Source organism: Acomys minous, assembly GCF_964271855.1.
Source record: "Acomys minous genome assembly, chromosome: 7".
NCBI classification, from domain to species: domain Eukaryota; kingdom Metazoa; phylum Chordata; class Mammalia; order Rodentia; family Muridae; genus Acomys; species Acomys minous.
The window spans coordinates 100,919,334-101,496,049 of record NC_140488.1 but is presented as its reverse complement, the minus strand read 5'-3'; the positions used below and the strand labels follow the sequence as shown (position 1 = coordinate 101,496,049).

General features: G+C 38.0%; 2 protein-coding genes across 7 annotated transcripts; one reads left to right on the top strand and one right to left on the bottom strand.

Moving 5' to 3' along the window:
* Window positions 1–185,184: 185,184 nt before the first annotated feature.
* MID1 (midline 1) lies at window positions 185,185–530,599 on the bottom strand. Of its 6 annotated transcripts, none has more exons than XM_084789911.1 (10): window positions 530,424–530,599; window positions 294,730–295,445; window positions 257,364–257,459; window positions 228,248–228,355; window positions 223,971–224,119; window positions 216,689–216,816; window positions 211,692–211,835; window positions 201,980–202,141; window positions 196,237–196,444; window positions 185,185–189,179 (listed from the first exon to the last, which is right to left on the bottom strand). In XM_084789911.1, the coding sequence occupies exons 2-10, from the start codon at window positions 295,387–295,389 to the stop codon at window positions 188,831–188,833; spliced, it is 2,004 nt and encodes a 667-aa protein (XP_084646037.1). In that variant the 5' UTR covers window positions 295,390–295,445; window positions 530,424–530,599; the 3' UTR covers window positions 185,185–188,830. The 6 variants fall into 6 exon arrangements, with proteins under 6 accessions (XP_084646037.1, XP_084646040.1, XP_084646039.1 ...); XM_084789914.1 differs by lacking the exon at window positions 530,424–530,599 and adding an exon at window positions 402,178–402,270; XM_084789913.1 differs by lacking the exon at window positions 530,424–530,599 and adding an exon at window positions 401,232–401,386.
* On the top strand, window positions 445,323–447,121 carry LOC311601856 (F-actin-capping protein subunit alpha-1-like). Its single transcript, XM_084789565.1, has 3 exons — window positions 445,323–445,483; window positions 445,742–445,831; window positions 446,108–447,121. The coding sequence occupies exon 3, from the start codon at window positions 446,166–446,168 to the stop codon at window positions 447,024–447,026; it is 861 nt and encodes a 286-aa protein (XP_084645691.1). The 5' UTR covers window positions 445,323–445,483; window positions 445,742–445,831; window positions 446,108–446,165; the 3' UTR covers window positions 447,027–447,121.
* Window positions 530,600–576,716: the final 46,117 nt, after the last annotated feature.

The following is a 576,716-nucleotide window of genomic DNA, read 5'->3' as shown; positions in this document are numbered from 1 at the left end:
AATTACAAGATAAATGTCTGTTGTTTATAAAGAAGCAAGTGTTTGGTATTTTGTTTTTGTTTTTCTAGACAGGGGTTCTCTGTGTAGGATCGGCTATCCAGGAACTTGATCTGTAGACGAGGCTGGCCCCAAACTCACAGAGATTCAAGTGCTTCTGCCTCCCAATTGCTGGGCTTAAAGGCATGCACCACCACTGCCCGGCTTTTTGTTTTTGTTTTTGTTCATGTGTTTGGTATTTTGTTACAGGATAATGGATTTAAGGCAGCAGTTCATATATAATGCAGCAAGCCATGTTATGAGAGAAAGATCTGGCTTTTGTGCATTTCTGACAGGATTAGATAGAGTTATTTGGAGTCACACTAGGCCACACTGAGCTGATAAAACAACAGAAGAAAGCCCTGGAGTACGTCCTTGCCACCCTTCACTTCTTGCCCAACAAGAGCCCTGAAGGTCAGCCTTATTTCCAGGTGGACTGTCTCCTTGCTGACATTGATTTTTAAGTTATTATATAGAGTTTCAGAGACCAATGCCAAAAGAGCCTCAAGCATGAGTTTACTTGAGGTGGGGCAGAAACTGCCAGGGGAGGGGATGGACAGAGCTAAGATAATATTACTTTTTATATTCTCAGTTCATTTGACTATTTTATGTTTCACCATTTAAAGTTTGTTGATTAGAGAGGGCAAATTGTCATAAAGAGAGTTGCTCTGGATCATATTCCTTTAAATAGTGTCTTCCCACCACCTATCAGGGAACTTTCCCAAAACTCAAACACAGAGTTCTGTGACCTTGCTGGAAAGGACCTTCAATTCTCTATGCTTAGGAAAACCAAATGGAGTTCTGATAGCCCGGGGTGGCTACCTTCACCCCCATGAAGCCCTTCATGACTCTCTAGATCCTAGCACTCAAGGACTGTTTCTACTGTGTGCACTTTGCATGATGGTTTCCATTGCTGTTTTGTAAGTATCTTGAAATACACAGTGGCAGTTCCTATTTCATGATTGACTCTCCATCCTCTGGCATTGTGCTGGATGTTAGGAAAAGCACAATAATCCTTTGCAAAGAAATCCTTGACAACTGCCCTTTGTGGTTTTTCTCAATGTCTCATAATGATAAATTTTATTTTAATCTGACCTCTAACCCTGACATTTAAGCTCTGGTTTCTCTTTATCTTAGAGGGATTTGAAGTTCATTTTAATCATATTTTTGTATTTCAGTGAAAGACCCTGCTATCCCATGAGACTCATGCCCAGACAATTCTGGTTCTCTGTGAGCACAAGCAGGAAACTTTAGTGCACATTTGACTGGAATGCATCGCCATCTTTATTTTTTACTTGCTAAATTATATAACAATGACTACAAAATCTAAAATTTAAAAACCTAATGTGACTACAAAAGAAAATTGACTTGAGTAGTCACATGTTCTCTTGCCAAAGCATGCATCTGTATACAGTATCAGTGTTGAAGGCACATACTCAGTGATTTTTATTTTGTGGTAAGGCCTCACTCTAGCCCAGGCTGGTCTGGAGCTTCCCATTCACCCAGAATAGCCCAAAATTTGTAAAATTTATTTCCCCAGCCTCCTGAATGCTGGTGTAGCATGTATTATGCATGCAATATGATACCTAGATAAATATTCATTTTTGGTTTTTTATCTACCTTTCAAAAGCAGCCAAGGACAATACAGACGGTAAACCTTAAACCCCTACCCAGATCTAGCCAATGGACAGAACACTCTCCACAGTAGAGTGGAGAGTGGGATATGACTTTCTCACATACTCTGGTGCCTCACCTTTGACCATGTCCCCTGGAGGGGGAGACCTGGTGGCACTCAGAGGAAGGACAGCAGGTTACCAAGAAGAGACTTGATACCCTATGAACATATACAGGGGGAGGTAATCCCCCTCAGGAACTGTCATAGGGGAGGGGAATAAGGGGGAAATGGGAGGGAGGGAATAATGGGAGGATACAAGGGATAGGATAACCATTGAGATGTAACAAGAATAAATTAATAAAGGAGAAAAAAAAGAAAGTATTAATGCAGCATGTAAGAAAGGGAGTGTATCTCTGAATTCCAATTATGACCAGTGTGAAAGAACAAAAACTTAGAAATAGAGGTTCATGCGCCACAAGCTTTATTCTGTCATCCTCAACCTTCATGTGGGAGAGATAGATGCCCAGGAAGTCCCACCTCTCTCTGAAGGACTAGGGCAGTTCACAGTTACTGGAGGATCCCAGGAACTCACTCTTCACTTGGTGGGAGTCCTCATTCTCAACTCCTCCCTGAAGGGTTACTTGTAGTTAACTGTCAGTTGCAGGAGAAGTCCATGAGTCCCACCCCTGCCTGAGGGTATGGGACAGCTGACAGTTGTTGGAAGGGAGGTCTTTGAGCTCTCCTGCCTAGAGGCTCACCCCTCCCTGAAGTACTACTGGCTGTTAACTGTAGTTCAGAGGTCCATGAGGCCCAACCCCTCCCTGAGGAGCTAGAAGAGTTAACTGTAGTTAGAGAAGGAACACAAGTACATGCCCCATGAGGGGCTCCTGAGTTCCTACCCCTGTCTCATAGTTGTCTGGAGGGGAGAGGTGACCTTTCTTTCCAGGTAGCCAAAGATAAGTTGTCCTTGCTCTAGTAAATAACTTCTTACCCATGCTTAAGCCAGAATACTCTTAGTAAAAACTGAGTAGGGCCGGGCAGTGGTGGCACACATCTTTAATCCCAGTACTCTGGTAGGTAGAGGCAGGTGGATCGCTGTGAGTTCAAGGCAAGCCTTGTCTACAAAGTGAGTCCAGGACAGCCAAGGCTACACAGAGAGACCCTGTCTCAAAAAACAAACAAAAACAAAAATAAAACCAAATCAAACTAAACCAAACCAAACCAGACCAAAACAACAACAAGCAAAACAAACTCAGTGGGTAATACAAAGATAAGAAAGAAAGAATGGAATTTGGAGAGAAGAAGGGTTCTAGTGAGAAAGGAAGGAAGATGAGGGAGAGGTCAAAAAGAATAAATGTTAAACAATTAACCCACTACTTGATATTCAGAACTTTTACTCAATCTGTCTGGCCTCTTTCTGTTGCATGAAGACAACTGTACATGAGAAGAAAAGACCAGGCTGTCTGCAGCTGACCTGGCAGTCAGATATATTTTCAATGGAAATCACAAGAAAGGCAAAACCTTCTTTCTTTCTGGGTGGGAAAATAATGAATCATCACATCCTTTTGATAAATTAGAATGATCAATTCATTAATTATGAGTGATGGTTTTTCACTTGTTGGGACTAATGGTCCATCATTTTACTTCCCAACACCTGGTATACACAGCTGGCAAAATGAGATATACTGCCCTCACCTGGTCTTTGTTTATATCTAATAAACATACTTGGCTCTTGATTCTGGCTCAGAAAAGAAAGAAGTAGATATACCTTCCACCAGCAGCTATGGAGGCTGAGGTCTTCTTCAATGGAAGAATGAATTTTTCAGTGTAATTTGTTCATGATAGTATGTCAGGATTGAGAAACAGAGTGTCTGCCCTTCCTGAAATAGCAAGTGTCATCAGAGCCTGCCTGAGTCACAGCTGGCCTGGTCTCAGTATATTAAAATTAAAAAGATCCTTTTCTCCATTTAGTCTGCAGAATGTGAATTATATCACAGTACTATTTGTTTGAGATCTCAGCTAAAAGCTGAATATATTTAAAGATGTTGAGCCCTCTAATTTCTTATCCAATGAATTTATTCTGGCCTTAGATTATATGAAAATCTTCCATATGAACATTTTTTAAAAATTTCAGAGCATATTTGCCATGCTAAATCCACCATCAGACAAATATAACAACCCCCTATACATGTGCCTTAATAAGAAAGAACTCTAGGTTATATGTTTGTTTAATTATTTATCCATTTCTTAGGCTTTATCAAGACAGAGTTTTTCTGTGAAACAACCCTGGCTGACCTGGAACTCACTTTGTAAACCAGGCTGGCTTCAGACTCACAGAAACCCACAAGCCTCTGCCTCCTGAGTACTGAGAGTAAAGACGTATGCTACCACTACCACCCAGATGTACATAGATTTATGAAAAAGACATATCACATTGTGTGAGTGTGTGTGCTGATGTAACTCCCAGGCTCATTCTTTCAGAGTTACTGTTTCAGGATTGGTTAATGTTTTCAGCTTATGAATAACATGTAAATATTTCTACCTCTTCTTCCTGTATGCCGCAGGCCTGTACAGAGATTGGCCCTCCTTGCCCCAGATCTCCTCCCCACAGCAGAAAACCCACTGTTAACATAGTGTGACCACTAGTATGCATGCTGTGTTTCCTACACAAATTCAGACTTTGAAAGTTTTGTCTAGGAGGCTAGATAGGAGCTGACATTGTGAACTGAGATAATCAGCAGAAATGTGGCAAGAACCCTGAGTGCTAATACTTGCTCCTGGCCATTCTTCTCTTTCTGAACTTGGAAAAAAAATCTCTTTAAATCTGGCCTTCATCTTTTTTTCTGTAAAGAAGGAGTTTGGCTATATGTCCTCTAAAGTGCTAAACTACAATTCTGATTTCTAGAATTTGACTTACCTGTACTACACCAAAGTAAAGGGTTCATGTGTTTAGAACTTTACAAGGCCACCTCAGAACTCCTGATACTTGACATATTTATGCCATGTCTATCAAATATCAGTCACCTACCCTTAATTCTTTTCTCAATTCCTCCTAGACCAAGCTGTTCCTGGTCTCTAATTCATATTTGCTTTTTGTTTTTAATAACCCACTGAGTACAGTTTGTGCTTTCCCATATACTCATGGTTTTGAGACCATCCACTGCAGTGTGGTCAACATAACACAAACCATACCCTTAAAGAAAAATGACTACATTCCTCTCCCTGGTCCCCATAGTCTTATAGTGGTATCATAATGCTAAATGCTTTTAGTATACCTTCAAAAGTTCCTATTGTCTTTCACAACACTGTTTAAAAGTCCAAAGTCTCTTGGGATCTGGAGAGATTGCTGATTGGTTAAGAGAACTTGCTCTTGTAGCCGACCCAGGTTCAGTTCTCAGGATCCACATGGTGGATCACAGCCATAACACTAGTTTCAAGAATCCAATGCCCGAGTTCCAAGATGGTGGCACCTATCTCGCACTGTATCTGATCTACTCCACGGAGACCAGGGATCAGATTGGGAGCCACAAACTGCAAGAACTGGAGAACACTAGGTGAGTGGGGTCCCGCAGAGTGCAGACCACAGGCGGGCTTCACCTCAGGCCAAACAACAGCCTACGGAGGACCTGAACACACTCTCCGGACTTTGGAAAGTAACCCACCTGCAGGCCTCTATAAGCCAGGCACAGTGTGTGAGATGGTGGAACACCAGAGACCCTGGCCTTGGAATGTCTCAGAGAAACAAGTGAATCTGTCCTCGGACACCCCCCACTCACCCCACCCCAGTCCATGGGGAGCCCTGGAGGCTGCAGCTAAGCCCACTGTACCCAGAAACAGCGTGCACGGTCTGGCTGGGTCGGGCATAGCCCTGCAGCCGGTCTCAGTGGACCGAGCCTGCAAAATTGGGCTGATAGAACCTGGCCAGTAGAGTCCCCACAGCCCAGCAGGGACTTCCACGCTCGTGGAAGAAGCTGGACTGCCTTGAGGGTCTGGAAGGGGGTCTGAAATACAGCCACAGCTCAGTGGGACTGAATCGCCAAAGGTGCACAATCTAGGCTGGTCTGCTATCTAGATTGTTCCCGGTAGGAACCTGTCAAAGGCTACAGCAGTCAGGGCTTGAGCGATTGGGCAAACAAAGCCGCAGTCCCCACAGCCCGGCAAGGACTCCCACGCTTGTGGGAGAAGCTGGACTGTCCTGTGTGTCTGGAAGGGAATCTGAGTTGCAGCTGTGGCTCCTTGGGACTGAGCTGTCAATGTTTGCAATCTAGACTGGTCTGCTCTCTAGACTGCTCTGGGCAGGAAACTGTCTGTCAACCAGGGTGGTCTAGGCCTGGACAATTGGACAGATAAAGCCACAGTCCTCACAACCTGGCAGGGACTCGTGGGAGAAGGTGGACTCCCCTGGGTGTCTGATGGGGAGTCTGAGTTGCAACTGCAACTAATTGGGACTGAGCCGCCAAGGGTGAGCAATCTAGACTGTTTCACTCTCTAGACTGATCCAGACAAGAACCTGTCTGTGGACCAGTGTGGTCAGGGCCTGGACAGTTGGGCAGATAAAGCTACAGTCCTCACTGCCCAGCGGGGTCTCCTATACGCTTGGGAGAGGCTGGACTGCCCTGAGGGGTTGGGACATAAAATTAAACAGCGCCTCCCCAGCACAGCTAGTCTGAATCTCCTCAGTAGCATAAATAGAATCAGGCAGAAGCCTACCTCTGGTGACTCAGTCAAGAGCTTAAGGTGTAGAACAATGTCTCTTGGAGCAGAAACCAAGTCATCTGCCTGTTCCAGAGAAGAACTCCCTGATCTCCACAGGCAAGTGCACATGACCTATCACTCACCAGCTACCCACTCTCTATGACCAGTGAATAATACCAGAAGCTACCACCCAACATCAGAGATAGCAAGATGACTAAAGGATAGCGTAAGAATGCAAACAACAAAACCAAAAAAACCCTCGTCATCCCCAGATCCCAACTATCCCAAAGAAAGTAACCCCGAGAACTCAAACACAATCAAAATACAAGAAAATGACCTCAAATCCGTAGTAATGAAGATGGTAATGGAGGAAAAGAATAAAATCCATAATCAAATGCAAGAGGAATCTCCCAAATAGATGGAATACATAAAGAGGCCTATAGAGAGGCACTGGAAAAAAATTCAGGACAATACCAACAAAGAGATGAAGGAAATAAATAAAACAGTTCAATATCTGAAGATGAAAATGGAAACAGTGATAAAAGCACAGACAGAAGAAAAACGAGAATGAGAGAACTTAGAGAAGAAAGTAAGCAACACAAAACTGAGCTTTTCTAATGGAATCCAAGAAATGGAGGAACGAATCTAAGGACTAGAAGATACAATTGTAGAACTCAGAGCAACCATAAAAGACAATGCTAAATCTGAAAAATTCCTGACACAGAATATGCAAGAAATCAAGAACATCATGAAAAGACAAAGCCTGAGAATAATAGACACGGAGGAAAGAGAAGAGACATGACTCCAAAACCCAGAAAATATCCTCACCAAAATCATAGAAGAAATTTTCCCCAATTTAAAGAAGGAGATGCATGTAAACATACAAGAGGCTGACAGAACACCAAATAGAATAGATCAGAAAAGAAAATCTTCCCTCCACATAATAATAAAAACACAAAATATACAGAACAAAGAAAAAAATATTAAAAACAGCAAGAGAAAAAGGCAAAGTAGCATACAATGGCAAACCTATCAGAATCACACCCGGCTTCTCAGCAGAGACCATCAAAGCCAGAAGGGCCTGGACAGAGATCCTGCAAACCCTAAGAGACCACAGATGCCAGGCCAGACTACTTTACCCAGCAAAACTATCAAAAACCATTGATGGAGAAACCAAATAATATTCCATGACAAAAAGAAATTCAAATAGTACCTATCCACAAATCCAGCTCTACAGAAGGTACTAGAAGGAAAACTCCATCCCAAAGGGTCAAGCTACAACCAAAGCTACTCAGGAAATAGATAACTATACCATGGCAAAAACACAAATACACAAATGCTCGACTGGAACCAACATCAAAATTAAGACTCTTAACAGTCACTGGTCATTAATATCTCTCAACATCAATGGTCTCAATTCTTCAATAAAAAGACACCGACTAACTGAATGGGTGCATAAACAAGATCCAACATTCTTGTGCATTCAAGAAACACATCTTACCCATAACGATAGGCATTAATTACCTCAGGATAAAAAGTTGGAAAAAATATTCCAAGTAAATAGTCACAAGAAGCAAGCAGGCATAGCCATTTTATTATCGAACAAAATAGACTTTCAATCAAAATTAATCACAAGGGATGGGGACAGACACTTCATACTCATCAAAGGTAAACTCAAGCAAGATGATATCACAATTCTGAACATCTATGCTCCCAATACAAGGGCACCCACATTTGTAAAAGAACTATTAAAAAAGCTTAAACCACACATCCATCCCCACACAATAATACTGGGAGACTTCAACACCCCACTCTCATTGAAGAATAGGTCATTGAAACAGAAACTAAGCTGAGAAATAGCATTATTAACCAACACCATGAATCAAATGGATCTAACAGATATTTATAGAATTTTTCACCCAAACACAAAGTATTATATCTTCTTCTCAGCACCCCATGGAACCTTCTCCAATATTGATCACATAGTAAGTCACAAAGCAAGCCTCAACAGATACAAGAAGACTGAAATAATACCTTTTATCTTATCAGAACACCATGGTCTAAGGCTGGACTTCAACAACAAGAGAAATAACAAAAAGCCTACACACACATGGAAACTAAATAACTCTGTACACAATAACATCTGAGCCAGGGAAGAAATAAAGAAAGAAATTAAGGACTTCCTGAAATTCAATGAAAATGAAGGAACTACATACTCAGATTTGTTGGACACATTTAAAGCGGTGCAAAGAGGAAAATTTATAGCACTAAGTGCCTTTATAAAGAAATTGGAAATATCCTACATAAGCAAACTAACGACACATCTGGAAGCCCTATGCCCTCTTCTAGCCTCTGAAGGTGTGTAGTGTACATATAAACATGCAGGTAATATACTCATACATATTAAGTAAAAGTAAATAAACCTTTTAAATATGCAAAGTTTCTTCTAATACTTAAGGCAAAGTCTCAACTATAACCGGCTATAAAATAAAAAAGCAAATTACATACTTCCAACATATGTTTGTACAGACTATCTACTGACATCCCAAAAGCGAAGAAATACTGGAACAAAGCAGACTGAAACTCACCAGGAAAAACTAAATCCTGTAGTTCTATCTCCAGTGTCTGGGACTTTAATTTCAAGGGGCTTAAATGCCTCTGTAACTCCACCTTTATGGCCTGAAACCTTTCTCTCTCTAGGACTGGTTTCATTCCCTATATTCTTTTGAGTATCTCCTTTGCAGACTACTCATATCTGGGTTCTCCAACATCCTTGTGACCCCACTGTAACTCAGGCTTTACTTTCACAGCTCGCTTTATTTATTTATTTATTTATTTATTTATTTATTTATTATTCAATAGCCTCTCAGAGCCACTTGCTCTCATGGCATTCATGTAGAGATTACCCTGCCACAATCTTCTTGGCTTTAGCAGCCCTTTGAAACAGCAAAAAAAAAATTATGACTGTTGCTCTTTTATTCTTCATGCCTCTAAAGCCAGAACTACAATGATAGCACAATGAGGTTAGGTATACATTACTTATTTTTGCATAGCTATAATAAAACACCATAAGCAAGGCAACTTGTACAGAAAGAGTTTATTTGAGTTTATGACTCCAGAGTTATATTCTATGATGCATGCAAGATGGAGCGGCAGCTGAGATATCATATCTTGAGCTGTAAGCAGAAAGCAGAGAGAGCCCTGGAAATGGCATGAGGTTTTGAGACCTCTCAGGCCATTACCAAGTAATATACTTCCTTTAGCAAAGCCACTTCCTAAATCTGCTCTATCAGTGCCATCAGCTGGGGGACCAAGAATTCAAATGCTAAGATTATGAAGACATCGCATCCAAATGACCACATTCTAGTTCCTGGCCCCCATAGGCTCCTGGTAATATCATAATGGATTCAGTCCTACTTTTAAAAACCCCCATAGTCTCTCAGTCTCAACACTGTTTAAAAGTCCAAAGTCTCTTCTGAGACTCAAGGCAATGTCTTAACTATAAAACAGAAAATTACATATAATGGCACAGTATATGCATTGCCAGTCTAAAAGAATGAATGAAAGCATAGTGAGAAAATACTAGACCAAAGCAAACTGAACCCAAACAGAACAATCACCAAATCCTATTTCCCCATGTCTGATGTCCATGAAATTAATTCTGAATGCTTAGATGGCTTTGGCCTTCTAGCTTTGCTTCTTGTAATGTATGTTTTTACTTTGGGCTGTTTTTACTCCACATATTCTGCTATTCTTGGTCAATATTTCATAGCTCTAGCATCTCCAACAGCTTGCAGGCTCCACTGCCACCCATGTTTCACTTTAATAGCTTTATGAAGTAGACTCTCAGAGCCTCCACATAGGTACTCTCCTGCCACACATTGCCTGGCCTCATTGGCTCTCTGAAACCATGGAGGAAGATCTCATGACATCTTAAACTCATATCTTTCATGACTCTAAAGTCAGAAACATAGATAACACTGTTAAATTTGGCTACCAGTATCAAATGAATTCCTCCCAGCCTGATCATATTTGCAGTAACTTCTTAGTTGTTCCCTTTCAAGACCAGAAAATTCATCAGGTCTTTTCATTAATGACTGGAAGATTATCTGGGTGGGACCTTGTCCTGAGATTATCCTTTCCTGCATTCCAGTGCCTTTCAGCACAAGCTTTGGATGCATAATTAGGTTTCCTAGTGTTCTTTTTCTCTTCAAACTGTTCTTTTCATATTTGTCTTTTTTGTTCCACTTCCTCTTTTATTGTAGACCTACAAAAGAGTGATTACTAATGACTGTATGACAGAGTCAACATTAGGCCATCTTGAAATCTCTATTACTTTTATTTTATTTTATTAATCTATTCATAATACATCTCAATGGTTATCCCCTCACTTGTATCCTCCCATTCCTCCCTCCCTCTCATTTTTTCCCTTACTCCCCTCCCCTATGACTGTGACTGAGGGGGACCTCCTCCCCCTGTATATGCTCATAGGGTATCAAGTCTCTTCTTGGTAGCCTGCTATCTTTCCTCTGAGTGCCACCAGGTCTCCCCATCCAGGGGACGTGGTCAAATATGGGGCACTAGAGTTCATGTGAAAGTCAGACCCCACTCTCCACTCAATTGTGGAGAATGTCATGTCCATTGGCTAGATCTGGGTAGGGGTTTGAAGTTTACAGACTGTATTGTCCTTGGCTTGTGCCATAGTTTGAGAGGGACCCCTGGGCCCAAATTTGCCTATCATTAAAAACAAAGAATTCCCGAAATTTGTGGACAAATGGATTGAACTAGAAATGATCATAATGAGTGAGTTAACCCTGAAGCAGAAAGAGTCAAATGGTATACCCTCACTTATATCTACATACTAGGTCAAGAGGCATGTCCCATGAAAGTCTTCACTAACCAGGAAACTGAGACAGAGGGGAGGACATCCTATTGGGATTCTAGATGAGAGAAGCATGGGAGAATGGCAACGTTGAAGGATCCAAAGGATCCTAGAAACCTCTATTACTTTTAAATTTAACTTCAGGCACGTTATTAGGACAGGGTCAAAAAGCAACCATATTTTAGTCACAAGAACAGACTCTAGCCCAATTTATAAAACTGTTTTCTTCTGGGACCTCTTGAGCCAGAACTACACAATTTCTTTGTGTGTGTGTGTGAGTGAGTGAGTGTGTGTGTGTGTGTGTGTGTGTGTGTGTGTGTGTGTGTGTGTTTACTATGGATGTACTATGGTGATTCAAGCTTTTTTTCATTAATTTTACTTTTCTTGCATTATTCAGAAGCCCAAAGTCTCTTCATGGGATCATGCTTTTGTCAAGTTTTCATGTCTAAATTTCTTTTTAAAAAATATATTATTAATTTATTCATATTACATCTCAATTATTAACCCATCCCTTGTATCCTCCCATTCCTCCCTCCTTCTCTATACAATTTCTATTGCTCTTTGCACTGTGTTCCAGGATATACATAGGATGGCCTTTTAAGTCAGGTTTACAGCATTTGACCATTTTTCTAGTCTAAAGTCCCAAAATCTTTCCTATTACTCCAAAAAGCAGCATATTCAGGTCCTTCCCTTCAATATCTCACTCTTGGTGCCAACATCTACATTAGTTACTGTCTTATTGCTCTGATAAAACACCATGGTCAAGAAAATTTATTAAATTTTTTATTTGGTCTTAGGAATCCAGAAGGTTAGAGTCCATGATGGTAGAATGAAGGTATGAAGGCCCAGGTAGCAGTGGAAAGTTCATATCTTGAACCGTAAGCAGGAATCCAAGAAAACATACTGGAAATGGTGTGAAGCTTTGGAAACATTAAAGCTTATCCCCTATTACATACTTCCTCTGGTAAGGCTACATTTTGGAGTCCTACCGAAAAAGTGCTTGCTGTCAATGTAGGATCAAGTATTCAAGTGCTTAAGACTATGGGGGACATCACATTAAGGCCACTATAACCATAACTTGACATCTTGGAATGGCCCCTTGGCCTTGGCACATTGAATTACATTTGTAGCAGAACTTGTTTGTTGTTTTAAAGGAGTACAATATTTTTTAGGCTCTCTTTCCAAAAGAGAAGATAAGTTGGGTGAGATCTTCCCCTGAGGATACCCTTCCTTTTATCCTAATATATATCAAGTCTCTCCTTAATGGTCCAATCTTCTTAACAATTACAGCTTCTTTTTAAGCACAAACTGCCACAATAACATTAAATTTGTCAGTGTTAGTTTTCTATTCAAACTATACAGATTATATTTTTTTTACCCCACTAACTCTTATCATACTATTTTCCCTAAAATCTTGTATTTCTTTATTCCTCATTTGCTCTTTTTCATTGTATATCTAGGGAAGAGTCATTAGTAATAGCCATGCAACATTCAATATTAGGTCACCTTCCAATCTTTTCTTCCAAAGAAATTAGTCCAGTATTTAAAAAATTTATCCTCAGATAAGTCCCCACTTTCATCCTCCAGCCAACATGGAGTATGAGCTGTCCATTAGCTACATCTGAACAGAGGGTCTAGGTTGTCCTGCAGCACTCTTCTATCTCTTGGGCTGGTTTAACACTTGGTCTGCAGCTTTTTTTAGTTTTTTTCTGAGACAGGGTTTCTCTGTGTAGCCTTGACTGCCCTAGACTCACTTTGTAGACCAGGCTGGCCCTGAACTCACAGAGATCCACCTGTCTCTGCCTCCAAAGTGCTGGTCTGAAGCTCTTTTTGGTAGGTATCCTATGCCTCTATCATCTCCAACATCTTAGGGTCTCCAAGGCAATACAGGTTTGACATACAATGTCCACTCTGGCCCTCCACACAGGGAAACTCTTGACAAATGCTTGGCCTCAGTGGCCTAAGGACATTCCATACTTTCTTGTATTTTTTACTCTAAAGCAAGGAACACTTAGCAGAAACTGCCAAGTTCATCTGCTTGCTGGGGCCAGAACTTAGTTCCTTATTCAAATAAGTTTGTATCAGCTTTCTGTTTGTGATGGTTTCCTTTACTGCTTACACAAATTGGAAGCTTAGCTGGATGGAGTATTTGTGCTGAGGTATGTCTTTTATTCCATTTAGTATCAGGCTTTATCACCTTCAGCACTGGATTTGGCTTTATATTACATTTCCTGGTGTTCCTTTTTATCCTCAAACTGTGCATGTTGTATTTTGTCTGCTCAGCTTGCTCTTTTTCATTAGAAATCTGCACAAGAGTGAGCACTAATAACCAAGAAACAGAGTCAGTACTAGGTTTTCTTGAAATCTTCTAAAACAATGCCATTAATCCAAAACTGATTAATTTATCTTCCAATATATTTTTAGGACAAGGGTAGAAAGCAGCCACATGGTTTTTTTGTTTGTTTGTTTGTTTTGTTTTGTTTGTTTTTTCTAAAACACTGAAAGAATGGTCTCTAGGACATTAAGTAATATTCATCCCCTCTGAAACGGCTTTACCTGGGGCCCACAAGTCAAATTGCCCTCAGCACTATCTTCCATGGTTCTAAGGACAGCATAGTAACCCCAACTTAAAGCACCCAACTGCTTTTCTGTTTTTTTGTTTTGTTTTGTTTTTTTGAAACAGAGTTTCTCTGTGTAGTCTTGGCTGTCCTGGACTCACTTTGTAGACCAGGCTGGCCTTGAACTCACAGTGATCAGCCTGCCTCTGCCTCTCAAATGCTGGGATTAAAGGCATGTTTCATCACCGCCAACATCCAACTGCTTTTCTATTCCTGAAATCCCAGTCTTTCACACTCCTTCAACAAACTGCATGGTTTTCCTTCGACCAAGGAGTTGCCTTGGTGATGGTGTATCTTCACAGGAGTACAACAGTGATTTAGACAGGTACTTTGAATGAGAATGCCCTCCATAGCCTCATGTATGTGAAGGGTTGTTTCCCTGTTTGTAGACATTTAGGTAGTATTAAGAGGTCTGTCTTTGTTGGAAAAGGTGTGTCATGGAGGAGAGGATGGGCTTTGAAACATCAAAAGCCCTCACCGGTCCCAGTCTTTCTCTGCCTTCTCACTGAGGATCAAGATATAGGCTATTAGGTATTGCTCCAGAGCTATGTCTGCCTGCCTATTCCCATGGTCCCTAGAGTGATGGTCATGGACTAATCCTCTGAAACTGTAAGCAAGTCCATAATTAAGTCCTTTCTGTTATAAGTTACCTTACTCATGGTGTCACTTCATAGCAGCAGAACAGTAAGTAAGTAAGTCAGTCAGTAAGTAAGAAAGAAAGAGACAGGGAGAAAAAAAAAGGAGAGAGAGAGAGAGAGAGAGAGAGAGAGAGAGAGAGAGAGAGAGAGGGAGAGGTGGGAGGGAAAGAGTGAGTTTTCAGTTGAATTGAGATAATTATTTTCAAGGGCTACACTACCAGAAGTGCTAAGGATAGTTTTTAAGGTGAAAGAAAATGACACCATATTATAACTTGGAGCTAAAAAACAGAATGAAGACTACTTCCTGGTGTGATAATTGGTTTTCTGTGTGTTTGTTTTTGTAGATTTATTTATTTTATTATTTTATGTGTGTGAGGGTTTTGCCTGCATGCATGTTTGTATGTGTATCACCAGAATGCCTGACACCCATGCAGATCAGAAAAGGACATCAAATCCTCCAAGACTCATGTTACAATTGGTCATAAGCCACCATGTTGGTGCTGGGATTTAAACCTGGGTCCTCTGAAAAAACAACAAATGATTGTAAGCACTGAGCCAACTCGCCCAACAAATATTCTGTGTTTTAATAAATACTTTGTGATTAAATTAGGATCATCAGGATCATTTCTCCATCCTGAGCACACTTGGGGAAAAATCCTCAATACGGCCATGATATGCATACTTGGTATGAGTCAACTACTCACAGAAATAGAATTAATAGGATATAGAAAGATGATAGATAAGTTTTATTATGGAAATGGGTTGAGAAAATTTTGGAAGACGTGAAGTCTCACAATATGATGCCATCTTTACATTGGAAAACTAGAAAAGTAGAGATGTAATTCAGTCTGAGTTCAAAGGCCTGAGAATTAGACATTCTGATATCCAAGACAAAAATATGGACATCACAATTTCATAGAGATTGGAAGAATTTACCAATTTCACAGTTTTTTTTTTCTATTTGGACACTCAACAGTTTAGATGGTATCTACTCATACCGATCAGGGTGGATATTTATGCAGTCCGTTTATTCAAAAGTTCATCTCCTATGAAAGTTGTCTCCCTGACACATAATAAACTAATGTTTTATCAGCTATGTGGGCATCCCTTGGGTCAGTCAAGTTGACATATAAAACAAGAAGTCAAGGCTGGATGTGGCAGCACACACCTTTAATGCCCGTACTCGGGAGGGCAGAAGCAGGCGAACTGCTGTGAGATTGAGGCCAGCCTGGTCTACAAAGCAATTCCAGGACAGCCAAGGTTACACAGAGAAACTTTCTCTTGAAAAACAAACAAACAAAACAAAACAAAACAACAACAACAAAAAAGCATCATATTGTACAAAGTAGTATCTTCAATGGTTCCAAGGGCATCACTGTCATTCGGGCTCATTAGTTTGCCTACCACACAGTGGTCTGCACAACATATATAATTCATGGTGAAGATTGTTTACTCAAGAGCCTCAGAACATAAAAGGAAGAGGGGAAGACAGTAAACTTCATTTCTGAAAGCTATTTCATAAGACTCTAAATTCTCAGCTCTAATTTCTTTTTCTCAACAATATTTAAGTAGACAGCTATGAGAGTGGCTTCATTTTGATGTGGGTTGTGTCTTTTTCCTCCTCCTCTTCTCAATGACAAAAGCCGACAGAGGTGTCTCTGTAGAAACAATGAACATGAGAGATCATTCCACTTTTTAGCCATTTGTTGTCCACGTTCTTTACTGGTACTTGACACTTTGGCATTGGTAGTTGCTGAGAAAAGAAAAGCATAAGTGACAAACATTTTTTAGGTAATATGGCTGTGGTATGAATTCTTGGTATGAGTCAAATAAAACACAGTTGACACTGAACATCCTGGGAGTTATGAGTTAGCACAAAATGGCTGACTCTGGATCTCTAGGGATGCAAAAGTAAGCAGTGATATAGTGTGTTGTATCATGTTATTTGGCAGAGTGACACTTTCATGTGATTATGTATAATCTGTGTAAACTTGACATTGAGGTCAGAAGTCTGAAAATTTGCCTCCACCAGTCTGTCTGTATTTATCTGTCTGTCTGCAGATCTGTGTGCTTACATACATATGGCCTAAATGTTGATCTATATATGTGTGTAGGCCCACTTGTGTGTAGCCTGTGTGTGCTGGATTTGCCAGGCTAGCAGATTGAGTGGTGTAGTGGACTTTGCCCAGTGTAGATAGAGTATGTTGTATCCATGACTCCTTAAAATCTTCATCCTTTTGGCTTCCTGTAACTCCCTCCCTCACTTAGCATCACTGTATGGTGTATGGACCTTATATGTGGTACAGTCCAGCAAGATACAATTGTGAGAGGAAAGCTAAGAGGTGGACAAGACACATACATCACTGGAAAAGACCCCAAGGTCCTTATGGACACTCTGCCAACTTAAGAGTCGATGGAGGTGAAGAAAGTAAACTAGCTGTTTTCACTGCACTGAAAACTGAAGGTGAAGACATTTGGAGTGGGAAACAAAAATGTATGAGCTGCATGATTTAGAGCATGGCCTCATGAAGGCCCTTTCATTTAACGGAAATCAATAGAATCAGAGCATGGAGGAGCCAGCCTCTGGGTTTCTGGAAGAAGGCAGCAGAGAGTGTCTCCCTGACAATGGAGCAGGTAGAGAAACTGGCCTCTATCACCATCTACCCCTTTTTAAGACAGTGTCCATAAATTCTGAGACTCCAGAACTGGAAAGAATGGACTAGATGATGGCTGTAGTATGTCTTGTATCACTGTCTTTCTCCTGCTAAATATATCCCAGGAATGGAGCTAAGATGCATGGTTATGTGGGGTCCAGAAAGCAGGAGGCCTCATGTTAAACTCACTACTTATTGGTGCCCCAGTAATTTACAAAAGGTGTTAGCCGTTGTTGATACTGGAACTGCCTGTGCTTTATTTCATGGGAATATGGACTACTCTACTGACTGGCAGTGAACAGAGATGCCTATGTTGGGTAGAGAGTCCAGACAAGCATGTTCACAGTGGCCTTGTGTATCAGCCCTTTTGTTTCCCAGCTTTGTACAGCATATGTTTTTCCATGGGTAAATATATCCTAGGGGTAGAAATTCTGTGAGGCTGGCAGGTTCAGGAAGGGCCACAAAGCCACATTGAAGATGGCAGCAATATGACTGTCTATTAATGTTATTTATACATAAACAGAGGTTAACCACAGAGGGCTGGATTAAGTACTGTATGGCTAGTAGTCCTATAAAGGACAACATTTAACTGGGGCTAGCTTGCAGTTTCAGAGGTTTAGTGCATTGCTGTCATGGTAGAATGTATGGCGACAACCAGGCAGACATGGTGCTGGAGGAGCTCAGAGTTCATCTTGATCTGAAGGCAGCCAGGAAAAGACTGTGCTCCACATTGAGTGCAGCTTAAGCATATAAGAGACCTCAGAGCCCTGCCTCCATAGTGACATACTTGTCTAAAAAAGATACACTTTCTCCAATAAGGTCACACCTCCTAATAGTGCTCTCCCTATGACCAAGCATTCAAACACATGAATCTATGGGAGCCATCCCTATTCAAACCACCACAGTAGTCATACTTAGGATGGGGCTTGGTATTTTGCATTCCCAGCAGGCTTGTAAGGCATGCTACTTCTGCTGGTCTACATGCCACACTTTAAGGAAGGAGGATACTCCAATCTACTTGATAGAAAGACCTTGACCTAGGGAACACAGATGATTTAGGAATTTGGAGCCAAGATCAAATTGTCTTCCTCTTAGTGAATATTTCATACCATATGCTTCTCATATGTGAGAAGAATTCAACTATGTAAACCATTTATTAAAAACAGTGCCATTGACAGATTAGGAAGATGACTCCAAAGCCCCCTTCACCTAAAAAATGGTATAGGTTATTGTTATTATTCTTCCTTGCCTACAAGAACTTGATATTAAAACTTTATTGCTGAAGACACAACATAAGTTGTTACCAATACATAGAGAAATCAAGCTTGTATTGACTTGGAGGCTTCCTTCCCGCTGGCTAGCTTTCATAGCGTTAGAAGGCACTATGTAGGCTGCTGTCGGAGAAAAATCAACTGTCTTACCAAGCTAAGTAACTCTTGTAGCTACAATAATAACTGATCTGCCACGGTGGCCCATTGTTGCAATAGTGGCATGAATGTCATGGCAAGGGCAGGGAGGGAGGGTGGGGTGTAACCAACAGTTTTCTGATTTGATGTAAAGCCTGCTCCTGAAGAAGGTGTTATAAACCTTGAGAAGAACTACGGCTGAAGAATTAGTAAACCCCAGGAGATATTACTATTACTATGATTTTGATAAACATAGATTTTGATAAACTAGAATCAGTCTTAGAACCATCTAAATACTTATTTGTATAATCATGAATTACTGCTGTTCTCAGCCTTCATCAGAGATGCTTCTTTTTGCTGCGGGCAAGTAGTCAATACAGAGACTCACAACTGGTCAAAGTGCAGAGAGTAGACAACTGTGTCATGCTCAGCCCTAAATGAGGTATCTACATCACATGCTGTGGTGGGTTGAATGAGAAATGTCTCCCATAGGATCAGGCATTTGAATCCTTGATCTCCAGTTGGTGGCATTGTTTTGCAGAGGTTATGATGAGTTACAGCCTTGCTGAACCAAGTACATCTGTGGGGTGAGAGATAAGAGTTTAAAGCCTACCCTAACTTACAATATTCTCTGTGATTTGTGTTTGCTGTTAAAAATGTGAACTCTTAGATAGCTTTCCTGAACCTGCTACCATGCCTGTCACTTGCTGCCACGCTCTACTGCTATCTTAGATTCCTCTGGTATCATAAGCCAAAATAAACTCTGTTGTCATTAAGTTGTCTTTGACCATGATATTTTATCATAGTAACAGGAAAGTAACTAATGCAGTATGCATTGAAGTTGATACCAGGAAGAAAGTGTTGCTATGAAGAACCTGACCATGTTGTTTTGAAGAAATTGAGAAGATTTGAAGCCTTGGACTAGAAAAGTCACTGAATGTTGTAAGCATGACTCAATGGGCCATCCTTGTAGAAGCCTGGAAGACAGAAGTGCTGACAGCAAAATGGACTGTAAAAGTCCAACTCAAAGTTTGAGAGAGAGAGAAAGAGAGAGAGAGAGAGAAGAGAGAGAGAGAGAGAGAGAGAGAGAGAGAGAGAGAGAGAGAGAGAGAGAGAGAGAATATCAAAGATATCCTTGTCCTAATAACTTGCCTGAGGCTAGATTTAAAAGCACAACAGTCTCTTCTTGGTAACCTGCTGTCCTTCCTCTGAGTGCCACCAGGTCTCCCCCTCCAGGGGACATGGTCAAAGGTGAGGCACCAGAGTATGTGAGAAAGTAATATCCCACTCTCCACTCTACTGTGGAGAGTGTTCTGTCCAGGGGAGGGGAATAAGGGGAACATGGGAGGGAGGGAAGAATGGGAGGATACAAGGGATGGGATAACCATTGAGATGTAACAAGAATAAATTAATAAAGGAAAAAATGTTAAAAAAAAAGCACAACAGACTAATTTCTTTGGTGGAAAAAATTTTTAGGACAACATTATACTGAATCTATGGCACAGTTGTTAATGATTTACTCAGTTGTTAATGTTTATTCAAGTCTACAAAGAAAACACAAGGAAATCAGACAGAAAGGAATGTAAGAATGAACAGTTTGGAGAGACAAAGAACATTAAGGATGATTTAGTGTTTTTTTTTAAATCAATGTATTTATATTACATCCCTATTGCAGGCTCTTCATCTCCTCCCACACTCTACCTCCCTCCCACACTCTACCCCCATCCCCTTCCCCTTATCCTCAGAAAAGTGGAGCCCCCTAACAACTAACCTCAGCACATCAAGACACATCAGGACTGAGTTCATCCTTCATCCACTGAGACCAGGCAACGCAGTCCTGTTAGGGGGAAGGGATGAAAAGCATGCAACAGAGTCCATGTCATAGACAGCACTTGCTCAACCTACAAGGGAACCACATGAAGATCAAACTGCTCATCAGTTACATATGTGTAGGGGGCCTAGGTCCAGTCTACACATGGTTTGCCCTCCTTACAGGATGTGCAGAAATAAGGATGGAGTGGAGACTGAGAGAATGTCCAACCAATGCCTGGCCCAAATTGAGACCCACCCCATGAGAGAGAGCCAACTTTGCTTTCTTTCTAAATAAGACCAATAATTGTCATAGACCATCTCAGTCAGGTATAAGTCTTTGGGAACAAGAGTTCTCAAAGTATCAGTAGGCAAAGGTAGGCAAGTGACAAACACAGACACACCCAGGGCTAGGGTTTGAATTTGATTGTATTTTGCAGACTAGCAACCCAGGTTATACAATTTTGAAACTGGGGGTGGTTTTCTTGTGGTTATATTCTTTTTATACAATTCAAAATACAGGATGCAGAGTAATAATGTCATCAATCTTGAACAAGTCATTAGATTGCTATCAATGAATGTGCCCTCTTTATCAAGGGTCAGTGTTCTCTCATTATGCCAAACATCTGTGATTCAAGACAGTTTTTTTTTTCTTCGCTCTTCTGTCACTATCTGGAGCTTTCTCAAACACTTAATTTGTAAGTCATAATATAAACTATGATTATTCCTTAGCCATGTTTTTATTAATAAGTGGGACAGAACTTGGTGATAAAACTGCCTGAATGACCCTTGCCTGAAGTCTCAAGTTAAGGGGTCTCCTAGCAACAGTTATATTTGAAAAACTCTTGATATGATAGTAGGTCAGAAGAACAAAAACAAAGACAGGATATTCCAAAACAGATGAGTGAGAAGAAAACCTGCAATAATTTACTCCTGGCAGGAACATCAGACCCGTTCCAGGAGGCTGTCCCTTGCGTAGGGGTCATCGCCTCAGGTTCTGCAGTAATGTTTTTCATATAGACTCCACTGGAGGGGTCATAACAAATAATAACTTGTAACCAACTCCCATTGATAATACCCTTTTATAGCTCAAGAAATCAACCAAAAACCTACCCGGCACCCCTTAAAGGAAATGGGGCATCGTTCTCTTAAGGTTTCTTCCAGCTGATTTGGGAAGAATAATACCTAGTAGGGGCCCAAGTAAAATGAGCAAAATGGTTAAACAAGCTAGGAATCGCATTCTGATTTTCTTTTCAATTTCAGGTCTTGAACAGCTGTGTTTATTTCCTTATACTGTTTATGGTTTCCTGGATTTCCTTAAGGGATTTGTTAATTTTCTCTTTAAGGAGCTCTGTAATATTCATCAAGGCTATTTTAAGGTCTTTTTCTTGTTCATCGACTATTTTGAAATATTCAGAGCATCCTGTGGTAGGATATCTGACCTTTAGGGGAGACATATTGACCTGGATGTTATTGATTCTGTTTTTATGGTGGTGTCTTTGCACCTGGGTGTCTTTATTTGGGTGGGTGTTTTGTTCCTTGGCTTCTGTTTCCTCTCTGTGATGGCTATATGTTGCCTGTTTTCCTAACGTGTTCAACTGATGTATTCATAGGGTATTCCTGCTGGTGTTGGAGGCTGATATACTAGGATGATGTTGGGGAGTGGGGAGGAGAAAGTCTTTGTGATCCATTGGATGGGGGTCAGAAAGAAAAGGGGGACACCACAGCCGGTTTCCTCCTACAGAAGTGGAGATGAGACTACGGGATTGGATCTCAGGGGCAGAAGTACAGGTGTGGGTCCCCTTTAGCCTATTTGTTTCTCTGACAGAAGAGGCCATTGGGTTATAAGGGAGTGACTGATGGAGTTGGGGTGTGGGAGAAAGCAGGAAGTGTGGTGAAGAAGATTAAGAGGAGATGGACTATGGGATACACAGGAGATGAGGGCAGGTGAGAGGGAGGCTAAAGATGATGTTGCAGCACTAGACATGAGACTTTGTAGACTATATTTCAAAGCTCTCTTTCTAACTTGACTATCAATATTGTCGGGCAAAGCTGGGCATGAAAGAGTGGGAAAGTATTTAGTGTGTTTAAGTGAAGGCTAATCTATCATCTAATTTGAAGTCTCCCCATCCTTCCTTACATCTACAAAACTTGAATCAACAAAGTCTTTTGAGAAAATCATGGCTTTTGACTTTTTATTTTCTATTTCATCAGTTGAACAGGTAGTGAACAAAATTCTCAACTTCCTCGAAATCTAATAGAATGTTTCTTCAGATACCTGTTTGCAGAATGACAAACAAAATCAGCCTTCCCAGAAAACTCTCCTTTATTTTCTCCTGATTGTAATGTGGTGATTATTTCTCTGTGGTACAATGTAGTTGGTAGGGAGATGTTTTCAGTAGAATTTAGATTATAATTTAGTGTGTAGTTGGTGATTCACCTAACTACTGAGTCTTAAATATGGTTGAATAACTTTTGGAAATACTTTCAGACTACCATCCAAATAGTAGCAAAGGGATATGGGAACGGCAAACAAGAATGATCCACCATGTAGGGGTTGGCATAGGGAAAGGTTTTGAGAAGCAAGCTTTCTGCCACATCTTCCACTATAATTAGAATACACTACATGAAAGAAAGAGGGGTTTGGGAAAAGATCTGTTGGAAAGGCTCACTAAGAGGCTTCAGTCTCCAGACAGACTCTTCCTTTACCACCACCTTGCCTCTCCCATCCTACCCTCAGATACCAAGGTGGTATTTTCTGGTTTCTCAGGTATATCCTGGTTTCTCTAAGAGCACACCCCTCAACTCCTCCATCCAGAGAGGTCAGAAGGACTGCTTTGTGAAGTCTGATAGGCTCACAGTGGCTGGCAGGGCTGCACTGACCCTAATCAGGGTTGAAGTGTTTGGTCCTACATTGTTCTGAGGGCTAGATCTGTCTGGTGCTTAGACTTCTGGCTCAGACTTCTGGTAGGCTTCATTATGGAGGTGAGAGAGGAGCCAGTGGAGTCTAGTGCAGATTTAGATCCATCAACCTCAGGGGATCAGCAAATGAGTGCAGGGTCTTCCAGTCAAGCCAGTCCCTGTGAAATTGACAAGGCTGCAAGTCAGCCACTTTCAAGAATGGTGAGAGGACTAGAGCTAAGTACTTTCTCTTCTTTCTTGAGCCAATTCCACTTCCCTTGGATGTAGGCTCAGTTTTCTTAACCAATATGTTTTATTACGAACTTATTAACCGAGAGTATATCCCTTATAACCCAACTAACCGAAACAATAGGAAAAGAGGATTAAAGAATAACAAAACCATAAGGAGATCAGTTCTAAGCAACAATTCTTCTGGCATTGTCAGCAGGATTTCTTCTGCTGAAACCTGGAGTAACCAGAACCCAGAACCTCAGCAGGATCCTGGAGCCCCGAAGCCTTCCCTCAAGTGGTTCTCTCTATAAGCGTCTCAAAGTGGAGTGATGAAGAGCCAAAACTATCCCAAGTCTCCGAAGGCCTCCCTCCAGTTCTGGGCTCATTTATATATCTCCTCCCAGAGTTTGTTCACGGGATCTTTTCACTGGCAACAATCAAGCTCCTCCACAAGATGAGTCCTCTTCTTCTTCTAGTGGATTAACTTCACCTGTTCTCACAAGACTGTTCTAATCCCACTCTTGAGATCATATAAAAAACAGCTTTATCTCTACATCACTGGGACTCTTGACTTTTCCTGGACTGACATGAATCCCTTCCTTATCCCACATCTTTTCCTTGTAACAACCCCTTCAAATGCTAATCCTCTTTCATACCAGTGACCCTCCTCCCTCACTCTGCTGTGCTTATAGGTGCAAAGGACTATCAAGAAGCCAAGAAGATCCCGGTGGAGGTGTAGAAGCCAGGCAGAAAGGCCTCCCGGAAAATGCTGAAGACCTTTGTGAGAGATGAGGCACTGCCTTCACTTGAGCACAACGATCTGCTCATTCTGCAGATGAGTAATGATGATCCTGATGAAGAAGAGGGGATTTTAGTGGGCACCAGGGTAGCTGCCAGTGACCTGGCCAGCTCGGAGACTCAGCATAGTCAAGACCTATAATTACTCAGAGGTCTTGCTGCTGAATCAAGCCAGTCGTGGACATTGACAGTTATTTACCACAGAATCCTCCTGTGGTACAGACAATAAAAGCATCCACGTGAAAGATGTGATTCCCTGTGCATCTGTGGTGGGCTTTTGGGAGGAAGGGTGCATAGATGGTAAGAGAAGGGAACATTGGGTTCTCCAGGCTTGGGAGCCTGACAAAAGGCTTATCCATGGGCTATGCTGAAGGATATGCACTGTTGGCACCACCTCTGAAGAGCAACTTGTTTTTCGTGCTTTATTTCATGGACTAGGCAGTGGGAGAAGAAAGGGCTGGTGGTTCTATCGGTATTTGCCGTGGGATGGGACAATGGTTTCAAGGTGTGGGTAAGAGAACCTACATGTTGTGCAGCATGCAGACTGAAGTACCCAGCCCAGCACTGGAAATACTGGACCACTAGCTCCTGCCAGTGTTTGATGCATCTCAGTTTGTGACATAATCACCTTAAAGGCCTCAGGAGAGCCCAAGATATTAGTCTATTAAAAGATGCCAATACCACTCCAGGGACAGTAAGGGTGATTTGAACTCACAACTGTAACACTGATTAGTCCAGTTCAAAAGATATTTGAAGTGGAACATGGTCTGGAGGAGATGTTCTGCCTCTAGTCCTGGTCTCAAGCAGTGAACATTGTAGGGGGATTTAGAAGAATACATCTTCTCTCCTTAATTATCAAAAATTCTTTTTACATTTTCCAGAATGTTTCTCCCCTCCTTGAAGGCAATATAATTCTGAAACAGGTTTGTTGCCAACCTGTGGTCTATGACAAGTATGTGGTCCAGTGCCAAAATATGAGTTTCTAAATTGTCAAAGATAGTAACAATGTGTAGAGGAATTTGAATTCAGAAGATGGCTTCACTGGCAAGAGATCACATATAAAGAGCTTTTAGATCTGTGTGATCCATCTGGAATACAAAGAGGCCTTTAATCCAGAAGACAGAAGCAAGCAAAGATGAGTTCAAGGCCAACCTGATATATAGCAAATTTCAGGTAAAGAAAGGCATCAGTCCAGCTTAGGTCCATGTGATAGTAATCTCAAAGAAAGAAAGTAAAGTTAGTTTGTAGGAGGAAACACCTATGTTTGAAAGTGCTGTCTAATTGGGTGTAAAAAAAAAGAAAGTGATGAAACAGAGAAGACTTGACAGAGTAGGAATAGGATACACTCAACTCTCAGGAGAAGAGAGAGGAAAGGGAAGCTACTTAAAGGGCAATGCAGAGAGAGAGGAGGCAGTTTTAGCAGGATAAAAACAGAGAGACAGATTGCAGAGAGAGAGAAAAAACTCAGGTGAAGCCTGAATGAGCCAGAGGATAAGAAGGAGCCAGAAGGTTAGGGTAGATTGCTGGAGTTAGTTTGAGGCTGGGCAGAGCAATTCTGCGGTCCAGTGAGAAGGCAGATTAAATTAGAGGGGAGAGGAGTTAGAGAGAAAATAGCCTAGTTGGACCAGCCAGCCCAGAGGTCAGAAAGAATAAACAGTGAGCCATTTAGCAGTAAGTCTCAGAGGCTGAAACATTGTAGGCCTAGGTTAGATTGTATGGATGCTAGCAGCTTCCAGGACTAGGCCTAAGTTAGCAGACAGAGGCAGTAATCCTCCAAAACAAAAAGTGAATCAGGTGAATAAAACTTCCATTTAATACAATGAGTATAAAAAAAAGGAATCAAAATTGAGAAAAATCTTATTAAATTTAATTAAACATCCAATTAGGAATGAGACTGGCCTGTCTAGTATCCCCACTCTTTTTCACCATAGTGCTTAAGGCACTAGGCAGAACAATAAGGAAAGACAATAAGTAAAAGTGATACAAAGAGAAACTAAATCAAATGTTTGTTCTTTGCAGATCATATACATAAAGATGCAAAAATGCACGAGAAAATGTCTACAAAGGAAGAAATATTTCATCAAAGTGGCAGGATAAAAAAAATCAATCCACACACAGTGGTGCATGCCTGTAATGCCAACACTCAAGCAGGCAGAGGCAGGCAAATATCTGTGATTTTGAGGCAAGCGTGGTCTACAAACTGAGTCCAGAACAGCCAAAACTAAACATAGAAACACTGTCCAAAAACAAACAAACAACAACAACAACAAAAAAAACAAAAGAAAAAAGTCATAGAAACTAGTAGTCTTTCTATACACAAATACAAACTAACTGAGTTCGTGTAAAAACTAGTTTACAATAGCTTCTCAAATATTTAGGAATAATTCTAACCAAAGAGGGGAATGACTTCTCCAATAAAAACTTTAAATCCATGAAGAAAGAGATTGAGAAAGACAGTAGAAAACTAATTGACATGCAAGCTCAAGGGTTGATAGAGTTAATATTGAGAAAATGAGCCTTCTATGAAAATGAAATTATATAATCTGTGCAATCTCAATCAAAATTCCCAAGACGGTCACAGAAATAGAAAAAATAAAAGATCGTGGAAAACCAAGGGAGTCCTGAGGAAAAAGACCAATGAAGGAGCAATTAGCATTCTATATTTGAATACAGGAAATCATACAAGGACCCCAACATAGATGAAGAGCTACAGGCAGTCAATGACTGCTAAGAGAGGGAAAATGTGTCTTCTCCAAGATGAACCCTGGATAGGTCATCCAGTCTCAAGTGGTGAGCCCTAAACACAGCCTAATATAAGCAACACCAAGTAGACTCATCAGACAGTATTCATATATACATATTCATTTGTACATGAAGAGATACATATACATGTAACAATAATTAAAAGAGAGGCCATGAATTTGAAAGACATTGGGAGTACATGGGAGTAGTTGGTGGGGAGGGACAGAGGGGGAAGTGATGAAGTACTGAAGCATGTAGTTTAAAAACAAATTAAAGAAGTAAAAGAAATATGTAATGTAAATTTCTTTTCTTCCTCAAATTTTATTCATGTATGCATGTGTTTCTCTCTCTCTCTCTCTCTCTCTCTCTCTCTCTCTCTCTCTCTCTCTCTCTCTCTGCAATGCATGTGTGCAAGGATGTCCAAAACACAAGTGTGGAAATAGAAAAGTTTGTGGGAACTAGTGGTCTCCTCATCCTCTAGAATCTGGCCTTTTAATTCAGGTCATATGTTTGGTTGGAAGCGCTGCGACTGAAATGAATTCTCATTCTGTCACTTTGCTCATCTAGTATATAATTTGTTTAAGCTAGTGGAATAAAGTACATTGAAAAGATACAAATATTTGATAGTAAGCATTCTACATATTATTTAATTTACACAATAGTTTGCTTAAGTTAAACTATTTTCCAGGAGAAAATTCATTGTTCAAATTCTCAAATTTTACTTTAAAAGCACAAGACAACATAAGTATTATAAACATTGTATCAACTACACGAATTATTAGGCCAAAGTGTTTTGTTTGCATACATTCTTGATATTCTCTTACAAAACTATTTTCCTTATCTGAAATTTTCATGAAATATATTTCAGTCCTATCTGTCCCTTCTCCAATTCCTCCTATGCTCTCTCCTTTGTCTCCCTTCATGTCCACTTTTTCTTTTCCTTATACCTGACTGAGTCCATCTAAAACTACTCCATATATATACATTGAATGTGTCAGTCATGTCCATAATGGAAATTGATTCTTCCTTAACAGTCATCAACTGCCATTAGCTGCTAAGGTAGGGGTTGGGGCTCATGTGCCATTCCCCCATTCATGCTGTCCCATTGACTGACATTGACAGCTGCATGAGTTCATGTTTGTATCCGTCCTGTCATGTCCAGAAGAAAGTTTTATCCCAGCTCCCCTCCCACCCGCTGCCAACCTGTCAACGTTTGGCTCTTACATTCTTTATGCCCCTTCTATGGTTTTATGGTATACCTTGAGTCTTTGTGGGAGAGGTGGGAGATGGATGTTTCAGTGATTGGTGAGCAATTCACAGACACTTGTACTCTTTGACCACTTGTTTCTGTGATTACCATCACCTACTGCATGAAGAAGCTTCTCTGATGAGGGTTGGGAGTTGCAGCAGTCTGTGGGTATAAAGATGTATTCAAATTTGATAGTGTCTACATTTTGCAAAATAATAGTCGTAGGATTCACCACTAGTTCCTATGAACTCCACAGCCGTGGGTACTTGGCCTGATTCACAGTAAGAGTCACTTGTTTCTTCCTGTGGATTTGTCTTGAAATCAATTAGAAAGAATTTTGTTTTCATCATAACATTTCATGTCACTAGTGCACCCATAGGCATGTCTTTTCGTGCAGGTCATTACTGTAACTTCCCTTCCTTTCTTTCCTTTTCCTCCTTCTCCCTCCTCCTAATTTAGAGGACATCTCACTGTGTATCCCTCGCTGGAGTGAATCACACAACATATAGGAGAATGGCCTTGAAATCGTAATGATATATCTAGCTCTGCTTTCAGAGAGCTGGGATTAAAAGCACAATACATATTGCCATATGTCTCTTCACATTTGTTGTACCATTTTGTAGTCCCACTAGCAATTCAATAGGGCTAAAACTTCTTATAAATTTCACTAGCATTTTATGGTTAATTTTACTATTTTTAGTTGGTTTCTTTTTTAATGTTTAATTATCCATGCCTAAATTTTATTTAGAATGATTAACAGAACAATGTGTTCCTTTTCTAGTTATAAAATTTGCTTATTTGTTTCTGTGTCATTCTTGCAGATATAAAATGCTAGTTCATTGATGTTTTTATTTACGTATCTCTGATGATTGTTGAACCTTTTTCTAGGTCTTGTATGTATTTATCTATAATTATTTAATCTCATTCGATAAATCTCTGGTTTATTACTGCTTGTCTATTTCTGTTTGTACCATGCTCCAATTTGTTTGATGCTAACAGAATAAGGTTTAAATAATCATAAACAAAACCACAGGTTTCCAACATTCATAAGAATATTACTTGTCAAAATTTACTTTCAAAATGTCTTCCATTCTCTAAGTGTTCTTTAAGCAGACAAGAAAAGAAATTTTTCCCATATTATGGCAAACTTTCATAGTGTCTTGAGTTCTTTTATAAAATCAGGATTCCTTTAAATAGAACTTCAAATAAATATTAAAAATAGACATATATAGATGCATGTATTCTTGTTGCTCCAAATCTCTTAATCATCTCTGTCTTCTCTACTTTTCTGATGAGAAGAAAAGCTATAGCCACTATACTTGATGATTAAGTCAGTTCTGCCTAGTTACTAAAATTAGATAAATCACTGGGCAGTGGTGGTATATGGATTTAATCCCTGCAGTTGTGAGGCAGAGGCTTGCAGATCTCTGTGAGTTCAAGGCCAGCTTGGTCTTCAGAGTGAGTCCAGGGAAGGCAAGGCTACACAGAGAAACCCTGTCTAAACACCCTACTCCAAATAGATACAACCACACATATTCTTACCATCACTGCTTATATATACCTTGACCACTATCACTAGTACTTGAACAGACTAAATGACTTCAGTAAATTAACTGCTCTGTGGCTTATACTCTTATTGTATAAGTTTATGAATCATACATGCTAACACCCTTCTATATTTTATCACTATATATGCTAACATAATTCATATGTATCAAAATAACTTTTGGGTGTGCATTATATCTTTTAGACTTCTCTCTGACTCCTGAATCTTAGGTTCATGTCATATTTTATGTCTGAGATTTCTGATGGAACAATCAAATACTATTTCTAGTTGTTGTGGTTGGAATGAGAAATAAATAGGCTCAGGTGTTTGAACACTTGTTGTCCAAGTTGGGAGCTCTGTTGAGCAGGTGGCACAGTCTTGACAAATGAAGTACATCATTCTGGGTAGGCTTTGAAAGTCCATATCCTTGCTCTACATGCAGTGTAGTGCCCCTTCTGAGTGCTTGTTGTTAAAGGTGGGGTCTCTAGTTTTCCTGATCTGGTTTTTGCTGTCATGCTGTCCCCTCCATTATAAACTCTAAGTCTTTTTGAAACATAATCCCAAACAAAGCCTTCTTTATATTACTTTGGTTGTGGGGTTTTATCATAGTAGCATAAAAGTTATGGAAATTGGTACCAGAGAGTCGACTGTTGCTGTGATAAACCTGACTGTTTGTGGTGGAAGCAAAATGATGGAAGATTTTAGACCTTGAACTGAAAGAGTAGTTCAATACAGAAACAGAGCTTAAAGGGCCATAAGTTGGAGCCTGGAAGACAGTAGCAATGACTGAAATATGGACAGTAGAGGCCCAGATCAAGAGGTATTAGGGGAAGTAGTATTTGCAAATGGGCTAGAGACCATAGCAACAGTAGTTTGGCAAAGAATCCAGCTGTTCCCCCCCCCCCCCATATTCTGAGAATGTTCCTTAGGCCAAATTTTAAAAAGAGCTGATTAATTTCTTTAATGGAAATGTCAAGACAGCATAAGATTAAATCTATTGTTTAGTTATTACCCATTTTCCCTTTTTGGTTTTACAAAAGAAAAAGGGCAAGTGTGACAGAACAAATTTGAGAGGAATAAAAGACTATGAAACTCAATGTTACAGCCAAGTTATGAGCTGAAAGAAAGAATATAATTGTTAAGGAGGTTAGTAGCCTCAAAGAGAGGGCTGTTTTCTTCTGGTTCAGTAAAAAAATGGTGTCCAGCTAAGCCTCCAAGTTTTAAAAAAGAGCCTAAGGCATTTCCTGCTATTAGAAAGCAATTGCTTCAACATACAAAAGTTAGTGATGATGTGGTTGAAGGGAACCAAGGTCCATACTAATGTGGTAGCAAAACAGAATTGGAAGTAAAAAACATAAGAATGAGGAAGTTCTTCCTCTGTGATTTCAGAGTGTGGCTGAGGCCAGGCAACTTAAAGTAGAAGCATCTCGAAAAGAAAGAAAATCCTGAAAAAAATAAGAGGCCCTGAAAGACATCACAGGGAGCTCTGAAAGTCAAATCTGGGTTGCACTAGAGATGGTAAGATATTGGGAATGCCAGAAGCATGAGACATTTGTTAAAGAAAGCTTCATACAGGGAGATGAACCAGAGAGATGTGTGCTATAGGCAGCAAAGCTGGAGGGGTAGATTGCTTTTAAATTAGAGTATCAGACATCAGACATAAAGCTACAGGATTTGGAGTTTGTCCTGTAGGGCTTGGGTCTCCTTTTTGCCCAGTATTTCCTTACAACATGCCAATCCCTCACCCTTTAAATGGTAATGTATACTCTGTAGCACTGTATGTGGAAATACGTAACATTTTTTTTAATTGGGTGCCAGTAAGCTGAGTGGGGTAGTTCGCATGAGAATTCTATAGACTTGTGTATTTGAACACTTGGTTCCCAGTTGGTGGCACTTTTGGGGGAAGATGATTCAGCCTCACTGTAGGAAACAAATCACTGGAGGTAGGCTTTGAAATTTCTTGCCCTCACCCGACTCCAGTGTGCTCTCTGTTTCATGCTTTTGATTAAAGATATGATCTCTCGGCTTCATGATCTAGCTATCTACTACCATACTGTGCCTGCAGTTGTGAACTCTAATTCTTTAGAACCAAAAAGTCAAATAAACTCTTTCTCTATAAGTTGCATTGGCCATGATGTTTTATGACAGCAACAGAAAAGAAACTAAAACATCAGTCTCACTCTGACCCTCATTTTCTTCTGAATATTCATAACTAGGAAGTGAAGTCTTTTCTTATTAATGCCTAAGTTTCTATGGTTTCTTAAAGTTCATAGTCTTTCTGTTCAGATTAGATAAATTATATTGGTGTTTTCTCAAGTGCACCTATCCTTTCTTGTATTCTTCATACTGGAAAAGGCTACTCAAATTAGTTTACTTTTACTTTATTCAGTTCTATCATTTCTAACTAATAATGTCTTTTTGTTGAATGTTAACAAATTTGCAATTGCTTGTCAAAATATTTGTGAGCATGATTTAGAGTGTTTATAGTTACCGTCAATCTGTGATCAATCTCATGTTGGATTCTAATAACACTGCAGGTATTCACTTTTGTGATGGGCCCTACCAATACCTCTCCAGGACAAGGGAGCTTATGATCAGGTCATCATTCAGCTTCTTTTTTGTTTTGTTTTGTGTTGTTTCGAGGTAGAGTTCCTTTGTGTAGCCCTGACTGTCCTGGAACTTGCTCTGCAGACCAGGCTGATCTTGAACTCACACAAATCTGCCTGCTTCTGCCCCCTGACTCAGCTAGGGTTACAGGTAAGTGCCACCGCCGCCTTGGCTTGCTAAAAGGATACACACACCAACTCTGCCACCTTTCTTGTCATAGAAGAGGAGCTTCCCTCTGGGTCTTGAGAAACCCAGGGAGGGGTGAATGGAGAGCTGAATCCCATGGCTTTCTTGCTGCTTGGTGGGAATGTCGGCTCAGCCCCCACTTCAGAACAGTTGCCATCAAGGAATGAAAGGAAAAAGTGAATTTACAAATTAGTTTTGTCTCCTGGCCCATGATGTCTTCTTGAAGATAGAGGATGCAGAAGCTCAGCTCGCAGGAAATCTCTGTTTAAATAGCTCAAACAAGAAGAGTAGCTTAATACATGACTGAGAAAATGGTGGTCATCATAACTGGTCCTTGCTGGCACCCTAACATCAGCTGTATCCTTAAAAATGGTAAGAAATGTCTGTGTTGTAGAAAGAACACAAATCATAGAACTCTGAAACAGGACCAGGAGATGAGACAAACACATTAATCTAAGACCAAGACAGTCTCTCCCTGGCCACACATGTATGGTTAGAAGTCCATGAGAGGCATGACTAACAGTGAACAGAACATCAATTTTATTAATTTATTCATATTACATCTCAATTGTTACCCCATCCCTTGTATCCTCCCATTCCTCCCTCCCTCCCATTTTCTCCTTACTACCCTCCTCTATGACTGTGACTGAGGGGGACCTCCACCCCCTGTATATGCTCATAGGGTATCAAATTTCTTCTTGGTAGCCTGCTACCCTTCCTCTGAGTGCCACCAGGCCTCCTCATCCAGGGGATGTGGTCAAATATGGGGCACCAGAGTTCGTGTGCTGTTGCAGTTTTATAATGATCCTCATATCAATGTACTCATAATAGAGCCTGATTACTTTAGGGAGTAATTAGGTATCTTATCAAAAATACTATCAGAAACTAAGGGAAAGTCAGTATAACCAAAAATACAGATTAGGGGTTAATTTAACGAGTTTGAAGTAGCAAACTCTAGCAATCTAACAGGCATATGAAGAAGTGAGGAAGCATGAGCAAGTGAAAAAGGTTAAAGCAAAGCCTCCTGTTTTCTGTCAGACTTTTAGTTATAGCACAATGCCTCCCTTGCTACGGTGTGAAGGTGGCATTTTCTGACATGTAAGGCATATCTGGGATTCTCAGGCAGCCTGCCCTGGACTCCCTTCATCCTCAAAATAGTCAGAGGTAGGGCTTTGTGAGGTCTCAGCCCCTCTTTAGCTGCTATTGGCTAGGGAGGACTTCCCTGACCAATCAGGGCTGAGGGGTGGGGCCCGCCATTATTCTGGCATAGATAAACAGGGGTGCTCAGAGCTCTGGTCCAGCCTCCTCCAAAATTTCATAGGGACAAGAATGCCCAGGAAAGCCTCAGCGCGCAAGGTGGCTAAAGCACAATGCCCATCAACCTCCAAAGCCAAACTCAAACCAAGAAGTAGCACAAGGCTTCTAGAGTTCAAAAGACTCAACCTTATTTTTGTCTCAGAAAAGCTGCAAAGGTGAGAGGACCCAACCTAAGCTCATTCTCTCCTTTCTCCAGGGACCTCTTTCCCGACGACTTTCTCTGGCCCTCCATAAACTCTTCTACCTCTCCCCTTTTTCATAAAGCCCACACCTCATGCTGTCTTTTCCCAACCCAAGCCCTTGTAACTTTAATGTGTGATCCTTTCAGATCATCCAAAAGAAGAAGAGAGCACTGCCGAAGACCACTGGGAGAAAGGCTCCTGAGAAAACCATGACGCTGAGAGCACCTAAAGAGCCAAGTGAAACGGCCGGATTGACATCACATATTCATGAGCAAGTGAAGGAAAGTGCCAACACAATCGCACCGGAGCCCATTCAACCTGGCCCAGAGGGTGCGCTCATTTGCAATGAGGACCCAGCCCGCTTGTAGACAACGAGCACATCGGTGAATAGGTTGGCACCTGATCCATGGTCAATGATGTGAAAACAAAAAACTTCACCACATGGTAGTTTTCATGTTGGTGACAATAAAATTAACCGGATGTGAAAACATTTATGTCACTCTCAGTCTCTGATGGTGGAGCAGGGAGGGAGGGAGGGAAGGGAAGGGTGGATAGATGACAAGGAACATCAAGGTTTGGAGTAAGATGTGCAATCCTCTGATAGGCAGACACTGGAGGGTTAGAATGGAGCTAAAACCCAATGTCCCTGAGGCTGTACTTCACAGGATCAGAGGGAAAGCCCTGGCTAATCCTAAATGTCACTGCATAGGGCTGGGGCTTGGTCTCAGGATATTGCAGCTATATGAAATGAGGTGTGGTTGGCAGTTCTAGCCCCAGCATAGGTCACACACAACCTTTATGACACCTACTTCCTTGAGGTGTGTGTTACAGCCCTGCATTTGATCTCATGTACTAAAGACTCTCAGAAGGGTCAAAGACCACATCCTATTAAAAGGTGCCAGTATGTCACAAAGACAGTAATGGGGGGGAGGAGCCGCAAGGGCAACACTGATTTAGCCCGCATCTTTCAGACATTTAGGGAGGAGTAGGACAGTGAGGAGAGTCCTTCCAACTGCTGCTGGCCACAAAGCAGACAGCAAGTCTACAGGGAATTTAAAACCAACTGATCTGCCTTTTCATCTAACTTTACTGTGTATTTTCTAATCCTTTAAAAATTTTTCTTCAGGAAGTATTCTGAAACCAATGGTGCTGGAGACATGATTCAGGTGATTACTCAAAGGCATGAGGACCTGAGTTTGAGTTTGATCCCCAGAACCCACATTAAAAAAAAAGCTAAATGAAAAAAAAAAGCTGGGTGTGGTGGCATATGCCTGTAATCCCAGCACTGGGGAGCCAGAGGTAGTTGGATCTCTGTAAGTTCAAGGCCAGTCTGGTCTACAAAGTGAGCCCAGGACAGCCAAGGACACACAGAGAAAACAATAAATAAATAAATAAATAAATAAATAAATAAATAAATAAATATGAAAATAAAACATCAGCTGGGTGTGGCGACATACACTTTTATTCCCACCACTCAAGAGACAGAGACCAGCAAATCACTATGAGGCTACATAGTGAGACTCTGTCTCAAAAAAATGAAGTTTAAAAATTTGTTTGGTGTTGAACACTTATTTATAGCACTGAGAGTGCACAGCAGTTTGAATCCCTGGCACTTGACAGCCCACCCTGCTTGGTAAGTCCCAGGCCAGTGAGAGACCTTAGGGTTTTTTTGGTGGTTGTCTTTTTTGTTTGTTTTTTAAAGGAGGACAGTACACAGAAATCTACAGTTAAAATTGTCCCTGGCTTCTACAAACTCACACATATGTGTATACACACCCATTCCCATGCATCTGTACTCTCAATAACATATGCATGTACACAGAGATATGCACATAAAGAATAAAATGTAAATAAGTGTGCATATTTTGATACCCTTTTTCCATATGCATATACCTATGTAGTTATTAATATAAGAATTATCATACCCACAACTCACTATGGTTTTCTTACATTGGAGTCCCTATTTTTGTGTTGCTGTTGTGAAATACCAAACTTTGGACACTTCATAAAGCAGAGGTTTATTTTGCTTTGAGTGCAAAGCATGAAAATTTGAGGTTGGTAGCTCCATTTTGTTGGTCTTTATTAAGGGTTTATAAATGTTTTAAAACCAGACCCAGAAAGACATGCATGGTATATACTCACTTATAAGTGGATACTGGCCATATAATACAGGAAAACCATATTGCAATCCACAGACCAAAAGAAGCTAAGTAACAAGGAGGACTCTAGGGAGGATACTTTATTCTCATTCAGAAGGGCAAATAAAATAAATATCAGATGAAGTTGAAGAGAAGAAACAGGATGGGTTCCTTCCAAAGATGTCCTCGGAAAGACTCCACACAGCAGGGGATCAAAGCAGATCCTGAGACTCATAGCCAAATTTTGGGCACAGTGCAGGGAGTCTTGTGGAAGAGTGAGGGGATAAAAGGACCCAGAGAGGACAGGATCTCCACAAGAAGGCAAACAGAGTCAACAAACCTTGGTTCATGGGGTGCAGCAGAGACTGATGCACCAAACAAGGACAACGTGTGGAGAGGACCTAGGCCCTCTGCTCAGATGTAGCTGATAGGCATCTCAGTTTCCATGTAGGTCCCCTATTAAGGGAAGCTGGGCCTGTCTCTGCCATGCAATCTATTGCCTGCTCTTTGATCATGTCCCCCTTGGTGGGGCGGCCTTGCCAGGGACTAGAAAAAGAGGATACAAGCAGTCCTGTTGAAATATGATAGGCTGGGTTCAGTTGGTAGGGGATGAGGGCTCCTAATCTCTGAGGACTAGAGGAGGGTCATAGGGGGAGGAAGGAGTGACAGTGGGACATAGAGGAGACAAGGGAGGGGGGCTATGATCAGATGTAAAGTGAATAAATGAAAAAAATAAATTTAAAATTGTTTTAATTTTATTTACTCTGAGAATTTCATATAGGTATACAATGCATTTCAAATCTAACCACCCCTATCCCTCCTAGCTTTTCCTAGACACACCCCCTGGTTCCCCCTCAACTTCAAAACCTCTTATTTTTTTTTCTTTTTAACCCTCTGAGATAAGTACTGCTAATCTATATGCATGAGTGCAAGGCCACCCACAAGAATAGGTGCCACTCACAAGAGTAGAAAGCTGACTTTCCTTTTCCTTATAACCAACAACTGCCAATCACTTCCAGCTAAGCGTAGGGTGTCACAGTCCCCTCTTCTATGCATACTGGTATGCTGACAAGATTGATCTCCTGCCAGTCTTGCGCAGGCAACCTCAGCTGATGTGAGTACATGAGTGCAGTGGTCTTGTCATATTCAGAAGACATTATTTTGTTCTGGTCTTCTCTAATGTCTAGTTCTTATAGTCTTTCTGCCACCTCTTAATCCTCCCTGAGCCTTGTGATTAGGGGAGTGGTATAGATGTTCATTTGGGATGAGAAATCCACTGATTCGTGACAAAACTTTTATATTGAAATAGAACTACATCTTTATGCTAAAATTGTGTCCTTTACATTTCCATTGTTCGAAATCACACAACAGTGTTATATCAACTGCATGCATTATTATTTTACTAAGTTGTTTCTTCTGTATATATTTTAGTTTTCTTCTTCAAATACATTATTTCAGGGGTTAGTTTTCTCTAAGAATGTAGCTCTTAGTAACAATCGATAGAAATGATCCCTGGAAGAATAGGCACAGGCCTTTAATCCCAGTATTCGGAAGGCAGAGGCAGAGGCAGGCAGATCTCTGAGGTCAAGGACAGTCTGGTCTATAGTGAGCTCCAGGACAGCCAGGTTACACAGAAAAACCCTGTATTGAAAAGCAAAACAAATCAAAATGTAAAAAAAAAAAAGTGTAGGTTGACCACGCTCCAATAGAAGACAATACACCAAAGAATATTTGAGCAGCACACCTTGGCCTAGATGGAAAACAAAAGGCCACAGTATTAGGTGGGTAGAGAAGACAGGAGAATCTTGGAAGAGAGAGAGGTGTCTATGATTTACACATGGAAAAGAAATCCTCAAAAACTAATAAAAACTTTTAAATAATAATATGCTCTAAAATTCCATTTATTTGGTATCCTCATATATATTCAATTCTCATAAAGAATTTTGTAGAGAGGATTATTATCCCTAGTGTGATAACTGTATTTAAATTTTATGTATGTATAGACATACACATACGTATATTATATGTATTTTTTAGTAAACATAATATTAGGTTTTCCTTGTGGCTTTTTCAAACATCATTAGTGTTATTTATTTCTAGTCCTTCTTCTTTCCTCTGTATTGATCTTGATCCTTTGAAAATAAAATCTTATCCATTTACCCATTTACCTCCTTACAGATGACCCACAGCACCTCTGTCCTATTAAATGGTTCTTTAGAGTCCTTCTTCCGTTTCTCTCCTTCCACGTTTCTTTTTTACTTTCTTGGTGTTTGTGATTATTCCTGGTTTTATACTTGCACCTAAAGATTCAGACCTAGGATTCGTAAGTAAGAGAGAACAATGGTGTTTGTTTTCTGGGTCTAGGTTACCTTACTGTATTACTTTTCTGTTGCTATGATAAAATAGTGTGAAGAAGGCAACTTACAGAAGAAAGTTTGAGCTTCCAGTTCCAACAGGATAAGGCTCCATCATGCCAGGGAAGCATGGCAACAAATGGCAGGCATGACTGCAAAAGCAGAAAGCTGAGATCTCACATCTTGAACCATGAGCACCAAGAAGAGAGGAATAATTGGCTGTGGTACAGAGTTTATAAACTCTCAAAGTCCATATCTAGTGTCATACTTTCTCCAACTTCAAATAGCATCACTAACTGGAGACAAAGTGTTCAAATGCCTGAGCCTATGGCAAACATTTTCATTCAAACCATGACATTCACTCAGTATATTTTTCCCAGCACTAGGTGTTGATTATGCTGTTTTTTCTTCAATGTGCTTGTCAAATATCATATGGCTATAGTTACATGCTCTCATATTTGGATATTATACTTTGTTGTATTGACCTATCAGGTGTATTTTTATGCCAGAACCCTGTTGATTTATTACTATAGATTTTAAAAATATCTTGAAATCTGGCATGATAATGTGCCTCGACAAGAGTCATAGACTATCTAGCAAAAATCCTAGTATCAGGCATGGTAACCTAGCTTTGTATTGTTTGTCCAAGAAAGTCCAAAAAGCAATGCAGGCTATTGACATTGCTCTTGATTGCCTCCCAGAACTTGAAATGAGTAAGGGTCTATTGCTAAAGACACTCCACACTTTAGACACAGGACTTGGAGGAGATGATCTGGAACTCATCTGAAACCTCATCTCTGAGGACTAACTCTCATAGTTCTAGAAGGTGTTTTGCAAGCTGATAAGGGAGAAGGGCAATCAACAGTCATAACCAGCTGTAAAGCAAATGAACCACAGGAATGGTGAACATGGCAAGATCTACTCACGGGTGTAATAGTAGCCCTTGTCTTAGAAGTAACTTAACAGTGGTCTGATTGGACTTAAGGCCTTCTCATAGAAAGGAATTTGTACCTAATACTGAAAATACAATGTCAAAATAAATAAATGAATGAGTAAATTAATAAACGATCCGTTCAATGACCTGGGACCTGAACAGAGAGTTCTAAAAATAAAAGTAGCTGAGAAACATCTCTAAATGCCTTGCATATGCCCAAAGGACTCTACCTCCTACTCCTCAGATAGATCTGCTGAGACTTAAAGTTTTATGTAAAAGTATCTGTTTTTTAAAACATTTCTTTTTTTTAGGTATAGTATTCCACTTTATTTGTGTAAAACCATTTCACACACTTATTTTTCTACTTTACTTAGTTTAACATTTTCATACATTTATATAGTATTTAGCTGATCTAGTTCCATTATCATCCATCCCTCTCCTGTTGAAATCCTCTTCCCAACAATATCATTCAACAAAATTCTTTTTCCCTTAAAAATTCATTTTTTTAATTATCTTATGCATACATATATCCCCTTCTGTCTTAGTTACTTTTCTATTGCTATGGAGACATACAGTGACCAAGACAACTTATAAACGAAAGCATTTAATTGGAGTCTTATGATTTCAGAAGGCTAGAGTCTATGACCATAGTGGCAGGGACCATGGCAACAGGCAAACAATACACAATCTATATACTACTCTATGTACTTAAAAGCCTTCAGAACATATCTGGCATATGTTATATACCAAATAAATAATTTTTAAATAAAAGGTATGTTAATGTAGAAGTCGTGGGAATCTAGGCTTGAGAGAAGACATGAGGATTTTACTCTGTGAAGCAAATAAAATATTTTGGGGAAGGAACACTGTTTTCTTATGTAATCAAGGTAGATCAGTTATACATACTGTTATTGCATACAATTGAGTTAAAATCATATATCCTGGAAAATCTGGAGCCAAGTTGTCTCCAAGGGTAGATGAAACTGGGGATATAGTAAATCATTGGGATAGAGGCGTCTTGATTCTTATCAGGAATTTTGAACTTCTTTGAGCCTGCCCCTGCCCCTTTTCTGTTTCTTCTTGTTCACTTCTCCTCTTTCCCAGATAACCCAATTTATGGAATTGCCTCAATATGTGCTGGTGGACTGACAGTCTGAAAGGCGAAGAATGCCAGAAAGACCTTGCTGGAACCTGTTGATTTATGGTCAGTTTGTCTCTCTGTCACTTTCTGATTTAACATCAAAAGAATGGATTATGAATGCAATAATGATGGGCAAACAAATCTACTGTTGCAAATGACTTTGCAGCATTTTTCCATCCATATAGAAAATGAGCTAAAAGTGGCTCTTGGTGCAATCATTCAAATACTTTGGGGTCCCTTGAATCATGTTTCTTACGTTTTCTTTTATCGCATGTGATTGTGTATTCTAATACACAGCACTCCTAAAGGGGAACCAGATGGCTGTGTGCTTCCCAGTTCAGGATTTTCAGGCAGAAATGAAGAGGGAATTTGGGACTCTGTTAGGTTCTGGTGAAACTGACAGCCCATCAGAGGTTATAATCAGAGATATTTAAGCAGGGCTTGCATTTACCAGGAGGAACGTAAGTGCTCAATCATGTCTGAATGTCTCTTTAATGGGCATATATTTTAAAAGTTGATTTAATGTATTCCTTTACCACAGCTCAATTTGAATATGTTGAGACAAGCAATATTTTAAACTAGTTTTTCTTTGTGAAATTCACACATTTAGAAAAAGCAAAAAGTTTCTTGGAAAGACAGTTTAAAATATGGCCAACATTGAAGTCTAGTTTCTTTATTGTTTACACTGCTAAGGAATCATTGACCAAAAAATGAACAGGCTAAATTGGCACACAAAAAAGTAATAGATGGCTAGGGATGTGACTTAGTAGAGTACTTGCCTATCTTGGTGGCGGTCCATTCCTGTAATCCCGTCTCAGGAGGTGGAGGCAGGAGGATCAGAGGAGTAAGGTCATCCTCAGCTACATAGAGAATTCAAGGCCATCCAGGTTTTCATGAAACTCTGTTTCAAAAAGAAATTACAGAATGAGGGGAAGGGATTTGTTTCCTAAACACCATTGAGAGGTTAATGCATGAGATGCTTATGTTTTGCCTTTAGTGTCATGGAGGTAGAAAGAACCATGAATTTAGAAAGGACTATCACAAGTATAGATAACAATTTGTATTACCTGTATAATTTGCTCTACACTAGCTTAAAGATGTCAGCTTTTAGAAATTAAAAGAAGAAGGAACAACATTCATGAACATCTTGGTGGCCTCAACTGATATTGCTAAGGTATTTCACCATGGTCATCTGGGCCCACTGCCTACGCCTACTTTGCTCATCTGAAAAGCGGCAATGCTGTCAGCACTCTGATTGAAAGACAGAACTGAAAAGAAAGTGTCTTAAATAACAGTTATCTAGATGAGGAGAAGCACTGGGATTTGAACCACATACCTGCAAGACAAGAAAGGATGTTAACAATGTGCTCTGTGCTGAGACCCTCATTGCTTCCCATTGGCCTCTAGTGACACATTGGAATTACAGTCACAGCCCATTTCATATCTCCCTCTGTCCTCTTTTGAAATTTCAGCTATCCTATATGTCCTCTGTGTGTTGTCCTCTATGTCCCCCTGATGTTCCAAATTCACCCACCCCTTCTAGAAATCTCCACTCCAGTTCTATAAGCAAATTCAACTCACAATGATGCAATTTGACTCAGCACTGTCCAGTCTTTTCTCTTACCTGTGCCATGTTTGACTTTTTCTCTTTACTTGTGGCCTTGTTACTTGTTCTAGTATGCAGGAATATTGTTTTCCTAAAACAGAATTGTGACCATGGTGCTTCCTCATCAGTTTCTTCAGACAGATGTTCATATTCAGTATGAAGTTCAGCTATCACAGTGGGGCCTAGAAGTTTTCTTGCTATTTCATTGTATGCATTCCTTTCCTTTCTTTTCTCTCTGGGGAATCTGCTGACCTAACCTCATTTAGCTTTACCACAGTTCTTCATATAGCCTGTACTTTAACATTCCTTAAAACTAATCCCTGAGCTTCCCCTTTCCTTTAGTCATTTGCAAAGAACCACTCATTCGCTGATTTTCTGATCAATACCTGCTCTCCAGGATGTGAGTTCTTATGCATGTTTGGCAATACTATGTGCAGTTGTGGTGAGGGGACTATATGCCAGAATGAAGAATATACAGGTATGGACTTGCCTTCCTCTCACTGGGGAAAGGAGAAAGGCTGGTGTGGAGAGAGGGAAAGATATAGTCCAGTGAAATTTACCATTTTAAAGTACAAAATTCTTTAGGATGGTGGAGTCTCTAATTCCATAATCAAGAATGGTTTAAGGCCATCAGGGTGGCACAGCAAGATACAGTCTCAAAAAGTGACAAAGACAAACAGTCAAAGAGCCTCAACCAACCAAAAATAAGTAAAAATAACAACAAATGTGAAATGCATATTAAAGTTTTAAAATATATTCACAAAATTACTCAACCATCACTGATGTTTAATATTTTCATCACTTCGGAAAAGAAAGTCCATTGTACACTAGCAGTCACTTTCTTTCATCTTCTACCACGCATACTCCTTGCCAGCCAACAATCTACTTTCTGTCTCTATGGCGCTACCCATTTCTCCAAATGTATGTATATCTAATGTACATTGTTTTTGCTGTATCTTTCCATGTAGTATACTGCTGCTTTTGAGGTTCATCTACGTTCACATGTGCTAGAACTTTTTATTTTATATTTTATTTATAGTCATATACTATTCCACTATATGCATACAACATTTTTTTCTTTATGCATGTGCTGTCATAGTTAGGGTTTCATTGCTGTGAAGAGATACCATGACCTAGGCAACTTTTATAAAAGAAACCATTTAATTGAGGCTGGCTTACAATTTCAGGGGCTTAGTCCATTATCACCATGGCAAGAAGCACAACAGCATGTAGGCAGACATGGTGCTGGAGAAGGAGCTGAGAGTTCTACGTCTTGATCTGCAGGAAACAGAAGGAGACTGTGAGCCACAATGGACATAGCTTGAGATTAGGAGACCACAAATCCTATCCCCACAGAGCAACACTTCTGACAAGGTCACACTTACTCCAATGAGGCCATACATCCCAATAGTGCCATTCCCTATAGGCCAAGCATTCAAACACATGCATCTATGGGGGCCATAACTATTCAAACCATCATATGTGTTTTACTTGATAGATAATGTACTTGTTTCTACTGTTTGGTTATTGTGGGTAAAGTTGTTTTTAAACTCTTACAGGCAGAGAAAACAAGGCTCAAAGAATGTTTTAGTCAGTTTGAGATGCTACCACAAAATACCATATACTAGGTGACTTATAAACAACAGAAAGTGTTCTTACAGTTCTTGGCCTAAGAATTCCAAGATCAAATGCTTTCTGGTGAGAGCTCACTTTTTAGTTTGCAGAAATCCACCTTTTGCTTGTATGCCCATATAATGAAGCATAGAGAATGGAACAATTGCCTCTTCAGTCTTAAAAGGGTGCCAGTTGTATCTGTGAAGGCTTCACCCTCATCACCTCATCTAATCCACAGAAACTCCTTTTCAAAACAGAAAGCATTGGCAATGCCAATTTTATTAAGACCAGAGACTAAGCCTCAAATTCATCTCTCCAAAGACAGGGCTGAAGTTTGTTGGCCTCTTTGTTTGTTAGGTGTAGTCGTGTTTAGCTATATAAGCCAGGCAGGCGTAGATCTCATTATACAGCCCAATTTAGCCGTAATTTTCTTTCTGTGTTCTTTATTAGCATATGTTAATTATTCACAATAATGGTTTTGTTTTATTATGTCATTTTTGCTCCCCCACCTTTCTCTCTCTCTCTCTCTCTCTCTCTCTCTCTCTCTCTCTCTCTCTCTCTCTCTCTCTCTCTGTCTCTCTCTCTCTGTCTCTCTCTCTTTCTCTCTCCCTTCTCTCTCTCTCTTTCTCTCTCCCTTCTCTCTCTCTCTTTCTCTCTCCCTTCTCTCTCTCTCTCTCTCTCTCTCTCTCTCTCTCATGTCCACACACACACACAGACACACACACACACAGACACACACACACAGACACACACACGTATATATATTTTGTTCATATTCACCTAATTACCTTCTTGTTGCTTTCCCACTTGTGCTGATTCCTTTTCTCTTCCCAACGTAGGACCTATCTACATTCTTGTTTATTATTAAGTTTTGTGACCCAACAAATTTAACTCAGATTACAGAAGGATAGACACAGTGCAAGAGGCTGCACTACTTAACAAAATATCCCTCCCCAACAACCATCTACTTCCTATAACCTTCCTCTTTTGCTAGAGTGCATCTCACAATGCAACCCCAGAGCTAAGCTTTCAAGAGTACCTTTATAGCTACAAATAAATTTCCATGTTGAGCAGATTATTATCAATAACAATACAATCTACATTATTACCAAGAAACAAACACAACATTGAAGCATTTTGGGCTCATGAAATATTTTGCTTCCATTTGAAATAGTTTTTCTCTTAAAGCAAACTGCTGTAAAATTAATACTATAATGTTGAAGGATTCAAAATATTCTACTTTTCCAAAAGGTGTAAATGTAAATGATTATCTGCTGTTTTCAAGGCTTCTTCTTAGACAGAGAAACAAAGATTTAATGAAAAAGTCACTAAGACAGACCTCATTTATTTTGCAAGAAGAGAACTGTAGGTCAAGGGTTATGGCAGGATGGAAGCAAATGTCTTTGAAAGAACTCATCGGATGTCACTCAGAGATTATTAATTTCCTGAACCATGTACCTTTGCCCTGGAGATTGACTAACGTTCAAGTGTGCTGCGTGTTTTCTTTGAACTCTATATCTAGGCATCCAGAGGAATGCTGGCTCACTCCTGTGCTGAGACCTCAAAAACCTGGTCTGAGTTATCAGTCATCTTGGCTGCATCTAGCTTTTTTGTTTTGCTTTTTCTTATACATTATTTTACTCTGAATCTTCAGTAATTTTAGAGTTTCAAAGATACTGAGAAAATAAAGGAATGAAGGGCTTCATACTACATTGGTATTCTGCTCTATTTATGGAATGCTAGACTGTTTAAATGTAAGGAGATGAATGTTACAAAAACCACTTACCACCTGATGAGAAACAAGATGCTCAGTGCAGGTAGAGGGGGAGATGATGCTAGGGAGCATTACTTAACAGCAATACCATTTAGTAGGATATTGGCACCAGCATTTGCTACTAGCCTTGGTAAATCCTCATACATCTTTTCTAGCTTCCTGCAACTTGTATATATATATATACATATATATATATTATGCTGGTATAAAGTTCCAGCTGGTTTGCACTTATTCATTTAATCACTTGAAAGAATTTTAGCAAATTCATAAAGACAAAAATACACTGGTAGTTCCATTGTGGGTGCAAAGTGGGGAGTAGATAGTATACTTAGTGCCTATGAGTTTGAGCCTTACAGGCTGAAAAGAGTTTTAGAGATTGCTGATGATAATGGCTGCAGAATAATGTGAATGTACTCATGCCACTGAACTGTACACTTAAAGGTGATTAAGGTGTTCAATTCTATAGTATGTGTGTTTTATTAAAATTAAAGGTGATTTTCAAATTATTCTGCCATTCCTAAAGCTGTTAAAGGCATTATGTTAAAAATCATCTGATCAGCAAGGAAGAGTCAATTTTATGCTGTTTATTACTATTTCTACTTTATATCCTTTAAAAGCACAAATTACATAAGAATATGATAGGTATTTTTCCAAAGGTGTAATTTTACTTGCATCCTTGGTGAGTGTAACATTTTTGCTTTGATGGGAGAATTAAAATCGGTATTGAATATTCATATCTCTATTTGACACAATTTGACCTATACCAGAGATTCATCAGTCAGCTAAATACATGTTTAACAGAATGTGCTGTGACATAGTTGTTGTTCCTGGTGACACAGTTTACCACTGTTAAGCCCTTGATGATTCTACAAACAATTTAGAAAAGGTCTAAGATAAATGATTCAGAAAGCATAGTTCCCTACCAGAGTATCCAGGTCAATTTGGAGTTGTTAGAAATGCAAATTCAGAGGCACATTCCAGGTTTTCTGAATCAGAAATACTGAGGAATGGAGCCTAGGAACCTGATTTAATAATTCTACCAACTGTTATTATGCATACGTTTGAGAACTAGTTGTCTAAGGAAAGAGTATGAAGCACAGTAACTTAAGCTTTTTGTTCTGGTGCCTCACTGTGAGTTTTAAAGGAAATATATACTAAGCCTAGCGAATACAAGCCTGAATGACAAAATACCCCAAATAACCAAAAAACCACCATCAATCTTTGAAATGATGCATGAGAAGGAAACATGATAAAATGCATCATGTTTTAGTGGAAACATCCCCCAAATCCTGATTGAGATGACTTTAACTCAGAATGCAAAGAAGTCCTAGAAAAAAAATTACATGTTTCTATTGAAGAATAAAGTGGTACTTACATTTAGAAACAAATTACATATTATATCTGGTTAATTAAAAAAAATACTAGTCCTCACCTCTCATCGAGGAACCTTCTCTTTGCAACAGATGGAGAGCATTACAGAAAACCACAAGCAATCAAAATAAAGAGTTAGGGAGCGCAGCTCCAACAGATATGTCTACAAAACAAGTCCTGCACCTAAGGTTCAGAAACTATTATGAAGGAGGAAGCAGAGAGGTTTAGAGTCAGAGGTACAGAGAGGTTTTTTTTTTGTGTATGTGAGATTCTGTCTCCTAGTAATATCAGAAGCTTCAGCCATAATGTCTCAAAAAACATGATGAGCTGCCTAAACATGAGCTTAACAAGGACAACACTTGACATGCAAAGTGGATAGGAATGGGATGGAGGATGCGAGGCCCAGGAGGCCTTATCCCTGACACAAAAAACTAATGGCAACTATGGGACGCTGAGAGTGGGAAAACTGTTTTCTCCAGGGAAGAACACACCAATTGGTTATTTGATGCCAATGACCAGCCCTGAAAACATTATACAGAGTGAACAGGGAGAGAAAATAATAGGACCAGCTAAGGCAGTTTTGAGTTGTTATTAAGGGTTCCTGCTTGGGTATACCTATGGTATACTCCAGTTCTGAAGTAGAGTTGCAAAAGGTTTAGCTCTTTAATAGGGTCCTGTCTTACACAATATATGCAGGTTTTATACTTTCTTTCTAGAACTATCAGTATAAAGTTAGAACAACATTAGTCCCCACCCCTGTTTTCCCATTTATGTATTTGTCCCCGTGCTTCAATAAATGCCTTGCTAAGTTTTGTTCATAAATGTATCTCATGAGAGACTCAAGCTCCTCAAGAGCAGGCCATCTAAGTTGAGCAGCATCTAGACCAACATTGAATTCACAGGAGAGTCAAGGAATATAAAAGAGGAGTGAATGAGTACAGCCTAAAGATTAATGCTAGGGCCCCGCATCTTAACGAAACCCTATGATGTATAGTTTTATAATTTAAAACAACTTTCACCATCATTGAGGCCATATATTAGAAATATTGGGGGATTGGTATAGGCTATAAATTATAATCTTTCTTTCTCTGATCGCTCTCCACTTAAGTGCAAAGTCCATGTGATTACTACTGTTTCCCCAGCAACTGGCCCAGTAGTCCCTTGAGTCATATTTGTTAAAAGATTAGTTATATAGAGGACACTCTAGCAAGACTTGATGATGATATATTTGTGCATCAATCAACTCTGGCTGGTATTGACTGGATCAATATTATACATGTGGCACTAGATGAAACAATGAGATTTTTGCTAGGAACCTCAGTGGGTACTAAATGAGAGTTACATTGTGTTTTTGAGCTAATATTTGCATTTAAGTTCTTCAAGGTTAGTCATATCTTATCACATGATGTGGAAACCAAAAAAGATACTAACAGATGCACATATTTGTGCATATGTGAACACACATATGTACATGTGTGTGCATGTTTGCACATACACACACACACACTTTGTTTTCTCTCTGGTTGTTATTCTTACCCTCTGAGGTTCAATTTAATTCCCATCCTTTAGTTCTATGACATGTCTTGCAGATAGATGAACCTTCTGCCTAACAGCTCTTTTGAGTTTTGGCACATGCAATCTCAAACTATGAATAAGTACACCGTCACCATAATTTACTTTCCTTCCTTAGATATTTCAACATTTGTAAGAGTTAAAAATCACTGTAGTAAATGGCTGTGTTAATTTGAACTGAGTTCCATTTCCCCCAGCTTTAGCTATTTTACAATGTTGACTTGGCTCCGTTTCATTGTTTGAAAAGCAAAGCAAAGCAGAAGGAGTCATGAACCACCAGCTGATGTACACTCTTTAGCTCTATGCCTAAATCATGCCTTTGAAACACTTGGAATCTTTCTGGGAAACCATTTCTCAGCAGGAGAAGAAAAACTAACAAGCTTCAGAAGTAAACTGGAAATATTATTCATTGCTAGGGCAAAGTACAGCTTTGAACTAACCAAAGAAAATAAGTGAGTTATCATTAGTAGCTGGATACAGTGTAGTCAAGAGTGAGGGCCTGGGACCAGATGGCCTGTTACTGTAATGTCCCAGACCCCCAGATGGAGGATAGGTATTGTAAAACTGGTGTCTGGATGATCTGTTTGGCCTTTCAGATCCCAGCAGTCAGGACTGACCTGAGAAGTTATTCCCTAGATGTTTATTGAAAACACACTGAAAGATGAACTAAAAGATAGTGATGAAATTTGTATGCTGGATTTGATGGTTTGGTTTCCATCACTCTAAATTCCAGATGGTAGGAGAACTTCTTTTATAGTGATGTAAATAGTAAATGATGTAATTTATGCATATAGCTCAATACCAGCAAAGGAAGAGGAAACAGGTGATAACTATTTAATTTTTACTCATGATACAGAGTAGAAAATTTTGCATTTATGGAGTGATCAAGGAAATAGTAGTAGGAACATTTATTTTTTAAAGTATGCACATATATTTATTTTTCCACCTGTGTATAGTCAGCATACATGGTACTGAGCTACAGGATATTTTCGTAAGAGTGTATAATGCACTTTGAGCATGTGTTTCCTTCCAAGCCTCCTTTTCCTTTTAATTATTTGTCTAAAGTTTTGAGACAGTGTATCACTATATATCCCTGGCTTGCCTAGAACTCTTGATGTAGACAATGCTGACTTAAAATTCACAGAGATTTGCCTGCTTATGCCTTCTAACCCTTGGAATTACATGCATGTGTCACCAGGTCCAGTTTCTCCCAATCTTTATTCCTTCCCCTCCTCTCAGTCCCTGATAACTTCGGCTCTTATGTCATATATGCATTCACTATTTTATGTATCTATATTAAGTGTATGAAACAAAACAATTTGAATTACAGTTATTCCTTCTTTCTCTCTATCTGTCTCTGTCTCTGTGTGTGTGTGTGGAGGGGCGGTGTGTGTGTGCGGTGTGTGTGTGTGTGTGTGTGTGTGTGTGTGTGTGTGTGTGTGTAGACAATTTACAGGCATAAGTTCTCTTGTTCAACCATGTGGGTCGAAGGAACTGAACTGAAGTCGTCAGCCTTGATGGTAGTCACTTTTATATGCTAAACTACCTTGGTGGCCCAAAAACTTTCAATAGTTGTCTTTCTGTGAATGACTTAGGTTACTTAATATGATTATTTCCAGTTGCATCCATATTACTGGAGCAACAATTATTTATAAGTGAATACAATTCATATATCTGATTTATATGTTACATATAATAGTATATATTCATTCTTCAGTTAATGGATACATAAATGGTTCTATAACTTCGCTACTATGAATAGTGATGCAACAAGTATTGGTGTGTAAGAATGATATAGATGGGTTATATAACATATTTATTTTTATGTTTTTGAGAAACTTCTGTACTGGTTTCTGTAACAGCTAGACTAACTTATACTCCTATCAGTAGCAGGATAAGGAATATAAAGTAACATGAAACTTTACAACAGAAAACAATCTAAATATGAATGGTAACAGGGTGGACCAATTGAGAAGAAGAAATTTTGCTACAGATACTATATCTTTCCTTTTATTGTCAGAAGGTTTAACAGATCTTTTTGTCTCAAGAGAACAAGTTTTGTGCTAATGAGTTCTGCTAGATGCAGTTAAAGCTGTTGTTCTCGTGTCACATAGACTAGCATCATATCTCTACTTCACTCCTGTTATATGTGGCATGTATCCTACAATCAATTACTACCTATCTTGTTAGTGCCTGAATTGTTGTTAGTAATAGAGAATATTGCTTTTTGTTATCCTTTCTTCTCTGCAGTGAACAAATCCATCTTGAGTTACTTTTAGGCCCCTCTCTAAGAGATATTTGTGGGTTTTATGACTCTTGGGCATCTGTTCACAGTCTCAGTGGAAATGGGCTCCTCTATCTCTGGCATAGTTGCCCTTTCCCCCATATGTCATCTTTTGAAGGTCTCTCTGAGGATTTGACCAGAAACACTCATTTTGGGATGAACATATGTGATGGCAGGGAGCCAAGCAAAATGGCAAAATAACTCTAATGACTGTGACTATCTGGTCTGGCAGACTGGCTCACTGGGACAATGTTCTGATATTAGTCAAACTAGAGGCTTAGAGCCACATCAGCCAGATTACACAACTCTTGCCCACTTTCTCTTTTTCCAAACTTTCCAACTTCCCATTCTCAATGCCAATAATATATGTTTTTAGCTGACAGTAGGTGAAGAAAGAATGTAGATAAACCAGGGATAATGCACCCCATCATCTAAACAAAAGAACCAGATATTTGATCAGTATGTGTGCATGTGAAGGATGTGGCATTAGACGATAACAGATTAATTAACTGTGGATACTAAAGGAGGTAGATTGGCATCTGTATACCCCATCCTTCTACATACAGCTAATAATCACTACAAACCCTAGCCTAGCATCTAGGTGTATCTCCAGTTGTACAAATAAGAGTCATTCATTAGAAATTTGGAAGAATGAAGTGGTCCTCACTTGTTTTGTTTGTGTTGACAAAGCCATTCATAGATATGATAATGCTATTTTTACATTACCAAATATCCCAGTGTGCAGATTGGAAGCCAGTGCACAGATTATTCTTTTTGTTTCATTTTGGATGCAGACTTATCATGCATAATATAATTCCAGGAACCCAAAGGTCAGAGGTGATCCTCTGATATTCACTTTCAGTAGATGAGCAAAGTGGCAACATGAATTCCACAGTTGACTCCTAGAGGCCCAGCCTAGAGCCCATTGCTCACACTTCATGGATAAAATATAGCACACAATAGTTCCTCCAAATAGTTACTCTAAATGAATATGATTAAATGGTTAATTCATTCAACATGCTTTTAGAATTCATAATATTGATAAATTGTTATGGAATCCATCTATTATGTATTTGCTGTGTAATTTCAGCCTCATTTTCGTCATTTACAAAATGCTAACAATGATATTATAATTCAAATACATGTTGTTTCCACAAAAAGTTGCATGCATTGATTGATCCCCCTCATTATAATGATGTTTGGAGGTGATTGGTACTTTACGACCCATTTGAGGTCAGGAGGGACCCAAGTCCACAAATGGGTTGTTTTCTTGCAGAAATGGCTTAGCTCTTGTGGGAATTTGCCCTTCTTTACTCATTTTCATATCCAAGCCCTCCCTTCTGCTTCTTCTGGCATGAATTATGCAATATGTGGCTATCACTAGAAACTGAGAAGAAGCCACAAGCTAAAATTCAAACTATTTCCTTTTTAAATGTTCTAATCATGTTCTTCTATGTGGTTGGCTGGGTCGAGATGAAGCTGAATATCTTCTTCCCAGCAACTAGCTGCCAGAAACTCACTGAACTGGATGATGGAGGCAAGCTTCATACTTTATGGAGTCATATTTGCCACTGTTGCTCCATGAATTATGCTTTCTATGAGAATCTTACTGGTCACAAAAGCATCTGCCTATGCTCTGGGTGAAGAGTGGAGGGGTTATGTGGTCTGAATCCATTGTGGGAACAACAAACAAGGTTTGCCCACAAAGAAAGAAAGGAATCTTGACTTATGGCAGAGTGCATCAGGTATTAGTAAAGGGTGTTATTATTATTATAGGCCAAGGAGAACTAGGGAAAAGTAGTAGAAGTGTGTTCACAAATACATAGCAGATGCCAATCTAAACATTCTAAACTCGAAAAAAAGGAGAGAAGGATGTTCCTGGACTGATAGATATTATTGTTTCTTGGAAGTTGGGTCTCAAAAAAGCTAGGAAAATCCATAAACTTTTCAATCTCTCTAAAGAGGATGATGCCCATCAGTATGCTGTTAGAAAGCCATTGAACAACAAAGGTAAGAAGCCCAGGACCAAAGCATCTGAGATTCTCATCTTGTTACTTCTCTTGTCTTGCAAAAGTATAAGGAGCGCTCTGAAGAAAAAAAGGCACTAATAACAACCAAGAAGAAAGTTCAGAATATGCCTAACTCTTGACCAAGAGAATGAAAAGAGCCAAAGGAAAAAAATACCAGTAACAGATTTCCAAGAGACATTGGCTGTCCTTGCTGAGAGCTTCTACTTCAAAGTTTGAGGCCAGTAAAAAAAATATTTAATAATAACAACTAAATTATCAGACCTTAGAAAAAGTATACAGTCTCAGGCATTATATCACAGCAACAGAAAACGGACCAAAAACAACAAGAGTGTGTGAAGGATAAGATACATAGGACTACAGTGGTTTTGTAAGAATTTATAAAGTTAACTATTGAAGTGATTGTTTTGTGCTGGATTTGGGAAAACAAGATAACTGAAACAGAGTTGTAGCACTACAGATCTGGATGGAGTTTCCAATGGCAAGAGAGAAAATGACACTTAACAAGCTTAAAATGGCATAAAATTTCTGTGATAGAGGAGGCCATTCAATAAGGGTGCCAGTGTCAGCTGAAAGGTGGCGGGGAGGCAGGACTCAACTTGCTGACAGTTGATTTGCCAATATCCAAATCACTTAATAGTAAGTACATCAAAGTCTGTGAGTTTACCAGACCTTCATTTTAATAACAGTATTCTTGAGTCTTGTCAATTAGCACTTTTTCTTGCAACATTGACTTATCATAATTCCTGGGGTTTATGGTGTTTCCCACTTCATGAAGATATTTTTCATTAATATTCATAGCTTTGAAAACCATGTTAATTAAATATAACATACTCCCGAGTATATTCTAAAACATAATTCAATATGTTACTTGTTATAATTAAGAAAATTATGATTCTAAAAATAATTTATCTATAACCATGGAATATAGTTAAGACTATTTCATTTCTTCTCTATTTATTGAAACAGGGTCTCACTATCTATCCCTGGATGATCTGCAACTCATTTGGTAGGCCAGGCTGGTCTTATACTCACAGAGATCTGCCTGCCTCTACTATTTCTTAAAGGTAAGTTTTAGCCAATGAACAATTTGGCCAATTCAATCCTTTGTTTATTTGCAAGTTAGTCAGTTTTCAAATTGAACCTTTAGTTAATTGACCTTTAAAATCAGAGACTACCTCAGACATGCACTCTGGCCACTGACATTTGATCACTTCCTCCTGGCCAGGGCAGCCTTGCCAGGCTACAGAGGAAGAGGTTACAGGTAGTACAGATAAGACTTGATAGGCTGAGGTCAGATGTTAGGGGAGGAGGGCTCCCTTCCTGAGTACTAGGAGAGGGAAGGAGAAGGGATGAGCGAGGGGGATACAATCCGCATGTGAACATTTTTAACTGTAGAACAAGCAGGTAACTTATATTGCTAATCCCACTATATGGGAATAGGTCTGAAACTGGCTGAGACATGAATGCCTAGGCATAGACAATGTTTCTTGTTGTTGACTTATAGCGGTCTTTTTTTTTCTGCTCATACAAAGAACAGAAAACCAGTCTTAATGGTTATCACTCTTCTCAAACTTTACTGATTACTGGTCTCTGTGCATTTGGTAATTAGTTCATCCACAGACAGCAAAACATGTAACATGTTGTCTGTGTGTTTTTCAGTGAAAAAACAGTGGAATGCTATACAGAATGAATAATTGGAAAGGGGAATTGGTTTCTAGAAATTAAAGTTTAGTAACAAATAGCAACAAATATAATGGCATTCTATAAAAGTGAGTTTTATATAGACAAGCAATGCACTGTATTACAAAATTTTTATGGCATGGAAAGCAAGGATTCCTTCCAAGTGCTAGAGAGAAGGAGAGAGAGAGGGGAGGGAGAGAGAGAAGAGAGAGAGACAGAGACAGAGAGAGAGACAGAGAGATAGACAGACAGAGAGACAGAGAGAGAGAGAGAGAGAGAGAGAGAGAGAGAGAGAGAGAGAGAGAGAGAGAGAGACGGAGAGGGAGAGGGAGAGAGAGATATTTAAGGATAAATGATAAGTATGTCTAGGTTCTTTTAAGACAGAGAACATTTGTTGAAAATGCTATATTCGGCAATTTCCTGCTGCTATTACAAAATACCACAGTCTGGGTTTTAGGGGCTCATAGTCTAAATATCATGGTACTGGCTCTTTCATAGGCACTTTGGACTATATCACATCATAACAGATGTCATCATGATGACAACATGTGTGAAAGTAAGGGATCACATGAATCAAGGTAGCAAGCCAGACGTGCTGTGGGAAAGGAGGACCATTTTTAAAATAACAGTCTCCTAACTTGAATTTTTGCTGTTGCGTTCTGTTTAACGTTCTCCCTTCAGGAAATATAATAAATTCAGTGAATTTGCATGGTATGTTCTGACTACTTGGTGATCATATAGTGAAATGGGCAAAGTTTATCTCCTTTTCTGTCAGCTAATCCAAGTGAAACAAGTTGTATGGAATTGACTTGTACTTACATCAGATGAGTGATGGTACTGACATTTGCTCATGTGCTTTATGATTGCCTGCTGGTGAAATGGAGCAGTGCACTTAACACTGTCAATAAATGATTGATTTTCTTGGTGAGTGATCTTTTCTAAAAGGGATCTCCTTGATTGGTTATTACAGAATTAAAGTACCACTCTTAAGTCAGGTGTCTACAGTCTAGGATAAAATATTTACCTGTCATTGTAAAAAGAAAAGCAAGTGAAACATCTTAGGTATCTGAATAAATGAAAGTACACTAAGAAAAATACATATGTATGCAAAGATGTAAATATATTGTATGCATTCTGTATAGACCACCAAGCTTTGTTCTATAATAAAATATACTAAAAATTATCAATTATTTTGTGATATCTCTATTAATTCCATGAAGTTCTTTCTACTAACAATTTAAAAGTAAACTAATTAACTGTAAGTTTGGACTAGATCTGAACATCCCCAAGGTTAGAATACTATCCTATCAGAAACAGGGTGACCAATATCAACAGCTTTAGTGTATTTTGGATAGGAAAATCTCTGAAGAGTATTAGCTTGAATCCTTGAGTGAATCTGACATGGTTGACCTTACTAATGTGGTGCCCTCTCCAAGTCAGTTATGACTGTTGAGAACCACTCTTCTAGAATCCGAGGACTTGGACGTCATGTCACAACATATCTTTCTGAGGTATGTGTAACATTGAATGTTCATTCTCTGAAATGTCTGTGTGCTACATTTTCTAATGAACTAGAAATTCATATCTGAGATAAATTTTAACCAAAATAGCTGCTTATTTCAAATCTTCCACTAGGATTTACAAATTTGAGTTAAATACTTTGTCTTTTGTGTTAAGTATTAACGCTTTAGAAAGCTAATTCATCCTAAAAGCATTTTTATTTATTTTAATTTATATGATTCTTTGAGAATGTTATACATGTATATATTGTATTTTGATCACATTTGTTTCTATCTCCTCCCTCTAATTCTTCCTAGATCCCTACTTGCACCCCCTCTCAACTTTACCTCCCTCTTCTCTCTCTCTCTCTCTCTCTCTCTCTCTCTCTCTCTCTCTCTCTCTCTCTCTCTCCCCTGTCTGTCTGTCCATCTTTCTTTATTTCTTTGCTAATTGATTGAGTTGCTCAGTGCTGTCCAAATGTACATGGGTATGGGACCATCTACTGCGGCCCCACCTCTGAAAAAAAAAACAGACTCTCTTCTAGTAACCACAAACTGCTAGTAACTCCTAAGCAATGGGTGGGACAGTGAGAAGTCCTCCCTCTGTTTCAATGTAATATTTAACAATGTCCTGAAAATGTATGACAGATAAAAGTCAATGTTGTTATTAAGAAGTCCAAAAGATATGGGCATGTTAAATTTCTCTGAGTAACTATATTAATTTGTAGCTGGTTTTGCTTTCCTCGGCAAAATCAAATAATGTAGCTGACTGAAACATTTCATGGATTGGCTCTTGTATTTCCACTTATTCTTATTTCTTGGTTGTGAGTTGAATCTAGGGGAGTAGCTGACATTGTATCTGCATAGTATGGGTGATGCCAATTGGAGAACGATTTTCCATGATTGTTTTTACACATTTTCTGCATGGTAAGTAAAGGCTGTGGAGCTTAGAGATAGCATCTTCCTAGAGTTAAAGAGAATGAGAAATGGATCTTCTCAGAGCAATGTTTATATTAAAGATAGTAGTAACTCTCAGGACCCCCTTCCCTTAAAGATGACATTTGTTTCATAAATCACCTTTCTTTGGACAGGAAGATTGGCAAATGCACCCATATGAGGAAGTCCCTACAGGTGTCATACAAGGAAGCAAATTACAGAGGGTCAAGAATGGAAACCCAGTGCAGACTGACTTCATTGGCCTATATCAGACTTTAGGGAGTCTAATGCCAGGTGGCTTATTGTCTGCATATTTAAAACAGTACAATTTAGGGAAAGGTTCCAAGCAACAGTCAGTCATCAGTCCAATTCCAGGTCTACAATAAAGCTTAAAATGTGACTACATAGAAACTCTTTTACAAAGTACATGTGACTCAGAGAATGGGTTTATAGATAAAGGCCTATAATCTAGGGTGGCTTCTGACTGATAGCACAGAGGTCAGCAGCCCATAAAGTACATGTGACATCTCCCCTAAGGATGGGTAAGGGTCTAGGGAGGAATGTTTAGGCTAATAATTCTGGGGAATTTGGGTGAGATCTTCTTCTATAGTAAAAGGTGAGTGAAGTCTGCCTCCACCAATAGCAAGAAGGTCACCAAGATGCTTACAAAATTCACTCCCAGCCTTATGGACAGGAATACAGGTATTTTTATCTCTTACATTAAGAAGAGGCCCCGTGTGTTTAACCTTCCTGGTTTCCCTTAGTCCTATGAGTATAAGGACCTCTGAGACTCCAACACCCATAGGCCATAGCAACTTCGGGCCTACTAACTTGTAGTACCTCAGTAGCTCCAATTTTACTGAATGTGGAAACAACATCTGGCCTTCATTCCATCTGTTTGTGATGATTAGCCCTGAAGAATGGCTGTTAAATTTCTCTGGCTGGGTTTGTTGTCCTGTGAGTGAAGCTATTCATTATGTAATTAAAAAAGAAAGCATGTTAGTTCCCACCAGATCAAATAGGATAAGACCTCAGGTCATCTAGTTTCTGACCTAATGTGTACTATGTATATGTATACATAGCCATATGGGTATGACTATAAAATTAGATCACATAGGTATGAAGAAGCAAAAAAAAAAAAAAAAATTAAACTTAATTTTACTTTCCCCAATGGATAATAATGTGTAACAATCTGGGGGCTTTATTTTGAGATAGCTATGTTAAGGGTTTTTTTTCCATGTCTCATTTTGTTAAATTTTCAACATTAGGAAGCAAGTAAACTATTATCCAGATTTCTTTTAGGTGAGGGCCCTGTGTCTCAGAGAATTGAATTAATATGTTCAATGTCAAAAGGTTCATTAGTAACAAGGCAAGAGTTCAACTCAGGCCCTGAGAAAGCAACATGCAGGACAATAACTTCCACTTTGATACCTCCTAGGATGCTATTCCCATAGGTTTATAGGACATGACCTTATATACAGAAGATCACGAAGAATCTATTCCAGATATTTATTTGATGCCACTTTACTTAATAATTTACTTTCTCTTGCTCACATGGGATTTCCTTACTTAGAGTCTAATCTGTGAAGTTAATGGGGGTGTAAATCCATCAGAATTGCCATCTGCTAGCCTTCTTGGTTCAGTGTGACATTAGCATGGTAATAGCTAATGCAAAATAAAGTCTGTTCAAAATTCTCCAGAGCCTTTGTGAAGCTAGCTCTCCTGACCGACTGTGTGTCCTTGGAAGGTGTACTTTCTGCAACAAAGTATTATTTTCAGTCTTCTAATGAATATAAATAAATGAAAAATGTTTGAAGTGATTAACATGCTAACATGCTAATTACATAGATCTGAGCTTTACACATTGTACACATATACTGAGGTATAACACCATACTAATGTGTGTGTGTGTGTGTGTGTGTGTATACACACATTTATGTGTCTGTCTTACATAAGGTTTCTATTGGTATGATAAAATAGCATGAACAAAAGCAGCTTGGGGAGGAAAAGGTTTATTTCAGCTCTCAGGTCCCATTCTTGTTACTGAGAAAGTCAGAAAAGGAATTCAAAACAGGAACTGAAACAGAGGCCATGGAAGAATGTTGCTTACTGGCTTGCTTGGTTTGCTTTATTATACTACCCAAGACCATCAGTATATGGTTGGCAACACATAGTGACCTGGACCTTCCCACCTCAGTCATTAATCAAAAACTGCAATCCAATGGAGGCACTTTTTCAATAAGTGTGTGTTGTTGGCAAAGACTAACGAGGACAGTGTCCATTAAAAACAAAATTTTAACACAAAAACTCTTTATAAAAGCTAAGAGGTTGATAGAAAAAATGAAGGATAAAAAAAAACATTGAAAGAGAGAATATAGGCAGGAGGGAACAACAAAGAAGCAAGCTAGGAAGGAAGGAGTGAAGGGATGGAAGAAATTGATAAAGTTGAACAAAAAGTCTGGGAAATGTTTCCATTGATTGAGGATGTAAGGAAAGACAACAAGGACAACAAATTAGAAATACATGTAGCTTAGAGACTGGAATTTATGGAACACTCCTAGATTCAAAGCCATGAGGAAGGTTTGAAGCCTACAAGTTTGTTCTTAAAAAGTCTCATAAAATTCTGCTGGGAAAAAAAATGGTGTTTTCTATAGCATTGGATTTCTTTTTTATTCTTTATTTTCCACATTATTTTTCTGTTAAACAGCATCCAGTCTGGGTGGAAGTTCTTGATAAAATAACCAGAGTGAGGGAACTTCACAGAGTGAGAGAAACTTATGGGGGAATCGTTAGCTTTTAAAAGTTAAAGGAGTCAAAACAACTACCCTGGTGGGGCTGGAGAGATGGCTTAGTGGATAACAGCACTTCCTGCTCTTCCAGATGATTCAGTTTCCAGCACCCACGTGGTGACTCACAATTGCCTGTAACTCTAGTTCCAGAGGACATAAAGGCCTCTTTTGACATCTATGGCCTCCTGCGGGCATACATACACTCACACGTACACACAAATTTAAAGATGGAAGGAATTCTTGAGAAAATATACTATCATTGAGCGTTAAGCTGCTTTTGCGTAGAATACAAAAGCAAACCACAGAAAGAAATGTTTGTTTTGACTCACAGTTTCTGATGTTTCAAAACAAGGCTGAATGGCCTTATTGATTTTGGCACAGTACATTACGGTGGGAGTATGTAACAGAGGAGGCCTATCTACCTCATAACCAGGAATTTAAAAAGAATAAGAGGAAGTGGCTGGGATCATAAAATTTCCTTCAATAGCATGCCCTCAAGGACTGGAACACCTCCCACCCAGCCTTTAGAAATTCTACCACCTCCACCTCCTATCATAGGCTGTCAACAAAGACTTTTAACACAAGGCATTTGGAATATTTCTCCAAGCCACAGCACATGGGAAAGAAAGTAGGTAGGATTTTTTTTTCGTAGTTTATCTTTTGCATTCCCACATTGCCCTAGAGATCAGAAAAAGTAAGCAGCTGCTGACCCTGCACTCTCTATTGCTTATATATTATGAGGAAATGAGCTTCAGTGCTCATCTCAGCAGCAAATGAGACTGTATGATTATCTAAGACTCCAGGTTGTGGATACATGGAACTGGTATTTCAAAATAGTTTTATTTACATATGTTACACCAAATTAATAATGTTCTGTTTGGTAGCCATTTTCTGAATAACCACAATTTCTAAACTGTCAAGTTACACTCTGACATTGTCTGCAAGGAGAACAATGGTGTTTCTAGGGCTTTCAGTAAGAGATGCTGAGTCAGATCTGATTTCCCCACAGTATTCCTTTTTTTTTTATGGCACCTTTATCAATTACCACAAACTTAGTGGCTTAACACAACTTAAAGTTACTATTGCATAACACTGAAAGTCAAGCATCTAAAACAGGTCCATCAGGCATCATCTCTTGTGGAAGTTGTAGAGATTTATTTATTTATTTGTTTTTTCCAATTAATAATGTCTTCATTTGTCTCTTAGCTCATTCTTCTATCTTCAAAGCCAGCAATGTAGTCATCTACCCCTCTGAGATTATATTGTGCTCACTTGAATAATACAGGATAATCTTACTGACTCAAGATCCCTAATTTAAATATATATATATATATATATATAAACCACATAAGGTAAAATAGTCACAAGTTGGTAAGAATTAGATTTGAGCATGGTTAGGGTCATTATTGAACCTATTGAATGCAGCTTTTGCTTAAGGGAAACATTTTAAAATATAAGATATAAACTCCACAGTATACTTTCCAGGGAATCAGAGCTTCAACTTCATTAGAGATGTCTCAACAACCATAATTATCAAAGCATTAGTCACAGTAATGAAGCCATAGAATCAGTCTAGGTATTCATCCACAGATGAAATGGATAATGAAAATGTGAGGTATGCACAAAATGGAGTTTTGTTCAGTCAAAAAGAAGAACAAAATCACGTTTTGTAGGAAAATGGAAGGAAATGGAGATCATAAGCAAAATAAGCCCATCTCAAAGGACAAGAACTTTGTATTTTCTCTTGTATATGGAACTTAAAAATATGGAAAGGACATTGTTGTGAGAATTTTCTCCCTGAAGAGGGGCTAGGCAACCTCTATCCTCCTCCTTCCAAGGCCCCAAAGCCAAAGCAAAGTTTGATTCTATTTGTCACCTTGGGGAGCCAATGAATTTATTAGAGTTTCTTACAGAGCATGAGTGAGGGCTTATGACCCTAAGACAGCTTTACTGTTAGGTTTGCATTCAACATAAATGACATTTCCCCTTCAGCTGTGTAGATGTCGCCCCTTGCTCTAGTCTTCCCTAACCCTTGTACTCTAACCCGGAGGCCACATGCAATTAGGGCATGATAGTATATAAATAGCTGAGAGGACTCAGGTGAGGCTCCAATGGCCTTTCCCTACCCACTCCTTCTTGGGTAGGGAATGTCAACAGTCTACATGGCAGGTGATCTTTTGAAAGTAGGCATAACTGACCTAATGAAGATGGTAGTTATTTGGTTAGTGGGATATGCTGCATATCATAATTTGGATTGTATTGCTGTGAAGAGACACCATGACCAAAGCAACTCTTATAAAGGAAAACATTTAACTGGGGCTGACTTACTGTTTTAGAAGTTTAGTCCATTATCATCATGGTAGGAAGCATGACAATGTCCAGGCAGACTTGGTGCTAATGAAGAAGCTGAACATTTTTGCTACATCTTGATCCAAAGGCAGCAGAAGGAGAGTGTGCACCACACTGGGTGTAGCTTGAGATTAGGAGACATCAAAGCCTGCCCCACAGTGACATACTTTCTCCAACAAGGCCACACCTACTCCAGTAAGGTTATATATACTTCCTAATAGTGTCACACACTGTGACCAAACATTCAAACACATGGGTGTATGAGGGCCATACCTATTCAAACTACCACACTGTACAACAGACATCAAAGTAAAAGAAACACTATAAGGCAAAAGAAAAGACATCAAGGGAAGGGTAGAGGAGAGATAAGTGAGAAAAAAGGCATGGTGAATCTGATCAAACTATGTTATATATATGAAAATTTCAAAGATAAAACCACTATTTTTAGTTTTTAGGTTTTATTTATTTTTATTTTATGTATATTAGTGTTTGTCTGAGTGTACCATATAATTTCAGTGCTCACAGAGGCCAGAAGAAAGCACTAGGATGCCTGGGACTAGAGTTACAGACAGCTATGAGTCGTAATGTGGGTACAAGGAATTGAACCTGGGTCTTCTGGAAGAGTATCTAATATTCATAACAGCTGAGCCATCTCTCCAGCCCAGAAACCATTATTTTAAAAATGTACCATATATAAACATATTTATGCATTAGTGTCATTTACTACACTTGCTATATTGGAAATGAAGTGTGTGTGTGTGTGTGTGTGTGTGTGTGTGTGTATGTATGTGTGTGTGTGTGTGTTGGTACAGATTACTTTTAAAATATCATTTGTTCCTTAATTCTGTAGCTGAGATGTATGAAACAGTCTAAAAACAAGTACTTCTATGGATTCCTAAATTCTTGGCCTGTTATTCACAAGCAAAAAAAAAAATTCTGTTCCATCTATCTGATGCCTGCCCTCTTTTGACTTCCATGGGCACCAGGAACAAATCTGGTAAACAGATTCACATACAGACAAAACACTCATATACATTAAACTAGGAGAAAAAAAGAAAATGAAAAAAGTTTCAGTGCACATGCTGGAATGGTGGCTGGATCCTTTGTTCTTCATTTTGGTCTACAGATATTTAGGTATTGAGATACAGATAATCAAACATTGTCACATGGAGCTAGATGTGGTTCAAGATATTTATATGTATCTACATACTGTTATCTAGAGCTTACAACAGCAGCAGTGAAAGTCAAGTAGATCAATCAATCCGTTAATTGATGAATATTTGGAATTAGACTAGTCATTTCTTTTCATATATAAATTATTTATGAGAGTTTTCTGGTACAATACTATTACTTTACATATGTGGTAGATGATGATCAGAAAAATATAAGAAATATCCAGATTCACATTTAGACTGGCTGAAAGAAGGGAAACAAAATGAAGGATAGAGGGATGCATTGGGTACGCCATTTTAGTGGGTTTTGAATCAGCAATCCAATGTTTTCAAGACAGTATGCATGTTTATTAGATAGAATCATCTTTTTGAAGCTTCCTTTAATATATATATATATATATATATATATATATATATATATGAATTTTGCATGCGTGTGTATGTGTGTGTGGTTTGTGTGCATGTGTATGTACATGCATATGGAGACTAGAAGTTGATACAGCATACTTATCTCAATTGCTCTATCCCTTCAGCAGAGATTCTTTTACTGGTTTTGTACTCTGAAATTTTTACTTTATTTTAAAATTCTATGAGAATTTCCAGACATGTATACCTTACAATGTGTTTTGATCACCTCTTCCTCTAGCTTCTCTCTGATCCCTCCCAACTTCATGTGTGTGTGTGAGTGTGTGTGTGTGTGTCTCCCACTGAGTCCAAAGTGAGTACAACCCGAATATGGAAGGGTGAGAAGCCATCCACTGAAGCATAGCAAATCTAACACCACTAAAAAAGGTAATTTAGTCTTATATTCAAGCTTAGTTGGTTAGGGAATAAGTTCTTTTTAGATCAGGATACATGATTTAAGTTAATAGAGATGAGATATGATAGATATTGATTTTCATTCAGAAATTTAGGCCCAACAAGAGAGGAAAGGTGTTTACTTCAAGTTTGACAAATACAAATAGCCAAATCACTATGAATGTAACATTTATAAAACTCATGATTATCTCTTGGTTCTTCCTGCTGTATGTAGTTTATTGTATTCATATGTAATAATATAAATGTGTATGTTTAAAAAGAAACATAATAAAATAATAAGAAAAGAAAAGAAAAACTGACTCTCTGTTTCCTAACAGCCACCAACTGCCAAGAAATCCTAAGCAAGGGGTCAGGGTTCACATGCTGCTCACGCTCCATGCTTGAATGTTGACTGGCTAGGTCTTGTGCAGGTCACCACAATTGCTCTGAATCTGTGAATACATTATCTCTACAATGTCAAAAAGATTGTTTCTCCAGCATCCTCCCTTATCTCTACCTCTTATAATCTTTCCTCTCCCTCAACTATGAAAGTTCTCTTCATCTTAGGGTCATATTCCCACTTACTTTTTTGACAAGGTCACTCACTGAACCTGGATATTATTCATTCCTCTAGCCTGATTAGCCAATAAGCTCCAGGAATCTACCTGTATTTCCCCAGTGCTGGGACTATAGATGACCTCTGCCATGCCTGTCTTGTACATGGTTGCTGAGGATCCATGGTCCAGTTCTGCTTGCACAGCAAATTCTTTACCCATTGAGTCATTTCTCCAGACTTTATCCTTAGAAAAGGAATTAGCATTTAATGTTTGTCATTGATGAAAAGGATCAATGTGATATTGCTATATTTCATTATGTATCATCTCAAATGTTTTTCATCTCCTTGTGTTGGTAATATTAAAAGTTTCTGTACTAGCTATTGTAAAGTATTTATTTGTTGCCAACCATCATTATTCTTTTGCAGTATAGTTATTCCTCTATCCACATTCATCCCACTCCCTACCCTCTCCAGGCCCTGGTAGAAACTAGTCTATATTCTGGTATTTTTAATGATTGTTTTAGATTCCATATACACATGATACTATGCAGTAGTTTTCTTTTTCTGCTTGGATTATTTTAGCTAATATTATAATATTCAGTGTTAAAAGTGTTTAAAATGATGCCCATGGAGCTATCTGAAAATTACAAAGCTTAATTGAATATCATTAGAAAAAATTAATAAAATTCTACAACATTCATTGACATGAACCTGTCTATTAATGAGATCTTGCTTCATAAGCAATTACTTAAAATTGGAACAAGAAGATGGCTCAATGGATAAAGGCACTTGCTGCCAAGCCTGACAACCTGAGTTTCATCCCTGAGACTCACACAGTGGAAGGAGAGAATTTATTCCCATACATTGTCCTCTAACCACTGCATGCATGCCATGGCATGTGTGCACCCACCCAATCACCCAAAAAACAAACATAATTTTTTAAAAGCCATTATGTAAAATTTACTGTATAAAGTAATGAACACTTGCTATCTCGTGGCTTGTGTTGTCTTGCTTGAAAAGGATGGAAGAACTTTTCTTTTCAGAATGTTATAAAGGTTAATGCCTAATATTGAAATACTGCCTAGAGATGAAAATGTTGACTAGTTTAACATAAGTCATCACAACATCTTAGACACTGCCACATATATAAATATTTAATTTTATGTGAAGGTATGTGAGGTCCAAGCTCTGATATGAGGAAAATAGGAGGATGACAGAAGTTAAAGGGGTTGATTGTAAGGAACCCAGGGCAGATAAGAGATATGGTAATTACTCCAGGCAACTCTCTCCACATAGACAAATGGAGAGGCAGAAGATTTATAATGTAGTCAACTTATAAAAATATAGCCCCATTGTCCATTGAGGAATATCTTGTAAAATGAATATGCAAGAAAATATTGGCAAAAGAAAGAACTAGCAGGATGGTAAAGCTGCTCCAAAAAGCATTTGAAAAAAAAAAAACAGAGATTTACATATATATAGTTAGTCAGCAGAAGAATGCTGGAATGCATTTACAAGTTAGATTTAAAACTGATTATGTCCCACAGGGCAGTTAAATTGTAACCTTTGGGGTTATCTTCCCTACCCAGTAGAAATAATTTTCATCTTTGCTGAGCAAAAGTATACAAGTTAACCTGTAACTGTCCCAAGTCTGAATCTTGGTCAATAGTACATAGTAAGTTAAATTGAATTATGGTCTCCTGAAGAATTTAATCCTCCTTGGGTGGGCTGCTTGGATAATGTTACAGTATGACATTGAAAGGACATGAGGTCAATTTTAAGTATTTTTTTTATTATTAGGTTTATATAAATTTCAAAAAAGCAAAGTAAAACAAAATTTATTCACCTATAGGCTATTAGAAAAATATATTCAGCAAAACTGGAATAAGGTTTACTAGAGTAGTGGTTCTTTTTAAAATTATCATTACATGAAGTATTTTATTTACTTATTAGAGATGAGATTTATCTTTACAAATGAGTTCATCCACATTTACTACAAAAGCAAATATATCAATGAACAATTTGAGATGATATAAGTCTGTTTTCAGCATAATGAAAGCACCTTTCATTTTTCTTGATAACCAAAGATGATTCGTGGCAAGATTAAAAACAATGATAGAAGAATCTAGAATAATAAGTAGTATGAATGAAGGTCTCCCTAGCAATCACCAAACCTAGCGTTGCTTAATAAAAGAAGAAACTTAGGGCAAATGAAGGTAGTGTCCTCCACTCTACAAATGTTGAGGCCACTGACTGTGTCAGGTTCTTGTTTGGTGCTGGGGATATTAAAATAAATAGAATATGGTACCTGTACCTCAGCCAGGATAGTGGAAGGCATGGTTTTTAATGGGATAATCTGGGCCCCTTTAGATAGTAATAGTGGGGTTTCCTATCTGGGGAGATCCTTACAGGCATCTTGCCCCGGCCTGGGTTCGACTAATGCTCGGGAGGAAAATTTTCCTGTATAGAGACAGAACACTAGACACGAAGAAGGGGGCAAGTCTGCATTCTGATCAAACCCCGTTTCTTGAAAAATTTCACAGAGTTTATATAGGCACTGAGGCATGGGTATTTGCGTAAGCAAGGGTTGCTATGGATACCTAACTCTGGAATGCTCCAGCAGGTAGGTATCTACCTTTAAAGCTGCTATAATTGCAGGAGAGAAATTCCAAGAAAGTCGTGAAGGATCTGGTGAGTCAGGAAAAAGCTCCCGAAACTGCTGCTCACAGGCAGCTGGCCTTTAATCTGATCTTATCAGTAGACCCACCAGAAAAGGAGTAGCTCAGTGGTCTAGAGTGACCAGCCCCCACAATAAACCACAACAGGTTTCTAACTGCCGACCTATGACAAGGTCAGCTGGTTTCTGGTGAATGGCAGACTTCTGGGGAAATAGGAACCTAGGTTCTGATAAGGTGGCTGAATATTGGCCATGTAGCCCATCCCCAACAGCATCTTGTGGATAGACACCAAGAATGCTAATGGGTATTCTACAATGCACAGGATGCCCCCATGGCAAATAGTTATGTAGCCGTAAAATACAAGTAGTGGTGAGATTGAGAAACTTTTGGTACTATAGTGGGCTTGGTGTCTGGGAACCTATGAGGAGGAAAATAATGGTGATAGACTTCAGTTCTCTGATACTGACTCAACAATGCAAACAGGAAAATATGTTAAAATAACATTAAGTTATATGTAGCACAGATGCACTCTTGTGTGTGTGTGTATATATATATATATATATATTATGCAAACCAATGTGTGTGTGTGTGTGCACGCGCGCTCGCGTGGGTCTGCACGAATTTGGTGTTTTCGAGACAGAGTTTCTCTGTGTAGCCGTGGCTGTCCTCGAACTGAATCTATAGATGAGGCCGGTCTTGAATTCAGAGATCTACTTGCCTCTGTCTCCAAAGTGCTGGGGTTAAAGGCCTGGGACACCTGCAAAAAGAACACCACACAGCTTTTTGCATATATTTATGCTTAATGAATACATCAAAAATATTGAGTTAACAGAATTTTCTACTCCTTAGACATGGAAGATAGGGGAATCAACAATCTGTTTTGAACTAATAGATATAACTTTATAAACTTTTTTTGTTCCAAAGAGAAAGCCTGCCTAGAATCTATCTCTAGGATTTCAGCATTTTACAGGGGAGAGAAAATCTTCACAATCCACAATATTCTGAGGATGGCCTTAGCCATAGACTGCACTTATAAATTATAACAAAACCATTAGGTGAATTTTATGAGCTCATGCTTATTATTTCAAATCCTTCTGGTTATTAGACGTTTTATGTTCACTCAGACAAGGTGGAAAGAGTAAATTCAGCAGCGAGAACAGGGCCTTTTGGCAGTGGAAACATCAAGTGGACAAAGGCCTCTAAGATGTCACATGACTCAGAGGCTCCATTAGCTAGCTTCAGTGTTCTCCCATTACTGGCAAGCTGTGTAAGTAAGTTAGCACCAGCCAGAGAATTCAAGGCAGGTGAAAGTAATTGACTATAAACCCAAAGCCCAGACCAATCAGATTCTCAGGGGGATGGGCTAAGGGCATCTCTAGCTCAGTCTGTACTCCCACATAAGTTCATGCTTACTCTGGACTTCCAATGAATGAAAATCAAGTTTCCATGATTAAAAGCAAATGTTCCACTTGGTGCCACGGTTGCAGAGAGATGAAGGTCTGCAGTGTATATCTTACACCAGAATGAACTAGAGGAGACAGAATGAAAGATGAAATTTAGGGAAACATGTGATCTTCTTTACTTTTGGATTATACTTCGATTTCCCCTTTAACCATGGAGTTGAATTTTCACACATGAAAACAATATCTTTCTGCAGAGCAGATGCAGGCTTCATGAAAGAGGTTTTGCACCTTATTTTGTCTTTTATAAGTCTAAAAATTATACTTAAAAACCTCAAATGTGAGCAATTCGCTTAAACTTTGCCAACGCTTTGTGTTTTTAAGCAGCCAACCAGAAGGCAGTGGGGCTATTCAAATCTTAAAAGAGTGTAATGATTCCCATTACAGTTTGAAATGCTGTCCAAACTCACAGCACCCACATTTTCTTGGAGGTAAAAAGTGCTGGGTGCTAGATTTAAGTATAACAGGATGACAAGCTGTGAGTCCAAAGGAGGAGCTGAAAAGGAAATGGAGTTTGGCCCTGTGTTACTCTCCTTTTAAGCATAGGCCATTTTGGGTACATTTAAAATACACTTTAAGATGGGATGCTTACCTCAATATATTCTCCTGGTAAAGGCAGCAGCCATGGCTTTCATCTAATAAGAGCTTGCTCAGATTTTAGCAGCAAAGTTTTGAAAATATAAATATGTAAATTATTTTTTTTTAAATTGCAAAGGGTTTCTTTCAGTAGTCATTAAGTTCAGGGGAAATTCCTGGGTCATAGAATAGCAGTGATTGAAGAGGTATCTTCCCAGAATTTAAAAGATAAACTGTATGAGATGAAAGACCATCCACCATAGAATATTCTGTACCACCACTTAACTCCCTGTATCCTCTCCATCTTGCTTCCTCTTGTGTGAGAGAGTGTTTCAGGCCTATAACTTCTAAGGTCCCTTCTATTACCAGCACAATATGATTCTAAAAATTAAGAAAGCTCCATCTGCTAGCACATTCATTTCCCTACTTCCTCTTTGTGGTAATGTCTGAATGAAACTGCAGATTTTTATCTCTAAAGCTTACTGGGTTGTGAGACCAATATATTTGCAGTAACTCAAATTAATCCAGGCACATTTTGATGTGAGTCAATGAACCTTAGAGATAAGAAGTGGGGATAAACATGAAAGACATTTAAGGAAGAAATAGTCTCTCCTTTGTGTTTATTTAGAGGTAAGTGAATACACAAAAGTGGTGGATTAATAGAACACATCTTTCCTAGGATTCAAAAAAAAAAAAAAAGCAAGCAAGCAAACAAAAAACCCCAAAAGACTGTATACTTGGAGCTGGACATAGGGATACTAAGACCCCTCCATAGCTGTTTATGATTTGTGCCCTGCAATCTCAGCTGAAATCCACCATTGGCACTATATCCCTTATCTATTGTTGTAGAATAACATCACCACAAAGGTAGGGGTTATAACAAAGCACACGTCTGTCTCATAGCACAGCTTAACTGGGTCTTCTGCAAGGCTGCAATCAGTGTTGGCAGGGAGGTCATGTCATCTGGAGCACAGGGTCCCCTTTCCAGCTCCCTGAGGTTGTTGGCAGCATTTGGCTCCTGACAGGTTGTCAGAGAAGGGCTCCAGTTTCTCCCTGGCAGCTGGCCACCCAGGCAAGTGCTCTTCTCCACAGGAAGCTTACAACATGGCAGCCTGCTTCTGTAGAGAGCTCAGATATTTTTTTCTTTTTGCTCTGAATGTCTGAACTGTGCCTGCTGAAATGAGCAGATATTAGAATGACAGGGGGAAATGAACTAGTGTGCATAAGCATGGAAGCCACACAAAACATGAATGAAGACCAAAGAAGAGCTAGCTGGTTAAAGCTTACTTGCCTCATCAGAGGGAAGTGGGCAATGTGAATTGTAGGCAGTTTATAGCAATAAATAGTTTTAGGGTTGGTGAAAGCATTTGCAATGCAAAAATTAGCTTGCAACATATTCTCCTTAGAAGTGGAATGAGCCTAAGAGACACATACTGTACTGTCATAACTTCATGTCATAAAGACCGTTTCAATTTTCCTCATGCCAGAGTTCTAACCTGATGCTGTAAATAGGTAGCTGTAGCTCAGCACTATTGATATTGAGGCTGGAGCAATCCTTGTGCTAGGATGCTCTATGTAGAATACATGCAAATATCACCCCCTTTCTAATTTTTCACAATAAGAACTATTCTAGACACTGTTATTATCCAGAGTTAAAAGACTTACCCCTAGTTAAGAGCCACTGCTTTGGACTAAAAACCAGCAAAACTTAGATTCCAAGTGTCTTTCATGATTGCTGTAATTTATCTAGAAGGAGAAACTACTGCTTGAGTCCCATATCCATCATTGAGGTGGAGACTTTTTACAACATATTTTATGTGTCCCAATTAGCCAATTAATGACAATACTGCTATTTTTGAAATAAGCAAGTGTAAATCTAGTTGCACTCAACTATTTAATCATGATGCCCATCTCAAACCCTGGCAGGTGGCTGTTGGTGAGCAGTGGCCTCTGCAGTGAGAGAAAAAGGCTCCAACCTGTGCAAGTCCCTGACAGTAACTAAAAGTTGACAGCTCACTGTCACTCTTCAAAAAGAGTAAATTACAGAGAAGAGGCAACCAATGGCCTGTATATTCCTAACTGAAAATGGCATGGATTTAAAGATAACCCAGAGAGGATCTTCACAACTTCCATTTACAAACATTAGGATATTTATGGTTGCATATTACATTGTTCAACTCCCTAGAAATAGAAAACGACAGGTTGAAACCTGCAAACATTTCAACCTCATCAGCTATACATTATAAAATAGACCATACCATCAACACCAAACCTGAGGTCTATGCCTTATTTTTGGTCAAGTACAATAGAATGTGAAATTTCATATGTGCTTTAGTCATCCAAATGTTACATTCTTTTGACAGTAAAGATATGTTTAAGTCAGCTCATAAATTCCATGGCTTCATAAATCACAACAATTTCCTAAATGTATTTCCTTTGTAATTTCTACTTCCAACAACAGTGCTTCCTGTGAATAAAAGGGGAAGAAAAATTTACTCCTTTTCTTCCTCTTAATTACCTCATTGGGTCTTTGTCTTTGTTTCTCCATCCTTCACTTTCTCTCCATCCCTTTCCTCTTCCTTCTTTTTTCTTCTTTGAGTCTTTTTTTAAACCAACTATGTAATTGCATATGTTTGCACATAGAATGCAAAGATCACAGATGGATTCCAAAAGCTGAAATGAAGTGAAGCTTTGCCCATTGGATAGAGGGCACGGTAGTGGGGGAGGAAGCCACAATTATTAAAGCATCTACTTAATTACAAATGACTTTGCTTTCTCCCCCAAACATTCAGGTTTTCCAGGGCTTTTGGTAATGAGAGGTTTTCCTGGGACAAATCATCAGGGAATGGAGAACACAGATTCATAACAGTTAATTCTTAGTTTACCTTTTGTAATGCCTACCCAGACTTCAGATTAATTATTAATGAAAGTGAAGACCCACAAGAAGCAAAATAGTCTTGAAGCCCCATCTAATCTTAATATCAAAAAGTATGTACACTACAGCCATACACATTGGCCTTCAGAGATTAACTGCTGCAGGTACTCAGAACTTCCAGCTCATCTCAGAGCTGGTGGTTGTAGGTTTCCTCTCCCCATGGTTGTCTCCTGCTGCCACATCTTCCACAGCCATTTCAGAAAAGGTTGGTTGGTGGGGAGCCTTCATTTCTGTATTTGTGAGATCACTGTTAGCAAGGGTATTATCTGCCCATACTGAAAAGTACAGTATGATGATTTTCTACATTGTCAAGTTTAGTGCTCTCTGTAACAAACATCTAATGTTACTTTAACCTTTCCTACCAGAAGATAAAATGTGTCTTTTTATTGATGACTTTTTACAAAATACATTAGAATGTTTTGCTTGAGATAAAGTAAATTGTGAGATGATCAGTTTCCAAGGTTGTTTCACCCAACATTGAGTTTTATTGAATTACATAGTAATGCATCACTTATTCATTCCTCCTGAAAGTCTTTGAAAAGTTTGACTTGAAAGTTATTGGAAAAATGGATCAATCTATGGGTTCAAAGTTCCTTCCCTATTGTCTTTTACCGCCTAGCCTAGAAGTGCAGAAATAGAAATGTCCTCTGGTGACACAAAAGCTAAGTGGCAGGGCCTAGGACATAAGAGCTCAAGCAATGTCTGATGATCTCTGCAATCATGCTAGAGTAGCCAAAACTGCCAAATATAAAGAAATTACCAAAAGCTGTAGGATGTAGTTTGGAAAGTGAGATTTGAAGAAATGCTGAGACAAAAAGAAAAAGAAAGGAAAATATTTGAAAATTCTTAGGTATTGACTTCACTGAGACATGATTATGGGAGTAGTGCTGGTCTAGCTCTCACCAACTGTTAGCATCCATAGTTCAAGGTCAAATTATCTAAATTATTATTCAAATCATTTTTACTGATCTATAAGACAGCTACATTGAGATCTGGGGATTATGTCTGTAATCTCAAAACTATGAAGAGTGAGGCAGGAGGATTGCTGCAAATTTAAGGCTATTCTGCTGTACTTAACGAGTTCCATGTAGAGGAACACTTCTAAACACCTTTTAGGTCTGTGTGATCCAGCTGGAACACAAACACACCTTTAATCTAGGAGACAGAGGCAAGCAGATCTGAGTTCAAGGCCAGTGTGGTATAGAACAAGTATCAGGTAAAGAAAAGCTTAGGTCCATGCCTTTGATCCCCAAAAAATGAAGGTAAAGGATAGTTTGTAAAAGGAAGCACTCATGTTTGAAAGTGATGTCTAATTGAGTAACAGAAAAAGTGAATAAATCAGAGAAGATTTGACAAAATAGGATATGCTCTACTCTCACGAGAACAGGGAGGAAAGGGAAGCTACTTAAGGAGCAATGCAGAGGGGGGTTGGAGGTAGTTTTGCCAGGAGATTAATAAAGAGACAGATTGCAGATAGAGAACCTATATGAATACTGAATGAGCCAGAGAACGAGAAGGAACCAGAAAACTAGAAAAGATTGCTGGGAGAGGAGTTTGAGCCAGAACAGCTGAGTTGAACCAGCCTGCTATGAGCTCAGAAAGAAAAAGAAAACTTATTAAGCAGTAGTCTCAGAAGATGAAAACATTCTAGGCCAAGTTATATTGTATGGAGGCTAGAAGCTTCCAGGACTAGGCCTAGGTTAGCAGGCAGAGGAAGTAAGCCTCCCAGACAATTGAAACAGGTGAATAAAGATCCCTTTTATAGTTCCATAACAGCCTGGGATACAGAATGAGACAATCTCAAAGTGCAAATGATGATGGTGGTAGTAGTGGTGATAGGGACTTCTTCATTTATGATGAATTAGTAGCCTCAAATGTGAAGGTATTGAATACCATGGTCCTATAGCGAAGTCACTATATTCACTAAGACTCAGCCATTGATGCCCTCGTGAAAGAAAAAACAAATCATTTCCAGTTTGACAGTGGTGATTCCAAATCTAAATTAGTTATCCCACTCAGAGGATGAGGATGTGGCTTAGTGGGAGAGTACTTGCTTAGCATGGGTGAGACCTCAGTTTTGATTCTTAGCACCAGGAAAAATGAAACGAAACAAAGTAAAACAAAACTCAGGAAACCAAACGTCCACTTCTCCTCATTGCTATCTTAGTTTATCTACAGAGTTTTTCATTAGTTGACGAAATTACTATAGCATTTGTGGTCAGCGAGAGTATAGAAAGTCAGTTTTTGTCATTTATTTCTGAGAAGTTGTTATCCCTAAAGTGATAATTAGATTCAGTTGGATATTGTTTCTAGCATGCTCTTTTGAACATACTCAAAGAAGGCACAGCAGCGGATTGCAAAGACCTGAGTCTCTAACTTTGTAAGCAAATAGAAAGTTCAAGCAAAGTGAGTCCCCCCTTTTTTTCTTTATTTTGAAGGTTTATACCTATATAAAAGGCTTGGCCAGATGCCCTTTAAATTAATAGCATCCTGAGGAAAAGTCTTTTTCCACAGAAGAAAATGTCCTTCTCATCAGGAGGGACTAGAATTTCCTTTCCTCTTCTCTGAAGTATGCATAAGTGAATGCGTAAAGACTTGGTCTGGGAGGTGTAGGGTGGGGTGTGAGTCTCCTTTTGTGAGGCTCTGAGCTAGCACTCTATAAGGGGCTTCCTCCTGCAAACTTGGCGCTGGAGAATCAATTTGACACCATGTCCAACATGCATTCCCCTGTGCTGAGGCAGTTGGTTTAGAATGTATACCTTTTACTTTACCTTTGAGCTCCTTTAGCCTCGTTCCTGGGAGCACAATTGTACTTGTCTCTCCCAGGCAATCTTTGAGGTAAACACCTGGCTTTTTATTTGAAGAGCTAGAACTTGAGCCCCTCTTCACTGGCCTCCACATTTGGACTTTCCAGCTGGAAAGCATGTTCACTCACATTGCATTTTTACCATACAGGAAATCCTCCAGGGAGGGCTGGGTACATGTGGTACCTTTGAAGTACCACAAGCAATTTTCTCTTTCCTACTTTTCCTCAGTGTTTTGTTACATTATTTTAATTGATGTATTTTGTCTGATGTGCTGTATTAGGAAAGCTTGAAGGATGATGTGTTTAGCATACAATGTCTACTATGATTAACTTTCTTTACGGAAACATGACACTTCCATTACAAGTCTGCTCACTACCCCTGGTGTGGGGTTGCAACAACACAAACTAGTCCCTTGCAGAGAGGCAGGGAAAGCCTTCAGACATGATCTCCCACTCCCTGCTTGGCCAAAGCTGAAAGTTTGTAACTTTGCTGCACATTTTAAAACTCTTAATGTTTATAGCTTCTATTTCCTCCACTTGAGGGTCATTTATGTCCAATGAAGCATTTGATGACATGTATATTCGTGTACAAACGCAGTTTGTGGATAGAAACACATTTCTTACTATATGGTGATGAGAAAGCTCCATGGCTCTGATAAAATTGACCTAATTATCATGTAGTTTAAATCCAAGAAAAGTAGACAAATGCCAATGCTGCTCATTGTGCACTTTTATGCTAGTTTAAATTTCAATTCATGGTGACTCCTTGAAACAAACACACTGCTAATCTTTTTTCATCATTCACCTGAAAGGAAGGAATGTCCAGAAGTAATAGATTCTTTCTGCCTAGTAACTTGCTCTAGAGAAAATAAATGTCAAAAACAAACAAACAAACAAACAAACAAAAAGAAACTCCTGTACCCATTCACTATTGATGTTTAAATCTAACCAGTCCACACAGTCTCTGGAAGAAATCCAAAGAACTAAAACTTCACAAATGTTTACAATCACCAAAGTCTAATCTGAGATAAACCAGTAAGAATACAGAGCTTCAAATACTGTTTTGTAAATAATACCAAATTATTATTCATAATGCTCTTTTAAGTTGCTATCTATTTGGAACCATTCTCATGAAACTTCTGAAATTTATCATTTTTTTACATTTTTGCCATAGTGAAACATTGTTCATTAAGTATGTCTGTCTTTTCCCTTACCCACTTTATATTTAAACTCTGCTGGAATGATCCTGGAAACATGCTTAAAAAAATCAAAGCACTAAATAATAAATTTGAGGTGATTTTTGCTTTCTTATGTGGCCAGGGAAACTCTGTGCTTTGAAAAGAGAAGGCAGTTTTGTTGTGTGAAGCACAACACAAGGAAGAGGTACAATAAGACAGTTTATACCTCACTGTGTCTCAAGCAAGTTCGAATTGATTCATCCAACTCAGACAAGGTGATCAGGGACTGGGAACTGCTGAAATTGGAGCACCTTGGAATTTTTCACAAAATCCATAAATTAATATATACACTTTCAGTGTAATGAAGATGATTCATAATGTAGTGTCATGGGAGAGCATGAAGTATAGTTTGGACAGCATAGAGAAGGGCTCTAGAATTCACAAAATGAATGACCATTATAGTTTTAGAGGTCAAAACTGGCCACAATTCCCAGATTGTGTTCTAAGAAAAGGTATACCTGGCTCAGTTGCCTTAGATTTTTAAATCTATATATGTGATGTGAATCTTAACCCTAGGAGAAAACTTAAAATGACTTTAATCCCCAGTGGAATTCTTCCATTGAACCATTTGCAAGAATCTAATCAGTCATTTGGTGTCATTTACTATTTATCTTATTTATTCTCAGTCTGTCTGTCTCTGTCTCTGTCTCTGTCTCTGTCTCTGTCTCTGTCTCTGTCTCTGTCTCTGTCTCTGTCTCTGTCTCTGTCTCTCTCTCTCTCTCTCTCTCTCTCTCTCTCTCTCTCTCTGTGTGTGTGTGTGTGTGTGTGTGAGAGAGAGAGAGAGAGAGAGAGAGAGAGAGAGAGAGAGAGAGAGAGAGAGAGAGAGAGAGAGGGAAGGGGCAGGAGACAGGAACTGGCCTGATCTTGAAAACAGACTGACTCCTTTGAGAAAGGTTGTTCCTTGCTCCAAGGATTATGAGTTCTTACCATGCCCCAGGCCCCCAACCTCTCCTCAACTGCCATCCTTTTGCTCTTAGGGTTTGGAGTTCTTATCACACATCCCCACCTCCCCAACCTCCACCAACCACCACCCCTACCCCATTGTAACTGTTAAACTGTTACTGGCCAAACCAATCAGGGCTGAGATAGTGTCTGGAGAAAGGAGCCTAGGAGCCTATAAAAAGTCCAACCCCAGAGTACCATCTCCCTGCCTGGTGGCACTCAGAGGAAAGATAATAGGTCACCAAGGAGAGACTTGATACCGTATGAGCATATTCAGGGGGAGGAGATCCCCCTCAGACACAGACATAGGGGAGGGGAGTAGGGGGGGAAGTGGGAGGAAGGGAGGGATGGGAGGATACATGGGATGGGCTAACAACTGAGATGTAATATGTATAAATTAATAAAAATGTATTAAAAAAAAAACAAAAAAAACAACAACAACAAAAAAAACAGAGTACCATCTCCCTGCAGCTGCTTGCCTCTAGGACCCCTCCCATCCCCTTGGTGGGAGGTGTTCGTTCTAATAAAGTTTGTTGTTGGTGGTGGTGGTTTTGTTTGTTATTTATTTGTTCCCTGATAATCCATAACTTTGTATTTGAGACACTCAGGATCTCAATTTTAACTCTTGGATGTAGCAACTTTCCCTTGGATATTGCTACTCCATTCCAGCCTCAGATCTGTAGCCATTATTTTGCCTTTGATATTCTTAGCATCTTAACTTTCTCACTTAGGGCATTGGTGCTGCCCTTTTGGCATCCCTGCTTACGATTTTTAGCTGCCACAGTCTGTCAGTGACCTCTCACTCTTCAGCGGTCACTTTACTTTTTTTTATCTGGCTAGGACTTATTTCCAGGATGCATAATTCTCTTTGTGTCCCATCGGATAAATTCAGTACCCCTAGATGGCCTCTGTAAGCCAAGAACCCCACCACATTTGTGGTTGTCTGTGTGATATATGAGGCTGTACAAGTACAGGTGAGAAGACAACTCTGTTAACCTGGCTTTCCCCTTCCACATTGACATGGGTTTCAGGGATCAAATTCAGGTTGGCAGACTCATGCAGCAAGCCCTTCGCCCACTGAAGGCAACGCCTGATCTTCCTCTGGTGTCTTATTAAGCATCTGCTAGAATCGAGTATTTGATTGTGTTAAAACGCCGTTTCTCCCACTGCAGTAGTTAACATTTGTCATAGCTGGGACAAAATGCTTGACAGAAACAGAACAACAGATGTGAGGAAGGTCTGTTTTAATTCAGTTTCTGAAGGATTGCAATCCATATGACATAGAGGTCGTGATGGCTAGGCTGGCTGTGCAGTAAAGGAGTATGCATGGTACAAAACAGTAAGTATAGAAAGCTAAAACATAACCAGGGGAAAGTATAAACTTCAGGGCCAGTACCCAGTTACCTACTTCTGTGAGTTAAGCTCCACATTCCAATCATTCTAGAATTTTCTAAAACAATGTCATCAGCTGAAGATCCATGAATCTGTGGAGGACACGTTATATTCAAACCATACCATTCACCAAAACACATGTTGAAATTTGGTTGTCAATATAGATGTCTCAGAAGGTGAGCCCTTTAAGAGAGATGAATGTCTTTCTGGATGATTGGAAGGAATTAGTTATCATAAGAATGGGCTGGAAGAAAGAGTCTAGCTCCCTTTCCTCTCTGTTCTGTGTGCTTGTGCTTCTATCTTCTGACACTGACCTCAGCACAAGTCAATTAAATATGGCTTCCCAGTTTTTAGCTTTTCAGTCTTTAGAACCATGAGCAAAAATAAACCTCTTTTTCATACATAGCATTTGGTCTGGGTCATTTGCTTATAGCAATAGAAAATGGAGTAAAGCAGGGAGCAAGGCCCTTTGATGTCCTTCCCTGGTCCTCACTCATGCATGCATAGGCATGCACACCCATGTACACACACATATGTGCACAGAAACCGCACATATACCACTTTCACACACATCTCCAAAAATGATTATTAAATACCTGAGATGTTGGCTTTTATTAAAACCTTAAGACTGTTTCTACAACCAATAGCTTACTCAAAATGTGACAAAATTATCTTATCTCCTTCTTCCAGGAGAATTTAGAGTCTCTGAAAGACCCATTTCTGTGGGGATATAATGAAGAAAATGCAGAAGATAATTGGTTCCATTCATTTTGAAATTCCTTTTAATACCATGAGGATTTAATTCATATTCAAAGAGAACTGAACAAAGCTTCAGGGAAAGCCACTGTGCTCCACAGTCCCCTTTCTATGGGGGGTGTCTTTTGGCACTATGTGGGTAGAATATGTCTTGGGAAGTTCATTCATCATAATTTTATGTGTCACACAGGAGTCTCAAAGCCTGGGAATAGGTCATCTTCTTGAGGCTTACATATTTGTCTTATGAACACATACAAACATGTGCAGATATATGATGTTTGAGTACTTTACATCTGTGATTCCCAATTGAAGTGCTTCGAATCAGAATCTCTCCAAGACTGACTAGCTCTGCACAGGATCAGTTATGTTGTAGGAATAAATGATCCCTGAATTTTTCAGTTTACTTCAGAAAGCTTAGCTTGGGCTCACCATATGTGTTTTTCTGAGGATTGAAAATGACTCTGCTTGTGCCTTAGTTTGAGGAGGACCCCAGGACCCAGATCTGCCTGTCATAAAGTTCTTCTTGTAGGTTTCCAGGACCCTGTGGGTCCTGTTATTTCCCCATTCTTCCATGCTACTCTCGCCTAAAGTCTCAATAGGATGTCCTCTCCTCTGACCCACTTTCTTGGTAAGTAAGGTTTTTCATGGGACGTATCCCTTGGACTAGTGTTTTGATATAAGTGAGTATATACCGTTTGTCTCTTTTTGCTTCTGGGTGAACTCACTCATTATGATAATTTCTAGGTCAATCCATTTGTCCACAAATTTCGGGAATTCCTCGTTTTTAATAGCTGAGTAATACTCCATAGTGTAAATGTACCATAGTTTCTTAGTCCATTCTTCTACTGAGGGACACTTAGGCTGTTTCCATGTTCTGGCTATTGTGTATAAAGCAGCTATGAACATGGTTGAGCATATGTCCCTGTTGTGTGTTCGAGCATTTTCTGGGTATATTCCAAGGAGTGGGATAGCTGGGTCTTGAGGAAGCCCTATTCCCATTTTTCTGAGAAAACGCCAGATAGCTTTCCAAAGTGGTTGTACTAGTTTGCATTCCCACCAGCAGTGAAGGAGTGTTCCTCTCTCTCCACAACCTCGCCAACATGTGGTGTCATTTGAGTTTTTGATCTTAGCCATTCTGATGGGTGTAAGATGGAATCTCAGTGTCGTTTTGATTTGCATTTCTCTGATGCCTAACGAGATAGGCAGTAAACTTCGAACCCCTACCAAGACCTAGCCGACGAACACGATATTCTCCACTGTTGAGTGGAGAGTGAGATCTGATTCTCATGTGAACTCTGGTGCCCCTTTTCTGACCATGTCCCCTGGATGGGGAGGCCTGGTGGCACTCAGAAGAAGGATAGCAAGTTACCAAGAAGAGACTCAATAATCTTAGAGCATACATAGGGGGAAGAAGTCTCCCTCAATCACAGACATAGGGGAGGGGAGAAGGGGGGAAGTGGGAGGGAGGGAGGAGTGGGAGGAAACAGGGGAAGGGCTAACAATCAAGATGTAATATGAATAAATTAATTTAAAAAAATAAATCATTAAAAAAAAAAAGAAAATGACTCTGCTTCAACTTATGTTCATTTTGATAACAAGGTGAAAGAGTAGTTGAAACACAGGTAGTTGTCACGGCAGACAGTGAACTCTGGGAGACAGCAAAGAGAGTTTAGCAGCCTGCTGATTGTCTCTTACCATCACTGCCCAAGTGCATTAGCCAGAGAAAGCCACATAGCCACATAGCACAATTTAACGGTGGGTTTGAGAAGTACAATTTTCCTCCTTAGATAATGGTGAGTCCTCTGAATGATGGTTCTATATATGTCAGCATTCTCTAGAGTAATAGAATGTATAGAATGTATCTCTCTCATAAATATATATACACATAATATATATTTGTATTATATTTACATATATTTGTTATAATGACAAATTACCTAGTTAACACAATAATGGTTGACTATGAGCAGAAGGTTCAAGAATCCAGTATTTGAAAGAGTAGTTGAAAGGTCCAAGAATCCAATAGTTTAGTCCAAGACACTGGATGTCTCAGTTGGTCTTTGGGACACTCCAAAATCTTGAAGAAGTAAGCTGTAATGCTAATAAAAGAGGGGACTTGATACTGAGGTGAGAACAAGCAGGCAAAGAGGAAAAGTTTTGTCTTCCATGCTCTTACATAGGCTTCCAGCAGAAGGATTGGCCCAGATTTGAGATGGGTATTTCCACCTCAAAAGACCGGGATTAAATGTTCTTGTTGTGTGCTGGAGCATGGATAAAAACACTGGTGGTATATTTACACTATGGAATACTACTCAGCTATTAAAAACAGGGAATTCCCGAAATTTGTGGACAAATGGATTGAACTAGAAATGATCATAATGAGTGAGTTAACCCAAAAGCAGAAAGAGTCAAATGGTATATACTCACTTATATCTGCACACTAGCCCAAGGGGCATGTCCCATGAAAGTCTTCACTTACCAAGAAAGTGGGACAGAGGGGAAGACTGCCTATTGGGACTCTAGGTGAGAGAAGCAAGGGATAATGGGGGAAATAGAAGGATCCAGAGGGTCCTAGAAACCTACAATTAGAATATTATGATGGGCAGACCTGGGCCCAGAGGTCCTGCTCAAAATATGGTACCAGCCAAGGACAATATGTGCAGTAAACTTCGGACCCCTACCCAGATCTAGCCAATGAACAAGACATTCTCCACAGTTGAGTGGAGAGTGGGGTCTGACTTTCACAAGAACTCTGGTGCCCCATATTTGATCATGTCCCCTGAATGAGGAGGCCTGGGGGCACTCAGAGGAAGGATAGCAAGCTACCAAGAAGAGATTTGATACCCTATGAGCATATACAGGGGGAGGAGGTCCCCCTCAGTCACAGTCATAGGGGAGGGGAGTAAGGGGAAAATGGGAGGGAGGAAGGAATGGGAGGATACAAGGGATGGGATAACAATTGAGATGTAACAAGAATAAATTAATAAAATATATTAAAAATAAAGAAAGAATTTTTTAAAAAGAGCAGGGTTAAAATTTAGTCTTGTGAAAGTCAGACCCCACTCTCCACTCAACTGTGGAGAGTGTCCTGTCCATTGGCTAGATCTGGGTAGGAGTTTGAAGTTTACTGCATGTATTGTCCTTGGCTAGTGCCATAGTTTGAGCAGGACCCCTGGGCCCAAATTTGCCTATATTACTATTCTTCTTGTAGGTTTCTAGGACCCTCTCGATCCTTCTACTTTACCATTCTCCCATGATTCTCTCATCTAGAGTCCCAATAGGCAGTCTTCCCCTCTGTCCCACTTTCTTGGTAAGTGAAGACTTTCATGGGATATGCCCCTTGGGCTAGTGTGCAGATATAAGTGAGTATATACCATTTGACTTTCTGCTTCTGGGTTAACTCACTCATTATGATCATTTCTAGTTCAATCCATTTGTCCACAAATTTCAGGAATTCCCTGTTTTTAACAGCTGAGTAGTATTCCATAATGTAAATGTACCACAGTTTCCTTATCCATTCTTCTACTGAGGGACACTTAGGCTGTTTCTGTAATCTGGCTATTATGAATAAGGCTGCTATGAACATGGTTGAGCAAATGTTCTTGTTGTATGCTGGAGCATAGTCTGGGTATATTCCAAGCAGCAGTGGGGTCTGACTTTCACACGAATTCTCGTGCCCCATATTTGACCATGTCCCCTGGATGGGGAGGCCTGGTGGCACTCAGAGGAAGGATAGCAGGCTACCAAGAAGAGACTTGATACCCTATGAGCATATACAGGGGGAGGAGGTCCCCCTCAGTCACAGTCATAGTGGAGGGGAATATGGGGAGAGAGGGGTAAGGGGAAATGGGATGGAGGAAGGAATAGGAGGATACAAGGGATGGGATAACAATTGAGATGTAATATGAATAAATTAATAAAATTTTGAGAAAGAAAAGAGAAAAAATAAAAATAAAATTCAGTTTTTCTTCTTCAAAAATCCAGACTATAGGTGTGTCTTCCCACTTCAAAGATCTGGCTTAGATGTGGATCTTCCCACTTCACATTAAGCAAAACTTCATCACAGGGATGCTTATCCATTTTGGGGGTTTAGTTAATTCTAGATGTAATCAAGTAGACAAACAAATTAGCCATAACAAGTATAATCTCCCATAGGGAAATTTAAGTTGTAAAAGTGACTCAGTTGATTTCTTAATAAGTAAAAATAACGAGATTAGACCTGAGCAACTGTGTTTTCTGAAAAACAAATTAAAACATACTTTTCTATGTCAGGAAAGTACAAATAGCGACAGCCTAATTACCAACCTGTTATACTGGTATATGGAATGGTTGTGGAAAAGAAATCTAATGTAGGAGGATGAAGAAAAAATGAGGAGATTTCAAATAACACTATTTTTGAAGTTTCTCAAGCAAACATATAGGGAAGACTGGGAAATACTGGCTTGAACTAGAATAGTCTGTCAAGCCATTGGAAGAATAGTTATTAATTTTTACATTCTTATAATAATTGCCAGAGTAATATATATTTATTCTATAATGTTATATGGGTAATAAGTGGATTTATCCCACTAGAATGCTCACTGAAGGCACATAACATTGTGTACCACACAAATCATAGAAAAACATGAGACTAAAGCAGTGTACTCTATGGATTAACTCTAAATATCCATAACAAATTTTGTCCTTTCTCCCCATGTCCATGTGTTTGTGTGTGTGTGTGTGTGTGTGTGTGTGTGTGTGTGTGTGCCATTATAGTAGAGTTTCTAATATTAATCATACTCTTCTCCATCTTGTGAAAATTATCTTTTTCTACTTCATTGACTCTACCTAAATTTCACTGTGGGTTTGTGACTGTTATGTATCTATCAATCCCAACATGATACGTTCTGCAACTGTTGGAGGAAGTACATGCCTACATCAATCAGATAATTGCAGTCAGTAATCACAGAGACTGACCCATGACTTGTCCCATCAAATGAAACAAAAGACTTTTGTTCATACTGCTGGTGTTTAATTTCATCCCCACCACATCACATTTCTCCTTCTCCCTGAAACCTATAATTTGATGGTCACTTCTCAGGTGGAAGGACATAAACCTTAAAATAATACATTTTGGAAAACACAGTGACGTGATTTATAGAAAGTATATGCCTTTGAGTTAACCTACAGCATATTATTCTTCTGGAGTTTACAGATGCATGACTTCATAAATCCTTTTAATTATTTAAGGTACACTGAAATTTTTTTTCATTAGCTCTTTGAGCACCTAGTAGGTACTTATTGAATGAAAATATGCAAAATAATACTCTAAGTAGCAATTAAGATTATAGAATTGGGTATGTAAGCCATGTAGAGTTGTCGATTTTCATATGTAATTTCTTTGTTGTGAAAGTGAGAGCCAGTAGCTTCTCAGTGATACCAGCAATGTTTCCCGAAAATATGGGGTTGCCCATTACTTTTTGTTATGAGAATGGCTTATTGACTTTTGGTGACAATGCTATGTCAGCACACCTTGGTGTGTGCTTGCTATGTTTATTATGAACCACAATGATTAGGTAGTATCATAACCTCCTTTTATCAGTTCATCAACTTCTATATTAGTTACTTTTCTGTAGCTGGGATAAAATACCATGACTAAAAACAACTTAAGGAAGAGTTTATTTACAATTCCAAAGGGATAGAATATATCATGGCTAGGAAAGCACAGGATAGTGCAGGAAGTAGAGAGGGGCAGGAAGTGGAGTAAGGCTATGAACACTCAACACCCCTCCCCCAAGTGATACACTTCCTCTAGTAAGGCTCTACCTCCTGAAGGTTCCACATTCTTTAAAAACAGCACCACCAACTGGAGACCAACTGTCAAATACATGGGCCCAAGGGGACTGTGCTGCCATTTCCTTGCCAGTGCAAATATATGGCTAGTGTGAGCTGAAATTGAGCTGTTCGTTTTTCTTCTCATTCTCTTATAAAAATAGATAGGAGGATATCACTGACTAGAGCTTCAATCACATGTTCCAGAGTAATTTTGAAACTGTGGCTTTATGTGTGTGTGTGGGGGGGGGGGGTTGAGGGATAGACTTGGAAAGGCCATTAAACTGTATTAATTTTCTCCCTTTGATCCTATAGAACCAAAAATTAACACTTGGAAAGATTAACACCTTAACCCAAATGATTGCAGAGCTAATAATTCTAGAGATTATATTTATATGCATGCTCTTCTTCCTTAGCTTCTACCTTCAGGAAGCATCCTGTGCTGAAAGAACTAGCCTGAGGGTATCATTATCCCTTATCTGAACTGCTGTAGTAGCCTAACCTTTGTCTCCATGTCTTCCACAATACCTCTCTGTTTAATAAGAAATCTTAGGAAGTACTGTACATCAAGAGGAATCTCATTCTCTTGAAAATCTTTTCCTAGTAATAGCATCCAGATCAGTCCAATCAAACTATGTAGTCTTTACTGGTTCAATCCATTAACTTTTCTTTTTTTTTTTTTAAATTCCCTCTGGAAACATGAGTTCAAAGATCCAGAAAAGCAGTGTCATCATGTATATAGTATTAATAATATTAATAATTTAGTCTGTCATTCCATACAATGGTGATCAAACACTCAAATTAATTAATTCTCATCAAAGTTCCCTTTTATCGCTGTGATTATGAATTTTTTTTATTTACAGCCATGGGACATGGGTATCTTAGTCTAATGAATCATACTGATTTTATAGTCAGTATAATTAGTACGTAGGTAGCTTATGACAAATAAACATAATGAAGCTTTAGTTAAGTTTATGTCTGTTTGGGAACATTCATGTTCTATGTACTATAGATCATCATTTCAACTAGAGAGGACTCTGTTCGCTAGGATGTTTAGACTCTGAAGACATTTCTTTGTAACAACCAGGTAAGGTACTATCCAGTAGGTAAAGGCTAAGGATACTGCTAAGCATTTTACAGTTTACTAGACAGGCATCCAGAACAACAGCTCAAAATGTCAATGATGTGGATATAAATGAACCTTGGTATACGGAGTGTGACTTTTGTGCTGATAGACTATAGCAAAATACATGAGAAATTGTCATGTTTTCTGATGATATCATTGTGAATAAATTTACTTTTTCCTTTTAGTCAACATGGTAGCAGAAAGAGAGAATCAAAAGACTAAATGAGTGAAGAGGCATTGCATAATTTATTACACGATGGACTTTGCGGTGCCCTTCCTTCATGGACATTAAAGCAGCAGGTCATGGAAGAAGCTCTTTCTAGGAAAGAGAGGACACTGCACCAGGCTCAAAGTTTTTTAACTTCTTTGGAGATGAAAAGGAATACATGAACTTTGGTCTTAAAATCTGTGAAAAGTCTCATGACATATACATCATAGCCACAAAACAAAACAAAACACCTAAGGGCTACCACAACCAGCCTTGAATGTAACATTTATTGTTTCGTAGTTCTTCTTGCTGCCTGTAGTTTTTTAAATTATGTGTAACAATATAAATGTATATGCCAAAAAAAATAAAATCTTAAAAAAAAGAAAAAACCTAAGGGCATTTTGTAAGGAAACAAATCTATAATAATTTTATTTTCAAAATCCCAATAAGATTTATACATTAAGTTAGGCAGTGGTGGTGCACACTTTTAATTCCAGCACTCAAGAGGCAGAGAAAGATGCATCTCTGAGTGCAAGGACAGCCTGGTCTACAAAGAGTTCCAGGGCAGCCAGGGCCACTCAGAGAAACCCTGTCTCATAAAACAAAATAAAACTAAAACTAAAACAAAATAATTTACATTCAGTGATTATGACCCCTATTTGAGATTACTCTGAAGCCTAACAAGTCATTCAGGCAGTCAAGTTGTTTCTGATGGGACTTATTTATGGGTTAAAAGAAGAGAAAAAAAATGTGTATCTGTTCAACATAAGAAAACAGAAGAGAAAGAAAGGTGGATAGAATGAAAAGGAAAGTGAGTTTTAAAAAATGAGTGGACATAAACAAAGTTATAGTTAGTCTGTGCAGGAGGCTGTGCAGGAAGTAAGGGGCTCTCACAGAACTCCACCATAGAGTCCCAAAAGGAAAGAAGCAGTGGAAGATGACAACAATAGAAGAAGCAATGATGCAGTAAGCCTGAAAGTGGGAGAGTCATCACTCAAGGAAGGACTCAGGGCTTTGTAGGATGCTTAAGGCTGAGTCACAGAACAACTTCAGGCTCCCATTGCTGCTGCTGTTGAAGCCAGTGTGGTCTTTTGACTCTGAGAAAACAGTGCTTTCAGGAGTCTCAGCAGCAGGTCCAGGGAAGTGAAACCTGCATGGGCAGGACTATAGGATTTTAAGTAGGACATGTCTTTACAGATGCTATGAGCATAGGAAACTTGTGTAGCAGCTCAGCACATCAATGCCTTCAGAAAGATTGGGCTTTTCAAGGTTTTTCTCTTTCTCTTTTGCCCCATTTTATTTCTTCCCTTGTTTTTGAAAAAAATCCTTCTTTTTCTCTTTCTTCTTTTCTCTCTCTCTTTCTTTCTCCTTTCTTTCTTTCTTTCTTTTCTTCTTTCTTTCTGTATATTGACTGTTTTGCTGCACATATTTACATATACCATGTGTATAACTGCTGCCAGTGGAGGTCAGAAGAGGACATTGAATTCCCAGAAGCTTGAATTACAGATGATTGTGATTGACCATGTAAGTTTTGGGAGCTGAACCTGGATCTTATGCAAGAGCCAATTTTAGTAATATGAACGCTTTGAGGTACCATTAGAGGTACCTTTTTGAAAGCAGTTTAATTTTAACTGCTGTGTGATAGAGCGTGAGATTTGCATTATTTTCTCTAGCAAAAGTTTTTTGTTTTTGTTTTGTTTGGTGTTTTTTGTTTTTGTTTTTTGTTTGTTGTTTTTGTCTTTTGTTTTTGTTTTTGCACATGAGAGATAAGATATACCTGTGTAATTCTGACGGCAAGGAAGCTCTTTACTGTCTATTAAAACATTCCCAGTCATCAAACAGCACCCTAAACCACCTTTGCCAAACTGGAGAGATGTGGGACAGTGAAGTCATGAATAGGACACATAAGAAGGGAGTCAGACATTGAAAATGAAAAGATCAATCTAAAAAGACTCTGCCCTTAAGAATCAGGTAGAATTCACACTATTTCTATGGTGTGGCTTGGTAGGCACTTGTTATTCTCATTTTGTTCACTGGCCTCCGGAGAACCAAGCAGACATACTAGAATTTGTAATTGTGTTGAAGTGTAAATTAAACCAGAGTTAAAATAAGGCTAGAGTGTGTAAAAGGGCCCAGGGGCTTTATTTTTCTCACAGTATCTGCCCTTCCTCTCATGCTGTGATAAAATAGTTCACGTCTTCAAACACTTATTTTCACCATGAATCAGCATATAAACTGTAAGAGCCTTTAGAAAGGACAATTTAGCCTTAGTAGTAGAAACTTTAAAAACATGCTCATCTTTGGATCAATTGATTGCTCTCACAGGACTTCAGGTCAAAAGATCAGAGAAGTGCTCATACAAAGGAATATCATCAAAGAATGCCGTCAAAGTGTTGAAGATTTAGAAGAGACCATACAACATCTCATGAAATTTGCTACACAGGGTAAATTATAGAACTCTCCTAGATAAGATGAAAGGTCACAAAAAAACATGTTTTCAAGGATAGTTTATTGATATGAGCACTTTCCATTATTTTCAAAAATCAATGTATTTACTTTTATTTATGTATATGTGCCTGTTTAAACACAGGAGTAGAATCTAGAACATGGTGTTGGACTTCCTGGAATTGACATTACAGATGGTTGATAATACCTAATGTGGGTGCTGGAAACTGAACCTATGTCTTCTCCAAGAAGAGTAAGTACAAATCCATCTATCCAACACCACTTTCTATCATATTTTTAATGAAAGCATAGCTTGCAAAATACTATACTTAAAGTCAGCTTTGTAAGGATCAATGAAAGGCCTAAGTGAGTGACTGATTGCATGTGTGTGTTGATGTGGGCTATCCATGTCAAAACCCCAAAGCTTCAGATCCATGGGGAAACAGCAAAGCCTTCTCCCTGGGGTGAGGCTCAGAGGTAAATGACAAAGCCTTCTATGGATTACTGAGTGCAAGTGTTGACAGCGTCGGCAGAAAATGTCCACTATAGCTTCCTTTATGCCCTAAAGACTGCTAACCGAGATGTGAGTTTTGCAGTCAGAAAAAAATTATTTCAAAACTCAACTTTACCTCTTTGCTTTTGGTTATATGATTCATATTAGAACGCCCTTTCTGTGTAGTGGCATATGCACTAGGGAGGTAGATGCAGGGCAATTGGAAATTTAAGGCAAGCCTTAGCTAGAACAGGCTTGGCACCAATAAAGATATTCTAAGGAGACACCAGTGTTTCTCAATATAACCCTGAGACTACTGAAATAATGAACCCCAAAGAAATAGAAAATTTCCTAGGAATCTCATGCTGAGATAAGGAAAAGATACCAACTAGGGCACGAATCTTATCTCCTGCAAAGTGAGTCCACACAATTCTTTGTTGTTGTTGTTGTTGTTGTTGTTGGATTTTAAACTTAATTATTCACTTCACATCCCACATCATTATTGTAGCCTCCTCCTTCCCTCCCCAATTCCACCCCAGAACCAACCCACCCTATCAGGAAATCCCATCAGGACATCCCTTGTAGCCTGGCAAGGCAGCCCTGCCAGGGGAAGTGATAAAAAAGCAAGCAAAAGAGACAAAATCAGAGACTGTTCCTGTTCTCCTTACTAGGGGGCCTACAAGAATCCTGAGCTGCCCATCTGTGTAGGTGGCCTAGGGCCAGTCTATATGTGGTCCTTGGTTGGTGCTTCAGTCTCTGCAAGCCTCTTTGGGCCCTAGTTAGTTGACTCTGTTGGTCTTCTTGTGGAGCTCCTGTCAAAACCAGGTCCTTCCATCCTTCCCCCACTTTTCTACAAGACTCCCACACTTCACCCAGTGTTTGGCTGTGAGTCTCAGTATCTATTTCAGTCCACTCAAGACACAACTATACCACTCCTGGGCATATATCATACAACAAGGACACTTGCTCAACTATGTTCATTGCAGCTTTACTTGTAATAGCCAGAAACTGGAAAGAACATAGATGTTCCTCGACCAAAGAATGGATAAAGAAACTGTGCTACATTTACATAATGGAATACTACTCAGCTATTAAAAACAAGGAGATAATGACACTTTCAGGAAAATGGATGAAACTATCCTGTGTGAGGTAATCCAGACATACAAAGACACACATGGTATATACTCTCTTAGAAGCAGATTCTAGCCATGTTGTTCAGGAATAACATACTACAGTGTACAGACCCAAAGAAGAAAAGTAACAAGGAGGACCCAATGGAAGATGCTTAAGTATCACTCAGAAATAGAAATAGAATAGATGGCAGAAATGGTTGAAGTGAGGGAACAAGGCAGGAGAGCAAGCACAGAGAGAAATGAGGGTGGACATCAGACCTGGGGAGAGTTGCAGCAGGAGAACAAAGGACCTGCAGAGAGAAGAGAAACAGTTTTGGAAGCTAGTTTAGAGGTATGGTGAGGAGTGAAGCATCCTTGCACCTCTTTATTCCTGTTCTCAGTTAGAGCACACTGAAAATATTCCTTCTTCTGCCCTTCTATCTTCAGTTCAGCTGTTTTGTTTTGTTTTGTTAGGATCTCCAGTATTTAAAAAAATTTACATATACATTTATATTATTACACATTTATACAATAAACTACCTGTAGCAAGAAGAACCATGAAATAATCAGGAATTATATAAATGTTACATTCATAGCATTTTTGCTATTTGTGTTTGACAGCCTTGAAGAGAACGTCTTTCCTATCGTGGTGTGTCTAAAATCCTGAATGTAAATCAATATCTTTTATATCTCCTCATTATCAACTTAAAACACCTATCTATATCTAAAAACATCTTAATCCCCAAACAACTAAGCTTAATTGTAAAACTAAACTATCTGGTCTTCAACCCTATCAGAGACTTGAGAAGGAATAAACTTGATTACCTGAGTATGTAGGAAATACAGGTTAGTAGCTTTCCAAATGAGAAGATGACAAAGACAGTTTGCTGCTTGAACAGTCATTGAAAACTCTCTATCACATTGGAGCATCACCTTCAGCCTTCTGGCCCAATATATCTGACAGACATATTTGTGAGGCAGGAACTATTGAGGACTTGCTTACCCTTTCTTGGCAGAGTTTGGCAATCGACTCTGCCTGCATCCATTGGTCTTATTTAGAGAGAAAAAAGGATTAGACTCAGGGATGTCTCTCCTTTCCTTTATCTTTCATTCTTAGGTTTGGAGATAGGGGTTGAAAATAAAGAAGGGGGAATATAGAAATGTATAGGGATGATAGGACAAAAATAGATTAGTGAATCTACTCCTTAATGCCATAATTGCTACAAGGTTATTTTTAATTCCCTAGTATAGAATTTATTTAAGATTATTCTTCACAAACACAATATATATTTCTATTCTAATATGAGGTATTGTACCCATACAACTCAACAACTCAGTTATAATATCAGATTTACTTCCAGTATTTTGAAAGTGCTATTGCAGGCTGTTTAGAATAAGTAAGTTATACAAGTTAATTGTTAGTTGATCAAATCATGGTCATATCAATTACTAGTCTATTTTTATCACAAGAACACACATCCTAGGTGTAACAGATAGATATGATTCTATAGAAAGATAAGGTAAAATAGGTAAGGTCTTCAAAACCCTCAAAGACATACAGAATATGACATTTTAAGATGCTTTTATTATTTCAAAGATACATTTACAATGAGACAAGTTAACTCCTGACAACATCCAGCTTACCTCAAAGAGGATGATGATGAGTATCAAAGAACCTCCTTATGGAGATGGCTCCAGATGTGAAAACAAGCCACTGGGCAAAAAGTCCTCATTTCTACCACAGAGAGTTTGGTACTTTTAACTGGCTTATGGAGGATATGTGGCTGTACCTCACAAAGCACAGAGCTGACCCCAGGTGAAGTTGAAAGATGGGGGTTTCCAGCATCTGCTGGAGTCATTTGACTCCAGGGACCTTTTTTCTGTTTCCACTGCAGTACAGTTGCTTTACTTCTCCTTGGTGAAACTGAATGATAGGTTTGAACTGAGCCTTGATAAGTCTCTCCCTGTTCAGTATAACTTAGGCTTTCCTTCCTGTGTGCCTTTGGGTTTTTTTTTGAGCAATTTGGGGATTCTTTTCAACTATTTGGGGGTGTTTCCATTTGCTGACTGGCTTTGTCTTTGGGGGTTCTTCTGTTGAACAACATTGAGGATATTGCAAATTTGGGGTTATAGTGAAATAGTGAACTATATGGTGGTGGGGAGTGTGAGTTGATGAGGAATTAGAAATCTGACCACTAACATTAGGGATTGCAGAGACAGGGAGACATCACTCTAGCCTTCCTGAAATCAGAGACTTCAGGAGACATGGTTATGTCTCTTATGTATTGAGTTTTCTTTTTGCCTGTTCTGATCTGTGTAGGAGGGGCCCATCAGATCCAGGAGAGAAAATTTCTAGAGTTATTAATGGGACAGACCCATAATTTAACAATAACAGCCCTTGGAGAACAGGACTTGGTGACTTTGAAGCTCCTTTGGACAAATTTAGAGTTCTATTGAGCTACTTTTGGCATCTGCCATGTGACAGGAAAGGTTTTGAGGTCTCTTGAGCCAATGGGATTCTGTTGATCCATTAGAAATAGTTGACAAGGATGTTGAGATCCACCATGATTATACAGCCATGATATTACTAGTTTTGTACCACCTATGGAAAATTATAATTGATTGGTCTTTTATAAATTTAGGATGGCGGTGTTTACCTTTAATCTGTTGATGGAAAAATTACAGCTCTCACCTCAAAAAGAAAGAGATAGCTTTATTCTGGAGTCATATTTGAGTGACCATTGGCCAAGAAAACATGAAGTTAAGTTACCTCAGGTTCCATGTTCCCATGTGGAAACAGTTTCATGAAGTTTCATAGTAACAGTACAAAGAAAGTCATAAATCAAGGCATTAAATTTTTTTTGTTAGAATGGTCTTTCTGTGTTGTAGCTTATGGTCATAATTCTAGCTCTTTGTAGGTAGAAGCAGGCAGATAGGCAATTTTAAAACTAGCTTGCTTCCCTTTATAAGACCCTGCTTTAAAAAAAAACAAATAGCAACAACAACACAAAATATTCCATTCCAAAAGCTATGTGCTGATAGGTACATAACTCTCCAAGGACATCATTTAATTACCCAACTATCCAATGATATAGGAACTATTATATATATATAGTTTGGTACCACTTAGGGAAAATTGTAATTGATTAGTCTTTTATAAATTTATGGTGATTGTGTGTACCTTTAATCTGTTGATGTAAAAATAACAGATCTCACCTCAAAGAGAATAAGAGATAGTGTTGAGCTAAAGAAAAACATAGTTTTCCTACCATATACGGTACAAAGAGGAACTAGCTGCTATTCTAAACTTTGTCTCTGAGATGGAACCACAAAGTCAAGTATATAACTCTGAATTCATAGCCCAAGGGGATTTTAAACTATGAAACTTTTAAACCAAATGAATAAGGCACCATATGTTAATAACTGACATGAAGGCATCTTTTTCATGAAAACAAAGTCTTCAGTTTGAAGACAGGCCTTTACAGTTCAGTTAATCCAGCCCTAGAGTGAAACACACACTCTGTCTCAGTGCCCAAAGCTGTTTTCTTGCAACATAAAAAGTGTTTTCCTTGTCTGCATGGTATCATAGGTTAGTTTCTTGATTTGGTTCTGTCAGCCTTCACAGGCTGACAAGCATCGCCTTGATATTCTATCAACTGATATGACACTAATTAAAATTGTACCTTTAAAAAACAAAACAAATTGAAAACTTATCTAGGTATCATCTCTCAGGGGACCATTTTAAGAAATGCTCTTATAAATTTGCTGAAGATAAAGCTTAAGATAATTCTGTCTTGATATTTACAAAACAAAGGATTAAGGTTGAATCTTAAGAAACTTTGTTCAATGGTTGCTTATCAGGGCAGTGGTGGCACTGCCTTTAATTCCAGCACTTGAGAGGCAGAGGCAGGTAGATTTCTGAGTTCATGGCCAACCTGGTCTACATAGTGAGTTCCAGGACAGCCAAGGCTGCGTAGAGAAACCCTGTCTCAAAAAACAAAAGAAATATTTGCTTAGCTGGTCAGCATTCTAGCATGGAGAGAAGAGGGGCCACCATCCCTAACTGAGGAGTTATTGACAGTTGATGCTTGCCTGTAGGGGCGGGAGTAAATGGGAAGCACAAGCTGGATTCAGTAAGTTATTTTAATTAAAAAGATGATATACAGTTGTAACAAAGTGAGGAGGTGAATCTGGGAGGAATTGTGGGGAGAAGTAAAAGGTGAATATAATCAAACTACATTGATTGAAATTCTCAAAGACCTAGCAAAATGTTAATAACTGCTGCTTAATTCCCATGTATTCAGTTACCATTTTTAGGAAACTTCAGAAAATAACATAACATAGAACAAAAAGAAAATAGTACAGCTATGCCAAAACTTAGGTTTACGCTATCTCACCTTTTCAAACTGAGACAAACAGGGTAGTTTTTAATGTTCAAATCATTACATGTGGTGGTTTGAATGAGAAATGTTCCCCATAGTCTGACATTTCAATACTTGTTGTCTGAGGAGGTGTGGCCCTGTTGGAAGAAGTATGGCACTTGGCCTGGACTTTCAGATTGAAAGCCTGGTGCCATTTCCAGTTCTTCCACTCTGCTTTGTGTCCAAGTTTCAGATGTGAGCTTTCCTGCAGCCATCCCTGCACATGCTATCATGGACTCTTATCCCTCTGGAACTGTAAGCCAAAATAGAATCTTGTTCAGTTGCTTTTGGTCATGATGTTTTATCAAAACAACAGAAAATTACTATCCTTTGGTGGATCAAGACTGTCAGAATGAAAATTAGAGGTATGGATTTCAGGAAAGCTTCCTGACCTAGCAAATATTATTAGTACCTTTCTTAGCATATTTTGCCTAACCTTCTCTAAGAACTAAACATTAAGGTGGTGATCGTATCTTGTCTATTAATGGTGTGCAAACTGTTACTTCTTCTTTTCTTTTTGCTTTTCTGTGGTGACACTATAGGTCAGTCCCACAATTGAGCCTTACAAGTGCGGACAACTTCCCCCATTCCTATGACCATCATCAGCATCTGAATACACACATGTGAGAGCCAGGTGAAATACAGCAGGTTTCTCAGAAACAAATAGAGAAAAGGATTTGAGTGCTAGCTATTTATTTAGGAAAAGGGAATGGGCATGGGAAGGGAAAGGAAGAAAAAAGGCTACAGAGAATTACTGAATACAGTGTTTGCTATTAAGCAGAATATCACTGGTGCAAACTATGCTTAAATTGTACTGGCCACTTCAAACATATCTAGACAACACAAGAGTTCAGAGTTATACATCTAGTAGATGAAGGAAGTGAGTTATTGGTATGCCAATTCCGGTCAGTCCTTGGTTAAGGGTACTTCCCAAAGGATGGTCCCAATTGCTATTGCTATCTCTATTGCAAAATTGGGCTTGAAAACCAGAGAATGATCTCAGACACAAAACAACACACATACAGGCAGTTGTAGCTGGTTGCTCAGGTTATACTGAAATAACAAGGGTGAAGAGCTCACAGCTTTTGCCATAGACTCAAGATGATAAAGTGATAGAGCTACATGCGAAAATTGTTTGTTTAATTAAAACATGGAAGAGAGGAGGCATTTAGCTTATGTGTTGGTTTGAATGATGAATATCTCCTATTCTTTCTGGTATTTGAATGTGTAGTTCTCAGTTGGAGGCACTGTTTAGGGAGACTTAGAAAGTGTTGACTTGATGGGAGAAGTATGTCATTGGCAGAAGGTTTGAGAGTTTATAGGCTTGTGTCATTTTGAGTTTGCTTTCCCTGCTTCCTATTTGTGGTTTGAGATGTTGAATCCATAGCTCTCAGCTTCCAGATCCAGTCAACAGAAATGCTGCCTGCTATCCTGACCATTATATACTCAAACTCTCAGCAAATGTAAGCCAAAAGTAAATCTTTTCTCTATAATAGAAATGTAAGCAACTAAGACATCTTATAGCATGTCTTATATGTGCATTCAGTGAAAAAATATTATGGCACTCTTAGTTATGGGGCAAAAAAGAAAGAAATAAAGAACCATAACAACCATACTTTATTTAAAGAAAAATGTAAAAAAAAAAAGGAAGGTGTTGAATGTTGGCTCCAGAACATCAATGTTTATGCATGCAAAACTGCATTATATATTGTTTATGGATGTTTATGTCTTCTGTGAAATCATAAGGCAACCATAGAAATAATAAACCCAATATTCTCAAAGTCAGTTACCTTTCAAGAACATGTGAAGCAGATGAGATAATGTAGGGAAGACACAGGGGCCTTGAGCAGCATGAAGAGTATTTTGTTTTGAAATTATCTGGAATAATTATGATATGTTTCCAATTTGCAAAGGTTTCTTTTGTGGGCCCATGTGTGAAGAGAATGTAATCTTGCCTTAGTCTGGGCCCAAGGTGAAAACAGTCTTGGGATGCTTGACCCCACTGAGACTTTGTCTTTACAAACTGATAATCATCTTGGTATAGACTGAGAGGGAGGAATAATCAGCCCAAAACAAAAGACAGGGGCCAGCATATTGAAAAACTGACCATTGCTTGGGAGGAGGAAGAGAAAGAGAGAGAGAGAGAGAGAGAGAGAGAGAGAGAGAGAGAGAGAGAGAGAGATTGGGGAACTGGAGAGGGAGATGGGAGGTTCCTGCCCACGGTGCCCAGGGTTTCAAGATTGGAGGTGACCCGCTTTTCCTTCTAATAGATGATTTGCTCGGCTACAGAGAAATATGCCAGGGGAATTGCCCCATGTAACTGATATCCAGAAGGTTTGATTCTTGTTCCCTTTAATCTTCTTTCCCTCCTAATTAAGGTAGTTTGGTTGTATGGGAGGTACATGCCTTTAAAGAATCCCTAGTTAAGTAGAATCATTAATCAATTGGAGCCAACACCTATGGAAGTTCTTTTTTAAAAACATATTCTATACATTTCTGTATATCTGAAACATTTTCTCCTCTTTCTTCTCTTCCATCTTCTTGAGACAGAGATTTACTGTGGTTCTGGATGGCCTGAAATTCAAGAAAGAGGTTCAGGCTGGCCTCTCCCAGATATCTGTATCTTGTCTGAAACATTCCATATTAAAACTGAAATTAAAAAAGCAAAGGATTAAAATTTTCTTGTATCCTCTATAGTTTTACGATGTTTTAGAAAACAAAATTATTCAATTGAGTGATATGATTAATTTTTAATTTCTGAAATAGAATTTCTCTTTGAATTTTGAGCTTTGTAATTTAGAGTGTGAATTCTAATGTTTTAATATTTGTATTCTTAAGTTGTGAATTCTATGTGCTGTATACAGTTAAAATCTAATCAGTACTGTTTTGTTTATTCTCACATTTTGGGGACAAGGTATTCATTCCAAAATGTCAGAGATTATTAGCTGGGAGAATGTTTTCAGTGGAAGCTGTCAGTCAGTAGCACCAAACATAAAAAATGAGCCCAGCCAAGAGAAAGACAAAGAAGTGATCCTTTTTAAGACTTTTGATTCTGGGATGTTGTCTGAGTGTGCACTGAATGCCTGTCAAAACACAACCATCTGTGAAATTCCAAATTTCTGCGTGGAAAGCAATAAAACAAAGATCAGGTCAGGATTCATTATTAGTTACCTGTTGAGGTCAAGGGGTAGATCACGTGGATGATAAATCATCATTGGCTTGTCCAATCTCTTTAGAACAACCTGGCTTCCAGATTTCTTTCCACGCCTTTAAAGTGAGAACAGCCTCAGGCAAAACAGAAAAGAAAGCAAAGTTTGTCTTTGGCACGCCCTCTTCAGTACTTCCTTGTAAGGCAGACCACAAGCTGACAAATTCTTTTAAAAAATAGACACTATATTAACTCAGTTTGGTTTATAATTCAGAACTTACAGAGGGATTTGCTGTGATAAGTGTCCCTCACATTCCTTCTCCAAGCACCCATATCTTTAACCTAGTGGCAGCCAACATTGACAGATGTTTTATACACCATCCCAAAACTATGTTAGTGCTATGCACACAAATATGTGAATATATATATATATACATTTATAAAAAGCAAAGGATAATATGCACACATTTCTGTACCTTATGTTTTTCATTGAATATATGTCTTGCATATTGCATCATACCAGTATACTAAAACTTTCTTATTTGCAAAATGTATGCATAATATTCTATTGTATGGATGTAATGTAAGCTATTTAAATAGTTTCCTCTTAATAGACATAAAAGTTATTTCAAATATTTGGCTATTATAAGTAATGCTGCAATAATCTTCACATATGCTAGTGTTTATAAAATAATTTCCCAAAAGTAGAAGTGCTAGGTCAAAAGTTATGTGTATTTGTAGTTATGACAAAAATAGCTAGATTGTCCTCCGTAAAAGTGGTACCAGTACATACTCCCACCAGAAACGCATGGGAGTATTTATTTTCCTCAATTCTCATCGGTAGTCTCTTATCAAATCTATGTTTATATCTGCTGAGTTCAGACATGAGAAATGTGACATAATGTGTATTTCTTTCATTATTTTAATTTGGTAACGTTGTTTTTGACATGGGAAATCTATTTTCTAGGGTACCAGAAGTCCTGTTGATATAATGTCTTGATTCTGGATAAATTATAACATACATTGTAATTCAATTCTGAGTCCCCAGTGAGGAGAAGGACAGTAATAAATACACAATGGTGATAATGATGATGATAAGAATAATAAGAGAAATAACAAAAATGTTTACACTAGGGACACAAGCAGGAAGCTATCAGAAGTGGTCTTGGCATAAGTTCCACTACTTTATCAGGAAAGGATGGATAAGGATGGAAATATGATAGCAAATCTATCATGTATGGAAAGTAAGGATGTTGGCCTTCAAACTTCTGTATTGATCCAGGCCCCTAGGAAAATTAGGAGACAGTTTTCTTTGACCAGCCATCTCAGGGACAAGATCCATCTTGCTGGCAGGGTCAAAACTGAGTTCATATTCCCAGGCCCTGGAATCCAACTCTTATCTGGCTTCTTCAGTTGTTTCATGTTTGTCTATTAACCAGTAAAAGATGTAAAGAGGGAAGCTGCCATTATCCATTATCTAAACTAAGGCACACGGTTGTAAATATGTTGCCCGTCTTGACTTAATTAACTACATGTAGCTTGCCAACACCCCCTTTTTTTTCCTTATCATAAATTCCAGTTAGAGTGCAGGAAGGGACCTGAGTGCGAAGATCTGTCTCAAGGATCCTGAAACTAGGTGACCTTGAAAGGCCAACTCACCACATTTCCTTCCTTGCTTAACCCCTTGTGTCAAAATATGATTGGTCAATGCAATAACCCACCCTGCTCCTGTTCCCATCCTTTAAAAATGTAGTACAAGCTCCCTTGGGGAAGAGGTTTAGATCCCAACCTGGCTACCTCCCTGCACTCACAGAAAATAGACCTTATATTTTAAGCTTCTGTCTCTGAAGTGCGTTTTTCTTGCCTTCCACCACAAACCCAATAAGGAAGAGATTCTGAGTGACAAAAAAAGTCATAATAAGATACAAATATGTATATTTATATAATATGTCTCCCTTGTTACTCTGCAGTCCCAGACTTCATAGCACTTAGAATCTGATATTCAAATTTATTTTAGTCCTGAATGCAGTGAAATTAAGTTGAAGTAGTACAGATTAGTATCTTCTCAATTCTGCCAGAAGCTGAGGCAGGAATGGTGGTGTATGTCTGTACTGAGGCAGAAGGCTCCTAAGTTTGAGGCCAGCCTTGGCCACAGAGTGAGGCATGGATCTTGAGAAAATAAAAGAAACAAAACAAAAGATTGAGCTAAGTCTTAAAAAAAAAAAAAAACCCAACAACCAGGAACTCACCTTGAACCATTCAAAACACAGGAGGATGGCTACAAAACAATGTGTGTCAGCAAAACAACAAAATTAACAAAGACTATTCAATGACAATAGGCCTATGAAATGTTTAACAAGAGAATGCCAAAGAGCAAGGATAATGGAAAAATATATGGGCATATCTGACAAACAGCAAATTTGAATATTTACAAAAAAATACTGAAATTGAAAACTCTTGGCATATACATGTAACAAAAGTGCAAAGATGTTTGATGTATGGTTGTTTGATTTGCTGAATGTTATGTGCATACTTTATATGTACTGCATTTTTAAAAGAAAAATGTCAAATTTATTGGCAAGTGTTTTCCACTCTAATTGAAACTTTATATTTTAGAATATACATGTAGAATGTATTTGAAATATACTTTAGGGAAGAAATCACGTCTCAGGAATCATTTCGTGCTTTTTATCCTGCTGTGTAACGTTTCCAGGGAGCCAACACCGAATGTCTGTATATACCACAGTTATGGTCCCTGGGACAGACCAAAGTAACAGTTCCAGAGAAGTCCAACCAAGGACAGACCAAAGTAACAGTTCCAGAGAAGTCCAACTCATGTTTATCTCAGTTCCTTACAGGAGCATGTATGATCTAAAGTCACTCAGCTGCAGTATCTTCCCCATAACCATATGTTTGTGCTCAGCTCCCCCTGCAGCCCCAGACACTGTGCACTCAGCACAGAAGTACGCAGCCGAGTTCTCTACAGTGTACAGGGCCTTTCTTCAGGTGGAAAGAAGAGTCGCTTTTGCTAAATTCAGCCTCAAATCTGTTCACTCCGTGGTCCACTATGTCTCCTGAACAGTACCTGCGGAAAAACTGGAGGCCATGGCCACGGTGCTGGACGTACCACAACAGACGAGGGGTTCCACCATAGGAGTAGTTGCATCTCAGCTCCACCGAGTCTCCTTCAAAGACAATGACCTGAGCATCAGGCTGAGTAACTGACTGTGTTTGCACAGCTTCCAGGAAAAAATGTATCCCCAGGAATGAAGCGAGAACCCATAATATGGCTGGGCACTGGAAACACCTCTGGTGCCTCTCTGGTATATACTGTATTTTAACAAAAAATTTAAATTATATGTTTTAAACATCAGCTTAGACATAAACAATTAGTGAAATTAAATAAATATTTGAAGAAAATATACAGAATGAAGCAAGGAATAACAAACTGATGCAAAAAAAGAAAGGGAAGAAATGTGAAAGATAAAGGCTGGTGCACATCTAACTGGAGTTCTACATGGGGAAAAAACAGAGAATTCAGGAGAGGAGATGTTTTAAGACTGATGAATTGATAAAAATCACACACTACTTATGAATGAAAAGAACATAATGCATTCTAAGAGTGGTGAATACAAAGAAATCACACTTCACACAGTATTAAAACAGCCTCTAGGACATTATCATATTTAAATGAACACAATCTAGATGATAGGCAGCATCTCCTAAATGTTGGCAACTTCAACCAATCTATACGTCTGGAACAAAGGTGAATGACAGAACTTTCAAAGGTTTTATCTTTTGCATGAAAGAAAACAAATTAATGGTGGTTTTGTTGGGGTGGTTCTATTTATTTATTTATTTGCTTAATCCAGGACAACATTAATAACTAGGTCTCTGTTAACAATTGCTCATTCGGCACTTATTATGTGTCCAAGTATTACGAACACAAGGATTGAACAATGAACAAAACACAAAAATACTGCTCCTGAGGGAAAGAATATATAAACTGGAACAATGAAGCATAAAACTAGTGTATCTTAGATGATAAAAGAACTTAAGAGAAAACTCAAGTCAGCGTAGATTAATAGGAGTGTGGAGAAGACAGGTATAATTTTTCAGAAAACTGTCCAGAGATAGTGTCAGTATCAAGGTTCTAAAGGAAAACATGACTAAGAGAAAAAGCCGTGAATAGTATTTAGAAAGAGAACTTAGGCAGAGAGAAGAGTCAATGCACAGGTCTGTTCGAGGGACAAGGAAACAGTGTGGCTAGATCAACATAAACCACGTCAACAGAGATGACACTGTCTATAGTTTGTGAGTGTTAATAATCAGCTCTCAAAAACAATCCTGATGAATAGCCCTTTCTTGTTTTTACCACATAAAGATTTCCTCCTTGACAGATTTCAAGCCACCAGTACTGTCCCTGGAAAACAATGGGGAAAGTTCACATAATTGTCTTCTCTAAATTTGTATGAGTCAACTCCAATACCATGAGGTGCTATAGTTTGGATCTTTTTTGAGTATGTCCCCGAAAGGTTGATGTGTTGAAATGTAATCCCCTTTCTGAACTATTAACAGGGAGGACATTTAACATAATCATACTGTTTAGCCTTTCTTTGCTGATAGAAAATGGAGTTATTAGAGTGGAACACCCTCTGGTTACATTTTGGTGTTTCTTTAAGAAAAATAATAGAGGGGCTAGAAAAATGACCTGAAGATTAAGACCATTGGTTGCTTTTCCAGAGGATCTGGGATCAATTCCCAGCAGACAAATCCTGGCTTACAATTTTGTAACTCCAGTCTTAAGTGATCCATTTTCTTCTGGCCTCATTCCTCTTCTGTCCTCTGTGGTCACCTGGCATGCATGTGTTGTATAAATATGCATGCAGGCAAGACACCCACACTCATAAAATTAAATAACAGTTGAAAAAGAACAAAATTAAGAAAGAATGGCAGAAACATATTCAAACAGTTGTGCTCCCTGTCTCACCGTATGATTCCCTGAAACTCTTTAGGGTTCTGTCAGCAAGAAGTTCATCACTACCCATGGATTTCTGGAACCATGAACTCCAATCTCTATTTTGGTTTAAACTTACTCAGGAATCTTAAGACATTTACAAGAGAAAACAGACCAGTGCACAGGGCATTAGGTAATTTTCATGAACTAGAGGCCCAAAGATGCATATCAGGGAAAATATAAGGAGATAGGAATCACACACAAAAATAAATCAAGCTACTTTTTGTTACTTTCAAATCTTGGGCCAAATGATCTATTTGGCATACTATTAAGAAGTTCCATGCTAATTTTGAGTTATAGGAGGATCTAAAAACATCTTCAGCTCTTTTGGGTCTATGTTACAGAAAACCATGCTGGAAGGCAAATAGAATGACGTTGGAAGAGTTTTTGATACTTCATCTAACTGAGAAGTGATGAATGAACACAAATAAGAATAACGAAGGGAGAAGTTAGGATAAAAAAACTGAAAAATAGCCAGTGTGTGTGTGTGTGTGTGTGTGTGTGTGTGTGTGTGTGTGTGTGTGTGTGTGTGTTTCAAACAAATGTCACTGTCACTCCCCATCTGAATTCCAATTGCCAGGTATGTATGTATCCTACAATAGTAAGGCAAAGTGATCTTAAAAGATTTTGTCATGTTATACAACCATGTGTGAACAGAAACAACATGTAAGCTGGTACAGGATGAAGAGAATAAAAAGAGAGAGCAACATAATTTATAAGAGAGATCAGTTGGCCAAGTGACCAGTTTGACCACAGATATAATTGCCTCAAACTCTTGTTTTCTTTAATGTGTACTATTGGAGGATGATATGCATCATGGTTATGGGTACATATTATGGTTTAAGAAGCATTTCAATATATAGGAAAATTTGAATCAGTAGAGTGACCAATGGTACTTGTTTTGTTTGTTCTTTTGTTTGTTTGTTGAACTGGAGCTTCATGGTATATGGAATTTAAATTGCAAAGGCAGAAAAATCCTGAAAAGATTGGCGTGAGTCACACTCAACTTTAGCTACTAGACTATCAGTTCAAATCCTCTGCTCCCTTGGGGCCACCTACATACGGCTACTTAAAATAAAGTAGCTACCCTAGACCTCCATTAGGAGTGGAGAAAGGAAACAGATTCCTCAGTGAGCTCCAACCCTCCTGGCTAGGTAGCAGTCTGGCTAGCTGCCTTTCATAGTGTAACAGAGGTGAAAAGTTTCAGTACCTCACTTACAAGGACAAGGGTAGAAGCTGTTATCATTTATAATAGAGCCAAAGCCCTAGCCGTAGGGCTTCAGTGGTGGTGCCAGTAAAGCCACAGTGGCATTTCTCTTCAAATCAGATGGATTTCAGCATGATTTTGTCATTTCTCCTGAAAGTTGTGTCATAGATTTGTTTCCCCAGCTCTCCCAGTGATTCAGAAGCTGCTGTGTAGCTTTCGGTAAATCTCTATCTTGTCTAAACTTGTCAGAGAAAGGACTCCATTGTTCGCCAGTAGGAACCTTGAATGATAAATAAGACTGAAAAGGTTCGTATATAGTTGATGGCTATTATTTTAAGTGTATATGTTTCTACTACGTTCCCTACTAATATTTTGGTAGATATTTGGAAGGAGAGATGATTCAATCTGACTAAGGGAGATTCTGTTTTAATTTTATATTCTCAACATTTTTATTAGGATTCTCACAGAACAGGTATGATTGCCTCTCTCCTATTTTTTTTTTATTTTTTGCTTCCCTTCCAATTCCTTCCCATTTCCTTCCTTTCCCTTTCCTTCTCTGACCCTTCTCTACCCCTCCCCATCCCTTCCTTCCTCCTCCCTTCATTCCCTTCCCTTCCCTTCCTTCCCCTTTCCCTTCCCTTCCCTTGCATTGTCTTCCCTTCTCTTCACTTGCATTCCCTTTCCCTTCCCTTCTCTTTCCTTCCTTTCTTTTCCCTTCTCTTCCCCTTCCCTTCAGTCTCCCATCCCTTCACTTCCCCATTCCCTTCCACTTTCCCTTCCGTTCCCTTCCCCTTCTCAATCCATTCCCTTCCCTTCCCTCCCTCCCTTCCTCTTTCCTTTCTCTTCATTTCCCTTCCCATCCCCATCCCCTTTAACCACCCTTCCCTTCCCCTTCCCCTTCTCTCCGATTACCTTCATGACCCTTTCCCAATCAATCCCTTCCCTTCCCTTCCCTTCCCTTCCCTTCCCTTCCCTTCCCTTCCCTTCCCTTCCCCTTCCCCTTCTCTCCGATTACCTTCATGACCCTTTCCCAATCAATCCCTTCCCTTCCCTTCCCTTCCCTTCCCTTTCTCTCCACTATTCCATCCATTCCCCTCCCCTTCCTTGCCTTCCATTCTCTTCCCTTTCTTTCCCCTATCCCTTCTCTTCCTCTCCCTTTCCTACCCTCCATTCCCCTTTCCCTTTGCTTCCCCAATCCCTTCACTTCTCCCTTTCCCTTCCCTTCTCTTTCATTCTTTTCCCTTCCATTTTCTTTCCCTTTCTCTTCCTTTCCCACCACTTCCCCTTTCCCTTCCCTTCCCATTCCATCCCATTTCCCTTCCCTTCCCCTTTCCTATCACTTCCCTACCCCTACACTTCTCATCCCTTCCCTCTTCCTTACACTTCAATTCCCTTCCCCTTTCATTTCTCTCCATCCACTTTCCCATCTCTTACCTTCCCCTTTCCCTTCCCTTCCCATCAAAGCCATTCCTTTCCCCTTCCATTCCCTTCCTCTTTCCCTTCCATACAATTCTCTTCTCCTTCCCTGATGTTCCTTCCCTTCCCTTCACCTATCCCTTTCCCTCCCATTTCCCTTTCTGTCCTTTCCCCACTCTTAAATTTTAACTTCCCCATTCTTCCTTTCTTTCCCCTTTCCTTCCCTTTCTCTTCTCTTCCCTTCTCTCTTCACTTCCCTTTCCCTTCCCTTGTCTTCCTTACTCCTTTCCTTCAATTCCCATCTCTTCCCTTTCCTTCCCCTTTCCCATCCCTTCCCTTTCCTCCCTTTCCCTTCCCTTCCCTTGCCTTCTCTTCCCTTCCCCTACCATTCCCTTCCTTTGCCTTTCCTTTCCCTTCCTTTCATCTTTCCTTTCCTTCCCATTTCCCTTCACTTCCCTACCCATTTACCTTCCCTTTCCTTACTTTCCCTTCCCCTCATCATTACCTTCCCTTCTCCTTTTCCATCCCTTCCCTTCCCATCCCTTCACTTCCCACTTCCCTTCCCCACCCTTCTCTTCTCTTAACTTTCCCTTTCTTTCCCTTCCCTCCCATTTCCCATCCATTCCACTCATGTCCCCTTCCCTACCCTTCCCTTCTCTTTCTTTCCCTTCTCATCATTACCTTCCCTTCCCCTTTTCCATCCCTTCCTTTCCCATCCCTTCACTTCCCATTTCCCTTCCCTACCCTTCTCTTCCCTTAACTTTCTCTTTCTTTCCCTTCCCTCCCATTCCCCATCCATTCCATCTATGTCCCCTTCCCTTCCCTTTACTTTCCCTTCTCTTCCATTACCTTCTCTCTTCACTTCTCTTTTCCTTCCCTTCCTCACCATCTACCTTTCCCTTGCCTTCCTTACCCCTTCCCCTATCATTTCCTTCATTTATACTTTCCTTCTCTTCAGCTTCCATGCTCTTCCCTTTTTCCTTCTGTTCCTTGCCCATCCCTTCCCTTTTCCTTTATTTTCCCTTCCATTCCTTCCCTTTCCTTTCCTCACACTTTCCCTTTCTGTTCCCTTCACTTTCCTAACATTTCCTGTCCCTTTCCCCTTTAACTTCCCATCTATCCCTTCCCCCTTTCCTTTTCCCTCCTTCCATCTCTCCCCTTTGTTTCCTTTTTTCTTCCCTTCCTTTCCTATTTCCTTTCCCTTCCCTTCTTTTATCTTTCCTATTCCTTCCCTTCCACTTTCCCTTCCCTTCCCTCACCATTCCCCTTTCCCTTCTGTTCCCATCCCTTCTCTTTCTCTTTTACTTCTCTGTCCTTCCTTTCTTTCCCATCTTTCCCCTTTCCCTTCCATTCTTTCCACTTTCCCTTCCCTACCACTCTCTTCCCCTTCCTTTTTCTTCCCTTTCACCTTCCCTTCCCCTTCTATCACCTACCCTTCCCCTTCCATTCCCTTCCTTTCCCTTCCCTACCCTTTTTATTTCCCTTCCCTTAACTTCCCCTTCCTTTCATTCCCTTCCCTCCTCTTCCTTTTCCTTCCCTTCTCTTCCCACTTCCTTCTCCTTTCCTTTCTCTTCTCTCTTCTTCCCCTTTCCCTTCACTTCCCTTTCTTTCCCTTCCTTTAACACTCTTCTTCCATCTATTTCTCTTCCCTTCCCCTTTCCCTTCTCCTTTTTATTCCCTTCCCTTCCCTTCCCTTCCCCTCTCCTTCCCTTTCACTTCCCTTCCCTTGCCATCCTTACATGCTCTTTTCCTCCCCTCCTTTCCCTTCCTTTTCCCCTCTTCTTCCTCTTTCCTTTCCAGTTCCACCCCTTCCCCTCTCCTTTTCCTTTCCTTCCCCTTCTGTTCTCTTTCCTTTTCCTCCCCTTCCCCTCTCCTTTCTCTTCCCTTCCCCTTCTGTTCTCTTTCCTTGCCTTGTGTTCGCTTCCCCCTCTCCTTTCCCTTCCATTCTCTTCCCCCTTCTCCTTTTCCTTCCCTTCCCTTCTCTTTCCTCCCCCTCCCTTCTCTTCCAATCCCTTACATCATCTTTCCCTTCCCTTCCCTTCCTTCTTCTTTCTTTCCCTTCCATTTTTCCTTCCCTACCATTCTCTTCCCCTTCCCTTCCTTTCCCTTCTACCTTCCCTCCCCCTTCCCTTCCCTACCTTTTCTCTCCCTCTTCCCTTCCTTTTCCTTTTTATTTCCCTTCCCTTCCCCTTCCATTCACTTCCATTTACCTTTCCATTTTCCTTCTCTCCCATTGCCTTCCCCTTTCCATTTTCCTTCTCTCTCCATTCCCTTCCATCCTCTTCCCCTTCCCCCTCCTTTGTCTTCCCATTTCCCTTCCCCTTTCCTTTCCCTTCCCTTCCTTTGTTCCTCTCCCATTCACTTCTCTTTCATTTGCTTCCCCTCCAACTTCCCTTCTCTTTCCTTCCCTCTACTTTCCTTTCCTTTCCACTTTCCCTTTCCTTTCCCTTCCCTTCCCTTGCTGCCTTCCCCCTTCCCCTTTCCATTCCCTTCCCTTTTCCCCTTCCCATTTCCTTTACCTTTCCTTCCTTTCCCATTCTCTTTTCTTCTCTTCCTCCTTTTCTTCTTTTCCTCTCCCTTTCATTCCCTTTTCCTACCCTTCCGTTCCATTTCCCTTCCTTCCTCTTTTCTTGCCCTTCCTTTTCTTTTCCTTCCCATTCTCTTCCCTTCCCTAACCTTCCCCTTCCCTTCCCCTTTTCCTTGTCTTCTCATCCCTTCCCTTCCCTTTCCTTTGTCTCCCTTCCTTTCCCTTTCCTTTGTCTCCTTTTCATTCTCTTCCTCTTCCCTTCCCTTCCCTCTCCTTGGCCTCTCCATTTCATTACCTCCCCTTTCCTTGGCCTTTTTTCCCATTCCCCTCCCCTTTCCTTTCACATATCATTAATTGTGACACTGAACTTTGATTAGCAAAGGTTTTCTTTGTTCTTTGCACCTGAACTTCCTGTATATTGATATGGAAGCCTCTTTTGTTTGCCTGGCTCAATGTGGGCCTCATTATAGCTTACTATTTCTTTGTAGTGCCAATACCCTTGAATAATGTGTGGAGATCATAGCTGGAATGTGAGAAGCTACCCAATGATTTAGTTCATACTGTGTAATGCTACTCATGGTGAGCATATTTGGAACATAAAAAGAGCTGGTAGCTATATGTTGAATCAAAGAGAAGGTCCCTTATCCTCTAAAGTTAACCCACTTGTTCTACCAGTATAACATAGAGTAGAGTATACCATAGAGTGCACTGCCAGGTGTCTGTGTGAGTATGAGAGACTGTGAGGATGCTGATGGTACAATGATGCAGATACAGCAGGTGCTCGGTGGAGCCTGTCATTCAGAGTCGATTGAGTAGCCTGGATTCCAAGTCATTTCAGGCACTGCTTGCTTCCAGATGAGAACCAATGGACCTTGAGATTAAAGATCCCAAGGTCCCATTTCTCACTCAGGGGTGGGAGGGGCTTGGGAGAGAAGCTTAGAGCACTCATGGTGAGGCCTGAGGTCCTCATGTTAGGTCAGGTCCCCAGTCTTACAAGGGAGGTGTTACAGTTTACCTCTTTTAGAATAAAATTGCTGATATCATATGGCAGTAGAGACTTAGGAGATCCATAAGGCTGTGATGATTCCAAGAGTATTACATCTGTCTAGCTGCTATGCTAAGCATGGCAGAGGAAGCAAGTGGATCTTTGAAACTGTCTGGCAGGCAGGTTTGGTGAGACACAGGCCTGGGTGGGTGCTTCACCTACAGTCAGCACCACTCTAGCAATGATGGAATTATTTCCTGGTTGCCATGGTAGTTCTGCCACCACTGCCAGACTATCAGGCATCCATCAGAGGTTCTCCCCAGAATAAATGGAGTCTCAGATAGTCATGGTGGAGGAATGGCACAGGCAGGAGACAGCAAGCAAGTCACCTTTACTTATAAACTTTGGGCAGTAGAAAGGAGTTTGTGGGTAAAGTGTATCAGATTCACTGGGCTGGGGCTGACAGGATACTTAATCTACATGCAGTGGTACAATACCTCATTTCCATGTAATAGCACAGGGTGCTATCAGGAAAAGGAAAACAGGGTACTTAATTATCCTGTGGGTGGGAGAAGAGGTTCTAGGTACAATTAAAGGTCATTTGCTGGAGACCAGGATCTCCTTAGCATAGGGTGGGGTGCTCCAGTAATTCCCAGGTATGCTTGCTATCAGGAAAGATTTGGGCCTGTAATCTTCCTTGAGGACTATGTGATGCTCCTTAGAGTTTCTCTAAGGTTCAGAGAAGGGACTCTGCTGAGAAAGGGAGTCCACCATTATAGACCAATGTCAGAAGCTTTGCAGAAATGTCAGACTTCAACATTTCCAGCAGTGCTCCACAGAACCTGACATTGCACAATTTTAATGAGCTCTAGATGGTGATCATCTGCTGTTCTACAACTGTGCTTTAAGTCAGAAGGCTAAAAAATGGTGCTTTATTAGCTATGATGGCATTTTGTAGAGCTAATAATAGAACCATCTTTACCATAGTTGATGCTAACCCTAAGTCAGGTTGGAAATTATAAATGATGCTTTTAATGTAGACTTAAATACTTAGCTTGTGTGTTTCTTTTTGTAGATCGGTATATTCTCCAAAATGTTAAATGTTACAAATGATGTGTCGGACTTAAATGGCCTACTATGATCATTTAATTTAAGCCTCTATGATCCTGGTGATGGAGTTACCCAAAATTCACAGACCATTTCACCAAGATGAGATGTTAGAAATGAGTCTGTTGAACTTAAGGTAAAACAATCTTTCACAGTCCCATGTCACATTAAGGACAGTACATGGAATGTAATTAATTATTTGTAATTAGGACATATATTATTTCCTAGAAAACTTTTACAAATTTTGATAATACTCAGAGAATAATTTTTTGAAACCCTGTGCCTCTGGAAGCCTAGGCTGAATTTTAACTTGCTATATAGTTAAGGATAAGCTTGAATTTCTCATCCCCCTCCTTCAACTCATGGATGCTGAAGTTACAGGCAGTTACTACTCTACCAGGTTTATGAATGCTGTGGATTGGGCTCAGGGCCTTATGCATTGTACCACTGAGCTATATCTCTAGTCTCTCAGAGATCAATTAGTTAAGGAGTCCACTGTCATGTGCTATTGCAGAAGATAAAAAAAAACAGAGCATTTTAGGATATTTAAAAGTTGAATCAGTCCTTAATATAGTCAAAAGAATTACAGAATTATCTTTGCAACTCCTTGACAATTTTTAAGCAAAAGTGAACTTTTGACTAGGAACGGCTCATGAGTCTTAAAATAGAAACTGCTATTCATATGAAAGCACAATTTAAGTGTAAGAATATAACAACTGTTTTCAATTCAGGCATGATGGCACACTCTTGCATTCCTAACACTTGAGAAGCTGCTGTGAGACAGAGAGGTTGAAGCCGACTTGGCCTACATAGTAAGAGCCTGTCTACAAAGGGCTAAAGTAAAACACCAGCCATTTTCCATCAGATTTACTATAATTTTTGTGTTTTATGTGGTTTATTCTAAGAGCTCAAAATTCTCAAGCCATGTGCATTGTTTCTATTTTGTGTAACTTATTAATCCCAACTAGGGACAGTAGAATCTCTGAAAATACTCAAACATCACAAAAAGTTCTATCCTACCCCTCTTTAGAATTCATCCCTGTAGTCACTCTGGTACCTGAGAAAAGGAGAACGCTTTTAAGACTTTGAAATACTGAAGTACTATGAGAGTTCAGAGCTGTGCTTGAGGGGACATTTATTGTTGAAGTTATTTATTGAAATTGTAGTATATGAGTCATATAGATGGCTTTAATTATGTAGGATAATCATATAGATACAAGTCATCTATATATATTTGTATGAGAATTGTGGGCCATTGACCATGGACTGATAGTAATGGGGTGAAGTCACCCTAAGAGGCTTCACACTATTCAAAGAGCAGAATGCTTGGTATTTAAAGCAAAGATACTGTGGGTAGAAAAGTTCAGGCCACAGTAGACTTCTTTCTATGAATAAGATATACTCAAATTGTAAACCATTAGAGAATTAAATTGATGGTCACTTATCACTATGATAATTTAATATAGTGATGTATCCATTTTCTACTGCTGTGTATCAATAAGAAACACCCTTGGTAGCTTAAAACAGTACACAAAGCTTGTCTTACAATTTCTCTAGGGCAGGAGTTGGCACAGATGAGTCAAATCTTCTCTGTCAGGTCACATGAGACAGCAATCAAGTGTGGTGCTATAAGTCCACACCTTTTCTGGAGGAAGATCCTGCTTTCAAGTACCTATTCCTTCTTTCTGCTGGTAGGACTGACACCCTCTGCATCTGGCTGTATGTTGCCTGGACACTGCCCTGAGTTCCCCGACACATGTGACTCCATATGTGGAACACAAGACAGATTACCTCTGTTCACAATCTGTAGGAAAAGCTGTGTTTTCTTCCCTGTACCAATGAGGAAATCGAGACCAGCAGAATTTGTCGAACTTACTTAGAGACGAACGGATTAAGAACAAAGTCAAGGGCCAGGATTTTCCAACCCCGCCTCCCCAAATCTCACTTTTATTCTTTATAGAGCTAGGTTTCTGTTTGTTTTTTTTGTTTGTTTGTTTTGTTTTGTTTTTTTTCCCTTTGCTTCCCAATGTTTTTATTTCTCCAAATAAGTCAGGGTCATCTGCCCATTGTACAGTGGTGGTTACCTCTAAAGCAGGGGTTCTCAACCTTCCTAATGCTGTGACCCTTCAAACCAGTTGTGGAGAACCCCAAGCATAAAATTATTTCAGTTGCTACTTTATAACTGTAAATTTGCTACTGTTGAGTCATAATGTAAATATCTGATATTTAGAATATCTGATATGTGACCCCCAAAGGGGTCACAACCTACGGGTTGAGAATTGCTGCTCTAACAGTAATTAAAACAGCATGGTACTGGCACAGCAATAGGCTAGTGGATCAATGGAATCGAACTGAAGACCCAGAGATGAATCCACACACATTTGCTCACCTGATTTTCGACAAAGAAGCCAAATCCATTCAATGGAAAAACGACAGCATCTTCAACAAATGGTGCTGGTCTAACTGGATGTCTACATGTAGAAAATTGAAATTAGACCCCTATTTGTCACCATGCACAAAACTCAAGTCCAAGTGGATTAAAGACCTCAACCTAAAACCACAGACATTAACCCAGTTAGAGGAAAAAGTGGGGAAGAGTCTGGAACTCATAGGCACAGGAGACAACTTCCTGAACAGAACACCAACAGCCCAGGCCTTAACATCAACAATTAATAAATGGGACCTCATGAGGCTGAGAAGCTTCTGTAAGGCTGGTGACACTGTCAAGAGAACAAAGCGACAGCCTACAGACTGGGAAAAGATCATCACCGACTCTTCATCTGACAAAGGTTTAATATCCAAAATATATAAAGAACTTAAGAAATTAAACACCACCAAACCAAATAACCCAATTGAGAAATGGGGCGCAGAGCTAAACAGAGAATTCTCAACAGAGGAATATCAAATGGCTGAGAAACACTTAAAGAAATGCTCGACCTCCTTAGTCATCAGAGAAATGCAAATCAAAACGACACTGAGATTCCATCTTACACCCATCAGAATGGCTAAGATCAATAACTCAACTGACGCCTCATGCTGGCGAGGGTGTGGAGAAAGAGGAACACTCCTGCATTGCTGGTGGGAATGCAAACTAGTACAACCACTTTGGAAAGCTATCTGGTGCTTTCTCAGAAAAATGGGAATAGGGCTTCCTCAAGACCCAGCTATTCCACTCCTTGGAATATACCCAGAGGATGTACTACCACACAACAGGGACATATGCTCAACCATGTTCATAGCTGCCTTATTCATAATAGCCAGAACTTGGAAACAACCTACGTGTCCCTCAATAGAAGAATGGATAAAGAAACTGTGGTACATTTACACTATGGAATACTACTCAGCTATTAAAAACAAGGAATTTCCAAAATTTGTGGACAAATGGATTGAACTAGAAATTGTCATAATGAGTGAGTTCACACAGAAGCAAAAAGAGCTAAATTGTATATACTCACTTATATCGAGACACTAGTCCAAGGTGTACGTCCCCATGAAAAACTGTACCTACCAGAATAGTGGGTAAGAGGGGAGGACATCCTATTGAAACTTTAGGTGGGAGAAGCCTGGGAGAAAGAGGAAATGGAAGGATCCAGTGGGTCCTGGAAAACTATAGGCGAGTCTGGGCCCTGGGGTCCTCTGCAAACTGTGGCAACAGCCAAGGAAAAAATAGGCAGTAAAAACCTTGAACCCCTACCCGGACTAGCCGATGGACATTCTCCACTGTTGAGTGGAGAAGGAGATCTAACTTTCACACAAACTCTGGTGCCCCATATTTGAACATGTCCCTTGGACGGAGATGCCTGGTGGCACTCAGAGGAAAGATAATAGGTCACCAAGGAGAGACTTGATACCATATGAGCATATTCAGGGGGAGGAGGTCCCCCTCAGACACAGACTTAGGGGAGGGGAGGGGAGTAGTAGGGGGGAAGTGGGAGGAAGGGAGGAATGGGAGGATACATGGGATGGGCTAACAACTGAGATGTAATATGTATAAATTAATAAAAATGTATTAAAAAAAAAAAGGAAAAAAAAAAAAGAAAAAATTGTCGACACTGTGTCAGGCATAGGTTAAGAGTATCCAAGGTAAACTCACTTGGCTTTTATGTTAAAGTGGCCTTAGGGCACATAGAATATAAGGAATACAAATATGTAAGTGAGAAAAGTTCTAAATAATGTCTGAAATATTGTCCTACTTTGAAAATAAAATATACAGAGGAGTAAAAAAAAAAAAAAAAAAAAAAAAGAGAATTGCTGCTCTATAGTTATTATAGCGTTCAGCTTGCTAGAAGAAATTCTCGTCAGTTTCAGTCCATAAAACAGTTCTTGGAAAACTGTTTACCATTCAGCTTCATTTTTCTCACATGTATTAAATGGCAACTCACAATCTCTCTGACTTTCTGGCAGGTAGGTGAATAGTGATCATTCTGAAATGACTTTCCCTTTGATTCCCTTTCAAAGGGACACTGATTTTAGCTTTTGACAGTTTGTGGGAATCTTGAACCAACTCTGTGTGTTTTAGGTCAACAAACACTTACTTATTGGGCATAATGTTCTAGTGACTGAGGTAAGGAAAAGTGAAGCTAATAAAGACATGCTTACTCCTGTCACCAGGGAACTATTAATTGCTTTCTTGGTCTCCTAAGGTACTGTTGCCAGTCCCATAGTGATTCTATAATAAATAATTGATTACTTTTGTTAATTTCAGCACACTTCACTGTACATTTGAGGAAAATTTCCTTTCTTTTAGGTTCTTTCCAGTTGAAGATAATAGAGAGTCAATGATGGGAATTGGGAGTTTTCTTTTAAAAATACTCACTAGGAGAGATAAAAAACCGTTTAGTTAGCCTTTCATAGTGAAAATGAACATTGGAAAATTGCTGCAGCAGGTATTTCCCTAGATTTTTTAATAAAAAAATTGTTACTTAGAAGTGGATCCAGAAAGGAAATGTGAATGGAAATTCTTTTTCTAAGGCTTATCACATGAAAATGGAAAAATGATAAAAATTGTCTGTAGTACGAATGGTCCTCTCTTGATATTGTGCAGTTCGACTTTGATTACCATATTGTTCTAATAGAATTTATTTGCATGTAATAGGTATCAGGGTCAGTATTGCATATATTTATCCAATATCCCAATGATGTATGTTAGGCTCTTGTTTAGCAAATAGTTTCCCTTCTGTACCCCTGGCCCTATCAATTCTGTGGGAGAATATTTCTCTACTTTATTGTAGTTACCTATATGGCCATGGTGGGTCAATGGACTAGATGCATAACAAGGAATAGGTGTCAAATTTAAGGCTAAATTGTTAAAAATGATCTGCCCTCTGGGAATTTCTGACTTCAGTCAAGAGAAGTGTATGCTCAGTATTTGTTTCTCATGATGATAGTTGGATCATAGATGTTCCCTTAACACCACAATTAATTGCCAGCTCTTCTTAGGCATGTCCTCCTGTCAGAACCACTAGAAAGAGCATACATTCCTCATCCCAGGACAAGAGAGTCTGAATCTGTTGCTCTGTGTTGAGGTCTCAGGATCTTCATCTGTCCTAGGTTTCTTGGTAATGCTGTTGCTTTCTGGTCCAAGGACCCAACATAAGGCAGAAACTACTAAGATTGACCATGCTTGGGCAGGTTATACTGCACATTTAGAAATGGCTGTGCTCTTAGATTGCAATCACTTTAAGAAGTGATATAAGTGTTGGGTGTAGTGATGCATGCCTGTAATCCTAGCACTTGGGAGGTAGAAGTAGATGGAGCTCTGTGAGTTCAAGGCAAGTCTGGTATACAAAGTGAGTCCGGGACAGCCAGGCTGTTACACGGAGAAACTCTGTCTTGAAAAACCAAAAAAAAAAAAAAAAAAAAAAAAAAAAAAAAAAAAAAAGAAACAACTTGACATAAGCTGTGGACAGGACCAATTTATTGAGAAATGGGCTTTAATGAAGAGGACATAATCAGTGTTGTTGATAGGGTAGTCAAGTGGTGAAGGAGAGAGACATGTGATAATGAGTTATTTTCTGACAGAATGGCATACAAGGTTCTGGAGGCAATAGTTTAGAAGGGAAGCTGCCACAGACTCAGCCACACTGGTGAGGGAGCTGGCACATAGAAAAGAATTGTACTTTCATTAAGAAACATCCATGTGCCTTCTAATCTGAAGATGTGGAAGCTAAGATAGACCATGTAAGTTTATCAGAACACATTTGATGTACACAATAAAGCACACGAATGTAGGTGTCTTTACATGAGTGTAAAGGAAGAACAAGTTAAGGATTCATCTGGAAGTTTTCAAACATCTGCAGACTTGGCCTCATGTTGAGTCATCTGAACATAATAAGTGTGTAATGTGGAAATAGAAAGAGACAAGTTTAAAACATGAAGTGTTGGAGCAACATGCACATTCTGCTCTCAGTGAAGATGAAGTCCCAGTGGCATGCTGCTGTTAATACAGCAAGAGGCAGGAAGCAGGTCACAGCTTGGCCAGGCACAGTTTCCTGGGAAAGAGGGAATGAAATGCATCCAGCTTTGAGTTACCTGGACTCCCCTGATAGCTTAAATTAGTTGTGTAATATAGAATATATGACAGAAGTCACTCAATGGGCACTGAACCAATTTGAGTATTGAGCTAATATCATCTTCATTCATATTTATCTACGACCTGTTTGGAAAACAACCACTGCCAATACAACTCCAAAGCTTCCCCTATTGAACTCTAGCACAGTGTTCCTCAAACTTCCCAACATGTTAGAATCTTTCTACAACCTACAAACTTCTGAATGCCAGCCTTCACCCCACAGTAAGTTCATCGGGATAGGACCCAAGGTCTTTAGGGGTAAGACCGAAGCATCAAGATTTGTCCTTTTTTTTTCCTCCCCATCTCCCTAGTTCAGAGGGAGTTCAAACCTAGTTGGAAGAGCAAGCTTGTTGGCTTCACTTGAGAATGAGTTACAATGCTGCTAGTCACATTATGGACTCACTGGATTAGGATCTAGTTTTGGAATAGGTTCCACAGTAAGTGGTAGGTGATTTACTTGGACACTCAGATGTATGTGGAAGTTACACAGGGAATGGGAAAGTTTCTATCTGCCCTGGGATCTAGGTGGGTAGACACTTTGCTGACTCCAAGCCGATTGAATCTTGCTGAAACCCCAAACCTGAACTCATCACTAAGCAGAACCCTGGCTCTCCCACCCCCCTCACCTTCTTTCTTTGTTTCCTAAGAGAAGATCTGGAAGTTTCAAATGGAAGAAAAGAAAGGAGGGGGAGGAAAAGAAGAGAGAAGAGGTGCGATTTTCACTAATATTCGTTTTTTTTTTCATTCTAACTTAGAACTTAACACTGTGTTAACCATCTTGGATAGAAGGAAAACTCCACTTTCTTGCCACTATGTAAAGGAGAGAAAAAAAAGAAGTAACTTAAATCATATTAAAGTCAGAAGGATGGGGGTGGACTCTCTTGTGCGTCAAGAGTCAACAGCATTTTCCTGTAATAAGTCTGACGGATAGCAATTATTTTTGTCTGTGTGGCTACATAGTCCCTATAAACGTATGGGAGTGGCTGTGTTCCAGTGAAATCTAATATTCAAAGGGAGGCGGCTTTTCACTTCTATGAGTGTATTGAAAAACAACTAAAAGTAGGTGCACAACTATATCTTTGTATACATACATCAGTAATAGCACTAGTCACAGTAGCCAAAAGCAATATAGTTCATGGACTTATGAATAAATGAATTGTGCTCTATATATACAGTGGAATAGGGGTCAGCCATAAAAGAAATGAAATGTGGATCCATACCACAAAGTGGATGAAGTTCAGAATTATTATTGCACTGCAGGAGCCAGATATGTGAGTTTGCACATTTAATGATTCCATTAATATGAAATGTCCCTGGTAGGTAACCAGTGGATACAGATATATTGGTGATTGCCAGAAAATAAGAAAAGGCAGAGCATAATGAGCCGATAGGTACAGTATATCCTTTGTGTTGAACTAGATAGAGATGGTGATTGCCCAAATTTATAAAGATATTGATGTCACTGAATTGTACATTTTGAAATTATTCACTTTAGGTTATGTTAATTTTATATCAATTAAAAATTAAGAGTAAAATGAAGCCACGAAGCTTTTGGTTTGGGCCACAGGCTATACTTTACTGGCTTCTCTTGTAGTCTATTTGGACCTCACTCTGAAAGCTGGTAGAGCAACTGTGGTGGGAATCAGCTTCCAAGTCTTCTATATCAAAGGCCATTATAGCTACATGATGAAATTCTAGCCAGTCAGTCTTCATTAAAGCTCTGCATCCCTACATACTCTCTTTGCTCCTGACCTGGCTTTAGCTCCTCCAGCTGGGGGGAAATTTTCACCTCTCTGAGAGCCTTGCTTTGTTTTGTACCAACATTTTTGGACAATGAAATTTAGATTTCGATGTATTGCTTACATCCTAGAAGTTTGTCCTCAGCTATTTAAATAAGATCGTGCTCAGAACTCAAAGTAAACAGAAGCTCCATTTTAGCAAGCTGCAGAACACTTTGGAGAGCAAATTCCCCACCACAGTAAACAAAAGAGGAGAAGAGCATCTGTGCAATCTTTTTAAAAAATTCAACCTCCTTTAAGCTGGATATCTCCCCACCCCCGTTCTGGTGGATTGTCTTTTTTGTGGCCTCCAACATGTTCTCATTCCTTGACCCTAATTCTAATGTCCAAATGAGCAGCTAGAATAGGATATTGAGAATTTCACCTGAATGCAGTCTCAGTGTTCCTATCACTCCTCATTGAGAGTATTTAGGAAGCTGAGTAAGAACCTAGGTTCCCATTTAGAAACTGTAGGAATCATTAGAGCATTTCTAAACTCTCTGATCACCTCTTCCTAGGACCTATGGGCACTATTTGTATTTAGTTTAGAAATGTTTATTAGTTTCATTCTTGACCTCTTTACCTGGGCAGTGAACTGAAATGAGCATATTAAAGAGAAACATTTTGAAATGGGCTTAATTTTCCCTTAATTATTAACAATTACTATTTAATATAAATAATGATAGAGAAAGGAAATGTTTCCTCTAGGTATAAGATCTCCATCCATTTTGTTTCTGTGGCTCAGTCTCTGGTATAATGATCAGAAAACAAGAGGAATAAATTAACATGCCATGACAGGAAAGCAAAAAACACTAGCAATACACAAAAAAATGCCTGATATTAGCATCTTTCCCAAACAGCTTACTTCAAAGGATACAATCCACTGAGAACAATTTGCACGTGTGTTTCTACTTGTTCTATTGCTTGTTCATGTGCTCTTGCCCCCATCTTGGCAAAATGCCGAAGCTGGCATGGTAGAGAAATGTAGAGGAGGGGCAACATGTAGCAGTCAGCCAAGTTAATCTGTTCTAGATCTACTGCCCAGGAAGCTGACTGCAGATGCATGAGCAAATCCAGACAGTGGTAGCAGAACCACTAACTGACTCATGAAGTCTAAAGCGGTACTACATAGTTGTTATAAACCACTGAGAAGAACAAGATTTAGCAGAAGGTTGAGAAGGCGCTCACAGAAACTGTTCAAACTGAAGCATAGAAAACCTGTGAATAGAAAATTAACAATTGAGAAAGAAGAAAGCGATATATTTAATATTTGTTTAACTGCAGACATAGAGCCAAAAAGAAAGATCTGTAGATAAGTCATTTTGAAGAGATGAAAGTTGGGGAAATTTTTAGGACTGATCAATGACATTAATACACAGCCATCACAGAATCCCAAATAGACAAAAACTACCCATAATGAAACACATTGTATTAAGCTGTGGAAAACAGAATCAGCAGGTCATTAGTTTTACTCTAATTGACTAGAAACCAATTGTATAGAAAAACTCCTTGCAGTAGAAATTAAAAATAGAGGTTTATATATATATATTTTTTAACTTTCTTTCTGTTTTATATGTTAAGTTGTTCTGCCCGGATGTATGTTTATGCACCACTTGTATCCCTGATGCCCACAGTTCAGAAGAGTGCACCAGATCCCCTGGGACTGAAGTTACACACTGTGTGAGCTGCAATGTGAGTACTGAAAATTGAAGCTAGTTACTCCAGAGAAACAGCCAGTGCTTGTAACTGCTGAGCCATCTCTGTAGCACCACCCCTACAGTTTTTAATCTTATTTATTCAGAGATATGTGCCCCCAAAATATTGAGTATTGTATGCTATAATAAAAAAGAGATGAATTTACATGTATATATTTCTAAGGCTGCAGCTAGTAAGGTTCAGCTTGCACATTTGATTAATCATAGCCTGGCTCCATAGCTTATGCTGTCAACTACTACTGCATGATATAAGCGTAAGACTGTGATCCAAGATTCGAGAATGCAACCATTGACCACAAATCACCACAGTGTATGGAAAGGCATATAAAAACATATAAAAGAGAGAAGAGACACCAAACGTGTGCTGTCAAACACCATAGCTTAGCCTGTTCAAACTGGCTTTGCTCAAAAACTTCAGTATTGTTTGAAATCATGAAGAATATGCTATTAATGCCACTGAAATTACAAGATATTTCAGCATCAGGAGAGTTAAACATCCCTATATGTTTGCCATTTAACTGTCCGTAAGTGCAAAGGATAAAGTTTCATCTCTTCATAAGTTAATTTCTTAGGTTTCAATATAGATCTAAAGAATTCAAACAGAAGAAGAAATGCAAAGGTGAGTCTTGTCTTTCAGCATCTAAGTCAATTTCTTCAGAAACAATCTCAGGTACAATCCAAGTGTGGTGGTGCATGCCTCCAATCCCAGGCATAGGTAGGTAGATCTCTGTGAGTTTGAGGCCAGTCTGATCACCATAGTGAATTCCAGGCCAGCCAGACCTACACAGTGAAACCCTGTCTAAAACAAACAAAACCAACAAAAATCCAATCTCAGGTATAAATTAAACACAATTATACATGTCAGGTAACTATATGATAATATATTACATATTTTATTAAAGTAGCTCTAAGTCTCTCTATATAATATGTACCTTATATAATATATTGCATATTTTATTAAAGTACCTCTAAGTCTCTCTATATAATATGTACCTTATATAATATATTGCATATTTTATTAAAGTACCTCTAAGTCTCTCTATATAATATGTACCTTATATAATATATTGCATATTTTATTAAAATAACTCTTATAATATTGATAAAGTTTTATCTGTACACAACAACATGTATTTATTCATGTATTGTCTATATCAACTTTCTCACACTAACAGCAAAACTGAATTCTTGTAATATAAACATTAGGGCTTGCAAGACCTAAAATAGTTCTATCTGGTCCTTCTGAGAAACTATTTGCCTATTTTTATTCAAAGGCAAAGAGTATTTCATGATCTTTAGGCAAAGACCAGCCTCATTTTAGTGGACCACCTAGGCTGTATTGCCTACTCTCTTAATTTCTTATTTTCAGGTGGAAGGTTTTTTGAGAATTTATTTTTACTATTTTGTTATTATGTATGTATGTGGGTTTATGCACATGAGTATCCTTAGAGTTCAAATCTGGGGCTGTAGCTATAGGCAGTTGTGAGCCACTGTGTGAGTCCTGAGAAGGAAACTTTAGTAGTCTGAAAGAACAGTATATACTCTTAAGAGTTGAGAGTGAATTCCAGGCCCTGTGGGAGACTTTTGACTGTGTGAAAACTACAAAAGTGAAACTTGTCAATTTTAGATATATTGTAAATGAATAGAACATCTTAAATCTCAGCTTCTTGTTTGCTAGTTCATGTCCTGAATTATGATTTTTCAAAATCGACTTTAGTCAAACAGCTTAATACATGTAAGTTAAAAAAAAACTTTCTCCATGACAAGAATGGATCCACTACAAATATGGGTAATTTCTTTTAAAGAAAGAGCATCATTTTCTCCACAAGATGACTAAAAACCAAAGGTATATTTTACTAAGTCAGACCATAAGGAATCATAAATTGATATTTCTAATAGTTATGGATTTGTTCCCATTAGTTTTTGGCAATGTATCACTTCGTGATTTTAAAAAAGAAATTTACAAAATGGTGCAGAAAGCTTCTGGGACATGAATAAAAATGCATACATTTTATAATTTTAATGTAAACAAATTCCAAACATATGGATTACATTTCCTTTTAAAAATGAAGGGTTTTAGCATTTAATGGGAAAAGCGATTTTCGAAATATGCTTTGGATTTTGCCAAAACCGGAATCAGTCAAAATGTGCAATTAACTTTAAATGAAACCAAATTCAACTGTCTCTGTTTGCAATGACTAAAAAAGACATCTCCCATTCCTGGTCATGCCTTTTAATTCCTGAGTCATGAAAGGGAAGTCAGAATGTGCTGGATACTGAATAGATGGTTGTCAAGCCTTCTGGAAAAATGGAATCGAGCAGGACTGTGTTTCTCAGGGGAATGTATGTGGTCTTCTAAAGTGTAAATCTATTTTGACTGTTCAGGATGTGTAAGAAGAGTTACAGAAAGGAACTGAAGTGTTTCCTGGTATATGAGCAAGTCATTCATTTCACCAGCTATGAAATGCCGAGAGTCAAATCATCTGACAAGGGTCTTCTACATTTTCATGACCTTCTTGTATTTAAAATGAGGACATTACATTAGTAATAAATATACCATAAAAACATGCTTTTTTCAGTGAATTATGGTGAATACATAAACTTGTGCCTCCATGGGGTGCAAAGAATATAAGTGGCTGATCAGTGCTCCTTCCTAAACATGACACTTACAGCATCCCTTCTAAGGATCAGGGAACATTGCAGAAGAAAAGATTGAAAGAATGCAATAGCCAGAAGATAGGGAGGACTGGAAAATGTAACCTTTCCTGCAAGACACATCCATTCCAAACACAAACTTACAAAAGCCTTGGAGCTGCACAAGAAAGGGCCAGCCATAGACAGCCAAGCTTGTATGGAAGAAGGGTTCCAAGGAGTGTTCCATTGCCTTCAGTTGTGTACACACTGATGACCTCACCAGGTTTCAATGGTAGTTCCAATCCAATGGTCACATAAATTGTTTTGGCTAAATGGAATCAGTCACAAAACCAAGAGATGTAAATCTGGGAGAGAGTCTGGCAGTGGTAAAGGGGTATTGACAAGCCTGGGAGAGAAATAAGACAGGGTAGATAAAAGAACAATTAGAAAACATTATAATATATGAAATGTCAAAGAACAGATTTAATTAATAAAACATGTTTCCTTTTTAAAGGAATTTATGTTAGATCACATTTATTTATACAAACATCTCTATTCTAGAATCGTATATGACCTGTTAATCAATTGTTGATATACCTAAGAGTTCCTTTCTATTTAGCAATCTTCAGTTATTCTCAGTTGTTGGAAATGAGTTGACTGTGCAGGCACAAACTGAGAACACAACCCCAAACTCCCAAGGACACTAGAATCTACTGGTCTCCTTTCCACTCTTAAAATACTATATATGCCTCCTTTGAGGAAATAGAAAATTATGAAGTAGGAGTATTTGAGAGTATGCATGTGATTCTCCTGAGAATTTAAAATTTAAATGTTAGTTATGGTAGAAGAAGTTCTATAAGCCATTTGTAAGGAATTGAGAATGGTAATAGAATTTAGAACTATTTTATAATGACGCAAATAAATTCCTGCTTTGGGCCTGTATGGGGGAAACAACAAACAATATTTAAATATTGAAACCTAGGACCATTATTAGAACAGATACAAATCTGCTTTATGCATAGAAATGTGTACAAAGAACAATGAACAATGTGAGTTAATAGAGTTAATACTTAGGTATGTGAGAGAGAAAGTTAATCCTAGGAAAATGAAAGGAGGGAAATATATGTACACTTCTTGCTTTTGTCCCAGTCTTGCACGCCATAGTATAGCATTCAATTTGTTGTTTCAAAAATGATTTTGAACAGATTTATGCAGAGAAAAGGAGCATTTTCTACTTTCATATATCTTTCTCTAACTCTTTGAAGTGCAAAAGAAAAAAAGAGTAAAGCTGGTATTTAAGAGGTCATGTATCTTATTATATTGGCATATTTAGGGCTCAGTGTGAATCAACAGTTCCACCCACTATATGTTGCATGTTTCTCATGGGCATTACTAGAGTCACAATCATTTAGGTTCCATATATTCTTTTCCCACCAAAACAGATCCAAATGTGGCACCTATACTACTGAAAACAGTAATCACCCCTGTTCCCTGCCAATCAAAAGCATCTGCAATTCAAGGGATTGGTCCCAGCAGTCTCATTATCATTTCTGGAGTTGCCCATTATGTGATTAAAATTTACATAAATATTAGGCACACTCAATCTCTTCCCTGTGGCTTTTCCAGAAAGACCACATTCTTGTATAGTCATAAGACACTTTCAAGATTTCTTGTTGTTCTAACTTGCAGAAAGGAAAAAGAGATACAAAGAACTGAGCTGCAGTGGAGGCTCTTTGTCTCTCTCTTTGGAAAGCACCGTGAATTGTCCCTCTCTGGTCATTGCATAGTTTTTTTCCCCTCACCTTTATTTTTAGGTGTCACTTTCTCTGTTAATTTAAAAGGAAATGCAGTGCCTCTCTCCTTTCCATTAGCGGGACCCTCGTCCACTTCTCTAACTTTGAATTTGTTTTCCAGCTCCCTCTTTATCCTCTCCTGTCTGTTTTTATTCTTCTCAGGAACGGTTGCTTCCTTGCTTTGTCTGACTGACTTCCATTTTTGGTGCTTATGAAGGCATTACTGTAAGACTAAATGGACTGTTTCCACCTTTTCCCCGGGCCATTGGGTGACACATGCTTGAAATGACCAACAGACTGGTATCTGTGTGATGGGTTTGGAGCCCTGATGCTGTTATCCCTTGCAGATGTGGCTTCTTGAAATTCCAGAAGAATCCTTACATTCTTTTTTAATATTGGCTCATTTAAAAAATAAACTTTATTATAAGAAATCTTACAAATAAGTAAAAATGTCACACAGCAATATTAACCATACTTAAATTCTATAAAGTTCAATAAACTTCTATCCAGTTACAATAGACATTGGGAATGGAGGTGGCAGAAGCTCACGTTAAATTTTACACTTTCATATCAAATATATTTTTATACGTATTCAGCACCAAAGCCAAAAACAATTCATGACAGAATTAGAATTAGAAAAAGAGCCAGATGTGGTGGTGCAAGCCTGTAATCCCAGCACTCTGGTAAGCAGAAGCTGGCGAATCTCTATGAGTTTGAAGCCAGCATAGTCTACAAAGCAAGTCCAGGACAGCCAAGGCTACACAGAGCAATCGTGTCTCAAAAAAAAAAAAAAAAAAAAAAAAAAAAAAAAAAAAAAAAAAAGAAAAAAAAAAGAAAAGAAAAAAGAAAAACAAAACAAAAAGAAAAGACAAAGAATTAGCTTTATACTCCCTTTCATAAGTCATGTCCCCATTACCCAATTCAATCTTTCCTAATCCCCTTTTACTTAGTTTTTCTTGGTCTCTTTCTTTAACTTATCCTTTACTCACATGAACATTTGTTCACACATATATACATATTATTGGCTAGATTCTACATATAGGAGAGAACATGTGTCTCCTTGTGGACCTCCTGACCCCTCTAGGTTCTTCTATTCCTCAACTCTTCCATAAGACTTCTTAAGTTCCACCCTGAAGTTTGGCTGTGAGTTTCAACATCTGTTTCAATCCCCTGTTGGGTAGAGTCTTTGAGAGGTCCTACCTCTATGGAAGGCTCCCTTCCTGTTCCTTCTCTTCAACTGTTTCTGGTACACCAACCAAGGACCATCTATGGTAAGAACCTAGGCCCTCTGCTCAGATGTAGTACATAGGCAGTAAAGTCTCCTTGTGGGCTCCACAATATGGAAAGTAGGCACTGCTTCTGACATGGACTCTGGTAACCACATGTTAATCACTTCCCTCTGGCTGGGCAGCCTTACTGGGCCACAGAGGAAAAGGACACAGGTAGTTCAAATGAGACTTGATAGGCTGAGGTCAGATGTTAGGGAAGGAAGGCTCCTCCTTTCTGAGGACTAGTGGAGAGAGGGAGGAGGTATGAGGGAGGGAGGACGGGACCAGTAGTTGATGAGGGAGATGGCTACAATCATGATGTAAAGTGAACAAATTAAAAATAGAAAGATAAAAATAAAAAAAGAGAGAACATATGTATTTTTTTTCTTTCTAAGATTCTGTGACATTATCCTGCAATTTTAAAACTTCACTTATCTTTTCAACTGAATTGTGTGTGTGTGTGTGTGTGTGTGTGTGTGTGTGTGTATGCACATCTGCACTGACATTTCCTTATCCACTCATCTGTTGAGGGACAATTAAATTCATTACAATTCTTGAAATTCTAGAAGAATTTCACATTCCCTATCCACACTGTCCTCTTTTGAGAGGCTTCAGCAGTGTAGTTTAAGGTTCATAGGGATGCTGAAGCTATGGAACTTCTGACTGGAAGACAGTTGACAAAAGATCTGTGTGAAGGAGACCTCTGTTTGCTAGCACAGACACCTCTACAGCAGTGGGTCTCAGTCTGTGGGCCACAACTCCTTTGGGGTGAAATGACCTTTTCACAGGGTCACCGAAGATCATCAGAGCACATAGAAATTTACATTGTGATTCACAAAAGTACCAAAATTACAGTTAATAAGTAGCCATGAAAATAATGTTATGGTTTCGGGTCACCACAGTATGAGCAACTGCATTAAAAGGTTGCAGTGCTAGGAAAGTCGGGAACCACTGCTCTGCTGTATTAAGGTACTACAATGTGGGGCTCTTTTTTCAGCAGGATGTAATTTGGTTTACTATATTGCGGTGCTTATAGAGCCCTTCAAGTGGCTTTTCTTAATTACAGGAATTTTTTATTTCAAGAGAGAGCAAGGTGGGTAAATAGTAGTTGGAGGGATGAAAGAAAGGAGACAGGAATTGATATAATTATATTTTAATTTTTAAAAGAATAATATCTAAAATTTTATTTATTTATTTTTAATATAATTTTTTAATTAATTTATTCTTGTTACATCTCAATGGTTATCCCATCCCTTGTATCCTCCCATTCAGGGAATATCTAAAATTTTAAAAGACAGGAGTATTTTATTTTGGTAAATAAAATGCAGCACTTGGCACCAAGTTGAAAAATATTCGCCCCTTCAAAGCGATGTATCCTATCTTGAGAAATTCAGGTATTGTAGCTGTTGGGGATGGAATGAAGTTGGATAATAACTGAAGGTTTATGTGGAAAGTCAGTCATGTTTTCCTCCACACCATCTCTTCCTTTGTTTATTATGAAAGGAATAACTTGCTGTTGTTCACTTTGTAGACACTGTAAACAAAGGCAATTAAAACAGTATAGTGACTGTGTTTTCTGAACATTTCATTCAAGAAGTATAGAAGCTTTATTTGACTATGCAATAAAAAGCAAGAAGCAAAGATAGTCTTCCAGAAACCTCTATAACATCAAGTCAACATGATTTGAGACTAGTTGTTACAGGAATTTGCATGTGTCATCTCAACCACTTCGGTCATCTATTATAGGACTCATTCTAACCATCATCTCCTCTATCTGGTGGTGGGAGTTTTCTACCAATGTGATCCTTAGGTTCCTTGCTATAAATCCCTGTCCATCTCATTACTTTCAAGGGTATGGGTTTTTTTTTTCACTTTAGTTTTGATCTCAGTCTTCTATCTCTACAGAATGGAGATCCTTAACTAGAGACCATGTTAGCAGTTGTATCTAGTGAGTGGGTGCCAATTAGCATCTAGTAGGAAGTGACTAGGGCTGCTATACATTCTATAACACAGGGAAGAGACACAATAATCAAAAGTTTTCGGGTTCAAAATGTTAAGAGTGGTGATGTTGAGAAAACTACTGCAAGCTGCAATATTCTGGTGATATATCCTGCCCTAAGTATCTTCCAGGATTGCTAACTTGCTGTTACTGAGTCCCACAGTTCATTCTACTCCCTCTGTCTGTGTTATCTAGAACCTTCAGCCTCGATGAGGGATCCCTTTATCCTCTCCCCACTGCAGACTCACTTTGTAGACCAGGCTGACTTCAAACTCACAGCGATCCACCTGCAGTCAGCCAGATTAATTTTTCAGGACTTCCAGGAAATCAAACCTTTATTTTTTTTCCCTATGGGGCTTCTTAGTTCTTTTCCTTAAAACGAACCTTACTCTAGAAGCAAAGAGTAACACCAGGTGATTATAAGTTAATCATTATTTATCTTGTTTCTGTGACAGAACAACCAACCAGAGCAACTTAAGGAAGGAAGGGTTTATTTCGACTCACACCTTGAGAATACAATCCTTGGAGGTGTGGCAGTCATAGTAGCAGTAACTTAAAATAATTGGTCACATTTCATCCACAGTTGGGAAGGAGAAAAAGATGAGAAGGGTTTGATTTGTTTTCTTCTTATTATTCTAAGACTGCAGCCTATGAACTAGGCAAATTCAAATTTAGGGTGAGTCCTCAAATCTCAATTAATCTAATCTAGATAATCCCTCAGAGAAGTGCCCAGTGGATTGTCCTAGGTGATTCTAAGTTCTGTGTACTTGACAATCAAATTTAATCATCACATGTGAGTTAAGCTTAACTTCAATATCTTAGCACAAAAGACATAGAATAGTGGACCTATGTATTCATAGTTCTAGATCGATAGGTCATCACAAATACATTTAGAGGGACAAAAACATTTTTCTTTTTTTTAAAATAGCTTTTTATTTTGTGTTTCGGATAAAATGCGGATTCTCAGATATATTTTAATTCCATTTCAACAAGGAATAGTTTTCTAGTGTATGTCACATCTGTTATAAGACACAAACTGTGTCATAAAGCCATATTTCAGACATGCTATGCTGTAGTATTTCCTATTTGAAATGTAAATTTACATGGACATCATGAATTTGGATGTAGTTTTGAGTGTTCTTGGCTCAGTCTAGCAACTCCATTTCTTTTTATATTTTACATCACATATGAGTCTGTGAACTCTTTCTTTCACTGGTGACTCCTTGCCACTCTTCTCTTTTTTCACTGAGATGCCTTAGCTCCTCTTCTCTTAGTTATGAAAAACTTTGCATCCCATCTTTGTAGTATTGAGATTGAATTTAGGGCTTTTGCACATGCTAAACAAGCACCCAAACACTTCAACTATATTCTTTTTTTAATTTTTTATTAATTTATTCTTGTTACATCTCAATGGTTATCCCATCCCTTGTATCCTCCCATTCCTCCTTCCCTCCCATTTTCCCCTTACTCCCCTCCTCTATGACTGTTCCTGAGGGGGATTACCTCCCCCTGTATATGCTCATAGGGTATCAAGTCTCTTCTTGGTAACCTGCTGTCCTTCCTCAGAGTGCCACTAGGTCTCCACCTCCAGGGGTCATGGTCAAAGGTGAGGCACCAGAGTACATGAGAAAGTCACATCCCATTCTCCACTCAATTGTTGAGAATGTTCTGCCCATTGGCTAGATCTGGGAAGGGGTTTAAAGTTTACCGCCTGTATTGTCCTTGGCCAGTGCCTTAGTTTGAGTGGGACCCCTGGGCCCAAATCTGCCTACCATAATGTTCTACTATATTCTTAATTTTCTTTTTACTTTGTGAAAGAGTCTTGATAAATTATCCAGGCAAGCATCAAATTTTCTCTGTAGTCCAGAAAGGCCATGAAAATTTACTCCTTCTTTTAAATGTTGTTTTTATTTCCTCAGATGAGGGGATGAGATGAAAGCCATACCCAAGCATTATGAATATTTGGCTTGGGCTGAGCTCAGAGCACTTCTAACTATCTCTAGGCTTGGATTTGGAATCTTCTAGCCTCCATACAATCTAATCTTCTGCAAACCTGTACCTTGAAGGCTTTAGCTTCTAGCCTTTGTCTGCTAACCTGGACCTAGAACATTTTTAGCCTCTGAGATGTAATGCTGAATAAGTTCACCTTTTCTAGTTCTTTCTGAACTAGAAAGAACTCCCTGGCTGGTTCAACACCACTGTTCTGGCTCAAAACTCCTCTCCAATCTGACTGATTCAAACCAGCTTCTCTTCACTTCTCACTGAATTGCTCTGCTTGGAAAAACTCCCTCTGAACTCCATGAACTGAACATTACAAACTCAACTGAACTGCATCAATCTACACCAAACTGTACTGTACTCCTGAACTCTACCATACTGTCTCAACCAACTCTCTTGTTCTCTCTGTGTACTGCTTTCAACTAACTTGTTTTTCTTATGTCTGTTCTTATGAGAATTTCATGTATTCTATCTCTGACTCATTGTGTAAAACTTTTCTCTGATTCATCACTTTGTCTGCCCCTAAAGTAGATGTTATTGTTTGAGATTAAAGGTGTGTAATAAATTCCAGCCAGAGGGATTAAAGTCGTGTTACATCTTTATTCCATCCAGAGGGATTAATGGGCACTAAGGGCATGCCTGTATTTCAGCCAGATCACATAGTCCTAGGTCTTTGGATGTGATCCCTTGCCAGAATTGCCATGTTGCCGAATGAAAATTCCTCTACACCTTCTGCCTCAGTCTTTCAAGTAGTTTGAGTTACAGGTATGATCCATCAGTACAGGCTTAAATGCACTTGTAAGACTCTAGTCCCCTCACCGTGTGTCTTAGTTACTTTTCTAGTGCTGACACAAAACCATGACCAAGGCAACTTATAAAAAAAGCCTTCATTAAAATTTGTAGTGTCAGAAGCTTAGAGTCCATGATGACAGAGCAAAGGCATGAACAGGACAGAAGTGACAGCTGATAGTTCCCATTCTGCTCTACCAACAGGAGACAGAAAGAGAGCACAGTGGGAATGGCTGGGGGATTTTTGAAGCCTCAAATCCCAACTCCAGTGACACACCTCCCCCAACAAAGCAACACTTTGTAATCCTTCTCAAACAGTTCCAATAGTTGAGGGCCAAGGATTCAAGAATGTTAGCCTATGAGAGCCATTCACATGCAAACCACCACACCAAGTAACTGTGACTCGTTTTCAAAGCCCATCTATCCTCCAAAAATGGATTAATGGTGAGACCTGGATTAGAGATTGACATCAGAAGCCTTCTTTAAAAGCTCTATATTGGGAAAAGAAAACGAGATTGACCTGCTTTTCAAAACATTTTGCTTTGCAAGTATGAGTAAGGAAGTGATTTAAATCCTTATACAATGTCTTTATATTGCAAACTTTCCTTGGACAGCATCTGATTTAATTTACTAATCCAATTATAGAATTTTCGGAAAATATGGATTTAAAGGATGTAATGGAATGTGAATATGTAAGAAAAGATGCAAATAAGAAATCTGGGAAAAGTAAACAAAAAAAATCAGGGAAGGCATGAGCAGCAAATGGCTCAAAGAAAGCTTAGTACTTGAAAGGGATTATTTGTAAGACAAATAAAATAAGCCAGGTGTGGTGGCACATGTCTTTAGTCCCAGCACTTGGGAGGTAGAGGCAGGCAGATCTCTGTGAATTCGAGGCCAGCCAGGTCTACAAGGAGAGTTCTAGGACAACCAGGGCTATTACACAGAGAAACCTCGTCTCAAAAAACAAACAACAACAAAACAAAAAACAAAACAACTCCCCACATACACATAAAATAAATTTAGAGAAAGCTGTAATGTTCTTCTCTTAAAAGAATTATATAAATATAATATTGCATTCAATATTTTTGCTAAAGTGAATTAAAGGCTTAGTCTCCATTCTCAAGTACCGTCTAAACATTTCAAAGAAGAAAACAGAAGCAAAGAAGGTAAATTATGAAATATATGACCCCTGTGATCTTACCATTGAAGCATAACAGATATGATGGCAGCTATTTGGCAGGGTATGTATGTGTCTTTTAATAGCATAAGCGCCATGTTATAGAAGGTAAAGATAAGCGTCTTCGATGAGAAAGCCACATGTGCAAAAAGGAAAAGAAAATTTTGCTCTGTTACTTAGGCCAGGTTTGGCAAAATGTCTAGACAAAAGAGCAAGCAACTGAAATTCAGAAGTAAATAAGGGATTGATTGCGGAAAGAATGAATTTCAAGTCTAAGACCCAGGGACATGCGAAGGTCCATTAGACATGTGTCCATTCAAAGGCGCTGCTATGCTCCTTTCACTCAAAAACAGATTTAGAAGGCCACGTTGGAATGTTTGACGCTGCCTGAAAAAAAAATTCTTAAAAGCAAATGACTTTCTCAAATCAGTCCCAGATAAGACTGGAGAGAAGATGATATGGGCTTTGGGAAATCCTACATGAAGTAGAATTGGCTGTTAATGGCAGCTGTTCCAACAATTAAGTTCAGCACAATGATTCAATTTAGGCTTAACAAAGTCAGGTTTTAAATTTCAGCTTCTTAATGGCTTCCACTCCTTCAGCGCATCAGGAGAACTTGCTTTTGGTATGCGACACTGCCACTCATGTTTAGTCAACACTAAGACAACAAACTAGAAAAAGAATGTCCACTCCTGCACTCTTGCTAAAATAATCAAGCCACTAATGACTTAATCTCAAGCAACTGGAAGAAGGTTAGTCCAACTGACACATCCATTGACATTAGTAATTGTTATTGTGGGGCTAATTCTTATTTTTCAAATAGGCCAACTGGCTTTTGAATTTATTAAAAAAACAAACAAGCAAGCATATACACAAAATCCTTCTTTCTGCAAATTCCCATTCTATAAAAAGGATAGCCTATTGTACAGATGCATTTTATTCAACAGATGCCTGCCCCAGACTGGATGAATCCTCTCCTTGTCATTATCTGTCAGAGACAAAAGACTGCTGCCAACATAGTGATCTATGGTGCTGTGATGGCTTAAAGCCTGTATTATTTTAAGACAGGTGTTTTCAGAGACAAGGATTTGGTCTAAAAGCATCTTTGTTCTCAGATTTACCTTCTGGATTCCTCTATAGAAAGCTGGCTTTATAAAGCAAAGGGAAAACAAAGGTGGAAGCAGATAAAGGTCTGATGCCATCTTCAGTACCGCAACATGACTGAAGCCAAAAAAGTGAATGTAATTCTGATTGTCACCAAAGGATTGAGCTTTGGTTAGGAATCCCTCATCTACTTTTGAGGGATAAAGCTTGGGAAACCAAAGTCCCCTGATTATTTTATTTCCATTGCTGTTTGAAATGTTCAGTTGCAAAGCATCATTCTCTCAGAATCTTCTGGAGAATCATGTGATGTATGTGGGAGAACCCTGACACATCTGGTATTAGAAGTGTTGAATGACTGTATCCAAGCAGAAAGTAAGAAAAAAACCACTGGTTTTTACTGTATACTTATATTTTAAAACTTATCTCTACTTTCAGAGTTCAATTATATTTTCCCACTTAAAAAATAACATGTTTTTGGGAAAGCGCTTTTTCTCCTCAAGAGAGGTAGGCCATAGCCAAAAGAGGAAATTTCTACTTAATGTGGTGGAATGAATGCTGTAGAATTTCTAAGGCTAGGATATATGAAGTCTTACTAGCTTATCTTGGAATTCTTGCTCAAGAAAGTTTGCCAAAACATTTAACACTACAGCCCTGTCTCTTGCTAAGTTCACATAAAAGAACTATGCAACAGAAGTATTTTTTAAAAATCACAAAAATCTCATAATATTTATGTTTACAATTCTGTGTCTATCTATATTCATAGATATCTTTGGCTATATGTTGCCTATGTCCCACAGGTTGGATTCACTTGAGGAGAAGAATGTTCACCAAGATATAAGGAAATACGAGCTAGCTACCTGGAAAAGGAGACCTCATCAACATCAATAGTACCCACCGTGCTAGGCACCACATCCAATGTAAATGCAAAGGCTTCAGATGATTTCACTGCATACCACCTGGTAAGGATTGCCCAGGGCCCTAAGCAAGACCCAACAGAAGAGCCTATTTTACCCACAGAATCATCGAGGTAGAAACACATGATTTAAAGCTAGTTCCTGTCAGTGTAGTTTATTGTGCTGCACTGGTTAATTGGGACAGTTCTTGAAAGTAACTTCAACATATGTGTTTGGTGGTGACCAAAGAAAAATGATATAAAGATACCTCAGGGCCACAGCTTGCCTGGGAAGCTGCCTGGGTTTGACCCATTCTGGGTAATTACTTGTCATTTCCAAACCTTAGTGATTTGTTTATAAAATGTGTATGATAATAGTGCTCGTCGCTTGGAGCTGTGATTTTAGGGTGCAAATGAATTCATATCAAGTGGCTAGCATACTGCTTGTCAAATGGTAAAAAATTAAGTGAGCTGAATGTGTTTTCATTATTAACTGAAAACAGAAATGTAAAGGCTCTGAGGAGAAAATAACTTGTTTACTTATTTAGATCTGTGGTTTCTATATTTGGACAGTTTACCCTGCTGATTATAGTGGGCTGACAGACTCTACGGAAAAGAATCATCTCTGTGAGGTGAAGTGTGGAAGAGCAGGCACACTCAAAGATTGGTTAGAGGGAATGAGATTCTCTGTCTTCCATGAGTGAAAAGCTTAATATGTCTTCTAAAAACCAACCAACTGAAAAGCAAACACAAAAATGAGTCTAATGCCTCTGTGGCAAAGTTAAGTCCACTGGGTGCTGGGTAATGTATACTGTACATTCCAGGAATGGTGCTTCCTTGGAAATTTATTATGTGTAACATTTAATAAAGAGAAGAGCTTAACAAAACACCCTGGAGACCCACGTTCTAATTTGAATGTCTGCTTTGAAGTCTGACTTAGGGCAAGTCACTGGAGTTCTGTCTCTTATTTCCAACCACTATGAAGCAGGATTACAAGCACATTTGTAGCACTTTTAGACACTAAAAAATAAAGGGGGAGGGTAGAGCATCTGAAAATATGGATTCATAAAAGAGAATGGCCAGAGGTTTGCATAGTAATGCTGTCCAGAGTACCTCTGGTTTTCAGCAGGAACACACAAAGGAAAAGATCATGATGGTAGCTAACCCAAAGAAGTAGAGACCTTCTCAGCATTGACTTATTGACACCACAGTGTTTAGAGGCTAGAAAGAATCACCTTTCTGTAAAATGATGTGCCATATATCATATGATCCATATTCTTCATATACAGTATATTTCACACAATTCACATACTACATCCAGGTACATACACACTGGCATATCATCAAAAACAAAACAGTAGTAACAAACCCAAAACAGAGGAGGTCATGTCCACCCACCTTTGATCAAATCCAAACCTTTATGATTGATCGAATCTGTGTTTGATATCTTGTGTTGGTTTTAGAAATTCACCCTATAAAAGGTTAGGAGAATGGAGAATGTTCCAATGGGTGGGAAAGGTGTGTCTACTGTAAATAATAATGATATGGTGTTGAGTTCAGAGACTACTCATCATGTTCCACTGGAGAGTTCACTTCTACTTTGCCATATTAAAACAGATGTTTACAAATATTTGGCTTTCCTTTATATTCATATTTGAATTCCTAGCTCTCTACCTCCTCCCCATGCCCCATCACCCAGGATAATCTGGAATTCACTATGGAGCTCAGACTGGCCTCAAACTTGCAGCATCCTCCTGCCTCAGCCTCTTAAATGATGTGGTTATGGGCATGAGTCATCCCATCTTGTTCCTGGTACCTAAATCTTGATTTGCTATCTTAAGCCTGATACTTTGTTCAAATTCATTACTAAAACTTTTCCACACATAGTCACATAGAGTCATAGTGAATACAAGTTATGTCCATTTCAATAATGTTGTGGAGAAGGTATTGGGGACCCCCAAAGCATTAGCTGATTAACAGATTCATGTGGTTGTATAACAGAATTCTCAATGTTCTAGTCTGTGTTGGCAAAAATGTTAAGTAATGAGTCATAATAATTTTTTTCCTTAGTTCTGTGGGTTTCAGTCTGTCTTACATGCTGTCCCTGGACCAGTTGTACCAACACCAACTGGTTGCTTTATGAAGATATAGACTTCCTGAGTCTGAATCTGAATTTCAATCTGAATTGCAGTAAGAAGCCAGTGATATGTAACTCTGCACTGCATGTCTTAGGGTTTCACAAAAAAACTACCCTGCATTGCTCCCTTCATATATGGAGGAATAGGGTCAGTTCCAAGCTACTTAAATTCTTCACAAAGCAGCATCTTTAGTTTTCAATTTTAGGCCTAAGCCAGGCAGAGTTCTAAGCAAGGATGTTTCCATAGAGTATCCTTTTGAAGTCATTAATTCTAGTCCCTGTATTCACAAGAGAGCACTGGTAGCTAACTAAGAGACAGGCAGAGGGTGACTTGACCAGTAATGGGAAAACCAAACTCATGAGGTTTTGACTACAAACCTGGATCTTGTCAACACTTACCTTTTAGACCACTTCTTCCAATTTTTCTCTTTTTGTAAAAGAGAGATTAAAAATGAGGTTGCTTGATTATGGTCTAAGGAAACTTGTCATTATACCATCTTGCCACATTTTATAGTATACCAGATCCAGTAATGGTTCTGCAACAGTCAGATAAAGACAATTTTATTTTAAATTTTTTTTAGAATTTTTTTAGTTTATTTTTTAAAATTTTTTTATTAATTTATTCTTGTTACATCTCAATGGTTATCCCATCCCTTGTATCCTCCCATTCTTCCCTCCCTCCCATTTTTCCCTTATTCCCCTCCCCTATGACTGTTCCTGAGGGAGATTTCCTCCCCCTATATATGCTCATAGGGTATCAAGTCTCTTCTTGGTAACCTGCTTAAAAACTCCAATTTTTAAAGACAATTCTGCTTTTTAAAATATATGTTATTAATTTATTCATATTACATCTCAATTGTTATTCCATCCCTTATATCCTCCTATTCCTCCCTCCCTCTCATTTTCCCCTTACTCCCCTCCCCTATGACTTTGACTGAGGGGGATTACCTCCCCCTGTATATGCTCATAGGGTATCAAGTCTCTTCTTGGTAGCCTGCTATCCTTCCTCTGAGTGCCACCAGGACTCCCCATCCAGGGGACATGGTCAAATATGGGGCACCAGGCTTTTGCATATTTTCTATGTGAAAAATCTATAAATGGGTTTGATTGTGGGGGGGCGTGTCTTCATTTTATGAAAAGAAAAACTGAGGCCTATGCAGAATACATTAAATGAGTCTAGCTTTGTTTTTAAAAATAAACCCACATGTGTATAGAAACACCTGGGATGCTATGTTATGTTTTCAGTTGTATGTTTCTTCTATATTTCTCTTTTTACTTCTTTCTTTTTTTGTGTGGTGATAGAGATTAATTCCAGTGTTCGTGTTGCTGTTAGAATATCAAGTCAAGCACATCCTCATTTTGACACAATAAATGCAGGAGGTGGTTTGTGTGTATTTCATCTTTTGTTGCTATCTATTTTCTGCTGTCATTTCAATGGCAGCTTTTAAGAGGAAATTCACAAGCTTTTGGTATTTTGGTAAATATTATTTTTAAAATATATTTTATTAATTTATTCATACTATACCTCAATTGTTAGCCCGTCCCTTGTATCCTCCCATTCCTCCCTCCCTCCCATTTTCCCCTTACTACCCTCCTCTATGACTGTGACTGAGGAGGACCTCTTCCCACTGTATATGCTCATAGGGTATCAAGTCTCTTCTTGGTAGCCTGCTATCCTTCCTCTGAGTGCCATCAGGCCTCCCCATCCAGGGGATGTGGTCAAATATGGGGCACCAGAGTTTGTGTGAAAGTCAGACCCCACTCTCCACTCAACTGTGGAGAATGTCCTGTCCATTGGCTAGATCTGTTTGGGGGTTCGAAGTTTACTGCACATATTGTCCTTGGCTGGTGCCATAGTTTGAGCAGGACCCCTGGGCCCAGATCTGCCTGTCATAATGTTCTACTTGTAGATTTCTAGAACCCTCTGGATCCTTCCATTTCCACATTCTCTCATGCTTCTTTTACCTAGAGTCCCAATAGGATGTCCTCCCCTCTGTCCCACTTTCCTGGTAAGTGAAGACTTTCATGGGACATGCCCCTTGCGCTAGTGTTCAGATAAGTGAGTATATACCATTTGACTCTTTCTGCTTCTGGGTTAACTCACTCATTATGATCATTTCTAGTTCAATCCATTTGTCCACAAATTTCAGGAATTCCTTGTTTTTAATAGCTAAGTAGTATTCCATAGTGATAATGTACCACAGTTTCTTTATCTATTCTTCTACTGAGGGACACTTAGGCTGTTTCCATGTTCAGGCTATTACGAATAAGGCTGCTATGAACATGGTTGAGCATATGTCCCTGTTGTGTGGTGGAGCATTTTCTGGGTATATTCCAAGGAGTGGAATAGCTGGGTCTTGAGGAAGCCCTATTCCCATTTTTCTGAGAAAGCGTTTGGCAAGTATTCTTATGTAGAATTGTACCATCTGTATCATATGAAAATATCTGTAATTCTGATGAAACAGGATTTAAGGAAATATAATTTACCAAATTGTCTCTTGGTTCTTCTGGCTGTATGTAGTTTATTTTACCCATGTGTAATAATATAATGTATATGTTTAAAAAAGGTACATAATTTTTTTTTGCTTTTTGAGACAAGGTTTCTCAGTGTAGCCTTGGCTGTCCTGGACTCACTTTGTAGACCAGGCTGGCCTCAAACTCACAGCGATTCGCCTGCCTCTGCCTCCCGAGTGCTGGGATTAAAGGCGTGTGCCACTACCGCCCGGCTCATAATAATTTTTTTTAAAAAAATCACTGAAATAATTCATACAAGCTTAGCACTTGTGTCAAGCCTGTCATAAGCAGAACTTTAGTACTCAAAACTTCTATGTGTACAATGACGTAGCACAGTGTGACCTGCCTTCACTCTTGATGTTAAGAGGAGAAGGCTGAGGCTGGGAAGATTTTAGATTCTTTTGCAGCATTTATTCCTTCTTCTTTTCAATTTTTTTATTATTTGAAATATTAATATAATCACATCAGTCACCCTCCCTTCCTTTCCTCCCTTCCTTCCACTTCATTAATAACCCACCACCTGCTATTAAACTTATGACCTTTTCTCTTTGTTATTACACACACACACACACACACACACACACACACACACACACACACACACACACACTCCTAGTACAAAAAGACCACTTGCTCAGACCTTAAAATATTACCTGTATGTATATGATCTCGGGGCTGACCACTTGGTAACTCTTCCCCAGAAAATACTGCTTGTCCTGCTCTCATTACTCTCCAGTTGCCCATAGATTTTTGTCTAGGGTTGAATCATCCATGGGTGATATCTTTTTCTCTTCTTTCTTGAAGAGAAGCAGTGGGGGGTGTTAGAGATTGAACCCAGGCCCTTGTACATACTTGACTACCCAACCACACAGCCAACCATTTATTTACTTACTTACTTACTTACTTACTTATTTTGGTTTCAAAAATTCACAATTTGCCTGGTGTGGTGGTACACAACTTAAATCCCAGGACTCAGGAAACAGAAGCAGGAGAATCTCTGTGAGTTCCGTGCTAGCTTGGTCTGCATGGTGAGATCCAGGACAGCCTGGACTGCATTATAAGACCCTGTCTTGAAAAAAAAAATGAAAGGGAAAGGAAGAGAAGAAATAAGATGCGGAAAGGTGAGATGATAAGAGAAGAGAAAAGAGGCTGGGCATGGTGGCGCATGCCTTTAATCCCTATACTTGGGAGGCAGATGCATGTGGATTGTTGTGAGTTCGAGGCCAGCTGGCCTACAAAGCAAGTCCAGGACAGCCAAGGCTACACAGAGGAACCCAATCTCAAAAAACAAAAAGAAAGAAAGAAAAAGAAAAAGAAAACTCAGGAACTCAACCTCAGGCCCACAAAGACCACCTGATAGTATTATGTGTGTTTATAATCAAGTTGTTGATTATAATCTTGAGATGAGTAGGCATCCACAATGTTGAGAGGGAAGGCCATCTTTTTTTAAATTACGTAACACAAATATTTATTTTTATATGTATTATAAATATATGTGCCTACAACTACATGTATTTGGACTACACACAAATCTGATTGTAACTTTTTTCTGCATTCAAAAGATAAGGTCACTGATCATGACTGTGACTTGATAATGGAGGACCGTGGGCAGGAAGGTGTTTAAAGGTGGCACTGGGTGCCCAGACCTCCCCAGCCATTTGGTTTGACTTTTTTAATGATAAACTGAGTGTTCTTTTGCTTGTTTTTCTGATCCCATCAAAGCATCATTCTCTTTCCCTTCATCCCAACTTGAGAACACCAAACTCTCCTTTCTGCTATTTCATCTCTATTCACATGTATGGCTACTTATTCCTACCTCATGGCTCCGCTGGATGTACACTTCTTAAGTTTAGAGATTATCCTTCCTCTTGGCAGTGTTTCATTCTCTAACTGGTCAGATCATGATTCTGGTTTTATGCCACAGAAATGGTAAAACTGTAGACAGACAGTTGAGTTCACTGATAGTTTGTTCTGTCTAAAGATTGAACTGTCCCTTTATTTATCTGGTAAGCTTAGTTTTCTATGCATTCATTTGATGTATTCTACAAAACTATCTTTGTTGAGTGTCTTCTTGTTATATTCTATTTCATCCTCTTGGGAAACTCCCTAGAACTTCTGCTTTCTTTGTCTTTCCTCCAACCTAATATCTCCTTTCATCAGTGGGGTTGAGATTTTCCCTACCCCTCACTGCAGGTCTCCTATTTCCTGAGTTTTCTCCTTGAGTCTGCTTTATCCCTCCCTTATTGGAGTGTATCTCTTAGAGAATTCCTGAGAACCAGTACACCAGATGGGGATATTTCAGGACCTCACATGGCACCCACTGATAGTTTTATTGTTCTATGGAATTCCATGCTGGAGATCATTTCCTCCCAAAAGGTGAAGGGATAGCTTCTTTCTGCTTTAGCTCTGGTGTTGTTATTCAGAAGTCCCAAAGCATTCTTGTTGTTGGTCCTTTGAATGATGTTGTTCTTCTTCCTCTCCTTGCTGAATATTTTATAATGAAACAGCTTAGTTTGCATCTGTTGTCAAACATGGTAGCCAATGCAAAATAGGGAAGTGTTTTGGGGTTTTTGATTGTTTGTTTTGATTTTGATTTTGGTTTGGTTTGTTTTGGTTTTTGGAGACAAGTTTCTCCGTGTAGCCAGCTGTCCTGGAACTCACTTTATAGACCAGGCTGGCCTCAAACTCATAGAGATGCCCCTGCCTTTGCCCACCCCCAAACCCAATGTTAGGGCTGTACCACCACTGCCTAGCTGGGTAAGTGTTTCTTATTGAAAAAAATCACATGTTTTGCTTCTTGGGAATTGTGTTGGAATATTTATTTAGCGTTTTTCAATGCTCTTTCCCTTTCTCTTTTTTTCATTGTTTTCTGTTTGGGTTTCCCCTTTTTAAGTTTTGGGCTTCTTTAACTTTCTCATTATTTTCCTAAACTTTTTTTCTAAAGGTATTTTGTGTCAGATTTTCTCAAGTCCCTATTTAATAATTTAGGTCATTTCCATTGCTTCATTTTTCATTTTTAAATCCTCAATGTCTTCCTGCTTCATTTTTTATTCTTGTCCTGTTATTTCCCCAAATGCATTAACATGTGAACTTTTCTTCTCTGTATGCCCTCTTAGTTTGCTCCAGTTATTTTTATTTTACTTTATTATTGATACTACATGCTCCCTCCCTTTGGCTGCTGTGTAAGAGCAGGGGCCTGAGACTAGCAGGAAGCTTTGAGCTCCTCCTAGGGAAATTGTTTACTCTGATTTTCTTTCAAATGCAATGTGTTTTATTGGGGAGCTTCTGAGGCTGGGGTCTTTAGACACCCTCTTAAGCTGTCAAGATTTCTCTGAGAAGACACTTACATTCCCATTTCCCATCAGCACAAGGAGATCCATCACTCTGGAAGCTGCGTGTATGAAGCTGGCCCAAGTTGCCACGTTGGTGTCTCAGTATTTAGAAGAGACAAGCTTATCAGATTCATTCTTTTTAATGGGGGCTCCTCTTCCTCACCTGGAGTTTCCCAGTCTGGACACTAATGATACTTTTGAAAGAATGGACCCTTTGCTAACGGTGGCTATGGGAAGTACTGTGGTATGATTAACAGCATCCTTGGTCTTTACTCTTGAGATACAGGTAGCAACGATTCCTTCAGATCTAACAACCAAAAATGTCCCCGTACATTGCTAAATGTCTCCTTAAGAAAAGATTGCTTGGGGATAAATATGGATCTACTTGCATTTTTCTACATGTAGACATCCAGTTAGACCAGCATCGTTTGTTGAAGATGGTATCCCTTTTCCATTGTATAGATTTGGCTTCTTTGTCAAAAATCAAGTGCCCATAGGTGTATAGATTTATTTCTGGGTCTTTGATTCAATTCCATTGATCAGTCAGCCTACTGCTATGCCAGTACTATGCTGTTTTAATTACTGTTGCTCTATAGTACAGCTTGAGATTCAGGATGGAGATTCCTCTGAAGGATCTTTTATCGTGCAGGATTGTTTTAGCTATTCTGGGTTTTTTTTCCATATGAACTTGAGATTTGCTTTTTCAATGTCTTTAAAAAATTGTGCATATACTTTGATAGAGATTTCGTTGAATCTGTACATTGATTTTAGTAAAATGACCATTTTTATTATGTTGATTCTCCCAATCCATGAAAAAGGGAGATCTTTCCATCTTCAGATATCATTTTCAATTTCCTTCTTCTCACCATGCACAAAACTCAAGTCCAAGTGGATTAAAGACCTCAACATAAACCAGATACAGTAAATGTGTTAGAAGAAAAGGTAGGAAAGAGCCTTGAATTCATTTGCACAGGAGACAACTTCCTGAATAGAACACTAACAACCCAGGCTCTAAGGTCAACAATTAATAAATGGGACCTCATGAAACTGAAAAGCTTCTGTAAAACAAAGGACACTGTCAACAGAAATAATCAACAGCCTACAGACTGGGAAAAGATCTTCACCAACCCTACTTCTGACAAAGGACTAATATCCAGAATATATAAAGAACTCAGGAAATTAAACATCACCAAACCAAATAACCCAATTAAGAAATGGGGTTCAGTATTACACACAGAATTCTCAACAAAGGAATATTGAATGTTTGATAATTACTCAAAGAAATGCTAAATGTCCTTAGTTATCAGCAAAATGGAAATCAGTTACAACTATGAGATTCCATCTTACACCTATCAGAATGGCTAAGAATAAAAACTCAAGTGACAGCACATGCTGGTAAGGATGTGGAGAAAGGGGAACACTCCTTGATTACTGGTGGGAGTGCAAACTTGTACAACCACTTTGGAAATTTATCTGGCACTTTCTCAGAAAATTAGGAATAGGGCTACCTCAAAACCCAGCTACTCCACTCCTTGGAATATACCTGAGAGATGCTCTAGCACACAACAAGGTCATTTGCTAAACTATGTTCATAGCAACCTTATTCATAATAGCCAGAATCTGTAAACAACCTAAATGTCCCTCAGTCAAAGAATGGATAAAGAAACTGTGGTGCATCTACACTATGGAACATTACTCAGCTATTAAAAACAAGGAAATCTTGAAATTTGCAGGCAAATGGATAGAACTAGAAATGATCATCCTGAGTGAGTTAATCCAGACCCAGAAATATACACATGATATATACTCACTTATAATTGGATACTAGCCCAACGTGGATGTCCTCTGAGAGTCTTCACTCAGCAGGTGATTGGGACAGATGCTGGGACTTGCTATTGGGACTCCAGGTGAGAGTGGTATGGAATAATGGGGAGACAGAAGGACCCAGAGGGTCCAGAAACCCTACAAGAAGTCCATCAAAGCTGGTGGATCTGGACCCAGGGGGGCCTGCACAAACTGTTGCACCAACCAAGGACAATGCATGCAATAAACCTAGACACCATACTCAGATCTAGCCAGTGGACAGTGTAATCTCCACAGTTGTGTGGAGAGTGGGGAATGCCTCTGACATGAACTCTGGCTCCCCCTCTTTGATCACTTCCCCTTGGTGGGGAGGCCTGGTGGCACTCAGAGGAAGGGGAAGCAGAGTATCTGAATGAGATCTGATAGGCTGTGGTCATATGGTGGGGGAGGAGGTCTCCTTCTCTCACAGGTCTAGGGGAGGGGAATAGGGTGAAAGAGGAAGGGAGGAGGGGGAAATGGGAAGATATAAGTGCAGAAATAACAATCTGGATGTAATCTGAATAAATTATTTAAAATAAATATATAAATAAAAAAGAAAAGATTGCTCTGAAAGCCAGGTATGATGGGGCATACCTGTAGTCCCAGCACTGGGGAGCCAGAAGCAGGCAGATTTACATGAGTTTGAGGCCAATTTAGTCTACAAAGCAAGTCCAGGACAGCCAAAGCTACAAAAAAGAAACCCTGTCCCAAAGAAAACTAAAAGAAGAAAGAAAGGAAGAAAGGAAGGAAGGAAGAAAAGAGTGCTCTGTGTGGAGAGGCATTGTTCTATATCTACCAGTTTGGAGGCTCTCTGCCTTGTCCTTAAGAATAAGCACTGGTTTTTGTTCTGGCTTTGGTGAACATTAGATCCATACTTGCTCAGAGGATCTGGGGTTTTAACTGTTTCTTAAATAAACATTCCACTAACCCGTCTGTCATTAGCCTCACATTTGCACGTTTTTGCTGCAGTACCTGAGCCAATCAATTCCTGTGCCTTTGGGATTTCCATAATACTGGTTTTCCCTTAGGTTTTTCCATTGCTGATTTAGGTTCCCACTTTCTTGAGCCTGCTAAATCAATTAGCATATCCATCTGTTCACCAGCTGCTGAAATTCTGTTCCTATTATCTCCTCTCTTTTTCTTTGTTGTTCTGAGTGTCTGCCTTCGGTTAGCAAATGTCTTTACAGTCATCAGAGTTAAGGGAGGATTTTAGGAAAGAGAAGAGTACACATATGTATTCTTACTCACTGTCTTTAATGAAAAGCTGGGTCCATTGTTTTCAAGTTGTAGAAATGCAGTATGTAACATAACTCGGGGGTGAAGTAGAATAGGACAGAGTGCAGTAGTTTCTCTGTAGGAGGGTTGCAAGGAGCAAAGTGTAATATGTACATTTTACCTACCATTTTCAAGAGTTGGTGCCTACTTACTGGATACGGGTTAAATGAATGAATGTTGGCTACTTTGTAAAATAGTTTTATGCTTTCAAACCAGTGCATATAAGTTCTTTTAAGGCCACCCAACACCTCATGTCCCCACCAAATTAAGCTGTTGACACAAAAATAACCCTTCAGGTGGAGTGAAGGAAGCAGTTGGAAGAGCTTATTCCTTAGCCTTCACTTTTGTCTTGTGGTCAGATTATTTTGTGGAGAGGTTTCTCCAGAATATGATTTACACCAGCAAGGCACTAATCCCCCTTTCGTGGTCCAGGATTGAGCTATTTAGTCTGTCTAAATCTTTCCCATATGAAAAAAAGAGAGGAGGACTGAGTGTCAAGGAAGCATCTCAGTGTGGTCCCTGTAGTCTATCAATTCCAGTGGCTATGGCTTTAGACTGCTGGACTTTTTATAGCTCACCTTCCTTTCTGCCTAATATGAAGGTGGATAGCTTTTTTGTCTTACCCCTTTAACAATTCCAGGTTCTGCCCTCTCATACGTTCATATGCATTTCAGTTCATTCAAAGGAATGGAAGGAGGAAAGATCAGTCTATTGGACTGTGGCACAACTTTTTAACCAACCCAGGGGAACAAATTTAGGATATCAAGACAGTTTAACTACTATGCTATATTGACAAATAGAAAGTCATCACTCGCAAGGTTTTCACGTTATCCCAAGAAGTACTCATTTTCTGACTCAAAAATATAATAGGTTTCACTTCTTAATCCTCTTCTTTCAAAAAATACAGGGAGGGAGGGAGAGAATGGGGAGAACATATCAAAATACTGTTTTATAGGAAACACCCTGCATGAACTGTTCTCATTTTCTGAAACTAGATAATACAAAATAGAACTTTAAGTGTTCACATATTACTCTTTATATACAACATTTCTTAAAATATCTGTAGTTTAATTATTACAAACATAGAAGTTTGCAATACAAACATTTCAAGTCTATGTTTTCTGTCATGCCGTAGAATCTTATTGCTGACTGTCCCCACGGTAGAGATTTGTGGAGATCCTTTAAGAGTATCTTAACATTTCTGCCTACCTACATATTCTAAGTACATTTCCTAAATTATTTCAATGATAAGAGAGCATAACTTGTTTTGAGTATATGAGTAAGAATGGAAGTTTTGTTGGATTAAGGACTTAGAGTTTTGAATTGTTTGCTATTGCAACATAATCTGACATCTACTGACTTATATAAACCTGATGCATAATGGAACTGACTTCTTTGTTACTTACTTATGTATATACTAGGGATTGATCTCAGAGCCTCACACAAGCTAGGCAGGTATTATATCATTGAGCCATATTCTGCCCTTATCACTCACATATTTGAGACAGTTTCATAAAGCTGAGATTGCTTTGACTCACTATATAGCTAAGGATGACGTTGAATTTCTGACCCGCTTGCCTCTACCTCCCGAGTGCTGGGAATAGTGATATGTGCCATCACACCTGGCCCACATCTTGATTAATACTGAGGAATATTTCAAGATGCAAAACTATTTGATTTTAGCTTTATTGTGGTAATATTTACATAATGTAAAACACACATTCTAGCTATTTTTAAATGTTAAGTTCAGTGGTATTGTGTTCAATTTTTTGGATAATCATCACCAGCATCCAATTCCAGGACTTTTCAGCTTCTTAAACTGAAACATTGTCTTTATTAAACTTTCCCTTCCCATAAGGATCTTGCACTGCACAATTCTATTACTAGCAACTTGGTGCTTTAAGGGGCAAAGTGTGTGTAAAATAAGCATATATTATTTTTTCTGTTTATAACTGACTTATTTTACTTAAAACTTTCATGATACAATCGTTGTATCATAGACCAGGACTTCATACCTTTTTATGTTTGAATAGTATAGATCATATTGCATTGATATGTATGCCATGTTATAACTCCTATTTCTTCTCCTCCTCTTCTTTTCCCTTCTTTCTCTTCCTCTTCCTATTCCCCCCTTTTTACTTTTCTACTTCTTCTGCTGCATGTGTCTATATGTGAAAATGCACATGTATAGTGTGGGTATCCCTAGAGGTCAGAAGAGGTGTTGTGTTCTCTGTAGTTATAGATGACTGTGATCTGCCAAACATGGTTTCTGAGACCCAAGCTCATGTCCTCTGGAAGAACAGCAAGCATTCTTAACTACTGAAGCTCCATAGGTATTTTTTATACACCCTGGATATTAACAACTTAATTTGATGGCACTGTTTTGAATGTGACATGGAAAGTATAGGCAACAAGATGAAAAAAAATAATTTAGATCAAATGAAAGTTCTACAAGTTTTTAGTGCATCAAAGGACACTGTTAGCAGAATGAAAGAGCAACCACAAATGGAATAAAATTTTTGTATCTTATCTGTGAACCTGAATAAAGTCTCCTTTGTTTCTAAAATATCTCCTAGATTTCCTGGGATTTTCTCTTTTTCTTTACTTTCCTTGTATTATCTTCTTTAATTTTTATTTTTGGCGTACAGAAATATTCACCTCTTGAACAAAAGAATTATACATGGTTAGGGTTGAGCATATCTTTGGAATTAATTGTTTACTTGTTGCAACAACACAGAGGTTGATTTTTAAAAAAAGTGCTATTAGGGTATGTTTTAAAAGCCCAGGTTTCATTTACTATTATATACTTAAGTATTAAATAGGACATATAAATAATGAAAACTGTGATCACTTAAAGGCTAGCAATGAGGAGAATTTAAACGATGCAATGTCCAAAAAAATGTCTTCTTTCTCTTTTTACACTTTGAAAGCCAAATGTTTTCATCCCTGTGCTAAAAAAAAGAATTAAAATAAATAAGTTTCATTTTTGTGATTTCATTGAGCCCTTCATCCAGTGAGACAGACATTATAATTCTCAATAAATGTATGCATACCAAAAGAATTATAAAATGCTTTCATAGACATTGAGAATTCTAGTGAAAGGATATATGATTATACTTTGGAAAAATGGAAGAACTTAGAAGACATTTAAATTTTGTTTTCTATAAAATAAATATTAAAATTCAGTTGTAAGTAAAGCTTGAGAGATTTATTATTTTAGCATTAAAATGGAAATAACCACATGAAGTCATATCCTTAAATAATTTTTTTCCAGCTCTGTCACTAAATTTTAGTGACTTAAGTGACCTGACAGCTTACTATTTGTACAAATGTATAAGTCTTTAACACAGAGTCCCAATACCTGGATGCTAACTCTATTGTCCACTAAAAGGATATTTTATGTCTGACTTTTATTTCTTAATAGAGGAAAAGCAAAGTGAGTTTGAAACATTTGATTTTTAACTAGAAAGTTATGTATGTGGAGGGCTGTATTTATAAGTCCATGATGAATACTTAAAAGAAGACCAATTAGTATAACGTGAAAAAAGTAAGTCATGAGGAAATATAAGAACGACAAGGGTAGGGAATGTCCTAATCTATTTTATCACACAGGGGAGTTTTTTATTTTAAGGGGTGCTCTGTATTTTATGAAACATAACCTTACTTTAAAATTATTTGTATTATATCTCTAGTAGGTAAGATTGCACAAACATGAGGGCCTAAATTTGGGATGATGATGATGATGATGATGATGATGATGATGATGAAGCTGAAATCAATATTTCACCAATGTCTTCAGTTATGTACACAATAGTGAGCCCATCAGGCTCCAAGGGATAATTCCAAATCCGTGGTCAAGCAAACAGCTCTAGTGAACTGGATAGTTTATATTAAAAAAATTAAAAGCTATGAATTTGTTTTAAAGCCTATATGGAGGCAGCTAGAGAGAGGCAAGAGGGCATGGGATAAGAATGAACAGAAGACAATATATACATACAGGAAATTGTCAAAGAATAAATTTAGTTAATAAAAAGAAGCTAGACCTAAAAGAAGAGAGAAATGGATTTACTCAGATATAACTATGCCTAATCACTGAAAAAAGAAATGAAAAAACCCATTGGTAACCACTAAATATTATATAATGGCACACACGTATCCTTATACATTTGTCAAAACTCACAGAAAATATATCACCAAAACTTTATATGAACTGTAGACTCTTAATAATAATGATGTGTCAGTACATGTTTATCAACTGTGAAATATGCAACACTCTGGTGGTGGTGTTGAAATGAGAAAGGCCATGCAAGGACAGTTGGCATATTGGAAACTTTTGTGCCTCCCAGTCTATTTGCTGTGAACTTAAGATTGCTCTATAGCTAATATCTATTTTAAAATACCCACAAAAATTTACAATCTATCACTGATGTCATGCAAATGGGATTATTATTGATAGTGGTCTTTCTAAAGGATTTGAAATTGTAGGAAATAATGTATTTTGTATCATTACTTATTGCTGGTTCTAAGACATGGACAGCTTTATTTATCCTATAAGAATGAGCTACTGTAATCTACTGTTAAAATAGATGTAGATATGCTATGGAAGAGGGTTTGGTTCATACATTTTTTCAGGAAAATATGATAAAATTTCAGGAAAATTCTGAAAAGTAAAGACAATTAAAATGAGACATGGAGAAGAGAGAAAAAGCAAGTAGCTTGTGTGTTAGAAGTTTCTTCAACCTTCATTTGAAAATAACCTGAGATTTTTATAATAACAGAACCAGGAAGATTATGCCAAAATGGAGAAGATACAGGCTTTAAAAAGATTGGTTAACTATTCAAATTGAGAAGACTTCGCATTCATGTCATCAGCATTCTTTGTGATAGTCTTACTATCTGACATCTTGTTTTAGAAAAGGGCAAGATCTGGGCATCAGGTCAGGCATTCTAAATGTAAACACTTGGAGACTTATTCTGAGCTTCAATATGGCCTATAGAAATCCCTTAGCCAGAGATTCTCATGTTCTTTGGGAGAATATCTGAACTTCCTCTATTCCAAAGAAGTGAGTAAGGGATCCTACTGAAACTGGAGTAATCAGAATTTCCCAGGAACATGCATACTGTCAAAGCCCCCCAAGAGATTCTGACACCCCATTTCCTTAGGAAGGAAAAACTTTCCCTCTGTAAACTTTCCACTCCTTTCATACTTAATGGCAAGGGCTTCAGTATTTGCAAAAATAGAATGAAACTTTTCTGTCTCTCCAGGAAACAGCTCCCTATGCTTCTCCCAATGTTTGGCTGTGGGTCTCAGCATCTGTTTCGAAGTGCTGCTGGGTGGAGCCTATCATAGTTGTCCTCTGAGTGGTTCCTGTCTACAATCATAGCAGTGTATCATTAATAGTGTCAGAGATTGGATCTCTTCCATGGAGTGGGTCTTGTGTTGGGCCAAGCATTGGTTGGGCAATTCCCTCAGTCTCTGCTCTATATATTCTATCTTTCTCTGGAGAAATGAGTGGAGATCAGACCTGGGGATGGTAAGACAGAAGGTCGGCAGAGAAAATGGAAACTATGAGTGGGGTCATCTCTGTGACAAGCTGGAGACTAAGTCAGAATAGGCCTCTTGGAGGCTATGAGGCAAACTCTACCTGAGACTCCTAGTAGCAGGGGTCATGGAAACTAAAGAGGACACCCTCTAACTAGACAGGACTCCTAGTGGATGGAGGAGAACACTAACCTACCCACAAATTGTCACCCTGTCTACAAGGCAACAATATGTTGTACACCCTGTGTCAAATACAGTTTATTTCCACAACTGTATAGAGTTGGATGCTGATATATTTCCTTAGCCAATGAAAGACTTTCATCAAGCTAGACTAAGAAGAGCCAATGTGTGTTTTTCCACACCACACTAGAGGATATAAGTTTGAGTGCTTTCCAATCTGATTTTGGAATTGAGGCACAAAAAAAAAAAAAAAAAAAGAGCAGGGAAAAAGAACATTTCTTTGACAATATAGACACTTCTATAAAGCTTTCCTGTGGCCTGCTTGTGGGACTAATTGCTTTTTTCTTGTTACTTCCATTAACGTTTTATGAGCACTGTTACATGAGAACTGATTTTATTATTGTTCTTAGAGGATTAGTGGGCCTCTGTTCATTTGAAATGCCCTCGAGGTCAGTGGCTATGCCCTCATTGCCCTGTGTCCCTCAGAGCCTTCACTGCCTTCCTCTGCATATGAGGACAGTTGCCAGAAATCAGCTAAGTTGGGTGGCAATACTTGGATGTCTCAGTGATCTGGCTGTCCTTGCTTCCTACCAGCTCTAGGCCTACAACTTTTCCATTGTTTTTCCAGCTATGCTTTCAACTTCCAAATGAATTCCACTTATCTTTCACTCCCCAGTGTTGTGTTCCATTTGCTTGAAACAAAGCACATTGCCTGAGACATTCCTCCACAAATACTTTCATGCTCTTCCTCCCATCATTTGCTTCCTCTAAGATATGACACAGTTGGGATGGGGGGAGTAGCATAAAAGCACATAAAACATTGTAAAAGCACAGGATTTATAGTTAGTAGACTCGGTGACTACATTTCCAGCTCTACCACCCACTAACTATGTGACCTAGGACAAGTGACTTCTCTTCTCGTCACCCACCCAGCCATAATGTAGCTAGGGAAATGGACTTGAGTGTGACTTTTTTCTGAGTCACATAACCTAAAGAAGTAACAGTGAATACTACAGTTGGCTATCCCAATAACTCTTACCTAAAAGTAGGCAGACAAGAACAAGGCTAAAGCTGTAATCAGTAAGGAAGCAACTGTGGGTTATAAATGGCAGGAAAGGATGATTGGTTATTGTATTTGTGGCTTGGATGATGTCTGTAGGATGGTGTTTGCGTTGTCTGAGTTCACAATATGACTATGCAAGGGTCTTGATCATATCATTTTCTATCATCATCATATAATGGTTTTGTTTAATATTGATGCTTGATGAAATTGTTCATGTGCATCAGGAAAACACTCATTGCTCTGCCGAGTACCTGCCAACTCCAGGATACCAGTCAATACTTTTGCTTTTTTTTATCACTGTATATTTATTATGCAAAGTTATGAGCTTCATAATAGAATTTTTTGTTCAGTATTGTATACTCTGACCATAGTTAATCCTCATTACTGTTTTTTGGTATCCTCTTCCTGCTACTAATCATCTTTCTATTTCCAAATACTTCTTCTTTATATGAATGAAAATATGCAACATTTATTCTGTATGTATCCTGGGATTTCAGGCAATATTTCTTTCTTGCCATTTAAAAATATGTTTGTGGTGACTACAGAAAGTGTAACATTAGCTACATGGCTCACACCATATCTCTCTTGGTCAGGGCTACTTTAAACCAGGAGTCTACTCAGGTCACTTCAACTTGGAGGCTAATTGTATAAAGTTTTATCAAAGCATAGCCACACCATTTGATTATGCATTGCCTGTGGTTGTTTTTGCTTTTGATCTCCATGGTGTTTAAGAAACCTTCATTTTCCTACTGACCTCTCAATAATACCTGAATTAATTAATTGACACAGAAATTGCATGGCCTGTGAAATCCCACGTATTCACTATCAGGATCTTTAGGAGAAATCTTTTTTTCTAGACTATCAATATCTTTGCTTTAAATTTATTAAATCCATTGATTATTTTTATGAAATATATGTGAAGATGTATATTCAGCAGTAAATTGATACATTTAGGTTTTCCTATATTAAACTTCCCCTGTGATGTAGTAGGGAATTTCTCTATTCATTGTATCACATCAGTATCCTTATAAGAATGAGTACTGATTCCAGGTGTGGTGGCACATGTCTTTAATCCCAGTACTCAGGAAGTAGAGGCCAGTGGATCTCTGTGAGTTCAAGGCCAGCTTGGTTTACAAAGCAAGTTCCAGGACAGCCAGGGCTATTACACAGGGTAACACAGTCTCAGAAAAAAAAAAGAATGGGTACTGCTTCCTCACTGATGATCTCTACCATCCAATGACATGACAAATGGAGGGGGTAAATCATATCAGCACTTTGATGCATGTTCCTATCAACTTCATATATCAAGATATGTCCCTTTTGTGAGTGAGCAGTGGGCTTACTAATTAAACAGAAATGTTCATCTCAACCTCAACCCATGCTTTGCAAGTTACACTTGGAAGCCACTGTTCCTGCAGGAAGCAGTGCCTATCTGTCTAAAAAATTATTTTCTATATTATCAGACAATTGTATCTAATAACACGCGGTCTCCTTTCATGAACTCGGGTGGAAGAGTCAATTGGCACAAATGATTATTATATTCTTCATTTCTTTACTGACCTTTCATCTTTTCTGTTGTTGTCAATTATCCTTGTGAAACGTTACCCTTTTGGTGGGGGTGTGTATGTCACGAAAGCACGTTCGGCATCACATTGAAAATTATGGCCGCAAAGCCTTCTTAAATTACACTTGAATAGTATTTTCTTGGAAGTCATTATGATTTTTGGTTCCTCCTAACCTTTGTCACTGGGGATCAAATAGCACAGCTCAACGTTTCCGTTACTGCATTTTATAATGGTGGTAATGTAAGAATTTACTGGGGACTTTATACAGAGAGACAAAAGCATGCCACTTTATGAAGCTATTAAACACCATGGGTTTTCCCACATGAGAGATCAAGCTTATTGTATTTCTCTAGCCTCACATCATCACGCCCAGCCTAGCTCCATTGTGTGAGATGGTGTAGTTGCCCAGCCAGTCTGTAACCAGAAGTTGTTAGCATCTTGACTGCAGCTTACCAAGGCATAACTTCAGAGACAATGAGCTTCTCTCTCCCCACAGCTTGTTACTGTGGGACACCTGGCCTATACGTAGGAGAGGTTATTAGATTCCCTTTTGACAATAGAAGCTTTTCAGAGGCTAACAATACAGTTTTTTTTAACAGCAGAGATTAAAGTTAAAAACATGACAAGCAGAGAGCCGTCTGCTTTTGTGTGCAGACATCAGACATTTGCAGCCAAAGAAGGCAATAAGCTGCATGATAAAAACTTGAACTTGAAACTCCTAGGGCTCGCCAATTAGATACTTATCTCCTATTTTATGGGAAATGCTTTGTTTAAAAATGAAATTTCTAAAAGGGAAAATATGGTTTCATTACCAAAATGCATTTGTTATGGAAATAGCAGGCTGGTTTAAACACATGAGGAAAATGATTAACTTAAAAAATGATTAAATAGTATACCTTTATATTCACAAGATCTTAAAAATTCAGAATGATACTCTTTCCATTGAGGGGGAGCTATGGTCCTCATTAAAGTTCTCTTTGGGGGTAATTTAGTTATTAAAATCAATCACATTTTATGGAAATCATGAAAACATTTCTTAGATTTGAAGTTTTGTGTTCTCAAAAAGTTAATAGTACTCGGAATCTGGAGGTATTTACTGTGTGGTTTTTAGTCACTGATATAACTCTAAAAATATGTGAGGCTGCCTATGAGACACATAGCATCCAACTAAAAATGTCCTTGCTTCTTCTTCAATGGAAGAAGAGGCAAAATTCTTCCTGATCATAGGCAGGTAGACACAGGAAGTCACTGGGGCTACTTTGGGGCATCCACGTGGATGCCATGGCATACAGCAACACCTAGCTACATATTGAAAAGTGGTATAAGGCTAGAAAGACAGCTCAGTGACTAAGAGTATTTTCTCTGTAGTCATGAGGACTGATTCTGCATCCCTAACATCCACATAAAAAGTAGGGCATGCCTACTTTTTGGCATGCCCTACATGTAGATCCAGAGAGGTTGTTGGCTAATAGTCAGCAAAAGAATCTGCCCAAGGCAATGAGAGGAGAGAAATAGAGAAACACATGAGTAGTAGATGTAATGAGAATGGCTTCCAAAGGCTCAGGTTTGAATGCTTTGTCCCTAGATGGTAGAATGTTTAGGGAAGGATTAAGAGGTGTGGCCACGTCCCTGGATGGGGAGACCTGGTGGCACTCAGAGGAAGGACAGCAGGTTACCAAGAAGAGACTTGATACCCTATGAGCATATACAGGGGGAGGTAATCCCCCTCAGGAACAGTCATAGGGGAGGGGAATAAGGGGAAAATGAGAGGGAGGGAGGAATGGGAGGGAGGGAAGAAGGGAGGGATGGGAGGATACAAGGAATGGGATAACCATGGAGATGTAATATGAATAAATTAATAAAAATATTATCTAGCAAATAAATAAATAAATAATGGAAAAAAGAGGTGTGACCCTGTTAGAGGAGGTGTGTCACTAGGGGATGGGCATTGAGGTTTCAAAACCCTATGCCTCAGCACACCCCTTCCCCATATCTTTGGTCCAAAAAACAGGATACAGCTCTCAGGTAGGCCTCCAGGACCCTGCCTGCCTGCCTGAGTGCCAGCATACTCCCTGATATGATAGTAATGAACTAACTCTGAAACTGTAAGCAAGACCTCAATTACATGCTTTTGTTTTTAAGAGTTGCCTTGGTCGTGGTGTCTCTTTCTGATCTTCACAGCAATAAAACAGTGACTAAGACCTGTTTTGGCCTCCGTATGTCCATCCATGGGTATGAGCACACTCATGTGCATACACTACACATACCATATATACATACATGCGTATCACATACTCTCATATGCATGAATTACGTGAGCAAATGAAGAAAGAGGAGAGAGAGAGAGAGAGAGAGAGAGAGAGAGAGAGAGAGAGAGAGAGAAAGAAAGAAAGAAAGAGAGAAAGAAAGAAAGAACTTGCATAATATTTGTGCAGAGATAAATCTCTTTTAGACAGGGATATCAGAACTATTGATTACTCAGATAGTTAACCGAGGGTGTGAAGAGTCACAGAGAACAAGTGACCTCTGACACACATCCTGTGCTTTTCATTTCCTTTCACACTTCCCCCAGAGACCTGGGCCCATCCCACTGTGAACTGGCAGGAAATGCAATCATACTCTGGGCGTGGCTAATGCCTTTTATTTTGTAATCCTCAAGCCACGTAAATTTTCCTTAGAATCCTGCATTCACAGTGAAGCCCAATGGGAATACCTCTTCGTATTAAGAAAGTGGAGGTGACCCTGCTGGTGTTCAGATCTGAATGAAGTCATTAGACCTGTTGAGAACTGGCTTTTGTGGCTTAAATTTGCTGACAGGATGCTGTCAAGAGAATCAAGGTGTTGCTGGAAGGACAGACTGGTGAATAGGAAATACAGGCATTTAAAGGTGTATCTCCTGAAACAAAACAAAACAAAGCACTCACAAAAGAGTGAAGTGATGGGAGACTTGACCCAATCTTCCAGCACAGTTTAGTCTGCACATAGTTTCATCATCTGCCATAAAATTCACAGTACTGTAAGGTACTCAAAGTTTAATAATGTGTGATTTTTTTTCTTAACTCTCTTGTTTCCTCTTAGCTGCTGTATAAAATGAGGAGAAGCATTGTTTTTTTTTTAATGTGCAGTTAGATTTAAGAACGCAAAGCAGAACTACAAAGCATCAAATGCCTTGATTTAAAAACACTAGAAATTATGTGTTTATCAAAACATTCAAATGACAATTCTGCTGGACTTAATGGAAATATCCAGACCCTATGTGACACTAATTTTCTTTTGGCTCTGTAGTCATCCCTTACCAGCACCCATCTAGAATCATTTAGAAGCCAGAATTACCATCTTGCTCATACTTCAAACTCTCCAGGTGTCTATACTGTCAGTGTTTGGTCAACCCTGAATCCAGTCCTCTCTTGCTCACTTAATTGCACAGCTATGCTTGGGATTGTGATGGACTGGATTTAAAGAGAACCAAGTAGAAAATAAATTTTCATTTCAAAGAGAATCCTCTGTATCTCTGCATTGTAAATATGTGAATAGTGTAGGATTTATGAGGTGCCAGGAAATATACTACATTACACAGTACAAGTTAATGCAATCCATGAAGTTTCAAATGCCCTTTGGAACGTTTGAAGCCAACATTTACAAATACAATTTTAAATAGAGAATAACTAAATGGGTGTTATTATTCTGTCCTGAGCCTGCTAACGAATTCTCAAGAATGTAGCATGAATTGGTTGTCAAGGTAATGTCTGGGAAGGTGGCAGAAACTGTCATTAAGCCAAGTGAAAAAAGTTAAACCTCTCCGTCATATTCCAGGAATCCTTAAGCAAAAAGAAATTCCTAGACAACTCTCAGAACCTTTTGTATGCTTCTCTCTTTCAGTTTCAATCCTCTTTTCCATGTCCCTATAGATGACTAAACAAAACAATGTTCTTTCAAATAAATGAATTAATAAATAAAACACCCTCATTTAAGAGAAGTTGAGCTCAGGGTCATGTTTTCTTTTACTTCTTTTTTAATCCTCTTTTCCATCTACAAGTCTTTCTTTTAGTTTATATCCTCTGGGCTGATTCAAATTAGAAGAGTATTTTGGACTCAACAGAGGACACATGGTGGAATATCCTAAATTGGAAATGCATGTTTCATGATAACCCACATTTCCACTCTTGCTGGGCATTTCCAAGTGCTGTAAAGCACCTCTATGACATAAACTAATCCACAGACCCTCTGGAGACTCAGCAGAGAAACTGAGGCTATGAAAGTGATTACAGGGTCATTAAGAATAAATGGTGGAAAAGAAATTACATTTGAATTGTTTCATGTTTTGCTTTCATATAAATTACATAAGACAATGGAAAGAAAAGACCATCTGGGTTTGGATTTCATAAAATGAGGCTCACATCTGCTTTGGTATGTCATATAAATATTCCCTCATTAGAGAGTTCAGGCTATGAAACACTTTTGGTCAAAAAAAGCATTCAGAGCAAAGAAAGAGATATTGCATTTCATGGATGCTGATTATGTTTAAATTCTCAGTTCTAAATATCAACCAGCAAACACCTCAGAGGATTGAATGTAACTTTATTTTTAAAAATCAGAGCATCTTAGGCAGTATCTATTTGCACTCAGTATTGTTCATTGCTTTTTTATTGGGAAAGCAGCATATTTAATGCTTCTTTTCCATCCAAATCAAAAGGACTCATGCTCAGCTCAGTTTTTCAAAAGGGCTGGAATGGGAAGGTGAGCTGACTCTGTCAGCAGACGTTGAATATTCAATTACATGGCTGTCACACAATCTCTTCACTTCCTCTTTCTCTCACCTATGATCGTTGAGCTTTATCTACCTTTAGTTGGTTCCCTCTAAAACTTCATCTAATCTAAAAACTGTCAGCTGGTCCAGATTTTACTCTCTTCAACTGAAACTCGGATGGAAGAATTACAGATACCACTCCACATGTTATTGCTGTTGGATGGTTTACATGCCAATCTGGAGCTAATTATCAAATCATAAGCCTGCATAAGATGGTGATCTGATTGGTTAGTACCTAATCACATGTCCTACTCCTGAATCAAGTAAGTCAGTACTATCTAATTCTGACTATGATGACCATGCTTCTTTGACTCTTGGCACTTGTGCTTGGCATTTTCTAAGATAGTCTCCAATGATCTTTGCCTTCTGGTATTTATCATTTTGTACAACTCATTCCCCCTTTAGCACAGATTGAATCAAGACACTCTTTCTAACCAACAGAATATAGCAAAGATGTTGGAATGTCTCTTCGTTATGTAAGATAATGGCATCGATCTTGTTAGAATCTCTCCAGTTTTCTTGGCTAGCATTCATTGATGAAACAAACTTCTATGTTATGTTAGATAGAACCACTTGACCGAGAACTGAGGGTGGCAACAAGTTCATAGCCTTTGTACTGTGATGATCCTTAGTCTAATCATCCTTAGTGAACTAAATCCCAGTAACAACCATTTATATGAAGTTAGAAGCAGATTCATTCCCCAGCTAAGCTGAGATTTCAGATGAGACCCCAGCTTCAGGCGAGTCACTCATTTGTTTTTTTAAATCATTTTAAAGAGTAGAAAACTAAAGCACTAAACCCATTTCTAGCATATTTGAGAACTATGAATTCCAGCCCAGCTGTCTGAAGGCTACTTTGAGCCTACACAGATTCTTCCCAGTGCCCCTCATATATCCAAAAGTAGGAAGGAGTATGCTTCTAGGTATACTTTCAGGTCTGAGAGTTACACAAAGAGGCAGTTCTTTGCAAAGCATTTAGATGGTACCTGGATACACCAACTGCATTGCCCATTCTCATGTACCTGAGGTTCCTTGTAATTTGTGGCAAAGATGATGACAGAAGTAGAAAGGGATTTTCCCTAGACAGGCTTCTGATAAAAATTTTGTCTGTATACTGAAAAGTCATCATGTGACTTACAAATATATTCTTGGTATAATGGGCTTATAAGCAGTCTATGTGGCCTAAGCTGCAATTGTTTGCAGTGCACAGTATGTGTTTGTCTGAGTGTGTTTGTGTGTGTAGGTGGAGGCCAAGTCAATGTTATATGTTTTGCTCTACTGCTCTCTACCTTGTTGTTGGAAACAGCATCTCTCACTATGGTTGTTTGAGGGAGGTGTCTTCTATAGACTCATATATTTAGTGTTTGACTCCCAGTCGGCATATTGTTTGAAAAGGACTGGAAGTATGACCTTGTTGGAGAAAGTGTGTTACTAGAGGTGGGCTTTGATGTTTCAAGAGCCCATGCCAGGCTCAGTCTCCCCATCTCCGCCTCAGGCTTGTGAATAAGATATAAGCATTCAGCTACTGCTCCAGTGTGCCATGCCTGCTTGCCTCCTGTTGTGATAATAATGTATTAAACCCACTGAAACTGTAAGCAAACTTCCAATTAAATAACTTTTTATAAGTTACCTTGGTCATGGTCTCTTTACAGCAATAAAACAATAACTAATACACTCACTGACCCTGGAGCTCACTGATTCATCTAGACTGGCTGGCCAACAAGCCCCAGACATCCTTCTGTCTCTGCTTCCCCAGTGTTGGTATTATAGGCATGTATAGTCACACCTGGAGTTTTACTTGGGTGTTGGAGATACAAACTCAGATCATGATGCTTGCATGACAAACACTTTATCCAATGATTGACTTCTCTGATCCTTATTTCTCATCTGTAGTACCCTTGCTGGATGGGACATTGTAGATCCTCTGCACATATAAAAACACTGAGAGAACAACACATCTGTGTACACTGAATTGACAATTCAATGGGAAGGTTCTGCCTGTTTCTGCCTAGCAGGATGCCTGAAATTTCTTACTGTAAAACCAACACTTCATTGTGTTCACTGCTTGGTTAGGGAGCCACAAGTACCTAGAAACCTCAAAAGCAGTGGGTAATTCAATGACGGGGGATAAAATGATTTGAAAGGCCATTTGTCTGATGTATCTGAGCATTGATTCTTTTGAAGAATCAGAATATTACTCCTGGCCTCTTTGTGTTTCCTTGGGCTTTCCTCCAGAATAATCACCCGCAGATAAGTAGCCTTGGAAATAATTTTAGTCATAGCCAAGCAAAAGACAAGATGCAAGAGCAAAGAGGTCTACCCTTTACAATAGAAGAGCCCGAGACATATTTGAAGAAGAACATATAAGACAGGAAACAGTGGTGGTATTGTCTTGAAAAAAACAAAAAGTGTCAGTTAGGTACATATTCTTTTAGAAAAATCAACACACTTGCCCATCATACCTATGGAAAGAAAGAGCAAATATTTTGCAATTAAATATAAACAGGGAAACACTACCCTGATATTTAGAGATACTGTAGTGAAAGATATGGATTCTATGAGGCAAGAGGTCTAAATGTGCTCTACTTTAAGTAACGAGTAGGGGCTTGTAATCGTTTTGTTTCCACTAAGTGGTTGATTCTTTCATTGCATTTACTATGTCCCTGTGGTATAAAGTTACTTTTATATGAAGTACTAAAATAGCTTTTCAAAAACAAGACAGAAAGTTTCATGCTCTAATGAACTAATATAGTAAAATGTCAATATCATTAACTGAAAAGAAAAAAAAACAGATGAATGCTTGAATCAAGCTCAGCTTGGAGTTTTTCTTTTTTTACTTTTTACTTTTTTCTTTGGAAAAGTACCTGGACTGAATTTAACATTATCAAGAAATATACTTATAATTGACAAACAGGGAAATATTATAAGCAAAAATAATGTGAATTTGTTGCTTAAATTATGTAAGTTGTGAGCACATATACAAATTATGATATATGTAAAGTTCAGACATTTAAAATATCTATGTTTTGAAAGTAATAAAATGAATTGCAAGAGTAGGACAATCTGAGTTAGCAGAGGCTATTCCTGACATACTATGGCAAAAATCCAAACAGTGTAGTTTTCCATGGTCTCTTAAATTTTTAAATGCTATTTGTTCTTTTAAGTTTTGAAATGGTCTCTCTTAAAATAGGCATGAAGTAGGTTTGGTGATACATACCTGTAATCTATTGGGAGGTAAGAGAGTCACAAACTTGAGGCAAGAATGGATTATACAGTGAGTCTCTGGATGGAATAGTGAGTAGAGGTGTGACCAAGAATATATGCTTCTAAGGTGACATAATGAATGATAGTGCATAGCATATTCTACGGTCTTTCCTGAAGCATTTCTGCCTATACCTATTATCGTATTATTCTCTTAGCTCAGCTTCATAAGATACAACAGAACAGAGTATTAATTTGATCTTGCCATTTTGGGGGGTATTGGGGCCCAAAATCTAGCTCCACAACATCTAAGTTTTTCCAAAACACATTTTGACAATGGAACTTCTAACAAACACTTGGCTTTACAAACACTAGCCTGACAAGTAGTAGGCTACGTAGGCAGAACAAATTTACAATGAGATGGAAGGCACACAAAGAAAAAAAAAGACAATTACACACACACACACAAACACACACACACACACACACACACACACACACACACACACACACACACTGGAAGCTCCTTTCTTTGTCATCAATCAGAGCTAGGGGAGTGACCCATCTTTCCTAACATTGTCATTCAGGGGTTCTAACATCTTAAGCAGAAATATGGAAATATGAGTTTTGTCTGACTTACCACTTTCTATACATAAGACATTTTGGTGGACTGCTAAATTTTAATCACATTGCTTCAGGTAAATGGCACATTTTGCAATAGTAGTCAGATAAGTGTTCAAATGTGACACAAAAAGTCCAGTGCTGTAGGGTCTGTTGCAACTTAACTTTATCCAAGTTCCTCCATTCTTTCTTCCACCAAACAACAACCAGGTTTTCTCTCTCAGTAATGAATTGGTATGGAAACTAATCCAAAACCCCTATCTCCCCAGAAAAAGGAGGAATAGAACATTCTGCTTGGCTGTCCACTGAGGGATATCTCGTTTCCACTACTCCTCAGAACTGCATGCTATCTGCATTGTCAGATCTAGCCATTTGTGTCAAGCCAGTGCTAATGTATGCCTTGTGATTGTGTCCCTGAACTTTTCCTCATAGTTACAATCACTTGAGACTCAACTCTTTTTGTTTATTTGGTTACCATGTTTTCCATATTTATCTCTCATTAAATGGTAAAGATAATTTTTTTCTAACAAATCCACAATTTTCAGTTCTTTGAGTCAGCATATCACTCTTTATCCAAAAACATCCTTGAACCAGGGAATTTCCTGCTTCAGCCTTCTGAGTGTTGAGATTATAGGCATGAACCACCACGACTAGCTCTGCTGACCAATGATCTATTTTTAGTCTTTATGTCTCTTGTGAACTAAAAAGCTGTTCAAAAGGCATTTTTAGGTCTATGTTAATGGACAGCTCCCTGTGAATATCCATTTTTATTTTTGTTTGCAAATTGTATTATAACTTGATGTTGCTTTTTATTTATTTAGTTGCCTTCTATACTATATATTTATACAATGCAGGGACCAAGACTCTGTATAGCTTGTGAAAAACCTAGACCAGTGTCTACTTAATAGAATGTGCCCTAGAAATATTTGTTGAACGAATACATGAAGAAGTCATTGTAGAAAGCTCCTTTTGAAGTCATAGGTACAAATCGAGAGACATTAAGGTGCAAATAGCAAATATTAGCTAGATATATTAGGATTCTTTTCCCACTAAAATTGCTAAATCCAAGGGAACAATAATTAGCCAACCAGATACTGGAATGTCATGAGAATGGAGAACAACAGATAAAGAAAACACCTATTGCATTAAAAAATATAGTATTGCATCTCTTGGTTTCCAGGCCATGATGGTCATTTTTTTAATGAAAGGCCAGAAAGGTCATGTTTTAGGTCTTGTGTGCCATATGGTTTCTGTTGCAGCCACTGAACCCTTGCAGAAGGATGCATCCATAAGCAATGTGTAAGAAAACAGGTATGGTTAGATGACAATAAAACTTTGTTTATGGAAACTGAAATTTCTTTTTTTTTTTCAGTTTTCTTTTTTTTTAATTTTTTTTCCTCCTTTATTAATTTATTCTTGTTACATCTCAATGGTTATCCCATCCCTTGTATCCTCCCATTCTTCCCTCCCTCCCAATTTCTCCTTATTCTCCTCCCCTATGACTGTTCCTGAGGGGGATTACCTCCCCCTCTATATGATCATAGGGTATCAAGTCTCTTCTTGGTAACCTGCTGTCCTTCCTCTGATTGCCACCAGGTCTCCCCGTCCAGGGGACATGGTCAAAGGTGGAAACTGAAATTTCAATATCAAGTAATTTTCATGTATTTCAAGATACCATTCCTTTAATTGATTTTTCCCTGAGTCATTAAGATGTATAAAAATCTTTCTGAGATTATAGTCCATAGAAAATCAGGCAATTGGCTAAATTTAGTTTGTGGGCTTTAGTTTTCTGACTCCATCCTTAGACTGTTAGAAAACTCAGTTCTCTATATACTCAGATTTTTTCTACTTTCATAGCCAATTTATAGATGTTTCATAAAACATTTTCAGATAATCCTTAGTCTTAAATCTCCAGGAGTGTCCTGGGTTACAGGGAGGCAGTGGGAAGAGAGTTTGGGAAGAGAGTTTCCTAGTCCTAAATGGTTAATGTTTCTATTGCAACATAAATTATTTTTGCTCCAGATTGCCTGTGGTATCCATGTAGAATGAGTAATGTCAAGATGATAAAATGATGCATTCTCTTGAATTTGATTCCAGCTGTTCCAGTCTTTGATATGATTTGTGAATGACATTTGTATTTTTCACTGCTGATTAGTTAATGCTGGAAAGGACAGCCAGATGATAGCTGTCTAGAATTTTAAAAGCAAAGATTTACTTGGCTTTAAAACTGCTATAGAATACTATTACAAAATTCACCACGAATTCATTTAGTGTTTGTCACCAAAAGGTGCTTAACATCTGCAAAACAACCTATAACTTAAAGGATTTCTTAGATATGGTGATTTCAAAATTCTCATCACCAAAAGGAACACCATTCACATGATACATTGCTCTTGTTTGGAACTTCAGTGAACTCTGAAGAAATTAGCATATTTTTTTCCTTCTGAAGGCTTTTTGCTAGTAGAAATTTTCACTGTACCTCACAGTTTGGAAATCAATTATCAGAACTTCCTAGCTTTGGGTAACAATGATAACAGTGGCTATTTACTAAGGTACCTACAATATACTGTCTGTTAAACTACTTGATTTTCATTTTGTTTTTATGTCAGTGCTTTTAAGCACTATAGGACGATATCATAATATCCATCCTCTCACAAAATTATCCACAGGGAAGGGGGTCTGGACTCTCTTGGCTTTGGATCACAGTGGCCTCTTACATTGTTATTCTCTGGCCCTAAACCTCAGCACTATCAGCATTTAGGCACAAATGATTCTTTATTGTGGGGTTGCCCTTGGCACCACATGATGTTTAGTTTATCTCTGGTTGCCACCCATACCCCTTATTAATTAATTATGGCACCCACAAATGTCCCCAGACATTGCCAGTATTTCATAGGGGACATAGTCACCTCAAGTAGAGAATTACTGTCTTGAGTCACTCTGCCTAGGGTAGCATATACACACATAAAATTGTCCTTAGGGCTCAGCCTATGTTCTCACTTCTCATAATTCACACATCTATAATGATTTACTCTAGGAACTAGAATGTGAGCAGAATCTGATTTATCATTAATTCATCTTTGTAAAACATAGAGTTCATTATAATGTTGACTGGATACTGGATAATGTGACTGGATACTGTAGGTCCAAATCAGCACAAATGAGGAATCGAGTTCTTTTTGAGAAAAACAAATAACAAATTCTCTCCCCTCTCTCCGTCCCCATTTCTTCCCTGTCTCTATCCTTCTCTCCATCTCTGGTCTAGTGCTTTCTTTGCATTTGTGATCATAGGCATGCTGTTTGCTTTTATATATGCTATTATTATGTTTAAAACTTTCTGAAACAAACATACATGCCTTTAATCAGATAAAAATGACTTTTGAAAACAGTCACAAATCCACAGTTTTCTAGCTGCTGTTAATAATTTATTTGGTTAATATGAGAGTCAACTTCCTGATTGGAAACTGACCATGCCATTGTAGCTCCAATGATAAAACTTTGTAGGGAGAATTTGGTAAGTAGGTTTTTAAAAATGCTTAATAAGAAAATAGATGGAGAACATCATCCTGAAAAATGAGAGTATCAAGAACCTGAAAACAAATGTCTCATTCCCAGTTTGTGTTATTTAATAACTTGTATTAAAGAAGCCACAAATGCTTTCAAACACATGCATCACGGGATCAGCAATAGTGGGCTAACAAAGTCTTCTTCTTTGTTTCCAAGGTTTGTCAATTATTGGCTGTCTCTGTTCTTATGTATGTATGTATGCTTCCCAAATTGGAGAGAGGAACACAAAGGTCTGGAAACAAAGACCAGTTTTTTAATTGATTCTACAAAAGAGCACACTACACTGGTGAGCTCAGTTGTACTGGCAAAACATTTTGACCACTGATAACAGCTTGCAGAGAGTTTAACTCAGAATCCAATGGGCCAAGGTGAAAACAGCCTGGGAACAATGCCTGGGAACTACAATTTTCCCAGTCAACACAGGCACTTGGCTCTGGCTTGTCATTAAATTGTGAGCATTCACACAGTCCTATGGCCAAGAAAGTGGCACGCTCCTGGTCTTTAAGCAGGCTTCTATGAGAAAAAAAGCAAGGCCTAGTCATGGGTCCCCTGAGAACTGAAAATGTCACATCCTGAGTAGCTCCAATGTTCTTCTGCTTGAAAAAGGAGAGGAGGAGATAGCTTTCTGGCTAGTGCTGGCTGGAGCAAAATCCCATAATTCCCAGCCAAAGAAGATAGCTGTGAAGCAGAAAAACTGCATACAAACTGAACTTAATAAATTGCTTTCTGGGTCAGAAACGAAATGTTTGGGTGTCAATTTAGAATGCCACACAGAGCTGCAGCTCCTTTGGCCTTGAGACAGGGAAAAAATCTACCTGAGGTAATAGAATCAGAGGGTGTGTGTGCACCATTGTGGCACATTCTATTTGTTTCTTATGATTTGATTAGCTTCTGGTTCTCTGACTGATAGCAGCAGTCAGATTTCTTAACCAAAATTAAGTTGGTAACTTCCTCTTTGCACAAGGGAGGAAACGTTCCTGAGTAATTTTCATTCAGATGAAATAGGGATAAACTGGTCTTGAAATAGTTATAAGGAAAGAATTAAAATAGTAACTCTATTCCCAGATATGTTTTTCTCCCATAGGAAGCAGTGGTTTAAAGTTTATGGAGCAGGTTAATGAGTTGGAGAGCCTTGCTTTTTGGCCCATGTCCTAAAATAAGGCTTTTAAACACACTTCAAAAATATATAGCACTTCTCATTAATGGCAAATAAAGAGTTAGGTCTTGAAACAGGATGTTAAGGCAGAATGATTCATAAAGCAATATAAAGTGAAATGATGGTTTTCAGAAATGAAAATTTTTGTTGATTAAATGATTCCTGGAACAATGTAGACATTTATTTTACTTTGATTTTTCTTCATATTTTTCTATATTTTTTCAGACTTTCTTTAATAAAATATACTCTTTGACTGAAAAAAATGGACTGCATTTGTGAATTGAAAAACTGACTCAATATTAAAAGGACATTTCTGAGAGGTGGAGAGAAAACTGAGCATTGTAGTCCTTGCTGAGCACAAATAAGGCCATAAGTTCAATCCCCAGCAACACACACACACACACACACACACACACACACACACACACACACATATTCAGAAGTTGAGTGTTGCCTTCAAGTCTGTAGATGAGGGAGAAAAATCTTGGGCTTTGCTTAAAGGCAATAGGAAAGATTGGAGACCGTCATTTTAGAATAATTGCTCATCTTTTAGGATGCCATGCTCGCATCCTTGTTATCTTTTCTAATGCTAACTGAATGAGAATGTGGAGAACTTAAAGAGCTGAGCATCTGCTGACATGTTATTATGATCATTTTCGTTTTCACTCCATGTCAGTTTTCTCTCAGATCACGTCAGCCAGCATACCCGTGTCGTTTTGTTCTGTGTGGAACGCTGTTTGCCAGAAAGGCTGTTAATCCCTCAGCTATATTGTAACAAATGAGAGAATGGGTTAGGTTAATATTCAACTGCATAAATTCTATGGGATTTAGAAGAAATCTACATAGGGAAAAATAGAAATGTATCATTGTACCTTTCTTCTTCCATGCCTTTTCTCTTTTTTCCCTTCCTATTTTCCCTGTCATCTATTTCTGTGTCCTTCCAACATCTCTCTTTTATTCTTCATTTCTATTTAAGGAAAATTTCACTAGTTACATACAGCAAACAAAGGACTTTTAAGGTCAACAATATTAAAAAGTGATAATCATGGATAATTCTGATCCTCAAGGAACTTCCATACTAACTGGGAAAAAAATCTCAGAGGAAGACTCTTCTGAACTGTGCAAGAGGGAAACTAAAAGAAGAGACATTACAAGAGTGATATTTGGAGCTACTATATTCTTTCAAATTTTCTCAATATTATACTAAAGGTAGATACACATCTCCTACCTTAGTACTCTAGACAGAAATAAAGGAAAGTCATGAGTTTGAGGCCAGCCCAGGCTACATAGTGAAATTGTCTGAACTTAACCTGGAGCTACCTATCTAGTGCAACAGCATTGCTATTAAGGTTTCAGCAACAGTGAGATACAGGTGACTGTCCAGATACCACAGACTGTCTTACCTCAGGGTTGAATTTGAAAGTTAGACAACTTATTTCACAGAAACCAGAATGGCAGTATTTTCCTAAGCCATGATATGAAACTGGTGACCCTGTGGCTACATGGCACAGAACACTAACTTTGGTCCCATGGCTAGAACTTGAGAATGACTGAAAGCCATACCTATGAAGTATCTCCCGAGGATGGCCATTTGATCTCTGAGAGGATTTTTGTACACTCCACAGAACTCCTGTTCCTGTCTTAGACAAATTGATTTTCAATTTTAAAAGTGAGCAAAAAGGCATTTTCTTCCAGATTTTTAAACTAATTTTTATTTTTAACCAGTTTATCAAAATTTGTCAGTGAATTTTACATACAAAAACATTTTAAAAATCATTTCTACCAAGCACTTGACATTTAGTCAGCTCTCCACTTCTGAAGGTTTTTTGTTGTTGTTGTTTTGGTTTGGTTTTTTTGTTCTACCAAAAAATGAGAAACCTCCTTTAAAGACAATAATTTCTCATAATTAAGTAGTAGAATTCTCGTCCATCTTTGTGACGGCTGAGGGATGCCAGATGTTGATAAACTTAGTCTTTCTTAATCTGGATAAAGCAAGCCTGTAGCAGCAGATTGTTGTATGAGCGTGGTTTTGAATCCTCCATTTCGCTGCATTCTATCACACATTTGCGCATTTTCATGTTAAACTGCAATTACGTAAAGTCTCCCCTGTCCTTCTAAATTAATTTCCAAAGTTGAAGTATAGTCTTCCCCCTTAAGCTATGCATTAATTAAGGCTTTCTTTTACCACTTACCTTGTTTATATGCAGTATTTCTACTCTCCACCTCTTGCTCTGCAGTCACCTTTCCCATTCTCCCACCACTTGAGTAAAGAAGACAGTCCGCTAACAGGTGATGTGTAATGGTGTCTGTGTGTGTAGCTTCAGAGTTAGATTGACATCACCAGGCACAGATTTAGTCTTGTCGTTTTGTTTACACATTGGGGAATAATTCAGTTTAATGAACGTTCCAGGTAACTGCATCCAAGCTTCACCAGGCTGGAGACGTGGATCTTTTCTGTGTAGTGACTTTTTAATTCTAGTTTTCATAACCTGGAGATCAGACTGTTGCTTTCGCATGATGTAAGTAGTGTCTCATGACTGGAATTTGCTTTGTTTTATAGTATCTGTACTCCTTGTATTTTTCAAGAGCTATTTTGTAAACAGATGATGTATTTCTCCATTGAAAACACAATAAAAAAAAGCACAAAAAAATGAAAGTTAGACAAATGGGGAGTAACTTTTTAAAAATAAAGTACAGAAATCATTCATTGTTTTTCAGTACAAAGGAGTTTTTTCAGAACTTAAGGCCCATTTAAATGTTTCTATTATATATAATGTCATTCTTTGCATTAATAACTATTTAAGAAGATCACAAGCCAAATATCCCTCCATCAAATTGGACAGATGGAAGAAACAGCTGTTCTGAGTGTTAACTTGGTATTGTTTAGCGTTCCCACAGCCTAGTCTCCTTCATTCCAGCCCTTCCTTGAAGAGGAATTTTAATTCGGAACATAGCTGCTCTGGCAAGAGATCACATCCAAAGACCTTCTAGATCTGCGTGATCTGGCTGGCATATAAGCATACCTTTAATCCAGGAGGCAGAGACAAAGAGATCTGAGTTCAAGGCCAGCCTGGTATAGAGTACCAGGTAAGGAAAATTTAGGTCCAGGTGTGGCGATACCTGCCTTTAATCCCAAACAATGAAGGTAAAGTTAGTTTGTAGGAGGAAGTACCCATGTTTGAAAGTGATGTCTAATTGGTTGGCAGAAGAAGGAAGTGATAGATCAGAGATTTGACAGAATAGGATACGCCCAACTCTCAGGAGAAGAGAGAAGAAAGGGAAGCTACTTAATGAGCAATGCAGAGAGGGAGGGGGAAGTTTTACCAGGACAATAATAGAGAGATGGGTTGCAGAGAGAGAACAAGCTGGATGCAGGTGAAGATGGAAGGAGGCAGAGAATGAGAATGTGCAAGAAGATTAGAAAAGATCGCTGCAGTTAGTTTGAGGCCAAGCAGTGCAAGTCAGGGGCCAAGAGAGAAGCTAGACCGAATAAGTCAGCTGAGGGAGGAGTTCAAGCCAGAACATCTGTGTTGAACCAGCCAGCCCAGAGCTCGGTAAGAACAAGAAAGGGTGAGCTTATTAAGCGGTAAATCTCAGAGGCTGAAAACATTCTAGGCTTAGATTAGATAGTATGGAATCTACAAGCTTCTAGGATTAGGTGTAGGTTAGTAGACAGAGGGAGTAAGCATCTAAGACGACAATTGAAAACAGAATAAAAGTTCCTTTTACACTTCCTGGGATGGAATGGATGGAGCCCAGAGGTAATGCTGAACCTTCTACAATGCCCTGAGCTACTCAAGCAAGCCAGAATCATCCTGCTCCACATCTGAGTGGAATGAAGCCCTCTCTTGGGAGCAGACAGCTGGATAAAAAGACAGCTGCAACAATTTGTCCCCACAACCAATGATGCAAAGAAGAAAAGGTATTTAAACCGAAAATGCTCAACCGATCCTGGCTTTCCTGTTCTATGTGATCATAAAGGTAGTTGGCAATGTCATTATACTAAAAACAGAAGCAAAGAGTCCTCAATAGCCCTCCTGAATCCAAAAGAGAAATTTGACACTCAGGCTGTAATTTGCAAGAATGAACACCTTCCTAGTTAGGTAATTTCGCGAGAGCATTTTTAACAGCTAGTCATCTCACTTCCTCTAAGATCTGTAAAGGTGTCATGATTTCAGTTCCCTCATGAAGGACTTTTTCTCCAGCATTGAGCCTGGCCTTTCCACTGTGGGGGTGATTTTTGATGGCTGTGTCCAACAGCATTAGGGCAAATTGGTCACATTTGTGTCTCAGATGTTGTCATGAGTTGTGTTGATTTTAAGGCAGTCAGAGCTGTCTCGGAGGGCTTCCTGGGTTTGAGGGCATAACCCTCAAGAAGAAAGGATGCCTTTGAAAGCCTGCCACTTGATAGCTCTCTGAAGTCCTTCAGAGGGAGCTTATGGCCCTGGTGGCCTCTGTTGCCTGCTTCCCAGTGGGGAGCAGGCAGGCAGCCTGTGGCACTGCTCGCTGTGTTGTGTTCCATGCCTTGGGCATTTCCCATGCTGCGGCATGCCAGGACATTGGTATTCTCATCCCTCTGTCAGCAAATATCACCCTTGCTCATACAAGCCCATCAAAATAATGATTGACTTGGTAACTTGAGGACTATATATATTTCAGCATCCAGAAGCAGCCCAGGAGGATGTCGGACCCTGAAGTCAGTGGCACTGCTTGATGAGGTAGGTGTGTCTTCTGATGTGATCAAGGCTTCAGTCTCTGCATGCTGGATGACCCCATGAACTTGCAGGTCAAAGGGTCATGCCCTGGCACTTCTGCTTCCAGTCAGTCATTTGAAGGTTTCAAACACAACCCCAGAAACAAATGTCTCCATTTCACAATGTCTTGTGTGCCAGGGCTGGAATGCAGGAAGAGAGAAAACAGCAACTGATAACAGATGCTGAGAGGTGGCCAGCCATTCTCCCTCTGCCTGCATCAATTTTTCAGGGGGCTCTCTCTGGTCAGGAACCTTGATAGGGCTCATTGTTTCAAGATGACAGCTGCCCATTAATGTGTGTTTAAGCCTTTTCTGCTGCTCAACATGGCCTCTCCAAAATGGACTCACCCTAAGACCTGACATGGAAACGTAAACCCTAGCAATCTATCTCTGTCCTCATCCATCTCTGCTTATTTATTGGGTGCTGAGTGTAGAACCCTGAAGCAACTGCCCCCCCCAAAGTCTCCACAAATGACTAACTTTACCTTGATTGTCCCACCTAACACATTCCACTCTCCTATTTTCTTCTTGGGGGAAGCAGTAAGAGAAACATAAGAATAGGAGTAAATTATGATTGATTCAGGAAGTAAGTAAAGCTAACACTTACGTTGAGGGGCAAAAAAGTTAAAGTGAAAACATGTCAAATTGTATTATCTTATTTAAACACATTCATTTTCTACATTAAACAAATTGCTTGTGGGGATTTTCATTCTAGTACTCTACATGAAGGACTTAGGACCTACAGCCACGTGAGGGGGCTTTTATCTACAATTTAAGCAATTGGAAGGGAGGCTGAGGCAGGAGGATTGCCCTGAAACGGAGACCAGCCTGTATTAAGAATGATTTCCAAGACAGCTTTAGGCTATGGAATGTTGTTTTTGTCTGAAAATAACAACAAAATTAGACCTGATTTTTAAAATATTTTTCATACTTTAAAATGTATTTGTTATTATTTATTTATTCTGAAGTTTTGGAGATGATCAAAAATTCACTATTTTGGTTCTAGAAATGGAGCCCAGGTCTTTGTATATGGTGAGCAAGTGTTCTACCTATTCCCATACAAATATTTCAATTGATATACGGCAATTGTATGTATTTATGGGGTACACTATAAAATTTCAAAAACATTCTACAGTGTGTAATGACTAGATCAGCACATTTGTAGCCCCACATATTTATTATTCTTCTGTGCTGGAAAAATTCAAAATCCTTTCTACTACCTATTTCCAAATATCCAATGTGAATTTCATCCAACATAGTTATTCCCTGGTGCTAGAGAAGGAAGGAAACTATGCCCCCTATCCATCTGCACCCTCGTACCTACTAAACGTTCTCTGTCCACCCCTTCACCCAACTCATTCACAGGCTCTGATATGTAGCACTCTAGTCTCTATTTCTGTGAGTTCAATTTTAGTGGACTTTTTGTGTCCAGAAATATAGCACTTTTGCCTAAGTTTTCCAACAGGTTGGCATATGAATTTTCATAATAAGTTTTAAAAGGAGCATTATGTATGCAGTATCTATTGTAGTGTCCTCTTATAACACTGATTTTATTTATTTAGGTCTCTCTGTCCTTTTCTCACTCTTTTATTTTAAGTTATTTAGTTTATGATTTGTTGATTGTGTTCATCTATTGAAAATAAGTTCTTTTCAAAAATCTTTTAATTTTTTTTTAAAAGAAAGTATTTAATGTGTTTCTGTAACAATTGTTATATTTGCTTCAACTTAGATTTGATTTGGTTTTGCTTTACTAGTATGTTGAGTTGTTTATTTGAAATCTCTGTACCAAAACCAAAATCATGATGGCTCTGACAGATTTTTCTATCATAAGCAATATTTTATTTTTAATTTTATACATGAGTACTGTATGCCATTTTCAACTCTCCCTCTACCCCATCTAACTCTTCTCATATTCTTTCACTCCCACCCGAGTTCATGACATCTATTTTTTAAATTATGGACAAATCACACACACATGATTGATTTTATTTAGTGTTGCTCATATGTATTTTTGGTATAGGCATTTACTGCTATAAATGTTCCTCAGCACTATTTTTGCTGCATCTCATAGGTTTGGGCACATTGTATTTTCATTTGTTTCAGAAAAAAAGTTAGTTACCCTTCTTCATTTGTTCACTGATACATTAGTCATTTGATAGACCAATGTATCATTTCTATGTATTTGTACACTATCTGAAGTTCTAACTGTTGATTTGTAGTTTTACTGCATTGTGGTCGAAGAAGATGTTTGATGAGATTTTGGATTTTCTTGTTTTTTAAAAGGCATGTTTTTTGGCCTAGCATATGATCTATTCTGGAGAATATTCCATGTCCTGAAGAGTGTGTACTACTAATCTAAGGGATGAAATAGCCTCTAAATGTTTGTCAGGTCCTGTCTTATTGAGGTCTTCCATTGCTGTGATAAACACCATGACCAAAAGCAACTTGGGGAGAAAAGGCTTTATTTTGCTTATGCTTTCACATCACAGTCCGCCATTGAGGGAAGTCAGTGTGGGAATCAGGATGAAATGTGGAGACAGGAGCTGATGCATAAGACATAAAGGAGTGTTGTGTACTGACTTGCTCCTTATGGTTTGCTCAAACTTCTTTCTTTTTTAAAGTTTTTTAAATAATGTGTTCAGATTACATCCTGATTGTTATCCCCTCACTTGTATCTTCCCGTTCCCCCTCCCTTCTCCCTCCCAAACTGCTTTCTTATAATTCCCAGGACCACAAACCTGGCAAAAGCACCACCAGCTCAAGTGATTTGTGCTCTCCCACCTCTATCATCAATCAAGGAAATGCACCACAAGCTTGCCCACAGGCTAGTCTTGTGGGGCCATTTTCTCAAGTGAGGATCCCTCTTCAAGTCAAGATGAGGTAAAACTAGTCAGCACAATTGCCCCTTTGTCGTCTTGACACAGAAACACATCACCATTAAATCATAACCTTTCCTTTCTTGTTCACCCCCAAGATCTTATATTATTATTAATATCACAATATAAAGTATTTCCACTTTTCAAAGCCTCAATCTTTAAAAATTCAAACATTTAAGAAGTTCAGTTTTTTAAAATCATCCAGAGTCTTTTTTTTTATTTTAAGCCTCTCTAAAATATCCAGTCTCTAAAATATCCATAATCTCTTGAAAACTCCAACGTCTCTGTTAAAACTCCAAAAATCTCTTTAAAAGATCAAAGTCTCTCCACTGTGGACTCCAGTAAAATAAAAAATATGTTATTAAATATTTTCTTATTCCAAGAGGAAAAAAAAACCGGGCACTGTTACACTCAATCAAAGCAAACCTAAAATTCAACAGCGAAAAATGCTCAGTTCTTGAATCCATCCATGATCCCCCAGGCACCAGAGGGCCTTGATAGTGGCTTTCCTTTTGCCTGGCATCTGAAAACATAGCTTATCTTGTAGGTTCAAGATGGCTCCACCACTATCTCCAAGTGTGGGAGTCTCTGATGCAACTGGGCTTCACCTTAAGCAATGACCCCTCCTGGCTCTCCCATTGCCAAGCTTCAACTATTCTCCATGATCCTTTCATGCTTTCAAAACCAGTGCCAGTGAGTTCAGCTGTAAGGACAAGGAACAGAACTTCTTGGCAGCCTCTGGATCACAGCTTCTACATGCTGGCCATCAGGAAATATTTCCTAAATTTCACCTCAATGATGCTGTTTTCTTAATCACCACTGGTTCTTCAGCCACAACAGACCAGGTTCAATTGTCTGCCCCCGCCCCCCCCCCAATGAATTTTTCACTTTAGTGATTCTGGTCTCATCTATAGCTAACCACAATCACATAATCTTAATATAACATATCATACAAAGCATCCCACATTGTAGTCTTTGCTTCCCTCTGAAACATCACAAGCTATAACTCCATTGTCTGCATTGTTGTTACCATTCTTATCTTCTAAGCTCCTATGGAGCAGCCAGCCCACTAAGCTCTGAGCTCATGGGCTTTCTAGTCCAAAGTTCAAATGCTACCATAACCTTCCCAAAAACATTTGATACATCAATCCATCATTCCTGGTACAAACTCTGTCTCAGTTAGGGTTTCTAATGCTGTGATGATAAAACAAACAAACAAACAAAACCCATCATGACAATAAACAACTTTGGGAAGAAAGGTTTGATTTTGCTTCTACTTCCATATTCACAGTCCATGACTAAGGGAAGTCAGGATAGGAACGAACATAAAGCAGTTCCTGGAGGCAGGAACTGAATCAAATATGGTGGAAGGATGCTGTTTACTGGCTTTCCCACCATGGCTTGCTCACCCTGTCTTCTTATAGCACCCAGGACCACCAGTCCAGTGTTGCTTTCCACCCACACTGACCTAGGCCATCTCAAACATCAATCATCAATCAAGGTTTGCCATAGGCCAATCTTGTGGGGGCGGTTTCTTTTTTTAATTATTAAATATTTTTTACACACACAGATATATATTATTACAGGAAGAAGAACCACAAAACAATCAAGAATTATATATATGTTACATTCATAGTGTTTTGGCTATTTGTATTTGGCAGGATTGAAGAAAACATCTTTCCTATCTTGGTGAGTCTAAAATTCTGAATGTAAATCAATATCATATCTCATTGTTATCAACTTAAAACGCCTATCTAGACCTAAAACATCTCAACCTCTAAAAAACTAAGCTTAATTGTAGAACTAAACTATCTGGTCTTCAGCTCCATCAGAGAGTTGAGAAGGAATAAACTTGATTACCTGAGTATGCTGGAAGTGCAGGTTAGTAGCTTCCCAAATGAGAAGATGACAGAGACAGTTTGCTGCTTAAACAGTCACCCCAACTCTCTAATGTTGGAGCATCATCTTCGGCCTTCTGGCCCAATATATCTGGCAGACATATTTGTGAGGCAGTAACTGTTGAGGATTTGCTTACCCTGTCTTGGCAGAGTTTGGGCCTTGACTCTGCCTGCATCCAAACTTGCCCATTTTTAGGCAGAATTCTGTCTGAGGCAGAAACAGGGCATTTTGTCCAGTGGCTGTTTTGCCACATTAGAAGTCATCTCCATAAGGAGATTCTTTGATGCTTATCATCTTCTTTGATCTAGGCTGGGTATTGCCAGGAGTTAACCTGTCTCATTGTAAATGTATCTTTGAAATAATAAAAACATCTTTAAATGCCATATTCTGTACGTCTCTGAGGTTTTTGAAGACCTTATCTAACTGTTTTACCTTATCTTTCTATAGAATCATATCTATATGTTACATCTAGGATGTGTATTCTTGTGATAAAAAATAGACTAATAATTGATATGACCATGATTATACAATTAACTTGTACAACTTACTTATCCTAAACAGCCTGCAATAGCACTTTCAAAGTACTGAAAATAAGCCTTGTATTATAATTGAGTTATAAGAGTACACTACCTCATATTAGAGTAGAAATATTTATAATGTTCATAAAGAATGATCTTAAATTTGAATTCTATACCAATGTATCTAAAATTTAACTTATTTTGCATCTATGTACAAAATTCTATACTAGTGAATTAAAAATAACCTTGGGAGTAAAAATTAAGGTATTAAGTTAAGGAGTAGAGTCACTAATCTACTTTTTGTCCTATCATCCCTATATATTTCTATACCCACCTTCTTTGTTTTCAACCCCTATCTCCATACCTACAAAAGGAACATAAAGGAAAAGGGAGACATCCCTGAGTCCCACCTTGCTTTCTCTCTAAGACCAGTAATAACTTATAACCAACTCCCAATGAAACTAAACATCTATCATCCAAGAAAACAACCAAAAACCTACCCAGCTAATTTGGGATGAATAATACTTTTGTAGGGGCCCAAATAAAATTGAGGAAATGATTAAACAAGCTAGGACTAGAATTTATGGTCCAGTTTCTAAATGTTGAGAAATCCCAGGCTTAATTAGTGTCGAGCGTGGGACAGTCTGAAATGCTGGACCAATTGGGATTTGAAGCTTTCTTTGAAGCTGTCCTGTTCTGAAGAGGCACAGGAACTGAAGCATCTGGGGATGGAACATAAAGGATGCAGGATGTCAGCATTCAACATCCTGAGAGGAATGAATCCTGTCATATCTGATCCAGCGTCAGTGTCCAGTGGACTTTTCTTAGTTGAGGTTGTCTCTTCCAAAATGACTCAAGCATGTATCAGGACTGACATAAAACTATCTAAAATAGGTACAATTGTGTAATGTTCTCAATTTATTTATTCATTGCTTCTGTGAATCAGGAATTTGGAAATGGTTCAGGAGAGCCTTATGCTCAAGGTCTCAGAAAGCTGCTGTTTGTAATATTCTTATCTGTGGTTTGAATTGGGGAGACTTTTTTAAAAGCTCTTTTAGTCTGCTGGGAAAAAGCACTTCCTAATGGCTGGGGAAATGCCAGTTCCTTGCTAATTGGAAACTCAAAGCTGTCTTTAGGTTCAGAGGCCACCCAGTGTTTGCTGCCACAGGGCTCTCACACAATATGTCCAGTTACTACTTCATAACCAGCAATCATGGTTGTTCTAAAGTGTACTAGAAAGGCAAAGGTTCATATAAATACAGTATAATACAGTCAATATATATTTACCATATTCCATTTATTAGAAATAAGTCACAGGAACTTCTGATATTCAAGAGCAGGTGATCATACTAGGTTCTATGTTCTTAGAATAACAGCCTTTCAGATGATTCTGTGAACTGCAAGATGGATAGTTTTTTGTCAGCTAGACACAAGCTCATGTCATCCAAGAGGAGGGAACCTCAATTGAGAAAAAGCCTCCATAAGACCAGGCTACAGGCATTTTCTAAATTAGTCATTGATGGGGAGTGTTCAGTCCATTATGGGTTGTTCAATCTCTGAGCTGGTGGCCCTGGGTTCTATAAGAAAGCAGGCTGAGAAAGTCATGGGGAGCAAGTCAATAAGCAGCACCGTTCCATGGTTTCTGCATCAGCTCCTGCCTCCAGATTCCGGCCCTGTTTGAGTTCTTGTCCTGACACCCTTCAGTGATAAACAGTGATGTGGAAGTGTAAGTCAAGTAAACACTTTCCTACCCAACTTGCTTTGGTCATGTTTCATCACAACAATGATAACCCTAACTAGGACGCAAGGTCTCCCTGCAATACTTTCTAAAGAATTCTTGGTTGTTGCATTTTTACTCATGGCACCACACTACTGATAATGCTTCCTGTTTATTCTTATGACCTTTTATCAGCTATATGAATGGTTTTTGATATAAATAAATGATAAAGTATTTAACTTTCCCCCAATTGATTTACATTCTGGTTGTTTCCAGTTTCTTCTGTGGTTGTTTGCTTCTGTAAATTGGTCTCTTCTTGCATATGCTATTAATAGCTGAAGCTTTTGTTTTTTTTCTTTTTTAAGCATTTTTAAGTATTAGAATACATAGGTATAAGGACAGATGTTGTCTATTACCTGTATGTATATAGCCTTGTAGTTAACAATTTTAATTAAATATTATTATTATTACTATTATTATTATTATATTGAAGGTCCATGATATGCATGTCTATGTGCCTGTGTGTTTGTGTGTCTATGTGTCTGTCTGTCTGTCTGTCTGTCTGTCTGTCTGTCTGTCTCTCTCTCTCTCTCTCTCTTTGTGTGTGTGTTTTGTATAGATGTATAATAGCTTTTGGGAAGGTCAGAGAACAGCTTAGAGTTCTGTTGTGAGTTCTAAGGCTCAAACTCAGGCCACCAAAGTTGTTTGATGAAGCCTCAAGGAATCATATTATTATATATTTATTATGTAATGTTTTCTTTTATTCATACAAGTGTCTCTTCAGAAGTCTACTTTGTCTTTTCTTAATAGAGCCAATCCAGATTTGTTTGGGTGACTATTTGCTGCAAATATCTTTTGTTATCTTGTTGTTTTTACCTGTATCTTCATTATTTCAAGTGGGTTTCTTGTAAGTTATACATACTGTAGGCATGTCCTGGGACTCTGACTAGTGGCTAGGTAATGAAGAATAGACAGAAATACAAACACATATAAGGAAAATCTTGGGTCAGGTGGAGTGCGCTCTCTGGAGACTTGCCTACTACTGAAGCAACCCAAATCCTCAGCATGCTTATATACAGTACAATGGGAATGAGTTAGCTAGTCTGAGTAAGGGAGTGACTGTAGGCAAGCAGTTGCAAGCTACAATCAGCCAGCCAGGAGAAGGAAGAAGCTGCAGTTGCTAGTTGTATACACACTGATCAATTATCCACAAACATTTGTATTTGCACAGAAAGATTTTTTGTCTTTCTGATCCTGATATGAGAAATAGCTTTGTCAGTTTCCCATGGATCCAAAGCCTTGGAGTCCTTGGTTTGGCCATGCACATATCAACAATATGCAGTCACTCTGGACTTCATTCACTCAAGGCTTCTTCCACTTGGCCTGTATTTGGGAGAAAATGTAGACGTGACCAATCTGTTTAAAGGGTAGAAGGAACTTCAGACCTGAGAACATAAGAACAGGCTCTGAAACAATGGTGGAAACAAATAAATCAACCAACAGATAAATGAGCAAGACAGGAATACAGAATTGGTGACCTGAGATGGTGAACAAGCAACTAATAGAGGTACTGGATGGGCTCCTGCTACCTGGAAGTCCAAAGTTCACACTGGAGAACAAGTCAGGTGAAATTCAATACCATCAAAGTCAGCTATATGAACCAAAGAAAGAGCCTGGGACTCTATGATGTGGTCCAGAAGAGAGGATTTTTAAGCTAAAGAAACATGTTTTGGTTAGGGTTTCTATTGCTCTATGATAAAGCACCATCACCTAAAAACAAGTTTTGGAGGAAATGCTTTATTCAGCTAGGCATACATTTCTATATTCCTGTTCATCACTGAAGGAAGTTAGGATAGATACTCAAACAGGGCAGGAACCTTGAGGCAGGAGCTGAGGCAGAGACCATGGAGGAGTGCTACTTACTGGCCTATTTCACATGGCTTGCTCAACTTGCTTTCCTATGGAACCCAGGAACACCAGCCCAGGGATGATGCCACTCACCACAGACTGGCCTCCTCCCCCATCAATCGCTAAGAAAATGCCTTACAGCCTGATGTTATGGAGAAATTTTCTCAATTGAGGCAACTTCCTTTCAGATAACTCTAGTTTGTTTATCAAGTTGAAGTTAAGACTAGCCAGTACAAAGTATAATACCAAGGTCAAAGGAAGCCTGTTCCATGATGGAGTTAGTGATAGCCTCCATCTTACTGGTTTTACACTTGGGTTGTTTGTACAGGGTGGCACAAGCTATGTCAGCAAATCAAAATTATATAAGCATGGTCCAGATTTAGAGTTCATGGACAAAAGTGAGACAGGGAGTGATAAAATACTGATGGGTAAACTTCAAGGTTCCAATTTTTCCTGATAAACTTGCAGACATTATAAAAATAACATGGAACTTACCAGAAGGTAGACCTTCTAACTTTTATTTTGATGCTATTATTTATTTCTAATACTATTTTGTTTTCATTTTAGAGCATATAATGAATAAAATATCATCTTTTGACAATTGGCATAATATAATTGAAATCTTTACATACACATTACTTGCAGGAAGCACTAAGAACTTGCTTTAGATTTGGTTTGTATTTTCTTGTTCTTTTTTAGAATTATAATGTTACATTGTTCCCATCCTCTTTTTCCTCCCTCCAAACTCTCCTATATACCTCTCCTTACTCTTTTTAAAAATTTAAGCCTTCTTTTTCATTAAGTATTGTTACATGTACAGGTACACACACAGAGACACACATACACACACACACACACACACACACAGAGAGAGAGAGAGAGAGAGAGAGAGAGAGAGAGAGAGAGAGAGAGAGAGAGAGAGAGAGAGAGAGTGTTTCCTTGGCTTAACCATTTGATATTGGATAACCAATTGGTGTGCTCTTCCCTGGGAAAAACCATTTCTTCCATTCTCAGTATTTCTTAGTTGCCTATAATTAATTAATTGTCTATTTTTTAAAATTTTGTGCTATATGTGGTTGCTATCAATATGAAGGAGTATGTTTTTAGAAACACAAGTCTGTATATAGCCTTCTCCAGCATATACGGGAGAGTTTGAGGGGAGAAACAGTAAGGCAGAGTACCGAAACATAACTTCAAAATTAAAAATAATAGTAAAAAATAGAGAAAAACAGCATAAAGTTACATTGTTAGAGAGATATGGATTATCTGAGAAGAATTGTGGAGGAGAAATTATCAAAACATATTGTATAAATACTTTTTAAAAAAGAGAACAGTAGATGCAAATTTAAGAGAAAATAATAAAATACATCCATGAGAAATTAGAATTCTGCTCTTAATATTCATTAGCTACCTATTATATGACAGGTATTTAGCTAAACAAATCTGGATCACAGATTTCAGAGATGCTATACTCTGTGGAAGGCATGGGAACAGAAATAGTGAACAAAAATTTCACTGATTAAAAAATTATAACCGTGGAGAACATCATGAAGATGGGACAAATGACCCTGAATGGTTATTAGGGAAACGTGGTTCAACCTGGGATGAGAGAAAAAGACTCCCCTGGAATTGAAGCATTTGATACAAAGCAGGTGCAAAACTTGGAAGGATTTTTAGTATTTCATTGGTAGAAGTGAGAGATATGAAAGACACGGAGGTTGTATGCAGAGGTAGAAGTAACTCAGAGATATATTTAGAAGGTAAAATCTAAAGAAGTTAGTAATGCAAGACACAGAGGACAAGAGTGGTATCAAATACATCAAATATACATCTATGACTTTGGCTAGAAGGAGTTTTCTTGCAGAGATCATGAATGCAATTCTGGACATACTGAACTGGAGGGTGCCTTTTAGGTTTCTGAAAATGATTGCCCCACACCAGGCCAAGGAATATAGCAGAGGTCAGAGGAAATTTAGACCTAGAGATTGGAATTTGTGTGTGCAAGCAGTTTTTTCACATAGTGATGATTGAGGCAGTGATAGAGACATCATTGCCTATGGCAAGATTAAAAAGAAGTTAGCTGGGCATATATAAAAACTGTTGTATGTCAAGATGAGGACAGGTGAATATTTGAGAAGGCTTTGTTTTTCTAAATGTGGGTGCTTTTATATCAGTGAAAATTTCTAGTGTAATGAAAGTCCCTTAGCTTCTGATGGCAAATAGGAAGGTGCAATGCTGGGTGAGCAATGAGCAGCAGCATGTATAAGCAGCTCTTTGGGAAGATTGACTAGGAAGATGAGGTGAAGGAGGCCAGCAGTTGGAGGGAAAGTACCATTAGTTAAGGGGACACTTATTATTACTATTTGAAATGCATTAGTGAAATTGAACAACTTTTAATGACCATCATCAAAATTGAGCTTTGAGAATGAACAGTCTGTGTAGAAGAACCAGTGTTCATTAAATCATTTTTTTCAGTGGTATTTCTTAATTGGTAATTGGTTTTAGGCCATAACATATTTATTTGCTAATTGCTATGCTTCCTCTCTAATCATGCTTTAATAATTCTCTTAGTAGGACGTGGCTGAAAAAGATCCAAAGAGAGAACTGCATTCCTTTCCATGGATTGCTCATACTAAGTTAGCATAACTTAAAGAAAGGATTGTCTTTAAGTCCTAGACCCTATTTTTATCTAAATGTGTATTCCATGTGAAGGCTAACACTCAAGCAAAAGGAGTACTACATGTCTGCCTTTTTGTACTCCTATTATTATCACAATATATTTGTCTTCTTTTTCCCCCGGATTTAATTTTTTATTCTTTTTTTAATTTTTATTTTATTAATTTATTCAGATTACAACTCAGTTGTTATCCCATCTCTTGTATCCTCACGTTCCTCCATCCCTCCCACTTTCACCCTATTCCCCTCCCTATATTTGTATTCTTAAATATATTATAGTTACTAAAACAAAAAGGATGGCGCTGGGCTGCCCTGGGAATTGCTTGGGATGCTCTTCAAGTTAACTTTGAAAGGAGATTAATTATAGTGGTGTCTGTTAAGCTTTAAAAGTTCAAATGGAATGGACATAAAACTCTTGTCAAAGATATTTCTTACACACCTTTCACTTGTGAGACATCTGATTTGGGATGAAATTATGAAGATTGTAAAACTAGTCATTAGAACATCGGCATGCCCCACACTAGTCTGTCAAATGAGGAATCTTTTACTATCCATTGAATGGCCCTGTTTTGAGTACTCCATAGCCAATTCCCCATGGGTTCTGTGGTTTCACAGATTTGATGGAATTCAGTATTGATAAGAACTTTTAGAGCTCACTGAGATGTGAAGCAGACACAGCTCAGTCTTGAGTGAGTGAGAGGGTACAGAATGCCCAGGGATTTGGGGTAGTTTAGCATCCATGGTAGCAGAGAAGGCCAGCAATCTACAGCTTGCAGGCCAAGTTTTATTGTCTACCAATCATATCCATTCACTGACATATATTCTATGACCATAGACTGTAGGAATTATGACAGAGAATGAGTGCCAGAAATCTCTAGGGTTCACCATCTGAACCGTAAAGTGACCATGTCACACTATAACATTGACTGCACATTCTTGAGTTTCAAAATTGTTTTTTCAAAGTACACGCTGCTCGGTTACATTCCCACCCTTGCCACACCAGCTTTCAAGGTAGTACCCAGAAATCAGCATGTATGGAGAAGAGCATTTTCATGCATTCATATGCAGAATCTCTGTGTGACCTCATTTTGCCTTGATAGTACTCAGCCTTAGAAACACATTTCAGGTTGGAAAACTCTTTTTATATGGGATTATCAGGTTGTGGATTTCTGCAAAGAAGTGTTTCCTAAACTCTCACTAGTACCAGAATCTAGTACAGGGCTTGCTGGAATTCAAGTTGCCAGATCTGATTTTTACAGATTCTGACCAACAGGCCTCAAGTGAGACAGAAAGGGCCTTTCCAACAAGTGTTTGACGGTCTTTATACTGTGGCTCTGTGCAACTCATTTTGCTTAGCAGTAACCTAGACCAAAAGGGCTTGCATCTCTAAGATGCAAAAGTCAGTTCTTTTGGTTCCTGGCATGCCTATGTGCTTATGAAACACCTGGAAAGATGACTGCAGACAACACTGTTGAGACCACTGTTTCTCTGCTGACACTCACTTCCCCCCTCTTCTCTATCACCCCTATGAGATGTGACTCAAACAATCTTTGCTCTCGGATTCCACTCCTTAAGGAGTTTGCTTTCGTTGTGTTTTACATTTTCCTGTAGGGTAGTTTCACTCCTGTACAGTAACCATATTTTGGATGGAGAAGGGTGGATAGTGGATATGACAGTTTCAGGTGTCCAAAAATGGCATAGCATAAAATAGTGGTAGCAATAAGTAGAAGCCAAATAACTGTTTGTGAAGGTCATGAATGTGAAAAGGTAAAATGGTGAAAGGAAACAAAGTCAGGCAAGGGTGCCACAAAAGGATTTTATTTTGAACAAGGAAGCAACAGAAATCAAGAAGAGATTCCAGATTGAGGGGCTTGGCAGTTGACTCAAGTACCAGGGATTGCATTTGTGCTGGTACAAGGAGACCTCATTTCTATACCAAGATCACCGATCACAGCACTTATTTCAATAATTTGTATTCACACAGCCTTGGATTGCTTTAGAATTCAGATTTTCTGTATTTTGTAAATAATTTGAGGATGATGGTGCCACTCCTGTGAAGGTATTGACTGCCGTGCCTTTTTTGTTTGTTTGTCCCTGAAAAAAAAAGCAAACATTCAAGAGTGGCTAAACTAGGACACAGCTGACATCTTGAACCAGACATCATTTTTTGGCGAGGAGTTTCACTGTGCACTGTAGGATGTTTAATGCCATCTCTAACTTGTACCCACCAGATGCCAGGAGCAACATGTCTCCAACTTGTGACTACCAAAATTGACTCCAGATATGGCCAAATGTCTTCCTGGGTAGCAAAATCAAGACCTGGATGAGAAGCACTATTTTCAAAACATTTCTCTTGCTAGTGTCATTGTCTCTGCATGCCATTGATGTTTTACCAGAGAGACCAGATGTCAGCTCCCCAGCACCAGATGCCCTGAACAGGCGGGCACATGTCTCTGCAGACATTTGTATGTGCTCATGAAGTTGAGATAGAAATCCATCTTGCGTGGAGGGCTCTGGCTCATTCCTCAGGAAGTTCAAGGTCCATATATCAGTACCATAAGAAAAGTCTGTCCGTGTTTAGGTTGCTCCCACACACACAAAGAAACAATTATCTATGCAGTCACTTTCTGAAGTCACTTTCTTTTAAAGCTGGAGACAAAATCTTCACCCTACACCCACCCTCATCCACCATTTAGATTCATACTTGAATAATATGAATCTAAAGTAAGTTTCAACAACCAATGTTCAACATTAGATCCATGTTTCTCTTTATCCATTAGGAAGAGCAGTACCATGTTTGAAGTCCTGTTCCAAGGACTGGCTACATAATATGCAAGGCCCAGTGCAAAGTGAAAATGATAACCTTGTGTTAAAAAAGCACTAAGAATTTCATAATGGTGAAAAGTAAGCATGAGACCAAGCTGAGGCCCTTTCTGCGCTCAGGGTGCTTGGCAACGGAGACATTCACATACACATGGTGCCAAGCCTTTAGAGCCTTTGTTGGCATCTCATCAGTTCTGTTGTACTAATTTACTTGGCACTGCCATCTCTTTTGCCCCTCTATGGGAATGCTTCCTGCAAGTGGCCCAGACCATTTAAAGAAAATGCAGAGTTATACTGCAGCAAATGTTTACATCATGTATTTTTAGACTTTAAAAAAATCGACATGGAAATCTCTTCTACATCATTACAGCAATTAAACACTGTGGTCTTTCACCATATACATATTTTCCTGTAAATATGACAACCTGGAAATAGTAACTGCTACATCCACAATGTCTTTAAGTTAGCCAAGTGTAAGACTTCCAAACAAACTTATAACATAATCTGTCTTATCCTTACAAAAATAGCCAAAACACACCCTCAACAGCTTGTGGTGAAAATCTGAATAGTAACCTTTTTATACTGAAAAACATATTCATGGAAATACTGTCCTGATTGTAACTGTTTTATGTTAACATCATAAGGCAAACTGTAGCATTTATTGTTACCTGGAGACCATGAGTTTTTAAAAACTCAGAATTTGAGTTTTAGACCCTTTTGTTTAGAACCTGTAAGTGTACAAAGTGCATTAAAATATCTATTATCCAGTTACCCAAAATGTACATAAAAATGACCAAGACAACCTTTTCGGTTTAATCAGGGAAGGCAAAGACACATTTTTATACTGTCAAAAAAGTCCTAATAAGTTGCTATAGAAAGATGAAATTTTTTCCACTGAGGTGTCTATTTTTAAGATGTGAAATTGTCTTAAGTTGTTATCAAAATATCCATCTGGGTATAAATAATATAGTAAATATATAAAATCTATCCATTAAGAAAAAGGACAGCATCTTCCAGGGAAGGGACAGAAAGATACAGGAAACTGGCTTTGTCTTCCGTGAAGTCCAGATTGGCATGCACATCAATTGTGACCATGTGATACTTAAATGGAGAGTGTATTGAGTTGTTTCTGGGAAATGGTTGATTTGATGAAAAATAAAATCACCCAAACTAATGCCTCAATCCACTAGTCTTTTCAGTCAATGGCTAGCTGATGTGGTGGCCCAGATAAATATTTTAGCGATTGAAACCATTTATAGAGGTCATGCCTTTTGTCAAGGTGAACCCGTGCCAATGCCCCATGCCAAAGATCACCTGAGAAGGTCACAATTCAGAGACCATTATAGTATATCAGGTCAGCATGAAAAGAATTCTATGTGAAATTTGATTAGCAGGTTCTATTAGCAGATTCCTCTGTAGGAACTGTAAATTTGAATTTTTTTTCTTACAACTCTATGATAAACTATACTAGAATATACAAGGATGTCTACATCTTTCAAAATGTGCTTACTAAAAGACTGTAACTTTAGAGGCATGTATACTAGTAACTAGGACTTGTGTCATGTGTCTTATCATTACTTATAAATACTGGTTTCGGTGACTTATGTTTGGAGACGATAGTGTTCAAGGCCACATGCTGATATCCAATAGAACAAAATCAGTTGAAAGCGGGATTGCTATTTGACAGGCCATGTCAATTTCTGTAAACCCAGAAAGAGAAGAAAAATGGATTTGTAGAAGGGCAAAATAGGGTACCTATTAACGTAGTGAAAACATTTCACAGGCCTAAAATAACTAGTAAGAGGAAAGGTGAAACAGTTTTATACCATAAAAGAGAATTCTACTTTTGATTTAACCCAAATCAGCATGAATTTTAAAATCATCTCTAGAATTCAAAATGGCAATATACAATTGTAATCTCATTCATGATAATTAGCCCAAAAGTCGAAGCCTTGGAGAAGCGGGTTAATATATGACCAAAGGTTTAAGAATCCTTTTTCTTCCCAAAATCATCCCATGAGTCATGGCTAAACTTGAGCCCCAAAGTTAGTTCTTTCTTTTTCCCTTCTTCCCCATTCTGTTTGATCCAATACAAGTTTTTGATATCACAGTTAAACCCAGCATAAGGAAGTCCATTTACTTTCTTACCAGATTCAAAATGACTTTTACTTTTGCTGCATATTTGGTTATTCTAAGTAACAGGACCTAGCATGGCCTCAGTATGAAACAGAATGTAAGAAAGTGAATAAATGCACAAATCTACAAAAAGATTTTTGCAAGCCCATAGACTGAAGGAAATGAAACTGGTAAAGGGCTGGGAAACTTATGGGCTTCTTAATGGGCAAAACCAAGTGATTCCTAAGAGCTGTAATCCAGATTATGTTTCTTTTATAAATAATCTATAGATTTTCCTCTAAATACAAAAAAATTAAAGAAATTATTAAAGCCCATACTTAATACAAAACACAGTTAAAGGAAGGAAATCTCCCATTTGGAGCCCTATCTGATCTGGTTTCTGGACAAGTTGGGGGATAGTTCATCACACTCTTGAAGCCTTAGTTTCTCAATCCCCTACACAGTGGCCTCAACCTTTGTTATTTCTCAGGGCTACTCTGGTCTGGGTGCTCAAGGTAGCTGTTCTGTACAGTCCAAATGGTCTGGGATGGGAAGACCGGTTATAATCGTCAAGCACTTGTTCCACACAGTGAAGGTGGGGCACACGGGCTGCGCAAGTGCCACATCGAAGGTGTAGAGGTGGATGGAGTTCAAAGCATCATAAAAAGCGATGGAGCCATTATCATAGTCCAGCAGGATGCCTACGCGCCTAAGGTGGGGGGCTGGCTCAATGGGGATTTCCTTGCTGTTATGCCTCACCACCCAGTTATTGTTGCAGCGGCAGAGGGCCCAGGAAGCCGAATTCTTCCCAATCCATTCATGTTTTGGTGCCGATTTGTATGCAAGGCCAATAGCATACCTGCAGAGACAAGAGCAGTGATAAAAACAATAAGTCATATTGCATGCGAGTAAAATTTGTTCTGTGACCCACAAGGGCTTTTAAAATGTCATTTGTTGTCCCTGGTTACTCCTTTTAAGTAAGTAATTAAATCTAATCTAAATACACATCTTTATACTTTCCAGACACATAAAGGTGGAAGGTGACCAGTGTGTTGGCCTACTTTCCTTTTTTTCAGCTTCAATGTTACCAGACAATCTTGGCTTTCCATTTTACTGCTCTGTTTCCCTTTTATTAATGCCCGTACATTAAATTCTCTGAACCAGTGCTGATCAATCCTGATCTTTCTGTAGTAATTGAAGTCTTTCTCTCTGTTGAGTATGGTCAACAGAAGCCCCATATAGCTACTGGGCATTGGAACTGTGGCTGGTGAACCTGTGAAATCAACTTTAAATTTATATATAATTCATGATTTAGGATGCAAGATTTTATAAAAAAAAAAAAAACCTTATAAAAATAAGGTACTGTCAGCAAAATCATCCTTTGAGTTTGGATCTTCTCCTGAGCTTGTGATACACAGTGCCATACTTTTGCATGATATTGGGCATCAGGTGAGGAAACAACTGATGCCATACACTGCAGGCTACTGAAGACAATAAAGTATATAAGATAATCAAGATTTCATTACAAGTAGGGCTTTGTGCTAAAGGAGTGAGCCTGACTGAAGGCACTGTAAGTGATCTGGGAACATTTAAGGTAGGCCAGGCTGAGCAATGATGTTCATGAGGGTAGGCTTCAGAAAAAATTTCAGTTAATAACGTTTTCATTTTTCCATGGGATTATCAACATATAAGCTCAGCATTAAGTATGGAACCATATCTGTCTGTCTATCTGTCTATCTATCTATCTATCTATCTATCTATCTATCTATCTATCTATCTAAAACACAGTTTCACACTGTGGCCTAGACTGGCCTCAGGCTCTCAAAAGACTTCTGTTTTCAGACTTCTGAGTGGTAGGACTTGAGCCATCAGCCCTGATTGTAATGAATTAATTTTAATTAAGTTTATTTAAATAGATACATATGGGGAGCAAGGCTGCCACACTGGGAAGCACGATTCTATAAAAGCTTACTTATTCAACAGACTTTCAACTTTTCAATTGCTGTCATAGCTGCCATTCATCCATGGTTTTGAATGTACTTTGGCAAAGGCAAGTGGGAGAATGATTTCCACTTATGAGGTTAAGTCTTTTGTCATCATTCAATCTCTATGTCTCATCCATAGCACAGGAGCAATTATAGTCTCCATGTCCTCAAGTTAAAAACTTCAAGAAAAATTCATTTTAAATCCAGATCACAATGTCTAGCATGTAATGCTCAGTAAGTATTATTTTATTATTCCTACCCAAGGACATACTATCTAATAATCAAAATCAGAATTTAAACTTAGGATGACTCAAAAGGCCACAAGTATAGTTGATAGTTTATACTGTATTACTCTCACCAAAAATTGCGCAATTCATCACTGACTTTTTTTTATTATATTTAATACTACATTTTAAAGTTTTGATATTTTTGAGATGCCTAAAGAAATGGCATATGAAGAGCAAATACTGTTCTTCCAAACACCAGAGTCTGGTTCCCAGTACCTATATGTGGTTGCTCATAACCACCTGCAACTCTAGCTCTAGGGGATCCAACATCCTCTTTTGGCTTCTACAGAAAGACAAACAGACAGACAGACAGACAGACACACACACATACACACACACACACACACACACACACACACACACAGAGAGAGAGAGAGAGAGAGAGAGAGAGAGAGAGACGCACAGACACACAGACAGATACACACACCATTCAAAACAAAAACACAGCAAACAAAGAGACAAACAAAATCCCCTAAGAATAAATCTTATGGCTTCAATGAAGAAAGAAAAAAAAGAAGTAACATTAAAGTTGAGTGGGAAGGAATGGGAGGGTTGATAATGGGGTAATGGAAGGAGTTGAAGAAAGGGGTCTAAGTGCAAAATACATTGTATGAAATTCTAAAAGAATTAATAAAAACATTTTAAAATTTACTGGACAGGCAGCTATTGAGTTATTCTAAATATTCCTCCTTAAAACATTTTAAAATTCACGGGACAGTTATTGAGTTATTCTAAATATTTCTCCTTACTACTCAAAAATAAGAAATTTCCTGAAATATTCAGTGTCTTAATCTTTTTTATATAACTGAGACATGCCCTTAATACTTAAAACATTACACAGTTATTATAATAAGCTAAACACATAACTATTAGCCAAGAGTGAATAACCCCAAGATCAATGCTTAATATGTTAGAGCAGAAACCACACAATGGCTTCTCATTATGATTGGCTTCTAATTGTAATAGAATATTGACATATATTATCTTACCTTGAGCAGAAAAACAAAAACAAAACAAAAAACCCTTCACTGGTCTTTGTTAACAATAACATTTTTAAAAAGAACATCACATTTTGAATCTAAAATACAATCACTTTAAGAGAGAAGACTGTCTAAAAAATATGCCATAACTAAGTTCAGCATGGTGGCACATGGTTTTAATCCCAGCACTCAGGGAGGCAGAGGCAGGCAAATTGCTGTAAGTTCAAGGATACTGTTTACAAAGTGAGTCCAGGACAGCCAAGGCTGTTACACAGAGAAACTATCTCAAAAAACAAACAACAAAAACACAGCCACAACTAAAGAAGATGTAATGGGTAATCCATTAAATCAGTGTGGCAGCTGCTCTATTAATCAGTGCCGCACTTTCTCCCCCCTCTTGTCAATCTCCTGCTCAGAGTTCTGGCTTGCACTACCCAGAAGCCCCCTTTTCATTTGAGTCTGAATTAGACTGTATAATTGCAATATCCTTGCACAGGATCCGGAAGTTGTAAGAGGGTTGGGGACATTGCTTCTGAATGGCAAACACTGGATATGAGGTTTGATGAGCTTTAGAGGACTCTAGGATGTACCTGCTTTGACATAAACTGGAGCCATAAACACTTGCCCTGGATTCCCAGCCCTGCCAGGTATTCCATAAGGTTTTCATTTCCTTTATCTTTTGTAGGTCCTTGAATGACTTCTGTTTATTTGCCAAGAGCTAAACAATATATTTTTGGAATATTTGCCCTGACCACTGTGTGTGTGTGCGTGTGTGACAGAGAGAGACAGAGACAGAGAGACAGAGACAGAAACAAAGACAGGCAGAACGAGAGAGAGAGAGACAGAGACAAAGACAGGCAGAATGAGAGAGACAGAGAGACAGAGACAGAGAGAGACAGAGACAGAAAGATAGAGAGAGAGGGAGACAGAGAGTTAGTTTCAGATCCATGTGCAGGTCAGAGTTTAACATTGGATGCTGCCCTCTATTACTCTCTACTTTGTTTGAGACAGGCTTTCTCACTAAATCTAGACTTAACTGATTTGGTTAGACTGTTAGGCCAGTGATCTCTGGGGAATCCTGTCTCTTTTCTCTCACCTCCATACTAACATTACAGGTATGTGCACCCAATGACTGGCTTTTACACAGATGCCGGTAATCATAACTCAAGTCTTTCTGCTGGCATGGCACCACTTTTCCAACTAAACCATATTCCTAGCCTCATGCTATGCATTTTGTAATTTAAATCATGTTCTGTGAAGATGTATTCTGTAGATAGAAGACACTATTTTCATTTTCCAGGTAACATGGAACCTCAGTTTGCATCCCCAAATAACAATGACTGCACTGTTGCCTTCTTAATGCTGCATACAATTTTTAAATGAAAGAACTCTAATGTTTATTTCTGATTTGAACCTCTATCAAACCCTTTGAAATAGCCACAGTAGGCAGGGCTGACTTCATTCAGAAAAACAGAAAGTTAAGATTAGAACAGTCCAGAAATCTCATGCTGCCCTCTTGATTCTTAGTGTTACTACTAGTAATGCTAGTATGCACCTATTACTACTGCCTTAGTTTTAACACCATTTCATTAACACAAAGTACATGTTAACAGCATTTGAGTGTAAGAAAATAACCAAGTGTACAGTCCATTAAACAAAGGAAAATACCATTATACTATCATTAATCTGTGAAACTACATACAGATGTCCATTGAGCTTGAAAGGTACAGGCAGAATGTAATGTTCCATTGCATTGCAAAGTGAGACATGGATAAATTAAAAAGCATAAAAGCTGTGTTTCTTAGAGCAATATTAACATACCCCATTACATAATGGGGATCATAATGTTCATGTTCATTTAAAATCAAGCACATATTTCATGAAAAAATATACGTGACACTAACTGTTGTAAGTTAAGATATCACAGGTATTTAATTCCTCGCTGTTACCTTCTAGGAAATGTGAAACTATTTTCTACATCGTATTTTTATGGTATTTTTTCTATTGCCAGGTTTGTATGTAAAGACTCAATGAGTAGCAATTAATTACAGATTTTCTTTTTCCTACCCATGAGTTACTTTGGACATCTGGAGGGTGTTTTAAAGGTAATGTTGATCTGTGTTTATATAACTAAAGTGGTCTAGTGAAATTTTCCACACTATTCATTAATGGCAATGAGATCACAATGATCAGGTATCATTTATCACAAATAATTATTAATGGGGTTATAATCATTTAGACACTAGATTCCAAAAATATCAGATAAATACAGCACATCAATTTTCTAGAAACATTTGCTTTTCTGCACATGAACTCTATTTCCCTTTGTGCTTTTATCTTGCCTTAACACAGCTCAAAGTTTCAAGTGCCAGTCTGGGGAAATGGTTCAATAAGTTCAGAGAACTCAAGCTCGATTGTCTAGATTCCATGTAAACAGCTAGCTATGCCATTGAAACTATATTCATGAAATCTCAACAACATGGCTACCAAAACAAGACCTTCACAATTTCAACAACATTAACATCACAGCATGGATGGAGGAACTCTCATGGGGTCCAACTCATAAATGAAAAGCTACAAGCAATTAACTTCTGAGAGAGGATGCTAAATCTTCTCCAGGAATGAGCCACTTGATTGGTTATCTAATACCATGTGATCAGCCCCAGAAACATATAGGCAAATCAACACTGAAAAGACTCAGCAGGAAATACACACACACACATACACACACACACACACACACACACACACACACACACACACACATATGCACACGCACGCACACACGCACGCATGCACTCATAATGGTTAAAAGTAGCCACAAAAGAGGAGGCCCCATTTGGGAGAAGAGGGGCAGACATGGGGGAGGCAGGAAGGAGGAAAGCAAGGGGGAAATGAAATTGTATTTTCATTAAAATTTTATTTTTTGAAAATTATTTATTCCTATTTTATGTACATTAGTGGTCTGCCTGAGTGAGTGTCTCTGTGAGAGTGTCAAATCCCCTGGAACTGGAGCCATAGACAGCCATGAGCTACCATGTCCATGTTGGGAACTGAACCCTGGTCCCCTGGAAAGGCAGGCAGTGATCCTAACCATGGAGACATCTCTACAGCACCCTTAATCAAATTTTTAAAAAGAAAGGAGAAAAAAAACTAGGTGTGGTTATATATATATATATAAACTAGAGTTTAAGGATCCAAGTGCAGATATATATATATATATATATATATATATATATATATCTGCACTTGGATCCTTAAACTCTAGTTTCAGTGAGAGAACTTGTCTCAAAAAATAAGGTGATGAGCCAGTTAGAAAGCAGCTGGCATCCATATGTATACACACACACAAAGGCACACACACAAATTTCAAGTGCCAGTGAATTCCACAGCCTCGGAAGAAGTAGAAGGTCTAGGCAAAGAGAATCCAGAGGATAATAAAGATGAAAAACTCTGCTAGGCTAATACAGATACCATCATAAAGAGAGTGAGGTATAGACACAACTGCAAGCTTATTTCTTAGATTTGGGTTGATTTGTACCCAGCCACGTGCACTTTGTGCACATTGCATTATTTGTGTAGATTCAAATTAAAATGAATTTATAGTAGAATTTTAGTCATTTTCATCTCTCTCATCTTCCTCACTCTCCTGTTTGAACCCTTCTCCACAACTTCTTCTGACTTTCATGTCAGCTACCATATTTTTTCAGACTATAAGACACACCTGACCATAAGACACACCCAGTTTTTAGAGCAGTAAAACAAAGAGAAACAGTAAAAACAGCAATTGGACAATAAGGTGCACCCTAATTCCCCCCACCCTTAATTTTTGGGGAAAAAAGTGCATCTTATGGTCCAAAAAATACTGTATCCCTACTTCATGCTCTAAAGCATAATTATAACATTTCAAAACCCTTCAGGGAGTAATGACATACTATGCCAGTTAAAAGCAGAGATCAACAAACTACAAAACAGGGGTCAACTCTGGCCCCTTGTTTTTACAAATGAAGTTCTATTGGCACTTAGTCATACCCATTTCTATATGCATTGTCTGTGCTGCTTTCCTATTATAACAGCCTTGGGCTGAGTACTTGGGACAAAAACTTCCTGGCCTGTAAAATCAAGACATTAACTCTCTTTTCCTTTATTTGTGGGCTCCTAGTTAAAAGTTCGACCCCTGACCACAGAATTTGTAACTACCAACTATGAATTTTATGACTTTGGGACCATGCCTTAGTCACCTCATCTGCAAAATAAGAATGACATTAATTACTTTTTTTCCTTTTGCCCTTGAACTCACTCACTATGTACCTAAGGATGACCTTGAACTCCAGCTTGTCCTGCCTTTGCTTGGGATAACAGGCCTGTAATAACATGTTGTATTTCTGTAGTGTTGGGAGCACAGATACAGGACAGATCTAGACACAACCTGTACCTTAAAATATAAACCCAGTTGAGACTAATCCTTATCAGTTAACCCACAAATATGTATTTACTAGCATTAATAAATGATTGCTGTTGAAGTCACACTGATTTTGGTGTTATGTAGCATTATGGTATTGGTTCTTCAGAATAGATGCTAGTTCTAAATTCATATCCTTGACAAGGTACAGAATAGTATGTGCCTTTTTAAAGTTGCAGGAAATTATACAGAAGCTGCCTACCATGTGCTGCCGCTTATGACCACTTCCCAGTAATGTCGGCCACTATCAATAAACACATTTCCAGCCACTCCATAGCTCCCCTGGCTAGTGAAGCGTTCAGGTGTGTGACTCTTTTTGGATGATGACTCATCACGCTCTACTGTCAGGTTATCATGGGACACCTTCAGTTTTCGATGAGCAGATTTGGGATCCAGTTTAAATGGCTGACCTAGAAACAAGTTGACAAACAAAAAAAGAAGCATAACGTACTGTTTATTTGACCATAACAAATAATCTTAGAAACAAGTTCACAAATGAAAAAGAAGGGAAAAGGTACTCTTTATTGAAACATAAAAAATGATCTATCTTCACAGTCAGATTTAAAAGTCTGAAACAAGGGATGAGGAGATAGCTTAATGGTTTAGTGGTTTAGGGCACTAACTGCTCATCCAGTGGACCTGGGTTTGCTTCCCAGCACCCACATGGAAGTTCACAACTATAACTCCAGTTCTAGTGGATCTGATTCCCTCTTCTGACTTCTTTGGGCATCAGGCATGTACAGGTACACAGAGATACACGTATGTAAAATACCCATATACATGAAATACAAATAAGGGGGCAATGTCTAAAAGAAGCCTTGACTTATACTTCCTTCCACAAACAGTAGCTTATATTTTAGTATCACTTTAAGATTTATAAACAACTTTAAATACATTTACTTATTTACAGTCTTTATGATGTGCAAGACATAATTAAGCAGCAGCACCTCTTTATAGTGCTAGGAACAGTAGTGATTAATAAGAGTATGGCTATGCTTCCTTGAGTTTCTATTTAGAAAGGGGTCCAGTACAGCTCTATAACCATTTAACAAAAGAATGAACAAGGATCAAACAAAATGCATGGGAGATCCCAGTATACATGCATCCTGGCTGAAGAACATCCTGGAAAAGAGGAGAAAAATGAAGATCTTATTTTCACGGACTGCTATGTTTAATCAAGCCTAAGATACAACTGTGCTAAACAGACTCTGAAGCAGAGAACAAACAAAACAAGATTTCACATCATAATGTAGAGTATTCTAAACGCTTAAACATATCATTCTGAGCTTGAGAAAAGTAAAACAACAACAACAACAACAACACAAAACCCAAAAAACCCCAAACAAACAAAAAATAAAAGGAAAAACAAAGCCAACTCTTTAAGTTCTTATAGTAACTACACATTTAAAAATTTGAAAAAAATATTAAAAATTAAAAAAAATTGTCCAGGTCACAAAAGCAGGGGAAAATGACTGTAATGCCTAAGTTTTCTATATCTAGATTTTTTAATACATATAATACATTTCTCTTTCATTATTCACGCTTGCATTTTTGAAAGGCTCACCATTAAAGATCCTGGCAGAGCCATCTATAAGCATTTTGACGTAGCTGTTATTTCTTGGCCACTTCAGGATTGGTTCTGAGTACCACTTGTCGATACCACATAGGGTACAAGACATTTAAAGGCAGGAAACATATTACTAATTGGTAGTAATGCCACACTGTCCAACTTCATAGCCAGTTGGAATATGCCTTCTACCTAGTATGCAGCTCCCAGGAAATCATAGGGAAAAAGCTTGGTAAATATGACTGTAAGCAAGCATGTTTGGGCTGCAGACACCACAAAGCACTGTGTACTCACTCAAATATGGGTGGTGCTGCTTGAATCTAAACATAACATCAGAACCTCAAATTTTTGGCCTTTAGGTCAGTGACCAGTAAGCTTTTCTGCAAAGGGTAAGAAAATAAATGTTTTCAGTTATATAGGCCATGTGGTTTCTTTTGTGACTCTGTCATTCTAGTGAGGAAGAAGTCACAAATTGATAAATGACCATGCATGCTTTATATGTAAATAAAACTTTATTTATGAATATAGGTAGGTAGTCAGATTTGGCACTTGAACTATATACAGTTTACTTATTCTTGTTTTATACATCTGTAGATATCAAAGTAAAGCCAGTTGACATGCCAATGTGGATTGGAGAATTCTCACAGGGATTCAACCTTAGAAAAGGAGCTACAGACAAAAATTGATGCTTGTTGGGAAAGGGAGAACCAGTCTTCTGTAGGGGCAAGCCCTCTAATAGGTTAGATGTTCTAAAGAGATTAGCCTTAAACACATATGATAACATTAAATGACCTTAGCATGTGGGATTTATAAGTATGTGAGTGTGTGTGTGTGTGTGTGTGTGTGTGTGTGTGTATGTGTGTAAATTTATAATTAAAGAATTGAGGTTATGAACTTGAGAAGGTGTGGGAGGGATGTGGAAGAAATTAGAAGGAGAAGAGAAAGAGGAAGAATGATGTAAATACAGTATTCATATCTGAAATTCTCTGAAGAATTTTTGCTATGTATCTTATTGAAACCTTCAGTGTTTTATGAATGTTTGAATTGGATGTTTGATAAATTCTTAAATATATTTCTAAATGTATCATTTGGTGTTATGGTAATCTTAAACTTCCAAATTGGAACTTATACATGGATATAAAACTGGTAAATGCATACTAAGAATAAATAAATAAATAAATAAATTTAAAGTAAAAAACATAAGCCTGATTTAAAAGGTCTGAGAATGTAGCAGGGACTATCAAAGATTATAAAGGCCACTGGATTATACATATAGTTTAAAATTCAAAGTTTAAATTTAACTTGTCTTGTTAAAAAAAAAGTCTCCAGGGACATTCATGCCAGCAACCGTTAGGGATAAGACATGCTTTTTCTTAAAACATTCCATTTCTTTTAAAGGGAAAGAATGAGTAAAAATAATTTGACAAAAATGGGAAGAGCAGGAAAAATTCCATCTTGGAGCTCACCATTTACATAGGCCCGAGTATTGTTTGGCCTCTTGCTAATGATGAATAGCAAAATGTTCAGAAAGATAGGGCTTGAAATGGGCAGGAACTGCCTGCAATGTTCTGCTTGCCTTTGCTTCTCTCTCAGCCACTCACACACACACAGCAGGGGCCTGCCAGCTTCAGTGGGACCCAAGCCCTGTGTTTTCATTGAGCCAATTCTGTCTGGGCCACAGATGCCTTTCACAAACAAACCATGGCCCATTCTTACCAGCTTTAAGGCTTTGGCTTCAATGAAGACAAATTAGCTTAAGAAGGTAATTAACAATCATGTTACCATTTGTTGAGGACATGACCTTATCCTGGCTACTGTTCTTTTGCTTGGACATCTCTTGTAATAACTTCTGGACATGTTCCCCAGTTTTCAGTCTTCCTTATTTTAATCCACTCACCACACCACAATGTAACAACAGAGCTTTAAGTTTTGCAAATCCTCATCCAGCCTCTATCATACACACCTGTCACCTGTCAACCTCTCTCCCCTCAAACATTGTTCTAAAAAAGTCAGCTGCCTCATGATCCGTAATGGATGTGCCATCTGGTTTGATTTTATTTTGTTTTGTGATACTGTGGGTTGGAACCATGGGTTCACATATTCTAGTCAATCACTCTACCATTGAGTTATAGCCTAAGCTATATCTGACAGGTTCTCACTAAATTTCTCAGGCTGGTTTTGAACTCACTCTGTAGACTAAACTGGCCTTGAAGTTGGAATTTCCCAATAGGTTTTGAACTTGGAATTTTCCTCTAGCTAGGATTACAGGATGATGAGAATAAGCATGGCTACTTTTTATTTTTGAAATCTCTCTCTCTCTCTCTCTCTCTCTCTCTCTCTCTCTCTCTCTCTCTCTCTCTCTCTCTCTCTCTCTCTGTGTGTGTGTGTGTGTGTGTGTGTGTGTGTGTGTGTGTGTGTGTGTGTGTGTGTGTTTTACTGGGCTTAGTCCTATTACAAAGTCTAGGCTGGTCTTGAGTTTGGGATCCTGCTTCACTATCCTGAGTGTTGGGTTTATAGGTGTCCTCTGGTGTGCCTAGATTTGCAATATGGTCTTTGTCCTTAGCTTCCAGGCTCAGATATCCTCTCGATTTATATCTTATTTTACCATGCTGATTACTTTTCTGATCTACAACATAATCTGCTTTTCTTTGGCCCTTTGTACATGCTGTTCCCTTGTTGTGGAACACTCCCTTTTCCTCATATCCCTTAATCTTACCTCACCCTAAAAGCTACCATGGCTATGAAGGGTTATACTCTTTTGAATATCTAGCACTTTCATGGGTTACTGCCATTACAGACTTCAGAAATGCAATGATAACTATGGCTTTATGTTCTGTCTTCCCCAAAGCCTCCAAATACCTTGAGAGAAGAACATCTGAAGAAGTTGAATATTGTCATAGTATCCTAAGCCTGTTGTATAACGTCTAAAACCTACTAGAAACTCCACTAGTTCTTGAACGATCAAATGCATGCTCAATTGTAAGCAAAAAGCTGTTGACTGGAGTATGCATACATTCATTTCCATGTGCTATGTAGCTTTAACAAACTATGGCATAATTTTACAGGCATGTTCTTGGAATTGTTTCAAATTTATCTTTCTGACAGCTTATAAATGGAACTAAATATTTCCACTTTAAAAGAGAAAAACCAAAACTTTCTTTTTTAAAAAATGAGAAAAAGCCAAAGACCTCCTAAATATGATGTGAGTTCTTAGACTAGACCCTGAGACAGGAACTGAACATTAAAGATAACATGATCAAATCTGAGCTTAGGCAAAAGGAATGCAACAATGTTAACTTCTTACTTGTAACAAATATTTCAAGGTCATATAAGATGCTGACACTAGGGGAAGATGATGTTCTGTAATGGCTATAGGTTTTCTGGGAATCGATCATCACAAAATAAAATGGTTTTGTTTAAGATAATTTAAAAATGAGTCTTACAGCCACATAGATTCCATGTGGCAGGACCTTAGCTTTCTCATGCCTAATCCAGTGCTCTTCTTCTATCCTCTATTGTCCTAAGATCAATGCATGTGTTACTATGCCTTGGGAAAACAGGATATGGTTAAGTGGGAACTCCTTTTGAAAACTCATTAATTGTTTCTGTTGACTGACAACCCCCATGACATGGCGCCACAGTTATATAACATAATATTTCTAGATCAAAAAGATGTAAAGAAAGAAGAGAGGATAAAACAAAACACATGTAGACAGACAGCAACAGTGACAGCAAAAAGAAAACAACAGAACCATGAGACACAGGATAGGCTGCATCACTCTGTGGAGAGAGCTGTCCTGTATACCATGGATGTTTCCTAATGCCTGTCTTCCACTCATTTGATGGCAGCAGCACCCATCCCAGTTGTGACAATCCAGAAAAAAATGTCTTCAAATATTATTAAATGCTACATAGACCAGGGTTATGGGAGAAAAGATGGAATTGCCCCTGACTGAGAATTATAGACACAGACAGATATTTGGAACAGAATAAAGAATTTATGAAGAAAGAGTTATGAACTTATTTTCTGCTATGGAAACTATCCTATCTACGCTATACAGAGACCCTGCTCTGTTTCAGGCCTTATAAGTACCTGTTCTGTTTCTCATAAGAACATCTCCAGGATTATTTTCTCAAGAAACAAGAGTAATGATGTGTGGAGAAGTCAATGGCCACATGGCTTAGAAGACACGGAATCAACTTTGGAACCCAGAGCTAGCTGCTGGGAACCCCAGGACTTTACATTGGCTCTTTCCTTGTTTTTCTGAGCCTGTCAGTGAGGCCTAATACAGAGAAAGTAAAAGAAGGGCAGGAAGGACTGTTAGCCAAGCGGCAAGCAAATGTGAGATGAGAGCTCAGCTGGGTTCACAGCACTTACTGTTGGTCTTCAACTTCCCAGGCTCACTGCTGCGGCTGCCTGCCTGGTTAATGGCCTTGACCATGAAGATATACTTGGTGCCACTTTGTAGGCCATGAACAGTGTAGTGGTTCTGCTTGATGTTGGGCACAATCATCCAGCTATCAGCCGAGTTACACAGACCTATAAAGCCAAGAAGACAGGTACAATCTCAGGCAATGTTTGCAGAGTTCTAGGTTATTTGAAGTATAAATATTGAGAGAGCTCTCTCCATATCCTTTTTATATAGGATAACCAATAAATCAGTGTTTACTGTGCTATCGATATGGAGAACTCACTCTGCATTATATGTTCCCTTTGAGTGTTCCATCTGGACAAGCCACTGGAAATGCTTATATTTAAAACTCTGATCTGTGTGAACAGGTGCAGCAAATTTTTTCCTGGGATCTTATGCACTGAATATGCACATGATATGTTATTAAGGGTTATGTGAAAGAAACAAAAGTCATCACTGATCTATCCCACTCTCTCTTACCCTCTCTTGAATAACACTGGTCATTCGAGCTTAGTTTTCATGACTTTGGAGATTCACAGATGGTGAAGCTATATGATGTATGTACTAACTAAAGGCTGAGTTCTTCAACACAGTAGATTGTGTTTTGCTTCCTACATCTCTCTTTCTCATATTCAAGCAAAAGTGCCTTTGCAGTTGCTCCCTCTAAAAAGGAAGGATATTGCCATTGGTTTTGAGTTTGGTCATACGAAAGGCCAACCACAAATGACACTGTGTTTGTTCCAAGAATTGGCTTGGGGATTTCTGTTGGTCTACTGCATCACTGTAATTGCCATAGGAGTAACATTTTGTAGACAGTCTGTTTGTTTCAACAAATGAGAGATGGAGAGAAGCTATTCTGATTATTTTTATGTCAACTTGACACAAGCTAGAATCATTTTGGAAGAGGACATTTTAATTGCAAAAATGCTCCACTAGATTGGCCTATGGGAAAGTCTATGGGGGCATTTTTGGACTAGTGATTGAGATGGGAGAGGCCAACTCACTGTGCGTGGTGATGCCCTGGGGCTGGTGGTCCTGGGTGCTATAAGAAAGCAGGATGTGCAAGCCAGTAGAGTAGGACTCCAGTAGGGAGGACTTCTATATCAGCTCCTGCCTTCTCCAGGTTACTTCCCTGCTTGAGTTCCCTGACTTCCCTCAATGAACACCAGTGTGGAAGTATAAGTGAAATTAAACCCTTTCCTATCTAAGTTGTTTTTTATCCCATTGTTTCACCACAACAGTGGTTATTTTAAGACAACAGCTGTATCATTAGGTCAAAGCAGGAGTAAAATCAGCACAGTTCATTCAACTCCATCCAACTTCCAATGAAAGAGACATAAAAGCGATCCTGTATTAGTATGGACTCAGAAGGTAAGGCAGCAGTACTTATGGGCAGCTTGGGGCCCAGTGTGGACCATAGGAAAGTATCTATAGGAGTTTTGACCAGGTGCATGCATCCTTGGGATTACTGGCCCAGAGCGGAGTGGGGCTGTTCTTCTGGCTGCATTCTACAGGATGTGGGCTGAGAAAGAGGCTGAGGATTTATGAGGCTTGGAAGAACATGTAGGAAAAAGGAAGCCCATTTTATTTTGCAGCTGACTGATGCTAGAAACTTCTTTTTGGTATCAGGCCCAACTTTCCTCTCTCCACCCATCAATCTCCACTGGAATAGAACCTTTTCCCATTTCCCTGGCGACAAGGCTGTCATGAAGTTTCCTTTCTTGGTACTAGTCCCTGGGAGAGTGCCAGACCCCTTTACTTCCTGAGGTGCTCCAAACTCACCTCCCTGTCTTTCATTTTTGGTTTATTTGCAAGTCAAAGAGTTAGATCCTTTGATCTTTAGGCAACTTATACCTCACCCAACTCTCAGGAAACAGTTTCTTATTTTTGTGGTCTCATGTCCCTGAGAATCTAATGAAACCTCTCTGTGAGAAGAAGTTCACAATACACATCTATACCTAGCCACAAATATTTGCATAGCAGTGCAGGATAGTCACTGGCTCCCTAAAGTCTGTCTTTGGATTATATCAAATGCTTTCTCTAACTTGTGACTCAAAAATTACACCTGTGATTATGACAGATAAGAGCATTTCAAACCTGTTTTGAAAATGTATTCACATTCTTTGCATCTGTTGGGTGTATGTTCGTGTGCATATGAGTGCATGTGTATATGCAGGCCAGAGGTGGATATCAGGTGACTTTCTCGATCTCTACTTCATCTGTAAAGACAGGGTCTTTGCTTGAACCTGGAACTCACCAACTCTGGCTAATGTGGCTAGCCAGTTTGTTCTTGAGATTCCCTCTCTGTGTCCTGAATGGTGAGTTTACAGGTGGTCACGATTCCTTCTTGGCTTTATATGTGGGTTCTGAAGATCCAAACCATCATCCCCATACTCGAACAGTAAGCACTTTATCCACAGAACCAACTCCCTAGCCTCAGATACTCCGGATCTAGAGTGAATAGTACTTCCAGGTACTCCTATGAGTCATTTGGTCTCATGAATTTTTCTGTCAGTTCTTTTCTGTATTTATAGAAGAGGGCACCATATCTCATTATAGATGGTTATGAGCCATCACGTGGTTGCTGGAAATTGAACTCAGGACCTCTGAGCCATTTCTCCAGCCCTCTGTCACTTCTTTTTATTTCTACCTATGAATATTTTTTTTGAATCATAGGACCCTGAGATTTGAAAAATTAAGTACAAAGAAGGAAATAACTTGAAACTCACAGAAGAGTTCAATACTGAATAGAATAACTAAAGACATTATCTATGTTTCTCCTAATTGGTTGTATCTCTGAACTTTGTGTTTTCTCCTCAAATCTCCCTTGGGTAAAAAGAAAACATCTCAAGTCCCAGGTGGCCACCTGTTGCCACCAAACAAAACCTTCAGTATCAGGACTGGATTACAACCAATTGAGTTGTTGGCCAAAGGGGTCCTAACGAAATCCCAAGCAACCCAGGTGGCTGTCAAGATAATAAGTTGCTCTCTGCACACTGACAACAAAGTCTGATTGCTGAAGACAATACCTACATAACTCATAGAATCTGAGGAGGTTGAGCTGCTGCCTACATAGAACCTTCAACTCCATGTTCTAGCGTCTTTGATGTAGGAAGGTAATCTGCACGCTACCAAAAGAGAAACTATTCTAGACAAAAAATCATTGATCTAGAATGCTGTCTTTCTTGCAAAATGTGCTAGTGCCCATGGTTGCACAAAGCTTGTGTGAGTAACCAATCAGTGTCTGACTTGACTTAAGGCCCACTCCACAAGATGGAACCCATATCCAGCACTGGTCCAGTAACCAAGACCAGATAGCCCAGAGACCTAGGATCTGTACCTTATTCAATCATCATTAGAGAAGCGTCTTCCTGTAGCAGATGGGAACAAATTCAGAGACCCACAGTGAGACAGTATTAGAAACAGAGTCCTTGGAACACAGAGCTAAATGGGATGCCTCTATCAAACCCCTCTCCTTAGAGCTCAAGGAACCCCATGGAAGAGGAGATGAAAACATTGTAAGAGCCGGGGGAGTTGGAGGACACCAGGAGAGCAAGACCCTATAAATCAACATACGCAAAGCTCATCAGTTCATAGAGACTGACACATCATGCACACGGCCTACACAGGTCAACATCAGGTCCTCTCTGTATATATAGCTTTCAGTTGAGTAATTCCTGAGTTTTTGAATGAGTGTATTTCTGATTCTTGTGCCTTGTCTTGGGGTTCTTTGCCTTCTGTTCACTTGCCTTGTTCAACTTCAATGTGATGGTCTTTGTTTGATCTTATTATATTTTATTTTTGTTATCTCTTAGAAGCCTGTTCTCTTTTAATGAGAGGCAGAGGAGGAGTAGATCTGGATGGGAGGAAAGGGAGGTAGGAACTGGGAGGAGTAGAGGGAAGCAAGACTCTAAATGGGGTATATTATATGAGAAAAGAGTCTATTTTTAATAAAGGCAGAGAAGAAAACACTCCTAAATGCTATGATGACAGGAGAATTTCCCTATTCTATTTCCATTTGATCCTTTATCATTATACCCTTTTCCAGAAAAACAGCTATAACAAACACTGTATGTCTGGAGCCTTCTGCAGCTAAATATTAGAATTTGATCCAGCCAAAGTAAGGGCCAAGAGGCCTATAATTTACTTGAAGACATTGAAAAATATTATTAAAATTGTAATAAAACAAAATGAACTTTTTTGTCTTAGAACAATCCACTCATATCTTTAGGTCTTTGTCAAAAGCAGCCGGCATGAATGCAAAACAATAATAGCGTTCAGCAGATTCAAATGAGAGTCCTATCAACTTCACTGCATTTGCACTGTTCCTGTTTAATTGCAAATGCTACAGTGAAGTGACTACTGTAGTCAAAGAGGGAAAAGATAAAAATGCTTCAAGAAACCCTCCAGTCCTGCACAAACCCGAAACTGTGTTTAATGTGGTGGGGAATGCTTTCAGTAACTTCATAGAGCAGATGTGTGAAATTGGTATAAACTACAACTTGGCTTCCAAGCACAAATCTTAACAAAGATTTATTGTATCAAGGCCCCAACCCCTCACCCCAGGGTGTGTAACTGACTATTCTGATTATTTTGAAGAAGTCACTAATTTTTCCTTGAATATTACAGAATAATAAAAATTTACTGGGTAGCTTAACAGTGAGCAAGCAACCTTCATAAACACTAACCATTTCCCCCTTCCCTTTATATTACTATTATTGTCAGGGTAATAATTGAGAAATTATTGATAATGCGAAAAAAAAAAAACCAACAGTCACTACTTTGGGGGACATTTATGTTGGGGTTGCCTTGGAGTGTACATTAAATGTGTTGCTAGTGTTGGTCTTGCACTAGCCTGTACCACCTAATTTCTTGCACATGGTACTATGCTACCTTGATACTACACTGTGCCAAGACTAGTGGGCATGTTTGCTTCATCTGTTTATAAAACACCCACATAACTATCTTGACTAAAACTTTACTTTCTCCTAGACTTGTCTGGGTGCTTTATTATTCTCAGACTGCAACCTAGGTAGAAATATTAAAACAACAAATGAAACCAGAAGATCATTTGTTTATAATAAAGCATAATTGAGCCTTTTGACTTTGAACAGTATTTTTCATTGACAATGAGTCAGAAGCATTTCTCTCCTACTGTAGCATATTAAATGATCTTAATTACATTGGGGGTTTTGAGAGCCTTGCATAGCAACTATCTGTCACTTTGCTGCAGAATATTGTACAGTGTGGCCTCTGTTGTTCTCCTGTCCATGGGTTCCTAACAGCCTTTGTCTCTTCAACAGTTTGGACAGGAGTGAAACATGTTTCCCTTCTTCCTTATAAAAATAATATATTCTTAGTAACCTTAATGAAAGCTTTCAAAATGACTGAAATGTATACATATAACTATTTCACATAATGGTCTCAAAAAACATGAATTCTGTTTACTTTGCAAAGAACAAGAAGAACTTGCTGACAAAATGCCCTGACTTGAGATTTTAAAAGCACATATGAAAAGTACTTTTGGTAAACGTTATAAATTAAATATGTATCTATGCATTACTGAGAATGTTAGTAACATATGTAGTCATACTTCTATTAATAAAATGAACATTAAAAAGTAATAACATTAATTTTGCATTTGGATGTGCACATTTGTGAGAAATATAAGTAATTAATTGTGGTTTATTACAACAAGTGAGTGAACTATGACCTAGAAACAGAAGATTGCCTAGTACCACAAGGAGCCCTGGGTCGTTTTTGAAAACATTTCCAAAATTTCAGTAGTTTTACAATATATCTTATCAATAAAAGATACACCATCAACTACTAGGAAGGATGGACAAGCGGCATTCCAGAAGAGCCTTTCACATGTATAAGAAGCTAGAATGGAAATAATCCTGCTAAATACATAACCACTGGTTTTTTTCTCAGTCAAACAAAAATTATTTCAAAGAAATACAACATTCTTCACATGGAACAAGAACCGCTCTTTTTGTATTAAATAACTCCAAATGTTTTTTTCTACTTATTTACTTATCAAATGTTCACTTACATAGCATATAATATTCATTTATGCATGTCTTTGCTATCTTTTGCATTCTATCTTTAAGTCCAATACAATCTTTAGCTTAGTTTACCCAATATACTAGTAATATAATATGTAATAATTATATTATAATTATTTATCATGTAATTAATAATATAGTAATAAGACACAAAATAATTCTGTAAATAAAGCAAAAAAGATACTTGCTATTTCTCTGTCTTGTGTTTTCCATTCTATATTATATAGTATAGCACCATATGGGTTAATATGTTATATGGTGTGCATTAGTTAAGTTAGACCTTGGATTTATTATGCAATCATGTAGATAATGCATATTTACCTTGCTTTAAGTTAGCTTTCTCATGTTTGACTTCCAGTGCATATGTACAAGATCAATGAAATGTAAGCTCCTACAGCTGCTAAAATGCATTTTAAACATCACCTGTCACCTCTCTGAAGGGCAATTTGGCAATGTCAATCAAAATTAAAATGCAAATAATCTCTTCTTATCAATTATATCTCAAGAGATTATACTAGAAATAGAAATTTGCATGCATGAAAAGTAAAATATGCAAGGCTATTCATTGGGGCAATGTTTACAGAGGTTGTAAGAGAGCTAACATCCATCAATAGAAAATAGGACAAATAAATTGGGGCATGGCTTTGAAAGAGGATACCATAATGCTTCAGAAGAAATGCAGCAATTCCTCATTTGTACCAAAATAGAATGTCTCTTTATCATATTTACTTTTAAAAAGTAAATATCCACATATGGTATCAAAGTACACAGAAGGGTATAAATTTGGCATATATTAATGCCAGGCAGCAAGACCTGTGATGTTGGGCAAAAAGAGTGATTTCAGAAGAATTCACAGTCTTAGAAGGCGTGAGACTTAGACTTGTCTCAAAAGGCATTTAGAGGATGTAAGAGACAGTGCTGCTGTTACCTGAAATCAGCGCAAGGCTGAGGACTCTTTTCAGAAGTATCTCTATCTCCTATCAGCTGAGTGCCACTTAGAGATCCTGGCTACTACTATACCTCAAGAGAGTTCCCTTGAAAGGCTCTGTTGTTTTCCTTGCTTCTAGCCCATCCGGTCTGATCCCTCTCCTCTCTTTCTAGTGCTGGCACATCAGCTTCAAATTGTCCACCTGGGCACATTACTGCCTAGCTCAATTCCTCAACATAAAATTCAAACATAGGGGTGACCTGAACAGTTCTACGTGGTCTAGCTCTTGTCTCTGGGCTTAAGAGACTGATGACTCATGACATGTGCTTTCTGAAGCCAGCTGCATGGTTTTGCTTCTCACTGTTCTTTTTTACTGCTTCCCCTTCCTCACTGAGGTTTCTAGCCAGGCATTATCAAGTGAGATCTTCCCATATGCTCCCCTACTTTACTCTCTGTAGGTTTTCCTTAAGCTGACACAGCTACCTGCAAATACCCTTCTGTCAGTCACTTCCCTATAGCCACAACCATTCAAGGCCTAGTTTAACTGTAACTTCCCTTCAAGGCCTTTTTGACCCATCCACATTTGACTCCTCTCTGGTCCCTACCTACAAAACAGGTTACCAAAACTGCTCTTGACACATTTCAAGATGCACTCTTCTAGTCCTAAGTTACACATGCCTGAAAAATTAAAAGAGCTTCCAGAATGCTTCTAAGACAAAACAATTAGTGGATGGGAGGAAGAAAGGAAGAAAGGAAGGGGAGGGCATAAAAAGGGAGAGCAAGAGGAAGGGGGAGGGAGAGAGATACCTGAGCAAAGTGTCTAAAGGGGGGTTAATTTGCATTTTAATCACTGTAAGCTAGTGTCTTTCTGTATTGTTCTTATAATTAAATTTTAGCCAAATTTCTATTTAAAGCACCATGTACCTCTGAACTGCATGCACTTGGAAAGAGAAGTTGAAAGAGAAATGAGTTTTCTTTTCTTTTCTTATAAAAACCACATTAAATTAATATGGCTCTATTTAAAACATCTCTGTGGAAAAGTGACTACTGCTGTATTCTACACTGACATGTTTTGTAGTTTCACTGCTATGCTGGCTAGTTTTATGTCAATTTGACACAAGTTAATCATTTGAGAAGAAGGAATTTTAACTGAGAAAATGCCCCACAAGATAGACCTGTGGGAAAGTCTTCGGGGGGCAATTTCTTGATTGTTGCCTGGTATAAGAGAGCCAAACTCACTGTGCACAGTGTCCTGGGCTCAGAGTCGTGGGTGCTATAATAATATAGGCTCCACAAGCCACGAGGAGCAAGCCAGTAAAGCAGTATTCCTCCAATACTTCTGTATCAGTTTCCGCCTTGAGTTCCTGTCGTGAGTTCCCAGGATGATGAACTATGAGCTGTGAGATCGAATACGCCCTCTCCTCCACAAGTTGCTTCTGGTTATGGAGTTTCATCACTGCAATAGTAACCTAACTGAGAAAATCATGACGGAAGTTGCAAATTTGTTCCCCTGGAAAGTAATTTATTTGAGCTCTTTGCCATTTGTTCAAGAATATTTAAATAACTCTGCTATAGCCTTCACGGCCAGCTGTTGCTGTCGGAGTTGGTCATAACACTCACAATACCAACTATCAAACAAGCATTAGGGACAGAGGAGCCTCCCTGCCTTTCACGTAAGGCTAGTTTTTCCCTAGAGGTAGTGGTTACTAAGATTTGAAGGGAGAGTCCTAAAGTACCTCTGAATGGGACCAGGTACTTAAAATTCTTTAGCTTTTCATTTTGCTAAATTCATTCTTTAAAAAAAAAAAACCCTGAAACATTTAGAAAAGTACATAAAGTTAAATGCAAGATAAAATGCCTAAAGCATGTTAACTACCACCCAGAAATTGCTGTTCATCCTATCAACCATCATTTATTCTTTTGTATATATGTATTTGTGCAGGTGGCATGCTATGTGTTTGTGTGTGAGTATGGATGTGTATACACATAGGTGCACATGTATGTGGACTCTATGGTTAACACTGGATGTCTTCCTTTATCCAACTCCACTTTATTCTTTGATCCAGGGTCCTCAGGGAACTTGCAATTTGCTGGTTAGTTTGTACTGGTCGGCCATTGAATGCCTGTGATTCTCATGTCTTCATCTTCCCCCAATACTGGGATTACATGTAAATGCCACCATGCTGGCTATTTTACATGGGTACTCGAGACTTAAGCCCCATTCCTTATGTTTACAAGACAAACACTTTTACTCACAGCTGTATCCCTAGTTCCCCCATATACTTCTTCCCCGTGACACTTTTCTCTAGTCCTTTCAAGATATAACCAACATCCTGGTTAATGTTTATACTTTCAACTCCTAAGAATGCACTTTAAAGTAATAATATCTCATTTTGATCTTTAAGTTATGAATTGATAACTTCTTTCATCAAACAACATATTTATAAGCTTCATCCATGTGGTTTTCCAGAGGTTGTTAGTTTCCTTGATGTTTGACCAGCTGTTTTCATTACTGCAATACAAGTAAGCATTATTCCTTCCTTCAGGAGTAAAAAGAAACCAACAAATACTGTAATTTTTTTTGCCTTCCTAATTATCTCCATGTGGTGTCTATATTCTTTGATGCAGCTTATCTGAAAAGAGTCATCAAACAGAGAAGTAAATAGGCCATGAGGTACTCACTAACGACATTGGCTTGTCCAGTGAATATGGTGTACTGGAGTTCATAGGAGACCACACTGAACTCATCATCCGAAGTCCAGTGGACAGTGATGGTGTCATAGGAAGCTGTGCAGAGCTCTTCTCTAATTGTGGGAGGGTTAGGAGCTGTGGGCATGAAGAACGCATATCAATGGAGCAGCAGACACAATTGGGAATCACATTTTAGAGATATTTAACTGTTGAAGCAAGTCTTCTTAAATAGGTCTAGCAAGTCTGCTATCCTAAGATGAGGATTTTTGTTCCAAAATGTTTAGTTGTCTATCTAAGGAATTGCTTTGTCTAGTTGTTGTCAGTTTTTATAAACAGCTGTGAATAGAGCCAGCCAGACAATAAGACATTATCTCAATTTATCATGAAAATATATTAAGGAGACTAAGCAAAGAATAGCCTCTTGTGTGCAAAGAAAAACACATTATAGAAAAAGTAACCAAGACAAACTGTTATAATTTTATTCACTTTGGAGAGTGGGGTTGGAAAACTTTACCAGTAAAGGACTAGATGTAAACATTTTAGGTATTGTAGGCTAGATTGTTGCTCTTACAACTACCTAACCCTGCCATTGCATCATGAGAGCAGATGCAGATAATTTGTACATGAACAAATATGGCCATACATTAGTAAAACATTTACAAAATAGCCACAGGGCCAAATTTGGCCTGAAACCCACTTTGCCAACCTTTCACCTACATGACACCAGGTATTTGAAAAACTATCATTATTTGTTATTCCATAGTAAATCATCTAAATAAATGAAAATTTTCTTTTATTAGATATTTGATGCCTTGCTAAAATTATTAGTGTACTCCTATTTTCTTTTCATTTTTCAATTTGTAGGTGGTATGTTTAATTAAAAAGATCACAATTAACAAGCAGGCATCTCTTAGAAATACATTTTCATTTACTAAGAAAACTATGAATGCTTGTATTTGATTTCCTTTATCACTACAGAAGCCTTTTGTTTTGTTTGACATAGTCAACAGCTCAGAAGTTTAAATCCTATTAAAGCATGTAATTTTAAAATCACTTACAGTGGATTAATTCCAATAAGTAAGTTTATGAGGAGAATAATTAAGGAAGAAAAGACAAGGCTACAAGTGTTTTGTCTTGGCAATAAAATTTTAAAGCAGAGGTAGGCAAACTGCAGCTGTTTTTTTACTATTCTATTTTATGTAAATAGTTATTTGTCTTCATGTATGGCTGTGCATCATATGTGTGCAGTGTTTTTGGTGTCCGTAAGGGGGCATAAGATTCCCCTGGGACTGAAGTTACAGACAGTTTGAGCCACCATGTAGGTGCTTGGAATAAAACCTTGGTCCTCTGGAAGAGGATCCAGTCCTCTTATCCACTAAGCTACCTCTCTATCCCACAACAGCTATTTTTTGTAAATAAAGTTTTATTGGAACACAGCCAGGAGGCTCTCAGATATTGCCTATCTGTGTTTTCATATAACAGCAGAGCAGTTACAACCATATGGCTTGCAAAACCTAAGACATCTGCCATCTGGCCATTTCCAGTCAAAGTTTACCAGCCTGCAGTTTAGAGAATTGATCCACAGCTTTTCTTTATACTCTCTGTATACTGGAACTGAACTTCAAAGGGAGAAGTGTGCTTGCATTCTATGGATTTAGAACAACTTTTACTTCTACCACTGCATAAGTCCTTTCTATTCTAGATTAGTTTCTGATTAGAATTGGTAAATCATAAAGAAACCCAAAGTGGATGGGGCCTTTATAGAAATGGTAAATTTAAAATTCTGCTTTAATTGTCTTCACTTTGACACCTGAAAAAACACTTAGCACAAGTAAGGAGAAGCTTTGTCTATTAGTTGCTAAATTTCACAAAGACTCTTCATTAATAAAAAAGGGCTCAACTGGATCTGATGGTACACATTTGTAATCTCAAGACTTAGAAGGCAGGGATAGGAAGGATGTGAGCCTAAGGGTAGTCTAGGTTATATAGTAGATCCCATCTAAAAATGATATCCATAAATGAAAATCAAGTAAATAGGAAAGAAAAGAAGAAGCATTCATCATAATGCTTCAAGCATTTTTTTCTGGAAATGTCTGTTTGAACATTTGTCTTCTGAAGAGCCCACGTGTGAAATTTAGTTTTGGGCAGTGTGGCTTGGATATGCAAGAATAAATGACACAAATCCGGAGATGCATTCCTGCATCATAAGAATGTGTTTGTTTTGGTCCGTGTGGTCATTGTTGCTGTGGGATCAGCCATGCATGAATCAGTGAAGAACAACTTAGTTTTTTGTATTTAGATAGCTAATTGAATACTTTCTTCATTAACCATTGTGGAAAGATAGACTTTTTTTTTGCTGCCTATATAGCAATATATGATTAAATAGATAAATAGATAGAAAAATAAATTCAAAATAGGCAAGTAGCTATGGGCCACATGGCAGTAGCTACAATCAGGAAGGAAATGTCACCTCTACGGGTTATTAAGTTGACATACCACTTAGAGGCATGTCATAGGGAAAAAATCTTGTTTGCACAGCCAAGTAGGCTAACCCTGTTTTGATTGTAAACTCAATGGGTTTGTCCTGCAAAGTCAATTCCTAGTTTTCTGTAAATGAAAACTGTAGCATGCTGCCAAATTCAGTATGCACACAATCAGAACCAGAACTGTTATTTTCTTGCCTTCAACACAAACACTACACAAGGAATGGTGAGCTAATACACTACAAACACTTGGGTTCCTGCTTATAAACATTGGATAAACTATTTGGACTTAGAAATATCAGCCAAGCATTGTAAATTATGGCAAGAATTAATGTTATGTCTAGAAATGGACTGAATTTGGATTTCAGGGCTCAAAAGGCAAAATCATATGTACCTAATATGGCCTTTCGTTTGGCATAAAAGAGCCCTATTTCATGAATGTTACAATTTCATGCAGACTATTTTCACAGTTTCCTTTTTAGTCAATGAGTTTATGTTCCTACAAAAATGTAAATGGATATCTATTTTAAATATTATTATACTTTTAATAATAGTAATAATATTATTAATTGTTAGGAAGTGAAGATACATTCTTGTTGAAGATGATTTAAAACAGCCAGACAATATCCCTGGGCAACTATTTAAACTTCTAGTTTCCTCCGGTCTTGAGAATGAGCCTGTGACATGGATATGGTCCAAGAGACTTAAGTGAAAATTTGCTAGGTAGGTCTTTTGAGCAATAGTTTTATGTTTGTTTTGTTTTGATAAACAAAGCCATACTTGGTTAGCCAAGACTTTTTGCCATTCTTCCCTCCTTTCCCCTGTACTTTTGGATAAAACTTCAGCAGCAGGTAATTAATGTTGTGAAAGGATAACAAATGAAGGTGTCAGAGAAGGAAAAGAGAAAAATGTGAATAGTGTGTTGTACTGTAATTCAGGAGCTTTGAGCACCATATAGCTCCTTAACTTCTAATTATAGTCAGCTCAATTAAAAAATGACAATTCACTATGTCCACATTTCAAGTTTTCAAAAACAAATATGTTGGTTATCATCAACAAGGAACATTTCTATCACCATAGAAAGCTCAACTAGAAATAGTAGTTGAGACAAGTCTCAAAACCAAAAGCTAAAGACTATCCATAAATATTTGAAACCAAGTTTGGTTCCTTAGTGTAAATGTTCTGTGAATCTAATTCTTTCTTCAGTAGGAACATTATATTTGAAAGAGAGAACTATATAAGATAAGGAGATGTATTGTGGGATAACTTACTCTGCTTGCAAATGCAGAACAAAGGCTAAAAAGGGCACCTGGGTTTGTCTCAAGGAAAAATCATGAACTGTATCCATATACTATAAAAATAAATGCTACACAATATTCCCTCTCTTTGGCTCCACCGTCCAACCACTCTTCCACAAAACATGCACATACTGGCTGGGAGTTGAGAAACTGACACCATGCTCAGTTAGGGATGTGGTTTCTAGATGGCTCTATGTCCTAAGTACAGGGCACATCTGGCCTCACTGTGTACATGGTACGTTCCTGAAGTCACAGGTCCTGGTAGCTTTGGCTAACACAAATAACTTTGTCTAAATGGTTCTCATTCTTTCTACCAAAAACTGAGCCTAGTTCTCACTGCAAAGGCTAAACTCAAAGGAAAAATATAGATTTACTCCTAGGAATATGAGTAGCTCCAATTTTTCTTTTCTTCATTGTTTTCTAAGCTAACAAGAAAGAAAGAAACAGAAAGAAAGAAAGAAACAAAGAAACAAAGAAAGAAAGGAAGTGAGGGAGAGATGGATACAGTGGAAAGAGGAAGGGAGAGGAAAGCCAAGTAGACAGTATAGGGCTGAAATGTGGCATCTAGAATTGCAATGTAATTTATAGAATGTTTGCCAGAGCAACATGAAATTCAGTTTCTTACTAGAAAGTTCATACAGTATTGAGCCAGATCTAATTGTGCTCACCCCTTTTCTATCTGACCTTCAGCATAATGGCTAAAATTTATCAATTCTAAAATGAAGATTATTATGTTTTATGAAAATTTGATACAGTGACAACTAAGATAAGATCACAAATACAAAGAGCTAGAGTGATATAGATGGCCAGGTATTTACGTGGCTTTTTTTTCCCCATCATTAATATACTGTGAGCTTTAGATGACTCTAATACAGTGAAAAGTACGCTCAAAATATTGCATATCTCTCTAACGGCCAGAAGTGCTGTTACTCTGACCATCTCCACTTTGAGAGTGAGGAAAAATGGTGGTAAGGACATATTTAGAAATCAAGATTCTCTCTCTGTCTCTCTCTTTTTCTTGTCCAAACTTATACTTAGTCTGTGATATTTAGATTAAAAATACAAAGTGTACATTAATCATTTATAGGCCTATTCGATAGCATTTCAAAGAGTAAAACATATATGTGACTTTTAGAAAATAATTGATTCAATGGCAAGGTGAATGTACACTATATTAGAGAGAACAAAAAAGATACTAAGATAATACCTGTAAGGTAATCCAGACATTCTAGTAGCTTCTTCTCCCGGGAAAAATCTAAGGCAAAAGTGTCAAATGTGTCATTGAGGTTGATTTCAGGAATTAGGACCTGGGAGGATGCAGTTGCCATGGATACTCTGTAATTTAAAGAAAAACATTGTTTTAAGAAATGTCAAGGTGGCTTTTATCATCACTGTGAAGGAATGAAGAAAAAAATAAAATGAAAAGAAGTATCAGGTATTTTAAAAGTATCATTTTTGAATGGCAAAATACAGTAACACAAAGCAAACTTAAAGCAAAAGCAAAGGAACTGGAACAACACGGTGCCCTCCCTTTCCTTTATACTATCGGAAAAAATTCCCCATGGAGGCAAAAGAATATTCATATTTCATGTTGCTGTGTATTTAACAGCCTGGCCCAGTCACATCTAACCCCAGCAAGAAGCATATCGCTCCAGGCATTTCTTCACACATCTGTCTGGGAAACTGTTTGTTCCTTTCAGACTCGCCCCTGCTCCACTTCAAAGCAGAGTCTCCAAAATTTCAAACTGCATAAAAGGCAAAGTGAAGATTAAAAAAGAATGTTTCCAGATATTGGATTAGTTTAATCAATTACTAGCCTCTCTCTAAAATAAACATTAAAAAGGGGGTTTTGTCAGGCTCTTTTTCATTCTCCTTCTAGCCAGTTTTTCCCCCCACCATATTCCCAGCAGATGCCATGGAAAATATTCATAAGCTTTCTCACAAATTTTCCCAGTAGGCACACAATCTCCGCTCCACACTCAGGTTTTCTGGTGAGAGCTCTCATGTATAAACTATAAAGCAAAATATATGTGTCTATCTCCTATGTGCTCTTGAGTTAATCTGGAAAGTTCAGTTACTAACAGCAGAACATTCCAGTAAATACTAAAATGCAAGTAATTATCTTTATACCAAGAAACCTATGGATTGAAGAATTCTACTTCTTAGCACAGAAAATGATGCTAGATTTTTGATATGTTTCATGTTTTTGTTGAGTTCCATAAACATCAGGACACTAATTTTTGAGGAAAAAAGAACAAATTTGAAGTGACTTTGATAAAAATATAGTTTCTTATTTTCTTATAAAGAACACTGATGCTAATTTGCACTAGATCTCAGAGCTAGCTGGCAACAGTCAGGAGGACTTCAGCTGCTTACTCTTCCATTTCATGAGAAAAGTTTGATACCAGCAAGTTATCTTAAGGATTATAGCCATTTGTGTCTTTTAAGAACTCTTAAAGATTTGGATGTTCACAAAGACCCTATACCCTGGCTAGGAGTCTATCCATACAATAGAAATAGTACATAGCTACAAAAGGAATGGAGTGTTGGAACACGCTAAAATATGGATGAACCATGTAAACATCATATTATAAAAATTTGGCCAAAAAGTTCATGAATCATATGCAATGTTCAAAATAGGCACAGCTATTGAATTACATTGTTTTTGTTGTTGTTGTTGTTGTTTGTTTTTTGATTTTTGGTTTTGGTTTTTCAAGACAGGGTTTCTCTGTGTAGCCTTGGCTGTCCTGGACTGGCTTTGTAAACCAGGCTAGCCTCGAACTCACAGTTACCCACCTGCCTCTGCCTCCTGAGTGCTGGGATTGAAGGTGTGTGCCAGCACACCTGGCCTTGATTTGCATTTGTTAACCAGTTAATTTTACTTTATGTGAATTTCATAATAATAAAAAAGAATACACATGCCAAATGACCCAAATACATTTTCTCTAGATATATATCTGGCAAAAGTTCCATGTTGTCTAGGGAACAAAGGAGACTAATCTACAATGTCGTAATGGTATTGATAATGGGAAGAAAGTCTAAGGCAATGTACACTCATTGAAACATTCAAGTATATAAAATGATTGTAGACAATGTAATGCTACCTCCTGACTAGTTCAAAAGGACTCATTGAAGAGTAGCATTGTATGATTTTATTGATTAAATGTGACATTCAAGGGACTTGAATTAATTAGTGATACTTAGAATAGCTAATGTTGCTGGGTGGATATAGGGATGGATGCTAGTTAAAATTTGCCTTTAACAAATATTCATGAATCTCTTAAAGTGTGTCATATACCAAGGAGCCCAAATATCTGCATCAATGCAGAAAACTTAAAAGATATGTTTTAGTACCATGTGTATGCCCAAAAATATTACAAAATAAATAAAACTCAATGAGTTCTATTTCATAGTTCCCAATTGGAAGAACTGAACCCAGTCAGTACGAATCAAGTTCCAAACTTACAATAGCCTTTCTCTTAGGCACTTTTGCAGCCCAGGTCTTGTGGCAATTGATGAGACTGCTCTGAGTATAGATATTCTGGCTTTATTATTTCCCTTCTTCGAGGCAGAAGCCTCTTTGTTCAGGTACATCCAAAATAGATTGTGTTCCCAAATTTGTCCTATTCTCAGGTCAACAAACAATAAATAAAATGCGTTTATGTCAAATGACATAGGACATGCACCCACTGTTTTGACAGTGGGAACTTTGAGTGGGAAGCAGAAGGAAGATAATGCCTAGCCTGGGAGGCAAAGACTGACAGAAGAAATCTTTGGAGATTACTGCAGCTTTTAACACCTACAGGTTTTTTTTCCATTGATGTAAGGAAAGATACTTATCTTTGGCTACAATTTCAAATCCTCAAACGGAGTGACAGGTAAAGGGAAATCTGCCAAATTCAACATTTTAGGGCATGTTTTTATTTCTCAAATCCTTGTTGCCCATCTTCTGGTCGTTTATACTGCCAAGGCTGTTAGTTTTAGGCTTCATACTTCCTTGCTTTAATCTTGCCACCTGCCCCACCCAACCCCCCCTCCCCGTGTGTGTGTGTGTGTGTGTGTGTGTGTGTGTGTGTGTGTGTGTGTGTGTGAAAGGATTGTCCATTACTCCTCTATGCATGTCTTTCTGCTTTGGTATGTCTAATCTGCAGAACCCTCAATTGTTAGTCACACAGAGCCAGTATTTTAGAAGGTAAACATGTCTAGAGAGACACTGTTCATGGATCTTTTGCCAAATACCACATACCACCATGGTCAAAAACATCTAGGTACTGCAGAAACATAATGTGTATGTGTTCACCTTTAGCCAGCTCAAGATTTCTCAAACACATTTGGGCCTGGAAATGTAGTGTTGTTATAACATCTATTAACTTATCAACACCCCAAACCCACACTTAGACCCAAGTAACATTTCTCCATTTTGCCAAATGGAATTCTTGTCTTTTTTTTTTTTAAAGCCTGGCAGATACTTGAACTGTTTGTACTTGTACAACATAAAGAGATCACCTCAAAGTGGAGAAACCTCTAGGTGATTTGAAAATTCATTCTGCTCCTAAGGAATTTTATTAGCATTCTCATGATAAAGACAATTTGCTATTAAAAGTAATTTTAGAATAGGCATCTTGGGTGGAAGGATGGTGCACTGTATGGGGTCGGGGATAGGAACAGGAAGGACCAGGTGGGGAAAGAGACTGGAAGAGACAACTGGAATGGGTGGGGAGGCATCTCTGGGACAAGCTAGAAACCTAGGACAACAAAAACTCCCAGAAATCTATGAGGGTGACCCTAGCTAGTATTCCTAGCAATGGGGGCTATGGATCCTGAACTGGCCATCTCCTGTAACCTGCAAAGTCTTCTAGTGGAGGTACTGGGACACCAACATAGCCACAAAACTTTAGACCCCTAATTTGTCCTGCTTACAACATGTGCAGGGGTAAAGATGGAGCTTGAGACCCATGTCATGAGAGGGAACCCACCCCTGTCACTGTTAATGATGTTCTGCTTTACTTGGAGGCAGGAGCCTAGCTTAACCAGCAACAGAGGATACAACCAGCAGCTAATGGAAGCAGATGCTGAGACCTACAGCCAAGTGTTAGGTGGAGCTTGTAGAGTCCTGCTGAAGAGAAGGAAGACTGCTTATAAGAGCCAGAGGCATCAGGGACACCTCAAGAAGACCTACAGAGTCAACTAACTTGGCCCCAGGGGAATCCATAAGAGACTGAACTGCCAACCAGAGAGCATGCATGGGACTGACCTAAGCCCTGTGCACATGTGTAACAATTGTGCAGCTTGTTTCTACATGTGGGACTTCCAACAATGGGAATACAGTCTGTTTTCAACTCTATAGCCTGCCTTTGAGGCCTTTTCCCCCTACAGTGCTGTATTTTCTAGTCTCAGTTGGAAAAGATAGGCTTAGTCTCATTGCAACTTGATATGCCAGGGCTGGTTGATATCCACGGGAGGCCTCCCTTTTCTGAAGAGAAAGGGAGGAGGAGTGGATGGATGGGGCAAGGGAGGTGGTGGTGGGAGGACTGGGAGAAGAGAAATGAGGGAAACTTTGGTCAGGATATGAAGTAAATTAATTAATTAAAGAAAAACAAAAAATTTAGATTTCTTGGAAGGAGTCCATGAAGTTTCTTATGCCTGGATTTAGTAAATGCTTTTTCTCACTTAATATACTGCTCAAAAGGTTACTATGTAATGACACCAATGGCAGCTTAAGAACAGTGTTAATACATCATATTTGGAGCTATGCAGTGAACAGGAAAAGAGGGAATTTGTTACCTGTTCACCTTTGTAGCAAGATCTGTGTTGTTTTTATTTCTGTATATGTGGGACGCTTCTGTTAAGGTTGAAGTCTGGCATTTCCAAATAGCCTCAAAACTCAGAATAAGATGACAGACTCCCTGTCTCAGTTGAGTTCCTGCTCAACCTAATCTGGGGAACCCCAGATCTTCTGAGGAGTACCACATAGCCCTCTAGGAGACTACAGAGTGTCTGCAATGGAGAAGATCTGTCCTGAGGAGTTTTCAGCATTGTTTTTATCATATGAATGGCTTCCACAAGCACATTTCCCAAGTAGAAAATTGCTCTCTTATGGTAGTCTCAAAAATAAAAGTGACATAACATCAGAACATATAGCTGTTGGTATAAAATTCACTCATTCCCATGGTTGTAAACACTGTAATAATTTCAGTGGCTTCAAAGAGAATCACAGGACTGGTCTAGATATAATCAACCAATGCTACAGAAATGACATCTCTGAGCAAAGTGGCAGTACTGAAATTTGAATCTTGATCTCTCAACTCCTTGCCCCAGCCCAGTCACTTTTTATTCTAATACAAATCACAGAAAGAGAGAATGATGAACCAAGGAGATCAGCAAGTAAGAGATGAGACAGTACAAACAGGAACAAAGGGACAAAGGTCTTCCAGTGAATTTTTAAAGGTATTCTGTATTCCTACTTGACAAGAGCACGTTTTGCTTGTTTGTTTGTTTGTTTGTTTATGGAAACAGGAATGGCAGTCATCCTTCAATTCCTGATGATATGCTCATGCTACAAGCAGCTCATGCTGCAGACAGAGTAATAGAACAAGATCTGCTTACCACATCAGAGAGGGATCAATGTGCATGGGTATACACATTCAGGTGTTTGTTCTATCCTTCAAATACAAGTCTTTTCATACTATAATTGTTAATTGGCCCCTTTTTCTGCCAGTTAGATGTACATCTATTCAAGCTGCATTCAGTTTAATTTGTAAGGATTGCTGAGGAAAGCAATTTACAGTAGTTGTTTCATCTTGATATGCCCCAGTTCAGAGAAATGTACTGTCAAATCCCAGTGAGGATCTATGACCTGCACTTAAACCATCTTTGGAGTATATTGGGTGCAATGGAAAGCAATGGTGCTTACACTTTTCTTTTTTTAATGTGAGGATAAAGAATAAGAAAATAGGGCTGCAGAGATGGCTCAGAGTTAAGAGCACTGGCTGCTCTTCCAAAGGTCATGAGTTCAATTCCCAGTAACCACATGGTGGCTCACAACCAACTATAATGAGATCTGGTGCCCTCTTCTGGTAGGCAGGTATTACATACAGACAGAGTACTGTATGTATAATAAATAAATAAATAAATTTAAAAGTATAAGAAAATGGACAAGGTTCAGAAACAAACACTTGAAATCTAGTAGCCATGAGGAAACCTGCCTCTCTTGCAATGGAGAGGAGAGCACTAAGGACAGCTGTTATTCACGTGCTTCATGGGAGATAAGTAGCTAATTAGCTGCAAAAGGAACCTTTCTCAAATATAAGAATATAAAAATGTAGCTGGCTACCAGTAAAAGACCAGGGTTATGAAAATAATATATACACTTAGAAAATGGCAAAAATGGTGTCTGACCCAGGCAAGCACCTGTAAGTGTTAGTTTCCTTTCTCCTTTGAAGAAATTCAAATCTTAAGATCGTGAGCAGTTTCCTCACTAAGGTCATGGGTTGGTAAAGGAACACCTGCAGCTTGTATTGTGAATGGTTTCTTTGGCACGCAGCCACACCCACTTGCTCCCTGTGGCTAAAGTGGAGCTACCCAGGCAGCACTGAGTAACTGTGATAGATCCCTTAAAACCTGCAAAGCTGAAAATAATTTACTTTCTGAAACAGTATTGTGATCTCTGCTCTAGGATAACAGCCAGGATGAATGAGTTCTCTTGGGGTCTTTTAATGGTACAATTCTGTTATGGTTTTGCATAAAAGGCAGTTGAAAATTAGAATAAATGTATTGTCTAGAGATGTCATTTATGTGGCACTAGTTGTATACAGACCAGCCTTCTCTTTGGATCCACTGGATTTATTACATGGGTCTATGCTCAAAGAAATGCATACTTTCTATAGTAAACACATCAGTGTACCAAGAGAAGACTCATCTTCACCCATCTTACTGCTGAGCTGACTGTACAAGTAACACCATTTCTAGTTTTTCTCCCCAGGAATAGAAGGTATTTTAAAATAAGGCAGTAGGAGGTTGGCTGTTTGACCTTTCTAGCCCATGTAAATCAGCCTTAGCCTTTTCAGGTGATGTCAACCTTCTTGGCCAAGTAAAAACAATACAGAGAACACCACCTGTGGAATTGTTCCTTTAGACAAATGAACCATGCAAAGAAAGACAAGTTTCCTTTTTCTGTATTTGGCCTGCACTTCCATTCCTTGTTAACAAGGATACAATAAGATCAAGTTTGAGAATGCATTTCTGTACTGCCCCCCCACCCCCACCCCTCCACACACAAAATAGTTGGTTTTAGTCTAACTAGTGAACAGTTGATACAAAGACCTTGACTCTAGGCTGTTATGGAAAGGGTTTTGTTAAGCTTCCGTTCTCTCTGGTACTCAACCTTGAAATGAAAACAAAAGTTTTCAGTTTGAGAGCAAGGCCAACCTGTCACACCCAGACATAAGCAATCAGGAGCCTGAAAACTTCCCAGCTGTCCCTCCACTCACCTCTCAGTGATATTCTTTGCTGTCTGAAGAAAACGGGCATGGTCATTCTCCTTCAGAGAGTGCTCTGCTTGGGAGATGAGTGAAGCAGACCTTTCAATGCATTGTTTACAGTTTGCAATCTGCTGAGCTAGTTTGCGGAGCCTCATCACCTAGAACAAAAGAAGCATGGCAGGCAAGGTCACACACTGGACACACTTGTGAGATGGCACAGGGCTGGAGCCTTTTGCGCTGTCTGTTCTGTCTAAGCAGAGAGAGGTTGAAAGCTGGAAGCCTCAATTACAGAACTTAAACTTTATCTCCGTGGAGAAGCATTGGTAATTTGTTTTATGAGGAAACACTGCACTGCTAATTACTTCCTTGTAGAGGAGGGAAAAAGGTGTTGTACAGTGGCAAGTGACAAAGGGTCCCTGAACCTCTCCCCTCTACTATTCTACATAACTATTCCAGGACCTTAGAGAACCCTGGAACTTTCTCCATCTCAGGTTTTCAGCTGTCCATTAAGAAAACAAAGCATTTCTGTTGGTATAAATTTGAGGCTTAAGTAAAAATACTTTTCTAAAAAGTTCTTTGTAATCCATGTAATAAAGTTGTGACATAAAAACATTAGGTATTCCTATTTTCCATACTGCCTAAAACTTGCTTATCAAATTAACAAAAAGGGAGCATTTTTTCCTCATTGATTTTTTTTTTTATTGAGCTGGTGAGAGAAAGCCAAAAAAAGCACAGCTGGGCCATTTCCTCTCACTGTAAACGTCATTTCCAGGCACTTTGTGTTCACTTGATAAGTAATAACTATTTTGATAAGCATTTCCTATTTGTGATAAAACACATACTTGTTTCACAACCTCCATTCCAGTTCCTGATTCTGTCTTGCTTGAAAATGACCATCAAACATAATTGACCATAACCTCTCTCTCTTGGTCAGGCCAAGATAAGTCCAAGGTAACCCATTTGACCATGGCTCTGGTGTTTGAAATATGCTGTGAGCTGAAGCCCTCCAGCCAAAAGCCAAGTTAAAATTAGACCAGTAATTGGAATCACCTCATGCCTACTGCCCCCACCTACACAACAGGGGACAGGTTTTGGCTGGCTTTCTGATAATTCCGGAATGGAAAATAGCCTTGGGTGAAAGGGTAGGGAGGACGCCTGGGTTAATCTCTTACAGACAAGGCAGACTCAGGCTCCCTCCAGAATTCCTGCTAACTTCAAGAAATTTCTGCCTTCTCCAAGTCATCATTATCATCCCAGGACAACTCTAATCTTGAAGCAAAGGAAGGAAAGAGATGTCAGATCTGTAGGACTCTAGGGAATGTCCAATTCCAAGTATGTACTATAGCAAACAAAGGAAACTACAGCTGAATTGAGAAGTGATGGGCCCAAGAGTTCAGGCAAAACTGAAATGAATCCATGAAAATAATGAGTCAGATTAAAATGTCCAAACTTGGCAGCTAAGAGTATGCGATCTCAAGCATGGTAAAAATACATCGTTCATTATAATGGTAGTTCTTGTCCCTATCAGGATAACTGTGTACCTTAGGTGAATAAAATAACACCATTTTACTCCAAGTAGAATAGAGCTTCTGGCAACATTATATACAGAGGCAAGGCCCAGGCAGCCATCCAGTCTAATTCAGGATGTTAGAACACATCCATTAAAAATTCCCAGAGGAAGGGAAAATTCCAGAAGGAAAAATAAGTTAATAGTCTCTACAATAAACCAAATGAATGGAATATTTAATCATATAACATAAAGAATAATTTAATTCACACAGCTAAATTGAAGGTGTTTGGTACAATTGTCACAAAAGAAAATGAGATCAAACTATTCTTTTGGATTCATTTCACTCCACCCTCATATCCTTTGAATATGGGAAGTAGAGACGATGTGTACTACAAATGTGACAATGACTGTTCTTCAGTTTCATATTTTTCTGCTTTCTCTATCAGGATATTTGAAATTAAAAGTGATATGCAAGGACAAGAAAGAAAAAAATCAAACTGTGCATATATTGAAGCAAAAGAAAATGAGAGCATCTTGTAAACTACCAGAATGTTCTAGAGAGATCCATTTAAGGCAGTCTTTTAATTATAGGTCAGTATATTGTGGAATAAGAGATTCTCAAGCACTGTATGTGAGAGAATCAGCTGGAGATCATTCAAAGGAAAACTCTAGATGTCTGGGCACATCCTCCAATATTCTAGTTAATGAGCTGTAATTGGCAGAGCAGCAGTAATTTGCATTTTAACAAGCAATGAATGCTTTTAAATCTCCAGGTGATGAATCACTAGTACGGTCAGGACTAGCATTTAAAATACCAATCTAGCTTCATCTTTGAGTCCATGGACATCTGTCATGCTCAAGTGTCACTCAGACTCTTTTGTCCCTTCCTACATTTATGGAATTCTCCCAGTGAAGGCCAAAACCGTTTCCCAATTTCTTCTGTAGTTGTTTTCTGTCACATACCTGTCTACAAGTTTACCTGAAAAACTGCTCATTTACTGCATTCCTATCTATGTGTTTCTTCTTTCAGTCCTTTTGGTCTGTGGTTTCGCATGTTTCTTGCCCCTTTAAAATTAAAAGTGATTTCTTTATCTCTGGGCTGTTTCTTTTCAAATCTGTGGCTTATTCGCTTGCAAAATTCATTTAGGGTAAGATAATGCTGCTGATTTTGTTGGCTGTAGCTTTAGAAATTGAAGATTTCTTTCTTTGCTTTGGAACTGAGCTTAGCATTTCAGTTTTAAAGAAAAGAAACTGAAGATAACTCCTTGCTCTTCCTTACCCAGTTTGCTCTAAGGGTTTTACAGTTGCCTTCACCTAACCTGGCCCTTGGGCTCAACACTCTGGAATCTTGTCTTATCTCTGAGGCACCTATATTATGTTTTACCAGAATGAGTAGGGCACAGGGCCCATTTAACAACTGACTTGTTCCAGAACCCCAGAACAGAAGTTTGCCGAAAGCTATGTACCAGGCAGACATTGGCAATAATCTCTTCCTGTCCCTTATCATGAATGAGAAGCCTTCTACAGTTTACAGAACTAAGGTGTGAGCCTGTTTCTGCCCTCCATTAGATCCAGAGCAATTTTAGATCCTTCCTTTTATATTTAAAGAATAACGCAGTAAGGTATATGGTGATAAGGTATAAGAAGGTACCAGGCAGCAGATAGTATGTTGTACGGAGATTATTAAATGAGGATGGGGAGAGAAGGAAAAGGGGGGAGGGGATACCCCAGAGAAAGAAAGGAAGAGGGAGAGAGAGAGAGAAAGTAGAGTTAAGGGGAGATAGAGAAGGTAGAGAGAGAAGAGGAAGTAGAGAGGTAAGAGAGAGACCACATGGCGGTCTCTGAGGGCCACACCCCCTTGGCAGGTGTATATATATATACATACACATACACTCAGGTAATCATTTGTATTCCCTCTCAAGTCTCTGATGAGGTTGAAGACCAGGTAGTTTAGTTTTTGAATTAAGCTTAGTTGTTTAGGGGTTAAGATATATTTAGGTCTAGATAGATGTTTTAACTTGATAATGATGAGATATGATAGATATTGATTTACATTCAGAATTTTAGACTCACCAAAATAGGAAAGATGTTTTCTTCAAGGCTGCCAAATACAAATAGCCAAAACACTAAGAATGTAATATTTATATAATTCCTGATTGTGTCATGGTTCTTCTTGCTGTAAGTAGTTTATTGTATATATGTATCATAATATAAATATATATGTAAAAAATAAAAAATTAATAATAAAAAAATGAAAAAAATCCCAGAACATTTCAAAAGAAATTTTATGGATATGAAGATTATTGATCCCTGCATTTAGCCATGTGACACTGGCAAACTACCTTCCTTGTGCATACAATTAACAATGGCTATGTTTCAGGAAACCAGGAAACTGAAAAACTAGAAAATTGCAGGAATAAGAGATGGGTACACTTGGTGAATGGAGGTGCTCTAAGGGAAACTATATCCTCAACAGATTCTGGGTGGACACTCACTGCTATGATACAGCCTGGGGCACTTATCAAACATAATGCCATGCTATTTGGAATTTCCAATCACTAGAACTATGGGGCAAATCATCCTCTTTTCTTTCTTTGCTTCTCTGTGTTGGATATTCTACTACACCAACACAGAATGGACTACAGCAGATACTTAAGAAAAAATTATGGCTAACACAGAGAGTATGATTTTACATTTTCAAAGCTGGAAATGTGTATGAGAGAGTATATACTCTCCATTTAGCAAATATAAAAATCTTCTGCTCTGGATATCATACCTTGCCTTCTTTAATTTTTGTTCCAATAATTTGTCGTCTTTGCTGAATAATTTCAATGAGAAGATCACATTCTTCTGTCAATTTGGCTTCTTGACGTGATGCATTGACCTGCAGGATGAATAAAATGGCATTCATTTGGCCTTTCAGTTAAATGATGTTGTCAGTGTAGACCAGTACACTTCTAGTAATTTCTAAGCATACACCTTAAATTTTAATTCTCCTTTCTACTATTTTCAAGAATGGGAAATATAGGTCTCACATGCCTGCCTGAACTGTATCCTTAGAAAACACCTCATACTCTTTCTGCTAAGCTTGTCTCAACCTTAGAACCTTTCCTAACAGGATATATATGTTGCCATTATCAACTAGTTGGGACCTGACATGTGAGATAAAATATATTTCTAAGTCCTGTCCTGGTAAACTTGAAAAATGAATGTAAAAAACCATTTAATTGTATCAATTTATTCATAACAAATTATTCTCAATGTATTTTAGAGAAATTTCGCTGAAATAATGTAACAGGTTACATTATATATTCACTTAACACGTTTTAAATATTCAAGTTTGGGCTTAATCCCTGTAAAAAATCAAATCACAAAATGGGGAATTGATGCTTTATTAATCTTATGACCTCATTTTAAATCTTATTCCTGACATATTTGGACACAGAGGTTGTACAAATGAAAGCACACCATCTTCATTAAAAGGTAAATCAATGCCGAGATGTCTGTGTTTGAAAATTTGAGATGCATTGTGTGGGATGGAGAGTTACAATTAGCTCACTCTTGGCAACTGTACTGGGGAAACAGCGAGTACATGCTATTTCCTCTACCCCGTGACCACACTGAGATGCTTATTCACTGACAGAAACCCAGACAATCCTAGCTGTGGGAGATGGAGATAACATCCATAAGCTTAATTATTTTAGTGCAGCTACAGGAGAGGCTGTAAAGTTTCACAGGACGACAATGAACTGATGATTCTACCCTATCTCACAAAAGAAGACAAGGCCCGGCGATGAGTTCTTTTGACTTGGGTAACGAGCTAGGATATTTTTATTCTTTATGAATGAGATAAAGTGGAAGTACTACTGTGAGTTCTGGAAAAATATTCAGTCATCGAGGCTCACAGGAACTATGCGCCTTTTCAAGAAGCCCAGGATTCCTGGAATTTTATTCTTTCTTGATCATGAACAGATGCCACAAAAAGATGACACAGACATTTTCTGGGGAAGATGGTCAGCAACTACTTGTAACAAGCATGAGACATTGTGTCCTATGTTAAATTATCACAGAAGTATTGGCTAAATGTTTGTCTGATAAACAAAGGCAAAGGAAAGCTCTGACTGACAGCTACAGAATTTCAAAGTCAGGCTGATAATTCAGGGAAGATAATCAGGGGCTTCAACTTCTCTTACCACTCTTTTTTGTTCGTTTGTTTGTTTTTGTTTTGTAGTAAACTTTATTGTGAAATGCCATAAGTAAAACGCCACAGAGTTTGCATACACTTGTACATTTCTATACATCACTTCTTCTTATCTTTATAATTAGCTATAACACAAGAGCTTCAAATACTGCATTTAAAAATGTAAGTATAGGGATCATTACAGTGTGCATAATTTCTTTTTCTTTTACTCTTTTATGTCTTCACTTCTAGTTCCCCTAAAGAATTTCTAAGTAAATTCAGTTTTCTATTCAAATATCTGCTTAAAACGTACTCTCAATCAATGTCTTATTTTCCCTTTTCATCTCAACACAATTTCATAAGTGATTACAACTAAGCTGTGAAAAGAAAGGGGCCATTTTGATTACATGAACATATTATGAGAAGAAGTGAGATGTCAGGAATTCAGAATTGATTAAGATTCTTTTCTTGATGAAACTTAGTGAAGTTTCAGAACTTTACCCTGTGTCCAGCTGTGCACTTCCTTGCAGGACATATGTTCAAAAGGAACACTGCCAAGTTAGTTAGTCACAATATTCCATCTTGGTCACCCTCTGTATCTAACCATCAGCTTCTATCATGACTGTGGTGATACTTGATCCCCTGGTCTGTTTTTATCAACACTACTCTTATCCAGAATCCTAAGCCAGAAGCTCCATTTCTTAAGTTTCTTCTTAATAGATCCATTCCTCTTTCAATACACATCCAAATTTCTGTTACTGCAAATTAGGGAAAGTGTACCACAGTTGCCATAGTAGCTTGTAATTCAATTGTACAGACTTCATTTTTATGGTAGATTGGTTAGCTTTGCTAAATTTAAAAAAGTGGACTGAGATGTACTTTGTTGACCCAAACATATTCTGAAAAACTTGCTACTACAATCACCATTGCCTCAAAGGAATATTTCCAGAAATTTGGAAACATGGTGTGACAATTTTTGGATACATTATCCCCCCCCCCAAAGAATGCAAGCTGAGCTTTTCTTTGAAACCAGAAAAGTTGAATCTTTTTTTTCTGCTCTCATTAAGTTTCAAAGTTTTGTTAACTGTAGCACTCTTATATTCCAACAGGTAGAATAAAAAGTTGAATAATACTATGAAATTATTTCACTACAATGAGGTTTTCCACAGTTTTACTCTATCATGTTATTTTAAAAAGAGTTAATGCTTTGATTGGATTTCATTTCTTTTGACTGTGAAGGAGACAGATGTCATCAGGTGTCTCTAGTTCACATGTTTGGTTTGGAAAGGAGCAGATACTGGGTGCGACTTTAGCTTTCATTTCTGATTCACATCTTTTGATAAAGAAATCATTGAGGCTGATGGAAGTGTTCTATTTGGAGCCATCTGAACATCCAAAAAACATTCCCTAAACCTTTTCCCCTCGATATGCCCTTCCACTTTTTTGTCATTGGTCTCTTTCCCTGCCCCCAAAATATAGTCAAATGTGGAATAGAGGTAAATAGGACATCTTATATTTGAATGACATTGAAATGGGGAATTTGATCTTCAAAGCCTTTGATTTGTCTGAAAAATATTAATACAGATCAATTTATCAGGAAAAATACAAATATAGCTTAAAATAATGGCCTGTCCCATGTCTGCCTCCTCACTGCAACTGTTCTCAAATATGTTGACAAGCAAACATCAAGTTAGTTCTTGAAATCAAGGACCACAGCTGGCTTTACTTTATCTGCCTTTGAACCTCCCCCATGTGCTTAGCATATACCTTCTCTACATCTAGAGTTGCAGCTTCTTTTTTCCTTCTTGAAAGTCATCATCTCTTCCCCTTGGTTTGCTTTTGTTCTTTAGCACTAGCACCAACTTTCTCAAATTGGTCCCTCTCAAGTTAGAGACAATCGCAAGTTTAAAACCAAGAATGTATTGTTCCTCTTTTGATAAGCCCTCTTATTTGTTATCCGATATTTCAAGTGCCATAACAAATGCCATGCTGGCTGGCTGAAGTTCTGTCTGTGCTTACAATACAACTGCCACTTTTCCTTTGAAAGAATCACATCCAAATGTTTATTTATTTATTCATCCATTCTTTCAAAACTGGCCCATGGGCTTCTGCATGATATCAGGCAGTCAAATTGTTACGCATATGGTGGGCGATAAGAAGGACAAAGTAAGGGTTATTTTAAAGTTTACATACAAGTGTGTAAAACACGTTGAATAAGTCAAAAGGAAAAAGACTTTAAGATCAGGACACACATAGGAAAGAAGTTAGAGAGAACAATGTGATTAAATATGCTTAGATGAGAATCCTTTGACAAGCCAAAAGAAAGGAAAGGAAACTAGTGAAAAGATGCAGACATGATGTTTAGATGTTCTCCTGACTCTGCATCCAATAAGCTCAGCTGCTGACAAATTGCATCAACTCATCCCCAATAGCTGCCAATTCTGTATGCAACATTTTATTTGCAATCCTTAACTCTAGACCAGTGTTTCCCATTCACAGAGGGCACTGAAAAAGCTGTGCTACTCTGTGTGTGTAAAAGTGAGGTGAGATATGGTGCTAATACTCTGCTTTTTATGGCAGCTTTTGTGCAGAAGTAACAGGATAGAGGCAGTGTGGAAGGCTCTGGAATGGGGTTGGGGGTACATGACTGAAGCACTTAGTAGTATAGTTTCACAGTAGCTACTTACTTCAGATCTGTCTTTGCTCTCTTAGAAAATAAAGAGAATGGAATCTACAAAGTGAGTTGTTTTAGAATTTGATTAAGATTATGTTCCTGTATGTGCCTGTGTGTGTGCATATGTGCATGTGTGTGTGCATGTGTGTGTGTGTCTGCGTGTGTGACAATGATGTCATTGAGAAACTAAGTGTTCATGGTGGCTTGATAGAACACAATTACAGTAAATATTGAACAAAAGCTCTACCTGTTTGGTGAGTTCTCAGTTGTCCTAGTATTTTGGTAGCAGTGAGGGTACACTAGGAAGGGAAGTTACATAATGAAGACACAGCACAAGAGTCTTGTCTGTAAAAATTTGCTAACCAATTTTTCCCATTCAAAGGGTTATCTTGCTGCTTCTTAGGTCATCATTTACAGTCTCATTGAATTTAGAAAGTTGAAGACTGAAGTAAATGCAAAAGACAAACTTAATGCCTAGGCCCCCTGAACCAGAGATCAAGTGTATCATTGAGGGTTTCCCTTCTGCATTAATATCAACCTCACACTGATAATTGGTTAGACTTCCATACCAACTATCAGGATGGAGATCTCCTTGTTTAATGGTAATAAATGCAATTTCTTACATTAGTAATGATAACATAACTGGGTTAAATTTTTGTCCTCGAGGTGCCCATTAGCAGTGCCCAGAAAAAAGTCCCCCTGTTAAGTTTTATGGTCTAATAGTGCTATAAGATTTCACAGAATGGGTGGGGTAAAGTTGACATTTTTTTCCTTGTCAAATGTATAAACATTAAAGGGATTTAATTACAGAGACACACTGAAAATCTGGCTATATGTCTATGGAATGTTCTTTAGCAGTCTGTAAATGGTCTCTATTTTTCTAAAAACTTGCTCTTTTCACTTGTATTTAACTGCTAAATGAGATGTATGGTACAGAGTATAAACATCATTAATTTTCACAAATGTGTGGCCTTAAACTGGAAATATTTCATGGAATTCTTAGAAATTCACATCAATGGGGAGGAAATGTCTGGCCACTTCTCATATGTAAAACTGAACTAATATTCGTTTTATTTATTTATTTTTCTTTTAGGTAGTAATCTTACTTTTATTTTTTAAAACCATGTGTTAATGTCTATTCATTAGACAATGTGATGGGTCTTGTGAGTCTGACTTATTTAACTCATTTTGATGATCTCCAGGCCTATCCATTTTCCTGCAAATGTTAAGGTTCCATTCTCTTTATGGCTGAATAAAATCCCACTACATGTATGTACCACATTTTAAATGCATTCATCTGTAAATGAAACTGTGGACTGACTCTGTATCTTGGCTATTGTAAATAGTATAGCAATAAATATGGCTGAGCAAGTTTCTCTACGGTAGGATATAGAGCCATTCGAGTAAATGACCAGGAGTGGTATAGCAAGATCATGTTGTATTACTGATTTTAGTTTTTGTTGTGGTTGTTGTGTGTTTGTTTTTTTGGAACCTTGGAACTGAACTTCATCATAAATACACTACTTTATATTCCCGCTGGCTGTGTATAAAGGTTTCTTTTACCCCTGCACTCACCCCAACATCTGTTGTTGTGTCTAACAGAACTTTAGAAACTTTCATTTATTTTTCTCATTCTACAATGCCTGGTTGAAATGAGTTAACCACCTACAGGCTTTCAAAGTAGAACCTTCCAATTCCTCCTGCCAAAAGGATACACTCATTTGATAGATGGCTTCCTGTTTGTACACAGATGGAACACTGAACTAAGCCTGGGACAGGATAAAGCCAATGTGTTAGAGACAGGAAATTTTACTTCTGAGTATTCAGGGGGAAAGGAGCATTGCTCAATGTATGAGGAATTCTACAAGAATGGTGACCCTCTGAGATTACATAGCCTGGGAGACCCACTGGCCCACAATTAGTGTAATCTTGAGACTGCACCACTGAACAGTTACATTTATCCTTTAAGACTGTTAATCTTGACACCTGGGAGTTTTGAATGCAAATATATACATTGCATGTTTGCCTAAAATCCGTCCTTAAGGTAAAATCAAAGCCTGGGGTCATTCCATACTGATTTAAATCAACGTGACCCAGACAAAGGTTGCAACATTCATATATGATGTTCTATAGCTGCTGTTATTTGGACCCCAAAACACTCATCTCTGTATACTAATCATCTGTAACTTTGAATCTGCATCTAAACCTAAAGCAGAAAGGAGTATTAAAATCATGGCCTAGCTATTCCATATCACTCATAAAGAAACACACTAAAGGAATTAATTCTGATGTGGATAAACTAATATTTGGCCAGCAAGATGAAGGCATGAGGGGGAAACTGCATGCACTTCGGCTTTGTGCCCCACTGTGCTCTGCTGACCAGGTGCAAGGAGAAATATGAGGATCTGAAGGTGCTTTGGGTTTTATTGCCAAAGGCAGCTGTGATGAACATTCCAGACCCTGGGGCAGAAGTTAGACAGAGCTGCCAGAAGGAACAATGAAAGGGATTCTAATAGTTCAGTTTGTATATAAAACTGAGCCAAGGAGAACTGAGTAAGCACAGACGGTATTACTGTAATGCATCTAATATACTTACATATAATCTTTACCCTGAAACTCTCTCAGCTACTTGTGGTCCTAGCTCAAGAGAGGATGCCCCAGGAAAATCAGAAGACACAAAACAGAGCAGCAGTTTTAATGTTCAATATATTACTTTAGTTAAGTTTTCCTGATGGTAGGGGTAAAATCCAGAGCCTTCCATGTGCCTCGCAAGTCCTCTGTTGCCAAGGTGCACTCCAGAGTTTAATATTTACTATGCGTTGACTAAAATTGTTTTTTTTAAATTTCAACAGTGGTTTTTCATTAAATCATGGAATTTCTTCTTAAAGTGATTTTTTTTGTGGGAAGTAAGTGTAGTGATACTGTGGATATGAGCTATCAGAGCACCATTGTGGAAAATCTACTGGCACACATAAGATCAACTGTACTTATGTACTGAATATTCAGAAAGTGGTTGTTGTCTATTTGCTATGGATTTAAAAAGTGATTCTTGGGATCCTCATGGTAAAACTTTTCTTAGGGTTCCTAAGATTATGAAGCTAATTTGTTGAATAAGGAAAGCCATAAGATGCCATTAAAATGGTAACATACTACAGTGGGTAGAGCAATAAAATTCCTATAAACGAAATACAAATGTAACAAGGCAATAAAACTGCCCAGCAAAAATGCCACTGCTAATGCCTACAACCTTGAAACTTCACACAAGGGAGTTTTCCTCCCACAAGCAATATAACAGAATATGTCCATTCAAAGTGTTGATGCTGTTGCTCATTTTTCATTAAAGCCAAATCTTCCAATAATGAAAAACATTTTAGAAAGACCAAAGACTAAAACAAACAGGACCTTGAGATGTTTCCTGGGATAGCAATGTCAGGTCTTTGTGCATAACTAGCTATATATTCCTGGTTATCTACACCAACTATCCATTTTTCAGGTTCCCTGTCTCCATGAAGAAAACAATTCTCACCGCTCAGAGCAAATGCAATACTTTTAAGCATACTCCAATGTACAAATCATCCTCATAACAGTCTCTTGGGTGCATTGGTAGGAACTAGTGAGTTAGTACATGAAAAACCACTGGAAGTTGCTTCATGCACAGCAATTCAATATTTATACCCCATTCTCAATGTTGTTCCTAAGCTCAGTTTATCTGCAATGACCATACGGAATAAACATGATGGATACTAGAATCAGCCACCCTATTATGCCTACATAAACACATTGGAACATCAATCAATGCATCTGCACTTTTTTTTATCAGCTCAATAACTCAGAAAGCCATGTAAGCATTGTGACTAACTCTAGATTTTTTTGGAGATGCTTTTAAATCCCAAGTGGATCCCATAAAGTTTGCTTTTTATGCAACTGAGTTGGAAGAGAGAATGGGCTCAGAAGACTCTTCCATGGTATAGAACAGGAGTTGGGAAACATGGCTTGCAAGGCAGTAGAAAGTAAATATTTTAACTTTATGGGCCATATGGACTCTGTTGCATGTATTCAACTCTTGTTATTGTCTTGAAAACATACATAGACAATGTGTAACCACATAGGCGTGGTTGTGTGCCATCCCCCTTTTTTAACGAAAAGGAGACAACAAATAAGATTTGATCCTAGGGGTCACAGTTTGCCATCCTTCAGCATAGAGAACAAATCATGAGCTTTAGAGTAAAAAGTGTGAAAAATGCATAGAATTTCTAAGAATATTTCCTTATTTGCATAGTTTCAATGGAAACATCTGTGAACAATCTGGAAGATAGGTACTCAATTAATCCTAGTTGTCTTCCTTCTAGTCCTGAAGAGTTTGCAATTACTGAATTAATAGGATTCCTAGTTGATGCTGACAATACTCCATTGCTGCCTGGCTTTGACTTGCCCCCACTATGTCCTGCAGATTTCTGTCACATTTATAACAAACGTCGATCCACTTATGCTCAATTTTCTAGGGTACACTAAGCTGACCTCAGCCTTCAGTCTCACATTTTTGGCACTAATGGCACAGCCATTTTTGTGTGTTGAATGGCCACTTTGTGGACAGCAGTTCCAAAATGAAGCAACAGAATGGAAGGTGTTGCTCATAATTCATTCAAAAACAATCATCTCTTTCCTTCCTTGGGCTTATTAATTACACTCTTTAGAAAACAAATGGCTCTACACCCTTCCGCTTGGGCTGGGCACATAGAATAAAAAAAAAAGACTCGACTAAACTGACATGCTCAATTATGTCTATCAAATCCTTTACATAAAATTTGTGAAAAGCAGTAACAGTCTGTTAAGTAATCTTCAACAACTGCATTTAGTAAAAGTCAGCTTTTTGAAGGTGAAATAGCTTACAGATGTTTGTTGAGTTAAAGGAAAGATAGAGGCAACACAATTCAGAGAAAGGAAGCTATTTCTAATGGAAAGTGGAAACTTCTAGTCCACAGATCACATTCATTACTTTCACTTGCACTTGTCACTTCGGTAAGTGTCATTCTTTCCAGTTTGTACCATGATTCCTGTATAGTGATGTGATGGAGAAATACAGAATTGGGTTTCTATTCAGACTTGTGTTACTTAAATGTAGTTGCTATGTGGTCCTCCACGACATTCTTTAAACTGAGAATCAGCCCGTGCTCTTTGCTATGCCTTCCAGTAAGTGAAACATACTTGATTTTATTATTGATAGAACTTGAGCCTGGAAGTACAACTGGATGAAGGTAAACATAGCCCTTTCTTTATGAAAGGTCCACAGGGGACATCTATGAAACCTTTTGTTTGGTTGTTGACACACCAGAATCTGGGCAGAAGTTGCTGCCCAAGGTTTACTACCTATATTTATGCAAATACAACAAAATAGAGAATGGGTTGTAGAAATCAGACATGTGAACTATGGTCACAATCAGGGAACGGACTCAGGCTATCATTCCATCTTAGATTCTAGGACTGCTGTTCCTAAAAAATGATAGGAGACCAGAATGGAAGAACAGATGGTTGACGAGAAAAACCAGTGGGAAGTGGGGTAGTGGACAAGGAAAGGTATGAGGACAACAAAGTTTACCTACCCAACCACTCTCTGAGCAACTAGAGACAACAGGCAACTCTGAAAATAACTGCAGCCAAAGGGAAAGAAGCACAGGAAGTATCTAACATGTTCCATCAGGAGCGAATCTAAGGCTTCTAAGTGTGCATGAGGGATTCATCCCACTCTGGAATTCTCTGAAAAGGCTGAGAAAATTCAACACTAAGGGAAGAAGATTCAGTAAGCGGCCATAGACTAGAGAAATTTTCTTACAATCGTTTCTTCACACGATGAACTCTAGGGGAAGGTAAAAGGATTTGGGGCCATATTCATCCCATTTGCTCTGTAGCTTCAGTACCTTAGGACTAAGTAAGAGGCTAAACACAGACTTCCTCTGACAGTGCTTTCCATATTGACCATGGCCATTCCAAATTTCAGGGCCACAATCCACATATTAGTGTTTGTGTTTCATATATCATAATTTCTCTATATTTAGGCAATCAGTAAATCTGCCTGGAAAAAGCCATACAGTTTATACAACAAGACTAATACAGTGTGTGTGTGTGTGTGTGTGTGTGTGTGTGTGTGTGTGTGTGTGTGTGAAATATATATACATATGTGGATATGTGCATGTTTCCTTATATAGAGTCCTTGCTTCTATCATCTCAATTCATTGTGAAGTTATTACTGACTTTCTAAAGCAATCATTCTGAAAGTGGAAGATCTGTCCTATAACCAACTCTGCTATAAACTCAAGAAACCACAATCATGAAATCTATCTATCTACCTATCTATCTCCTCCTTCCCCCTCCCTCTCTCCCTCCGTCCCTTTCTTTTCTTTCCTCATTCCCCAGCTGCTTAACCCCTCCATTATCTGAAAGGTCAGCTATATTTCTATATACAAGGCTGAAAGATGTTGCCTTCTCACCTTCCTACCGGGAAAACAGAAGGCTCTATTCAGTGTGTGAGGATCAAGGTTGGGTAGGGGCTGGGGAAGGCATCCTGCCAGGTAGTGGAAACACTGCTTGCTTTAATTTTATAGCTAAGAACAAAGCCTTCTTATTGTTTAATAGAATCCTTAAAGGCAGGCCTCACTGGCATAGTTCTAATTTTTTTGAAACCACAAACAAGAGGAATTCTTTAAGGGTATTTCATGAAAAGCAGAAGGAAAAAGCCATATGATTCTGCAAACATTAAAGTGATCCTTTGCTTCAGTAGCCAGAGGTTGATTCCAGGCTAGCATTTACATGAGTCCTCTATACAGTAGCATCTGCTGCTACTGTCTACCTGCACCCACTCTTTCACTCACAACAATAAGTTATGGTGATGGCAAATGCATGAAAAAAACCACACAGAGTCCATCTTCCTTTAGGATGACAATTACTTTTATATAATATTCTAAAAGAAGAATTACTTTGTACCACAGCCCAACAACTCCATACTTTCCTCATGCATATCCTATTTATAAGCTGAGCGCTATTATACCTTTGTTGAGTATTTTCATTTTGCCAATGAACTAAGCCTGTTATGCAATCTGCTTACATACTGCAAGGAAACCAAAGCTAGTGGTTTCCAGAGATCTTCGCAACAGTCTTAAGCAAAGGAATGAAAGCAAGAAGAAATGAGGCTACTCTTGGTATTCTCTGAACAAATGGGATGCTACCAGCATACCCATGATGATACCTGAAGCAAGCCTTATGGACTTTGGATTTCTTTTGATTGTGAGCCAGAGAATGTGGTGTAGGGGTGTGTGTGTGTGTGTGTGTGTGTGTGTGTGTGTGTGTGTGTGTGTAGGGACAAGAGAGTCTGATATTAAAAAAACAAACAAACATGACTTGTCATTTTTAGACTTCTGTCATTTTAACTATGTTTCATGTATCAAATAATTCTTCTAAAATGGTTTCTGCAATTCTGTTCAATCTGGCTATCATCTTTGTTTCAAAAGCAAGAGAGGTTTGTAAAAATATCTAGAACAGTGGTTCTCAACTTTCCAAATGCTGTGATCCTTTAATACTGTTCCTCATGTTGTAGTGACCCCGCAAACATAAAATTATTTTCATAGCTTCTTCATAACTGTAATTTTGCTAAGGTTATGAATCATAATGTAAATATCTGTGTTTTCCAATAGTCTTAGCTGACCCGTATGAAAAGGTCAGTAGAGCCCTAAAAGATTACAACCCACTGGTTGAAAACCACTGATTTAGGGAAGCAAAAAGAAAGGGTACAGGTTTATAGTGAAAGGTTGGAAAGATCCTCTGTGGGCCTCTCTTTATGGCTCCGGAATGCTCCAGATGGACAGCTGTCGCACAGTTCTTTGCTTTTCTAATTCCATCCTCTGTCCCCATCTAATGCCAAATCCCTCAGTTTAGGCAAGGGCCTAGTAGGGTTGTTTATCATCCATAAGCTATGCCCAGTGGTCCTTGGCTACTGAAATCTGCCAGTGCAGAACTACTTCTGGTCTTTAGGGTGACAATTTATCTGGCATGAAAATTTATGCAAATTATCTAGGACTGGAGGGCAGACAGAGGGATGCAGGTGCTGCCTTGAAAAATGCTATTAGTGCACCGGGGGCCATTGACAGACATTATACCATTTGCTAGACATCTTAGGAAGCCTGGCATACTTCCCAAGGAATCTTGCCAAGTAGGAAAGGTCTAGTGATAGACTTACAGATCATGGGAATTTTTGTACAAGGACTGTATCTACACAAGTTATTAGCTATATAGTTTTCCTTAAGCTTTTATATAAATTTCATTTCATTTTCATATATAAATCAAATACATTTTAAAAACCCCAAACTAATCAGTCACAGAGGTTCTTAAATCAGTGTTTGATTAACTCAAGCTGACCAGACTCAACAATCAATTCCATCTAGAAATCAGCTAATTAAGCTAATTTTTTAAGGTGAGACAAAAATTCACATACCTTAAGGGATACCTCAACAGATCTTCATGACCAACACAATGAATATATAGGACATTTCTATAATCCAAGAAAACACCCTCAAGCCCTTCTTCCAGGAGCTGCTCATTACTCATATTTTATCAACAAATTCCTGGAACATTTTAAACTGTATTTATAAATATCATCTTTGTTTACTTTATTATCACTTCAAATTCTTAAAAGGATAAAATAAAAGCCTTAACAAGTTTATCATTTCCAAATCTTAAGTAGCTTTCTATAAACCTCATAAACTAAATTTAGAAATACTAAAAATTGAAAGTCAAGTTCTCTTAAACATTTCAATGTTGCTTTGACATCCAGCTAAAAATCACAGACCTAAATTGATTACACTTAAAATTGGAATATGAAAGACAAATTTCAAATTTGTGTAATGTGTCTTCTCTTAAATGTTATACATTTTTGACATACAAATGTTTTAGTATTAAATTATAACATGAAATGTTGACTCTATGGTATTATTTAGGTCTTTGCCTTGTGCATAAGTGCTAAACTTCATTCGGAAAAGAAAAAGCAACTCTTTAGAGGAAGTAAATTTACCGTCTCAAAGAAGTTGGTGATAACCACAGCAATGGTTAATGACCAAGGATTTAAGAATATCAGAAGGCCTGATGGCTCTCTGATTCTACTGGCACCATAGATGTGTGTGTGTGTGTGTGTGTGTGTGTGTGTGTGTGTAATTACTAAGTCTTTGTGAAGGTCTTCTCGGCATAATTTAGTGAGACTTTTTCCAGGCATCTATCATTCCAATCACTGCTTTTATTATATCACCTATTTTGGGCAGTTTAGTTACATTTGCATTCTCATTCATATTCTTTCCTTCGCCTCATTTTATTGTATTGAACAGCCTAGCCTGAAACTCACAATGTAGTCCAGAATGACTTCAAAGTCATAGTCCTCTTGCTTTGGTCTTGTGAGTGTGGGATTACAGGTGTGTACCACTATGACTGGCTTAACTCATTTCTTTATTAGCTGATATATTTGTTATATCTGGATTCAAGCTAAATATCTACATCTAATATCATAGTATTTCCATGAAAAGGATGTTGAGATAATTATATTAGAAAGTGACTATAAGACCTTGTCAAGTGGCCATAATTGTTTTTAGGTTACATTTTTATACAAATGTATAATACTTTTTCTTTCTTTATTCCCCAATATATATTCTTGGTTTTGGAGGTGTAATTACTTTGCACAGTAATATTCTCCTCCTGACACCAGCATGTATGAGGGAGGTATCATTTTCCTAATCTTTTGGAAAGTCAGAATGACCTTATTATGACCTAACACAATCTTGGTTAGTCAGAGATTTATGCCTTAATGAGAGTTCATCACCGTTCATATAGGAACTTGACATATATCTAGTGAAAATAGTTTTTTTAAAGCAGAGTAGAAATTCTACCATACATTCCCTGGCTTAGAATTTATCTCACTTGGTTGTAAGAACATTTTTATGTTGTTCTTCACTAAGAGCTATTTGCACACAGGGGAAGCCTCAAGCTGTTTAGATAGCTGAATTTAAAAATTCATATTTCTATTTCAAGCAAAACAAGCAGTGCCACAATTGTATTCTTGTTAATGGGAATTTTATATGAATGACTCAATTATTTTGATGTAGAACTTCAAAATTAGATTAAGGCTCTTCAGTTTTTCATACATTTGCTAATTAAAAACAGAAGTAAATGGAATGAAGGTACAAGATGTTTCCCATGATGTATAATTATTATACACATAGGATAATGTGGCTTGATCATCATAAGAAGACATTTTGATACCAGTTAATTGAAAGTAATAATTTAAAGTATATATTAAATCTAGAAGTAAAAAAAGTCAGCTAAGTTATTTAGATTGTTGCTTCATTTGATTTTAGCCAAAAGGACGAGAAGTGATGCCATGAGAGGGAGCCTACACCTGACACTGCCTGGAGATCCAGGAACTAGAGGCCTGGCAGCCCAGAGACAAAGGATAGAACCAAGCAGACCTGGAAAAAAAGTAAATGAAATTATCTCTAATGATATTCTGCTATACTCATAGACGGGAGCCAAAAGAGCCACCATTGAGCAACTAGTGGGAACAGAGGCAGAGACCCACAGTCAAACAGCAGAAAGCTCAGTGAATACTGCAGAAGTGGAGAAGGAAGGATTGTAGGAGCCAAAGGGGTCAAGGACACCATGTGAAAACCTACAGAATCAACAAACGTGGACTCATAAAGGATCACTGAGATTGAACCAACAATCATGGAGACTGTGTTGGTCTAACCTAGGCTCTATGTATATATGTTATGTTTGTATAACTTGGTCTTCTTGTGGGACTCCTAACAACGGGATCTGGGGCAGTCTCTGACTCTTTTGATTCCTTTTCTGGACCTTTTTATTCCTACTTGTTTGCCTCATCCAGCATTAATATGAGGGGAGTTACATGATCTTATTGCAACTTGATATGCTATGTTTGGTTGATATCTCTGGAGAGCCTGCCATTTTCTGAAAGGAAACTGAGGAGGAATGGAGTCAAGGGGGGAAGTAGTGGGAAGGATTGGGAGGCGAGGAGGGAGGGAAAACTGCAGTCAGGATGTAATATATGAAAGAATAAACTTTTCAAAAAAGATTGTTTTTTATTGTGACCATATCTCTGAATGAACTGAACAGGAGCCATGGGGAAGCCAAACATCTACCTGCTCATCATGGTCATCTTGCATCTTTGATTTGCTTACCTGAATTGATCCAGCTAAGCTCATCTTTAGTAGGGATTGTGGACTATGCCTCCAGGGGAACTGGCATGGAACTAGGGAGATGGAGTATGTTAAAACCCCAGAAATATCAAACTTGTGGTTTAAATTCTCATCCTGAGAATGCAAAGTGTAGGACAAAGCTCTCTCCTTGTTTCTATGCCTGACTCAGGAGCACGTGACACAACCCCAAGGTGGTTACAGATGGTCATGTGAGCTTGTCACCTGTGTCTCGTCCCCCATGTAAATAGAGCATCACCATCATCCTAGTCCCAGCCAATGAAACACATTAACATCCAAATCCTCCCCCTTCCCCCACTGCCCAAGATTTCTAAGTCCCTGTTTCACCAAAGATCATTTGTGACTGGCTGTTTTATTCTGAGCTGTAACATTGGAGAAGTGCTCCACTTCTCCCCCAAAGAATTCATCACTGGGCTCCTGGAGGAGCAACAGCTAGGCTGTTGCTTTCGGACCATCAGGGCAAGCTCTCCTCTCAAGGACATCTGCTGTTCATCCGTGAGTTGGTGTGGATCACTGCTGCCTTTTTACAAGCCACTCAACTCACTGCAGTGCTAATCTGCTGCAAGGAGCTGTCAGCCCTTCTTAAAGCAGCTATTCTATTTGCCCGAAGCAGGTCAGGCTTCTGTTACTGTCTGGTGCAGGCAGTCCAACTGAAAGAGCCATAACACTTTGTTGTGGGAGAAATCTTTTTCTCCTGCACCTCCAGCCAAACCAGAAATCCTGTGGCAAGACCTTTTTCTGTACTCCACCCTTCCGTGGCTTAGCCCAGAATGAAGCTGAACTGGGGACCAGGAACTTCCTCCTTTTCCACCTAGAGACCTATGGCGATTGGACCTTCCGGCACAGCTGGCATGGGTTACGGTGGCACCCTGACATTTCTGGGGAACATGGAACCACAATCTTATGTGAAAGCTGAGTTATAGCTTACTGCAATGACCATTTAAATGTGCACTCAGAGGAAGGACAGCAGGTTACCAAGAAGAGACTTGATACCCTATGAGCACATACAGGGGGAGGTAATCCTCCTCAGTCACAGTCATAGGGGAGGGGAATAAGGGGAAAATGGGAGGGAGGGAAGAATGGGAGGATACAAGGGATGGGATAACCATTGAGATGTAACAAGAATAAATTAATAATAAAAATTTTAAAAAAATAAATGTGTATCACAAACGGTTTTTATTATTATTGTTCATTTTGAATATGTTTATTTGCATGTAAAGGCCACAAGTCAATATCAAGCATCTTTTGCTATGCTTTCCACCTTACTTATTTTACTTTTTATTTATTTATTTATTTATTTATTTATTTATTTATTTATTTTGAGATACGATCTCTCACTGATCTCGAAGCTCATTGGTCCAACTAGATTAACTAGCCAGCAAGCTTCTAGGATCTGCTTGTCTCCACTTCCACTAACCCCACCTGACACTGGGAGTACAGATGTGCACTGCCATGCCTCACTTCTGCAGGTGTACTGGAGATCCAAGCTCGGGTCTTCATGTTTACATGTCAAGCACTTTACCAGGGAGTCATCTGTCAAGCCTCCCTATTACCAATATTCTTTATATAATGGCAGGAATATCTGTACTGCTCTAGCTACCCAAATAGGTTACTCTTTCAAGAGCATGAGGTTGCACACAGAGTGGTTGAAGGCAGATACTATAAAGAATTTCTGTATTGTGTAGAGAGATCACATTAGGACACAACAGAAAAAGGACAGTTTCTCCTTCCTTCCTATTATTGCTCAGCCACTGAGGCCTTGTTTAGGCTCAACTTAGCAAGTGGTCAAATTCTGCTCTGAGCCACCTGGTAGGACTCAGAATATTTAACACAAAACTTCTTTATACTCATATTACAAAGATTAACAGATGACAAGTTTAGATGTTGTTTTTAACATTTCAAAGCTTATCCTTCAAAATGTTATAAAAACCATTATCAATTTAGTCTTGTCTTTAATTAGTTTATCTGATGATTTTTGTTGGTATCTTCTCACTATATTCCACTATATTCATCATGAATCTCAAGAAAGTAAAAGGATACTACAAATGTGACAGATAATTTCTTAACCCTAAGAACATTGAATCCAAGTATATGTTGTTAGCTTTTACTTTTTATAAACAATCACTTTAAGTTCCCACTGTGAAAAAATGGTTTTCTATGTAACTTATTAATTTTAGTAAGCCTTGTGGCAGAAAATAGATATAGCAATAGACATAATGTACAGAAGAAATGAACTTTTTTTCCTGAAATGATGGAGTTTAATACAAACTAGCAGTTCTTTTGCACCTGTGTCACAGAAATCCTAAGACCTGAATGTGAGAACTCAATTTCACTATAGTAGTTGCCATAATAGGGTTTATGAACACTGACAATCAACCAATTACATCGTCACCTTTTGAGAGCTCTATGAATAAATGGAGTGCATTGGTGTGGTTTAACAAGACCAAGGGTCTAACTGTAAATAATACCTTCCAGCATCCTAGCAGGGTGTCAAATGGAGTGGGAATCTGACTCTTCTCTGCAAGTAGCAATGGACTAAACTACTTGAATACAAAAGATGCTCAAATTGCTCACCACAGGATCTAGTTCATCCAGATCACACATGTTCACAAGACTTAAACAGAGTGTGTGTGTGTGTGTGTGTGTGTGTGTGTGTGTGTGTGTGTGTGTGTGTCTGTCTGTCTGTCTGTCTGTCTGTCTGTCTGTTTGGATGCTGGCCATGATCCAATGTTCTTGATAAAGCAATTGCCATTGTCATCATAAAGAGAAGATGCTTTCACAATTAATTATAGCAGAAGTGTTCGTCTTCCTTTGCAATTAAGCATTTTTAAAAACTTTTCAAACAATGTTTTTAAGGCTTGATCAATGATTTAAAGTCTTTTACACACCCACTCATGCATTTTAACAAAGTATTCTTTGTAATTTCTTATATCATTGAAGATAACTCATTCCTAATCAGTCCTTGTACTGTATATAGCCCAGTACTGGAGCAGAGATGTAGTAAAAAAAATATGCTTCCTTTACTCACAAAATGTCAGGTGCTCCATATGCCAATACTGGGAAGCCACAGAAGGCCAGTAAAGGAACAAACTTCCCATTAAAAGAAGAGAAAAAACTTGGGGGAAAAAAGCCACAGAGAATTTGAAAAGTGATTGAAGGCTGACTACAGGCCAAAGAGATGGCTTGTTTTGGAAGGGAGCTTGCTGCTGCATGTGAGGACCTGAGTTCCATCTTTGGAGTTCACATGGTGACGGGAGAAAACCAATTGCCAAATTGTTTCCTGATCTCCACATAAATGATACAGCACCATATACATACCCATACAAATGTACACACACACACACACACACACACACACACACACACACACACACACACATGCCCACAGTTAAAATGTAAAGGTTATTACAAACAAGGCAAGATTTTTTTGTTTGTTTGTTTTGGGGTTTTTGGTTGGTTGGTTGGTTTGGTTTTTTGAGACAGGGTTTCTCTGTGTAATAGTTTGGGCTGTCTTGCAACTCACTCTGTAGACTGGGCTGGGCTCAATTTTACAAAGATCAGCCTGCTTTTGCTTCCCAAGTCCTAGCACTAAAGGCACATACCACTGGGCTGAAAAGGGAAAGATTAGTTGAAAGGCCAAGGTTAGTACAGTTACAAGCGGCTAGATTAGACCTTGGACAAAGAAGGTTAGTCAGCTGGGCCTCTACCTGAAACAGCAATGGAAATTAGGTCACAATTTTCAACTGGTTCTCCATTACTATCTCAGTGTGACTAGATAGTCATTGTCATCAACAAGTCCCCGAGCACATATTTAAGGTATTCTCTTAAGTAATAAAATAGGTTTTCTGACTTTTCAAAGAAAATAGGGAGGAGAATATAGTAAGGAGAACTGTCGTCCATGTTTGACCTACAAAAAATAAGTTCTGCAGCTAGTTATTTTTGTTTGTTTGGTTTTTGTTTGTATGTTTGTTGTTTTTTGAGACAAGGTTTTTCTGTGTAGCACTGATTGTCCTGGACTTTCTTTGTAGGCCAGTCTGGCCTAGAACTCACAAAGATCCACCTGCCTCTGCCTCCTGAGTGCTGGGATTAAAGGCATGCACCACCACACCCAGCTGCAGCTAGATCTTTTTAAATTTTTTAAAATTTTACTTTATTAATTTATTCATATTACATCTCATTGGTTATCCCCTCCCTTGTATCCTCCCATTCCTCCCTCCCATTTTCCCCTTACTCCCCTCCCCTATGACTGTGACTGAGGGGGACTTCCTCCCCCTGTATATGCTCATAGGGTATCAAGTCTCTTCTTGGTAGCCTGCTATCCTTCCTCTGAGTGCCACCAGGCCTCCCCTTCCAGGGGATGTGGTCAACTATGAGGCACCAGAGTACGTGTCAATTACAATTTTTAAATAGATTCTTTTTTCAGTTTTTTGGAGTCAGCATCTCACCATGTTGCCCAGGCTGGCCTTGAACAATCCATCCTCCTTCCTGAGAATCCCCAGTGCTGGGGTATGTGTGTGTGTGTGTGTGTGTGTGTGTGTGTGTGTGTGTGTGTGTGTGTGTGTGTGTGTGTGTGTGTGCACGCACACATGTGTACAATCACATCCAGTTCCTGACCCAAATTTTGATCACTTCTCATAAGCTTGTTTTATGCTCCAGATAACAGTAACTCCAAACTTGACCTGAGGGAGCTTTTACTGTAATTCTCTCCTGGAGGAAACAAAGCAGAATAGTTAAGATCTATTGTTTATAGAGCCCCAGCCATCAACTTAGCACAAACATTTCTTGGGAGTCGCAGTTGCTCTTTCAAAGCCTCTACTTTGCAAGTCCCGAACTGTTGTGGACTCTACACTCTTTCTTTTCTAGTCTTTAAAAAGTATTCAGTACTTATATAATCATAAGGCCATTTCATTTATTGTTGTCATTTGTTAAATAACTTATGAAAACAATGAGGAGAGAGGCAGACCTTCATGGGCTGCCATTTAAAAAAAAAAAAAGAAGTGAACCCCCAGGAAGAGGTGTAGTTTTATAAGGATGTAGCATTTCCTTCTAAGGTCTGAGAAGGAATTCATTGATTGAATTTACAACAATGAGGAGGCACCTCTGTGCCGTGAGTTTTGTAGCCTCAGCTAGCATGGGAATGTTATTTTCCCCATGAATGCTCAGACTCAGAATACAAGGACAACTTCAGGAAGAGGAAAAGGAAGAAGTACAGTCTAGGAACCAAGGATGTGAAGCAGGAAATTCCTCTCCACTGTACTGACTTAAAAGAATAGCTTGCTGGTGTTCAATATATTCCATGACATTCTACGGGGTTCCTTTATTACTGTGGTGTTTTCACATGGATGGGTGATTATTTTGCAGGAAGATAAAATGGGGCAAAAAGAAATAAAAAAAAGGACAGGAATGAACACGACTGGTCCTTGGTTTTGGCACCAAATGAAGGCGCAAAAGGCATAAAAAGAAAAGAAAGGGCAGAACTGCTCCTGGGTATGGTAGAGGAGAAAGTTTATTATAGATATGTGTGAGAGCATAGCCAGAGGCAAGGACTTCAGGGAGAGTCCAGTGTGTACAAGGCCTGACTGAACTGTGTCATGTGAGGAGAAGGGGAGGAAAAATGAGAAGGGAACCAAGAGCAGCAGCCAGGGGGCTCAAAAGTACAAAGAGAAAGGGTAACCAGAATGGTTGGATTACATAGGGAGGAGCAACCAAGCCTCTTGGGGGAAGACTTTAGGGTAGGGCATAGGGCTTGCCAGCCCTGAGGGCCCTGTAACACGTAGGGACTAGTAGATGCAGCGAGAACCTGGGGGCCAGGTCTGTTTTGATATGTTAACTAGGAACCTCAGTCATTTGTCTCAGGTTTGAAAGCTAACACGTATTATTTTCCAAATAGCTATAAATATCAGTTCCTGAAATGAATGAGGGTTTTAAGTTGTAAGTGTGAAGCCGACACAATCTACATGATTCTTGAATTGTCACTGAACCTTCAAGAACCAATTTCAAACCCATAAGCCAAATGAAATGCTTCCCAATTCCCATCTCTCATGCATGTTTTTTATTTTTCCAGAAGCTGCACACACACACACACACACACACACACACACACACACACACAGAGAGAGAGAGAGAGAGAGAGAGAGAGAGAGAGAGAGAGAGAGAGAACACATGCACTCAGTCCTTCATGTCTTCATTTGCCCTGCAAACCATGCTTCTTCTCTCTCCATTAGCAGTACCTCCCCTTAAGTCATGCTTAGATCTTTCCCACTGGCCAGCAGGAACTAATGTCTCCCTTCTCTGACAATCTGAAGTTTGTAATCCACAGCTCCTGTGGCATTAACAGTTTTCTATTGTATTGTTGGTGATCTTCTGTCTAGTGAAGACAATGAGTCCTTGATGAGAAAGGCCCTTTGGCACCTAACACAGTGCACCACACATGTAGGTGCTCCATCCAAATCTGCTAAAAATATGGACAAAATAGGCCCTTGAACATATTAAAGTAAAATTCTAGGGCAAACCTTACACCTCCATCAGTAGTACCTTTTGCACTAATATATCTCAACAATCAACAGTATCCAGAACAGAACAGAACAGAAAGCAAAATTACCCAAAACTTGAAAATACGGCCAAAACTTGAAAATATGGCCAAGGGGAAGAGTGAGAGCCTTCTCGAGGCATATCAGTGCATACTCTGTGAAGCCAGCCTTGGCCAGGGTCATCTGATTCTCCAGCCTGTGGAATTTCTATTTTTTATTAATTAGGGCTTATACTTTGCAAAGACTGATGTTAGAGAAAACAGATGACATATAACTTACTTTACCCAAATATCAAAGACCAGGCTGTATTTTGTTGTGAGTCATTAGCTAGTTTTGCATCTAATTTGGGCCCATCATTCCGATCTTATTTTTCTTTGCTACTCCCTGCTCTCATTTATATGTACCAGGCTATGATATCCTCTTTTGTTTTATGGCCCTAATGGCTCCTTCATTAATGAGTCATATATCAACTTACTCAATTATTACAGGAAAACTTGGAGTTTATTTGAAAATATTATTTAGGGCTGGAGAGATAGCTCAGAAGTTAAGAGCATTGTCTGCTCCTCTAGAGGTCCTGAGTTCAATTTCCAGCAACCACATGCTGTCTCTCAACCATCTATAATGTGATCTCATGCCCTCTTCTGGCCTACAGGTGTACATGCAGGCAAAACACTCTATACATAATAATAAATAAATTAATCTTTAAAAATATTATTTGAGTATTAGTAATTAAGGTAAATGTAATAATAAGTATTGCTAGTACCATTTTTCTATTTATTAAACAATTATTTAATTTTTATTATAATACATTTCTTGAGTTCCAAATTTAATCACCAATAAACATTTATTTCCACTCCAAAGTATTTAGAAAGTAGCAGAGAAAGAGATAAATACTCCTTTTTTGTTTGCTTGCTTGTTTTTCAAGAAAGGGTTTTCTGCCTAGCTTTGGCTGTTCTGGAGTCTCTTTGTAGACCAGAGCGGCCTTGAACACACAGAGATCTACCAGCCTTTGCTTCCCAGAGTGTTGGGATTACAGACATGCACCACTGCGCCTGGCTAAGATAAATATTCTTAAGCTTTGTTAAGAATCACTTCTAATGTCTTGTGTGCCTGTTTGTAAATTGGCCAAAATTAATTCAGTAATAGTTTTCTTTTTTAAAAATAGTATCTCAACTAAAATAATAATATCTGATCCTTGAAATAGCAATTAGTCTGGTGGTAAACGTCTTGAATAAATCTCTCATCTGAAATTGTTGAACATGATAGAATATAATTTTGCATCACACTACAATGAATAATATTTTTCAAATTCAAGTCATACTAAAATTACATTAAGAACAAGGCATTTGTTCCAAAATTATTACCAGCCATAATGGAAACCAGACACTAATGCTTTAAGAAGTAACCAGCTGAAATTGAATGAAATAATCACTGAACCCATAAGGCATTTATAATATTTACCATAAAGCACAGGTGATTTATTTTTACTAAAGAGAAATAATTCTTTCTTACTATCCTAAACATCAAATGCCATCACATCATAAAAATAAAATATGGCACATGGATCAGTCTATTTTGTTCGACCTTTTATTCATATGATACATATTCATTTTGCTCTGAAATAATGAAAACATTATGCTTCTTCACGATTATTCCCCATGTTGTTTAATCAACAAGGCACAAACAAATTCAGTTTCAGAAGGTTAGAAAGGCTCAAGGTTGTGCAACATGCTGTTTCCTTCATGCTGTATGCTGCATCTTAATAGCATGAAAGGCAGGCAGGATGATCATCCAGTGCCTAATGAAAGAGATCTATGACATGAACCCAGGGGCCAGGCCTTTTGACTTCCATGTTGCTTTTCTATAGCTTTCTGTTCTCTTATCTATTATACCACGCTCATCAGCACTAAAATGATGAGCAGTTAGAATGGATGGCTCAGGAAAGAAAAAAATACCCCTCTTCTATCCCTAAAACATTGGTGCAGAATGTATAACAAAGTTGGAGTTTGAAAATTTTGGCAATGTGCTTCCTTCTCCATAACCAGTATTAAATTTCCAATTATGAAGAGGATGCTTGTAAGTAAAAGCACAACCTTCATGAAGACAAATATTTTAAGCCTTACCCTAAATCTCCATGTTTACATAATAGAGATGCTTTTAAGCTAAGAGTATCTGAAAGCTTAGCTTTATTGTGCTGAGGAATATACCATCATAAACACCATTGAATGTTATATATTAAGACGACATTCCCAAATCCTGGTATATTTTTAACAACAGTACTTCTGAAATCTACAGGACAAGCTCAAGTCCTGAATCCTCTATAAACCCTCTAAGCTTTCAGCCAAATTGTACCCCTTTGGTGTGTGTGTGTGTGTGTGTGTGTGTGTGTGTGTGTGTGTGTGTGTGTGTGTTCATCTATGTTCACTGATTCACATGTGTGCATGTGGAAGCCAAAGGCCAGTTTTAATGTCTCCCTCAGACACCATCCCACCATCCACTTTTTTTTTTATTTTGGGGACTGGTCTCTCATTGGCCTAGAACTTGCCAAGTGTGAGAGTCTGTTTGACTGGTCAGGAAGGATCTACCTGCCTCTACCTCCTTGGCTCTGCAACTACAAGCATACACCACCCGGACTGGCAATTTGTTTTATTAGCTTAGTTTCCTAGAGGTTGAACTCAAGTCTTCATGCTTGTAGGTCAAAATCTTAGGTCAAGGCCATTTCTTCACTCCCCACTTCTTTCTTCCTTACTTAAGTTCCAAGAGAGGAAAAATGTGGAGAGACAGCTAAAATTAAAGGCATTTGAAGGGTACCCCGATAAAATTCAGTGAACATGGAGAAGTGAACTGGTGCCTACATAGAGCCTTTATTTCTACATTCTAGCATCTTTGATAGAGTAAGGTACTCTGCATGCTACCAAAAGAAAAGTGTAAACACTAGCCCAGCCTCAAAACCTTTGATCTACACAGTGTCCTGCTTGCAAGATATGCTAAGGCAATGGTGTCACAAAACTTGTGGGAGTAACCAACCAATATCTCATTTGATTTATGGCCCACTCTCCAAAAAAAAAATGGACCCCATATATAACACTGCATGTCTGACCAAGAAACAGGGACTAAATTGTGCAGGGACTTCTGGTAGAGCAATCAGTGCTTTTAACCTCTGAGCCATCTCTCCCTATGAACATATACAGGGGGAGGTAATCCCCCTCAGGAACAGTCATAGGGGAGGGGAATAAGGGGAAAATGGGAGGGAGGGAAGAATGGGAGGATACAAGGGATGGGATAACCATTGAGATGTAACAAGAATAAATTAATAAAGGAGAAAAATATAAATTATTAGATCCGATAAGAAACAGTAAAAAAATAAAAAATAAAAATAAAAATAGATTTGAAATAATAAAAAAAATTGTGCAGGGACTTAGGGCAAAACAAAATACTACTGTTCTTAAAAATATATTCAATAAAATGATTCCCAATTATATTCTGCTATACTCATAGACCAGTGCCTTGCTTGGCCACATCAGAGAACTTTCTTTCCGAACCAGATGGAAACAAATATAGAGACCCACAACCAAACATTAAACTCTGCCTTAACTAGAATGTCTCCATCAAATCCATCCCCTCAGTGCTCAAGAAACCCTCAGAGAAGAGGAGGCAAAAAGAGTGTAAGAGTCAGAGGGCATGGAGAACACCAAGAAAACAAGGCCCTCTAAATCAGTGGTTTTCCACCTTCCTTATGCTGTGACCCATTAATACATTTCCATGTTGTGGTGATCCCCAACCATACACTTATTTCATTGCTACCTCATAACTATAATTTTGCTGTTATGAATCATAATGTAAATATCTGATAGGCAAGATACTTGAGAGCACCAAAGTACTCCTGACACACAGGTTGAGAACCACTAAATTAGTGTGATCAAAGCTCATATGAACTCAAAGAGACTGAATCAGCATGCACAGGGCCTGCACCAGGACCTCTGTGTATATATACAATGGAGTTCACTTTTAGTGCTTTTATTGGACTCTTGAGTGTGTGAATGAGTGGGTATCTGATTCTTGTATCATCTCTTGGGCTCTTTTTCTTCTGTTTGCTTGTCTTGTCTAACTCTCATGTGTCAGTTTCTGTTTTATGATATCAGATCATATTATATTTTAAAGATTTTAAAAAGTAAGACAATCAACAATCTTGGCTATGGCAAATGGCTAATTTACATTTTATGTGCTAGTAGGAATGAAAAACAAGAGGTAACTGTGTACTTGGATCCCATAATTGATTTAAAGTTATAGCTGGATTGGCACTGGTCTTCTGAGAAACGGCATTGATGCTGGAGTTGGAGGGGGCATCTCTGGGATGCACTAGAAACCTAGGACAATGGAAACTCCCAGGATTCTATGAGGGAGGTGCTAGCTAAGACTCCTAGCAATGGGGGATATGGAGCTGAACTGGCCATCTCCCGTAACCAGGCAAGACTTCCAATGGAGGGATTGGGACACCGACCCAGCCACAAAACCTTCTACCTAGAATTTTCCCTGCCTGCACAATATGCGGGAGTAAAGATGGAGCAGAAATTAACAGAATGGCCAACCAATGAGAGAGGTCTAGCTTGAGACCCTTGACATAAGAGGCAGCCCACCTCTGACACTGATAATTGACATTCTCTTATGCTTGCAGACAGGAGCCTAGCATAGCTGTCATCAGAGAGGCTTCACCGAGCAACTAATGGAAACATATGCAGAGATCCACAGCAAAACATTAGGCAGAGTTTGAGGAGTTCTGCTGAATAGGAGGAGGAAGGATTGTAGAAGCCAGAGGGGTCAAGAACACCACAAGAAAACCTACAGAATCAACTAGCCTGGGGCCATAGGGGCTCACAGAGATCTGAACTGCTAACCAGAGAGCATGCATAGGTATGACCTAGGACCTCTGCACACATATACTAGTTTCGAAGGGGGATTCCTAACAGTGGGAGCAGGAACTGTCTCTGACTCTGTTGTCTGCCTTTGGGACACTTTCCTCCATTTAGGCTGTCTAGTATAGCCTCAATAGGAGAAGATGTGCCTAGTCTTTACTGAACTTGATATGCCAAGGCAAATTGATATCGATGGGAGACTTGGCCCTTTCTGAAGAGAAAGGGAGGAGCAGTGAATGTGGGAGGATGAGGTGGTGTGGTGGTGGTTGGCGATAGTGGGGAGAGGAATGGGAGGACAGGAGGGAGGGGAAACTGCAGTCGGTAAGTAAAGTAAATTAATTAATTGATTAATTTTAGAAAGCTACATTCTATGACATTAGTGACTGATTGGCTACTGTAATGTTCTTTAATTGTGCTATTATCTGAACTTGTAGACACTTGACATGTTATGATCTTTATTGTTCATAGTTTCTGGGCACATAAGGCCATATGTTATAACATTATTTGAGAGTAGTTATATTAAATATTTGTATACTTCGGAAGTCAACACATCAGACTTTGACAAGTCTGAGAAAATAAAATCTATTTCTCTCCATGCCAATCCCTGGTAACCTCTATGATAACTCCTAAATTTTCCTATTCCAAGTACTTCAAATAACTCAAAGTCATAGAAACTTCATCTTTTTATATTTGGCTTATTTCACTTAACACACTGTTTTCAAAAACTAATGTGTTATAATGATGAGAATTTTCTGGCTGTAGTAGTGATATACGATGTTAAAAATGTGTTGTATGTTGCTAAATAGCGGGAAAGTTGTGAAAATGGTAATTTTCACATATTCAAATTTAAAAATTCCTCTCATAATCCCAGTATATTTTGTCTTAAGTTATTTTATTTGATTTGTTTTCTGCTTTTTTTCTTACTTTTCCTGTGTCTTTGAAGTCTAGTAGTTCTGACTATGTAGTAGACATAATCACTAATATATTGTTAAGATGCTAGGGTTTTTAAAAAATATATATTTTAACATGTTTTTTAACTGAAAGAAAATTACATCACTTTCCTCCCCCTTTCCTTCCTCTAACCTCTCCCAGGTACCCTCCCCGAGTCACTTTTTGGCCCCCAACTTTAAGGCTAATAGCCTTTTTTCTTTGATTATTATTGTTATATACATATATATGTATGAATATGAATATGTACAATTATATAAATGTACTTTGACAAGTCTGAGAAAATAAATACTTTGTCTCCCCAAATATGGATATTAGGGGCAGATGGTCTTGTAAGCATTCAAAGGTCTAATTGCCATGCATATCTGTCCAGAACAATTTTCATGGGACTCTTTGCTTATTTTAAATTGACCTTTTAACCAATCAGTACATAATTGGTAGCATACAGATAGATGGGGTCTTTAGCTTCTGTTTCAAAATAAATGTACAAGACTCTGAAATTCAGAGATGAATAATATTTGATCCATATTTTCAAAGACTTCACATTCTTTTGGAAAAGATGGAATCGATATACAAAAATTGCTTTAAAAAACTCATTCAAAGTTTATTGATAAAATATTGTGACTTGGAGAAAAAAGACGTGACTCTAGTACAGAAAATAAGACAAATATTCACAATTGACATGGCCCTTAGCTTGTGACTGGACCTGCTTTGGCAGCGCTAGTAAACTTATAATATATCTTCTAAATTGTACTTGGAGAGTGTTCTTTGTGAGGATGACTAATATCTACAGTATTAAGAGTGGCACGTGAGACAGAGTCAAGCAGATTTCTGTGAGTTCGAGGCCAGCTTGGTATACAAAGCAAGTCCAAGACAGCCAAGGCTAACATAGAGACACCCTGTCTTCAAAAAACCAAGGGGGAAAAAAAAAAGAATGGCATGTGAAAAGTCCAGAGTTATAATGAATGTGGATGCAACAGCTCTGGATGTAAAAGAAGTCTCTAAACTTCTAGTTCTTTCCAGTATCTTCTGTTGTATATGTTTGGCTTCTGTAAAATATTTAATAGAAAGAAAGATTTTTTCTTTTTAAAATATTTCAGTATTATTATTTGTGTTTATATGTACATGTGTAGATGTGTATGTGGAAGGGTACCTATGGAGGCCAAAAGAGTGTGTCAGATCCCTCGAGCTGGAGTTACAAGAGATTAGAAGCTACTTGACTTGACAAGTGTTCTTAGGAGTTGAGCCATCTCTCTAACCACAAGAAATATATCTCCTTTAATGTGTAGAATTGAGTGGACAGAAAAAAAGTCCAAGCTAGCACTTCTCATCTGGAATATACCACGGGGGTGGGGGGGGAGGCGGGAGCAGGTGGGTACTCACTTCAACATGTTGACAGGTTTGGATGAGTTTAGCCAAAAGGGTCTCCAGTTCTGTGTTCCTCTTAATGAGATTGGTGAGATTACTCTCCAAGTTTTGCTGTTTAAAAAAGAAAGAGAGAAAAGTTATTCTGCATACTTTCTCACTTGTACAAAATTATTAATCCTCAGAAAAAGGGTAGGATTTTCAGAAATCTTAATGCTACTAATGCTTTTTCAAGTATTTGTCAAATTTGAACTAGATTTTCAAAGGCTGTATTTCAAAGATTTATGTAGAGATATTAAAATGTTATGCTTCCATTAACGTTCACTGTGTTAACTCATTTACATTTAATTAGATATTTAGCTTCAATTCGGTAGATCCTGAACTAGGGAGAAAGTACATAGTTTGATATCCCTTTGCCTAAGGCAGAAATGATAATAATATGTATTCACGTATCATATAGTTTAATTTTAGCATTTTGAGATTTACCACTTTATGGTTAAGATGAGGTTAATCTTTTAGAAGCAGGTTTGAATTGACCAGATATGGTAAAAAAAAAAAATGGCAATTAGAGTATCTGTAAGAAAATTTTGTCATACATATGACACACATATATCTCACACTTCTCAGTCATAATATATTTTATCCTCTGTGTTTCCACTGTTTCTCTCTGTCTGTGCAAATGTCCTTGAACCCTATATTCATATCATTATGCATCTTAAAATAGGACCACTCTTTAAAAGCATCAAATTGAAAGTTTCCTGGAATAAATATTTAATCACATTTTTGACCACAAACAACCATCTGCTCTGAGTAAGAGTCATTAAAAGTTCTCCATTCCTTCTTATTCCATGTGTTCTCCATTTATACTGTCCATTCACTTATTATCCACTCACAAACAATACGTATTAAGATTTTAGTAAATGTCAGCATCTGAGAGAGACTCTAGGGACATAAAAATAAAAAGCCTAACTTCCTGTTCATGGGGAGATGGCTATGTAACCGGGAAAGAGAGGGGGGCTAGAAATATAGGATGTGGGAGAGCTGATGGCTGCCTAGAGATATCCATGATGATGAAAGCTTTCAGCTGAGGATAGACACATAGAGATGCAGTTTTCATTAGACAACAGTGTCACCTTCTTAGAAGATGAGACACATGTGGACCTAATCATGTAGACAAATGTTCCATAAGCAAGGATGATATGACAAGATCAAGGAGGAATGAAAGGAATGAAACACAGCAAAAACATGGGATAGTGGAAAATTCTATGAACAAGATATAATGGACATTGAATTTGTAATGCTGTTTAGCAAAGAAGACAGAGATTATGGGTATGGCATAGTGATTGAGCACATGTCCAGCAAGGCCCTAGATTATATCAAAACAAAGACAAAAAACATTTCGCTCTAGAATTTATGAAAAAAATTAGCTTGTTTTCCTTACCTAAACTTTTCACTTAGAAAGGTAAACTAAAGAAGAGAATTGCTTTCAACTGATGTTTAACTTGAGTGTGCCAGAAGTAGAAACCTTTGGTTATTTTTAAACAAATTTAATTTATTGATCTGGCATTTATCCTATTGCTTAGTTTTGGGAGTTTGTATTTACTTGTTTGTTTGAAATATAGACTTCCTTTGTAGCCCAGGCTGTCCTCAAACTCTCCTTCCCCCTGATTAGTACCCAAATGCTTGTACTATAGGTGTGCACCTCCATAGCAAACTTGCGTAGTGATTTTTGTAATGAGGAAGCACATTTTGTTTTCAGTAGGTTCTTTATCACATACCCTTTTCTTGTTAAAATTTTGTATTCCTTTTCCAAGAATGCAACTCCCCTCAGAATTCCAAGAAAGCTAAACATACTTATTCTTAAACTCTTTTGAGAAAGAGAAGATCCACACTTCCTGCTATATGCTTAGCATTTCCCAAGGACCTGAGTTAAGCTTGTGTCTTGGAATTTTTGTCTGACAGCTCATCTGCTATGAACTTTGTTCCCCGTGTTGTGATTTGGGAATTGATGTAGCCTAGCGAGGGGAGGTGCATACTCTGAGGTTAGGGTTTGTTCTTTTCCCAAAAAGGTTACTCCCACAAGACACCTATGTTCAAGTGAGGCACAAATCCTGCTTTGGCTCGGTGCCTGGTTTCCTTCCATGTGATTTCCATGGCTGACTTCAATTCCAGAGAAGGTGTGAGGGATCCTGTGTGCCAAGTGTGTGCATGAAGGATCTTTTCTTTCAGCTGTGTGAGGCTTGCCTTTTGCCACAGGAAGTGTACCCTCTCCTAAGTGTTCCCTATATCCCCACTGTTCTACTTCCTCTTCACTTCTTAGGAGCAGTCCAGCTTCACTCTCTCCTCACCATTCCCCTTATTCCATTTCTGCACTTTGATATTTTCCCACTCATGATTAAACTTGGTTATATACACTTGAAGGCACTTTAGAGAATGAGTCCAACAGCAGTTTAGATGCGACCTGATTGTTTTCAAACAAATCACACACACACACACACACACACAGAGGGGGGAGGGGAAGAGAGATTCTATTATTTGGAGTAAATTAATGGTAGCTGTAATGACTTTAGAGACAAAGACTAAGTCTTGAGCCTGAGAATTCCATTACTCAGTGTCCTTGGTTTAGATATGACTGAAGTAAGGTGCATTTGTCGGCTTCTTTTAGTGAATTAATCTTAAAGAATCATTTTACTTTTCTTCTTGGCTGACCATGCATGGCAGGAAGTTTCTTGGGAAATACATTATCTAACTGTTTACAGTTCAATTGTCATAGGTATGACTTTTCTAAATCTAATCAGTAAGAGAGCCATATAAATGCAATCCAACACATTCAGAATTTTCAAACATCTGCTTGCTTGCCCCTCCCATTTTAAGTATATCTCATGCATAAAATCTGTTTTTAATTAACTGATACAGAGACTAAAGTCTGTGGCTTAAACACTGTGACCTACACAGGTCCTTTTGGGTTATTCAAACTTAAACTAAGTGTTATTAAGGTACACAAAAAATTCCAGAGGTTGTTAGACATACAATAAAGGTAAATAAATTAAGCTAGGAGAGAGATTTGTTTCCAACTCCTACCAAAGGGGCTGACAATGCTTGTGAAGAGAACATCGGCAATGGGACAGTACCAAAATCCAGTCTTCACTAATCTATCCACTCATAAGCCTTCACTACACAGTCTTCACTGGAGGTTTTCTGGAATTTAACTCTGTTACTAACATCCTGTGTGGTGGTCTGCCGCTCTGGAACCTCCTAATTTTGATTGTGCTTTGTAGGGGGAAAAGGATAACACTTTTCAACGTAACAATTTTGGAACTACAGTACTTGAGGGGTGAAAGTGAGAGGATCAGTAGCTCAAGGCCATCTTCAGCTACATGAAACCCTGACTCAAAACAAAGCAAAACTTCCCTATGTGGTGCCTATTTCCATATGGATATCTAAAAGTCTACAGAATATAAAAAAATAGTTTTAGTTTTCTGTTGCCACCTTAAAACCACCAGTAGCTTTTCATGTTCTTGTCAAGCCAAGCTTTAGACAACCTGAAGTGTAGGTTCCAGTTATGATCCTAAAGGGATGTAGGCTACCATTTCAAACGTGCAAGTCAGTGGATATATCTTTGGCTTGTTTTTTTTGTTTTTGTTTGTTTCAGATTTTTCAAGACAGGGTTTCTTTGTGTAGCTGTGGCTGTCCTGGACTCACTTTGTAGACCAGGCTGGCCTCGAACTCAAAGCATCATTCTCACATTTGCTGATGCCTTTTTTCTTCATTCCTGAATGCACCTGTGATCATTAGTCTCAGGGTTGTATGTGGACTCAAGAAAGGCAAACTATGGTTCTAGGATAACTCAAGAGAAGCTGATGCCCCTAGAATCAGTTCTCTACCAGAAAGAATATGCAATTATTAGGAAAGTGGTACAGCTCCTCCATCTTCTGGATGGAACTACTCTGAGCATTTGTCTATAGAAACTTCCCTGGGGCCTCATTGGGTAGGAATGTGAGGGTCTATATCAGTAGCACACTCACTAACATATCCTCTTTTCTTTTCATTCCTTGTACTTTTTGGATCAAGGCTTATCTCTGAATTGATGTAAAATTCAGCTGTCTCAACAGAGATTGTTTATATATATATGTATCACTTTTGAAAAGAAAGCAAAACAAAACTATAGTATGCATCAAGTACTGTAGACTCATCTTTGCTTATCCCTTCCCTGCCACACACCTTCAGATGATCACGTGGGAACATTCAGCACAAAAAACAATATTTGCTGGACATCCTTTCTGAAATCTAATGTAGCAAAGCATCACATTTATTTCAAATTCTATCTTAAATCAAAGACAGTTGCTCCTAGGTTTAATTCATAACCTCATGGCCAGGTGAGCTTTTCACAGCATTGCTAATTCTGTGTGAGGAAAGAACCTGCTAAGAGTCCTCGTTTGAGGCTAAGTGCTATGGTTTGGATATGATTTGACTGATCCACAAAGGTCCACTTGTAATTCAAGACAAGACCTCTAGGGTGGTGCTACTGCAAAGTTGCAGAAATAATCCTTACTGGTTAGGGCCTTGTGAGAGATCACTGGGTAGCATGCCTTGGAAGGTAGTATTCATGAGACTCATTGGTGAGATTCTCTCAAGAGGCCTGCTTTAGAAGTCCTCCCCCAATTTACTCTGTTTCCTGGCTCAAGAAGTGATTTCTTACTTCAATGTATAATTCCACCATTGCCATCTACCATTGCTATATGGCCTCCAGCAGAACTCAGTCAACACAGGTACCGTGACCTTGAATCCTGAGAACTATGAACTAAACAAACCTTTCCTTCTCTAGTAGCCAAGAAGCAAAGAGTAGCAGGAAGATTCTAAGTTCATGCCAGACCAGGCTACATAGAGAGCTACTGTCTCACCAAAAAATACAAAAAAGGAAAATCAGTGAAGCTTTCTCTTCATAAAATATTAGCTGCTTGATATATTTCACTACAGTGCAAACAAGCTGACCAATACTATAAAGTTTTAGTGAGTGCGGTACTGTTCCATGCTTTCCAATGCTAGCTTCCTACCATTACCAGCACAGAAGAATACAAAGAGTTCAGGGTGGTACCTTTAAAGGCAAATTGTTAGATTGAATCTTTTAATATTAACCAAATGATGTAACGCAGAACATATTCTGAAAGATATAATTGTAAAGGATGTGTGTCATACCTTTTTTGTGGGTAAAGGTGATTTATTTTTCCTATTATTTTAGTTTTTCATGTGTGTATTTGTAATTCATTTTCACTGAGCCATAGCTAACCTATTACATGGGACATACTTAGTGCAGTTTATTTGAGCTGATAATTTAACAACCTGTGTTGAGACAGCTGAGTTTTACATCAATTCAGATATAAGCCTTGAGGCATCGACGTGGACATCAACAGAGAATAGTAAATCCAACTTAACAGATGGGCTTTGTACTTCTACCCAATCAAATAACAAGGTAAGCAGACAAATGTCCTAATTTCAGCCTTTGGAGAGCTATACCTAAGAGTCGGATTGCTCGGAATTAATGACTTGTCATTGAACACTACTATTAAAATGTATGCCTGAAATAGGAGATTTCAGTAATTCCTTTTGGGTTTTCCCAGGCCTTAAAGAATGTTTGCTCTTATTCTGAAGTCAATGCTTCAGAATGTCTTTAAAGTATAATATTAGGGTCTGGATACCTTTCAAGGCAAACACAGATCTGGCTTGTTTCATTCTACAACGTTCAGAGCGACTTTCAGGAACCGGGCTTGTAGCCCTGACACCTAATGCCATCAGGATACAGACACGTCTAGTCCCACAACCCATACATTTTCTCCTAAAGAACGTTAATCACAATCCTTAATAAGAAAATACACTTGTATTAACACATGCCACCTGCAGAAAAGCATAAATTCTTTATATGTAACTGAACTCTTAAGATGTTTTAATTACATTGCAAGAGTCTGAGGCTATCTTCAGGCATGACTCCCAAAAGACTGCAAAAACATTTGATTTGTGTTGGTTTAATTTTTAATGCTTTTTTTTATTGGTTATGATAGTTACTATTTCCAAATGCCCTGGCAAGGCAGGCTGCCCAGGGAACTTCAAAACCTAATAAAACACAATCTGCATACAAATTCAAGTCTAGTGTTCCATGGGCTGCAATTTAAGTCATTTTGATATGTGATCCTGTATTTACCTTGTCAGATTTTATTTGAAATTTCTATATTAACACCTCAAAATCAGTTCTATATATTTATAAATTCCATCATCAGGAGTTGAATGCTTATTTTTCTAACCTGGTAGTCAATAATATCCAGAGAACTATTTTTAAATACTGTTTATGGTCTTAGATATACTCTCAAATCTTAACTGAGGTAAGCAAATATTTATTGTATAGCTGTATTCATTTTGTTACAATTTTAGTAGATTCAATGATGAGTTATTTCCAGGTATTACAGATGTGAGTGGCCTTTTTTGTTCACCTCTTATTCTCAGCTCCATTTCTGCCTCTATGAGAGGTGAGAAACTGACTAATAAATGCACTTAGGCCTTTTTTTCCCAGTTCCAAAAATGGGATCTAGTACCATTCACATGTCAGGCAACTATTCTACAATCCTGTCAAATCCCCAGCCCTACACTTCTCAATTTTGAGTATCACTTCTGATTGAAGCTATACTAACAAAGAATCTTTGAATATCTCTAGCTTAAATATAATGGCTGAAGTTGCAAGCTTTGTGCCTGGAGAGAAATGTTAAGAAGAATGACTATATTGTCGGCAGAACACCTTAAGAAGCATTTTTTAAGATTACACAGCATAGGTCTTAGTAGCATGAATAGTGTAATTTCTCAGCTTTCCTGCTGAATGCTCTTTGCCACTGTACTGGAGGCTTTTATAACCTATCATGTCTGTCTGTCTGTCTGTCTGTCTGCCTGCCTGCCTGCCTGTCTGCCTGCCTGTCTGCCTGCCTGCCTGCCTGTCTGTCTGTCTGTCTCCCCCCCCTCAAGCACGCGCGCACTCGTGCGCGCGCGCGCACACACACACACACACACACACACACACACACACACACACACAAGAATTCATTTGCATTTGTTCCAGTGAAAAGCTTTCATACCAGGATTTTATAGTTATATCTTAAACCAGAGGTTGGTAATATATGGCTACATGCCAGAGCTTATCTCCTGCCTGATTTTCTATAGCTTCATGGATAGAGATGATTTTACATTTCAGAATTTTTACTCTTTACCTTTGAAACAACCTGGGCTCAAACTTCTGCCTTTACCACCTGCATATTGAGATTACAGACATGTACTATCACATACAACATGTCTTGGAATAGGTTGTTTTCAATTTTAAAGTTTATATTTTATGTTTATGGGAGTTTTGTGGGCATGTACATCTATGCACCATCTTATGCAATGCCCATGGACACTAGAAGATGATGTCAGGCCCCCTAGAACTGGAGCCACAGTGGCTGTGAGCCTCCATGTAGGTTCTGGGAACCAAAGTCAGGGCTTTTGTAAGATCACAAAGTGTTCCTAACCTCTGAGCACCTCTATAGCCCCTATAAATAGTTTTGTTTTCGTTTTTGTTTTTTAATGAAAAGTGAGATTTTGGGTATGTGAAAAGTATAAGAAATTTATATTTCTGAGCCTATGGACTCCTTTGTTTTTGTTTTATTCTAGACAGGGTTTCTCTGTGTTCCTTTGGCTGTCCTGGACTCACACTGTAGACCAGGCTGGCCTCGAACTCACAGTGATCCATCTGCCTCTGCCTCCCGAGTGCTGGGATTACATGCATGCACCACCCCACCCAGTGGAGCCTATGGAACCTTAATGGAACATAAATGCCCCAGTTCTTTCACATTCTGCTATAACTTTGTGCTACTGTACCAAAGTTATAAATTTGTCTATGAAGAAAAGTACATTTACTATTCAGTTATTTGCCAGACATTGTTCTCCTTTTCTATACAAGCAGTTCTAGTGTTTGTTTGTTTTATTAATTTATTCATTCTTTGCTGTTCCAAACTATTTGAAAGACTCAATATAAGATTCACACAACATATTTAGTCCTAATTTCAGGAATATTGGAGTATTCCTCAAATTCTACTCCTTGGACACAAGAATCTTTTGGTTTCTTTTTATTAACTAGTCAAATAATTTTCTCTCATTTCAGACAAAAGCAACTAAATCATTGGTAAATGCAATGAATGTTTGGAGAAATTATTGTTTTATTGTCCAGGGGAGCAGGAGATTTAGCCCCAGAAAGAAAAATAAACTTTGCTCAAAAATTCAATCAATTAATAAACCAAGACCATGACCACAGATTAGTCAGGTTTTTGTTTGTTTGTTTGTTTGTTTTTTTGTTTTTTGTTTTGTTTGTTTGTGACTAAGTATGTTGAGCTGAGAGGGCACATAGGATTTGGAAGCTCGTATTAATTGCCATCTCTGTTGATGCTGTTTCCCTTAGTCTCCTCCCCCCTTAATCATAAAATAAGCCTTTAAGGGGGGCTTAAAGCACTGTATAATTAATGTCAATAAAATCCTCTAATATTGATGGATGTCATACATGTTATTTGTATATGTCATTTCAAGTTTTACTTTCTCCATCATTCAGAGATTAAATAATGTTGATCTTATCTCTTATCTTCCATCTTAAGTAGACAGTGACATTGCCAGATACTCATTAATAAACATGTTCTAGTCTTCCTTACTTAAACGGCATTTTAATTGATACCACCGAACATATTTTATCAGTCCTGAATCTTGAAGTAGTCTCACGGCCTTAGATGGGTGCAAATACATTCATTATTATTCAGATACTGTAGGAAGACAAAACTCTTTTCTGTAAGACAGAACCTTACATCCAGTATGTCATGCTGGTTCAAATAGATAGTGTGAACATATTTCAAAATGAAGTGGCCAAACAAAACAAAACCAAACCTTTGATATAATAATCTTGTATAGGTAACCATGCCTTATTTTATTTATATAGCAATATTTACCTTCCAAAGGATTGAGTTTTTATAGGAATTGCTTTTTATGGCTCAGATGCTGAAAATTATTATTAAAATTCAATATGTGATCAGCTTTGCTCTTGAATTTATAGCATTCCCAAGAAGAGTTCATACTATTCACAATTTTGTCACACTATTCACACTATCATTGATGATGCAAAAAGTATTTAAAGCCAAAGGAAGTTATAGTCTGGCTTAAACAGATAAATTAATATCCCATTGTATTCAATGTATGTCTGGTACGTTGGGAAATTACAAAATCAATGTTATGTAAGAGAATTCTCTTTTGGGGACATCTTACAAAATCAATGAATATGAAAGTATGCTAATGTTATATGGCTTTCAATAACCTTCCAAGATTGACACTTGCTTGGGGTTCAGAAAGTGTAAATCCCAATTTATTTCAATGAATTGCTTCCTTTGTTTTTAGTTCCCACCTTTACTCAGCCCCTTCCTTCAGTCTCTAGTAGGACTCATACTGCCTTTATTCACACGACATAATTTTTAGCAAGTTGAAATGAAACCAGTGTGGCTGTATTAGAAGGAAACAAAGATGATGGCCATGTACTAAATGAAGAGCTCCTTGAACTTATACACAATTTTTGGCAGACTTAGAAAACCAGGTCTTGGGAGCAGTTCAAGGAGTGAAATTTTCAGAATTTTCAGAAGCTCCTCATGACATAATATGCAGCCAATGTGGAAAACCACTGCTGGCAAGGAAGTCATAATCTTAGTGATAATGAACAAAAATTAATGATTAATACAATTTATTAATTTTATGTTTTAATTGTTATTCAGACAAAACTAATGCTTTTCCATGTTGATAAGAAGTACAAAAATATAATCACAGATAGTTGCATACATAAATATGAATTTATCAGAGAAAATCTGGGGAAGTTTTCTAAAACTGTGGCTATCAGGGATACATGCATTGCTGCTACTAAGAAATTTAGGGGATGTTTTATTGAATCATTTCAGTATTTCTAACACCTAAATGCAACTTCTTTTCATACTTTTTATAAACATTTGTATCATAAATTTGGTATGCTGACTTCAACAGTTATTAATAGGAAATGCAACAGAATTGTACTATAGGTGTTTATAATTCAAAAATATTGTTAATATATTAAGCTGAAGATTTAGGTGACAAATTTCAGTCTCTATTAGCAAAAGAAGTGGCCCACTAACCTATTAACTATTTTTTTTCAAAGACTAACTCTGGTAATATGACTACCCTGAACATGTAACGCCTGGTAGCCTAAAATGTAAAATGCAAATATTTTCAATGATGGAAACTGAAGTGATAACATAGTACTATTTCTTTGATTAATGACTACTTTCCTGAGTGGTGAAAATTCTTGAGAGTTAATTATTTAACTTTCAGTACTATACAATTTTTTTTTACTCAACTGTTTTCCCATTAGAGTTCACTTATGTATACATAACCAAAGACAATGTAAGGGTCATTGTACTTCAAAGAGAAACGATCTTTCATTTCCCTGGAATACATTTTCATTTACCCTCATAGTGTTTTGCTAATGAGTCAAAGTCAAAGAATAAATGTTGCTTTTTGAAAAGTAGCATTGGCTGTTAAGCCAGTTGGAAGAAACTGTCCAATATACAGAGAACTGGAAGAGACATGCCAAAGAGAACAGTTACAAATCACTACAGACTCCAGAAAGGAAGCCTGGAGTTCTTATCGGTTCCATGGGGCCAACAGCAGCAGTACTGGGGAACTGGTGTGAACGAGATTGCTAGACCCTACTTCAGATCTACTGGCTACAGTTTTGGAACCCTGAGGGATATCTAACTATGAGAACCATTTATGTACAATATCCCAACATCCTTCAACTTGAACAGGATCAAGATTTTTCTCAGCTTTCCTAAAGAAAATAGGAGAGTGGAGAAGGTAAGGGGTGGCTAAGGTATCTCTCTGCTTCATTTGTCCACCCTGCCTCTCTCATTACATATTGCAGAAAGACAATAATGTAGGAAGGGCACAGGTCCTCTATATGATTTACTACCACGGTTAAGATGATCTTAGGCCAGAGACTCCTATTATACCCAACAAATCAGGTCTAGCCACTTGAACCATAGCCATAATACAGAGTACCTGTAGTCTTTCATAAGTCATTGTCTTTCTCCAGTGTGTAATCTTTATTTTAATAAGTGGCCACTTAAAGCAAATGACCAAATTTTCATGGACACAATTACTAAAAGTAAAGGTATACTTAGGCACTGTACAATTTTCACAAGTATGCTTTCTGCCAGAACATGTTCCCCCACTTCCAGTTAAGATAAATGATGACATCATATATTCACTTCTCCTTCCTAACACATTGTTTTTCAGTTTCAATTCTCTCCTCTTCCTAAATACTCATGTTGATCCCAGATCTCAACACAGACCTAAACTCTGATCTCTCCAAGTTTTATCCTAACTCTTATTCCTGATACTGCCTTGTTATTTTAAATTAGGCTTTCGTAACTGAATTCTCTTTCCCTTTGGAATGTCTTCCCATCTTTTAGCTTTAAAAAGATCTTATCATTTTTCAGATGTAAACCCCAGCACAATTCTACAGTGTTACTTCTCCCTTATGCTTGTGTCCAACCACTGCCCAAAGCCTTTTGGGTTGCTTTGGTTAAGACAGTATCTCTCTATGTAGTTCATGCTGGTTTCATGCTCACAATCTTCTTATTGTTTCTTATGTGCTGGGATTATAGGCAAGTGTCACCACACCTGGCTCAGTCTTTCTTTTCTTCTAAAGGTGATAACTCTAATCATCATCTTCTGTGAAATTATTTTTATTCCTTTCATTTTTTCCCAGGCAAATTGTGTGACAGAACCACCAAAGTACCTTCTGATTAAGCACATATTGCATCAAAACTTAAAAGTTTGTCCTTTCTTAATAGATCAAATCATATTTTTGAACGGGCACGTAAAATCTTCAATATTATAAGGTATAGAGTTTCTCCAATCCAGCCAGCTATAATTAGAAGCACAGTACAAAATGAACATTCAATTTCAGTGAAATTGGATTCTTTAATTGGCTAGTAACTGAGTCTATTGTTCATTTGGGGCCTTCAGTTGTGTCTTTCTATCAATCTACAATTTATTTCTGTTCTTGTACAGCATTTCAGTGACTAGCAGAGGTTTCCCCTCTATTTAAATTTAGGTTTGCTTGATAAAAGACTATACACAAATAGCAATGCACTGTAAGATTTCCTGTCTGTTACTGAAGTCACATGAAGCCAAATGTTAATTCCACTCCAAAATTGGATAGAATTAAGTCACATGGTTCTGAAGACATCAGTACATATTTGAGACATCAAGCCCCAGTCCACTGTACTATAAAAACATTGATTAAATTAGTTTCAGAAAATTGTTCTGCAGCCAAAGAGCTATCTGCTACACAATGGACCATGCAATAAATCTTAGACTATACATGCTGACAGGTGTGAGATGATTTATTGAATCATGAGACAAGGGATTGTGCACAATTACTAAGAAATGTACACTCTTTTTCAATGCAACATTATTTTACTTAACACAGGCAATTGAGAAGGAAACTGCTATTATAATAATAGCCACCTCTTTTCAGACATCTCTAATTCTACATATTAAAGATGATCCAGGAATGAAATCATTAGATGCTGTTGTTGGCACTAGATCAGACAGATGACTTAATAATGATACATCTCCCTGCAGCAACACTCATCTCTGTTAATAATCAAAGAATGTATACTACCCATGACCTCCAAATATTGCTTTAATCATGGTAGCCCTAGGATTTACAATATTTCATCTGATTTTTCTTTGTAATGTGATTTTATTTTCCTTAATGATTAGTAAAGAAATCAAACCTTCTCTATAAGTTGATGATTTTATTTTAATTTTTATCATAAACAAATTTTCAATTAATGGCCATCCTTTCCCTGAACTTTGAATTTTTCCTTGGCATACAGCTTTAGAAGTATAATTGCTAAATTAAAATTTTGAAGCAAAATGGATATTGTAGATGGTGGTAAAAATAATATTAATATTTAGTAAGCATTGTTGATGTTAGAGATTATCTTTTATAAATGACAAAAATGTAAAGGGTGGAGTTAAACTTTAAGATAACAACTTATTGTAGCACAGTTATGGGAAGACATGGAATGGATTCTCAAATTGAGCTTCTTCTGAACTCAAACCAACAACCTGCAGTAAAAACAACCAACTAATCAAAAAACAACCAAACAAACAAACAAAAAAAAAAAAACGCCAAGTCTAAATTTCCTTCATGATTAAATTTAATTATAAGAATCTCTTAGCTGCTATGAAAATTATTTGTAGCTATCTATACCTTCCCTAACAGGCAAGCAATCCCCTTTTAAGGTTGGTTTAATGGAATATGGCATCTGGTGCTCAAAAAACAAAGATAACTCAACATGCCTTGGGAGCGGCTGATATAATTGCATGTGTTATAATTGCATATGTAGACTAGATATCCTCATCAAAAAGGCAGGTTTTATTTTGTTATTGAAGTCCAGCCTCTAATATACAGCCATTTCCAGGCCTGTGAAGGGTACATAACTGTGGGACTCTGCTGGATAAGGTTGAAGTCTCACTCTTCTGGATAGCCTTTTTACATTCGTTCTATGAAGGTGGATTCCCTTTTCTTTGTGGGGGTTCTCACTTCACCTGATCTGGTAACCTCAGATCTCGTAAGGAGTCTCACATAATTCTCAGGGAAGATTACAAGCTGAACTCTTTCCTGATAAGGAACTTGACCAGCCAGCACAGGGAATTCCTGAAAGTACCCCACCCTATGCTGAGCCAATCCTAGCCTCTAGCAAATGACCTTTAATTGTACCTCAAAGTCATCCCCCTCAAACATAGGATAGTTAAGTACTGTTTTCTCCTTCTTGTGATGGGATTCCTCCCCCAGTGTTACCGCATGTAAATGAGCTACTGTACCACTGTATGTAAATGAAGTATCCTAGCATTCTTACTCCTAGCGAATCATACACACTCATACCCAAAACCCCTTCTCAGTGCCCAAGATTGATAAATAAAGGCTGGCTGGCTTACAGGGGTTCTTGTGCTCCTCCTCTCTCTCTCTTACTTGCCATTCCTCCACCATGATCGTCTGAGACTCCATCTACTCTGGGGGAGGACGCACCTGGATGCCCAGTGGTCAGGCAGCAATGGTGGAACTGCCTTTACAGCTGCTGGGGCCTGCTCTAGCACTGCCAATAGCTCATGCTGGCCCAGAATGAAGTACTCCCTGGCCTGTGTTTAACCAGACCTGCCTGCCAGCTGGTGTCAGATATCCACCTTCTTCTGCTGTTACAGAGCTGTAACACTAGGTATCATCACAGGCTTGTGGAGCTTCTGAGTCTCCACTGCGTCTTACACCTACAATCTCTTTCTAAAAAGAGCTAAGCCATGACACCCCATGGAAAACTCATTTTTCACCACCTGGCCTAGTGTCCTCTGCCTCAGGCCTCAGCCTTAAAGTGCCCTACCCACCCCTGATTGAGAAATGTTTTCATCTGAAGGCAAGTAGTGCCCAGACCAGCCTGCAGGACATGGGACCCAGGCCACCCACAGCTGGATACAGAATGACACATAATAGTTCTCATCACAAATGAATGAAGAGATATTACTAGGAAATCTGATACTCCTGATCTTGATCACTAAACTCCAAGGAATATCCCAGTCTGAAAGAAACTCTGGAAAAGGGCCACTTAGGAGCCTGCTGTAGACTTAGTAGATCAAAGACATTTGATTCTGGTTAGAGTTAGCATTGTGCTGGAGAGTCAGAAAGATAGTGGGGTAGATTAGCTCCCTGCTCATGTAGCATGGGAGGCAAATGAGCTACTACTGAGCTACACCCTTATCCCACTATTTGCATGCATCTTAATAACCAGTTTAGTTCCTGAGGATAGAGATCAAGTTAGTACTGGTTATTTGCCTGAGCAGTGTCAGTAAGTAACATGATTACTATCCTGTTTTATAGATAACAGGGTCTCAGTTCATCACTATATATATATGGTGTGTTAAATGAGATAGTTGGTTTTTGTAAAGTTTCAAGAGCTGGGAAATTGTAGAGAAAGATTCTTGGTATTTAGCCCAGCTTGATCTCAATCTTTCCATGGAGACATGGCTGTCCTCAAACTATGAAAAAAGAAGTGTGTCACCGCACCTTGGATATGGCTTATGTGGATAGTTGTGTCCCATGCCCAAAGTGTTCGTGTCTTGAAATAATATTCCCATTTTGAGTCATAAGAATGTAGAAACAAAAATCTGGCTATGGTGTTCAGTGATGAGCCTTGGGGGGGGGGCGGTGATAAGGACTAGTGGGGCACCCTCAAGGTTGGATACTGATGGCATTATAAAATGATGGGGAGGGACCAGAATATACTTACACATTCACTATCACATTGCAAGTGATGCACTAGCAGCCTGCTTCCAGACTGTGGGAACAAGAGAGCCATCCTCAGATACATCTTTCAAAAATCATGTTGCACCTTAGTACCAAATCCTGAGAGTGAATTTATGGAAGTTTGCGGGTTATGGGGAGAAACTGTTGTTGCCCAAGAGTTGGAAGTGTATCCAGTGGCATTTGTACTTTTTTTTTTTGATATTTCCAAAAAGTTTCATTTATCTACTATGTGACATTCTATAGAAAACAATAATAATAATAATAATGAATTAGTTCATCTTCCTTTGTTTCATATACTAACACTTTTTTGGACATGAGCTAAAAAGATTTTCTTCTGTCGTTACCTGGAATGTGCCGTTGCATGTTAGCACAGGAAGCTAGGAGACATTTGAATTACAAACAATGCTAAGCTCAGATATAGATAGTAGGTTTCCTCCACGTGTTTCACAGCAGGCAAATACAACTTCACAGTGTCTGAAATATCTAACTTTAAATTTTGCATGTGGAGAAAATCCTCTTCAAAGTACTCTGAGGCTGATTTCCTACTGCAGAATCTTTACTGATAACTAATTTTATATATCAAGGACAAAACCCACAAAGTTTTAAGTTATCAACTGATAAGCATTGTCTTTTTTCTTCTAAATGTACAATGGGATTTTAAGTAAGTAGTCTTAAATTGGCTACACTGTGTGGTTTATCAAAGTATTTCCTAAACACATAAACCTGGATGGATAACCTGCATTTCTAGTATTCATTTCAAGCTGAGTTCTGAAAATGTAAAGGGAAATAACAAAAATAAGTTCAAATTGTATGCTACACAATCCAAGCATAAATTTCGTGAGCATATGTAGAAATAAGAGTCAGGTTGAAGAGTAAAAGGGTGGATAGGCCTTCAAGGGAGGAACATTTTAATGAAAAGATTTTTGGGAGACCCTCTTTCCTAGGTATTTCCACTGGATTTCCCAGTACCCTGGCACATTAATTTCTAGGACGCTATTTGGTGATCATTTAGTTAAATGACCAAGTGGGATGTCTTAACAACATTCTTTCAGCATAGAATGAATTCAGCAAAATAAAAGACATTTAAAATTGTTAGAGCACTTGAAGCATATCGATTACGTGCTTATGAAATTTAACCTAAATAAAAAATTGGCAATATTCAACTGGAAGACATGTTCAAAAAAACTATAATGTCTATATATTTTAACTATTAATGTATTTTGCAGATTTTTAAAATATTTATTAGTATGTATACAGTGCTCTGCCTATGTGTACACCTGCATGCCAGAAGAGGGCATTAGATCACATTATAGATGGTTGTGAGCCTCCATGTGGTTGCTGGGAATTGAAATCAGGACCTGCTGGAAGAGCAGACAGTGCTCTTAACTGCTGAACCATCTCTCCAGGCCCCATTTTGCAGATTTTTAAAAAAAGGCTAAGATGAGTTCAAGTTGACCATATGCTGTCTTTCACAATTGTTTGGTTTTCCAAAAAATTATAAAAATAAAAGAAATATTTTGTTCATTGCTCCTAGTACGTACGTTTCCACGGGACACTTTGTGCTCCTGGAATTAAATGCCCAGAACCTTTAAAAGATATTATAGCTCATTAATTTCCACTGTCTGTCAGTTATAAGAAATCTAGTGTTACAATGAGAGTTAAAGTGCAGAGCTTATAGACCTAAAGTAGTGTGGAAATATTTTCAGATATAGAATGTAAACAGGAAGGTAAAAAATAATCATGTAAAACTGAACCTTTGCTGTTCTAAATACTATATTTGCTTCAGCTATTAAAGTTTATACTGAAAAATAATTTTAAAATAAGTATAAATTAAGTATATTAGCTATGTTTGATGAATATTAACCTCATCAATGGCAAAGTAAATTTGTTCTGATCTGAGTGTTTTGTGTCTAAATATTGCATAGAATTAGTATTTTTAAATTGTGCTGTAGTATTGTAGACATTAGGTAGCAAGAGGGCCTGGAGTACTCTACTCCACCCTACCCCAAACTCCAAGCATTTCAGGGACATACCCATCAGATCAAATCAAAAGGTACAATCTTATTTGTATTTCAGTTGATTATCCCTTTGGAATATAGATAATTATGGGCTGTGAATATAATTCAGCAGCATAAAACCTGTTTAGCATGCACAAAGTATTGGCTTTGATTCTTAGCACCAGAAACTACTGAAAAAATTCTAAACCAATTTTATACTTGTACACTAAATGAAAGTCTTAATTCAATTACCAGAAATCTAATATAATAATAATATAGTAATATAAATGTAATAATTTTCCCATGATTATGATACTGTTTACACCAAAAGATTCCCAAATGTGTTTGACATTTGTCAGCTTTGAAAGATCAGTTACTGACTATAAGATAAATCTCAACATCTTTGACAAAATTCAGTTTTGGAGAAGAACATTTTACTGCCAAAAAAAAAAAAAAAAAAAAAAAAAAAGAAAGAAAGAAAGAAAGAAAGAAATAGCACTAGGGGAGCTGTAGAGATGCCTTAGTGGTTAAGAGCACTTGTTACTCTCAAGGAGATCCTGGGTTCAGTTCTTGGTATCCATGTGGCTGCTTATTTCCAAGTAATATGATGCCCTTGTCTGGCCACAATGGGTACTGCATACATGTGATGCACATGCATATGTGCAGGATTGTAATATAATATAAATAAATTAATAAAATATATTTTTTAAAAAAGAAATGAGAAGAGAAAATTTTAGGACCAAAATTGGTTCTATTTAACAAATTGGATACAGTAACAGCATTTAAAAAGCTAAATTCATATGCTTGGAGTAGTTTAATTATTTCTAATCCTCAATGCATATTTGATTTAAAAATGGAAAACTGACTCTAAAATAAAAGCAAATGCCTTTTAGATATGGAATATAAATACTATGTAACAAACATTGCCATATATAACACTGTCTATGAAATTTCAATAAAAATATAATGTTTTTCTTTCCTTTAAAAAGTAAATTAAAACTTTAAAAAAATCTTTCTTTAAAAGATATCTTTATAGCTAGGCATGGTGACACATACCTGTAGTAATTCTAGCACTTGGGGAAGCAGAGGCAGGCAGATCTCTATGAATTGGAGGCCAGCCTGGTCTACCAAATGAGTTCTAGGCAAGCCAACCCTATACAGAGAAACCCTGTTTCAAAAGCCAAAAATGAAAAACTGAAAAAAAAAAAAGATACCTTCATAAAAAGAAAAATAATGATATTAGGAATATCATGCTCCATGGTTCTCTTATTCTCTACAAGTGACTCATAGGCTTATCCAATTCCCAAAGTTCTTGGTCATTCTACTTTTCCAGCTAGCAAGGGTTGCTCAGAGCTGTAAGAGATCACTATTCACAAAAGCCAAAACATGGAAACAATTTAAGTATTTATCATTTGATAAATGGATAAGAAAAATGTGGTATGTAGACCTGATGCAATAAATAATATCCTACCATAAAACATAATGAAATCCTGTCATGTGTGACAATATGGATGGACCTAGAGGACATCCTGTTAAATGAAATAAGCCAAGTACAAAAGATGAGCACCAAATGATCTCATTCTTTTGTAAAACTTAGAATATGTTGTTCTCCCATGGTTCATGAAATCAATGAACCAGGGACCATAGTGCCTCACAGAGACCAAACCAGTAATCATGGAGCCTGTATGGATCAATGCTAGGTCCTCTGAATATATGTTGTGGTTGTTAAGCTTGGGTTTTTTACGGGTCTCCTAACAATAGGAGTGCAGGTGTCTTTCACTTTTTTGCCTGCTTTGGGGGCCCTTTTCCTCCTACTGGGTTGCCTTGTCAAGCATTGACATTAGAGTTTGTGCATAGTCTTATTGCATCATGTTTGGTTGATGTCTCATGGAGGCCTGCTCTTTTCTGAAAGGAAAGAAAGGAGCAGTGGATCTGGGGAAGAGGAAAATGTGTTGTGGAACTTAGAAGAGTGGAGTAAGGGGATGCTGTGGTCAGGATGTGTGTGTGTGTGTGTGTGTGTGTGTGTGTGTGTGTGTGTGTGTATAAATTTTTTAAGTTATTCTCAAAAAAGGCAAGTGTAGAAAGTTGGATACAGTGGAGGCTGTGGGCAAATGGGAGAGAGAGCTAGGGAAAGGTGGGTCAGTGGATTCTTTGTTACAGGTAGATAAGAGCAAGGGGCTCTCCTATGCTATGGTTGCCATCATAACATACCATTCATTTCCAAAATCTAAGAGATGATTTTGAGTGTTTTTTCATAAACCCAAATCATTCAACATAGACATGTATCAAAATACCACGTGGTACCCTATAAACACAAATGCTATTTTTTTTTAAATCAGTGTGGATTTTTCCCAATTAAAAAAGAAACATAACTATAATATGAGTAGTTGTGGGGATGTAAAAGTACAATATGGGTATATGACCCAGTTATCCAACTCCTAGTCTTATACACCCAAAACTCTCAGTCCTACTACAGAGATACTTGCTTGCCCATCCTTGTTTATTGTTGCTATACTCAGCAAAGCAACAAGGAAAAGAATTGAAGGAAATGATTCTCTTTTGACATTTCACCTCATGTGGTAGTAGACATCCATACTATCATATACCAAGTACTTTGCCTATTTTATGTCTAGTCTTCTAAATAATGGTGTTTGCAGATGGGGGAGTGCAAGTGTATAGGCACACTCTCCCAAGGTTGTATAGCTAGCAAGTGTTGAGGCTGGACATCTAAACCAGACTTATTAGATCACAAAGGCTTTGTTCCCTCTCCATATATGATCAGACGCCTAAAGCAAAGTTATGCTATGGCCTCCTATGGCACTGTTAGAGGTTGGTCTGATGTATTTTTGACGCTAATTACTGCTTGCTGTCTCTGTGACCCACCAGTACCTTCCGTAGAGCCTAACCTATTTAACCAATAAAAGGCCCCTACCTTGGCAAGGCTAATGGGATAGGCATGGCTAAGTTTTCCAGGGCTTGGGGAGACAGATAGAATCTTGGAAAGAAGAGAGAAAGGAGAAGAAGAAGGTCACACCATCATGGGTTAGGTGGAGGAGAAGAACATGGCTGATGTGGATGGAGGATATGGCCGAGATGAAGAACATTAGCAAGTACATGGGATTATGGATGGAAGTTAACTTGATCGAAATTATTAGAACCAGATGGCATGGGATTGGGGCAGGTATCCCAGACCTGCCCCATTATAGGCAATAGTTTAGGGGATTAATATCTGCCCTGCCCCAGGTTAACTAAGGCTATTTGAAAATATAACAGGTGTCTGTGTCTTGACTGATTGCTAGCAGGTTAGAAAATACTGCAGTAATAATAATTATAGGCTTAATGATAAATATTGTTAGGCCATACTGATAATTTAACCACAACATGGCACCATTCTTTAAGAACTCAATTCAACAATGTTTTTGTACAGCACCTGTGGAGAATACCTGGTGTAAATATGACAATGATTTTCCAGATAGAAATGCCAAGGGAATTGGTACATTAAAAGAGGAGTTGGGATCATTGTGGTGACATATATGTGAGTTTTATCATGAAAGTGACAGTTACTATAGTTATGAGATTTTCAGATATTAGCAAGCCCTAAATACACAATTTGTAAGGATTTCTTTTGGGAAAGGGGTGATGTAGGAACTGCTTACCAGGACTGAGTTAACAACTTTAATTTTAATATTTTCCCAAAGTACACTGAAAATTTTGTAAGAAGACCTTTGAACAGAAAAAAATAGATAGATAGATAGATAGATAGATAGATAGATAGATAGATAGCTCAAATTCAGCATCTGTTTAATACCACAATGTTCTCCCAAGGTCTTACTGCAAACTAGTTCTTAGCTAGGTCTCTAGTGATTACACAGTTATATATAATCTGATGAAGATTTTAAATTTACTGAAACTAAGTAAACAGCATAAACTAAGGTTAAGATATAAATCTCACAGAAGCTGAAAAGCATTTCTGTCTGATAAAAAGTGACACAGTTATAAACACTAAAGTGTATAAATGTAATTGATTTCCTTTTGAAGATCACTTGTAGATTACAATCTATACATATTGATTCACTTGAGGATTTCAATGACAAGATTATATGCATATATTCCCAAATAGAGACCATTACAGAAAGTTGTTGCTTTTCTCTCTTTAGATGTGAGACCCCTAGTCCAGGTAACAAGACAGTCAGACCATCTGTTCCCATGATCCTATAGACAAACCAAAGTTTTCTGGAGCCTGGGTCCTCTGTCCTGCCTAACTAAAATAAAATTATATAAATCTTTATTTCACCATTCTCTGGATTATAATCCCAGACAGACTCCTATATTCCTTCATGACATTAGTAACTTCTCTTTGCTAATAAGATAACTCATAAAAATATTCAGGTTACAAAATAAAAAGAAGAAAACACTTCCTGATAAATACCTTTAAACAGGATGTTTCCCTACAATGACAATATTTTGGATTCTGGGTGAAGGAGGAGAAAAAGAAACAGAGGAAGGAGGAGGAGGAGAAAGAAGAAGAAGAAGAAGAAGAAGAAGAAGAAGAAGAAGAAGAAGAAGAAGAAGAAGAAGAAGAAGAAACCATCCTAAACAATTCCTTCAAAGCCAGGATTTCAGAGGCAGATCCTGAATTCAATGTTCAACAGCAGTTTTGTTTTCTTGCTTTCTGAAAGCTTTTGCCCACCAGTTCATTGTGATGACTGCTGCTGGAAATTATTATTTATAAAAATGTTAAAGATATTTAAAAGTGATAATTACTTTCAGAGCAACAATAGATAAAACAAACATAGCCAATATTGGTAAATGGTAAAATAATGGGTTGGGTGAATATGTTTTGAAATGCATTGTTTATGTTTCAGACGTTACCTATATTTTAGCCATTTATGAACCATTAACTCAGAGTTTCCTGGTCGTTACTTTTCACAGTCTTTATGGTTATATAACTTTTTAAAATCATGTTTGTCATTGTTTTCTCAATGGTGTTGTGAAACAATCAAAACATTTTTTGCCGTATTTTTTACAGCTGTTATCTGTGGTACAAAAATAATCTCATGTTCAGAACTTCTTGAGATAAAGACCAAATTAAGCTTCAGAGACTGTCACATATCCCACCCTTGTCAGGAGAAATACGTGTGATTCACTCGTATCACTCATCTTAGAGAACTCCCCTTTGGGACACTTTACTTCATAGAACCCCTTAGGGATATATAACTCTCATCAGAAGTGGGAAACTTAATGTTCTCTGAGACTCGGGTATCAAAGATTAAGGCAGTGGTAGAGTTTTATTAGGGTAGAGTGAATAAACTTAGGTATTTCTCTCATCACACATTAGAGGACAAAGAAAACCTCTGCATAATTTCATATACTTCTAAACACAGACACTTGGCAAAGAAGATATAGCTTGAAGCCTTGGCAGTGTTATGGCAAAAAATATCACATCATCATCATCATCATCATCATCATCATCATCATCATCACACTGAAGATAATAGTATGCTAGTGTTTATTGAAATTTTTTGCAAAATCAGGTTTCTTAATTCTTTACTAGCCCAATCTCATATACACTTCTCACATGAGCTATGACAGGTAGATCTTCCTAGATTTGGTGGTTTTTTGTTTTATTTTTAATTTAAGAACTCTAATTTAATGATGTTCAGAATGCTTCTCTCAAGGTCAAGCTTATCTAAGGCAGAGCAAAAATTCAAATTAAGGTTGATGAGTCTACAAATCACCTTTAACTGAACACAAATAGGGATAACTTAATAATTCCAAGTAGGTTAATGAATAAGGTGTCAAAGATGAAAGTGTTGCAACCACAGTTCTAGTACTTCTAAAGGTTGCAAACTAATGATCACCTCTCAGGGAACTGTATAGAAGACATGTGTAAAATGTTGAACACGATCTGTTGTTTCTATGCATAAGCTAACTGTATGGACAAGCCAAGGAGTCACTTTTGTGTATGTAGACAAATTGAATACTGGATTATTGGAATCTATCCCAGTTTCTCATAAATGTAAGGTCCTTTTCTATGCTGTGACTATGTGTGATGTCTTTGTCTCAGTGATGCATCTATCTATTCTGTTATTGTCTGTGACTCCTCCTTTCTTTAGAGTTTTATCTACGATTCTCCTTTACATGGTCGTTCTCAATAATGCTACCCCCTGAACAAGCCAGTGTAGGAGCAGCGAGGGATATAATTTAGTCGGGAAATTTTATTTTGTTTTACCTTTTCTTTTTAGTCACTTCAAGAAATGGACAAAAAGTCCCTTTATAATTTCAAAAATGAAATGGAAGGGTTAGAATCACATTCTCTTAAAAGTTGCTATTGAGATAACTGCCAGAGAATAACCAGTCTCCCAGTTTTTACTAGATTTGATGACTTTTTAACCTTTCAGATCTCCTTTTCAATGAGTATATTTTGGAAGAAAAGTTGTACAGAATGAAGAAAACACTAAAATTGTCATGAGATCCAAACACATACTGCTCCAAAAGGTAAACCGTGAAGGCTTCATTTCTGACACCGGATAGAAGTGGAGGGGGGGGGAGGGAGGGAAGGAGGGAGGGAGACAGACTTTGGTCATCTAGCCATATCATTTCAGTCTCTGATTTTATGGCTAAAACTTTATCTTTGACAAGAATAGTCCTACTACGTTATTACTCCATTAGAAACACTACTATTAAAAAAAAAAAAAACAGCCAATCCATTTAAAATGCAGACTTCTCAGAAAGGCACAGTAAACAAAAGTGTTCTGTGCTTTGGACTGTGAGAACCTACAGACTCCAGAAGACAACTGCCTAGTTTATATAAAGGCATGGACTAAACTTCTCCCGAACACAAGCTATACGTATACCTCCAAAATAGACTGCATCCAAAGGAAAAAAAATAGCTCTTCAAGGTTGGTATGTCTGTGGCCTACCATATGGACTTCCAGTAACCAAGTGGGAAATTGGAGCTATGTGTGGGTAAACTCTGTCTTGTGTGTCAAATCTGGCTGACCACCTGTTTTTACAGTTGTCACTGGAACCCAGCCATTCTGTAGTGTGCCCATAGTTGCTTTCACATTACAGTAGCCTTGGACAATGTTGACAGATACCATATACGCCAGCAAGAGCAACTGGCCCTTTTCCATGTTTTCTGATTTCTGTCTTTAGGAACTAATCTGGGGCTCAGTTTCTCTACCCATACCTGGAAGGACTGGGAGTTGGTCCACCAAGCTGATATATCAGAATCCCCAGGGCAAGTGGGCACAGAGGAAGTCCCCAGACTTAGTTATACTGCAGAATTTTGTGTTCTGTCCAGACAGACCCTCTTGCCTGAGGTGATCAACTTGGGGAATTCAGAGAGCAGACCATCGCCAAGGCCCTTAGAGTTTAGTGCTCTTATGCATAAACTTCTTGTGAAGAAAGTAGACTTTGCCAAGAGGAACAAACACTTGGAGATCACGCCTAAGTGAATTCAGCCCTGGCATTGAAAACTTCTATTTGATTTACAACGTTCCAAGTCCTGCACTTGAACAGTCGAGAACCTGTGGATTGGCACAGACCAAGATACAGTGCTATATAAATATAAATGGTTACTTTGAAAGAGACTTAAATTAGACTAACAGGTTTAATGAGTTAACTTTTGATCTATGGAAATAATTTACTTTAAATATATCCCAATGAAAATGGTTACACATCAAATATAAGCCATTTTAGTGACAATCTCAGCTGGCAACCAATTCTCGGCTGACTCTCCACTTAGAGGAAAGCCTCAGGCTCTCTTGTCTCTGCCACAGACAGCTACACCTGGAAGACAGTCCTGAGAACAAGCTGCCAAACACTAGGAAGTCTGGGGGATAGCAGATAATATCAAAAGTACCTAAATCATGTTTGGGGAAGGGATTAAAGAATATTTCCTAAGCCTTTAGAGATTTAAATATTGCTGCAACAGTCAGGAAGAGGGCATGTGCAGGCCCAGACTGCTTAGAAAGAGCTAAGAGGTGCACAAAATGGAAAGAGCTTGATGTGTTCTGAGCTTTGAGGTGGTTTTCAGGCTGCCAGCCTGCTTTTCAGGATGACTACAGATCCAATGAGTCAGTAGTAGGGGGTGATCTGTGTGAAGTCTGGGCTCTACAATTCAAAATAGCCTGATTTTAGAGGTCACAAGAATAAGTAAATGATTCCGAGCCTGAAACTGGCCATTGCATTGTTGGCAAAGATATGTATATGTAAATTTTTTACATATACATTTATGTTATTATACATATATACAATAAACTACCTACTGCCAGAAGAACCATGGCACAATATGGAATTATATATATACTATATAATGTTTTGGCTATTTGTATTTGGCAACCTTGGAGCAAACATCTTTCTTATCTTGGTGCGTCTAAAATTTTGAATGCAAATCAATACCTAGTGTATCACATTATCAACTTAAAATATCTATCTTGGCCTAAAAACTTCTTAACTTCTAAACAAGTAAGCTTAATTGTAAAACTAAACTCCATCAGAGACTTGAGAAGGAAAAGATTTTCTTTTTATATATTTTTCCTTTGGTGTTGAGAATGGAGCCTAGAGTCTTGCACATGCCAAGCAAGAGCTCTAACATTAAGCCAAACACCCCAATTCTAAGGTACTTTCTTGAAAAAACTATTTGGGAAGGAATTTGTAAATTTAGAAAGGAACACTGAGGCCTGAAAAGGAATATTTTTAACTGTTTGTATATTTGACATATAAGAAAATAGCTGGCAGGCTGTGGTTTTCTTTTTTATCTGATGGGAGAATTATGCCTACACAATAGAAACTATAATCTGGTTAAATTATTACAGACTTTTCCACTTGTTTCTACAAATATTCATTGCTGATAAAATACCATGTATGGATTTTTTTTAGTGTTCCAGTTGTTGAAAAATGAATAATCAGATATAAAATAACTGTAAGACATATGCATTGGACTTGAGAAATTGAAAAATATTTGGCAAGGGAAGTCTTGGGCTTAGGAATGTTTATAAAATAATAGGCAAATGGGGGTCATTGAGCATGGGTGGAAAAGGATGCAGGGAATGGTGCAGATAAGATGACTGTGGAAAGCTAAACTATAATGCTCCACCAGGAACCTAAGTTTGCGCTTTTAACAATAATCAAAGTTACTAGAAGAAGAAGTAGAAGGACTTTAATTTACTTAAAATATATGGTCCAATTTTAAAACGTATTTTTGTCTGTAGAACTATAGAAAAGGCTTAAAATCTGCAAAAGGAAGGAAAGATACAAGCATTTAGAGAATGCCAATCAGAACTGAAAGAGGAAGTACCATGTATCTTTTGTTCACTGATTTGTTTCTGGTCCAAGTATTATAGGGATGAATTTTCAGGTATTATCTCTGGTTTATAGATCAGGAGAGTAGGCTTTGAGAAGTTCAGTTTGTGTTTAGTCATTAAATTCACAGAACTCAAAAATGGCAAGGTAGGGGCCAAGTTAAAAATCAGATTTCAATTTGCCTCAGAGCTGATGAATCAGAACATGCATGGGAACAAGGCCTCCTCCAGGGCTTTCTCTGTGTGTCTGTGGATGGGAGTTCTAGGGTGTGCCACTATGCCTGCCTTTTCCCTCCTCAAACATATGCTGTAAGGACAAACTCATGTTCTCATGTTACCTTGGCAAACTCTTTATTAAATGAGCCATCTCCCCAGCCTCTAAATGTACATTTGTAGGCAAAGCAATTAGTCATATTGTAAATTATGAAATGAATTTAGAGATCATAGGATTCATTCATTTACATAACGCTTAGGTATGAAAGATCTACTGAGTATTCTATATTTTTATACGTAGATAAAAATTATTCCATAGAGACTTGCACATTTGAACTGTATTTTTATTTCTTTACATTACTATAAAATATAGGCCCGCTTCAGTCATATTCACAACAGTAAAGGGAATTCTTTGCTCTTTTTATGGAGCATAGGTGATAAAAGTGGGGCAAAAAGACTCTCTCTTTCTTTCCTCCTTGTTAAGTTTTAAAATGTGCCACATTTGTGTCTTGGTTATTTCTGCCTTAATAGTGCTAGTTATTAGTCAAGGACAAGACTGGACTTCAAGGCCCATGTTCTTAAGCTTCAAGTTCTCTGAATGTAGATATTCTCATTCTCCCCCCCCCTCTCTCTCTCTCGTGTGTGTGTGTGTGTGTGTGTGTGTGTGTGTGTGTGTGTGTGTGTGTGCATGTGTGTTCTTCCACTGAGCTACACACTAAGTCCTCACCAAAACGCTTTGTAAATTTTCCATGGCCTCATGCTTTACAACATTAAGATGGTTCCTAATACATTAAGATGTTCCTGTAAACTAGGTGTTAAACAAGACACTTGGACCTATATTTTCTCATTTAACACTCTCATGGTCACTAGCAGGCAAATAATATATTTTTGTGCAGGAGGTAATATGGCTTTTCCAAGGATCAAATAAATAGTTGAATGTGCTTTGCAAGCTGTCAGTCTAAAGAATTACAAATGCTACTTCTTTATTGCAAATGTCTGTCAAAACCAACAAATATCCTTGGGGCTTATCTTAAATAAACTTAAAGCAGTTTCATGAAAGATAACCCTATTTCCTTTTATTACCATCCTGCCCAGGCTTAGAAGCCTTTTTCTAGAGGTCTTGATGAATCCTCAGAAGAAAATATCTACACCAACTCTTTCACTTAAAGAGCTGTGCAGTAAACAAGTCAATGCCATCTTTATTTGCTAAGACCCTGTACAGATTGGTTTGAAAATCCTGGGCAGGAACGCTTCCCTTTAATCTCTTCTTGTTTAGGCCTCCTAGAGCTTCCAGAAGCAACCAACCATGCTCAGTCTGAAGTGAAAGCCTGCCCCGTTTGTTCTTTGCCCGGAAATTGATCCCACCAAACAAAAGCAACTGAGCTTGTATATCAATGTCAAGGGTTAAAGGAGAGGGAAATAAGAACTCTCTACCAGGTCAGAGTATTTGTCCTAAAGCCCAACTTTGTAAAAATCATGTAATAGATAAATCAAGGCCCCCCCACCCCCACCCCAAGCTGGCCAGAGTAACACAATAGCCCTTCCTTGAGTTGGTCTCTCATCTCTCTCTTCCTAGAGGTGGTCTTCTCAAAGTAGAAATCATAGCAACTGCTTCAGAATCTGGCTTCTTTCTCTGACCTATTCCCCTTGTCAGGAAGGCTATCCGACCTCTGAGGAAAGCATGTGAGAAGAGCTGACTGCCCAGCTTGTGAACAGCAGACCTTTAATAAAAAGGTTTTAGTATGGCTCAGAGCCCTCAAGCTGAGTCCTAAACTGCAGTTCCAAAGAAAGTAATGTCGGTGTCCTTTAGCTACTTTTCAGCTTCTAGAATTAGGCAGATTATATATATCAACACCAAAGTCAGTGCTCTTCAGCAATTACTCACCCTGAACACTATTTCTCAGATTGACCTCCTTGGAATTCTTTCTATGCTTCTTTTATGTGGTCTTATGACATGTGATCTTTACTTCTCTACACTGGAGGCAGTGGTTTATCTTTGTTATTCATTTCCGCCTTCCCAGAATTTACCCGTTCTTATCTCATAGCAGTTACACAGAAATTCTCCTTGGGTGAATGACAAAGGTTTATTTTCTCTGGTTAAAAAAAGAGGATTTGATAAAGCAGATAAGAAAAAGAACATTTGTAAAGGCACAGAGCAGATAGGCACTTTTAATGATTTTTACACACTTTCATTAACAAGAAGCCTCGTCTAATACCAATGTGAGTAAAATCTAATATATTCTTGATAGGGTCAACAAAAAGCAAAGAGATATAATAAGGCTGGAGGCAGATGACACCACTGCTACTCTATGCATTCTATATGACTGTTACAAAAGCACACCCAGAACCACAGAGGAACAGAAGCCTCTTTTCTTTGAGGTCTTTCACTCCAGAGCCATCTTCCCCTGGGGCACTAGCCAGCAGCGACATCCTCCTGTGTTCTCACAGTAAGGGAAACAGCTGAGGTGACAGAGCCCAGGGCTTCTTCTCTTGCTAGGATATCAAAGGCAACTGAGCAGCACCACTGACTTAGAACTGATCTAAGCTCCCTGCATATCTTGTGACCAATCTTTTCCTTGCCTATCTAGGTATGCCAAAATGTAACAGCCAAGGCAAAGAGCCATATGCCAGCTTCACTTTCTTTCGCTATTGAGAAATTCAAACAGTGGCATGAATAAGCAACACCTGCCTGTGATTTTTTAAATGGTCTTGTTTCTAAAGGCATTTCATTCCACTCAGCACTCACTGCTTCTAAAAAGTCAGTTTCACCACTTAGCTTTGTATAGGATGAAGGGCAATTCAAAATTTCTGCTAGCTTTTAGAATTAAGCAATAGGAATTTAAAGTATCCCACATTAGGGTCAGAAACACAACTCAACCCTATAGCTGCTGAGTAACTTATGATACAGACAAATTCATGATTGGATTATACAGATGAAGCTTGGACTAGAGTCCAGATAAAATAAGACCTGATGCTCATCTAATACTTACTACAAGCGGATTTTTACACTTGATACTTTACACTTTCTTTTTTGATGAGAAACAAACAAAAAAATGTGTTTTCCTCAGTTCAAAAAATAATAATATATGCCCAATGCTTACACAAAAGACTTGGGTTGTGCTCAGAAGTCCAGATCATAAAGTGAATCTGTATTTTTGGTTTGTTCTTTGAAACCATCAAAAAGAAAAAAAAACTAATTGTAAATTAGCATTATTGTCTTTCTGCTACTGTGTCCTCAGGTAGCCTGGGATGTACACATGAGTCCAGCTCTGGGCATGAGGTCTGGGCTCTTCAAGGTAATCAGTCTATCAAAATGTTGCCAGGGGGAAGTCTTTAAGACATCTTCTTTGATGGCCTCAGCGGCATTTTTCCAAAGCCACATCTCTATAGTAATTTGCAGAGTATGTGGGAAGGCATCCTCCTCCTTTAGGATGGTGGCTTGTAGCCAGGCCAGGTGTGTGTTTAAAATTAGTGTAAAATTGCTGCTTATATTTCTCAAAACCTCAAAAACGAGGAGACCATTTAAAACTAATGCTGCCTTTGTTGGCCTTGTTAGGTTGGAAGAGAAAGAACAAACTGGGTACCGGGGAACTAGGTTCTGTATGGCTAGGTGATTCAGGAGACAACTCTGTGTACCACATTCAGTCTAAATTATCACAAGTATACAATGTGGACAGAACAGTGTGTGCTCCACTGCACTCTAAAATGTCACTGCTGTAGGTATAGGGCCCTGAACTGCATTCTTCTTGTAGTGAATTAAAAGCTGGAAGAGACAGCCATATGCCATCTTCATAATACCTAGGTGTGCGAGGAATGCTGGAAAAGAACTACACTAATGCCTGCATCCAGAAGCCAAGCAGCAGTTAGTAACACCCCCTGCTGCTTCTTCGTCTTTGGGGACAGGACTTTGAATGTCACTTAGGTTGTGAGCTGGAGTACACCGTGTCAATTGAAACAGACTGTAAGATGAAAACTAGTACAATTGTCTCTTCATATTTTTCTTTCCCTTGGGAACATTACTGCACTACCTGTATCAGACATTTCTTCCATAAAACATACTTTACACCAGCCTTCCTTCATAAGAAAATTATTTCACTGTTATCTTACAGACAGGAGTTTAAAATGCCCAAGCTCATAATGTTACATTCAAAGACTTTCACAATCTTTCCTAAAGATGTCTCTTCTGATATGATCTCTTCTTGCCTTTCATTTAGCACCCCAAATGCTAGCCAGCATTGTCTGGGGTCCTAAGCTTCATTGTCTATTTCTACAGACAGGTCTCTGCTGGCCCAGTGCATGTGCAGAGACTCTACTCAGCTGCTTTGATGCATAATCCACTCATCTGTCAACATAGTTTAAATCCCACCACCCTGAAATGAGGTTTACTGTCTACTCAACACCAGAGTCATCGCTTCCTCCTCTGAATCCCAAAACAGTTGTCTGACCTATCAATCAATTCTGCACATGTCATATAACAAGTGCTTATAATTGGCAGGCCTCTACCTGTGGCAAGGCACTTTTGAAATAAAACTACAAAATACATTAAAGGAACAATATGCGTTCTTATCTCACACATAAATATGGCAAGCAATAACTAAAACAGTACTGAGCAGCCAGTGAAATGCTGGTGTCCACGTACTCTGACTCTGAGTTTCTAACAGAAGTTCTGACATATTGCAGGCTTCCTCTGGTCCTGGCACAATGCTAAGAGTTTACATGAAACACTTTATTTTGTTCTCCCATGTTTCTGTAAAAGCAAGCACAGTACATTACTAGCCTTGTTTTATAGACGAGTAAAATGGGGCACAGGAACATTAAGTAATGTGCCCAACTATTACATTTGTTTACACAGTCCCATGACTCAGAGGTACCTTGTGTACTTTTCTGTGCACTTTCCTGAACTCCCAGAGCTTACAAAAATGATCCTAATCATAAGAGGTCATCAGGCAATAGTGAATTTCTCTCTGCAAGTGAAGGATAGGAAAGGGAAATCATGAGAGAGTAGACAGGTGAAAAGGAGGAGGGAAGGGAAAGTGGCTTTGAGCTTCACCATAAAAATAGTTCCCTGGAGATGCTTTCTTCTCACTCCAATATAAATATTTTTGTACCAAAGGAATTAAATTAAAATGCCATTTCTGGGTATTTCACAAATATTTCAAAATCTTGTTTTCACCACAAGGGAATACTTAAAAATATACACAGTGTAGACTATAGAAATGTTGCCATGAAATATGCACAAAAAGAAACTGGATTTTTGAAGCAGACAGTTGGAACTCATGAGACAACCCACACACACATATAACCAAATCATTTTAGAAAATACATGACTCAGTTTGTAAAATACCATGTGGCAAAATATCATACAAACTGCATATAATTTAAATTAAAAATCTAATCTAAAATACTTGTGAACTATTTCATAAGCCTGTATATGATTACAAATAGGATATGTATGTGATAAAAAGTCAAACTGGAATGATGGATAGCACGAGTTTTATAGGTACTTACTAAACCTGACATTGTTTTCTAATACAGACTTGGAAGTGGTATGTGAAGACTGCTTTTTCTGAGAAGAATTTCTCCATCTCTAAGACGGGTATCTGTGTCCTTGATTTGCACACAGTATAACTTACTCTACTAGCAGCAAAAAAATTATTTAGCTGTTAGTTTTCCCTACTAGTCTGTTAGCTCCATGAAAATGGTGACTGTTTCTGTACATATTACCTTCACTTAAGAAAGAGATATTAACTTAATTATCCATTAACTCTCAAGAATCTATAATCATGTATGTTATTAATAACAAACTATCTTCACTTAAAATAAGAAAAATGACAGTGATATGAAAAGAACTTATAAAAATGCACTGTCTTTAGTGGAAAGCTTAAATGTACTTCTCTAAGTGACAACATGATTAAGTAGACTAGACCAATTATTGAGACCATAGGAAATTTATGATACAATGAACAGGCATACTAATACTTAATAAGCAATTCTGTGTGCATAAATGAGACTATGTGCAATATGGTTTCATATTCAATATACATTTAACTTAATATAGATAAATGCATATGTTTGGAACTTGAGTGGATCCATCAGGTCTATTAACTACTTCTGATCATCCACCAAATATCCAAGGTATGACTAAAATATTTAATGTAATAAGAGGAATAATTAAAACATTTAAGGAAATAGAAGAATAGTTAGAATATTAAGATATTTGGAACATAATTATCATTGCTATAGTTGTTGCTATTGCTTATCTGCCATAAATAGAATAATAAAAATATCCGGAAGATGCTAATATTAAAATAAGTAAACACATGAATGCATATCACACACACACACATGCACACATGCATGCATGTGTACACACACATCTTGAACTATAGCCTGCATTATACATAAATAGGATTTTTGGTGGTACTTCCATTTGATCCAGAGCATCTCACATTCTAGGCAAGCATTCTCCCACTGAGCAATAACTCCATTCCTTTCTATTAGTCCTTATTTTAAACGTGTATTACAAACTATGTTGCCTTGCCTAGCCTTGAACTCATACTATCCTCCTGCCTCAGCCCCTAGAGCTGTGGTTCTCAAACTGTGGGTCTTGACCCCTTTGGGAGTCACATATCAGTTATCCTGCATATCAGATATTTACATTACAATTCATAATAGTAGCAAAATTACAGTTATGAAGTAGCAACAAAAATATTTTTGTGGTCAGGGGTCACTACAACATGAAGAACTGTATTAATAGGTTGCAACATTACAAAGGTTGAGAATAACTATTATAGAGTAACTATAGAGATTACAAGCCTGTACAACCAGGCCTAGCCATATTACTATTTTTATAGTAGAAACACATTATAGAAATTCTAAGAAAGGAAAACAATCTGTAGCTCAATATCTCCTCACACCATTACTGTAAATTGGGAAAGACTTTCAAAATTTTAGAACCTGATCTGGACATGATAGTATATACTTACATTGTTGAGGCAGGAGAACAAGGCTACATAGTGAGACGCTGTATCAAACACATTAAACCTAAGAGTAAAATTTCCTATCTCTGCCTCCATACACAAAGTACTACATACAGAAAGTTGAGCTTTAACTGGAACTTTCCGAGGAATAATTTGAAAATCTCAGTGGGTTGATCCACTGAAAGCTGTGTTGCATGAAGAAACTCCAACAGCCAGCCTTTACAGTGAACATAGAAAAAGCAGTTTCAAACTTCAGTTTTAGCTTGTTTGAAAGGAGTGAGTGAAAGACAACTGGAGTAAAAGAAACAAGAGGTCCAGTGTGATGTGTGAGCACAATAAGAGAGGAATTGCTGCACTGTAATTTCTTGGAAATTCTAGAATGCATTATCAAACTCTCTCATATGTCAGCTATGTGGTTCACAAATCAAATTTTTAACCAGAGTTTGTAGGGCTGGAGGGCTTCTTAAAATTCAATTAAAATGATGTTGTTAAATGTCCATGTTTTGTTATGCCTCACTTAGAGACTGCATTTGATAGGAAGACTTCTCTTATTACTTCAAAACAATAGTTCAGGAATTGTGAGTTTAATTTTCTCATTGCTTCCCTTTCCCATGAGTGTTTACCATGCATAGTCCCTGAAAGCAGCAGATTACTGAAATGACATCTTCCAAATGATGTGAAAGACATTTCTAATGTTTTGGCTTTTAGACAGGGTCTCTCTATGGAGATGCGGAAGATTTTACATGCATGAATTCTACATGTTGAAATTCTGTGTATTTTATCTTTTATGCTTCAGGTAAAGATGTCAATATACAGAACTACATTTCATTTCTGTTTTTGTTTTGTTTTATTTTTTTAAGATAAGTGCCTTTGCTGGCCTGGAACGCACTATGAAGACCAGCCAGGCCTTGAACTCATAGATGCCATAGATATCTATCTGCCTCTGCCTCTACAATGCTGGAATTAAAGGCATGGACTTCCATGCCCAGCCATATTTCATTTTTTCTAGAGAAAAATAGATCTTTCATACTGAGATCTGATATAATTAAGAATGTTCCCCCAAACCTAGATTATCAAAGGAAAAATTATTCTTTGCAATCATATCAGCACAAATCTGTATCAATAAAAAATCTCATGGAGCACAGTTTACTTTTTCAGACCAATATAATAACCACTGAAAACTGTTCCTTGGTTTGATTCTCTTTATTATGCTATTAATTCCTTTAAAAAAAAAAAACCCTGCATTTATATTGTACTAGGTTTTAAGCAAACCAAGAAAGCACATATGTTCCCTAGTCTGTGATAACTAAGATCTTATCACCTCCCAAATGTCCTGCATGTTTATGAATTTTTTATTCTAACATGAACATGTTTGTTTCTGAAAAAACATGCTCTGCTGGTATGTTATCCATGCAAATGCTTAAAAGCACATTTCATGGAATAGCTGTAAATAATTGCTCATAAACATGTTTTGTTGAACAGCTGCACAATTGTTTCAGTGCACTGGATGTTGTTTATATGCCTATATTTCTGTAATTAGAAAATAAAATATACAATATGGTTAGCTGTCAAGACTTTTCTATGACAATATCAATGACTGGTAATTCATTGGCTTGATTAGACAAATTACTGGACTCATGACTGAAGACTTGCATTTTCATCACAGAAATGGTTACTGCAGTATCTTCTCATAAATTTGAAGATGTTATGTAAATAATTAATAACTGTGCTGTGACAGCACACAGACACGGAGTAGAACTTGATTACCAGATGTAAATAGCAAGCCTGGAAGTTGTTGAATATGCAGCCTCATTATGATGATGTTGTTCTAACAAACAACCCTTAATCTAATCAAAAGAACATTTTATTAATAAAGGACAAGAAGGAAAGGAAGATGAAAGATCTCTGTTCAATCATCCCAGTCACCTTGAGTTTTACAAACTGAAAGCCATCTGGAAATTTGAACAATTGACGCAGTCATAATTTTGTGTATGTTCTTTTCCCCATTATACACTTCGGCAATACAATACTTTTCTCTGTCACAACAGTGCAGTGCAGTGAAATCTAATGGGTGTCTGCCTTCCCTTGCCTGAGTTACCTAAATTCTTGTGGCAAACTTCCTCTACATGGTAAAAAGAGGGAGTGCAGCCACTCGCTCATCGGACATTTGAAGCGAGGCATGCTGTGCAGGTACTGCATTTGCTCCCCTGGTGACATTTAGAAGCAGAGATTCACTCTAGCATGTCAGCTTCCCTCAGTGTGTCAAGAAATCACACAGTTGAGTCCCAGATGTGGCTCGTTAATCTTCACCATGGAAAAATCAACTATGTAACCCAAGTAAATACAAGCACTCATTAACATCAAGAGAAGGGAGAGGAACCATTTGTTAAAGGTGATGATATTCTCGAAACAATAATACTCTTTGGATCATCTGATTCATTTTGTTTGCTCAACAAGTTGCTATGTTTTCCCTGAGAGGAAGGTCTTCAGTATATATTTACTTAGCACTTTTAATTTATACTTCCTTTCCTTTTAATTAGTGTCTTGTGATCTAAAATTAGCTGATGAGCATTATACCTAACTCAAACTCTCAGCTGAGTTTGCAATAATTAGGCCCACTGTCAACTGAAGTTGAACAGGCATCAGGAGATATTTTTTTAAATTTCTCCCCTGGTGCTTTCTAACCTTATTTAGAAAGTGATTTTTTTTAATTTAACATGTAACCATATTAATTACTATACCCCAAGCTGGATTTTGGGTAATTTCATACTAGAAGTGGATGAAGCTCAGATAGCCTTGCCTGTAAACTTGCTCAATAAAAGAATCCTATACATGCAGAAATGTTTTCATGAAACCTGAGACTGTCAGAACATGATAGATCACCAATAAACTGTATATCATTTACACAAGGAGGCCACATGTCTTCTAAAATCCTGCATTTGGTACAGACATTTACTATAGGCATTCTTCCTTCTAGTCTTTTCTTTGTGTAGTTACAGAAATAGGTACAATGTGAGCAAATTACTTTTCCTGGATGAGTGAAGAAAATAAATGCCCATAAATGCTCACAAGATAGATTTTTTTTTATCTCCCATCACCTCTCTCTCTCTCCCCTTTCCCTCCCCCATCTTTTCTCTCTCTCCTCTTTGCAACAACTGCAGACATTGAAAACGATCCAAACAAACTGCAAGAGTTGAAAATGATCCAGATTTTTAGAATTTGCCCTCACCTTGACAACACTAAAACTACAAGCAGCAGTCAACTTTTACAAGACACCCTCATTGTGTAATGCTTATAGGCTGCCAAAACATGCTACAACTAATCAGACAACAAAGGTGAAGAGAAAACCTTCACCTGCCACGTAGCTAGCAGTGAATACATTTCTTATTTCCATGACATTTGCTGGCAGAAAGGGGTTGGCTTAAGGCGGATCGGACTAACCTTCAATTTGTCATAGCGCTCACTCAAAGCTGCCACCTGATGATCGCGGTGCCGCCCAACCAGTTTACACAAGGCACAGATTAACTGGTCATCGGTCACACAGTACATATTCACCTTCTCATCCTCGTGCTCCAGGCACATCAGCCCCCGGATGTGCGAGTCCGGGATTGGCTCAATCAGACGATGGCCTGTAAAAGGCTTCTTGTTCGGGTGAGTGGCTTTCAGGCACTCATCGCAGTAGGACACTTCACAAGTGACACAGGTCTTCACAGCATCCTGGGCAGGATCCTGGTCACAGAACTGGCAAAGAACCTTCTCGGCAGAGGACATGGTGTTGGCGTCAAAGGCCCGCTCCCTGCGGGTTTCACTGGGAGAATTGGGTCCGCTCACAGATGCTTTCTGAAACCTGTCAATGATGTTTTGTAGGGTGACGTTGCGCTTGAGCCCGTCTAGACCTCGCTGGCTGAGCGTGATGACATGCCGGCAGGTGGGGCACTGGAAGGCGCTGATGGACTCCACAGGCTCGTTGGTGGCACAGTGAGAGACCAGGATGCGGTGGGCACAGTTGAAGCAGAGGCTATGTGCGCAGGGCAGCAGGAGAGGGTCCTCAAAGAGCTCCAGACAAATAGGGCAGGTCAGCTCCGACTCCAGTGTTTCCATCTTCAGGCAAAACTCTCTGGGGTCATCAGCAAAATCCAAGGAAGCTGATCAGCTATCTGGAAACAGAACGTAAGATTGAATTAAGCACAAGGGGTCGGGCGGGGGATGGGGGGCTGTCAGCTTTGAATGCATCTCAGAATAATTCTAAACACAGGACATGGAATGGAAAATATGTGTGTATGTTCCAAATGTCTCTCTTTACTGGGGGCAAATGATTAAAAACAAAAAACAAAAACGTGAGCCTAGCATTTCTTCAAAGTTCTGATTGTTGAAAGTGGCAGCTTTCTTTATTTATTTTTTTTTTTAATTTTATTGTTTGATTTTAGTTTTCACAATTTTGGCTCCAACCTGACAAGTGACTGAAACTGGGCTTTCTGTAATTGGTGTATGATCAGAGTAATCTCGTGTCACAGATGAGATTTCCCTTTGGTTAAAATTAAAATGCAGACCCTGTCACTAATGAACTATAATCATTTATGACTTTGAATTTTTGAACCTAAATATGAATGGATATGCATGTTAAAGACTATGCATTTGCAATAGTAGGCCAGGCTTTTCACCTGTGCATACGTACTCACTATAAATATGAACATTAAGTATATATGAACTCAAATGCATGCACTTTGGTAGAAATAATTACGCTTAAATTCAGGACATTATTTTCCAAGACATTCCTGAGGGGGGTAAAAACCCCACAGTATCTCATAAAGAAGATCATGGTAGAGGTAGTATTTTTGGCATATGTTCATTATTCACCTATTGTTTAATCCATAAATGGGATGTGGGAGGCAGAAAGAAATAAAGAAAACAATCTAGGAACCCCTTTGAAGGCAGTAATAGCAATGACTAATATTATCACATACATGTGATACATTTTAACAATGGTAATTACAGTTTAGAAAACAATTTGGAAAGACTACTTAAAGGCTGCTGAGGAAACCTGTGCATCCCTACTTGGCCTAAAGTGTCCCATTTGGCCTAAAGTGTCCCATCTGAGGCTGGTCACTGTTGCTAGCCACAGGCCTGGCTGGCAGGAGGTCTTGTCTCACATTCACAGCCCCGCTGGCCCAGGCATGACCTCTGCCAGCTTTGTTGCTCCCCTCCAGGCCACCTTCGGGTGGCACAGCTGAATGTTCCCCTTCCCATAAATACCTCACTGCATTTGTGAACCCCTGCCTGCCTTCTCTTCAAAAAGGGATGACAAAGAATCCCACACAAGCACCAGTTCATTAGGGTGAAGAGGCCTTATGCTCATTAGCAAGCCTGGGAACTAAGCCTCTTTGAACCTTCTCCCTTTCAAGGCCATTAGTACAGGGGTGTAGAATGCTGCCTGACATATTAGCTGCAGCCCACTGCAGGCTGTGGGAGAATAGAGCAGTTTACCGGGTCAGGAGATTCAAATCACTCACAAGGATAGAAACTTCTCAGTTGGGTTTATGGGAATGCTTCGCTTCCAAAGCTGAGTATAGTGATTCTGACAATTAGGCATTTGCATTCACACCTCTGCTTCTTTACAAAACACAGGGCTTCTCAAATAATCTGACCTTTTACAAACAGCACTTATCTGAAATATGAAGAGCACACAGCTTTGATGAAACACTGTCACTTAACTGCCAACTGGTAGAAGACAATCACTAAAGAGTATAAAGTATATCCCGGGCCTGGTAAAGAGGAGAAGAGCAAACTGGTAGCCCAGGAACAACCTGCAGTCAGTCACTCATATTTACTACCTAAGAAAGGTGTGGCTGCAATTTGAAATCCTGGTGCTTACTCATCTTTCCACAGTCTGCAATGTAAAGCCAAAGGCTGCTCTTATAAGAAACTTCACCATCCTCCCTTGGGCCCAGTCCACTGTACATGTAGGTGGCTCTGAAAAGTTAAAGGTTTGGCCTATTAAGCAAAGCTTTGATGAGCAGTAGATAGCAAATTATCTCTGTCTAATTTCTTCTCCTTTTTTGTCAGAGGCATAAAAATAAAAAGGAAATACATAGTCCTTTTTTCCCTATGCTTTTTATTTAGGTGATGGTTGTTGTTAATTTTTTTTTGTTATTTATGTTACATAAATATGTTCTTGTTTTATTTTTTGTGACAGGGTCTTGCTCTCTATTACAGACTGGCTGAAAACTTGCAATACTATTGCCTCTGTCTCCTGAGTGTGGGTATTATAGGAGAAAACCACCATCATAGGAGCACACCAGTATGACCAGCCTAATTATTTCCATTTTCACATACAGAGTATATGCACATATTTATATGGTACAGTATTATAAGCCAATGCACAAGACAAAACAAAACCACCACCACCAATATACAGTGTGGAGATGTCTTTTAAAAAGCCAAAAACTCAAGGTAGGAATGGGTGGTAAATGATCAATGGTGAAATCCCCCATCATGTAACATGTAGCCAGTAATATGAAGACTGGGACTCCAATTCCCAGAACCCGCATAAAAAAATGCTAGATGGGCATGGAGGTCACCTGTGGTCCCAGTGCTGGAGAGGAGGAGATAGGGACTCTCCCAGAGCAAGCTGGTTAGACAAACTAGCCCTGCAGAGCTCAGGGTTCATCTCAAAGATCCTGTTTTAATGAATAAGGTGGAGAGCAAATGAGGAAGACTCCTGACATGAATTCAGGGCTCCACAAACATGCACACATTAGGGTGCCTACATGCACGTAGACATGCTCATGTACATGGAGCACACATAAAAAAATAGGTTTTTAAAAACTTATTAAAACTGAAAATAACACTGCCATATGATCCAGAAGTAAAATAAGTACATTGACTAGACCTTTGAACTCCCATGCTTGCTGTAACATGATCCACAGGAGCCATGCTATGGGAACAATCTAAATGTTTGTCAACTGATGAACAGACAAAAAAAATGCAGTACATATACACAATGGAATACTATTTGGCCAGAAAAATGGAATTCTATCATTTGCAGCAATATGCATGTAACCAGAAGACATAGCAAATGAAATAGAGAAATAAGCCAATCTGCAAAAGATAAATATTGTATAATGACAATGTTTTTAGTGGAAGTGTTAGGATTCCATCCCATAGTGGTACCATAGGAATTCTCAAGAGTGATTCTACTGTGTACCCCAATAGGAATGCTGACATTTTATCTACCTATTCAGGAGAGGGCTACTGTAGGCTAAGTACTAAGTTTGTCCAAGAAGGCAGAACCTTGTGCTGGCATCACCCCATCTTTATTATCATAAGCCAAGCCATCATCATCTTATGCTTGGGTTATCACACCACCATTCTAAATGTGTTCGCATCTTCTTCCTACCCTTGGCTTTTTTCCTTATAGTCTATTTTCCATTCAAAAGCTAGAGAACCTGTTAAAACATGACAGATCTGTCTCTCTTCTGCTCTTCCCTCCAGGGGCTTCCCATGTCAGTCAAAGGGAAATTCATCACAATAAACCCAGCACTAGAAAACAGACAGACAGTGAGCTCATTTCCTCCCACGCTACTCCTTTCTTGTTCTGCTCTGGGCACATGGCTTCCTTGTCAACCCACAGATATGCCAAATGCATCCTATTTCCTACTCAGTCCATACAGTCTTTAGAATCCTTGTGACTCTGGGCTGTACAGTTACCTTATCTGAACTCACATAAAACTAACTCCCCCACTACCACCAGAACCACCCATCCATTATAGAACTCCATCTTGCTTTATCTCAGTCTGCTGTTTTCTACATATTTATTGCTAACATATTCTATTAATTTGTTTGTTGATCCCTCTAATGCCTCTAGCACTAGACAATTCTATAGGAGGACAGAGATTTTTTTCTCTTTGCAGAATGTGCCACAAACAGCTAGAATAGTATCCAATGTACAGTAAACTTGAACATTCATTGATTTCCTATAATCTACTGGGCAGAAGCTCAATGAATAAAGTATAACTCTTTCCTTTAAGGATTTTTCCATGACTAAAATAGAGGTCAGCCAGCTTTCTGTATAAATGGCAGGGTAATAAACTTTTTTGTTTTGTTTTGTGGGCCATGGAATATCATTGCAGAAATAATCATAAAGAATATAGAAAGGAATGATCATAGCTATGCTCTGATACAATTGCATTTTTTAAAAAAGGTAATGAGCCAGATTTGACTTGCAGGTCTCATTTTTAGAGGAGAGAGATATATACACATCTGGCTAGAAAATAAAATGAAAATAATCAGCAGAAAGGCATGAATAAAATGTCAGGTAGGTAAGAACAACAACAAAGATGGAGGAGACAGACTTGGACAAGCAAGTACATGCTCCCTGTGTTAACAGGAAATTATTTGCAGTGGGATTTCACCCTGACATCAATGGAAATGATGTGAGTTCAGTGCTTGGGGCAATTCATGTAGGAATGATTTAATAGCAGCTGCTCAGATCTGAATCTTTTCCTTTTACTGCCATCATACTCCACATGGTGCTTTGGGCAAATGTCTACACTGTAAATAGTTAACTGAATTAAGTGTTGAGAAAGTAGCTAGATATGATAAATGAAGTTTGGCCAAATTTCTAAGTCTTTGAGTCACATAATTCCAAAAAGGGAGGGGTTCTGAGTTGATATCTACAATAAATTCCACAGAAGTTGCCACACATCATCTTCATTACTCAACAATATCTACATATGCCATTCCCTTGTTCAAGAAATTAGTCTGCCTGCTCACACCCCCTTACTCCCTTTCCTTCTACCTCTTTCTCTTTTCCTCTGTCTCTGTCTGTCTGTCTGTCTGTCTCTGTCTCTGGGATACTCCTCCCCTCTTTCCTTCTCTCCCCATGACTACTTAATAAACCTCATATAATCTAATAAAAAGAAATAGTTTGCCTTTTTCTAACTTTCTTTAAAATATCTAGAGAAATTAAAATAATATTTACTCTTTAATAAAATATTAATGTCCTTCTATGCACTTGGTTCAGACAATACCTTGTCTTGCCTTGGTGTCAGAGATGGCTCCATAGTTAAGAGCACTTGCTGCTTTTTGAAGAGAACCTGGGTTCCAGCACCCACATGGAGAGTCACAATGCTCTCATATCATACTCATAAAATAATTCTAAATATAAAAATAATATGTTGGATAACATGACTAAATAGGAAATCCAAAGCCAGAATAATCAACTCTTTACAAGAGGAAAAGGAACAGGACAGTTTCCTTGGAGTAAAGGGTGAGGCAGTTTTCAAAAATTGAGCAAGTTTCATCCACAAGATATTTGGGATTGGGTAGTATTTGTGCAAAAAAAAAAAGATGTTATCTTTCTTTTGTTGTTTGCCTAACATTCCCAGTTCAATTTCCATATATTTTTTAGCTAGCTTCTTAGAATTTACTACAATAGAAGGAAATCACACATGCATATTGTTGTCAGGAAATTCTATAGCTCAACATTTTTTATGAATGGGCTGATTGGTCTTTATTCAAAAGGAAGTGATAATCATGGGAACCCCTTGCAACAAACTGGGAATAGCAGCAATTCAGCATTCAGAACTTTGCATTCCTGCAAGTTGGTCTACAGAGAACAAGGCAGAAAAATAAGCAAATGAGAAGCTGAAGACATAGTAAAAAAAATTAGAAGATTCACCCTGCTTCACGTAAGCTGCCTGCATGTCCTTGAGCATGAGTCCACAGATGGCCACTCTACTTCTAGCAGGCATTCTAATCATGGTCAGAAGCAGGGTTGTGTTCTTCAGTGACACATTTCAGTGAAGACTTGTATCCTTAGAAACAAGAAGAGCCAGGGCTCTTCTCAAGAAACTCATGTAGCAGGGAAAGCACTTCTTCATAATAGAAAGCAAATAAATGGAGGTTTTAATGGATAAAAGTATGATATGGATGATGTTTACCTACTTCTTTCTTCTTCCAGTCTGGTCCTCTCCTGAGTAACACTGCAATTATCCTCCTGAAGTTGTTCTCACTCTCTCTCTCTCTCTCTAACTGCTGCTGACTTTTTTCTGTCATCAAAGGGTTCTAACTGTGTGTCTTTTCTTCCAAAATGTAAGTCACTGTGCTCATTCGTTGCGTAGTGACTTTCCACAAAAGTGATTTCTAGGCTTGAGTCTCAAAGCACCATCCTTCTGCGGTGTCACGTCAGTGTTGGCAAGCCTTGGCTTCTTGGCATGTAACTGCTTCAGACCGAGAATGCAACCCCCAAGGGACTTACTGATTTCCTTCCCCAACCTGCCTTTTCTATTAAAATGCTTCATTTGCCACCCTTAAAAGTGAGAAATCAGCCACATTTTCTAGTCCTTCCTCACTGGAGAAGGCGAAGGTATGGTCTCAAAGATGTCTACAAGCTATACCTTGGGATCTGTATGTAATGTAGGTAACAGAAGAAAAGAGAAATTAAAATTAAAAATATAATTAAGGCTTGTAAGCAGCTTGTTTTGCAATAAGGAGATTAGCTAGAATTATCCAAGAGACTCAAAAGTATCAAAAGACCTCTTAAAAGTGGAAGATGCTGACAGAAGAGTCACTGACAGAGTGCTGTGGTCTGAGGAAGGCTAGACCAACCATGCCTGCTGTGAACACAATGGACAAGGCTACAAGCCAAGGAATGTGTTTGACCTCTAGAAGCTGTTGATAAAAGAATGAAAATGGACCCTATCCCACAGCCTCCAGAAAGAAGCAGAACTCTGTAGACAGATACTTTGATAAATAAGCAATTTATGTGTGATTCAGACTTCTAAAACTATAAGATAATGGATAATCTCAGGAGGCATTTTAGATGAAAATGGAACCTCCCAGAAGCCCAAAGTATCCTGGCCACTATTGCATTTGACAGCTTCATATTAAACAAGGAAGAACTGCTTAACAAGACAGCTCTAAACAGTGTGATATATGGTAAGTATATGTAATATATTTAATATAATTAGTATATTATAATTATATTGGTATAATATAATTAGCATATTATAATATTATAAGTAGTAATCACAATTGTGATGTTAAAAGCCTTCAGGTTTGTTGCAATGTAATATAGCATTAGTAGAAACAAGTACATTCTCTCTCTGAAACTGAAATCATTTTCTAAGAAATGTGTACCAATTTGTCACAGCAAATCACATTGTCTTCTTTTCTCTTTTTTCAGTGACTCTATGCTGGTCTAGACACTCTCTGCTACATTTTTAGATCATTGTTTTCCCCTCCAAAAAGAAAACAAATCCTCTTACTTTGATTTCTTTTTAAAAGATTTATTTTATTTTCAGTTATTTGTATGAATGTGTCTATGTGTGGGTATGTACACCTGAGTTCAAGAGTCCTTATTGGCCAGCAGAAACTAGTGAAGTCTCTGGAGCTGAAGTTATAGGCCACTATAAGCTGCTTAACATGGCTTCTGGGAACTAAACTTTGGTCCTCTGGAAGAACAGCAAGCATTAATCACTGAGCCACCTCTCCAGCTCCTAATATGGTTTACTCCCATCTTTCCCCCTTGATTTTACTGTTTGCAACCTATTCCCTGGGCTACACTTTTTCATATCACTTCTCCCCATATATAAAACAGAGGAGTACCTCTGTTGCCCAGACTATAAATCTTGCCTCGAATCTTATCTCCATTTTCAAAGTCTTGCCCACATTTCTCCAAACTACACCTGCAACTTTACAACCCCTACCTCTTAAGCCACAGGCCCAAGAAATGAGACTGCTTACCATTCTTTGCAATAGGCTTTTGTTTTTTTTCCTAGTCTAAACCATTTTCCTTAAAGATTATTTTTGGTTTCATGTTAGGTTTTTGTTTTTGTTTTGGTCTGTGGGGGGATTTTTTAGATGAGAATGGAACCTTCTAGTCAGTATTGTTTTAAGTATTTACACTTAATAATTACAAAGTAACCTTTAAGCTGAAAAAAGTGACATAATTATTCTACCTAACAAATACTAAAATGATTATAACAAGGCACAGAATAACAGAATAACAAGACACAGGTAAAATTATATGACTCATTCTGTTCTTTCAATGTATTCTAAATCACTCAAGGCTAATCCAGGTATTATGCATGACCTCAGGCATGAGCAGACAAGCACAACACACACACACACACACACACACACACACACTTCTTATAAAGAAAACATTCATAGTCTCAAATGTAGGCTTTTTGAGCCAAATAACCATCACACCCTCACAGGTAATAAAATGCAAGAGTACACATTCATAGAATCAAGGAAAGTAAATTAACAAAGGGATAAAGAGCTAGTGAAGAGGGCTGGAAGGATAACAAAACCTTGGCACAGGATGATGTTAAGATGCTCTAGTTGCCCGAGCAGAAGGCCAGTTTCTTGCCCCCTGTAGGTTCCAGGTACCTTCATCATAAGGTATTTTTACATTGTGGAAACTTTCTTTCCAGGAGGAGACCTTTCCTGGAGTGGGATATTGTCTTTTGGTTATGCCCTAAGCTATGGGAGAAAACAGAGGGAAGGAGAAATATTCCAATTCAAGAGCCATGGCACAGGGACCTCAGCTGTAGTGTTTATCTTTAAGAAAGAGGTTTTGGCAAACACAGGATGGGTATTCTTAAGGAACAGCTCGTCTTTTTTATTCTCCTTTATAGTAAAAGGCAAAAACATAATATTGACCTAGGAAGTAATGCAGACAAGACATATAAGCTCCAAGCCTATATTGCCAAAAACCTTGCCATCATCTATCTCTGTAGCTCATGTTAGAATTTCACAATGGTATTTTGTGAAGCCCCTCAGGATCTCTACCTTGACGCAGTTAACATAACCTAGACCTTGAGGAAACATCTAGTATCCCTGTGAAGAGATCATTCATTGAAAAACTTAGTCCATGACCAAACTCAGTAGGCAAGCATTCTTGTTCAGAAATCAAGACTGTGCAAGTTTCACTTTCATGCTCAAGAAATTTGGGCTGGAGAGTACTAGGAAGATAGCTCAGTGAATAAAGACATCTGTTGCCAAACTTAAAGACCTGAATCTGATCCTCAGAACCCGCATAGTAAAAGAGAGAACTGACTCTCACAATTGTTCTTTGACCTCCAAAGACATACCAGAGAGTGCACATGTGCCTACATGTAGTCTCACACATACACAAGTGCACATGCACAAAACAAATAGATGTAAAATTAAATTTTAGTTAAAAAAAGAATTGGATTAAGACTTAGGAACCTCCAGAAATGATGCTTTCTTTACTCACCTACTCATTCTGTGTCATGTTTGCGCACTGCATGAAACATAATTGTTATTATCACTTGGAATATGGAGAGACCATACATGCAACAAGTGAATAATTTTACTTTCAGTCTCTCGGGGAACAATTCTGAATATTGTCACAATCAGGTAAATTAACGGGGTGCTGGATCAAGGAACAAACTGGAAAACCCCAATTCTGGGTTATTTGTGACTGGTTGTTAATACTAGGTGTTTCTCACCCATTTCCCAAGGGACTCCATTTGGTTCTTTGCCTAATATCCTCTAGACTATGAAAATTAATATTTACATTTACAAAAATACAATCCAGATAAGAAAAGCACTTTAACTTTAAACGGTAGTTTCTCAACCTACATAGTGCTGTGGCCCTTTAATATAGTTCCTCATGTTGTCGCGTCCCCCGAACCATAAAATTATTTTCATTGCTACTTCTTAACTGTAATTTCACTACTGTTACAAATTGTAATATAAATATCTGATAGAACCACTGCGTCAACACAATATAAAGCTATCTGAAGGCTCGTAAAAATGGTTTCAGAAAAGTTAGCTCCTAAAAGAATTGTGAGCAACAAACAACACTAAAAATAGCACAAATAAATTGTATTATCTGTTTTGGAAATATGCTCCACATCTCTTATCCCTATCATTTAGAGGAATTAAACGTTTAGTTGATTTATCGATGTTAGGGTTTTGGGTATGGCATTATTCTTATAACTATAGTGCAATGGCTTTTGGAGATCATGCAATGGTGTTTCTATCATGAATCAGCAGAATACAGGCTCAGATATGGGAAACACTGGGATTCAACCTGAGTTTGTGGGACTACAACAGGCTGAACTCAGAAGGAACCTATAGGGGAGAAAGCAGGAGGAAGGAAGGAATGGGAAGATACAAGTGATGGGATAACAATTTAGTTGTAATCTGAATAAACTAATTAAATAATAAAAAAAGAAGAAAGAAGAAACCTGTTTTCATCCACAGAAGTGTAATTTCCTAAACTGGAAAACTGGCTCCTGTATGCAAACTGAATTCACTACAGATCCAAAATTTAAGTGACGTAATACAAGCACTCAACATCTGTGTATTCAATGTAGCTTAGTATTTAACATTTAGGTGTAAAAGCCACCAAATAAACATAATACTTTAGTGATTATCACCCTGGCAGTGGCAATGGAGCCAAAAAGGGACAATGAAACCGATCTTGATGGAAAGAAAGGAGATTCCCTTGGATTTAAAGCCATTTTGCAAGACTGAGGATTGGAACTACAGTATTTGGCAATTTCACACTCCTGTTATGGCAGAGAATAGTACACAGACAAAACAGATTTTCAATGTAACTATTGCATTGAGTAGCAACCTGTGGGAAAAGGGTGATTCAGTAGCATTCTACAAGAAACAAACATACTCTACAATTACAATATCACTACATGTAACCTTAGAGTGTCAGCACATCCAAATTCATTTAATTGGTAACAGACAAGTATGGAATTCTGCCAAGCAAATAGGAGGTTTCCAGGAGGACTGACTGAAATGAAGATGACAAGCAGATAAGCATCAAGATGCTAGCCTTGAGTTTTCAAACAATCAATTAATATACTTTGAACAATTTGCAATTTCATCTTTGTTTTACTTAGGATAAATTAGCTTGCAATTGAAATAATTTTGCCTGCCAGTAGAGCTAGGAAAGATTTAATGTCACCAAACACTCACCTGGTGAAATTCATGCATATCAAATCAAACTATTAAGCAACCATTTTCCTGTACTTCCACATCTGCCTGTAACACATGCACATTTAGTAATTGGATCTCTAGGACATTCTTTAAAATAATCACACACTTGCCTGACCATGCAACCTGATTAATAATGAATGAACATTCCTGAAAAGAATCATTTGGAAGCATGGCAGATGTCTGTGGGGATATGAAGGCTTTCATGATCAAAATTAAGGAGAAATGGGAGCTGGGTCACACAGTCTGGTTATTTTAATTGAAACCCAGTCTTCCAAATTTACTTAAAAGAATGCTTAAAAGGTCTAGAAGTTTATCTACACACATAGGCAAGCAAAAGACACTCATGGCAATGAAAAACAGCAATTCTTGTCTCACTGTCATAATAGAAGCCTCAAGCAGGCAATCCATTCCTAGAAGCCTGGAAAGCAGACTGAAAACAGAAACTTGTACACTGGTACCTAAGAGTCTTTTGAGCACCACTCAAGGTTCTGACAAACAGATCCCCTTGAATACCCACCAATGGACTGCACACTAGTTCTTTTTGAAGAAACATCGCTGTAGGTAGAGGATGGGATTCCACAAAATGATAGACAGGCCACTGAGACCAGGTAGTGGGTAGCAGGCAGAGCTCGAGCGGTCCTGTGTGTGTCTGTGAGAGCGTCGACAGTGAAACACAACAGGAAAATCGGTCCAACAATTCCAGGAAGGCCAGCTCCACCTCATCCACTCCGTCAGGGTTGCCTGAGTTGAAGAATCAACTGCCTTTTCCATGGCCCCCACTGTGACTTCCCTGTCCCCTACCCAGTCAGTGCTCAGTTGTAACAAAATGAAAAGGCACCTCAGGTCAGGCTAACACCCACTGTCTGGATAAGAAGCGTGATGACTTGGCACTGAGAACAGCACTCTCCCTGTTTGCAGGGAGCAGCAGTGGCTTAGGTGACTGGATGGTGTCTGAAGACAGGCTCTCCATGCTGCTCTCAGGAGCTATCCTTCCCATTTGGGGGTCAGAAGCTGACACTTCCCACACCACTGGGTCCTTTTAACACCCTACTGAGCACATTGTCTCATTATGCTCGGGATGCTGGTCGGCTCATTTTAGAAATAATATGCACCTTATTTTGCTTCTTTAGCCTCACAATTCAAGTTTAATTTCTGAAAGAAGTTCATTTTCAATTTATATTAGTAGAAACAATGACCTTGCACAGATACAATAAACCGTTCATACTTTCTTCCAAAAAGACACGTATAGTACAATGAATCATCATAATATACAACACACATATGTGTAAATTGTACATATATATCATACATCACACACAAAACACCCTCAAAGAATCCTGTATGTAAATAGTCTTCTATGGGTTTCTATGGAGAGTGGCTTCAGAGCCTCACCACTGAAGATATTAACATATATATATATTATATATTATATATATAAACATTTTCTAACATATTTAAAATTACCTCAGAATTACTTAAAGTACCAAGAGCAGGCTGTACATGTTCACTATAGACTAAATGCTTTTCACATGTTTTACATAGGAACTGGGTTGAATCTATGAATATAGAACTCACAGAATGTTCATTTTATATGTACCTAATATACTATATATATATAAATCTAATGTGATATGTATATACAGACTATAAAAACATCTATAATTTGTTCCCAAACTTAATTTCACTCTCCAGAACTGGTCATCAGAAAGGCAAAAAAAAAAAAAAAAAAAAAAAAAGAGTATGCTGAGAATGGAAAATAATCATTTAGAATGTGATTATCTGAAGAAAAGGAAGTAGATTTTCTAAGAGCAAAAAGAAAATTTGTCCTGAAGTGTAGTTATTTGAAGGATGTGGCTTATCACTTATACAAGACAAGAAAGTGCAACTAAAGTACTTCACCAGGAAAGTGTGACAACAACTCTGCATGATTCAGTTTATCCTGTAGACAGTTGGGCTCCAACAAAGGTGCTTAAGGATCATGCAAGATAAAGGGGAAGCAGGGGGCTTTCTCTGACTGTGCAGTGTGCAAGTTTCAGTACCTGCTTTTATGGCCCTACAACACTTCACAGGGAACCAGAACACGCTTCATAGGACATAAAATACATCATAAGATGTGCTGGATTTACATCTCTCCAAATCATAATTTCATTTATCTATTAACAATACAGGCATTACTCAATTTTAAGACAAATATGATTCCTTAAGATATTCATGTTATACACCAAAGACACATATGTTTATTATCAAATAGAAAGTTAAATAACTTTTCATTAAAGATTTTTTTAAAAATAGCCTCTGTTAACATTTATGAGACAGGTTTAACTTGTCTGTATTCTGGCACTGTGGTGAGGAAATCAGCCTGAATGGCTCAAGTTGAAACATCAGGAAACAAAACATTTACTCCACCCATGAAAAGACAATGGTAAACAACAACAAAGCATTTTATATTATTTTTCAAGTGTATAACTTGTTGGCCTTTAGTTGAGATTTCTCACAGTCAGAGGGTCTCAAATATTTTATGTTTTATGTATTATGGTTCGTTTGAAGAAATAAAACATCCTGGGTACTTTCTTCTTTTGCTTCAAAAACAAACAAACAAACAAACAAACCCTGTCCTGCTTTGTAGTCAAAGCTGGCCTGGAATTTGTGATCTTAATCCCTCAGACTCCAAGCACTAGTATTAAAGGTATGTGTCACAATGCCTGGCTAAACCAATTCAGTTTTAAAGGCATATGGGGTGTATTTTACATTACATTAAACATGACTGATTCTGCTCTAGACTTTTCTGGCTTTCCTACAAGAATCTGAGTTTGACAATAGGCATAGGCTACAAAGAGAAAGAAGACAGGGAGGGCATAGCTCCACTTGTCTCCTAGCAGGAGGCCTATGGTCAGAATATCAGATGAGTGGACCCATATCATGGTGGTGGCAGAAATCAAAGCTACTAATTTCTTTCAAACCACCCATAGGTGAAGAGCATATAACTATCCCTTTCTTGAGTGCTTTTCCATGCATGTTTGTATTTGGGTAGGCATTTATACATATATCTGTAGAACTCCAATCTATAAAATCCTGTGTGTGTATACAATGGGATCGGCTTTTGTATATGTATATACAGATATATACAGTCTCACCTATACACACACACACACATATATATATATATACAGAAGCACTTTGAAAGTTACTTGAACTTGTCAATAACATTCATTCTCTATAAGACACTCAGTTTGCTTATCGCCACTACATTATAGAAACATTCTTTCCTTTGTACAAAGACAGAAACCTATAGATGCTAGTTGTTTACCTAAAAATGTCACCTGGCTCAAATCTATCAAATGTCACTTTGAAATTTATAAGGTTGTATAAGAAATCTATACTCTTTAAGACACTTGGTCCAGATTTTTGCAAGTGGATTGAATCCTAGAGAACTCCTGACTACTTTGGGACACTTTTTTTTCTTTCTTTTTTTTTTCTTTGCCAATATAATACTCCTCTGGGAGACTGACTTCTTCCCAATTAGCCTCTAGAATGTTCAGATTGTTCTCTGAACATTGGAAAGCTTAGAGTTGTTCAGCAGCCAAAACAAATCCTCTTGTCTTGCTCACACACATAATGAAGACTATAGAGTAACTGACTCTTATTGTATGAACAGATGGGGAAACTACCTAATATAATAATGCCTTTCATACAGCAAAGTATTGCTTTTCTGGCCAGGTAAGATGGCTTCACCAGGAAGAGCACTTGCCACTATGTCTGATGACTCGAGTTTAATCCCTGGCATCTACATGGTGGAAAGAGAGGGTTGACTCCTGGAAGTTGTCTCCCAGCTCCCTGACCTCCATAAATGCACTGAGGCACATGAGTGCTCACCATCACCATATGTGCTTTTACACACACACATACACACACACACACACACACACACACACACACACACACACACACACACGAGGGGGGGGGCGGGGAACTATAAAAAGAAAAACTCTTCACTCTCTCAACTTCAAAGTTAACCACACACAAAGTATTCATACCACCAATATCCTGAAGTTACTCTGTGATCTTAAAAAAAAAAAAAAACAACCTTCATCCACATCTCTTGGTTAACTATTATGAACATTTCCTGTGATCACTGAAGCCCTCTAGTCAGAGGATAGAGCCCCCACCCCACCCCACCCTCACCCGTCCATTTTTTTAAGGCAACCAAAAGAGGAGTGATTCTTTTGTTCTCAGTTGTTATTGTAAAGCACCACATGAAAGACAGGGAATGATGGGAACATGGCAATGAAAAGGACACCAGCTCTGACAGATGAAAACAGGATATTAAGAACAGTATCAGGACTGTCTGTACGGAACAAAGACAAGAGGGAGACTTCTCAAAGAAATTCAAGCAAAGACACTTTTCACCACATTGAAATGCCAGTGGATAAACTGTAACTTCTCAGGGAAGGATAGCTGTTTACATCTGGGGCAAGAAAATTGGATTCCCATTAAAACAGACACATAGACATGCAATTTAAAGTATCATAAAATTAAAATTGTTTCCAAATCTCATTACTTCCCCTTACTTTGAACCCATATTCTACTTCCTGTAATTTCTATATCTATGTTTTACCCTATATGAAATAAGATGCTGCCTTTACCAAATAGCTGACAATAAAGGAAACTGATTTTTTGCCAAAACATACTGTCTTTTCACAGTATGTTCTTAACTTTGTGTAGGTGTGTATGTACTTCTGGATATGTATATATGTGTGTGTGTGTGTGTGTGTGTGTGTGTGTGTGTGTCTGTGTGTGTGTGTGTGTGTGTATGCATGTACAGCTTTTAGAGATTTTGCACCATTTTGATTTGGCAAAATCAGTATACTGTATTAGTTGCTTTGATTGTTTCTCAATACAGTGCTCATTCCAAGGCTTCCCTGGGGGTCCAAAGGCTTATGTGTAAAGTTAAGCTCAGGGGGCTGAGGAGATGACTCAGTCATGCAAGTCCTTGCTGGATAAGCATGGGAAATACCTGAGTTTGGATTCTGAGAAACCACGTAAAAAGAAATCTAGAATCCCACTGCCATGGAGGCAAACACAAGTGGATCCTTGGAGCTAAGTGGCTAGCCAGTAAGCATTAAGTGAGAGATATTTACACAAAAAATAAAATAAAATAAAGTAGAGAACAATCGAAGAAAATAGCCAACATCAACCTCTGTCCTTGCATGACTGAGCCCCCTGAACTTAACTTTACGCATAATCTTTTGGAATCCCAGGGAAGCCTTGGAATGAGCACTCTATTGAGAAACAATCAAAGCTACTAATACAGTATACTGGTTTTGCCAAATCAAAATGGTGCAAAATCTCTAAAAGCTGTCAGTGTGATGTCTTATATTAAGATATAATTCAAGTTCATGTAACTTACTGAACTTAGCATATTATTTTTATTATTATCACTGTGGTCTCTAAGCCAAATGGGTTCTGAAAAAAAGTATAATCAGTGTTTGCATAGCATTAGAAATTTCAATCTTTCTTTGCTTGTCTAGATTCTGCTACTATTCACCTTGTTTTTCTTTCTATTTCAGATGAAGGATAATCTGCTTTGTATCTGTTGCGCTGTCAGAAAACTTGAGGCGAAACCTTGAATTTGGAGGGCCTAGTTACCCTTCGTCTACTTTTGAGCTAATCAGATTGATCAATGTAACACCATGTTACAGAATGTATACCTTGAAAGCAGATAACCCTGACTTCAAACCTGGACTCTGACATTTCCTTGAAAGAGCAGAAAAGGGAAAGATACTCTGTCCCTCATACAGACCCTCTCCATGTCTTATACACAGTTTCCTTCTTTATAAGATGAGGACTAGAGAATTTTCAGTCTTTTGAGGATCAAGTGAGGCCAAGTTTCAAAACTGTCATTTTCTTCTCCTTTGCCCTTTCTTGTCCGTAATTAATTCTCACTCATCGCCAAATAATTCCATTATCTGTATTTTTCCTTAGAAACCCTTCCAAGCTATTTTGGGAAGCAGGAAGGCCATCAATCTGTTTAGTTATTTCATAACATTCATGGAGTATCTTACATGAAGGAACAGTATAAGACTGATAATTTAACTAACATTTCTTAAAAACAACATATTTTAAGTATGTATTTATTGTGTGTGTTTATGCCAAAGAGGAAAGAGTAATCTAAGGAGGCTAGAAGCAGCTGTTGGATCTCCTTGAACTGGAGTTACAGGCAAATGTGAACTGCTGGGTGTGGATGCTGGGACCCAAACTCGGGTTCTATGGGAAAGCAGGGAGTATTCTGTACATCACTCCAGTCCCTGAATTAATGTTTCTGTTCTTAGCAAGAGTCATTATTTCAAAAGAGTTTCTATGTGGACATTTTGTATACATCGTAAGCTTCAGTAGGCCTCTGTGCTCATGATGACTGTATCGCCCACAAAGATGCCAAAGCTGTATTCCCTGTTTCCCACTCAAAGTCCCCTTCCCTCTGTGTATCAGCTGTTACAGGTTTTACTTTGCAGGAAACAAGAGACCCTGGCACAGATAGTACACGTGAGCCTGGTGAGAACAGAGAAGTATCAGGCCTTTTCTGTTTATAAGCTAATCTGTCAGCCTTCAGGATTCATGGATGCTGACCGAAAGCACGAGAGTCTTGAATTAGAGATTAAAACAAAAAAAGCAACTTTCAAGTCACAACAAATGGTACCTGCTTCCTGGTCTTGCTTCACTTTGCCCCCCAAGCTTCATCTAGTGTACCAGATACACATAACAGGGTATACCACAGTTCAACATTCCAAGCCTTAAGAATTAGAATCTTGTATTGTAGACTATAAGAATGCCTCCCAAGCCTTAGAGGAAAAGAACTATTTCTATTGTGTGAGACTTTCTACTGTAAAAAAAAATCTCTAAAGATAGTCTACAGCAAAGGTAGTCATCCCACTCTCAGAAGCTACAAAAATCTGAGCAGTTTCTTTTTCCACCCGTGGGTCAGACTAACGGTCATAAATCGAAACCACGTCACCAATGGGCTTTCTAGCAGTTACAGTAGAGGCAGACTCTCAGCTGGCACTGAATGATCCTTAAGTCAATGAAGTCTAGAGCTAAAAGAAGTTTCCAAGGAAGCAATAGGTTTTTTCCCACCAGTACCAGCCTCCCCATCATACCACCTTTTAGATTCAGCTACAACCACAGGAAAACTAATATAGATCAAGGAAGTCCTACTCATGGATTTTGACCCAATAGTCAAAAGATGTTAAAAAAAAATTCCTTCCTGGTCTCAAATACACCTGGACCTAGCCTGAAACATCAGCTCTCCAGTCTGTACCAATGTAGTTTGAAGAGTGTGGGGAAGGGCTAGGGATTTGGTTAAGTGGATAAGAGCAGTTGCTATGAAAAGAAGACATGTGTTCAAATTTCCAGCATTCACATAAAAGCTGCTTATGGCCATAAATGCTTTTCATCCCATGTTTGGGATTGGAGACCAGCAGATTCTTGGAGTTCAGTGGCCAATCAGCAAGTCTAACCAAAACAGCAAGCTTTGGGCTCAAGGAAAGATTCTGTTTGAACAGATAAGGTTGAAACTGATAGAGAAAGACACAGTCAACATACATGTACCACACACAAATGTGTGGGAGAGTAAGCTGGGCTGAATTTTTAAATAAACATTTTAAATTATAAGCTTACTTTTATATTCTGGACTAAAAAGAAGACAAATGTCAGGGGTGTTTTGTTTGTTTGTTTGTTTGTTTGTTTGTTTTTGTCCTGCCATCTGCCAGGAGCAGCTCTAGGTACTAGCAATGTAGTAGTTAGTATGAGAACAAAGGCATGCCCTTAGAGAACTTAAATTGTAATGAAGAAAATAGACAACAAGCATCTTAGGAAAGTAATTATTTTAAAGATTCATATATAAAATGAAGGAAGTTAAGGGGATCATATAAAACAAAGCTGACTATTGTATGGACTATTTTTAGCAAAAGAGATATTTCAACTTATATCTGGGTGGTCTTTCTTGACATTCTGGCTTTCCCTCTGCCAATAAAAAAGCAAAAACATCTTCATTTTAGATTTGATCAGACACATTCATGGTGGTATAACTATAGACATATTTTAATTTTAGTACAAAACTTCCCAGCATTTAGACCGAGAATTATAACTTCATCACTTTAATTATTAAATACTTAACTTCAGATATCAAGTATAGATTTTTTTCAAGGGCATTAAATCTAGCCTTTATAATTTCTTGTTTGAGCAGGCAAGATGAGAAGTTATTTGAAAACAGTGACCTCTGGATTTATTTCACCAATGTGATTTGACAGGATGGCCCAGAGACTCGGTGGGCCAAGAAAGTAGAAAGCATCATGTCTTGGGCTAGTTTGTCTTTCTATTGCAAAGGAACTGATTGAGAATGGTATAAAGAACAGACACATATTTTTCACTGTTCTATAGCATAGCCTGGGTAGTCCTGGGTCATGGTGTATGCAAGTGATGACCCTAGTTCTCTGTTTTCAAGATTGTGCCTTGAAGCCTATGTCCTCCAAGGAGAGGAATGATGATGTGTCCTTAAGCAGCAGAAGAGCACACAAGGCCAAACCCACTCATGCAGGTCTCCACTTGGAACACCTGAACACCTCTGAGCACTACTGTATTGAAATTTTCCAGCATGTGAATTTTGTGGACACATTCAAACTACAGCATGTAGTACTCACACTGTGTACCTGAATGTGTGCTTGATCTTAGGAGGCTAACTTAAAACTGAAATTAACAATGACCATACAACTAAGATTGTAGGGAAGGGAAATACAGGAAGAGGGGAGCGTGCTGGGGGAAATGAATATCTGGGACCAGAGCCTTAAGCTTAGTATGTGTCAAAGATGTGCTACAATTGGAAGGTCCTGTTGTCTGACAATTCCTGTTAGTATCTGACTGACAATAGCAAGAAGTAACAAATAGTATCTCAAAATAAATCCACTTCCTGGTTAGGCAAAATTGTACCAAGTCTGGACCATGGGTTTTTGGAGACCATCTTAGTAAGAATCGGACAGAAGGAATGAGATGTCAAAGGGAGGACAAAGGAGTTACCATTGCATCAACAGCACAGACTCAGAGAATATTGAGAAGGCTGAGAAACACTCTGCTATTCTTCCCCCAATGAAGAAAGTAACAGGTTTATTTATTTATTTTTATTTGTTTGTGTGTATAGGTGTGTGTGCGTGTGTGTTATGCGTGCCTATATATATATATATATATATATATATGTTAACCTATGTGGGAGTACATACAAATGTGTAGGTATGTGTGCATGCATGTGCATATGTAAGGCAGAGGTTGATGCTGGATGTCTTCCTAGATTGCGCTCCACTTTAGTTATTGAGGCAGGGTCCCTCATTGAACTCCAGTTCACCAATCAGCTCTATTAGGTAGCCAGGCCAGATTGCCTCATGACCTCCTGTCTCTGCCTCTCAATTGCTGGAATTACAGGTGGCTATCACACTTGCTGGCTTTTACGTGTGTTCTGTAAATCCATATGCTGGTCCTCGTGCTCTAAAGGCAAGTACTTACCCACTGAGCCACTTTTCCTACTCTAGTGGAAAGGTTTTGGACAGGACATAGTGTTTTCTGAGAGTGAATTAGCCCCAGTACAAAGATGGTTTTGAAGTCAAATCCAAGATTCAAACTGTTTTGAGGAAATGCAATAATTGTGCAAAAAAAAATCTAATCTTTAAAAAATTGTAGAGCTGGAGTTGTAATTGAATGGTAGAGCATTTGCCTAACATGTATGAATTCCTGGCTTCTATCCCACACACCACAAAAATAATGGTCCTCTATGAGGATAAGCTCTAGAACTGTCAGGAGGATCCTAATGACTTTTCAAACATATTCCTATGGCAGACTAAACTGTTTTTTCCCTTGGTGTTATCAGAATGTTTCCTTGTTATGTGTTTAAGAACTATTTACAGGTATTATTTGTAAAACACAAATATAAAGCATTAATTTGTTTTGTATCTTACATAATTAATTGTTTAGGACTTAATGGAAAGCCATTTGTTCTAAGCATTTTATCCTTTCATTGGGATTCAATCTTAGTGCACTACTTCATATACACTTTATCCTTTCATTCTATCAAGCTTGATAAGAGTGTGGCTCTTTAAAAGAAAAGGGAAAATTGAAAGGATTTAGTACTTGAGATGTAATCTGGGGCTTAAAAATTCATTTACAAAAACATCTGAGTTTAAGAAAAGTGAACTTTCAAGGTGGCTAAACTGTATTGTGGTGGAGCTATATTTATTGGTAACAAATGGAAATGTTAGAGAAAATATGAAACAACCTCATTGCATTGTCAAAAAGACTAGTTTAATGCCTTATTTATCATCTTTGTGGTAAAACATGATCAGTTATCTCTTGTTAAGCAGCTGCTTTAGGTTGTCGTTCCTTAAGTCAACAGGGGCACTTGATTCAAGGCACAGATCCAAGCAGTTCTGCCAACAGTCTCAAACTATACTTTTCATTCCAAATTCCTTCAAGTTACTCTCTATTTTAAATGGATGCAAATAGTTTTGCAACTTTAGTCATTTTCTTCTTTGGGAAACAGACTGGGAAATCACTGACTCCTGGGGTGCCGGGCAAAGGGCGCTGGAGGATGGTAGGAATGCCGGTGACTTCCCTGAAGGGGACTTTGTTGTGCTTGAGCCACTGCCAGTTAACCTCCCCCCACAACATAAACTGCCAAAACATCAGTGGTCCAAAGAGGGGCGCTCAGATTCTGCTTCCTGCCCCGCTGACTATCAGCATCCAGAAGCAATTCTTTGCATGGGTGCTTCTTCATCCTGATCCTGAGTGGCAGCTCTGAGGATTAAACTCAGACCCTTTGGAGCAGTCGCTTTATGCACATTAGCCCCCTGGGGCGATGAACTCCAAAACCCCTATTTTCTCCCCCTGGCTCTATCCTGCTCTCACAAAACCCTAGTTAGCCACTGTGCTACACAGCCTTTCTTGGATAGTAGGCTATCAAAAGAAAACAAAACAAAACACCAGACCCTACAACAATATGATGGATATGGTAATGAGGGTCTTTAGGGTAGTGGGCAAATTCCAAGATCCTTTAGAGCTGAGACTTGGAGACCCATTTTCTCCTTTATCATTGAGACTTCACATTCTCATCAGCAGAATCTTGCTTACAATAGCACAAATGATCATTTTCCTTAATAAAAATCGTGTGTGTGTGTGTGTGTGCGCGCACACACACACACACTCACACACACACACTACAAAGAAGTCAGTCAAAATTTCAAAACTAAAATCAAGATGAGATTTTCCTTAATCGGGCAAAATTTCCTGCTTAGTGACTGTAAATAAAATGAAAGAAAAAAAGAGAAAAAAGAAAGAAGGAGAGAGTAAAAGCAACAGAAAGAGACCATCTGGCCTCTTTCTGAGCTACTTTGGAGCTTTTTTGACTCACTTCCTTGTTGTCTTATTGAAGTCATTGTTCTGTTACATAGAAATTATTTATCGCATGGATTGTGGTGCACTTCCATCCATGCAACACTTTATTATGCTACAAGAAAGCGCGGCTCCATTTCTACAAAAAATACTTATAATTCTGAACCACAGATCTGAAGAGGAAAGCAACTGGGGGGAAGAAAATGGAAGCCATATCATTATGAGAGCACTGATTACTAGTGAGCCTTTAAATACCTTATCTGCAAACATTCTCTCTTGTGCATACATGTTCTCTCTCACAAGCAGTCCATATGCACATATACGTATGGTAATCATTAATATCCAAAATAAAAAGGCACTACTGTTCTGCTCATTCAAGACAATGTCTTTGATAATAAATGCCTTCCAAAAAATGAGTGAGAAGATGGAATTTATTTCTAAATGAGAACTAAAATGATAATAAAGTACAGTGACTCCTCATTTGGTTAAAATTCTCTGGAAGTGTAAGAGTTCTGGTTAATTTAATTTTCTGCTTAACTGAACCTTAAATATGAAACATTTTTTAAAAGTCTTCCCTGAAATGCGTCTAAAATGCTGTACTCTACCCACTTTTACTCATGTAGATTCAAATCAAGTGCTGGGTCTCATTTAAAGGCCCTTAGGTAATTCCAAATCTTATTTTTTTTCCTTTCAGACAATCAATATATTTTTCATTTCATCATAAAGAATTTTTTCTGAGGTCATGTTGGATGTATGACTATGTTCATGCCCATTTTCACATTAGCATACAGTCATGTTTATATTTCACAAATGTCTCAGAAAAGTGAAACAGAAATTGTAATTTATAAAAAGGCTCATTTTTGACAAAATTGAGTAAGGTTAAACATTTCAATGTTTGTATACTAAAGGACATTAGTAAAATTTTCATCTCTATCTAAAGTTAAATAAGTATTTAATATAATATTTTAATATAGTATTTCTAATCAATTTTGTTACACAAATTAAAGACTAATGCCGAAGCATCTTTAAATGTATGTTTTAATAGTATATACTATATGTACACACATTGTAAACATATGTTACATACACACACACTGTGTGTGTTTGTGTGTGAGTGTGTGTGGGTGTGTGTGTGTGTGTTTCTTATTGAGAGCGTATTAGTGTTTAGGTTTCCTTGTGGAAAGTAATGTCAACTGAATAGACCAGATGTCCTCTTTTTCACAGTGCAGCTACAATGAGTCTAACTTGGAGTCCTCACTCCAATTCCTCACAGAAGTCTACTCTATGTAATCTTGAGCTACCAAATACTATCACCATATCAGATTAAACTATTACTGAGAGGAAGAGATCTCTAAACATAGACAAGGCTTCCTAACTTTTGGTAAAGATTTGCATGGAAGAAATTTCTGCCAATGCAAGGCAGGAACTGACTTTGAAAATGTCAGCTAAAATACTGCCAGCTGTACAAATCCAAGTATCTTCTAGAAATATAAGACCAGTAAGACTGATGCTTATATTCTCTATCTCTCATTCTCTCTCCCACTTATTCTCACACTCTTTTATTCTCTCTGTGTGTGTGTGTGTGTGTGTGTGTGTGTGAGAGAGAGAGAGAGAGAGAGAGAGAGAGAGAGAGAGAGAGAGAGAGAGAGAGAGAGAGAGAGAGAGAGAGAACTCTCTTTTTTGGGTGGGGTAGCAATTACCAAAGCAACAAAAGGCAAATTGATTTTTAGGTCCTATTATGGGTCTGAAGTTTTGTTAGATACTGTGTACAGTAGATGTTTTATAAACATTTCTATAGAGAATTGAATGAAAGTGAAGGGCTTAGATATACCTTATTCACATCTAGACTGACAAAAGGTCTACTTATAGGGAGATCAATAATGCCAAGTTAAATGGCAATAGTGGTGTTTCTTAATGATGACTGTTTTGAAACTGGTACAATTGTTATATACTAACTTAGAACTCTATTATAAAACATAAATAACTATCTTTATATATTTATTTTTTAAACTAATATGACTTGGGTGCAAAACTGTAAAGAATTTTTAAGGATAGTGTATTAATTGTACATTTAAGATTTCATATTTCATTGTGTGTTGGGGGAGTCTTGATAATTATGTTGCTCAAACTGGCCTCCATTTCACAATCCTCCTGCCTCCTGTTTCTAAGAGGTGGGATTAAAAGCATGTACTGCCGCACTAGCTATACTTCAGATTTCAATCTGGAGCTCAATACAAACTTTGGAAAGACAAGATGAATGTCTTGTTTTCTTGTATATTGTATCTTTCTATCTAGGTTGCCTGCCCACCCCTCTACTCATTATTGTCCTAAGAAATATAATGATGCCAAAACAATCATTTTTCCTAAGAACTCTGCAAGGCTCTTCTTATAGACTAATCACTTAGACAGGCCAAAAGATACTTTGTAGTTTTGAATTAAACAGGGTGACAAGTTCCCAAGGTTGACTGGCCTCCAACATCTGTCATCCCAGTGATTTGCAGGTAATGCATATAATGTCTAAGGTTACAACATCTTGAACAAGTAGCTTCATCATTTAGAATATTTTTCTGTCTTAGTAATAAAAGCAGCATGAGGGAGTACGGTAGATAAAAATATGGTAACTGCATTGATTTTTCACTGCACACTGCAAATACTATACACATGTAGGTGTGTATTATATATTACATATTTACATATAAAGACCTTGACAGAAATAATTATTTTAGGAGTTGGTGCTTCTATGAATGAAAAACAAGGAGTACATTAACATAATGCATAAGCTTTCCTTTGTACTTTTTGTTTTGAAACATTCTTTCATATAACCATAGCCAGAATTTTTTTTAGGTTTGGGTTTTTGGTTTTTTGAGACAGAGTTTCTCTGTGTGTAACCCTCGCTATCTTGGACTCACTTTGTAGACCAGGCTGGCCTTGAACTTACAGAGATCCATCTGCGTCTTCCTCTCAAGTGCTGGGATTAAAAGCATGCGCCATCATACCCCACTGTTATATGTTTTATATGAATTGCTTAATCTCTGCCAAACCCTATGTAGTAAGATTAATTTGTCCCATTTTGCAGATGAGGAAACTGAGGCTCGGAGTTTTGGGACTTTTTCCAGGGCCACATGCTTGGCATGTGGCACAGTTGAGTTTAGAATCAGAGTTTTTGTGACTCTTTTTTTTTCTTTCTCACATGTTTATTTTTTATTAATTTATTCATATTACATCTCAATTGTTAGCCCTTCCCTTGTTTCCTCCTATTCCTCTTAAAAATCATCTTTAATAGTAATGAAAAATGTTCCTACATTAGGAACTTTGGTCCATGAGCATAAAGAATATCTGGACTCTATAAACTTAACATTAAAAGACTACTAGTTAAGCATTGGTCACCAGGAGCCATAAAAGAATTCCCCATGCTAAGAGCTCCTCATTTTCCCTCAGGACAGCCATCTGGAGTATATCAACAAGAGTGTGCTTTAAGCATGAGAAAATTTAGGAGGAAAAACCCAACTGGATTATTTCCATGAGTCCTTTCACTGATATCCCCCCTACCCCGAGTACTCCAGTTTTTACATAACGTTCTTGTCATCTATTTGTTCCGCTAGTGAGCAATGGCTTGTGACCTCCCAGTTAGCAAGTTCACAAGAGAAATATATCAGTTATAATTAATGTTTATTAGAATAGATGTAAATATTTAAAAACACAACAGGTCCAAGCACATGTGAGTTCTATTTTATTTTATGAAATACTAAAAGTCCACTTGTCCACCCCATTAATTATACTCTGCTCCCCACCCTGACTTGTATAGGATTCCTCCTGACATAAATTGGAACAAGGTGCTCAGAATGGAAGCAGCCTACACTCCAACTGGGCTACAAAATGTCCACTTCCCATGCCTCTCAATAAATGTAACCTGACATTTTTCTAAGACTTGAAAAAGTTTATGAATTTAAAAGGGGGGCTTAAGGACTCACCACAGCTAAGCCCTACACTAACTGCTGAAATATCCAAAGTAAATAGACCTAAGGAGGCCTGGGGGACACTAAAACCTTGTAATAAAAGAAGAAATACTCCTTAGTATTTTTTTTCCTTACAGAAAATAGCACATGTGCATCCAACCAGTATTAAGAAGAATGAATAGTAAACTTTGAGGCTGCCCTCTAGAGATCTAAGAGAGGCATGAATGAGCCATGTAAAATAGTTCTTTTGCTACATGTGAATGATTGAGTTTAGCTTGCCCATTCATCTTAAATGTTAAAGACAAAACAGAGAATGGTTAACTTTTTAATAGAACTTGGCTTTACATGAATGCACTATACACTCATTTATCACAGTCACCCAAAGCAAGTCACCTAGAGAAGGGGTAACCACTAAGACGTACTATTCCACAGAATGATCTTTCTGGTCATTTTCCTGTACATTTCAACTACAAAAATGAAAGCATACTTTCCATTTTGTTTTGTTAGTTATTAGTTTATATATAATATATTGGGTGATTTTTCACATTCAAAGACTCTTCTGACTTCTGAAGATTAATCTTAAGTAGCTTTTAAGACAACTGAAGTATTACAACTACCTCACAAACCAAATAGACCACATAAGGCAAAGATTTAATAAATAGTAGAATGTGAGCAATCCACCTGGTACATATTCTGTCAGCAGAAAGTAGTTCTTAGTGGCAAATCATCTTACTCTTCTATATAAAACATAGGCATGCAAAAATATGCAGTATATTAGAGTTATTAACTTTCATAGGAGGTAGAATGAGGAGACAGGTTTGAAAAGACTCTTTCGTGGGTGGAAGCAGTAGAAAATATGTGCTGTGAAATGCTGTACTACAACCTTATCAACAAACTGACTAGTGTCTCCTGAGGAGGCATGTGTTGGACAAGATGTTGGTGACTAGGACTAAGTAAGTTGGCATCACAATGCCTAGCTCTTGCTCTGTGCTGCCGTCATGTGTACACCATGTCTATAAAATCTTCAGATAACTCATCTAAACTCTAGAGCAGTGGTTCTCAACTTTCCCAATACTGTGACCCTTTAATACAGTGACCCTAACCATATACTTATTTTCATTGCTATTTCAAAGGTGTAATTTTGCTACTGTTATGAATTGTAATATAAGCATCTTTATTTTCTGATGGTCATTGGTGACCCCTGTGAAAGGGTCATCCAACCTCACTAAGGGGTTGAAAACTGCTGCTGTAGAGCTTCTTTTTTTTCTTTTTTTTTATAAAAGAGTTATTTATTATTAAGTATATAGTGCTCTTCCTGTATGCACACCTGCAGCCCAGAAGAGGGCACCAGATCACATTATAGATGGCTGTGAGCCACCGTGTGGTTGCTAGGAATTGAACTCAGGACCTCTGGAAGAGCAATCAGTGCTCTTAACCACTGAGCCATCTCTTCAGCCCTGCTGTAGAGCTTCTTGACATAAATATCCATAAAGTGGTCAGGGGAGGAGAAAGGAATGCCAGAATGTGTGGCTTTCCTTGAAGAAATAAGCTAATGTCACTTAGGTCCACTTCTGCCTTTCATTCCAGCAGCGAGTAGACCAGTTAGTTGTCCATAGAAGTGCAAAGCAACATCTTTCTAAAAGATGGTGTCCCTTACCTCTGAAACCTGTGACTGGGACAAGATACTACTCTCTGGAATGAGTGGTAGCAGGAAGGGAAGTACGTGGTCCAGGTAGGCCCAGCTTGATCTGATGTATAATTTCAAAGCTGTGTGCTTTATTTCAATTGGCAGGAGAATATAGAGAGATGTTTTATATGCAAAGGACTCAGTATGCTGTTTCTGCTTTGAAAGTATTAGCAAAGAAGGAGTGTAGATGGCCTGCAAGATCCAAGCCAATAGTTATGAAGTAGCTCAGCCTTAGAGCATTAGGAAAATAAATGCAGTCCACAACTGTGTCCCTAGCAGAAGACTCATACTCAGGGCCTCCAAAGAAGAGCATAGTTTGGCTAACATCTTAATTTCAGCCTAGTAAGACAACGAGACATAGTCAGGACTACCTTCCAGAGCCTTTAGCTTAAAGGAAGAGGGTGTGTGTGTGTGACGCATTTAACCTTTATGTGTGTGCTAATTTGTTACACATTGACAGTAAATCAATACATCTTCATTTGTTTACTCTATAAAGATATTGGCAACATTTGCCACCCAGGTAGGTCTCAGGTTCTGGCCATGACAATTCATTCAAAGAAAGTGTCTATTTGGGGCCTTTGAGTTACTTTCTAATCTTGGAGAAGATACAGCTAATCTTTTCATACAAGGCCTAGTTCTTGACTTGTGATATATTCCATAGGAGGATTTGAACCACCTTCTATGTAATTATTACCTTTCCAGAGCTTACCCATTGGATGTAAAAAGTGTTTAGCACATTCGGCTCATATGTTTATAGGATATAGCCCACTGTCTGCTATATGCTTGGGACTTCATTTTCTATAGCTTCAAGATTCATTCTCCCTGCCCCAAATCGCTACTGTTTCCAGTTCCAACTAATGGACTAGTCAAGGACTACATAAGAAAATAGATGGAAGTCTGAGTGGTGAATACCATTACTTAATTTTCCTAAATGATTTTGGGAAAATAAAAGCAATGATTAGTAAGTTGTACACTATGCTACAGAGAGAAGGAATGTAAAACTTTCCCAGTACCTTATCATTTCTGCTATCCTTTTCAGACCTCATTCTAGTAACCCCTAAAAGAATGATAGTAATATTTAATGCATGAGCTAGAAAAATGGCAAAATCCAATGCCAGAAATCAACACATAGAAATGCTGAAAAATCTCCAGTATGAGGGAGCCATTTACGCGCACACACACACACACACACACACACACACACACACACACACACACACACATTATTTCAGAGGAGGAAGCTTCTCAAGTACCTTTTCTATAATCGTGAGAGCAAAGGTAAAAGGTTAAAGTTTTTGAAGGCAGCTCTGCCATTTAGAGTGTTTTAGGACATGGAAATAATGTTGTGATATTAGAATGCTAAATTTCTTATTGTGCTCAAGAAGAAGGAAAGTGAGTTTTAGTCTTAGGAAGACCATTTACATTTGCCACATGTATTAGGCTTTCTACAGACTTAAATAATGTTAAGGCCTGTGATAGTAGGCCACCTGCTTAATTCCTCTTGAGTATCTGCCTGTGGGTATGGTCAGCAAACTGTGTTCTTACTAGATACTGTTCAAACATGACATTTTTACTTTAAAATGCGGTGATCTCAATATCCAGTTTTCCCTGATTCCTCTTACTGATATTCTGAGTGAGTACTTGTAAGTTTAATTTTTCTTCCAATTGTAGATTTTAATATTTCTCTGACAGAACCAAAGGGGGATATGGGAGGTTGGAGAGGTGGTGAGAAATACTATTTAAAAATCACTATTTTGTTCAACTTTGGACTTGTGCTGAACTCGAAAAGTAACTACAAAAGTGTGACATTAGATGGCCAACATATTTCCTACAATGTTCTCTCTTTTATTATCCAAGATGCATCACCAATGTCCTGAAGGTTGGTTTTTCAGGAACCATCTTATAAACTACTGGGCCTCTTTCTGCCTGAATTTGGGGAGATTTAATTCTAGATGTGAGTGACTTGCTTACTTGGAAATCTTTCTCTTTTTGTAAATGATTTGTCATTAAAATAACAATGAACAAACTCATTAGTCGAAGGAAAATCACCTCTCTAGAAGTGTATCCAATGCAGATATTGTTGGTATAAAGAAGCCTTGTTGACAGTTTTTTTTTAAAGTATTGACTTAATGAATAACTTTGCTGTTAGCATGCAGGAGCCAGGAGCAATGAAAAATTCCCATGCCTTTAAAATCCACAACCTTGGCACACTTCATAATGGGCAAAGTTCAAGATATTCATGGCTTCACTGACTTAAAAATTTTTTAAAAAAATGAAAAAAATTCAAATCACACAAAGTAGCATTATTATATTCTGAATACTCTTTTCAAAAGTTCCTATTAACTGATTTTTCATAATTTCCTTAAAAAGTTGACTGCTCAAATGTGGTCTCAAGAGCTCAGCCTTTTCAAATAAAGCAGCACTACTGCTTTCCCTCCACACTGGCTTGAGGAATTTAACATGCTTCTCAACAATGTGCTGATTACCGAGGTGCCTTTCTATGGCAGTGCCTAGAGCAGGAATCTGCAAACCAGCCAACAGGGGACCTGTGTGCCAAAGCTAGCTCTCTGCTTGTTTTCTGTGGCCTCTAAGCTTAGAATGTTTCTCACCTTTTCAAAAGTGGCATTTTAATATTTTCGTGACTCACAGAAATCATGACTTAAAATATCAGTGTTCAGAAATTAAAGGTCTATGGGAACACAGTGGTTATGTAGTTTATGGTTGAATTAAAAAAAATGACAGGCTGAAAGGCCTCAAATATTTATTATTGGTTCTTTGTGAGCAAGAGTACTGACCTCAGCCTGGATTCATGCGGCATGAGAACGGTACAAATAGCCTTACACTAATGCTCTAGGGTTGTCTATAGACCTGCGCAATGACATGACCCTGCTTTGAACACTACTCTTTGTCAAACACACACACACACTCACACACACACATATCCATGTGCACATGCACATACACATTCACATTTGCATACACCTGCATAATTTAGTAAGTACTTAGAATGGGAAAGGATGTTGGTTCCAGTCGAGCGAATGAGAAAGAAGAAAGTGACCTCCATTTCCTGTATTTCTGAGGCTATTCTGCTTACTAGAAGCACAGACTAAAAGTAGTTTAATTTGAGATTTAAAATAAATCGTTGTTTTGGGAGAGTGAGATAACTCTGAAAACTGGTAACCTGAGTTCAATCCTAACAATACACATAAAGCTGGAAAGAGAGAATCAACTCCTTGATGTCCTCTGTCTTCTATATGCATGTACAGGTGCTTTAGCCCCACACATACACATCATGTACCCACACAGACACAGACACAAATAATAAGATGCATTTTAAAGTTTTGAAACAATTAAAAAGTGGTTATTAATATTTTAGCTACAAAGTCCCAATATTTTTATTTTAAATTTGGGGCCCACCATTTTTTAAAAGACTTACTTATTTTTATGCATATTAGTGTTTTGCCTGCATGTATGTCTGGGTAAGGCCACCAGATCCCCGGTACAGATAGTTATGAGTTGCCATTTGTGTGCTGGGAATTGAACCAGGGTACTCTGGACGAGCAACCAGTACTCTCAACCACTGAGCCATCTCTACAGCCCCATTATCATTACTTTAAAAAAAACAGCTTTGTTGAGATATAATTTACATGTCAATATCCCCAATTCATGCACACAATTCAATGTTCTTTTATTTTTCAGTACATGAACAGAGTAGAGAGGCCATAACCAAAATCTAATTCCAGAATATTTTTATCACCCCATTAATAGTCACTCCCCATTCCTTTTCACCCAAACCCCTAGCAACCACTAATCTTTCTGTCTCCATGAATATGCCTCCTCTGGACAGTTAATAAAAATGGCATTGTACAGCATGTGGCCTCTTGTGATTGCCTTCTCTCACTTAAACTTTTCACAAATCCCCAGTTTGGAACTAAGTAACTGATGAAGCTGTCACTGAAAAAATAATTGATTGAGTGCTGTCTTTGGGGTTTTCCAGAATGCTTTAAAAAAAAAAAAACTCCACAAACACTGTGCAGAGAGATGCTTCTGAGTCTTAGCATGCTACTTGGGGCACCAATTTGCCACCACCTGTTCACTGCATCAGCTACCCAACAGATATTTATATGTTATATGCCAAGTATGGCCCAAGATAGGGAATAAAATATGCCTCAGAGTTTCTAGTCTAAGCTCTTCATAACCTTCCTTTTCATTAGATACTGGCTCAATTTACCCTCCACTAAACAGTATGTATTTTGTAGAGTTTCAATCTTCTTGTTGAAAATAAGTTCTTAAGATGTTCTAAATTACTCCAGTTGCCTTTGAATTTCCAAATCAAACACATTTAAGCATAATTAGCTTAGACAAATGTCCCAAGAAGCTCATACTAGTTTTGTGTGTAGTGTGCTGTCAGCAGAGTAACTATGTATGCTTTATGTTGGAGAAGGAGGGCCATATATGGGTAAAAGCAACGGGCGAACAAACAAGGATTTCCTCTAAGGACAAACTTTGTCCCTCATTCCAAATGGGAAACTCCCACGTTGCACTGGCTCCCCTAAGAAGTCCCTATTATCATGCTAGCCTTTCTGAGACCATTGGAAAGGAGTTAGTAGTTACAGGGTAAGAATTTACATGGGACGAGGTTCTAAGAAATGATCTCAAAGATATCATGTCAAGGATTATAAATGCCTATTATATAGACTCTGTAACAAGGGTGACAATAAGAAACTGATTTGGGGGTCAAAAAACAGCTACAAAACAGTTCAGCTTCACAAACTTGTAAGGGGAAAAGGTGAAGTCTAATTTTTTTCCCCTTGCCAGTAGTAATCCAACTCAAACTACACATACATTCTTTTACTGAGATGTATAACTTCAAGCCCCCTTTTAAATTAAATGTCATTATATATTTTGCCATGTGTTATTTTATGATAGTGTCTTACAAGCTGGTGATGTCACATATGATTACAGATGTGTGTCACCATGTTCAGCTTTGGTAATGTCTTAATATCAGCAGAAACACACTCTTTAAAGTGTTTGTGCACACTTTACCACATTAATAGAAAAGCTTTATTTAGATATATTGGTGACTGTTATAAATTCTTAATGTGTCCTGATATTTACTATTATATTTTTAAAGAAAAATAACAATTGGGCCAAAGGCCATAAGCAGTTTCTCTGTGCTTAAAGAAATATGACTGATAACTACTTATGCTCTAGATACATATTTTTAAAAATGTATCATCTGGGATCAAGAAATGGCTAAGCAGTTCATAGTGTTTGCTGTTCTTACAGAGTGCGGACTGGGGTTCACAACTACACGTAAGTCCAGCTTCACTGTGGAGCCCAATGCCTTTGTTTGCCTTAACAGGTACCTGCATATAGTCTCTCTCTCTCTCTCTCTCCATCTATATATCTGTGTGTGTGTGTGTGTGTGTGTGTATGTGTGTGTGCGTGCGGGTATATATACTATCTCTCTATGTATATATACATATATGTGTGTATACATATATGTGTGTATATATATGTGTGTGTTTAAATAAAAAAAATAAAAAATATCTTATATCCAAACTTGCTTCATCATTATGATAAAACTTGACAACTAAACTAAAAGTCTGAAACAGTATGTGCTTCTTAGAATAAACTCAGCAATGATATTGAAGAACATGTCTTTGGCATTAATGATTAAGAACACAGTAATTTCAAATCTAGTAAGATTGTGTGGCCTTCAGCTAAACCTAAGAAGATCTCTCTATTTATTGAAATTGTGTTTTCTCCCCTTGGCTCAAAGTTAAAGATATGAAAGATCTTATACAGATTATAGCTTTTAGAAGGTTCGGCTATCAGAAGAACAATGAACTGCTGACAAGTAAAATTTTCTTATACTATACATGCATTCCTTCAGTATACCTCTGAGGGACTCTGATATGATGAACACTGGCTAGGGCTTTGGAAAATCTACAGTTTCAATGATGATGCTCCATTACACAGATGTATCATTCCCCCCCCCAAAAAAATAATCAATATAGTACATTTAAATTTTTTACCTTCCTTTAATTCAGTAATGTACACATTCAACAGACCGGTAAGTTGAGGAGGATTCCTACCATCCTTTGTACCAAGTTTTTAAGATACTGAGTCACTGAAAAAAATTCCTAAACTATTGGAATCTTTTCATATTTCTCTATTCACATCTTATGGACATGCTAATCTGCCTATCAGGTTGAGCTGCAGCCTTTTCAGGAGAGAATCCTCAGCTGCTGACATGAACTCAGCAAGTCAAATCCAGTTTGTAAGAAGATTTTGCAACACTAAAAGGTCATCTTCAATCAGCCGTCTGTATTCCTGGGCTTAATAACTTCAGAATGAAACAACTATAGATTCAAAATACTTGAAAAAATTTACACATGTAGTGAACATGTACAGCTTTTTTTTAAATCCCATTATTTTCTAAATATGAGAGTAAAGTAACTCTTTCCATTTATATTGTACTCCATATTACAAGTAATCTAGGGGTAATGTAAACTACATGCAAGGATATATATATACATTATATAGAGTATATATGCCATTTTATATGTAGGCACTGAGCACCTCTGGATTGAAATATTGGCAAGGATTCTGGAACCAATCCCATGCATATATGTTGAGGGATGACTGACTACAAGAGTTCTTGAACATACTACTAGTAGAAAAAAGGAAGGTAAAGACCAGCACAGTTGAAAGTTAGGGTGATATTATCAGGCATATTCTATGAATGAAACTATCCTTGTAAAATAGACAATTTGGCAGGAAATTCTGGAAATTATATCCACGCCATTTAGAGTTTGGGCAACCCTTTCTATAAGCTCTAAACCAAATGAACCTTTTAGCTTGTAGGGAGCATTGTAGCAAAACAAAATGTGGACTACGCTACAATAACACAGGTCTTATATGATAAACACCTCTACCAGTTCTTCTACGAAGGGTCAGCTAAATGTATGCAAATAATTTGTATTCTCACACTATACGCAAAAATTTTTCTGTATAATTCTGTAAATGAAAGAGGATCTTTTTTCACTTTAGTGAATATCAATTTCTTCTTCTGAGCCTTTTCATGTTTATAAGTGTTACATTTTTAAGATATTTCAAATATTACTTGTCATGCCATGAAACTAATACATTTACAACTGTATTCTCTTATGAGGTTCAGCCTGTGTTTCAGTATATTTTTGCTGGTAATTTTCTTATTAAATTCATGCATTCTCAAGAGGCTTGGTTATATTGAACTGTCACTTAACTTTAGTTGACTGGGATCACAAACAAATGAAAACTTCAAGGCACACCTTCATCTCAAAATAGCAAAACCTCTGGGCAGTTTATAAATCTCAATTTCTAAGAAAGAAATTCTTCATTCTTGATTGGTTTAGCTTTCCTAGGGGATTCATATGACAATACAACACCATAGCATATTTCTCAGGCATAGCCACAGACAGCAGTAAATCAATGATAACTGCTGGGAGAATCTTTGGGCACACTGCAACAATGAATATTCTGTTAATGAAAAAAATGAGGGGAGCATGAAAAATCAATATTTAAATTTACAAGCAAGGGGCTTGAGATACTGCTAAATGGTAGAGCACATTGCTTAGCATGCATGAAGTCCTGAGTTCAATACCCAGCATCAAAAGAAAACAAAGCAATTTATAATAGGAACATTTTTCATAGAAGGTTATAATTTACTATTTATACATGTTATTTTTAGTCTGTATGTAAAAATGACACATTTAAATTCTAATTTCAATAACAACATACTACCTTTAGCATTTCAATTAATAACTACTTTCATCCTATTTTAACTTTAAAATAGAAAAATGTGTTTCTTATATTAAAACATGTTATATATGAAATACATTGGTTTTACCCTATTAAAAGTATAGCATTTTATAAATTGTATTATTATTCTTATCATAAAAATGAAATTTAAATCACTACCACATTTTTATCTTGACTATTTTCAAGCTTTTTATGTTTTAATTTTTTTCTTTCTATTAGCAGATCTGAAGACAAGTACTTATACTAAATCAAATGAAAATTCAGTAATTGTCTCACCTTCTCCACAAAATTCTCTATGCTTATAGATGTAGCCTATTGAAGTATTTTGTTGCCCATGTGGTTATTTAAATAACTATAAATTAAATATATTTTCAACACAAAGCAAATAAACCTATACTAATATCAAGATTTGTTCTTGATTTATTACATTGAATTGGTATTTTAAACAATATGTGTAAGTGCTTGGATGCAGTGAAGGTTATCATATTAAGTGAATTATGTTAGACTCACACAAATATAGCATATTTTCTCTCATTTGTGGATCCTATATTTTACACAGATATGTAAAAAAAAACATAGAAGGAAAACAGTCTAGGGGAATGAAAGGAATTAAGAGGGAGAGGGAAGAAAAGAAATAGGTGAAGTGGGGAAATGGGAGGGACATAGTCAAAGAGCACTATGTACTTATCTGAAAATGTCTTTATGAAACCTAGTAGCATATCCCATGAATATTTAAGGAAAAAGATCAATAAAGAAAAAAGAAAAAAGGCTATCTTCCTTTGTTAACTAACAATATGCAGCTTTAAATGTTCAAAAAAAAATTTAATTTTTAAAGATATTGCTAGCAGTCAGAAACAAGGTAATTTGAAGCTGGAGATGCTCCCTCTCTTGTATTTATAAGGAAGATCTTTAAAGAAGAGCTATGTTTGATCCCTGGTTCATATTTTACAATGTCTTGAGACATTTTTAATTGTTATACTTAAGAGTGAGGAGTACAATTGGCATTTAATGGGTTAATGCCAACATTGCTGATAAATATCCTACAATACGGAAAGCCAACCAAAATCAACTAAACCTAAAATATAAACAGTCTGGAAGTTGAGTACCCCTAACCATAAAGAATCTAGATTAGATGCTGAAACATATTAGGAATTCAAGCCAAAAGAGTTCAAGAGTTTTACGAGTAGACATGCATCTATGTATATATCAGCAAGGGAGGTGGATGGTGGTCTTATTCAAATAGAGCAAATCCAAAATTAGATAAATATATTGGAAGGGAGAATTTAATGTCATGACAATTTTCACATATGTATAATGTGCCTATTCCCCCAGATACATGAGAGTGGGTATCTGCCTATCTGAGCAAGTATCAATTATTTACATTTGTCAGAGTGTAACTGAAGGGCAATTTAATGTTTAAAAGTTATTTGTTATACAATACAACTCCTCTTTTGTTCTTAGTATATTAACCATAGTTCAAACTGGCAATATCTGACAAACCCAAGTATTTTGGACAATTCAGTCACACAATAGGACCAATTTGGGTGTTGGCATTTTACCAGAGAGGTTATGAACTCACACACATATTGTATTATAAACAATCTTCTTCACCATACAAATGAGATATCACTAATAATACTGAAATGCCCCTAAGTGGGGGCAAAACCCAAATGTTTGGGGAAGATTCAAAGAAATTGGATCATGGATGCACTGCTTGTAGGAATGCAGAATTGTTCAGCCACTGTGGAATAGTTTGGCAGTTTGCTACTAAACTTTTGCACTTACAACTTATCAACTGCCCTCCTGGTCTTTTAAGCCAGAGAAATGACATGTTGTAGTCACACAGAATGTTGTACGCAAACAATTGTTGGCAATTTTATTTGTAATATCACCAATATAAATGCAACCCAAATATCTATCAATGAAGTGAATGGTCAAACTGTAAGACATCTATACTATCAGATGTTAGATAGTAAAAGAAAGGAAAAGAAAGTAATGGATACTTGCAATAGTCTGGATGAAGCACCAGAGAGTCATGCTGAGTGAAACAAATGTCAACTTCAAAAAGATGCACCCTGCAATCACATTTACATTATATTCATGGAGGAGTGAAGTTACAGAGATGGAGGGCTAGGAAAATATTGTAGTGATAAAGCAACTGCTTGGAGTGCAAAAGGCTCTTGGTTAAATTCCTAGCCCTGTAATAAGGGTGGCAGTAGTAGTGGTCGTGGAAAACAGACTAGTTATTGCCAAAGGTTGAGGCAGGGAGAACAAAGGGATGTGAATGAAGGGTTCGGGAGAACTTCTCCAAATTTATTTCCATTTCCCCGCACGTTGTAATTACGTATGACTAATTCAAATAAGAAACAAACAAATGATAACAAATTAAAGGCAGGAGGGACACACTACTACTGCCATCATTCAGGAGACAGAAACAGGAGGGTTCCAAGCTCAAAGACAGCCTGGCTCAAGTTTAAGGCCAGGATTTCCTCTGCTTTCTTGTGAACCAGTGCTCCTAGGTAATGAAATTCCAGCCAAAGGGCTTAATGACAACTGTTTTCCACCAGAAGGCGGCACTGGCTAGAATGTGCATCCCAATCAGCCTTCCTCTTATTACTGTGCCTTTTCCTAATTACTTTCTCAGACCTTGTTTATCATATACCCACTGTCATTCATTTTCACTGAAATTGGTATTATAGCCACTTCCTTGAATTTATTCACTCCTAAGTTTCTCCCCCATGTAAATATGGAAGGCATATGTTCACAAATTCTTGTTTCTTTTCTAGTAATACATCTTTGACAATGAAGAATCTAGCCAAGAACCTTGAAGGGCAGTAAGAAATAATCTTTCCATTCCTGACACTTTGTGGGAATTAGGGATAAGGAGATGCAATACATGAAAATCATGCTACTTCTGTTGTGAATAACAAAGTCCTTTGTCTCAGACATAGGAATCTCAGGTCAGCTGACAACATCTTAGAAACACTGTCAGTATAGCTTATTAATGAAACTGTATTGTAAAATCTCAGATCCTTTAAAGTTCTTGAGAAGTACCCTTATATAATTTGACATATATTTATTTGACACATATTTCTATCAGTACTCTGTACCAGGTGCTATATAATAAGTACTGAGAAATATTAACTCAGTTTTCATCAAAAATTTATGACATGTGTTATGCTTATTACTCCCAACCTACTAAAGAAGTAATTGCAATCATACATGATTAAGTAAATGGATACTTAATGTAACATAGAAAGAACATGCATATAGTCTTAAACACTATGTGATTCCCCTTATTGCAAGAATAAACAAGCCAGTTGTAGTGACAGGTGCCTAAAATCTAGCACTAAAGAAGCTGAGGCAAAAAGACTGAATTGTAAGCCAGCCTTAAAACACAGAAAGAATTCAGAATAACAAATAAAAGAATAAGTCTATATTGAAAGCTCAGAGTTATATATGTGTTCTCTAGTTGTTTTTTACATATAGCACTAGTCATTAAGATGGCTGATACAGGCCTGGAGGAATGTTTTGGTAGGTAACACACTTGCTATGCAACTATAAGGACTAGAATTCTGATTCCCAGGCCCCACATACATGTTGAACAGATGAGGCAGCCCACCTGTAATCCCTGGATAGCTAGACCAGTTGCACTTTAGTAAATGTTGCATTCTGATACTTGGCATTTGAAAAACGGGTGGAGAATATTTATTTTAAAGAATTAATATTTTCAAGGTTGGGTGATGATGGCACACACCTTTAATTCCAGCCCTCTGAGGCAGAGGCAAGAGGATCTCTGTGAGTTCTGCATCAGAGTGAACTACAGCGCTAGTTTTAGAACAGCCAGGACTGTTACACAGAAAAATCCTATCTCAGAGGAGAGAGAGAGAGAGAGAGAGAGAGAGAGAGAACTAATATTTCTTTAAAGATGGTAATTTAAATGGAGCTTCTCACTAATACTCTGAAAAATGGTTGTAATTCTAACAAACAGTACTATAAATATAATCATTTTGTAGGTATTAGGCCTACAAGATTTCAACACTTTGGAGATTATTTGTATTTTATAAGGCTGAGCTTTTTAGCTTGGATAGAGAGTGAAATAGAAAGAAGAATGTTTTGTAGGGGAAGGTCTACTGTCTTGCATGAATGTTTGCTGCAAAGTGTTTCTGCTTCCATTCACACAAAATCTTTGGAATCAGCTACATTTTATGAGACTCACTTTTGGAGAGTCAATAAGATACCTTCTTCTGGCAGATGACTATAAGGACAGGCTCAGAAATGTTTATTAAGAGCAATCCTAAATCAGCATTGGTGACAAACACTTGGGAAGGTAAGACAAGAGAATCAGGAGTTTAGGGCCATTTTCAGCTACACAGTGATTTCAAGGCTAGCCTAGGATACATGAAACCCCATCTCAAAGCAAACAAAAGAACAAAAATAAAAACTAAACAAAATAAAAACCAACCCCAAACAACAAACATTGTGCAAGGAGCACAAATTAAATCACTTCTTACTGCATGCAAAAATGTTCAACATCCCTCGGAAGAGGAGAACATAGCTACCCAGAGATTCTACTCTTCAAGCATCCAGGACACAAGCCAGACATTGTGCTACAGGAGTGAGATGTCATCATCCATCTTGGCTAGGCCAACTTTTTGATTTACCTAAACTAGAAAGCCCATTCAGCCTTTCACTCAGAAAAGCCACTTCTTCTCATCTATTAGACAGACATACCTACCTGGAACACCATGATTAACATAAGTCTTCTCCATACACATATTTTAATGGCAAAAGACTGGAAGTTACCCATATAGCCAAAGTCAAGTCAATTATGATAGGATGTTGTGATGGAATGGCAGTATATCATAGTGCAATGCTGTACAGCTGTTGAAAGAAAAAAAAAGGGCACTCTCTTTGTCCCATTACTGAAAGAACTCCGGGATATATCATGAAATATGTGTGAGTATCCAGAAAACCACACAGAAAAAGTCACCATGTAAGATGAGGGAAATACATCTGCATCTGCCTTCAACCATTTTAAAACTCAGCGTAGAAATGGATGTCACTATAAGAGACACACAACTATAGCTTGTAACTTTTGACAGATTAGAGTTGATGTTTATGTATTCATTAGAGGCTCAAGAAGACCTCTAAAGCTGGGAGTGGTGACACTTTTAATCTCAGCACTCGGAAGGCGGAGGCAGGCAGATCACTGTGAGTTTGATGCCAGCTTGGTCTACAAAGTGAGTCCAGGACAGCCAAGGCTACACAGAGAAATCCTGTCTTGGAAAAAAAAACACAAACAAACAAAGACCTCTAGAGTAGTTTGTCTTTGGGATTGCAATATTTAAATTAGCATAAAGATTAGAACTAGAATAAAATACTCAGAGTTGACTATTTCAAATAATGCTCAACCCCCTCCCCCAACCTACACTCCCACCCTGAGATAACACAGTTAAGACTGAAGCCTATGCCAATTGCTTACATACTTTTTCTTTAAATTATCCCAAGTTAATCAGCCATTTACCTGGCTAGAATTCAGATGACTGTGCTTTGAAGGAGACACTCCCTTTTTGTTTTCTGCATACAGGCAGAGAGGATTTACAAAGGAGGTAACAACAAAGAAATTCTTAGCATACAAAACCTTAATTAGAAAACAAGAGCAAATGGTAGATTTTTTCCAGAAGAACCACAACTTCATATTCTCGTGTGTTACTGCCTGATTGCAATTGTTAATAAGGAATTCGAAAACATGTGGATCAAAAAACTGTTCAGGGTCTTGGGATAGCAAATTATACTTGTAAATCTGATGTAAGTTGATCAGTAGAAGAACTCTCACTCTTTGAAGATTAGAATTCATGAATGTATAAAAGAATTAAATGACTCTTTTCTCTAATGATAGAAAGTATTAAATGGCTGGGAAAAAATGTGTTTGAAATCAACCAAGGAAGCAATTCATTTTGAAGTATATTCAGTAAAAATTTTAAATAAGAAAACTATGCCAAGTCAGTTTCTACTGAATGTACAAGCAAGGAAGCAGCATGAAAAGAGCAAATTGAAGAATGCTGGGCTGGGAAATGTCCTTTCTACCTTGCTTCACTCTTTGTTACCTATAGGAGTCAACGACGGCAACTATAGCAATCCTGGGCATCATGACTTACTCTGTCTCCACAGGACAAAGCAAGGAAGACTCCATAGCCAGCAGAAAAGTGGCCGCTCCCTTGGATCTTTCAAGAGGGCAGTGCCTATGGAACAGGCAGCAATGAATGTCTCTGGAGAGGCATCTTAGATTGTTTTCTTAATACATGAAATCCCCCTCTCTGTCTCCCAGAAGTCTCATTTTCAAAAGAAAATGCAAGTCAATAAGGATTAGTTTGGCTCCTGGAAGGTCAGAACTGAATAAACAAAACTAATAACATGACCCTGAAATAAACAAAAATGTGAAATTGCTCATCCGAGGGGATGATGTAACTAATACTGACATAATTTCCAAGCAGAAAAGCAAAACTAGGTCAAAGCACGTTGGCCTAACATAATAAGCATTTTTGCTTCCAGATTTTTACCATGTAGGCTGTGTCTGCAGGCATTATTGTCTTCTGTTATCAATGTTCGGGGCTGTCACAAACAATTCATGTCTTATCACTCTTTGTTAGCTAAACCAAAACAATGTAGTATACATTCAAATTATTCAATTCTGGCAGCTTACATGTTAGAGAGGAGAGAAATATTCAGAATGCATCTTCGGATGAAAGGATTAAGCAGTAAATGTTCATTATTTTATAGTCTGTTATCACATAATAGTTTGCTATAATCTACTCAGAAAATCATGACCTTCTCAATTAATTATTATGTTTTTTTTTCTTTTTGCTTTTTTTCACCCAGTGAGACAGAACAAGTAGTAGCATTAATTTCACTGGAAATTCACTTTCAGCACTGATCACAGAAAAGAGTCTCAACTGACTCCCACATCAAATAGTGTCCTTTGTAAGCTTGCCTTTCCCCGTCATATGCACCTTAAAAGAACTCACACTCTTCGTCTCCCTTCTATTTGCTCTGCTTCGTTTTCTTGCACTATTACTCCAAAGCACAATTGATTAATTCATGAAAAATATCATCCAACATCATAAACTTTTCATCTAAACATAGGCCTCCTAGTTTGTAGCATCAGGCTTTGTTATATTTAATCTAAAAGCAGAGCACAGAACACACACACACACACAATAGTGGCACAAACACCATTAAAAGACTATTTGACTACTTAAGGTTTTTTTTTTTTTGCTTGTTTGTTTGATATAGTCTCACTCTGTATGCCAGGTTGGTCTGGTGCAGGCTATATAGCATGGTCTGGCCTTGAAATTGTGGCAACCATCCTGCCTAATTATAAGTGCCAAGATTACAGTTGTGATCTCCAAGCCCACCTTAACAACTTGGATCTCTAAAAGAGCATTTTCTAAATGTTTTGTAATATAATGTTAATTTTACATAATAATGGGTTTCATTAGAACATTTTCATATATATTTTTCATTATGACATTTTCATATATATACATATATATGACTTTAACCTTATTCCCTCCATTTCCCTCTTGTTTTATTCCCATTGCCACTGATCCCCTTCTTCCCAACTAGTAAAAGGGGCATTTTTTTCAGGATGATACATTTTCCTGACAATTCACAACCAACAACTTGTTCTAATAGCCTCAAAATCTATAACACATGAAATGATAGCATAGGCTCTGAACGCAACCAAATTAACCTTATGGATAGGCATATGGAATGGGCACACAAAAAAATGGACACAGAATGAGGGAACAGAATTTTCAAATTCTAGGTGTGAACTTCCTCCTTGGTGTGGCTGAAATGCTTCTTGAGCTAAATTGTGTCACTGGAGCTGGTGTCGGTGATGGTGGTTGGGAGATATGGTATTAACTCTGTTAACCAAGCTTGTCTTGAACTTACTGTATTATCTCAGGACGACAATTCTTCTGCCACAACCTTCTACCTTCGGAGGTTAAAGATGTGAGTCATTCTGGACCTCATGCTAAACTTTCGACCTATGAACTGTGGTGTGTTGGTATACACCTGTAACCCTGACACTTTCTGGCTGAGGCAGAAAGATACTGAGCTCCAGGGAAGACACAGCTATGTAGTGAAATGTCTAGAAAACAAAAAGTATTGTTTTTTCAACCTACAAGAGCCAAATTTTAACTAGCAATTTATTTTTCTTACTTCTTGTTCTTTCCTTTAAGACGGAGTTTCCCTACGAAGTCCAGGCTGCCTTCAAGTTTTTAATCTTATTTCAAGCCCCTGATTGCCAAAACTACAGGTATGCAACACTAACTCTAACCTACCTAACACTTTCTGTTTGAATCCTTAATGTATTTTCTATATACTGGATCTTGTATAAATATACAAATTTCTATTATTTGGTCGTGATTTCTTTCTCTTTATTGTTTTATCTGGTGGTACATCCAGCTAATACTATGTCAGAAAATATACAGAAAATCCCAGTTGTCCACATCTTTTACTTTCTGCTCAAGAAAGATCACCTGCAAAATACATCCAACTCAAAAATTTGACACATGACAGGAAACACAGTCTACCAAGTACACTCGGAAAATGTGAGAGCACTTTTGTCTCTATAAATCATCAAATGGGTCTGAAATTTTCATTCCACAGTTGTAACCAGAACTTTCAGATAGCACATCACACTGACGAGCAGTGAAAACCCTTTGTGCCTTGAATGCCACTCTACTGAATGGGAGCACAATTTGTATGTGGTGGAAGATTTTAGCCTTTAGAAAGACTCTTTCTGATTCAGGCATGGTGGCACACACATTTAATCCCTTCACTCAAGAGGCAGATGCAGGCAATTCTCTGTGAGTCCAAGGCTAGCCTGGTCTACATAGTATATTTTAGGATAGCCAATGCCATGTAGAGAGATCTTCCCCATCCTAACAAATATGAAAGAAAGAAAGAAAGAAAGAAAGAAAAGAAAAGAAAAGAAAAGAAAAGAAAAGAAAAGAAAAAGAAAGAAATGTGGAAATACTCCCTTTGTTGCTAACTGACCATGCATGTTCCTTGCCTGGCAAAACAAACCAAGTATACATTTGGCTATGACTTAAAACCTCAAGCTAACCTCAGTGAGAACAGGCTTAGCAGATTCTATCTTGGCAATTAGGCTTTGATCAGTTAGAGGCAAGTCCCACATGAGAATTATTTCTGTGGCCCCATCAAGCAGAAGATAAGGTAAGCTGCTTGGCATGTTCTAGGTTGGGTCTTTAGGAGAACACAACTGAGTGGCTAAGCAACCACAAAATACTTTAATTTCTTTGATACCCATCAATTAGTCTTTACTATACCATTGACCTTTCAAACATCCTATCTTCTTCAGAATCACTCTAACCTCAATACCTCCCATTCTCTTTCCTACTGGGATTTACCTCACATGTTCCCATAAGACACTTGATAACTCTCACTGTGTTTCAGTGCCTGTGTTTGGATCTGATAATTCAAGGATATTTAAGATGTGACTCTTGCACTAATGTAACTCAGTCCCAAGATAAGCAGAGCTATAATTAACTGGAAATAGTTAGACAACCTCAAATATGAATGTGTGTAAGATAATGTCACAGCCATTTCTTCCTGTTTATTCTAATCCAAATAGATACTTCTTAGCATACAAAGAAAGTCGTCATAAACAACCTGAACCCACACATACCATCATTTCTTCATACTCATTCCCCTGTGGCTCTCTAGCTGTCACAAATAAAGGCTCTAGTGAGTCCAGAAGTTCAGACAGGATGCTGAGAAAGGTCAAGTGAATAGGTCTCAACTATAAGGCAGGCATACCAGAAAATCCTGTCTGACAAGGCATGACCTGGCCCCTAAATATTGTCTCCTGACAGGGAAGGCATATGTCTTGTAGCTCTGGGCTCCATTGTTTGAAATCCCTTGCTGTTTGAATTTTCCCAATTAAAGATTCATTCTAAGGATTAAAAGCCGTAGACTGCTTTAGCTCATCTGTATGGACTCTCTCCCAACATATCCCAAAAACCACTGTCCTGAAGAAATAGAGATGTGGTATGTGCATACAGGGCAGAGGAAGCAAGAGAAGGATAAGTGATGGGCAAATATGGATTCACTGCATGTCAAATTAGGCTGTGTGTGTATATACCTTGAAGGGACCAGAATATATCAGAAGTGAGAGAGAAAAGGGAAAAATGAATGTAAATTTTTTCTATTTCAAATATCGCTAAATCTGGCCTAGTATCAACAAGCATGGTGGTTCTCCTGTATTTCTATCTTTTATAATATAGTAGCATGCTCATAAAACTCAAAACTTGATCTTGAATCAGATCAAATAGTTTTCAAAATAGTAAGTAGTGTGTATGAGTTCCTGAGCATGGGGTGTTTATCATCTTCAGGAACATCATCCAGCTGCTTTAAGAATATTTTTATTTATCCTTTGAGAATTATATACATATATATGATCATATATAATGTATTTTGATCATATCCACATTATTTCCTTTTCAACTTCCCCAAGACTCCACCCAAAAAGTCCCCCTCCTAACTTCATGCTCTTTATAAAAAAATTAATCCCAATGTATTCTATTAGTGCTACCCATGTGCACCTGGATGTGAGGCCACCAATTGGAGCATGGGCAACTACCAGTGCCATACTCCAAAGAAAATTAACTTTCTTCCTCAGAAGTCATCAATACACATATAGTTCCTCAGCTAAGAGAGGTGCCTTCTGAGCACCTTCCCATATGTGCTGGAATTTTTATTGTCATCTTCTTCCTTTGAGACAGTCTTTCATTGGCTTAGACTTCACTAATTTGGCTAGGCTGACTTGCCTGTGCTCCATAGGGACCCTCCTACTTCCTCCTCCTCATTGCCAGCAGTGAGTACAATGTACTGCCACTCCTTGAATATTTATGTAGGTTCTGGGTATCAAGCTCCCTTGCTCAAGCTTGCAAATCAAATATTTTAGTGATGGAGCCATCTCCACAAACCCTTCAAAATAGTGTTTGAAAATGTTCATGGCAGCAGGGCATAGGGGCACACACCTTTAATCCCAGCACTCAGGGAGGCAGAGGCAGGCAGATCTTTGTGAGTTCAAGGCCAGACTAGTCTACAAATTGAGTGCAGGACAGCCAGAATTACACAGAAATACCCTTTCTCGAAAAAACAAAAAGAAAAATGTCTATGGCATACTTTCTCACTTAAAAATATTGTATTTTCAAACCACAAACTCTAGGAACACACTTGATAGGACAAAGAAGTTTGGATGAGTATAGAGAGTGTTTGTATAACTGCATATCAAATGGTTAGAAGAAAGGATTTTAAACTGTTTTTGCCATAAAGAATTGATAATTTGCAGAGACAGATACCTTTAACTTGATTATATAATACACAGATGCACTGAAACATCACATGGATTTCATTAGTATATATAATTTTTGTATTTCATGCATCAATTAAAAGTCAAAAAAACATGATACACAGAAATAACAGTGAGACCCATTATATTGTATGCTTACAAAAAGGAGAGGGCTATGATGGAGATGTAAAGTGAACAACAACAAAAAAGATTGTCAGCAAAAAATAAAAGAATGCTGCACAAAGAATATACACTCATAAGCTAAAAATTAACTTAAACTATATAAGAATATACCTGAATACAGAGTAAAGTGGAACATAAAGCATTTGAAGAATTGAGACTCTGCATGGAATATTTTTCTCTGATAAATTAATTTGAACTAAGAAATCATATACATTTCTACAGGTGAACATGGAGGTTAAAAAAAAAAAACTAAATGCCAGGCTCTGTGGTGCATACCTTTAATCCCAGCATTTGGGGAGGTAGAGGCAGGCAGATCTCTGTGAGTTTGAAGCCAGTCTAGGGTACAAAGTGAGCCCGGGACAGCCAAGGCTACACAGAACACCGTGCCTCAAGCCCCCCCCCCCCCCGATAAAACTAACTACCCTAAATATTACAAATACAGATAATTTCTCTGTTCCCTTAAGTTCAGTAAAGTTTAGGCTATCATTAGTTTTTAGATGGATTTTCATCCTTACAAATATAGGTAAGAACAAGTAAGCAGCCATTTTTTTCATGGAATAACCTATATTATACTATTGATATAAAAACTGCACCAGATTTGAAGTTCTTTGAAGGCAAGGACCATATCAAATCATGTTTAGGGTCCAAAATCCATCTGAAATACAAAAATCACTCACTGTGGCTTTTCTGAATGAATTAAGTAGTTTAATTCTGGAAGTGCTCAGTAAACGCTGAATGATAAGAAATGAAGAGCCTTGATATTTTATTTATCATACACAGTTGACCAAATGTGGAGCCTTTAACAGCCACATATATACTACAATCACGACCACTTTTAAGTCTTTTTAACTCAGAACTTGTCTTTTAAAGCATGACGGAGATATGTTTTCAAAATTTCAGTTTGCAATTGTATTTTTTTTGTGTGTGTGTACCACATTTTTTGACCTTCTTAACATCACTTACTGGAGGACAATAAAGATCTAGGTCTTAATGTTGTGTCAAAGAATATCTTCATCTAAGTGAAAAAGAAATCTTTTTTTAATTCAGGTGAGCATCAATATTGTGTCCTCTAGTTAAAAGAAATATTTATATTTTGCCACTTAACAAGAAGCAGTAAAGAACCTAAAACGAAGAGACTTGATACCCTATGAGCATATACAGGGGGAGGAAGCCCCCCTCAGTCACAGTCATAGGGGAGGGGAATAAGGGGAAATGGGAGGGAGGGAAGAATGGGAGGATACAAGGGATGGGATAACCAGTGAGATGTTAACAAGAATAAATTAATAAAAAATTTAAAAAAAAAGAACCTAAAACGAAAACCAAGATGAGTTTGGTGTCAGATAAAAGAACCTGGTAATAAGCCAAAAATCTTCCCCATAAACTTCCCTCTACCTACACTGAGATTAGTTTCCAGTTTGCCCTGGCTGTATTACTCTTGCTCCAATCACAGTGTATTTGCTATTCTCTTCATTGAATGAACTTGTTTTCATAGCAGATTTAGTCACAAGGTTAAAGAATCACTAACTAATTACTCCATATAAGCAGAATAATCTCTCTGGTTCTGCTTGGGGATGTCTGCAGTGGTGTCCAAGGCCTGGGCTTTCATCATGGAAACTTCAAGTCTGACCCCTGCAGGTAGATAAGTGAAATACATACCTCCAGCCAGATCGTGGTGGTTTGCTTTTTCTATTTTATTTTTTTAAGAGCCTGAAGTTCTGAAAATTACAACACTCACATTAAGTCCAACAGAGATACTGACGATCTTGACACATGTTGGACATCTCTCTCATTTTACAAGGTGCTCTTGGAGCATAGCAAAAAGTTGATTAAGAAGAATTTAAATTACATCTTCCAAATATTATGATGTGGTCAGTCACTAATTCTTTTTTCTTATCAAAAGAATTTAAACAGATACGGATGAACTGGGATACTCAAATCAAGTGGATTAAATATTTAGCACCATCTTTTCTTAATCACATAAATTACTCTCTGACTAAATATCCTCCCCCCAAACCCCCTCAGCAATGCAAGGCCCAGGTTTCCATAGCTACCATGGATGTCTATTTACCACACAAGGGATCAAAGCCAGTAGACATCCACATGCACAGTTAGCCTTAAAACTTGCAGGAATGTCTGTGGATAGCATGCAACTACCAATTAACAGATTTGTTTGAAGCCTTTGCGGTCCACAGCCAGATAAACTGGGAACATGAGTCACCCTGAACACTAAGAAAAAAACAACTAAAAAAATCACTTTGAAACAGCCAACAAATATCTGTAAATTGACAACAAGTCCTACATTGATAAAAATTTCCTGAGAGTCAGTAGAAAACAAATAGAATTTTAGCACATATTGAAGATGTCAAACTTTCTAAAGCATATACAAAAAAAACTTAAAACATCTGTTAAAAGGGACTATTTTTCAGATGCACATTTAAAATCCAGTTATAGCATCTTCCTATTAAGTATTATAAGACTGCCTGATCTCAATGTTGGCACAAATGAGACCAGAAAATTTTCAAGGCTTCACTTGCAGAGGAAGGAAGCTATCCTGCACACTTGAGACACTGTGTGCCAGTAACAGAACAAGAAGAAAAATAATATTGAAGGAGAGGTTCTGTTTTCATCCACAGAATGCGTTTTGAGAACCTAAACCTACACAGGTAGTCTTTCTGGGTGGGTGAATTTCAGGCTTGCCTGTAACTTGCTGTTCTCTTTATATTTAACTTTTTTTTTTTTTTTTTGCCTTTACTTCACCATTTGTTCAGTGAGGATCATAAGGATCAAGTTGCCCTTCATTCTCTCCTGGGGATGTGGTTGGGAATAAATAGATCGTGTTTGTAAAAAGACTTTTTAATCCTCTGAGGAAAGATTACTACCAAGACTTTCATTATTAAGCCAGATGTCCTTGAGCATTTTAATTCCAATCTAAAGAATGCAAAATGGGATCATCGAACTGAATTGCAGCTTCCTTGGATCAGCAGCATCTTAGCTTCAATAAAAAGTAGTAGCTGAGAGACCTAGAGACTAAAAAGAAAGTCATTTTAGCTTCTTAGAGTACTTTTCTAAAGTTATTGGGACACTAAAAGCATGAAATATGTCTGGTAAGAAATTTTGTCTGGAAAATCTATACTTTTTTTCTTCCAATTGAGTATGAACTATTTGTTCTTAGTCTGTGGTGGGACAATGAATGTGACTTGCTATTTGGGGAGGATATTTGCAGTTGTGGGAATGCCATAAGCAAACCTGTTGTTTTTGGCTGGGTTTCCATAACAGGTGGCCGTGCCTTTCCTTTTGCCTGGGAATGTAGCAAATTCCTTCTCAAAGAAGGTTCCGAAAAGTTTTCTATTTGTGATCAAAGTACAAAGAGAGGTTGGCACAGTTTAAAATTACTCCCTGACAAACACAAGTCAGGCTTGTGCTTTTTTTTCCTTTTGGTCTCACTTAATATGGCCCTACCCTCTAAGAATTCTGACCTCCGCTGTACTTCTGCTGACAACCTGGCTGAAGCCCAAACCCTCCTGAACCCTACAGACAAACAGGCAGCCTTCTAATTCTGTTGGCAATTTCTGGCTATGGAGAACTTCTGACTAGTTAGTGGTAGGGATCTGTTCTGGGCTGCCACCCCACTGTTCAGCGTTTGCACAGCCCTAGGGACAGATCACTTACTAGCAAAAAGATTGAGTTTCATTGCAGAGCTGATGACACATGGATTGGTTTGATAGTTAACCCTGCAAATACAGCCAGGGGCTGCTGGGCCTAAAATGACAAATTGCTTGGTGGATATGATTCCTCTGCCTGAATGAAGGTGTAAGGTTCTCCTCCCCTCCCCCAAGAGAAACAAGAACAAACCTGGGATTTCCCACATGCAGTAATGCTATTGTCCCATGCCTGGTTTCATATGTGAACAATGATTCTCTACTCTCCTTGCATCTCCTCCTCCAGTCCCACTCTCTTTTCAAGTACCCAACAGGCAAAAGGAAAACATTATACACATATTCAGAGATGTGGGATGAAAAGCTGTCCATTCATTAAATAACTAAAGCCTTACTACATGCCTACTTGTACACTTCAAACTTCAACACTGGGCTGTTTTCCAACTTTATACAAATGCCAGTTATACATGAGAAAAATCATCCCAAGTTCTAGACAGCCTGCCTTAGGCATCAGACAGAGGGAGTGTCACCATTCCAGAGGAACTATGTGGGCACAAAGAGCCTAAAAATTGAGTTCACACATCACCAAGGACAAGACAGGTGGTTCCACACAGCATCAAATAACGTCTTTGTTCTAGCTTAGGACCTTTGTCAAAAATATTATTGTGTGCCTGTTCTCTTTCTTACTCCTTTCCAGTAAGCCCTCTTGCCCCAATTGCTCATCCTATGTGGTTGCAAGAAATTCAAAGAATGAGGTTGGTCTTTAAAAAAATCGCAAAACTTAGAGAAAGCTAGCCTCTGCACCAGTCTCCCGCTAGGCAGTGGCAGTTTGTTGAAAGCACATAGCCTTTCATGTGCTTTTCTGCAGTCCCTGGGATTTGCCAAGCATGATTCCATAAAAGCAAGTTAGGGAACAAGAAAGTTGAGAGGCTTTGCTCCGGACCATTCTGGTGTGGCCTCTGCTTTACCTCTGGAAACTGCAGCAAAAGTACAAAAAGTTGTAAACTCCTTGGCCCAACCACTAATGGGAACGTTCACTTTCCCCTAAAGTGAACACTCTGGTGTGGGACATATCCAACTCAATTGGAAGAAAAAAAGGAAGAGGTTTTCCCGGTGGCAAAACAGATGCTCACTTCCCCAGCCGGAGTTACTCAGCTCTGGCAAGAGTAGCATTCCTTCTCTGTAATCGCTGCCTTTCCAAGTCACTGAAAGAATTTTCTAGTCTTCCCCTTATGAGTATCTTTTCTGGTATTGAAATACTGACGTAAGATTTTTTTTTAACCACAACTGTGATAGAGTTGTAAATTACACCCTCTTCCAGGCTTTCTAATGCAGTTTTTCCTTTTCTCTTTTTTCTCAACGGCAAAGCTATAAACCTCATAAACTTCTACCTAGGTTGATAAGGAATTTTATCCCCATGCCCTAGAGCCACGGAAGAAGCTGCTGGCTTAGAATTCTTTACAGAGACCCACTTAAGTAATCCTCAAACCCTTTCTCCTTTCATTACTTCCAACACTGTGTTCTCATGTCCAAGAAACAACACAGCTCCTAAACTGCTAGAACTTTTTTTTTTTTTGAAAAGTCTGTAACACCCCCCCAACCCCCACCCCCGCCTCCGCTGGAAGTGCTGCTTGTTCCATCCGGACTGGTTTCGCCTTCTCAGCCAGCGGCATACTCTCACTAAAGCGCTCAGAATGTGAAAGCAAAATAAGATTCTGTGTAATTCTTTGTCAGGCCAAGCAGTTGTCTTTATTCTAACCTAAAGCATAATAGGGTAGAGGCTAAAAGCTTGCGATGAATCCAGCACAATACATTCCCGAGGCCCTCAAACTGGAATTGATTTGCATATTCTACAAACCGCTTTGAACCTTTTACAAAGACTGCCTGACATCAGCAACCACTCTTAGAGGCAAAAGCTGGCACGAGGTAGTAAGGTCGAGGCGGTAGGGAGATGGCAGGTGATGTGCTTTCTAAGGTAGCCTTAGGAAGAAAACATAGTCCCGTCTTTCCACCTAATGGATCTGCTGGAACCCTGCATTTGATCACTCCGCAAGCCCCCGGGAGTAACAGGTCGCAGGGGTCCCAAGCTAACCCCGCTCAGTGGCTGGCGCCAATGCAGCTATAACCACAACCCTTAAGCTTACCTGCCTCATGTTTAGAATTCCATGACCCATCCGGCAGGGAGCGAGCTGCTCGGAAGCGCACCCGCAGGCTTCCAAGCGCAGACACCAAAACCGGCAGAAAAGCCCACAAGACAAAAGCAACTCCGTGGAATCCACAGGCAGCAAAGAGCACGTTTTTCGTCCCCCTCCCTATTTATTCTTTGATCTGCTTCTATAAGCACTCTACCCAAGACAATGTCAAGTTTCTCAACCTTTCCTTTTCTAGCCTATGAAAAGTCGGGCGCAGGCTAGCGAGGACCGCCTGGCTCTTATTTCAAATCAGTTCACAGGGACGTCGTAGGCGGCGGGCTTCAGTCTCAGAGAGTCTCGCCAATCAGGAGTTGGGGGTGGACCTGGGCGCAGGAGAGGCTGCCTCTACCAGGATTAGGGCAGCTTTCAGGAGTCAAATGACTGGAAGCAGCTGGATGTAGTGTCCCTGCTCCCAAAGTAAAGGATGAGTTCTATTCTTGTCTAACAGACTGCATCTGCTCAAAGCTTAACTAGCTCCGGGCCCTAAATCCTTGCACTTTAAGACACCCCTTAAAAGCATTAAAGCATTAGAAAGGTGCAGAATTATTTCAGCAAGAAAACCTCAACCCTCAGGACCAAAGGATATTTCTTTTAAAGTGTGTCTTGCTCTAGATACCTACTTTTGCATAAACAGTGGAAGAAAACCGGCACTGCCGTGACTACCACTTTAACTGAAACAAGCAATCAAGAAACAAGGTGTTACTCACATGGTCTTCATGTAAACTCTATATGCAACCTATGAAAAGGAAATGTTAATGGGACTGTGCACACAAACATTTTGAAATATAATAAGTGAAGAACAACCTTCACCACTAGCTAGTCAAGGCACAATTTCAGATAAAAATGTGCTCATAAGAACAATAAACACAGCCGGGCGTGGTGGCGCACGCCTTAATTCCCAGAGCTCAGAGAGATAGAGGCAGGCGGATCGCTGTGAGGTCCAGCCTGTGAAGCCATCCTGTCTACCAAGCGAGTTCAGGATAGCCAAAGCTACACAGAGAAACCCTGTCTCAAAACAAACAAACAAACAGAACAGAACAATAAACACAGACATTTGGTTAAGAGAACTATTTTTAAAATAAGCATGCCCACCTCTCACTGTCGTTGACTTTAGCAATGCTGATCTGCTAAGCTCACTAACACAGACAAGAAAGGTAGAACTAGCTGACTTCTTGGAAAGTTCAAGCCCATGTTACAAAAATTTTCCGCAGTTTTCTTTCTGAACTCCCTATAAAAATATAGCCCCTTTCAAGCCTCCGTGAATATGATTTCTATGTGACTCTGGCCCTTGGATTTAAAGAAAAGTGTAAACTGAGTAAAGACTTTTTGTAGAGCCAGTAATATATCTTTTCCCTAGCAAGTGACCACAGCATAAGGATAATCCAAGAAACATTTTCGGTTTTGCAGTATTAGTGAAGAAAAGCTTGGCAAATAATGATTTAGTGGCTTCAGTAGTGCGGGAGGTGTGCTTCAATATGTATGAGTTTGGCAAAGTTCTCTGAGATTTTGGCAGCGGGACATGGGCACCTGGGAGTCCACAGCTCTGTGTCAACTCCCCACTGAGAGTTTAGAGTCCCCCTAAACACACCATTTGATCTTCAGAGCCATCACTATGGCCTAGACCCAAGCTTGCTTAGCCTCTTGACATTGTGATACTACACTCCCGAGATGCCAAAACCAAAATTTACACACACACACTGTTTTTTAAAAGCTTATACCTTTGTGTTGTACCACATTCACAGTTACCCTTGGTCATATGCAGCCTAGGTTCATGGGTTGGGTTGAAAGTACCTAGTAGATCTATGTATATAAACTTTGAAACCACCAGCATTTGCAGACAAATAATTTCCCACCATGGAGCTGTTCAGTATGTTGTCAAATATATCCTGATCTCTGCCCACTAGATGCCAATGTCTGTCTGAAGACTGTTGTTTTTGATTTACCAGTATTATTATGCCTACCACGTTGGGTGTCACTTGTTTTTAAATTATCAATATGGCCTAATAATTGCCTATAATAATTATTACAGTAAAATCCACTAGCAATCAATCAAGACACAGACACCTGTTATATTTTAAAATAGCCTTAGTTAACCTGGGGGCAGGGCAGACATTAACCTTCTAAACTACTTCCCATAGCGGGCCGGTATTCCATACCTGCCCCAATCCCATGCCATCTGCTTCTAATAATTTCTATCAAGCTACCTCCCATCCATAATCCCATATACTTGCTAATGTTCTTCATCTGGGCTGGATCTTCCATCCATGCCAGCCATGTGTTTCTCTAACCACCTAAACCATGATAACAAGAACTCCTTCCCTTCTCCTCCTCGGGTCTTTTTTTTTTTTTTTCTTCCTCCTTCCGATATTCCCTCTCTCTCTCCCCCAAGGCCAGGAACCTTAGCCAAGTCTAGCTCATTTGCCCTGCCCAGGTGTGTGTCTTTTTATTAATCAGAGGGTCACAGAGACAGCAAGCAGTGATTAGCATCAAAATACATCAGACCACGCCCCCCCCAACAGAAGATAATGCTGAATGTCCTCTAGGGAGCCAAACCTGTGTTTGGTAAAATCAAATCTCAGTTAACATGTATGAGAATCTCCAGAAGAAGATTGTTAATCATTAGGCCCTTTGTCTAAAAGAATCTGATTGAGTAGCCATGCCAAGGATGCTGGGGATCCACATTTTATCCCATTGCCAATGGTCTGTGATTCATCTTGAGAAAGCCTGACTCTACCACTGTGCTAGATATATCTGAGTTCAAGATATACTTTATATTAGCTTACTATGTTTAGATAGAGAAAGGAAGTGATCTGAATCTAGAAATAAGAGCCCAACTATGGAGAGAACTTCAGGCAAGAAAGACCTTAGTACTTTGAAATAAAATAAGCCTATATTTCCTCACTTGGAAATTAAGCATTAAAATATGTCACCTTGTTTCCATCCAATTAAAAAAAAGCATTTGTTTAGTGTGTATGTGTCCCGGATGCGGAGATTATATATCTATGCCACAATCCCAGGTTTTAAGTTTAATTACGGCTTACTACTTAATATTTCTGTACATGTAAAAGGTAGGAAGATCTCAATAGCTTCTGTGCCATTGATTAAAGGCAACTGATGCTTTACTCTCTTCCTTTTAAAATTTGGTTAAACCACTTATGCTTGAATTTAGAGAGAGATTTTGTTTGCTTTGTTTCAATCTGTGCACTGAGACAAGGATTTGCTGTGCTGTGTAGCCTGGTCTCAAACATCTGGGCTGAAATGATCCTACTGCCCCACTCTCTTATGCTCTGTGGTTATAGGTGCACCCCACTGCAATCACCTATTAAGGCTTGTTTCCTCCTGTTCTCACAGTGTTTCTGTCCACTTCCAATTAAAGCCCCTTCTCCGTGTAAGCACACTCTTACTCTGCTTCCCAAGAGTAGTGCCATCACTTCTTAGTCACCTACATGTTTACTATGATTTCATAGCAGAAGTTTAAGAGGAAAATTATTTAAAAGTTGTTTTTTCTTTTATTAACTTCCCACCATATATCCTGAGGTCATTGAGGACTACGACAATCAGAATTCTCTAGAGAAACAGACTCAGAACTATATAGAGAATAATTGTTATCAGTCTTGTATGACTGCAGAGACAGACTCACAGTTCTAATGCCCATATGTCACCTGGCAGATGTTAATCCTATGTCACATCAAAGAAGGCTATTTTTCTTCTTCAGAGAAACCTCACCTTTGCTACTAAGGATTTCAACTTACTGCATGAGATTCACTTATATTATCAAGGATAATCTCCTTAATCACGGAAGTCAACTGACTAGATGTTAACATCTACCAAACAGCTTCAGGTCAAGCTAAGATTAACTGAGTACCATGGCTAGTCAAAGTGAAAAAGAGAAACCATTGCAAGGGTCCTACTCAATTATATGTCTCTTGTAACAAGAAGCACAGAGAGTGCATAGTCAATTATGTAATAAATATCCATGAAATTCCTACAAATAACAAAATTTAAACTGCCATTATTAGAATATGCATTTCTTTACTCATAATGAAAATGTTCTAATAGAGTTATTATATTCTTTTTGATTGCAAGGTAAGAGACACAAAAAATTTATGACTAAATGGTTTCTGATAATTGTATACCACGTCATATTGCCAATCAAATGCCAGGATAGAATGTAGTTATTTTCACACCAATACTCAAAAAATTTACATTCCACATACTCTCTTTGGAAATAACTCAAAAATATGTTTTATCAAAATGAGAGGATTCAACCAGAAAAGGTGAAGTCATTGAAACTGAGCAAACAGAAGAATCATCATAAAAAGAACCAAGAGAAGTCTAGGAGGAAAAGATAGCAGAGAGGACTCTGGAAAGTAAACAATGACACTGACACATTACCTTTAGACACTCATAAATGGAAGTAAATTCTGAGGCTATTAATAACTGCAAGAAAAACAAAAGAGTAAACAAAAAGCATAGTCACAGAAAACCCTTTAACTTGACTGTCAACTCCGATACATAGGAAAAGATAATATGCAGTATTTAATCTAGTATCCATCTTTCCCTTGTTGGTTTTTGGATTTTTTTTTTTTTTTTTTTTTTTTTTTGGAGACAAGATATTTCAAAGTTTTGCTAGTCCAGACTCACCAGGAATTTGCAGTTTTCCCGCCTCTCAATGTCTTGAGTGTTGGGATTAGACATGGACACAAACACTATTTTCTCTGGTTTCTTTCTTTCTCTCTTTAACTTTCTCTTGCTCTGTCTGTATGCATGTGTGATCATATATGCATGTACCTGCAGAGGTCAGAGGACTACTACATTGTATTTTCTGAGGTACGATCCACCATTTTACATTTTTTGAGAAATGGCTTCTCAGTGTCCTAGAGTATAGCTATTGGGCTAAGCTGCCTTCCCAGGATGCCCTAGGATTCACCTTCTCCTCCATTTGCTTCTCTTTCCTATTCCTTTTCTTCCTTTTTACCTTCTCCCTCCCTCTCACTTTCTCATTCTCTCTTCCTTCAGTCCTTTCTTTCTTCCTTCCTTTTTGGTACTAGAGCCTGAACACAGAGAAGGAAATTTTCCTTTTTTGATCATATATAGATATATAGATATATAGATATATAGATATATAGATATAGATAAAGATAATTCTATATTCTAAAATATAGAATTCTAAAATTTATGTCAATAAATGTCAGTGAAAGCATATTATGTGAAATGTGGAAGTACATAGCAAATGAAACGTTTCCGGGTTGACAATGAGTTTCTTAGCATGTAATAGGATGGGGCAGGGATTCTGTTTTTCATTATGACTCTTCAACACACTAGCACATAATCATGTATTATTTTGATAAAAATTGAATTCAGTTGATAAAAGGACACTGGATGATTATTAAATCAGTTTCTTGTCCTTGCTTAAGTGAGCTGATTGGCATTTCCCATTTCTCTTACCACGGTTTTAATTTTCTCAAGATTTATAATTGATTCATGTGTGCAGCCAGAGATCCATGCATTAGCTGCAATCTAAACTGTTTCAGATATTCCTTTCTTTCTGCTCTCTCTTCAATTCAAATACCTTAGTAGTCAGACTAATCAAACCCCCCTCCTTTTTATCTTATTCATAATTGGCATTTAAAATTCTATTTAAATCCTCTATTTTTGTGGTAGAGTTAAGTATGGCAAGGAATAGCTGGTTAATTTTGTCCATATTGTAACCATTTTACTTCCTATCCCTAGTCTTTCTTACTTTCTTTATCTCTGAAGAGGAATATCTCCTCAAAAATGTAATATGTTGTGGTGGTTTGAAAAAGAATGACCCTCATAGATTCATATACTTAAATGTTTAGGGAGTGGCAGTATTTGAAAGTGTAGTCAGTATGGCCTTGTCAGACTAAGTGTGGAGTAGGTGTGGGTTTTTTTTTTTTTTTGGAGGAAGTATGTAAGTGGAGATGACCTTCGAAGTTTTAAGAGACCAAATGAGGCCTAGTATGTCTCTCTTCCTGGTGCCTATGGAACTCTCAGCTACTTCTCTAGCACCATGTCTGCCTGCATGCTTCCATGCTCCCTGCCAAGACGAAAATGGAGTTCAACCTAGGAAACTAAGCAAACCCCAATTAAATGTTTTTCTTTACAAGAGTTGCCATGGTCATAGTGTCTGTTGCCTGCACGAGAGCACTGACCTAGACATATGTTAATACACAGAGATGTTTTTCTTTGAATAATAGTGATTTTAAAAGTTCATTTTTAGCCAGGCATGGTGGTGCATACCTTTAATCTTGGTACTTGGGAAGCAGAGGAAGGAGACTCTCATGAGTTTGAGGGCCATCTGGTCTACACAGCAAGTTCCAAGACAGCCAGAGTTATAGAGATCCTACCTCAAAAAAATGAAATTTTATGTATCAGATCTCTTCCTTGCATCTGTGTTAGAAGCAAGCAAATCAGTATTCTTTATTTATGATCATGTGGACATAAAAAGGTGAACGTAAATTTCACTGAAAAGAAGCTTTGAGCAGGATTTTTGCACTGAATACTTATATTTATATTTGCATTTTTCAACTATACAGAAACATTGTCAGAATGACAGTGTTGTGAAAAATTGGCAAATGCCATCTCTCACTTCATTCAAAGTGTCCATGCTTAGATTTAAAATGAAGGTAAAGTACAAAATGCTTATGATTAAGGATTTACACATCTCTTTCCTTTGTTAGAAACACCAGGTTCCTTGTCATTCTTATCTAATAGCTAAGGAAATAATATTCATTCTCATTTATTTGTAATTGAATAGCTTTTTCTCTGCTGGGAACCACTTGTGGAAATTCACACATACTGAGAAAGGCTTTCATGTATTGCACCTCTGGTACAAGATAAATATACTAAGTTTTTTCATTGGAAGAAATGCAATATGTTTCACAGTAATCCAAATACCCAAGAAACTATACCAAATGAAATTTCACTTTATTCTCTTTTAGGTTATTAATTTACAAAAGGAAGGTCTTCTTACTTTTATATGATTACATAGATAGTGATGCTATTTGAAAATATTTTACTATGAATAATTTATGTACATGGAACAAAATAACCTTATTCATATTTGTATCATTATCTAAGGTGAGTCAAAATACCTTCTGATATTTTTAAACTGTATTTGTGGAAGAGAAATAGTTTTATTACATTCATCTTTAGAAACCAGCCAACTGTCACATAAATGAACTCATCTCCAACTTGGAAAAAAATTAATAGAGCCCAGTTAAGGGATTTCAAAAGACCTGATTTAGCACATGCTAACAGGTCTGGTGAAATTGAAATGTGGAGATCAACACCAGAGAGAAGTGCTACTAAGTAAAATTAAAACCCTAAGAAATATTTATTCTACAGTAAAATGCAAGTGATGAATGAAAGGGATCTATTATCTATCATGGGCTAGTTATGCACTGTGTCCTAAAGAAGATTCAAAGATTTACAGCTGGTTCATGGGAAACTGGGCTCTGGAGCCTGTGGTCTTTCTAGCAATCTAGCTCCTGCCATCCTAGTGAAGATGCCTTTCCTTTCACAATGAGGAATTAAATCACAGAGTGCCCAAGATTGTTCTCCAATCCTTCATCCCCTGTGTCTTATATTATGGTGATAGGATTTAGCACATAAATTCTGACATGGTTCTGAAATCCCTTACCTCAATCTACACAAAAGTATTTATATTGTGTCAAGACATCAGGAGTTAGCCATTCTACTTTGAAAACAAATTGAAGCACTTTGATGATTTTTATTTACATTAAATGACTCACAAAATTTGGGCTGTGATCATCCAGTCCTCGTTAGGTTAGAAACAGTCCATGTATACATTGAAAGGGAGCTAATTCTAGGAAAAGTCATTATTGTGTTAGTCAAGACAAGATGTGAATTTTAGGAGCTATGTTTTGAGAACTGTAAATGAGATTTTTTCATTATTCAGAATTTATAAATGAATTTCTCAATAGAATATAGCTCTGTGATTCCTTTTCACAGTTAATAACACAGCTTTGGAGCTTTGTCCTTACTTATCATTGAATCACAAGTGGATTAGTCATCTATTTTGTTAGAAGCATATAAAGAATTGAAACTCTGTATGAAATGATTTGCATTGCTCCCAGAACTTCCAATGATCTCTACCATGAAAACAAATGCATCCTATAAGAAAACTTAGCTGGGCATGGTGGTTCATGCCTGTACCATCAGCACTTTAAAAAGTGAGACAGGAAAATGGCCATGAGTTCCAGGCCAGCCTGAGAAAAAGTGAGACCCTATCTCATTAAGAAAGAAAGAGAGAGAGAGAGAGAGAGAGAGAGAGAGAGAGAGAGAGAGAGAGAGAGAGAGAGAGAGAATAGAATAAGATAAAGAGGAGGAGGAGGAAGAGGAGGAAATTTGGAGTGGAGTTTTAAGCCTGTGCAGAATCAAGAGAATCATGAGTTCTAGTTTAGCCTGGGCTACACAGGGAGACCATGTCAAAAGGGGAAGGGCATAAAGATCTGTGGAAACACTTCTGTCTTAAGCTCGTAGTAACAAAATGCAACAATAAATGTTTTATTATATATGTATGTATTATTGAGCATCCCCTACATGCCAAACATTGTTCTAGGTGATGCTGATGTAGAAAGATACTGATAAGCTACAAACTGCTCTCATAAATAGGAGATAGAAAAATAAATCAATAAATAGAATTAAACTCATCTCATAATAACGGGGATGGTATCAGTGATATAGCAAGTTCTAGTTGGATGGGTAAGGTTTTTAAGGGAACATCTCAACAGAGCCCTATGGAAGTGAAAAAGTAAGGCTTCCTTCCAGCTCTATAACAGGGTAGCAGGGAAGAACAGAGTTTGTAGCCCAGGGCCAAGAGAACAATTAAAAAGAAAAACTGTCCTCTTTGGTAGAGAATGATTAAAGGTGGCAGCTACAGAGCTAAGGTCTCAAGAATTCATTTCTGTGTCTGTCTATGCGCGTGCACGTGTGTGTGTATGTGTGTTTGTGTGTGTGTGTGTTTGTGTGTGTGTGTGTTTGTGTGTGTGTGTGTGTTTGTGTGTGTGTGTGTGTGTGTGTGTGTGTGATTGTTTGCACATCCAGTAGGGTTTTTAGATCAGCAGAAGAGCTGGGATGCAACAAAATTGGGTGACCCAAAAGATTTACAGCTGATGAATAGTATCTGATTGACATTTTAAGCTAAGTAGCACCTCTGGAAGAAACCAGCTGGTGAGGTGAGATAAAAAGGCTGAGGAGGCTCCTTCCCTAAGTAGGTAGGAGATGGGTATGGAAGCCACCAGGGGTGGTGCTGTGCAACTGTAATCTTAGCACTTGGGATGTGGAGGCAGGAAGATCACACGTTCCAGACCAGTCTGATCTAAAAGAATAAAACCTGTGAGGAGAATAGGAAAGAATCAAGGGAGAGAACACCAGAGGGAAAGAGAGAAAGAGGGAAGGAGAGAGGAAGGGAAAAAGAGAGGAATTACACAAGGGTGGCATTGGAGATCAGGTAAGTGACTTGTAGGTTTCTGACTGTAGTATGATTTAGTAATAGCATGGATGAGTCTCATATAGAGATGGAAGGCTGGAGTGCCTTCCAGGACTCAATAGCTGAAATGCTAGGATTGGCATTTACTCAGATGGGTCTAAAGGCAAGAAGAATCACTGACTGGAGAAACCACCATCTTGTTTCGGGCTCCTGATTGATTGAAAATCTGGAAATATGCTGTAACTATTTACATAAAAATAAGGGTCAGAGATAAATAGATAAACTGCAAAAGTTTGTAATATACACAGCATGATGGGAGACATTAGCCACAAGTGCTTGATTTTTGTTCCCAAGGATATACAGAACTATAGTCAATAGCTTTGATTCTGGAAACAACCGTGGTCCAAGTATCAACCATGTTATAGTTCATGGCTGATGTAGTGAAGCCTCTTCTAGGAAAATCATAACAAAGAACCCATCGTTCTAAAGTTCCGTTTAAAAATCCCTAAGAGTGAGAAAATCTAGGACATGGATACAATTGCTTGTTGTTTCTGAAACTGTCAGTGATGGCGTTTAAGACAGCAACACATTTACCAGTCTTCTAGCTATGGAACAGGAAGCAGTTATTGAGATGCATTCACAAGGAGTTCCAGGGCCAGCAACATGGCCTGAAGTTAGCTTCCCTCTCTTCAGCCCGAAGTGTTTTCATATGGGACACTCCTGAGCTTCTGCTTTGCAGGGCTCCTCATTATGGTTGCACCATCTGGCCTATAAGCTTCCACTCTTAGCTTTCATTGTATTCAGGGTATGTTTCCAGAAGGGTCTCTTGCAGTTAATCAGTGCTATATAAAAGATAACTTGACCCCTAAAGATCCTAATAAATCCAGATTGTAATCAGTATTTCAACCCTCATCTGTATTTCAAAATGTAAGTAGGTGAGGCCACTTTTTTTTTTAATGTATTTTGAGCAAGTGACTTAAAATCTCTGTCCTCAGCCTGGGCATTCCCCCATTTTATGGCTAAGAACAATGCATCAAAACCTTATAAATAAGCTGGGTGTGGTGACGCACACCTTTAATTCCAGCACTCGGGAGGCAGAGGCAGGTGGATCTCTGTGAGTTCGAGGCCACCCTGTTTATAAAGAGTTCAAGGGCAGCCAAAGCTGTCACACAGAGAGGCCTTGTCTCAAAACAAAACAAAACAAAACAAAACAAAACAAAACAAAACAAAAAACCTTATAGTCATAAGTTTTTCTCAAATATATCTTTGTCATTGCCCCACAATTTAAACTTGTCTTTCCTTTGTTAATTGGTTACAGAAGTCCCCTAAATCTAACCATTCCTTTGAGTTTAATTTTTTTTCTGTGAAATGTTGTGAACATAAATGTTAATAAAATTGTGTCCCCTTCTTCCTGATATTCTGTATTTGGTTGCTTCAAATTATAGGGCTCCCCTTACTGATCCCTAAGAGGGTAGAAAAAAAGAATTTTTCCCAATACTTCTTTTTCAGTGAGAAGATAAAAGGGGCCGGCTCCTAAGGTACCCTTTCATCTTACCTCAACTTGCCAACTACACACAAAGTTCCTCTCCTGACTTTCACTTGTAGTCCATGTCATATGACATAGCCATTAAAAAAGCTACTTCATCAGAGACAGCCTCTTAGAAACCAGGATGGATTTCCCTCAGTTGACCTCACAATAGAAGGACAGTGAAACATGACACGATAATGTGCCATTTCTGGTTAGCTGACCTCCCTTTCAAGCCCTTCATGAAATGACCATTAATAACTCATATACAGCAATAAATGAAGGTGCTTTCTAAGAAATGGTATTACGTAGGAAGGAAAAAGCAAAACTCATACTTATCCTAAATATCTGAAACCTAAGGTTATTCAAGTATATCATGGACCTTGACCATTCTCTCTCTCTCTCTCTCTCTCTCTCTCTCTCTCTCTCTCTCTCTCTCTCTCTCTCTTTCTCTCTCTCTCATACACACACACACATATACATATATACACACACATATATATACATATATATGAGTATGTTGAGAATGATGACATGTGTCTATAATTCCAGATTTTAGAATAACTTCCAAAGGCAAGAAGATCAAGAGTTTGAGAATTTGTGCAAGATCCTGTTATAATTTTTAAAAAAGCAGACAGAAGTCCCATGTGCAAAAACATACTGATAATATAGAAGATGTGGAAACATCTTACTAGAAATGAGCTGTAAAAGTTTCATACTGGCCCCTTCTCTTAAATCATGTTCCTAGTTGCATTTAAGCCCAAGTAATATCACCCATAGTTAGTGAACTGGCTTAATATCTAGGTGTGTATCCTTTTGGATCTTATGCACTTAACAAAGATGTTACTATGGATACTTTTTTTTTCTTTAACTGAGAGGTGGTAGTTTAAAGCCTGTGCAATTTAGTAAAGTATACCTGGTCTGAGGGTTATATTAATTTAACCACCTGTCTCTAAAACTAACAATTTTCTCTTAATACAGTTGCTTGGTGCATTTGACACATTGTATTCATAAGCAGTTAGAAATAGTTTTCCAGCTCCTCAAGGAACAGCAAGTAAGACAAACCTCATATGACTTGTCTAACTGCAGTTCAATCAGTGCATGTTCCCCTTGCCTGGAATTCGTCTGTTCTTGGCATGTTTAATAATGAGTCATGCAACGCATTTGGAAAGCGATAAAGGCCACCTCCCACGGCCCAGGGCCATGTAGTGATTTTCTGTGCCTAAGTCTTCTGTCTTTGTTCAGACAGGTCACTAATGCATCCCACAAAGCTGACCTAATGCTACTTCACTGGGTCTATTTTTCTTCTGTGGCTCAGTTTGCATGCAATATTTAGGAAGTCAACTGTCAGGCATGCAAATTGAGAGAAAAATATGCCACATTAAATCATGATGGTTTAATAAGGTATTACTCTTGGGCAAATGGCTTCTGGTATTCTTTCTCCTGTAGGGGCAAGTTAAAAAGTATAACCTGCCACAGAGAAGAAATCCAGCACTTTCTCTGGAATTCCACTTCTGTCAAAGTACTTAGTGAAATATGTTCCAAGGGACACAGTATGGCTACATTTTTCTGTTTGAGAATATAAGCCACCAGATATTCCTTTAGTCATGCATGTTGTTGATCTTACCTATTATCGCTGCACAAATATCACCTTCAAAACTCTTAGTTATAGTTCTGTAGACATAATGATACCAAAAATTTTAAATGTTTCATGGTTTCTCAAGAACTTCTTTACAAAGAAAAATACATTATTAAAAATGTGGTTTTTAAAAATAGAAATAGAAATAGTCTATAGTAGACATACATTTAAGTTATCTTATTCAATGTGATGTAGAATTTTACAAAAATAAATAAATAAATAATTGCAATGGTGATATTTCCCAAGTCATCTGTACAGTTTGTTACAAAAAGAAAGAAGAAGAAGAAGAAGAAGAAGAAGAAGAAGAAGAAGAAGAAGAAGAAGAAGAAGAAGGAAGAAGGAAGAAGAAAGAAGAAGAAGAAGAAGAAGAAGAAGAAGAAGAAGAAGAAGAAGAAGAGGGAAGAAGAAGAAGGAAAAAGAAGAAAGAAGAAGAAGAAAGAAGAATGAAGAAGAGAAGAGGAGGAGGCGAGGTGGAGGAGGGGGAGAAAGAGAGAGAAAGGAAGGAAGGAATGAAGAATAAAAACATGAATTAATGTAGAATCTGCCATGAATTCAAAACTTTATGCCCTTTTATGCCTTCTTTTTGAGCTTGGAAATAGGGTTTTATGTAGCTTAAACTCACTAGTCCAGGATAACCTTGGACTTTTGATCCTCCAACATCTACTTTTCCATGGGTTGGTTATAGGCATGAGCCAACATTCCCAGGTTTATGCAGTGCTGGAGATCAAAACCAGGGCTTCATGCATGCTAGGCAAACACTGTACAAACTGAGCCGCATCTCCAGATCTGGCCTTTATTTCTCGATACAGTGACTTACTGTCCTAACTATGGCACCTTGTAATTAGTAGCATGTGTACCAAAACCATGAAAACTGTGGTTTTAGATGGTCTCTTAGTGCTCTATTGCTGTGAAGAGACACCATAACTAAATCAACTTTAATTGGGGGTTCCTTATAGTTTCAGAGGTTTATTCCACTATCATCATGGTGGGAGCATGGAGGCACAAAGGCAGACTTGATGCTGGAGAAGCTGATGAGAGTCCTACCTGACAGCAGGAAGACAGAGACACTGAGACTTGCTTGAGCTTTTCAAATTTTCAAAGCCCACCTCCAGTAACACTTACCCCAACAAGGGCACACCTTTTCTTTTTTTCAAATAATGAGCCTTGGAGGCCATTCTTATTCAACCCACCACAGATAGCCTGGTCTTTGTTTAACACATTCATGTTTCTGCTTGAGAAGACAGGAAGTATTTTTACATACAGAAACCGGTTTACTTTTTCATTGAGTAGTTTCAATTGGACTTTAGTTGCTCAAGATGCATAAGCATTATCCCTAATCCCTCTTACTTAACTACTGTTAGTCCTTCCATTAATTTTGAGTTTGTTTTGTTAGATACAAAGAAAGACTTTAAAAAAGCAAAGATTCAAAACCATAAAACAGAGGGAACAGAATGTAAGCAACAATAAAATGCTGGTAAAATATGAAAGAAAAGAAGTCTGTGGATTAAAGGTTTTGAGGGTTTTTTCTTTTTGTTCTTTCTTTTTTTTAATTAAAAAAAACCCTCATAAGTGTTATTTGGAAATGCATTATCATGGAGATGAAATTAATGAAAAATTAGCCAGTGCCAGTAGGAAAGCACTCTCCTCTTTCTACTCCAACTAATTCTCTTTTACCTAAAAGAAATTGAACAAGATTAAGAATTTAAAAATAGAGAGGAAGGCAAAATACTGATCTATCTTTTTTTCTTCTTTCAGCAGTTCCTCTTTAACTATAATTAATCATCCACTCCAAACAGCAGACTACCAGGGAACTGTATTGAGCAAGGAGAAGTCAAAGCAACAGAAGGGAAATCAGTCTGTACAAGCTTCACCAGTGGAATTTGGACTCAGTGAAAAGAGGATAACAGTGTCAGAGCAGCCTCTGGTGGCTGAATGTCAAAAGCTCAAGAAGTCAGAGGCCAGCTTCCTGGTGCTCTCTTGACCTCCATGCTGCACAGTCATAAGATTTTGCCAAAGTGAAAGTTACTACTCATAAGACATCAGGGAAGTAGCCCAGACTTGCTTTAGTTGGAATGAAAATGAATTCATCAGTCTCAAGGTCGATCACAGATAGAATGGGAATTGGATGCTGACAAATTGGGCTATTCTTGCCATGAGTTGCATTTTCCTTACACCTTCTCATCAGTGAAATGTGCTACATATAAAATTATCTCCAACTCCTCAAGTATTTCAAATATATGGTCAACTAGAAGTGACTGACATCTGGAATTTCCACTTTTAAGCCCTGAAAACTTTTAAGCAATCTAAATATTTTAAAGCCTTGGAAGGCTGTGTTCAGAGGTCTGTCCATTAGCAGAATTTGGGTGTACTTTTTGTAGTTGTTACAACTCTCCCAGCTGGAGAACATCTGTTAGGACAGAGGACTACAAATTCCAACTGATGGCATTTCCATTGACACATTTTGTCTAAGATGTTCAGCATTTTATCATCTCTTCTGTATCAACTGTCATGTTCTAAAGAGTGCTTCAATCTTCCACCTCCTATTTCTGATGACATATGTTTACATATCAGGGTTAGAATGCTTAGTTTAAAACCAGATAATGTATATCTTTAGAGAAGACCTGGGAGTTTCAGACTGAGTGAAGGTAAATTTGTGAACACATATATACATGCTTTAAAACTGGCTTCAATTCAATGTAGTTAATCTGCTCTTAGTTTTAGTAATAAATCAGCATAGCTTGGAGCTGCTAGAACTGATGGAATTCTTATAGGGCCACATCAACTGGATCAAAGAGTCTTGGTAGTTTCTGTGTGTTTCAGTATTGAGTCAGTGATCATTCATAAAAAAAGAAGTATCCTAGATCAGAAAAAGTGTTAGTATTTGGGTGACCTGGGCTCCTAGTTAATGTCTGGAGAAGAGACAACAGTTACTTGGAAATATAACGAGTCAAGAATTATGTAGCAATGTTGTACCTCAATCTTGGTAAATGTGCCATGGTCATGGGAACTGTTTACATGGTGGAACAAGGACATCAGGGACCTTTTGGTACTCCCTCCACTGCATTGTATAATCATAGAAATCCTCCCAAATCAAAATTTCCTTTTTAAAAACAAACATGGAAAAAATAATATAGGTGACTAAAATTAAGGGAGCAGGGAAAAGATAGAAAGGGTTTCCTTGATGAAAAAAGTATTTGTTTTGCACTGGGCACTTATCTATGCATCCTACCGCTAACTTAATAAACAGATTCTGGGTGGGGTGGCTGACTTTTGTATTCCCAGCATTTACGAGGCTGAGGCAGGAAGTTTGCTGCCATGAGATTGATGTCAGTCTGGGCTAAAAGTGAGGCTCTCTGTCAACTCCCTCTTGAACAGATAGTGCCTTTTAAGTGCACTGAGAAAGGAATGTCTACAAAATGAGCCAGTTCACATGAAAAATTCCAGAAATTTGATACTTAAATTTCAAGACATCATCCTTTTTCCTTTTACTTAATCATTTCCCTATTTCTCCTACACGGGAAAATCTGAGGCAATGGAAGCACAGTAGCAATATAAAACCTCTCCATCAAGTAGCCCTCAGCATGGCCACAATGACCCATTAAATTTGATCCATTCGCTAAGCATTCCTCTATCATTACCTCAAATATCTATAGAGAAAGAACAGGCTCTAAACTCTCATGGTGATAGTTATGCAGCCCAACTTCCAAGAGTTACACAAAACCATACCTTTCAAACTGAGAAAGTGAAAGAAACCTAGATTACAAGAGGAAAAGGCAGGCATCAAAAGCATCTCTTGACTTCTTGTTAATTCCACCAATTCACAGTCATTCCTTTCATTATCAATGTGTTTTATCATGAATTTGCTCCCTGTTATTACTACTACATGAGCCAGAAAAGTCTCAAGCTCTGCTCAACCTCTGTGGGTACAACAGCGTGGCACCTTGCTTTTATGATTTGGTACCACTGCAGGAGAATACCATTGAGCAGAGGCCTGAAGTGCCAGAAAAACAAGGAATCAGTCAGAAGGCCTGGTTTGCATTCTGTCTGCCACCAAAAACCTTTGTGCTTTGGGATAACCCATTGAACTCCTCAGCAAAGCAGTGATTGATTGGACTTTACTGTGATAAACCATTAGACTCTGGTGATTGGGGTTTAACGAGAACCAAATTGAATGCTGCCTAAGGACCACATCAAAGACCATTTTTTGCTACCCACTGCGACAGTAACCATTTTCCTACATGGGTTTCAACACATTTCCTTTGGCTCGACTTGACATCTTGCCTCTAGATATATAAGGACTTATCTGTTTTAGGCTTTAAGATAAAGGATAAGGAATCCCATCCTCAGGCACTCCTGGATTCAGAACCCCAAAACATAAGAAGTTGATTCTCATGGAGCCATTACTGTCAAGGAACGGGAATTTGCTCTCTCACAACATGAAATTTCAAGACTCATTTTTCTAAGTTTTCCAGAACACTCCCCGAGAGGACCCTTACTATGGGGTCTGTGTGTATGGGGGCTGCAAATTCATAGTGCTCTTTGCCTGCCTTACCAGTTGTGTATGATTTAACACTCAAGCCCCAACCATAAGGTTGTTCAGTGAGACCACTTTGCCTGCAAACTTCCTCTAAGAAAGTTTTGTTTCAGGATCTGCTATGGAGGGTATGTGCATGTCAAGCTAAAACAAGCTTCTATTCTGTATCAGACAGTCTCATCCCTTTCTGCTCTAAATTATGATGGTTCTACAATTGTGTGTTGGCAGAGTTCAAGTCTGCCCAGTGGTCCTTGTAATAAGAACAAGCTGGAAAGGGCTGAGTGGTCAGGATCACAGAAAATTACTTCCAGCTTTTTGACTGACTTCAAGAGCCAGTGTGTATAAGGTTTGATATAGTCACAGGGAATATTTAACTATATAATACAACAACCTTATAGAAATGGAAAGAAAATTTCCACAAAGAGAGTAATTTAAACAGAAATGCTTAAACAAATGCATATACCCCTCTTTCGCTATTTCCTAATGCACAAACCCCTCTCTTCCCATTTCTGGGAATTAAGAAAAATTCGAAGAGAATGCTTTTTTAGCCCAGTTTCTACTCAAAGCAGAAGTTTTAAAGCTCAGGAGCAAATTTTCAGAGGTGTATATTTGTGAGTTGCCAAGAACAAGAAACATTTCATTCTTCCTTCTAGAAAGGTTGTCCTTGGGGAAGAGTATTTTTTGTTAATTGAATTTGGTAAATAAATTACAGATTCTTAACAAATGGCAATGTTTTCCCAAGGCTTTCACACAGTGGGTTTCAACCTGTGGGTCATGATCCCTTCGGGTGTGTGTGTGTGTGTGTGTGACATATCTGATATCCTGCATATCAGATATTTATATCATTATTCATAACAGTAGCAAAATTACAGTTATGAAGTAGCAATAAAATAATTTTATGGTTGGAGGTCACTACAACATGAGGAACTGTATTAAAGGGTTGCATCATTTGGACGGTTAAGAATCACTGCTTTCAAATAACATATGTCATTCCCTGAAAGAGCTGTTTGGAAAGCACGATATACCTCATTTTTGTATCTGTAGAGTTTTTTGTTTGTTTATTGATTGAAACAAGGTTTTATGTAGCCCAGCCTGCATTCAAATACTCTATATAGCTGAGGATGACCTTGAAATAAGCCTCCTGCATTCTGAGTGCCAGGATTACACGGCTGTGTTGCCATACCTGGCTCCATAGGTCATTCTACAGAACAAGAATATGGGGATGTCTCAAATTTCATTATCAGAATAAGAAGGCAGCTTCTCTTCTAATTTTCTTTTAGTGAATTTGTCAGCCACTAAACCTTGGGGGATAAGCTCCAATACGAATGTAGTTTCAAAGTGCCCTTTCATTTTTGTATGTGGACATGCCTAGAGGTGTTTCTGCCTGCCATCTTTACCATGGAAAATTAACATTTCCAAAACAGTTCTTGTCTGCCACATATATTTAGTACCTTGATTTTGAGCTACATGCACTCTAATATGTGTAGGCCACCTTCTCTTCTTGAACTATGATTTCAAACTGAGCATGCTCAGGAATGTATTCCTTAATTGCAGGCTCAGGAATGTGCCCACCTACAAAGATCTTTCCTATATGAATATTTACTGTGTACCTCAATGAAATCTGTTCTTTCTTTGTTAACTCTCATGTTCTCCTTACCTGTTGCAAGTAAGAATCTTTCTCCATTCTTTTATTTCTTGGTTGTGCTTGTTCCCACTGTATTTGGTTAGAACTTGAGCAATGTTTTAATTGAAAGATAGAATAATAAATCAATAAATGAGTTAGCTTCATTCACTATGCCCTGACTTAGTACTACTAGATAAGCTATAGATATGACCTAATGTTTGCATGGTGAATTAAAGTTTCTCTGACATTTCCCTAGGTCACCCACACCCTTCAGTTGAAAGACAAATTGTTGAAAGTAGTATATAACGGGAATTCTCATTTAAATGTTAGCAAATACTTATATACAGATCTGTGTCTTCTAGTTCCTCATATTTTTAAATTTACTATTACCACATCTACATTTTTGTATTTATATTTATCTAGTATACTATTCTATAAAAGAATTATTTTATCGTCTTTAGTAGCAATGTGGTATTTCCCCGATATTACTCTGCAAGTGCATATAACTCGAGTGTAAGAGGAGGTGGAGGCAGCAGATCCTGCAACTCCACTGGCAAGGCACTTTAGCAGAAACTGTGAACTTCAGGTGAGGGGGACTCTGTCTCAAAAGACAAAGTGCAGTGTGATAAAGGAAGACATTCAAAATTTTACTCTGGCCTCTCCATGTGCATGCTTGGGCCCCTGGGTGAGCATTTGTGTGCACACACCTAAGTAAGAATTATATATTATCAAATTGTATGCAGTAGTCAATTGACTGCAATGTAATGACATGTAGGTACATACTGAGCTGACCCTCACAAAAAAAAATCACTTTTAGTCCTACCTCTGCATTATCACCTATATAACCTGATTTTTAAAAAACAATTAATTAGTGTGAGACTCAGTTTATACATCTGTAAAGTGGGAGGGTTGAGGAAGATAATTTTTAAGGATTACTTTAGCTTTATTATTCCTTGATTCAAACAAATGCTCCCTGGACTAACTTATGGCCAGTATAACCAGGTAGCAGGGCTCATCAAAGTCATTAACTTTCCTATGTTATTGGTAAAAGAATAACTTGGGAATTGTTGAGATTATCAGCAATTAATTAAAGGACTGGCATGGGAATCAAGTTTCAACAACTAGACAAAAAGGAAAATCTATTAGTACGTTTCTAGGAGAAGTTTTGATAGCTGATTAAAATTAAAAGGCAGCAATGGGACACATGAGTGGAACAGGAGGATGGGGATGAATCTACTTCTTGTTCTCAGTCAGAGTTAGTGAGGAGATAATGTATGAAGCTAAACAGCCATCTTCTAGCCAATTGCTAATATAAGCTGATTTGCTGGAGATAGCAGAACAAAAAGGGGGGAATACCAGTACTCTCAATGACATTATCATATCAAGGCACTAACAAATCTTGCAACTCCTGTTTGGACTTTTGTATGTGAGAGAATTTTTTAAAGCAGAAAGTCTATGCTTTTCAAACCAACCTACAATGCACAATCATAAAAGAAGAACTATGGTACTTTGAAATGCCTGTTTACCCATCTATAAGTCAAACTTAATATGGTGAAAAACACATTTATGTCTTGACAGTTAACAGGATAAAGTGAGTAAATGATGCGAGGAGAGAAACATCCTTAACACAGCTGATATTTTCTTTCTTCATCTGCCAATTAAAACCCCAAGTATTTTCACCACACTAAAACTATGACTGCAAATAAGGACACAATAGTTATTATTTTTATCAATTAAACAACTTCTATGTGAGACAATGCATGCCCATTAAACCCTGCTATGCTCTGCTTCCTTCCTAACAACATGGGCAAACCCACATTTCTCAGATTCCCACATAGTTTGTCTGACATCACGTCACTGAGGTCTGGGTTGTGGGAAAAAGTAACGAAGTTCCCAACTGACCTGCTTCTTATCACAATTCCAGGTGACCCCACCATGTTCGTTTCTGTGTCATTTGAAGTATATTTGAAGATTTGAGTCTAGTCATGAGATAGATGAAGACAAGTCTTCATATTGGCCACTAGATGGACATTGTATAGTTCTGAAATGGCTGCCTAAATAAGACCTGAACAAAGACAATTTCAGTAGACAGGCTAACATCAAAGCATGGAGGGAGTAGAGGATTGGAGGTGGCAGTGAATTTCACAAAGAACTACAGGCAATTAATGGATGCTGAGAAAGGGAGGGCCGGTTTCCCCAAAGGATGAGCCCCATAACTGGTTATCCAATACATAAACAATAAAAATGAATTCTGTAGGGCATGTGTGTGTGTGTGTGTGTGTGTGTGTGTGTGTGTGTGTGTGTGTGTGTGTGTGCATCAATTTGAGAGGGAGTAGGAAAACCTAGGAAGTTTGGATGGAGGAGAGGGATGGGGGAAGTGATCTAATTAGTTTTTAATTAAAAATGTATTTAAAATAAATCAACTAATTAAATATCTTAAAAGATTTACTTAAATTTTAACAATATATTTTTCAGTAATAGTTCCTGCTTTCCATTTTAAGAAGTATACTTGAATTAATAATTAAGAAAACTAGCTCAGAGGGGCTAGAGAGATGCTCAGCAGTTAAGAGCATTAGTGGCTCCTATGGAGGACCCAGGTTTATTTGCCTGCACCCACCCAGCTCACAACCATCTGTATATCCACAACCTCTTCTGGTCTCTTCAGAGACCAAGTACACAGGTGGTGCACAGACATTCATGCAGGCAAAACACCCATACACATAAAATAATAATTTTTCTAAAAAAAGAAACTCTGATCAATCACTATATTAAAACAAACATAGGAAAAGGCTTCAAAATATCTGGTGAACATTTCCAGGTCTCTGTGAAAATTTTTCTAGTGTGTCAAAACACCTTGTAGCTATCTAAATAGGTACATATGAACAGGGATTATTTATCTTCAAACATTTCCCAAAAAGAATAGCTACTTGAGCCAGGCATGGTAGAACAAGCCTTTAAACACAACACTTGGGAGGCAGAGGCACGCAGATCTCTGAGACAAAAGACAGCCTGGTCTACAAAGTTAGTCCAATACAGCCAAGCCTACACAGAGAAACCCTATCTTTTTTTTAAAAAACCAATGGAAGACAGCTATTAAAAACAAGGACAGTCATGCAATTTTCAGGCAAATGGATAGAACTATAAAATATTGTCCTGAGTGAGGTAACCCAGACCCAGAAAGATGCACATGGTATGTACACACTTTTAAGTGGACTTTAGCCATATAATACAGGATAAACATACTACAATGCACAAACCCTAAGAAGCTAAGTAACAAGGAGGACCCAAGGAAGGATGTTTAAATCTCACTCACAAGGGGAAATAGATTAGACAGTGGAAGTGGTTGAAGAGAGGGAACAAGTTAGGAGAGGGAGTGCAGAGAGAAATGAGGGTGGAGTCCAGATCTGGAGGGAGGGTGACGGGACTGGGAGCACAGAGGGCATACAGACAGAAGAGAAACCATGGGCGGGGACATCCTGTGACAAGCTGGAGACCTAAGACACGGTAGGCTTATGGGAGCATAGACTGGACCTAGGCCTTCTATACAGATGTAACCGATGGACAGTTTGTGAATGCTTTGTTTGTGGTATAATTTTGGAATAATAGAGACTATTTGGCTTGCAATTTTTCAGAGATTCTTTTGTCTCTACCTCTCACCTCCCTGTTTGAGCGCTGGAATCACAGATGCTTGCTCCCATGCCAATTATTTGATTTCTGGGGTTTTGGGTTTCAGTTCTTATGCTTGTCCAACAAGAGCTTTATGGACTGAGCCATCCTCCCTTAAGAACAATAGATATATCTGATAGATTGTAGAGAATACAGAAACTGCGCTGGTCCAAACCATGATAATCTTACTCACCTTTGCTATTACCTGCTATGGTATGTCTTCCAAAATTCCTTCCTCTTGGGCCGTCCACCCAGACTACTTAGAACCTTTCATTACATCTAACTTCTTTGCTCAAACCTCTTTAATGGCTCCCACTCACAGAGTAAAAACCCAAGTCCCTATGATATTTCAAGGTTCTATGATGTTATCCCTGCTGTAAATGTTTTCTCCCAGTCTCTCCTGAATCACCCTGTTTTAGCCACTTTATAATCCTGTTGATCCTTCGCAGTGTGTGAGCTCATCTCACCACCGTCATATTTGATTATCATTCCTTCCTGGTGTTCTCATTCCCAGGATCTCAACACATTTTGCACTGAGGTTCTCCAGGTCTCTGCTCAATTCTTTTATTTATAAAAAGGCTGTCCTAATCAATTATATGAAAGGAAAACTTCGTGGCTGCTGTCGTTCCTGAGGGACTTACTTTCTGTACACTGTCCATCTCTCTCCATCAATATTTCAGCTGAATGACAACAGGGGCTTCTTTAATTGCCTTATATATCATCAGCCATGTTGTTGGCATCAGTAAAGCTTGGCTGGAAAAATGTATGAGTGCTTTTCTGTCCTCAGCTTTCTGCTTCACCCTGGCTCCTCATACTTCCTCATAACTTCCTACAACCTTCACAGAGAAGTTACTCTTACAACCTTGAGTTTGTACCAGAAATACTTGCCAGTTTTTTTTCTGTACTATCCTTCAAATGTCTATGTTCCTGAATAAAATGTAAGCTTAATTAAGACTAGTTTAGACTACAAGGTGACATAGATAACCAATCTGTATTTTATTTCTCATTCTTGCTTCCTTCCATAAAGGAACCTTTGTGCAGTAACTACAGTTTCCACCAAGATATCATGATCATTAATAGTGCTTCTTAGAAAGTATTTTCTTTGTATCACTTTGTGCAAAATCTATTGCACTTAAATAAGCAAAAAGTTCAAAATGAAAATGTGCATTTTAAAAGAAAAGTAATGCTTTTCTAATAAAAAAAAACTCAAAGGGTTGAAACACTAAAATGGAAATTTCCAAGAAAATCGTTTAAGTTGGAAAACATAGCAAACTTGACTATTTTGCTGATGTTTTAAATGTTAATACATTTTATTTCCTTCTCATGAACTGTTTTCCAAAAGTGAAGAAAAAATGTTTCCCAGTAATGACTTTCAAGGCTCTGATTCACAGGAATGAAAAAAAATTGTAAAAATTTTATATTATATAATATGATCCTGCTAAACATTTCACTTAACTGAGAGGATGATCTACATATTATTTATATGTTCATATATTTATTAAAACTATGTTTAATATAGACAATTAAAGATGAGTCTGGCAAGGATGTAATCTCAATTAGGTCAAACAAATCTCTAAAGAGGGTATCTATATACAGACAGTAACATAGTTATAGTTATAAATAGACGTCAATAGGCAGCAAGAAAAATAACTTGGTCTTATTTTATATAATAAATTTTCTTGTTATTACTTGACCTTGAGAATTTAAATACCAGAGAAAACAACTTATGTTTGTGGGAAGCAGTGACCCAGATCAAATCCAGGGCTTGTGCATGCTCGGCAAGTCCTCCTTGGTTACTTGAAACAGGATCTTACTATGGTACTCAGATTGCTTTTGAGCTGCTCATACTCTTGTCTGCACTTTTTAAATGCTGCCCATGTTACCATGACTGGTGAGAAAACACATTTTTCCTAAAAATTAAATTTCCCTTCCTAATAACATTAGCTTTTGTCTATCCCTAGTCAATAAGCTACTCATGAAAAAAAAAAACAACTTATGAGGTTCTGAACATGTATGCTTGGCATGGCACTAAAGATATAAAAATGTAGGAAGCAATCCTGACCCACAGTGCAGTTGAGAACCAGGGTATAGGCAGATGGTGACAGTAGGAGCATGTGTAACAGAAGACACCTATATCATAAAGTCAATCCAGAACTATTTCTCAAGGTCTGGCAATATGGCTCGGCAGGTAAAGGCACTCACCACCAACCCTAACAACTTGAGTTCAATCTCCGAAACTCACATCATAGAAGGAGAGACTAACTTTATTTAATAAGCTGTCCTCTGACTTTCAGATGCATGGTGTGGTAAGTATGTAGGTATACAGGAAAAAATGAATATAATTTTAAATGTTAAAGAATATTTATTTTTATTTATTTATTTATTTATTTGTTTATTTATTTTGGTTTTTTGAGACAGGGTTTCTCTGTGTAGCTTTGGCTGTCCTGGACTCACTTTGTAGACCAAGCTGGCCTCGAACTCACAAAGATCCACCTGCCTCTGCCTCCGGAGTGCTGGGATTAAAGGCGTGTGCCACCACGCCTGGCTCAAGAATAAATTTTTAATAAGTACCTGTTACGTACCAGGAACAGTCTAGAAGCTCCGTAAACATAAGGGAAATAAAAAGACTAAACTCTCCTTTCAATGTGCTTCTATAGCAGGAAAAAAAAATAACAGATAACTCTCCAGAAACAAGAAACAACAAAATTCCATAATATCTTAGAAGATATGCTCTGTGGAGATAATAGAATAAGACATTAGGCAAAGTATAATTTGTGTTAATATGAGAACTGATAAATGACCTTTTAAAAAATGAGGGTCAACTGGGCGCTGTGGTGCCTGCCTTTAATCCCAGCACTCAGGGAGGCAGAGGCAGGCTAATCTCTGTGAGATCCAGGACAGCCAAGGCTACACAGAGAAACCTTGACTCACCCCCCCCAAATAATAATAAATAAGAAGAATGTGATAGTCCTATCTCTCAATTCATGTACTTTACTTTCCTGAGAAACACCAAGGAAGTAGAAAAATACGTTGATAAAAGTATCTAATTGACCTGGATTAAGAGCCTCTTTTCATATTCCTTGATGCTCTGTGCATAACACATTCTTTGATGGTCTGTGTCAATGAAATGGAACAGTAACATTTCCATAATAAATTCCTGGGTGAGAGGAGATCCAGCTCAGTGGTAGAGCAGTTACCTAGCATGTACCAGGTCATGGGTTCCATTTTCAACACTAAAGAAGAAAAGCACTAGGGAAATTCAAATATTTACTTCCCTCTTTTCATATGTGTTTGACAACACTAGCAACTCAATACATTTATATCCTGGGCCTGTCTCAAGTCAAGTGCCATAAGGTAGGATGCTCTGAATGACTTATACATGTGTGTTCTCTATCAGTCCTCCTCCAAAGATACACATACAATTGTTTTTATAGCAAAAGAAAATCACTCACATCGATATGTGGACATTAAACTACCCAAAATGACAGGAAGAGGTCAGAGAGCACATGTTGTACAAAGAGAGGACAAAGGAGGTGACAAAATTAGACTGTGAACTATCTCACTAAACTTTTTGATGTGAAAAGTAAATACATGCTCTGATAGTAACTAAAATACCTTTGACTTGAGTTAAATACTACTACATCACTGCAGTGGCTTGTAATATGAGTAGAGGCTTCAGAGAGGTCACTTGGAAGTGCATACAAGACAAGATTCCTCAATCTAGCCCAAAAGAAAACAAAAACAAGCAAGGACATCTGAATAGCTCAAAACAATGCCAATTCCTGTCCAATGTCCCACTGCATAGTCCACAATACATCCAGCCTTTCCTATGTCCATAGTTTTCTTTCTGATCTGAGAATCTCAACCTTAAATATTAGCTGTTTTCAGATGGTGACTATTTCTATTAAAGTCACTTAACTGGCTTGTATATTTTTTAATGTTAAGATCAAAACACACAAAAATACCTGAGGAAATATTTGTCATATCTTAAATATTAAAAAGACAAGGTAAGATGTGATAAGTAATTGGTAAACATAAAGAAGACAATGAAGTTGAATGAATGTTAAATTAGGTAATATTATTTTTTGAGATAGGTTTTCTTTGTGAAGCCCCAACTGTCCTTAAACTCTCTTTGTAGTTCAAGCTGGCCTTGAACTCAGAGATCCACCTTTCTCTGCATCCCAAATGCCGGGCTTAGAGTTTTCTTCATGGTGGTGGAAATGGAATTTGGGACTTTGGACAGGTTAGGCAGGCTCCTCCACTGTGCTGTATCATGAACCCCAAATTAAATAATATGACCTTGACCTTGATAAATTGCATAATATCTCTATGAGTGAATACCATTGCTTCTAGAAAATACATACTAAACCCTTTATCTCAAAGAATTCAGAAAAAATGTGTGCCTTTGACACAGAATGAGGTGAAAGGCCATTAGCTGTAGCTAAAGGATGGGATGGGCTTTTATGTACAATGATTGAAAATAATGTGTGAAATTACATGAAATTAAAAGGTACAGAAATATAAGTTTATTTTTTTAGAAAGGGTCCATAAAATTTATACACCACAGATACCTAAATAATAAAATAAGGGGAAACTTGCTGACTGCAGAGGAAAGTCTTGCTATATACTAAAAGTCATGTTTTAAGAGTAAGACATAAGAGAAAATATTCCATGAAACAGGATAAGGGTAACAGATGACGAATATATTCCAAATATCAGAAAGGATTCTTTTAAATAAAAAAATGTGAGAATTTATTTAAAAGGAAATGGAAGTTGAAGACTAAAATGAAGGCAAATGTTATAGAATTTTATACACATATAAACGTTTCTTCAGATTGGAAGGTAGGTGAATGAATATGCAAGACCTCAAAAAATTGCTTTCCAAGTAGCATTTGCCAGTATGTGGTACAGAAAATAAAACACATAAAAGAGAAAAGTAGAGCAAGAAGAGATGGAATCTAGGAAACATGAAAATTAAATCAGACACAGGAAACACTTGAGGAACATATATTTTATTCTCCCTTCTCATTACATGGGTTGAGTAGGTGCCATTCACCTTCATTCCTCAATATGAAGGCCAGGCCAAACATCTTCATTCTTAGGATTTTTTCATGTCTCTCTCTCTCTGTGTTTGTTGGGGGGGGGGGATAAAGAGGGAGAGAGAGGGAGGGAGGAGGCGGGAGGGAGAGATCTTCTTAGTTTATGATAAAGTGGGGATGTAACCTAGGACCCAAAAGTAACCTAGAGATGGTGGGCAAGTGGTACAAGACATTGAAGTTGACAGATGTAGTAACAGGGAAACACAATAAACATAGGAGAGGTCATGGTCATTTATTATTGTTGTACACTTGATTCAGTAGGCTTCCTACAGAAATTCCACAAAAAAGTGGCATATACTCTCAACTCAGGTACTCAGTAAGAGAAGGCAGAAAGATTGTGAATTGGGGGACATTGTGAGCTACATAGCTAGACTCTATTTCTTTCTTTTTTTTTTTAGGTTCAAATCTTTATTTTTTTTCCTTTTTTTAAATTAATTTATTCTTGTTACATCTCAATGGTTATCCCATCCCTTGTATCCTCCCACTTTTCCCTCCCTCCCATTTTCCCCTTATTCCCCTCCCCTATGACTGTTCCTGAGGGGGATTACCGAACATTATGATAGGCAGATTTGGGCCCAGGGGTCCCGCTCAAACTAAGGCACCAGCCAAGGACAATACAGGCGGTAAACTTTAAACCCTTACCCAGATCTAGCCAATGGACAGAACACTCTCCACAGTTGAGTGGAGAGTGGGGTATGACTTTCTCACGTACTCTGGTGCCTCACATTTGACCATGTCCCCTGGAGGGGAAGACCTGGTGGCACTCAGAGGAAGGACAGCAGGTTACCAAGAAGAGACTTGATACCCTATAAGTGAGCTAGACTCTATTTCAATTAAAACAGAACAAAGTGTCAGGTCAGTGGTTTTGCTTTGGAGCTCACGCTCCGGCACTGTCCAGAGCCTTTCCATGAACATATGAAGTAGTTTAGGCTGTTCAGCTGGAAGATGAATGACTAGGCAGAACTAAGATCATGTAGACAATGTGGAATCACCTCAGGTGAGCCTAGACCAAATCATCCCTCAGATGGCCTGCTACCTCATTGCAGACATGCAAGTGACCTTCACTGGGACAAGCAAAACAGTCAATATGTTCAGTCTAGCTAATTCCTGACCTATGGAATCATGACTAGAGACTTTGTTTCTTTGAGATAGGGTCTGTCTTTTTATTTCAGGCTGTCATGGAACTCAAAACATTCCTGCCTCTATCTCCTAAATATGACAGGTATATACTACCAGACCCAGCATGAGTTGAAAATTGCTTCAAGCCACAAGCTTTAGAATATCTGGCTACAGCACTGGATGACTGATACACCCACCAAGCAGAAAACTTTCCATTTGCTACTACAGTACAATGTACCTTTTAATTTGCCATTTATAATCAAAATGACTCTTAACCAAAAGCATAATTCCAAGTACTTGTGTCATTGCCTCTGTTCATCAGTTTCATGTATCTTCAACGATACTCTTGAAAACCAAGCTTCTCCTACTTAAGCTTTGTCTTCACAAATTGTCAAAGGGCATGGCTTCTCTTCAAGCACATAGTTCTCAGATAGAACCCCTACGAATTCTCCCTATCTTTTCTCAGTATCAAAAGATTAATGATGAAAATTTCCACCCATTTCTGGCTCTATTGCTACCATTCTTTACTGGTATGTATAGGTCTCCTCCTGCAAACAGAAGCCCTATCTCTCTGCCAAATGCCAAAGGCCAATTCCTCTCAGGACTTGGCCCATATCTTGGTTGATCTGATCCTTAGGTTCTGAATCCTATACACTAGACTTTCTGGTGATCCACTGCTAGAGAGAGAGCTGGGCCTGTGATGATGGGTAGAATATATTTGAGCTTTCAAATAGATGACAAGCTGTATACATTAAAAGTACATGGCCATTTTGAAAAAAGACAAGACACAGGGAAATTCTGTCTGTTTCTGTTGGAAGATTATTGGCAAGGTTGTCACAAGGACTGTGAAGTGCATTTGTTGCCCTTGGGGTTCTACATAATCCCATTGTCTGTCTATGCTTTCAACACGTCACCACCACCAACAGTTAACGCTCATATTCCCTTAGGCCTTTCCATGTCTATAACCCCATCTGACTGTCAGGTTTTATATTTTTTACTAGAGATCTTTATTTTCAGCTATAGCCAATTTTGCTTGCATATGGCTGGCTAAAAGTGCTAGAGAATTTGCCTCCCTACTCATATCTATGTACTCCTCATCCAATGACTAATCAAAGTGAGTGGAGGATATGTCACTTTCTTTGTTCCTCAGATGCAACAGCTTGAAGGAGGGCATTTTCTATTGGTTCTCAGGGTGTACAATAATTTCACTGATAACATACTACTTCCCTTCTCTATCTCTCACTAATTAATAGATATACCAAAGAATACCCAAATATACACAATGATATCTCCCATATAATGCTTTATATAACAGGATCTATATCTCTAAAAATGGCAACAGCAATCTAGGAAGCATTATAAGGATAATAGAAAGAAAGAGACTTGAAGGCCAACAAGGTAGCTCAAAGGATAAGATACTTTGAATAAGGGCTGATTAATTGAGTATCTAGAATCCACATAAAGGTGGAAAAAGACTAGACCAACATACTCTGATTTTCCCATGAGTGTTATATCACTAGCACCATACATCAAAATAAAAAACAAAGAACCTGACTTGTGATGGTAAATAGGTAATTGGCTGCTTCTGAGTCTTGTTCACACTCAGGGATTCATTCCTGGTAATGACTGAATCAATGATGAATATGGAAATAATATGGAGTCATAATCCGGCTCATCCATATCATGTGCATCTACCATTTTGTCCAGTATTCACTGGGCAGTAAGCTGATAGGATTTAATTTCTTCTACTATTTTTATGATAATGGTGCTTGGAAATATCATTTATCTAAACATATACATATAACTTCTAAGCACATATATAACCTCAGAGCATACTGACCCACCCCTCCTACCATACCAGGGTCCAAACCATCATCCTAACCACAAGGTAAGATGGCCTCTCTACCCGACTCATGCCTGCCCAGTATAAACCAAACTGCTTCTCTTCTCCTCCTCACTATCTCCCAGGCCACAACTCTGGTGAAAGCCTCTTACCCCTTCAGAGGCCAGGCCTGCTTCTTGAAAACCAGATGAAGCCTCCTACCCCACCAAGATGATATTTCAGTTCTCAAGATCTGTGCCTTAAATGCAAGGGCACTCACATTTGTAAAAGAAACATTACCAAAGCCTAAATCACACATTGACCCTCCTCACATTTGATAGTGAGATATTTCAATACCCCACTCTCAGCAATGGACAGGTCATGTAGACAAAAACTAAACAGAGAAATAAGCTAACAGATGTTATGACTCAAATGAGCCTAACATATCTACAGAACGCTTCACCTAAACACAAAAGAATATACCTTCTCAGAACCTTACAGAACCTTCTCCAAAACTGACCATATACTCACTCACAAAACAAACCTCAACAGATACAGGAACAGCAAAATAACCCCTTACATCTTATCAGACTACCCCAGGTTAAAGCTGGCTTTCAACAACAGAAACAACTGAAATCCTACAAACTCATGGAAACTGAGCAACTCAATACTGAATGACTACTGGGTTGAGGCAAAAACAAGATGGAAATTAAAGACTTCCTATAACTTAAAAAAATGAAGTCACAACATATCCAACCTTATTAGACACAATAAAAGCTGTGGTAAGAGCAAAGTTCATAGCTAAGTTCCTTCATAAAAAAACAATTGGAGAGATCTCACACTAGTAACTTAACAGAACTTCTGAAAGTTCTAGAACAAAAAGAAGCAAACACACCCAAGAAGAATACACTAGCAGGAAATAATCAAACTGAGGACTGAAATCAATAAAATAGAAAGAGAGAAATCATTACAAAGAGTCAATGGAACAAAAAAATTCGTTCTTTGAGAAAATCAACAACATAGGCAAACCTTTATCCAAACTAACTAAAATACAGAGAGAGAATATCCAAATTAACAAAACTAGAAAAATGGGTGGGGCGAATATAACAACAGAAACCAAAGAAATCCAAAGAATCATTTAAGTCATGCTTCAAAAACCTTTACTCCACAAAATTGAAAAATTGAAAAAAAGGAAAAAAGAAATGGACAATTTTCTCAATAGATATCACTTAACAAAGCTAAATCAAGATCAGATAAACAGCTTGGACATATAACTCCTAAGGAAACAGAAGCAGTCATTAAGTCTCCCAGCCAAAATAAGTTCAGGGCCAAACAGTTTTAGCTCAGAATTCTTCCAGGCTTTCAAAGAAGAGCTAACAACAATACTCTTCAAAATATTCCATGAAGTAGAAAGAGAAGAAACACTACCCAATGTATTTTATGAGGCCACAATTACCCTGATACCCAAGCCACACAAAGATTCAACAAAGAGAGTTTTACAGACCAATTTCCCTCATGAACATAGATGCAAAAAATACCTTAACAAACAAAGTGCAAACCAAATCCAAGAACACATCAAAAATACCATCCACCATCATCAAGTAGGCTTCATAACAGAGATGCAGGGATGGTTCAACATACAAATATCTGTCAATGTAATCCACCATATAAACAAACTGAAATAAAAGAAATAATTTCATTAGATGCAGAAAAAGACTTTGACAAGATACATCACCACACCATGTTAAAAGTCTTGGAGAGATCAGGGATATAAGAGACATACCTAAACATAATGAAGGCAATTTACAGGAAGCCTATAGTCAAAATCAAATTAAATGGACAAAAGCAATTTCACTAAAATAAGGAACAAGGTAAGGCTCTCCACTTTCTCCATATCAATTCAATATAGTACTTGAAGTTCTAGCTACATCAGTAGGACAACTGAAGGAGACTAAGGGGATAAACATTGGAAAGGAAGAAGTCAGATTATTGTTATTCATACATGATATAATCATATGCATAAGTGACCCCAAAAACTCTACCAGAGAACTTCTACAACTAATAAACACTTTCAGCAAGGCAGCTGTATACAAGATTAACTTTAAAAAAAAAACCAGTATCCCTCTTATATACAAATGACAAAGAGGCTGAGAATGAAATCAGAAACAACACCCTCACAGTAGACACAAATAATACAAAATATCTTGTGGTAACTCTAGCCAAGCAAGTGAAAGACCTATATGATAAAACTTCAATTATTTAAAAAAGGAAAGTGAAGAAGATATGAGAAGGTGGAAAGATCTCCCATGCGCATGGATCATGCTCTTAGCTATCCTACCAAAAGCAATCTAAAGATTTAGCACAATCCTCATCTAACTTCCAACACAAATCTTTATCAATCTTGAAATAAATACTCAATTTCATATGGAAAAACAAAACATCCAGGATAGCTCAAACAATCCTGAATAATAAAGGAACTGTTGGAGGTATCACGATTCCTGATTTCAAACTGTACTACAGAGCAATAGTAACAAAACCACATGGTAGTGGCACAAAAAACAGACATGGAAATAAATAGAATAGAACTGAAGACCAGACTATAAATCTACACACCTTATGAACATCTGATATTTTATAAAGAAGCCAGAAATATACAATGGAGAAAGAAAGCTGAGACGGGTTTAACTTGATGTCAGCATGTAAAAGAATGTAAATAGATTCATGTCTATCTTAAGCTCAGCACAGGAATCTCTAATGGCCAAGTAGCACTTAAGGAAATGCTGAACATCCTTAGTCATCAGGGAAATGCAAATCAAAACAACTGAGATTCCTTAGGCCTGTCAGAATGACTAAGATCAAAACTACAAGTGACAACTCATGCAGAGGATATGGATCAAGGGGAACATTCCTGTATTGCTGTGCAAACTTGTACAGTCACTTTGGAAATCAATATGGTGGTTTCTCAGAAAATTGGGAATTGATGTATCTTAAGACCCAGCCATATCACTCCTGGGCATATATCCAAAGGACACTCCATCCTACCACAAGGATATTTGCTCAACTATTTTCATAAGCAGCCAAAAACTGGAAACAACCTTGATCTTCCTCTACTGAAAAAAAATGGATTAAAAAATGTGTGGTATATTTTTACAATGGAGTTATTACTCAGTTGTTTAAGAAACGACATCAGGAAATTTGCTGGGAGATAGATGGAATTAGAAAAAATCATCCTGAGTGGCATAACCCAGTCCCAGAAACATAACCATTGTATGTACTCACTTATAAGTGAATATTAGCTGTAAAGAATAAGAATGCTACATTTCACAGACCCAGAGAGGCTAAGTAACAAGCAGGGCTTAAGAGGCAATTGAAGGATTTTCCTGGGAAGGGGAAATAGAATTGATATCTATGGTAGAGGTGGTAGGTTGGGATGAGAGCAGGAGGGAACAGGTAGGGGGGAAAGGAGGGAGAGAATACTGGAAGAGAACACTGGAGTTGGAGAACATTTTGGGAGAGAGGTAGAAACCTAGTGCAATGGAATCTCTAAAGAAATATGAGGGTGACACTAGCAAAGACTCCTATTAATGAGAGGCATGGCGCCTGAACCGGCAGTCCTCTGTAAACAGGTAAGGCCAAAACCTTCGACCTACAGATTTTCCTGCCTGCAGAGTGTTCTGGCACAGAAGCTTCACATAATTATAATCAGAGAGACCAGAGAGACTTCATCCAGCAACTGATGGGAGCAGATGTTAAACATTAGGTGGAACTTAGAGAGTCCTGAGGAACAGGGATAGTAAGACTTGGAGGATCCACAGGGGTTAAGAACACCACAAGAATATGACCCACAGAATCAGCTGACCATGACTCATGTTGGCTCACAAAGATCTTAGAGCCTGCAAGGGTCTGACCTAGACCCTCTGCGTATATATCATGTTTGTGTAGCATGGTGTTCCTTTGGGATTCCTAACAGTGTGGAAAGGATCTGTTTCTGAATCTTTTGCCTACTTTTGGGACCCTCCTTCTCTTAATGTGTTGCCTAGTCCAGCCTTGATATGATGGTCTTATTGTAGCTTATTGAGCCATATATGGTTGATATTCCTGGGATGCTTGCTCTTCTGTGAGGAAAGATAGAAGGAGTGGATGTAGGGGAAAGGGAAGTGCAGGGAGAGACTGTCGGGAGTGGAAGGAAGGGAAACTGAATTAAGGCTGTAATATATGAAAGAAGAACAAATGAAAAGGAAAAAGAACAAAACATAACTAGAGGGTATTCTAATAAACATATTTAAATGTTTATGAAATATTGGCTTTTTGGTTAGAGGTCAAACTACAGACTTAAAATAGGTTACTTTTTCACCAAATGCCTTCAGACTTCATTGGAGTTTTTGGAACTGTTACTAAAACAGAGATTGCATTCAAAGGTATACAAAGATTTTTTTTTTGTGGTCCAGAAAATTATGAGTCTTTACTTCTGCATACAAAGTAAATATTATTTGTGTTTATTCTCTATCTCTTGGAAAATTAATAATCTGGGCCTCAGAGTGATTGGGAACAGACATTTTTACACATCTAGGACTTGTTCTTTTAACAAAGAGAGGGAAAACCTTTAGTAGTTCTGAATGATGAATTCTATAAAGAAAAAAAATAGCAATTTTGCCAACTGAGGGACACTGGTAACCATTTGAATAAGGCTTCCTTTACTTGTAGCCAGTATTGCAGTCATCGCTTTGTCAAGGATTCTGCGATTTCTCAAGCATGAAAGGAAGGAGAGGGAATCAAATCCTCTCTACTTAATAGGAACAGTCTTAGAACTGCTTCAAAATTAGCTTTGGCTCAGCTTAATGAAATTTCCTCATTGTTGAGCAGCGGCCCACCAAATCCACAGCATTCAATGGCAGCCCTTTGACTGTTAAGAAAAAAATTCTTGAAAATTGCAGAACATAGAAAAATAAAGATTTGTATTTCACCCACTCTCACGTTTACAAAAAAGATCTGGGTTTTACCTTGTCCTTTGAGTAGTTAAGTAGTATAAGAAAGCCACCCAAAGATGTTCTTTATTCTCACAGTATGTAATTTAAAACCTGTGATATATGGCCCAAATTTTCTCCAATGAAACTCATCATTCTCACTGTGCTCAAGAAATCATTTTAGAAGATGGTCAAGTAATCAAGGCATAGGAATGAGAGTCATTGCTTGATTCTGTCACTGACATTTCTCCATTGGCATTTTTGTAGACGACCCTTAAAATTTCTCCCAATTCTAAATATTGTAGTTTGTCTTCATCAGACTTGAAGGAGAAAGTGGCAAACTGTTTTTCTGTACATCTTGCCTTCCATTCTGCAGCCACCCACTATCTTCATGCTATCCAACTGCTTTATACTATGACTGCAACAGTCAACATCACTTTCTTTATATCAGTACGTGCATACGCTTTGATGCTGAACGCTCACCATTCATTACTCACTATTCATCTACCCTTGGTCTGAATAAGGGTAAACTGAGAGTCTCAAGAACAAAAGTCAGCACAGCAATGTATTAAACAAAGGATCTCCCTCTTGAAATGATACCAATGTCAAATACTGATGTGTATAAATAATTAATTGTGTTTTCACTAGTGAGCCCAGTTTGATCTTTGGTTGCTTAATAACCCCTGAGGTCTTTGGCTCCCCAAGAAGCGGCAACACTTAGGATATTTTATTACAAGCTCATCACTAATTTATAGATTACTATGGAGTCAGGTGCACAGGGTCAGATTCTCATCTATCACTATGGGCAGCTCCAATATTAAGAGATCACCACTTACCAGGAATCAATGAAAGGTACTAGACCTAAGGAAAGGGTAATGTCACACAGGTGCTATATAGAAGGTATATTAGGAGCGCAGACATATCACAATTAAAAATTTCATTTTCTTTCCCTTCAGTCATATAAACTAAAAAGGGCTTCAATTATTTCCTAAAAGTAAATCTCATTAGTATAATTCATAGCAAATTAGAATCAATGGTTACCAAGCAGTTTTTTTTTTCTTTTCTGATATGCCTTTGGTTGTATTTGTTTTTAAACCAGACCAATTGTACTAAATTTACACTTTTAAAGAGGTACTATTGCTTCCAAAAGGGATGAAAAAGAGGAAGAGGATTCTTTCTTTACAGGAAAATTATATCTTGCCAAAAAAAGGGGCCTGAAAAGAGGAAGAAAGTATTGGTGTTTAATTGCAGATTTGATAACATATATACTCTGCTTTTTGGATACAAGCATTGAATATGGAGTTCATTTCCTTCTAATTGTTGTGGTAGATGCACATGTTGAGATATGATAGGAAGAGGCAGAGTACAAACACTAAAAAAAGGCCATTTACTACATACTGTCAAGGAAACCCACAATGACTCCAGGATGCATATTACATTCCTGAGTTTTACACGATTTCCTGAACAATGTTAATAGCTTTCTCAGAATGTTCTCAAAAATTCCATTTACATCACAGGCAAGTATGTATTCACACCCTCTGACCCCTCAGCCATGCCTCTCCTAACTTCTGTGCAAAACCCCTTCTTATGCAACAGAGGAAAGATGGGCCCCATAAATAAAACCCAATGCAATCTGAACCAAGCACTAGTTAAGAGAAAGAAACCTCTGAGCATATTCATAAGGAGTGGTTCTTTATGAAACTTTTCTGTGTCACAGGGACACCATGGAGGCTGTGCCACATTCTGCAACTGTTGCTATGGCAAAGTGTCTTGGGCTATTGAGTAGGGAACACATTGTTGTGTTTAAGTCATGTAAATGATCGGGACACAAAGGAAGCAGCCCAGGCAGCCCCTGCTCCATCACTGCTATGCTGAGGTCTTTCTCCCTTGACACATGCCATTTACTCTGCATGGGAAGGCTCGCCCCCGCCTCCCCATTTCCCTACACCCCCAGAAAACCTTACTCCCTGGGTCCTTCCAACTGGCCTTTGGAGACATTTATGAGATCCCCACCTCTTTCAGAATTGATTCTGTGGGGAGAAAACTACACAATGGCAAAACGCTTTCCTCTGTTTAAGGCCAGGATATTTCTATGCAAGTTTTGTGTTTTGTTCCAGGCTACTAATCCTGCCTAATATTGCAATTTTCTATCAGTTTCTGTCCCTCACAAGGAAACTAGGACAGCTTCTCCTTTGTTACCCACTTATACCTCAAATATGTGTTTTTAATTAAGTATTTCACTACAGCATCAATTCACACTGATTAGACATAATTATAGAAACAAAATATGCACAATACCTTTTAATAATGCTGCTACCTCTAAGGAAACAATGAGGATCTAATTTAGTGATCTAAGCATTGTTTGAAAGCAATGTCGAATTTAAAAAATAGTAATATATTTTAAGTGGAGCTTATTAGTGCTTTTGGATTGAACCATGCAATTTAAAATGTACTATTATTTAGGATTCAGTGCTTCTAATTTTAAAATTATTATTTAAATGAAGAATTAAACTATATCCTTAAACAATAAAAACCTCATCCCAGTGAAAACACTGTGACTTTTGTGACCAGATAAGCGGAATGCTGTGCTCAATGTAGCTCAATTTTAAGTGTAAATTGCTGCCACTATGAAAATCTGCAATTTTGATAGCATTGTATCAAAGTCCCTTTCTTTGCTTTGACACTCTAGTCTGATAGCAATGGATTGTATCACTGACAGTGTATATCACTTGTGAGTGTTGCATAGATGGCACACAGGAACTCTGCATTAGCTTGGCAAAGTCTCTTGTATCTTCAGCTATTAAAAACTGAGAAAAATGGTTTGTTATTTTTAATGCATTTTGAAGCACAGTAAAAACATATTTTTCCTACTTGTATAGAAATGGACCATCTCAGGAAAATTCAAACAATTACTATTACAAAACTTTATGCTATTGATCTTAGAACTTGTCTCTATTTCTGAAGTCAAAAGAACTTAGGACAATGCGTTCTCAGTAAATATTTGATTTACCCGGAATTTGAAATCCATTCAGAGAAGAATTCTACAAATAATTAGGAACAGGAATCTTTTTAGTTTTATTGATTCAAATGCCCTTCTATGAATTATTTAAACAGTATTTACAGTTCCTGAAATTTTTAAGGCATAATCTGACATTTCATTCTATCTTTTAAAAAATTCTCTGTAGTTAAAACCATAGCTTTCCATTCCTCCATTTCCCATCTGAAAAGAATTTCAAATACTAAAAACACAATATAGGAACACCTCTCTTGAGAAGCCAGCATCCATATATTGTACACTCTCATCTATCTAAATGTGTCTCTTAATATATACTCTTTCATTGCTGGTGGGATTGCAAAGATGTACAACCACTGTGGAAATCAATTTGGTGGTTTGTCAGAAAATTGGGAAGAGTTCTACATCAAGACCCAGCTACACCACTCCTGAGCAAATACACAAAAGATGCTCTCCCATTATCATGTATCCAAAGGACATTTGTTCAACTCCTCTCATAGCAACTTTATTTATAATAGCCAGAAACTGGAAATAACCCAGATGTCCCTCATCTGGAGAATGGATAAAGAAACTATGGTATGTTTACACAATGGAATACTACTCAGCCATTTAAAAACAAAGAAATCGTGAAATTTGCAGGCAAATGGATGGAACTAGAAAATGTTACCCCAAGTGAGGCAACTCAGACCAAGGAAGATACGCATGGTATATACTAACATATGTGGGTATTAGCCATATAGTACAAGATAACATTGCTACAAACCAGACTCAGAGAAGCTAAGTAACAAAAAGGGCTCGGGGGAGGATGCTTGAATGTGTTGTGGTTAATTTATCAGTATGGCCTAATAATATTTGTTATTAGGCCTATAATTATTATTATAGCAGTATTTTCTAACCTGTTAGCAATCAATCAACACAAAGTCATCTGTTATATTTTAAAATAGCCTTAGTTAACCTGGAGCAAGGCATATATTAATCTCCTAAACTACTTCACACAGTGGGGCAGGTATCCCAATCTCATGCCATCTGGTTCTAATAATTTCTATCAAGCTACCTCTGATCCATAATACCAAATGCTTGCTAATATTCTTCATCTGGGCCAAATCTCCATCCACACCGGATCATAGGAACCTTCTAATTCTCAATATTAGTACAGTAAGTGCAATTATGTTTGATTTTATAATACATACTGGTGATTATATAATCTCCATGTGCTTGCATGATATCCTTTAAGAAACCACCATCTAATTGGAGTCTAACTTCATTCTGTGAGCTTGCTTTTGGCCTAGTCTTCTACTGAAGGTAAGTGGTGAGTGTGGAGCTCCTAAAACACATTCCATCCTGGCTCTTGGTCGCTCATTCTGGCCCCTACTCTACAATTACAACTACACCTACATTATCTTTTAGAATATCTAAAATAGAATATTAGTGTTATTCTGAGGAATGGTCCAGATGTTATATTTTTTCTAAAATAGAAACAACTACATGTTTTTTGTGAATAGTCTAGGTAAATTTGACTCTGCTCATGACTTTTTGAAGCAAGAGTTTAGTTGATATATAATTCATATGTAAGAAAATCCACCAATTTAGTGTGTATCATTAAATAGTTTTTAGTATATTCACACAGTTGCAACTATCCCTATAGCCTTATTTTAGAACACCTTCCTCCCTTGAATAAGAACTCATCTTGTGCTTGTTAGCAGTCGGCCCATACTCCTCTACTCTCAATCTATGGCTCCATTGAGCATTATTAACCTTTTTGTATCTATAAATGTGCCTACTATTAACATTTGATACAATCAAATTCATAAAATATGTGATACTATAGCATAGCACAACCTCTATTGGTAGGCTATGCTTTTTATTGTTGGATAGTATTCCATTGCCTGACTATACTACATTTGTTTCATGCCTTCATTGGTTGGCAGACATTTGGGATGTTGACATTTTTCAGCTATTATGAATAATGATATGATATATAAATTTTTCTGACATCAAAGATAAGTCTTTTCATTTTTCTCAGGTATCTGTTATATCTACATGTGTTCTTATTGTTTGTCTGTTTTTTGTGTGAATATATGTGTGTGTGTAAGTTCCCATGCATGTGGAGGCCAGAGAAGAACTTCAGATGTCTGCTCTGTACGATCTCTCACTGAATGTGGATATGGGTTAAATTAAATTAAGACCAAGTTATCCTCTTGTATTGATCACTGTCAACAGAAGGGTTACAAGCCTGGTTTTTTAACCTGGGTTCTGGAGATTTGAACTTAGGCCCTCACCCTTGTGCAGAGAGTATTCTTACTCATGGAGCTACCTCCCCAACTCTTCTATTTGTATTCTTACTGGCTCATAGGATAAAATTTTAAAATATATGTATACCTGTATCTACCTGAGGAACTTTCAGATTGCTTTCAATGTGGCTCCAGCATGTTACATTCCTTTCAATAATCCTTTTTTTTTTAACCTGAGCTATTCTAATGGCTAATGCACGTTTCTAAACTTCATAGTTCACACAAATTTGGGTCTGACCAGGTCAAAGGAGAAAGAATGCGGTTGTTTCACCAAGGTATCTTAAGAACTTTTCCAGAATTATGATGAGAAATGAGGACATTCAGGACGAGCTTATACATTCTATAACTACTATGGTGAAGAAAAGTTAAATCTCATCTTGTAGCAAATACATACACAATTTTGATTAGCCATACAAAAATAACAACAGAAAAACTTAGCTAACCAGCCAAAGACTGTCTCCTAATATTGATCTTGCATGTGATCTTCCATCAGTAGCTCCTGAAGGTGTGGAACTATAGTTAGGGATTTATGAACTGTTTTCAGAGTTCTGAACAGTAATTGATTTTTTTCTGTAAATACAACCATGCAGAATCCCTCACACTTGCTTCTTTCTCACACATGCACAACTATTTTTTTATTTCCTAAGATATTTAAAAAAGCTGTATTATCTCCAGGATTATTAAACTTCAGATCAATACAGATCCTAGCTTTTTAAACTAAGCTCTGGCATACTCTGGAATTAAAAGTGAGCTTTGCCCCTGACATATCAAGGCATAGTCTAAATGTATATTTTAATGGTTCGTTCACACACACAGTTAATAATGCTATGACAACCTATTTTCATATTGTCTGGATGACATAAACCACAAGGGGGATATAAGTATTTCCTGACCTGGTTCTACTGGACCTGCAGGAGCAGCAGTGACTATTTTTAGTTCTACATTCTAATTTTTATAATCTCCATCAATCAGTACTTTTGACTTGTTCTTATCTGTGACTTATGTTTAGCCTAATTTCAACTAAGCCAGTAAGAACCCAGAATGACACACTGTGTGGGGTGTATATTTAATTTTTTGCTTATGCTGTGTAACTATTAACTCCTATAATTATACAAAATGTCAAGTAAGGAGCTGAGTGAAAATGAGAGAGAGAGAGAGAGAGAGAGAGAGAGAGAGAGAGAGAGAGAGAGGAAAAAAACACAAAATAAGGAAAGAAGATATTATCTTAAGAGAAAATATGAAAAAGGATAGTGTGGCAGAGACTAGGGAAACAAGAGAAATGAGCCCATGGATTGAAGGTGTTAGCAACTGACATTCTCCTGAAATTCTCTCAGGTGCCCTCAAGGTCTTTATTCCCTTAGGATGTGCAATAATTTGTTGGTAATTGTAGAACCAAGTTTACAAATGGCTTCAACCTTTACCATCAGATATCATTAGTTTATGCTTTTGCAAAAATGAAATTGAAACTCAGATTGGCTCTGATAAACTGCAAAAAAATATGCAAAGTAAATACAAAATCCTTTTTGGGATATGAAATGACACACAAATAGAACACTCAAATTATAATCTTCTATGTGGAAGTGGAATAAGCTGAGACAGCTAACAAAAAGAAAAAACCACCACCACAACAAAAACAAACAAACAAACCACTGTTTCCAAAAGTAATTTGAATATGGAACTACACGAAAATACTGGTAATTTATTCTCAAAGAATCTCGCCATTAAAACTGCTTCAAAAGTACTCCTTCTAGTTCTGAGTGCCACAATTAAAGAGCCTTGTAGAGAACTTGGAAAGAACTCAGAGGAAAGCCAGAAAGAAGATCAAAAGGTTGAAGAAAAAGGATCCCAGAGGGAGTCACGAAGCTAGAAGCACCCACTATAAAGTAGAAAATATTGGGAGATAATTTACTTGTGGTCTTCAGCTCAGAGAAGAATTTTCCATGGGTATCTAACTTTCTATGTATAGACAGAGAGTTCAGGGTCTTGTTTGTTTGTTTTTTTTAGGCATGGCTTCTCTGTGTAGCCTTGGCTGTCTGTCCTGGACTCACTTTGTAGACCAGGATGGCCTTGAACTCACAGAGATCTGCTTGCCTCTGCCTCTCCGAATGCTAGGATTACAAGCATGTGCCACCGGCTAAGGTCTGGGCCTTTAACAAGCAGTGTGGAAGAATTTACTTAAGTTATAAGAAATTTCCTACTATGATGATTAGTAAATAATGCAATAGCTCCCTCCTCATGCGTAGGAAGAAATAATTTCCTCCTCTGGTGGAATTAGAAAGTAGGTAACAGGTCCACAGGTTCTGGATGACTTTATAGACCTTGTTCTCTGGAACTGAGGCTGAGGTGGGAGTATGGGTACAGTCTCATATTCTACAAAAATATACTTTGCTCCTTTGGTCACCTGTCACACTCATAGTCAAATTTCATACATTTCCACAGATTTCCATAAAATGCCTTTCCTTGCCAACCATTTTGAGTTGGAATCATTTCATCTCTGAAAAAGAGCTCTGGAAAGATGGTTGGAAGAGTGGGAATCTGCTGGAGAAAAAAGCTCAAGGCTCTCCGGGTGGGGGTGGGGTAAGGCACCTCAGAGTGCATGCTGGGATGAAGGCTAATTAAGATGTTGACTGAATCTATGCTAATCATGTCCCACCAGACTCTGCTGGATTAGTATGTAAATTGGTAAACTCTGTTCTGAAATTGCCCTACCAGCTGAGGTCTAATTACTGACTAGACATAACAAATAATAATGGGATTTATATTTTAGGATGTTTAATTATGGAAATACATGTCTGCAAAAAATACCAGTTGTAATGTACAAAAGAGATTTCATAATATTTTACTAAAGGTTTATGAAATTTTACACCTTTAATAAGAAGACCTGGAACAGGGATGGGTACAGGGAGACCATTCCAAGAACTGGCATTTGTGAATGGGGACCAGAATCAGACTGATTAATTCACTGCTTAAGAAATTTCCCCAAAGCTTATCAAAGACTAATTGTTTCATTGCTGATACACAGCATCTTGTGGGCTTTTAGTTCTATCACCAGAGGAACTGGAACTGGTCCATGAAGAATAACTGAGCCACCATGAACTCAGAGGGACTCCTCTGGTAACATGTATTCAAATGGAATTAAAGACAGCAGGCTGACAATATTCAGAGGAAATTAAGCCACTAAAATAAGGTTTTCTTCACTGAAGTTATTCCACAATGTAGAAATCATAACATTTATAAATTGGAAAGTGGTTAGTCAAATCCCAAAGCTAGAGTGTGTATTGCAGGTAGTTTTAGAGAAGAACAGCTTGAGCACCAAAATCCAATGAACGGACATGCTGGGATGGAAAATACTTGGTAACTATTTATCACATCACTGTGTGGCCCCACCTTTTCAAAAAGTAGTTTCTGAAGAGGTACAAAAAGAATTTTAAGCACACTTGTAACTGTTGCCTATATCTGTCTATGTTGCTATTACATCATTGGAAAAGTTTTAAACAAGTAATAAATCTTTACTAGGGATTACATTACATACTAAATTACATTTATTGTATATTTATATTTATTTGTACTATGTACTGGTATTTTTAGACCCATTGCCTACATTTAGTACACAAATCCACTTATGTATAATGTTTGCTTAAATTTAGGAATCTTTGCTTAGATGCTTATTGTGTCCCAATTATATTCGAGTTTTCATGCTTTTCTTGATCCTTTGCATTACATTCCAATTGAAGGAAAGTTCATGAAATTAAAAAAGAGAGGGTGTTTTATTTTATTATAAGACATTTTAGACTGTTTGCTTTTATTATACATCACAAAGATTTCAGCAAGTGACATTTAGTGGGCGAGCTTGTGTTTTCAGTATTTTCCAAGCCTTGATGCATTTAGAGTTACACACATATATTGAACTTAAGTTTTTTGAGCACTTTAACATAAGGTATCCACAAAGCAACTATTAATTGGTATTTGCAGTGTGGAAATATAGAGAAGAACAATGCAGTGGAACTTTGATGTTAAGATAAATGGGACCTCATGAAACTGAAAAGTTTCTATAAGGAAAAGGACACTGTCAACGGAACAAAATGACAGCATATAGACTAGAAAAAGATCTTCACCAACCCTACATCCAACAAAGGGTTAATTGCCAAAATATACAAAGAACTCAAGTAATTAAACACCACCAAACCAAATAAATCAATAAAAATGGGGTACAGAGCTATAGAGAGAATTCTCAATAGAGGAATATCAAATGGCTGAGAAACACTTAAAGAAATGCTCTACATCCTTAGTCATGGGGGAAATGTAAATCAAAGCAACTCTGAGATTCTATCTTACACCCATCAGAATGGCTAAGATCAAAAATTCAAGCAACACCACACGCTGGCGAGGATGTGGAGAAAGAGGAACACTCCTTCATTGCTGGTGGGAATGCAAAGTAGTACAACCACTTTGGGCATCAATCTGGCACTATCTCAGAAAACTGGGAATAGTGCTACCTCAAGAACCTGGTATACCACTCCTGGGCATACACCTTAATGATGCTCCATCATACCACAAAGACATTTGCTCAGCTATGATCATAGCAGCGCTATTAATAATAGCCAAACTTTGTATTAGAAATTCACTTCATCAAGTAAGTTTTATTTGAGAATTCATGCTGTTTATATTTGCAGATATTATTAGCATATTGGTAACTATATTTATAATGGAGTTTCTTCTTTTGTTATTCCCTTTTTCTTTTCTTTCTTTCTTTTTTCTTTTCTCTCTCTTTTTTTTTTTTTTTTTTTTTTTTGAGACGGAGTTTTTTTCTGTGTATCCCTGCCTGTTCTGAAACTTGCTCTGTATTCCAGACTGGCCTCAAACTCATAGAGATCCACCTGCTTCTGCCTTCCATGTACTAGAATTGAAGATGTGCGCTGGCACCTGTCTCATTTTATAATAGTGTAGATATATATCTGAATAAACTTCTCCTAACAATCTAATACTCAGTTCTCAGCTTCAAGCATTGCCATTAAGGAAATATTCATGTAATTATCAAAACAGGTAGGTTGTTTTTTATAACAAGACATTTTAGACTATTTACTTTTGTTATATGGCACAGTAAAAGCTATCATTAGGTGAAACTCAGTGGGCAAGCTTGTGTTTTCGGTAGTCTTAAGCCTTGATAGATTTAAGAGTTGAATAATGATATCACACAATATATCAGCAAAAGCATCATTTTCAATGCCATTTATCCATGCCCACTCTGTAATTATGCATCATTTAAAACTAACTAATGATGCTCTTCTCTAAGCAATGAACAAATGGGTCAGATACTCTGGTGTAATCAATTCAACTCTGTCCCTTTCTTGGCATGAGTTTCAGGAGAAATTAATGACACATTTCCCCTTCAGTGTTGTGCTCATACATAGGTAAGCAGGGTTAAGGGTGAAGAAGCATCTTCCTGAATGTGAACATCTCAGGTCTTGGCTAACAAAATACTGGGTAAACCTCATATTTTTAGGAAATTTTACCACAGGTTAACTATGGTTTCAGAAACGAATGCAGAAAAATTGGACTTTGAAATTTTGTCATTAAATTAAGCTGAAGACTACCTTGATAAATAATAATATTAGTTTAGATAGTATAGACAACACCCTTTTTCATGAGGATATAGGCAAAATCTCCAGGTTTACTGTCACAGATAAGAAAGATCATAGTCCTTCCTTAGTGGCTAAGTAGGATGTAGGAGTCAGGTTTCTGAGCAATGAGTTCAAATATGGCTGAGCCATCACATGAGACTCTGCTCCTTTCATTGCATAGAAGAGCTTTCACAATAGGAGTGATAGCAACAATCAAATGTGACCTCAATAGCAGCAGATATCAAACAACTTTTTATTAAATACTTGGAGAGTGGAAATGTTAAAGCTAATTTAAATCTTTCTGTTATAAAATTCCAAAGCAAATTTAATTGACAAGAACTCACCTTACCAGTGACCTAACAATAAAGAACAAAAAAACCATATCATTTTCAGTAATATCTCTTGGTGAGGGCTTTCACCTAGTAATCACTGTAGGAATTTTTCTAGATCCCAGGAACAAATGTTTTATAATTTAACTTTTAAGCTTCTATGGATATTATAGAATAGTTGGATAAAGATAAAAATATGGAGTAGTTTATACTCATTTTTCTTGGCAAGGAGTGATGTTACAATCTTCACAGCCAATCAATAATAAAGATAGTAAAGAAAATCATGTCACAGACCAGGGCATTAAATATAATCCTAAGATGCCAGAGACACACACATAGCAGAGTGAAAATCCTCAAGGTTTCATGCTTTGCTATAGTCTTTCAGAACTAATGTAAGCATTTGTCAGGAGAGTGTTTAGAAAGTGCATAGCCTATTATGCCATTCAATGAATGCATTCCATTCCCTCAACTTTCCATGGTTCCACCCACTCTCCTGTATAAAAGGACTACATGCTCACTTCAGATTTACCCAGAAGGCCTTGGAGCCAATTACTTTTCAATGGTCTATTTTTCATGAGTTAAATGTGTATTTTCTTTCTTGGTGTTGATATCAATTCTTAGAGAGCAAGGAGTGTAGAAAATTCCCAGTCTTCCCTTCAATCCAGTCTTATTGTTCCATGTAACTATTTGATTTCACTGCGGATCATATACTCCCTATGGCTAGAACTCCACAGCAATTTTTCACAAGAAAAGGAACCAAACATATCTCAATTCATCCTGAAAGTAGTAACCACTATTCTTCTGTCCACATCTTGCAAATGTATAGATCATTCTAATAGGAAAAAATCACATAAAACTATAATTGGTAATATAACAATGCAGTCAGGTATAAGAATTAACACTATGGCTGAGCATGGTGGCACACACCTTTAATCCCAGCACGTAGGAGGCAAAGGCAGGCAGATGGCAGGCAGTTCAAGGCCAGCCTGGCCTACAAAGTGAGTCTAGGACACCCAGAGCTACACAGAGAAACCCTGTCTTGAAAAAACAAAAACAAAAAACAAAAACAAACCAAACAAAACAAAAATTAAAAAAAATAGGGGTGCCAAAGCGAGGATATGAGCCTTCAAATCCTTTTCCTTGCAAAATTTGCAGCTCAGGACAAATCTATTTCTTAATCTGAAAATACGATAACAGATAGAGGTACCTACCTAAAATGATTGGTATGAAGAAGGTATTATGCATGAAATAAGGTGAAACACTGAATAAACATGCCATTACTAATATCTATCTTCACAGATGAATTTTGAGCCACAAGAGAGATGTTTCTAGACAAAGCTACATCACCAGCTTTTACATCAGCATACATACAGCATCTTATAGTCATCCATTATCTCTGCTTCCCCATTATTCACCTGAATTATTCTGTACTATATTTTTTCCTCTCAGCTATATTATACCAAAGCATTATCTGGAATATTTCTCAAAGCCTTTCTTATATTCTTAGCTGATTCTACAAAGTCATATTCTCAACCTCTCCTGTACTTTAGTTGACCTCAATTTCCAAAGGTCTTCGTCAGTGAACTTTATAACACGGAAACATGGTGCTTTCACTTTTTGATGTTTCCCTATCTATACACTTTCCACAAGACTACAGAATAAATATTACCTACATTTAATATGTGTAGTAAGGAAAATAATGTAACCCAGAATTATATGCATGCTTGAATGTCCAAATCTTTGGTGTCAAAATGGGACATTTTCTTTCATCCCCCTGGAGGTGTTGATGCAATAATTTTTATAAAGAAAGACAGAGGCTGAAGAATTGGAGTCTGAGAAAATGATTTGATAGAACAGAACTCAAAGTGATTCAGGACCATACAACAAGGAATGCTGGTGGCATCCAGAGGCAGACAAAATGAACTAAATTCTATTTGAGAGTTTCCAGGAGGAATACTGCTATGCTGGTGCTTTACCTTTATTTTACACCTATTTGGAGCTTTAGGCCTTCAGGAATATAACAAATTTATATTTTAAGTTTTCTTGAGTATGTTTTTGTTAATTTGTTGATATGCAAAGCAATTTGCTAGTAGGTAAGCACGTGGAAATAAATTAATGACAGTACTATGAATATACCAGATTATCAAGACATTTAGGAATCATTTTTTTTCTAAAAGTCTGTCATGATTTTGGTGTTTTGAAGCAGTAACTTCAAATGGGAATAGGAGATGCATTTTAAAAGTTTCTACAATGCCACACTTTCATCTGTTCATATTCTAGAGGCAGAAGAAAGTGAGGCTGAGTCAAGGCCTCTATAGCTGTAAAGCTCTCTATACAGAGTGGATATATACAAATCCCAGAATGTATGTGATGGACTCGTGCCACTCACCAGCTACCTAGCTGAATCTCAGGTACACATGGCCAAAAGCCAAGTCAACATAGCATTTCTTCTAACAAAGGAAGTCTAATATGCTCTATTCTACAAGCCAATCTAATATACTAATTCTTTAAAAGCTATATTGTTTCTTCCTTGGAATTTAAAAAGCAGGTTTTGTTGTTGTTGTTGTTTTGGTTTGGTTTGGTTTGGTTTGGTTTGGTTTGGTTTGGTTTTTCAAGACAGGGTTTCTCTGTGTAGCCTGGCATGTCCTGGACTTGCTTTGTAGACCAGGCTGGCCTCAAACTAACAGAGATCCACCTGTATCTGCCTCCAGTGTTGAGATTAAAGGCATGTGCCACCAAGCCTGGCTTTGTTATTGTTTTTAAAAAACAGGTTTTCACTCTGCTGCTTAGGCCGGATTGAAAATCTCATTCTGTAGGCCTTAGACTTGGGGGAATCTTCCTGCCTCAGCCTCCCAAGTTGAGTGCATGAACAACTACACTTAGCTTAAAAGCACTTTTTATACATAAATATAGCTAGGGCCTGCCTTATCCATTGTTACACAGATCTTCTTATAAAGAAGTTCAAGGAAAGGACGAAGCAGGGAAAGCATCTGAAACAAGAGTAAGTAGTGACATGCTTGTAAAAGAAATATCTGGTACATGGTAGATCCAAGAAGGATTTACTTATGTACCTATCAAAATTCATATTTTCTTATAGGCATAATTATGTTACATAATTCCTTTGTTAGAAGAAATAATAGGAGATTAACTGATTGATATGAATCTGTGTAAAAAGACCTGAGTGCTGAAAGCAACAGAGAAATGAGTTGAAAAGAGCTTTGGTAGAAGAGGCTACCTTCTCATCTGCTACCTTAATATCCTACTTTTTTCTTAAGTTTTCAGGGACTAAGTTTTTTGATCTTTAAAATGGGCACTGTATCCAGTTTTAAATGTTGTCTGAAAGAGTAGGTGATAGCATATTTGTAAAGGAGTCAGAGAAATATCTGTTACAAGGTAGGTCCAAGAATCATTTATTTATGCTGGGCATGGTGGTGCACGCCTTTAATCCCAGCACTCAGCATTTGGGATTATTTACCTATCATAATTCCTATTTTATTATAGATATAATTATACATTATATCTGTTCTTGAGATACACCTAATATTTTAACAAAAAATCGTCTAACAAGACACAAAATATTGCAAAGAAAACTAAGAAGGAATAATATGTCTAAGCTGTAAAGATTAGGCTTATGAAAAATAATTGGTTTTGTTTCTCCAACTTGTGCATCAGCCAGATTAATTCAGAGGAAATCCTTTTTTTTAATTATTTAAATGCTCATCAATGAGAACAACACAGAAAGGTCTCAGGCAACGTGAGATTATTGATTAGCTTCGATTCTAGGTTCTAAGTAGCCAGTATTATAGTTTAATGTATCAATAATTCAGAAGAATTAGTGTTTTCTGTTATTACTGAAAACACATTTGCAATTGCACCCTGTGAGTGTGCAAACAATGATTAGAACATCAAGAGATGGTCTTTCTGCCCCTGGCCTTGGCTACCTCTGCAGCATCCTCACCAAAACGATGCCTTCATGTCCCACAGCAAACACGGTTGCCTTGGTGACAACAGACACTCAATAATATATGCCCTATGAATGGAAATCTCAGAAGGTGGTAGTGAAAAATGACAAGCCAAAGTATTTTAAAATACCAACCTGGAAAGAAAATCAATTCTAATAAGCTCTATGTTCTCAGGCTCAAATATGATGAAAGTAAATAGTCTTTCAAAGTGGAATGAGCGTGAGGCAGAGCATAGTGAATGACATTGATCAAAACCTGCAGCCCTCCCAGGCATTCTCACAGCTCACAGATAAATTGATTTACTGTTATCTCACGCCCAACCCCTTCCCCCAATTAACTGCCAACATTCTGTAAACAACTCCTAAATGTGGAAGATAAAACTATTTGGCTGAACTAACATTTTCCGTTGATAAAAGAGTGAAAACCTGAAACTGAAAGGAAATTGACTTACTTTTTGGCAAATAAATAGCTCGTTTTAAAGAGATGCCACATTTTTAAAGGTTTTACATTGATGTGCATTTAAAGAAATGTATTTAGATATACCTGAATGTTATTAAGAGCATGACACATATTTTCAATTTTTGAATATTTTGAATATTGATTTTAAGACTGTAACTTAAGCATGGAAAACAAAGCCCTATGTGCCTAGTTTCCAACTGAAGTCAAAGTTCTGGACCAACGATAATCAGCACAGAGGTCATTTTACTTGATCAGTATTTTCAAATAAGCAGAATCAAGAGTGATTATTAACTACATCACACACACACACACACACACACGCACACACACACACACACACACACACATTAAGTTTATAAAAGAAACATTAAACAAGAACATTTCATAGAGCAGGGGTTTTAGTTTGGTTTTTAAAAGCAAGAAGAAGTGCACAAAACCCCCTACATTAGGCAGCAGCTAAAGTTATCAACAAAAAAGGCTGGACAGGGATTTCAGGAATTTGGTTGCAGCTACTGGGGGCGGGGCTTCTAGATTATCTGATCTGCCACTACTCTCTTCTCTATACACACACTCAAAATTCAAATACATCTCAGTATATTGCTTGTGGACTACTAAATAACTGTAATTCTGAACTCTTTAGGCTCAAGTGTCTCAGGATATATTTACTAAAAGGATATATGTGTATCCACACAGTAAAACAGTATTTACAAATACAAACAACAAAGTCAACTCCAAAAAATAACAGAGTGGAATTAGGGAATCATATCAGTTGCCAAATTAGTCTGTATGACCAGCATAATCTTGGAAAATGCTAAGGGGTGTGCTATCTATTCCTTCTGATCCCAATGGCAGGTTGTTCTTTTTTTTTTTTTTTCCTCTCTCTTTCCAGTGAGCATAGATCTTTGTGTAACAAATGTAAACTACGTTGTTCTGCACAGGAAAGACCAAATTCCATTTTCCCCACTTTTATTTGGAATGTTCAACTCTCTTCTCTTTCTGCCTGGAACTTACTCTTAGCACTATTGGGGCTATTAGCCACCATTCTGGCCCACACAGATCGAGTTACAAATCCAGCAGAACACACAGAGGTAAAATACATTTTTCCCAGGAACATAAATAAATGAAATTTCTGGAAAGGCCTGATTCCCTTCCCCTGAACCTCCATAGCATTATACTCCCAAACTGTTCAAATTTAGATTAAAAAGACTTTAAGATGTGATTATCATACAGATAAGTACATTCCAGTAAGGGCCCTAGCGTTTTCATGTGCACCCATTACTCAAAAGTGATGCTAATCAAGTTTGGGAGAAGTAAAATTGTTCTCTAGCCATAGCCCTTTGTGCAGTGAACAGCGTCTTTCTCATACACTAGGCAGAGACAATGCAGGATGTCCCCAGAATCACTAACCAACTTCCTTCCTTAGGACCCCACCCCCTCACCCCCCACCCCGCACTTCAAAAGGCAACCTTAAGCAATAGCTTCCTAGTGTAGTAGGAAAAAAAATGCCTTACCGGTGTCTCCAATGTGGATGGAAGAAAATCCCTAGATTCTGGAGGCCAAGCAACTGAGGTTCTCAGAGCCACTTGACTGAGAGGACTAGAAGAGCTGAAATCCTCCTTCCCTGTTTGCTTCCTTCCCAGCAACCTCTCCCAGGATTTTTCTCACAAAGCCCTCTTCTAATTCTCTAATCCTTTCTCAAGGAGAAGCGGCACACACACACACTGAATGACTTCTGCAGCAGCGGCTCTCTTGGGGAAAGAGGAGGGGTTCGCAAGCTGGCTTCTTGCTCCTGATTTCTTCCAGGCCAGACCTCTGCGGCCTCGAACCCAGCCCTTTGCGCCCCTTTGTGAACAGAACACACAGCAAGAACAAGTACAGAAATATGACAGGCTAAGACAGGCGGCAGGCACGCAGGTGAGCCTTGGCTCCCTTCTAGCGCTGCCAGAAGCTCTGCTGTCTCCCTGGGAATGCCTCAGCTTCAAACTTCCTCTGGATTTTATAGCTCCATGCTTCCTTCCTGAACAGAAAGAGTTCCCAAGGAGTTATGGAGCAACCAGCTAGGATTTGCCTACATGGGGCTGGACCAAAAAGAGCTTGGCAGTGTATGATGTGTACATGTTTTTAATTCATCTCCGAAATGGAAATAAACTGAAAATAGCAAGGGAAGGTAGGATATCAAACACAGAAGTGTTAATTTATCTGCATCATCAAACATACTGAGGAATACTCATTTTTTTAAAAAAATTACTTTAGAAAAACAGATCTTTATAATATTAAAGAAACTCAAAATGCTAAGTTATAAGGCATGGCCTTTTTTTCAAAAACAGAGACAAAAAAGTTTACCTTATATTCCTAGGACAACGGCCATACTTAGAAAGTGTATTTGTACTATAAATTCAAATCTCCGTATAACTCAAATATAATATACAGCAGACTTTTTTAAAAGGGAAGACTTACCTTTTCACTCCATCATTTAAAACCCTGAAGCGAATAAATCACAGAGGAGACAAGCAGATGGCACAGTTCTCCATTTCACAGTGAAGGCTGTTTGGAGTCATTATTTCTAAGGAGCGCGCTATGCTTGTGCCTGTGTTGGGCAGCGTGCCACTGGGCCTTTGAAATGAAATGAATCGCCTTCACACCAGCAGCCCCACTACAGACTGACACTTTAGTATGCCTAAACTGAGGCATGCTGCCTCTTTCCACAGTGACCCTTCGCAGACTCAGAGGTGACGGTTTGATGGATGAGTTTCCCAGGAGAGAAAGCAATCTGTGACATCATAGTTCTGGCTGTACCCCCACCCGAGGCCCCATTCCTGCTTCTTCTCCTTGAATAGAAAAAAAAAATCCTCTGCTTGGTGACAATGCCAACTGAACAGTAAAAATAAGCCTGACGTTCAAAGCATATACTATAACTTATCTGCCTTAAACTTCAATTTTCTGACTCTCCTTTGCTGGGGTAATAGGAGGGGGTAAGATATCAATTGAGAAGAGGAATTCAGATAAAACAAAACAAGATCGCAGAATACAATATTCTTAAAGTTCGTAATCTGCTAGCAGAATAATTATTTTCAGATGAGGCATTTTTTTTTAACCATTTTGGATTTTGTACCATTAACAAACACTTGTACACTGGTACTACTGTCATTTGTAGCATGCAATTTAACAGATGTTACAATTAAATTATATGCAAGCAGCTGCAAAGATAAAATATTTGAATTAAGTTTCAGACTTACTGGAACTCACTGAATATCATTTATTGCTTTGATTAGAAATGTTTTCCTAGTCTGGAACAATGGCACAAGCTTGTCATTCCAGCACTCACTCAGGAGGTGGAGGCAGGAGGATCAGCAGTTCAAACTCTCCCTGGGCTATTATATACAAGGTTCAGCCTGAGCTATATGAGACTTCATCTAGAAATAAACAAGAGAAAGTAGAAGAAGGAATTGAGGAAGAAAATGTTCCTATCCATTATTGTATACTGGATAGCTCATAAATTCCTCTTGGCCATATGGCCCTGCTTCATGTCTTAGTTTTCATTGTGTACCACATTGAAAGCAACAAATAAGTTCACGTGGACTTCTAATGCAAAGTTTTTTGTTTTTTTGGTTTTTTTTCAAAGACAGTCCATGCTTTTTGTAACTCTCACCACTGTCTTTATTATCTTCTTTGAAGCTTTAATTTTAAAATTATATCTTAATTTACTTATTTTGTATGCATGTGTGTGGGCATAGTCATTCCATGGCATATGTGTGTGCGGAAGTCAGAGAACAGCTTTCAAGAGTTGAGAGTCCCCTTCCACTAAGCAGGTTCCAGGGGTCAAACTCGGGTCATCAGGCTTGGCAATAAGTACCTTTTCATAAAAGTTCCAGCCTGACCCTTTATTATTTTCATCTAATATTTATCTCAGATGTTCAGCACATGAAGAGTGTGAAAATCTAGGTATTTACTGTTACTCTGGGTGATACAATTTTAACATAATGCAAATGACAAAGGGATAGGCTTCTCTGGTTTCTACTTTCAAAGGGCTCAAGTTGAGATGATGATAGAGTATTTGTTTTCAAGTTCTGGCTGTCTCTGCCTTATATATTCACTTTTTGGGGGGCATACTTTACCAATAAAGTGATTTTTAAGAGCAATGCTGATCTCTTTGTTTTGTGTTGAACAGTAGATTAAACAATGAACAGAAATGAGAAGCATTTTGTAAGCTATGTTGTCCACCTTCAGATAAAGTATTGCTAATGTGATGAAATGAGAAGATGCTAACACACCCAGGATTAGTAAAAAAAACAGTTGACATTAGAGTAGCAACAGACTTTAGAGTTTGCTTCAAGTAACATGCAAACATTGCCTTTTTAATTTTCATTTGCTATTATTAGTTAATAATTGCATCAATTAACTCAGCTCTTGGCTGTTCTCTACAACCAGTTGAGGCCTTTGCATCTTGTCCTCCGACAGTAAGGATTGAGTCAATTCCTACAATACACTTAGACTCCAGTAGAATTAGCTGGCCTGTTACGGTAGTGCAAACTTGCAATTCCAGCATTAGGGAAATGGAAACAGGATTAAAAGTTCAAAGACAGCTTCAGCTACGTGAGTTCAAGGCCAGCTTCAGTTACACAAGTTCAAGGCTGGCTTGAGCTACATGAGGTTTGCTCTCAAAACCAAACATGCACATACACACACATAGACAGTTAAAAGTGGAAATTCGGGATAAACAATGATTAACAAGTTCGAAAATGTAATGATTGTTAACAATTATTATAGTGGTAAATTATAATTATCACATATTTAATTTATGATATATTGATTAAATCTCTTGTTCCCTCATGAACTCTAAGAAAGATTTCTCTACTTTTTATTTCTCTCAGGCTTATAAAACTAAAAGGATTCATGTGATTTATAGTTATCTTTTTTTAATGTTAATAAAGTGACACTTATAAAAAAACGAATTGTCTGGCCTGTGAAAAGCACATGGGAATTTTCTTGATGTGAAGAGACTTTGAAGTTCAATCAGATTGAATTCATCATTAAGGGTTACTAAACCATGAAGAGTGGCATAAGTGGCCAAGTAAATTTGGGGACTGCTGAAGGATTGTGTGGGACAGAATCAGAACTGAATTAAGATATCTTCAACGTTCATATCTGCATGATCACTTTTGCCACTTGAAATATTGGGATGTATTATCTTTGATGAATAAGTTAAATTCTCTTTTTCATAGTGTTTTTATTCTATATTCAGGGACCTGTCATTTTAACTATTGAGTTTATAAGGATTTATTTTGCCAAACCGTTTTAGGTATACTCATTTTGGAGCTGGAGTCTCACCTGTAGCCCAGGTTAGCCTCAAAATTGCAATCCTCCAGTATCTCCAGCCTCCTAAAAGTGCCAGGATTACGAACCTGCATCACTTTGTCTTAAATGTAACTATTTTGCACATGCATACGCTTGTGTAGTATGCATGCATATGCATATACATGTGCACCTGCACATGTGCATTGGTATATGGATTTCAGAGGTTGAAGTCAGGATGCCTTTTTCAGTTAATCTCCACCATATCTTTTTGTAGGCAGAAATTTATGCTGAACCCAAAGCTTGCTGATTGAGCTGTTCTAGCTAATCTGATTGCCCGACAGATCCTGTTTCTGGTGGGTTCCAGTACTTAGCATTTTACATGAGTGCTTAAGATCCAAAATCCAGTTCAAACACTTGGGCAGAAAGCATTTTATCAACTAAGCTACCTCATTATCTCTGTAAGTATATTATTTGTAAATTATGTTTTTAAAAAGATTTATTTATTTATTTATTTGCATGTATGACCACATGACAGAAAGAGAGCATCAGACAAAAGAGGGCATCAGATTTCATTTTAGGTGGTTAGGAGCCACCATGTGATTGCTGGGAATTGAACTCAGGACCTCTGGATGAGCAGCTAGTGCTCTTAACTGCTGAGCCATCTCTCTAGTGCTAAATGATAGGCTTGTGGACCGCTTAACTACATCAAATGGGACGCACATCAACACTCCCTAAGATGTGCATATTCTTCGAATTGCGTTTCTATTTCCATGAAATTAATAGTGAGAAAACAGTTTTGTATATATTGATGTGCCTACTGATGTATATTTTAGTGATAGTTCTATAAGCAAAGTGACAAGAGCAATAACAAAACACTTCATAATAATGTGTATTTCTAACATAAGTAATTGCCTAAAAAAGTGTGGTACGGTCAGTCAAAGACACATTGCTGATATTCTTGTCCATGACTATGTAACAAACTGCCTGGACATCTAATGACTTAACAAACTGCCTGGATGCCTAACAACTTGAAGCATGCCATGTGTAGTTTGCTCACAAATCTGTGATTTTGGAAAGGTTCCGTGGGTACAGCTGCTTCTGCTCTATATTTTTGTTGGCTGCTGTAGTTTGAAGTCTAGACACTGGAGTTATCTGAAGAGTTGCTCTTCACATGCTGACAGTTGGAACAGCTGCACACAGCTTCTCCATGTGGTTTAAGCTTTCTCATAGCATCCTGGCTGGGTTCCAAGAGTGAGAGTCCCAAGAGATTGCGAAGAAGGAACCATATCATCTTTTATAATCTCTTAGATGTCATCTGGTGTTATTGCTGCCAAATTGAGGCACACACAAAATTTCACCCTTGTCCAAGGAAAGGTGATATAGATTAGATTCTATCTCTTGGTGGGTGTGGCAAGGTTTTAAAAAGTATGTAGGGTGAGTGAAGTTTTGATGTTACTTCTTTGAAAGTGCATTTATAATAATTATACCCCTTTTATAAAATAATATAGCAAGCTGGGCATAGTCAAGCATACCTGTAATCACAGCCTTCTGTTTAAGTCCAGTCTGCGTTATATAATAATACCTTATCTCAAAAACACTAAAATAAGCCTGGGGAGATGGCTCATTAAGTAAAGTGTCCACTGCATAAGCCTAAAGACCCAAGTTCAGATCCCCAGTACAAAGGTAAAACCCAGTATGGCGGTACACACCCATAATCCTAATGTGGTGGGAGCTGAGATGGGAGAATTCCTGAAGTTCACTGGTCAGCCAACCTAGCTGATCAGTGAGCTCTAGGTTCAGTGATGTAAACTGTCCCCAAAAATATGATGGATACCTAATCAGAGATACCTGACATTAATCTCTTGACTCCAAAACATGTGTGTACATACATGTACCTACATGCACATGTACATATGCCCACAGTAATATGTTTACACACACACACACAGAGTTGGGGCAGAGGAGATAACCACTAAAACTTGATATTGCAGATCTAAATTGACTTGCATGAAGGATATTCAAATGACAGTAAACTCTGAGTTGGCACATATGCAATCATACTGACACTTTCTAGAAATAACCTTGATTTTTAATATAATCATCCAGCATGTGTTGAATGCATATTCATGGTTAAATTTATATTGAAAATATTCTATGAGAGTCTACATCAAAATGTTATATTGGTATTAGTTGTATAAAGATATTGGAATTGGGGGCTGAAAAGATGACTCAGCAGTTAAAAGCACTGGTTGCTCTTCCAAACGTTCAGAGTTCAATTCCCAGAAACCATGTAATGTGATTTGATTCCATCTTCTTAAATGTACATGCATACAAATATACATATATATGTGTATATATAATATTTTAAAAATCTATTGGGATTGGTTTTTTGTTGTTGTTATTGACGGGATTTCTGGGTAGCCCTGAGTGTTCTGGAATTTGCTTCTTAGACCAGGTTAGTCTCAATATTAGAGATTTATCTGCCTCTTTCTCCCAAGCACTGGTATGAAATGTATGCACCACACACCTTTCTTGAAATGGAACTTTTCAACAGTGCAAGTTCACAGAATTCTTACAATGAATATGCACAGAATATTGAACCATATTTTAAGATGAACCTCAAAGGACAATAACCTGAGTTGAATCTCAAGAAGGTTGACCTAATTCTTTTTTTTAGCTGATTAAAAGATAATTAGCACACTCTATATAGTAAAGCACATTTTCTTTTCTCTACTTGTCGGAAGAATTTATTGTTGAGCTAGCTGTAGGAGTTGAGGGATGCAAAATATCTAAAGTATATAAGGAATATGAACAGATTAATTTTATTTTCCATTTGTGAGAACAAAAGAGAGCTTTCACTTTCAATATAAAAGAACATTAGAAAGAAAAGGAAAGGGGAGGTGCTCTCTTATAATCCCAGCATTTGGAAGGCTGAGACAGGACATTCAGGCCAGCTTAGGTGATGTGACAAGACCAGTTGTTGTGCCAATGTGGATGGAGAAATCTCACACGTCCCCATACCTAGATGAAGAACTATAGGCAATTAATGGATGCTAAGAGAGGGAGAATCAATCTTCCACAAAGATGAATCCTTTAATCAGTTATCTCATTGCAATGCATATACATATGAACAATATTAAATGAAGTCAGTGTCACTAAATGGAGTCGGTAGCTTTATACACACACACACACATATGCACATATATATGTAACAATACTACTTAATGAAGAAGAGGCTATGGTTGTGAGAAGAAGTAAGGAGAACATGAAAGTAGTAGTTGGAAGGAGGAGGAAGAAGAGTGTACGGTGAAAATACAGTACTCACATATTAAATTCCCAAAAATTAATAGTAATTGCTTTAAAAGTTAGATATCATAAATTTCCTTCATCTTAAATGACTTTTGGTAAATTTACCACTTATGCAAACAACCGAGAAATTCAGGCTTAGAACATTTTCATCAGCCCAAGATCCTTTGTTCTTAGTTACAGTCTTCCTACTCCCAGTCTCAGGCAATTCTCTCCTATTTCTATACATTTAGTTTTCTTGATATTTCATATTGGAGTTAAACAATATGTGTTGTTTTGTGTTTATTTTTTTCATGTGGTGAACTATGTTTGAATTTTATTCATAGAGGGAGATGGATCATATTCCTATATAGTGTTTTATTTTATAGATGTGCCACAATTTCTCTCTTGTCTTTTTAATTAGTGTCACAAATATTTTACAGCATTAAATTTTCATCTCAATTTTCATTTCAATGGTCATAATTGTTCCTCCTGGTATAACTTATTAATCTTCTTTTGTATTGTTGGGTATTCCCTACCACAAATAATACTATATTGTTGCAGATTAGGTTTTCTGAAAACAGATGCTGTGATGGGATTTGGGATGAAATTGCCCATTATGGGTTCACAATTTTGCAGAAAAGAAACAGGATTGGATAGATAGTCTTGGAAAATCCTTAGATAGCCCAAGAAGGTGGACAGAAGCAGTAATATCTGTTGGATGAAAACAGTTGACCTTTGGCCTGGAAAGATAGCTCAGAGGTTAAGAGCATTGACTGCTCTTCTGAAGGTCATGAGTTCAATTCCCAGTAACTACATGGTGGCTCACAATAATCTAAAATGAGATCTAGTGCTCTCTTCTGGTATGCAGGCAGAATACTGTATACATAATAAATAAATAAATCTTTTTTTAAAAAAGAAAAGACTTGACCTTTATATTTTTTCCTATTTCAGATGCCAGATGTAGGCACCTAAGAAAAAAGAGATCATTTGGGTGAAATGACTGTGGAGTTGGGCAGGCCATGGGCTGTAACTTGTAGCCCACACAATTGGTCCTTCTACGGTTGGGGGTATCTGGGTAGCATATCCCCAGAATCACCAATCAATATCCATCTTTGTCTTTATTTTCATAAACAAGACACAAATTTAAATTTCAGCTGCTATATGCTCTTCCTTATATTCTTTTCTTCTTTGATTAAGTCAGTAGAGACACTAAGTGCCCAAACTGGTCCTTGAACTGGAGTTTAAGTTATGTACCACATTGGTCAGATTGTGTGATTATTTAAGTTCTTTATATATCCTGTCAAACACACCACTTCCTGCCTCAGTATCTGCAGTACTAGGTTTGTGGGTATGTACCACTTTGCTCATCTCATGGGATTCTTTAAAATTATTCTCTGCTCAGATCTACTTCAGAGGTGGAAAGACCAGGGGTTGGAGAGGTGATTCAGTGGTTAAGAGCACTGGCTGCTCTTCTGAAGGAGCAGGATTCAAATCCCAGCACCCACAAGTCAATTCACAATTGTCTGTAACTCCAGTTTCAGGAGATCTGACAGCCTTGAAGACATACATGGAGACAAAACACAAATGTAAATAAAAGAAAGCAATTTTTAAAAGATAGAAGGACTAGGTAGCCCAATGATTCTGCTTAAGATAGAGAACTTCTAAAGAAAGCATCGTTTTCTGCGTAAAAAGGGAAAACCTTTTTTTGAGATAAAACCATTTTTACTGTTCTTTCTTCCAGCCTGGAAATGGAGACCCCCAAAACAAAATTCATAACCTGAGGAAGACCAAACAAGAAGTTGCATGGCTATCTTTCTCAAACAACCATAAAAACTTGAGGCTAACTACTGTCTGGTTTCTTGCTGTTTGAAAATTAGCCTTCTCCCTTTCTATTTAATGTAGGACAGCACTTGGGTTTCTGTTACATACAGCCAAGTGCAATCTTGTCTGGTAAAATATATCAAACAGCTAGGAATCTAAATTACATATACATTTGCAGGATTTGTTTAAAATTGAATCTAAGTGGAAATGCTGAGTCAAAATATTTCTAAAGTTACTGTAATGTCATTAGAGGTTTCCTAAATTTATATTTCAATCAGTAGAACAGGAGATTCTTACCAAACTATGCTACCGTTAAATAGTTTTAAAATAGAGAGTAGTAGAAAGGGAAAAAATCACATTGTTTTCTTTAACTGATAAATTTTGGTAACTTAGCAGATTGTAAAATATTTTTCCTTTTTGTCTAGTCAGATCACTTTCTTATTTCCATAGTAAAAACTTTGGTACATTTCATACTAGTTTGAACTCTGTGTAATATATATCATTACTTTTTTTTTTTGCTTGTTTGTTTGTATCGAGACAGGGTTTCCCTGTGTAGGCCTGGCTGTCCTGTACTTGCTTTGTAGACCAGGCAGGCTTCAAACACAGAAATTCACTGCCTCTGCCTCCTGAGTGCTGCAATGCTCAGCTCCCTTTTTACTATTTCTTACAAGTCAATTTATTCTGGTTGAGATTTACCCTTTTACTTTGCTCTTGACATTTTTGAACTTTCAGAAGACAGAACATTTGTTTATCAAATATTGATCATTATTATTTTTCTAACTATAGTTTTACCTCAACCATCCTTCTATATCTAGTGACCAAATATAGTGACCAACTTTTGTTATTTTACATTTTACCTTTTCCATTTGATCACTGACTTCATCTTTAATTGGTTATTGAATTAAATAAGAGTCAATCTTTCATACAAAGCCAATTTTCTTCATTTGCCAAATAATATCATACTATATTATAATAAGTTTATATACTATAGGAGAAAAATTACCACATATTAAAACAATCTCTGTTTCTTTCCACATTGACACATATGAACTGAGACACACAGCTAGTTGGCAAATTATGTCCAGTGGTCTCCATCTGGCTCATTACTTGTTTTGTAAGAATTCATTGAAATGTAACCCTGCTAATTTGTCAACATGCTTTCTATATGGGATTTCTATAGGGATCTAGGGCTATATGGAACACTTGAATTCTCCCAACAGGGATCATATAGCCTAAGAACCTAGAAATATTGACCCTTTGGCTCTTTACAGAAAATCACACTGTGCCCTGTCTTAGTCTTATCCCTCCAGCTCCATCTTGTGAATATTGGTTTTTATCTAGTAGGAGGTTGAGGAAACAAGACGATAAAAGAAACTTGGATCTCCATTTGACAGAATAGAGAAAAGTGAAATACTGAACTCAGGAGACTGCTATGTTGATAAAGAATATGTACGTATCAATCACATTTGCATAAACAAATACAAGGAACTTTCTTATCTCTGGTTGACTTTACTAAACATCCCCTTTCCCCTCTCCTATAGAGAAGTCCATTTGCTTCTGTCATAGGACTCTTTCTCCACTTTCAATTTCCATTATCAGGTTACTCCTGCCCCAATTTTTCAAATGACACATTATTAAGCACTCCCACATGCACATTACATATACAAATACATTGTCCTTTTCAGTGATAATCTACTTAGTGTAAATTTTCAGCCTCCATTCACAGAAAAGAAGAAAGAAAATTGGGGGATGAGGAGATGACACAGTGGTTTAGAACACTGCTGTTCCAGAGGATCAAGGTTCAGTTTCCAGTACCCACATGCTCAGAACCACATGCAACCACTAGTCCCAGAGGATCCAATGCCCTCTTTTGGCTCCTGTGGGCACTGTGTGTATGTGGTGTACAGACATACATTCAGGTAAAACATCCTTCCACATAAAATGAATGATAACAATTTTTTAAAAGAAAAAAGTAAAAACTTTTTTATAACACATTGTTTTGATGCAGGATCTTCATATGTAGATCAGCCAAGACTCAAATTTGTAGTCCTCTTGCCTGAACTATCTGGGTGCTATGATTAAAGGTGGGTGCGTGCATGTGTGTATGTATGTGTGTGTGTGTGTGTGTGTGTGTGTGTGTGTGTGTGTGTTTGAGTATGTGACATCCACTTCGACCTCCATAGCAATTTTCCAGACAAGCTTTCTTGAGGAACATGTGAGGTAGCCAAGAACAACTGCTGGCAATACAGTTGAAAAGAATGTAGCTTGCATTGTATTTCTATTGGACAAAATTTGCTCTGCATCAAGGAAGGCCTTAAAAACTAAAGAAAGCTAGGGATTGTATAAGAGCAGCAAAATATGAAGATAACTGTTAATAAATGATGTTTATCCACAATCTTCAATAACTATAATCTAACAAATGGGAGACTGACCTTAACTCGTAATCAATGAATCCCACTGTGTTTTTTGAAAGTCACCCTTAGGACTCTTCTAACCTATATTAAGAAAATCTTTAATTTCTTTTTTTAGTCAATATTGATTTAATCATTTATTTTAATTGTTATAAAATCCACATGAGGATAAAGGAGTCTGTACTTTCCTAAGCTGTTTGTCAAGCGTGGTGGCACACAGCTGCACATACGTTTAGCACTTGGGAGGCTGATACAAGATCACCAGTTTGAGACTAGCCATGGTTTCAAAGACATACCTTATCTTACAAAAGTAAGGCCCAAATAAACCAAATGCCAAATGAAAGAAGAACAGGATATAGGAAGACACGAGGATCCCAATACCATTTTTCTTATTTATGAGAAAAGAGAGATTGAAAACTGCCATTCAAAACAGTGCCAGTAGGTTTTCTTTTTTAGTAATGAAAATCTGCTACTTTCTCTAAAAGGGGAAACACAAAGAACTCACAGGACTGGCTTCCGTGGGTGAAAATGCTGACTTTATTCTATAAAGGGGCACTACCACCAGCTCCTAATAGCTGTTTTTAAAAATATTTATTTATTTAACATGTATACAGTGTTCTGCCTGCATGTAATACCTGCAGTCCAGAAGAGGGCACCGGGTCTTGCTACCATGTGGTTTCTAGGAATTGAAGCCAGGACCTTTGGAAGAACAGTCAGTGATCTTAACCTCTGAGCCATCTCTCCAGCCCCACACCCCAAGAGCTCTTTAATGATCCACCCAAGAATCAACACAGAAAATGAAGGATCTTGGAATACCTCAAAAGATGTTTCTGAAGCTCAAGGTAGGCCAAACAAATCCAAAAATAAATATTGAGAGACACCAAAGGAGGCTTGGAGCAGGGAAAAGGAGGATGGGAAATTTCCCACTTAATAAAGGGAAAAGGAGATAATTTAGGTATCAATGCCTGTATTCACTCTTCTCAGATAACACATTTTTCCATGAAAACTCCATACAAAAAAAAAAGAAAGAAAAGAAAAGTATACTTCAGATATCTATCTTCAGGATTCAATGTGGCTATTTCAAAACATATTAAGACTCTTATGAGTTGATTCAAGAAGGTTTGGTTTCATTCTAAACATCCAGCTTAGTGTCTGCGGGTACACTGACAGTAGTGGTTTGTTTTTGGAGCTGTGGTTAGAAGGCAAGGGGCAGTCATACAGTGACATATGGTGCAGGGTGATACAAAACAGGATTTCTTCTCTGTGTATTATAGAAAGTTTAGTAGCATCCCTGGAGTGTACCCAACTAGAGTGGCATTACTCATATTTCCAGATGTTGGGATGAAAAAAGTAAATATCTCTCGATTGTGCCAAATATTCCCTGGAGGCAAAATCATTCCACCCCTCTAATTATTTGAGAATCAGTGATTAGTTTCTTGAAATATGTTATATTTAGAAGCATGCACTTCAACATATTGATGTGGCCTTTTCTAGTTGTTTCTTATTCCTTGATGTTCTGATAAATATCCTCATTTCTGTCTTTCAAAATTCATTCTAGCAAGATGGACAATGACCAAAAGAATACATTTTCCATTGAACCATGACCTCATCAGACAGGCTGAGACATCAGCCAAGGTCATGATGGAGCATTTAGTGAGGAAGCACTTGTCACTTTCTGATGTGATGATACCAGCTCAAATTTCTGAAGAACTCATAAGAAACAGAGGACACAGCATAATCTATTGTCACCCATATACTTTCTGTCTCAAATAAAATAAAATGTAAATAAGTACTTCTGTCTCATTTTCAAAAATAGTCACATTTAGATGCACAGCCTATGTATTGACAAACACATGGTTCCCAGCAGAGTGTGCCTGTAGAGGAAGCAGAAAGACTGTAAGAACCAAAGGACTAGGAAGTTTATTGTAATATACTATCTTCTATATATAACAAGAAAGATGTACTAATGACATTTCAACCATCTGGATACCTAAATAAGACCTGAACAGATAGGATCTGTTGACATCCCAGCACAGATGCAGGAAATCTCACAAGGCACCCCTAGATGAAGAGCTACAGGCAATTAAAGGCTGCTGAGGGTGGAACAGTAAGTATTTTCCAGGGATGAGCCTCCCAACAGGTTATGCAATCACATGCCTTAAGCCCTAAACACATAAAAGCAACACGGTCTCATCAGGATGTATTTGCACATACATATGTGCATATATCTATATGCAACAACAATAATAAAGAAGCACCCCTCCATTCATCCTCTACAAAAAGACTACAGCATTGCCCTATGGCTTGTACTTGGAAGCTCACTTATTTCCAAAGTTCTGTTTTAATAGAAATGGTTAGTCTTTCCCCAAGGCACTTATTTGACTCTGCCCTTACTTCAAGAGAAATGAAGTTGTACTTGTAGTTGATGTCTCTCTCTTTCACTGTCAGTGAAGCAACATAACTACCCAGACAGAGCTACAATTTTAGTCAGAAGAGTACAATTATAACCTGTGAATATTTTAAGAAATTGCCTACGTTCTTTCTTAGCATGAAGTATGCAGAAAAACATTTGCATTCAGATTAGGGAAAATAACTAGCTTAGTACTTTAATGAAGTTTTACTGTAATTCATTTGAAAAATAAAATTAGGATGGTGAAATAGCTCAGTGGGTGGAGGTGCTTGCCACCAAGGCTGATGATCAAAGTTCAGTTCCTGAGACTCACATGGTAGAACTGACAGCTTGTCCTCTGATCTCCATGTACACACCATCACCACATACATGCACATGTAGAAAAATATAAAAAAAAATAAGGGTGTATGGCTGAAGAGATGGCTCAGTGGTTAAGAGCGCTGCCCATTTTTCCAGAGGTCCTGAGTTCAGTTCCCAGCACCTACATGGTGACTCACAACCATCTCTGATGAGATCTGGTGTCCTCTTCTGCAGATAAAGCAATCATATGCAATAAATAAAACAAATAAATCTTTAAAAAATGAGAATGTAGCAAAAACTGCTATTTCCCCTATATTTAGTAAAAGCATGGGCTGTGCAAAATAAGAATATAAAAATAGAATTAAAGCAAATTTGAAAAATAACTTCATTATATTTAGGACAGAATAATATCCAATGATAGAGGTCCAAATGTTATGCAAAAAGAAGAAGAAAGCAGTGAGGCATGATTTGTCTTGCATGGATAAAGTGAGGGAAGAGTTAATATATTTGATTAATGATTTGAAGGGAGTTAGGCCATTATTCTGAGTGAAGTGTTCATGTGCAATGCTACTGGTTTTGTAGCATCAGCAGGACAAACAAGTTCATATGAGCTTTAACTGTTATTTTATGTGTCAGCTGTGGATAAGTTTCTTTGAAATTATGAAAACAAGAAGTAATTTATATTTTTAAAAAGTCATTTCTTTTGCAAAGCTAGCAAAAAAAGCAGTAGTTTATAACCCTGGACACAAACCAATGAGACTATAATGCTAGAAAAGTGCTTTTTGAAAACACAAACCCAAAAGAAACAGATTCCCAAGCTAGAAAGACAAATTAATATAACTTCAGAGGCAAGAGGGAAAGCAAATATGTGTCTCAAAGCAGTAGCTGTTGATGCAAGCAAAGGTTAGAGCAACAAGACTATTTTCTAACAAAGTGTGAATCCCATTAGTGATGAAGTGTTATTCCCTCCTTAGATCCTTATGTCTTAGTGAGAACAGATTCAGGATGTACCTCAATTTGCAACTCGAGACTGGTAACTAAGACCCACGGAAACATGTAAAATCAGTGAAGCCATATGAGATGTTGACTCATATACAATAGGCAGTGGGTAAAATGTGCAAAATCCCTCCTTAGCATTCCCACAATAGGAAACTGGCCTTTTCTAGTTTCCCAGCAACCCTTGAGACTCCTATTGGCTTTCCAAACACACAGTGATGCCATTTCCTGGTTTGTGAATTAGTGATGAAGCCCTTGGGAACATTTTGTTGGGGAGATTAGAGTTTAAAAACTTGGTTATATTTAAAGAAGACAAAGGCTGGGGAAGGACAGATGTGGTAGCAGTGTAAAAATGGAAACATCTGGAAGTCATCAATGACTTACTTGTACACCCAATACCTAGGTGCTATACTAACTTTAATACTTTAGTGAAGTGAATGGGTGATTATTTATTACATGTGTTATTAATATTATTATGCCTCATCTACAAAAATCTATAATCCAAAAATACACATTTTCTCACTATGAATATATTTCAAGCATTTTCTGAATCCAAATTGTGTCATTGGGTAGAAACAAATAAAAATTTTAAAACAAGTTACCTATCCACAGGAAAAAAAGAAATTCTGTGTAAGAAAAGCTCATACGTGAAAACCTAAGGGAAATGGATGATTTTCTTGATCAGATTTTCAACATGTTTACAAACAAGTTATTTTTCAGTTGCCCAAGTAAACCAAATCACTCCCATGAAATAATCTGCTAGAACTCCATATGAACTTTTAAAATTAAAGATTTAAAGTTAAGTGTTAAAATAAAAAAATTACTAAATTTGGATCCATGGAATGTTTTCATGCAATGAAAATACAGGATAACTAACATTCTGCATTTGACATAAAGAACATTCCTATCTTATGGAAAAATTGATTTCCCACAGCACAGAGCTGTACCAGCTTGCCAAGAATGAGAAAAATTAATAAAAAAAATTCTACTGGAAATCACATTTGGTTGTTCAAATTAGCATAGAAGATGACTGTGGTTTAGAAACTTCCCCTTTTTTAATTACAGGGAGTAAACTATTTTGCCATCTCACTATGGTCAGCTCAATTTTCACCTAGCTGATTGGTTTGAAAATGAAACCTTCAAGAGTCCTACACTGAAACTATTCTTCTGAGAAGAATGTTTATTGTAGTATGTCTTCAAACATTTTGGAAACTCTGTTTACAAAGAATTGTCTTCTTTCCACTAAATCTGGTGAACGGCTTTATTAGACAAAGTGAGGATCATGAAAGGGTTATTTTTAAATAATTTCGAGCCCCCAGGCATCTAGGCATTTAAATTACCCTGCTTATTTGTCACACATTCACACAAGTTAGGTCAAATACAATGATCTTTTAACCACCAAGAAATTTACTCGATAGTTATAAAAATTTATATTAGGAAGATTACTATTTTGCAATTAAAGTTATACATTAAATGCTCCCTTCATGTGTTGAAGCCTTAACTCGCAAAGTGAATTGGAAACAGTATCTTAGTGGAAGTAACTAAGGAAAAATGGGGGCATAAGGGTGGGGGTATACATCCAGTGGTATTTGTACCCCAACCCCCCAAAAAGAGAAATGAGATTGTTTGGTCTTGCTTTAAGGAAGCACACAGAAAAAAGACCAGTCCAGGGCATGAGAAGGACACATATTAATTTTGGACTTCTCAGAATCTAGACCTGCTAAAAGACTACAGTTTTGAGCCATTCTGTGTATAGTATCTTGCTGTGGTAGTCCAATCTGGCTAATTTAATGAATAAGACAGCTTAGGAAAACCTATGTCACCAATGTGTTTGTTGGACACTATCACTTCATAAGTGTTTCAGACGCAAACATACAATGTTTCGGCATTCAAGAAGCCCCAAAAACTATGTTAGCAGCATTTTTGTTTTTTAAATATCACTACAATTTCTTGCAAAAACTTTATAGTTTTCAGTATCCAATCAATTAAATATGATGTCTAGCTTTTAGCATATATATTCACACCAAGTTATGGGAAATCATATACAATTGTTCATTGTGTTCTTCATTTCTAAAGTGATACTTTACCTATTTTATAGGTATCATTTAACATGGGTTTTTTTTTTTTTTTGGTGACAAAAGGGAACTTGACAGCTCATAAAATAAAATAAAATAAAATAAAATAAAATAAGATGTAGGCAAAGAAGTTTAGAGGTACTTTGATTCCCTCTTTCCTATATAATTTTATCTTTAAAAAAAGTTCTCATTTCAAATCTGAAAAAGACCTCAAAATGGAACAAGAAGGGAGAAGACCACAAAGTAAGACCAAAGTTCAAAATAGCTTCCCCTTCTGTCAAAATCAATACATAATGACTAATTACCGGTTGTGCTTCATGTCCACGCTCTAAGAACGGGAATGAGATTTATTTTAATCACAAACAATTCCATTGCCAAAACATGTCCCAGAGAGCTGCTATAATGTAGTTTTGATAGACTAGTTTTTGCCTCTTCACGAAAACAAAAACCATATGATGTCAGTTTCCTTAGAAAAGATGTAAATTATGATTTAAAAGCCATGCACAACAAAGTACATAGCCTAAGTCCTTTGTTCAGTAGACACAATGAGCCCTCTATCAATCATCTTACTTTTTGAAAGGCTGATAACAATCTTTCTTGTTTATGTTTTATTTTTTCTACTTAATTTTGACATTTTAAAGGCACAGTTAGCAGATGAAAATTTTCTGTGATGATTATTTCAAATAAAAATACAGTTCAATGAGAGCTGAGTGAGCATTGAGTTGTTATCAAGGCATCAAAGGGAAAGTTCTAAGACAAGTGTCCTCCAACCCCTCCCATCATTGGGAGCTTTCCTTGCTCCTTAGGCTTTATGATTCCCTAAGCAATACTAAATGCAATTGTAATTTACTAGTTTTGGAGGAATCCTGCAAAGCAGGTATAGGACATTAAATATCAGTAAAACTTACAAAAAATCTAAATGCCAGTATACAGAAACACAAAATGGACTGATAAATATTAATCTCAGAGAACAAGACAGAGAGTAAAGAAACTGAAAGATTAGAATCAACTAGCCTTCTTTCCTTTATTATTTCATTTTGTTTTCATTCACAAAACACTGTCATACTTAATTTTCTAAATCTTGTTAACCACTAGATGAATATTAGATAAGCTTTATCAGGAAATTTGAGACTTTATTAAATTCCATTGTTATCATAAAGTCAATGTAAGTTTTATGATACTCTGAGGTTATATTTTTGCATCATAGAAATTAGGATAACTATAAAATCTGTGCCTACATAAGTTGATTTTTCCCAGCATGTATTCCCTACTGTAGTATGGCAGTAGGGTCAATTGAAGAAATTCTAGCCTTGGTGAGCTAGGTCAGGTATTGTTCTAAAATAAGCAGAAGACAATGCATTCTTGTAAGCAATATAACAACAGAAGATAAAACAGGGAAGGCACTACATAATAACAAAGATAGGCACACTTCCTTTTTAACAAACCTATTTTCGGATATACAATATGGGACCTCCAACTTGGTAAGCTACTGTATTTCATTGAAAGTATATGATAAGCTGTTTTGAGAGTCCTAGAAAAGTGGGATAGTGCCCTCTTGCTCAATACTACACAAAAGGAAAGCAATAAAGGCATAGCAGGTGGCTTTCACAGCACCAAGATCATGGGAAAGGTTTTAGTTTCATGAAGAATCCAATGTATTATAGTGGAGAGAACATAGATTTTGGGGTCTTTGGAGTCCTGCTTTGTCTTTGTGCTTTTAATGGCTGCATAATATGGAGCAGGTTAGTGATCATCTTTAATACTCAACTTCTTTTTATTTTTATGTCATAAACATATTATTTAATGCATAGGTACTATTGAGGAAGTAAGTGATATTATAGAGGTTGTTTTTATAAGACACATTTTATTTTCTGTGTGAATGTTTGCCTGCATGGATTTATGTGCATCATGTGTGTGCCAGTTACCTGCTGAGGCCAGAAAAGCACATAAGAGGGCAGTTGTGAGTAACCATGTGTGTGCTAAAAACAGTGCCTAGATCATCTCAAGAGGAGCAAGTGCTCTTAATCACTGATTCATCTCTCCAACCCCCAATCATCTTTAGTTTTATGCTTAGCACATAATTAAATCCAGGAAGTTCTGATACTGTTTCTTTTGGAAAAATAAGGGTTACTCTTTATTGAGGACATCTCAAGTACTATGCTAAGCAATCCACATGTTTTATCTTATTTCCTATTTATAACATCAATTTTGGGGGTATGGTTACCCCAATATACAGATGAGAGGAATAAAACCTTGGGATGCAGTTATTTATTCACTAATGTACTTCTACTGAACCATAAAGCTAAAATTCCATCTTCCAATCTCACCTTGTCCATTGCTCAAGTATGGTCCCATTCATCTATTTGTTATACAAGATATTCTTGAACCATTTATTCATGAAACAAATTTTTCTGAGAGTTCAGTATGGTTTCAGGTACTCTATGACATGTTGACTATAAACTAAGGCAGATCTGGTTCTCAATCACAACTTAACTCATGGATTTTCAATTACAATGTTACTGACATTTGGGGACTGCATTTTGTAGGATACTTAGCAGCAACTCTGGTTTCTAGGTATCAGTAGGTTTCCTTCCCTCACTGTGTCTGAGAAATGTGAAATGTTAAATTTTCTTGGCAGGTGTAATGGGGAGAATGCTTTTCTGAACCCAATATTAAAAGTCTTTCTTTGGGGGCTAGAGAGATGGCACAATGGTTAAGAATATCGGATGCTCTTCCAGAAGATCCTGGTTCAATTCCTAGCACCCACATGGCAGCCTACAACTGTCTGTAAAATCAGTTTCAGGGATCTGACAGCCTCACACAGATATATATGCAGGCCAAACACCATTGCACATAAAATAAAAATACATACATTATTACTCAAAAAGAGAGTCTTTCTTGGAGTGATGGTATCCATCTGTAATCCCAGCATTTTGGAAGGAGGTTGAGGCAGGATTAAAACTTGCAAGCCAGCCTGGGTTATATATGGTCCTATCTTAACAAAGAGAAAAAGTAAAGTCTTGTGTCTACGAAACTAACAAATACTTACTCAGGTTGAAGTTTTCCAAAATAAACAATTTCTTCTTAAAACCAAGAAGAAAATAACATTCAAATGGCAGATGATGTAGAGTGTGATGAACAACTATCGCTTCCCAAAGAGTTCACACCTTTTAATCAAAATATTCTTGACAGAACTACTCTAGTTAGAAAGTAAGTAATCAAAGAAAGGTAATCAAATTTTCTTTATAAAATATACTACATAGTCATTGTATCTGAAATAGGGTATACTATAAGTTGCTATGTTTCAAAGAATAAATGATTATAAAGACGTAGTATCCCATAAGATAGTTAAGATTAATTGTAGTATTATACTTGAGTAGTTATGAAAAGCATTGATTAAGAGGAGGCTAGAATCAAAGATTGTTAGATTCAATATTATCAGACTTATTATCTTTACAAGTAGCCAATTATAATTCAAAATGTATACAATGCAGACTTATTTCTTGCTTATGCAACACTCCCACCTGTACTCCAGTGAGTTTTTAGGTCTTCTGAAATGTTTCCCCACTACTCAGAATCAAGAATTCAAGCTTCACTAATCTTATAGTTCTGCCAATTGTCATGACACTTTAGAGACTATGATTAACAATATTATGTACAATAGTGGTATGAACTTATAATCACATGGCTACCAATAAGTACTAGGGAAATGGTTAACAGAATCTAGCTGTATGGTAAGAAAGGAATGGAGAACTGTTTGATGAACATATAAGCACACTTTATCAATATGGTTAAAATTATTGTCATTGCCCAAGAGCTAAGTTTTGTCCAATTTTGTGATTTATAAAATCAAAGTATCATATACTTCTAAACAATTCTGTGAGAACTAATGAAAGATATATAAGCTGCATTCTTCCCATAGATTTGTCCTATGTGTCTGTATATCTTATATCTGGAGAATAATACTCTGTGTTAATTTATAGTCCCATTATAAAGGGATACATTCTTTTTTTTTTAAAGGAACACATTTTTAATACATGGTAGACACCATGATATTGTGGGGCAACTATCATTTGTTAAGAAAAGAAGAATGTGTTTTGTAGTTCAGAGTTCATGTCCCCCAGCAATGGTGTAATGTTTTCTTTTGCTCTCAATGTGTGAATTATTAAAATAAGCTAGGTACAATATCATCATTTTTGATTATATTAAAAATGAAGGCAGAGACAGGAATCCTTCCAATCTCTGGAGTTATTTAGCATTTAATATTCCCTTTGGAAAATCAATATGGTTTAGAAGAGCTTATTTATATACCACTAGTCAAGTGTGATTTAAATAAATGCATGATTTTGCTAGAGTTATGTGAATGATCTTTCAATGTTAAGACCTCACTATTGAATAGAGAGATATAATCATAAATCAGCTAACAGGATAATGGTTAGTAGAAATTATCTGATCATTTTTATGATATGGAAGAATAAATTAGGTTATGTTTTTCCAGAATTTATTTAGATCATAAAAATGAATGGGCAGTCCACACCAATAACTTAACATTTATTAGATATTTAAAATGTATATTCTATGAAACTAATTTTATTTTGGAAGGGAAATGTGGACCTGTGATTCAGACATGTATAAATAATTGATTTAAAAAACAGTTACATTTTAAAAATTAACTAAGTGGCAACAAAATAACTTATCTCAGCAGTTAGGGTTAATTCTGTATAATTCAGGTTATGAATCAATTCCTTCCAAGCAGGACAGAAGTTCAGAGCAGAAAAGAATGGTTAGCTGGTCACAGAGGAAAAGGCAAATCATTCATTAATTTCTCCCTAGACTACTTAAGTGGAATCCTGCCTCTTTACTAGCGAAAATAAAAGTTCTGGGGGGGGGGGAGGAGTTAGGGAGGCAAGACAAAAGTGTAACAAAGGAGTTAGTTCTTCCCAAGCACTCTTGAGTGTTTTTTTCAGAAGTGAGAACCTGCAAGCTTTGGCTTTTACAGGCTAACAGTTGGCTTTCCTTTTCTCTGTTTAGCCGGATCTCAGTGGCTGTGGTATTCCCCCTCTTTAAGCAAACAGAACATGAAAGCATAGGGGCAAATGTGGGATGATTATCAACATTTCAAAGAGAAATCACTCTTTACTTGGCATGTACTGAAGTAGGCCATTTTCTCTAGAGGCAGTGAAAGACATGTTGGCTTGTAAAATTCTTTTCACTCATTTAGGTTGAACTATATGAAACTGTAAATATTTGACTATTTTGAAGACCACAGAAAATGGGAGTGTTTGAAAATTTAACCTTAAGATTTGGCTAAGAATTTAACCTTTGTAAAGACTAAAATATATTCTGTTGAAAAAATCTACAATAAATCTGTAAGGGAATAGGTTAATGGAGTGAACATCCTGGCCTCAACACTTAGGCCTGAGAACTTTTTATACTTGTTTGTTTGTTTGTTTGTTTAGCCAAACACTGACATTGTCCAATTTTAAAGTGATGGATTGAAAGAATGTGGGGCAATAGCAATAATCAAAATGGTAGGTCTGTGCAAGGAGCTGCACAGTAGGTGGTGTAGCATTCTGGTAATTTTTATATCTGAGAGACACAGCACAACATGCAATTTGGGCCCTTTCTGGTTCAATGAGAGAGAGAGAGAGAGAGAGAGAGAGAGAGAGAGAGAGAGAGAGAGAGAGAGAGAGAGAGAGAGAGAGGCAGACAGACAGAGACAGACAGACAGAGAAAGAGAGCTGGTGACTTGAAAAGTTCCTAGAAATGGATCAAAATTATTTGAGTGAAGGAAGCCAGAGGCAGCTAGCAAATTCTGACCACCATCATAGTTGTCACCCACTGAAATTGAAACTCAAGTCCAAATTTATACAAGTGGATTCACTTACATACTGCAGCATTCACATGCTATGTATTAACTATCACTGGGTCTTTTCTTCTGAAGCCTGTACATTTTTGGATGGCATGACATTTTTGGAAGCTGTAATCCCCTTGTGACAGGTTATAAGAGCCAGTTAAAACTTTCTTATTTTGTTCTAACACAGTGTAACCAGCTTTAATTGCAATGACGATTTTGATTCACAAGACAAACCTCAGGAAAGGAAGTGAAAAAGTCAGAAAGTCTGGGGAAGGTTGGAGGAGGGAGCATGGGTAGGATGTGGACAGAGTGGAAGACAGCAGATTCTTCTTCTTTTTTCAAGGGATTATTCACTTCTAAATGAGACAGCTCAATTTAACAGCCTTGAATTTATGGGTCTAACTGTTGGGGAAGATTATGTGTCTGGGTCCTCTGGGGAAAGTAGCTACCTGGCGGTCCAACATTCACAGTCAAGTGTTATTACAGGTGTAGGGATGTCTTGCTTGCAATGAAAGAACTTGTTAGGGCAGGAATTCAGATAGTGACTGGTTCATTGATAGTTATGTCAGGAGGGAGCCAAGGCCCTTTGCTTCTAATGTTGTTTAGGAGCTCCTGAAGCTAATCTGTTATGCTCTGTAGTTTGGCATGATGCAAAGTTTTGTTATTTCTCTTTTTATAGAAATGCATGGCCTGTTTTATATCTCTCCTGCCTTTGTTTTCCCAGGTTATAAAAAATATGCCAAAATTAATGCTCTTTCGTATTTCTACTGTGGTAATATTGTGCCATCTGATATTAATCAGTTCCACAATTATGTAATCTATAAATTAGTAAGTATATCGTTATCAGACAGCACTTTGTCCTCACCAGAAAAACTCATGTATAATGAACACATATTCTCTTTAGGCTAATTCCTGAGAAAAGACAGCTACTGTATTATCCAGTTTATGATAAGGCTAGATGTTTGAGGCGCACATATGCTCAATCACTTTTTTCCATTTTTAATAATTTAATTAATTTATTCAGATTACAACTAATTTTTTTATCCCATCACTTGTGTTCTCCTATTCCTCCCTCTCTCCCACTTTCACCCTATTCCCCTTCCTTAGGGCTCAATCACTTTTGACATACATCTTATTCCTTTAAATGAATTGTGATACACTGATTTTTCTTCATATCATATAGATCTTTCACCTTTATAATGAAGTAAAATGAAAATTGCCCATGTGCATTGCTGAACTATTAGAAACTCAGGGCCATCCAGGAAAGTAAAATAATCTTTTACCTAGTACACCTACAGAAATCAAGCATGGGTGGCAATTTATGGTACAAGCTTCTAGAGTTGTCCTTATGTAAACATAACATATATTTTAATGTGGAGCCAATCTATATATAGTGCTCTATAGTTTTTTTTACTAGCATTCTTATTTTGATAGTTATATAACATTCAATTATATGGATAAGCCACATAGTATTTAAGCTACTTAGGTTGGCCTTTTGATCATTTACATGGTGTAATATACATCACTGTTATCAATCTTAATTTATTCTCACATTAGCTAAGCTACCCAACTATTTCCATAGGGCATATTTCTAGATGTAGAATTCACTAAGGTATGTCTTTAAGATCATAAAGTTACTATCTTTAAATTTTTGTATCTATTTACCATCATACAAAACACATGAAAGCTGTTAGTCTCTTTTAATAATTTTTAGCCAGATAACCCTTTACATTGGAGAATATATTTCTCTATTTTTGTATTTTATTCCTTCTTCTATTCCCTGCCTGCTCCCCTTTCTATTTCTCCCACTCTGGTAAACCTTGAGGAATCCCATTCTGGCATTAGAAAGTCTCTGATCATATTGATAGCATGTAGTGGAGGATAAGGATTCCATACTGCAGTCTTCTTTTGCCATCTTATACAATCTACATAAATACCATGGCATGTTTCAACATGCTGACTTCCATTCTCCACTCCCCAGATGCTTTTCACATCTGGAAGTAACACAAATTCTTGTGTCAGACTCTGCTCCTTTGCTCTGGAAATATTGTCACTATAGCTGTGTGAGACAGAAACCAGCCATGTCCAGTCTTCAGACCGACTGCTGAACTAATTAAGGAATGCTTCCTATTTTTTATTCCTCAGTGATGGCATATGGTGCCTCCTCCACAGCCCCTTCATCTTTCCCAGCCCCAGAAGCATAGCAGTAGGAAGGTAGGAGTACATCATGGGCCAGGCAGTGGAGCCTGTCAAGGCGGCCTTTCTCCCTTACAAAACTCTACATTGTATTAATAGGCTCTTTTCATGGAACTCTAAGAAGCCATATGAGCTGTGGTCTTTTGTTAAGGAATGCAATAGACAATTAGTGAAGTTATTTTCTGTACTTTTTAAAATAAAAATGTTTCCAAAAGCTTTTGATTAGTGAGTTAGAGACAGTTAGTGAGAAAATCTTCAGAATTCATTCTTATCCCATAACATTTGGATTCATTTCAAATTGTTAATGACTCTTTTTCATTTGTTTTAAGATAATGGCTGCCTGAAAGTCACTATATAGACTAATTTAGCCTTGAACTTCTGCCATAGCATCTCAGGAGACTTTCATTTGTTTGTTTGCTTGTTTGTTTCAAGCCCATTAAAATGTTTTGGCCTTTAAATGTTAGTAAAGTTTAGCACACCACTGTAATATTTATAAACTAATAAAACATCAAGGCATACAAGATATAAAACATGACTAAAACATTCAAATACAAGGAACCTCTATACAATAGCTATATTAGGAATTCATGAATTCCTAAATATTTCACCTCTTTGAAGGAAAGAGAAGCAACAAATGATTAAATGAGGAACATCTACTAATAGAGGAGTCAAAGGACTAAGATGTAATAGGCAGAGGATGAAGGTTTGCACCAGTTAATTGTTGAAAGGGAAGCTCAAGTCAGTTACAGTATCATGTTCATTTGACTGCAACCTGCAATTGTTTTCCACATTTTAGGGAATTTGAAAATAATATAACACAGTTGTTCTCAAATAGGGATGACTTTCCCTTTGCAGGTGACATTTGGCAATGTCTACAACAATTTTGGCTATCATAGCCTGAGGATGCATGCTGTGATCCTGGCATCACATTTTGTTGATGCTGGCATCTGGCCTGTATAAGCTAGGAATGCCACTATACAATATGCAGGACAACTTTCTACACTAAAGATTAATCAGTTCTAAGTGTCAATAATGTCAAGATGAAGATACTCTGAGTTGATGGAATTCCAATTCATTTTATTGGATGCGAAATTTGAGTAATTATTTCAAACATTATTAATAGGCATGTCCACCTGAGAGTGTATGTCTCCCTTAGTTTACCAATAGATGTATTCATTTCCAGAGCAAGGAATTTCTATAAGAGATGCAGTGTACTGGGAATCATATTTCAATTTTCTCTGTCCTCTCTTTTTTTCCCCTTCCTTCTTTTCTTTTCTGAGACAAAGTTTCTCTGTGTATCCCTGGCTGTCATGGAACTTGCTATGTAGACCAGGTTGACCTTGAACTAACATAGGTCTGTGTATCTGCCTCTCTAGTGCTGGGGATTAAAGGCCTGCACCACCACACCCAGCCTGAGTATTTCAATTTTCTATTTTTTTTGTCTTTTTTTTTCCCAGAGCTGAGGACCGAACCCAGGGCCTTGCGCTTGCTAGGCAAGCGCTCTACCACTGAGCTAAATCCCCAACCCAGAGTATTTCAATTTTCAACAAGACCTCAAAGGAAGAAGAGACTGGTGTATTGCTAGATTATAACTCAGTGGTCCTCCAAATATCTTTTCCCTGTCAAGTTCACCACCACCATCACCATCACCTGAGAACTCACTGAAAGTGAAAGTTCCTAGGTCCCATCTTAGATCTGAGAAACCAGAAAGGGGCTAATTGTATTCCCAGGTAAAGCTGACATCATGATTAAGTTCAAAACCATTGCTTTACCTAAGGAGTATAGAAAGGAACACAAAGGGACAGATAGAAAGAGTTTCTTAAAGAAGTCTTAAGTTTGAATCACTCAAAAAACATCAAGATAGGGCCACCTACATAGCTCAGTGACTAAGGACAATTTCTGTCAAACATGAGGACCTGAGTTCAATTCCTTGGACCTACATGATGAAAGAAGAGAACTGATGTTTTCAAGTTGTACTCTGTCATCCCCATGTGTGTTGTGGCCCATTTCCATGAACAAAATAAATAAATTTAATATAAAACGTAAAGAACAGCAAGATAATTGCCAAATCTTGACAGGTTAAATATTTATGTTAGGAATTTTTGCTTCATATCTCGATTCCATAAATATTAAAGTTCGGGGCTGGAGAGATGGCTCAGTGGTTAAGAGCACCGCCTGCTCTTCCAGTGGTCCTGAGTTCAATTCCCAGCAACCACATGGTGGCTCACAACCATATATAATGTGATCTGATGCCTTCTTCAGCAGATAAAGCACTGATATACAATAAATAAAATAAATCTTTTTAAAAAATGTTAAAGTTCAAGGCCAGTAGTTAAGAGCACTCAAAGATATCCAGAATCTAAATGTTGTAATTTGGCAGGTTTCAGAGGAGGGGGAGCTTGGATGCCTGCTTTTCAAATATTTTTGGCACAGCCAGGCTTTTGGTTAAGAAGAGAACAGTAGTTCATTTTTGTTACCTATGAACAAATCTCAATCTTGAGCTTTGAAAATGCAAAGTCATCCTCTGTGTACCTTGGAAACATGATGGAAAGAATGTAGAAAAGCAATTATTGCTACTGCACAAGTCTGACTGGGTATTTAGTATGCTTGGAATTTTACTCCCTGGTAATGGTCCCTTTAAATAGCATCAAAACAGCCAGGCGAAGGCTTTCGTGGGACATGCCCCTTGGGCTAATATGCAGATATAAGTGAGTATATACCATTTGAGTCTTTCTGCTTCTGGGTTAACTCACTCATTATGATCATTTCTAGCTCAATCCATTTATCCACAGGAAGGACAGCAAGTTACCAAGAAGAGACTTGATACCCTATGATCATATAGAGGGGGAGGTAATCCCCCTCAGGAACAGTCATAGGGGAGGGGAATAAGGGGAAATTGGGAAGGAGGGAAGAATGGGAGGATACAAGGGATGGGATAACCATTGAGATGTAACAAGAATAAATTAATAAAGGAGGGGAAAAAAAGATAAATTAATATTCTATATTGAACAAAGGAAAAAAAGAAAAGAAAAGAAAACAGCCAGGCGTGGTGGCGCACGCCTTTAATCCGAGCACTTGGGAAGCAGAGGCAGGTGGATCGCTGTGAGTTTGAGGCCGCCTGGTCTACAGAGTGAATCTAGGACAGCCAAGGCTACATAGGGAAACCCTATCTCAAAACAAAAACAACAAAAATTGCTTCAAAACAAGATACTTCTCCATTACATTTTGAAACATCTATACTTTAAACACACACACAGAGACACACTCACACACACACACACACACACACACACACACACACACTGGAAGAGTGGGGAGGAGGCCTCCTTTTTGTCCTACTTCTTCTCAGGATCCTAAACAACCCTGGAAACAACATGTCTTCCTAGAGGCACAGCTGAAAGCTGAGCCCTGGTTGAATCCAGACAAGAGAGGACATTAAAGTCTCTGTTCCAAATGGAGCCCTATGTTACATGTCTGCTAAGCCTGGAGACCAAGATATCTCATAGGATCTTAGCACCCAAATCCATAATTCTATGGGAAGTAGCACAAATTCAGCTTATGTAGCTACCACAGCCTCTATTTGTGCATGATATACTTTTGTTAATCAAGTCTGGAACATTTTACCACAGGTTTTTTTCCCTCCAATTGAATTAATAGTGTAGTTAATTTAATTATATCTCACACTTACAGATAGAATATATAAAAGTAGGCTGCATGTAAAATACCAATAGCTTCTTTTGATAATACTCCAAAAATAATGAAAAGAGAATGAAAAATGAAGCAATGTCTGGTTGGGCTTGAAAAATATTTTACATCCAAGGAGTCTGCCAAAACTTTCACATAAGGGAACAATATCATCAGACAAAAGGAGAAAAATAACTACTACAGCAATTAGTGACAATCTGTACAATGCCAAGCTTGTTTTAAAAATTGTACCACTAACATATGACAATTTCAAAAAGTGTCTATTGTTCTAATTTCATTTAAATCAAGGCATAATATTCTGTTTTTAATACTGTACATGTTGCCATTTAAAAAGAAATAATTTAATTAGCATGGATTAGAAAGCCGGTCTATTCTCAAAATATGAAGTTGGGTGTTAAAGGGTTTTTGTGCTAAATGGGATATTTCCTATACAATTCTTTGCATGAGAATAGACATATTTTATAATAAGAGCAGCTCTCTAGTGTGAATTGAAGAGCAATTAATACAATGTCATATGCACATCTGGGATAACATACAAATACGGATTAGTGAACTGTTTTCCTCTACCAACCTGGCTACGAAAGCAGCAAAAAATACTTTTCATGTTTGAAAAATGTCCCATCAATCCAAATACTGGGTTCATGAGTTCCCAGCCTTCAATGGGAAATTTAACATTTACTTTATTGTATTAGTTGATGGATATATAAATTTAATCAGAAAGCAGTTTCTGAGATGAATGGATAACAGCTCATAAATAAGGGGACAAGAACAAAGAGAAGCAGGGCAGTCACAGAGCCAGCACCAAACCTGTCTTGCAATTCAGTTTTGTAGACAGGATCCCCGACCACCGCTTCTGACAATAACTCCTCTAAGAACTGCAGAAATCATATCTCTATAGAAGTGTATGTTTTTCCTGTTAGATTTATTTGTACTTTTTTCCTCTCTTTGAGGATTATGTGTTCGGGTTAAGGACATAAACAACGTTGTGGTTTTTTTTTTTGTTTTTTGTTTTTGTTTTTTTTTTTTGAGGGATTTGCTGAAGGTGTGGCTACATCCAGAATCGATGGAGGTATAATGGTGCCCTCTGCTGGGAAGAATCAGTAATGCTGTCCAGTAATTTTTCAGTTAGAGTTCAGTAACTGTGTGGTGGGGATGGGGTATTCCCAAAGATGTTTCTGAAACAAAAAGTCCCTATAAGTCTTCTATAAAGAAGTAGTTGCATAATCCCAAACCACATGAAATTAGCTTGATTTTGAGTTGGCAATGGAATCGAAAACCAGCTGTATTTCACCCTAAAACGTTAGTGCTATAAACCGTTCATCAAACCTGCAGACAATTATTTTCTCACTATCTGCACAAGACCACGTTTCCAGTGGCTGAACTTTTCCAGGGGAAAAATTGCTTTCTGTAGTGTTCCGTGCTCTCCAACTTGCATAAACATGCCTTGCTCAAGAATGCCCCCATGTGACACTCCTTTCTTATTAAAAAAAAAAAAAATCTCAAAGGAAAATTGACACAAAAAGCTCACATCACACTGACATCCTCAGCCTCCCTAGAAATATGTAGCAGTAAGGCCAGAATTTGATTTTAAAATTGTGATTGCAGAATATGCAGGAGAATTGTGCTATTTCATTTCAGGCACCATTTCTTTACCCTTTTGCCTTAGTGCTGGATGCACAAGAGAAATCCTTAACTACTTGTACAGCAAAGTGGTAAGGTTCCAGTAAAATGGGGGCTGTAGACACACAATACATGCTGATTGAACTTCAGTAAAGAACTGGCTGTTGATTGGGCATTCTTCAATGGTATCCACTAATTTATAATATGTTAAGGAAACACCCATTTAAATAAAGGCAATAAGTAAAAAAGAACAAAATTGCCAGAAAGAATTTTAAATAGCTCATCACAAAACATATCTCCTGGGTTTTGTGACTTAGTTAACAACCCAAACAATGATTACACAGCCCCAAAGGATTCCTTTGGTTGCTTAGGTGAATGACTATTCATATGAAAGGAAAGCTTCTAGAAGGTAGCCCCATGAAAATTATGCAAGGTATCATGATGGGTCCTGAACTCCATTTTGTGTTCTGCTATCACCATATTGGAATTCTTATTTTTGAAGCCACTACATTTTTGACTTTTCTATAAATTATATGTCTTCTACTTATGTTGATTGTACATATTGTTTTTGAATGCTGAATAAGATGGTGGTCATACATTAATATCTGTAGTTTCGTCCCTTCACTTACTCCAAGAAAGGAGGTAAGACATACTTGAGAATAAAAGTGTATGTCCATATACAATTTAGTAAAGAGAACAAGCTGTGCTATAATTCAAAAGATAATGGCAAGATCTTTTCATTCTGGAAAATTCTTTAAATGCATCATACATGAGGTGTCATTTGAGCTGGGACTTTCAGAAATATTCTTTACTTCTTGTTGCTTTGTGGAAAAATAGAAAGCCATGTAAAATACATAGATGAGTTTCTCTTTCACCATCTGGTACACCTAGTGCTTTCACCAGTCTTCTCAGTCTCGTTAACTGAATTTGATGATGTCATCACCTGACTCCAGTGCTTTTTTATTCACAAATATGGCCCTCCATACATGATACCTTAAGTATTGATTTGTACTTTATATCCTAAAGAAAAGATGCCTGTGTTTCAAAAATCAGGAGAGAACTAGAATTTATGTGCCTGCTGTAAACTGCATCCAGGCTGTCACGTGAGATCATGACAAGGGGTTACTGTGGCTGCTCATTTTCTGAAGAGGTCATTCCATTATCCTGCAGGCTCACTGTGATCACACAATTGCCATGAACTCTAAAACTACAGTGTTGCCTAACTGAATCAGGGTGCCCTCACAAAGTGACTCATTCCCACTCGCATACAGAAAAAAATGTCAGCACTTCCTTTTTCTGTCTCTTGAGAATAACCCCACTAAGACACTGAAGGTGGCAAAGCCTCATCAAGAAATCTACTGTGAGCCGGGCGTGGTGGCCCATGCGTTAATCCCAGCACTTGAGAGGCAGAGCAGGTGGATTGCTATGAGTTCAAGGCCAGCCTGGTCTATAAATCAAGTCCAGGACAGACAAGGCTACCCAGAGAAACACTGTCTCGAAAAACCAAAATAAATAAATAAATAAATAAAGTAAGTAAGTAAGTAAGTAAGTAAGTAAGTAAGTAAATAAATAAATGAAATCCGCTGTGTCTCTATTGGGGCCCCCAAAGAGACTCTGAGATGGGAATAAGGCTGCATCTAATCAAAAGCTCCATCCAGTTCTTTGTATCCAGAGGTCAAGGACACATTTTTCCACTTTCACAATGCCTTATCCAGAATGCATTCTTCTCTGGATATTGGGTTTTAAGGAAAGAGAAAAAAATAGTGTTTTCTATAATCTGATGTGAAAGTTACAAATGTATTCTGCACATGAGGGAGAAATTTGCATGCATCTAATTTTAAAAAAATAATTCAGGTACTGGAGAGTTAGTTCAGTGATTAAGAGTTCTTTTTGTTATTGCAAAGAGCCTAGGTTTGCGTCCCAGTACTCACATGAAGGCTCACCACCTCAGGCACAACAGACACATATAGTGCATAGATGTGCCTGCAGATAAAATATTTATACATATAAATTAATAAAAATAATTCTAAAATAGATTTAAAACATATTGTCTGCATAAAATATTTCATACTGAGATAATAGCGAAATCTTAGAAAAGTTATTTATGAATGTGTATGTTTCTACACAAGTATATGTACATGTGTGTGAGTATGTGTGAGCATGCAACTTTGTACACAGCCAGTAGAGCACATCAGTTCTCCCAGAGCTGCAGTTCCAGGATTTTACTGGATGCCTGACTTGTTAAGTGGATACTGGAACCTGAACTTTGGTCCCTTTGATTTCTAAATAAGTGCCTTTAACTGCTGAGTAATCTCTTCAGCCTATAAGAATGAATTTTTAAAAATCTGTGTGCCTTATTGAATATGAGCTATGTCATCCTTACTATCAATGTGCTCAGGAAAAATAAGTATTGCACAAAAGAAATAGTATAGCCAATGAACTTTGGAGAGTACCCAAATATGTTTCCCATTCTGCATGATCTCATGGCTTCTTTTAATATATCCTATGTTTCTAGAACATAGTCTTATTAATTCTTTTTTCCTCTGGCTTTTTGAGACAGGGTTTCTTTGTGTAGCCCAGGTTGTCCTGGACTTACTCTGCAGACCAGGCTGGCCTTCAACTCACAGAGATTTGCTTGCCTCTGCCTCCCTGAGTGCTGGCATTAAAGGCATGCGCCTCTGTACCTGGCAGTCTCTTTAATTCTTAATGAAGCAAAATAAAGCTTTAAAATCTATTGAGTGTATATATATAAATTATACATGTATAGATATATATGTATATATATTTGTTTGCCTGTGTGGTTGTATGCATGTGTGTATGTATGTGCACACGCACGTGTACATGAATGTATGTATGTCAGCTATATGTGCACATATGAGTCAGAAGCTGAGACTGGATTTCTTTCGTAATCATGGTCCATCTTATTTTTGGGATAGGGTCTCTCCCTAGATCTGAAGCTTTCTGATTCAGCTAGACTAGCTGACTAGCAAACACCAAGATTTCTACGGTATCTCTACCTCCTTAGCACAGTGATTACAGAAGGACATTGCTACACTCACCTTGTACATAGGTTCTGGGAATCCCACTAACATTATCAACAAGCATTTTACCTACTGATCCATATCCCCTGCCCTCCAATACATATCGCTAGGCTTCTTATTGTGGCTAAAGCTGTGCAAACAATGCAAGTAACAAATTACAGGTTCTGAGAATTTTGTTTCAGCCAAACCCTATCTAAGGTAGATTTCTCACTAGATCAGAACCAGAAAGTTGATATCATCTAGATAACGACCAAGAAGCACTACCATTCTTTACAAATCAATACTTTAGTATAGAAAAAGAGATCCTTTGAGAAACCAACAGTATAATTCTATATGAGGGCAAAAGCAGTAAAATTTACAACAAATTATGAACTTGTAGCATGATCAAAACAAAAAAAGGAGGTGTTTCTCATAGTGTGGCTTTATGAATCTGGATGACTGTGAAGGTTAGTGATTTTCAGCCGGCAGTATAAAATTAGTCAATTGTTTTTTTCTCTGAGAAATAGAAGAATAGATTAATAGGTGCATCAGACTAAAAATTACAGCCAAGCCTCATTGAATTAATCACTGTCTGGCAGAATTTATAAGAGAAAAATAAAATTGTGTGAGCAGCAATTGGCTTCAAAAAAGATGGCATAACAGGATCAGATCCAAGAACAGCAGGACTCACCTTTGCCCTCCTTCTCTATGTTCTGAACAGCAGAGAACTTACATGTTTTGAAGTTGAGCTTTCTGGTCCTTGTAAGCACCATGCTTTGGAACATTGGCAGTGTGCTAACCCACATTTTTTGGTGGCCAAACTGTGGTTAGTGTGGGCAGGAGAGCCAGGAACTGCTGACTAATCCGTTTCTGAAACTTGTGGCTACACAGGAACCAGTGGGCAATGGTTAGATCTGTCTGTTTTGCCCAGAGCACATGACGAAGTGGGACTGGAAAGGGACGCAATTAGCCAGGGTTACCCAGCTACTCTTTGATCCCAGTGGAATGCTCTGAAGAGCTGAAGTAAAGAACCGAGTCTGCAGGAGAATGTCTGTTTATGTAACGCCTGTTAAGTGGCACAAGGAAAAGCCACGCTGTTTCCATTTCATCTTTAGTATTCCTAAACTCTGCCCTTTGAATTATCAAGGACTACCTCATCAAGGATGTCTGTCAATGCAACATGAAAGAAGATTGGTCTTAACTGCCAAGTTAAAGGGGATTTTTGCAATTTCTTTCAAGGCTCCGGAGGGCATTGTCTTTCTAATACCTAAAGCAGTGGTTCTTAAGCTGGTGCCTGGATCATCAGTCCCAGAAGAAGGGCAGAGGGAAATGGAGAGAAAGGCAGACTCTCTGGCTCCAACCCAGACCTGCTGAATCAGAGCTCAGTGATTGGGCCCACCAACCTGTTATAACAAGTTTCCCACTTGTTGGTCTTGCCTATTCAACTTGAGGACCACAGATGGAAAACGTCTTAGTGGAGGTGATTCTGGGACAATGAGCAGCATTGGCCTACTCTGGGAAATATGTGTCACCGGAAGTATTCCAACTCTTTATTTTGCCTTTAACTCATATCAGTCTACGTTAGCCAATGAATGTATGTACACTGTTTGTTTAAATTCCATTGTTGGTGTTGAAATCTTCAAAGGACAATATATAATTTATTTTACTGGATTTATATTGATATTGTGAGTGGGTCTTGAGGTCATTCTCTATTTATTGTCATTCATTCCTGGGAAAAAGAGATGTTTGTTGTCTTCTCAAGGTAACTATTTCAGCTTTCATAGATAGTATCAAAGGATTTTAGCAGTAGGATGGATCTTCTCATCATTAACAGTTTTTACTTCATGAAGAAACACCAATGAGAAAACAGTGTGTAGAGGAGTTTACAGAGAGATTCTCAGGAGTTATGTGGGAGAAAGGGCCTACTTAATCTCTGAATTCCTCCACTGGAATCTGGAAGTGGAGACCACATCTTACATATCTCCTCTCTTCTCCTGCAGCTCAGTTTTTGGAACAGTATTACAAGATTCAAGAAGTGTTTCTTGATACATGACATGAAACCAAATGTCATTTCCTTCTTCCTTGTTCCTGCAAAAGTGGAGAGGGCATTTTCTTCTAGCTGTCCATAAGAGAGGGATAAAAATGAAAAAATTACTTTAGTTCTATTAAATAATAGACTACTTCTTTTAAGTTAGTAATCTAGTAGCCTATGAGTGTGTCAAATGGAATCTATTAACAAGAGGCCCAGGACAACAGGCAGGGATTATCATCTCTGAGATCTGTTGAAAAGGTTCTTCAAAGATGTTTATGTAGCACATGCTCATTACTATGTCTGGCCCAAGTCAATTTTATTTAGTACCATAAAAACAGACAGCTTGTGATATTTTAAGCATCTTACACAAAGCAAGATTTATGCTCTCGTGTGTGACTTTGGATCTTCCACTGTACCCAGTTTTCCACAGGTCTGAAGAAGCAAGAGACTGTTTCTTTATGCATTAGGAGTGCAAAGTGGTAAGCCCCCTCCTTCTCCCTTCTAATGTCCCCAGGAATGAATAGGCTGCGTGTTTCCCATAATTCAGCAATAACTGGGCTATTATTCTTTAATGCTTCAGTTTATTAATGTAACCACTGTGTCATTCCGACCATGCCATGTAATTAAATTACCCCATAGACATTTGATATGGAGCTCTCAATCCCTACAAAAGCTCCAGATTTCTATACCCCTTTGTGCGTCCCTAATGAATGAGTGGCACAGACACTTCTGTCATCCATGTTCACTCCCTGTCCTCTCCTGACTGCTCTCCTGTATCATGGAAGCTTGTTTCTGCAGAGAAACTAGGGACTGTTCAAAAGAGCAGGGTCACGTTTCCAGAGGCAGCAAGCTGGAGACATGCTATCACCTTCCATATTCTTTGTCCAGCTAAAGCAGAGGCTGCCCAAATTAAAATTCCAAAACTATGTCTGCTCTAGTAGATCAACAGTGCATTTTTTAGCCTTAGTTACTAAATGCTAATCCTTGCTTAAGTCATGACTGTAAAGGGAAAATAAACTGCAAAATTAACTTCAAAAGCAAAGCAATTATTATGTCTATCTGAACTAATGGCAGTCCCTGACTTTTTTCGGAAAATATTTTTTCTTTAAAAATGAAATGACTAACCTTTGGATCTTGTAAGTGGACCTATGAAAGCAAAAATTTATCTACATTCTATTCCAATCCAATATACAAAAAGGCATTTATGATTTTCAATAAAATAATGCAGTGCTTACAAAACTCTTGAGTCTTGATTTCCAGTTGTTAATTTCAAAGCACAGTTTGAAATGCTTGAGGCCTTTGACATGAAGTCTTTTAAATGATCAAAATGGATTTTATGATAAGACTGTTTTATTTTGTAAACATGACATATTAGAGATTTTATGTTTTTTAAAGAAAAATCTTTTCTGTGACAGCACACTGAATATTAGCTTAATATAGTAACACTTGCTATACATATTTTATATGAAAGAATCATATAGATTAAATATGATCATGGACAGACAACTTTTTATCCTTATGTATTTATCAATTATTTATTTGTTTATCTATTTATTATTTGCCCAATTTCATATATGTGTATGAAATTTTGGTCATTTCCACACTTCCCCTTCTACTTCCACTGAACTCTTTCTTTTCAATATGTAAATTTTGAACACAGAAATTAGATATAAAGATATGTAAGTGAATTAAAAATACTTTAGATTAAATCTCAGAAGCTCTAATTATGCTTTTATAAGAACAATCAAACAAAAACATTTGATGCTGAAAGATTACGCATGCTTACAAACAACTGATCTTTCAAATTAAGAACTTCAGCGATCAAGTCACACCCAATTGATATGTAAATAATTTCAGATATGGTTAAAGTCAGAATAACCATTACTCTACTATTTTTACTGCTCTTTAGTATCAAATTTTGTTATGCATATATGGTCATGTTAATAGTCTACATAAGAAAACTGATAGGATTACCAAGGTTAGGTAAGGGAAGAGCATTTACTAATGGTAAAGGCAAAAGCATCAGAATATATGCCAATATACGGGAGGGGGCACTACAGAGATTAAAAGGAAATTAAGACAAAGAAAAAAATAAAATCATGAATATAGCTATACATATTTATACTTTCTTTTCAGTGACAAATGAAATAACTTTGTGGAAAAGGTTAAGGATATTTAAAAACACAAAGTCTTGTTGGCAAGATGGTTCAGCAGGTGAAAGCATTTGCCACCAAGTCTGAACACCTGAGTTCAATACCTGGCTCCTTATAATAAAAGAGAGAATTGACTCCTGCAGATTGTTTGACCTACACCTGTGTGCCATGATATACACATGGGAACACACACACAGACACACATACACACGCACACACCATATCATATCACATCCACACAGTAGATAATAAATGTAAAACATTGAAACATAAATGAAATCCTCAAATGCATGAAAAATGAAATAACACAGTGCCAGATATACAATAAGTAGAAAAGAATCATAAGAAAATTTAGAAAATGATTCAACTGAGCCTAATGGGACGTGCAGGAACACAAGATCTGGCCTCAGGTCACCAGGCCAATCCAGAGAAAGTTCCCAGGTTCACACAGGCAGAGGCTCCTCCTCCAAGAACTAGCCGTATGCCTTCAGGGGCACACAGATTCTGAGCTCTGGGTCTCAGAGGGAGCTGTGGGCCACAAAACACCAGCATTTGGGTCCTCTAGGCCACAGGAGACCCCACAGTCTGGAACAATTTCACAATATACCAAAATGTGTGAGGTGCAGTTTGATTCCTGAAACTTATTTATTAAGAAATTGATAAATTCTTAGCAATACTTATGGAAGAAGAGAGAAAATCCAAATCAGTTTTTACCATAAATAAAAAATATTCTGCAAAACACTATGAGCTTCAATAAAATAATAAAGTTACAACTTAGTGGTAATAATATCAGCAACATAGTTGGCAGAGATAAATTTGTGAAACACTACTGTTTAGAAACAGATTCAAGAGAAAATAGAACAATCTTCTACTTTAAAATCTATTAAAGAGGTCGCAATGAAATGAAAATTCTTTCCCTAAAAATGTTGAGGCCTCGAATTTGGAAGAGAGCAAGAAAGGGTATATGGGATGATTTAAAGGGAGAAAAAGGAAGAAGGAAATGGTGTAATTATAATCTCAAAAAATAACAGAAATAATAAAAAAGAAAAGAATTCCAGACAGTTTCACTATTGATGTAAGGAAATAGTAGCCATTTTGCATATACTCTTTCTGAAAACACAGGAGGAAGAACTGTTTCCCCAATTCATAATGATGAAGACAACACAAAGCTGACAAAATCTGGTAAATCAAATAGAGGGTAAAAAAGAAAATTGTGATTGACATCACTTATGAGAATAGACATGAAGGTCTTTAAGTGCTAATAAATTGAGTCAAGCAGTATGTAAAAAGCCCAACAACAACATAATCAGAGATGTAAGGTTAGTTTTAGCATGCAAAACCAATCAGCCAATCAGCACAATTTGCAAAATTTACAAAAGAAAGAAAACCAGATGATTATTCCACCAAACATAGAAACGTAATCTTATAAATTTTCACATTCACTCAATGACCTATAGCTCTAGGTAAATCAAGAATGAAGGCACAGGCACATTTCTTAAAATGGTAAGGAACATCTAAAGTAATCTTCAAGGCCTGGGGAGAAGGCTCAGTGGTTAAGAACACTTGCTAGCTTTGCAGAAGGCCAGGGTTCAGTTTCCAGCACCCACATATTGGCTTACAACTATCTGTTACTATACCTATATATCTGACACAAGATATGGATCTAGAGTATACAAAAGCATTCTTATACTTAAGCAATATGAAGGCAATCAACCAAGCAAAAATGAGCCAAACAAGTAAACAGAAACTTCACTGCCAAAGTTATATGAGTTACCAACAAGTGCAGGGAAATATTTCTTAGCATCATTAGCCATCAGGGAAATAAGTGAAAGTAATAACAAATACCACTTCATAAGTTAGTGGAATAGCAAGTTGTATAGTAGTAAGAATGATTTTACCCATTGCCATTAGAAAAACTATTTTGTAGCTTCTAGAATATTTAAGTAAATATACGCTGTGACCACAATTGCTACTCCAAGCTATTTACCTAAGATAAGTATCCCCATAGAAACTTGTACATTTTTGTTCACAATCCCTACAAGTAGCATATAAGCCAAATGTTTAATATACAGTGGCTAGAAAACTCAGGAGGAGGGCATGGAGGAACTTTTCTGGAGATAGTAATGTCCTAGTGGTTGAGGCACTGGTTACATGGGCATATATAATCATTATATCTCATTAAACTGTGCACTTAGGGTCTGTGAATTTCACGTGGGGTCAGCTTTACCTCAATCAACAAGATTTGGCAGTTCCTAGACCCTGCTGTTCTGATATCAGGAGTGAGGGTGGCTGCTTCTCTATCACACCTCTTGGAGATTTGTCTGTCACTACCTGATTATTTGTAATCCAGCACAGCAAGTTCAGATATCAACTGTTAACTAAAGCAATGTGTCTTGCATTTTACACTATAAAAACTATCAGGCATAAAGGGGATTTTTGAAACACACACACACACACTGACAAACACATTCTCTCTCTCTCTCTCTCTCTCTCTCTCTCTCTCTCTCTCTCACACACACACACACACACACACACACACACACACACACACACACACACACACACACACCACACTTGTACAACAAGGTTTTGATCTTTAATTGTTATTTTGGCTTACATACATTGCATTAGACACATTTTTCTATATTAAAATAAAACCTAGTATAGTGCTCTATGAAGATGTTTAGGAAAATTTTGTTGAATTTTATGCATGTTGGAGTTCTATTTAAAATTCTTATTCTTGGGCTGGAGAAATGGCTCAGTGGGTAAGAGCACAGGCTTTACTTCCAGAGGTCCTGAGTTCAGTTCCCAGCAACCACATGGTGGCTTACAACCATTTGGAATTACATCTGCTGCCCTCTTCTGGCCTGCAGGCACACATGCAGGCAGAGCACTGTATTCATATGTAATAAATAAATAAATCTTTTAAAAAATAAAAATCAAATTCTTATTCTCGAAACTCAAAAATATTATACCTTTGAAGACAAAGAATTCCTGAAAATGATTTAATATTCTTATCTGTGATTTTTCAGTAGCAAGGTTAGTATATTAATTTCTAATATCTGTCTCATTTCTAACCCTGTATAAATACTGCAAATTAAAGTGTGTTTTCAAAGAGTGATATATTTAATCTCAAATTATTGTCTAATTCTGGTTCCATTATGACATTGCTTTTGAAGTCAGAAGGTGTATTCCAAGCTTTTTGGGTAAGAAACATTATTGGTAAAGTCAGAAAGTGTTTAGAGAGGAGCTACTCAGCTATTATATCTCCAAATATATTTACCTTTTAATTCTTAACTAGCAGAATTACAGCTATGAGGTAGCAATGAAATAATTTTATGGTTGGGAGTCCCCACAACATGAGGAACTGTAGTAAAGGGCCACATCATTAAGAAGGTTGAGAACAACTGTTCTAGAGGATATGTGTCTATGTACACAATTGCAAATGTAGCAAGTAGGAGCTACTCCTTCTCAGGGGAGCTTCTTTGAAAAGCACTACTTTAGAATTCCTCAATTTCAGGCTTTTTTTTTCCCCAAGAGCCAAGAAAACTTTTGCCAATGATTTATATAAATCTTATTTTGTAGTAGTTGTTCTTGTCCAAAACTGCAACTTGCTCTTTCCATCAGGAAGAGCAAGACACATGGCAGTTACCATAGGTTACAGTTTGATAAGCAAGGAGGCATATTGTTTTCAAGGTTACCAGGATGTCTTTGGCCCTAATGCACATGGAAGACAGTGGAAGGAACATGCTAACATGTGGAGTTAGCTTGTTTATGAAAGAACTTATACAATTCTCCATCCTAGTGTTGTCCCCTCATCCCAGACTTCTTTTCCTTGACAGGAACTAAAAGACTCTTTGAGTTGTGAGTTGCATGCTATTTCTTTTTTCAGTTATTTGTGACAGACTTTGATGTCTTTTTGAATGATACTGCTTACACTTAAACCAAGAGACGCCATTGTACATGTATATAAAATCAGAAACTTTCAAATTGCCTAGTCATTTCTTCCTAAGTGTAGTTCATGATAACATCCTCTGCTGGATAGTTTTGTGTCAATTTTACTCAAGCTAATGCCATCTGAGAGGAAGGAATCTCAATTAAGGAAACGATGCCATAAGATTGGTTCATAAGCAAGACTGTAAGGCATTTTTAAAATTAGTGATTGATGGGAGCAGAGCCAGACCAATGTGGATGGGTCAACCCTGGTCTGGTGGAACTGGGTTATATAAGATATAGGCCATAATGAGCAAGACAGTAAGCAGCATACCTCCATGGCCTCTGAGTCAGTTCCTGCTTCCAGTTCTGGACCTGTTTGAGTTCCTGTCCTGATTTCCATCAATGCTGAATTACAACGTGGAAGTATAAATCAAATGAACCCTACCACACCAAGGTGCTTTGGTCATAGTGTTTCATCACAGCAATAGTAACTCTAACTAAAAAACATCCTAAATTTTCTCTTTAAATAATCAGGTCTTCGAATAGCACTGTAGAGCAGCAATTCTCAACTTGTGGGTTGTAATCTCTTTGGCAAACATTTATCTCCAAATATATTTACCTTATGAGTCATAATAGTTGCAAAAATACTTATGAAATAACAGTGAAGACAATTTTATGGTTGGGGGTCACCACAACATGAGGAACTGTATTAAAGGGTCAAATCATTAGCAAGGTTGAGAGCCCGTGCTTTAGAGGATTTGTGCCTATGCACAAAACAGCAAGTCATATTGAGAAAGCATTTATGTATATGAAAAAATTTTTGATGAAGTACATTCATAGTTATTGTATTTACACCATGTGTATAACATCACACAAGTAAGCACGTACACCCTCACTTCAAAGTACTTCTATATTCTCCCTCTAGACTTGGAACACAAGGAGTATTAGAATATTATTTTTCATTTTGTAACAAAGAAGTTGAAAAATGCTAATGGAAAATATTTTGATCCCTTCGAAACTATACTTAGGAACAAACACAGTCTCCACTTATAAGAGTTATATGTCAGGCTTTCTTACAATTCTTGTAAAACTCATTTTTTTCAGAACCCAGAAAATTCATCAAACATATTTAGCAGGGTCCTGTACACAAGATAATATTGATATTCAAGGGATGTACTGAAATGCTTGATTTAATCCCTAATTCTCCTGTCCTCAGGATGGATTTTGGTGTCTAATTAAGCAGTTTTGATGAGTAGATGTGAGCCAGTACAAGGCTAAAATGTCACTGTAGCTAATGGCAGAACTAGGAAGGGTTCGCCAGAAGTTATCTGCCACTATTTCAATAGATGCCTCTGAGAAGCTACTCAGAGTAGCTTCCAATAAAAATATATGGGGCAGGCAACTAGAGGAGAAGAGAAGATAAACATGGGATGGTGCTGGAGAAAGGTGTCACAAAAGGAAAAGAATAAAATGCTAGGAAGAAATGAAGAACAGGGGAAGAACAGAGTGGATGTCATGGGAGACGTCAGAGAGAGAGAGGAAAGTCAGGGTTTGGGAAAAGAACAAAAGGAGACAAAGGGAGAAATATAGGAGGACAGATTTAGATAGAGACCAAGATAGATAGAAATAAAATAATGAGAGAGACAGAAATACGGACATTGTTAAAGAAGGGAAAAGTCCTGGGGAGGAGGAGGAGGCGGGGGCAGCTCACAACTTTAATCTTGATACTAGGGAAGCAGAGGCAGGCAGAGTTCTATAAGTTTAAGGACAGCTTGGTCTACATAGCAAGTTCCAGGCCAGCCAGAGCTACAAAGTGAGACCCTGTTGTAAAATAAAGGGGGGTGGTGGTGTAGAAAATAGGAAAGGCACAGAAAAGCTGAGACAAAGTGAGGAAAAAGATAGATAAGGTGAGAGGAAGGGAGGTTGTTTATAGCCCTGTTGACCATGGTGCAGCTAGGTACAAGGATTGGTACTGGCTCAGGATCCACAAGACCAAGCTCTCAGCATAAAGGAGACTCATTTGCCACAGAGGGACAACAGTCAGAGAATAAGAGACAAAGACAGGAGATAGAGGGAAGAGGGAGAAGAGGAAGGGAACAGGGAGGGGAAGGGGTATTTGCCCAGGGTAGGGGACAGAGGACTGCCTCTGGATAGAAAGGAGGCAGACGTGGCCCCTAGGAAAATGGTGATTTATAAAGGTAAATGAGAAAACCCTGTGTTAGGAGGATATGTTTAATTTTAATTGAGTATGTTAAGTAGGTGAGCCAAAGGGGGATTTTGCTTGATGGACTTCAATACTTTTGATAGCTGGACCTTGGTAGTCAGCCTCAAGAGGGGGAAGTAGCCAAATAAGAGAGTGGACCTTGGTGACTATCTTGAAGAATGTAATCTAAAGGTTTTCAGCAAGGCAGAGAGAGTAAGGGACAAGGGCAAGGTGTCCCACCGCCATATTGGCCATGCTGGAGCTAGAGTCTCTCCAATAGGCCAGTGTTGAACAGCGTCATTGTGATGTCAGAGCTAGGCAATAATGGGGGGTAGGGCAGGAGAGGCCTCCTGAAAGCACCTCTGGAACTGCCAGTAATGAGATACCACCACTCGCAGAAGGCAGCAGAGCCGGGGAGCTTGGCTGTCACACCTCTTATAATCAGGTAGGTGTCCCGACCTAACCACCAAGTACGTGTCCCGCCCTAACCATCAAGTAGGTGTCCTGCTCTAACCACCAAGTAGGTGTCCTGCCCTAACTATCAGGTAGATGGCCTGTTCATCATCAGGTGGGTGTCCTGCTCATCATCAGGTAGGTGCCCTGCTCTAACTGTCAGGTAGGTGTCCTGATATTAGTGAGTAGTAGTGGCTTCTTGTTTGTTTTGACGAACTGTAAAAGGCATTATCTTTTCCCATTCTGTTAGGGCTTGGGTTGCCAAACAAGGAACATCAAAGTAAAACCACCGAGACTGTGTACTGGAAGAAGCTGTAATCCTAAAGCCAAACCACTGGAGGTAAGGAGTTCTTTCTGCTGGTCTCAAATCGGGGGAGGGCTTTTCCTTTTCACAGCTAGATCCTCGATAAGAAGAGGGAGGCCCTGCCCAGGGATCGGCAAGACCGAGACCAGAAAAGCAAAGCACGAGCTTCCGTGATGCTTTTCTCTAGTCTTTGTGAGTATCTTCGCCGGAATGATTAGGCTTAGCAAACACACATACAGGTGGTGCCCAGTGTGATTTGAATTTCAGACAAACCATAGAAAGAGAAATACTTTCCAATGTTTTCTAACCTAGGCCGAGAAGAAGAAGAGGAAGAAGAAACGCAGTACTTTGAAAAAGAAGCTAAGACAAAATGGCCACCAACCAGGACCGGACATCGGAAGAAAGGAAGGTATGCGTAGCTTCAAAATTTATCACCCAAGCACCCCCAGGGGAGTTTAAAGAAGTCCTCAGAGATATAAGGCTGCTCCTTAATAATGACAACCTCCTCCGGCAAAGGCTAGGACAGGCGGTGGTTCACTATAACATGCTTCAGTTTACACCCGTGAAGATAGAAGGATATGACGACTATGTTTTAGTTACGAAGCATGGTTATCTAGGTAACAACAGATATTTTGATCCAAGAAACAGAATTTCCTTTACGTTTAATCACATCCGAAAAGAAGCAAGTGACCCAAAGCTAATGCTTGTAGACGGAGATTTAAAGTTTTGGCGAAATTCCTGTGACAGGGCTTTAAGAGCATATATCAAACAGTATTATCCAACCGGCTATAGTACCGTTTATGCTAAAACTATAAACGGGCAAAAAACCATTATTGCGTGTATTGAGAGCCACCAGTTTCAGCCCCAAAACTTCTGGAATGGATGTTGGAGATCAGAGTGGAAGTTAACCATCACGTCACCTAGAGGGCAGGTAGTTGGAACGCTGAAGACCCACGTTCATTACTTTGAAAACGGCAACATCCAGCTGGTTACCCAGAAGGATATACAAGAATCATTAAGAGTTTTCGGGAAAGATCAAGCGGCCAAGGAATTTGTTAAGATCATTGAGTACGAGGAAAGTGCTTTTCAGGCAGCTCTTAATGAAAACTATCAAACAATGGCACAAACAACATTCAAAACCTTGCGCCGCCAGCTTCCAATTACCTGCAGTAAAATCGACTGGAACAAGTTACCAACCTACAAGATCGGCAAAGAGCTCAAACGTCTTTAAAGGACGACTGTAGGAGTCTCCAATATGTGGGGGCGGGGAACACCCAACAGGGTGTGCTTACGTAATAAATAAATGACAAACACGAGTGATTTCTTGTTAGATAATTTAAGATCTAGTTTCATGGAATACTGCTGAATCTATAGCACTGTTTTTGATTCTTTTGTGTGTTCTCTGCCTTAATAGTTTTCTGATGTTTATATATATATATATATATATATATATATATATATATATATATATATATATATATCTGTGAATCTTTTAAAAAGAACATTGTTACATTTAATGCCTACGAGATCTACCCTGAAGTCACTTTACTATTTAGAAAATTTCCAAGACAGGGAGTTCAGTTACTGGTTTTTACAGATGTGTTCATTCCTTTTGACCCCTGTGTTTTAATGCTCTTCTAGGACTTTCCTAGCTTTGAATGATTTACCAGCAGCTAAAGAGGTTACACTGCAAACTGTAGCTAAGTACACTAAACACTCCTCCTCCTCTCTCCCGCTTTGATCATTTATAATATCTCAAAAGTATAGTTTTCAGACATTTGGATTGCGGTTTTTTGAATCTATGTTGGGAGGCAAAGGGAGTTTCCAGATTCTCTAGGGACTTATTTTAAGTACTAAGACGTGAACCACAGCCCTTTCACATGAACATTTGCTTATTTTCATTCCCTAGTGTCTTCTCCTATCTAGTTGCATTGTAGCTACAGACATTGGTACTTTCAGAAGTGTTTCATCCATTTATGTTTCTGTTTAATATTCAAGAACTGCTGACTTACTGTGGGTGTAGTAGCGTATAAAACCCAAATAATACAGACATGGAAGGACTAATAGGTATCTGTGCTTTAATGCTCTCTGGCAGGATTGTCCTATAAGCAGATGCATCAAACATCTATACTACTTACAAAGCTGGAATAAACCAAAGTATAAAGGAGAACCCCCAGGGAGCATCTTTCTATTGTAACTTGGTATTTCAGAGAATGCTAGTGCTTTCTTCTAAACAGGATGTAAAACCAATTCCAAATTATTCTTCCTCCATTACTCTGCCCACCAAGAACTCACATGCAACTGATACAGTAACCTTTCCAGGTATGCTGCACGTATGTGCATGATAACAATTGGTAATGGAAGAGTCATTTACATTACCCATATTTCTATTAGGCCTTTGGGTTTTCTTCTTTCTTTCTTTCCTTCTTCTTCTCCTCTTCCTCTTCCTCTTCTTCCTCCTCCTCCTCCTCCTCTTCTTCTTCTTTCTTCTTCCTCTTCTTCTTTTTTGCCTTAAACAGTGTTTTCCTACCTCTCCCCAAATACAAGTCAAAACAGAAGGGCATTTTTATTCAGCTTTGTTTTGGACCAGTAATCCAATAAAGCAGGAATTTGTTTGCAAATAAAACCTGTGTGAGCATGTTTGTTTATTTCAAATAAAATTATTTTTTAAAATTGCTATTATACTATCACTCCGCGCCTCTCAGTATCTTTTGTATTTGGGTAGATCAATAGAAATACACACAATTGTAGTTCTCCACAATTGATGGCTTCTAGCTGGGGTACATGTTGGGAAGGAAATGGTTTTAAGGAGGTGGCCACCAGGAGTCCAACCATGCTCCAGTGAGTATATAGGTAACACAAATTGGACTTCCTTCTCCTCCTCCTCTTTTTTCTTCATCATCTTTGTCTCTTCCACCTTCCTCTTCCTCTTTCTCCTTTCTTCCTCTTTCTCTTCCTTTCTTCCTTCCTCTTCCTCCTTTTTTCTTCCTCTTTTTTCATTCATTTTCTTCTTCATCCTCTTTTCCCTCATCTTTCTTCTCATTTTCCTCTTCCTCCTTTTTCTTCCTCTTAGGACCCCTCCTCTCTTATTGCTCCTTTTTTCCTTCTTCACTTCCTCTTCCTCTCCTCTTCTTCCTCCATTGCTTCTTATCTCCCTTCCTCTCCTCCTCTTTTTTCTTTTTCTTTTTGCATTTTAATTGTTTATTATGAGAATCAAACCCCAATGGGGCAAGGACTTTTATTTTTCTGGGAGCCCAGACCTGTACTGGTGAACAGACATCAATAAACACTTCTGTGGTAGATCATATAGGCACAGTGAAAAGCCCCAAGACTTCTACAGTCCAGTGTGGGAAAGAGGTGCTGGAGAGAAATCCAGTTCACCAAAACTCCCCCCTCAGTGCCAAGTTAGGGAAGGGCTGGCTTCAGTTGGTTGAGGGGATAGAATCAGCAGAATGCACAAGTGGACAGGCAACATTGGGGAAATAGAGGAGCTGATGTTGGACAGCAGGCCACCAGGTGTGGGCTAGACTCAGCACCCCAAGACAGGTAACTGGGGAGAAAGAATTCACAATTCAAGATATTTTTTGTTTTTCAAGACAGGGTTTCTCCATGTAGCCTGGAATGTCCTGGAACTTGGTCTGTAGCCCAGGCTGGCCTCAAACTCAAAGAGATTTGCCTGTCCCTGTATCCTGAGCTCTAGGATTAAAGGCATGCACCACCACTGCCCATCAACAATTCAAGAGTTTTTGTTTTTATGAGACCAGGGTTTCTGTATGTAGCCTTGGCTGTCCTGGCACTCACTCTGTAGACCAAGCTGGTCTTGAATTTATCAGCCTAAATGTCCGTCAGTCGAAGAATAGATAAACTGTGGTACACTTACACTATGGAATACTATTTAGCTATTAAAAACAAGGAAATCCAGAAATTTGTGGACAAATGGATGGAACTAGAAATGATCATACTGAGTGAGTTAACCCAGAAGCAGAAAGACTCACTTGGTATATACTCACTTATAATTGGACACTAGCCCTATAAAGCATGTCCCATGAAAGTCTTCACTTACAAGGAGATTGGGATATATGTGAGGATATCCTACTGGGACTCTAGATAAAAGAAATATAGGAGAATGGGGAAATAGAAGGATTCAGAGTGTCCTAGAAGCCTACAAGAAGAACATCGTGACAGGTGGATCGGGGCCCAGGGGGGTCTGTTCAAACTATTGCACTAACCAAGGACAAGACAAGTACTAAACATCAAACCCCTACTCTGATTTACCCAATGGACAGGACATTTTCCACAGTTATGTGGAGAGCTGGGACCGACTCTGACATGAACTCTGGTACCCCATATTTGACCACTTCCCCTTAGTGGGGGAGCCTGGTGGCACTCAAAGAATAAGCAGGCTACCAAGATGACACTTGATAGCCTATGACCATACAGTGGGGGAGGAGATACCCCTTGATCATAGACCTAGGGGAGGGGAATAGGGTGGAAGCAGGAGGAAGGGAGGAATGGGAGGATCCAAGTGATGGGATAACAATTGAGATGTAATCTGAATAAATTTATAAAAAACCCAAAATCTTAAGGCACTTTAGAAAAGATGGGGAACAAGATGGGAACAATTAAATCTCCTGAGTCCCACTGAGGTCCTGGGTTCCCTCTGGGCTGGGGTTTCAGATTTGGTGTGCTGGCCCCAGGAGAGATTTGTGACAGTGGCCTGAGGGGTGCCTTATTTGCTGTGGCTCTTGTCTTGAAGAGGCCTCCCAGGCTGTCCTGAGCTCAGACCTTAGTTACAGATCTCTTGAAGGTGGCCGCTTCTAGAGCAAGGCCAGGGTGTGTCTCTTCTCAAAGGAGAGCAGCTGCTGCTTCACCTTCATGAGCTTTTAGGGGTGGTGGGGTGGGGTGGGGGGGGGATAGTGGTTTTGGATCATACTCTGACAGTCTCAGCCTTGAGTTCACTCTCAGGTTCTCAGCCCAGTGCTCTCCCTTCTCTTGCTGGTCTCTCTGTTTGTCCTCTTCCAGGTGCCAAGCCATGTTCCTCTTCAGTTGCTCCTCCATCTTCTGCCAGGAGATACCCAGGGGCTTGTTCTGAACTATCTAGGAGAAATTCTTTGAGTGGTCTTTCTGGATTTGGTCTTCCCCTTCGGGATTACAGGAAACTCCTCCTTCTCCAATTTCTTGGGCGCCTGGGGAGAAGATATAACTCGCTTCTTTTTGTCAAGGCCTCCTGGCATTATCTTGCCAGCCTGAGGTAGCTTGCTTGGCTCCTGCTAGAGCTCTGGGGAGCAAGGTCCCTGGGATGTCAGCTCGTGTGCTTGCTGAGAGGGCTCGGGACCCAGTACTTGCTGGCCCGGGAAAGACTCTGGGGATCTTGGGCCTGGTTGCAGCTGATGCTGAGGGGACCCTGGGATCAGTTCCTCCAGTTCTCCCTGTGTGGGAGGGAATTTGGATAACTCCTCTAGTTGGGGAGATTCTGAACTGGACTCAGTCCGTCCTGCGGGTGAGTGACTCCAGGCCCAGATCTTGATGAGGGTTGAGGGACTCAGGGTCAGGTTCTGATCGCCTTTGGGGAGACCCAAAATCTGTAACCTATCTCAGACAAGGTGATTTGGGGCTTGTCTCTGGCAGAGATCTGGGAAATGCAAAGCCCAGTGGCTACACTCTCCAGAGGCTTGGGCCCGCTTGTTTTTTCTGGGTTCGACTCAAAATATACAAGGGCCCATTTTGCCTGAGAAACTGGGGGCTCAGGAAGGGTCTCTAAGGACACAAGTTTTAAACCATCCAGCTGCTGGCTGCTCCTCAGCAGCATATCCATGGCTCACATGTAGCCCTTCTCTTCTTTTCTTCTGTTCTCTTTTTCTTCTTTCCTCATCCTCCTTCTCCTTGAGGAGGCTCCAAAAGTGGGAGTGGCCAAACTTAGGAAGACTGGGAAGGAAGGGTGCTTGAGATTCATCATGAAAATTCCCAAATAATTAATAAAAATATTATGAAAAAAGAAATACACTTTTTTTCCTAAAAAATAAAAGAAAAAAATGGAAGTAAAAATGAGAAGAGGTTCAGGGCTTTTAGATGAGAAAAAGATGAATGAACTCTTCAGGACCTAAAAATATTAAAAATTAACGAGTTGTGTAATTAAACTAGCAATTAAATAAGGTATTTTTTAAACTCTAGTTTTAGGTCTACTTTTCACTCTTAAGTTGTTATTCTAATGCATTTTCATTAATTCCACCATACCCATCCCTTTTCCATCTATTGATTAATGAAACAAAAATTCGTCTTTATAGCATTACAGCTTCTTCTTAAATGGTCTTTCTCAGGAGGAGAGCAATGCATTCACTTCTTCAAATGGAATAAAACACACTATATGCACACTGTGTGCAGAGAACGGGATCCTTTGGTTAGACAAAGTGCTGAGTAAGATTATATGGGGTATAAATAAAACTGGAGAGTAGTAGTTGAGACAGAATTGTAAAATTAGGTTTACTGTCCCTTGCTGTGTGAATAGCATTGATTTCTTGTTTTTAAAATGTTCACAAGGAGCTATATTACTGATTTCCTGGAGGAGTGGTGAGAACAATGGGCCACTAAGATATCATAAAATCTGAAAATGAAATTCCCTGCTTATTTTTTAGCAGTCTTCCTTCCCATGCAATGAAATGGTCTCTCATAGATTGTCATTTTGAAACATTTTACATATTCCCCCAGAAAAAATTAGAATAAGAAACTTGTGAGTGAAAAATAAATGATCAAGCTAAAAATTTTATCAGGGTACTAGTTGAACTTTGGAATGAGTCAATCATCTCTTGAAGTGGTGCCAGTGGGTTGGGTAGAATGTGGAGGTTACCAATAGAAGAATAAAGTCATTTAAATGTGTCAACAAGGTAGTTGAAATGTAAAATAAAGAACATTAGGAAAAATAACTGGGTCAAGGAGATTCTGACACTGTCAAAAAAATAGAAAATCCAAATTGAAGGGACATTGTATAACATAAAATGTGATGCTCATGCTCTTCATCTACCTAGCTGTAGACTCTTTTTGTCTGAGCATAGAACCACAACTCTTTACAACTTGGGAAAGAGTTGGCCACAGACTAGGCCTTAGACTAGGCTGCATCTGTTTTGAATACTTTCAATACTGTACCTCTGGGCATTGACCTCCTGTCAGAGGGGGCTCTGAATTGCACCCAAGGAGATGTATATATGTAGAAGATGTTTATATAAATGCTTACATAATAGATACTTTTGGTATATGAGTTAAAAATATTTGAGAACTATGCCAACATTACAACTTCATTTTTGAGAGCTGGGATGCAGTATGACATATGAAGTAAAAAAAAAATGGAGAAAATCCAACAGAGACAGCTATTACATTACATTTATGTGACATCTCTGACTTAGGGTTTACTACATGCACACTTGGAATCCTCTCAACATTGCTATGAGGTAGAAATTATTGATGGCATTCTACAGGCAAGGAAACAGTAACTCAGTATGTATAGACCCAGGCAGGGACTAATATAATACAGGGCTTCCAACTCATCCATGCTTTCCTCACCCTGCTGGAGGTGCTTTCCATAATACTATATGACTGATACAAAATTCATCAATCTTTATGACTTCAAATTGTTCCAGGATAACTTACAGTAGTTAATGAAATGAAAAAAAATTTGTAGTCCAGTGATTAATTATTGACCCATGGAATCAAATCCCTAGTGTCTCATTTACCAGCACTATTACTTTGGCCAAGATTTTCCCTTTCCCACCCTTGGCTTTTTAATCAGTAAATTGGGATTAAAAATATCTTTCCTATGGTTGTTGTGAACATCAACTACATTTAGACATGTAAAGTTCTTAGCACACTCAGTGCCCCATCTACACTTAGGATTTTGAGTATCTTTTTTTCTCTGTTTAGGTTAGAATTCTTCTTCAGTGTTGATTTGTGCATCAGCTTTGAAAGGCTCCTTGTGCTTACGCTGAGACAGCCAGGAATTTTGAAAGGACAGGTGACTAGTGGAGCACTAAACCAAAAAAAAAACCTTCTTATAATGTCTAATTGAATAAGTCCATATAATTATCCCCTAACCCTTTTGAGAACCCAGCAAAACAACCAGAAAACAAATGTGAGATGAACAACCAGGCATATTAGTAAGTGATAAAGCTTGGCTGGCAAGAAATGCACACACAAGATTTGAAGGTTCATTGTGATCCTGTACCATATCAACATCAAATTTATTCACCTAAATGCTTCCACATTTTTTTGAGGTTTAAACAATAACCTTGGATTACGAAGGCTAGGATTTTATTAATAGGATATTAAAGATAGAACATTCCTTGCCACTTAAAGTTGGTGAGAAAACACTGACTTTGGAAATAAATTAAGACTATCAATTTCAACACTGAGAGGGTCAGAGCAAGGAGGAATTCTGGCTGTGTTTTAAGATTGAAATTGGCCTACACACTAGGGATCTGTGTGCAGACAGGAAGTGCTGATCAAGACAGTAGCCTTGAGCCCTCTGCTGAACCCTGAAGTAATGTCAGTGATAACAATGTAGTGAGGACATGCTTTCTTTTTCATTTCCTTTTTCAATGCAGTCTTTCCCTGGGTTTTAAAAATCAGTCTTTCAAAACAATCTTTGTTCTCTTTACACTATTGAAAACCTAAAGAACAAAGGTGGTTGTCCCCACTGTTCATTTTCCAAGCTTGTTACAAGAACACTTTAAAATAAAACCAAGCAGAGGTTAATTTTATAGTGAAGGGATGGCGATAATGCACAAAAAGAAGCAACTTGTAAAGTGAGTGGTGAAAAAATCATGTCACCCAAAGAAATGGAGCTTAAGATTGAAAGAAATAACAAGCAATATGATGTAATTTAGGAAGTGTGAATGCTTTGTCGTTTTTGGAGAATTACATTATGAACGAATAAATGAAACTCAAGGGTATAACTGAATGACATGTATAGAAGAATAGGTGGCTATTTTTAAGGGACTAAAAGTAACAAGTTAGACTTCTATAAAATTCTTGATCACAAAAAATGCGAGAAAAGAAATTCTGGAAAATGCTTTAAAAGAAGAGGACTTTGCTATGAAGGACTTAATCTTTCAACTCTTCTGTTTTCAGTTCAGTTCTTTTCAGTTTTTCTATAGTACTACTGTAGGCTCTCTTTCATCTCGCATCTCTCTACAATTTGTTGACTATATTTCTCCACTTTGAAAAAACTATCTCTTTCAAATTCTTGATCTCTGTTAAGAGCCTGCAGCTCCCGCATTTAAAGTCATGACAATTGTTATGAAATGACCATGCTTAATGTCCCTCTTCCTAGAATTGCATGTTAATAGAGATCAAAGAGTGGCACTATGACTGTGGTCAGCAAGTATCAAAATAGAGAAAAAGAGTTTGAGAAGAAAAGGACCAAAATAGAATCTTAATAAATACATACTACATTAAAATTTTTCCTTTTCTACATGTTTGCACTATAAATGGTTAAAAAAAAACCCCAAAAACCTCTGTGAGTTGGTTTTGGAAAATACAATTTAGCTATTCTAACAACCAATCTAAAAGAATCAATTTTTCTCAAACAGAATACAAAAACAAGAAGAGATTTTTATTTTAAAAGTATCTTGTGTGAAAAAAAATCTTGTGTGTATCTTAAAAATTATTGTCAGTTATAAAAAGCGAAATTGATTGTGGGTTCAACATCCAGAGAGCAAGATGTCTTATCCTCAAGTTCTTGATTTTATCAAAGTTACAAATTACTCTCAGTAGAAAATTGGAATTTGTTTTTTTTTTATCAGTTGAGATTTTCATGTCCCCATTCTAACACGTGTCTCTGTTATACTTCAAATCTCCAGTCATCAAAACAATTGGTTGATTTTGACAGCCCCCATGACTAATGAGTTCACTCAAACCTATTAAATGAATGCAAACTGAGTGTGTTTGGTTTCCAGATAAGCCCATTGGGTACATTCAAACAAATGAGATGGACATGACCTTTCTGGTACTTTCCTGATTATATCCAGAAAAAATGGTTACACAACAGTTTGTTAATGCCAAGTCCAAAATATCCATCCCTAAAATTTTCTGTAAACAATATACTGTCTTTGCATTTTGCTAAATTTTATTACTTAGAATTAAAAGCTTATTAGAATCAAGTCTCTTGAAAACTGACATATTCAATTACATGCATCTGCTCTAAAGAACAGACTGTCTAGACAGAAGAATACCATTGTGGCTTAGAAGGAACATGATGCGTTACAGAGGCTCTTTCTTCTGCTGAGTGACCACTGGTGTGATCTACACTGGGAACACCATATTTTAAACTATTTTTTTTTTTTAGCTTCCCACATGTGTGTCAATATGACCAATCCCAGTGGCTATAGCTATAAACAAAATGAGACTGAATTACAGCAATGTGGTGATGATAGAGAAAAACACACAAGCCAAAGATAAATATGAAACAGCAGCATTAAAAATGCAAAATAAAAGCAAACAAACAAAACCAGATTAATAGAAATGAAAGCCAAGAGTTCAAGCTCTGTGGAAGAAGGAATTTTAGCCTTTGTTCCATGTTCCAAGGATACTAACAACTGTATTTAGGGTAAGGGGTGTGGAATCATTTATTCACATGTACATGGAATAAGAACAAACTGTTGGCTAGCTATGAAAAAATGAAGCATCTGTCTTGGGACACTTCCCCACAAACAAAACCATACTGAATGCATGCCATATGCAAACAAATCAGTTGGGGCACTGGTTGTTTCTGATAGAAACTTAAAAGAAAGCAATCCCTACATTTTTAAATGTTTAGGCTTAAATGCCTGCGTGACACTTCAGCAAGTTACAACACAGCAGACATATTTGAGTATATGAAAAATCTCAGTTAAAATCAATTTCCCCCAATATAAGTTTACACAAGCTATAAGTCACATGCATTTTACAAAGCCATGGCCAGTATTTGAGAAAAGTGTTCTGTCCCCCGACCTACCCAGCCAGCCCCTGAATAGGTTATCATTTTAAGAGATTGGAAATGCAATCATTGTCAATTTTCTGGTTTTCATGGCTTAGAAATCTGAGAAGGCAGGGGTTCATTTCTTAGTAAATTTACCCCATAGGTTGAAGAAGGAACACACAAACGAAAGGAGAAGACATGGTGTATGGTGGTTGCTAAGAAACATGCAACAGAACACAGGCTGCCACTTAAGAATAACCAGAGGGGGTATGAGTTGCGATATCATCAGCCATGATAGCTCTGTCTCCCAGCCCAGCAGGGACCACTGCTGAGGGAAAAATGAAAAGGAAAGCAGTCTCATTAGAACAAATGTAAAAAGACCTGGACAGGGAAATGAAAGGCTGAGCCCCTTCCCGCACCGAGAGAGCAGCATTATGAGTAGCCTGCAGAGAAGGCTCACTTTGTGTTACTTTCCAGTAGTAAGGAGGGTGGATGAAGTTGGCAATGACAGGCTGCTGTTTGTTCACCTAGCAGTAAAAGTGCTTCTTTGAAAGACCTCCATCTAGTGATTTCATTAATCAGAACTCAATGAGTCAACTACTGTTTCTAGCTTAATAAGTGCAATCAAATAAGAAAGAGACTTGAACTCTGATCAGCTGAACTATGTAGCCCCAAACAGCCATACAACAGATATATTACACTATGGGCATGATTGTGACAGCCTGGAAATCCATAGTGCCATCTCTGGGTTGTGGCAAATTTGGATAACTTATATAATTTCCTTAAGTCTTGAAGTACTTATTGTGTTTTGTAGGGGCAGAATCATATATCCTTGATAGATGCTTGTTTTTAGGGTAACACTATTTTTTCTCCTACTTATCTCATTCTATTTTGAAGAAAATTCTAACCTATGTCTGACTCTAGAATGTGCTACTGATCACAGTCTCAACACACACACACACACACACACACACACACACACACACACACACACACACACACACAGAGGGGTGGAGTGGGAAGAACAAATTAGCCCAATGCATGCACAGTTACTTGCAGTAGACTGATCAGATCCTGCTGTTAGGAATTTTAAAACTAGTTTATGTGCTCATATATGGCCAGAGGAAGCTCATCATTTTACTCAGTGATAAAGCTGGCAGAATGGCTGTCAACCACATTTCCCATCATGTGGCTATTTATATAAAGCTTGTCTACAACAAAGAATGACACTAGTAGTGGGCCATTATTCACATACCTGACTAACTCCTCAGCTCTCCATTACAACCCTGATTAAATTAGAACATGTAAATTCTTTAGCACAGTGTCTGACACAGAGGATGCAATACTTGTTTACATATTATTGTTGAGTAGGGGAGAATCATACTTCCTTTTCATTCATCAGTGAAGATATACTTGGAAGGGATGTTTCTCCACCTATTTGTCAACTAAGCCACATAGTAGTTGGTATACCCAGAATATATGAGACACAATGACCCCAGAGCAGTGTTCTACCACTTTATGGCATTGATGACAGAACTTATACCATCTGATTCACTGAAAAAATTGTTTCACTGCTCTAATGCTCTAGCCTCTATCTACATGGGCTTGTTTTTTACTAGCAAAACATTCCTAGTTTCTACTAAGTCAACACAAATAGCAAAAAAGAAAGCACTGTGTACAAGCATTATAAACACTACGCTCTGTTCATGCCATTGTCTCAAGTTTAAGGCAAAGTATCACTTAGAGAAAGGTCATAAATGGACTTTATCTAGAATGAGATGATTTCATCTTGTTGCAGTATGGAGAGAATTGGAGAATATATGGAAAGATTGCTAATATTTTCCTCATGGATTGAGGCTAAATGTGTAATATATCAGCAAAGTAACTTGTATTTCTTTTTTGGAAGCATCTCAAAATAACTGAAGACCACTGTATTGTTCAAGATCTCAGTGCAATTGACTTGGTACTCTGTGCCCATGTCCACTTCCAGCACAAATCCATAAGCCAAGATGTCTGGGAGGTTTTAGTGGGTCATTATGTCTATCCTCCTGGATCTTATACATGTATATTACCACTGTTTCAGCTTTGCATGAAATTAGTCTTCATCACAACAAAATAATTCAAACACCTATACTCATATTCCTAAGTTTAATGGTCTTTCTGAATATTTTGGTTGACCCTATTGTACAGCATTCTACCATGTTTCTACCCATATTCTCTCATCCATTCCAGAACATTCTGGGGGGCCATATACTTCTTTCTTTACAAGATGGAGAAATTCCTTTCTACTTACGTAGAGATGGACGCCTATTCTTCCATTTATCCCATGCCAGAGGTTTAGACACTTTTTGTGTTGCTTGAGCAGACATCTTAGGTCTCACTGTGTACCGTATCAGGCTTATTAAAAATATGTCCCTAACAAGAGTTCTGATACCAGATACAATTTTTTCTCATTACTCTGCAACTGATTCATAATTTGTTAAATGAGAATAACATGAGTTGCTGTGGAAAGAATAATAGATGATTGAATGAGGAAAGAAAGGATTTGACAGGTAGCTGTGGTTGCAATGACAGTGCTGCTGCTAACCAGATAAGTAGAAGGAGGGGAGACATAAAGGCTTTGGAACGTTGAACTTTGACACTCAATTTAGACATTAGTGGGCTCAGTCTCAGGAAACTATGAAGGGCAGATGTGGTAGAGGAGTGACTGAAGGGATGGGAGAACATTCTGAGAAATCTGCAATAGTTAGAGGATATGAGAACTGAAGGATTGACCCAGTGGAAAAACTCCTGAATCCAGTACCTAGTGTCTCTCGCCTTTCTTTTTACCCTCCTACAAAAATAAATAGTAAGAAGAGGTAGGTGGGGACAGAGTTGATGAGGATTAGCCTACCATTGATAGTGAGTGCAGTGTCATATGGGACAAGAATTCTTTAGTAAATCTAGGTGTCAGTGGATCCAAAAATATTCACAGCACACTATGAACTCAAATACACAAGAATTTCAAAGGACAGCAAGTCTTCAAAAGCTACAACCTCATACTCATGTAAGCACTACACAAATGTTCTTAACTCAGGAAAGAGATATGGCTATAAGAAAAGTGAGTGTAGCTGACAACTTCTGAAGCTTTTTGATCATTCTCATAGATTGTAATTTCTTTAGATGCCTACCTGGTTTGAATATTTGGAACAACTACTAGAATCTTCTTTAAAAGCTCTTTTTTTATATATCAAACGCACGTTGTCTTGATTTATTAATTCATTAGTTATAAATTACTACTTCTCTGATATGCAATTATTTGTGTGGCATGTATGCTTAAAATTTTCCCTCCCCTTTAAATTCATTCCGGCATAGGAGTGTTTCTAGTCCATTACCTTCCCTTTTGTAAGTATTTGAAATCCTCAAATTTTGCATCACTGTTTCCAACACCAAATACGTGAATTATTTTCCTTGAAGGTGTATATAACATGCATTTAAAATTGCCCACAACTTCTAAGACTTCTTCACATCATATCTGTTATCCTTCAAAAACATAAACTAAGAACAGGTAGGCTTGATATTGTAGAGGAAAAAAAGGGGGGATTAAAATGTGTCGATTTTTAAGCTTCTGGGATCAATTTAGTGAGCCAAAGATGGTAACAGTTCATGAGCTCATAGCAGCCCAAATCATTAGGAGCTTATATAGCCTTGCTGCTCTGGGACTAATATATTTCTATTGACAACTGACTCCAGCTTCTCCTACCCAGCTGGCCTCTGTCCTGCTTGCCACTGGTACCACCTCCTGCCTAGCTGTCTCATTGTTCTTTGGCCCAGGCCCATCTAGTAGGCTGTCACAATCAATGCTCAGACTTAGAGACAGCAGTGGCAGCACAGCCAGAACTTGATTGTCTCAGGTTCATGTTCAATGTGCTGCCACCTTTCCCATGGGGAAAAACAATTAAATGCAAAAACTCACCTTTGATTTATTAGCATGCACATTTTGTAGAATCCAAAGCGAAACAAGCAAATGGATATAGTGAGTCAATATTGCCAACATTAAAGTTTTAGACACTATCCTGAAGAACTCAGAAAAAAGGTCTGGACTAAGGATAAGCCTGTATTTTTAGATTATTGATGGCTTAATATTGAGATGAACTTTTGTCTTAGTTTATATGAATTAACTAGAATGCTGGCAGTCCACCTCAGAAATTGATTGTTATAAATTAACTTGTCCACGAAAGTCAGTGAAAACCGTAATCATTATAGCAAAGTGATAGAACAGAAAACAAAGAAAGGTTTAGGGAACAAGTAAAACCAACTTCAAGGTTATTGATACATGAGTTGATTGCCATCTGTGTGATGTCATCTAAAAGAATAGCTTCATCTATAATGTGCAATAGATGGCAGGTCGTAAGCTAGACAAGGGATCTGACTGAAAGTACATAAAACCTAATTAATCAAAGCTGTGCTCGGATTACAAAGAGCCCTTCTTTCGACTTCTCTGCAGTTAGTTCTGCATGGTTCTCATTTCTTTTGGAGTGGATTATCCCTGCTGGTTTTAGGGCCATCCTTATGCATAGTTGCATTATGTAATGTGGAACATGAAGCATATTTCCATCACCAGAAATACTTCTGCTAATAGTCAATATTTCCCCATAGTCTGGTCCAAGTTTCTCTGAAATTTCTATCAAGGACATTCTTCCTTCAAAGAGTACTGTGTCCACACTAACAAATTCCAGACATTATATGAAAGAAGAAGGTATAAAAGATCTCAGCAAAGATCTCATCACTACAACAGGATGACTGTGAGGAGAAGACCAAGATTTTTGTCACCTAATGTGGACCAGCAGCAATAGCATTTCTTGGAGGTTTGTTAGAATTCAGACTCTTAAGCTCTGTCTCAGGCCAACTGCATTGGGCAGGGTACTTTGTGTGCATACAGTACAGGACTTACATTGACCTTGAAAAAATAGGAATGCCTGGAGGAACAGAGGTGGCCAAATCAAAATGAAACAAACAAACAAAAATGAAACAAAAGACTGTGTCAAATGATATTCTCTTCATTCATTCCCCAAACGATTGGACCTCTGATTCAAAGTGCTTACAGAACTGTTTTCAGAAGGCACTCAGCCATTCAGCTTCTACCATTCTGAGGAGGGGCAAGCAACTTCCATTTTCAGCAAGACTTGCATCATACTCTTAGAAATAAAAACGCTATGGGAGCTGGAGAGATGGTTCAGCACTTGAGAGCACTGACTGCTCTTCTACAGGACCCTGGTTCAATTCCCCGTACCCACATGGCAGCTCACAACTGTCTGTAAACTCCTCTTCCAGAATGTTTACCTCACACAGACGTACATGCATTCAAAATGCCAATGTACATAAAATTAAAATAATTATTTAAAAAAATTATTCTAGGTCCTCTCCTGATCACATTGTGTTCCTTTAACTACTCTTCTGCCCCCCTGTTTTCACAGACATCCTTAAATTTTTTGTGAGATTAGATAAGTCCTTGAATACTGGGTATGGTGGCCCATGCTTACAACTGTAGCAATAAGAAATCAGACAAAAACTCATCATAAGTTCAATGCTAGCTCAGACTACAAAAATGCCTTCCTACTGGCAACTACCAACTGAGTTTAATAGACACTATAACCACTAATCAGATGTAGATGCATCCTAGGAAGAACTGCTACAAGTTCAAAGCCAATATTGTAAATTCTTGGCCAACACCATAAGCATATGACTTTTGGGTCCCAAGTATCATTTTCAAATCCATGGCTAAATTCAGACCTCATGACAGTGAAACATAAAATATATTTTAGGGTTACCCTGTGGGAGAAAATGGTTGAGGTGTCAGTTTTTACTTACAAGGATATAATCTTTTGAGGGGGTATTTTTTACATATATTATTATGCATATATACAATGAACTACCTACAGCAAGAAGTGCCATGAAACAATCAGTAATTATATTAATATTACATTCATAGTGTTTTGGCTATTTGTATTTGGCAGCTTTGAAGAAAATGTCCTTATCTTGGTGCATCTAAAATTCTGAATGTAAACCAATGTCTATCATATCTCCTCACTATCAACTAAAAACACCTATCTAGACCTAAAAACATTTTAATCCCAAAATAATTAAGTTTAATTGTAAAGCTAAACTGTCTTGTCTTCAACCTCACCAGAGACTTGAGAAGGAATAAAGTTGGTTACCTGAGTATATGGGGAGTACAGGTTAGTAGCTTTCCAAATGAGAAAATGACAGAGGCAGATTGCTACCTGAGCAGTTACCAAAAACTATAACATTGGAACATCATCTTCAGCCTTCTGGGGCAATATATCTGACAGACATATTTGTGAGGCAGGAACTGTTGAGGACTTGCTTACCCTGTCTTGGCAGAGTTTGGCCATTGACTCTGCCTTCATCCAAGCTTGCCCTTTTTTAGGCAGAATACTGTCTGGGCAGAAACATTATGCCCAGTGGTTGGTTGGCCACATTTGAAGCCATCACCATAAGGAGATTCACTGATGCTCATCATCTTCTTTGAGAAAACAAGGTTGTATTCAGGGACGTCTTTCTTTTCTCTTATATTTCTTTCTTAGGTTTGGAGATAGGTGTTGAAAAGAAAGAAGGGCAATATAGAAATATATAGGGATGATAGAATAAAAAGTAGATTATTTAATCTACTCCTCAAATTAATGCCTTAATTGTTACTCACTAGATTATTATTTTTTTTTTTTTTTGGTTTTTCGAGACAGGGTTTCTCTGTGTAGCCTTGACTGTCCTGGACTCACTTTGTAGACCAGGTTGGCCTCGAACTCACAGCAATCCGCCTGCCTCTGCCTCCCGAGTGCTGGGATTAAAGGCGTGCGCCACCACGCCCGGCCCAGATTATTTTTAATTCCCTGGTATATAACTTTGTATATTGATGAAAAATAAGTTTAATTTTGATACATTGGTATAGAATTCAAATTTAAGATTATTTTTTACACACATTATATATATATATTTCTACTCTAATATGAAGTAGTCTACCTTTACAACTCAGCTATAATACAAGATTCACTTCTAATACTTTGAAAGTGCTAATGCAAGCTGCTTAGGATAATTAAGTAATACAAGTTAATTGTTAGTCAACCAAATCATGGTTATGACAATCACTAGTCTACTTCTATCACAAGAATATACATCCCAGGTTTAACAGATGAATATGATTCTATAGATAGATAAGGTAAAATAGATAAGGTCTTTTAAAAAACCTCAGAGACCTACAGAGTATGGCATTTAAAGATGTTTTTAATTAGTTTTAATATTCTTTGACAATAAGACAGGTTAACTCCTGGCAACAAGGATATGTTGTTATAAGCCACTTTTGCTGAATGGGAAACCCATGATTCAGAATAGGAGATGGGCACAATGCTGTTCTCTTATTGTCACAGTTATGTCAGATGGTGACACTGTGCCCTTGTCAGAAAATTGTGAACTATCAGTGCAGGGTATGTTGTATTATACAGATAATTTTCTTAGAAGTAGTCATTGCCCTAAAAATTAATGAAATTTCAGGGACTATTCTCAATAACCTGTCATAATTTGTCCAGTCTGACATCTCCAGAAGCTTGTGGAGCAACATTTAATTCCCCATAGATCTTCCATTCCTTTCCTTGAGTCATAGGAAGCAAGTTGGCTTCACTTGCAAGTGATTTCACATGCCAGCAGGGTTTAAAAAAATCTTTTTTCCCTTAAATATGCCAACACTAGTATAGTGCTGTGGCCCAAAGTGAAATTTTACTTTGTCTATATACTTCAAATCCTCTTATAAGCTTGGAGACTTTAGCTAAGTTACCCATAGTCCTTATCTCTCATGTAGGCACCTAAACTGTAGGATAATCACAATACTTTTATCAAAGAGCTACCGAGAGGCATAAATGACAAAAAGCAAACTATCTATATTGCTCCCCAAATAGCCCTGCAGGAAGGTATCATAAAGGTCAATTGTAGAACATTTTCCTTAGCTTCCATAGTATCCACACTTCTCTATCCTTTGCAGGAAACTGGTACCCAAGTATGGAAGTTGTTCTGCAGTATAGTTTGCTAATTGATGACAGGTTTTTCTTTCTTTCTTCCTCTTACCTCATCTTTGAGAATTTTGATCCTTACTACAATTTTTCCTTCATTTGAAAACACTCAAAGGACTGCCTTTAACATGCTCTGTAATAACACCCATACTAGCCCCACAAATCCCCTTCTATCTGATAGAGTTTGTCTTAGACTAGGTGATAGGGACTTTCCTCTTCTCTAAGGTCAGTCCCGCTCTCAAATGTCTGCTGACTCTGACCAGCATTTGCTTAAGTGGCTTTTGGGATGTCATGGGCAATAGAAATAGGACACTTGTGGGGAAAGAAGTATGGAAATTGAGCTCTTAAAAGACAAATAAGTGCTAAGCCCTCAGCTTCCATGGGTAAATTTCTGGGAGTAGCAGGATTTGCTGAATGTTGGAGGGAGTTGATTATGTAACTGAGAGAATAAATAGGATGCTATGTATTGGTTTGGCAAAAAGGATTGTCTTCCCTAGTAAGCAAATTATTGATTATAAACTGTTAGGATTCCTTTGGAGCCCTGTGGCCAACCATATTATTCTGTCTGCCTTAAATGTCTGCTGTGTTCCCATGCCAAAGCCCTTATGAAATTTCCACTGGAAAAAAATGAGTAGCAAATTTGGGTCTCAGTGCTCATATATAATTTCAGATTTCATTAATGGTTATTAAGTATATGCCCTGAGGAAGGATAAAATTCCTCATATGAATGGAAAGAGAATTGAATTTATAAATAAGGTGACTCTGTTTTTCAAGGACTGTTCATTAGACATATCCAGGGCACATTTTAAAAAAGCATTTAAGCGAGAGGTGTTTAAAATCTCACAGGAATAAAAACAGGCCATGTTGAGAAAAGATAGTCTTGTACCAAAAGTTCCAACAATGACTAAGTCTGAAAGCTTCTACTGTGTCTGGAGTTTGAAAGTGAATTTTCCAGAAAATTTAAAAGCATCATAAACAATTTCAATTCTTGCTCGGAAAGATATACATTTAGAAAATATGGACTGATCTATTTGTCAGCAGCAAACTGGACACTAAAAGATGCTGGAAATTTTTAACTGAATAAGTGTTCAAGAGTCATGATTTTAAATATGGTAAAGGAAGCTATATTAAGTAATCTTGACTATGCAAAGCCTCTTGAAGTTTTGGACTGTAAAGATACATAACCTGGACAATATGTTGTTAGTAGACTTCTCAAAAGTTTAAGCAAGAAATCCAAATCCTCTTTAGTTCCGTTATAAATCTCCTGAAAAGTTATACAAATGGTATAGTTGTAGTTTAATGAGAATAAGTATACAGAGACTGTTTGAAAGAGGTATTTAGGTTGTCAAACTGTATAAAAAAGAGAAGTTGGTTTTTGTTTCACTTTTTATGTTACAAAGGCAAATGAAATATTTGCCTGTGTGCTGAATTCCTAAGGAAAGGTGTTGGTGAACTGCACATACTTTGGTATCAGATGAGTTTTCTGACATCTATTTACGCCAAATTATCTTATCAGAGAACAACAGGGGGTGGTGTAAAATATTTAAATCATGTATTATGCTATCTCTTGAAATTTCATCATTAAATAAAAATAATTCTCAAATGCAAAGAAGCTTAACATTAATAAAATCTTCCCTCCTGTGGGATCATCTATTCATTTTCTAAGGTAGATGGACTGGGAAGGAGCATAAGAAGTGCTTATCCTAACTTGAGGGACTATGGCCACTTTCTAACACCACTGCTATATCCACTATTGCTCTAAAATGTAGAAGTTCACATCATCACAAAAAGACTCACTATTCCAAACCCATTATTATTTAGTTGTACCATCTATCAAACTTAATTTTAATTCTTATTATTTTTCCAAGTATTTGAAAGTCAGAGATTGACACCAAATATATAAATCTGTTGGGTTTTGTACTTTCTTCAAACTATTTTTTCTTGTAAATTTGATTTTAAGATATGTGATGCTAAATTAATAAAGGAGGAAAAAAAAGATATGTGATGCTTTCAACCAGGTGGATATTTATACCACAAGTATAATTCCAGAGACATGGTTGGAAAGGTTTGAAAAAGTCATGCTAAAGCAATTTGATATAAGAATGTAAGTGTGAAATGATCATGTAAATTCCACTTATTTGGTTAAATAGTTTACATTTGTTTGTCAATGTATAACTTAAACAAAAATATGTTAAAAAAATAAAAAGCAGTATGTACTCAAGTATGCTCTTTACTGCACTACAAAGCAATAAAACAAAATCTTTCCTCCATGAAGCACTAATAAAAAGTAAAAACTGAAAAGAAAACTACTGAAAGATTTTCATTGCTCATTGTACAGATTCTTTTGTTATTGTTACAGAGTTACTGATAGGAGGCAGTAACTGGCCTGACAATGAATGGGGGAAATGAGTATCAAAAGCCAATAACCTCAATATCAAATGATGCATTCATATAGCTGGGACAGGGTTTTCTTTCAATTCACATGGATCATGTGAAAAAGAACAGATTTACACCTGATTCATGGTGAAGACATTTGGCAAAAAGCAGATCCCAGCATGGCCAAAACAGAAACCCACTACCCCTAAGCCAGGGGTCCTTATCAACAGCATAAAAACTCAGGTGGCAGCTGTGGAATTCCAGATGAACTAATAAATATGGAGCAAGCCAGCCTCCTTCAGCAGGAAAGAATGTCAACTATTTCCCAGTGGACGCCTGGGAGTGCCTTGTGGGCCCATCTCTTTATAGTTCTAAGAGAAACAGAGACACATGATGAACAACTCAGTAAACTAAGATAGAGTTCCAGAGATTTCAGAATGTCAGAGATGGAGTATTGAACTAAAGAAATTTAAGGACAATTTCAAGTTGGGACAACTGCTAAAAGTGGGTATGCTTGTTTCTGTCTCTTGATGCTGAATGCTTTCCCATACATCCACATGCTTAAAAAATTACAAGTAATAAGGAAAAGTAGATGTGCTTTGTAAAAACATATCCAATGAATGAAATTTATAAAAAGCTTTTATTTTATGTGTTTGAGTGTTTTGCCATCTTGTATGCATGTGCACTACATGTGTGCAGTGCCTGAAGAGGCTAGAAGAGGCCATCAGATCCCCTGGGACTGGAGTTGCAGATGTTTATGAGTCACTGTATGATTTCTGGGAACTAAACCCAGGTCATCTTCAAGAGCAGCTGGGGCTCTTAACCACTGAGCCATCTCCCAATGAGTGAAATTTTACTCTGTTATGTAACCTGTTACCAATGTTCTTGATAATATGACACCGTGTAACAAACTAATTACCAATATATAAAGAATATAATCATTTTTCTCTATATGTACCTATGTATACATCCTGCCTCATATAGAGAATAAAATTAATGCTATATAACAAATAGCCAATTTTGGTGGAGGAGGTTTCTGTAGTGCCTATAATCTTTTTCAGAAGGAGGAAAAAATCCTATGCTCTTTACTTATACAAGTTTTTACAAACAAGTTCCAAGACTATATGATGATAAACATAGGGTAGTGATAGATAAGTGAAAAGAAAATCAAGGTATTGTTTGTTTGGAACAAAGTAAACTTTCATAAGCAGCTTTTCTTTCTTGGAAGCACATTTCCAATAGAGTAATAAGACTGATTTTTATCTAACTTATTTTGCTACACCATATAGTGGATAAAAAAAGACAAGTGAATCATGTAGGGTCTGCAGACTCAGAGAATTTCCAGGCAGAGAAAGGGCCTTTGGGAGTATACAGTCTAACTCCCTCACTTCACAGACAGGAGCCTGAGATCATGGACATTCCTACCACATGAAGTCATACACACGAGCTTGGGTCAAGGCTATACGAGCAGTCATATATATATACGTGTGTGTGTGTGTGTGTGTGTGTGTGTGTGTGTGTGTGTGTATGCAAGAGCACAGAGAAAAAAAAGATATCCAAAAACAATACAGCAGGCAGTTGTGGTAATGTGTTTGTTTTCTGAGAAGAAAATTGACATTTACACTGAAGAGTTGTAATGTGTTGCTCAAGTGAGAAGTCTAGCCTTTCTCTGGGGCCTTGAGAACTTGGGGGGCATATACAGACTTCCAGATAAAGTCACAGTAAAAAGAGAGGAAGAATTCTCTTGTAAAGATGATTGGAAGTTTGTCAGCACACTGAATCCAAACAGTCTATCCTTGAGTTGTACTTAAAAACTAATTGGATACTCATTCAGTGTGTGTGTGTGTGTGTGTGTGTGTGTGTGTGTGTGTGTGTGTGTGTGTGTGTGCAGGAGTGCATATATGTTTGTGTGTACTCATGTACAGATGTGGATGGCAAGGCCAGAGTTCTAAGATAGAGATCTTCTTTGACTGTTCTCTTATTTTTGAAACATGGTCCCTCACTTGATCTGGGACTCACCTATGGAGGAGGCTGGCTAGTTAGCAGCCAGCTCTGAGGATCTGCCTGTCTCTGTTTCTCCAGCACAGAGTCATGGTTGCACACCATCATGCTTGGCTTTTTACTTGAGTTCTAGGATTCTGAAAACAGAGCTTCATGATTGTGTGAGCAGCACTTTAGTAACTGAGCTATCTCCCCAGCACTTTACCCTGTTTTAAACCTCCTTCTATTGTCCTGTCCTTGATGTGAATATCAGAAGCACTCAGCTTCCCTGTCTCTTTTTTCATTGCCCTTAGCTGGCACCAGCTGGAGGGCATGGGAAAGCAAATTGCATCAGACTTTTAGATTGAAGCAGTGCAGCAAGGGTCCCCAAATCTGCATCCTAACAAGTAGCAAGATACTGCTGCTGCTGAGGTTGGTGTATAGATCACAATTGGATATAACATACTGCACATTTGAAATTTATGTTTGTAGAAATTAGATTATTGCACGGATGAATAAAAACTACCCTTTTTTTCTTTTCTTCATCCCTTCCTCCCTTCCTTTTTGAGAGAGAGAGAGAGAGAGAGAGAGAGAGAGAAGAGGGGAGGGAGAGAGTGAGAAGAGAGAGAGAAGAGAGAGAGTGAGTGAGAAGAGAGAGAGAAGAGAAGAGAAGAGAAGAGAAGAGAGAGAGAGAGAGAGAGAGAGAGAGAGAGAGAGAGAGAGAGAGAGAGAGAGAGAGAGAGAGAGAATATGTCATTGTGTAGGTCAGGCTGTTTTAGAACTTGCTATATATGACAGGTTGTCTTGAAACTAACTTATAACCCTTAGGCCTCAGCCTATCGAATGCTAGTATTAAAAGCATGTGCCACTATGCCATGCTGAAAATGATACTCTCTTAAATAGAGTCTATAGTGGGTGTGTATGTTTGTCACCTGCAGATAAAAGTGGTGGCAAAGTGTAAGGCTTCAAACATTGCCATCAGGAAAATATTGACAACTATCCATTAGAGAAAATTTCCAAAGAGAGACTTAAATGATCTCCATATGCAAGATCAATGGGATGGAATGCCTAACAAAAGCAGTTTCAGCAATAAAAACTAGAATGAATAATTGCTGCAATTGTTGAGGTTTATGCATGTAGTTCCAAGAAGTTTGGGGAATTTTTACAAGTCATTTTTGGGTAAAATTAAGTATTTCTGAAGCCATCTCATTAATGAAGAACTTTTTAATTGTTGAAACTTTCCATGTTAACTCTTACTTTTTAAAAGAAAAGTATTGCATGGTTTATTTTTACATTATGTGTCTGAGTGTTTTCCCTGCATGTATGTGTGTGCACCATGTGCAGGCCTGGGATGCACAGAGGCCAGAAGAGGGTGTAACCCCTGCAGCTGGAGTTACTGATAACTGTGAGTGCTGGAAACTGAACCCTGGGTCCTCTGTAAGAGTAGCCAGTGTTCTTAACCACTGAGCCACCTCTCCACCCCAGAAGAGTATTACACAGTTTAAATTGGGCATTTTTATTCCTGGGTTTTCCTTTTAATGGAACTTATCAAAGAAATGTTCCGTTCAGCATGCTATTCTCAACAAAGCTGGTATTTATAGCAGAGAGTTTCTATTTTGACATAATTTGATAAAACTAATCTCAATACAGCTTTAAGGGCAACTCAAAATTTTTCTTTAATTCTTGGAAATGGCATTGAACCACTGGTATCCTAATTTTCTTTGCACTTTGCATAAAGGACTGGCTTCTGTTTCATGACAAGATACACAGCAGCTCTGTTTGTAGGTTGGTTTTTTTATTCTCAACACCTTCATCTGAATCTGTAAGCCACTGATAGAGTTCTGTCAGGTTTCCAAATGGCCCCATAATCTGAAAATAATCTTTAAACTATACCTATCAGCATGTCATTATCCTCCAAATGTAATTAAAACAGAGTTAACATCTTGTTCTCAAGCTTTAAGAAAAGCTGAAAAAATTTAAAAGAAGGCAAGTCATAAATTATATCGATCTAGCAAGCAGATGAAGCAAGCTATTTAAAATCTGTACACAGTTAATTAATTTTGCACTGACAGGCAAATGATTGCAGATGCTCCTATGAGATAACACCTCTCATTTTGAGTCTTGTCCTGTAAAGCATTTCTTTCCTTCTCAGAAGCTCCCCAAAATTCTCAAATTCTCATCTCTCTCTCTCTCTCTCTCTCTCTCTCTCTCTCTCTCTCTCTCTCTCCCCCAGAACTATTGACAACACATAAATATACTATTCTAATTTGGTAAATTTGCTAACTATGAAAGTATGCTGGAAAACATGTCACACTTGTAGTTATTTCTCCTTGAAGACACATGACAAATTATTCTCGTAGAATGAAGATATATCCTTCTACATAAGATCTGTGCTGAGCTGTACTTCCATGTGGCATCACAGATATTGAAAGAATATGGAGAACATAATGGTTATGCTGGGTGGAAGCTCAACTTTGATGTGGGGCATTGAAGCTGTGGGTCAAATGATTATTTTCTAAGCTTTCCCAGTAATATGAAGGGGCTGGCAACGGGATCACACCAAATCTACTTTCTGTAATGCTGTGAAATAATGAGTCCTTCTGATGATTTGATCTTCTTCCTTTTCAATCATGCCCTTTTACTATCTGCACCCCGAAATACTTTCCCCTATTCTTTTGGACTATCCAAAGCCTCTCCTTTCTCTCCTCTGGAGAAAAGCTCTGTTCTTGCTTCTCTACCACTTCTCTTTCCAGTTTCCCCTAGCCATCCATGCCATTCACTTTACCATGCTTCATGCTCTATACTCAAATCTCTGCACTTGGAACAGAGACTCAAGTCCCCATTTTCAACTCCTCTTTGCACGGACAAGGAAGCACTTGTGTTTTCCTCTCCAGCCAAAGAAGGGTCTATGTGGTTTGTAAAGTATACCTTCTGTCCAGATAGAAAACCTATGATAAACAAGTATAATCAACTGCCTCCTGTGTTAGGCGAGTGCTGTCAGCTAGAAAATGTAGGATGGAAGTATTGGATGACTCCTAAAGCAACAGACCTCCTGAACGAGCTCTAGGTTGATCAGTCACCTGACCTCCAGCATTGCAAAATCCTTCTGTTGGAGGTGCAAATGGCCAGCACTGGTGACATCCTTAGACAAACTAGGAAGTGCTTTCCCTACTATTACGACTTTGGAGTTAATGTGTCAAAAAATGTCAACCATCAAGGACACCCATGGCAGGCAGGTTAATGCTCAGAGTGTGGATGAAGTCCTAGTCAAGGGAAAGTGAAGGCTTCCTTTAACGGAAAATCGAAGCACATACTGCCTTTGGGAAATGTGGAGCTGCACCATTCTGCACTCGTTATTGCAAACATTGCTCTCACTCTCTTCCTTCTGTTGTGGAGCTTAGTACAGTTCCCTGCAGCGTAAATAAAGGAATATAACATCACTTACATTCCTCAGTCAAACACTGGAAAATGACTTTGTTGTCTTGACTGTGCCCTGAGTACCAAAGAAAATGACAAAAATTTGACACTTCTTTTACACAGTCTCCAAAAATGATTCAAATGTGGGCTTTTTTTTTTTCAGCTGTGTTATTTGGAAAGGAGGATGCAAATATGGAGTTGTCTTTGTCTTGTGGAACAAAACCACCAAAACCAAAAAGAACATTATCATGCAGAAACTGTTTGCTTTGTCCTAAGTGTCTGCTACTCATTGAGAAAGTCAAGAATTGCCTGACTTTCTCTTCTAGCATGAGTACGATCCATAGAATATTTGCACCAATCAATACCCCCTACCTTGAAGCAAATTGTCTCAGCTTCCCTATCACTTTTATTTCCTATTAATGACGGTATAAGTGCCTGTGAACCGCAGGAAGTTATTATCTTATCACACAGCCGAGATCATTATCTCTCACTCAGCAAAGCAGACAGCAAAGAAATGATTTCTTTTACTGAAAGGTATGTTAATATTTTTAAGTGAATTGTTGCAGGAGTCCAAAAATATGGATCCTGTGTTCAGTTCCTTTATTCTTTTATGAACACACACACACACACACACTCTTCTGCACAATTGAGCTTTCTATAGGTGAAATACATGCTGCTTTTTTTTTCTTTTTCATTTTTTGGTTTTTCAAGACAGGGTTTCTCTATGTAGCCTTGGCTGTCCTGGACTCATTTTGTAGACCAGGCTGGCCTCGAACTCACAGAGAACCGCCTACCTTGCCTCCTGAGTGCTGAGATTAAAGGTGTGCACCACCTCCTCCCGGCTCATGCTGCTTTTCTTAACTGGCAGCAAATTATTTAACCAGTGAAACCAGGTGCCCACGGTGTCTTATTCTCTCATCAAGCACATGAGGGTACTGGCTATTGTTACGGGAAAGTTTAGGATAAAACAGGGATCAGGTGGTGGAACAGAGTCCAAGAAACCCTTTGTGAGTCCGTCTTTCAAGATTTCACTATGGACTCTTCACTTCTTCTGGATCCTTTTGATCAGGACAAGATATGCAGATAAAGCTACACAGTGCATAATGTAGATGCCAGAGTTTATTGTGGGATAAAATACAGCCAAAGGGACTATTGCAAAGGTGTGCATTTTAGGGAGGCTTTAAACTATTTCTAAAGTGCCTAGAACAAGCGGCTTTTCCTAAGGGATTTTGTTCCATCCAAGTGATTGACAGGCCTGTTTGGCTTGACTGCTACAGAGCGGGCAGTGGTATGCCTTTGTTCTTTATCATAAAGCCTCCTGCTAGACAGGAATCTTGTAAGGCTCACAGTTCCTGAAATCAGGTTTAGATAGTTATCTATTAATGACCTTCAAGGCAGTTCAAGATGTCACATTTCTCTCCACTCAGGGTCAGAGATAAGAGTCAGATTTCCTTGCTCTGAACCCTCTGACTACTAATTGTAGTCCTTGGTTTGATGGAATATTGATTATCAAGGAAGAGTCTAGCTATAATGTCCCCCAGTTCTGTTAATATCTAACTAGACACCTAAAGCATCCTTGTGGATCATATATACAATTCTTTGTCGCTAAAAATAATTGGTTATTTCACTTGTTTTAAGACAATTTCAGTGTAAAATCTCTCTCTCTCTCTCTCTCTCTCTCTCTCTCTCTCTCTCTCTCTCTCTCTCTCTCTCCCTCTCCCTCTCTCTCTCTCTCCCCCTCTCTCTCCCTCTCCCTCTCTCTCTCCTTCTCTCCCTCCCTCCCTCCCTCGGATGGGCATGGTGAATTTTTGGTCCATAAAATAGAGAAGTGACAGTGTGCTAGTCAGGAGCACAAGCTTCAAGGTTTGGTTTGTTTCCTTTGCCTTTTACTTTGCTATTGCCATGAGGAGTGCCTGCCTGGACTTGCTTTCCTGTAGTTATCCTGGGGCAAATGACAGGCATTTAGAGCAGAGCCCTCCCAAAGCCAAGCATGAATTAACTCTTGGTGGATTGATTGGCAGATTTAGAAGATGTGGTAAATGTTGGTTGTTTCTAATTCACTGAAGTGGTGAGGTGGCTTGTTTCGTGGCATGAACTAGCTAGTATGTCTTTAAATCCCCATTATGAAGGTTTGTTTTTGAAGCACTGATTGGTAGCAGTCCATATCTTGACCTTACTTTTATTTATTTTTTTAAATTTTATCTTATTAATTTATTCATATTACATCTCAATGGTTATCCCCTCCCTTGTATCCTCCCATTCCTCCCTCCTTCCCTCCCATTTTCCCCTTACTCTTCTTCCCTATGACTGTGACTGAGGGGGACTTCCTCCCCTGCACTCCCCCGTCCCTGGGAAGGTCTGAGACTGGGGCCTCCCCGAGTGGGGAGGTGAGTTCCCAGAGAGCAGGGCTCCACGCATGGGCAGACTGGGCAGGAGAGGCCCCAAGTGGGCAGATGCCTCCCTCGCCAGAGCTTGGAACAGACTCACAGCCAGCGCAGAGCGAGTTGCCCTTACTTTTAAATTTGACACATGACATTCATTTTTTTTTTTTACAAGAGCAAAGAATAACGTACTTTATTGCTGAGAAGAATTTTGCAGACTATGTACTCAGTGTTTGGGTTGAATCCAAGAATGGACAATGCTGTTTCTTACCCCTTCTAAGAGCTAACATAGAAAGAAAACAGTCCTAGAAGTAGCCAGTCTTAGGCCTGAGGTTGGGTTTCCAGATTCCCTAAGACTTGGCAACAGGGTGTTATTTATTATGGTCATCATAAGCATCGCTACATAATATAGATGTGAAACTGGAACACAGACAAAGTCCCTAGGTGGGGGCAGCTACAAAAAGACTGTCCAATTAGGATGTGGACAGCCAGAGTGCGTATCTATTTGAAACCTCCAGGAAATTGTATAGTGTGCACTTGAGTGCAGCCCCACCTCAGGACCCAAATTGGTGCATTTCTCCTCCAGTTCCCATTGATTATTAGCTGGGGGTGTCTGATAAAACTGACCTCAAGCTCTTTCAAAAACAGATGACATTCATAGTATGAACTGTAACCACAAGAGAATTCTGATAGAAATAGAGAAAAAAGTCCCATTGCCAACGGGTTCTAACAGAAACGGAGGGGAAGATCTCTGTATTTTTAAAGACTCTGCTTGTACCTGTGTAAAACAAGACTGAAAATAAGTTAGGCTGGGGGATGGCTCAGCAATTAAAGTGCTTGCTGCTCAAGTAGCAAGTGTGAAGACCTGTATTTAGATCTCAAGAACCTCTGTAACTATCAACTGGGTGTGGCAGCTGCTTGTAATTACAGCTCTCTGAAAGTGAAGACAAAGGATCACCAGGGTAAGCTTGCTAGACAGACTAGGGGCATACGTGAACTCTGGGTTCAACTGAGACTGTATCACAAAGAATAAGGTGGAGAATAAGACTCCCAACATCAACCTTGTGCTTCTCCATATACAGGTTCGCATGCAGACACACTCATAAAAAAAGGAAATAAAATAAAATAAAAAAGACTTAAAATATTTAGATTGAAAATTAGGAATTATTGGAGAAAAATATAATTTGTGCAACATGGTATGCTCAGTACAATGTGCTGAGAGGAAAACTATTTATGCATGAGTTGTTCTTTATATCCTTTTGTTAGCTTTTAAGCTTCTGTTCATTATTTTCTGGTTTTGTTTCCATAGTCCCTCTCTTTTGTTTGCCTAAAATCTTCTGAAAAAAATTTAAGCATAAAGACCACTATTATTGTTGCTCAGGACCTAAAAGAGATATTTACTAAAAATGATGAGTCCTATTCAACTATCTATATCGCTCTGGACATAACTTTTATGTTGTGGATCAACTTTCAAATACAAAATTCTTTGGAAAGAAAATCCAACACACATGGATGTCCTCATATCTCTCCTCTCACCCATGACCTTCCTCAAGTAAGTATGGGATGCAACTGAAAGGTTTTCTAAACTAAACCATGACCCTTTGTGTACAAAACAATGAAAACAACAAAATGTTTGCTATTTTTTTCTGTTGCCTTTGCATAAATAATCATAGTTTGAAAAGGGTTGTGAAATAATGTTTCCAGGAATAGGCAAACTGTTTTTGAAAAGGGACATACATATTTTCTGCTTTCATGTTGTTGGTCATAAGGTCTCTGTCACAAATTTGCAAATTTGTAGTTGCAATATGAAAATGGCAACAGAAAAATTCATTTTGTTTCTATAGCATTTTGCATCAAACATACATGGGCTGCAGCTTGCAGGTCGCTGAGAAAACCACACGCTGTAATACAAGATTATGTCGATATCAGGGTTGGCAGCCACAGCCACATACACTATTTTCTATGAGCTTATTTTTGAAATATTGGAATTCTTGTTTCTAGAGTTCTATGTAGTACAACCATAAAGTTAGATTTTACTCATTGTAGCTATGCTCACAGCCCAAAGTTTTCCAATATTTGCAAGACAGAAATTCTTAGCCAATGCAGATTCTGATTGGGTGGTTGGTTCAATTTAATTTCGACTTGCTCTGCTTAAGATATTCATTGTGTTATGTTCACCTGTGTCAACATTGAGACCATGAGGCATCAATGCAATAACATTCCCACCTATTTACATACTACCTCACCCCATTCTGATGGAGACCTTGTTACACAATGCACATTTTTCTTTCCAAATCATAATCAACAGGACTACCACTGTAAATATGTTTTCCTAAGGACTTCCATGTGGAACTTCTTTCTGGGCTTCTGAAAACTCCCCATGAAGACATTGGATAATAGCATTCTTATTTAGCCCTCATCATGTTAGCAGGCTTTCTCTCACACTTACTCAGTAATCACAGTGGTTTACCCCTCTGAGTCCTGGCTAACTAACACTTTCAGCCTATAAGAAATGTTAGGCAGAGGCACACACATTGTTTGAGTTTGCATTCCTCCAGCTGCCTGAACATGAAGTGTTCCTATGAAAGCTCAGTTTGGTGTGCAGATGTTGGTGAATGGTTCACAAAGACCTCCACGATAGCACAGAGGCTACTGCAGAGTACACTCAATATGGGTGATTTCTTTCTCCCAGATTTCCATTGTTCAAAATGTTTCATTTATCAAAATGGGTTTCTGCAAGCTCACAGTGTGAAACTGACTGGAACATGCAATTTAATCTGTCCTTAATTTCAGAGTGGTATCCTGAGACGTAGTGAAGCTGCCCAGTTGATTCTTTTTGTGAGGCAAGATGCAGGTGCTCCCTGTCTTCCATCTAATATCTAAAAGAAGAAATAATTTAAATAGTACACGATATATCAAGCCATAGGGTTTCCTTTTATTTCTGTGACAGTCTATACTCCCAGCTGTAAGACTATTATCTTTTACTGGAAAATATTAGTTATTTATGGTTTCCAACCATTACAGACAAACATGTTGCCAATTTGGGCTCTTAAAAATTCTAATTCATCACTTTTAATGTAGAAATATGGAGAGACAAGAAATTCATATGAAACTGCAGAACTAGTTTGAATAATAAGAATTGTTTAACACTTTAATTCCCTCACACTATATGGCAATAAATGGATGGTATTAAAAGCAAAGTTATATCTAAAGAGATGGCCCAGTAGTTTAAGAATGCTATGATCTAGCCCTGAGGACTTGGATGGAGGAAAGCCAGCCTTCCCCCAACCCTGCCCACACCCATGAGGTGGCCTGGGCATGAGGTAAAGGGAGGATGCCCTCCTTGCCCCCTCCTCCTCAGCCCTCACCCCCTGCTGCAGAGCTGGCCCTGTTCCCTGCTGGCTGCTGCACAGTAGGGCTCTCCCTGTTCGAGGGGCCCCACCACTCATCTGCAGTGAAGTGGAGTCGGTTTAAGGTGGTGTTGGTACAGTGATGATACCCTCCCTCTTCCCCTCTGGACGCCTGTGGTATTTCAGAGATCTGGCCACAAGGGGCATGAGAGCAGGAGAGGTATCTCTGCCCCTTCATTGGCTGTATTACTTGGGAGGGAAGACCTTGCCTGCACCTTTCCTGGCAACACCATAGAGCTGGTCCTGATCTCATAGGTACAGCTGAGCCAGCCCCAAGGGTGTGAGAGCAGGATAGCTGTCCCAGCCCTAGTCACGCTGCAGCACTTGGAACAGTGAGCTCCACGCTCGGACTGTGGAGTCAGTAGAGCTGGCTCTGGAGACCTGGATGACCTTGAGCTGCCCGAGGTCATGAGAACAGCAGAGCTGAGCTTCTGTCCTGCCATTTGCAGCACTGGGTGGAACATCTGCTGGAGCAGTGCTGGATAGCTCTGCTGGTTCCGATAAAGGAGAGGGGTAAGGGAAAGCCCGTGCACTGACTTGCTCAGCCACCAGCCAGACCAAGATTCAGGTTCTGAGTTAGCACATCCCAAAATCTATCATCTGCAAAAGGTTGGGACATGTGAAAGGGCCAGTTCTGCTGATCCTAAGCTGCAGGATCTCCATGACACAGGGCAACAACTGGACAACCAGGAGGAGTCTGGATAAGGATCCAGAGTTGAACGTGTCACAGAAGCCAGAGATATTGAACCAGACCAATGATTCATTTGCAAATGAAGGTGTGTGGACAGAGGGATATACTGTGGGGCACACTGTGACATACTACAGCTTCCATGATGAGATGTTTTCTGTGCTTTGTTGTTGGTATTGTTATTTGCTTGCTGCTGTGTTTTTTTTGGGGGGGGGAGGTTGCACGGGTGAAGGGCATATGTGAGGGGATTTGGAGATGAGTGCGGCTGGGGTACATTGATATGAAACTCACAAATAATCAACATTTTTTGTTTTGTTTTAAAGATTTATTTATTATTATGTATACAGTGCTCTGACATTCATGTACACCTACATGCCAGAAGAGGGCACCAAATCACATTACAGATGGCTGTGAGTCACCATGTGGTTGCTGGGAATTGAACTCAGGACCTCTGGAGGAGCAGTCAGTGCCCTTGACCTCTGAGCCATCTCTCCAGCCTCTGTTTTTGTTTGTTTGTTTGTTTTGTTTTGTTTTGTTTTGTTTTGTTTTAAGAATGCTTACTGCTCTTCCAGAGGACCCAAGTTCAGCTCTCAGCACAGCTTCTAGGATCTGGCACCCACTCTCTTCTGGCCTCTGAGGACAATTGCATTCTTGTGTACAAACTTGTCGCATAGAGAAATATATCCACAAAGGCAGACATATGTCCGCACATGCACTCGCATACATACATACATGTGAATAAAAATAAAGTTATATTTTAAAAGTAGGATTGTGTAATAATTCTTAATGAAAAAGCTAAAAGCTGACACTAGGAAGTAGATTGTCTCATGTAATAAATTCCAAAAGACTAAAAATACAAATTCAAATAATGTTCAATTCCTAGAAGCAAAGAATCCTGCCTTAGTGTCTGAGTGGTGCATGTACTCAGACGCCTTTCAAAAGTTGAGGGGACGCAAGCAGAAAACAGGATGAGATATGAGAAGAGCCATCAATTATGCTCTAAATGGCCTATCATTCTGCTTCTGCCTTGAGTGGACTGGTAGCCTTTCCAGGTTAGTGGCTTTTAACATTTATGCAGATTCATTTGTAAGGAGATGAGTTTGCTCTCAGGTGACAGTTTTCAATGCCTATAGACATTTTTCTTTTTGAGACAGTGTCATACTATATAGCCCAGACTGTCCTGGAACTCATGATCCTCCTGTCTCAGCCTCCTCAGAGCTAGAATTACATGTGTGCACCACTAGCCCTTGTTTAGAAACATTTTTGATTGTTAGAACTTGAGAAGATACGATTGTTTTCCAGTGGATTGAGGATGTACAGGAGTCTACTATAGACCTTCTCTGCTGATCACAGGACAAGTACAAGTATCAAGCTTGGTCCAGGGCTGAGGAAAAATTTGGAGACCTATGGTGAACTGCAGAGCATCTCAAGAACAAGCAATTCTCAGAAATCAGCTGATGTGGCCATAAACCTATAGGCAGGAACTGAACCATAGACTTGAGATACAGAATACAATGGAATAATTATGGATTATCTTTACAACCTGTAGAGAATAATTCAATTACCTTCAGGGGTTTGTTCCAGGAAAGCAGAACAAAGAAGAAGGACTCCTTTCTGTCTAAATCAGATGAGAGAATTATGTATAGAAACACATTTGGAGTGGAAGGTTGACACAATGACTATTAAAAAAAAAGATGTCTCTTAGGGTTTGGGTACATACCTTGAGTGACAGTGGCCTTCGCACCCTGTATTGTCAGTCAAAACCTCTAACCCAAAGCTATCCTCAGCCTGCTATGGAAACTCAGTGTGGATAATAAATGGACATCATTTATTAACTTTGTTAGCTTTTTTCATTAACTTTAGTTAGTTTTTTGTTTTAAATTTATCAATACATTTAGTAAACATGGGAACAATCTGAATATGTGAATGAAAATATTTTTAATGTTTAAGAGACTCTGGCACAATAAAAATGGGCATATTCATTTATTCAATAAATATTTCTCAAATAACAAGTTTGCTAAATTTTTATCCTAATTCTTTTTTTTTCTTTTTTTTTATCCTAATTCTTAATGTGGGATTGGTTTTAAATTTATGATTGTAAGTGGAAAAGTAAAAGAGGATTTGACTGTTTGGTAAATAATATTAGACTCTTTAAGTTACTTTCAAGTCTCTAAATAACCTTGGGGATTTAGAATATTTATTATGTGAAAATGTTTGAAAGTTTAAATGGAAAAGTAAATATTTAAAAATATTAATGGTAATAAATTGAAATATTTAAATTTTACATACTAATGAGATTAAATGCACACATTTATTGAATAAATAAGTATGTTTATTAGATTTATAAGGACTGCTAAGGTTTCTAAAGAAATTTTGTATGTTGAAATTATATTTGTCCAATTTAATAGGTACTTGAACAATTGAAAACATTTGAATGTAGTGTCTTTATCATTATAGGCTAGAGTATATAATAAGTTTTAGCTAATTAAGTTTATAAATGAGAAGAATTGTTTGAATTCAGATTAACTTAAATTGAATCCTAAATCCAAACCTTCCATAAAAGCATGTATTCTTATTATATACTAAAAGCTAATAAAGATATAATTAGAAAATAAGGCTTATAAGTTAAGCCTAAATGTTTGAAGAATAGTTTATAATATCAATATATTAATATCCATTTAAAGCTTACATAAACATAAAGAGCCCTTTCCACAAAAAAAGAAAAATACCCAACCATGATATCGAAAATCATCAATAACAACCAAACTTATTTTTCAGCACTCAAAAATATAATGTTTTTATGGAACAAAAAGGATGTGTCACTTTAAATATCCATAAGGTAGGACTATTGAGTGGGGACACAAAATCATTTACCACTTTCTATCCCATGTCACTAGTTCCAAAGTCATAGGGTTTCTGCAGCCCCCATTGTGTACACAACTTACTCCTAGGAAACTACTTTTTGGCCGTAGGCAGATACATAATGGCTTTGACTATGGTCCCTTCTTGTATCTCAGCCATCATTATGGACATTATAAGAACATTAGTTCTGAGAGAATCTTTAGCAATGATAAGACTCACTCTTCTCCCTTTTTATTTTTTCCCAGTGAAAAGCCCTTTTCTTGGAGAGGAGACATGGCTGGAACTGATCACTGGGACGGAGGCCAAGTCTCCATCCAGAGCTTCAAGTTAGAGGATGCTTCCAGCAGGGTTACTGACACATCTCTTCCCTCACTGGGCACATTTCACAATATTTACCATTTTTCATAGTGACAAACCTCAATGAAATTTTTTGCTAATAGATCAGAATAGTACCAGAGTACCATGAAGCAAAGTATACAGGGAGGAGACACTTTTCAGGGAACCATAAGTGTATGAAATCTACTTTCCCCCATAATTTTCTACTACTTTTAAATGATACCAAGTATGTGCTAGCTAGCATTTATATGCTGGCATTTATAGCATGCACTTCTTTCAAGAAGTCTATTTTACTTTCCTTTTCTGCTGTTTCCATATTCAAAATTTATCCAAATGCCCACAATGGCACTTTACAACAGCTAGAATTGGTATCTTAAGCAGCCTCCATGATAGGATAGGAAAACTAAAGTAAGAGGTAACTCCTTTTAAATCTTACTGTTTAAAAAGAAAAAAAAAATGCAACATGCTCTCCATTTAGCATGAAACCATATAGCGACATCTATCGGCTATTTGTTTATAAGTGCTGTACAAGTAGACAATGGCATTTGATTCTGAGATAAGGGAGAAGCAAGCTCTCTCCTTTGTGTCTGTGATTCTCTTTGTCCCTGGCGCTCCCTGCCACCTGCCTGCCTTCTGAAATTCGAAGGTGACAAGGCTTTCTTCAACAATAAAGCTTTACCATTTCTAGTAGGACTTGGTTTTCCTTTTTTTTTCCCCCCCAAAGAAGCCATATGAACTAAAGATGCTTTGTATTTGGCTTGGCTTTCAACAAATGGCATTTCTAAACCAAGATCCAGCTCAAATCCTTCATTTTCATTTTCCCACTCCTGTTCTTTCCAATAAAGAGATTAATTACAAGCTTGCCAATGAGTCAAGGCAAGTACACAGAGACTCTGACTCTTTCGATGGAGCTGCATAAGCACTAGACAGAGGGAAGAAGAAAATAATTGAGCATGAAGCATGCCATTCCTTTCTACTCACTGGCTTCAGGTTGCAATTTGTTATGGCATTAGGGAAAATTGATTTTTGTAAACTCAGCTGAGATAATAAAGCTGAGAGTTTACCTGTCCTGTTGTTTCTATTGATGAGCAGGTATGGAAATATTTATATTTTAATGTAATATAAGTACACGTGGAACAGTCACTTTAAGGGTCCCTATTCTTATCTAATGAAGTGAAATAACGAAAAATGCTGAACTGCCTAATCAGATTCGCCACTCTAAAGAAGCTCAAATGTCATCACTATGGCAACGTGTCAGCCCAGGTCTGCCCTCATCTCTTCCCTCAGATTAGTCACTGCTAATGAATTAATGTGGCAAACATAAGAAAACCAGCCAGCTTAGGGCAGTGAGGAAGGGTCTCAAGACTGAAGCCATTCATATAGCCCCTATCCTAGCTTTTCATTTTCTTCTCCAAATCTAATTAGCTTCCAAGTCCCTGCTTCATACAATGGGTTGCACTCACCGGCTCCTCCACAGTGAGAGGACAGCATATTGTCAAGCCCTTTGTTCTGGAAGATGACAGTGATCATATGCACCTGGGATATCAGACCTAAGCAAACTTCAGAGGAGATACAAAACAGAAGCGAGTTGAGTGCCTACACCAGGGGACTGATTTTCACCACATTGAAAAAGATATAGAGAAGATCCTCCAGTCATTGGGAAATCACAATGAAGACAATTATGATACAGCTCTTTGATGGAACATGTCAATGCTAGTGTTTATACAGGCAGTCAATTAATATGAAATCCCAGAGGAAATGTCCTTTCATCAATTATATGTCTAATGTTCACTTTCCTTATGAAAGTTAAATTAATCTGCAAAGCTAGTTTATACCTTTTACTTTCTCCTAATTAACATTTTTATCTATTCTTAAAGTTGTTCAAAATGGTTCTGAACTTTGAAATATATGTATCACATTTTATAAGCTTAAATTTGAGTCTCTGCTTAACTTCAGGAAAGGAGGTCAATTGAACAGCAGCTAATTTTAAAAAAAAAGAGTAAATTTCCCAAATTCATCTATTGTGGATTTAATCACTTTCCTGGTTTTGTTTTGAAACATAGTCTCACTGTTTAACCCAGCTTGGCTTTGAACTTTTGGCAATCCTGCCTGAACATTCCAAATGCTGGGATTGCAGGCATGATATACTATGAATGATTTCTATACTCATCTTTTAATATAAATAAGGAGGAGCTGGAAAGATTCCTCAGTGGTTAAGAGAACTGGTTGCTCTTTCAGAAGACCCAGGTTCAAGTCTCAATAACTAGATAGTGGCTTACAATAATTTTCAACTCCAGTTCAAGGGGATCTGATGTCTTTATCTTGTACTTTGCTCACATGGTACATAGCTATTGATGGGGCAAAACACCATTACACATAAAATAAATAAATAAATAAATAAATAAATAAATAAATAAATAGAGAGCTTTATATTATCTTCAGTGAATTAGCAGGGCTATTGTGCATGTGCATGCATGTGCTTTAAATCTGGACACTTCTTAGTGGAAGCAAATAATTATACAAAAATATATCTTCATTAATGTGAATTTTATAAATACCTTAGTCATACTATCATCATAATCATATATCTAAGTTTTAGATAAAGTAACCCAAAGTTAAAATTATATTTTATTGGAATTGCAGGTATATTTCAGTTTTGTGTATAATCGGTGTACCAAAGACTCACTATAATTGAAAAGATAAAAAAAAAATAGAGAGTTGGATGATAAAGAGGAAAAAGCTTCAATTCTTGAAGGGACTGAAAGTATTAAGTTCCTATCTCAAGCTCAGAAATCTAATAGATACCCAGAAATTACTACTTTCCTGGTGAGTTCTACTGTAGTCACTGGAGTAGTCTCCATGTTAGGAGTCAACTATGCTCTTTATTTTAAATTTTTGATAAATTTAACAAGAAAAGATTAAGTTTTAAAGAATGTGAAAACTAAATACTCAAATAAAGTAATACGTAGAATATAGTAAGCCTTTGAAAAAGTGAAACACAAACTCAATATTATTTATTTCAGAAATATATGAATGGTTCCATAACAAGGTAGCCAAATAATATAGTATTTCACATTCTACTCAGGAAATCACATAAATATTTTAATACAAAACAGCTAATTGATAGTAATGAGTAAGAAACTTCTTTTTGCAGTAGACAGAAACCCTTACAGAAAACCACAATTGGTCAAAACACAGAGAACAACTGATTGTGGGGTACCCATCTTCAATTGACGCAACTACACCTCAGCTTCTTCACTCAAGGTTCAGGGTGTGTCACTAAAGAGGGAATGGAAAGATTCTAAGCACCAGGGGAAGAAGACATCTGCTATGAGATAGTGTCATCTGGATAGGACAAGAGGGCTACATTCATAAAATTTCAACAATATGACAGCCTAAACAAGACCTGTTTAATGACACCACTACTTCACATGTCAATATGGATGATACAAATCTCATAAGGCTCCTCCCCTAGATGAAGAGTTGTAAGCAACTCATGACTGTTGAGAGATGGAAAATTAGTTTTCTCCGTGAAGGAGCCCCCTGCCACCCCAAGTGGTCAGCACTAAATGTATATGCTTATAAGCAATATTAAATGGATTCAGTAGCTTATATTTATACCTTTGTGCATATGTATAACAATAGTAAGGAATAATAAGACATTTAATTGAGAAAGAGTAGTGGGGTGCGGTCAAGTTGGAGAAGATAAATTTTGTCAATACAGTGTTCATATACCAAATTCTCAAAAATAGAAGCTTTTTAAAAATTAGATGATGATGATGATTAAGAATATAAATTGTAGCCACTAATGTCTCATCATATAAGCACTTATCTAGGACTGAAATCCCCCTCAGGAACAGTCATAGGGGAGGGGAATAAGGTGAAAATGGGAGGAAGGGAAGAATGGGAGGATACAAGGGATGGGATTACCATTGAGATGTAACAAGAATAAATTAATAAAAAGTTTTGAAAAAAAAGAAAATAACAACCAGAGAAGTTAAAAGCTGTTTTTAGATATCAGAAGCAAATGATATATTGTAGCATATCCAGGAAATGATAGCATACATCTATTGGAGAATACCATACAGATGTCTTGGAAGGCTCTTTTCCTCCAACATCTCAGATTAATATTAACCACTGCCTCCATAAAGGAAAGCAAACACCCCATGAGGTAATCTATCTCTGTTCATTTTCACAGGATCATTGTGCTATGTTGATTACTTATTTTCTACTTCATTTTTCTGGGCAAGAAAACCAAGGTATGGGGAGACTAAAAAATGTCTACAGTGTAATGTTATATATAATAAATGGAGTTCCAGCATGAATTCTTTGTCAAAAAGCCAGTTCCCATGACATTAAAGTGCATCTTTCTGTGCTTATTTCCATTCTCACCTTTCTTTTCCACCCTACTTTGCTGTATTTCCTGTGACTCCATGTCTTACTTAGTATAGTGCCTTTAGCATAACAGAGGGCATGGTGGCACAAACAGTAACTGTTGCAAGAATATGTCAGAGTCTGCAGTTGATGTGGACTATAACAGGGCGGAGAGTAGAGTATGGCTTTGATCATCTAGAACAAGAAGCTTGTGCCTCATTAAACACAAGTTAGAATAAACACACAGAACTCGAAGAGTGATTTTACTACACCCCCTGGACCCACGCCTCCAAGTGACCACTGGTTCTTAGGAAGAGTTATCTTGGAAATTTAAGTGTAAATTCTAATTAAGATAGACTTGTTCAAGAGCTTTAGAGTTATTTTCAAAGTTCCCTCAGAGAAACTTTTTAAGTAATAAGAAATGCAGTCTTATTGACTATCACTGAGAAAATAATACAAAACAGAAAAATACAGTTCATCAGGAATCGTTTCTAAAGTTAATGTACCTTTGATACTCTGGGTGAGCAGCTATAAAAGCTATAATTTGAACAGAATATAGATGTGATAACAGGCTTTTGTTAAAGCACTGAAGAGTTCTAAGCACTTTCAAGGGTGTTACAGATGAAAATCCTTGGTTCTTTATTATTGTTCAATCTAATTTAAATTTAATTAGTACTTGTTTTCTTTGTTTCTTTTTGTTTGTTGGGCTGGGAAGTTTTCTTCTTGCTATGCAATGCTTTCTTTATTTTGTACTAAGAGGCAAATAACATGATAACATTTTTTTGGGAGGACTCTGAAAGGCATTAAGTGCCGTGGAAGGAGAAAATGATAAAGTTAGGGAGAGACAAATAAAGACAGAAAGACTGAGAGAGAATGATAAAGGTTCGGCTAAAGTCCTCAGGCTTTAGAAAAGTTAGAGAACAAGAATTACAGAGGATTAACTGTGTATAATTAAGTAAGATACAAGATGGTGTCTAGAAATAAACCTCAGTCAGTGCAGTGCTTTCTGAGCTAGTTAATGCCTGTAATAGTGACACTCAGGAAGCAGAGAAAGAAAAATTAGCAGTTTGAGGACACCCTTAGCTCTATAGCAAGTTCCATGCCAGCCTAAAAGAGACTCTATTAAAACAAAAGAATGAAAATTAAAGGAAGGTGGAAACTGTGTGAGGAAGAGTGAAAGAATTTGGAAATAGAGAAAGGTGAAGAATCTGGATTGAGAAATTTCCCTTTAGAACTATTTTCGCACTGAACACAAAAAACAAATTAGTCCAAATTAGTTTTAGTCTCTTCAAAGTATTGGGGATAACAGGGGGAAAGAAGGCAAGGAGATGGTTGGTATCAATGTATTTTTATGTTCTCATCAAGTGTAATGTTCATTATTTGCTATGGCTGAATTATTTCCATATGCCACATTGAGAACCTTCGTGATGGAAGCGTAGCATTAAACCTCATAGAATTATGCAGCTTTCTGAATTCCCCTGGGTCTTGAAGCGATGTTACACATTTGTTTCCACCTGTCAAATGACTGTAACATGTACTTGTTAAAGGATTGTAACAAGTACAGCTCCACAAACTAGCCTTGCCTTATTGAAGACTGGCAATCCCAAGGGTTTTATGTTGTGAGAAATAAGACCAAAGGATGTCAGCAAGTGTACTAAGGTTCATTGAAAACCCAGGTGGCTTCAAGAAGAATGACAGTTCTTTTATCATTTAATCAGTGAGAGTTTCAAAGATTCTTTATTTTTAAATTTTTAATATTATTTATTTATTATAATTTACTCACATTACATCTTTTTAAAAACACATTTATTTTATTACACATGTATAAAACAAGCTACATATAGCAGGAGAGAGCCATGTGACAATCATGGGTTCTATAAATGTTATGTTCATAGTGGTTTGGCTATTTGCATTTGTCCAGCTTGAAGTAAACATCTTTCCTGTCTTGTTGAGTCTAAATTTCTGAATGAATTTCGATATCTATCCTACCTAAGTCAATTTGTTCACTTTGGAAGCTGCTAACCTGTACTGCTGGTTCACTCAGGAATTTAAGTTTTATTCCTTCTCAAGTGTCTGAGGAGCATTGAAAGCCAGATAGTAGAATTTTACAGTCAAGTTTAGGTGGTTAGGGGATAAGATCCTTTTAGATCAAGATAAAGAAGTTAAGTTATTAGAGTTTCAAAGATTCTTGAACCTCAGGTTCCTAAAGAAACAACTCGTGCCAGGAAGAATGGAGGAAACCTGTTCTGCTTTTCAGCTTGACTATGAAGTGTGAGAACTGGTGGGGGAGAAGATGTACTTTCCTGTAATAGTTGTCCAAATTCATGCTGAAAGGCATGAGAGTTTGCTTTCATTCCATCTCCATCAGAAGGAAGAATTTTTAACAGTCTTAATCCACGAAACCTAGCCGAATGTCATTTTGCACAATCCTGAATCAAAGTAACAAATCATATTCAGAGACTGCTTTGTGCACTTTTCCATGCATTTCTATTGTTCTGCATTATCTTGGTCATATTATGAGGCAGGATAAGCAGTTTCTAAAATCAAATCACAGAAGTACTTAATGTTCAACTGATAAGCCTCATGGCATGTAGTACAATTTAGTCACAGAATCTAGACAGAGCTTAGAGGTGTTGATGCCTATTCTAGTAGACATAATGTCAACATACTCAGTTCCAGACTTTCCATCAAAATTGTTTCCTTTTCTTGTTTGAATTAAACTATTGCAACAGTGACCAAAAACCCACCCAACTAAACCATTACGTGCCTCTTGTGCTCTTGATTCTATTCTAATGGTCAAGTCACAGTGGTTGGGAGATAAGAAAAACAACAACTAAGTAATTATATTTTTCAAGGTGGAGAATGTGACAACTACTCTACCAACTAATGTCTTTCTTTCCAATTACTTATATCATGTACTGATACTATTTTTAGGACAAGTGGACAAATAAATGTGCATAAATGTAGAAATGAGATCACACTGGGGAGATGAAAGGCATATCTTCTAGTGGGACGATAGTATTCAAGGAAGCATGTAGTGCTGAGAACTGATGTAGCTGGAGGAAGCTGAAGATCACCAAGGAATCTATCAGCTCGAGAAAGGAAGAATACTTTGGTGGCAGACAGGTACACAGATGCAAAATAACCAGAGCATGAGCATGAGGGAACTCTGGGATTGTGAAAAGGGAAGTTATAGTGTTTGGAAACACAATCAGAAATTGGCAACTAGTTGGCTAGGAAAGGCAGGAAAGCAGATTTAAATTGGACTTTTGGGGGTGGGGGAGTCAGGGTAGAAAAATAGAGGGCCCAAATCAAGGACATGAGAATGAAGGTAAAGAGATTATAATTTGATGAAAAGTTTATAACATTGAAGCTATGGGGGGCTCAAAAACCTTCTGTGTATAACAGGAGAGAAATAGAGGTCTGGAAGGTGGCTTGAAGCTTCCAATTTTATTAGATGGCTGCCTGGATGATGAGGAAAAGTTGAGATAAGAGCTTATTGGGAGGCATGGTTTGGGGCATAGTAGGCCGAATAATCTATGGCCTTTTTCAGGGTCTCACTATGTAGCTCTGGCTGTCCTGTAGAACAAGCTGGCCTCAAACTCACAGAGATCTGTCTTCCTCTGCCTCTCAAATACTGAGATTAAAGGCATATGCCATCATACCTGGCAATGGTGTCCATGTTCTAATACCTGGAAATTCTGAATATATTATTTTAGGAGACCAGAATATGCTACTTCAAACCATGACACCAGAATATGCCATGCCAAATGTCTCCTTTGTGTAAAGATCACTGTAAGATGATTCTTTTGAGAAGCATCAGAAATAGGGGAAGCTTTGCAAACAAAGCAAGTTGCCATTTTGTACTTCTGTTTTGCAAGGGAATTACTATTTTTAAGAATGACTCTTTTCCTATCAGGAGAAGAACAATTGCTAACTTTTTAAGGAGCATTATTCATTAATGGAGAAGCCACCAATAATTAACAAATCTCTCCCTGCCCTTTCCTTCCTCTAAACCCTCTCATATGCCTTACTGTGCTCTCCTTCAAGTTCATGGCCTCTTTTTTTTTTTTACTCTGGTACTGAATATGCTGTCCCCTGAAGAAAATTATTTCTCCCACTTTCAGCCTTCCTCAGTTGCCTATGGTTCTTTGCACATGGTTGATGATTCGTGGGCTTTTCCTGTCCACTTTGACATGTCCAGTAGTATTGTCTCTGTTCAGCTCTGATTTGGGCAGGCATGTTGGTAAGATGTCATGGGTGTAATATCAGCTCTCCAAAATCCCACCCACATATTAGTTTCTGAACTTATACATTTTGAGGAATATAATAATTAAATAATTCATTTCCAGCCTTTTAGAAATCAAAAAGAGTAAGACATTCATCAGAAAATAAAATCTGCTTATATGACATTATGGAAATATATTATATTCTATATATATAATCTAATATAACTAATATATATTATACATTCTGTGATGTGCAAGACTTGAAAGTCTTATTCTTAAGAGAACCACTTCATGATACTGTTTATGGGTTTAAATATAAGGGAGGTATATGGATATTGAACAAAAAAGAAAAATAACAACTTCTGCTTAATGATCTTAAATTATTTCCCATAACCTCCCTAGTGTACCATTGGTTTATTCATGTTACTGAAGTTTCCCAATGTTTGTAGTATCTGTCAAATTCAAAGTCAGTCTCACGAGATGTTTTTGTAGATTTAAAATAATTCCCATGTAATGACTACCAATACTAAAGTGAATATGTAAATGAGGGTAATAATCTTTGGGGTCATTAATGATATGAGACTTAATATATGACAGTAAGGTTTATCAGGATGATCAGTTGGTCTTGTAGATGTTATTTTGTGTATGTAAGCCAAAGATAAATTTCCCAAACACCAAGTGATTAAGTTGCTTCATAAAATACTCAAAGTTTTTCAAGAAGTCTGGATAACTTCTAGATCTGCAATTCCTAGAGTGCCTTTCCTCCTACTCTGTGTTGGTAGCATATTTCTTGTCTGCTCCATTTTTAAGTGCCTCTTTCACACTCAAATAATCTGTGCATGAGTCACTCATCCAACAGGATGTCTTCCTGATATGCATAATTATATACAGCTTTCAAACAAGGATCCATTAAGAGCCTAGAGAAAAACCACACAGGTGAGTGGAGTGCATATCTGATCTTTAGGAACTCAAAGGGTTTGCATATATGCTTCATTGTAAAGTAATTTAGGTGCTTGTGTATTTCCTATTTTGGTGACGCCAATTTTCACCCTTCCAGTTGCTCAGGACTGAAACTTTACATGATCATTAAATCTTTCCTTTCCTCATATTCCACATCCAATTAGCTGTCCAATCCTGTTGATTCTGTGATCTCAATGTACTTGGCATCTGACCTTTCCTGTCTGCCACAGTTACCTCTTTCTGTCTGGATTTGTCATGGCCTTGGAATTGATTTCCCTAGTTGGGAAGCATGCCATCTCCATTGCCACTTCATTTCTCTTTTTATAATCTGGTCTTTTTCATTGCTTTTTAATCCTGACTCAAATGCCATGAGAAATTACTATTATAAAGAGCTGGAAGTGTGAAATTTTCTGGTTGATATTCAAAGTACAACAGTGTGGTCTACATATCAATGCTGCCTATGAAATAGAGAATGAATGAAATAAAAAGGTAAAAGAAAGAAGTAAAAATAAATAAATAAATAAATAAATAAATAAATAAAAAGAAATAGAGAATGGTGCATGGATAGCGAGCTCAGTGGGTAAAGCACCTGCAACTCAAATGTTAAGATCAGAGTTCAAATACTCAGAACCTATAGAAAGTGACATTGCAAAGAGATGAGAGGTGCTGACAGCAAAGTACACAGATGATAACAGGAGAGACTGCCATAAACAAGGAGCAACCCAGGAACAATGCCCAGAGTTTGCTATCTAATTACCATGTACTCATTGTAACAAACAGGACCCCGTACTCACATGTGCATCTCTCTCACACAGAGACACAAACACACACATAGGCATTATAATGTACACATAGAGTCAGAACATTTAGAAACCTCCTTAAACAGTGTTTTCTCTTTTTTTTAATTAAACCTTTTCTGATTGTAGTTATTAAAATCTAAATATACACATATGGACTTTACTAACTTTTAATTTTATACTGTTTAAATAATTTCAAACAGTTTTTATCCCAACCCACTTTTTTTACTAATGAAAAGTAGGTAAATTTGGTCTATACTCAAATTGAAATTTTATAGTAGTAATCAGCCATGAAGCTATTCGCAGTGAGTTCCCTGGCCTAACAGCATAGTCATCACTTGCAAGCTTGCTAGAGAAGCAGAATGTACAGCCCCTCCCAGAACTCCCAATGATGTTTTAGTGGTGGGTCCCAGCAGTGGGTGTTGTAACACACATCCAGGTAGGTGTAAAACGATGAAATGCAGTAACCAGGAATCTTTCTACCACAGTATCTTGTCCTAGTGCCTATAAACACGTAACATGTATCTAGTGTGGCTGAAGGATTAAATATTTAGTTTTGTGTTCTTTAATATCAATCTAAACCGTGATGTGTTGCTAGTGGTTTCCATATCAGAGAGCATAGGTCTGGTCTCAGTACAAAATCTTTAAGTAGACAGCCACAATGTCATATTAGTGCTGTATTTCAACCTCTTCTGTTCCTCTAGACATGTTTTCTTAGCCCCAGAACTCTCACAGAAACCAATTAACTGTTACCCGTCTCTTGATGTAAGTCTCTGCTTCTCTGTTTTCCAAGACTTCTAGTATCTTCCTTATTTAAATTTATTTTCTTCCTTGGTTGCTTTTGAAGCATTTTCTAGCTTGTTGGGTTTTTATAGACTACATTGCCCTCTTCTTTGTACCTAAATTACTTAAGGGTAGTTTCACCTTCTCTCTGAGAGAGAGTTATTGGTCTAACCATCTTTCTATGAGTAGAGAGTACACTAGCTGGTACTTTGCAAATGGGAAACACTCAACAACCATGTAATTGAATTAAACTTACAGGAAACCAGAGAGAAAAGTCCTCAACACCAACAATACATCTTAGTATTCTCAGAAGTTGAGACAGATCAGAATGTTAACATACACAATTTAGTTTAGAATAGGAAAAATGTTAAGGCAATGGTGAAACATTTGTCACAGGATCAAAACACATTGTTATAAAAATAAACCCACTGCCTGCCTCATCATTTCTTCAGCAGCAGGAAAGCATTTTCCTTTGGCAATTCTCTACCTCCATCAGAACTGTTCCTTAACTAAATGTGAGATTAAAAACAGACTTGGAGCTTTTTTTTTTTTTTTTTTGGATGGCACGCCTGCTGGCAGATGCATATTTTTGCTTTGTATAACAGAGCTTTCCATTAATTTCATGCAAGATTTTAGACTTCTGAATGAATCCATATTTTCTGGAAGAAAATATGCTTGCTTTTTTATAGAAAAGGTGAGAAGAAAATACAACTTACTCTGCTTTATTTCAGAGTTCTCTATTTGATCCTGTGTTTACATAGCCATAAAATTAAAATACATGAAGTTAACCACACCAAACCAAACACTAAGATGGTTAATAAGTATATTCTACCATCAGTGTTGCAAACCTTATTAGACTTTTATAGGGATTACATACCCGCACTGACTCATGAATACAGCTCCCCAAACTCATACTTGACAATGCTGCCACACAGAAGTGAATGAGAAATGTGTTACTTTTCAACAATGGGAAATGGCAGCATTCACATTAGATTTGAAAACCTGAATGGTAAACCCCATTGACAATGTGTTGTGTGCCTTTCATTATGAGAGCTCAGCAACTAATACCAGTGCCAACTCCTCTGAGGAGTAACATTGTCAAAAAATTTAGGTTCACTGACAGTGCAATGATGAAAGAGAATCATGGTTCCAGGAGTTCCAAAGATCCACATATGATACATGTATGTCTTAATCTGTTCTAAAACAGTTGGAAAAAGTTAAGGGGTATTGAGGGTAAATAACTAATATGCTGGTATGTCTAAGGAAAAATACCTATTTATCTTAATATTTTACCATTTATTAGAACATAGTGGTCAAAGTAAAATGTTAAGATAGAAGAAATGATTCCATAATACAAAATATATGATCATAGCTGGCAACAAGAGCATGCACAGTTAAGCAGAGAGAGAATGGTGATGCTCAGATTACTATGTCTTTTTAATTCAGTTTAACACCACAGTCCTGTGAACAATACCACCCATATTCAGGGTGGGGCTTCCCACCTCAATTCCTAAGCCTAGGAAATTCCTCACAGGTATCCCCAGAGGTTTGTTTCCTTGATGACAATCAGCATTAGCCATTATATTATGACAATAATATTTTTGCAGTCCCAAATAATTTCCCTCAACACTCCAGTGATTTCTTTGTTAAGAGGAAGAAAGATTAGAGGGAGGAAAAAAAGTCTTAAATTTCCTTGAATACTAATCACGTTTTCACATTTTTATCACATTTAAGGTCTATTCATTGTTCATTCACTTGCTCCACATATATGTATCGACTCATTGTTATATTGCTTATTGTGTGTATAGAACATGGGGTCCAAGGGAATGATGGGTCATTCCTGGATTCAGGACACCTAAAACTCTTGGAGAAATAAGTCAAAGTGATTAGCACTATGTGACAGAAAGCCGAGAAATGCTATATGCACTAAGCTGTTGCCGTTCTCAATGGATGATGTTCAGTAACACTCTAGAGACCTTTCCATTGCAATCTTTCTTAATTTCATTTCTGTTGCTGTGATAAGCCCCTCCCTGTCTCCCAACCAAAATAAACACTGGGAAGGAAGGGTTTATTTCAACCTATAGTTTCAGGCTATAGTACATCATTTCTACAAAAGTCACAAATGCCAGCACTTGAGACAGCTAGTCACAGCACACGACAGCCAAGGGCAGAGAGAAACAAATGCACCCAATGTGCCTGCTTGCTTGCTATTTATTTTTTCTACACTTATACAAATTGGTGCCTCTCACAGTGGGCTGGGTCTTCCTATATAAATCAACAATCTAGACAATCTTACACAAAGTTGCCCACAGGTTCACCTGACAATGAGTTTCTCAATTAGTATTCTCATCCCAGGGTGTTCTAAGTTCTGGCAAGTTGACAATTAAAAAATAAGCATCAGGCCATAACTTGCAGGCAGGGTGCTACTGACATCAAGAGCTAAACACCTGGGGTGATGCTAAACTTAATATAATGGACAAGACAATGAACACAGTATAGAAATCTCAGGAGCAAAATGTCAATAGGGCCCAGCAAATACCCTTTGCTAAGGTATTTACTGTCTTCCAGAGTTTGAAAGATGTTTATGCCAGTTAAGCTAAAGGAGGTTACAGTTCCACGATGCTCAAGAAGTTAAAAGTGGTAAAAAAAAAAAAAAAGGAATATGTTAAATAGTATACTTATGAATAAAGGCTCTAACTCTGTTTTCTATCGTCTGTGAGATTAAGAAAAGACATAACTTTCCTAAAACTAGGTTAATACTACATTATTGTTATTATTATTATTTATTTGTTACTTTTATTTTTATTGTCCCCCATGCTTGACTGCATCCTTATCATCTTCTCTCCCAGACTGCTGTAATCCTCAATGAGACTGCTTCATTCTTTTCAACAGACAGTCACACCGCTAGGATTAACATTCCAACTGGTTTCAACACACACAAGGCACCCATGACCTGAACCCTGCCTCTTTCACCCCAGCCTTGTTCCCTCTTCTTTAGCTTCTGCACTGTTCCTGTACTAGCTGATTTTGTGTATGAACTTGATACAAGCTAGAGTCATCAGAGAGGAAGGAGCCTCAGTTGAGGAAATGCCTCCATAATATCAAGCTGTAAGACATTTTCTTAATTAGTGATCTGTGGGGAAGGACTCAGCCTATGGTAGGTGGTGCCATCTCTGGACTGGTGGCCCTGGGCTCTATAACAAAACAGGTTGAGCAAGCCATGTGAAGCAAGACAGTAAGCAACACTCATCTATGGCCTATGCATCAGCTCCTGCATCCAGGTTCCTGCTCTGTTTGAGTTCCTGTCCTGACATTCTTTGATGGTGAGCAGCAATATGGAGTGTAAGCTGAAAAAACACTTTCCTCCCTAACTTGCTTTTTGGTCATGGTGTTTTGTTACAGCAATAAAAGCCCTAACTAAGACAGTTGCTTAAGTTTTTATCCTAGCTCAAAGACTTTGCATTGCTTGCCCCTTTAACTGGAAAGTTTCTTTCTTGACTTCTGAACCTTTATGGGTCATATCATTCCCAATAGTGCAGCCAGGAAAGGCTGACACTTTCTTCCGACTTCTTTCCATGATCTGCTTCTATTACCCATTGTTTAGCCATATATCTTGCTCTGTGACCATAAGCCTTATGCTTCTTTGTGTGTGACTCTATGCTACTTCTGTCAGGTTCTGTATTGGGCTCAGCCACAGGAAAGTCACAGAGAGAACTTCAAGAGTTTTAGGTACCCAGGTGTTTTCACTCCCTTTCCTACTTGGGTGCCATTCTGGGTATAACCTTTTTCCACTAATATCAGAACACCAGTCATCACTAAGCCTCAGTGTCACATTCTGTCCCCCATTTCCACACCATACAAACAAATCAGCATATTTCCTGTGTTCCCCCAATTCTCTTTCCATCTTTCGGAACAGCTTTTTATCAGCACATTTTAGTTTTCACCATATGAAATGAATTTTGTTTCCACTCATCACTTCAACATTCATATTCCTTAGTCAACATTACCTGGCCTTCATATTATTTCCTTCATAACACCCAATCATTGTTTTCTGAATTCTTATCATGCCTAGTAAATGTATATATGAATATCTTGATACTTTAATACCTACCATCTGACCGAAAAGTTGCTTTTATTTTCCATAAGCCCCACAGTTGCTTTACTAATGACAATTTAACTCATGGATTAAAGGGTAGAAAAATAATCATCATTTTGGAAAAATAGAGTATTTCATGAAATAAATCATCACATAAAAATACCCAATGCTTAACCAGGCACGATGATGCATACCTAGAGTCCCAGCATTCAGAAGGCTGAGGCAGGAATAAAAAAGTTTGAGACCAGACTGGGCTACATAGTTTGTTCCACACCAGCCTGGAAAACATAGAAAGACTCAGCATTAAAAACAAACAAACAAACAAACAAAAGAAAAGAAATCAACCCCAATGCTCATGTGGGGACTTTATGGATGAAACTTACAGCACATGTGAGAATGCTTGAAGGTTTAAAACATATGTGAATGATTCAACTGACCTTTGTTCAGTACCTTATTCCCAGTACCAGAGTCTTTACGGAGCAGTGAAAGACTTGTTTTCATTTGAAGGCTCATAGACTAGTGGGGAAGATAGAAGTATAAAGAGAATGGGGCACATGAGAAATATGAGCCATGGGTACAACTGGGTCAAGAAGACAAGTGCTATTAAGGGATGAGCTTTATAAGGAACACATTTGGAAGTAAGATTATATTTCAGTTTTGTTCAGAAAACAAGATGGTATAACCACAAAGTCTTTGTTATTTCCACCCCCGCCCCCATTAACTCTTCAAGTATGAAAGGAAGAAAGCAACGTGTAAGTCAAATAGGTTGCTTTGAGGTAATTCCTCAGCCCAGATAAAAGGGTACAGTTGGTATTGGCAGGTGAAGAGGCAAGGGCATGAAAATTGCCTGGCTTTTATTACACAACAGATCATAACAGTAGATCAAGTGGACAGTTTCCAAAGCTTTTAGCTGGAGTTTCTGGGAACCAAAAAATTCCCAAGTTCAGGAACAAGTAACATACCCACTGTCAAGTTTGATATGCCTGTGCGCAGCCCTAGGTGTCATGTATGAGTATATGTGGTTGTAACTTGACATTTATAATCCACAACATAGCAGTTACATTTACCAACAGCCCTGGAATATTAAGAAATACTCTAACATCACTTTTCATTGAAAAAATTTACCCTCATATAAAGGAAAAAAATTACTTCCACAAAAAATTCTATCATTTTCATGGTTTTGTGAATGAGTTGCTCCAGCCCAGAGGAGTCACAATAAGCCACAAACCATTCTGATTAAAATAATCTCTGGGGTCCTGTCCTCACTAGACATTAGACCAAAGGTCAATAAATGTTGGGGACATATAAGGCCAGATAATGATCAACTTAGATTTTGTGAACCACATGATTTCCCTTGCCAAAACTCAACATTATTATGGTAAGTGAAAACAGCCACAGACAACATGTAAATGAATGGGTGTGGCCATGATCCAATAAAATTTGATTGTAGAAGTAAGCTTCAAGCTACATTTAACCTATGGGCTGTAGTTTGCCAGGTTTGTTGCAGACTATAAAGAAGGAATGGGGAAACAGACTAAGAAGCAAAAGGACAGCTTCATAAGAGGTAGGAAAAATAGAACAATTTTGCTAGCACCATAATAGTTCCAAAAAGAGAATATTGTATTTATAATACATTCTAAGGTAAACACATCAATAAACTCCAGCCTGAACTCATATTATCTATGTTTTATGCTATGTATTATTTACATATTATATTTTTTATTTTGATTAAGAAAATGTACTCATATAGTTTCTTATCTGCTTTACTTCTGTGCAAATATATATATATATATATATATATATATATATATATCAGCGACAGAAGGTTAATTATAGAAGAGATGAGCCATGAAAACATTAGGCTTAGTGAAGGAAGGAAGGCAGGAAATGACAAATAGTTTATTATTCCACTGATAGGAAGAGGCCAATCCAGAGAGACAGGAAGCAAATTAGTGGTTGTCACAGGCTGTGGATAAGGGGAAATGGGTAGGAACTGCTAATGAGTACAGGGTTTCACTTTAGAGTGATGAAATGTTTGAATTAGGCATTAGTGATGGCTGCAGGATGCTCTCTCTTCCCTCCATCTCTCACAATATTTTTATTAGCTTGTAAAGAGTGCAGAACTCTTTCATCATTCTAAAATCCAGTGCAATGCACATGTTCAGATGGGTGCCATCTTTCTGGTAAGCAATTGGCGGCAAAATAAAGCAGTACAATAGACATGAGAAGGACCTAAGATGTCAAAACTAAAGAATAGAGGAAAACATATTCCAGCCTCTGGGGTGGTCCCCTGTTATTCAACTCAAGTACAAAGAGCTCCCAAATGCATCTTGAAAGCAATTGGATATGATTAGCACACATTAAATGCATGTATAAATTTCTCAAAAAAATAGGCAAATAAAATAAAAATAAATAAATATAAAGGAAATCCCATGCCTTCCCACATCATGTGGTATTTGATCTGTTTATATGAATTAATAGCAGATTTTCTTGTGGCTAAGAGCTTTTCTTATATTGTCAGTGGAAGACAGTTCTGCAAAACCATGCCTTATAAAGCCCATTTTACAGATGAAAAATGGATTGACAAAGGCTTTATTTTTTTCTCTATCGTTCCTGATTCAATAGATTGCCTGCTGGAGTTTACTCCAGCAAGTGAACACTGGCAGCCTGGGCCTCATTCTCTGAACATTGCTCAGTTACTCAGTTGTTTGATCGTCTCTGGAAGCAGGTTGCATATAGGCAGCCCTGCAAACAAGTTCACAATGTCACCATCTGGATTTACCAACCAGTCTCTCCCTCCTCCCTCTACAAACCAAAGCTGTCAGAAGGATCTATTTCAAACTCACACCATCAGCCCACACGCCTCCCCTCTTTTAATGCCAAGCCTCAAATCCTAGTTTAGAAGGGCTTGGTTGCCTTGGTCCCGCTCCCTATCACATCTGCCACATCCTGCCCTTGCCCTTCATGCCCCAACCCATGGGCCTGCCTACCCACTCAGCCTTGGAGGCTTATCCCAGTTGATGGCTCTTCCTGGAACGCCTTGGTCAGGAAAGACTTGCTATTCTCCTAACCTCCTACAGACACTGTCTTTCTACTGTTCTAAACTAGCCACACAAATCACTCTGTTTTAATACTTTGTAAAATTCTAGCATGTGACATTTCTATCTTTACCTGTCTCCCCTCCATTCCTTCATGTTCTCTCTCATTCTCTTCCTTCTTCTTCCTCCTTCCCCTTTTCCTCCTGCTCCATATCCTTCTTCCCTTTTCCCCATTCCTCCCTGCACCCTTCTCTCCTTTCTCCTCTTTTCTTTTTCTTTTCCCTTGATCCTTGGCCCCTTTCTCCCCCTTCTCTCCCTCCCTTCCTGCTTCCTTTCCTTGCATATAATACAAGCTCTATGAGAACATGAACTCAGCGTTGTTTACCTGCCCTTGGCTCATTTCGGCACTCAAATATTTGTTGAAAGAATTAATGAATGCCAATGAAACTTGGCAAGGGTTCTGTGTTTTGCTAAATGATTAAAGTTCTAAATCCCACAGCACATAGTTTTGGCTCTGCAAAGATGTAGCCCATAAATAGGACTAATGACCACAAACTTCAGAAGGTCCTAACCAGCAGTGACCATTTACAACTGCCCCCACCCAGAGACAAGTTTAAACCTGAAGTGAGTTTTTATTACCTCCTCATAAACCCCTGAATCATGTGCTTTACAGGGCAAGTGCTAATGCAGTCATAATTATATTGGTGTGAACACATTGTCATAGAAATGTAGCAAACATAGGCACAGGCATTTAAGAGAGAGCAGCTGCTCCCAACCCAAGAGCAACTGTCACATAGAAACGACAAAAGCACACAGCTGAGGAACTTGAACTGAGTGACTGAAGTGACACACCCTATAAGCCACAGATTAAGATGACAGTTTTCCCCAGCACTTCAGAGCAACCAGCTTACTGCCCAGTGAGTGCTGTGCACTTGGACAAGTCTATAATTAAGACGTAGACATCACCCTCCCCTGATAGTAATGCCCATTCTTGGTTAATTAATCCAGGCACTTAATGGTAACTTCAGTATATGGGTGATTTCCTTTCCTTTCTTTTCTTTTCTTTTTTTCTTTTGGAAGCAGATCAAGAAACAAGAGGAGACGTGACTTCATTACATATTCAGCATTTACCTAGTTTCCCCCTCCTTTTTAATCTTTGAAATAACAATTGCTCCATTAAGACACTCAAAGGTGAAAAATGTCAAACCCTTGACCTTTTCTCAATTCATACTCATGCTGAGCCAATGAAAACACATCCCTCTCCTCATCACCCCAGCATGAGTACTTTCTCCAGACTCATACATGATCCTAGGCCAAGGTTTCTAAGCCTCAGAACTATCGACATTTTGAACTGATAACTCTTTATTATGAACATTTTATTATTTATTATGGTAGGATGCTTAGCCGCATTTCTGGCCTCTCTTTATGAGATTCCAGCAGAACTTAAAGCTTGAACATTCAACAATGTTTGCAGACATCAGTAAATGACCATCATAAGGCAAAACCACCCAAAGTTGAAACTACTCTTTAAGACACTGTAGTATCAAAGAGAATGTGTTGAGTGTGAGGTGTAGTTTATTGCTCATTATTATACTCAAACCCGATGATGATAGAATTGCTCTGATACAGGAAGATTTCTTGAAATCATTGTACAATTTGATTCACTCATTAACTACTGTATGCCAAGATTACATTCTTTATTTTAAAAAATCAGCATTCATATGCAATCTTTTCTGAGTCTCAGCATTTTCTGGAATGGGTAGAACAACTTTAAAACTAGTTTCAAATCAGACATTTGAAGATCATAATATTTGTATGAAGAGTTCTTTTAGGGAAAGAAAGTAGAGAGCTGGTTTTAGTTTGAAACCAGTGGGGGGAAAAACAAGTCGTTTGTCTCTGTCTTTTGCTTAAACAACGACCTTAATGACAATGTACTTAGAACCAGACAAGAAAGAGCAGAACTGGCCTTAGTATCAGCCCTGTGAGAGTTTACAACTCCACAAAGTCCATTAATCAGCAAGCAATCTATAAAGCCGACCTAAAGAACACATGTTCCAACTGCCTCATTCCCTTGCCTTGGTTACAGTCCAAGAGCAAATCCTCCAAGTTTAAATCTCACTACCATAAAATGTCTTATCTGCTTCTACTCAGGAAAGGCTATCCACAAAATCTCTGTCCACTGTTTCCCTGAAGAGGCTAAACATTTGTTCACCAAGAGGCACTAGGTAGGAAGAAAGAATGAACAAAAACTCTACCATAAATAGTACTTGGCCACCTCTTATAAAACTGACTTGGATTTTGAAAAAGCTTTTCTTCAGGGGTTTAATAAACTCTAATATTTACCCAGGCATAATTTATTCTAATTGAAAAAGTACATTTTAAAAGTTGTCCATAATAATATAGGCTACTTGACAACATATAGGAAGTTGGCTAGTGTAACAGTGTAACACACTTTTATGACATAGTCTCAATATGATAGTATCACTTGATTTTTGTTTTCTTTCATAATATTCTTGAATCTCTCGCTTACACAAACACACATATAGAAATAGAGACAGACAAACAGACGGATAGACAGAGTAGCGTGTATTGTTGGAGATTGAACATAGAACTTCAAATATGTTAGGCTACTGTTTTACATACTAAATCCTTTATTATGGTTTGAATGTGAAATGTCTGTCATATGCTCATGACTTTGGACATTTGATTGCTGTTGGTAGGACTTACTGTTTTGGGAGGTAGCAGAACATTTAGGAAAGCACACATTCTCTTTCTCCTGGTTTTTTGTTGTTGTTGTTGTTGTTTGTTTGTTTGTTGTTGTTGTTTTTGTTTTTGTGTTTTGAGGGATAGAGGAGGAAATCAACAGGACATAAATTTATTTTGTGAGAAGAATCTCAACTTAGAAAATGCCTCTGTCAGATTGCCACTAGGAAAACCTGCTGGGCATTTTCTTAATGATTGATGTGGGAGGGCCTAGGCTACTGCAGACTGTGCTCCCTCTGAGCAGGTAGCAGTGGGTTGTATAAGAAAGCACCTAAAGCCATGGAGAGCAAGCCAGTAAGCAACACTCCTTCATGGCTTTTGATTTAGTTCCTGTTTCCAGGTTACTGCCCTGACTTCCCTCAAGGGACAGTGACCAGGGATATATAAGCCAAAGAAATCCTTTCCTCCTCAAGCTGTTTTTGGTCACTGTCTTTATCACAGTAACAGAATGCTTTTTAGCCTTGCCCTGTTTTCTGCCTGTTTCTACTGTTTCATGCTATGTTGTGATGTAATCAAGCAGCTGCTACAAACTGCCACCACCACTCTGCTATTCCTTCTCTGCCACAATGGAATACAGTCTCATGAGCCTCTCACCTATTGTCTAAGAAAATCTTTTTCTCTTTTGCATATTGTCCCAATGATGAGAAAATTAATTAACACAATTAAGAAGATTTATGATATTTTTGACAGATGACTATTTGACATGAATGATATAAATTTCAAAACTTTTTGACAGAGAACTGAAGAGTCCATTTATATTACTTTTGATGATTGTTATTCTGATGAGTTAATAGCTTGCTGGTTTTAGGACCTTAGTGGAAAAGGTTGACATAGTCTACCTTAGTACAAATTGTGGTTTCACTTTATTACTCAAGTAATCCTTTGGATATCCACTTAATACTGCCTTTCCCATAAAGAACACTCAAAGGAGACCATGTTCAGGGTGATTTGCTGGTGAAACTGTGACTAATCCACAACAGTAGGTATGAACTTATTACTCTTCTCTTGGAATGGCCTAGCTCACCACAAACATGGAAGGTGAGGTAGGAAGAAGGAGCCTTTGGAGCTATTCTTCAATGGATACTTGTGGGGGGGGCTGTCAACATTATAGATTCAGTTTAGAATACAGTGACTATATGCTTCAAAATAAACTAAGAATTCTAAAAATAACTCTTCATAAGTGATGAGTACCTTATTGTTATTAAGGAAAATCAATGGCTGAAAATCCACTTGAATAAAGTGTGTTAATGTATCCTCTCTGTATTAAATGAAAAATGAGCCTATCAATATTTTTCTTTGCAAAAATTTGACTGTTACATTAAAGATAACTTAAAATAAATGAACCATTCTGAACCACTATGTAATGAATGTAATGGAGAGGAAGGTATTGACCTATGTTCTGCTTTCTACTTCCAGATGTAAAATAATTCCAAAAGCATGTTGAAGAACTACAAAGACAGACAGTAGGATTAGTATTTATATTTAGAGTGGGGCCTAATAAATTAAGCCTGTCCAGTTGAGCACTTCTCTTTGGCTTGCCTAGTTAGGCTATTACAAATAGCTTGCAGAGCTTTTTGCAGTCTACTCGTGATCTCCTGCACAGTTTCAGCTCTCACTGTATAATGTGTCAACTAACTAACGCTACTAGACAGATGTGCTGTGGTGAAGGGTCACTACTGTGTACATGATTTCATTCAGCCCTCTATTCATCTTACCATCAAGAGAGGTGAAACAGTTTCCATTGCACTCAGGGTTTAAGTGATTTCCTAGATTTCTGTGGCCAGCAAGGAACTGAAGCAGGCCTTGAGACCTGTCCGCTACCTCTTTATGTTTCCAATGCTAGAGATGGAACATGTGCATGATAGAGGCAAGCCTTCTACCAGTGAGCTGGCTCTCTGGCCCATTGGACACAGCCTTGAAATCACATAAGTGATTTTCCTTTGCACCTGGAAGAGTAGTTCATTTTCCTCAGCTAGTGAGTTGCTAGATGGATTCTTTTGAGAGGACACAGAGAATGGAAACAAAGAAATCACATTCAGCAATGGTTGGATCAGTTTGAAATCACACTTATGTTTGATAGACAAGAATGCAGTAAGAATCATGAGTTAGCAACAGTCGTTATCAGCAAGTGTCATCCCTATGTGTTCCTCATGAGGCAAGCACTTATGCAAAATCCCATATTCCTCCTTAAAAATCACCCCAGTGCAGCTCAGGTAATCCTTCTTCCATCTATAGACTTTGCTTATCAGCTGTTCATTATTCTACCAGCTCTTTGAATGAACAGAAGGTAGGCAGCACATAGTGGGGTGGGCTTCAACAGTGCCTTCAAGTACATGAGGAGTAAGCTGCAAAATCTGTCTCTGCTGCTCAGAAACAGGAGTCTATATTGTTGTCAAATGCTTAGAGTGAGTGTGCATGGCAGGAGCCCACTGGTAGTTGGGCTGTGCTGCTCAGAACTGGCTGTAGCATGGAAGGTTCTTGCTATTCCTGTAGAGCAATTATTCTGAGGCTCTCCATCCCTGTGATGTCTCTGCGTGAGTCCGCCCCTCCTCCTTCTCTATGCTTGATTTTCCACCAGATTCATATTTTGGCTATAGTACTTGTCCTCTTGCATTCAAGCATCTCCAGACTAGTTTGCCTTGTCCACAGGACAAGCCCCTCAAAAGCAGGCATGCCTCTCATTATTTTGATTGCCTGAGGGTCTGGCAGCCTTTTCTGGCATTCGCAATGGTTCCCTCCCCTTTCCTACTTTGCTTTATATTCCCTGAAATTTTTCATCTAAGCTCTTCAAACGCCATTGATTCAAGAATCCAACTCACCACTTTGATTTCTCGCTTAAATTTGCTTCTATTATTAATTTAATCTCTTCTGGATTTAAAACTTCAACTCAGAAAGATGAAGAAAAATTTTGGTTTTGAGGTCTCTAGCAAGCTGTATAATGTTAGGCATTCTTAGCTTCCTTGAGCTTATCAGGGTTTTTCTTTACATTTGTAAGGAGAAAAGGTAGAGAAGAGAGGAAAGAAAGAGAAGAGAAATATTTGTGTTTTCTTCCATGTTTTTTTGGACTGAGGCACAATAATTACCTAATTATAGTGCCCCCTTTTTACAAATTTATTATAATTTATTCAGATTACATCATGATTGATATCTTTTTGCTTGCATCTTCCCGTTCCCACCCTCCCTCCCTCTTCTGCCCTATTCCCCTCCCCTAGACCTCTGGCAGAAGGAGACTTCTTCCCTGACCACATGACCACAGCCTAGCAGGTCTCATCTAAATAGCCTGCTTCTCCTTCCTGTCAGTGCTGTCAGGCCTCCCCACCAAGGGGAAATGACCATAAGCATAATACTAAGCACTTCTAAGCTGAGCCTAAATGGTCATTGTTACCCTGGTATTTACAATACTGTGTTTCTCCCCCTTTAAGTAACTGGTTTCTAGCTAACAGAATATGGCCACATTGAGAAGTCATTTTCACATTTTGTCAAAAAAAAAAAAAAAAGAGATTATGACAGCTATCTTGCTAGCAGATTCTCCGCCTACCTAGCTTTGATGAAGTAAGCTGACATGTTAGAGAGGTCCACATGGCAAGGAGTAGAGGGTGGCATCCCACCAACATGTAGTGCACAAACACAGTCCTTTATCCAAAAGTTCTTAATGGACTGAACCTGACAACCACCACATGAGTCAGCCCAGAAGGACATTCTTTACCTTGGGCCTTCAGATGAGAGCTTGTGTTCCTTGGAACATGCCTATACCCTCAGCAGTGGACACAGCTTAAATGTGCTCTGATTCATGCTTCCCAGAACCTGTGTGATAATAAGTTTGCAATATTTAAAAACTCTAAGTTCTGGAGCAATTTCCTGTCCATTTTCCCCATTAGAACCATTGTGTACCAAAACCAGCTACTTTACACCCCCCATCATATTAGAGTTTGGCTCTGATGCTTCCTTTGTCTTTGAGATTGTGAGTTTGCTCTTGTCTTTTTGAATGTCTTGATTTTCTCTTAGAGGCTTGGCATGATGTATAGTGTTCTGGGAAGTGAAGTAGATAGGCTTTTATGGTGAAGCTGTATGATAATCTGGCTAGGAGAGTTAAGATACCTTTACTATTTGCTACAATCGGAAATGTCAGAGGCTCCAACTTCTTTTTTTTTTTTTTTTTTTTTTTTAGTTTTTCGAGACAAGGTTTCTCTGTGTAGCCTTGGCCATCCTGGACTCACTTTGTAGACCAGGCTGGCCTCGAACTCACAGCGATCCGCTTGCCTCTGCCTCCCGAGTGCTGGGATTAAAGGCGTGCGCCACCACACCCGGCCTTCCAACTTCTTGAAGTATTCTTGACATTCATTATTGTGCTCTCTGTATTTCCCTGGAACCTCTTTCTTAGAGTTTGAGCATTGAAGTTATTTTATTTGTAATCCATCTTCATGATGTGGGGATACAGTTAGGTGGAGGGGGAGCATTCTGCAAATCTATGATTAGGATTGTGCCTGTGACCCTGAACTGTGAACCATCATGAGTACTTCTCAGTTTATATTTCCCCCTTAGTGAATTATGAAGTCTAAAATCCAGACGGAAATAGGTAGTTTTCCTTTTTCTAAGGCAAATAAGTCTTTCTTTTTTCCCTTGTTGTTGAGGCTTATTTTGGTGAATGATGCTCTGGGCTTATTTTAAAAGAATTAGTTTGTATTTCACAATGATTACTTTCCCCCTTCATCTGGCCAATTACTAGGTAGACTTTCTCTTATCTTCACCATAAGACTCTGGTGCAAAACATATAAGTATAACCTATGAAAGTCTTCTACCGATTTGAACTAGGCTGACTGTAGTTTTGAATTTTTCTAGCTATAGTACAGCCAGCTGACAGCAATTCGTAGAAGTTACCACTTAGTGTTCTTCCTAGCTACTGAGTCTAACAGCTTCTGCTTCTGGGAAAGGAATCTATATATTCTTTGAATACTCCTGGTTCTCTGGTTTTAGAGGTTAGAGTCAGACCTATGACCTCAATTCCCTGATGGATTTAAGAGAAGACATTGGTTTTCTGTTTGGTCTTCTTTTATCTTGTTGAGATAGCAAAAATCATGACTTCTAAATTCTTTACATGTTGGAATAGTAACCAGATGTGTCTCGTATTACTGTATTTCAGATTTATGAATACATTACATTCTTCTCAACTGGAGTAATATATGAACCTAGAGATTCAGAGCTACAGTTATCCAGAAGTGCTGCTCTCAGAACACTGAAGTTCCTCACATTACCAATAAGATCTTAGTATGTGAAACAAATAAGTATATTAAAAAAAACCTGCTTATTTTGAAAATCACAAATGTTAGTATATTTAATTTAAAATATATTCCCATCAACCTTTCTGGCAGTGAGCTGAAATAAGAAATGAAATGTTTCCTTAAATCAAAGGAGTGAAAGAGGAACAGAATTATTTTCTATTTAGAAATGAGATATTTACTTAGAACACGCATTTAAAAATCAAGTGTGGGAACTTCAAAGGAAAGACAACAACTGGTTTTCTAGTGCTGTATAACAAACCACAAAAAGCCAGTAAATGAAAATGTTTTATTACCTCATGAGGATGCTGACTTAAAGTTAGGACAGATTCAACTAGTCAACTAGCTCTATTGATCAAGGACTCCCACAGCTGAAATGAAAACACTGGTAACCCCAGCATCTTATCTAGAGTCCCTGTAAGAGGAACCATGTCCAAGGATATTTTAATCATTGGTGAGTTTAGCTCTGTGAGTTTATAGGACTGAGGCCCCAATTTATGTGCCTCTATCTTAGGAAGGATTTCTCAGCAATTACATGCTGCTTTTCTATCCTTAATGTGACTGTCCATCCTCAAAGCCAAATGTGGTAATCAAACATTTCTTGTAGTTCCTATCAGTATGTTCTCTGCTTTTAAGGTTCATGAGATAATGTCACACTTACCTAGACAATATATTTATTAAGATAAATTGTTCTGTACAACATAACACAAATATTGGAGTGATAGCTCAGTATCCTCTGGTCCATAACCCATTATATCAGTGTTAGTATGGGTCATCATCAGAGGTGACTGTAGAACATTCATGGCTTTAAAAATATCCTTTGTATGAGATCTCTAGAAAATGCAAGGTATTGCAAACTTTGCTAAGACCAGGGCAGTTTAGTCCAAGTAAAGAAAGTATGTTGAAAGACTGCATCCACAGTAGATTCAGCTATGCAGATACATCAGCAACATTGCTGGGGAACAGTTTGTGTTGGGTGATGCAAGTGGAAAATTCATATCTCTAGGCAACTATGAATTACACAGAGGGGAAAGTCTATATTGGCTCATTATTTACACATGCTTACATTCTATTGAGTGTTAGCTTGTTATATATATAATATTATAGCCAGAAAAAGATGGGTGACAAAGAAACTAAGTGATTTAAGCCATGACACCTACTGAAACAAATGTCAAATTTTAAAAAATTTGAGTGGATGAACAACAAAAAGAATTGTTTAATTCGTTTTTTCTTTTTCTGTCTATCTCTCCCTTTTTCTTTCTTAGTGATGCCAAAAATCTTCCTAGGTCAGAAACTAGTTTAGTATCAGCTTCTGATGTCTTCTCTCTGAACATTACTAAGAAGGATCCAAGTCACATTCAGGGATGCAGTGCTCATTTCAATCTTGTTCTGTCTGGCCAGAGTGGAGAAGACTCCTAAGTCTGGATTTTGTGTCCTTTCCAGGAATAGTACAACACTGAATATAATCCTCCTGGCTGTCAGATGGACATGCCCTGTAAGAAGCGCTGTGGCAATCATATACAAGTCCCCACTGAATCAGTGTGTAGAGTTAGGCATGAGCCTGAACACTGTGAATGTTCAACAACAATGAACAGGCAAGCCAGTTTCTTTTCATGCTTCCCTTCTGACTTTATGATTTCAGTACTTTTTTCTCGATAACCTAAGAGGCCAGAGACATTTTCAAACATCAATTGGCCTGTTACTAGAGACTAGTGTTGAATCTACTGGGATCACATCAATCTGCAGGTTTCCCCCAGCACGGCAGACACATTTCATCCTATAATTGAAAAATAGATTTGATTTATATTCCATTGTGCCAGAGCCTCTACTCAGGTCTCTTGACAGAGAAATCTGGGCAGCAGGGTGATGGACTCGTTCTTTTCATTTATTTATTTTTTTGGTCACTCCATGAATGCTTATAGAGAAACTGCAAAGATGGTGGTAGAGAGATGCTTGGAAAAGAAGCCAAATTCTTCCTTGCAGATTTCAAAATCAGACTGAGAGGTGGGCAGCACAAAGAAATAAGACAAGAAATTAGAGCAATGAAAGAACTCTTGCCTTGGAACAGCATTTGCCTAGTCCAACATTCAAGATCTTTGATGTACAGGTTCATTGTGTCTTCTCAAAATCCAGAGAAGTAGGCAAATTTATCTCAATTGTTATAAAGCCCAGGAAGGGGGGTAACTTGCTCAAGTTATATGGCTGACAAATGCCAGAGCAATGACTTGGACTTGATCTGACACTGTCTTGCCCTGAGGCCTCATTTTTCCATGTGCTCTTCATAAGAATCACATACTCTTTTATTCTCTATAAACAGACAATCCTGACCTGAGTTTATAGGTTCAATGATTCCTCTAGAGAGTTAGAATATATAAGTATTCTAAGACTCCTGGTATTGATTCAGGCAGTGACATTTTCCTATCGGTTTATGCTATAAACTGTATTCGTTTGCCTCAGAGAATGCTTTGATGCTAAGATTATCACTTATTAGAGTTACCTGGGTCTAGAAAATCCTAAGTTCACCCACAAAGTGCAAAGGCTGGGAAACTTTTCTGTAAAATCTTAGATAGTCCCTAGTTTCGGCTTCATGAGCCCAGCAATCCCATTGCAACCACTCGGCTCTGCTGTTGGGCTGTGAAAATTGCCAGAGACAATAATATAAACTGAATGGGTGTGGCTGTGCGCTCATAACACTCTCTTTATGAACACTAAAGTTGGAAACACATATTACTTTCACCTGTCACAAATAGTACTTCTTTTGAAGCTTTTCAAACTTGGAAATGAAAGAACCATTCTTGGTCAGAAATCATATGAGAACAGGCAGAGATCCAGATTTACTAGCCAGTGAGCCACAGCTTGCCAATCTTTCACATTGCATTTATTTTACCCTATAAATGAACATGGTTTTCTTTCAGAAAACTCACAAAGGTAGAAGAGCCATGGAAATTAATTAGTGGACACTATTGCATATAACTTGAAATCACATTACCACAAATTGTTGGTTACTAGGGTGGCTCAAAAGAATCTTTCATTTATTTACTTTACTGAATTTATTTGGGTGTGTGAGTGTGTGTATGTGTGTGTGCACGCGCACCTGTGTGCCACAGGATGTATGTGTGGAGGTTAAAGGACAGCTTACTGAAGTTGGTTCTCTCCTTTCACTATGTGACTCCTGGGGATTGAGCATGGTTTGTCAGGTTTGGCAGCAAGCAGCTTTACCCAATGAATGATCCCAATGGCCAAGAGTGTTTTCTCTTAATGAGAAGTTTTATTGTAATTGAAGATCCATATGCAGTTGTAAAAAATAACATAGAAAGGAGTTTACTCTCTCTGTCCAGTTCCTCCCTATATTTAAATGTTATTTTATTAAGCTGTAATATAAAATCATAACCAGGATACTGAAACAGATGTAACCCACCAACTTTATTGAGATTTTCACAGGTTTTCTAATACTGGTATGTATATGTATATGCATATGTATATGTATATGTACATATGTGTGTTTAGCTCAGTCTCTGCAAAGCTCTCATATGCTGTCATTTAGAACACAAGCATTTCTCCACTTTACCAACATTTATACCTAAAAAACAATTTGTTTGTTATTTTTAAAAATTTCACTCTACCGAGTGAAATTAAGGGACGCATAGAGAATGTAACCTTTCAGAACTGACTTTTTAGTAACTCAGAATAACTTACTGGCAATTCATCAATATCATAGCAGTAATTTATACCTTTTCATTGTCCTATAATATTCTACAATAAAGAGATATCAAAAAGTGTTCAATCCTTAACTTTTTTGAGAATATTTGGGCTGCTTCCAGTTTTATTTTTATTTTATTTTTTAACATGGGTTTTAAAATTAATTTACTCATATTACATCTCAGTTGTTAGCCCATCCCATGTATCCTCCCATTCCTCCCTTCCTCCCACTTCCCCCCTACTCCCCTCCCCTCCCCTAAGTCTGTGTCTGAGGGGGACCTCCTCCCCCTGAATATGCTCATACGGTATCAAGTCTCTCCTTGGTGACCTATTATCTTTCCTCTGAGTGCCACCAGGCATCTCCATCCAAGGGACATGTTCAAATATGGGGCACCAGAGTTTGTGTGAAAGTTAGATCTCCTTCTCCACTCAACAGTGGAGAATGTCCATCGGCTAGTCTGGGTAGGGGTTCGAGGTTTACTGCCTATTTTTTCCTTGGCTGTTGCCATAGTTTGCGGAGGACCCCAGGGCCCGGACTCGCCTGTAGTTTTCCAGGACCCGCTGGATCCTTCTATTTCCTCTTTCTCCCAGGCTTCTCACACCTAAAGTCTCAATAGGATGTCCTCCCCTCTTACCCACTATCCTGGTAGGTACAGTTTTTCATGGGGACGTACACCTTGGACTGCTTCCAGTTTTAAATAAAACTTGTGTGACTATTTCTGTATCCGGTTTTTGAAACAATTTTATTTCTCTGAAATCAATGCCAAAGGCAGGCAATAAGGGTATTAATGTGATACATTTTAAAATTCACTTGTATATATTTAATATGCTCTTAAAGACATTATCACAAACACTATAGAATAAAAAATACAAATAAAAAGATTTGAAAATTCCCTGTCATTTGGCATTCTCATTTTACTGATTCAGAAATCCTAAAGTACTTAGCTGTTCCCCCAAGAGTTGATCACCCCAGACAAAATGGTCAGTTTTGCCTGAGCAAGGACAAAAATAAAACACTTCTGCCTCTCTTGTTCTCTCTGGAAACTAAAACTCTGTGACTACAGCAAACAATTCTTATTCATCAAGCCCCTGGGTTTATGCAGTTGCATGAATCCTAGTTGCCTGCACTGATGGGAGGGTGTACATTGATCTAATTTTGATACATTGCAGTTTCTCTCATCTTAATCTCACCAGAAACATTACCCAGATGATCCAAAGAATAATTCATTTAATTTCTACCTCATACTTGGCACTTGGTTTGATCACTCCACTGTCTACTACTGCATGTCCGTGCACACCATAGTTCACCCTCCTTTAACTATGGGAGGTATTGCAACAGTGTGACTATATCCGATGCCAACACTACAAAACAAAGTTTTCAGATTAGCAGAATCCACATCACCTGCAACTATGCTAGACATGCAGATTGTTGGCATCTGTCTCAAGACCAGCTAAAAGAATGATGATTCTCTGCAGGCATAGCTCGGTAGTCTTATTGTTCCCCTAGTTCTCACTTGGAGATTCTGAAGTTTGCTATTATACAGCAGTATCTTCAATCACCTCAGAACTTTACATATAGACAAGAGAAACATTGATCACAGATTATAAAATGATACTCATAAAGCCCATATAGCAGACCTGGAGAGATGGCTCAGTAGTTACAAGCACTTATTGCTCTTGCAGAGGACCCAGATTCAGTTCCCAGATTCTAGACGGTGGCTAACAACTGTCCATTAACTACATTTCCAGGAAATGTGACACACTTTTCTGAACACTATAGAATATATGGTGCACATACATAGATAAAGGGAACACATTCATAAATAAAATTAAAGTAAAAAGTTTTAAAAATCAAAGAGAAATATATTTCTAACTTTTTCTGTCAACTACCCAGTCTTTCTGAAGTCAATATTAACGTATGTATAAATCAGAATTATTGCTTCTGACAATCAACAGATCATACCTTTTTTCGTGTGTGTTATGCTTGTTATGTTTTTAATGAAACTGTTCAGTTTTGGCTTCTACTTAGCACCTATTTAAAGTTCCTTATCAAACCATAATTTCCTTGAGAGCAGGAAATGTGTGTCCCTATAGCCTAATAAATGGGTGTGTAATAAATGGTTGTGGAACAAATGAGTGGATTGTGTTTTGTATTATAGTTGCTTCATCCAATATACACTGTACTGCCATGTTGGAGAAGATTAGATTTTGTTCATATTTATGATGACTATATTTAAATAGCCATCAAGCATTCCTGAACCTACTGAGTTTAACAAAATCATTAAGTATACTGCACCAATAACTAAGTAAACTGCTTCTTTGGTGCAATCACACAGAATCTAAATCTGTGGGCATTACTCATGTGGATGTGAGGAAGTCTAGCTTAGTATGTGGCATGTTGGATATTTTTTAACAGAAATCATTACCTACAAAATGGCACTTCAGAGTATATTTAAGAAGATCCCTAGATGAGCACAGGTAGCTTTACAGTGTCGTCTCTTATCACAAAGATCCCATATGGAGAAATGTAGGACAAAGGCAGAAGGAAAAAGGCAACAGTGGGATACTCACCCAAGTGAGGTGACAGGCCTTGTCTTCTGTAAACATTCTTTCTTATTGGTTAGTTGATTGATTGATTGATTGTACTTAAAATACTGAACTATATGACATTAGTAGATCACTCAAATTAAACCATCAAAAGGGTTATCTTAATCCTTTGATGTTGATCTTTCAGAATTGTCTGCCCTGTTGGCTATTCTGTGGGATTGAGAATAGAACATAGGAGAAAAAGCAGCATTGAAGGATTAGATGTATAAGAAGGAAAATGCAACATCCATGCTCAATAATGTATGATAAGATCTGTGTTCTTTACTTTTTATCAGCTGGGTGGAAAATGTTGTATTTTCATCAGTGGTCTTTGTGCTTAATCATTTCAGAGAGACAGATTTAACTGCCTTTGAATAAAATAAGCAAAAAAGCATTTGTCTATGCTTTAGACTATAAGAAAATGAAAAAATACTATCGAAGTCCAGCTTCGACATCAACTGGGGAAAACTGAGGTGGGGCATGAATCCTGTGGCTGGCTGGTGACCCTGTAGACTTTCTCCGAGGGCAACCTTCCAAACCGGAACTGATAGTTACCGACAATAGCTTCCACTGATGGTGGCAAGTGGGGGCTATGACTGATGGCTCCTAGCTGGGGTTTCCACTGATGGTGGCAAGCATCTAAAAAAGAAAGGCAAAGAAAAGAACCATGCACAAGCCCCCTCACTGGGCAGTATCATTGGCACACTCAGTAACAAGGCTTGATCTCTTTCAGGCATTGCTGCTGGAGTAGATTAATGATTAACTACCACCTTTGAAAACGGTCTACAAATACGGATTGTTAACAATGATTGTTATCCTTAGAAAGAATTTGGAAAAATAGATTGTTCAACAAGATTAGGTAAAGATGTTTTTGCTAGTGGCTCTAACATAGACAGTCATAGGGAAAAATAGATTGTTTAGCAAAGTAAGGTAAAGGTGTTTTTGCTATTGGCCCTGATGCAGTAATTCTTAGGGAACAATTGAGGTTAAGAGAAAAGTACACTTTTATTAGTAAAGCTAGGGACTTTTTGACATTGGCAAAGCAAAAACAATGGCCCATAGCAGCACTGGCTGACATGAGTCTTTCCAGTTGGGCTGGCGACTGAGATGACAACTGATCCCCTTATGCTGTTTTTCCGCCCTCAGCTTCCTGATATGATTCAATACAACATATTAATGAGTAGATGAGCACATTTAGGACTTAAAGTAAAAACGTCTAATTATTTTTATATGGGAGTTTAGATTTGTGATTCTTTTAAGATCTTTATAAGATTATTTCTTAAGATAATTGAATCATTCTTTATAACTGCAAATTGCAGCCTTCCGGTAAAGAAAATCTAGCTGAGAAATTCCCTTGCTTGCTTATACTCTGTTAATATGTAACAAGTTGCTTATGTACAAATGTATGTGAGTTCTTAGAAATAACTTGTTATTCATGGTCCTCACCCATAATACATAAAACTTTTGATGATGTGAAAGTACTGGGAAATATGATTTTCTTATGTTTATCCATTGTAATCATTTATCTATAGAGAAATAGAATGTAAACATATTGTGATTTTTGTACTGCTTGAAAGATTTCGTTGGGGTATATAAACTGTGAGAATAAGAAGAAAGATAAGAAAACAGATAAGAATAAAGATAAGGATGAAAATAAGAAGATATTTATAAAAAGAAGAAGCAGCAGCAGCTTGTTGAAACCTACCTTCTGGAGTCTGTGTTACTTTGTCTTCTATTGTAAGTGTATGTGTGTGTATGTGTGTGTGTGTGTGTGTGTGTGTGTGTGTGTGTGTGTGTGTAGTACTCACACAATACACATATTAAGAGAATTATAAGGACGGCAAAGGTAATAAGCAGAGCTATGCTCCATAACAGCGTGAAGTCCTCAGGACACGAGGTTCTTGGGTTATGCCTCAGAGAGACACACCCATCGTGGGTTTGCTAACTGGTGGGCCTCATTCCATGAGTTGTAGAGCTGTTTTGCTGTTCCTCTTGTACAGATGCCAACAAAGTACAATTTGGGTATGTTTATGATAAGTATGCTTTAGTAATGCAATGCATTGCAAAACTGTGGTAATTACTAAGTTTTCAGATGAGGTCAACATGGTTTTCTTTTACATCAAAAGAACACTTCCTCCAGAGTGGCAGGAAGAAGAAATGGCCACAGACACTAATTTCTTTCATTCTACATTGCTGCCATCTTTGTGTATTTATAGAAATAGGGTTTTGTTGTTGATTAGGGGTTTTGCCCTATTGAAATATGTCTTCAGGACATGTATATTTTTAAAATGACTAACATGTTTCTAATCCAAAAGGAAATACAAAACCAGACTGGGTGAAACATCATCTCCCAAACAAATTTTAACTTTGTGTTTAATTTGTTCAAGCATTTTTTTTTTACAAAGAATTTGTCTCCAGGCAAAACTCTTAAAAGTTAGTTTTGAGCCAACATATGTTAGAATGGTTGTCCAAAATCACTAAATATTTTAGTAGCATTAGCTTAAGTTCATTTGTACAATATTTCACATGCAAAACTGCAGTCAGGTCTAGTACAGGAAAATTCTTTGAAGGTATAAAACTGTTCCTTCTGAATTAAATGAACAGAGTGATATAAAACAACTGTTTGCAGTCCCCGTTAGTGAGTCATTGTTTCTATATACTATCAATCCGTTTCCTTGGCTATGTTAATGGACATCCTAAGTCTTGCTTAAGTCCACAGGTCTCTGAACGAATTCTAAACAATTCTGAGTGATTTGAAGTAAAAGGCCTATTAGCAAGTTCAATGGGCATGTTTTCTCCTAGAGGTGGTATATTTTGCCTGCTTTGTCCAGAATGACAACTTCTTTGGGTACCCATTTATCAAACACCGGGTCATCATTCTCCTGTGCTCAGAGAGGACATTAGTCAAGATTTCCTAAGTATTCACTTTGCTTAGAACACTGTGTTTACTCCTAATTTACTCTTACCATGTATCCTGGAGAGGATTGTGGGGAAAGCAATCAAGATCAGGGAGTGACGAGCAAGTCATCCAGCTAGCAAGTGACACAGTGGAAATTCTAAGTTACATGTCTTAGCACTAAATGCTGCCATACTAACTTCTGTGTATTTCTGTACAACCTTATAAGGGATTAAATAGCTAGTGAAGGTGACTGTGGCAAATTATGGACTATGAAAACAAGATGAATTACTTTATACACTTTTCTTTGAATGGAATGGAAACATCTCTCTCTCCCTCTGTCCCTCCCTCTTTCCTTTGCTCCCTCTTTCCCTTTCTTTCTCTCTGTCTCTGTCTGTCTGTCTGTCTGTCTGTCTGTCTGTCTGTCTGTCTCTCTCTCTCTCTCTCTCTCTCTCTGTGGGGGGAGACACATATATTGTACCTTAATGAGCTCGTAGAAATCAGAAGACACTTTTCACAATGTGGGTCCAAGAATCTAACTCAGGTCTATAGGATTGATGGTAAGTACTTTTACCCACTGAGCTATTATAGTCAGCCCCAAATGAAATGAATTTGAACTGAAATTTACTCTGAGAACCTTCTTTTTTCATGTCTCCTTATTTGTAATTTATGGAACACAGTATCTTTGTCTTAAACAGCACACAGGATTTGTTAATTTTATTTGCCAGTAGTAACTACAGATTTCTCTGTTGCATTTTCCTTTCTCGGGTATGAGGCAGTGGATGCACTTTTTTCCCAACCCTCTAAATGTGTCCCTTTGGGACACAATCTTTTTCTCTTTTCCATTTTCATAAATTCAATATTCAGAACCCAGAGGAAAAAAGAAACACATAGATGTAGACTGGAAAGAAATCATTCCGACATCACATATCTACATGTATTCTCTCTTCACTCTCAGAACCTCCCAATTAGCCTTTGTCTAATTCCCTGGCAAGTCTCAAGAACTCTCACAATCCTCAAATTATCATCTTCCAAAATTATTCCCCTAGGAATTCCCTGGGAACTTACTGGCTCCATGCAATCCTAGGACCCAAGTACGAGCCCTATTTTATGGCATAATATGAAAGTGCTCTTCCAGATGGATTATTTTTGGAATATTTTACAATTTACAAGACCAAGTATGCATGGCCATGTCCTCTGAGATTTTCTAATCACTGGGCTGAGAAGAGTCATTTTACTATTCATTACACCTAAGGCCAATCTTTGCTCAAATTTGGCATCATACTTGATGGTGTTTGCTTTTCATATGCTAGAGCCTTTGTATCAAGGCTGTCATGTACTTGAGGAGTCCCATGGCTTTAGGCCTTCACTTACCATAGAAGTAAAACACAATTGCCAATCAAAGGGGCCTTGGAATACAGCCAGCCCATTCGAATGAAAATTATGGACCTGGCTGTCTTGAAACTTATCTGCACTGGACACATGAATATACTAGAGGGCAAACTAATTACTCAGCAGTCTGTCAGACAAGATAAATATGTAGGGAAGGCAATAGCAGACATTTTCAAGGCAAACTAAATAAGCAAATCCATAAAATTCTGGTAGGTGAGCAAAAACAAACAAAAACAATAACAACAATAAAACAGGTAAGTTACCTTGGATTAACCCACTGGAAATGCAGTTTCTTTTGACTTGATGTATCACCCAACTCCCAAAGACAAAGAATTTAACAACAAGCCAGGGAACTTTAGTCATGTTATCTCTGGAAAAGGTCAGAGGAGTAGAAAATACAATCTTTATAATTTTTGTGTACCTTAAAGGCCGATTATCTATTAAACAACTGTAAAGAGTGATCATTTCAAGGAAACACTAAAAAAGTCTTTAAAAATAGTCAGTAGATTCCAGTGATTTACGTCATAAACCAACAGACTATCTTAAGTAACACATGGGCAATAAAAGCAAGCAGATGTTTGTGCTCTACTGAGGGCACTAATGGAAGCGCTATGGCACTGTGTCAAAGTGAAGTTTGCCATCATCTGAATTACCCAACAGAGCTTTAAATAGAGCTGCACAACTGAGCCAACAACTGGTAAGCTTTCTCCAGCCACTTTGAGCATTACTCCTTGATGCAGGTAAGAATCAATAATTCACTGTTAACACACTGTGTCAAAACAGTTTTCTGTACCAGGCCTTGAGAAGTGTGATATACTATAATATGCAAACTTGTCCTAAAAAAAAGTTACCTGAGATACTGAGTTAGTAAGTATAAGTTATTGTGAGCAAAATCCTAGGGAGTGGGATCTGGGATTTTATGCCCAAGCTGCCTGGCAGTTACCAAGTGAAGCCCTGTTACTTTGGTAATGCTTAACAATAGAAATGGAATCACAGACCTCAGCTTTTACTTCCCTCTCCCCTGCAGAAGTGGAAAGCGTTTTACAAACATTAAGCCATGTGCTGCTGGTTTAATGAATGACTCTGAGGAGTATGGGAGGCATGTGGAGGATTAGCACTTAAGGCCACCAGGCTATTGTGCACTGACCTAGAATAGCCATTTACTAACTCTGGAGAGGCCAGCCTCCTCTGTAGCACCCTCTCATCTAAGAACTCCTGGATTCCTGCCACTCATGCGGATTTGAGGAAGGGACTCTTTTTGTTTGCTTGTTTGTTTGTTTTGTTTCAACAAATTGTATTTATACCTCTTGGCAGAAGATTAGACAAGTTCTATCATCTTCAGGGGTCAGTTTAACTTATTCTTAGGGAACCACAAATTGGTCAGGAACTTTGCAACGTGAGCTGACTTTACCCCCTTCTCAATTTTTCTTTCTTCTACTTTCCTAGATTTCCTTGGATGATATTTTTGTTGTTGTTAATTTTGCCTTTTAATTTCTTCCTTCATTTACCTTTTTTGCTCATTTCTTAAAATTTGAAAGCATTTCCCTGAAGTATCTTTCACATCCTTTCATTTGTTCTCTTTCATTATCTGCCTCCAGTGTTTTCTGTTTTCTAACAATGTGTGTCTTGCCAGTTTTCTTGATCCTTTCATCCTGTACATGTTGTTTGGTGGGCTTTTGTTTTTGTGTGGGAACAAGTGGATAGGGGAGAGCAGATTTTGTTGCTTTGGCACCTCCCATCTTGCAGTGTTTCCTGTTTACTTCCTCCCCCGCCCCCACCGCCTTGCCTCTTTGATCATCTAATTATCTCTAAGTCATTATATATGGTCATAAAACCATGCCATTTTCTTTTGCTGTTACATCATTTATCTGATGTTGAAAATAATAAATACTGGCTGAAAATTTACTCTCAAAGAAAAATTTAAAAGGGCATATAATGTGTATGTCATATATATATATGTACATATATATATTATACACACATATATAAATGTGTGTGTGTAATGTACCAAGAAATGTACATAAATACATTTAATGTTGCCTGAGCATTGATTGTGGTTCTAGTAGATAAAATAAAAATTGGCTATCCTAGTGTCAGTGGCAATAAATAAATTAGAACTACAAAAGTCCTGAAGAAAACTTGTGGCATTATTAAAATGTATTTTTAATAAAACTAAAAATGTTTTATAACAATAGGAATATTTCATTGAACTCACTAATATTATATATTGAAATCTGAAGTTAACTTAAATTTCTGATCAACAGCAACAAATTGCACATGGCACACACACACACACACACACACACACACACACACTCACACACACGCGCGCGCGAGTGCATGTATACTAGTATTTTCCTCACAAGAATGTAAGCCATTATGATTGTATAATTTAAAACTCATATATTGACTTAGGCAACAAAAATACAACCTTGAGTGAGCAGAGAAAAAGTAAATCAAATGAACAATATATATAAAATAAGCTATTTAAGAGATAACTTGGGACATATTTTATTAGCTAATCTATGACCTATAGTCTGTTGGCAGAGGTCTTCTTCCTTCCTGCTCTACTCTTTCAAGGTGGAATAAACAGAAGAAGAGGCTTGATGGTATGCAAAGCTCACACCTTTATCTCTGCAAGAGCTTGACACTGGGGTCTGGAAATAGAAGTTCTCACCATTTTTCATTGATTGTAGTGTTTGATGTCGTGACCTTCACCCTAGATCATTTTACAGGGTCCCTTCATTATCTTCAGTCTACCAGCAAATGATTTATTGGCAGGTACCTGCATTCTTGCTCAAAGAGAACTCATTCTCTGATTTGACACTGTCGAGCTCTGGCTTTCTAGTTTTTGCATTTTAATTCCTAAACTAAAACATCCAGGCTTGGAGTAATTGCCATTGCCCAAGCTGACTGGCTGTTGTTATGGACTGAGTATTTCTGCTTTAATGTCAGCAAAGGCAAAGCTGAGTGGGTCTTTAAAATGTGAAAATGGCAGTCCTTCTGGGAGATACAATTCAGATTTGAACTGAATGTTTTACCACATCCTTATACCTTGAAAGGCATTTGCATTAAAATGGGTCATATAGAGGAGAATTTACTGAAGGCTAGGAAATGGAGGGGAAAGAGGAACTTTCCAAACATGCCTGAGATTTCTATTTTAAATAACCAGATTCCAGTCTACTTAATTACTAACCCACCTCTCACCCAAATCTCAGCTAGAATGTACACCATCAAATATCAAATACCAGAATTGAGAACCAAGCACTATACTGTTACCTGAGAGTTCATACAGAAAGCTCACAATATTCCATATAAATATCTTACAAAGAAAATGACAGAATGGAAAACCTTACACTTTGCACCACTTACTTCTATATGAAAATAAGCATTCATCATATATAAAGAAATAACTGAATAGGATCTTGATTAGAAATTCAGACATTTAAGTAATTTGGTGACTCATAAATACGGCTTGTATCTGCATTTATATGTAAGTGTACCTTAAATTGTAAGCATTCACTCAGATCTAACAAAACATCACAAAAGACTTAAATAACATGGTGCCAAGAACAAAGGGAAATAAACAAGGGGAGAATATTGGTAGTGACTTGTATCCAACAATGCTAGAACACCTGCAGAGATAGAGTGAATCTATAGAGCTTAACCCTTTCCTCCCCACCGTACTCTGGGTTTCCTATCCCTACCCCCTTCCAGGCTGTGACTTTCATTACCTGAGGGCTCCCTTTAATAAGAGAATATTTAGAACATAGAGATGCATTTTCTAAGGTCAGACAGTGGAATCACACATATTATAAAATTCTTTTGAGAAAAGAATGCTAGGATAGAATTCCCTCCAGGGAGCATGAAGTTAACCATGTGCCCATTGGCTAATGTAAACTCTTGGATTACACGTCCTAAATCTTCTTACAAGTGATAACGGAATTCAACAGAAAAAGTCTAGCTTGTTCCTACACAAGATGAAGAGAAGCTGGAGTGAAAATGAAGGAATTGAAGGTAGTAGCTTCCCTGTGCATTATCAACAAGGAGAAATCTTCACTTAGGGAAAGTTACAATGGTAAGTTCTCTGCGGGCACACCACACCACATCACGTCACAGCAGAACACACCACCCATATTCTACCCCCAGGAAGTTACTAATCTCCTTCTAACTTGCAGCAGTAGTTAGCTTGTGGGATTATTACTGCAGAAGATTTACAAAGAAGTGTAAGTGTGCACAACTCTTTGTATTGTACCTGCAACACTTAATGCAAATGTTTCTTGCATAATTTTTAACATATCATCTGAGATATTACACAGCCAGTGAATGGAATAATACCATTTAGCCTCAAAATATACCTTTTCTACTACACTGAGCTACAAATAATTCATCTTCCTTCCCAAGACCAGGTTAGCATGCCTTACTCCTAACTTCAACAATTCTACAACTATTTCTATAGTTATGTGAACTAAATTTGTCCTAGAAGTTTTCTTAGTCACCACTTGCCTGTTCCATTTTTTATTCACCCTGAAATATCATTAACATTTATCTATTTCTTTTCATCTCTATCACCATGGCACAAGTGTATGGAGATATCTTCTTTCCCAGGCAGCTTTCCTTGGTCCAATTTGATCCCTGCCAAATCACTCTGATACTCCTTATATCTAACCTATTTTCCAAGTCGCTGTCAATGTGGACTTTTCCAAAGACAAATCTCACCCTTTGTTGAAAATTTTCTAGTAGAATCTGATAATTTTCTTTTGCTCTAAACATAATTACCCTGTTCTTTCCTTCTTATTCTCTACATCTACATCCCTTTCTAATGGATGAGGTTCCTAACTTCACTGTTGATTAGCTAAACCTTCCTGCTGTGATATTATGGCACACGTGGCTCTACATTAGAACTTTTACTTCTTTTATAACACCATTGCTATTGGTTATGTGATATTTTATCCATGTTTGTCTCTTGTGATGGAATAGTATCTACATAAATCCAGGCTCCTCTTAAGTCTGTAACATCATAAATATTGTTAAATGAACAATGAGTATTCTCTTTGCACTTGGAATCTGAAACTACATAGGTTTATCTCATCTGTAGTTTTTATTTTATCTATGCAGATGAGGCAAATACAATTTTAAATATTCAGTCCAAATATATCTAAAGAGTACATTAATAACTGTAGCATAAAGTAGTTCTATTACAAATTAGATTATTCTTAAGGATATATAATTACAAGAGATGGTGTCAGAAATTCAGTGAAAATATTTCTAATATAGGAGCACTTGATCCACATCTGGTGAAGCTCTGTCACTTCTTCATCCACCATATGGATCCTACTTGCCTTAATAAGGAGAGAAGTCTTGCTAGAACATGTCAGATCATGGGACAAACTCCTGTCTTGGGAAACATGTCAAATTAAATGTTTCCTTCTGCTAGGATGAGATGTGGTACATGAGGACTAAGGATGACTTTGGAGGTATCATACCATGAGAAAAGACAACCCTAGAAACAACTGAAAAATCATTACTGAAGCCAAGAAGACATTCTATTTTTTTTTAAAGAAAAAAATGTTATTTTTTCCCCATGAATTTTCTAACCCAGTAGTTCCTGTTACTGCTTATGGAAAACTTTCAAGCTATTAAACTGATAAACACAAAGTAAACATTTTTCTTCGTTATAAAATATGTGATTTATGGGGAAAGCCTTCACAGGTAGCAATCTATAAGCAAATAACATTGATATTATAGAAGTCTTTAGATAAAGAGTCTTAAACAGTAAACCTTGCAGGGTGTGATGGCTGTTCATGGTTGTCAACTTGACTACACCTGGAATTAGCTAAACCCCAAGACTTGTGGATACCTGTGAGGGATTTATTCCTAGTTAAACTATTCGAAGTTGGAAGACCCACTTCTAATCTGGATCTTTGAGATGGAAAGATACACCCTCTAACATAGATCTTTTGAGATGGGAGGATATACCTTTAATGTGGTCCACACCTTCTGCTAGCAACCTATATAAAGGACATAGAAAAAAGAAGCTTGCTTTCTCTTTGTCTGCTTTCTCTAGCTCTCACTAACAAATCTATTACTTCACTGGCATTAGAGCCTACTTCTTCAGGTTTCTGGCATATACAAAAGACCAGTTGGAATATCCAGCCTTTTGGACTGAACAACTATTGGACTCTTGACTTTCCATTGGTAGACAGACATTTTTGGACTAGCTGGATCACAGCCTATAAGCCACTCTAATAAATCATATCTATTTATTTAATAAATAAATACATATAATAAATATAATACATAATAAGTGTATTAATCATACATAATCATATAAATAGAATCATTCTATCAATTTTGTTCCTCTAGAGAACACTGATAATACACAGGTAATACAAAAGGCAAAATAACTTGGCGTCCTCATGTGTCACTGAACCACGATTTTAAATAGGTTAAGTGGGTCATCAATGTGTGTCTACTTCCACTTTTTCAGTCCTACGATTATTTAATGGAAGATGCCTAATCCACCACATTCATTTCAGAACCAACAAATATGTATTGACTGACTTCATGCCCAGCATCATATCACATGTGTTCACAGACATGACCATTTTGATATATATATAAAATCTTTAATAAAGTGCCTATCTATATACCTGTCAATAGCTGAAGTAATCAAATCACATGGCTCAACCCATCACTCGCAGCTTCAGAAGAAGTGTGGGAAACACTACCATTGTTTTGTTTCATAACTTTAAGCCAAGGCTATCAGTTGGAATAAATGTGTTATCTGTTCTCCTGTACTTTATATACTGCTTTGTTCCCTAAGGCAAGACATGATGAGGACGTCAGTGTGGATATAAATAAATGTATAATTAGATACTCAGGGGAGGATAATTTTGGTTTAAATATCCAAGGCCTCTGTTGCAGAACAATACCCATAAATAATACAACATTTCCTGGCTCAAGCTCTTTGACAAAAATCCCAATTTTGTCACGTGTTAAAACTCAAACTGTCAAAATGAGAAGGTTCTGCTTAATTTCATTTCTGTCTCAAATTGAACCAAGTGAAGAGCAACTCACAAGAGATTGTGAGCGTACTCCTTCACACACAAGTCAAGGCATCCTCAATGGAGAGGAGGTTATTAAGTACCAGGCATAGCAGAGAATGCAGTATTCCCCAGAGCTCTGTAGTCTACTTTTGTTTTTCTTTAAAAATTAAAATTAACATATGAGCTCTGTTGGGTTAAAAGTCACAATAGTATGAGTTCCATTGTGTTAAAAGTCACAACAGCTGCTCTTGTCTAATTCACAAGAACTGTTACTAAAACTCCTACCTTAATGACTCCCAGCAGAGCTGAGCCACTACACAAAGTTCTTGAACTACCTAGTGTTCTAGAAATGTCTCTTGTCTGTGTGGTTCCCTAAGAATTCCTGACAACTCAAGAGAGAACAGTCATTTTTGATTTGCTATGCTGGGAATGGAATCCAAGGTAGTATGCATGCTAATCAAACACTCGACCAAAGAACCCAACCCCAATGACATAGTGATATTGTAAATATATTAGCAAAAGTGCTACCACCAAGTACTCTGTCATTTAGAGGTGCCTTGCAGGGAGATTCTAGTGCTTTCTTTCTTCTGTCAGCATACGAAGCTCCTTCGTATTCTCTTACATGGACCTTATTTGGTTATTCAAATAATCTTACCATGCCAGTTAACTGTCCAGTGCCTCACAGTGTGCTATATCCTTTAGATAAAATTTCTGATTTAAAGACTGATCAGCAAAAAATAGTTTAGTAAATAAATGACTCAATAATGAACAACGTCTCACATGCTGTATACAATTCACATTATGAGAGTGTCTTTACATGGTTCTTGTTATCTGTTGCAAAGGACACAGTAAAAGTTCATATCTCTCTATAACATGCCTTTCCTTCAGAGTGCATAACACAGGACTTCAGAAAACACTTGATAAATATTTGCTGAATGAATGCTATGCGAATGGGAATTAATAATACAAAATATTTTAAAAGGTAATTGATATCAAATGTTAGGCAGAAGAAGGTACAAAAAAACTCACCAAAGATCACAAGGCTAGCAGAGCTTAGTATCAAGTTTGGTGCTCTGTCCAAGTAAGGAAATTTAATTTAATAAATAACTAAATTTTTTTGCTTCTTTTTGAGACATTGGCTGTCCTGGAGTCACTTTGTAGACCAGGCTGGCCTCTAACTCCCAGAGATCCACCTGCTTCTGCTTCCCGAGTGCTAGGATTACAGGCGTGCACCGCCTTTTAAAGTCTGTGCTTTATTTATGTTCATTGCTCTTTGACTAAGCTACACTGATGTTAGGAGAATCCTAACCAAACACCAACTTGAAAAATGATAAGAGAAGCAATAATTGAATTATATATACAGATATATAATATGTATACTACATATATTATACATAATATAATATGTATAATATATATACTAAAACTGTCATTACCTTTTGAAAAAACATTAAGCCTGGAATAATACACACATACAGAGAAGGAGGATATATACAACATCCATCTGAAAGTAAATAGAATAGACAGGATTTGAAAAGTCCAGTGATCTCAGGGAAGATAATAAAAACTGGGATACTTTTTCTTGACTCCTAAAGCTAACAAATTTATAGCATTTTGATTTGATTCATCAGTATCATGGGCTTGAATTGTCTCTGGCAGTTTCCTTTCCTTTACACATTACATCAACGGTACAAAATGATCAAATTTGTGCAGTATATTGGGAAAACAGAGGTCTAGAAATCATCTTTAAGGCATGATGCATCCAAATCCAGATTACTGCCCAAGATGCCAAGAAACATAAACAAATAGGCATGTCTGCAGCACACTGATAAGCAGTGGTAGGAAGCCCATCTACTGGCCAGCTTTTATTTAAAGAATGTGCCTTTAGATAACCAGATACCATACAAAAAGACTCCCAATCCATCAGCCAGTAGTAAGCTTGTAGCTAGGTATACATTATAGGATGCATATCACACTTCTTTCAGGAAGTCACAACTCATGAACATATCAAAGATCTCAGAAGAAATGGTTGTGCCTGCCAGACTGGGAACTTTGGGGGGGGGGAGCGGGGGTCACAATCTAGGAAAGCTACTACCATCTCATAGTTCTAAAGATCCTGCTAAACAGTTGCATCCTTCACACCAGAACATAGCACCAGTCATTTAGAGGGGTTAATGTAAAAATATAGCATCTAACTGCCTTATATTTAAAGATTATTTGGACACTAAATGAATTTAATCTTCAAGAAGAAATCCACATGTAGCTCTGATAATGCCAAAGTGTCCTGTTCCATAATCAGTATTGTTACCCCTAAGTGAGCTTGGGAGGAACCTGGGATGCGTATATTCTACAGCTAGTACTGCCAATCACCTGCAGCAACTCAGATATCACTGGCAGGGAGGTTTCTAAGTGTGAAATCCGGAATCCTTATGAAGGGACCCTCATCCTCTGTGGCCCAGGAGACTTTTATATCTTCCTGGTTATATATTTCTTGGCTGTTAATGTAATCAGTATGTAATAACAATGTACACATCAACTCACAGGAAAAGGGGTAGGCATGCCAGTTGATTTGGCTTGGGGCCATCTCATTGGCAGCATGGTGAGACAACCTGGTATTAAACCATCTGTTATTAAGTATACATTTTAAAATAGTGTTCTGTGTATCCTGGGTGACTCACGCCCCCTGATAGCAGCACAATATTAGGACTCTCCCCCTTTTTTCTCTAGCAGCACTCTGCAGATAACAAACTTTAAACATTTGTATTGTTCCCTCGCTGCTCATGCTATTTAGAATGTTATTCAATAAAATGTCTCCCATATGATACACTCTTTTTTCCCTACTTCTTTCTCATGTCAGTGAGAAAGCATTTAAATTGTGTTGTGAAGCATCGTTGTTCTGCTTAGAGTCAGGACCCCAAGTAAAATGGTCCAGAGCTTTTGCCCTTATGAATAGTCAGATGCAATCTGTATTAAGACAATAGCCTCACTACTATCAGAAAAGTAGAATATGATTTTCAATTAACAACAAAAAGTGCTGATTCTTTCGAATCTGTTGGAACTGGTTATTTATTATTTATGTTAATTTAGGAAATTAACTTCTTATTATCTCAAATCTGCCAACAGGTCCTCATTGCCACCTGTTGCCATCAGTAGCACAATCCTCCTACACAAATTTTTAGGATTAAATATTATGCATAACAGAAATGGACAATATTCCTCTGAAAGATGAGCAGTCACGTCGCTTAACAAAACTATCAATTCAGTAAATCACTTTGCCTTACAAAAATAAATGTTACAATTTACAAATTTACAATTTTGTACTTTCAAATCAATTTTGACAAGTATAAAAGGGTAACTTTCATTTTAAAATTTTTACCGATGCATCAGAACTGGTGGAAACAGGTTATTCACAATTCCTTTCCCAGTTGCCTTTTATAATTGACGATTTCCAAGTATAACTAAAATGTCCCTGTAAGTTTGCTAAGCACTTTCACATTCCCATATTTAATTACATTCAGACTCAGAGTTTTATATATGTATAGAGCACAGCCAAATTTTAACTCAATTGACCACAGTGCCCTTGACATACGCATTATTCATCACTTGCACCTTATATAGAAACAGGCACATGCTAGTTGTCAAAATGCAAAAGTGAATTTCTATATGTTGTCTAGAACAAAGGAGCCAGCTCTGCTTCTTTCTCTCCTCTGTGTCTCAGAAGGTGTCCTTTATTACATGTACAGGATACAAGTATTTTGTTCCCCGTGAATGAAAAATGATACCTTCAGACTGCCTTTTTTAAAATGACAAATTCTGTTTCTGCAGACTATCACCCTGCCTGTGGATTTAAGAATCCCTCTTAGATTTACTCTTACTTCCTCTGGGACTCGGCAGAGTTCCTTTCAAAACACCCCCAAACTCATCTGCACTGTTTCAGAGCGCAAGAAAGATGAGAAAGTTTGCTCTTCGCGATGGTCTGGAAACTCTTGCGTGGAAAAAAAAAAAACCCTTTCAGAAAGGAGTAAGGTGCTAGAATTATTGCCTCGGTAGATTTTTGGTGTGCAAAGCCCAGAGAGAAAGTTGGCTGGAGGTACTGGGCTAAGCATTGTGTTTGTTCAGGAAGGAGCTGTTGGGGTTAGAGGCTGAGCAATGCCTCTCCCTGTGCTTCCTGGGTGAGAGCACTGAGGCGTGCCCCTTAGCAGAACCAAGCAGAGAGAGGGAGCATTAAAACTCACCGGCTTCCCCATTTTTCCCAGGATCGGATGTTTGTTCTTCAGTTGGGAGCTGGAAGAAGCAAACCTGTGGGTCCTCCAAGCAGGCTGCTCGGGGGCAAGTACGAGCTCTGCTCCTCGCCTCCGATCAGCTGAATGGCTGGGGCGTTCAGGAAGCTTGCTCTGTCCAGCTGGGAATCGCTCCCCCTCTCCAGGGTGTGTGCTTACATGCCTCTCAGTTAGAGCAAAAAAATATGCCAAACTCAGGTCAGCCTAACAGGTTTCCTTATATAGGTAAACATGAATTGCATTCCTGGTGAAAGAAGTTAACTAGGAACCCCTGTAACCTAGTTAACTCTATATGTGCCAGAGGAGCTCAGTTGGGCTGCAGAAGGTTTGGTTGCAGTACAAAGGGATTTGTGGGATTTAATTAAAATCATCTTTATCCTGGCAGTGTGAAAAAATTGGCCCCTTTAGTGTAACTGAGAGTTAGCAGCTAGTATTTTATATCATGCACCGTGACCGAAGGCATTGTAGGGAGAAAAATCAAAGCATAGGATAGATACCATGATTTGTTTTTCATGGTTTTAAAAATAGGGCAATTAATTTTGAGATTATTTTTCAGTAAGTAAACATGGGACATAAAGGAAACGAGAAGAGAATAAACTTCCACAAAACAAGGTACAACAGCCTTATTTGAGCCTAGCAACTAAGCGTTTTTAACTTTCCGAGGTCTTTAGTAGATAAAACAATGTAAACATTTGATGTTTATTTGTTTTTGTGATGCAGTGATTACTACTATATTTCAGGTGGATGAAATATCAGATAATGATATCTTGGCAGTAATAATCCTCCCTAACCCACATATTAGCACATTATTTGATTAGATTCAAAGACCAAATGTAAGATTTGTGAATTTGCATGATTGTATCTAAAACGTCCTAAGCAATTTTACAGACTTAAGAAGATGAGAAATGCATCCTTGGGTGAAATATATAGATAGAAGAAGGCCTAACTCTAGTTTGAATATAGTTTAAAATATGATACATGTAGATTTTCTGATACTTGACTCTTTCTCTGTACTTCTGTCTCCTAGTAAAGTAGTAATTCTTTTTTTATTTTATTCTATTCCACTAAAGACGTAATAAGAAACAAAGATGTAAGATTTTCCTATGCTTTTAATGTAGATAAAGACTGTCTAATAGGTATAAGTGATCCTTTAAAAAAAAACCACTTGCTTTTATTGTGTCTGCCAGCTGACTGCTCCTTGAATAGTGACAACCTTATTAAAAATACCTTAGTGATGTTTTGGTTCCCTGCTTCAGAAAGGAGAGAGAATGGATGTTGACATGCCACTGAAGCCAGCATCAATGCAAACTGATCACAAAGAATTTCCCTAATTGCACAGTCAAGAAGAATAACTAAACTTTGAACAGCATTTCATTTTGGGCAAAACCAATCACTCTTCTTATCTCAATAGGAATGCTATAAAGCGTGTGTTATTTCCTTTGCACAACAATAAAATGTGCTCAGAAAGATATAGTGATTAGCCCTCCAAAATCTCAGGATCAGTTTGTGGTAAATCCCCTGCCACAGATCTTCTAGAATTAACTCCAATAACATTTCTAAAATTAAAATCAATTTTAAGAGACAGAAGAACATTAAAATGATACTTTCCCATACACAAATTTATTTTAAATAGTAATATGTTCAGAAAGTTTTAATATAATATGCAAACTGATTAACATAAAAAATTCTGTAGTCATAATTTATTGATAAGATGACTGCATTTGAATATGTCAAAACAGAGCATAAAACAAGAACAGAAGTGCACTTTTATCAAATGTAAAATACTATAAATATATGACTTTCAAAGTATTGCACTTTTTTCCTGTTTACAGGATATATAACCTCGTTATATCAAGTTAAGACCCATCTTGATTCCTCCATTGGAAGGCATATTAGTGTGTCCTCTTTATTTGGTTTTCACTAATATTTAAAATTTGGGGCCATGCCAGGTAAATTGCTTTCATTAATATAGTCTATGTATGATCCTGCCGTCTTTATGTCCTCGTAATTCTCGCTGAAGCAAGTTCTGTTTATGCAGGAACTTTAGAATTTATTAACATGTTGTTACAAGACAAAGAATGCCTTTTTCCCAGAGGAGGGTAAAGCTTTAAATGTCTTAAGCTGGCTTCCAAATTTATTCTTGAAACTCTTAATGAACAACTGTTTAGATTTTGAACACAAATACTATAGAATATAATTATTAAATTAGAACTTCAAGATGAAATTGGGATATTGAAGTAGCTTCTTTCAAAGAGGAAACATAAGTCTCTGTAAATTCCAGTTGGGAAACCTTAAGAAATTGTTTGAGAAAAGCTGGGTCACTGAGGCAGCATGAATACAACCTAACCATATATGACCTCAGTTAGAGAATATGTACAGCTGAGTAATTACACTGTGTGAAAAAAAATAAAACAAAACTGCACTTATGGGAAAGTAAATAAAATATAGGACTTACTTGAAGTGTGGAAAATACCATTGTGGTCTAAAGAAAATATTAGGGGACAGACATTAGAAATTCAGGATTTATATTTAATGAGCAGTTGAGCTACATTTCAAACCTTGGTCCATCAGACACTGGAATGCTTGCTATTTCTGCTCCACCCCAAGTATGCCACATTATTTAAGGAGCTGCAAATGAGTTAGTAGCAGAAGAGGCTTTGATGTCTCTTCTTGGATGTGTGACTTTTGGGAAAGCTGCTTAAAATCCATGACTCTCACCTACCTACAAAGTGAAAGCGAAGCAAAACAAAACAAAACAAAAACCAAACAGCTCTACATTTCTGAGATTTCTGGAACTACCTCATAAGATTGCATGTCAACAAGTCTATACATACTACTGATATTTCTTTTAGCCCAAGCATTTATCTGTGTTCTAGGTAAGCAGTTATAAGCAAGCTATATATAGGCTAAATATAAGCAAGCTGACCATGGAGCTATTTACAATCTATACTGCCCAATGTGAAACTATAACCAAAGAATGTTCCACGGAAGATATACATAAGTATAAGAATTTTACTATATGGATGCCATTCATCCTGCTACTCTCACTATGAATAGTTCAAGTATTTTAACTAACTAAAGGCTGATCTTCCCATGATGAAGCCTTGTAGCTCTGAGCTGAGCCAAATAAATTAAATACCAAAGAAAAGTAAAATATGATTCATTAGTCATATCATGAGGGTATCCTTTTTTCTTTTTTTCTTTTATTAATTTATTCAGATTTTTATTAAATTGTTATCCCATCACTTGTATCCTCTGGCTCCTCCCCCCCTTGCTTTCACCCTATTCCCCTCCCCTAGGTCTATGACCAAGAGGGTCTGCTCAAACTACTGCACTAATCAAGGACAATACAAGTAGTAAACATCGAACCCTTACTCTGATCTAGCCAATGGTCAGGACATTCTCTGCAGTTATGTGGAGAGCAGGGACTGACTCTAACATGAACTCTGGTGCCCCATATTGGACAAACTCCCCTTGGTGGGGAGGCCTGGTGGCACTCAAAGAAAGAATAAGCAGGCTACCAAGATGAGACATGATAGCCTATGACCATATAGTAGGGGAGGAGGTCCTTTTTCTAACAGTTGAGGAAGATCAATTCAATCAAAGAGCATCTTGAAAATGCACAAAAAGTTGGATACTAAGTGTGCTTTTATTGATTATGTACAGAAGTATTTTTAAAAACCCTAGATCTTATGGTAAGACAATTAAAAATATTGATAATTCACTATTGTGCAAAAAAACAAATTTAATTGGCATATTCTATGTTTAAGGGGGCATGAAAAACACATACAGGAAAAGGATACACAGAGAATAATAATGGTCTCCAGCTTTAATAAAACTGTCTAGAACAAATAATATAATTGTATCAAGCAGGATAGGTGAGATTATGCCTGAGTAACAAGCAATCTCCAAATCTCGGTGGTTTAGAGGAACAAAGGTGTATTTCTCATTATGTTGCATGTTTCCACAAGTCAACAGAGAAGTCTATCCATACCCACTCAGAAAATATGTGAATGTGTCACTGTTTCCAACATCGACTTTTATAGTTGCTGAGACAGGAAATAGGGACTTGGTGAATCATGAAGCTTTTAAAACTTTAATAGGTTCATCTAAAACCATTTATTACATTTGAGTTCACCATTCAGCTCTTATTTTGGGTGCAATGGGATATAGTCAACCATTGCCTACCTTAAAACACCAGTATTGTTTCAAATATGATTTTGAGGCTTCATACTTAATTCATCACAGCTACTCACTTGGGTGATGAAATAAATACAAGATAAACTGAATTGATTTGAAGATGGTGTCAAATAGGATAACTAAAAGATCAAATTATTATATTATAATTCAAATTGGCCTTAAAGAGTAGGGAATGAAATGATTTTAAGAGCTTTTGTTCCAAAGTGATAAATAGCAGCCTGGGATTAAAGGTACAGAATATATATGATAGAAAAAATATAATGACCTAACACTAGTCTGTGAAATGAATGCATACTGGTAACCTACTACTTTGATTTGTAAAGGATCTTAGGATATATTATAAATATGGTGGTAGGGAGAAAGAGTTCAGCAGTTAAGAGCTTACCACTCTTGCAAAGGACCTGGGTATGGTATCCAGCACATACATAGTAGCTCATAACTATCTGTAATTGCAATTTTAGGGAATTCATTGCCCTCTTCTGGCTTCCATAGGCATAAAGCACATACATGGTGTGCAAACATTCATGCAGACAAACATTCAAACACATGAAATCAATCTTTTAACACTATTGTGGAGTTAACCATGTGAACACTAGTATGAAGGTAAGTTCTTTCCAAATACTGCTTCTTAGATCCACAAATTGTAAATCAGAAGCAAAAGCAGAGATTTCCAAAGATACAGGTGTAGATCAGAGGTCAGAAAAAAAGTTTTCTGTAGATAGCAAATAATAAATATGCTCAAAAATAAATAAATACTTTTAAATTTTGCCAGTAAAACTGTTCTTTTATAACTACTCAACTCATTTTTGAAACCTAGGTCCAGAACAGCCATATATAATATGTAAGTGACTATGTATGCCAGTCAAACTTTATTAATCAAACTCGGAAGCAGACTTGGGCTATAAACAGACCCCTATTCACTACATTATAAGTCTTCAGGATAAAAAGGTATCCAAAATGATTACAAGTGCTATGAATGCAGGAGGGATCCAATTTGGGACATTTTCATATGGTTCTTGTTCCTTTCTCAATGTTTTCTACAAAAATCCCAGTGAATAAAATGGTTAAGTAAAGTAAACTTAGTCAAAATACTACTACTGTATGAAAATTCTAAAATATTCCAAAATGAATTATAATATATCATTCTTGAAAGTGTCATGAATATAAAAATCTAAAGTGTATTCAAACTTTCCAATCTGTCAAATGGTTACTAATTATATTATCCTGTGAATAGGCACAGGAATTAATTGACCAAAAGTTTTTCTTATAAAAGTGAAAGTGAGTGCATTAATAAATACAATACCCACATGTGGAGGTTGTATGCTGTATTTTTTCCAATTATTTGATGTTTTCATAATTTCTATAATGAACTTCATTCCTTTTCACACATTACTCCATTCTGTTCTTGTAACCTCCCTGCCCCACTGAAACTCTTCTTCCCTACAAGAAACTTCCCTACTTTCATATCTTCTATTTGAGTTTAATTATTTGAGGATTGCTGCAAGAAAGCACAGGATTCCACATGTCATCTTTCTTCCCCTCCCCTAATAGTCTCCACAGACTCTTAGGCTTTAATTCAATGTGCTTCATAGACAGCCACAGGCTCTTCCTTTTGATGAAACTCTTTAAAAGTGGAACATAGTCATGGATGAATATCCAAATACTTCTGAATCTTGATGATGACCAATTCTAAGCAATATTTTTGCCCTCAGTCTTAACTGCAAGGCAGTGGCACCCATTGCCTAGATCAACTTGACTATGTCATCATTATTGAGCTATTGTTGTAGGTCTATCCTATATATTGGAAACTATTTAAAACAATAGCATCTCTGACATCTACTTACCAGTTGTGCCCCTATTTTGTTATAAGAATGTTTTTAGACATCATCAAATATTGCCAGGGGGACAAATATCATCCTCTTTAGAAACTGGATTGCTATAATAGCTGAATTATCTCCCCTGATGCTGCCATTCTTTATAGGATACTGTCACTGGGATATAAAAATAATATCTTGTAACAGAACACACAAGCCTATGTTCGTTATTGATTAAGACACTTAGTTAAGATGCAATGTAATTTTCTTCCCATGGCCTCAGAGTATATTTTTTCAACCTGTCCTGAGCTAGGCATCCAAACTAATACTGTAGCAGAGCATCTGCTCATTCTGGAATTCCTCCTCTTTCTCCAACATATTCATAATGTTCAGATGTGAGGGAACTTTGCAGGTGCTGTTGCCACAGATTGACATGTGCACCATGCGGCAATAGGCAGAATGCTGACTTCATAAAATTGTCCATGTCCTAACTCATACACCCTGTGAATAGATTGTACTATATGGGAAATTATACTAAGGTTATACATAGAAGGATGTTAATGAATCACCTTTAAGATTCTGCTGAACAATGTGGACTAAAGACTACCATCTCTCCAGGCATCCTCCAGCCTTGTAAGCCCAGATCTGGACTGCTGAGACCTCCAGCCTTACGGACTGAGTAGCTGTTAAGTTATCTGCCTCTTCACATAATGTTCAAGTACCAACCAGTATTTTGCAAATCGATCTACTAAATATTGCTGGCTCCAAGACAGAGGAAAGAGCTACAATCCAAGGAATCTGGGTGGTCTCTAAAAGCTGGCAAAGGCCAGAGACCAGATTTTCTCCTAGAAGAAGAATCACACTAGGAATAGGGATCAGCCGACACCTTGAGTTTGAGCCAATGAACTTGTATTGGATTTCTGACCCTGACAACTGTAAGGTGATATATTTGAACCACTGAATTCACAATACATTGTTACAGTGGCTATAAAAAATGATACATCAGCTATTCTTATTGGTAACACCTCAACCCTAAGATTCAATGCAAATGTCTTCTCCAGTGTACTGCATACCATGATAACCATTAGTGACTTGATTGTCCATCTCAACTCAAGTAGTTCCAGATCAGTTTTCCCATTACACTTCCCCTTATACCTCTGACCACTGTACACCATCAACAGAGTTTATTCATTGAAAAGCAAAACCAAAAGAGGAAAAAAAAACCACCCTCAAATCCATCTAAACAAAAAGTCGAAAACAATGACAAACTTGTAAAAATAAGATAAATGTGGTGGTCATTTTATATGCCTTGGGTCAGGAATGTTGGAGAAAGAACCAGGTTTGGATTCTGTAAAGAACATTTGTGTTGGATGGAAAGAAATTTTTGACGGTAGTTGAAGAAATTGCACAAGGAAACCCACTGCCAGAAAGGGCCACAGAGGCCTAGATTGTGGCAACACTCACAGCAGAGATTAGATAATGCAAGTCAGGAGAGTAAGTGGAGCTCAGCCTGCAGCATTTACTGGATGACCTGCTTGTTCTTCCTCCAGCTTGAAAATGTATGGAGCACAATGCAATGAATCACAGGACAACATCTGCATGTAATTGCATTTCTGTTCCAATAATAAATGTTTCAACTGCTATGCTATTTACGAAAGCTGTTATCATAAAGAGCCGAGTAGGGGAAATTCAAAACACAAATGCTTATCTTAAGAAACCTTTCCTTTGCAATCTTGTGTCCAAGTACCCAGTGCCAAATTTACTATAGTGTTTGAATTGTCTTGAGGAATTTATCTTTTAAATTCTCTTTTAACTTGATTTTCAGGTGTTTGATTCCTTGCAAAAGCCCTTCTTGTCAGTCGTGGTTTTCATTATGTTTTTTTGAACTGAATGAAGACTAAGTACTAGAAATTGTTCATATTTCTTGCATGAACCTATTATCTGAAGTTTATACCTACTCATAGAGGGAAGGCCACCTGAACCTTCTTTTTTTTAAGTTTTGGATTTTCACATCTGTATGTATGTATGTATGCATCATCTATCTGTCTATCATCTATCATCTATTTGCACTTGATTGACAGTGTGTGTGTGCGCACGCGTGTGTGTGTGTGTCTGTCCCATACTGTGCTGTGTGTGTGGAAGTCAACAGACACTTTATGGTAGTATGGTATTTCCTTCCACCCTGTGGGTTCTGGGGTTAAAACTCAGGTTGTCAAACTTTATGGCAAACTCTTTTATCCTCTGAGCCATCTCAGTGGCACTACAACAATTTCTTAGTGAACAAATATCAAGAAAAATGACTAACATGTCATTTCCTTTCTTTCCTTCTGAAGGAGTGGAAATTATTAGCAATCAATGTAAAAACAAAAGGAACTAAGAAATGCTGTTGTGTTCTCAGGTCAGTCTTGTACTCCTCAGCACCCCACAGAGGCAGATAAAGCAATTCAGGGTTTTAAACCTTTCACTTTATTTTGTATTTCTTTTTTGGTTGTATAAAAGTCACTCCTGTGAGCAAAGCACAAAAACCCTTCAAACAATATGCATACATAAATGAAATAACAACTTTTAAATGGCTCCCTCTTTCCATTTGATTAGGCAGAGGCTTCAGGATAATGTTGTGGTTGAGATAATTTTAAAAAATAAGATATTAAAAGGAGGAGGAGAAGGAGGAGGAGGAGGAGGAGGAGGAGGAGAAATAGGAGGAGGTGGTGGCAAATGATGCCAGCAAATGATGTTTGAAAATCTTCAAACAACTAAAGAAAGGCGTGATTTTCTAATGGTAATTATAAAGCACATACCCATTTTCCAAGGTCTCTATACTCTAACTCCTAATACTTAGTTCTCATCTTGTTAACACTGTTTAAAACATCAGAACTGAATATTAAAACCAAATGAAATCTTAGCATAGTTCTTTGAGACATATTCATAATAAGGGGCAGGTCTTTTGAGATAGCAAATACTTCTTTTGCAGTTCAGCTTGTCATGAATTCTCTATTCTCCTGCTTTAATGTCAACAATGCTATTATTACAGGAATGAACCAAGCTCAAGTCTTCAGAGGTATTATAAATTTTATCATTTGTTTATTGTGCTTACATGTATGTGTTTGGGCATGTGTGTCATTGCATCCAGGTGGAGGTCAGAAGATAACTTGTAAGAGTTGCTCCTCTCCTTTCACTATGTGGTTCTCTAGAGTTATCTTTAGTGAACTGTTTATATATCAGATCTATAAAGGGTGGTTGAACTGTCAAGTGGTTACCATCTAGGCAGCTTACAATTTCTTTATCCCACCCAGGTCCCCTTATCCACAGATGAGAGTGGACTCAGATAAAGAGATAGTTAATCCCTTCATCAAAGAATACTGGGTAAATTTCTGTGTGCCAGACACAGTCATATATTAGGATAGACCAAAGCAACTTAAGTAAAGGTTGAAGGAATCTTAATATTTTAGTGAAGTAATATAAGGCATTTCCTCCCCTCCTTTTTAAATTAGAGGCAATATGAATTCATAAATATTAAAACATATGGATATGTCATGAGTGACAAGTGATTTGCACAGCATGCCTCCTTTTATGATGCAATAAGAAAGGCCCTTATCCTCCTCGGGAAGTTTCAAGTCTATGACCCCATTCTAATCATGTGAAAACAACAGGAATACTGTACAAAATATGGGACCGATCCTCCTCAGAACTATCAATGCTCTTACAAAGTCAAGGGAAGAAAGAGACATATTGTCATGTGTTTCTGCAGGGAATGCAGAGAAACGTGATAGCTAAATATGCAGTGTGAGGCTTTGCACGGGATCCTGGAACAGAAAGAGGACAATTGTTGGGAAACTGTAGAAATCCAAATGAAGTCCAATGTTTAATTAGTAGTAATAAACTGACAGACTTAGATTTCTTAATTCTGACAAATGTGCTGTGTAATGTAAGTTTCTGGCATTAGCAACAGCTAGGTGAAGGAATATGGAATTCTCTGTATATTCTTGGCAAATTTTTTCATTAATCTAACATTATTTAAACATTAAAAAGAGATGAAATACGTAAGAACAGCAGAACAACATACAGTAAGCAAAAATTATGACTTAAAATGAGTCCATTTAGGATTACTGACTACGTTATTGTGCAAAAGCAATATGCATTCAGTAGAAACCGTACTTTGAATTTAGACTTGTCTTTTCCTATAAGAGAATGTGGTATGATCCCCAATATTCCCCTTCCCCTGTATGTGTGTGCATGTGTGTTTGTGTGTGATAGTTGTGTTGTGAGCATGTGGTATATGAACTTGTTCCTGTGGGTGTAGGCATGTGTGGACACAGTTGTGCATGCATGTTTGCATATGCATGTGGAGGTCAGAAATCAATGTAGGTATTTTCCTCCACCTTTGTCTTTTGTGACCAGATCGCTCACTGAATCTGAAACTCATCAATTTCACTAGGCAAGTTAGAGAGGAATTTGCAGATATCTGTCAATCTTCACCCTCTAAACAGTCTCTCCATCAAGTATAATCCACTTTTGTTGCTGAGGAAAGTTGGAGAGCTGCAGTCCCCAGTCAGCCACATGATCGAAAAGATGAACAATGTATAATTGTAATGCATTCTTTGCACCTAAGCTGTTTCATAATGGGTGTGTGATAGCTAAAACTTATGATGATTTCATCAGCAAATCACCTCATTATAAGCCAAAGAGCATCTGTACCACATTAGTTTTACACTGTGGTAAGAGAAAGAAAAACAAAGTGGAGAATGATCTATCGGAAGCAAGGACAGAAACACACAAGCCGAGAGAGGCAAAGTGAAACAGACAGAAAAGGAAATAGACTGATGGGATCCTTGATTGTGTCAGAGTTTAGCAGCTTAGTTACAGGACTCCCTGATACTGCCTTTCCATAGAAAAAACATGACTCTTTAAACACTGAGCAATTTGACATAGACTCAAAACATACATTAGAGTATAGAAAAGTTTTGGCTTAACTTTTATACTTTTAAATGTTAGTTATTATTTTCATGTGATTCTGATGGTTTTTTTTTTGCATACTTTGTAATTAGACAACTTTAATTTAGCAAGTTTTTCAGGAGCTTTGAAGAGACTGGTTACCAAAATTTGGTAATGAAAGCTGTCATGTGCCACAGAGTTGTTCTCTGAGAAACTTCCTTTTTCTAGTAATATGTCTAGTTTTCCTTTGTTTAATATATGAGATATTATGGAAACAAATAAAACAGACAATTGTTTTGTTTTTTACTTCCAAGAAGTTAAAGATATATATGTATATATAACACATAATCTTTAGGAGTGCTTTCTTAATAGAAGAGTTCCAGGATTTCACAACTTAATGCACTATTTCACTTTCCAATTCATCTCTAGTTCACACATATTAAGCATTTCCACAGACCAACATGTGAATTTATGCACTCACACATTCCAGGGTGAAAAGTTTTACAGAAGAGACTTGAAACATTACTAAGCATAAATCAGGATAGTCTTAACATGATTGTGAGTTATTAGTGGCCAAAGAGATTAAATTGATGTATTGCATAAGTAACTTTAAACATATACTTCATGAATAAGTCACTGCTCATATCCAGAACTCCAAATCTTTCATGAACTCACATATAGTGCAATATAAATTCTTTATCTAGAAATTGTGATCTTGGTAATAGTTAATATGTTGGAATTAGAAGAATAGGGAGATACATCTGTGAAGACACGGCAGATAGATGCTAATTTCCTTCGTGTGCATTTTCTATCATGCTTGGATTTAACCGTTAATGTAGCCAATTACATAAACTTGCTAGTAAGAGCCAAAATTCTAAATTACCCCTTTCCACTGATACAGCATACCAAAGCTGAATCTGATTAAGATTGTTGAATTTGTCATCAATATTAGGAACTATGTTTCTGTCCAGAAAACTAACTTCACTTAGAAATGCATGTTCTGATGGTTTTTCTACAAAAACAAAAGATGACTAGAAAGATAAAAAAAATCTGTAAAAACAAAAACAAAAACAAACAAATGCCTTCATTTTTCCTGATAAAGAACTGGGCTTGCCTCTAAGCTGCAAACAAAACCACAATTCTAAGATATGAAGACACACAATGACTTTTACACCCAATTAAGCTGTTCATAAGCAATGGCCCTGTTTATTCTCTACCTAGAACAGTGTTTAAGACTTTGAATATATCCAGCATTGTTCTTATAGCTCCACGTTTCTCTACCTTAGTGTTATTGGCACTTTAGATATCATAGTGCTTTGCTGAGTGTGTTCTGTGTATTACAGGATGTTGAGCAGTATCCCTGCCCTCCACTCATTGTAAGTAAATACCACTTGCACATACACATATTTCTAATAATGAACAAATAAATATCCAGACAATTCCAAACAGTCCATGGACTATGGAATTTCACTAGTTAATAAACACTAGTATCTGGCTGGCAAAATGGCTTAGAGAGTAAAGACGTTTTTCCTAAGGTTGACAGCCTGAGTTTGATCCTATATAGTAGAACAAGAGAATTGATACTTGCAACCTGTCCACTGTGCTCCACACACATGTCATGGTACATGCATAACTCCTTGTTTACCATAAGAAATACATGTCAAAAACGCACACTGGTATCTGTGTATGTGTGTTTGTCTCTCTGTCTCTCTGTCTCTCTCTCTCAATATATATATATATTGGTTCATATGCTTCCCTATAAAAGAAATACATAAATAAATGAATTTTGTAGTAAAACTTTCAGGTTTCCATTGAGCTTGATCAACTGGATACATGAGAAAAATGAGAGAGTCTTATTATATATTAACATATGTTATTCATACACAGTAAATACAAGAAAGTATTTAGACACCCCCTCATGCATCTCCATGCCTTATACGTTTTATTCTCCTGCATACAAAACAGCTGCATATTTTTTCTGTACACAGTTTTCAGGTGTTCCTTGGGATACAAAAATGAATTGTTTTGCTGACTCAGGTTAGTGGATACATAATAGATCATATATGATCTGAAAACCAAAGATTGTTGGACATGTAAGAACTAGGATTGGTTTAGAGAAATACTGGATAACTTTTAATATAAAAAGTTTTTCTTTAAATATCAAGAGACAGAACCCTAGTTGGTTCAGACTGTAGCAACGTGAAAAATGATATTTGGTTTCTGAAAGCCTAAAGAGGTATGTTCTATTTCCAGTCTGGAATGCTGAGAAAAGTTAGGCTTGTAGGATACTCTGTCTCATTAAAGGGTAGCCAGAATGGAACAGAAACAGAAGAAAGGATTCAGCTGGCTGGCCTCAAGTTTTTCTTGGCTACTACTTGATGAGGAGGAAATTGGAGATATTCCTGTGTCACCCTGAGTGCTGTGGATGGAGTGGCTGGAATTCGAGAACTGGGAACATGCTAAGAATTATGTGTGGTGTAACTCTAGAAAAGAGGTACTATGTCAAATGCTGCTGTGAGGGGGATATTGAAGCCTGGGAGCAATGAAAGGATGAAGCTAAAGGTCAAGAGCATTGCCAGCCCTACCCTCATAGATGCTGTGCCAATGAACTAGTGTTCCACTGTCTTCTCACAAAAAAACGACCCTTTTAGTATTCTAACTGGTCACTAAAAGAGAAATTTTCAAGTAGGTTTGGATTGAAGTCTAAATGAATCATATTTTGAAAGAGAATTAACCTTTCTCATTGAATTAACAAAGAATTCTTATGCTAAATAGAGGCAGGGAAGTTGACCTTAGGGGACAGATTTTTCACATTAAGGATGTGATAACTTTCAAACTTCTACAAGTAGAGATTTTTTATTATAGTAGACAAATCTAAAAATATTAGAGAATAACATATGCAAAGGATAATTTCAGGATTATATATTATATCCTCAAGCACCTAAAAGACTGTCTGGTAATCTGGAAGATTTTTATTCTCTTTTAAAAATGAAGCACAGTTGGTAAAATTAATCAGATGGACTGAGTTAGATGACTTGTATTTATTTTTCTTTACTGCTCATTTCAGTAGTCTGTGTGTGTGTGTGTGTGTGTGTGTGTTGTACATGCATGGATGTACAAAGGTCAGAGGTCAATCTGTACTGTTGTTTCACATGAGCTGTCCATCTTAATTTTTGAGACAGAATCACTGTAATCTTGGACTCATCAAAGAAGAATTGAGAGCTGACTTTGAAAATCAATATGGCAATTCCTCAGAAAATTGGGATTTGATCTCCTTCAAGTCATGTAACTCCCTGGCATATACCCAAAGGACACTCTATCATACCACAAAGACACTTGCTCAACTATATTCATAGTAGCTTTATTCTAATAGCCAGGATCTGGAACCAACCTAGATGTCCCTCAGTCAATGAATGGATAAAGAAAATGTGATACAGTTTTACAATGGAATATTACTCAGTTGCTAAAACAATGACATCATGAAATTTGAAGGCAAGTGGATGAAACTAGAAAAGATCATACTGAGTGAGGTAACCCAGACTCAGAAAGACAAATATGGTATGTACTCAATTATAAGTAGATATTAGCCATTAAGTAAAGGATAGCTATGCTACAATCCATAGACTCAAAGAGGCTAAGGAGCCAGCATGGCTTGTGTGTGTGTTGGGGCAGGGGGGAGGTAACCAGGATCTTACCAAGAAGGGAAGACAGAATAGACATCTGAGGGTGGATGAGGAAAGAGGACTGGGCAGTGGTGGGGGTGGATATGGTAACAGGAGGGATTAAGTATGGAGAGAATGAAGGGAAAGGGTACTGGGAGAGACAACTAGAATGGGGAGAAGTCATCTCTGGGATGAGCTAGAAACCCAGGGCAATGAAGCTCCCAGGAATCTATGAGGGTGTTGCTAGCTAAGATCCCTACTTATACAAACTCCTAGGATACTGAACCTGAAAAGGACATCTTCTGTAACAAGGTAAGACTTCCAGTGGAGGGACTGGGACACCAACCCAGCCACAAAACCTTTGATTTAAAATTTGTCCTGCCTACAAGATATGCTAGGGCAAAGGTGACACAGAAATTGTGGGAGTGGCAACCAATGACTGGTCCAGCTTAAGGCCATGCCATGATATGGAGTCCTCCTCTGACCACAGGGCCAGGAGCCAGAAGCTGGGTAGCCCAAAGACCCACGATAGAACCAAACACAAATGGCAAAAATACCAACAATTAAATTATTTTTAATGACATTATGCTATACTCATGGATAGGCATGTAGCTCAATTGTCATCAGAGAGCCTTCACTCATAATTGATAGAAACAGATGCAGAGACCCACAGCCAAACATTAGGCAAAGTTTGGGGGAATCCTGCATAAGAGAGGCAGGAAGGATTGTAGGAGCCTAAGGGGTCAGACACCACAAGGAAATTTACAGAATCAACTAATCTGGGACTATAGGGTTCACAGAGACTGAATTACCAACCATGGAGCCTGCATGGGACTGATCTAGGTTCTTTGCACCTATGATAACAATTGTGTAGCTTGATCTTCTTCTGGGATTCATAACAGTGGAATAAAGGGCTATTTATGACTTTGTTTCCTGCCTTTGAGACCCTCTCCTCCTATTGGGTGGCTGTGTCTAGCCTTAATAGGAGAGCAAATGCCTAGTTTTACTACATCTTGATATGTCATGGCTCGTTGACATCTATTGAGACTGGTCCTTTCCTGAAGAGAAAATGAGGAGGAATGGATAGAGGCAAGAGGGGTGGGGTGGGGAAAGGGACTGGGAGGAGAAAAGGGAGGGGAAAATGTGGTCAGGATGTAAAAGAAAAGAAAAGAAGGCTGGTTAGGCAGCTCTAGCAATGCATCTGTGCCCATTCTCCTGAACACTGGGATTTTCTGCATATGTCATCACAGTGTCTTTTTTAAAAAATGGATTCTGGGGATCAAACACAATTCTTATGTTTGTACAAAAAACGTGCTACCCATGGAGCTGCCTCTCTAGCCCTTTCCTTTGAGAATTTTTACCAAGTCATTCAATCGCTCTGAGGCTTAGATTCTTGTTTTAGAAAGTGGGAAGCATATGTATCTCCAGAAATACTATGGGGATGAAATAAAAGGTGATGGAAACTTCATCTAAACAGATTTTACACGGAGCATACTCAAAGACACCACTTAAAGTAAGTCTGAAGACAGGTGTGGTGGTATGCACCCCTATTTTTAGCTACTAGAGAGGACGAGGTAGAAGGATTATGAGTTGGGCTACATAGTGAAACTCTGAATCTAGGAAACAAATGCATTTTGAAGAAAGCTTAATTGGAATTGTTTACTCATAATATCCCAAGGAAAATCATAAGTTAAATAATTTGGTATTTCTCTTTGCATCAAAATGTCTAGGTCTAAATTTTCATTATATAGATCAGAATCCTTGGTGCCATAGTGTGATCTAATGAGTCAAACATGGACATTAGACTCAGAAGTAGCTAATAAACAGCCTCGTGTAGGGCACTAAAATTGGTTGTGAGTTCTAAATTTTTTTATGTGTTTTTAGAAAGATGTTAATTTTTACATCTCAAGCTTTTCCCCTGAGGATAAAATGGTTTAAGCACAGCAAGTGTCTTATTAATTTTTGTTAGGTATTTGCTAGTTGTTACATTATCAGCCTAAAGTCAGGACAAAACTATCTGTTCCGAGTTGCTCTGGCTTTCCAAACCTCATGGGCCCTTGCTTAATCTAGAGAACATGACATACTTAACTGTTCTTTTCTATACCAGGTGACTTCGATGAACTTGACTCCTGGTTTAAATGATCTTAATGGCTTCATTGAATCACTTCCTTGCTCATTTGTTCAGTCATTTACTAATAAGCTGCACTGAAATTACAGTTATGTAATAACACAGAGTCTTGTGGGAGAATGATTTGGGAACTCACCAAGCCAGCACATACATCAAAGCTTGAAAAGGAAAGAAGGCATAGTTAGTGAATACATCCATACTACATACACATATGCATATATAGATGACACATAAGAAGAAGAATACAAACGAAGTGTTCTGAAAATTAACTGAGAATGTGATTACCAAGAATCTACTCACATTTCAAGGACATTTGAGCAAGTCTTTGAAGCACTGTCAGAATTTGAGCATAAAGAGAAAGTGGCTATGCAGGTATTCATTCTATAAAAATTTAGATTGCACATATATACATGTCCATGCTTAGCTACAAAATATTTTGGCAGATACAAATGTAAATCATTACATTATTGAGTTGGCATTGCAGTCTGTGCTTTTTTGAGTATTCTGAAATGTGATATCTGAAATATATCTTTTAATTAGGATAACAAAATTACTTCATCAAACCCTTCTTACAATAATTGGGTGCACTGATAAAATGGAAAGCTGAGAGGGATTCATCCATCTAAGTCATCTAAAACCCCGAAACTAAGATAATTTTCACAAAGAAATAGAATCTGTACCTCTCTCTGTGTTCTTTGACTCAGTATTTCCTCTTATAACATATGGATAATATTATTCATCCCCCTGAGGTGTGTGGTTATTACTGGAGATTCTAGGGTAATTTGTTCAAGTACTTTAATGAGTCCAGTGTATTTGAAATGAGTTCAGAAGATATTTCTTCCATGAGCAAACAGACTAAGAGTTCAAGGCCCAGTTAATTCATCACAGCATAAAGGGTCTTAGGAGAATCTATCTAATTGGTGGAGGGTGAACTCCTCATGCACAGTCCTTTGAGGGAAATTGGCAATGGATTGTAGAAGGCTTAGTGGGCTAGGGACAATTGTGAAAAGAACAGAAAAAGAAAATCAAAGTCACATACAGAACAGAAGAAGTCAGGTATGGGGACACGAAGTAAGAAAACATTGAATTGGATGATGGAAGGTAAGAGATTAGGAATCAGGAGATGTAGAGATTAAGCCTAAATTTGTAGATTTGCATATACTAGTTATGTTTCAAAATCAGTGTAAAGTTAGTGATACAAACAAAATAGAGCCAATCAAATAAAGATGTCAGAGAAAACCAAAGCATGTATAGCTGAGTCATTAGAATTGAACATAGTGCCTACCTCTAAGAGCCATACTAATCAAGGTCAAAAGGAAAACAAGTTGCACACTCTCCGTTATATACAGAAACAAATAAATTGCGTCTATCCCATCAGGCCACAAATAACTTTTCAACTAGTGGGCCTTGCATTGTGCAGAATAATATCCCTCTTGTGATGGCTACTCTTGATCGTTAACTTGATAGGATTTAGAACAGGAACAAATTTCTGGAGATTTCTGTAGTGTAATAACTATATTGGGTTAACTGAAGAGGAAATGCATAACTTGAATCAGGTGGGCGCTGTCCACAGGCTGGTGTCCCAGAGAGAATAAAGAGGGTAAAGTGAATTAAGCACTACTATTGCCCCCCTTCTCCATTTCCTGATTGACACTGTTATGTAACTAGTCTCCTCAATATCCTTCAGTCATGCCGTCTGTGATATGATGGAATGCATGCCTTTGAACTTTAAGCCAATAAAAGCTCTTCCTACCTGAAATTACTTGTCTGATAATTTGTAGTACAAACAAGTACTTAATACCTCTACTAAAGGTATCCATGTCTGAATACTCAGACCTGTGAATAGTACCTTATATAAAAAAAAGATTTCTCAGATATTCAGAATCCTGAGATGGAAAGCTTATCTTAAATTATTATCACTGTACTTGTGTATTACAGTGCCACAAGCTTCTGCTACAACCAGTGCCACACAGACTAAAGAGCTATTGCCTTGATCTGTGTTTGGTGCAAGCTTAGGTTGGATACCTTTTTTAAAAAACAATGAACAACTTATAGTAATGAGGTTCTGAATGCTTTTTAATTTTCTAACCAACACATGGTTATCAGGAGTTTTCAATGTCAGCACTTTTAATCTTTGGACCTAGGTATTCTCTGGATGTGGAGATCATCTTGCACATTTTAGGATGTTAACAAACATTTTAGCCATTGCCTACTAAATACCTGTAGCCCATGAGTTTTGAAATTAAAAATGTCTCTGCTTACAATACAGAGTTAAGTGGTAGAACATCTACCTAGAATGGACAATGTCCCAGATTTAATCTCTACTACTGTAAAAAAAAATTAGTCTCCAGTCATTGCTACTTATTCTCTAGTGAAATTAGCTATGTGCCTGAAAATGTGATAGGAGAAAGAATGTAGGAACATGTTCAAGGGTTTAGGGCTTGAATGTAATAGACAGCAATTATCTTATGAGCTGGACTTGGTTACTCTCATATACTTATATTACTGAGAGTCAAGACACTGTTCTTTTGGATTCTTAGGCATAGGTCTCTTCTTTAGAAAGAATTCTAAGGTTAACCAATGACTTTTTCCATTTTTCCACCACTTTAAGTTCTGGCCATTAACAAAGGAATATTTTCCATGTTGAGCATGGAACCCAGGACTTTGGCACATGCTAAGTAAGTGCTCCACCACTGACCAATACTCCCAACCTCAGAGCATTACATATTTATACAATACAATAGTTAAATTTTAAAGCAGAACTCTCAGCAAATTCTCCTGTGGTCTGGCAATTATTTTAGAATGCTGTGTGATGAACTACTTAAATTATTTATTTCACAATTTCGTACATACACACATATGTATACATACATATTTAAAGCTCTTTGAACAAAGATTCCCCCTCTATTACCCTCTTTTATGCCCTTCTCCCTTCTCTTACAGAGGCCCCTCTTTGTCCTAATAGATCTCCCTCCTATGTTTATGTGTTTTTCTTTGGTGACTGAATGATTTAATTGGGGTTGCCTGAATGGAACAAATGAACTGTTATTTACTTGAGAAAGCTATGCATCAGTGCTTAGACCACTGACAACTATGGCGCTCTTCACCCTGCAACCTTTAACTGTTTCTTAATCCTTAGGGAGGAGTGGGATATTTGAATCCCTGCTCCTATGCATGGTGGAGTATTGGTGGTCCAAATCTTGCACATATTTCATGCAGGTAGCCACTGATGCTGTGAGTTCCTAAGTGCAATAGGCATGCCATGTCAAGAAGAGAACATTTTATAGCATTCCCTCCCATTTTCCAACTCTTACATATTTTTCGGTCCCCTTTTCCATAAAGCTCCCTGAGCCTTGGAAGGGTGATATAGCTGTCCCATTTAGGAATAAGCCCTCAACAGTCACTTGTTTTCAGTGTATTGACCAATCATTAGTCCCTTCATTAGCTGTCATTCATTATAAATAGAAACTTCTGTGACAAAGGCACTAATTTATGGGTATAAGCATAAATGTTTAGAGGGCAATTTAACCTCATGTCCATTTAGCAAAATAACAGTAGTGGTTTCCCTATTAGGACCTATTAACTCCCCAGCCATAGGGTTTGATTAGATTTACCTTGCTATGTATGAATTTCTCCTGAGGACTTTAGTAACAAGCATTAAACTAGTATGTTTTGTTGACACATAATAGTTACTAAAAGATAATCTGATAAGCATACATGTTCTCCGTGTGTGTGTGTGTGTGTGTGTGTGTGTGTGTGTGTGTGTGTGTGGTATGTCTATATTCATGTGTACATGTACATGTGTACATACTGATGTGCATATTCATATATACATTTGTGTATGGAGGACAGAAGATGACCTTGGGTATCTTCTTTAAACTCTTTCTTCCTTAATTTTTAAGGTCTCTCACTGAACTAGGACTTCACAGATTTACAGGATTGTCTGGCTACAAAGCCCCAAATAATCTCTGGTATCCACCTCCCCAGTGTTTGGACAATAGGCATGCCACATCATGCCAGGATTTTTATGTGGATGCTGGAGATCTGAACTTTGATTTCCCCTATCCAAACAGGAAGCACTTAACACCCACTGATAAAAGAGTCACAGCCTACATGAACTTTATTTCTAAACAGAATTTTCCAAGTAAATATTCTATTTTGGCTATAACTAAATGAAAATTTAGTAAGTTTCATTATGGCCCTATTTTAGTGCATCTATCATCATTCATCAAAGAACCTTCTCTTTGCAATCAATGGCAATTACTACAGAGATCAGCACCTGGTATGGGTATAGCGAATAACAGACTATAGAATGCTCAGCCCTGAACAAAATAACTGTGTCATTCCTCCATACTCCTGCAAGTCAGGGATCATTTTAGAAGATAGGCTTGAAAGATTATAAAAGCAAAAGACAGTGGATGACTAAAAGGAAATAGTATTTTATGGACACAGCACAGTAGTTACACATATGAAATCATAGTAGAGACAATACGCACAAGACCTGTGAAAGCAGAAACCAGAGAAAATTCCAGCACAGGAATGGAGTAAAGCACGAGTCCCACCAGTATCTGAGGAGTTATTGGAGACAGTTAGCTGATAGGAGATTCAGTCTTCTTAAAAGGTGCAGCCCCAGGTGGGTTGACAATGCTTCAGTGAAGGCCGCATACTTAAGGCTATACAGGCAGCACAGATTGGACTTTGTGGATTAAAACAAAGAAGACATAAAGGAGTAGTTAGAAAGGGGTGAGTATAATCATAACACATTAAGGGTATTCACCCCTTAATAACACATTACATAAAGTTCACATTACATAAAGTTCACCCCTTAATAACACATTACATAAAGTTCACAAGGAACTAAAAACGGTGAAAAAGAGGATCTCGGTGACATTTGTAGCATCATTTATATTTCATTTTTAAAACTACAGGAATCAATCTGTTAGGTTAGAGAAAGTAAGAACCCCAAAAACATGCCACTTCATAGGAAACACTGTTAATCACACATGTTAAATGTGCTTATATCAGCCCAGAAACATTCTTACTTCAAGAAACAAATGAGTTTCATTAGTTAATTTACTAAAAGAAAGTGGATTTTTATAAAATATTGTTTGCCAATTAAATCACACGTGGAATATCACAAAATAATCACAGTATCCAGTAATGAATAGGCATGATTTCAACAACAACAACAAAAAAACCATATATAGTGAAAACTGCAATTCTATATCCAGACTTCACTATGTTATTGCTGCCCAGAAAGTCCTCTCAACATAGCATTCTATACTCATCTTCTATTAATAATTCCCTAATAAGTTTATCTGGAACCAAGGCATAGTATTTCAAGCTACAAGCTCTTCAAACCCAGCATGAGAAACCTAGTTGGCTTTCATCTGCTTCTTAACTCTCCTCCTTAATAGTAATCCAGTAATCCAATTTTACTCATCGCTTTATCATGAGGTATGGAATGTAGCCTGTTCACTTGTTTCCCAGGTACCCAGCCTCAGATATGCCATCTTATTGTCAAAAGTGGGGGTGGTGGTGGTTGTTATTTGAAGATTTATAGTGAATTAAAAGAAAAGAAAGAAAATGAGATACTACTCACTCCACTATATCATATTTTAGTTTGCCTCAGGACTAAGCATACCCTCTTCCACTGAGGCCCAACAAGGCAGCCCAGCTAGGTGCAAGTGATCCAAAAGCAGGCAACAGAGTTCATGTGAAAGACAGGCCCCACTCTAATTGCTAGGGGACTCTCATGAAGAGCACACTGCCCATCAGCTACATATGAGTTGGGACCTAGGTACAATCCATGTGTGCTCTTTGGTTGTTGATCCAGTCTCTGTGAGCCCCAATATAGTCCTTAGTTAGTTGACTCTATTGGTCGTCTTTTGGAGTCCTTGTCCCCTCCAGGTCCCTCTACCCTTCCTCCAACTCTTCTACAAGACTCCCCTAGCTCCATGTAATGAAGGACTGTTGGTCTCTGAATTTGTTTGGATCCGCTGCTGGGTGGGGCCTCTCAGAAGACAGTAAAGTTAGGCTTTGTTCTGTAAGCACAGGAGAATATCAATAGTGCCAGAGGTTGGCTCTTTCCCATGGAGTGGATCTCAAGTTAGGCCAGTCATTATTTGGCCCTTCCCTCAATCTCTGCTCCATCTTTATCCCTGCACATCTTGGAGGCAGGGTAAGTTTTGAGTCAGTTTTTGTGGGAGGATTGGTGTCCCATTCCCTCCACTGGAAGTCCTGCCTGGCTATAGGAGATGGCCACTTCAGTCTCCAAATGCCCCACTGCTAAGATTCTCAGCTAGAGTCACCCTCATATCCTCCCAGAAGCTTTTCCATTCTTAAGCCTCCAGTTTGTCCCATAGATGCCCACTGTTGGTTTCCCTTCTCTCTGCCAACCCTCTCACCTCCCACTCTCACACTCACCACACCTGATCCCCACCTTTGTTCTCTTCCCCAGCCTCTCTCCCACCCAGTTCTCTCTCTTCATGAACATTCACTGTCTATTTTATTTCCCCTTCTGAGGAAGATTCAGCCATCCTCCCTCGGGCCCTCCTTGTTGCTTAGGATCTGTGGATTGCAGTATGGTTCTCATGTATTATATGGTTAATATCCACTTATAAGTAAGTATATACATTGTATGTCTTTCTGGTTCTGGATTACCTTTATTAGAATTTTTTGTTGTTGTTGTTCAATTGATTTACCTGCAAATTCCATGATGTCTTTGTTATTAATAGCTGAGCAGTATTCCATTGTGCAAATGTAGCACAATTTCTCTATCCATTCTTCAGTTGAGGGACATCTTATTTTTTTCCAGTTTCTGGCTATTAAAAATAAAGTTGCTATAAACATAGTTGAACACATGTCCTTGTGGTATGGTAGAGCATCTTTTGGGTATATGTCCAGGAGTGGTATAAATGGGTCTTGAGGTAGAATTATTGCCAATTTTTTGAGAAAACCCAATTTGATTACCAAAGTGGTTGTACAAGTTTGCATTCCCACCAGCAATGGAGAAACAAAGGGTTTCACTTTCTTCACATTCTCGCCATTATATGCTGCCACTTGAAGTTTTTATCTTAGCCATTCTTCTGGGTGTAAGATGGAATCTCTGAGTCATTTTGATTTGCATTTCCCTGGTGACTAACAATATTGAATATTTTTTCAATGTATTTTATTTTATTTATTTAATCACTTTATAGCCATAATCCCAGGTCCTTCCCTCCTCTCCACAAAGAACCACACTCTCACCCTATACTCCCATTCTTCTCAGAGAAGGGGAGGCCCTTAAAGGGTACCTACCTACCCTGGCATATCAAGTCACAGCAGTAATAGGCACATCCTCTCTCACTGAGGACAGACAAGGCAGCCCAGGTAGGGGAAAAATTGAAAGGCAGGCAACAGAGTCAGAGACACCCTCTACTCCCATTATTAGGGGACCCACATGATGACCAAATTTCACATCTGCTACATATGTGTAGGGGTGTCTAGGTCCAGGCCATGCAAGCTCTTTGGTTGGTGGTTCCATCTCTGTAAGACCCCGTGGGTCCAGGTCAAGTGCTTCTCAGCCATTAAAGACTCCTCTGTTGATAATTCTGTTTAGCTATATACCATGTTTTTAATTGGATTATTTACTTTGTTGGTGTCTAATTTCTTGAGTTCTTTATATATTTTGCAGATTAACCCTCTGTTGGACGTAGGGTTGATGAAAATCTCTTCCCATTATGTAAGCTGCTGTTTTTTCTTACTAATGGTATCCTTTGTCTTACAGACACTTTTCAGTTTAATGAGGTCCCATGTATTAATTGTTGATGTTAGTGCTTGAGCTATTGATGTTCTGTTCAGGAAGGTGTGTCCTCTACCAATGCTTGCAAGGCTATTCCTTATTTTCTCTTCTATTTGATTTAGTGTATCTGATTTTATGTTTAGGTTTTTGATCTACTTGGACTTGAGTTTTGTGCAGGGTGATAATTTTGGATCTATTTGCTTTCTTGTACATACAGACATCCAGTTAGACCAGCACCGCTTGTTGATGATACTTTCTTTTTCTTTTTCTCACTGTTTGGTTTTGGCTTCTTTGTCAAAAAATCAAGTTAGTGTGGGCTTATTTCTTGGTCTTCACTTCTATTCCATATCTGGTTTTCCCTATCTGGTTTTATGTCAATATCATTCAACTTTTATTACTATTGTTCTGTAGTACAGCTTGAAATAAGGGATGGTGATACCTTTAGAAGTTCTTTTAGTGTACAGGATTGTTTTAGCTATCCTGGGTTTTTATTTGTCCATATGAAGTTGAGAATTGATCTTTCAAGGTCTGGAAAGAATTGTCTTGTACTTTTTGGTAGTCTCCACAGATAGCTAGGGGGAGTCTCTTGGGAGAAGCCATTCCCAGGAGAGTGCTGTGCAGAAATCCCAAGGCACAGTTCCAGGGGCTCTGACATCCTCTTTTGACCTCAGCAGGCACCAGGCATGCACATGGTACACAGACTACATTTACGCAAAGCATTTACACACATAAAAAATAAATAAGTCTAATAAAAACTTATACATAGAAGGAATTCTCTCAGTTGTTCAAAGATCAACCGTCAAAGAAATATCATGGGATACAGATACAGATAGGATATTCTAATCAGCAGTTATGTGGGAAAGTCCTTGCTACATCCACTTTCCTAAACCTCACAATCAATGCTACATTAAAGAGCCAGCATATATTTGCCCCTCTTTGCACAGAACTCTTGGCTTAGACAGATAATTCCAACAATCTCTCTTAATATAATTTAACAGAAGGAAGTATCTTTCTTTAATTACATATCCTTTTCTCAGCTTAGAACCAATAATGTGCTATGGAGCAGAACTCCACTCTGCCTACCTATTGGGTGCCAGAAACATAAACACTGAACAAATTTTCTATCAGACAGGCAATTCTGAATGCTTAGAAGAGAAAAGAAAAGAGAGAGGCTATCAAAAGTGAAATAATGCCTGATGAGTACAGCCTTTTTTTATCCTGCCCTAGTCTTATTTCAAATTCTTAAAAAGGTTCCTTTTAATTCTGAACTCCCAAGTTTAGTCTTCTCATGTTCTTGTTGTGGCTTCTGACCGTCCAGCTGATCAACTGATAACCCAGCATAAGACAGATTAGCTAACTGTATGCTGAAAGGTTCAACCATCCCTTAGGGAGTATTGTACTACTTGGAAAACTCCATGTCCTGGCAGGGAAAATTCAATCTTACTGAACTTTCTTATCACTCCATGTATTTTACAGGTCTGAGAAAACTGGATCCTTTTACTTGTTTTACCAAACTCCATCAAAATAAGACTAGGTGTCACCTAAACAACTAATCAAAGCCTGGATTTTATTGTGACTCAGGGGGAAAAGCAGAAAGAACACTGGCATTTTCTTGGCTCTAAAGATACCTTAGGGGCCTCTTAACCCAAACATTCCCCAAGGAATACCAAATATCACTATAGTAGATATTTGTAAGGAGTATTAACTCCAAAATGCAAATACACTTAGTCATGGTTTGAAATAAAAATGATCGACAAGCATGAAGAGCTTCCCATTCATCAGAGATTATAGTATACCTGTTCTTAGCATCTTCATAAAGTTCTGTCTAAAATATTGATCTAATTTTCAGACTCATTTCTCATCCCAGAAAATTTGCATTTCTCTACAAATTCTCTACCAAACAAAACAAGATGAGAATAGATGGGACCTGAAGACTATGGGGTACAGTTTTTAATTCAATTTCTAGTTTTATGCTCATGCTGTTAACCAGGGTCCCTGGTGGACAGCCAGGGTTACACAGAGAAACCCTGTTTCAAAACAACAAAACAAAACAAACAAACAAAAATAGAAGAGACTTAGTTTTATTTGTGTGTGTAGGAGGCATGTATGCAGTACCCACTGAGGTCAGAAAAAGTCATTGGACCCCCTAGAGTTGAAGTTAAAAGCAGTTGTGAGCTGATAAAGAGAGTTATGGGAACCCAGCTCAGGTACTCTTGAAGAGCAGCAAACAAGCTTAACTTCTGAGGCATCTTTATAGCCCTGGGCATGGTCATAAGAATAGAGATTGAATTGAAAGCTGTACCACATAGTCTTCAGTTCCCATCTATTCTCATCTTCTTTTGGCCAGTTGTGCCTCCCATGGAGATCTCCATGGATTGTTCGATCTTTCTAGATGATTGTCTAGTGGCATTAAGAAGTTTTATTGGATATAAGTAAAAAGAGACTGTGGTAAGAGATAGGCAGATAGGTGACGGCAAAAACTGATGGGTAAGAATTAACTTGGTCATCCCTCCCTCTCTTGGTTTTTTCAGTGGCTACATTGCTGCAGATTTTGTCAGGACAACACATTTCTGTAGTTCTAGCTCTGTAATATCAATACAAATATAGCTTTCGCTTTCTTCTTTAGACCCAGCAGTTTCCCACTGTTGCTAATCCTTTTGTGCTTTCCCATCCTATGTCAGTCCCTTAACTGTGTCCATCCATCTGTAAAAGGCTCAATTATCTCCCTCCATGTTAACTCATTTGCATATGCCATCTGTTTCCTGTTGAGACCCAAACAGGTACAATGGCTGAAAATACTTACTGCTTTAGAATTCACATTCCTGCTCTCAGCGTCAGGTGTTGAGAAGAGTCTAGCATATTTCCTTGAAGAGGTGGTAGTGGAAAATCAAATTATTTCACTATTAAAATAGCTTGCTCTGTTTACACTTCTTATTTTGTATGTATACATGTCCATTACCATATGCCAATGATGTATTGTTGCCAATGACTTCCATATGGGTTTTCAGTAAAACATTTTGCTATAGTCCCGTGTAGTCTGCATTGAGATTAGGTAGCAGTACTTGACAGGATTAATGGAAAATTTGTAGTCCTTTCAGAACACTGACACTCTGTAAGTATCACAGTTCTTTCCACTCCTGGGTGATGATGTATCTTCTAAGTTATTATTATTAATTCTATTTGAGAAACAATACTGGACTTAAGATGCCAAAAGTTCTTTTTCAGAAGGAGTTTAAGACTACCAGTTACCAAGGTATCTGTAGGTCCAGAGACCATCCATGGACATCTGAATCTCTTGTGCTGGTGAGGCAACATGCATTTGGCATATTCTCCTATAGCATGTTCCTCTTTGCTGTGTTAAGACAAAGGAGACTAGGGCTTAACCTTTAGTGTATTATAACATTGCTGTTGTTTTGTGTCATCTTGTGTCTTTTTATGTATGCATGAAGAGTTGTAAACAATCTCCCTAAAGACCATGTCATTGCTATTCAATTTTCTACAGATGTTTTAAATGTTTTCTTCTGATACCACAAAACCACTGGACATATCTTGTTACTTTGAAGACATATTGTCTAGAGAAGAAAATAAACACAACTACTTGAGAGGGTTTCACTCAAAATATTTTAAGGTACTAAGATAAGTAAGATGTTAAATATAGAGATAATGGTCAAAATATTTTTTATACAATGCATATGAGTTTGTATGTGTTTTCAAACATTAAAAAAGTAAATATCAAAATCACAATAACTACTCATTGAGTTGTCATTTTGTGATTTGAAAAGCTGAATGAAATATTTTCATAGTCTGTATCTTCTCTTCTTCCGAATGAATTCAGCAGAGACACATTTTTTAGCTTAAATGCAATTTTTCCTTCTGTAACTTTGGGCTGCTTTTATACAAGCTATGAACTAGAATATTCTGTGGTACAAACTAGAGATTCTCCCCGAAGTTCACAAGCCACCTGTGATGATATTAACTGTCAGGTTGACAGAATCTATAATCACCTGGGACCTGGAACTCTGCTATGTCTGGACTGGTTATCTTTATTACTTTAATGAGGTGGGAAAGGCTGGCCACTCTGGGTGATACCTTTCTTTCTGGCTGGGATCTTCAACTGCATAAGCAGAGGAAAAGAACTGAGCAGTAGCATGCATTTATCCTTCTCTTTCCTGAGTAAGAATGCAGTATGACTGGCTTGCTCAACCTTTCATTACCTTTGACTTCCCCACTATGATGTGAGCAAAAATGAACTCTCACTTAAGTTGCTCTTGTCAGTGTGTATATGTATACATGTATACTTGTGCTCATGAATATGAGGGACCCAAAGTGACTCCGACTAGAGCTTCTTTAGGATCATTGTAATTTCATCAGATGCTTTTGCAATGCTCTGATGCTTGCTTAATTTAACATTAAATTATTTTAAGAAAAAGGTGGTTGTATTAATTGGTAAATAGACAACAAAATTCAGAATGTAATCATGTGTGTGTTTACAAAGAGAAAATTTAAATATATTTAAAATGTATTTTTAATGGCATTGATAAAAAAATTAGAATTGTGTTTGTCCTTAAACATAGATAGCAATGGTGGCAAGTTCTCAGTTGCTTCAATACTACCTATTGCCTTTGTTAAATAAGAAATGATAATTGTAAACAATTTCTTGGCTATTAGGCTGGAGATAATTACGTATGTACAACAGAATGTGATCTCCAGAGATAAGAGGCAGTGGAGGTTGAAAGTCACTTTAGAGTTTTCCTTAGCCATATTGTTTCACTCATTGCATTTTCCTACACACACACACACACACACACACACACACACACACACACACACACACACCATAGAGAGAGACAGAGACAGAGACAGAAAGAATATATATCTTGGAATATAGATCAGTTTGTTCTAGAAACGTGACTGGGGTAGTTATGAAGACTCAGCCAATTACCTGACAATTATATTTGTTGCATTTTATTCTCATTTTCTTGATTTCTATACCATCATATGCTTTGAAGAATAATGATAAAGAGAGACTATGAATAGGGCTTAGGAGATGGCTTATTGAGTAAGAACTCTTACAGCACAAGCATGGAGATATGAGTTTAAATTCCCAGAATCTACATGAAAGCTGGGTGTGGCTACACGTAAATATAACCCCAAGGGCATGGACGGGTAGAGATAGGTTAAGAGAGAGACATTATTTCAGGAAAATATTGTAAAGAACTGTGTGGTGTGCTACACAGTACACCACACTCATTCACACATACATTTACACACACCATTAATGAAAGGCTCCTGTGTGCTAAAAACATATGCATATATATCTAGGTTATGGTGTACAATCTTCGTGCTGAGATAGATAACTTCATGGTACCCTAAGAAAGGCACTGCTCTGTCGAGAGCTGCGATGCAGCCACGCCTAAAGATGGCGCTGGCTTCCGCCTTCCACCCTCCCGACGGTGAGTGCTCTCCCTAGTAAACAAGTCCTTATATGGCTATCAGCACGGGCATCAAGCCTTACGGCTCCATGACTCCTTTCAGACCTATGGGGAGGCTACACGTGGCTCTCCCTGATTGGCTCTTGCTGAGGGTATAAGCCTTTGCCTGCCTGGGGGCGGGGCCATTCTCCGTCTAGCGAAGCTGTACACTCCGGTCTACCGGGGCCTATGAGCTCTGCCAATGCCGAGGTTGACGCTGCTACACGTCAAGACTTTATCTTTTCCTCTTTGTTTCAATCTCTGATAGACTCGGTGAAATCATTCCATTCAACATTTCATGTTAATTCTAAGACATTACAGACCAAATTTGGTATTTCCAGAGATGCTGCGAGACAAATTGTTGTTCATTGTCCAGACTGCAGTGTTCATCTACATCCGGTAGGCCTGGGAGTCAATCCAAAAGGACTCCTTCCTTTAAAAATATGGCAGATGGATGTAACACACATTTCTGAATTTGGTAAATTGAAATATGTCCATGTTTCCGTGGACACTTGTTCTGGACTTATTTCTGCCACCCCTCTTTCCGGGGAAAAGGCCCGTGATGTAATTGTACATTGCCTAGAAGCATGGGTGGCCTGGGGTAAACCCCACTTACTCAAAACTGACAACGGCCCAGGATACACTGCGGCCTCCTTTAAAGCTGTCTGTACTCAAATGCAAGTGGAATTGAAACATGGCCTCCCCTATAATCCACAGGGGCAAGGCATAGTGGAACGTGCACATCGCACGCTTAAAGAATGTCTTGCTAAACAAAAAGGGGGAATTGGAGCAGGCCGAACGCCCAGGGAACGTCTTTCTTTAGTCTTATTTACTTTAAATTTTTTGATGTTGGATGTTCAAGGCCGCTCTGCAGCCGACCGTCATACTCATTGGCAACCTCCCATGAAGGGCCGAGTAAAATGGAAGGATATTTTATCGGGCATTTGGCATGGCCCTGATCCAGTGTTGGCCTGGGCCAGAGGATCTGTCTGTGTCTTTCCACAGGATCGCCATGATCCTATCTGGGTCCCGGAACGGCTGGTTCGAAAATGTAATTATGAAGATCCTCCTGCTTCTCCTCCTGATGACAACTCCTGCACTGATGATAACGAGATGGGGAATTCTCTCGGTGTTCCTGAAGCCGATGCCAGTGCAGCATGATGCACAAGTATATCCTAGATTCTTCTCTAGCAACCAGAGTCTAGGCCTCCCTTACTTACCTTTCGATCCAGAGATCGCCAGGGCTGGGGAGAATTTTACCTTGCCCCTTTGGGGAAGTTTATGTTTTCATAAATTTTCTAATTTGTCTGAGTGCACAGATTGCATTCGGTTTTAGAATCAAACAGCAGCTTGGTTTGACAAGAGCCCTTTTGTGACTGTCCATAACCGAACTAATGCCACTTGGATTACAGGCTGGTGGCCCGCTGCTGAGGCTAAAGGCAATAGCTCTATTCCTCCCCAACCTCGTTGGGCCCCCCTTTTTTGCAGAGGACAGTCAAGAGGGGATTCCACAATTGGGCTAAAGTAGGGGTTTTTACATTTTCTCCATACATTTTTGCATTTCCTAATGCGACCTCCTCTGGTTATAATTTTATTTATCAAAATCCCAGACTTTGCGTGACTTTTGTTCCATATTATAATTTTCCCGTGCTGCCAATTACTCTAGAGAACTGTCTAATTATCTTAAAGGCAACTGGTCCAAGAAGTTTGAACACCTGATGACTGATCTCCGTTTGGCCATAGTGACTGTCAATTCAACACGTGTTGGCCTTGCTATGGCAGAAGGACTTTCGAATTGGATTCATCAGGCGATGAGCCATCTTAAGGAATGGGCGGGTATTGGGGCTTTGGCTGGTATCCTGGTGATTGTCTCAGGGGCGTGTCTGCTGTGTCTCTGCCGTATGGTCCAAGCTCAGAAGAGAGACTTGGCTTTGGTTGCCCAAGCCTTTTATGCCGTTGAAGCTGGACAGTCTCCCCAAGTATGGCTTGCTAGCCTAAGAAATTGAGCCTTCCCTTACCCTTCCCTCACGTGGCCTTTGCACTTGGCTGGCCCTGTTGCCATTGCACGCCAAAAGTCACACAAAACCCTCTGAACTCGATGGCCATTGCACTCCGCAGGGAATTAGCCCATTGCACGCGGAATGGCTTTGAGCTTTTCTCCCAAGTCAGTCCTCGATCGGGTGGGCCATAGGAATGGTCTAACCCTGATCGGGCTTTATCCCTCGGCTCATTTAATGAAAAAGGGGGAACTGTTGAGAGCTGCGATGCAGCCACGCCTAAAGATGGTGCTGGCTTCCGCCTTCCACCCTCCCGACGGTGAGTGCTCTCCCTAGTAAACAAGTCCTTATATGGCTATCAGCACGGGCATCAAGCCTTACGGCTCCATGACTCCTTTCAGACCTATGGGGAGGCTACACGTGGCTCTCCCTGATTAGCTCTTGCTGAGGGTATAAGCCTTTGCCTGCCTGGGGGCAGGGCCATTCTCCGTCTAGCGAAGCTGTTGAAGATTCATTCCTGAGTAAACCGTCTTGAGAAGGAACCCGGTTGTAGTGAGTCTTATTCCTGCTGGTCAGGAAGGGCGCGGACACTGCTCTACTCGTTGAGGAGTGGTGATGGTGGTTATGTATGTATCTACTTATGCGTATGTGCATTCATTTGTTCACACTGGCTGAGAGCAGCGGAGTAAATTGTCGTAGAAAGTTAACTTTCTCATACAGTGGGAAAAGAAGATATGTTAAAAGCCCATTGAATTCCCATTTACTGCTTATTCAAATGCTACTTGATAGCCCATGCGAGACATGAGAAATTTATGAAAGTGGCCTGAATGAGCTATGAAAACTATACATTTGGATCTGATGACTTGTACCCTGAAGAATTTTTTCTATCCCTTTCTTAACTTTTTCTAAGTCTTCCCTGAGAGCAAATTTTGGGTTAAAGGTTTTGGAGGATCTATGAATTCCAAACTTCTTTTAATAAAAATACTTCTGGGTCTAAACACTTCGGAGTCAATGAAAAGCAAATACCCATCTGGGTGAGGTTGTTGGTTCTGAATGGGACAAAGCTGACTTGATCAGTGGTAGAAAGGCAAAGGGTGCTGAAGAAGCCTATTAGTCACTTTGTCCTTCTCTTTCTTCTTCCTAGAGGCCATTTAGTCACTTCCTTCATTTTTAAAATATAGTTTATTAATTTATTCATATTACTTCTGAATTGTTATCCCATCCCCTGTATCCTCCCATTCCCCCTCCCTCCCATTTTCCCCTTACTCCCCTCCCTTATGACTGTGACTGAGAGGGACCTCCTCCCCCTGTTTATGCTCATAGGGTATACATCTTTCATTCCTTACTGAAATTCCAGTATTCCTCATCCAGAAAGGAAAGCTTCCCAAAGGACTTCAGAAGCCAATGCCTTAAAAGATAAGCATGGAATCTCAAATAATCTGCCTTCCTAGCTTGTAATCACAGGTCACATGTACCTTAATAGTTTAATTTCTTTTGAATATAGAAGTGTTTTTAAACAAGTCCTCATGTAACTTTTTCTGGCCTTGAATTTGTTATATAGTGGAGGATGGCCTCGAATTTATAATCTTCCTGCATCTATCTCTCTATTGCTGGGATGACAAGCATGTGCCACCAGACACCAGTTTATGTGGTTCGTGAGATTGAATTTAAAACCTCATGGATGCTAGGCAAGCCCTCTGTCAACTAGCCTATATTTCTGTCTTCTTATTGAAGATTTTATTACATTTAAAGTTGACTGGGTACACAGGTTCACGGAGCTGCAGTTTATGATAAGATGGCAATGTCAATAGAGCACAAGGATTTCAAGTGGACAGAAGACAGAAAAGCAATTATTTACATAAATAGAATCTGACCTCCCAATGGTATATTTTTGGGCAGTTTAGACACAAAAAAGATACCCTTTATCCAGGATGCTATTCTCAGCATAATGAAAACAAACGCTATCACAACAAAAGCCAGCATATCTGTTTTCTAGCACAATCAAGTTAGTGCAATATCAGAGGACAGAAGTTCAGACTCCAGCACTCACATCAGGCAGTGCTCAAATGCTTATAACAACAGCTCTGAGAGATCCAGAAGACCCAGCTATTCCACTCCCTGGAATATACCCAGAAGATGCTCCAGCAAACAATAAGAAAATTTGCTCAACCATGTTCATAACAACCATAATAGCCAGAACATGGAAACAGCCTAAGTGTCCCTCAGTAGAAGAATGGATGAAGAAACTATGGTACATTTACACTATGGAATACTACTCAGCTATTCAAAACAAGGAATTCCCGAAATTAGTGGACAACTGGATTGAGCTAGAAATGACCATAATGAGTGAATTAACCCAGAAGCAGAAAGACTCAAATGGCATATACTCACTTATATCTGTATACTAGCCCAAAGGGCATGTCCCATGAAAGTCTTCACTTACCAGGAAACTAGGACAGAGGGGAGGACATTCTACTGGGACTCTAGATGAGAGAAGCATGGGAGAATAGCAAAGTAGAAGGATCCAGAGGGTCCTAGAAACCTACAAGTAGAACATTATGACAGGCAGATTTGGGCCCAGGGGTCCCACTCAAACTAAGGCACCAGCCAAGGACGATACAGGCGGTAAACTTTAAACCCCTACCCAGATCTAGCCAATGGACAGGACATTCTCCACAGGTGAGTGGAGAGTGGGGTATGACTTTCACACGTACTCTGGTGCCTTATAATTGACCATGTGCCCTGGAGGAGGAGACCTGGTGGCACTCAGAGGAAGGATAGCAGGTTACCAAGAAGAGACTTGATACCCTATGAGCATATACAGGGGGAGGAAATCCCCCTCAGGAACAATCATAGGGGAGGGGAGTAAGGGTAAAATGGGAGGGAAGGAAGAATGGGAGGATACAAGGGATGGGATTACCATTGAGATGTAACAAGAATAAATTAATAAAAAAAGAGATCCACATCCCCCTTTTCTGGCCCCCTTTGGCTAGCTCACGTGTGCATGCAAATGCACACGCACACGCACACACACACTTAAATAAATACAACTGGAAAATCACATACCTCATCTAAGAAACAAGACTGCCTTTCCAACTCCAGTCAATGGTTGCTAGGTAGCAATGTCCTTTGTGTGAACAGATTTTTCTATATTTTAAGAAACCAGAAATTCAGAATTTTGGAGACAGAAGAGATGGCTTAGCAGTTAAGAGTACTTGCTGCTCTTTTAGAAGACCTGCATTCGGTTTGCAGCAATCACATCAGGAGGCTCACAACTGCCCGTCACTCTAGTTCCAGGGGTTCTGACTACCTCTTCTGGCTCCACAGGCAATCTGTACGCATGGTGTATAGAAACATACACTCAAGCACATGCACATATACAAAAAAAATAACTATTTAGAAGAAAGGGGTTGTTGACAGTAATGATTGAGCATTGTGGTTGCTCCAAATATTTAGCAATATTTGAAATACTCAGCTGGAGTGTGCATTTTGATACATTTTTTTCTCTTAGTGTGTATCTGGCAAACCATATTAGCTATATGAACAAATATCTGTTTACAATCCCTTTCCCTGTTATTCTCACCAGCAAGCTAGAATGCTCTTGTTCTATGTGTACTCCGTCTTCCACAGTTCTATCCAGTGTAAACCAAAGTCAGCTGGGGCCTCTTGATGTTAAGACTTTTGTTATCTGATAAAGAAACAAGTATCCTAGAACTCTGTCCTCCCTTGCTCTTTGCTTAGTTGGGATCAAAGCAGATCTGGTTGCCGGTGCCATGGATGCATCTTGCCATTGAGAGGGAAAAGCCAAGAGGACCATAATAGATAAAGGCAGCTAACTAGCAGTGACCTAGATCTGAATTTCTGAATTTTGGAGAATAAGAAAACTTTTAGTTACTTATGCCACTGTATCCTACAATTCTCTCTGTAGAATCAACTAAAAATTGCTCAATTCCTATCATTTACACAACATGAAAAGGCTCCAGCAGTTGGTACCTTTCATGAATGAAAAGGGCTATTGACATTATCCCCTCAATTATTCTAATATGCTCTATGATTTTAATCTCAAAACTAAATGTTGTTACTTTAACACACATTTCCTTAATTCTGACTGTGGCTGTAAGCTCATTCAGTTAAAAGCTACTTAATGGTTTTTTTGGGGGGCTAGTATTGTTCTCATCTAGAAATAAAAGAAAATTTTGTTTTTAACATAACTTATTACACGAGCTGGACGTGGTGGCACATGCCTTTAATGCCAACACTCAGGGAGACAGAGGCAGGCAGATCTCTGTGAGTTCAAGGCCAACCTGGTCTACAAAGTGAGTCCAGAACAGCCAAGGCTACAAACAGAAAAATGGTGTCTCGAAAAACAAACAGTCAAACAAACAGAAAAATACCCATAACATAGTTGGCATGAGATATTCTATGCACAAATGCTGTTTTTCAAACCCATTAGTTTCTATTATTGCAGATCTATTCTACACTCATCTTTCTAACTTTAAAAAAGGGGAACCTTCTTCCTAAGAGCATTTTGACGACAAAATGAAATACTATATACTTTATTGCCTATATGTAACAAGCATATAAATGTGATAAATATGCTTTAAATTATGATGATGCTATTTATGTCATTATAAAAGTCCAAGTTGTTTCCATATTAAGTTCTTTTTGAGGAGTCTGTGTGTTGTTGTGAACTATGTTTTAATTGTAAAACTGAGTTTAAACTAATATCTTAAATCTTTGTGTGTGTGTGTGTGTGTGTGAGAGAGAGAGAGAGAGAGAGAGAGAGAGAGAGAGAGAGAGAGAGAGAGAGAGAGAGAGAGAGAGAGAGAGAGAATTGGGAGTGTATGTATACATGTGTTTATTCATGTGTTGGTCAAATGACAGCTTTTGCATGTGTTCTTCCATATTCTCCTTGTCAGAAATAGTCTCTTTGGTGTTGTGAAGGCTGGCAAGCTTCTAGAAAGTCTTCTGTCTCTGCCTTCTGTTTCCTGTAGACATGCTGAGATTAAAGGCCTTTACTCCTGCATCTGGCTTTGTTATGGGTTTAGAAGATCCAGGCTCAGGTGTCAGGTTTATGGAGCAAGTCCTTCAACCCACTGCACCATATTCCAGTCCCCTTCGATCTTTTGAAATCTTACTTCATATTGTTTATAAATGTTGGTAGGATTACCACAGGAAGAATTTTCTTGCAGTTGAAGAACAGAACAATAAATGGCAAAGTGTACAAAGAGATTGTCTTGTGATTATAGAGTAGGGATAGATACAGCAAATGTTTTCTTTCTTTCTTTCTTTTTCTTTAACAATTTTTATGGGTTAGTGGGCTAGAGTTCCTCATCACATATACAAAAGGCAAGTACTTTACTGCAGAGATATTCTTAGATGTCAATGGCTACATAAGCTGCCTATGAAGCTGTCAGTGAATATTTACTTATATTTCTAGTGGTACAGGATGTCGGCCCCACTGCTGCAGGAATGTAAAACATATATTATACCACTGGGCAGTATTGCCAACCATAATTACTTATTCTTGCTGTCAGATTTCATTCACAGTTATACATTCCATGATTTGATTCTCTCTAAATAACAAGTAAAATATCACTGCATAATGTATTCTTTTTATTAATTTATTCATATTACATCTCAATTGTTAGCCCATTCCTTGTATCCTTCCATTCCTTCCTCCCTCCCGCTTTTCCCCTACTCAACAAATGTTTTCTTTTTTCTGACATTTTTGTGGCTGATTGGACTAGTGTAGAAAACATAAAGCTCAAGGATTTTGGGGGGGGGTACCAAGGTATACTTTTGAGTAGTAGATGGTAATACACAAAATTTTGAGAGATATTTGCTTCTTCTTGTAAATTGTATGTGCACCTGCTACAAAGTCAGTTATTGGAAGGGCTGCATGTCCTGGATATGCTGCTAGGTAGTTGTAAACTCTAAGGACTACACAGTAGAAAGGTCAAAGTCATGTGTATATGAATAGAATATTCATAATCTCTTGGAAATACTTTAGTGGCTAGCATGTTAATATTTCTTCAGAAGAAAGGCCTGTGCGATCATTTCTTTCTGTGGATTCAAGTCTCAGATTCTCCACACCATATCTTACATCACCATTAAATATTACTTGCCATCAATGACAGAGCATTTTCTCCTCTGTGAAACTGGGGAACTATAATGAACGAATGGCATTTGCAATGTACTTAGCATAGTCTTTATCTTGGGTATGCACTATGTTCCAAGAATTACTACTCTTAACTATTAAGCACACAGAATCTCTGGGTGGATATTACCAACCTCAAAGTGTAGACAAAGAGAGTACAGGCAGTAGAGTGGTTTTCAAAGGCTTGTTCAACTAATATATTGTGCTAAAAATTTAATTCAGACCCACTTGGCTCTAAACTCCATCATTGTTCTGCTATGTATTGAAACACCTCTAATTCCATATTTCCTACAGTCTATCTGGCATGCACTGTATTTGGTGCATTTTTGTTAGAGAAACCATACTGCAGTTTCAGACAAGACTAGCTTTCTTAATATTCATATATCCATCTGATCTTTATGACAATGTGGCTCTCTTATGACTTCACCATCTTATAATTTATATCAATTATCTATTTACAATTTATAAATTATATCAATTAAAAATTTCACATTATGCACCAAAAAAATTATCCTTTTCTGTGGTAATTGACACAAAGATCTTCCCCTAACAAGGAGCTATTTACAATTGACATCTGCTGGAAAATGGATTATCAGTTTTCTTCAACGGTATATCAGCCATACAATGGAGCAGGTCCCATGCTCAGAAGTAGTTGGCTAATACAGATAGGATTCCATGTTTTTGTGTCTGTGCACTTTTAGTTTTGTTATTGTTTGTCTTTTTAATGTTTTGTTGCTTTTTTGAGAGAGAGAGAGAGAGAGAGAGAGAGAGAGAGAGAGAGAGAGAGAGAGAGAGAATTTGTATGTAGAGTAAGGTTGAGTGATCTGGGAGGAGTTGTTGCTGGTAGAATATGAAGAAATAGATTGCATAAAATTTTTTAAATAAAAAATTAGTCTTTTCCTCAATCTCATACACTTTAGACTGCTATTTTCCTTTGGCATACATTTGAATAAAGTATTTTATCCTTTTTGCATCTGGGAATTCCCAATTGGCTTTTTCATGTAATGAACTGAATTTCTAATTCAGTTGTACTAAATTTACCATTGGCAAGTTTATTCCTCTTGATTTTTTTAAGTTATGACATGATATACTGAAATATATGTATAAAATGTTTATAATATATGCATGTACATGTGTGAGCTGGAGGTGGATGAATGATCTGTCATATTTTTAATTCATTTCAAATGGTAGTTTCAAAGAGTAAAAGTTACTGAATAAAAGTAACATTAAGAGAGGGAGAACAAAGTATAAATTTACATGTTAAGTGTTGAAAATTTAGTAGTTTAATCCTTTCCTTTCTACTGGACAATAAACAAAATTCTTTTATGTATTCAGTATTTAATTTTGAGAAAAATACATTCTGTTAAATCGATAACTGGATAATTCTACCAGCTAGTGTATGTCAATTTGACATTTATACTTTTGAAATTATCTAATTGCAACACAAGATTTCCTTTTTTATTAATTTATTCATATTACATCTCGATTGTTAGCCCTTCCTCTGTTTCCTCCCATTCTTCCCTCCCTCCCACTTCCCCCCTTCTCCCCTCCCCTATGTCTGTGATTGAGGGAGACCTCCTCCCCCTATATATGCTTTTAGAATATCGAGTCTCTTTTTGGTAACTTGCTATCCTTCTTCTGAGTGCTGCCAGGCCTCCCCATCCAGGGGATGTGGTCAGAAAAGGGGCACCAGAGTTCGCAACACAAGATTTCTAACAGAGTTTCACTCTCTTCCTTCCTTTGAGAGTAATTGGGTATGTTATTGGCCAGTCAAGAGTGGCCATTTTGTCTGAGGGTAAGAATATGGTAAGGTGACCATTTATCCTATTAGCTTGGGATTGAAAAAGTTTCCAAGAGATGGGACTTTCAGTACCCTAGGATAGTCTTGACAAACCACAATGAGCTGGTTAGCCTAGAGCAGGGAAACTTGTCATGAGTGTTACAAATTACACCCATCTGGGTTTGATATTAGAACACATAACCATCCTTCAAGTGCCCAGAACTGAGATCATCCCTGGAAATATGCACAGTGTCTAAATGGAGGAAAGAATCCTGAAACCACAGTAAAATCTGAAAAGTTTCAAATGGTTAAAATGTATCCATTTGTAGTTCAATTTCTCCAAAGTAGACAGGCTATTGATGTGAAAACACGAAATAAACAAAATTCAGTGAGTGAAAACAAACTTCCCATAAGATTAAGTGTCAAATCTAAAACACACATCAACTTAATGTTTTGCAATGGAGCAAAAATGAAGTTTATGGTATAGGTGAAACTGTAATTCTGTGTTTAGGAAGCAAATTAGAAAGGAGTTCTCTATCATCAAGAGCATTGCATTCTCTGAGATGATCAAATGCCCATTTTACTTGAAAAAGTCAACCATTACTAATATTGTAGGAAAATTAACAAGAACAACAAAACTGTGCCTGAAGCTGTTACTATCAACCACTTTGAGCTGGGAGCAGAATTTGGAAAATATTGGAGTGAGCTCTAAAAGGAAGATATTTACTGTTGCAGATAAAACCTTAAGAATTTTCCAAGCAGCTGATGACCCTCACTATCAGTCATTTTCTAGGAAGTGTTTTGCTAGAGAGCTTTCTACTTTTGAATTGATGGCACTAACTAATTCAATAATGTTATAGAATGAAAGATTGGTTATATACAGCTCTCTGAATCGCTTGCCGGCACTCAGCAGGTTTGAGAACTCTCTGGGTATCAAAGCTGGTCAAATGCTCTTCCAACCACAGTACTTTACTGCTTCTATAATCCTGGGGAGGGATTCTTGTGAAAGTTTTCCCCAATATGTGCAGTTTACTTCTTGACTTTCATAAGCAGCCAGTTCTCCCCATCTTATTTAGGGTTTCTATTGCTGTGATGAAACACCGTGAACAAAAGTCAAGTTAGGGAAAGGGGGCATGTTATTTGGCTTACACTTCCATATTGTTGCTCATCACTGAAGGAAATCAGGACAGGACCTCAAACAGGGCAGGAACATGGAGGTAGGATTTGATGCAAAGGCCATGAAGTAATGCTGCTTACTGGCTTGCTTCACATGCCTGCTCTTTTGTAGAACCCAAGACCACCAGTCTAAGGATGGCCCCATAGACAACAGCTGGGCCCTTGCTCTTCGTTCACTAATTAAGAAAATGCCCTACAGGCTTGCCTGCAACCAACTCTAATGGAGGCTTTCTCGTTTTTTTTTATTTGTTTGTTTGTTTGTTGTTGTTGTTGTTGAGACAGGATTTCTTTGTGTAGTGTTGGCTGTCTTGGACTCATTTTATAGGCCAGGTTGGCCTCAAACTCACTGAGATCTGCTGCCCCTGTCTCCCCAAATGTGGGGATTAAAAGCATGCACCACCATGACAGCTTGTGGAGGCATTTTTAAAAATTGAGTTCCCTTCTTTCAGATGACTTTAGCTTGTCTCACGTTAACATAAAACTATTCAGGACAGTGTAAATAAGTGTTTCAATTCCAGGGGAAATCACTATCTAATACTCTATTTCCATCTTTTCACATTTCCTTGAAGTCTCTTCGCTACGTTTAAGTCATCTTTAAAAATAAATATACCTTTCATAATGGGGGAAAATATGAGATGCTTATTTGTTTGATCCTCTATTACGCTAAATATCATGATTTCTGGTCCTGTTCACTTTCATGCAAAAACAATCTTGTTCCATATATACAATTCCACTTTTGCTATATAACCAGTTATTTTCCATTTATCAGCTGATGGGCACTGAGGCACAGTAGTGTGGCTACTGTGAGTAATGTCATGACAAACATGGATTGTAGATACTTTTTACAGGTGTTGATTTTTTGTGGGGATATATCTGGATTATATGGAAATTCTACTTTTAGTATTTCAAATAACCCCCAAACTGATTTCCAGAGAGGAAGAACTAGTTTACATTTCCAGCCAAAACATATGTACTGGGCTCCCTGACCCCATATTCTTTTATCATCACTTGATTATTTTTCTTTTTGATAATAACCATTTCCATTGGAGTGAGATAAGACGCCTAGTGTAAATAAGGGGAACACTTTTTAAAGATACTTACTGCCAATTTGAACTTCATTTGAGAACTGTCTGTTCAGATCACTTGTCGATTTGTTGATTAGATTACTTGTTCATTTGGTGTTTAATTTTCAAGTTATTTATGTATTCTAGATGTTAGTCATCTGTAAGATGAAAAAATGGCAAACCACTATAATTTCTTCCATTACTGCTGTTTACTACGCAGAAACTTTTAGTTTCACACAATTCCATGTGTCAATTTCACTTTTTTCCTGAGGTATTGGAGTCCTATTCAGGAAATCACTGCCTGAGCCAATATCTTGAAATGCTTCTTCTATGTTTTCCCCTAGTAGCTTCAAAATCCTAGGTCTTATATTGAGGTACTTGATTCATTCACAGCTGATATTTTTACAATAAGAAGTATGAATTTAATTTAATTTTTATAGATGTGGATATCTAGTTTTGCCTGCATCATTTGTTAGAGATGTTTTGAGATTATAATATTATTACATCATTACTTTCTTTCCCTTCCTCCTTTCCAAACCTTCCTAGATACTCTTCCTTTCTTTCTTTAAAATTCATAGCCTCATTTTTCATTAATTGCTTTTCATAATTATGTACATATGATTTTATTATATAGCCCTACTTATATAAATAAGAGCTGCTCAGTCTTTATAATGTTACTGATATCTATGTTTTCTGGACTGAGCATTTGGTATTGGATAACCAAGTTGTGCACTCTTCCCTGGGGAAGACTATTTCTACTGCTCTCAGCATTCCTTAGTGGACTGTAGTTCTTTGATGAGGGTTGAAGAGTCATGGCCTTTACCCTGCCCAAGTTAATACATCTATTATTGTTGCCCTTGCTCAGCTCATTTTTAAGCAACCATGCTGGTAAAAGTTCATAGGTGTAGATTCTGACATTCCTAGGAGACACAATCTCACATCAAACTCCCCGATCCTCTGGCTCTTAGACTGCGGCTGCTCCCTTTTAAGCAGTGAGCCCTGAGCCTTGGGTGTGGGAGCTGTTTTGTAGATGTATCAATTGGGGCTGGGCTTCACAACTGCATTTTTATTGGCTGAGGTTTTCTGTAGTCATCTATCTCTGTCTGCTGCAAAGAAAACTTGTCCTTGGTGGTGGTAAGGACTACACTTCCTGTAGGTGTAAGGACATATTTAGAATGTAGTTAGGAATTGTCCTAGTTTAATAGAGTGGTATTTGTAGTCTCTCCTCCAAGATCCATGAATTTACTAGCCCAGTTGTTGACTGGGTTTCCCATACCAGGTATGGTTTTCCTCTTGTTAGTGGGTCTTAAGTACAATCTGAGATTGCCAATGTATGAGTTTCATTACAGCACCCTTAAGGTTATCATTCTATGCTGGCTGTTGTTGTGGTTCACAGGCATCATAGCTGGGTAGGAATGTTGGTTGCTTCCCTTCATTGGAAGGGCATCTTCTGGTTCATGAAAGCTAGTCCTCAGGGAGAAGGCTTAAAATACTTCCTCATGTGAAATAGCTCAGTGACTTCTTGGGCAACATACTCTAGTCAACAAAGTGTCTATTAATTTATCATTCTATCTTTTCCCAGAATATAATAATAAAGAAAGAAAGAACCTCAAAACGTGGGAAAGAGAATGTGGCTAACCCTAGGGCCATGATTCACTTTAAAAATGTCCCTCCAATCAACCATAGCTGAAGATGATTTTAAAATATTAAATTCTAATCTCTTACAATCTCAAATGGGATAATTCAGAAGGAAGTGGGAGGGCAAATTGGAAGAACAAACAAGCCTTCCTTATGAATATTTGAAACCTCTTAAGGAAATAAAATCGCTGCCACACCCTGAATGTTTGAGCCTAATATCCAATGTGTCAGTAAGGTTCGTAGACACAAATATGCTGAGTTTAAACAGTGCTTTCTTCAAAGAGGATTATAGAGTAGATTGCATTATATTCTATGATGCAAAAGATGCCCTGCTGCCCACAATTGATTGTTAATATATTTACTGCTCATTTCTCCAAGGTTTCCAATTACTTGGCTGTTGGCCAGGGGTCTATCTGTCATGTAAACAGTCTGTGTTTGATAACAGATGGGCTTCTGAGGCTATTTAAGTGGCTGTGGGATTAGAGCAGGACACGAATCCCAAAAATGTTGGAAGCTGGTAACACAAAGAAGTAAATCTGAAGAGCAGTTGTGCTCTTTTACCAGGTTGTTCCAGATATTTTTCAACATGTTAAAATGCATTACAGATAATAAAACCTCAGTGACTTGCCAATTTGCACAACAGCCTGTTTACCTGGGATACAAGCTGAACACATTACGTCTCCAGGATAAACAGCTGTTACCTGTGAGGTTTTTCAAGATTATAATGTAGTCATAGGTTTCCCCCACTGGAAATCTGATCTATCAACACCATATGGATGTGAAGGCCCATTAGCCATGATTTAGTCGAATATTATAATACTTGTATAAGTCAAAATGTGAAAATAAAATCAAAGAAAACTTTTGGATGTAAGTAAACCTTCACAGCTGGGTCCCTTTGTCACACACAGGAAGGAAAATTATTTTCACCTTCCTAAAAAAAAAAAAACACCCAGAAATTCAATTTATGCTTAATTGTAATTGTATCTAAAACCCCTATGACAATTTCAAACCAGACAATTATAATACTCAGGTGTCTAAAACTAATGCTGAACATATATTTTTACAGCTCTATTCATCACAGTCCAAAAATAGCAACGATGAAAAAAGTATGTGCATTTGTGGACTACAGTCACTAAACAGTTCTAAATATTTGGTATACTAGTGCTTTATCAGTGCCTTTCAAAAACAATGAAGTTGTAGCAAATGAATCAACAACATATCAAAAGGATTATATACATCATTATCAGTTAGGACTGATATTAAGAATGTAGATTATCATAAAATATATAAATCAATCAACATAAATGGTTATATTAACAAGCTAAAAGGAACTATTTGATTATTATAATATGCACACACAAAATTTTTGGCAAATTTCAACATCCATACCTGACATAACCTCTCAGCGAACAAGCACAGAAGGGAAGTGTCTCAACTTTATAATGGTCATCTTTGTAAAACCCATAGTTACCAACATATTTTTCATGATGAAAGAGTGAAAATTTTATAAAATAAAAACCAAATTCAGGATGCCCATTTTTATCACCTCTATCTAACATGGTATAGTAAATTATAGACAAACAAATTAATGAGAAAAAATAAAGGCATGCAAGTCAAAAGGCAGAAGCACAGCTGTTTGTATTCAAGTGATATGGTAGCTTGATACAGAAAAGTCCAAATCCATTGAAATATATTTTAGAAACTTCTGGAACTATTGAGTGAGCTGAGTAAAGTTGCAGGTTACAAGAGTATCATACAAAATAGAATTGTACTTTGTATTGACATGCAACAAAAAGAAATTGAAGTAAACATTGTCTAGAATAGACAATGTGATTGTTTAGGGATGGATTAGACAATGCGATTGTTTAAGTGTGAAATACCACCACATCTGATATGCTGAATCTTGATCCCAAGCTAATGGCACTGCTTTGTGAAATTCTAGAAACTTTAGGATCTATGACCTGACTGAAAGATATACTTTTTGAAAGTCTTTTCTTGTGAGCTTTCTTGACCTAACCATTGTTTCTCCTCTCCTTACCCACTCTTTCTTCCTTTCCCTTCCTCTGCTTTCCCTTCCTCTCTTCTCCTCTATCCCAGGCTTCCTGCCATGGTGCTCTGTATCTGCACAGATTCAAGAACGAATGGAAGCAAAGGCAGTATAAATTGAACTCCTGCAACAGTGAGCAGCCAATCTTGCCTTCCAATATTTGTTTCTGTTAGGTTTTTTTTTTCATAGCAACAAAATGTAACTAATACAGACACAATATAGAGAAGATGCCCACTAATAACACCAAATCTTTCCTAATCTTCAAGGTTCAGAAAGCTAATTTCCCCCTCAAACTAATTTATAGATTTAATAAAATTTTAATTTAAAACCCCAGTAGAGAGCTGCGGTTTGTATCTCCAGCACTCACATAAAAAGTGAAGCATGGTAAGATGTAGT

Coding starts and splice junctions, on each gene's coding strand:
- MID1 (XM_084789911.1), bottom strand. CDS start 295,389: ATGGAAACACTGGAGTCGGAGCTGACCTGCCCTATTTGTCTGGAGCTC. Junction 202,142..211,691: donor TGGACAAGCCAATGTCGTTA/GTGAGTACCTCA, acceptor TTGGCTTTATAG/GTCTGTGTAACTCGGCTGAT. Junction 196,445..201,979: donor TGGGAAGTTGAAGACCAACA/GTAAGTGCTGTG, acceptor ACTTGTTTCTAG/GTCAGCCATTTAAACTGGAT.
- LOC311601856 (XM_084789565.1), top strand. CDS start 446,166: ATGGCCACCAACCAGGACCGGACATCGGAAGAAAGGAAGGTATGCGTA.